Here is a 576716-nt window from a genome sequence, read left to right as displayed (position 1 = left end):
ATAATCTGTGTATAACATAAAAACCTGGAAGTCAGAGAAGAAAACATTGATTAAAAAATTAACTAATTTTTAAAAATTCTGCATGGCAAAAGTTATCATAAGCAAAGGAAAAAGACAAACAATAAACTGGGAGAAAGTATTTGCAACTCATATCCCAGACACAAGGATAATTACTTATATATAAAAAGTTCCTACAAATCAATAAAAAAAAAATCAAGAGTACAATTTAAAAATGGGCAAAGGATTGAAAGAGTTCACCAAAAAGAAAATATAAATAAATGTCTGTTAACCATTTTAAAAGATGCTAACAATAATACTAAAAATAAGACTAATAAAAGATTACACTGAGATATCATTAACCTGTCGAATAAAACATTTTTTAAATCTAATTGCCCACTCTGTTGGCAAAGCTGTGGGGGAAAGAATCACTCTCATATATTGATGCAAAGAATGCAAATTTGTACAATCTCTATTGAGAACAATTTGGTAATATATCAAAATTACAAATGCACATCGTAATTTATCCAACAGATATGATTTGCACATCATGGCTAAATTACACAAACCCAGAACAAAAGGAACTCTAGGATGTATTTTTAAGTGAAAAGAGCAAAGTATGCTAACATTTGTTTTAAAGGGGGAAGGATGGGGGAAACTACACAAATTTGATTACATATTCTATATATACCTCTGGAAAGATACAAAAGAAACTCATAGCATTAGTTGCCTTTAGGGACTGAAGTCCTGGGGACTTGATGGGAAGCAGGTTTTTCCCTAAATGCCCTTTTGTATCTTTTGAGTAAGAATCATATGAATATAATATTTATTCAAAAGTCATTTTAAAATTAAAATATAAAAGAAAAAAGAATTATTTTACTTCAACCCCAAAATGTTCAAATCAAAATTCACTACATTATTTTTATTATGATTTTAGCTTTTCTCCATAAGTTACTGGACCCAAACTAGTACATAGTTGTTTTTAATTGATATTTGCCTATAACGGACATGAAACTTTGATTCCTTAGTAAAAGTTCTGCAAGTCTTTATTTTCATATAAACTATACGTGATTTCAAAGTTGATCACACACCTTACTCTCATCCATAAATTAAAATTAATATCGATTTAATCACTTAAGGAATGTCTTTGAAGAATGTTTTTTAGCAATTTCAATGATGGCACTATGGATAATGAGGTGAATTTCTTGCATTTATATTATATATCATATATTTTGCTCTGCCTTCTCACTTGAGTATCACAACTCTTCCTTATTACATACAAAGAAACAGAAGATCACTTAGGTAGAGTCAGGAGCTCAAGATCATTCAGCTTTGTATGCTAGGATTTGAACTCAGGTTTATCTGACCCCAGTGTCCATACTCTGTTCATTCCAACCACATTATCTTTGAAAAATAGACAAGTAAAGCAATAATAGATGCTGCTTATTTCTCATCTGGAATGGAACTTGAAACTATCGCCCTTGATTTAAGAGAACAATCTCCCCAATTCTTCTCATTGGAGGATTTATAAATTCATACCATTACCTGTAATAACTAGAACCAGAAAGGATGTTTTAAAGTTTTAACTTTGGAACATGAACACACACACACACACACACACACACATATATATACACTTCAAGATGATGAGGGCAGTATACATAACCAGTTGAAAATAGAACAGGGTTTAGAGTCAAACAGACTGAGATTAGAGATCTGGCTCCATCACTGCTGCATACTAGCTGTATGACCGTGGAAATTTTGTTTAATCCCTCTAAGCTCTATTGTTCTCAATTGTAAAATGGGGACAATATTTGCATCTCATAGGGTAGTTTTGGAGAGAATTTAAAGTAATGGATATATGTCAATTATGTCTCAATTTTATTTATTTATTTATTTAGGCTGCGCTGCTGCGTGTGGCTTGTGGGATTCTAGTTCACCGACCAGGGATGGAACTGGGGCCCTAGCAGTGAAAACGCCAAGTCCTAACCACAAGACTGCCAGGGAATTCCTGTACCTCAATTTTTAAAAGGTAATATATGTAATGCATTTTGCTCAGTGCCTGGCACACAGCTAATGCTTAATAAGTGGCCCTGCTACTGGTGATGATGGTGGTGATAGTGGAAGTGGTGGTGGTTATGGTGACAGTAGTGCTGATGGAGGTGGTGATGGAGATGGTGGTAGTGGTGATGCTGGTGGTGATAAAAGCAAGGCCAAATGATCAATACTGGAACCCTAGGGCTACCACGGACATGTGAATAATGAATCCAACACCGTGTCGCTACACAAAAGCAGGCTTATATAATCCTAGAAAGAGTTTCTTGTCAAAAAAAAAAAAAAGAATGTATTGGGAAGGTGGTGATGACTACGAGCTATGAGGGAGTCGTCTCCTGGATACAAATGGGGAATAGCTATTTAGCTCTAGAAGATACCTTGAAGATGATTTTAAGAAAGATGACACCTTCTTATTGGATGGCTGCGCTATTCATGTTCCTACTTTCCCCCAGACAGGGTTCGAAACATTAAATTAGAAAATGATATCCACATCAGGTCTATTTTCTTCTGGTGGAGGGTGGGGAGAACCAATCATAAAAAGACTACTTACTGAGTGTCTACCAGGTACCTTACCTTGGCTAGGCTCCCTGTGAGGTGGTTTGGAGAGATAGGGTAGAGAAGTGCAGGGAACAAAGAAATTTCAGAGAAGTGTAAGCCTTATTTCCTCTTGAAATACACACACACCTCAACACATGAAACTAAAAACATGCAAAACAAACAACCAACCAAGAGATTCTCTGTGCATTTTACTTAATTAGCAAAATATTTTCATCACTGAGATGATGCAGGCTCAACTGTAACTAGGGGAGAAAATTATATTGGGAGACAGTGAAGCCAAGAGTTCTGTGATTTATTCAGTTTACATCTGCAAACATTTATTGAACATGTACGTTATAAAAATGTGAGTGTGCATTTGAAGGCTTTTTCTCGTACATATATATCTTGCCTCCACTTTTAGGCCACGGATTTAATTTTATCTTCTGTGTCTTTAATATTTTCCAGTATTGGAATCCCCCCAAATTGACACGAAAATATTTCTATAATTGACTGCAGTATTATTTGACAGTTACCAGGTAAGAGAATAATTTAGTGCAGGTTACCAGAGCCCTCCTTATTGGCTGGAAGGTGGGCAGCCCCTCAAGATGGTGTGGTAATACCATGTGCTTTTTTAAAAAAATACCATGTGATTTTTTGGGGGGGGGAAGAAATATGGACTGGCAAATGTAGGGAAATCTCTTCAAAACTAAACTAAAACAGAGCCTCCACTTTGCACTCTGAGGTCTTAGCCTCACAAAACTTGATTATTAAAAATTGCTTTCGGGCTTCCCTGGTGGTGCAGTGGTTAGGAATCCGCCTGCCAATTCAGGGGACACGGGTTCGAGCCCTGGTCCGGGAAGATCCCACATGCCACGGAGCAACTAAGCCCGTGCGCCACAACTACTGAGGCTGCGCTCTAGAGCCTGCGAGCCACAACTACTGAGCCCACGTGCCACAACTACTGAAGCCCGTGCGCCTAGAGCCTGTGCTCTGCAACAAGAGAAGCCACCGCAATGAGAAGCCTGTGCACCGCAATGAAGAGTAGCCCCCACTTGCTGCAACTAGAGAAAGCCCATGTGCAGCAACGAAGACACAAATCAGCCAAAAATAAAATAAATTAATTAAATAAATAAAAATTAAAAAAAAAAAAATTGCTTTCATCTATCTTCTTTCGGGAAGGATCATCCTTATCACCTCCCATCTACGTAGATAATTTCTATCCAAATCTAGATCCAGTTCATACCCTTTTCCCTCAGAAAACCACTCCTGTCCACAGTATTTAATCATCATGGAATTAGCAGATATTCTACTCACTGAGCTTTTGGAATAGGCTAAATACTAACTACATTGATATGTTTTATCTCTTTTTATGGTCAGGTTCTGTTTTTCCAACTAGATTACGTATCATTTTTTTCTATAGGAAATATATTCAAATAATGCAAAGTGAAAAATCATAAAAGTTACAAAGTGAAAAATTTTCCCATCCCACTCTTCCAGCCACCCAATACATAATATATAGTGAATAAATAAATGTATAAGTGAAATATAAATATTATGTAATATATATATTTTTTTCCTCTCACATACACACATCCTTTCTCTTTTTATACAAATTCTTTTGCATTTTGGTTTTTCTACTTAACTTTTTTTTGGTTGCACATTATAACATTTACGGACGACCATGATTTTATTTAACTAGTCCCCTTCGATGATAATAAGATATTTAGGATGTTTCCAATCTTTTGCTGTTACAAACAATGCTGCAATAAATAACCATACACATATATTATTTTGCACATAGGCAAGTATGTCTATAGGAATTCTTAGATGATAAATTGCTGGATCAAGTTTGTAATTCTCACTGGCTTTGCCAAATTGTACCCCATAAAGATAGTATCAGTCTATACTTTTTTCTGTAGCACATCAGAGAGCCCCAGGTGATTCTCATGCAACTGATCTAAGGATAATACTCTTGTGTTTACTAGGTCACTTAACCCTTGAAAGCCTTAGTTACTCTATCTGCAAAGTGGAGATAATGTTACCTACCTTGGAGGACTATTGTAGGACTATTTTATGAGGAAAATATGCAAAAGATCTTTCAAAACTGTCAAGCAGGATGAAAATGTTGATTATTATTAAGGATAATAGCTTCTAGCATTTACTCTGTGATTGGCATTGTATTACATGCTTTAATATATTCTCTCCAATTTATACAGCAAAGTAAAGATAATTAGCTTAGTTTTATATTTCAAGAAACTGAAGCTCAGAGAGAGGACTTACAAGACCAGGTGTCTGGTAAATGGCAGAAGAGGTATTCAAACCCAAGCTTGCACGGGTTCAAAGACTGGGCTGTTTCCACTAAACCTCATTTTGACTTATAATTTAAATAAATCAACCACTATTATTGCTGTGATTTCTATAAAATGTTACTTAAATCATCTGTCAAATATAATGCATGAGTGAAGGCTTCATGCAAGACACAGGACTGGAGCTGGACCATCCAGGATTGGTCAGGTGGCGTGGAGATGATGAAACTGTTGCAGCAAAGGAGAAGGGCACGTACAAGCGCTCACAGGTGGGATAGCACAGAGCGTATTTGCAGGATACTGTGATTAGCATAACTAGAGTAGAGACTCTGAGTAGTATTTGGAAATGTGGTTAGGGGCTTATTAATGAGTGCTTTGCAAGATAGAAGACTTTGTTCTCAATTTGGAGCCCAGTGGGGTGAGGGTAGGGGCCAAAGAAGGTTTTCTGAGCAGAGCTCTAACTGTGGATGATAACATTTTAGGAAATTTTTATCTCAAATCCCTATGCGTGAAGAATTAGAAGATACTAGAAAGTCCAGAAGGTAAGTTATCGGTGTTTCCAGATGTAAGTCCATTCAGCCATTCAGTTAACATTCATTCAACAAATATTTATTAGTCACTTTCTGTGGATGTCAGGCATGATAGTAGTAGCTTAGAAGTTACAAATATAAATACAACATGATCTGCTTTTAAGACTTTCAAACCTCATGGTAACGGCATGATCTTAAATGCTAATGGTCTCTGTGTCCCTCTTTTGTCACTCCCTCCAATCTTTTCTTCACTAGCCAATGTGATGATTCAAAAGTACAAATCTGATTGTTATTCCATGCTTAAAATCCTTTGGCAGTATGTTATGCTACCCTTTCTGCCAGGAACATTTACTGCTCTTGCCATCTCTCACTCCAGCGCTGGCTTCTACTCCAATACGGTTTTCAGCTAAAACAAATCACTTCCTGCCGGAAGCCTTCCCTAATGCCCCCAGGGGTATTAAGTGCCCTGCCCTTGTGCTACCACACACTTCTGACATCATCATAGTTTTCTCACTACATTGCAACTTCCTCTTTAATCGTTTGTATCCCTCTCTCAACTGTAAACTCTACAGTAAGGAGGATCAATTATACCCCAGGCATCTATCTAGTTCAATGTCTGGCACATGGTAAGGCCTCAAATATTGACTGACTGAACAACTGAATAAATAAATAAGTGCATAGGTGAAATAGCCACTCAGACAATCAAGCCTGGAAGATTTTACTTTGCTCAGGAAAGAAGCAAGTGTTTTCCATTGGTTACAAAATGGCATGAAAGCCAGTCAATCCCTGGTCACTTTTCCAATTCAGTATCAAATGGGGCAGAGATCCTATGTGGCAGTGGAATTGGAATGGCTGGTTATGAGATAACAAGCTATGGGGAAGGTGGTTCCTTATTAAATACCACAAACCTATAGCACAGGAAGCGGATGGGGGTTTGCAGATTCAAGTGAGTTCAGATCTGCAGCCTCCAACCACCTGGTCCAAATAGTTCTTTGTCTTTTTGAGAGTCCTAGAATTCTAAGGCTGGTAGAACCTTAGAGATTTTTCCTTTTTGTATTCCTTGTTGTACAAATAAATTCCAGAGAAGGTAAGTGATTTGCCCAAAGTCACACAGCAAATTGTTGGCAGAGCTGAGGCTAGACAACCTGAGGCTCTCCACATCCAGTGAAGTGTTAGCGTTTCGTGACCCCCAAAGGTGTTGAACCCTTTAACTAACGTATCAGTCACAGGTGGGTTTGCAGAATTTCTCATTATGTTAAGTTTTTCACTTTATTCACTCAGAACCTCGTGTGTCCATCCATTCGTTCATTCATACCTTCAACCAGTATTTTTTAATATTACTACATCTCCTCCTACGAGGTGCTGCAGAAAACAGGAAACTCTAATGCACATCCTTGGCTCTCACTTGCTGTGAAATAGGGAAACTGGGTTTTGTTAATGGCACCAAAGTAATACCCTTCAGATTACTTGCTGTTTACAAACAAGGAAATGTAACTTTATATAGTGCCATCAGGCGTCAACATTTCAACCCAGTGATCGATCTTAGCACCCCTAATGGTGGGACAACCAGACATTACACGTGCCCTTGTTGTGAGGCTACATGAAGCACACATCATCGCCTGTAAAGTATTCCTGCCAAATGTTTAACCTGGATCCAGTCAGGCTTGGATCCAACTTTAAGTTACAGAAAATACGAAGGATACAAAAGCAAGCTAAACTATACTGTATAGAAGCAGTGAGAGAAATCCAGGAGATCCAGCATTCCATGGGACAACTCCCCATTTCATTCAAAAAGGCAATGCCACAAGGAAAATAAAAATAAAGTGAGGACTGGAGACTTAAGACACAAAATCAGACATTATGTGTGGTCCTTGATTAGATCCTGCTTTGAACGCACCAATCATAAAAAATACTTTTAGAATAATGGAGAAATGTAAGTAAATCGCAGGGGCTGGGTCAGGGGGGATGAAGTAAATATGACAAGAGGTTAATAATTGTTAAAATTTAGTGATCAGTACATGGAAGTTACTTATACTATTTTCTTTGTTTTTCTATTTGTTGAAAATTTCCATAATAAAAAGAAAGAGCAAAAATACCATTCAACCATAAAAAGAAAGTTGGGCAACGGTAAGTTAGTGTATGCTCAGTATCAAGTGTCCAGAAAGCATCACAGAAACATAGACCAAAAGCTTTCTAGGAGTCTAGAGAAAAAAAAGATCTCTTGGCCTGAGGTAGGCAAGGAATACTGCATGGAGGAGGTGGGACTTTGGATGAATGAAACTGAAACATACACGAGGGTCAGTAATCCTAGCAGAGCCAAGACAGTGCCAGTTAAAGACACATTCACCGTCATACTCCTCTCACTGTGGGCTGCAGGAGGGACGCTGGCAAGTCTAACCCTCAGAGATGCCAAGCCCTAGTGCCTAATTTGATATTAAAAGTCCACTCACTGTTGTTCTCTGGAGTGAACCCAGAGCCTGATCTCCCGCACGGCGGAAAGCCCCCAGCCAAATAATCAAAGCTAATTACAAACACAAAGGGATGCTCATTTGCAAAGAAATGACCTCCAGCTACTTGTTGCATCAGCCAGAGGTCAACTCAGTCCAACCCAATTAGTACTTTCCCCGAGAGATTCCTGTGACATCCTCGCCCATCCCAACAGCAGGCTCTCGTTTGAGCCCCAGCAAAACCACCCAGAAGCCTTTGAAAGCCAGAGGGGCATGTTTTCTCTGAAGTTCAATGCCGACCAGTTTTACCAACCCTTATCCCTTAAGAACAAACTCAGCGAGCCCGCATCAAACAAAACAACAGGCGAATGGATAATGTTGCCATTTAAATGCTCTGACTAATGCAGTTCCTGATTTCCCTTCCAAATTAAATGCATTTCGCTTAGTACATTTTCAACAGACGTTACTCATCTGCTCGATTAATGAGTTTGCTGTGAAAGCTACTTCGGTAGCAATTTGAAACAAAAGCATCTCAGCGTGACTGAGGCCCCCTTCCCCTTCCCTCTCCATCTTAGCCTCCCTTCCCCCCTCTCCCGCTCCAGCGTAAATGCATCACCAAACGAGGACGGCGAAGCTGGAGTCGGCGAGGGTTCTCTTCTGTGTCGCTACACTACATTAGGAATAAAACCTTCCACTTAAACACTTAAATGAAAACATCGAGAAACTAATTTACTATTTGCAATCACATGATTTAAGCCAAAGCTGCCTTAATTTCCTTCCCATTTTGCTTCATATTCAATGTGAGCACACACTAGATTGGTCTATGAAAAGGCTGTCTTCGAATCACAACACTTAAGACCTCTTTCATTTTCTTTTTGATTAAATAATTGAAATTCCTGTCAGGGCCTGCACTTTACTGACGCACAGATTTGGTGTGTGAGGATAAAGACCACTTTTTGTTTGCTGCCTGGGTCTTAAAAGCCAGCGGGCTTTACTTCATTAAGGGGCTGATAAAATGGACCTATGCTATTCACCCATTTCGCAGAAATTTCCTGCGCCCATTAAGTGATTGTTTGAGACAAATTATGAAAAGCATCTCCTTTCATTTAACCATCCTCATTCATTGGGAGGCTTCTGCCTGCTGCAGAGAGCTCAGCTTCTCCCATGCCAACTTCGTCCATTAGGAAAATAAAAACAAGAACCCACGTGTATATGCACATATGCACACAAAACGCACAAAAACCAAAATGAAATAAGGCACGGAAAGCTTCATTTGCTTCAACTAAAGAAACCTGAGGTTATTTCTATTCTGTAATGGGCCATGGCAGGGAAACCCCAGACCATCATCATGGCCCAGCCTGGCCAGCCCGGCCATGGGCCTTTGGGCTCCTTGAAGTTGAGGTAAGCAGATCCTGAAGGAGGCGGGGAAAGCCCATCACTCAGAAGAGAAGCTACACCACCCACTCTGCAGTCCCACTGTCCCATGAGCCAATGACTAAATCGGACAACAGCAGGTATGTATGTGGTCTCTGTAATAAATGCACAGTCTCAGAATGTGTGTCTGTGTTTAAATACAGATCACAGATCCTCTTTTATGAGGCTGATCATCAGACACTCCTGGATGTTCAACTCAGGTCTACCTGGCTGTGTGCCCTTGGGTATGTTATCTGGGACCTCTCAGAGTCTTTGTCCCATCTGTAAAATGGGGACATAAATAAATGGTCCCACCTCCTCACAGGATGGTTGGGAGCTTTAAATGAGACAGTGCGTGGAAAGTGGTTAGTGAGTCCAGCACGTGGTGTTTAATAAAAATTAGGAAACACTGTTATGTGCTTCTGAGTCTTTACATGCATATCTACGTATGACCATATTCACATTCCTTTAAATAGTGTACTTTCAGAGAGTAAATGGTCTTACCTACATTTACCCGTTCATAAAAATAAACAAACAAAAACCTATGTCTGGGTACAGGAGGAGACCCATATGCTACACACATATATACATATATGTAGTATAATTTTATAACAGGAAAGGGTATTACCATATATTTTGTCCAACCTCCACCCAAAGTAGGCCTCCCACCTAGAAGATCCGAGACAGTTCGATGACTCCCTCTTATGAAGACTCAATTTACTTCCATGTCACCTGTACTACTGGTCCCTGTTCTGACCAACAGAATCACATAGGAGAAAACTCACTGCTACAGAGAAGCCTTTCCAATATTAAACAAACAAACAAAAATTCCAAAGCTCTACTGTTTTCTCTGAGTATTCTCTTTCCCAGAACCTGCACTGCTCCTTGTAACACATCATTTTTTAGCCCTCTCACCACTATGGACCTCTGAACTTTAAAACAGAGCCTGCCTTGAATTGAACATAATATTCCACATGTGGTCTGAATAATGCTGGATAGAAAAACATATTGTATTCACTCATTGATTAACTAATTGATCCAACACTTATTGACAGCAGAAACTAAGCTCGTCACATGTTTGGACATATATATTAAATAGCATAATAAATGCTATATATAAAAGGTGACCTCTTCAGCATGGTGTCTATAGTTAATAACATTGTTTTGTATATTTGAAAGTTACTAAGAGAGTAGATCTTAGAAGTTCTCGTCAGGGCTTCCCTGGTGGCGCAGTGGTTGAGAGTCTGCCTGCCAATGCAGGGGACACGGGTTCGAGCCCTGGTCTGGGAAGATCCCACATGCCACGGAGCAACTGGGTCCGTGAGCCACAACTACTGAGCCTGCGCGTCTGGAGCCTGTGCCCCACAACAAGAGAGGCCGCGACAGTGAGAGGCCCGCGCACCGCGATGAAGAGTGGCCCCCACTTGCCGCAACTAGAGAAAGCCCTCGCACAGAAACGAAGACCCAACACAGCCATAAATAAATAAATAAATAAATAAATAAAGTTCTCATCAAAAGAAAAACAATTTGTTACTATGTGTGCTAATGGATGTTAATTAGACCTCTTGTGGTGATCATTTTGCAAATATATACAAATATGGAATCATTATGTTGTACACCTGAACTAATATAATGTTACATGTCAGTTATATTTCAATTAAAAATAATAAAATATTCTACAAAAAAGAATCACCTCTTGGTCGTGCATGTTGAAGATCATCCATGGCCAGGCATTCATTCCAAGGAGGCTGCTCCCATCCCAACCATGTTTCCTGGTATTCTTCATTTTGTTTGCAGTTGTTACGGGCTCAGGAACCACGAATTCATTTTTAGCCTTTGCCTAAAGAACAAAATAAAAAGAGATGCATCTCCCTCAGAAAATTCCTTCACACTTCTCAGCACGAAACAGAAAGATCTTGGTATCAGGCACTGTTTTGTACGGTCACCCAGTCACCCTTCTCCATGGCAATAGCACCAGTGACTGAGAATGAATTCCATAGTTAAAGAAGAAAGTAGAATGAGCATTAACAAGGTTAGACCTGTGAAGGCCCACACTCTCATCAGCCAAGGAAGCTTCTGTGGAAGGTGGCTGGGAAGAGCAGGAGTTTGGATGGAGGGCTGAGGGCTTGCACAGCCCTGGCTGGAGGGAGGGGAGTGCAGTCCAATGGCACTCACCAGGACTGGTGCAAACGCAGGCCTGCCTGGAGGCCAGAGGAGAGACAGGATGCTGCTTAAAGATCCCAGCCAGACTTTCCTTTCTCTAAGGCAAACCTAACCAAGCTCACACAGAGTAGGGGAAGCTCAGTGTTTATTTTCCAACTGTCAAGCTTGGCTAGGATCCCGGCCTTCTCATTTTCACCTTGAGGATTTTGGTGGCCTGGGGAGCTCCTTGAACAGCCTTCCAGCCTCAGACTTTCAGGCCTGCTTCTCCCCCTTTGCTCCTACCTCTTCACTGTGCCCTCTTGCAGGGACACTTTTTCAGTGTTTGAGTCTTTTTTTTTTTTAATATTTATTTACTGGGACTTCCCTGGTGGTCCAGTGATTAAGAATCTGCCTTCGGGCTTCCCTGGTGGCACAGTGGTTGAGAATCTGCCTGCCAATGCAGGGGACACGGGTTCGAGCCCTGGTCTGGGAAGATCCCACATGCCGCGGAGCAACTGGGCCCGTGAGCCACAACTACTGAGCCTGCGCGTCTGGAGTCTGTGCTCCGCAACAAGAGAGGCCGCGATAGTGAGAGGCCCACGCACCGCAATGAAGAGTGGCCCCCGCTTGCCGCAACTAGAGAAAGCCCTCACAGAAACGAAGACCCAACACAGCCAAAAATAAATTAATTAAGTAATTAAAAAAAAAAAAAAAAAGAATCTGCCTTCCAATGCAGGGGACACGGGTTCAATCTCTGGTTGGGGAACTGAGATCGCACTTGCCATGGGGTAACTAAGCCCGTGCACTCTAGAGCCTGCACGCCACAACTAGAGAGCCCACATGTTCTGGAGCCCGCACGCTGCAACTACTGAGCCTGTGCACCACAACTAGAGAGCCCGCGCTGCAATGAAAGAGCCCACATGCCATAACTAAGACCCGATGCAGCCAAATAAATAAATAAATATTTTTTAAAAAAACACAAAAAACAAACAAAAAATTTTATTTGGTTGCGCTCTTAGTTGCGGCAGGAGGGCTCCTTACTTGCAGCTCGCCAGCTCCTTAGTTGTGGCATGCATGTGGGATCTAGTTCCCTGACCAGGGATTGAACCCAGGCCCCCTGCATTGGGAGCGTGGAGTCTTATCCTCTGCACCACCAGGGTTGTCCCAGTATTTGAGTAATTTTATTGCCATTTCCAAGCCTGCTGGATAGCTCAGCAAGTAAGAGATACTAGCCATGCAAACCCATTACCCTGAACTCCTAGGTCACTGCTTCAGGCAGAGTGGGAAGGGTGATTTGGAAGGGGTAGAACCCAAACAATCGAGGGAAAGAAACAAACAAGGCTGTTGGTACAGAGGCCTGGAGATGCTTCTGGCCTTTTCTATTCTGAACAGAGATAACTCTGACTTGTCCCATGAGTAGATCCATGGATGAAAAGCGGAAGAGCCGGGATTGGTCCTAAAGCCATCTCTGCCTTGCCAGGTGACCTCTTCCTGGGGCTCAATTTCCCTGTTTGGGAAATGAACTTAGCCTCCCAGGGCTGTTAATGAGCTTCAGTGAACTGGGAGATGGAAAGGTGCTTGGAATGCTTTGGAGGGTTTCCAGAGTTATCCGTGAAGGTGTAGAAAAAGCAGGCAAAGTGAGGTGGACATCGCCACTTTACCGATAAAACCAAAGCGTCAGAAGTTGCACTCGCGGAAACCTGGCTCATGCCACCCAGTGGTGTACAAGGCCATGCCCCATTTCCCATTTGAGCCCTGTGAGAATCCAGACAGCATCTAAATTTTGATCTGATTTTCTTCCATATGAGGTAACTTCAGGGCTCTATCCCTGGAAACAGACAAATGCATTAGATGCAGAATTCCCAAATGCTGGTTTGTGGACCAGTGCTGCCACACAAGGATTTTACTAATTGAGATGAAAAGAGAACAATAAGAACACCGGAAGAATCTTTCATAGAGTTAAATTTATTTCACTTAAAGAACGGAGATTGTTATTGCAACGTCAGATCCAAAAGGACAAGGACTTTGATGTTCTCATGCTGTTTTTTCACCAACACCCAGAATACCTGTATGTAATGGGCACTTGATAAATATTTGTTGAATGAATGAAGGAATGAATTATTTCCTTTCTATTCTCCTAGCATTAAAATATCCTTTCTTTGCTGAAATGGTATTAGTAGTGTCAGGTTTTGGGGTTTTTTTTTTTTTTTTTAGTAAATTTATTTATTTATCTTTGGCTTTGTTGGGTCTTCGTTTCTGTGCGAGGGCTTTCTCCAGTTGCGGCGAGGGGGGGGCCACTCTTCACCGCGGTGCGCGGGCCTCTCACTGTCGGCGGCCTCTCCCGCTGCGGAGCACAGGCTCCAGATGCGCAGGCTCAGTAGTTGTGGCTCACGGGCTATAGTTGCTCCGCAGCATGTGGGATCCTCCCAGACCAGGGCTCGAACCGGTGTCCCCTGCATTGGCAGGCAGACCCTCAACCACTGCGCCACCAGGGAAGCCCTGGGGTTTTTTTAAAAAATATTTTTCCTTGGAAAAAATCAAAGTATATAATTATCTTTAAAAGGTTCACGGATCTATCATGTTTAAGATTGGGAATCTCTGGACCAGGTGATCCACCAGAGAACATTGAATCCTATGATCCATCAGACACTGAGAGGAAACACACTCACAGTCCTTAGGCCACATCCCGGCAGAGATGTTTCCTCTCTGAGATCTTAGAGGCAGGGCGATCTGGGCTCAGATACTGGAGAACATATTAGCCATATGACTTCGGACAAGTCGCTGAAGTGTGTTTTCTCCTCCGTAGAATGGGAGTCATGCTACTTGGTTTTTGTTTTGTTTTGTTTGGGGGAGGGGTGTACCATTTGTGGATTTTCAGCCCTGTGAAGGAAGGATGTCCCAGTGGCCTGGCTGCCTGAAGATTTTCTCAATCTTCTCTGGGAAAGATGTTCCCTTTTCTAGGCTGGTCCTTGGATCCAAGATACCCTTTAAAGAGAAAAAGAGCAACATTTGCTTCTAAATTGGGCACATTCTTGCCAGTATGAGGGGAAACTGGAGCAAATCCTAATGCAATGAGTTGAGGGAAAAAAATGAGTTTTTTAAAAAGCTGAACATATTTTACTTAAAGGATCATTCTTATTAAATGTTTTTGGTATTAAAGGGTGTTCCCTGGTGGTACAGTGGTTAAGAATCCACCTGCCAATGCAGGGGACATGAGTTTAATCCCTGGTCCGGGAAGATCCCACATGCTGTGGAGCAACTAAGCCCATCCATGCGCCACAACTACTGAGCCTGTGCTCTAGAGCCTGCATGCCACAACGACTGAAGCCCACATGCCCTAGAGCATGCACACCGCAACTACTGAGCCCACGTACTGCAACTACTGAAGCCCACGCGCCTAGAGCCCATGCTCGGCAATAAGAGAAGCCACCGCAATGAGAAGCCCGCGCACCACAACGAAGAGTAGCCCCCGTTCACCGCAACTAGAGAAAGCCTGCGCACAGCAACGAAGACCCAATGCAGCCAAAAAAAAAAAAAGGTGTGTGTGGGGGGGAAGAAATGTCTTTGGTATTAAAGATTTTTATTCAGTTACTATGTGATGGTGATAGTGGATGGTAGTTGTTTCTTTTTAAAGGCAGGAATTAACAAAATTTAAAGTTTCCAAAGTAAAAAAAAAACCCCGAGACTCTGCATTGTTGTGTCAAACTGACCTAAGACAGCTTGGTCTTGCACAATTTTTAGGTTCTTTTTTTTTTTTTTTCATAAATTTATTTATTTATTTTTGGCTGTGTTGGGTCTTTGTTGCTGTGTGCAGGCTTCTCTAGTTGCGGCGAGCAGGGGCTCCTCTTCGTTGCAGTGCGCAGACTTCTCATTGCGGTGGCTTCTCTTGTTGCGGAGCACGGGCTCTAGGTGCCCGGGCTTCAGTAGTTGTGGTACGCGTGCTCGGTAGTTGTGGCTCATGGGCTCTAGAGCGCAGGCTCAGTATTTGTGACGCACGGGCTCAGTTGCTCCACGGCATGTGGGATCTTCCTGAACCAGGGCTTGAACCCGTGTCCCCTGCACTGGCAGGCGGATTCCCAGCCACTGCGCCACCAGGGAAGTCCCTATTAGGTTCTTTTTGACAGACATTGGTAACTTCCCTCCAACTTCACCAGCAGGTCCTAAATTACAGTGAAAGAGAGGCACAGACTAAATTCTGCCACACATGCAAATGTTAGCAATTAGCTACAAAAACAGTCCTACAGCCAGCTCTGTGGGCTCAATGAAGTTGAAGCTCTATCCCTTTCCAGGGTTTCTGGGCACTGTTGCCGTTTGGGGGCGGGTCATTCCCTGTGGGGGACGGGGACTGTCCTGTGCACTGCAGGATGTTTAGCAGCACCTCTGGCCTCTGCCCACAAGATGCCAATGGCTCCCCACAAAACACACACACAACTGTGACAAGCAAAAGTATCTCCAGACATTGTAAAGGCCCTGGTCGGGGGCAGGAGGTGCAAAATTGTCCCCAGCTGAGAATCAGTCACTCCATCAAGCATCTTGCAAGCAAGGTTCACTCACAGTAGACTCAAATCACTTTTTTTTTTTTTAAACATCTTTATTGGAGTATAATTGCTTTACATTGTTGTGTTAGTTGCTGCTGTATAACAAAGTGAATCAGCTATACATAAACATATATCCCCATATCCCCTCCCTCTTGCGTCTCCCTCCCACCCTCCCTATCCCACCCCTCTAGGTGGTCACAAAGCACCGAGCTGATCTCCCTGTGCTATGTGGCTGCTTCCCACTAGCTATCTGTTTTACATTTGGTAGTGTATATATGTCCATGCCACTCTCTCACTTCGTCCCAGCTTACCCTTCCCCCTTCCCGTGTCCTCAAGTCCATTCTCTAAGTCTACGTCTTTATTCCTGTCCTGCCCCTAGGTTCTTCAGAACCATTTTTTTTTTTTCCAGATCACTTTTTAATCAATGCCAGGCAGCCAGATCCTGTATAAGTTTCTCAAAATAAGACCAGGCAAAATACTGGGCCTAGGCACTGTTCTGAAGGGCGTAGGCTACCGAGCTACGCAGTTCATTCATGAAAGTGCCTCGTCAATATTTCTAACCAATCCACATGTCTTGAACATCATTCATTTCACCAGTAAAAAAAAAAAAATATTTCTGACACCAATTGTGCGCATTAACAAAGCTCTGATGTTAATAGGAGATAGAGATCATTAAAGCGCTTGTAGCGGCCACTTCAAGGATATGGACTTTTGATTCGAGATTTTCAAATGCTAACTAACCAACTAAAGTGTGAGAGATACACCACATTCTTCATCCCGAAGTAATTTTCAATAAAGGCAATATAATAGCTCGATATGACAGCTTTTTAGATATCCCAAATCCTTCATTATTATTATTATTGCTTTAAAGATATTACTGATCCATGAAATCCAAAAGGCTGAAAACCGCTGCCTCACATCAAACCTCTTCTTTGTGAAAGGCTATTCAGGTGGACACAAGTCCCCCCAAAGGGTAATGGGACTCTGGCACTCAGATTGTTCCTGCATGCAATCTGTAGCCAAATTTTAATGAAAACCAATGTCCCCAGCCACTTTTCCCAACTGACAGAGAGGATGGTTTAGAACAGAAGTCAGCCTAGGGTCCATCCTGCGGGTGAACTGCATGATTGCCAACCGGAGTTTGTTGCTCCGCGAGTCTGTGTGTATAAGAATGCACAAGTTGCAATTAATTCCCAGCGAAGTCACTCCTCAAGTTAATTAGAAATGCAAAGTGTGAGTCTAAATGTTATGAGATTATAAAATGGCTTTAATAATGGGAACAATGAGATTGAAGCATATGCATTCTGGCCATGTGAATATTTCACGACAGCGTCAATCTGATTTCATTTGCCTAATCATGCCATTGATATGCAGCCACCAGCCTGCAAACAGAACGGCTGAATTGCAGCAGATCACCCTTTTAATGTCATAATTATTAATACTGGAGGGAAACGGAGCTGCTACACTCCCATGGAGACTGCTGGGCCTTTGGAATTGAGATGGGGATGGCCCAGCTGGGGGAGGAGGGGGAGGGGAGAGGCACACCAGCCTCAACATCCCCATCCTGCTTCTCGGCCAGAAGTATTTAGGTAATTAGGCGGCTCAACCAATTAAAGTGACGAGAATGCTGGGGAGAAGGGCTGCAGGGCGTAAATTCTCCAGTCCTCAATCAAAACCACGATGAAACACGCTCGCAACTCGAAAGGAAAAGGAAGAGCCATTTTGTGGCCATAAAGGATTCTGCGCGTGAGGGTTCAGCTGGGTGCTGGATGACAGGGTTGAGGGCTGACCAGGGCCGCAGGCTCTCTCCCTTCTGGCTTCCTCTAGTCGGTCAGCATGTTCCATATACTTTGTGCACAAATCTCTTTTATAGGCACAGAATCTGACTTCCTCCTTGACATCTGAGAACTGCTTTCCCTTTATTTCCGATTACACTGCTTTGGGACATTTCTTCTACCACTGACTCAGTTCCCCGTGTGTCTTGCCTCTGCATTTGAAGCATAAGGAGTGGCTAGTCCAGATGCGCTCTGATTCCTCCATGGCACTTAGTACAGTGTCATGAATATGGTGGCTTGATTGCACCAGCTGTGTTGCGAACTCTTAGGCAGCACAGTGTAAGGAAAGGCTGCTAGATGGAAATCTGTAAGACATAGGTTTGAATCCTGGCTCTGCACCGAACTTAGGCAAGTCACCTAATCCCTCCTAGTCTCAGTTTCCCCATTTATAAAATGAGGATCTCACAGTTGTTGTAGGGGACTCTTCAAGAAAAAGAATGTGACATCACTATTTATTTAGCTACACAATGCCTTGTTTCAAAAAGGATCCAGTGCAACCAGAAAGCACTTAATAAAATGCCAAGTGCTATGCACATTTTCCCACTTTCACATTTGTACAGTTTAAGATGTACATCTTCAGTCTTGAGTTTCTCTGCTTCCTTTTACTCCCTGCAGTCTCCTCCCAGCCTAACAGGTCATTACCTGGAAATCCTGGAAATAAGCACTAGAAGGGTTCCCTTTTAAGGAATAGTTCTGGGAATTCCCTGGCAGTCCAGTGGTTAGGCCTGGGTTCAATCCCTGGTTGGGGAGCTAAGATCCTGCAAGCCGTGCAGTGAGGCCAAATAAAAAAAGAATAGTTCTTATCCCCAGAATTTCTTGTCCATAATATTCACAGATATTGACATAGGATTATATTAAATTTAGGCAGCACATTTTTTGTGCTTTTTAAAAGTGAATAAATTAGTTAACTTCTCTAAACCTCAGGGACCTTATCTGTAAAATGGAGATAATAATAGTCCTTGTCACAGAGAATTAATGTGAAGACTGAGATGACATATAGAACATATATAGGATGGTGCCCAACTTACAGAAAGCTCTGTCTATATGTAATCTGTTACTATTATTACTTTTAATCACTTTTATTATTATTAAACATTGTATTGTATAATAAATAATACTATTACTAATTATTTATTATTAATAATCATAAAATAATAAGTAGTGAGATAATGGTGAACTCCAGGGAACCTGCGAAGTTAGAGATATCATGACAAATGTAACTCTTGATTACCTTCTTGCTGTCAGGCTGCATACAGAACAGTAGGTTGTCATTACATGTCCACAGCATCCAGAACTTGTGAAATGTGCACTATAGAAATAATAATTGTTAACACTTACATGGCTCTAAATGCGTGAGGGACACTGTTCTAAGCACTTTACATGTAACTCATTTAACTCCTACAACGGCTCCATGAAGTGGGTGAGTCCTACCATTCTCCCCATCTTACAGATGAAGACACTGAGGCAGAGGGAGGCATATAACTTGTCCAAGGTAACAGAGGCACTAAATAGCAGAGCTGGCATCAAAATCACGTAACCTGCCTGCGGAGTCCATCCATGCCTTTACGGTGTGGATGAACCACACTGTGTTGCTTCCTTACTATTAGGAATTCACAGGAAAGGAGAAATTCTAGGTCTACTCCCATCACTCCTCCTCCTGGGGAGCTAAGAGCCTTGCACTACTCAGCAGTGTTTTTTAAATGTTTTTATCCTGAAAGCCATTAGGCAAAATGCATGCTCTTCGGGTTAAGGCGGGCAGCACCACTCACTCACTATTGGATTATACCTCCCTTATTTCCCGAGGACATTTGAACATGCAGCCCTGTGCTCTAAGAAATAGGATTGGAGCCTGGCATCTGGATTTGAACCCAAGCAATTCTATTGCAGTCAGGGGGATGCTGGGCTTTGCCAGTAGTGTGGAAATGGGAAGAAGCTGTGACAGGAGAGAGGGGTTTCCTCTTCTCAGTCTTCATCCAAGGCAAACATCTGAGGCTGGGAGGTTGACAGAGGCCACAGGGCGAGGGACCGCTCATGCTTTACTAGGGAGTTTGGGCTTTAGGTTTCAGGCCGTGGCCCAAATGGCAGGTATTCACTTGCCTTTGCTTATCTCAATCCGTTGCATATCCTGTTTGCCCAATAGACCGGGTGTCCCCACACACTGCGTCTCTTTCCTCTGTACCTCCCCTCTGCAGCCAGGTCAGAGCGCTACATCCAGGGGCCACCCGCTGCCTGACACTCATCCAGGCTCTCTCAGCAGATAACTGGGAGACTTCGGAGACCCAGGCTTGGTGATTCTCAGCGGCAGCACCTGCACTTGAGTCTTTGCCCCGATGTTGCCGCTGACTCAGCTCTCCAAGTACAGCCAAGGGGCAGCGGAGGGGAGAAGCAGTGCAGCACAGTGGGTACAAGCACAGAGGCAGCGGCAGGAATGTCAAGGCCCAAATCTTGGCTTCCCTTCATTTCAGTGGCGTGGCCTTGGGAAAATACTTAACTTTTTAGTGCCCCCATTTTCCTCATTTTTTTAAACGAGAACTAATAACAATACCTAACTTGGAGACTTGTTGTGGTAATCTGTTAATCTGTTAATCCATATATAGCATTTAGAATAGGGCTTGGTGGGAATTCCCTGGCGGTCCAGTGGTTAGGATTCAGTGCTTTCACTGCCGGGGCCCAGGTTTGATCCCTGGTCAGGGAACTAAGATCCTGCAAGCCAAATAATAATAATAATAATAATAATAATAATGCCTGGTGCATAATAAGTGTTCAAAAAAGAATCATTTTTATTCTTTTTCATCACATGTAAATCAGCCACTCAGGCATCTAGGTAGTTCCTCCATCTCTGACCTCTGCCCCTCTGGCCAACCACCCTCTTTCTTGATTGCCTTCTTCTAGTCTGGAGACAAAGGAAGGAGAGAGCCCCTTCCCTTCCACCCTCCCTCCCTCCCTCTTCTCTCTTGGGGCTACAATTAACACATGATAACGGCACAGGTTGGACTCAATTAGGACCAGATCCCAAAGCAGATGCTGCTTATGTGCAGAGGATGGAGTAAAAGAATTGGCTCCAGAAGGCTTGGGACTTGCTCGTAGAAGATACCAATTGGTTTTTTGCTGGTAATTTTTCACCCCTAAGTGAACAAGAAAAAGGGCATCTCAGAGGCTTATCTGCTTTGCAGGTGATCGGGCAAATGAATATCTGTGTCCAGGGAGAGGTGAAGATTGTCTTTTTTTCTCTCCAAAGGGAACATAATCTCATTTGTCCCGGGACTTAATATCTGCAGATCTGCTGAGCTGGAGGGGGATAAAGATCAACTCCAAAACTGTATGGGGGGCTCTGACTCCTGAACATTTGTGAGAAGTCCTAGGGTCATGGAAGCTTGGAAAGAGTTATAGTCATTTTATTGCTGAGGAGTTTGGGGAGATATAAAGAGAGCTTGGCTTTCAGTGGTTGGGATGAGGCTGAACCACAGACAGGCATCCATGAGAATCACTCTCCTTTAATTAATCTCAAAAATATACGAACAGGGCTTCCCTGGTGGTGCAGTGGTTAAGAATCTGCCTGCCAATGCAGGAGACATGGTTTAGAGCCCTGGTCCGGGAAGATACCACATGCTGCGGAGCAACTAGGCCCGTGCGCCACAACTACTGAGCCTGCGCTCTAGAGCCCGCGTGCCACAACTACTGAAGCCCGCTCGCCTAGAGCCCGTGCTCCGCAACAAGAGAAGCCACCGCAATGAGAAGCCCGTGCACCGCAACGAAGAGTAGCCCCCGCTCAATGCAACTGAAGAAAGACTGCGCGCAGCAACGAAGACCCAACATAGCCAAAAATAAATTAATTAATTAAGAAAAAAAAGATCCTGCATGCTGCAACTAACAGCCAAAATAAACAAATAAATAAATATTTTAAAAAATATACAAACAGCTCATGCAGTTCAATATCAAAAAAAAACCAAACAACACAATTCAAAAATGGGCAGAAGATTTAAATAGACATTTCTCCAAAGAAGACATACAGATGGTCAAAAAGCACATGAAAAGATGCTCAACATTGCTAATTATTAGAGAAATGCAAATCAAAACTGGAATGAGGTTATCACCTCATCAGTCAGAATGGCCATCATCAAAAAGCCTACAAATAATAAACGCTGGAGGGGGTGTGGAGAAAGGGGAACCCTCCTACACTGTTGGTGGGAATGTAAATGGATACAGCCACTATGGAGAACAGTATGGAGAGTCCTTAAAAAACTAAAAATAGAGTTACCATTTGATCCTGCAATGCCACTCCTGGGCATATATCCAGAGAAAACCATAATTCAGGGCTTCCCTGGTGGCGCAGTGGTTGAGAATCTGCCTGCCAATGCAGGGGACACGGGTTCGAGCCCTGGTCTGGGAAGATCCCACATGCTGCGGAGCAACTAGGCCCGTGAGCCACAATTGCTGAGCCTGCGCATCTGGAGCCTGTGCTCCGCAACAAGAGAGGCCGCGATGGTGAGAGGCCCGCGTACTGCGATGAAGAGTGGCCCCCACTTGCCACAACTAGAGAAAGCCCTCGCACAGAAACGAAGACCCAACACAGCCATAAATAAATAAATAAATAAATAAATAAAATTAAAAAATAATAATAATAATAATTAAAAAAAAAAGAAAACCATAATTCGAAAAGATACATGCACTCCAATATTCATTGCAGCACTATTTACAATAGCCAAGACATGGAAGGCACCTAAATGTCCATCGACAGATGACTAGATAAAGAAGATGTGGGGGACTTCCCTAGCAGTCCAGTGGTTAAAACTCCTCACTTCCACTGTAGGGGGCACGGGTTCAATCCCTGGTCAGGGAATTAAGATCTCGCATGCCCCGCGGCACAGCCAAAAAGAAAAAGGGTATGCGAATTATATCTTAATAAAGCTGTAGTTTCCTTCCCTTCTTTAAAATAAAAAAAGAAAAAGATGTGGTATACACACACACACACAGGAATACTATTCAACCATAAAAAAGGATGAAATAATTCCATTTGCAGCAAAATGGATGAACCTAGAGATTATCATACTAAGTGAAATAAGCCAGATAAAGACAAATATCATATGATATCACTTATATGTGGAATCTTAAAAAAAAAGATACAAATGAACTTATGTACAAAACAGAAATAGACCCACAAACATAGAAAACCAAAGGGGAAAGCGGGGGAGAGATAAATTAGAAGTTTGGGGTTAACATATATACACTACTATATATAAAATAGATAATCAACAAGGACCTACTATATAGCACAGGGAACTATACTCAGTATTTTGTAATAAGCTATAAGGGAAAAGAATCTGAAAAAAAATAGATATGTAGGTATAACTGAATCACTTTGCTGTACACCTGAAACTAACACAACATTGTAAATCAACTATACTTAAATAAAAACTTTTTAAAAAATCACTCCCCTTTAGAACTCTTTCTGTCCCTTGTATATATATCTGTTATTGCAGCGTCTTGCTGGACTGGATGAATACAGTTACACGATGATGGCCTTGAGGGGAGGGACTTTGTCTTACACATCATATTAGCAAATACTAATCACTTACTACTGTACATGTCAGGCACCGTTCTGTTTGCTTAACCTGTGTTAGCTCATTGAATCCTCACAGCACTCCTGTAAGATGGGTGTAATTATTATCCCTATTTTACAGTTGAAGAAAGTGAAAGGAGGTGTTATGTACAGATTGAACTAGGAAGCCTGATAGAGTCCCACATGTCTGCTCTCATTGTATCTCCAAACTCTACCGTAGTACAGCCTTAATGCATGTTATTGACCTAAGCCCAAAGTGCAAAAAAGTGCTGATGCTGAGGCTGTGAATAGATCATGCTAAGAGCTCCATAAATACTTGCAAAGGAAATGGCTAGCCATAGGCTCTGCCGAGATGACTGTTTAAAGCTGTGGCCCTAAAACAGAGGCTGCCGCCCACCTGGAGGTTACTCTAGGAAGAGGGAGAAGACCATTCATACCAGCTGCCTCGCCCACTTGTCACTGCAAATCCATCTCTGAGCTTTATCTTGGACCCCTCATTGGGGCATTTGAGTCTGCCCTGACATCATCCTTCCTTCCCATTCCTATTGTCACCACCTCCATTCAATTTCTGATTACCTCTCCCTCAATGGGTGAATTAATGACCCTGTTCATCTCCCATCTCTCTAAAAGCCAAACCACCCCATGCATTGCTGCTAATCTTTCTAAAACATAATTCCAGGGCTTCCCTGGTGGCGCAGTGGTTGAGAATCTGCCAGCCAATGCAGAGGATACGGGTTCGAGCCCTGGTCTGGGAAGATCCCACATGCCGCGGAGCAACTGGGCCCGTGAGCCACAGCTACTGAGCCTGCACTCTAGAGCCTGTGCTCCGCAACAAGAGAGGCCGCGATAGTGAGAGGCCCACGCACCGCGATGAAGAATGGCCCCCACTTGCCGCAACTAGAGAAAGCCCTCACACAGAAACAAAGACCCAACACAGCCATAAAAATAAATAAATAAATAAACCCAAAGTTAAAAAAAAAAATTTAAAACATAATTCCAATCAAGTGGAAATTTGCGTTAGACGGTGCCTTCCCAATCCAGGCAAAGTCCTCTGCCCAGCGCACTGGCCTTCCACCCCAACACGTGAGGCAGCCTCATCTCCACTCCTCTTCTCACCCTGCGCCCAGGCCACTCCCCCTGCTCCAACCCTCTTTTGCATATTCGTTTCTCATCTCAGGGTTTTCCAACCTAGTGTCCCTGTCTTTAGGCCTCTCTGGCAGAAGAATAGAATGAGAGGAGCACCTTTAAAGTCAGACAGATCTAAGATTTAAACCCCCGCCCTGTCACTGAGAGTTGCGTGAACTTGAGCAACTTATTCAGTCTCTCTGAGTCCTAGATTCCTCAGCAGTGAAAGAAAACAAATCACCACTACCTTGCAGGATTGTTGAGAGATTCGAGTTAATTCGTGTGGTCGCTTTGACTAGTTTTTGTTGAGCACTTAGTATGTGGCAGGCATCACGGTGAGACTGGAGACACAGCAATGAACAAAACATGAAGCTTGCATTCGAGTGTAGGTGGAGGGGAGACACGAATGAATAAAAACACATATAAAGTGCCCAATGCGTGTCTGGCAGATCGCTGTCTCTCAGTAAATGGTAATCATTTTTCTTTTCAAATATTTCAAAAGGCCTAATAACAGATATACCCAAGATAGTATGGGACAGAGATGTCTAGTTTCTTTGGTTTCAACTAGAAATCTCAGAAAGTCCCTTGAAGGAGGGCAGTCTCTTATCTATCAATGTATTTCAAGTACCAGGCACAGCACTATACACATAGTAGGTGCTAAATACCTGTTTTGTTGAATAAATGTTGGCTAATAAGTGATGCTCAGGAGCTTTAATCAACAGCTTTATTGCTTTAATTATAAATAGGAAAACGTGTTACTTAATAAATCTATTGTACTTTGATAGCACAGTCTTTCAAATGTGGGACCATTGCAAAAAGGAAAGTTTAGGCATCACAACTGTAGTTTCTGGAAAGGCCCTCTCAGCTCTCTTCATTCACTGATATCCTCTCCTCCCTTCAAGACCCAGGTCAAGGGGACTTCCCTGGCAGTCCAGTGGTTAAGACTCTGCGCTTCCACTGCAGGGGGCATGGGTTCGATCCCTGATTGGGGAACTAAGATCCCACATGCCACGCAACCGAAAAAAAAAAGACCCAGGTCAAATACCTCCTTATCCTTTCTGATTCCTTCCACCATATGCATATCTCTTCATGAAGAACCTCCAAAGCACCTCTCTTCAACATGTAAGCTATACAGCCTAATCATCTGAGAGTTAGTTTTGTGCCACTTCCAGGCTACAAATACTCTGGAGGCCTATATCATCTTTTCACCCCAAAGAGACTAACAAGATATCTTGCTTTTAGAAGACACACTGTCACTGTCACCAGCTTTCTTTTTCCCTCTCCCTCCTTCTGCCCTCATGCACCATGACCTGCTCAGTCTCTTCTCTACATCCATAATGGTCCTCCCCTCCCCCACCAGACGTCTCTCCTCTTAGAACAAGACCACATAGAATCACTCTTACAGCTTCAACAAAGGAGGTGGCTGCTTTTGCAAAGTAACTGCAAAATATCATGGGGTTCAGGATGTAGGCTCTGAGTCTGACTAACAAAGTTCCAACTTTAACTCTACAGGCACACCTCAGCTATTGCGAGTTTGGTTCCAGACCACTGCAATAAAGAGAATACTGCAATAAAGTGAGTCACATGAATTTTTTGTTTCCCGGTACATATAAAACTTATGTTTATTAACCAAAGAGGTGAAAGACCTATATGATGAAAACTGTAAAACACTGATAAAGGAAATTGAAGATGATTCTAAGAAATGGAAAGATATCCTATGCTCTTGGATTGGAATAATTAATACTGTTAAAATGGCCATACTACCCAAAGCAATCTACAGATTTAATGCAATCCCTATCAAAATACCCATGACCCTTTTCACAGAACTAGAAGAAAGAATACTAAAATTTATACGGGATTTAAAAAACCACAAAAGACCTAGAATTGTCAAAGCAATCCTGAGGAAAAAAGAACAAAGCTGGAGGTATAACCCTTCCAGACTTCAGACTATACTACAAAGCTACAGTAATCAAAACAGCATGGTGGGGCTTCCCTGGTGGCGCAGTGGTTGAGAATCTGCCTGCTAATGCAGGGGACACAGGTTCGAGCCCTGGTCTGGGAAGATCGCACATGCCACGGAGCAACTAGGCCCGTGAGCCACAACTACTGAGCCTGCGCGTCTGGAGCCTGTCCTCCACAACAAGGGAGGCCGCGATAGTGAGAGGCCCGCGCGCCGCGATGAAGAGTGGCCCCCGCTTGCACAACTAGAGAAAGCCCTAGCACAGAAATGAAGACCCAACACAGCCATAAATAAATAAATAAATAAATAAATAAATAAATAAATAAATAAATAAAAGATTCTTTAAATAATAAATAAATAAAACCAAAAAAACAGCATGGTACCTGCACAAAAACAGACATATTGATCAATGGAACAGAACAGAGAGCCCAGAAACAAACCCATGCACCTATCATCAATCAGTTTATGATAAAGGAGGCAAGAATATACAATGGAGGAAAGACAGTCTCTCCAAGTGGTGTTGGGAAAACTGGAGAGCTACATGTAAATCAATGAAATTAGAACATTCCCTCACACCATCTACAAAAATAAACTCAAAATGTTTCAAAGATCTAAATATAAGACATGAGGGCTTCCCTGGTGGTGCAGTGGTTAAGAATCCGCCTGCCAATGCAGGGGACATGGGTTCAAGCCCTGGTCCGGGAAGATCCCACATGCTGTGGAGCAACTGAGTCCATGCGCCACAACTACTGAGCCTGCGCTCTAGAGCCCGTGTGCCACAACTACTGAAGCCCATGCACCTAGAGCCCGTGCTCCACAACAAGAGAAGCCACCGCAATGAGAAGCCCGCTCACCACAACACAGTAGCCCCCACTCACCGCAACTAGAGAAAACCTGCGTGCAGCAATGAAAACCCAACTCAGCCAAAAATAAATAATAAAATAAAATAAATAAATTTATTTTTTAAATAAATAAATAAATAAATATAAGACGTGACACCATAAAACTCCTAGAAGAGAACATAGGCAAAACATTCTCAGACATAAATCATAACAATATTTTCTTAATCAGTCTCTCAAGGCAAAAGAAATAAAAGCTAAAATAAACAAATGGGACCTAATCAAAAACTTTTGCACAGGAAAGGAAACTATCAACAAAACAAAAAGACAACCTACAGAATGGGAGAAAATATTTGCAAATGATGTGACCAACAAGGGGTTAATATCCAAAAAGCTAATAAAACAATATCCAGAAAAAACACAACTCAATCAAAAAAATTGGCAGAGGACCTAAACAGACATTTCCCCAAAGATACAGATTGCCAACAGGAACATGAAAAGATGCTCAACACCACTAATTATTAGAGAAATGCAAATCAAAACTACAATGAGGTATCACCTCACGCTGGTCAGAATAGCCATCACCAAAAAGTCTACAAATAATAAACGCTGGAGAGGATGTGGAGAAGAGGGAACCCTCCTACACTGTTGGTGGGAATGTAAATTGGTGCAGCCATTATGACAAACCGTATGGCGGTTCCTGAAAAAACTAAAAATAGAGCTACCATATGACCCAGCAATACCATATGTATACCCCACTCCTTGGTATACATCCAGAAAAAACAAAAATTCTAATTCAAAAACATACATGCACCCCAATGTTCATAGTAGCACTATTTACAACAGCCATGACATGGAAGCAATCTAAATGTCCATCGACAGATGAATGGATAAAAAAGATGTGGCATAGTTATACAATGGAGTATTACTCAGCCATAAAGAAGAATGAAATAATGCCATTTGCAGCAGCATGGATAGACCTACAGAATACTATATTTCGTGAAGTAAGTCAGACAAATACTATATTATATCACTTATATGTGGAATCTAAAAAATAATACAAATGAATCTATGTACAGAACAAAAACAGACTCACAGACATAGAAAACAAAGGTTACCAAAGGGGATGCGGGAGGCACAAATTAGGAGTATGGGATTAACAGATACAAGCCACTATACATAAAATGGATAAGCAACATGGATTTACTGTATAACACAAGGAATAATATTCAATATCTTGTAATACCATATAATGGAATATAATCAGAAAAAAAATAACTGAATCACTATGCTGTACCCCTGGAACTAATACAATATTGTAAATCAACTATACTTCAATTTTTAAAAAACTTATGTTTACACCATACTGTAGTCTATTAAGTGTGCAATAGCATTATATCTAAAAAAACACTGTATGTACCTCAATTTAAAAATGTGTTATTGCTATTAAATGCTAACCATCATCGAGTCTTCAGTGAGTCGTAATCTTTTTGCAATAGTAACATCAAAGATTACTCATCATGGATCACTGTAATAAATATAATAACAATGAAAAAGTTTCAGAACTTCCCTGACAGTCCACGGGTTCGATCCCTGGTTGGGGAACTAAGATCCCACAAGCTGTGTGGTGCAGCCAAATAAATAAATAAATAATGGAAAAGTCTGAAATATTGCAGGGATTACCAAAATGTGACACAGAGACACAAAGTGAGCAAACACTGTTGGAAAAATGGCGCCGTTAAACTTGCTTGACACAGGGTTGCCACAAACCTTCAGTTTGTAAAAAAAAAAAAAAAGAAGAAAAACACCGTCTGCAATTGCAATAAAATGAGGTACACCTGTACCTTCATCTCTTACTGTGATCTTGGGCAATTCGTTTCACCTCTCTGGGCCTCAGTTTCTTCACCTGTAAAATCGAGAAAATAAACAGTAGCACTTATAGGGTTGTTGAAAGGATTAAAGGAGATAAGATATAAAAGTCTTAACATGGTACCTGGTGTATTATAATTACTCAGGAAATGTTACCTATAATCCAAGGGCATCAAAAAGGTCACAAAGCCCAAATGTAATTCCCATGCTAGCTGGTACCTAAACCCTACATTGGTAAGGAGCGTGGGCTGAGGAGCCAGACTGCCTTGGTTCAAGACCTGCTCCCCTAATTACCAGCTGCGTAGCGTTGGGTAAGTTCCCAAATCTGAGAGTCCATTTCTTCATCTTTAAAATGGGGATGATGCTGATAAGGTGCTTCCTCTTAAGGACATTGCGAGGATCAGGTAAATAAATACATGTAAACTTCTTAAGATGATGCCTGCTACACAATAAATGCTCAATAAATATTGGAATTCAAGTGCAGTCACCACAGCTCCATCCCATTGCCAGTGGTTCTGTCCATTTGTCCACACCAGGGCAGAGAGGACGTATTTGTTCTGGTCTGCTAATGAACCCACAGTGATAATGACTCCTCAATTCCATTCAATCAGATACCCATAGCTGGAGTCTGAACGCAAAGATGACTCAGACATGATTCTTGTCCTTCAGGAACGTCCAATCTGGTCCAGTTGATATGGTCCATAATAGCTAATAATTATGTAGCAACTTGCAGTTTACGTAGCACTTTCTCGTTTACAATTCTGTGCTTGTTCACAACTCTGGAAGATAGATGTTATCAGTCCATTATGCAATGGAGGAAACAGGTTCATTTAATGTAAGTGGCTCACAAAGGTCACACAGCTAGGGAGTGGCTGAGTCAGGATTACAATGTGAGCCATCTTCACGAGGCACGCTTGCAGCCCGCACAATGGATTTAGACAGGTGGGAGGGGACCAAGGGCCCGGGATTCCCGAGGGAGCCCAGAGGCAGCTCAGACAGCAGGAAGGAGAGAGCGGATGCAAGTCACAAGTTCCTCTTACTTCAGGCACCAGCACTGGAAGGCAAGTGGAATGGCCTCCGGGCAGGTGCTGGAGGAACAAGCAGGGAAAGACTTGTCTGCAGGATTCCCCTCCTCTGATTATGGACCTTGCCCCCCTTCTTGTCTACCCCATCCTGGTTTTCTCAAAGGGTATTTAAGCCCCTCTCTCCTAACTGTCAGGGAGGCTGCATTTGTCATTCAGGTCTTTTTTATTTATTTATTTATTTATTTACTTATTATTATTATTATTATTATTTTTGGCTGTGTTGGGTCTTCGTTTCTGTGCGAGGGCTTCCTCTAGTTGCGGCGAGCAGGGGCCACTCTTCATCACGGTGCGCGGGCCTCTCACTGTCGCGGCCTCTCTTGTTGCAGAGCACAGGCTCCAGATGCGCAGGCTCAGTAGTTGTGGCTGACGGGCCCAGTTGCTCCGCGGCATGTGGGATCTTCCCGGACCAGGGCTCGAACCCGTGTCCCCTGCATTGGCAGGCAGATTCTCAGCCACTGCGCCACCAGGGAAGCCCTTTTTTTTTTTTTTTTTTTTTTTTTAAATTTTATTTATTTATTTACTTATTATTATTATTATTATTATTATTATTTTTGGCTGTTGTCATTCAGGTCTTTTCAGGTCTGCGTTCTCCTCCCTTGTTTGGCAGCTAATGAGTCCTCATCTAATTAGATTTTTACAGTCACCTATAATTAGGCCCCTTCAGTGCTTCTGAATAGGATACCTTTAACCTATTTTGCCTTGTAATTGGAGGCCTCCATCCAGGTGTACACACATGGGAGCAGGTGCAGGTGAGGGCAGCGAGTAAGGGGGCTGCGTCAGAGGCACACATGCATATATATACATATGCATATACACACACATACATATATACATATATGCACATACATAAATGTACATTAAAGCACACATACTCACACACGGGACTTGTTGGGTACATGCATGAGGACTCCTGTGCGTACCACAGACGCATGGCTGCCTTCGTGTGCCTAGCTGGGCCTGTGGTACGAGAGAGAGCATTTGCTCTACGTTAACTGTTCAAATGCACGTGTGGAAGGAAGGGGTGTGTGTGCAGAGAATTCTAGTTGTGAGTGTGTTAAGGGAGGGGAGTAGGGAATAGTATATTGTTGGTGAGCTCCTACTATCTCTTTCCAAGAAAGGAATTTATTTTTAATAGATAATATATGGACATGGACTTAAAAAGTACAAAAGGTACACAGTAAAAGGAGAGCTCCCTCCCACCCCCGCCCCCAGCCATCCAGTTCTCTTCCCCAGAGGCAGTCTTTGTTACCAGAGATATTCTATGCCTGCACAGTATATATTTACAACAGTAATAGCTAAGTGGACACATTGTTCTGAACCTTGCTCTTTTCCTTTAAAAATAGATCTGTCGCCTGTTACTATTGGTCAGTGTTCCACATCTATATAGAGAGATTTTTTTTCCTATCTCTTTGATGACTATATATAGTGTTTTGTTTTCATACTATTATCACTTAATTAACAATATGCTTGTGTAAGGATACCAATGAACTTATTTACAAAACAGAAAGACTCACAGACATAGAAAACAAATTTATGGTTACCAAAGGGGAAGGGGGGAGAGGAATAACTTAGGAGTTTGAGATTAACAGATACACACTACTATATGTAAAATAGATAACTGACAAGGACCTACTGTATAGCACAGGGAACTATACTCAGTATCTTGTAATAACCTATGTAATACCAATATAATGGAAGAGAATGTAAAAAAGAATATATATATTTATATATATATAACTGAATCACTTTACTGTTCACCTGAAACTAACACAAGACAATAACTCAACTACATTTCAATAAAAATAAAATAAAATAACCTAAACTGGGCAAAAAGCATGGCCCATATCTAAAACAAACAAACAAACAAAAAAATCAATATGCTTGTGAAGTAAATCTGTTTCTTCCCACTTTAAAAAAAAGATTCTTCTCTCATCTTCCTCCTAAGGAAGCTTAATTTGCTCTTTTTTTAAATTAATTTCTATTGGAGTATAGTTGCTTTACAATGTTGTGTTAGTTTCTACTGTACAGCAAAGTGAATCAGCTATACGTTTACATATATCCCCTCTCTTTTGGATTTCCTTCCCATTCAGGTCACCACAGAACACTGAGTAGAGTTCCCTCCACTATAGAATAGGTTCTCATTAGTTACCTGTTTTATATAAAGTATCAATAGTGTATATGTGTCAATCTCAATCTCCCTAATCCTCCCACCCCTCCCAATCTTAATCTCCTGATTCATCCCACGTCTCTACAAATAACCCAGTTTCGTCCCGTTTTATGGCTGAGTAATATTCCATTGTACATATGTACCACATCTTCTTTATCCATTCCTCTGTTGATGGGCATTTAGGTTGCTTCCATGTCCCAGCTATTGTAAATAGTGCTGCAATGAACATTGGGCAGCATGTGTCTTTTTTTTTTTTTAATTTATTTTTGGCTGCATTGGTTCTTCATTGTTGCATGCGGGTTTTCTCTAGCTGCAGCGAGCGGGGGCTACTCTTCGTCGCGGTGCGTGGGCTTCTCATTGCAGTGGCTTTTCTTTGTTGTGGAGCACGGGCTCTAGGCACGCAGGCTTCAGTAGTTGTGGCACGCGGGTTAAGTAGTTGTGGCTTGAGGGCACAGGCTCAGTAGTTGTGGTGCAAGGGCTTAGTTGCTCCACAGCATGTGGGATCTTCCGGGACCAGGGCTCGAACCCATGTGCCCTGCATTGGCAGGCAGATTCTTAACCACTGTGCCACCAGGGAAGTCCAGCATGTGTCTTTTTGAATTAAGGTTTTCTCCAGGTATATGCCCAGAAGTGGGATTGCTGGGTCATATGGTAGTTCTAATTTTAGTTTTTTAAGGTACCTCCATACTGTTCTCCGTAGTGGCTGCATCAGTTTACATTCCCACCAACAGTGCATGAGGGTCCCCTTTTCTCCACACCCTCTCCACCATTTACTGTTTGTAGATTTTTTGATGATGACCATTCTGACTGGTGTGAGGTGATACCACATTGTAGTATTGATTTGCATTTCTCTAATAATTAGTGAGTTGAGCATCTTTTCATGTGTTTGTTGGCCATCTGTATGTCTCCTTTGGAGAAGTTCAATATCAAAAAAACAAACAACCCGGGCTTCCCTGGTGGCACAGTGGTTAAGAATTCGCCTGCCAATGCAGGGGACATGGGTTCGAGCCCTGGTCTGGGAAGATCCCCCATGCCGCGGAGCAACTAAGCTCGTGCGCCACAACTACCGAGCCTGTGCTCTAGAGCTCGCGAGCCACAACTACTGAGCTCGCGTGCCACAACTACTGAAACCCACGCGCCTAGAGCCTGTGCTCAGCAACAAGAGAAGCCACTGCTATGAGCCCACGCACCACAACGAAGAGTAGCCCCCGCTCAGCGCAACTAGAGAAAGCCTGCGTGCAGAAACAAAGACCCAACGCAGCCAAAAATAAAAAATAAATAAATAAATTTGTTTTTTTAAAAAGAAACAAACAATCCAATCAAAAAATTGGCTTAGTTTACTCTTAAGCTCGCTCACCAGAGCGGCTCGGGCAACTCTAGATCCTGAGAATCCAAGGCAGGAATTCCAAGGAGGGGATGCGGAAGGGCAGGGAATTGGGCAAATTCCCAGAGAATCTGTCTTTAGGGAGAGTGAGGCTGCCTGCTCGTCTGAACTCTGGGATGCCAGAGAATAAAGGGGCGGAGGTGGCCCGCGTGGTGGTCATGCTCTAGGTGGCCAGGCAGTCCCTAGACATTTGCTGCGCACTTACTCCATTAGTGATATTTTGCTGTGTTAACAAACTACCCCCAAACTCAGTAGCTTACAGCAATGATAATAATTTCCTATTTCATGATTTCTGTAAGTCCGGAATTTGGGAGCCACTGGTTGGGAGCTTCTGCTCAGGATCTCCTGTGAGGCCGCAGTCAGGATGTTGGCTGGGGCTGCACCTGAAGGCTTGTCCCCAGGTGGCAAGTTGGCGCTGACGCTGATTGTTACCTGGAGGCCTTAGCTCCGCCCCACGAGGGTCTCTCCACAGTGCTGGCTGAGCGTCTGTATTAGGTTTTTATTGCTGCATAGCAAATTACCACACACTTAGTGGATTAAAACAGTACCCGCTTATTATCTCACAGTTCTGTAGTCAAAAATCCAGGCAAGCTCGGCTGGGTTCTCTGCTTAAGGCCTTACAAGGCCGAAATCAAGGTGTCTGCCGGTCTGGGCTCCTATCTGGAGGCTCTGGGGAAGAATCTGCTTCCGATCTCATTCAGGTTGTTGGCAGACTTGTTCCTTGAAGGTGTATAGGACTGAGCTTCCCATTTTCTTGCTGGCTCTCAGCTGACGGCTGCTCCCAGCTTCCAGGGGCCAATTCCAGGCCCACTTAAGTTGGCGACAATGCATCAAGTCCTTCTCATGCTCTGAATCTCTCTGACACCCTCTTCTGCTACCAGCTGAAGAAAACTCTCTGCTTTTAAAGGACTCATGATTAAGTTGAACCCACTCAGATAATCTTTCTGTCATAAGGTCAGCTGATTAGTAATCTTAGTTACATCTGCAAAATCCCTCTTGCCCTGCATCGTTAAGATAATGAAGGGAAACGCTAGAGGGCAACGTTATGGGGCCAGGAGAGCACTGGAGTCGCTCTGCTTTCCCACACATTTGATATTGACTGTCTTTCTTATTTTCATTATTCTGGTTCCTGCTTAATAGCAGTCACTCAGCAAACATTTATCGAGTCCCCACTACTACATGCTGAGTGTAGTGCCTAAAAGCATGTCTAGCACAGAGTAGGAACTCAGTAAACCCTTGTTAACTGATTTTCTAGATGGTGAAGATACAAAACTCAATTAGACAGGAATTCTGCCCTCAAGGAGCTTAAAAATATATATGTAGGGAAAGATTGGTGACCAGCACATAAATAAACACAACGTAGTAAAAAAGCAATAAGAGCCATGAAGGGGGTATGTCAGAAAGCTAGAAGAATTCAGAGGAGAGAGAAAATGTTTTCCAATTTACAGAGGACAAACCAAGGAAAACTTCCGGGAGTAGGTGGTATTTGACTGGGTTTTGTAAGAAGGAATTAGGGTTTAGACACGCAGAGGTGATGGAAAAGGATGGCTGTGGCTACCAAGCAGATAGAAGAGTATGAATAAATTATAGAGTAGTCACAGAACCTCAGACCTAAAAGAAACCTTAATGAAAGATTCTCTAGTTCACAAACTGCAAACTGGTGGCTTTCTGGACACATTCAATATCCAAATGTAATTTTGTTTGGTCTACTCAATGTTTTTTAAAAGTTTAAATATGAATGCATTTTAATAGGGCATGCACTTTCCAATTCAGCTTTACTTAGATTTATGTTATCCCTACCCCCACCCCTGGCTCCTGAGGGATTTGTGTTTAAGACCATGGAGTTCAGTAATCCCTCAATTTTACACATAAGAAAACTGAAGTCCAGGACAGCCCAGTGACCCCTTGAGGAGGCGCTGATAGTGGCGGAGTTCCTGCATGAATTCCAGCCTCTTGATGTCCTGGCTACGATTTTTTTGCAGAGAGGCTGACAGACCAAGGCCCTCAGTCACACTTACTGGGAAGACCCCCGGCAGGTAAACCCATTACAGCTGTTAACTAGCAATAAAAGTTTGTTTTTCCTTGGAGGAAGTTTTAATGAAAGGAAAAGAGAAGGAACCCACGGTTTCTAGGCAGAGACAGGACAGAGACTGAATTGTGGTTCTTGTGTTGTTTTGCCGAGAGCTGAGCTGAAGACCTAAACGGAACGAAATTTTTTAACTAAATTAAAAATACAATGAGAATGTCCCTCCCCCTTCTCAGGAATGCAATCACTTCCCACAGCCAAACTCACCACTCCAGAAGCTGACTCTTAAAATGGGACTGCAGTGGACTCTGAGGCGCCACCTGGTGGCCTCCTTCAACTCAAGAGAAAGGAAAGGGGGGTTGAATTAAGAGGTTGATCCAGGTAGGACTGATTCTGGGTATGGAGAACTCCCCATGGATGAAGGTGGTGTGACAGGTATCAAAAGGTTTTACTTGGGCTGAGGCCAAAGTACTGCGGAGTTCAGTGAAGATGGGCTGGATTGAAATTCAGGACTTTTAAAGCACTTCTCAGAGCACTAAAGAAACAGGAAACAGGGAATTCCCTGGCGGTCCAGTGGTTAGGGCTCCACACTCTCACTGCCGAGGGCCCGGGTTTGATCCCTAGTCGGGGAACTAAGACCCCACAAGCCGCGTGGCACAGTCAAAAAATAAATTAAAAATAAAAGGTGATACAGGAGCAGAGAAGGGCATTGGTGAAAGGAGTAGGGCAGGAAGTGATCAGGGTTTAACTGTCCCTATAGAATAACCTGCAGGGATCTCCCTAGGAGTACCTAGCCTCGGAATATTTCTCCAGGCCTTCTGGGTTATGAGAGTGAAACAGTCCATATACACTGTGTTTTTCAAAATATTTTTACAAATACTATTCATTTTTAAAAACATGTATTGACTTTATTACAAGTTAATAACAAAACCACAGTAAAGGATGTGAAGAAAAAAAGAATTAACCTAAGTAACTTTAGACAGTAATTTACAATATATACTCTAAGGCTAAAGAGTACACAGTATTGTACTCTAATTAGTAAGTTTGTTTTTCAAATAGGTTATAGGTTAGCAATTCCGAAACTGCATTATGTATAATCTAGGGTTGAGCAAATAAGTAAATATATTGTTAACAATAAGCACCAGGTTTTTGTACTGTGAGAGAAAGTAATCACAAATAAAGGGAAAGGGTAGAATGAAGCCTGAGTGTTGGAATGAAATGGGAGGTATCATTATAAAGTCATGTTTTTAATAGGTAGACAGACAGATATGAAAATAAATAGAGGTGTGTATATGTCACACACACATATATTTCCTAGCTCTGCCCACTAAGTGAAGAAACAATGACACCCCAGGAGGAATAAGTACCTCGTGTCCAGATCTTTGTTTCTAAATATTATTCTCCAATAAAAAGGGATCAGGCCTACTTAAAGAGATGGCTGATTACATGACTGGGGCAGGGAAAGTACAGAGTGAACATGGAACATCTTGTGGGACCAGCAAGTAAGGAAGGACTCAAAAAATCATGGGGACGTATTGAAATGACACAAGCTAACTTGATGGGGCTTCGAAATCTGGGATAATTTGGGCAGTAAAGTAAGAAATGATAATAAGGCATTATAATCTACAGAATAAAACAATATTCAAGAGTCCATATTGATATAAATAGATTATTGAATAAATAAATCAATAGACAAATGGAGGAAAAGGGAAAGTTCTTTCTAACTTTGGCACTCTAATTAATAAATGTAGAAGGGATGATGGAAATGGAGAATCATCAGCTGGAAGCACCACAGTAGTAATTGTTTCAAGGAAGTATCATCACTAGATGCTAAAATTTGTGGGTGAAAATACGGCTGGAAACAGGATATTTACATAGTCTGAAAGTATCTCTCCACAAGATGCTTATTAATTACAGTGAGAAACGTAATACCTTCACAGTGAAGAAACCCGGCAGATATCTCCTTAAGCAAGTGGTCAAGGTAACGAAACATGCAGACACTCTGTTCCTCCTGACGTGACGTGCTAAGAAGGACACAGCATCACGTGGGTGGAATCCTTACCAAAATGCACAACCTGAATTTAATCTCGAGGAAACTCAGACAAACCCAAATTGAGGAACAGTGCACAATTTAACTGACCAGTGCTCTTCAGAAGTGTCAAGGTGATGAAAGATGAAGAAAAACTGAGACACCTTCCCTTCAAGAAACTAAGGAGATGTGACAAAGAAATGAAATGTATGATCCTGGATTGGATCCTAGACCATAAACAGGACAGTAGTGGAACAGTTAATGAAAATCAAATAAGGTGTATAATTAGTTAATATAGTTGCAATGTTAATTTCCTGGTTTTATCATCGTACTGTGGTTATGTAATATGTTAACATTTGGGGACGTTAGGTAAAGAGTCTATAGGAATTCTTTTTACTATTTTTGTAAGTCTTACATTAATTTGACATGAAAAAAAAAAAACTTCTAACTAAACAAAGATTATTGATCGTCTGATATGTATAAAGTACTTTACCAGAACATAAGTTCTTGAGACATGTAACCAGCAAATTAAAGATCTTTTAACATAATATCAAACAATTATCAGAGCACCATTGTTCCACCAGCTAGAAACCCCATGACTCTCTTCTTGTACATCTCACATGTGAGTATCAAAATTAATTAATTGCTTTGTTCATTCATTGATTTTTAAAATTAAAGGACTAGGGACTAAGCCTCATGCTGGGAATACAACCATGAGTAAGCCTGACATAAATCCTTACTTTCAGTGAACTAAAAGTCACATGGAGATAAACAGTCAATTACAAATTGTATAATAGGTGCTGTGATGTATTAAGCAATTGTGGCAGTGTAACATCATCACACACAAACTCTAGGGCTATATTTTCTGGATTGAAATCCTGGTTCTACCACTAGCTGTGTGACTTTGAGAAAGATACTGAGCCTCTCTGTGCCTCTATTTTCTCATCTGTACAATGAAGGTGATAATACTATATCTGTATCCTATGGTTGTTGTGAAAATTAAATGAGTTAATTTTATAAAGCACTTAGAACCATGCCTGGCACATAGTAAGCTTTATAAAATAAATGGGAACAATGGGTAGGGGGCATTTAACCCAAATACGTAAAGAAGGGGAGTATTTAAGAAAATAATGTTCCAGAGCGAGTGACATGTAAGCTGAGACCCCAAAAGCAAAATGACTACTAGCCTTTGCAAAGGTAGAGAAATGAGATAGGGCAAAGAAATTCACAAACCTGAAAGAAGATGTAAATGTCTGGAGTTATGAGTGGTGAGTGGTGAGAAATGAGGATAGGGAGATAAATAAGCAAGGACTAGATCATGCAGGGCCTTTTATGCTGGGTTAAAGAGTTTGGACTTGATACCTTTAAAACTATGGGAAAGAAAAAAACGAAAATAAATAAATAAATAAAACGATGGGAAGCCAGGACAAGATTGAGGCAAGAAGCAATGTGACCAGTTTGCCCTTTAGAAAGATTTCCAAGGCAGCAGAGTGGAGATTTACAGAGGATCACACTGGAGCCAGGATAGTCAGTAGGCTTCTGTGGTGATCCAAATAGGAGAGGGTGGCAGGCTGGACAGAGAGAAATGGACAGATTTGAAAGATACTTAATAGGCTGAATTAATTTACTTTTCACTAAGATATGAACACTATGAGAGGAGAACTTTTTTTTTAATATTTATTTATTTTTGGCTGCATCAGGTCTTAGTTGTGGCACGCAGGATCTTCGTTGCGGCACGTGGGCTTCTCTCTAGTTGTGGCGTGCAGGTTTTCTCTCTAGTTGCGTGGGAGCCCATGGGCTCTAGTTGTGGCACGTGGGATCCAAAGCATAGAACCAATATTTTGGATATTTCAAAATATTCAAAATATCCAATATTTTGGTTATTTCATATTAATAGAATTATAAAATATGTGGTCTTTTGTGACTGGCTTCTTTCACCTAGCACAATGTGTTCAAGGTTCATCGATGTTTTAGCATGTATCAGTACTTCATTCCTTTTAATGGCTGAATAATATTCCATTTATGGATATATCACATTTTATTTATCCATTCATCAGTTGATAGATGTTTGAGTTGTTGACACTTCCTGGCTATTATCGATAATACTGTTATGAACATTTGTGTACAGATTTTTGTGTAGACATACGTTTTCATTTCTCTTGAGTATATAAGTAGGAGTGGAATTCCTGAGTCATATGGTAACTCTGTGTTTACCTTTTTGAGGAACTGCTAAACTGTTTTCAAAAGTGGCCACACCATTTTATGGGAGTTCCCTGGCGGTCTAGTGGCTAGGATTTGGCACTTTCACTGCTGTGGCCCGGGTTCGATCCCTGGTCAGGGAACTGAGATCTCAGAAGCTTCATGGTGTGGCCCAAAATAAACAAACATACATACCAAAAATGGCTGCACCATTTTACATTCACACCAGTAGTGCATAAGAGTTCCAATTTTTCAACATCCTAGTCAATATGAAATGGTATCTTGTGGATTGGAGTTGCATTTTTCTGATGGCTAATGGTGTTGAACATCTTTCCATGTGCTTCTTGGCCATCTGTATACCTTCTCTGAAGAAATGTCTATTCAGATCTATTCCTCATATTTAAATTGGGTTATTTTTCTTTTAATCACTGAGCTGTAAGAACTCTTTATGAATTCTTGATACAAATCTCTTATCATATGTATGATTTGTAAAATCCCTCTCCCATTCTTTTGGTTGTCTTTCACTTTCTTGATGATATATTTTAACATGCAAAAGCTTTTAATTTTGATGATGTCCTGTTTGTCTATATTTCTCTTGCTGCTTTTGTTTTTGGTGTTATATCTAAGAAACCATTGACCAAATCCAAGTTCACAAAGATTTACACCTATGTTTTCTTCTAAGAGTCTTATAGTTTTAGCAGTTGCATTTAGAACTTTGATCAATTTTGAGTTAATTTTTGTATATGGTGTGAAGTAGGGGTCTAAATTCTTTATTTTGTATGGGTATCCAGTTGTCCACCTTGATGAGATTTTGATAGGAATTGTTTTGAAATCACTTCCAAGAAGAGTGGGGGGGGAATTCCCTAGCGGTCCAGTGGTCAGGTCTCTGCGCTTTCACTGCTGAGGGCCCAGGTTCGATCCCTGGTCGGGGAACAAAGATCCCACAAGCTGTGCAGTGCGGCCAAAAAAAAAAAAGAAGAGTGGGGAATGGAATCTAGGAACGTTCCTCGAGTAACACTATTGGTTAAGGAACAGCAGAGAAATGCTGGCATTTCTGTTATTCTATAGATAGAATACAGAAAATCCAGGAGAGTGTGATGTCAGAGAATCCAAGGGCAGAAAAAAGATCGTAGAGAAGATAGACATTAGCAATGTCAAAATTCTCAAAGAGTTCAAGCAAAATAAGAACTGAGAATATCCATTGACTTTAGTGACCAGGGTCACTGGAAATAAGGAGAGGGCAGTGTTAGTGGAGGGTGGGGTTCAGCAGAGTCGAGAATGAAGGCGAGGAGGAAGGAGAGATGGCAGAAGGAGACAAGTCTCCGAAGTCGTTTGACAAGGATGCATTTGAAAGCCTAAATTAGAACGACTAGTATTTATCATGCATCTACTATGTGCCAAGAACTTTCATAAATTTCTGTTATTTATTCTCTTCAACCACCCTATTACATCAAGACTTCCTGTGTCTAGAGCATGGCCCTGTTAGATAACAGTCAGAACGGAAATTATACCTCATTCTTAGTGACCCACTATCTTCTTTCAAAGGTATGTCTCCTTTCAAAAATGTCAGAAAACATGTTTTCTTCATGATTTATTCTATAACTTTGCCATGATCAATTTCATTATTGGTCTATAGTTGGCAGAATATATCTTTCCTCTGCCATATTTACCTATTTTTTGCTTTCTGATGTCAATTTTTTTTTCATAATTCTGTAGCCAGGACTGATATTGTTTCTGTGATTAAGTGGATTCAAGAATATAGCTTCAGAAATACACAAGACCTAGAATAAACAGCCTTATGTCCTGCTTTCTTTGCTTCCCATCCTCTATAACTTCTAACCTGTCCCCCGTCAGCTCAAAGAACACAAATGTCACTTCACAGACGACTCCTACAAAAGCTCCCCAGCTTCCTCCTAACATTAAAATACAGCTTGGGGGCTTCCCTGGTGGCGCAGTGGTTAGGAATCCGCCTGCCAATGCAGGGGACATGGGTTCGAGCCCTGGTCCAGGAAGATCCCACATGCCACGGAGCGGCTGGGCCCGTGCGCCACAACTACTGAGCCTGCGCTCCAGAGCCCGTGAGCCACAACTACTGAAGCCCGTGTGCCACAACCACTGAAGCCCGTGCACCTGGAGCCTGTGCTCTGCAACGGGAGAGGCCACCGCAATGGGAGGCCTGCGCCCCGCAACAAAGAGTAGCCCCCGCTCACTGCAACTAGAGAAAGCCCGCGTGCAGCAGCGAAGACCCAATGCAGCCAAAAATTAAATAAATGAATAAATTAAAAAAAAAATACAGCTTGACATTAAACCCAGACCAAGAGAAACTGGGTGAATTTTGTTACTCAGTTTTATCCACTGCCTGCCTTCCCATTTCCTTGAGCCCCACTGCCTGGTTTTTAAATGGGGCCCACTCTGATTAGTTTTAGGCAGATGGGGCCAGGACTGATTCTCTGAACTTGTTTTCAGCACAATAGGGCATTCTCACTTCAAACAACAAAAAAAACCCATCATGCTTTCTTCACCTGCTCAAAGATGCAGCCCCACCATCCCCATCTCCTTAAAAGCTTTCTGCAGCCCACTAAAAAAATCCAATGTTGACAGATGCAAACTATCAATACAGAGACTCAAGATCCCAGGGTGAGAAGTGGCCAGAGGTGAAGTCTTGATAAACAGCTCAAATTGGCTCTTACTCCACAGGTGATGCCTAGTTTATCTGGGTAATTGTAAAGGGCATTTTACAGCAAATCAATTAAATGAAAATCTTTTAAACCCTTTTTAAATGGGGGAGGAGGGGGAGGGTGGAAAGGGCCAACCTTTGTAAGCTAACAGGTGATTTTAATTGGAACCAGCAGTGTTATACCATGGATTTGACCCATTCGGTAAAGGCAGAAAAAGAAATCAATAAATTTCCATCAGCATTTGCCCTCCTGGAGTCTTATAAGTAGAATGGAGACACGAACCCCAGTTAATGGCTTCATCAAGCACCTCACTGATTCTCTAACAGAATTAAATAGGTTGCAGGTCTCTCACCACTGTCCTCCACCAATGAGACTCAAAAGGCCCCAGTGTGCTGGGTGCTGCTAGGTGACACATCGGGTACCATCCTCCTGTTTCTAAGCACAGGTTCCCCTGCCCTCCACTAGGCCCAGTCACGGCAGAATCTCCTAAAGCAGCCCCGTGTCAGGGATGTGACAACCACATGCCGATCCTCTATTAAAAGCAAAACACTGAAGCTCCAAGTTTCACTCCTGGAAATAGATCCACAGAGAATCCACAGGGCCTGACTGTCAGGAGCGTGACTTCAGCCACACATTAGCTGTGTAACCTTGGGTAAACGACTTAACCTCTCTAACCTCTCTCTAGGCCATTTTCTCATCTTTATAAAGGGAAGTAATGATACCAGCCCCCTACCTCATTGGTGGTTCTGACATTAGCACTGTATGTCAGTACAATACTTAAAAGTCCATGCGAAGATCTGAACAGGCAGAAAAATGAACACAGTCATCCAATACATGGGAAGACTCACTACCTCACTCATAATAAGGGCAATGCAAAATAAAACTATACTGAGATACTGCTTTACATCTATCAGATTGGCAAAAATCCCAAAGTTCGAGAGTATATGCTATTGATGACGTGGTGGGGAAACAGGCACTCATTCGATGTTGGGGACCCAAAAGGGCATCACTCTATTAGAAGGGGATTTGTAAATATCTAGAAAAACATGTGCATTCACCCTTTGATCCAGAAATCTCACTACTAGGAATCTACCCCAAAGATACACTAGCAAACATTCAAAACAACTTATATAAAGTTAATCTTTGCAGCATTATGTATAATTGCAAATGATCGGAAACAATTCACAATTCAAATGTCCATGGATGTCTAGTTGAGTAAGTATGGTACATGCATGCAATGGATACAGTGAAGCTGTAAAGAGTAATGAGATAGATCCGTATATGCTGATGTAGAGTGATCTCTAGGGTACACTAAGTGAAAAAAGCAAGATGCGGAACATATACGTACATAGAATGTCACCTTTTGTGTAAAAAGGGGGAGGAGGAACCAAGTGCAAATATGCATGTGTATTTGCTTATATTTGCAAAAAGAAACACTGAAAAATAGATCAAAAGCTGATAAAAGTGAGGGAGGATTGGCAGGATGGTAGTTGGAAGCAAGATTTCTTTAAATATAACATATCAATTTGACTTTGGAAACATATAAATGGTTTATATATTAAAAAATGACAGTATGTATGTTAAAAAGTAATTGCTAAAAGTTAAAATGAGCAAAATTAACTATAAATCAATTTGATGAATAAACACTCAGAGAAAAGAATTAGTCCAAGTGACTTTAGACCACAGTAATAGAGAAATGTATTCCAAAGGCAAATAAAGCTGGAGAGAAACTTTAAACTTCATTTGGTAGTTCAATTGTTAGTAATAATATTAATGCAATTATTTTAAAACTATTTTATGTGTTGTAGAACAATGCTAATAAGTAATTATACTAATGTTGTCAGAAACCAAGATTTTTAATGTAAGAAAAAAGATGCAGGGCTTCCCCGGTGGCGCGGTGGTTGAGAGTCTGCTTGCCGGTGCGGGGCACACGGGTTCGAGCCCTGGTCTGGGAGGATCCCGCATGCAGCGGAGCGGCTGGGCCCGTGAGCCACAGTTGCTGAGCCTGCGCGTCTGGAGCCTGTGCTCCGCAACAAGAGAGGCCACGATGGTGAGAGGCCCGCGCACCGCGATGAGGAGTGGCCCCCGCTTGCCGCAACTGGGGAAAGCCCTCGCACAGAAACGAAGACCCAACACAGCCATAAATTAAAAAAAAAAAAAAAGAAAAAAAAAAGAAAAAAGATGCAAAGGGTAAATTTTTAAAAGCTAGTAAAGATCTTGGCAAATACAGATTATGCAATAAATCCTAATTTCTTCTTTTTTTTTTTTTTTATTTTGGAAAGAGACCCTCCACCTGGATTGGGTATGGACCAAGGGGTCCAGAATACACTGAGTTTCTTCCCTTTGCCTGAGGTTCTCTTATACTGAGTATTCATTACAAGCAACAGACAGAGCCTCTGACTGCCCTGAGGGGAAAAAAACCTATTAGCAGGATAGTCACAGGATCAAAGGAAGTGCTGACCAGTCACACTTTGGGGACAGCCCTTCGAGCAGGGTAGGCTGGGAGCTGTTTTATTTTTCTACTGCAGCAGAGCAAACCAGCACAAAACTTAGTGACTTGAAATAATAGCGTACTACTTCTCATTCCCCTTACATGTTGGCTGGAAATAACTTCGGTTGGTTTCTCCTGGACTCAGTCATGTGACAACATTTAGCTGGTGGACAGACTGGGGCTGGGCTCAGGTGGGAAGGCTGTGAAGACTGGCCCTCTCTTTCCATGTGATCTTTTATCTTCAAGGAGGCTAAACCGGCCTCTTCACATGGCGATGGGAAATGCTTCAAGGGGGTGAGAGCGCAGCTGTAAGGCCTGTAACTTCTGTTATGTTCTGTTGGTTGAAGAACCTCACCAGAGTAGCCCAGATTCCAGGGTTGAGGAAACAGACTCCACCCCTTAATGGGAAAGACCACAAAATAATTTGTGTCCATTTTTAATCTGCCACAGTCCATCCTTGGGCCACAATTGTTTGCAGCTCCTCCCATCAAGAAATGGAGTTCAGGGACTTCCCTCGTGGTCCAGTGGGTAAGACTCCACACTCCCAATGCAGGGGCCTGGGTTTGATCCCTGGTCAGGGAACTAGATCCCGCATGCATGCCACAACTAAGATCCCGCGTGCCGTGACTAAGACCCAGCACAGCCAAAATAAATAAATATTTTAAAAAAAGAAAAAAAGAAATGGAGTCCATGTCTCCACCCCTTCACTCCAGACTGGCTTGCAGCAGGTTTTGACTGGTAAAACATCGGGGAAGACTTGGGCTCCAGTGTCTTGCCTTTTCCCTCTTGGAACACTGTCTCAGCATGTGAAGAAGCCTGGTCTAGACTTCATGAGGATACAAGACCACATGAAAAGAAAGCCACCCCAGGCTCAGTTCCCAGTCAATCTGCCGCCTGAATGCAGCTGCATGAGTGGGCCCAGAAGAAGAGCTGCCCACCCAGCCAATTCACAGAGTTATGGGAAATCATAAATGTCTATTTTAAGCCACTACACTTTGGAGTATTTGTTACGCAGCAATAGATAACTGCTACAGGGGCTCTCCACAGCAGGAGTTGTGCAAAGTCTGAGTTGTCATTATGTGACTGCTCCAAAACCTGGTGTCCAGGTCTCTTGGCTCCAAATTTGAGTCAGGAGTCTACCTCTGAAGCAACCAGCTGGGAGGTGAGGGGCCAAGTCTCCTGGCACAGATGGGTGCCCAGAAGTCACCCAAGTTGAAAATCTCCCATCACCTCCATGCTGTATCCCAAGGAGGCTGCTATCTCTGCTTTTAACCTTCACACCCAAGCCCAGGTAGGACGAGTGTCCTTCCTTGCTTCCCTTTAGCACAACTGAAAAATGCTGAAACTTAAAAAAAAGAAAAAATTGCCAAAACCTCAAGAGGAACCAAAGAGACCAAAATAAAGGGAAATGAGAAGTATCTAATAATGTAAGTAACAAGGTGTCTGATGTGCACAGACTAGACATGGCTGTCATGATGAATTCTATCAGTCCTTACATCTCACATGCTGAGAACTGTTCTGTCCCTGTTGCAGATCGGACAGCATATCAGTATCTTGACCATGCAATACATGTCTGTAGAACGTGGGTCTATTCCAGAAACTTTTCATTTACAAATTCCACTAGGGGAAATTTTTTTGGGGGGAGACGGTATTGCACAGTGTTTAATACTATGGATTTTAAAGAATTAGACTAGTCTTCTCATTTGTGAAATGGGAATAAAATGTATTACCCACGATTATGGGGCAGACTAAAAGAAAACAGCATGTGCAGGCATCCCTCGGCATCTGCAGGGGATTTGTTCCAAGACCTCCACAGATACCAAGATTCACAGACGCTCAAGTCCCTTACATAAAATGGCCTAGGATAGCTGGCCCTCCACACCCACGGATGCAGAACCCCCGGCAAGGGAGGGTTGACTCTGACAGTATTTAGCATAGCTGGCAAACAGAAAGTGCTCAATAAATGCTTACTGTTAATAATAAACTGGAAACAGCTTTGAGCACCGGGACTTGCCCTTCATTTTTGTACCCTCAGATACCCTCAGCATATCCTAGGGGTACCATAAATGTTCCCTGAATGAGTCACTATATCTAGGGCTTGGGGGGCACAAGGACACCCAGCAATAAAGACATTTGCCACTCTGCCACTTCAAAGCACAGTTTATAAATCTCTCCAGTGTGGGTTTCCCTTTAAGTCTCTTGCTTCCTGCATGTTTAGATCCTACCTGACTGAGCATAAGTCTTGGGGAGAAAGATTCAATCAAGGTTCCAAGTCTGATTCTATTCCGGCCAGAGCTGAGTGTCTGTCTCTCCTTTTCCCTGGGCCTGCGACAATCTTGACAAATAGGCTTTTAAATTAAGTAGTGATTTGGAATGTAAGTGAGTGCATTTAAGATGATAAGAGACAGAGAGATCCTAATGGCTGAAATATTTGTCATATCACAAGTAAACGGAGTGTTTCCGGGAGTCACTAATGTAACTAATTTTTTCCAAACCCTCCTATGCTCTGTGTGAGAAGATGAGGTCAGCGCGGGTTGAGCCAGCCCGCAGTGAGCAGCTGTCGGGGGACTGAAGAGAATACTGATGGATGGCCGAGGCACCCGGACTGTTTTCCTCGGGAAACCAGGGCCCAATTGCGCAAATTAAGCTGCGGCTGCCCAACAACCGGCGGCAGGTTGCTGCAAATGAAAAGGTGGGGGAATGAGCGTGCAGCCCAGACGGCCTCCCCCCAGAGAGCAGACATGCTGATGGTTTGGGCTTAGCTGAGAGCACCATGCTGATGGTTTGGGCTTAGCTCCATGCTGGGGGTTCTGAAGGGAAAGTAGAAATAATCTCACGCAACTCCCTCCTCCTCACTCCCACCCCCTGCTCCTGATTCTCCTCTGCAGCAAACCCAAATCATGTTCGGCAAACCTCTTCTTGACTGCTCCCAGAGCCTGGGGTCTCACTACCTCCGAGGCAGCCCACTTCAATCAGCATGTTCAGCAGAACCCAGCAGTGTCCTTTACAGCGGCCTTATTAACATTCTGCTTGTGTTGGCAGTGAACCCAAAGGTGGACAGCCCGGTCAGTAGGGCTTGGTGCTTGGAGTGTTTACACTTCCCGCCAAAAACCTGAGTTCAGGTCTTGACGCCACCACCAAATTTGCTGTCCTATCTTCAACTAGGAACAATGCTTGCTGAGACCCTTCTGCTTTGTAAAAATGGGGGTGGCATCTACCCCATGGACTTTCCCAATGGGAAGTGTTGATGGAGAGAGTCATTTCACCTGAGTCTCACATTAATGAAGCTCCCTAAATTTACATTTTGACATTATCTCAAGATGAATATACATTCAACTGCAGAGAAATACTGACGAGAGTGAAAGATGTTCATCCTCCACTTTCAAGCTGATGTGTCACACAGCGTCACCACACCTTCTGCGGCACATTCTAAAGGATTTTTTAAAACAAATTTTGTCTGGGACAAGCATATGGCATTGCATTTTTAAAAGTATTCATTTATTCCATGTAATAAAAATGTTAATATACCACAATTTTTAAAATCTCAGTTTCAGGTTTCTTAATATCTTCAGAGCCTAAACAAAAAAATGGAAATGGTCCAGGACTCTCTCTAAAAGGCTCTGCCCTACCTGCTTATAAGATTATTGTTGTAGGACTTCCCTGGTGGTGCAGCGGTTAGGAATCTGCCTGCCAATGTAGGGGACAGGGGTTCGATCCCTGGTCCGGGAAGATCCCACATGCCACGGAGCAACTAAGCCCGTGCGCCACACTACTGAGCCTGCGTTCTAGAGCCCGTGAGCCACAACTACTGAGCCTGCGCACCTAGAGCCCGAACTCTGAAACAAGAGAAGCCACCACAATGAGAAGCCTGCACACCTCAAGGAAGAGTAGCCCCTGCTCGCAGAAACTAGAGAAAGCCTGTGCGCAGCAACAAAGATGCAATGCAGCCATAAATAAATAAATAAATAAATTTATTTTAAAAAAAAGATTGTTGTAATCAAATAAGATTAAGAATGTAAAAATTAGTTGGCTATACAAAGGTCTTACATATTATATGAGGTTTCTAGAATAGTCACTGTTAGAAAATATAATGGTACTTCTACTTTCCCAGGGGCTGGGGGGAGTGGGAAACGGGGAGTTGTTGCTTCATGGGTGCAGAGGTTCAGGGGTTTTTTTGTTTTTTTGTTTTTTAATTAATTAATTAATTTATTTATGGCTGTGTTGGGTCTTCGTTTCTGTGCGAGGGCTTTCTCTAGTTGTGGCAAGCGGGGGCCACTCTTCATCGCGGTGCGCGGGCCTCTCACTGTCGCGGCCTCTCTTGTTGCGGAGCACAGGCTCCAGACGCGCAGGCTCAGTAATTGTGGCTCACGGGCCCAGTTGCTCCGTGGCACGTGGGATCTTCCCAGACCAGGGCTCGAACCCGTGTCCCCTGCATTGGCAGGCAGATTCTCAACCACTGCGCCACCAGGGAAGCCCAAGAGATTCAGTTTTATAAGACGGAAAAGTTCTGGAGATTGGGTGTACAACACTGAATATACTCAACACTATTGCACTGTACACTTAAAAATGGTTAAGATGGTAACATTTGTTATATGTATTTTACCCCAATTAAAAATAGTTTAAATCTTAAAAAAAACTTTTTTAACATTTAATATAAATATTAGGTGTTGCTGATAATATGAATACTATCAGTAATACCCAGCCTCTCTTTAAATAAATTTTTGAGTATCTACTCTGCAAAGTGCCAGACACCATGCAAGGCCCTAGGGAACTTTTAACTATAGGTGGTGAATCAACACAACATAGAACTTCTTGAGGTAGGTGACAGGAAGTTTATAAAAAGGTAATATAAATTAGTATCCGAGTGTTGGAAGGCTCACCAAACGGAATTCCAGCCTAGAGTGGCAACCTGCCCTACCATCAGCATGGCAGCAGGAGAATGCTAGAATGAAGTCAGTGGTCCTAGACTCTAATCTGGGCACTACTGCTAGATAACAGCAACAGAGAGAAAATGGGTAAAAGTAGGAACTCAAGCTGGAAATCTTTGGTCCAAACCTCAGCTTTGCAATTTATTATCTGTATGATCTTGGGCAAGTTACTTACCCAGTCTGTATTTCGGTTTCCCACCCTAGGAAAGGGGGATTTATGATAAGTACCTACAGGAGAATGTGATTATGGTTTAAATGAGCTATTTATCAAAGCGTTTAGAACAGTGTCTTCTATATAGTAAGTGCTATATGTAAGTATTAAATGAAACTTTCTTGATAGTAATTAAGTCAGGGTCCAGTGAAGAAACCAGAAACCATACTAGTGATTTCAGTGGAGAGAATTTCCTGTAAGAAACTAGGTATTGGAAAACTGACAAAGCTAAAAGGGGACACTGAGGTAATACAGAGATAATAACTTCAGTCACCTCATCCAAGGCTGGGGCACAAAGGGACGAGGAGAGGCTATTGGAGCCTAGAAGCTTAGATGAGTCCCCAGTAAAGCTGGACCCAGACCTCTGAGGAAGGGCGCTACCTCGTTATTGCTGGGACCTCAGGAGCTTGGAGGAGAGCCCAGTAGAGCTGTGATTCAGACCTCTGAGGGGGCAGTTTTACCCAATGCTGATAACCTCTGAAGGGCCACAATGATATTTGCTCTGGGTATGTTGAAAAACAGCTGGCCACTGGAACAAATTGCCACTGTCATGGTGGAGGGCCACTGCTGGGTGATGCTATCAGTAACAGCAAACCAGAATATGGATGTCCCTTATCCTTCCTCCTGCTCTCCAGGCTCCCTTTGATGCCCCCTAACTGGCGAACTAAACGGGGATCCAGCTGGAAAGGAGAAATATGGTTTTCAGAGTCCCAGGCCCTACATCAAAATGCAGAGTCTAAAAGAATTGGTTTGGCACTAGAGAAAATAACTTCATAACTGACAGCCCCCAAATTGTTCCCTGTTACTTCGACTCAGCCACAGATGCCGGTTCTGACCTCCAGAGTAACCCTGATATATTCACACTCTTCAACTATCAAGAGTAGGTAGTCCACAGATTCAATGCAATCCCTATCAAATTACCAATGGCATTTTTCACAGAACTAGAACAAAAAATTTTTTAATTTGTATGGAAACACAAAAGACCCCAAATAGACAAAGCAATCTTGAGAAAGAAAAATGGAGCTGGAGGAATCAGGCTCCCTGATTTCAGACTATACTACAAAGCTCCAGTCATCACAACAGTATGGTATTGGCACAAAAACAGAAATATAGATCAATGGAACAGGACAGAATGCCCAGAAATAAACCCACGCACCTTTGGTCAATTAATCTATGACAAAGGAGGCAAGAATATACAATAGAGAAAAGACAGTCTCTTCAATAAGTGGTGCTGGGAAAACTGGACAGCTACATGTAAAAGAATGAAACGAGAAGGCTCCCTAACACCATACACAAAAATAAATTCAAAATGGATTAAAGACCTTAATGTAAGACCAAATATAATAAAACTCTTAGAGGAAAACATAGGCAGAACACTCTTAGACATAAATCGCAGCAATATCTTTTTCAATCCGTCTCCTAGAGTAATGGAAATAAAAACAAAAATAAACAAATGGGACCTAATTAAACTCAAAAGCTTTTGCACAGCAAAAGAAACCATAAACAAAACAAAAAGGCAACCCACAGAATGGGAGAAAATATTTGCAAACCATGTGACCAACAAGGGATTAATCTCCAAAATTTACAAACAGCTCATACAGCTCAATATCAAAAAAACAAACAACCCAATCAAAAAATGGGCAGAATGGATGGGAGGGGAGTCTGGGGGAGAACGGATACATGTATATACGTGGTTGAGTCACTTTGTTGTGCACCTGAAACTATCACAACATTGTTAATCAGCTATACTCCAATATAAAATAAAAAGTTAAAAAAAATGTACAAAAACAAAAAAATGTACAGAAGACCTAGATATTTCTCCAAAGAAGACATATAGATAGCCAAGAGGCACATAAAAAGGTGCTCGACATGGCTAATTATTAGAGAAATGCAAATCAAAAGTACAATGAGGCATCACCTCACACCAGTCAGAATGGCCATCATCAAAAAGTCTAGAAATAATAAATGCTGGAGAGGGTGTGGAGAAAAGGGAACCCTCCTACACTGTTGGTGAGAATGTAAACTGGTATAGCCATTATGGAGAACAGTATGGAGGTTCCTTAAAAAACTAAAAATAGAGCTACCATATGATCCAGCAATCCCACTCCTGGGCATATATCCGGTGAATAACATGGTTCGAAAGGATACATGCACTCCAATGTCCATTGCAGCATTGTTTCCTGAAGCCAAGACATGGAAGCAACCTAAATGTCCATTGACAGATGAATGAATAAAGAAGATGTGGTACATATATACAATGGACTATTACTCAGCCATTAAAAGGAATGAAATAATGCCATTTGCAGCAACATGGTTGGACCTGGAGATTATCATACTAAGTGAAGTAAGTCAGAAAGAAAAAGACAAATATCATATGACATCACTTATATGTGGAATCTAAAAAAAGTGATACAAATGAACTTATTTACAAAACAGAAATAGACTCAGAGACTTAGAAAACAAACTTATGGTTACCTAAGGGGGAAAGGGTGGAGAGGGATAAATTGGGAGTTTGGGATTGACATATACACACTACTATATTTAAAACAGATAAACAAAAAGACCTACTGTATAGCACAGGGAACTCTGCTCAATATTCTGTAATAATATTCTGTAATTATTTTCCCTAAATGGGAAAAGAATCTGAAAAAGAATAGATACATATATATGTATAATTGATTCACTTTGCTGTACACCTGAAACTAACACAGCACTATAAATCAACTATAGTCCAATATAAAATAAAAATTAAAAAAAAATAAAAATGTTGGGAATTCCCTGGCGGTCCAGTGGTTAGGACTCCACGCTTCCACTGCAGGAGGCACAGGTTCGATCCCTGGTTGGGGAACTAAGATCCCGCATGCCACATGGCATGGCCAAGAAATTAAAAAATAAAAAAATAATAAATTAAATAAAAATTTTTTAAAAATTTAATTAAAAAAAAAAAAAAGAGTAGGTAGCTCAGCTGCCCCAGGCTTTCCTTTTCCAGCCTAACAGAGACTTATGCTGATTTCTCCACTGTGGGCTCCTAAGACAGAGTCTCTGGGACTCATTTCTGTGCCCCTCTGGAGTCAGCATAACACTACGAACACACCAGGTGCTTTCTCAGCGTTGATGTGAATTGTCAGATGGCTCTAAATGTTGGGAAATTAGTCTCTATACTCAGACCAAATCAGCCTGTCCGCAAAGCAAGTGGCCTATGCAATTCAGGACACCACCTCACCCACTTAAGACCCTGGCATGATTACAGTTCAGGACTCCCCAGATGAGAACTCTCTGCGTGCCCTTTGCACCTTCCCCTGTCACTTGGCCTAGCTGCCCTCTCCTCCTCAGATCATGCAAGCGCTCTAGAGCATGAGCCAGTGGAGATCCTTTGTAAGAGTGGTGGGCTTTCAGGGGGGATCAGTTTTGGCCAATTTCAGGGATAGTCTTGCCTGGCACTGCTCATGGTAGGCTCAGTACAGCGTGGAGGGGAACCAAACAGGCTTGGGAGTCACCTGTGTTCACATTTCTGCTGTGTCCCTTCTTATGTGACCTTGGGCAAGTAACTTGGGCCTCACTTACTCAACTGAAAATTAGAGTCAATAATGGCACTGAACTCAGAGCGTTGTTACTATTCATGACATATAATAAATGTTCAATATATATTAGCTATTTCTGAGCACTGGGTACTTGATACTGTACAGAGTGTCATTTGCTACCCTGTCATTTAAACCTTTGCATGCCTTGTGACAGGGTATATCACCCACCTTTTACAGATGAAGACACTGAATGTGAAGTGGCCACATAGACAAAAAGAGGCAGCGCCAGGGTTTTTGAACCCAGGGTGATTTCTGAATGTCTTCCAGATATTCATGTAGATGAAAAAGCTTTCTATAATGTAGTACAAAAATAACATGAAGTCTTTTTTGCACAACTGAAAAATACACTGAATTTTTCCAGAAGGTAAATACCATGTAAAATAAGAAATGGATGTCCTTGCTTCATTTGGGACAATACAAAGATTTGGTCAGCATTTCCGAAGAGTCTATCTTGACAGCAGTGCCACTGATGTCTGAGCCACCAAAACAGTGGCCTGAATTCTGCTTTCACAAGGATTCTGCAGAAGGGTTGAGCAGCCCACTAGTTATGTCTTCCAGTTTAACTGAACTTGAGCATCTACTGAAACACACGTCATTTTATTGCAAACTTTTCCTTTCACTCTTTTTCAGATTTATAATTAGAACATTAAATGGAATATTTTGATTATCTATGAATTTCATTCCAGAATAGTAAAGAGATATTATAAAATATTTGTTATAAAAAAGAAATTCAAGTTCTAATTGGATTGGGAGCTCCACTGCATTACAGTATACACTTTCTAAAGCCTGGTAGGATTTAACTGAGTTTCCACTCACCCTGTGTCTGGGATCATGCAAGATTGTCCATTTGTTCATCTCTAAGCCACACCTCTGTTCCAGTAAAAGAAACTGTGTCCCTTGATTCAACACATATGCACTAAGTGCCTACCCCCAAAAAAGAGCAGGTAGCAACTACCTCTAAGATAGGTATTATTATTCCTTTCTTTATAAATGAGAAAACGGAATCTCCCACGAGTAAGAAACAACTTAGGTACAACTTCTTAGAAGGAAATTATATTTTAAAGAAAAGCATTTTCAGAGGGAAAACTTGTTGAGGTTTGCACAGCTGGAGGAACATGCTACGCAGACCCCAGAGCTCTGACTCTGCTCCGTGATTCCCAGGGAGGCAAGGCCTCAAAGGGGTGGGGGGAATATGAAAATGAGGAAGCCTCAGTCCCTACCTCAGAGGATCTCCCTGTCCAGGGGGAGAGAGCCAGCCACACAGACAGCTCCAAAATGTGTGAAAAGTGCTCTACTAAAGGTATCAAATGTATAGGGAGCACTGAATGGGGGCGTCACCCACGTTGCCCAGGAGAATCCCGAGAGAGACTATTTCAGCTTTTGAAAAATGAATAGATTGGGACTTCCCTGGTGGCGCAGTGGTTAAGAATCCGCCTGCCAATGCAGGGGACACAGGTTCGAGCCCTGGTCCAGGAAGATCCCACATGCCGCGGAGCAATTAAGCCCGTGCGCCACAACTATTGAGCCTGCGCTCTAGAGCCCGCGAGCCACAACTACTGAGCCCGTGTGCCACAACTACTGAAGCCCGTGCGCCTAGAGTCCGTGCTCCGCAACAGGAGAAGCCACCGCAGTGAGAAGCCCGCCCATGGCAATGAAGAGTAGCCCCCCACTTGCCACAACTAGAGAAAGCCTGCGTGCAGCAACGAAGACCCAACGCAGCCAAAAATAAATAAAATAAAATAAATTTATTTTTCAAATAAATGAATAGATCAGCAGGTGGAGAGGAAGAAGGAAGCCATTCTAAGCCCACAAGTCCCATCTTGAGGATTTTATTCTCTCTTGGCCCTACCTATGTCCATTCTTCCCAGGCTGTCTCTGAAAACCACATTTTGCAACACTTCCTGTTTTCAGTTTCAGTCATTTCCTTTAAATTGTGAGCACCTACATTTCTTGCATTAGTCTCCTTCCTCCATCCTGGTCTTTGCTGGCAGTTTTATCACATATAGGCTGCCATGCTCAAATTTACCCTTAATACAAGCATGATAGCAAAACCCAATTTGTTAAAGAATATCTATGAAAAACCCAAAGTTAATATCATACTTAATGGTGAAATATTAAATGCTTTCCTCCTAAGATCAGAAACAAGGCAAAGGATGTCCACTCTCACCATTCTATTCAACATTTTACTGATGGTCTTAGACAAAGCAATAAGGAAAGAAAAAGAAGTAAAATATGTACATATTGGAAAGGAAGAAATAAATCATCTTTCCTTGCAGATAACATGATTGCTTATGGAAAAAATCTTAAGAAACTCTTCAAAACCAGTACTGGAATTAATAAGTGAATTTAGCAAGATGGCACAATACATGGTCAACATTTAAGTTCCACTGTATTCTTACAAAGTAGGAGCAAATAATTGGAAAATGAAATTTTGAAAACAGTTCTATTTACAATAGCATTAAAAAATGTAAATGAAAACCGATTTAACAAAAGGCAGAAGCTTTCTTCGTTCTAAACTACAAAACATTGCTGACAGAAATTAAAGAAGACCTAATAAATGGCAAGCTATGCCATGTTCATGGATTGGTATTCAATATTATTAAGGTATCAGCTTTACCCAATTTAATCTATAGTCATTAAAATCCCAATTATAATTCAAGAAGGCAATTTTTTTAAAAGAAATGAGTTGATTTTTTAAATCTACATGGAAAAGAAAAAGATCTAAGAGTCAAAACGAATTTGAAAAACAAAATTGGGGGACTATGCCTGCCTGATTTGAAGACTTACTATCAAGCAATAGTAATCAAACTTAATCAAACACAAACTTTACCAAATGTAACTGTTCCAATTATCTGTCACCGTGTAACAGATCACCCTAAAACAGTAGCTTAAAACAATAACAATCATTTATTTTGCCCATGAATCTGAAGGTTGACTGGGCTCAGCTGACCAATTCTCACTCAGGGGCTCTCTGAATGAAGACGTAGTCGGTTGATGGCTGGGGCTGGAGTCAACTCCAAGGTTGCTTCACTCATGTGTCTGGTACCCAGACTAGGACCACTCAACAATGAGGCTCCTCAAGCATCTCTATGTGGTCTTTCCACATGGGGGACTCAGGGGACCAGACTTCCTACAGGGCAGCTGAAGACTACAGTGAATGTTCAGAGAACCAGATTGGAAGCAGCAGGAATTTAATAATCTAGACTTGGAAGTTACCCAGAGTTGACTGCTCCACCTTCTATCCATTAGAGGTCAGTCCCTGAGGCCAGCCCATATTCATGGGGAGAGGAATTAGACTCCATTCCCTGATGACAGGAGTGCTCAAAAAAATTGCAGACATGTTTTAAAACCACCACATAAACTAAACAAGTGAAGGGCCTGAAATAAAAATCACTCTTGGCCTAGAAGAAAGTATGGTAGAAACAAGAAAGCATCTGACAAAATGATGGGAAATACCATCCGGGACTTTCTGAGCTTCCTAAAGCTCCTGACGAGCTTTATCAGCATGACAGGCAGGTAGAAGACAAGAACCCAGGTTGGGAGAGGGACCTGTCCCCACCTCATACAAAGTATTGGCCTCAACTAGAGAAGGTCCCCACATTTCTTGGGCCTTCTCTTTCATTCCCAGGCCTTTCCAACATGCTGTTCCACTGACTAGCATGCCCTTCCTCTTTCCTATGACTACCTCCTACTCATTCAGGTTGTTTAGGAATTTATCCCTCCAGGAAGCCTTCCTTGACCCCCAAGCCTGGGTCAAGGCCCCTCCCATGGGGTGCCTAACTTCCTATACTTTGCCCCTTCTCAAGGCTCATTAGCGTCTTGTGGCTACTTACTTACTTATTGATCCCTCTACTGCTTACTAGAGTTGAAGATCCCTGAGGGCACAAGGCAGTACTTTACTCTGGGAAGGCTGATGAATGATTTGAGGGTGTGGAATATTCCTGAGCTAAAATAGGACACAAAGCTACACAAGGAAGTGGCTGCTCGATCTCTTGCTTTGTCCTGAGATATTGTGCATCACCTCCCTGCATAGGCAAAACCAGAACTGGGCAGAGCAGATCTGACGGAGTGATTAGCTCCCTCAGTGTGAACAGCTGACACTGCAATCTGCTCAACCATGGCCTCCCCTCCAGCCTCCCCAAATCAGCAACTCCCCTTCCCAGCTCCTCTCTGAGAGTAGATCGACCTGCTTCCCACTAAAACCATAGACGCGATAATAGGAGGAAAAAAAGAGGGTTGAGGGTAGGACAATTGGTGGCAACGAGATGAACACAGATTAATGACAAGGACCTCGCCCTGGCCACCCCAGCCTGGGCTGGCGAAGGTTCATAGTTGATACCCATTAAAGGGCTTAATGAAATAATTATAATTCACACCCCAGAGCATCAAAGAATCAATACCGGGGAACTTTGGGCCACTCTGGGGGTGGCATCCCACTGGCTTCACAGTTCAGCACAGCAGGCAGAGCTGGTGGAAGTAAGTGCAGTTGACACGGAAGTTGCATTAAAAGAGGGCAATAATAGATTAAAAGCTGCCGGGATCCTGGCGACTGGCCATCAATATCCTTTATTCCCTACCTCGCCCCAATTCTGCCCCCTCCACGCACTATTAGCCCAAATCGATGGGCTGTCAATTGACATCACCAGCTCCAGCATTAATGCGAACTCACAAAAGAAGCCCGGCCCTATATTATCAGTTCTCTTGCTTCCAAATTACCACATAATGCAGGCCACGGGCAGCTTGTGACATATTAACACCATACACGATTTGTTGGGATTGGACTAAATATTTCATGGCTAAAGATTTCATCACAGACTTGATGACAGAAATAAACTGCTGCCCACAGGGAAATCACTGGAAATAACAGAATTAGGCATTGTTGGAAAATCCAGAGGGACCAAGGGCTGGTAAAGGGATAGAGAGGAACACTGCCCACAGCTGGTGGCCTGCGCTTCAGGGAAAGAGACTGCAACGAAAAGGCCTTTTTATTGGTCCCACAAAAGAACAGGTATTTCGATTTCATCTAATTTACTTTCTATTCTTGTGCAAAAGCTGGGGAGGAGATTCCTCTTCTTTGATAACAGGGAATGTGATTGTCATGGGTTGAACTATGTCCCCCCACCCAATTAAAAAAAAAAAAAGTTAAAAGTCTTCACCCCCACAACCTCAGAATGTGACCTTATTTGGAAACAGTCTTTACAGGGTAATCTAGTTAAAATGAGGTCACTAGGGTGGGCCCTAACCCAGTACTGGTGTCCTCATAAAAAAAGGAAATTTGGACACAGACATGCACAGAGGGAAGACAATGTGAAGACACACAGGGAGAAGACAGCCATGTGACTGGAGTGCTGCATCTTTAAGCCCAAGGACACAGGCCACCTGAAGCCAGAGGGAGGCACAGGACAGCTCCCTCCCTGAGCATGCAGGGAGCATGGCTCTGCCAACACCTTGATCTCCGGCTGCTGGCCTCCAGGACCGCAACACGATACACTTCTGTTGTTTAAGTTTTTGGTACCTTGTTATGGCAGCCTTAGGAAATGTTAATATTATCACTTAATTCATTTAATTGTTAATAACCCTTACTAGCACGTACTCTATGCGTCAGGCACAGAGCTAAACTCTCCACATACACTGGCTCACTTAATCCTCATAACACACCTAATGGCGGATTATTATTAATCCCCACTTCATGGGTAAAGATAAATCAGCTTCAGAAATAATTCACTGAAGGTCACACAGCTAGTAAGCGACACAGCAGGTCCCAGACACACGAGAAACACTAAATCAACAAATAAATAAGGTTTCTGATGAGTATTTGCAATGTCTTTTTTTTTTAATGTGGCTTGATCTAATTTTTTTTAATTTAGTTATTTTTGTTTGCGTTGGGTCTTCGTTGCTGCGCGTGGCCTTCCTCTAGCTGCAGCGAGCGGGGTCTACCCTTCGGTGCGGTGCGCCCGCTTCTCATTGCGGTGGCTTCTCTTGTTGCGGAACACGGGCTCTAGGTGCACAGGCTTCAGTAGTTGTGGTATGCAGGCTCAGCAGTTGTGGCGCACGGGCTTAGTTGCTCTGCGGCATGTGGGACCTTTCCGGACTAGGGCTTGAACCCGTGTCCCTCGCGTTGGCGGGCGGATTCTTAATCACTGAGCCACCAGGGAAGTCCGTGCAATGTCTTTTCAAGTGGTTACTTGCCTGCAGCCTGCTTTCTTTTCAGCCCAATCTAATTTTTTCAACTCCTGGGTTTGGAAGCTGTATCAGCTTGGTTTGAGGGTCCACAATGTCTCAGAGGGATGTGTAGACATTAGAAGGCAACAGCATAGGGCAGTGGAGAAATGGGAGGATTTGGTGAAAGGGTACTCGGGGGATCTAATAATGTACAGCCTGGTGACCATATTTAACAACACTGTATTGTATACTTGGAAGTTGCTGAGAGAGTAGATTTTAAATGTTCTCACCACAAAAATGAAATGGTAATTATGTGAGACGATGGAGGTACTAATTAACCTCATTGTTTTTTTAATTGGAGTATAATTGCTTTACAATGCTGTGTTAGTTTCTGCTGTGCAACGAAGTGAATCAGCTATATGTACACATATATCCCCTCCCTTTTGGATATCCCTCCCACTCCCCCACCCCATCCCACCCATCTAGATCATCACAGAGCACCGAGCTAGCTCCCTGTGCTATACAGCAGGTTCCCACTAGCTATCTATTTTTTATATGGTAGTGTATATATGTCAATCCTAATCTCCCAGTTCGTCCCACCCTCCCCTTCCCCCACTGTGTCCACATGTCCGTTCTCTATGTCTGCATCTTTATTCCTGCCCTGGAGATAGGTCCATCTGCACCATTTTTCTAGGTTCCATATATATGCTTTAACATACGATATTTGTTAAGTCAGAAAGAGAAAAACTAACCTTATTGCTGTAATCACGTCACAATATGTAGGTATCAAATCAACACTTTGTACACCTTAAACTTACACAATGTTATATGACAATCATGTCAATAAAGCTGGGGGATAAAACGAAAACCACCGCACAGCCAACGTTATTACTTAGTTCCTTGAGAGTAAGAATATGGTTTCATAGTCACATACATTCTCCCCCCACTTTGGGGAAGCCAGCTCTGCAGCCTCTTTCTTTTCTAACTCAAAAAAGATTTTTCACTGCTTTGTTGAAATACTATTCATATACCACACTATTCATTAATTCATCTATTTAAAGTGTGCAATTCAATATTTTTAGTATAGTCACAGAACTATGCAACCATTGCCACAACCAATTTAGAATGATTTCACCATCTCAAAACAAAATCTCATACCTGTTTGCAGTAACTGCATTTTTCCCCAACTGTCCTTTCCCCCAGCCCTAGGAAACCACCTCTATCTCAAAGGATGTGCCTACTCTGAACATTCCATATAATCATACAATATGTGGGCTTTTGTCACTGCCCTGTTTCCAAGGATCACCCATGTTGCAGCATGTATCAGTACTTCATTCCCCTTTACTGCTGAATACTATTCCATTGTATGGACACGCCATGTTTTATTCATCCATTTGCTGATGGACATTTGGGTTATTGCCACTTTTGGCTATTATAATCCTGCTGTGAACATTTGTATATAAATGTTTGTGTGGATTTATGTTTTAATTTCTCTTGGGTACATAACTAGGAGTAGAATGCCTGGGTCATAAGTTAATTCTAACTTTTGAGGAACTGCAGGCTGTTTTCCAAACCTGCTGCACTATTTTACATGCACACCAGCAGTGTATGAGGGTTCCAATTCCTGCACATCCTTGCCAACTTGTTCTTGTCTAGACATCCTAGTGGATATCAAGTTCTGCCTCATTGTGGATTTGATTTGCATTTCTCTGATGGCTATTGATGTTGAGCTTCTTTCCTTATGATTATTAGCTATTTGTGTATCTCCTTTGGAGAAATATCTACTTAGATCTTTTGTCCATTATAAACATTGGTTTCTCTTTTTTGAGTTATACGAGTTTTTGTAATACATTCTGGATAGTACTACTTCTTTAGATATATGACATGCAAATATCTTCCCCAATTCTATAGGTTGTCTTTCTTCACTTTCTTGATGGTGTCCTTTGAAGCACATTTTTAATTTTTATGAAGCCCAATATATGTGTTTTCTTTTGCTGCTTGTGTTTTTGGTGTCTAATGCATGGGTCAAGATTTGCCGCCTTTTTCTTAGGGCCCTGGGGCTGGCTGCATCCTGAATGTTCTGTGGCCCAGCTTCTTAGGACAGGCTTCAGTTCTCCTGGCAGGCCCTGACTGTCCTCTCATATTGCAAAGACTACGTACACTACTTCTGCTCATCCCACTCACCCCACATACTGCCCAGATCTCAGGGGCAATCTGAAGACTGCAGGTGGTCCTTTAGGTCAGACTTTGACAGTTCTGTTACTGCCAACTTTCATTTGGCTAGAGCTGCTCTGGGCTTGATCGTTTCCTCATCTCATGCAGCTCTAATGTTGGCTCCCCCACTCTGCAAGGAGCCTGAACTCAGCCACTCAGCCAGCCTCTCACCACTCCAAGAGCCATGACCATGACCAAAGCATCATAAAGCCCAAAGGGAACACATTCTACCACTAACTTCTTGGGTGCCCGCTCCACCCCTTTTCATTTATTCACTTGACATTATATGTTTATAATGGGCCAGACACTGGTTGGAACTGTTAAGAGTGCATGGGTATTCTTGCACTCATGAGTTTCAGTTTGGTGAGGAATTCAAACATTTCATACAAGTGATGAGTCTCAGGGGTCGGAGTCAAGGGTGATGAGGGAAATAACAGCGTTTTAAACTAGGAAGAGCGGATCAGGACTCTTTTCTCTTCCCGGGGTGACTCATCTTTTTTCCCTGCATATTTCAAAGCTCTGTCTGTATTTAACCTGTCTGTCCCAAGTACCCTAAAATCTCTACTCAAACCCATACCCCCCAGTCAAGGCACTTGCTTCAACTTACTCAGCAGGGAATGATTTGCCTGGAATGTGAACGTGAACATTTGGAGCTTTCTTTCCTCAGCATTTACTGTGCTTCTAGTTAGGCAACTTGTGAAACAAAAAGCACAAACCTTAGTGAAAATGTTCCAGCAGCCTCCCTCAGCGACCCAAGTAGTTTTCTAAATAGCTTACTGCCATCTAGTGGATACAGATTTCGTTACAGCCATAGATAGACCACAGAAAAAATCCTCAGCCTTTCCTATTTATGTCCCACCAATCACCCCATTTCACCTTAACAGGACCCAAAAGGCTATTTTTCCTATGAAAGTATATTGTAGGTACTCAATAGTGTTTCAGCAAAGGATTGTTTGCAGGCATCCGTTTTCTTTACAGTACACTTTAAGTACATAAATAACTGCAGCAATATTATTGGGAGTAAATGTGCTGCTGTGGCTTCTAAAATGAAAATTATTCCCTTAGTAGTTTAAAAGTACAATTACTGTTACTCCACGGGCTATGGTAATAAAAATACATTTGTAAACATAACCATGTTATTGTTAAGTCCAGCTGAAACCAGCATGTAACTCTTAAAATTGGACATGGAGATTGAGAGCCACTGACCTTTTTTGCTCACTTCCCAATCCAACCGTGCCCTGTGCAAAATTTAAAAGCCAGGCATCCAAGGGCCATGACCTTAGATTTATAACCACAATCTCATTATAATAATCCACACAAAAGTGAAATTGCTTGTCATCACCCTATACAGACTTACACATGCACAGCCAGACGATCCAACCCTCAATTCTCTTTTAAGGTTGTTAGGATAATCAAATAGGGTTAAGACAAGCGAAAACCATTCAACTATCTAGACTGAATGGAAAACCGTAAATGCTGTTCTTATGGACACCTTCTCCACATCTTCTTCTAGGCTGTAATAAACAATCTAACTTACACTTACTGCCAGTGAGTGTTTCCCCGCAAAAAGGGTGCCATTTTGTAACTGTCTTCATCTTGTGAATGTCAGTCTCTCCTATAAGGCTGGAACACATCTTCACCAGCTTCTGTATCTACTCCTGCAGTCAGGGCTTAGCCCACAGCAGGAAACTAAAAAACAATAAGGCAAAGTGAAAGACAAAAATTGACTTGAGTCATTGGGTTCAAATCCCCAGACTGCTTAGACTTCTCACAAAAGGTTAAGTCTCCAAGTTTGAACACCCAAAGGACTGAGGGGGGGAAAAAAAGACAAACAGGGAATTATATGATGGACATTGGGGCCAAGTTATTAAGTACATAATTGCAAGTGTTTTCAGAAGATTACAAATCCCCTTAGTTTAAAGAAACCCCTTCCAGTAAACGTGAACCCCACGCTCTGCACGGAGATGAGCCAGCACTTCGTAATTCACTGCACTGGGATGCAGGAGCAAACATACAGGTCTTGGAGTAAGTCTACCCCAAATTCAAATGCCTGGCTGGCTCCCCTCCCCTGTGTAATTAAACCTAGCAAATAATTAATCTAATCCGTAGCTCCTCCCTGACCCCACTTATTTTCTATTACACAAGCCCAGCAATGCATTGTTTCTCCCATCTGTGCAAAGAAAGTAATTTTATTTCCGTCTCACTGATGAAACTTACATCTCATGTAACTGTTGAAATTCAACAACTTCCAGTAATGGCTACCACTGATAACCTCCACTAGGCCTTGTGCTAATTTTCACCATCACATGTGATCTTCACTTTTCTTACCAAGATCCCATGGTTCATGAGACATGTTATATTACTTGAGAGTGGTCTCAAAAAAAAAACCACATGGTTTGCTCCAGGTTCACAACAATGCAGTAAAAACTAAAACCCAGGTCAGATTCCCAGTCACTTGAAAACAGGTGGAAAAAAAAGTACATAAACCATGCCTTCATTTGTAGCCCTTGGAGAAAAATTGGGTGCAGTGCTATCAATTCCTGGAGAGTTGTCAAACATTAACACCTAAGGCACTGAACTCAGTCAATTTGATGTATTTTTAGAAGAAACTTCAGCTGTTTTACAAATGACAGCCTTTGGCTATACCCACTAACCTGAACGAGGGAGGGTCAATGCTGGGTAGGTATTGGGGAAACTTATGAAGCCCAACTGTCATCTGTATTGTGCTAGTTGGGTCATCCAAGAACAGCTACAGAAAGGTGGAGGAAGGAGAACTTAAGTAGAAACTAAGATTGGGGCATTCTGCTGAGAATGAACTGTGCCACCATAGCAGAACTGAGATTTTTCCGAAGTGACCACTAGGTGGCTGGGTGGCACTAAGCGGGCCCCATGAGCCAAGCGTGCGGTTTAAGCAGGCCCATCTCGCACGAGGATGACTTTAAAGGATTCACTCTCAGGTGCAACACCTTCTGGCCTGTCAACTCAAGCTAACATACCAACAGCCCAATGAACAAAGAACCAGTGAGAAGGCCTTTGCTCCTAAGCAAGCTTACCTAAAGACAGTCCAGCGTAATTAGGCTTGGTAAGCACAACTGTTCTGCCTGAAGTTGCTGAGTTAAGGTCAGCTATGATTTAAGATGAGATCAGAATTAGACACTCAATTTCTTTAAGGTCGGTTACAAAGGGTGAAAGGGCCCTCACTATGCCTACCTTACAGCCAGCTCTATTAACTCCCAGCCCTTAATACTCAGGTGAGAAAACAGAGAAGCCTCTGCCCATGGATTAAAGGATTTCAGACGGACACTCTACCTGAAGTCGCCTGTGTACACCACATGCTGTTACTTCTGACTTGGTATATTTCCTTGTCCTAATTTTGGCCTCAAATTTATCCTCTTTTGAACCCTCAGATAGTTTCAGTAAACCACATGGAACACTAAAAAATATTTGGGATGCCCCTTTCCAGTCTAACACAAACACTGGAAAGCACAATGATCTGTAGTTCAAACTACACTAACACTTACGTAGACTTAGTACTAAATGAGCCTAGCTAGCAAAAAGTTTACACATTTTCCCACTCTTTACACCTTAAAAATTCAGGCAGTTGCTTAGACTGAACAATCTGTCATTGACAACCCAGATACTGCTGTAATACTTAAGCAAGAAAGAAGTTCAACCCCCAAAACCGAATACTACCTTACTGCCCTTGTAAACAGAGTCAAAACAATTTTATGGTGCCAATTTTAAATACAGTTTTATTTAAGACATTGCATTTTCCACTTACAATACAGTGCTTGTAAAGTGCAATGTTATTTCCTTTCCCTGTGCACACACTCCACGTTCAAGTATCAAGAATGCCCAGTTTACTGCAGCAGCTCAACTTTAAAACTGCCATGGAATTTGCTACAAATTTGGGTCCTTCAATGTTGTGTGGAACAATGCTACACCTATGCTAGGCTGGCTTAATCAACCTCTTCAATGGTGGGCCCAGAGGAGGCACCACCAGATGGAGGAGCTCCACCACCAGGGAAGCCCCCGGGCATCCCTCCTGGCATTCCTCCTGGCATGCCTCCTGCGCTCTGGTACAGCTTGGTAATGATGGGGTTGCAGACTTTTTCCAGCTCCTTCTGCTGATGTTCAAATTCTTCCTTCTCTGCAGTCTGAGAAGAAAAAAATACTTTATTACAAGTTCTTCAAACAGAAGACTCTTTAAGCCTGATGTAATCAATCTGACACACTAGACACACAACAGCACATGAAGTTACGTTTAAGATCTTGGGTCACTCAGACATCCAAGGAAGGAAGTTGCCAACATCTGTAGTTCTGGTGGAAACCGCGAATGTTTTGAACCATTCATCATCGTGACCCTACAAATTTGTAACCCACCTACCCACCTAAGCTTTTGCTAAAGCCCTACACACCCAACCCCACACCCTCAAATTTTTGGCAACAGAAATTACAAACCTGGTTCTTATCAAGCCAGTTGATTATTTCATTACACTTATCAAGAATCTTCTGTTTATCCTCATCATTAATCTTGCCTTGAAGTTTCTCATCCTCAACAGTAGCTTTCATGTTGAAAGCATAGGATTCAAGAGAATTCTTCGAAGACACCTTATCCCGCTGCTTCTCATCTTCAGCTTTATACTTCTCTGCTTCCTGAACCATGCGTTCAATGTCCTCCTTGCTCAAACGGCCTGTAAAATTAACCAACCTTTTAGGCAAGACAATCACCTGCAGTTCTGCACCATCACCCTGCAACTCCATTTAGCAACAACTAAGTATGATCTCTTGGCTAAATGCCCTTGGGGTAGGAGTAGAAACACGTGGAAAATAAAACCATTATGAACCAAATTCTGCCTCTAAAATAAGCAGGTATGAGTGCCACAGGGTGCAGGGTGCCACGGAACAAGTCAGCATTCGAGTCTTCAAGTCAGGTATGGGTAACAGAGATACAGAAATTGACTCCTTCGTAAAGGGAATCAATCTCAATACAGGCCTGGGTGCTGGAAGAGTGCACGCTTAGCACGCTCACAAAATACTGCCCGAACTTACCCTTGTCATTAGTGATGGTAATCTTGTTCTCTTTTCCTGTGCTCTTATCCACAGCAGAGACATTGAGGATACCATTGGCATCAATATCAAAAGTGACTTCAATCTGAGGAACACCACGGGGGGCAGGAGGTATGCCTGTGAGTTCAAACTTGCCAAGCAGGTTGTTATCCTTGGTCATGGCACGCTCACCTTCATAAACCTTGTTTTGAAATAAGAAATAAATTCAAAATTATAATAAAAACACAAAAAACAACAAGAAAGAAAAATCACAAATATCTGTGCTACTTCAGATTTGTATAAGCTTGATTAGGAAAGACTGATCGCTCAGACATCCAAGGAAGGAATTGGCCAACACAGGATTTCTGGTGGAAACTACGAATGGTTTTGGAATCCATCATCACAGCGGAACAAGTCTTCCCCAGTTCTATAGGCCCTCAGGTACTCTAGGCCACAGAGAAACATACCTGAATGAGTACACCGGGCTGGTTGTCCGAGTAGGTTGTGAAGGTCTGCGTCTGCTTGGTGGGAATGGTGGTGTTGCGCTTGATGAGGACAGTCATGACTCCACCAGCAGTTTCAATTCCAAGGGAAAGAGGAGTGACATCCAACAGCAGCAAGTCTTGAACATTTTCAGATTTGTCTCCAGATAGAATGGCTGCCTGGACAGCTACATGATTAAAAAGAAAAATTTAAATAAAACACAGTACAACTCATTATGTAACTACCTATTCTCAATCGCTCAGACATCCAAGGAAGTTTTGCCATCATTAGCTACGGCTTTCGGTGGAAACCACGAATGTTTAAAGATCATTCATCACAGCGAAATCAGTTAGCTAAGGCCTCCCAACAGGCTGCCTGTTAAACTGCTTAACTAGGATACAGAAAGATTACCTGCACCATAAGCAACAGCCTCATCGGGGTTGATGCTCTTATTCAGTTCCTTCCCGTTGAAGAAGTCCTGTAGAAGTTTCTGAATCTTGGGGATGCGGGTTGAACCACCCACCAGGACAATATCATGGATCTGAGACTTGTCTAGCTTGGCATCCCGAAGGGCTTTCTCCACAGGGTCCAGTGTGCCACGGAACAGGTCAGCATTCAGTTCTTCAAATCGGGCACGGGTAATTGAGGTATAGAAGTCGATTCCTTCATAGAGGGAATCAATCTCAATACTGGCCTGGGTGCTGGAAGAGAGAGTGCGCTTAGCACGCTCACAAGCAGTACGAAGGCGGCGGACAGCCCTCTTGTTCTCACTGATGTCCTTCTTGTGCTTGCGCTTGAATTCTGCAATAAAATGGTTGACCATCCGGTTGTCAAAGTCTTCTCCACCTAAGTGGGTATCTCCAGCTGTAGATTTGACCTCAAAGATTCCATCCTCAATAGTGAGGATTGACACATCAAAAGTGCCACCACCTAAATCAAAGATCAGCACATTTCTTTCTGCCCCAACCTGCAATTAAAACACAAATTATTCTCATACCTATTATTTGTGGTGACTCAAACCAATCTTGAGTGATGCATACATGAAACATGGTACTTACCTTTTTGTCTAAGCCATAGGCAATAGCAGCAGCAGTTGGCTCATTGATAATTCTAAGTACGTTGAGCCCAGCAATAGTTCCAGCATCTTTGGTAGCCTGACGCTGAGAATCATTAAAGTAAGCGGGTACTGTGACAACGGCATTGGTAACAGTCTAGGAAGAAAACAGATTAAAACTTAACCACTTAAGACAAGAATAAAGACACAGACCTACTAGAGAATGGACTTGAGGATATGGGGAGGGGGAAGGGTGAGATGTGACAAAGTGAGAGAGTGGCATGAACATATATACACTACCAAACGTAAAATAGATAGCTAGTGGGAAGCAGCCGCATAGCACAGGGAGATCAGCTCGGTGCTTTGTGATCTCCTAGAGGGGTGTGATAGGGAGGGTGGGAAGGAGGGAGATGCAAGAGGAAAGAGATATGGGAACATATGTGTATATATAACTGAGTCACTTTGTTATATAGCAGAAACTAACACCATTGTAAAACAATTATACTCCAATAAAGATGTTAAAAAAAAAAACTTAACCACTACATCATCTATTTGGACATGCAAAGATACATCCTCAAATAAAGTTCTGGTTTTACCACCCATTTTGATAGCTTTATCTACTGCTCACTCTTACTCCGCATTATCAGGAAACCTGGTAATCCCCATCTATATCCTCTCCCTGCAGTACTCTGCACTACTCACCTTCCCAAGGTAGGCTTCTGCTATTTCCTTCATCTTTGTCAGAACCATGGATGACACCTCCTCTGGATAAAAACTTTTTGTCTCTCCCTTGTATTCTACTTGAACCTTAGGCCTGCCTGCATCATTCACCACCATGAAGGGCCAATGCTTCATATCAGACTGGACAACAGCATCATCAAATCTTCGTCCAATGAGGCGTTTGGCATCTGCAAGAAGTATCAATACAAACGTTACCTTGAATTTCATTACATCTTTCCACTAAGAACTTGGCCCACCATTCCAAGACCAAATGCCTATAGATTCAAATTTTGAATGACCAAGATGCCGCAAACCTTAAGCCTTAAAGGGATAATCACTGAAGTTTCCTACGGATAACTTTTCCTATTCTCAGGGCTTTCGTGGCCGCCTCACATTTAACAACCTTCGGAGACAGCTTCTCAGATTACATACCGCCGAAATCACTTAAGTTCACACCATGAAGATGTACTGGCTTACCAAACACCGTGTTGGTGGGATTCATCGCAACTTGGTTCTTTGCAGCATCACCGATTAATCGTTCGGTATCCGTAAAGGCGACATAGCTTGGGGTAGTTCGGTTCCCCTGATCATTGGCAATTATTTCCACCTTTCCGTGCTGGAAGACACCCACACAAGAATAGGTGGTGCCAAGATCAATGCCAACTGCAGGTCCCTTAGACATGGTTTCTGGGAGGGAGGAAAAAAAAAAAGCCCATGGTTTGAAAGGCGGATCAAGCACTTATAAAACGTTTACCAAGTCAACGCTACCAGATACGACCACTCTGCAAATTATGCTTAGAACCTCGCCCCAGAAACTGCTCTCGTCGGAAATAACCACGCGGGAGGGTCAGAGCAGGCATGGCGTGCCGCAGTAAGGTTGCCGTCCGAACCGCAGAGCCCACCGCAGACGCAAGCACGCACCTGCCGGGAGGGTCTGCGCCACACCTGAGCACGTGGTCCCATGCCCCGGGCTGAACCTTAGCCCTCCCCCCACCCCCGCCGTGCTCAACACAGCAAGGCCTGCAAGGGTCCGAAGCCCCCTCCCCCACCTTGGGCGCGTGCCAATTATGACTTCCTCCTTTAACAAGAATGGGTCCTGAAACAAGGAAACAGGGAACGGCAAGCTCTAAGGCGCCGGTTCCACGCCCCGCAAACGGGCGCCGCCTCCTCCCCCTCCGGGCGGCCCGCCCTCCGCCCCGATTGTACCCCAAAGAGGCTGCCTCCCCTCGGAAACAAAGCTCCCCAGCCGGGCAAAGGAATCGCTGCACGCACCCTGCCTGACACGCTCAGAAGGCCCCGGGCGGCTGCAAACCTATGTAGCCTGAGCCGGGCGGCAGGCTCCCGAGAAGCCGCAAAAGCCTTGGAAGACAGAGATCTTAACTTACCTGGAGCGCAAGTCCGGGTCCACTGGAGGAGAAAACAGCAACCTATACAGCTGCCGCCGCGTTCAACGAGACCCGTTTCCGTCCTCCGCCCCGTCTCTTATACCCTGCCTCAGAACCTTCCAGAAGGGGCCCGCCCCTGCCAGTGCCCATCTCGGCTCCTCGGCCAATGGGCGCGCGGCCACCTCCGCAAGCCCCAATGACGAGCCAGGCTCTACCTTTCGGTCCTCCCCTCTCCCGCCCCAGCCCGCCCCGCCTAGCGATGACGCACTCACCGCAGCGTTCTGGAACTTTCATTCTCGCCCCCGCTGTCCGAAAGGCCCCGGGGAAAGGGAGGGTGGGGCCGACGGAGCCCGCGCGCGCGGGACTCCTCAGTCACCCCGGGCGCGGGGGAAGGGCTCGTCTGCCTCTACGCATGCGCCCCAGGAAGCGCAGGCGGGAGGGACGAAGGAGGGGGAGGAAGAGGGGCGGGCCAACTTGGAACCAACCAATGAGAGCAGCGCGATCGGCGATCTGGCTCCTGCGGAACCCCCGGGAGCGAGAGCGCAGGCCCTGCAGGGAGGGGTCCGACGCCGGCAGCCCTGGAGAGAAGGCGGAAGTGGAGCGAGGACAAGATGGCCGCGAAGGTGGTTGCGCCCCTCCCCCACCATTCTCTTTCCCTTACTCCCACCCCGGCCTTGTAGATGGTCTTCTAGGCCCTCCGGGGTTCCACACACCCACATAGTCAGCGTGGCTCTGTCCTAGGACTGACCCCGAGCGACGGGGCCGAAGTTTCCGTCCCCAGGGTGCTGCGAGGGTAACTTGCCCAGTGGCACCCAGATCTGGGGATGGAAGGAGCCTGCCGGCCGCCGCGGTGTCTCGCCTCTGCGCGGGAAGCGACAGGTTAGCCGGGCAGGCCCCCGGGACCCTCTGTTCATTGTGGTAGATGGAAGCCGGCTGACCCCGACGCAGAGTGCGGAGGGGCCCGACTTCTCAACCTCCAGGGTCCGATGCTGTGTCTGGATCCTCAGCGAAATAGATGGCTAAACCCGCTTCTTGGAGCCCGGATGCCTCCATCACCCCCCAGCGCCCACCGAGAATAGACTCGGCTTCTTGGCTCGGCCCCTTCTCCACCCGCCCGGGCCCCCGCACTTCTCAGTTATTTGTTTTAAAAAAAAAGAAAAGCTAGGGAGCTCTTTCATTGTAAGTGAACCAGGCGTTAGGAATCTGGGTTCCGGTAGCCCTGTGTCCTTGATTGAGACTTCCTGAGCCTCTTACTTTCAGAAATTCGAGGTAATATCTTTCCTGCCTTGACTTTCGGCAAAAACTAAGCGAGAAACCAGGCAGAAACGCCTTGAGAATATTACTGAACGAGTGGAGTGCACAAAACAGTGTACCTAGAATTTCAAATTGCGGCGCATGATGCTGTGTTTGGGGCCTTGTCATTCCAAGCCTTTCTCAGCACGTTGAATGCTTTCTAGTGAGCGCTTTCAAACAGGCTGGGCAGGTAGTATTCCTATTTAGTAGATGAGCGGGCACAAATAGGTGAAAAGATTTTTTTTAACACTACCTAGCAGAACTTTTAGTGGCGTGGCTGGAATTAGAAAGGTCTCCAGACTTCGAGAAAGGCTGTCAGACGAGAGATACCTTGTCCTTGTCAAAGCCAGTAAAGCCTAGAGACAGATTCGAATATTGGATCAAAGGATGTCCTTTCTGTATTTGCCTTCTGGGGGAAAATGTGGGCTTGAGTCCTTGGAGGTATGTACCTAAATTCTCCCCACTTCCCAAGGAGTTCGTTTTATATGATGCTTTCACAGGGTACAATGTGCTTTCATTTGTTATTTCATTTAATCATCAAAACGATTCTGAGAATATTCATTCCTGTGTTAGGAGAGAAATGAGGTTTAGAGATGTTATTTGTGGGAAGTTAAACATCTGGCTGAGCTACAGTAGAACCTAGCTCTTGATTCCAGAATCTTTGGTCTTTTTTTATTAGTAATTTCCTTCCTGAAAACACGTGTAACTGGAACTGCAGAGAAAGATGTATACTTCTTGCAATTTTCTTTAGCATCTGCAGACTTCCTCTCCCCACCCAATTTATCGAGTACAATCTCTGAACCACACCCTACATTTTGCAGCTTTTTAAACTAACCTCTGAACTACCTACAAGATTTGAACCGGTGGAAAATAGAACGGGTGCCCAAATCCATGGGTTTGGGGTATCCCACCTAGTAGCAGTGATTACAGAAAGCTGAACAGATAACCTTCCCTTCTGGTCACTTTCAAAACGCGTTCTAGGATTTGAACTATCTTCTTATCGACTAGAATGAGTCAGAGTTTATATATTTAAAGTTCAGATTATGATAAATGTCCTGTCTCCACCTCTTTAAATGCACAGGGTTTCAAACCCACTCAGGATCTAAAGTTAAAGTTTGGGTGCCTGGGGCTCCAGTCTGAGGCCTAGGGTTTCTGACTAGGGAAGAGGGTCATGATTAACATTTTTTGAGTGCTTGTCACAGGCCAAGCACTGTTGTAAGTGCTTTGCATATATTACCTCATTTAATTCTGTGAAATTTTTTTCAGATTTATTTAAATCTCATAGTGTTTACTTTTCAGATTTCTTTAAACCTTGTAGTGTGTACTTTTTTACTGGCACTTCACCTTGATATAAAATACTTGCTTAGTAAATATTATTTGTTATTTTGATAAAGTCCTTAAGGTCAGAAACTCTGTCATGAACTTTGTCATCACTTGGTTTGTCCAGGACTACTTAGTATCTCGCCTTGTGAGAAAAAAGTGCTTGGTATATTTGTGACTGGAATCAATAAATAATAGATCATATTCTGTCTGAGTTCTTCTGTTCTTCAGTTGGCAGCAAGCTAATAAATAAATTTCCAATGCAGGTTATATGAGCTTCAGCCTCTCCTACAGTATCACCTTTACTTATTTATTTTTAAATTGCCGACACGGATGCACCTGTAATAAATACTTGGTTTTTGTGATCAAACACAGTCCCATTTACAAGGCAACTTAGAAGTTAAAATTGAAATACAAACAGCTTAACACCAGAAATGAAGCAGAATTATATATGTCTTTTTTGCAACGGCAGTTTTGAAATTGTTCTTATACAGTGTAACAACAAAGGCATCACTTCATTATTTTACAGTTCTAAGTGTAGTGTATGCATTTTATTGAAATGATTATTTTCTAAACATCCACATCATTCCATCTGTATCTTCTTCCTACAAACACTTTTTCTTCTACCATCTATTTTATCCTTTTTTGTTTTATATTAAAGAATCAAATTTGTTTGTCTTGCAAGGTTAATGGAATATGGTTTGAAACCAGTAGTGGCTCAAACTTTGTCTTAAACCCAGAGCCTGTCATATCTGAACCCAAAAGCCTGACTGAAAGAGAAGCACACTATCACTACTAAGACTTCAGCACCTTATCTCTCAGAATCTTCAATTCCTAGAATTTCTCAGATTTCAGGTAATAATTTGTTTTGTGACATTTTTTGTAGATACCCTGTATGAATGGATTTCCAAAATAATATGGATATTCAACTGGTATTTTAGTCTTCTAATATAACTAACCTGTTTAAATAATCTAAACCTTTTCACGCAAAGGGGACTGATGCCTGCTTGCAGAGGCATAGGCAGGAAACCTTAGGTTCAAAGGTAATAAATAATGATAAGAGCAAATTTCTAGTGATGGTACAGCTGCAGCTGCCTTAGCGTACTCATTTGGCTCAGGTACTCTAGGAATGCGAATTCTCAGAATTACACAGCAGATGTGTTATGTTGCCTGGACACCACACTACCAGAAGAATAAGGAAGTGGAGTAAGGAGTTTATATCTTACAATGAGGCAGTGTTAGTATAAGAAGCATTCCAAATGTGCTAGCCCTCTTAAACTAATGGCAGGCATTCTTTACATTACTTCCTCAATGTCTCTTATGTCCCAACTTTTGGTGGGGGGGGGGGGGGCGCGGGCTGGGCCCGTGCTGCGTGGCTTGCGGGATCCTAGTTTCTTGACCAGAGATTGAACCCATGCCCTCAGCAGTGAAAGCATGATGTCCTAACCACTGGACTGCCAGGGAATTACCCCCAGTTACCCCCAAGCCACCCCCATGTTTCCCAATTTTTTTTTTTTAGGAAAACAAAACTCAAGATGAAACTTTCACTCAAGGATAAAACCCTATTTCTTAAAGGACTTTGGAAGGAAATGCATTTGTACTATGTGAGAATTAGATGTAAAAATGAAAATCAGAAATAGGACAAAATCCCAGATCAACTTTTTCCCTTTAAGCACCTGATTCCCATTTTAGGAACAGGGCTTTCATCACCACATTCAGCACTACTTTTTCTTTCCTATAGCCTGCTCCTTTTTTTTTTTAAGACTTTATTTTATTTTTATTTATCTATTTATTTGTTTATTTTTACCTTTGCAGGGCCTTAGTTCCCCGACCAGGGCTTGAACCCTCGCCCTCGGCAGTGAAAGCGGAGAGTCCTAACCACTGGCCTGCCAGGGAACTCCGTGTCCTTTTAATAATAAGAAATATTTTGCTCTACCACTGGTGATCTGTTGACACTTGCTTTAGAGTCTTTGAAGGGCTATTTCAGGTTTAGCATTCTTGCCATAGGATGAATTTGACTAGCAGAGTCGTCAAAACTATTAAAAAGGCAAGTTGTTGTATTGGAGGCTGCTTTCTTTTTATTTCTCAGATACCTTTCTTCTCCCATGAGTTAGCTCTTCTGAGAGCTATCCCGGTAAATCATTTCTGCTCATTCTTTGCAAGATGCCAGCAGTATTTAACAGGCACTAACCCAGATCCGTCCTGCCACGCACTAGTTACCCTCACCATCTCTGCCCTAAATGTTAGTTTCCTATCCTTCCAGCCCAGAGCTAGGCTTCCTGAGAGGCTAAACTTGGAAAATACTGAATTTCTCTCTGTCTCAACCTCTCAGGAGGGAATGGTATGATGTCCATGCAGTGCCATCAGGAAAGGTTGTCAATCCCTGAACTTTTTGATAATTTAAGGCCTAGAATCAGCAAAAGTCCCAGGTGAATCTTTCTCTGAAAATGAAAGAAATGGAGGAAGCTCCAAGTTTGGTGCAATGCTGAACTTCTGATGCCACTTCTTGACATATTAAGAGAAAGCTGATCTAATCTCCCTTTTTAGTCTAGGCAGTCTTGAAATCCTGATTTCATATGTTCACTGAAAGAAGAGACTGTTGTTGGATAATCTTCCAGCATTCTGAAAAGCTCTCTTTCTCTAGAAGACTTCTTTCTAAGGAGATTGTTAAATGACACCTAATGATTGTTTTCTTGCTCCAGAGATATCCAGCAGGGAAGTCCTTAGAGACATCCAATTTGAGGGAAAATCCACAATTATTCCAGCATATATTTCTGATATTTGTCAGTGGCCCTCTGAACATCAAGATGGAAAGTTTTTCACAGTCCCTTGTTACACATTTTGGACTCCCCTTTTTTTAGTTCAATATAAGTAGGAAGATTAGTAGTGAACAGAGTGGGAAAATCTCAATCATTCTCCATCTCCCACTATTTCTCAACTCCTCTTGAAATTAATATCCAAACTTTCTGGTAAATGAAGTCAGGTCAGGATGGAAAAGACATGTTTCCTTTTTTGGAGTTTTTCATGGTGCAGATAGGTGTGATATAAGGCTGTGGGTTCTGCTTGACTCTGAATAATCATAGCAATCCAGTAGGTTTGCAGAAATGCATAGAAAATTTATGAACAACACCTCATTTCTTAACAATGGTGAGTCAAAGTGTTGACACAAAACAGCCCAAGTGAGGAATTCTAAGTGTGTTCACTTCCCCTCTCCCTAGCCTTTCTCACCACAGGTCCTGGTCCCCAAATGCACAGATTTGGCCCCCGCTCTGGTCTAAAGGCACAGTGAGATGCCTTTTTGGAGACGATCAGCTTACATCCTTTTCCTTGTTTAGTGTCATATAAGGAAAGTGTTCATTTGAATCTCTCCTATGCAGTGGTCACTGCTACTTCAATGACCTCTCGTTTGGTCCGAGGGGGTTGTGTGGCTGGTGGCCGGGCGTCAATGACGAGAAGAGTCCTGACTCCTGGGAAAGGATGGGAGTCAAGTCCGCTGGAACTCAGACAGTTTGGAAGGCTCTGCTCTGGCTGGGGATCGTGCCAGGAGTGCTGTCTGCTTTGGTCAGGGTAGCGTGGTGGACTTTCTTTGGTTCAGACCCTCTTGCCTCCGGCCCCACTGGACCGCAGGTGTGGGTAGCCAGCCCTGGCCGGGGCGCCGCTTCCGTGGACGGTGTCCGCTGGCTGCGGGAGCCGCTGTTTGCCGTGGAGCGCGTGGAGGAGGAACCCGAGCGTGAGCTCCGCGAGCCCGAGGAGGAGGAGCTGGGTTTCACAAGGCGGGCTTTCGGGGCTTCGGCATCTTCTCTGAAGAGGAGAAACAGCAAAGATAGATTTTAGGACCACAGGACTGTGAAAGCTTCCGCTGCGGCTGCTGCTTTCTGAGGTTGCCAGATTAACTCCTCAAGGTGGAAACCTCGAGCTACCACGTAGGGAAACAGGGACCCCCCCCCACTGCGTCCTGAGCCCTTGCGGCGGGCTTGGGCGGGTGTGCGGCCCCTTGGCCGGAAGGTCCACCCTGTTACTCTGGGGGAATGGGCACTCCCCACTGGATGTCTAGACAGCAATCCCCTTGACTGGGAATTTGTCTGCAGAAACCCTTTCATGGCCCATAGGCTAGGCCCATTCTTTATTGCATGCCCTTTATAAGTGGAAGGCAACGAGATGGAACGCAAAGTTTATTAAGTCCCTGTTGCGGATAGTTTCACAAGAAAGTCAAGGTGAACCAGTCCTCCTGCCCCTAGGCTGGAACTCCTTACCCACCAGCATAATCCTTTTAACAGATTTAAGATTAAAAGGAAATGGGACATTTTTGTTGGCTGGTCACTGTGGAGCTGGCGGTAGAAAGGCAGCCTGGGTGAGGAAGGGGATTTGGCGGGAGGTTTACCGAATTTCATTCGGTCTCTCTTCCTCCTCGTATCTCTCTTTGTCTTTCCGTCGGATTAGCAGCCACACCAAGAGGAAAATCAGCAGGGCTCCAGCCACCATACCTGTCACCGCTCCTGCAATCATGCCGACGCTTTGTACATCTGTTTTCTCAGAAACAAAAGCAAAAGTAAAACCAAACATAAGCTAAGCAACACATGGACTTAAAAAACATAAGCTCTGGACAAGATGAGTATTTCCAGATCTTTGTATCTATCTTCCTGAGTTCCCCATATACCCTTTCTTGGTGTATGACTGTCCCTCTTGATATTGAAGGGGAGCAGAATACGACACCCCAAAATATGCCTCGTTGACATTAGGATTATTTTTAGCTGATTATTTTTGAGAAACAGCAGACACAAGAGAAGCTCTGCAAACAGAGCAGAAGTTACCCTTTGTAAGGGAAATTTATATCTATGAAGGAAACCTCCATTTGGTTTTGGTCCCCTCCTGGATATAATAAATTTCTTTAGGGGGCTGGAAAATTCACACATACTATAAATACAGAGTTAGCTACAACTGTTGAACAGTCCTTGGTAACTACTGAATTTATTTCAGTGATAGCCATGTTCTTCTGGAGATAAAGATGTTGACCTTACTCTTACCTGTGATTAAAAACATTTTACAATGAACCACAGTGCAGAGACAAAACCAAACCAACCCTTTGGGTACTTACACTGAACAGTCACTCGCACCACACAGCTCTCCTTCCCGGCCTCATTGCCCGCTGTGCACTGGTAGAGCCCAGAGGAGGACATGGTGAGATTCTGCAGCAGGACGCGTCCAGGGTGGTTGTAGTCTACACAAGCAGAAAGATGACTGTAATCCCCTAGTGACAAGGTCTATATTTATCGTTTATTGTGTCACTGACCTAAGATTCTATCAATATAATACGGTTTGGTAAGGATGAGGTGAGAAATTCGATCCCTTTTTGGAATGTGGGAAGAAAGGTGAACATTCCTTTAAACTGCAGTGCATCCTCAAAAGTTACAAAAGATTCTGAACATTTAAGGGATACTAAACACAATAATTAGATATAATGGATTTATAGAGTACATTTATTCCTAATCTCCTTACCACTTTTATTTTTGCCATTTGAGGAAAGAAAAGACAGATTTTTCTGTCCCCGTTTAAGGATGAAAAATGGAAGTTCAAAGAGGTCCAGCAGTGTCTTCAAAGTCACCTTGTGAGTTGCTGACAAAACCAGATTTAGAATTCATGGAGAGAGTACTGTCCTGCTATCAATAGACCGGTAGAAAGATGACTTACCAATCCTAGATTTGGGAGGCAAACGTTCATCCTCTCCCTCCTTCTCCCGGATTCGCTGCCAGTAATACACAATGGGCTGTGTGCCAGAGGATGACTCACACTGTAAAGTCAGGTCACTTCCTTCTGTCAGCTCTCCTTCCAATTCACACTTGGGCTTTGATGGTCTCACTGGCAGAAAAAAAAAAAAAAGATCCCCAAACACCCAATTCAGTGGAAGAACTACATCCTGTTGACTTGTTTTTCCACCCATATGGTCAACTTTTGAGTGTGGATTCAATAGCACTTTGTTACCTCGCCATGCTTTACATCACCCTCCAAAATATACCCACTTCCATCCCCTGCACACGTATACACCCAATTCCAGCTGTTTCCAGTGGTGCTGTTGTAATTTTTAGAGGCTGCCTCAGAAACTCTCTCATCACTTCTCAAAGAAGAGAAACTTTTATAATGGGAAATTTTAGGAAAGTTGAGTGTGATTTTACTAATACTGAAACAGGGACAGAAGTTCATGAACTTGTAAGCAATTAAGAACTTAGTAGCTCTTGCTATCACAAAACAGAGAAATGGACTTGAAGCAGATCTGAGAGATTTGTTAAATATGAGGATACTATTTAAACATTAGAGGATATTTAAATTTTGTAATGGGCTACAACTGTGGAAAACTGTGATTATTTTTTCTTCTTTCATTACGGCTAAAATACAAAACATACACACTTCTTCCCAGGGAACTGGACTAGGTGACATCTGTATAATATGAAGGATTGAACAAGAAGTTTTGTACCAGTGTGACACATTTGCCTATCCCTCACCGAGACCTTATTAATAAGATGTAGGCATTTACGAGGGCACTCTGTCTTACCTAAGACTTTTAAGATGACGTGGCTCCACACATAGCGCCCTGAATTCTTCACCTTGCAGGTGTACCGGCCCTCGTCGCTGGGCTTCAGAGGCTGAATCTGCAGGGAAGCATCACCCGCCAGGAAATTGGAAGCAAAGGCCACTCGGCCCTTCTGTTCCTCAGTCAAGTTATTGTAAACATGACGACTGGAGTAAGTGATCACCTGTGGGACAGACGGAGGCATAGTCAAGTTGTGTGGCTCTCAGCCTTGCCCTCCAGCTGAGGTCAAGATGAAGAAAGGATGGGAATTCCTGGTGGTCCAGTGGTGGGGCTCTGTGCTTCCACTGCAGGGGGCGCGGGTTCATTGGGGAACTAAGATCCTGCATGCAGCCACGCGGTGAGGCCAAAAAAACGAAGACGAGGAAAGGAAAGGAAATGAAACAAAGCAGTCAAGCCTGGGGGTGATTCTAAGAGTCCAAGAGATCTCTGTTCTAAACAAACTTAAATACACTATGTTTGTCTAGGCCTTCCTTTTTCTAAGAATATGAACACCTCATATTTGTGTAGCATTTTAACTATAAAGTAGTAATTGTTGCATTAAATGCTCAGAACTTTTCCATTTTATAGGTAAGGAATTTTATTTTTATTAAAAAAATTTTTATATGTTTTTTTTATTGAAGTATAGTTGATTTAGAATATCATGTTAGTTTCAGGTGCACAGCACAGCAATTCAGTGATATATATATATATATATATATATATATATATATATGTATGTATATATATACACACATATATATACACATATATACACATATATACCTATACACATATACACATACATACACATATACACATATATACACATATACGCATATGTACGTATACACATTTATACATATATACACATATATACACATATACACATATATACACATACACACATATATGCATATATACACATATACACACATATATGCATATATACATGTATACACACATATATACATACACATATAAACATATACACACATAAACACATATAAACACATATACACATACACATGTATACACATATACACATATATACACGTATATACACATATATATAATACACATATATACACATATATACACATATATACATATATACACATACACATATATACACATATATACACACATACACATATACGCATATATACACATATACACATATATACACATATACACACATATATACACATATATGAATATATACACACATACACATATATACACATATACATACATACACATATATACACATATATACACATACACATGTATACATATATAGATATATACACACATATATACATAATACATATATACATACACACATATATACATATATGTACATATATACACACATACATATACACATATATACACATATACATATACACATATATACATATACACACATATACATATATACATATATATACACATATATACATATATACATACATATATATACATATATATATATAAAATCTTTTTCAGATTCTCTTCCCTTATAGATTATTACAAAATATTGAGTATAGTTCCCTGTGTTATAAGGAATTTTAATTTTGAGTTACAGACTCAAGTTCTCACAGCTGAGTCCAGGAAAGAAGTAAATGCACAGAACGGTCCCCAGAGTTGACTCTGAGGGGAATTGAGAGAATGGAGGCTAAGGAGGGGAGGAGACTTACCTTTCCCCTGCATACCTTCCTCACTTTTGCATTTCCTACCACTTGCACATGATCTGGTCAAAGTACATACACTCCTTGTGCTAAGTGCTTTTACATCTAGTTTATTTCTCACAGTTTTTCCAAGTAGGCGTTATCTATCCCCATTTCACAGGCACATAGCAGAACCAGGATTTGAACACGGCCGTCTAAAGCCATCCAGTTCATTGTTTTGGTTACCACAGTTACCTCTCCTTGTCCCACCTGCACTCATTTCGCTGCTCAGAAACTGCTCTTCCAGAAAGTTTGGAAATGAAGGAGAAAATATGAAATGAAAAAATGTGTTTTGTTTTTACAAAAGTTTCAAGTCCAGCTGAAGTTAAGTAGAAGTTTATGGTTAAAATCTAGGTTTGATACTGAGGGATTCATTGTTGGCTTTCCTTCTTTGTCTGGCTTCACTGTGAAGTAGTAAGTTAGGTGGGAAAACATTGTGTCCTTTCCTTCCATAAAATACACGTGAGCTTCATGTCTTTGTTTTCCCTGGTAGGGAGACCAAACTTTAGATTTCCCCAACAGGAAAAAACAATCATGATTTTTACTGGATTTTCATCTGCCTGCAACACTACCTCTAGTTCTTGAAACTTTTCCTGGTTCTCTTAGTCCACCACCTCCTGGTAATCACAAAAACCATGCTGATCTTGTCTACCAAGACCTCAACCCGTATAACTTCAGTTTTGTCCTCCCCGCCACTTAGCAATCATATTCCTAAACTTACTTGATTTAAACATCAGCAAACATTTATGGAATGACTGCTCCCCATCAGGTCAGGAGGAGGCTAGACAGATGAAGTAAAACCCTCTTCTCATCGTCAAGTAATTTATAATCTAGCAGGATTAACAAGGAGAGAAGTATAAACATAGAAAAAGGAATGATTAACTTGAAAGAGTATCAAGAGAGAATGTCCCAGAAAAGTTGGTGGCATTTGAGTTAGGCTTTGAAAGATGAGTAGACTAAATAAGAGATGAGAGAGGCAGGGAGAAGCTTGCTGGAGGGAGCATGCCAGATACACAGAACAGCACTAAAAAAAAGGCAGCAAGCATATGGGAGTCCCCCAAGCACATTTCTGGCTGCAGCTGTTCCAAATTGTTTCACTCGACTTTAAGCCCTTAACCCTATTGTCAATCCCGTGATGCTCTGCGGCACAGGAAACGCTTTCCTGAAAAGGTATGGAGCCATCCAATAAAACGGCCATAAATGCTCTCACCATTATATCAAAACTGTTCAGTATCATCCATTTTGCCCATACCACCTCTCTGAAAAAAAGTGTTTCCTCCTTTCTCTGCATATTCTTTTTCTTCAGCAACTATTTATTGAACGCATCTGCCGGGTGCTTTGCTGGGCACTGGAAAACAAGCAGGAATAAGACACAGTTCCTACACTGAGGGCCTCACAGTTTTGTGGGGGTAAAAAAATGGGGGAGCAGCAAGTAAGAAAACTAAGGTAAACACTGTAATCGATAATACACTTAAAACGTTTTCAGTATTCGATTTTGTCCCCTCACTCCAACCAACACCACAGTTGTGATAATTCTGACATCTTTGTCTCTATTGCCAACATATTTTTGAGCTCCAGTTTTATATTTCCAGCTACCTGGCCCCTATAGATGTCTGTCTTCTCCAGTCTACCTTACATAATAATGTAAGTTAATGCCAAGCTAATATTAATGTAAAACTCACGCTAGCTCTTTCCCAGATCAAAAACCTTTCATGGCTCCACGCCACCTCTGAATGATGACCAGATTCAGACCAGGGACATCAAAATGATCTCTGCATTACCTTCCCAACCTCGTTTCCTATTTAGTCCCCCTCACATTCCTGGGTGTAGACACGGTACATTTCCCTTGCTTTCATATGAGGTGCGCTTTCTTTGTGCTCACATGCCTTTGCCCACTGCATTTTTCCACTTAGAAACTCCCCTTTCTCCATCTCTCCACATAAAGAATCCCTATTCATTCTTTTAAACCCCAAATCAATGTTAATTCCTTACGAAACCTTCCCTGATAGGACACTCAGACTAAGAATGCTGTCATCCATAGCATGTCTTGGCACCATTTTTATGTGAGGAGAAAGTGTGAAAGACAAGACATTGGGCAAACAGGTTGCTGGATCCTCTTTCTATAATTCTGGGCATTGTCTGGGAGACCCTTCAGGCCGCTCTGATTTTATGTATGTCTGTTGCCATTGGCTGTCTTTGGCTAGGCAATTTTGCAACCCGGCAATCGTTTATTTAATAAACACTAATTGAAAACACACTCTACATTTGGCACTGTTCTAGAGATGACAACAATACAGGGAAATGAATTTTATAAGTGTTGTCAGGGACCAGGACATGCCACCCCCAAACATGCCACTTTGTATATGCATAAGGATAAATTTCAGCTGAAGTCACTTGAGCTCCTGAAATCCCTTCTCTGCCTAAAAGCAGAGCCTCCCCAAAGAATTTGTGTCCATAAATCCCCTTTCCCAGGGCAACTCTAACCTTCCCTTCTGGGAGATCAGAGGTGGGCATCACACCCAGACACTGTCACAAACTACCACACCTCCCATCTATTCTTCTAAGGGCCCATTTATCTTTCCAAAAGGTCATGTGCTTTTCCGTAAGTGCCCTTTCTACCCCTCCCTTCGCACACTAAGTTAGGTATACTTTAACCGCCTCTTTGAGTCACTCATTGCTGGGTACTCCCAGGTGTTACTTACACAATGCATGGGTTAATAAAATGTTTGCTTTTTTTCTTATTAACCTGTCTTTTGTCAATCTAACTGACAGTGCCCCAGCCTGAACACCTAGGAGGGTAGAGGGAAAAAGATATTTTTTTCCTCCCTTACAGTTTGAAAGAACAACTATTTTTAAAAAAGGTGAAATCGCGACTCTCGTTTACGTAGAAAATAAACATGTATCAAAGATTTTACTTAACTCGTTAATTAATGATGGAACCAGAAAGCTGTTACAACAGGTCCACAGGAGAATTGGACTAAAGAGTTTACATTCTCCTTTGGACAAAAATTCATTTGCATCTCTATGAACAGGAACCATTTCCATCCTATGGATAGGAAGCTTGGCATCACCATCAGCATTCCACAAGTTAATTTCCATTTCTGCAGAAGTTAATACATGAGGAAAATTAGACCCTAATTCATCTCCAGAAAACTTGGACCCTAAGCATAAAGCTGATGTTCAGGAGGCACCTCCCTGTGGTGTATGGCAGGGAAGGGCCAAGTTTTCAGGCTCCGTACAGAGAAAGCCACTTTGGTATGACAATGAGGGGAATTAGATCCCTTGAAGGCTGTTTCCCTGTGCTCCCCGCTCCCCTACAGCTGCCTCCCTTAGGGTGTGGTCTCCAGGTTCAACTCGCTGAGTCTTTACATTAGAGAACCTGAAAGGTTACTGGGAACAGCACTATGGGGGTGCCTCCTTCTTACTGGGATGAGGGTGGAGGGGGAACTGGGGCAGCTTCGCTAGGACAGCACCATCAGGCTGCTCCCTAAGGCTGAGGTGAACTCTTCAAAGACGTCTTAAAGCAAACTGGGGGCGTCCCCTAACCACGTGGTCCAGTGGTTAGGACTCTGTGCTTCACTGCAGGGGGCACGGGTTTGATCCCTGGACAGGGAACTAAGATCCCACAAGCCATGTGGCACGGCCAAAAAAAATAAAGCAAATTGGCAAGCACGGCCAGTTAGAGAATATTTAGGAGAGCGAAGAGAGGCTAGGAGGGAGAATCACCCACAGGTGAGGCTGGACATGTGACCAAAGGCTGGACTTGAACCTTAAGCTGAAGACATCCAAGATGACAGTCATTTATTCAACACATTTTGAGCCTCCACTATGTGCCAGCACCTGTTTTAGACACTGGGGGGATTATCAGGGAACACAACATGTAAAAATCCAGCCCTTGAGAAGCATATATTCTAGTGATGGAAAACAGACATAGAAGAACATTATATGGGAGATCTGACAGCGTGAAATACTATGAAAATAACAGAGCGGGGGAGGGGGGTTGTGGGCCAGGGAGACAGACTGCAATTTAAATAAGGTCATCAAGGTAGACCTCACTGCAAGGTGAAATTAGAGCACACACTTGAAGGAGACACAGACCTAGCCTTGGAGTTATCTCGGGGCAGAGAGTTCTAGGCAGAGGAAAGAGCCAGTGCAAAGGCCCTCAGGTGGGAGGGCGCCTGGCATGTTTGAGGAACAGCAGGGAGGGCAGGTAGCTGGAGGATAGTAGATGAAGTCAGGCGCTGGGGCCTCATCACGTAGGGCCTCGTGGGCCACTGTAAAGATGGCTTTTACTCTGAGGGAAATGGGGGGCCACTAGAGGGCTCTGAGCAGAGGAGTATCAAGAACAATTAATGTTTTGAGAATAGGCTGTAGGAGGCCAAGGGTGGATACAGGAAAACCAGTCAGGAGGCCACTGTAGTGAAGATCCAGGCAAGAGATACGCTGCCTGGAAGGGAAGCAATGGAAGTGATAAGAAGTCATCAGATTCTGAATGGATTTTGAGATAGAACCTACTAGATTTCCCAATAGACTGACTGACCACCTTATTGAAATGTTTGTGGCATGAGAGTGTGAACTAAAATTCATATTTATGGCAAGACAAGAACGATTTAAACATAAAGATTCTTCTTTGCCCTTTGCCCCCAGCCCCCCACCCCGCTCTGCATCATGTGTCTGCATTTTGCACTGACCACACCCCCCATCAGCAGGAATGCCTGCTCAGCTGGAAAGAGCAACATTCTCCTAGCCTCAGCAAGACAACTCCTTAGAGATCTTGATCTTGTAAAGGGTCACATGACCCACCACAATGGTGCTTAAATCTGAATTATGTAACCTGTCGATCATATGTCATTTAACGTACAGCCCTCTGGCTCAAAAAACGTATATAGGGCTTCCCTGCTGGCGCAGTGGTTAAGAATCCGCCTGCCAATGCAGGGGACACAGGTTCAAGCCCTGGTCCGGGAGGATCCCACATGCCGCGGAGCAAATAAGCCCGTGCGCCGCAACTACTGAGCCTGCGCTCTAGAGCCCACGAGCCACAACTACTGAGACCATGTGCCACAACTCCTGAAGCCCATGTGCCTAGAGCCCATGCTCCGCAACAAGAGAAGCCACCACAATGAGAAGCCCGTGCACCGCAAGGAAGAGTAGCCTCCGCTCGCCGCGACTAGAGAAAGCCCGCGTGCAGCAACGAAGACCCAACGCAGCCAAAAACTACATAAAAATAAAATAAATAAATAAATAAAAAACGTGTATAAACTGTGTCTTGACTTCTAAGGGGCAGAACAGTTCTCAGAGCTTTCTGAGATGCTCTTCCCGGGTTACAATCCTCAAACTGGGCTCAAATAAAATTTTCCAATTCTTTCTTAGATCGACTGATTCATCTTTCTCGACAAGAGAAAAGGAGTCCAGGACTACTCCCAGGTTTTTGGCATGAGTCCACGCAGGGAGAGAACTGCCCTCAACCAAGAGGGGGAAGACTGCACAGAGCAGGTGTGGGGTCAGAGCGTGGGGACTGGGGAGGGGTCAGGAGTTTAGTTTTGGACTTACTCCATTTGAGGTACCTGCTAGACACCCAAAGGAGGTGTGGAGTAAGCAGCTGCATACTTGTGAGTCTTCTGTGCCGGGGTGAGGCCTGGACTGGAAATAGGGATTTAGGAATTATAAGCATGTGGTTGGTGTTTAAAGCCAGGAGACTGGGTAAGATCGCTGAAAGCATGAATAAGAGACCAGGAACACAGAAGGGAGAATGAGGCTATTCATATAGTGGATATGGAAACACAAGAACGAGAACTCCAGTAAAATACCAACAAGCTCAGAGTAAAACGAATGACTGTCATCTTGGATCGCTTAATATTCAAGTCCCGCCTCACCTCTGGCTGACAGCTGCTCTTCCTCCCACCCTCTCTTCCTAGAGGCTCTCTGAGTCACTGGTGAAGTCTCCATGAGACCACAGACCAGGAGGAGGCCTTGGAGGCATGGGGGCGGGGAAACAGCCAACTGGAGAGCTAATTCTCCTCGTTATCATACCAGTAGAGGCTCTCTCCCCACTCTAGCCTGAAAACTGCCACCTCCACAACTTACCCTCTAGGGAGGTGCCTCCTGAACACCGTCTTCAAGCTGAGGAATATTCCGGAAAATACAGGAAAAGCATGGGGGGTGGGGCAGAGGGCTTTAACTGTAGGAATCTTGGGTTCAGATCCGAGCCCTGAAATCTATCAGACAGGTCCTTCATGTTTGCAAGTCTGAAAGGTTTAGAGTCCAAGTTTTCTTTAGATGAACTAAGGTCTCATGTTCCTCACATATTAAAAGAAAACTACTATAACAATCCTTACCCTACCGACTTCACAGGCTTATAGGAAGAATTAAATTTAAGATGGGAGTTCCCTGGTGGCTGAGTGGTTAGGATTCCGGGCTTTCACTGCCGTGGCCCAGGTTCAATCCCTAGTGGGGGAACTGAGATCCCACAAGCCGTGTGGTGTGGACAAAAAAAAAAAAAAAAAATTTAAGAGACGACATTTGAGAATGGGCACAGTTCCTTCCCTCGATGACCGTTTAGCAACTCCTCTGCCAGCACAGTGCTTGGCTCTGGGATCAAGCATGTGAATTACATGTAGACATGAAAATCCACCAACACAGTACAATACATCCACTCAGGGTTTTTTGTTTTTATTTAACAAACATGTATGTGGTATTTATTTTGTGCTGGGCACTGTTCTAAACACAACAAATATTAACTCCTTGCATTCAAGAAAAAAAAAAAAAAGGCAGCATCACACAGTGAAAAGTTTAAGACAAGATGAAGGAGATTAAGGAAGTAGGCTCTCCAATACACTGCTTAGATTTAAGGCCATTCTTTTGTTTAATAAATATTTGTAGAGTGCCTTCCATGGGGTGGGTACATATATCTTTAACCTGAAACTGGGGCCCTGCAGTTGAAAAAAAAAAAAAAAAAAGGTTCTATCCTGCTAGAATGGGGTAGTTCTTTTGGGCCCTCCTGTAGTTGCTAATTAATAACTGCATTTCCCACTGAGGCTGGGCATGCCAGGGAGTTCTTAGGGCCAGGGAGAGGTTTCTATCCTATTCTTATCCCTTAAAAGGCAACCAGCCTCATGTTCCAGGAGGTGGCCAGCAACATTTCTGAATAATTTCTTCATCCCACCTCACTGCTTTTTGTTTTTCTCCCAATCAGATAAAACCTATGAACTCTGACCCAGAAAAATGTACATGACATCTTATTTTGCAGATAATTCCTTAGGGTTCCTGGTGTTCGACTTAAAGCCCTGTGCTTTAGACTCAGACCAGGAGGATCTAGGACCACATCCTCACGATATGGTACTTGTTCGTTTTAAACGTTTGCAGGGCGTTCTTGCCCCACCTCCTGTTGCACTCCATGGGAAGAATAGGTTTCTTACAGGGTAGAGGAGCTGCCATAGAAATGCCAAACCAGTGGGACAATGGGGAGAGGATGAAACACATTAGCAACAGGAAAAAACTGGAAGCTTTAGAGCTCACCTCCTCTCTAAGAGGGAATAGGGGGGGCTGATGTTTGGAGATAGAACAAGTAAGCGTGGAACACTTAATAGGCACTCAATTAATGTTATTTTCTTTCTTTCTGACTTTTTCATATTTGTGTACATTTATGTAGGTGCACATCACCTATGTGCTTCCTAAGAACAAAGAGACTCTAAACCTAGAAATCAGTACAGAGCTGGGTGATTTTTAGGGACTTTTGGGTTTTTTGGGCTGTGGGAGGTTGGTGACCCTTTGTGGTCCAGGGGATTTCTTCCTTGTTCATTTTAGTATTTGGACTAATATCAGGAGATACCTTTGTCTTAAAAGGTACTTTTAACTTTGGAGAGCCTTAGGAGGTGTGGTCCAGAGTTGAATCTGACTGCTTTGGACTGTTAGAAGTTCACTACCATAGGAGCTTTCTAACGTTTTGAACAGGCACACACTAAGAAATACATTTTTCTTCCTGACCCAGCACACACAGAGCATACACATATATAACTGAAACATAAGTTTCATGAAACAGTGTATGTGCCATATGCCCTGATACTTTCCAGTCTATATTAAAACAAAATGGCTGGCTGCTTAGGATCCACTGCTGAGTCCTAATTTTGAGAAACGCTACTGGCTGGGAAGTCGGTAGTCCTCTGTATTCAAATGAGAGCTCCTCCACCTACAGCTGTGTGCCTGGGCTCAACTAATGAACTTTTCTAAACCTTAAGGTCCTCAACTGTCACACAGGGACAAGCTACTTCATAGGACTTTTGTGGGATGAGATAGTAAGTGTTCATGATCACTTTTATTAGGCAGATTCTGGGTTCAAGGAAGCCTCTAAGGTTTCCAAACTGCTCAGCCCATTCATTCCATTCAATTTCTATAGTGGAGCTCTCCTGGCTAAAAGCCTCCATTGTTTCCCATCACCTGTGCACACGTGGTCTACAGTTTGACCCTCTGAATGTGGCCCCTAAGGCCAGTGCAGGCCGGACCACACCTCAGCTTTGACCCCTGCCCTCACATCTCTGAAGAGCCTAGTCCCCAAACTTGAGTCCCTTGATTCCGAACAATGTCCTCTGATGTGTCTTTGTCTTGAATCATACAGTCTTCTCCTTCTGAAATGCTTCTCCTTTTATTTTTACCTAAACCACACCTACACAGGTCTCAAGATCAAGCTTGAGGGTCACCTTCTGTGTATACATGCTTTCCTGGTATATTGCTTTTCCCTGCCTTTCCCCCAAATCCTGTCCTAATATTAAATGAAGAAAAAAGAGATAACTACAGGTAAGTATTTAACATCTTTGGGAAGCAGAGATTATACAACTTCAAAATAATTTTTTTTTTTTTTTTTTGGCTTGCAGGATCTTAGTTCCCAGATCAGGGATCACACCGTGCCCTCGGCAGTGAAAGCGCGGAGTCCTAACCACTGGACCGCCAGGGAATTCCCCCAAAATAATATTAATAGGGACTTCCCCGGTGGCGCAGTGGTTAAGAATCTGCCTGCCAATGCCTGCCTGGTCCGGGAAGATCGCACATGCCTCAGAGCAACTAAACCCGTGAGCCACAACTACTGAGCCTGCGCTCTAGAGCCCGCAAGCCACAACTACTGAGCCCGTGTGCCACAACTACGGAAGCCCGCATGCCTAGAGCCCGTGCTCCGCAACAAGACAAGCCACAGCAATGAGAAGCCCGCGCACCGCAACGAAGCGTAGCCCCCGCTCGCCTCAGCGAGAGAAAGCCCACGTGCAGCAAGGAAGACCCAACGCAGCCAAAAATAAATAAATTTATTAAAAAAAATAATCTTAATATAATTAAATAACCCTTATTTAATATGAGAATTTCACAACACTTCTGACATGAGTTGGGGCTCAGTTACAGCCTTGCAATTTGACTCTTTCTTTTTTTTGTTCAGACACACATTGAATCTCGGATACTTGTGTGCCTGTCTGTTTTATTTTGTTTTTTTAATTCTAGGGGATGTAGTGCTGAGACTAAGCCATGCATCAATAGGGGTGTGATGGGGGAACAGTGAATAAATTTAATCCTTCTGCAAACAAACAAATTAAATATATGAATCGCAGCTGTTGTAGGGCTGTTTGTCTTATGACATTCCTGGTGGACCTGCTCCGGATGCATTTTTAGGGAAAGAAGGCAGGACAATTTGTTAGGACTCCAGTGGAACAGTGCAACTTTCTGGCAGTTGCTCTGCTGTGCCAGGCCCTACGTAGCAGTTGTGAAACTGCCTTGAAGGAGATGGATGTAGGCCCCTCTCTCTATGTTTTAGATCAGGATTTTTCTTGCTTAAAGCCAAAGAGAAAGGGGAAAGGGTGAAAGAGTGGCCAAGAGGGTTGGCATGGGAATTGGAACATCTCTGTCCTGATTTCTCCAACTGAAAAATAGAGGGGAAATGTTGTGAGTTCCTGACTGACCTTGGGGGAGGTAAGCGCTCTTATGTTGGAAATTCTACCGTGTTTCCATCCTAGAACCAGGAGGAAAGCTCCAGATTTCTAGCGGCCATGCTCTCTAGGTTGAAATTCAAATATCCCTGAGGCTGGCTACCCACCCCTAAATGTCCCCTGCATATCTGAGCATCCTAGACAAGAGGGATGAAAGTGTTTCTGCTCAGATTGAAACGCAAAGCTAACCTTGGGATATAGGTCATTGGTTAGCCTCACATCCGGGAATTCCCTGGTGGTCCAGTGGTTAGGTCTCTGAACTTCCACTGCAGGGGGCACAGGTTCAATCCCTGTTTGGGGAACTAAGATCCTGCAAGCCGCGCAGCGCAGCCAAAAAAAAAAGAAAAAGAAAAATAAGCACCGCGTCTGTTCCAACCCTTCCTGTATTTTCTTCCTTGGCCCCCCTTACTCTCACTCCCAACCCCCTGGCAATTAACCAGCTCTGGCAACTTCACCCACTGCTTGGTATCCCAACTCCCCACGACTGCAGTTTAAGCCCTTATCGTATAGCCGGAAACTGTTCAACTGACCTTGTTTCTACTGGAGTCCCGCTTAGATCAGCCTCACAGAGCCAGAGTGCATGCTCTAAAATGCAAAGATGCCCTTTTCACTCTTAAAAGCCTTCAAGAACGCCATGACCTTGTAGGAAAAATTCTCAGCTTCCTGGTATGGCAGGCAAGACCTTTCAGTTTCTGGTCCTGCAACCCACAGGCTCACACTTGCACTCCTTGAGAAGCACACCTTGACCTCTCCCCTCCTCCAAGGGCTCTCAGCCAGTGGCTCCTCCTTTGTTTTCCTCTAGAACACTCTGCTTATCTCTATCATGATATGTATCTGTTCAAGTAGCTCCTTTATGAGAGACAGTATGTGTGTTTAGTGGGAATCCAATATTTATTATATTTAACTAAACTGATTTTTGGTATTTCAGAACTTCCAATAGTGCTCAGCTTTTTCCAGCAACAGAATCTCTGCATAATTAATTCTGTCTGGAATAATTTTCTCCCCATATTCTCCTTATTTCCTATATAGCAGCACATTTTCTAATTTCAAATTATTTATGAAGGTGACATAGCGAGTGGTTAATAGCCCAGGTACCGATGTCAGCGTGCCCAATGTCAAAAATGGGTGACTTTAAGCAATCTTCTCACTTTGTATGTGTATATGCACGTGCCTTAGTTCCTTATTTGTGAAATGGCACCAATAATCCTGGTTATGAGGCTTAAGTTAAGTGAGATAGTATGTGCTAAACAGATTTGTGCCTGGCATGTAGCTAATATTTATTGTTCTGTCCTTAAAAAAAATTTCTTGGGGGAGATTGGGATTGACATATATACACTAATATGTATAAAATAGATAACTAATAAGAACCTGCTATTCTTATTAGTAAAAAATAAAATAAAAAAATAAAATAAAATTCAAAAAAAATTTTTTAAATTATTGAATGACATTTCGCTTTAAGCTCCAAGAAGGCAGGGATGCTGATATCTTCTTCACTATTGTACCCCAGTGCCTACCCTACCGTAGCATACAGTAAGTGCAAAATAAATTCATGCCATGTGAATGACTGAATAAATGGCAATCCTTACTTCAGAGCATTCACTGAAGATAAGTAGGGAACTGTGCCTGCTTATCAGAGTGATAACAGAAGCCGTATCAGTGGCCTTCTTTAATCAACCCTTAAGTTCACTTGGCTACATAACCAAGCAACTCTTTTTTTCTTTAGTTTAAATGAAACCGCTTGGGTGAAAGTTAGATGAGTGGCGTCATTCTTGGATTTTTATTAGAGGAACATGGCCTCTTACTTCCTTCCTTCAGAACTGAGAGTATCATGTCTAGGATTGATTATGAAATTGTTGGAATAAACATGCACAGGTTAAGGTGACCTTGCTCTCGAGAGAACAGAGTGAGTCTTGGGATGATGTACTATGAGAACAAAATGACAAGCGGTATCAAAATAACAAGGTGATGTAGGCAGCTCTGTAAGCAAGTTAAACTCCAACCGTGATCCTGAATTATATTTTCAGCGAAAACCTTTGCTTCTCCCTGCATAAACCACCTTATGAAATTAGTAGTATAGACAGAGGAGAGGAAAGGACAACTTTGCACTTTTTGTAGGGTAAGAAGTAAAGTTCTGAAAACGAAGGAAAGTCTAAAGTCAGCTTCCCTAGGTTATAGTTTTTTGTTTGTTTTTTGTTTTTTGTTTTTTTAAAATCACAAGACTTTCAACAAAAAGATTTTTAAAAATAAGTCAATGGGTAAAGGGAGTGAGAATAGTTATGCTAGAAAACCTAGGTTGAGGCAAGGTACAGTGGCTGAGTGCAGCCAAGGCAGAACGGATGGTAACAATAGGTTACCTACTTCTCATTCTCTAATGAAGACCAGACCAGGGGGTCACCAGGAGCAGAGTGTGACAAGTTCTGTTCACACCGCCAGAAGCTTATAGAAACCAATGGACCACCCTGGTGGTCCTACAGAACTTGAGCACTGCAGACCCAGGGCCAGCTCCTTTGTTTTCCAACTCTAGAACCAGTATCAGTTCTTTTGCTAACCAGTTATACATGTGTTAAACATTTCTATTTATGTCCTGTACTTGTTCCTCTGTATCTTATATTGTTTATCATATTATACAATCTTAGAGTTCAGAAGCCATGACTGTGCAAAGCTTAAGCATCGGCAGGTGGTGATGGTTTCAGGGGAGGAAGAGGAGCAAGATTCCCAGTACAGGTGTGGTTCTGGCCCACTAGACTAGGCAATCTAGCTGCTTCATCCTAGCCCCCTTCATAGGAAAGACCCTACTAGTGCAGATTCCCTCCTTAGGCAAATGATAGATGGCTTTCTCGTAGTTCTTGCTTGCCCAGGAAACATAGAATCTCTTACCCTCGCAACCCAGTACCCTTTCTTGTTTATAGTTTTGCATCTGGAAGACTCTAGCCTTTTTCTAGCTAGAAAAGCAGTTTCTAGCCCTTACTGACACAAGGAGAGAGGCGAGGGAGGATGGGAGGAGAGGAGGCGGGGCTCTAGCCGGGCGCACACTCACCACTTTTTGGTTCCCTTCATGATCGGTGAGCAGCCATTCGATGTCCAGGGTGTCTTTTTCTGGGAGCCCCAGTTGATGGTGACAGGGCAAAGTGACCTTTTCCTCTGCCACTCTCTTGATCTCAGTGTGAGTCCCCAAGGTTCCAACATAGCAGGAAACTGGAAGAGGAAAACCTCTGATGAATCACGCAGAAACTGGATTGCAACGTGCAGGAAGCAAATATTACAACTAATAGCTATTGGATGTTTCTGTGGGCAAGGGGCGAGTCAGAGTGTTGGAAGAATCCTGGACCAGAAGTGATAGAAGTCCCGGGTCTCACACTGGCTCTTCCATATTAATTGAATTCATCATATCTTCCTTAACCCCCCAAATTACACTCCAGCTAATGCCCACCTTTCCTACCTTACTGGGTTTTCAGGAACAATGAAATAACTCAGGTCAACAACAGCTTTGTCTTTTGACCTTTCTCTCCTCCACTAGCAAAGGCTTCCAGAAGGACGGAACCTAAAAGGGAAGGCAGGGTTGGCCTCCTCCCAGAACAGGCTCCAGATACTGGTTCACTCCTGAGAATGTTCTTAAAGTCAGGCTGCCCTCACAGAACTCTAAGTGCAGCATCGCCTCTGGGAGCAAGTGGGCTCTTACAGGCAGTCCCTGCTTCCTTTAGGGACACACATCCTCCTACCTTGCCACCCCCGCCAACTTCTATCTTTCATTCTCTGTAGTTTCTTTCTTTTTTTTAAAATTGAGTTATAATTGATATAATATTCTATATAAGTTACAGGTGTTCAATATAGTGATTCACAATTTTTAAATGTTATACTTCATTTATAGTTATTATAAAATATTGGCTATATTCCCCATGTTGTACAGTATATCCTTGTAGCTTATTTGATACATCATGGTTTGTACCTCTTAGTCCCCTACCCTTTTCTCTGTAGTTTCGTATCATATGGCTTCAAAATATCAAGCAGCACTTTCTATCCAAAGCAGAATTCCAAGTTACCACATTTGGATCCTGTCCCTTCATCCATCCAATATTCCTTTGGCCAATAGGAATTCAGTTCCACTTTTGCTTTCTTTAACTGTCATCTTTTTCCAGGAATGGTATGGTGTCAGCAACTTTACATGCCAAGTTCACCTTCTCTCCTTCCTATTCATCTCTTAGTACCTGACTTTTTCTTTTTTTTTTTACTTTTTGGCTGCACCGAATGGCATGTGGGATCTTAGTTCCCCAACCAGGGATCGAACATGCGCCCCCCTGCAGTGGAAGCTCGGAGTCTTAACTGCTGGAACTCCAGGGAAGTCTCTCTTAGTACATGACTATTAAATCTACAGTATTGATGACCAATAAATTGATATGATGAAACCTCACCTGATTCTAGGTATGATGTGTCTGGCATTAAAGGTGTGCTTTAGCTCTGATCCTCCTTTATCTCCTTACACAGTGATAAAGAAGCTCAGCGTCAAAAATTATCTCTTTCAAGCCATTCACAATGGAACAGAATCACACAACCTCTGAGATGGAACAGCCCCAAGTGCCAGGGCTTGTGTGAAACCCTCTCTCTGGCAGAGAACTCACTCTGCCACTTTAGAAGGGTTTTAAGCACTAAAGACCAAGGGTCGTGACCAACAGACGCATATAAACTACCTCTCTTATTCCCCGTTCATTTCCCCAAATTGATTAGCAGCACATCTGTAGGAAGGAGAAGGGCCTGTCTTCTTGCCTGCAGGGAAATGAAACAAGGAAGAAGGGAGCAGAGGAGATTGTGGTTCTCGCTCAGGGGGGCTGATGGGCTGAAATGCAGGGCGCCTCGGAGGTAGACCCCAAGAGAAGCAGCGGGTGGATTCCCAAGCTCCATGGCCAAGAAAGGAGACTAGAGAAATCTGCTGAGCATAAGAAGGGGCCTCAGAACCAAAAGACAAGCCCCTCGTGGGGTCTAATTGACATTCTCAAGAAGGTTTCTGTTATTTCAGTTTAGAACGTGACACTGCAGTGGGCGTGGCCGCCACGTAGTGAGCACTTCCAATGGTGTGGCTCTACACTGAGCAGCCACTTTATAAAGAAAGGGTTATTATCCAAAATTACTGAGGAAATGTACAGAAGGGGTTAGCAACTTGCCCAATATCATACAGCTAGCGCAATGTGGCAGTGCTGGTCTCCACCCAGATCTGTCTCACTGCGAAGCTCACACTGACAACCATGCTATGCTGCACGTGCCCTTTGTTTTTTGTTTTTGTTTTTGTTTTTACAGCTTGTTGGTATTTTAATCATCAACATCTGAGTGCTTTATTTGGTCTCTACACAGGTGACCATTTGTGTTTGATCTCTACACAAATGACCATTTCTCCAGTGCTTTTTCTGGAGAGACAACAGAGACAGCAAGGTCTCAGTTACCTCGTAGACACAGGGCAGTACTTGATGAACTGCTGGAAGAACTCTCCAGGACTTCTTCATCCTCCTCTGGCTGATTTTCATTCTTTTTTTTATTCTGCTGGCGGTAGAAGACTAATATCATGGACTTCTTCCCTTTCTTACATTTTTCCACACTCTGCCAAAGGGTTGATTTTACCTTCATGACTGTCTTCCGTACCTTCTCACTTTCATAGTCCTGGAGTTGATAAGGGGCCTTCCTCTTCTTCTTCCCTTTGACGCTTGGTGTTTGTTGTTTCGAACTCATGGTGTGTATCTCTGAATCCGAGTTAGGCTCCTGTGGTTTCTCAGTTACCTCTGCCATGTTGTAGCAACAGTGTGATCTCGTGCCCTTTGTTTTATGTGGCTTCCTGGACGTCTGGTTCTCCCGTTAGCCTCTAAGCTCCTTGAGATCAAGTTCTGTTCACTACTGCATGCCCGGAGCACTCAGCCTGGGTCTCACACACTGCAGGTGCTCAATAAATATGTGTTAGATGGATTTGAATCTAACCCACACAATGATTTTACCAATGAGCAACCTGAGGTCTGGGAATAAAGGAGTCGGCCCAAGGTCCTACTGTTAGGGGAACCACTGACCAAAACTGCCCTTCCTGGTCAGGCACAACAGTAACCACTTGCGTGAGTTATCTTACAACAGGAGGTCCTGGTAAGGAACTCGGAACTGACAAGCTACCACCAACCGGAAGAATTCAGGAAAGGTCAAAAGGAGAGAGGAGATGCCAGTCTGTATCTCCTACCAACCTCCCAGAATCCTTCTCGTTGGAATCCATCTTGGCTGAGCGATGCACATGTCACCAGGAAGGACCGTGAGTCAGAATGATTGGCCAGAGACAACCCGGAAACTAAAACCCGAGACTGCAAGCCACGTGGCAGAGCAGTTCTCCTGGGTTCCCTTACCCTGCTGCTCTCCGCCCGGGGAACCCTTCCCCATAAAGTCTCTTGCTTTGTCAGCACGTGTGTCTCCTCAGACAATTCATTTCCTAGGGTTAGACAACAGCCCACTCTCAGGCCCTAGAAGGGGTCCCCCTTCCTGCAACACTACAACTCATTTAGTGGCAGAAATAACCCATATAAAACCCATCCTCCCTCAGTCCCCATAAAGCAGAGGCGGTTTGCACTGTACCAAGCTAAGCTTGTAAGGAGGAGCTCTGGCTTCCCTCCCTGATCATTCCACTGGACACGACAATGTTCAAATGAAGCACCTCTGGCAAAGCTAGAGAACCCAGTACCAATTTGGTGCATACAGTAGGCACTCTGTACATTGAATAAATAAATGCAAAGAATCAGCTATGAAAGTTGCCAATTTGAGCCACTAGAGGGAATCAAAGGCTCAGATTTGGTTGCTGTCCCACAAGGAAAGGAACAGAGTGGTGGGTGGTGTGCTTTTGCCAGAGCACCAATTTCTATTTATACCACACCCAGAATTAAACACAGCAGTGCGGGGACTGGCCACTCAGTGAATACAAGCGGCTTTACCAAGGCAGGGAGCCTCAAGATCAGGGTGCATTGCACCTTTAGTCTTCCCTGAACCTCAGTTCCCCAGGACCCCTGCAGATTTCTCAGGTGCTTCTGTGCTTTTTAACCCACACTCATGTTCTACAGTCTACACGGACAGGGGCCTGGGCTCTGATTCCCACCCCCAGGCTCGGCAATGCTCATGGCGGCTGCCGAGCACGCCTGCCGCCTGGCCGGTGAGCAGGACGGAGCAATCCCAACACCCCAGGGCCAGCCTTGGGTTCCCTGGACACTGAACGGTTTGTCTTCATTGAGAAAGACCTTAGGGGTCATCAAAATTTAACTGCAGCTTGGAGATTTGAAGCGTCAAGTCACAGAGCTGGTTGGTGGCAGAACTGCAAGTAAGGGAATTATCTCTGTTGTGTGACTGGGACTTGTGGCCTTTGACGGTGGGGACAGGTGCTGTAAGGCGGCAGTGGTAAGGACCCCCTCCGTGTGCAAATGCAGTCATGGACGCCGCGGCCGCTCCCTAGGCTGAAGCCTTTGCCTACAGCTCCAGCACTTAACAAAGGACCCCTGTGAGCTTGGGAGAATTACCCTCTCTGAGCCTTAGTGTTCTCATCTGCAAAATGGGAATTAAACTAGACGCTGAGGTAAAGCACCTGGTGATGGCACATAGGGGTCTCCCGCTAAAATGTTCTTCTCTAGTACAGAAAGGAGCTTTTCCTCAGATGCCTGCTGCCTACATTCGTTAAGATTAGTTTAAGGTTTTATTCTCTAAAGGGCATTTATATTTATTAAAGATTCTCTTGAACCTTCAAGACCTCCTTCAAAGAGAAGGGGCAGGGGTAACTTTTTTTTTTTCAACATGAATATTTGTATATAACTGAGGGAAAATAAGCCACATACTTTGGAGATGAATCCACTGAGGAGATGAGTCAGTTTTTAAAAGGCGATTTCTATAACCAATTGACTATTCACATTAAAACACTCAGAGTTGGGGCTTCCCTGGTGGCACAGTGGTTGAGAGTCCGCCTGCCATGCAGGAGACATGGGTTCGAGCCCTGGTCCGGGAGGATCCCGCGTGCCGCGGAGCGGCTGTGCCCGTGCGTCACAACTGCTGAGGCCCGTGCGCCTGGAGCTCGTGCTCTGCAGCGGGGGAAGCCACCGCAGTGAGAGGCCTGTGCACCGCGGCGAGGAGTGGCCCCCGCTCGCCGCAGCTGGAGGGGGCCCACGCGCAGCAGCGAGGACCCAATGCAGCCGGAGATAAAAAAATAAGTAACTTATAAAAAAAAAGAAACACTCATAGTTGACTATTCTACTCACATAAAACACTCACTCTCAAATCGCCTTTCTAAAAATGTTATGTATGAAGAGCTGGCATTGATTCAGTGGTCAGGTAGACGCCTTGGACGGCCCTTTCAAGGAAGCTTACTTAGTCCAAGTAAGGGAAGCCTATAGTCTTCAAGCCCTGACAAAAACACCATTTCCCTCATATACTGAGGCCCTATTTCTGGATCAGACTGTATGGGTTCGAGAGATGTGGCAGGAGTGAGAACCCTGGCTGAATTTTCTCAGATGGCTCCCCTAGGGCTGCCGGTGACCCATCTTGCTTTCACGGATGCAAAAAGACAAATGGCCGGGGGTAAGTTTTAATAGAAACCAGGATGCTGCATATAAAATATCTATTTCTCTTTTCTTTCCCTAACAGAGGAATTTTCTACTTCTCAAGTACTTACTGAACGCCTACGGGGTGCAAGTTGCCCAGGGTCTGCTTGCTACTCTCTCCAAAGAACGGCTCCTCTATGCCGCCCTCATCAGCACAGGCCATGCACACTATTTACTGCACAGCAGGGCACCTGCTGACAGGCGATGGAGGGGTGCAAGCACCCCCTTGCACTCGGTGATTACACTCTTTTCAATGGACCCGTGCTCTTACCTGAAGGGGAGGAGAATTTTCTTGTGTTTTGCTTTACATAGAATATTTGAGGAAGCCTCAAGAAAATCAAAATCATCGAATGTCATTTAGAAAAATGAAAAGGATTTTGGAAATTTAAAAATAGACTTCTCTTAATTTATAGATCAAGAAATCGAGGCTTAGAGAGAAGTGACTCACCCAAATGCCTCCTGATTTCTAAGACTAATATATATATATTTATATATATATTATATATATATAAATTCTGTAGGGGTGTGTGTGTGTGTGTGTGTGTGTGAGGGCATGTACCTTCCAGACTGTTTCTGGAACACTGTATGCAATTCAAGGTACAGCAGGATGCAATAGAAGGAGCATGAGTTTGGAGTCAGACAGATGTGGACTTAACTGGCCCTAAGACCAAATAATTCCCTGACCACTCTGAGTCTTTTTCCATCTCTGTAAAATGAGCATAAAAACATCAACCATGAAAGGTGATTTTAAGGGTTACATTTGATGTGTGTAAAGTGTCTGGCACTGGCACATGGTATACAGTACATACTCAACAAATGTTCATTGTTATTATTAATAGTTGTACACGTCATGGTTTGAAAGACAAGGAAAACCAGAAAAACATGCTGAGGAAGTGAAGAAGAATTGTAAGGAGTCTGAAAGTCATTTTGCTAGATAACTCTTAATATTTGGCCATATTTGCTCTCTCTCTCTCTCCATATATATATATGTATCTGTATATATATGTATGCATATGTATACGTATATATACGTACACATATGTATGTATACATGTATATTTTGCTGCATATTTTTGCTGCTATGTTTCAACATCTTGATCACACCTAGGCAAAGTGATCATATTGTATGGAAGATCAATCATTTCCGACAAGAGTGGTTAAGAAAGACGCCAAAGAGTAAGTGGGATTAAGCTGTTTCTGGAGACGACAGGCTTTTCCTGCACAGACCCCAGGGAAGGCAGAGAACATTCCTGGTGGAGAAGCAGCTTGAGCAGAGGCAGCCTCTCTCCTCTCCTCCACCTCTCAGGCGCCCTTGCTGTGAACCAGGCAAGTTTCTCTTCTCTCTATTTTGCTTTCCCAGGCCAAACCCAGCATCCCTCCAGCCAGCTGCCTTTATGAGGTGTTTGGAAAAGGAAAACCAATTCACTCTGAGCTGCTAGATTCATCCCAATGTCTTCTCAGAGACAAACGTATACTTGATATTTAGAGAAAGCCTGGAGCTGAAGGAACGCAGCTGTGGTTATCAGTGGAATTTCAGGCATCTGGGAATCAGTGTGGTGCCTTGTTATCTTTTTCCCCCAGGAGGTGAGCATTTGTTCCTGTAATCCTAAAATTAATGATGTGGGTGCAAGGACCAAGATGGCAGCCTTCGGCTTCAGTGTCGGGGTGGGAGGTGGGAGTGTATAGAGCTTCCTCTGGCTTCCCAGTCTGGGGGTTGGTTTTAGAGGAAGAGAAGGAAGTGGGGAGGAAGATGGAGTAAAGGAGGAGGGAGGAAGGGAAGGAGCAGGGCTAGATGTAGGGGGAAAGGGAGAGCCTTATGCTGATAGAAGATAGTTGAAGAAGTTTCCAGACTAAACACAGGCTAATTAAAAATTATCAACTCATGGGCTTCCCTGGTGGCGCGGTGGTTAAGAATCTGCCTGCCAGTGCAGGGGACACGGGTTTAAGCCCTGGTCCAGGAAGATCCCACATGCCGTGGAGCAACTAAGCCCGTGTGCCACAACTACTGAGCCTGTGCTCTAGAGCCCGCGAGCCACAACTACTGAGCCCGCATGCCACAACTACTGAAGCCCACGCGCCTAGAGTCCGTGCTCTGCAACAAGAGAAGCCACTGCAATGAGAAGCCCGCGCACTGCAAAGAAGAGTAGCCTCCGCTCACTGCAACTAGAGAAAGCCCACACACAGCAACGAAGACCTAATGCAGCCAAAAATAAATTAATTAATTTAAAAAAAATTATCAACTCACCTTCCTTCCCCTCTGTGAAAAACTTTCTCAATATGTACTTTGTGTGTATTTATCCACATTAAAAAATTGTATGGAGCTCTTCACCTATCAGGTATAAAAGGAACACATAAGATGATAACAGTTTCTCCCCCCTCCTCAAACCATTTGAAAGCTAATGATTAATAATACTTCACATTTATTTAGCAATTAACAATTAACTCAGCCTATTCAAATGCATTATCTCACGTGGCCCTATGAGCACATGATGAGCTCATGTTATCACCTCTGTTTCAGAGAAGAGAAAACAGAGGACAACACAGCTGAGGCCACACGGCTGATGGGTGGCACTGTGGGAACATGGGCCCACCTCCAGTGTTTATTCTAATCTCTTTCCTACACCAGAGGTCATTGCCTTTGCCTTGAAATTGGTTGGAAACACAGAGGTCATGCTTATTAAATATGGGTGGCACAGAGCTAGGTAGCTGAGCTAATCTGAGTGAACACATTTAAGATATATAATCATCTTGCTAGCTGGGATTCTGAGCCAAAGGCTAGATGAAATTTAATAGAGACAATTGTTAGAAGTTATAGCTAGGCACAAGTACAGGGTGGGAAAGACCTGGAGGACCTGGGGGGCTACGAGATTTACACTGACCAGTAGTATGATATAACTGCTGAAAAAGCCCATGGAGTTTGGGTTGCGAAACCTCTTTGAGGAATAACCGCTTCATTGTCCTCTATCCTAGACAAATGAGCACATCCAGAACACCTGTGTTCAGTTCTTGAAGCTGCACATGAGAGGGACATTGACAAAAAAGTTGGCATCCAGGGTTGTAACTGGGAGATGATGGGATCTAAAAACATGTCACATGAGGAATAGTTGACACAATTATTGGTGAAAAGGTAGCAAGACAGAAGACTAAGGGGCAACATGGTAGTTCCTTTCCAACATTTAAAAGCCTACAAAACAAGTAATAGGCTTATTGAGTGTTGTTCCAGAGAATAGAATTAGGTCCAGATGGTGTAATAGATTCAACCATAAAAGGATAAACTGGGAGATCTCCAACACCTCTTTCCAGTTCTGAAATGATATGATTCTCTTACAAAGGATCTATTCCATTTGGGCTTAATATTTTTTTAATTGAATTATAGTTGAATTACAATGTTGTGTTAATTATTGCTGTCCAGCAAAGCGACTCAGTTATACATATATATATTCTTTTTCATATTCTTGTCCATTATTGTTTATCACAGGATATTGAATATAGTGCCCTGTGCTATACAGTAGGACCTTGTTGTTTATCCACATTTGGGCTTAATATGTTGATAGACTTTCTAACAGTTAGTCCCTGCCTGATCGGAGAATGCACTGAATCATTTAGTGAATTTTCCATTCCTGGAGTCACTCAAGTGGGGTTATGTCAGGGGCTGTGAAAGGGACCCTTATGTGTGGATGTTAAACTCAATATTTCATGTCCTTCCTAACATTCTATTAAATATTTTTCCAATGCTTGATATAGTCAAGGCACGGTCCTCGTATACAAAGTGTAAGATACAGATGTATACTATTAGCTGTCAGTGTATTTTGTCATCATCTATCAGCTCTTACACAATTTATACAAATAGTCTAGTTTTGTTCCATTGTAACATTACTTTTCAAGATCACTGACGGGCTCTTTGATAGAACTAAAAGGAACTGGCCCCATGCAACTGTAGCATTTCTTTCCTATCTGTGGATATTTTAATCCACAAGGGGGCAGAATTTGCTTAGCGAGATTAGCCGAGCCTCACCTTACATTTTTATAACAGTAAAAAGGATTAAAATTGACAAAGAATTATAGACGACCTTGGATTTAAGTTTGAAAAGCACTTTTTTGCCATTTGTGGTTATATGCTAAATTTCAAACTATGCATTTAGTTTCCAAGGGCCATGGAAAAAACGGAAATCTTAGAAAATATGATCAGGCATTTGAGAAAAACGTTGTTAAAGAAATAGAAACACACACTTTTAAAAAATAACTTAAGGTCACTGGTTTAACTTTTTCCAACTGAAATAGGTGTTTACTTTGTCTAAGACCAAAAAAACTTATTTTCATTGCAGAACTTCTTATGAAACAAATCAATTACTCAGGTATTGTGAAGTATCATCTTCAGAGAGTCAATAAGGAAAGGCAAAGAGGGAAGGAACAAAAATCCATCTCAGGTGGCTTAGAGGGGAGGAATCAGCAGAAGAACCCTCAGGGTCCTTTAAATCTTGATGTTTAGCCTTTGTTTTAGGTTGGTAATTTACTGAATTTACAAAATTTACAAAATTTTGTAATTTACAAAACCCTAGAATGCTCTGGTTCTCTGTAATCTAGAATCTCAAGCTTGGGAAGGCCCAGAAGGTCATCTTGGTCATTATCCTGCCTTCAGGTCAATTTCACATTTAAAACTAATCTGCTAAAACATGAAATTGTTCATAGTCTCTCATTATCACTGAGAATCTGAAATCACAGCAAAACTTTTATAAGTTCTTGACAGGTCTGTTAGTATCAAATTGTTTATTATTGTATATCATAAGATATTCAGGAATACTGATTTCTATAGCATTTCCTTAAACATCTTATCCACCATGCTTCAGATTCTGGGTGCCACAAACTAACGGGAACATTGACAAAATAGTTGGCAGCCAGAGCTGGGTAACCAGGAGTGCACAGTTGTTCAAGGAACATGAGTAGTCCTCCTGTTACCACCCTAGATGGTGCCGGGCTACAGAGATGAATGACATTGTCTTTTGTCTATGAAGACATCCCAATAATAGAGAAACAAAAGAGGCACCCAACAAACCCAGTTCAAGGCACTGTGTGTGATATGAATGTGAGGGTCAGAACGTGCTCTAGGATTTAGAAGAGGAAGATCACCAAGGCGATCAGGGATGGCTTCATACAAAAGGAAGTATTCAACCTGGGCCTGAAGAATAGGTTGGACTTTTAGCAGCTCTAATTCATAGGTGATGACATTCCAAAGACTGGGAATGGCGGCCTGACTGCTTAGGAAATGAGTTGTCAAGCTGACTTCAGTGTTTGGCAGATTAGAACATCACTGTGGACCCTCGATCCTGGTGAGGTCTCACAGACTGGTCCGTAGTATCACAAAATCAGCATGTAAGCTCTACCCACCACTGTCCTACACCTGGGGGTCGGCCATCTGGGAGTAATGGTTTACCCTGATTTCTCCAGTACTAATTGTCAGGGGAAGGCTACCAATCTAGTCTACAGGGATCACTCTGCTACTAAAAAATACACGTTATCCCTCAGAATTCTGTTCTCAGTAGTATGATTGTACACGTTCCATGCATGTATTCATGTCCACATATGCAGCACCACACACACACACACACACACACACCTGTCTAGAGACCCCTACAAGCATGCCCGTGTCAGTATGCAGATCAGACAAGAATGTATGCCTTTGATGCTGAGATTCCAAGAGCTAACCTGTTTCATTGACATGCCTATTTATAGCCTCTATCTCATTCCAAGTGCTAAGTCGCTTTCTAAATCTAAATCTTTTATTACCTTCAGCAGAGATTTGACCAGAGGGAGGAAATTAAAAATAGACATAGACTGGCTACTGAGAGAGCAGTAGTCAATTTTTAGGGAGTCACAGCAATGGAGACTTAAGATTATGCTTATAATTAAAATCTAATGATAAGTTAAAGCCTCATTTCAGCCTTTAACTTTATCCTTCCTCCTCCACCTTCCCATCAAAGCTAATTACAAAGAGAAGATGCCTGGTCTGAACTTCATCTGTTTCCCTCTCCATCACCCACTCTAGGGACAGACAGAAGAGCCAAGAAACAAAATGATAGTACAAATTGGTCACCCAATATATTTTTTAAAAACTCCCTATGGAAATATTTATCAATAATAGCTAACAATTTTTGAATGTTCATCTTGTGCAAAGCATTGCACTACTCTATTTATATTTACTTTGGTTTTTTATTTTTTGGCTGCGTTGAGTCTTCATTGCTGCGCGCAGGCTTTCTCTAGTTGCAGCGAGCGAGGGCTTCTCTTCATTGCAGTGCACGGGCTTCTCATTGCGGTGGCTTCTCTTGTTGCGGAGCACAGGCTCTAGGTGCACGGGCTTCAGTAGTTGTGGCTCGCGGGCTCTAGAGTGCAGGCTCAGTAGCTGTGGTGCATGGGCTTAGTTGCTCCGCGGCATGTGGTATCTTCCTGGACCAGGGCTTGAACCCGTGTTCCCTGCATTGGCAGGTGGATTCTTAACCACTGCACCACCAGGGAAGTCCTCAATTTATATTCATTTCCATTTTTAATCTTCTCAGCAATCCTGTGAGGTAAGCACTAGTATTATTCTCATTCTATAGACAAAGATGCTGAGACACAGAGAGATTAATTTGCCCAGATCACACAGTTAGTAAGGAGTAGAGCCATGATTCTAATCCAGGCATTTTATCTGTAACACCCATACTCTTAACAGTGTATTATACTGCCTGTCAGTATATATATATTTAACAAACATTTTATTGCTCTAGAGTTCTGCTGGGATTCTTGTGAATTCCTGCAGACCTTCTCATCATCTTCTTTTCTATTCTTGGTCATATACAGAGATGCTTCTCAATCTTTCTCTATTATGCTCCCATTTTTACATATATATCAACTCACACTCTTCTTTACTACTGTTTGGAATAGATTAAATACTGTGATTAAACAATGGCCTTTTAGAGCAGGCCTTTAAAAACTAGACAAGAGGAATGTACTGCTGACCCAAAGAAGGTAGACACAAAAGAGTACACGCTACGTGCTTCTGTTTATACAAGGTACAGAAACAGAAAATTCATCTATTCCGTTAGAAGTCCGGGTGGCGGTTACCCTTGGAAGAAGGAGGAATGGGTTGATGGGAACATGGGGAGGCATCCAAGGGGCTGACTAAGTCCTATTTCTAGATTTGGGTGCTTGTTACTTAGGAGTGTTCATTTGTGAAATTCATCAAACTGTACACTTATGATTGTGCATTTTAGGTGTGTATCTTATACTTCTTTACTAATTACCTCTTTCTGTATAACAAATCATTCCAAAACTTAGCAGCTTAAAACAACAAACATATTTCATAGTTTCTATGGGTCAGGAGTCTGGGCACAGCTCAGCTGGGTAGCTTTGGCTTAGGGTCTCCCATGAGGTGCAGTAAAACTGTTGGCTGGGGCTGTGGTCTCATCTGAAGGTTTGACTGAGGTAGGGAGACTCCATTTCTAAGCTTACACACGTGGCTGTTGGAAGGTCTCAATCCCTCACTACATGTGCCTCTCCAAAGGGCTGCCTCACCCCAAGGCAGCTGGCTTCCCCCAGGGTAAGTGACCCAAAAGAAAGCACAAGAAAGTGTCGAAGATGGAAACTCAGAGGAGACACCTGTTGCCATATTCTATTGATATTTGTTATAAGTGATTACATTATTCCTGCCCACAACCAAGCAGAAGGAATACTAGGAGGGAGGAATTCTGGAGACAATCTTAGAGGCTGCCTACCACATCCTTTAATAAATGTTTAAAAAATTATGCATTAGCTTCCTCTACCTCCCCACTCACAATGATAATCACTGTCTCATAGAATTAAAAATGCTTTAACTATTCACAAGTTTTTTGGTAACCACAACAGCCCTAGGAGTGGGTTATGACATGAATTCTTCATTCTGTTTTATAAAAATGTAACGATAAGCTTGATATTACCACTTTTATGTCTGCATAGCACTTTTTAGATTTCACAGTTCTTTCCCATATATATTTTGAGTTTTGTTATGCAGAGTAAGTGGGAATTGTAGTTTAGTGTTAGTTTATCTGAAAGTACTCTGCAATCATAAAAATGCTTTATAATAGTAACAATATCTAACATTCATTGAGTGCTTACTATATGCCAGTTACCGCATGCTGAAGAATACATACATTTTATATATATAAATTCATTTAATCACTTAACCCTATGAAGCAGGGTTTACCTCATCTTACAGAGCAAAACCTAAGACTCAGAGAGGTTAAGTAATTTGCTAAGATCTCAAAGTTAATAATTTCAACTAAGTCTGACTTCAGACTTCCCATGCTCTACAAATGATATAAACTATACTCTTCACATCATTCTGGTAACACATTTTCCTGGAATATGTCATGGGGAAATGTTTACAGAAGCTGTGCCATCCTAATATCATGGGGGCATAAAGAAATCATCTTCAAAGATTATGGCAGGTAGAATGTGGAAGACAGTAATTCCCCCAAATGGCATTTGTATCCAACATTCAAGAATATAATCCTCCTGCCAATGCAGGGGACATGGGCTCAATCCCTGATCCGGGAAGAGCTTGCATGCTGCGGAGCAACTAAACCCGTGCGTCACATCTACTGAGCCCGTGCACCACAACTACTGAGCCCACACGCCTAGGGCCCGTGCTCCACAACAAGAGAAGCCACCACAATGAGAAGCCCACGCACCGCAACGAAGAGTAGCCTCTACTCGCCACAACTAGAGAAAAACCCGAGTGCAGCAACAAAGACCCAACGCAGCCAAAAATAAAATTAATTAATTAATTAATTAATTTTTAAAAAAAGAATATAGTCTTTCTCCAAGAGGCTGATGCTACTGACCTATTATCATTTGGCTAAAGTGCTGGAATATACTCTTACTAATATGCTCATGAAAAGGTGACCATTCATACCATTTAACACAGACTCATTTTTTTTCTTACGCGGCTTAGTGTTTCTATTTTTTTTTAACATCTTTATTGGCATATAATTGCTTTACAATGGTGTGTTAGTTTCTGCTTCATAACAAAGTGAATCAGTTATACATATACATATGTCCCCATATCTCTTCCCTCTTGCATCTCCCTCCCTCCCACCCTCCCTATCCCACCCCTCTAGGTGGTCACAAAGCACCGAGCTGATCTCCCTGTGCTATGCGGCTGCTTCCCACTAGCTATCTATTTTACATTCGGTAGTGTATATATGTCCATGCCACTCTCTCACTTCGTCCCAGCTTACCCTTCCCCCTCCCCGTGTCCTCAAGTCCATTCTCTACGCGTGTAACACAGACTCTTTTAAAAGGGCTTATAAATAACTACTGAATTATATAAGTTCTTAAGGACTGCAATAAGCTTTAATATGCTTCCTATCAAGTATGTGAGCGGCACTATAATCAGGCTTAGCTCATGCTTCACAAGAAACATCTCAGAGCTTCTCTTCTCCCAAAGACAGAGAATGGCAATTAAAAATCTGGACCTTGATCTGTATGCTACTTAATGATGGTATACAGCTAAATTGGCTAAACCAGACTTCAACTTCTCATGTTGAGGTGGCAAGAAGAGACCTAGTGTTGCAGTTTGGTTCCCTACACCCAATACACATCCCTGCAGAAAATGTCAGGTCTCAGCAAGGGAGGATTTACAATGCCAAACAATTTCTCCTAGCTTTACTTCCTTCCTCTCACTCATCCACACCCAGATGACTCAAATGGCTGCTTCATGCTCATTTATCCTTTCATTCACTCATGTATTTATTCAAATGACCTAATGATGAGTCTTGGCTTTGGCTCTCGCCAGAGGATTGACTTCCAGAGTATCTTTGCATTTTCACCAGTGCAGCAAACAGGTTCTGGCTGACCTCCCTTTCTCCCTGCCTACTTCATGCTTACAGGAGAGGAGTGGAGAACCGGGAATCATCCAAGGGCTTTTGGTGGTTTCCAAATTTAATTAACTATTGGCATCACTTAAAAGTGACTTTTTGATTCTAAACTTTTTGGAATAATTGATAAGCATATGGTAAACATTCAAACAGAACAAAATGGTCCACAGTGAAAGGTAAGTCTGTTGCCCACACCTAGCCCTCAGTTTCCCTCCTACAGGTAACACTTGTTACCAGTTTCTGTGCATTCAGTGTCTCACACTTGACTCGTGGCTTGGTTGCTATGGAATATTAGGTTGGATACAGTTTTCTCAATTCCGGAAGGCATTGCTCCATTGACTTCTGGCTTCCAGAGTTACTGTTAAGAAGTCTGATGCCAGTTTTAATTCCAAACTTTCATAAGTGACCTTTTTTTTCTCTCTGGAAGTTTTTAGGGTTTTATCTTCATCCTTGGAGTTGTCAACTTTTGCTCAGATGGGTTTTGGATTGTACGTCTTTTTTTTTTTTTCCCATTCATTTATTGTTAGTAATCTGAAAGCTCATTTAAATGTAAGGCAATGTTATTACACTATTTAAAAATAATTCCTTCCATTTTCACTTCTTCCTCTTTGTATACATATGTGTTAGATGTTGGACCTCCTGGGTTGATCCTCTCATTTTCTTACCTTTTTCTCATGTTGTTTGAGTTGTTCCGAGAGTTTTTTTCAAAGGATCTCTTAGAGGTCATTAAAATCAGCGATTCAAATACATTTAGTACACACTCCTTTCTGGTTATATAACCTTTGACAAGTTCCTTACCTTCTCTGTGCCTCAGTTTTCTCATCTATAAAATGGGGGAAATAATTGTACCCAACTCATGGGCATTTAATGAGGATTGTTGATTTATATACACTACTATATATAAGATAGATAACTAATAAGAACCTACTGTATAGAACAGGGAACTCCACTCAATACTCTGTAATGACCTATATGGGAAAAGAATCTAAGAAGAAGAATAGATATATGTATATGTATAACTGATTCACTTTGCTGTACACCCGAAAGTAACACAACATTGTAAATCAACTATACTCCAATAAAAATTTTTTTTAAAAGATGTGGTATATATATATACACAATGGAATACTACTCCCTAACTATTAAAAAAAAAATAAAAAAGAATGAAATTTTGCCATTTGCAGCAACATGGATGGACTTGGAGAGCATTATGCTATGTGAAATAAATCAGACAGAGAAATACTATATGATACCGCTCATATATGGAATCTAAAAAATACAACAAACTAGTGAATATAACATAAAAGAAGCAGACTGACAGATATAGAGAACAAACTAGTGGTTACCAGTGGCAGGGGAAGGGCATTATAGAGGTGGGGGAGTAGGAGGTACAAACTGTTGGTAGAAAATAGGCTCAAGGATGTACTGTACCACATGGGGAATATGGGGAATATAGCTATTATTTTGTAATAACTGTAAATGGAAAGTAACCTTTAAAATTGTATAAAAATTTTTTTAAATTTTAAATTTAAAAAATGAGGATTAAAGCATGTAATGAGGATTAAGTTAGTTTAAATACATGCCTGGTACATAGTAAATGTTCAATAAATATTGTTATTATTATTATTAATCTGTTCCTTTTGCATAACATTCTACAATTTCTTCCCTTATGTCCCTTAGGATATTGATCATAAGGTTCCTTGCACAGTCTCTGTTTCTATTTGTTTTCCTCTTACTTTTCTCAAATGTCTCATGTTAGGGAGAGAGATACCAAAAAGCTCTTTGGAAGTGCTGTGAGCCAACAGGGCTTTTTGTGCCACGGATTTCTCTGTAGGCTTTTTCACTGTGGGATTCCCAAATGTCAGCATCCGGAGGCCTTTTCTTTGAAGCTGTTCTCTTTCTCCGGAGAAGAATTCTCAAGTCACCCATCTGTCAGTGGGAGGTGAGTAATGGCTGCCAGTGATCTCTGAGCTGGGTGGCCAGGGGGTTGGAGAGTCCTGTTCAGAATGCAAATCCAACAGCCTCAGAGAAAAGGCCTCCAGACCTTGACTTTGGGAAGCCCCATGTTTACAGTTTGGCCCTTTGCTCTTTGCTGTGTCTGACGTCTCTGTTTCTCCAAACTCCCTTCTCCTGTAGGGTGGGGGAGGAGTTGGGGCTTCTCTGTGGAGGGTGCGGAAGGAGAAACTTAGATCTTTTTAAACAGACTGTCACCTGATCCCCCAGCTTTAAGAACATGACTCCGCTCATCTTTTTGCTCCACGAGCCGGCTGCCCTCCACAAGCAGCAAGTTTCGGCCACGGGGACCTGGTGAGTCAGTTCTCTCCTCATCTGCTGCCCTTCATCCAAATGTTTGTCGACATTTCTCTTTCCCCTCAATTTCCTCCCCTATTCTCTTGACCTTGGTGGATTTACAGCCGTTTTATTCCTTTACTTTCATCTTAATGGGATTTGGGGAGGAAACAGAGAAAAACACCTGTGTTTAACCCAATAGGTGATTGGGGGTGGGGAGCAAGCATTGTCTTCCATGCCCTAGACATTTTCTCTGCTCCATGTTTGAGACCAACTAACAACTTGATAACACCTGTGGCTTTTTACCCTCCCACTTCTCCCGTTCAACAGATAGTCATCTTCGCAGGGTGTGTCCCTCGACTGTGACACTGATATCTAACCCTGTGCCTGATGGGACAGTCCTTTGGGAACAGAGCTGCGTGTCCTTGTCCTCAGGCCGCTCACTTTGGCGTTTGGCGACAGGATGGTCACACCCCTGCTGGAAAGTATTTATGCTGCAAGCTCCTTTGTTCAGCCTGATAGAAAAGGAGAAAGGACGTTTCTGTCTTCTCCATTTGACCTTGCCTGAAGAGCAGGGTACCAGAACAATGTGAAAGCAAGTCTTATCTTGTTTTTTCTTTCCTTCCTCCCTCCCTCTCTTCCTCCCTTCCTACCTTCCTTCCCTCCTTCCTGTTCACCAGGCATGTTGTATTTCAACTGTCTTGGTTCAGATTGGGGGAAAATGAATCAAGGTTTTCAGAATGCATTGAAGCGGTTCAGAAGCCCTGCGGATAAAGCCGTCCTGCCCAACATAAATGAGGCCCTGTTCTGCCCAGCACCCTCCTTCCTCCGCCCTCACCTCTTTTGCTGCGTTTGCAGCTTAGAAACCCTACGAGAGGCCGAGGCCCTCCTAGGAAAAATATTTGTTTAAAGTTCTCATTTTCTCTGTGGTCTTTAAAATCCACTGTGGTTCTTAGTCCCGGAATCAGCTTTTCTGGGCATATCACACTGGCCTCCATCTGTGACCTTTCTAGGGCCATGAACTCTACAGAACTCTAGCATAGATCTGAAGATTTTTGTTCGGGAGAAATTGGTGGCAAGCCCTGCGAGGAGCTGTTTGGAACATGCAAGCAGATTTCCTTGACCGCCAGCTCCTGTGTCAACCAGGGAACCAACAGCGTGAGCATGTATTATGTCCCCACTGTGCACAGGGATTCTGTGAGAGATACGAGAATAGGATTAACACAGGATTCCTGACTCCTGCCCTCAAGGAGCATCCAATATAGTTGTAAGTGGTGTGAAAGAATCAGAATACCATGAGACAGTACAAAATGGGCAAATCCTGGGAATTCCCTGGCAGTCCAGTGGTTAGGGCTCCGCATTCTCATTGCCGAGGACCCAGGTTCAATCCCTGGTTGGGGAACTAGGATCCCACAAGCCGTGAGGCGAGGCCAAAAAGAAAAAAGCAAAAACCAAAACAAACAAACAAACAAAAACCCCCAAATGGGCAAATCCTGTAAAGTCTCAGGAGCTCAGAGGAAACAGTAACCCAGGGATGATGACAATCCGTAGAGGAAGTGACCCCTGTGGCCTGAAGGATCGCAGCATTTCAGCAGGTAGGACGGGCGACAGGTAGAGCGGAACTCTGCCAGGCAGAGAGTTGGCAGTAGAGTAATGCTGGATGTTTGGGTGGGAGTGACATGATCACTCAAGGTTGGGTTGCAAGGGAAAGACAAGAGGAGCAGAGAGGAGGGCACAAGTCATTTGCGGCGAGATTCAGGATATGGAAACTTCTAGAGAAATACTACTTAAACTGGCCCTCAGAGAACAGCTGTAATTTTTCTTTTGGTTGTTTTTAGTTTAACAGTAGTCTCAGGTTTTATCAACAGTTTTCCCACCTGACCTGGTTTACTGTTCTTTGAGATTAATCCAGAAGCAGATGGAGACTTAATTTTGCCCGCTCTCCACCCCGTGAACCCCTCTTAAATCTCCAGGCTTTTGCTGGGCTGTGGTGTCACAGGTGAGTAAATCGAGATAAAAAGGAATTTAGACGTATTTCATTCAGCACCACAGGCCTATCTGGCAGCAGAGGCCTGAAGTGTTCAATCCCCACTTTTCTGGATCGTGCCTCTGAAATAATCTAGCAGGCATCTGCCCATATCGCTTTTAGGATATCTGGGGGTCTGGATATGACAAAACACACTCCTTTCCATGACCCACAAGAAGTTGCTCACTCTCTATTGCCTCACCTTCCCTGCCTGGAAAATCTCTCTCCCTCTTTCATGGAAACAGCCCAGGTAGGTGGCTTTGACTGAACAGCATGGCTTTCTCTTATCCCCTTTCCCATAGTACTCAACAGACACCTATTAGAGTCTTTATATTTTGTTGTGCCTGAATATTTGTTCATCTTTTCTCCCACTAGACATTAAGCTTCCCAGGCAGGGACAGTTTTGTACCCATCTTTGTAGTTATACAATGCTTGTCACAAAATAGGCCTTCAGTGAAAGGGAGCTAATTTTTTCAGAGGGACATGCAAATTCTCTGGGAAGCTCATATGAAAGCATTAATTTATTCATCATCTATCCATTCATTAATTAAATACTTGCCAGCTTTCTACAATTGAGCCAGGTTTATGAAGATAATAGTAAGGAAAACAGAATTAGTCTCTTCCCTCATGAAGCTTATATTTGTGTGATAAAGACACAGGAATAAAAGAAAAATACTTAATCATAAGTATTAAGTTATATTAAATGTGATCAATTAAATATAATTAAATAAAATCTGTAAAAGTAAAAAATGTTTTAAAGGAAAAGTACAGGAAGCTATGAACATATATAATTCCATTTTGAACTATACTTTGAATTCTTAATATTCCACACAATTATATTGTTTGGATTATAGTGGAATTCTTCTTCCTTTTAAAACTTTTCCTTAATTTGTTCAAGCACTTTTTGAACTGTATTTATAGACTGTTCTACCCCTTGAGATAATCACTTCTCTTCCATTTTGGTAAATAAGACTCCTGTGTAGGGAAGGGGAGGGTTGAGAGGAACATTTAAAAATCAGAGTTAAACCTTCCTGGAGAGGAGGAGTGATAGTAATTCTACACAAACTCTTTTAGAAAACAGAGAAGGAGGGAACACTTCCCAAAACATGTTATCAGTATTACTCTGGTCCGGAAAACCAGATAAAGATATTATACACACGCAAAAGAAAATCAGACCAATATCCCTCATGAACATAGATGCAGTCAGCTCTTAACAAAATCAGATCATGCAGTATATACAAAGAATAATGCATCAGATCAAGTGGGTTTTATCCTCAGAATATAAGATTGATTTAACATTAAAAAATCAATCATAGTAATCGCCCATATTTATAGAAAAGGAGAAAAGAAATGTCATTTCAGTAGATGAAGAAAAAGAATTTAACAAGTTCAACACCCACTTATGATAAAAGAAAAAAATTATTGGCAAACCAGGAAAAAAGGAACTTCTTAAAAAACAAAAAAACAAAAACAAAATAGAACTACAGTGGGAAGTCTGCAGCCCGAAAGAGGGTCCCCACCTGACCATGCTGGCACCCTGATATCAGACTTTCAGCCTTCAGAATTGTTAGAAATTAATTTCGGTTGTTTTTTTTAAAAAAAGAACTACAAGTCAAAAAGTGAACATTACTTAAAAATTTAATCATCAATGACCTTTTTTGCAAATTGAGTCATAAAATGTAGAGGTGAGAGGAACCTTGTGGAACTTCTACGCTAATAGCTCTTTTTTTTCTTTTTTTAATGGCACCATGCCACGTGGGATCTTAGTTCCCCGATCAGGGATTGAACCCTCAGGAGAGAAAGCGCAGAGTCCTAGCCACTGGACCCCCAGGGAGTTCCCACTAATAACTCATTTTATTGATCACTTGCTAAGAACCCTATGAACATTATCTTATTTAATCCTTAAAACCACTCTATAAAATAGTTTCAATTTTTATTCCCATTTTACAGATGATGAAACTGAGGCTTGGAGAAATCAAGTAAAGTGCCTAAGGAAATGCAACTAGTAAATGGCACAGCCAGTATTTGAACCATAGGTCTGTCATTTGGCCTTTGTGGTCAGTACTCATTTAGCCACTTTACCTTATAAACTAAGCAACTGAGTGTCGGGTCACACTGATGCAAGTTACTGGCAAATTTAGGACTAGAACCCAGGCCTTCTGACTCCAGGGGCACTATGTGTTATTTTCACATCTAATCCTCCCACCCCTTCCTTTTCAACAAAACACACATTATTCCTCCTTGGAAGCTCCAGGCCCAAAATACTAGAGAAATAAATATAATTTAGAGAGCCAAGGATTGCATTTCATCTCCTGCTTTGTTTAGCATTCAAAACCACTAAGCCACATAGAAGACTCTGCCCACGGTCAGAAAAGAGCAACTTAAAGCAGGATCGAGTGGAATCCTCCCTTCATAGGAATGCAGATGGTGAGAAAGGAAATGTATTAAAGGGAAAAGGAGGTAAAGAAAGTCAGGGGTGAGGGTAGAGAATGCTCATGGTTTTCATCTCTCAGAGATTTGAAACTCTGGCCATCCCCCCACCCCCCTGACCCCCGCCACCAACAGAGGAATGCAGGCGGTGTAAGTGCCCCAGGAGACCTCAAACTGGCCCTTCTGTGACAAAGATCAGTTCCCATCTTCCTACTCACAGCCCCCAGGACTTCTTAAAACCACCTGAGAGGTGCTGGGAAGTGGTCCCAAGGGCATCAAGGCTCTGGAGCTTTGCTCTGCCCTCTGGAAAGGTTTGGCAAAGATAAAAAGAAAGAAAAAATTCTTTGCAATTCAAGCAATGCGAATTAAGAAGAGAAATGGTATGGGCTGGATGGTGTTGAAGCAGGTCAGGGGGGAGAAGAACAATGTCAGCACCCTTCCTTTTAGACGGGCTGAAGTTCTCTAAATGATGCTCTCATCCGGACAGAAAGGAGCCCACCTTCCCTGTCTGGCACCACGCATCGTGACGGGCATCTTTCCTGTGTCCTGCACTACATAGAGGAATGTGGAGCAAGCGTTTTGAATGATGAGCACCGAGCTGTTGAAAATGGTTGCAGATTTGGTTCCAAATTACAGCATATTTTCAAAATAGAGGAAATTAGAATGAAGGAAATAAAAACCACCCATTTCTTATATCATCCAGAGACAACCACCAAATTTATCCAGAATGTTTTTACTTTTGTTAAAACACTTTTTATTTTTTAACAAAATAATAGTGCATCTATAATGCTCATAAAAACAGTGATCTCCCCCTCCACACTTTACTTCCCAATTTTTGTTCCCCAGGGGCAGTCACTCTGAATTATTCTAGCTATTTCTCTGTCATATCCCTTTATTTAAAAAAAAAAAAGTTAGATATTATCTGCTGACTTTCTCCTACGGAAGATGAAAGTTTATACTCTTGTTTCCTTCCCACTCCTTGCCTCTCAAATACACACTTCTCCTCCAGCAATGATCACAATGGAGTTATATCACATTTCAATACGTGTATTCAGCATATATATTATTGTGACTGTGCAAATAATACTCACAACTGAGCCATGCAATTGATTCTGATTACATTTTCTTTATTGTATGATTTTTTAGTATTAAATGCTGTTAATATTGAAAAAAAGAAAGAAAAGAAAATGGTTGCAGAAAAAAAAAAGTAGTTCAGGAGTCAGAAAATATTCACAAATCTAAAACTTGGTTGAAAGTTGTTTCTAAACACATCATGGTACACATGTGCATATGATCTTCACTCAGAGCAGAAAAAGTGTGCCTAAGATCTGCAAAATCTTTGTTATTCTTCCCCAGGTGGATTTCAAAACTAATGTACATCATTCCAAAGTAGGATGGATGTATGAGATTATTTTTCCTTCCCCCAAAATAGTTTGATCATTTAGTTTTTGTTCTTTGTTCTCCTTCCTCAAACACAAAGGAATAGGGGCTTCCCTGGTGGCGCAGTGGTTAAGAATCCGTCTGCCAATGCAGGGGACACGGGTTCGAGCCCTGGTCTGGGAAGATCCCACATGCTGTGGAGCAACTGAGTCCGTGCGCCACAACTACTGAGCCTGCGCTCTAGAGCCCACGAGCCACAACTACTGAGCCCACGTGCCTAGAGCCCCATGCTCCGCAACAAGAGAAGCCCCCGCTCGCCACAACTAGAGAAAGCCCGTGCAAAGAAATGAAGACCCAACACAGCCAAAAATAAATAAATAAATAAAATATCATTTTAAAAAAACATAAAGGGAGAGAAATTTCACTTGCCCCATCAGTTGCATTAAGAAATATTTCCTGGGCTTCCCTGGTGGCGCAGTGGTTGAGAATCTGCCTGCCAGTGCAGGGGACACGGGTTTGAGCCCTAGTCTGGGAAGATCCCACATGCCGCGGAGCAGCTGGGCCCGTGGGCCACAACTACCGAGCCTGCGCGTTTGGAGCCGGTGCCCCGCAACGGGAGGGGCCGCAACAGTGAAAGGCCCGCGCATCGCGATGAAGAGTGGCCCCCGCTCGCCGCAACTGGAGAAAGCCCTCGCACAGAAACGAAGACCCAACACAGCCATAAATAAATAAATTAATTAATTAATTTAAAAAAAAGAAATATTTCCTGGTAGCCACAGAGGTTAGAAAATAAATATGGAAAAGAATATTTTGAGTCTTGGAGGGAATTCTTAACTCCTCTTAGTTTAATTTCATGTATTTAAGATTAGAAGCAAAACAAAACAAGCAAAGGATAGTAACAATAAAACAAGTCCCCACTTACTTCCTCCAAAGTCTTAAAATAGTAATTTTAAAAACAGCGGGGAGAGTGGCCACCCAAGCGGGCTTGGGTCAGACTGAGTCCTGATCCTGCCTTCATTGGCTGATACTATGTGGCCTTAAGATCCTTAAACTTGTCTAGACCTGACTTTATTATCTGTAAATTATATAGTAGTAGTCCCTTTTCCACAGGGTTTTTGTAAGGATTAAACAAAGGAACACTTGTTTTAAAGCACATAGTATGAAATATGTCTTAGCTGCTATTATAAGTAGTACAAAAGTGGAAAGAAAGTAGTCATTCTAGGGAGAGGGAGGACATATATGTAAGAAACCTCTGGGGATGGTGGTGTGAATTGGGCGATTGGGATTGACATGTATACACTGATGTGTATAAAATTGATGACTAATAAGAACCTGCAGTATAAAAAAACAAATAAACAAAACAACTAATACTAAACTTTCATTGGGTTATTTGTATGGAAATATGTTAATATAAATGTTTCAGACATTACATGAAATTTCTAAAAATCTTATATGTTCTGGTATAATGTTATAAGTCATAATTCTAGTTATTACTTTAAAATGTATATTTCAGAAATAACTAACTTTCCTTGTCAATTGCATTATTATGAACTTTCATCAAATCTTTAACCGTGGTCATTTTTAAGTCCTTTGTCATTTACAGACAGTTCTGGGTGTACTCTGATGCTTTTGCAAATATGTTCCTATAAAAGGGTTTCATCTTCAAGGAATTCATGGAAAAGACTCTGACAAGTACAGGTTTCTGGTAACTGACTGTACTGCTGAACTGAATGAATAAGCATTTTCAGAACTCTAATGAAAAACTGATGAACTCATAAAAGTGCTAACAAAAGATCAAGATGAAAAAAAAATTAATTACATGGGACTGAGTGAACTGATGAGGATGATTATAATTTTTGTGACTTTCTGTTTGAATTAAAAAAAAAAAAAAAAAACTAAAATTAAAAAAAAAAGAAACCTCTAAGGAAGGAGCAAAATTGACCCTAGGTACTGAGGCAGGGCCTCTGCTAGGACAAACAGCACCTTTTTTGAGCAAATGGCAGAAAGACGATTTATATCTTTCTGTGGGCTGATTTGTTCTGACGCCAGGGCACATGGCTGGTGAGTGGGCAGCAGCTCTTATTAAGGGACTCAGCAAAGGAATGATTACTCTGGGGAATTGTCAAAGACAAATATATCACGATCCCACTTATTTGTGGAATAGGGAAAGCTTTTTGTCGCGTCGCTGTGGAGAAGGCTATTTCCTAAATAACAGCTTCTCCAATATTTCCTATTTCTCTGTGGGCTCTCAGGTTATAATTGCGGACTAAGGAATTCCAGAGTTGTTGGGATGACCTGGAAATATGTTCAGGGTAAGATGAGAAATTTCCAGGAACTTCAGCATAGAGTTGACAGGACCTAATGACTGGAAATGAGCTGGAAAAGCAGGATAGGGCCAGGCCAGGAAAACTTTGCCTGACATGCTAACATTGGAGTTTATCCTTGATGCATAGGTAATGGGAAGCCATAAGAGTTTTTAAGCAGGGTGTTTCATGCTAAATTTATACTATAGCATGAGAACTCTGTTTACCTGTGTGACAAATGGACCCTGCAAGGGGAGGGCTTGGTTCATGGAGGCTGGGTGCAATAAATCCATGAGCAGCAATAAATAAATTAACAGCTTTTGACCTTGTGAAAATTTTCCTTTCTCCTTATTCGCCTTGAGGACAACAGAATACCTGAGAAACTTGTCAAACATCCTTGTAATGTTTGTACTGACATTCTCCAAAGTAAAGTATTTCTATGAAAATGGCAATCCTGACTTATAATATCTGTAAACTACATGCATGTAAGGTCAAGGCTAAGGACTGAAAGTTAATGTCCCAAGAGGGAAGAACAGTGAAAAAAAAAAACCTGAATGAGGTGTCTGTCATTGATATTTTTCAGGAATGTGGGCTGGGTACTGAATTGTTTGAAGCAAGATGATTACCCATAGGTTTTCATTTCCAGTGTAACAGTTCATGGCTGGAACCTAGCTTATTACTTTTAAACAATACATCTGAAATGTTGACCCGAAATGTAACTTTAATAACTTGTCATAAGTGGAATCTTACTTATGGGCTGGCTAACAGCCTCTGGTTTTAGGTGTTACAGGCTGCCAACATAGACTGACAGGGTTTATCCTCATTCCAAATTGGGTAAGTAGACCTCCGGTGCTCAGTTGCCTGAGCCCCAGAGAAGTTTCCAGCAACTCTTCTTTACCAGAGAACCAAATTAACTTCCCATGTTGGAATGTTGAATTTTCCTTGCAGTCCTCTGTTTTAAAGTTCACTGAGTGGTATCAAATTCAGAGGAAAGCATCTCAGAGGGAGGGAGGGGGAGGAAGTGAGAGAGGAGGAAGGCTGAATGAGCCTGCAGGGTCCCAGAGGGGAGATGGCCATCTCCTAAGAATAAACTGTTTCACCAGAGGCTGCGCTGGGGACGTCCGCTGGCTGTTTGCTTTGGACAGAGCCGGCCAAGAGGTCTCAGGGTTAGTGGTCCCCAGAGATCCCGAGTGGCCCCAACCTCGCAGCCCGGCTCCCTGAGCAGCTGCCCGAGCCTGCAGCCTGTCGCCTGGGGCTGCACTGCGATTTCCGGAATTTCACAGAAGGGGGAAGGCCGAGCCCCAAGACGGCTCTGAGGGCAGCCACCCTCGCGGGGTCCAGCTCCTCGCAAACAAAGAAGTCAGACGGGCGCCCGGAGCTGGAGCTGCCGGGCTTCTGCTCGGTGATTGAAGCCACATGGGCTGCAGGTTTTCGCGCCCCGGCCCAGACGCCGGGGAGCCTGTGGCCTCCTCTCTGTTTCCACAGTCAGATGCTCTAAGGGCTCTAGACCCCCCAGTATCCCAGCAGAAAGAGCAGTAAAGTTGCTTCCTCTTTTTCTTTTCTTTTTTTTAATGTAATGAACATAATGTAACTCCACCCCCTTCCCCACCCCCAAATGACTAGAAACCCCCCGGGACCCAAGGGCCTCTGCCTCGAAGCACTCTCCTAGACTTCTCTACCTACAGGAGACCTCAATTCCTTCACAGAAACCAGCAAGGAGGGATGGATTTTTGTTTTGTTGTTGTTGATGGTGTGGGAGGGGGTGGTGAGGCATATTTATCAAAATAGCATAAGATACACAATAACCTTTTTAAAGTTTAAAACTTTATGAAGTTCTAAGACTAATACATAACTGTAGTCTCACTAGTAAAAAAAAAAAAAAAGGAAACGCTTCAAGGCTTCCCTCGACCCATTCTTTTTAATCCTCCTCCTCTCCCCCAGGTAATTCATAAAAACTATTACTTTGGGAATTCCCTGGCGGTCCAGTGGTTAAGGCTCCATGCTTCCACTGCAGGGGGCACAGCAGGTTCGATCCCTGGTTGGGGAACTAAGATCCTGCATGCCATGCAGCGCGGGCAAAAAAAAAAAAAATTGCTAATTTTATGAATATTCTAGATTTCTTCTTTCCAGGTTGAAGTCCCACATTTCACCTTTGGGGTCTCCATAGATCCAGGGAGGGGCATGTCGAGAACCCAGTAGAGGCTCCTGACAACCTATTCCCTGTGTGGGAGCATGGCTGAGTTCTAGGTGGTCTTATTTCTAGCTCCTACTCCCCAATTTTTTTGCAAGCTGCCTAAGTGTCCGGGAACCATTGACTGAAACTGCCTGCCGTGGCCAGGCAGGATAATATAGTAACCACTTGTATGAGTTATCTCACAACAGGAGGTCCCTGACAAGCCAGAAGAATTCGGGAGGGGCCTAAAGGAGGGAGGAGATGCCAGCCCATAATATGCCCTGCCCACCTCCCAGAAACCCTCACGGTGGAAACCATCTTGACTGAGAGATGCGCACACCACCAGGAATCGGACCAAATATGGGCACAGGCAAGATGACTGGCCAGAGACAACCCAGAAAGCTAACCCCATTACCATAAAATCTGACACTGAGAGCCACATGGCAGAGGAGTTCTCCTGGGTTCCCTTACCCTGCTGCTCTCCACCCAGGTGCCCCTTCCCAATAAAGTCTTTTGCTTTGTCAGTATATGTGTCTCCTCGGACATTCATTTCTGAGTGTTAGACAAGAGCCCACTCTTGGGTCCTGGAAGGGATCCCCCTTCCGGTAACATAAGGGCAGGACCCACGTCTCACTGTCCCTATGTGGTAGAAGGGATACTGGCCATGGAATCAGAACACATGGACCTTAGTTCCCTACAACCTAGTCATTCTCCCCAACCCTCACTGCCCACCTCTGTGAAATGGGGATAATACCACTACAGTGGACAGACCTGAAGGTGGCCCGCATGCCCCCACCTCCTGGTGTTCATGTTTTTGTGTAATCACCAGCCCTTGAGTGTAAGTGAGACCTGTGACTTGCTTCTAACCAATAAACATGGCCAAGGTGATGATGGGCTGTCACTCATGATTACGTTAAATTACAAAGAACTCCCTCCTAGTGGACTGGAGTTAGAAGCGCTCCTGCTGGCCTTGAAGAACAAGCTGCCATGTCGTAAGCTGCCTATGGAGAGCTGCCCATGATAGGGACCTGGGGGTGGTCTCTGACCCATAGCCAGTAAAAAATGGAAACTCTCAGTCCTCCAACCACCAAGAAACTGAATGCTGCCAACAACCCTGTGAACAGGTACATACATCCTTCCCCAGGTGAGCCTTCAGATGAAAACCTAGCCCTGGTTGACACCTTTACTGCAGCCTTCAGAGACTAAGCAGTGGGCCCAGCTAAGCTGTGTCTGGCCTCCTGACCTGCAGAAATTATGAGGTAATAAATGTGTGTTCTTGTAAGCAGCTAAGTTTATGCTAATTTGTTACATAGCAATAGATAATAAATATACTTCTCCCTTTGGTTTGTGTGTGAAGAGCTTTGTAATCTGCTGGGCACTGTACATGCATAAGGCTTTATTGGATCCAATATCTAGCACAGTTTCAGGCACACTGTACTCGCAGTAACTATTTGTGCATGATGACATTAAAATGGAAACCAAGGTGAGCATCATGACAGAAAAGAAGTAGTACAGAGCAAGAGACTGAGTTTTTTTTCGGTGCAGGGAGTGGCTGTGTGGGGTCTGTCCCCATTCCACTGCCTGACCGGAACCTGGAGGGACCCTGACTGTCTCTGCTGTCCCAGCCCCTCACACTTACAAGGCTCTGGAGCTGTGCCAGCCACCAAACCACACTGGGCACTTGAAATGTGGCTAATTGGAATTGAGATGCACCTTTGTATAAAACACATACAGATTTTGAAAACTTAGTGCAAATAAAAAGAGTGTAAAATATCTTGCTAGTAATTTTTTATATTGATTACAAGCTGAAATAATCATATTCTATATATTTAGGGCTAAATAGAATATATTATTAAAATTAATTTCACCTATTTCTCATTGCTTTTTTTTGACGTGACTACTAGAAAATGTTAAATTACAAGTGGGTTTGCGTTTTATTACTGAATTTTTTATTGGACAGCGTTGCTCTAGAGCAGGGGTCCCCAACCCCAGGGCCACGGACCAGAAGCGGTCCATGGCCTGTTAGGAACTGGACTGCACAGCAGGAAATGAGAGGCAGGCCAGCGTGGGGAGCTTCATCTGTATTTACAGCCCCACGTTACCGCCTGAGCTCCGCCTCCTGTCAGCATTATGGTGAGTTGTATAATTATTTCATTATATATTACACTGTAATAATAATAGAAATAAAGTGCACAATAAATGTAACGTGCTTGAATCATCCCGAAACCATCCCCCCCACTGCCGCCCCATCCGTGGAAAAATTGTCTTCTGCGAAACTGGTCCCTGGTGCCAAAAAGGTTGGGGACCGCTGCTCTAGGGTAACATTAAAGGTTAACTTTGTGCTCTGATCTAGACTGGCTGGTGGAGAGCTGCTGCCCAAGGTAAGGGCTGTCTTAGGTCTGGGCCAAGGAAACCCAAGTTAGAGGACACCCTTTCCCTGGTGCACCTCGCGCTGCTCCGGGAGTGGGTTCAGCTCCGCTAATGGTGTGACTGTGCTGAGTGAGCTGTGCTCCTGACCCGGTAATGCAGGACGACACGGCGTTTCCGCCTCCGAGCCCTAGTGAGCCTGACGAATGCGCTGAGAAGCAGCACCCACTGCATCACCCTCGATACTTGGCATGTCGCCTCCTGCCCGTCAGCTCACACCGAGAGCCCTCCCAGGGGGAGAAGATTCACGGCCCCAGCAAGCCCGGTTCTGGGCCAAGCGCAGGGAGCTCCCAGCTGCCTTAGTGTCTCCCACTCATTAAATGCACGCTCATCACGCCTAGGGGAGGCTCTCGGGCAAACCTCCAGCATTATTTCCTCTCAGTTCTAATAGTGAGGCTTATAATTCTAGCCATTCTTAAAGGTTTAAAGATTTCTTTTTCCCTGGGAGGGGTAATGGGTTCAGCTTTTGTCGATGGGCAGCATCACATAGTGGTTAAAAGCAGAGACACCGGAGTTAGACTGCCTGGGCTTGAAATCAAGCCCCACTGCTTAATTGCTGTGTGACTTTGAACATGTTTCTTAACTTCTCTGTGCTTCACTTTTCTCACCTATAAATGCAGATAAGAAGATAATGTACTTTTTTTTTTATTGTGGTAAGAACACTTAACATGAGATCTACCCTTTTAAATTTTAAAATGTTAAAATACAAGGTCCTACTGTATAGCACAGGGAACTATATTCGTTACCCTGTAACAAATCATAATGAAAAAGAATATACATATATTCAGTTACATATATATATTCAGTTATATATATATATATAAGTGAATCACTTTGCTGTACACCAGAAACTAACACAATGTTGTAAATCAACTATACTTCAATTAAAATAAAATAAAACATACAATAAAGTCCTCAACAATTGGTGCAACGTTATACAGCAGGTCATCAGGATTTATTCATCTCGCATGACTGAAATGATGACTGTTGATTAGCAACTCCCATCTCCCCCACCCCCAGTCCCTGGCAACCACCCTCCCACTCTTGGATTCTATGAATTCGACCATTTGAGATACCTCATGTAAGTGGAATCATGCAGTGTTTGTCCTTCTGTGACTGGCTTATTTCACTTAGTATAATGTCCTCAAGGTTTGTCCATGTTGTCTCACGTTGCAGAATTTCCTTCCTTTTTAAGGCTGAATAATATCCCATAGTGAGAGAGAGAGAGAGAGAGAAAGAGAGAAGAGCATGTACCTAATAGCATGGATGTGAGGATTAAATCAGATTATCCACGCAAAGTGTTTAGTGCTTCGCACATGTGTACACAGCAAGTGCTGGCTCTTCTCACTTCCTTACTCCTCTTGTATTAAGTGCTTGCTATTTTGGGGAAACAGAGATGAATCAGGTCCAACCCTGTTCTCAGGTCACAGCCTTGGTGGGTAGGTGATGTGTAAACAAGAAGAAGTTGGCCCACCCCTCGTGGGTGACGTGTCCTCATTTCTAGAACTCTGCCTTTAGCTTGTGTGACACGCCGTCTCTGGGTTTCCCCCTTCCTGGTCCCATCATTGGGTCTTCCCCTTGGGGATGTCTCATGAATGCGAGTGCTGCCCCAAGGCCCCTCCTTCAGCTCTCTTTCGTCCCACCCTGTGCACTCCCCTGGTCTTCCGGGGCTTCCACGCACCTAAGTGCTGATGACTTAACTTCCTATCCAGCCCTACCACCCACACCTCTTCCCCAGGGCCTGCAGATGCAGCGAAAGGAGCCCTCCTTGCATGTCTCACAGGCTCCTTGAACTCAGAGGGAGGGTCCCAAACTCAGAGGGAGGGTCCCAAACTCAGAGGGAGGGTCCCAAACTCAGCGCTGTGCCCCCCATTTTCCTTATTTGATTGAATGGCCCCTTACTTCCTGAGCCAGAACCGGGAGTCACGCTGACCCCTCGCTCCTCCTTTGCTTGACGTTCACCCCACCCCCATCCTGTGGATTCTGCCTCCTGACGCCTTTGACTCTGACCCGTCTCCACCCTCGCTGCCCTGCTGTAGTGCAGCTGCCCAGGATCTTCACTGAGTTACCTCCAAAATGAACCCCTTGCTTGCAGTTTTATACTTTCCAATTCATTCATTATTGTTTTCTGAAATGCTATTTTTTCTCTCAGGTTCAACCTCAAATTCAGTATGGTAAAGGACCCTTGGAGATCTGACTTTGCTCTCCAACGTCCTCCCTTGTAACCGGTCCACCCCCATGCGACGTTCCAGCCACACCGAGCTGCTTCCTATTCTGCACGCGAACTGTTATACCTTGGTCTTTGTTACACCTTTGTCACTGCTTCCTCCATCTAGAGGGCCTTCCCTACCCTTCTATCCTGCCTGTGGCCTCGTGGTCTACCTTCCACTGGTCCCTTGAGACTTAGGGGTCACATCTTCCTCTCTTGATTGTTTCCCTAGCGCTCCTCCTCTGTGTTCCCCTAGCGCTGAATGCACACCTCTGACCCAGCCCTCTGAGTTATGACATCTCCCCCTCTAGACTGTCAGTGCCTGGAGGGTCAGGGCTGTATCCTTCCTCACTGCATCTGCAACACCTTGTGCAGAGCTGGACAGAGACGGTGCTCAGGAAATGGCTGCTGAAGAAATAAATGACGACAATGTACCTGGTGGGAATGTAAACTGGTGCAGCCACTGTGGAAAACAGTAAGGAGGCTCCTCAAAAAACTAGAAATAGAACTACCACATGATCTAGCAATTCCACTCCTGATTTAGATTACAGTTATACCCCAGGGGAATATAAGAAGGAAGGTCATGTGATTCCAACCCACCTGAGACCTCTCGATAGATGCTGAAAGGAGAAAAAGTCACGCTGATGTATTTGGGTCCTTCTCTCTTATCGTACCACCTTTTTTTTTCCACCCTTCTTTTTTTTTTTTTTTACTGAAATGTAGTTGACATACAATATTATTAGTGTCAGGTTGCTACATAGTGATTTGACATTTGCATACCTTACGAAATGATCACAAGTCTAGTAACCATCTGCCCCCACACAAAGTTACTACAATATTATTGACCCTATTCCTTACACTGCATATTACATCCCTGTGGCTTATTTATTATGTAACTGAATGTTTGTACCTCTCACCACCTTTCTTTTACAGGTGGACTTGTTCATTCAGCAGGTGTTTTGGGGGCCCCGCTGATATGCAGCAGGGGTGGCAGCAGCAGGGAAGACAGAAGGTCAACAGGAGCTTGTGGGGAAGGACCCTGGAGCACTGATAGGCTGAGGCCATGGAGAGGAAGCTCCTGGTTTCGGCCCATAAATCTGTTCTTTGAAATAAGTTATTTCACATCATTGGTGCCATCTCCCTAGCAATTCTGTACAATAAAGTCCATATGTGAAAAAGTCTGCTGCCTGCAGGGAGCTGGTGGGCAAAATCACTTCCTTGAAGTTTCTCGGGCTTAACAGAGAGGTCTGTTAGGTCCATTACCTGACTGCAGAGGAGGCTGTCCTGGGGACACCTGTGAGGTTCCTGACACTTGTCCTCAAGGTCCTTTGCCTCTGCTTTTTATGCTCTTTCCCGCCTCTGCGTCGGTGTCCACCTGCTCACTCTCATTCATTCAAAAAGTGTTTATTGAGCTTCTAACTACGGAAATGTTTTACTAGGTACTGGGTATGCAAAGATGGAAAAAATACTGTCACTTTCCTAGAGGAGCTCATGGTCCGGTGAGGGAGCAGATATATGAATATAGTTATAGTGCAATATACTAACTGCTTGTAAGAGACACACAGGAACATAGCTGCACTTACGTTCTCCCTGCTCCTGCTTACCAAAGTCAGGGAGGAATCGGATCAATCAATTCATGCTGAGAAACAGAAGCCTGATGAAAACCAAATGCGTTACCCTTCCCAGGGGCATTTTTGCTAATCTCGTAGCATCTTCGTTCTTAGCATGTTTATTAATCAAAACCAACACAGTATGTCTGTTTAAATTATCCCACTTCTGGTACCACTCCCCTAATTCAGGCTTTCATCACTTCACTCCTGTTCTGACTTCTAACAGCTCCCTGCCCCTGCCTCTTCGCACTCCAAAGCCTTCTTCACAGCCTGTCAGAGTAATTTGCCTACAGCACAGTTCTGATCGTAGCCCTTACATCTGCTGGTCAAGCAATTTAAACTCTCGCCACCTCAATCTACTCATTTATAGGATGGTCATAATGATGCCCTGCTGGTTTCATTAAATATCTGTGGTGAGGAAATGGGATAATGTATATGAAAAATCTTAATAACTGTAAGAGGCTGTTCACATATGTTATTATTGTTCTCATTTTACTACCAGTTTAAAAGCCCTCAGTGGGAAACAGTCTCTCTGCAGCCTAGCCCTCCACACTTGAGTTTCAGCTTATGTCCTCAAGCTCTTCTCCTCTCCTCTCCTTTCCTATAAAATGGATGCTCCAATCTTACAAGACCAGTGTAATCAACATCCTCTGAGCACCTCTTCTTAGAGCCCCACCTGGACCATTTCCCATGCTATTCCACCTGGAATGCGCTCTCCTCCACCCAGTTCCCTTCCTCTACTCTCATCCAAGCCTTACTTTCCTCTCTAGCTAGTTCAGTCCCATCGACACATGAATGGATTAAAAAAGATGTGGCATATACACACACACACACACACACACACACACACAAACACAATGGAATATTACTCAGCCATTAAAAAGAATGAAATAATGCCATTTGCAGCAACATGGATGGACCTAGAGATTGTCATACTGAGTGAACTTAAATAACATATGATATTGCTTATATGAGGAATCTAAAAAAGACAATACAAATGAACTTATTCACAAAACAGAAGCAGACTCACATAGAGAGCAAACTTATGGTTACCGGGGCAGGGGTCGGGGACGGGTTGGGGGAGGGATAGTTAGGGAGGTTGGGATTGACATGTACACACTGCTGTTTAAATGTTTAAAATGGATAACCAACAAGGACCTACTGTATAGCACAGGGAACTGCTCAATGTTATGTAACAACCTAAATGGGAAAAGAATTTGAAAAAGAATAGCTACATGTATATGTATAACTGAATCACTTTACTGTACACCTGAAACTAATGCAACATTGTTAATCACCTATACTCCAATATAAAATAAAAAGTTAAAAAAAATAAAAATAAAGGCCTCCTCAAACCACTCAGGCTCATGGCAATTTCTCCATCTCCTGAGCTCCTTCGCAGTAGCACACACCTGGCAGGTAGCACAGCCGCCTAATTGATAGATTAACATAACTTTTCACATGGTTATGAACTGTTTGCTCCTCTAACCTAAACATCCCTTGTTATGGACTGAATTCTGTCCCACCCAATTCATATGTTGAGGCCCTAACCCTCAGTACCTCAGAATGTGAAGGTATTTGGAGAGAGGGTCTTTACAGAAGTAACTGAGTTAAAATGAGGTCATTAGGATGGGCCTGAATCCTAATATGACTGATGTCTTTACAAGAAGAGGAGGTTAGGACCTAGACAGGTACAGAGGGAGGACCATGTGTGGACACAGGGAGAAGACAGCCATCTATAAGTTAAGGAGAGATGCTTCAGAAGAAACCAACCCTGCTGACACCTGAATCCTGGGCTTCTAGTTTTCCAGAACTGTGAGAAAATCAATTCCTATTGTTTCCATCACCCAGTCTGTGGTACTTTGTTACGACAGCCCTAGCACACTAGTACTCCCATGAAGGAGCCCCTGAAGGGCACCCACTTCTGATTTTCTCCAAAGCTCAAATTAGGGAAATATTTTCCAAGTACCTTGTCATTTTTCCTTTGACTCCATCTTTCCCTCTGTATCCTTGCATGTTGTATATCATCTATGTCCCAACCAGACTGTACATTCCAAAAGCTTGGGGCCATGTCTTTTATTGTACATACTCAGTAGGGCCCAATAAGGGACTTGGAGCACAGAGGTTGTGTAAGAAATGCCTGAAGGGGAAGCATGTTAAAAGTATTTCACCACTGGGCTGATACAGACTGCCCTCAAAGGAAGCTGATTGAGGACATTTGTTCTTTTTTGTAAAGGTTTTCTCTAGGAAACGAAATCTCTTGCCTTGAAACGCATCTGGCTGAGAGAGTACAGAGCAATGACATTAACCGTAATTGACATTAGAGCATCTCCCTGGACCGCTGTTGATGGGGCTCCCAAGGTTTCAGGGCTCGTGTTGCAGGAAGCACTGACATTCAAGCTTGCCCATCGTCTGGAACACTGAACTCCTCTCCTCTCCCCAGGCATAGAGCAGCCTCCAGGGTTTGAGCAAATAAGAGCTTCAGCTATTTTCTTTATGGAGGAAGGCACAACTGAAAACTTTTATCTGATCTTTTTTCTCTGAAGTTCCTTTTTTCTCCTGCCAGCTTTTCTCCTTTGAGTCCTGTTGCCATGACCACATCTGTCCCCAGAGATTTACCTCTCCCACTTAAAATTTTGGCCCAAGTATGGAAAATAGAACATCTTCTCTCTTTATGTCCACTAATAAAGCGGAGGCAGGCAGGAACATTCAAAAGGAACTTTACTGTGAACTAACAGGGGAGTGAACATATGTGTTTATATGTAATACATATAGGCAATAACATACATGTGCATATGAGCATAACAACATTTATGAAGTATTTGTTTTTAAACAATTGGCCCACTTAACATGCTCATAGGCATTATTCTTTCCACCTCTAGGCTGAGGAAATTCCTCTGTAATTCTTTGGCTTTTCTTCCTTTGGTTCTTTTCTTTTCCCTTTCAGAGAAGGTACTGGAATTAAACAGTTGTCACATACTGACCTGCTGGTCAAAAAGTGGGTCGCAGGAATTCCCTGGCGGTCCAGTGGTTAGAACTCCACGCTTCCACTGCCGAGGGTCCGGGTTCCATCCCTGGTTGGGGAATTAAGATCCCAAAAGCCGCGTGGTGTTGTAGTGGGTCGCAGGCCCACCCCAGATGAATGCGGAACCCTCCCACTTCTCAGCTCTCATTCTCCACAGCAAGACAGGAGGCATGCTGAACCCTGCCCTCCCACCCCCTCCTCCATGCAGGTATTGTCAGGGATGACGTCATTGCCCCATCCTGACTTGACTTCTTTCTTAAAAATATTTTATTTATTTACATTTGGCTGCGTGGGGTCTTAGTTGCGGCGTGTGGGCTCTTCGCTGCGGCGTGTGGGCTTCTCTCTAGTTGTGGTGTGCAGGTTTTCTCTTTCTAGTTGTGGTGCGCGGGCTCCAGAGCACGTGGGCTCTATAGCTTGCAGCACGCAGGCTTTCTAGTTGAGGCGCACGGGCTTAGTTGCCCCACAGCATGTGGGATCTTAGTTCCCCGACCAGGGAATCGAACCCGCGTCCCCTGCATTGGAAGGAGGATTCTTTACCATTGGACCACCAGGAGAGTCCCCCTGACTTGACTTCTATTTGTCAGTGAGAAGCTAGTTTCTCTTTGTGATTGGAGCGTAACAGAAAAATTGACACAAAACTAGCTCCCTATCCAAAAGCTCTGATTAAATAGCCTGAGAACTTACAGGCATATTGGCTAGTGAGGCAGCCTTCCATGGAGACCACACAGGCAATAGCCTGTTCTGGGGTATTTACGGGCCCACAATGGTAGGTTTGGAGGTCTTGCTCATTTGTGCTATTCATGCAACCTGAGCCTTGAGAAGGTTTTTTTATCCTGGATTTTTATGTTAGACTGAAAGACACCATAGATCTCTTATCATGTCAGATATCATGAACTATAGCACAGCACATCAAATAAATAAGGTGACAATTTAGAATTAGGGGACGATCATTGGTTTGGAATTAGGAGGTCCAGGTTTGAGTCCTAGTTATATCATTAACTAATACAAATGACCTTTCATCTCTCTGGGCCTCTAAGATGATAATTGCTTTGCTTTTCACTGAAATTACCACAACTCAGTGTGGAAACACTGACGGTCTCTCACTGATCAGAAGTTCTGATGGGCAGTTATATATGCCTTTGATGAATTTAATGGGAAATGAAACGTGTAGTTAATGTAATTTGTTCGGAGATCAAAAGTATTTCAAACTATGGGTCTCACTGGGAGAAAAAAAATACAACCTTGGCAGTTAAAAAAGTTGGGATTACCAGACTAGATTATACAGAAGTCCTTCTAACTCTGACAATCTAGAATTCTTGTCTGTATTGCCATTGTACAAGAAAAGTATGTGAAGCCTGGGCAAGCGTTGGAAGTGGGAATAGCAAGGTGGTGAGAGACAAGAGAAGGTTGGGGAGGGAAAGAGTACGTACTTGATAACCACAATTTGTGACTCAGCAAATCTATTCTCTCCTTTAAGACAACCATCCTATGAGGAAAGGTATTATTAGCCTGTGATGGAGAAACAGGCTCAGAGAGGTTTAGTGTTAGCATAGCCCGCAAGTGGTGGAGCTGGGATTTGACTTCGGCTCCAGGTCTGCTGGTTTTAAAAACATACGTCCTTTTTTCGATACCATCATGTCTATCCATCCAGAGACATGGCAGCCAGTCTCCAAGATGGCCCCAGTGACTCTCGCCTCCTGGCATTCGTGTCCTTGTATAGTCCCTTCTTACACTATGAATAGGACTGGTCTTTGTAACCATTAGGATTTTGCAGGAATGATGGCGTGTGACTTCCAAGACTAGGTCATAGACACATTGGGGCTTCTACCTTGCTTTCTTGGATTGCTCTCTCCCAGTGATGCCGGGCATCATGGCATGAGGATGATAAAGCAACTCATGGAAAAGCCCACATGGGGAGGAACTGAGGCCTCCTGCCTATAACCAGCATCATGTAAATGTGCCATCCTGGAAGCTATTGTGGACTGAATGTTTGTGTCCTCCCAAATGTATATACTGAAGCCCTAACCCCCAGTGTGGCCGTATTTGGAGATGAAACCTCTCAGGAAGTAATTAAGGTTAAGTGAGGTCATACAGGTAGGGCCCTGATCTGATACAACTAGTGTCCTTATAAGAAAAGGCACCAGAGCACTCACACCTTATCTCTCTCTCCCTCTCTCTCTCTCTATCCCTCTCCCTCCCTCCCTCTCCCTGTACCCATGTACCAAAGAAAGGCCATGAGGTCATAGTAAGGAGGTGCCATCTGCAAGCCAGGAAGAGAGCCCTCAGAAGCAACCAATTTGCTGGCACCTTGATCATGAATTTCCAGCCTCCAGAACTGCGAAAAAATAAATGTCTGTTTCTTAAGCCACCCAGTCTGTGACATTTTGTTATCACATTAGCCTGAGTACACTAATACCAAAGAAACAGATCCTTCAGTCTCAGCCAAGCCTTCAGAAGACTGTAGCCCCAACTTGACTGCAAACTCAGGATCCCAAGCCAGAACCACCTGGCCAAGCCTCTTCTTAATTCCTAACCCACAGAAACTGTGAAATAATAAATGCTTGTTGTCTTAAGCCACTTAATTGGAGGGCGGGATAATTTTGTATGCAGCAATAGACAACTGATGCAAAAGTGAGGGAGAGGGTCGTTGATGGCAAGGCAGTACCCGTAGGGCGTTTTGCATAGCAGAAGGAAGGAAGCATCATTTGTGAGACTTTACCTGTGGGACAGAGTCCAGCTACGCTTTGTCCCACAGGCAAAGTCTCAGACGATGCTTCCTTCTGTAGCTATGCAAAGCAGTGGAGAGATGTGGGAGAGAGATGGCCAGCTATGCACCATCCCACAAATAACATCTCCCAAATGATGCTTCCTTCCTCTCAGAAATATTTGCTAAGCATCCCCAGCAGCAGTGCATACAGCTCCAGGGAAAATCTCCCCAAATATCACTACTTGGACATTTTCTTTCCTGGACACTGTCTTTTATTTTGCTAATAAATTATTTTGGTTAATATTTCTATTGAATGCTGAAGCTTATGACCAAATTAATGTTTAAGAGTTTTAGGAGCAGAAACACTGAGGGATACAGTTACAGTACTTCCAGGAGAATGTTGGAATCATGGATGGTAAATACCTGGGAGCAAATTATCAGCTGGCTCTGTATTCCAAAATAAAATTCAGAGGAACTGGGAGAGGTGGTCACAGTGGCGGAATATTCTGAGAAAGTTTAGGACATCAGGCCTAACCTTAAATCATCCCAGTTCAGGAGAATCCGAGAATTTCAGAACTAAAATATCTTAAAAATCACCCAAGATAAGCTCTCTATTTCACGATAAAGAAGAAATGAAGGCCCAGCAGCTGAGTCACTTGCCCAAGTGTACGTGATGTGCCTGTAAATGATGGAGCAGAGCCTGGAGCTCTCGCCTTTGGATTTTAGTGCAGGCTGTTCTGTCCCAGGGTTGGGAGGAGAGTGCCAAACCACTGCTTCTTCTAAGGGGGATCTTGACCTGACTCAGCTCTGCACCACTTCCCTCCCTGCAGCCATTTCCTCATTAGATGATTTTTTCCTGCTCCTTCCTACGTGATCCCTTCTACACAAACCCCCCCAGGTCTGCTCTCGCAGGTTTCCGCACACAGATCACTCAGCCCACCTGAAAGTACCCTCTGCTGCTTTGCTAGAACTCTGATAGCCAGCAAGCCTTTGTCAGGTAGGAAGGTAGGGGGAAGGGAATGTGCCCTGGACGGCAGGGTGAGGGACTGCGGCTCCAATATGGATCGGCCACCAAAGGATCGGCCCTGGGATCTTAGGCAAGTCACGTACTGCTTCTCAGCCTTGAAGTGCCCTTCCAATTATAGCCGGTCGCCCCATTAATCAGAGAGAGCCATCCCTTTTAAAGAGCTAGCTAGCTCTCAGCGTGCCTACATAATGGAATGCTGCATTCTTGATGAAATGCCTCTCTCCTGGAGAAGACAGAGAGAACAATGGTGGAGAACTCAGATATTGTGGAAGCTGGAAGTGCCAGTCTCCTCCGCTAGAAATCAGCCTCGGAGACCCCAGGGACAGTGCTGCCTCAGCCTGCCTGCTTTGGACGGACCCGGGCACCGATGAGCTGGGCCTCATCGTCTCCCCCTTGAAAAGGCACTGCTCATTATTTTCTCATACATGTTATGCCGTCGCGTATATGATTTTAGTTTTGCAATAAATCACAAAACCAGTAGCGTATTTGAATATTTCAGTCCCTAAAATCAGAGTTAGTTCAACTCTAGTCCTCATGTTGTGCGGTATCAAACACAGGGGCTTTGGAAATAGACAGACATGGATTCAAAATTGGCTTTACCACTTCCTGGCTGTTGGACTTGGGCAAGTTACTTTCCCTCTCTGAGCCCCATGCTGTTTCCTTCTACCATGTGTGGGGCTAGTAATCCACAGCCCACCAGGCGGTTGTGAGGACCACACTAAGATCATCACATAAAGGTCTTCGCAGTGTGGCACCAAGAAAACGCTCAGTGAGTATTAGCTATGACTCTTGCTATTCTGTGTCTAATTCTCTGAGCTCCTTTATGTGCCAGGAATTATACTAATCACTGGGGATTCAAATAAAAAAGATAGTCGTTCCCTCAAGAAGTTCATGAAGTAGTTGCCATGCATGCCTGGTTCTAAGACATTTGGAAAATGTGGAAAGACCAAAGATCTGTCAAAGCATTAAAAAAGTGAATGTGCTTAAGTATGGACGGGTGTGTGTTATTTAAAAAAATGATTACAACAGTGTCTGGAAAGCCCAGCAAAAACCCAGTCTCTCCAGGGAACAATTTAACCTCTATTTTGAACGAGAAGATAAATATCAGGCTATGAACCTTCCAGAAAGTGCTCCTATCAGATTCCCCATGGGCCACTGTGCAAACAGAGCTGCATGGCCCCCCATGGGGTGAGCCTGGGCAGGAGAGGGAGGAGCAGGGAGACACCAAGACCCAGTGGTGAGACGGGTAAATGGTGTCCCTGGTGTCTCATTTGGGTCCCCACTCTGCAGGCAACAGATGATATGGGGATCACCTGAGTGTGTGTTGCATCTGGATGAGAACATGAGAATGTGGAGCATGCTGGATGCTGAAACAGATGCTGAAAATTTGTGGGCTGCATCGATTTTAATTTACATTAGCTTCTCTACTGCTTCAATCTTGAGATAACTGTCTCACGCATAACAGAATAGGGGCTGGTCAGCTGACATGACAAGACAGTGAGGTAAGTGCTATCATGGTGGCAAGAGGATGGGCTGTGCTGGGGGCACAAGGTAGGGGGGCACAGCGTGGGGACCCCAGAGGAGGGCTGGGATGCCTGCCCCGAGTCTGTGAGGAGGTGTATCCATAATTCTCCACAAATCCTCTGGATTAAGAATTGTTGTTCTAAAAAATTATTTTAAATTTCTAGCCCAAAAGGGAAAAAATGAGGAATTCATCCATTTTTTGCTTAAATTTGCCACGTTTGTTTGTTATTAAGACCTCCTGCCTAATGGTGATGATGGTGATTTTATAACAAGCTATTAAATGTTCTGAGAACCACAAAACAGACCCTGGTGATAAGAATTTATTTCAACAATCCAGGTATACCCTCATGAACTTAATTTTTTTCCCGAGGAGGTAAATAAATACTGACATTTTGGGAAGGACAGTCCTTAGAAGCATGTTTTCCTGAGTGGCTTCTCTACGTGTTTTAATGATTTCCTAAATGCTGGCTCACATGAACACTGACTGTTTATTTTAAGGGAAAATCAGAAAGCAGATAGGCAGCACCAGAACCATTGCAAGAGAGGGGCTGGATCATGCTGAATTAGTTGGGATGGTGTGGGTTAGAGACATGTCTCTGATGCGCTGATCTCCTCAGATGCATAGAATGCGTGGGCCTGCTGCAGTTCTCTTGTTTAGAAACCTTCTCCCCTGTAAACACCTTAGGTATGAGCGCTTCAAAGAAGTTGACAAGGAACTTGCCCTCCTCCTATTGATTGATTGAAATGGGGAATTTGAGGTTTCCTTGGCTTTCCTGTGACAGCAATACTGAAAAGGAACAGGAAAGGCTGCTATTCATTCAAAGGTATGTATTGAGTGCAAACTTGGGGCCTAGCCCTGGGCTCTGCCTGATGGAATTTGCAAGAGAAGTAGTTGAAGACTTGGTCTCTAACTGCAAGTTACTTATATAATCTATTTGGGGAGGAAGGACTAAGGTAGATGGAGCAAAGAATTTAATCCATGAAATATTTATGAAGTCCCTAACATGTGGTAACTCAGCCCGTGAAAAGCTCTGTGGTTTCTTTTCTTCCTTTTTTTTTTTTTTTTCTTTTGCAGGATCTTAGCCCCCCGACCAGGGATTGAACCCACACCCCCTGCAGTGGAAGCGCATCTTAACCTCTGGACCGTCAGGGAAGTCCCTGTGCTTTCTTTTCTTTAGATACACAATGGCTGGGCCTCACCCCCAGAGCAGTGGTCCAAGAGTCGTTTTCAGAGCAGCATCAGTCATCTGGGGACTTGTTACAAATGCAAATTCCTGGTCCCATCCCACAGTCTCCAGGGTAGGGCCCAGCAATCCACGTTTTAACAAGCCCTCCAGGTGCTTATGACACACACACACACACACACACATCTGAGAACCGTCTGATTCAATAGGCTTGGTGTGGGGTCTGGGCTCCTGAATATTTCCAAAGCTGCACAGAGATACTGATGTGAGGCCAGGATTGGGAACCACTGGGCTGGTGATATAAGAGACACAGGGGTGCTGAGAGCACGGCCCCTGACGTGAAGGAGCTCACAGTTCAGTGGACGGTATTAAACTAGATGCTACTGGAGGCCATGGAACAGCCCCACCTTGGGTGGGGGGGAATTCCTGGAGGAGCTGGAGCTCACCCTGCACCTTAAAGTTGAACAGGATTCCAAAGAGCTGCAGGGGGACCTTTTAGAGGGACAGATGAGCAAAGGCCCAGAGGCAGGAAGGAGTGGGAAGAGCAGACAGCAACCTGCTCTTCTGCTACTCGGCCCTGAAGAAAGCATCCATTTATTCATCTTACAAACATTTCCTGAATGTCTGCTCTTACGGCTGATTATTTATGATCTCTAGCTCGCCAATTTCCAAAAGGATTTGAGGTGGTTTACAATGTTAAAACACATCTAACACAGGAGCATAAATAATGCAAATGGAACAGAGTCCCATTAAAAGGAACTGGGAAACAGATCTTTCAGGCACTAGGATGTATTAATTGAGGGCTGGCTGGGAGCAAGGCCCTGTGAGAGGTACTATGGGATTTGCTGAGAGAGATGAAGGACCTCACCAGGGAAGATGAAAGTGCACATAAATGACCATATTTTAGCCAAGAGCTGTGGTACTTTCAAGATCATTTTGAGCTGGGGAAGTGGGTGTCCGTGCCTTGAAGGAGGGAGAGGATTTGGGTGCTGAGATTAGGGCCACAGTTGGAAGTGGGAAGCGGCATCAGTGGGAGGAAGAGAATCCACAAAGTCCCTGAGGCAAAGAAGTGATGGAGAGAAAGAACAGGATAAATCAATGGGAATCATGAGATTTCTCACACTAAAGAGGCTGAGGCTAAATTCGAGAAGGTCTTAACTGCAGCTGGAGAAATCTGTGTCCCGTCTCCTAGTTAGTGGGGAGTCACGGAAGGCGTTTTAGAGGGGAGCAACCTGGGGGCAGTTATGTAGGATGGAGTGGAAGTAGAATGTATAGGTGGGGAGAGCACTGAGGAGGCTGGGTCTAATCTAGAGCAGGGAGGATGGCCTGAGCTGGGGGTGGCAGCAGCAAGAGAAAGGCAGGTCGCTGAAAGAGAGGCTTTGGAGTTATAATGGACAGCTCGCTACTCCTGGGACCTGCAGTACCAGCATCACCCGGGAGCTTGTTAGAAATGCGACCTTAGGCCCCTCGCCCGACCTCTACTGAGTCAGAATCTGCATCTTAACAAGAGCCCCAGGTGATGTGTATGCACAGCAATATTAGAGAAGCAAGGGTTACCAGGACCAGGGAAGTTCCTTAATGCAGGGAGTAGGGGAAGGAGAAGATTCGAAGATATCATCAGATGTTTTGAGGACTGGACCATAAGGGGTTGGGGGTAGAGTCAGAATAAGTTTGACTTGAGGCTGAGAGGACCAGACTACTGACCGGCCTGTGGGTTCAAGGGCCCGTAGCTGGAGGCATATGTCGGGAGCCAGAGTATTTGCTTAATTTGTTTACTCCAAATCATTGTACGGTGGAGCCACTTGAATCATATTTCGTAAAATTTTCTCTGTAAAATGGAGAGATAACAATATCGTCCAGCTTCTATAAATTATATAGGAAAAGATCCACATTAATTCACCAAGTGTTTGCTAACAACAACGATAATAGTGATGATAATAACAGCAACATATACTAGCATTTATTAAGTGCTTGCTCCGTTCCAGGGGAAAATACTAAATCATTTACTACTATGCAAATCAATAGTAATATGCCTACCAACTGTGGCCCTTAATTGTTATAGATTTTTACCTCCTTTGTACCATATAATTTATCTATTTATTCATCTGTCTCCCCCATTCAACTCTTCTTAGTTTTTCTAGTACTTAACGTAGCGCCTTACAATGAACTCATTGGGGTTTTTTGGTTTTGTTTTTTAATGAATGAAAAACCAATCGAGTGAGACTAGCTATGTGTACGATGCTTTAAACATCTTGATGTTTAGTCACACATTGCATTGCACTTGATAATGCATCTGCCTCGTATAGGAAGAGACAATCTTAGTCATTCTCCTGTTCCCAGTATTGAACCACTGTCATAGTACATAGCAAGTACTCAATAAATTTGGATGAATGAATGAATTTGTAGTTTGCACTAAAAGGTTTTTAACATGTGATAACAAACCCCTAAAGTTAATAAAAACAGGACCTCAGAATCCTCGGATTTGAAACTAACCAAAGGATGTTGTAACATAACCAAGTGCGTTTTCATTTAGCCAAGGAAGAAAGGATGTCATCACAGAAAGGTCATGATCTTTACAAAGTTCTAGAAAAATGAACCAGAAAAATGAGGTTGTGACAGTGTCATTCCACACCGTGCGGGGGACAGACTGTTCTCATAAAAACAGACACCTCTTCAGACTGGAGACAGTGTCTCAGCTCCTTCAGCCTGATGGAAGGATCCTTGTATCCACTACAGCAACTTATGGTCTGGCCTCTGGCCTCCTGAGCACGTGTAACTCCCACTTCCCCTATGGGAGTGTCCTGAACAAGTAACTAACCTTCAGCTGCTCAAAAGGCCTGACAGAGTAGAAAGAAGTTTGAATCCCAGCTCCATCATAGGCTAAGTCCGAAACCTTTAGCAATTTACTTGGCCTCTATGAGACTTAGTTTCTTCATCTGTAAAATAGATTGAAACTGACCTCTCAAGATAATGAACACTAAAAAATAAATTAGTGGACTTCCCTGGTGGCACAGTGGTTAAGAATCCGCCTGCCAATGCAGGGGACATGGGTTCGAGCCCTGGTCCGGGAAGATCCCACATGCTGTGGAGCAACTAAGCCCATGCGCCACAACTACCGAGCCTGTGCTCTAGAGCCTGCAAGCCACAACTACTGAGCCCGCGTGCCACAACTACTGAAGCCCGCGCACCTACAGTCCATGCTCCACAACAAGAGAAGCCACTGCAATGAGAAGCCAATGCACTGCAACGAAGAGTAGCCCCCGCTCGCCGCAACTAGAGAAAGCCCGTGTGCAGCAACAAAGACCCAATGCAGCCAAAAATAAATAAATAAATAAATAAATAAATAAATAAATAAATAAATTAGTGTATGTAAAGCTCCCAACCCAGTATCTGGTACCTAGGACAATAATATCAATGCTCCTGTCCCTCCCCTGCCTCTGCCCATCCCTCACCCCTGCTCCCCCCATATCCCTATCATGGTGAACAAGGACATTATTACTATTTTGCATTCCTACACATGCACGCAGGCCCGTGGTGACTACCTCAAAGTACTGTTTTCCTGTGGCCTCAGCCCCCAGTACGGCTTCTCCTTTTATCACCATTACTTGGAGTTTCCCGTCTTGCTAGCAATTCACCCGGCTGGCTTTGAGGACAGTGTCCTTTTTACCCAACCCTGACTCTGCAGGACTGTTCCTGAACGCACCTCTTAATCTTTCATCATCATAGGCACCGAGAGCGCACAGGGTCCACCTAGGACCCATGTAATCTAGTGCCCTCTCCCGAAGCAGATGCCACGGGAATCACAGTAATAGCAACCACAGTTCACTGTCCAGACTGAACTGTGGATGCGGTCAAGCCATCTTTCCCTTTCCCAAGCTTCGTTAAAGGTGTGCTACTTCCAGGAAAAGGGTCTTGAATTACACTTAAGGGAAAAATCAAAGAAAACTTCAAGGGGCATAGGGACTGGACTCCCTGCCACAAAACCATATGGGCTTGTCCTGCATTAAAACTCGTGTGGCCACGCTCCTTCGATCCTTCGGTCCCTTCCACCGTCCGACCTCCCTTCGGCACCGGCCTGCTCTTACATCTTAGGCCTGAAGAAGGAACAGTAGAGCGCGGGTTCTGGGAAACATGTAGCATGTGGAGCTAGGGAGGTGTCTGTAGTGACCCCCAGCCTCCCCACGGCCAGGTGCCTCTCCTCCAGCTTCATCATTTTCGCCCAAGCCCAGGGCTACATTCGCTTCAGAGGGATTGACTATAAATGGTCATCAGGGGGAAGCAGCCAGAATGCCAAGAGCTACAAGCCTGACAGAACTTGTGTATCAGCCTGACAGCTTCAATAGCCCAGAGTCTACATGGAATCCCAAACAGCCCTTGTTTCTTCCTCCCCAGCCACAGGCCTCCTGCCTGCCTCCCTGGCCTTATTTAAACAAGATGAGAGCAGGCTGTGTCTGGACCAGAAGACCAGGGACCTTCCCCCAGCACCAGAGGGCAGGTCAGCAAGTCAGGGCTCAGACTTAAGGTGAACCGCTCTCCTGCTTTTAGGTCCTCTGACTTGTATAAACTGGAGACCATAGGAGTTCCATCATCTCAAAATCAAAGGTGAGGCATGTCCAGGACCAGTGCTGACGGCTGGGGTCTGCGTGTGGTAACAATTACGGCGCCGGGCTCGGGGCAGGGTGGGGGCGTGGTGACGCCCGCCCAGTGCTCAGCACAGCACGTGGTAGACAGTAAGTGCTCAGTAAGCGAGAGCTCTTGCTATCGATAATCTTATAGATCATCCTACAAAGACGTATTGTTATTCATTATTACCCTTTTTTCCTTTTTCTCTCTTTTGTTTTTTGGCAGCTGAGGAAACAGACCCTCAGAGACGTTCAATAACTTATTCCTGGTTTCATCGCATTCAAGTCAGGGTGTAAAGCCAGACATGGTGCTGTAGCCTCTGTTCCGTGCCACTTCTCACCGTGGGGACAAGACGACCACTCCAGCTCTGAAGAAGGCCCCTCCTCACTCTGGCCTTGAGGTATGAGTTGAAATTAATGACCCCTAAGGATTCTTCCAGTGTTACCTGCTGTGACTTCAAGTTGAAGATCTCAGGGGCAGGGGAGCTCCTCCCTAGCTGAGAAATCTGTCTCCTTCCCCGTCCAAGAGAGGCTGCTGCGATGGGGAGGCTGATTGCGGTCCATGAGAAGCAGATGCAGAGCCTGGGCTCTTTCAGGCCCAGGGAAGAAAGATGGACAGAAAACTAGGGTGAAGGATGCTTCAGAAGGCAGGATGCCTGTTCTTAGCCTCACTGAGGGACACCAGGTCAGCAAAGGAAGTGGGACTGGAGAAACCGCGTCCAAAGAATCTGAGCTAAAAATGCCGTCAGAGGTTGGAAATCTGCCACCATAATTTCCTCCTTCCACTTCATCTACTGCCCTCTTCTAGTCCTCTAAGGGATACGTGTGCTTTCTTTGCAGAGCAAGCTGTAGAGGGAGAGTCATGTATCTGGCCAGGGCAGAGCTAGGACACCACATCCCACAGCTGGGGCCAGAAAACACCGAGGCACAGCCGCCCACACCGGGCTCTCCCATACATATCGGGATTCCACTGGCTTCATTTCATGGCTTTTCTCTGCAAGCCCTTCTTTCCTTCCAGACTTGGAAACAATTGAGGTAGTTGGGCTAGTTACTTTGGAATGAGACGGGGCTGTTTTTGGGAGTCCGCGAACCCCTGGAGCTGCTGTCTCCCTGCCATTCCGATTGCCCTTCAGCACCCCTGGGTGGGAGAAGGGCAGCCGATCAGCTGTCCCTGCCCAATAGTCAGTACCCTTCGCAACTCCATCCTTTTCCTGTCAAAATTCACCTCCTCTGAGAAGCTCTGAGGTTGGATGGAGCCAGACTTCCTTCCTGCCCTGCCCCCTCCTGGGAATTTACAGGCTTCACACACTGCTGATTATCTTCTCATTTACATCTCCCTGCGGTTGGTACTATGTCTCAGGTTTCTACTTTTTGATTTTCCTTCTCTGTTTTGTATATTCCATTAGACTGGGGGCTGTTTAAGCACAAAAAGCCCAGAGTGTCCTTACTCCCTCAGCTCTGCATTTTACAGCATCCAGTCGGGGCTGCCCGGGGCTGTGCTGCATCCATGCTGTGGGTTCACTTTGCCTTCTAGTGTCCAGGATCCGGGCTGTGAGAGGGACAGCAGGGAAACCCTTGGTCTTCAGAGACCTTGGACCACCACGAGGGGGGGAGGGGCAGAACAGAGCTGGTCTCCCGAAGGGCCAAGTGTCTATTTCTGCACCCCGAAAATGAGCTGTTGGGCCCCTGCCAGGGAATAGCCACACAACACTGGGCTCCCTGGAGGCAGCTGGGCTCAGAAAGCCCAGGAGGAGGTGCAAAGGGGGAGAGATGTTACTTTGGCTGCGAGGGCCTCTGGGACTCGCGGGTGAATCCACAGGCCTCATATATATTTATGTGAACTTAAGATGCTAATGAGTGGTGTGGAGCCAAGGGCCCTGCTGGGCTCTGTGAGCAATTGGCTTCACTCTTAGCAGTCTTCTTTGTCTGCGAGCCTTTAGGTTCAAATTGCAGATCTGGGTTTGGAAGTGCAGCTGACATGGAAACCTGCCCGGGGCTTAGAGCAGAATCACAGCGGGCTGGGGAGAAGCGGGGAGCCTCCCCCCCGAGCTTCTTCGGACAATTCGCTGAAGCCGGGGTCTGGCTGAAGTCCCCTTGTCCACCTTGAGTCACAACCCCTCTTACACAGGGAGGTTTCTACCCTCTTCTGAAGGGATCTCCTTACCCCAAACATTCATCTGTTCCAGTGATGACAAACTGTGCAACTTTTCTGGCTAACTTAAATCCGTTTGGCTGCAGTGGAATGAAGGTCAGTTCGCCGCCGTATTACACAGACGACCTCCTTGGCTTTAGAACCCCCTGCTGCCTCCTCTGGTCCAGCTCGGTCACCAGTTTCCTTACCTACCCATCCCTGGACAAGTACACTGTGCCAGTCACCGGGCACACCAAGAGGAATGAGTCTCAAACTTGACCCTCACAATCATACGGGCTTACATAGGGAGGAAGTTGAGGGGGGAGCAGGAGATATTAAAATACATTTATTATGATAAATTATATTTGCTAACACAGAGCTATAGGCAAAGTCTTTGGGAACAGAGCCAATAGCAACCAGCTCTGCTTGGGACTGATGGGTAAGATTTCATAGAGAGGCTCACCTCTGAGCTTGGCCTTCGTGGCAAGTAAGACTTTCCCAGGTGGAGAAGGAAGGAAAAGGGTGTTCTAAGCAGAGGGAAGACCATGCATGAGGCCAGAAGATCTGAGAGTCTGGTCTGTGTGGTTGAACAGCAAATCATACAAAGGAGTTTGAACCCTACCTTCTAGTCTAAAGGCAACAGGTAGTCAGAGTCTGTATTAGACCAACGGTATTAAACCTGATCAGCTTGGAGTCAGAGAAGACGACCCTGGAGACAGTATAGGCTGGGCTGGGAAGCGGGTAGGATGGGAGGAAGGGGTGGCGGTTGGGAGGCTGCCGTACTTATTCACGCAAAAGAGAAAGCCACTTAAGGACGGCACTTAGAGTTTTCAGCAATTCTAAAAATAACATTTAAAAAAATGGAAGTTATGTGTACTTATTATACAAAAGTTGGAAAACAGGGACAAAAATAACACAGAAAAGAAAACCAGAAAAAAAAACAGAAAAAAAAAAAACAGAGAAAAAGAAAAAAAGAGAAAAAAAAATAACACAGAAAATAACAAACACCTGTAAAATTTCCTTCCAGTCTTTTTTCTATGCATATATACATATACATACACACACACACCCACACAGAGTACAGATTTTACTATATACATAGTTCTGAGGTCTTTTCATTGCTTTTTATATCATGAACATTCATACAAGTCATGAAAGTTCTTTGTTACCTGTTTTACTAACAGCATTATATTCAATTGTATGGATTCATGAATTGTAATTTACTTAGTCACTTTCCTATTCTGAGACATTTAGCTTGTGCCAGTGTTTTTACTGCAGTAAACATTTTAATACATAAATTTTTGTACATTCTATTCAATTATCTCTTTGGCATAGGTTCCTAACAATGGAAGTATTGGTCCAAGGCTATGAATGGCTTGAAAATTCCTGAAGCAGACTTTTAAACTGCTCTTTAAAATGGTTTGTGTTATTAGCACCCCACTAATTATGCACGAGCATTGCACCCTTGTGTGCAGACCAGGAGTTCACTCCCTCTTTATCATTTCCTCAAAGTCCACACTCTTTTTCCCAGACTTCCCCAGAAGAGTGATCAGTCAGAGCAGATATGGTGTTTGCTTTAACCTCTTAGAAAGAGCTCATTTCTGAGGCAGGATGGTTGGACGAGGCTCATCCCAGAGCGAGGGGAGTGTCACTCATGCTGGGAAGATCAGAACTGGCATTAGAGCACAAGCAATTGTCTGTGACCCAGGATTGCTTTTCCTGTGGCTGGAGCCACCGCCAAGCCTGGATTTCTGGGACACAGAAAGTCCCTGGGTTTGTCCATTTATTCTTTTTTTTTTTTTTTTTAAACATCTTTATTGAAGTATAATTGCCTTACAATGTCCATTTATTCTTAAAGTATACTCATGCTGGTCAGAGCACAAAATTGCTTCTATTTGTAAAGCACAGTCTGACATGAATGTCTTCGTGGGCACATGTAGAAGTGGGCTGGATGTCTGTTTGCACATGCCAGGTGGAAGTCTGTGCCTAATAGCCACCAGGGATGATTGCACAGTACCTGGCTCATTGCAAACATTTCAGCGCCTATGATCTCATCTTGGTGTGGTTAGGGAAAATAGCACAGGCTTTGCAATAAGATACCTACTGGCCTGTGACTTTGGCCAAGTTTATGAATCTCTAAGATCCTTACCTTCCTCCTTTGTAACATGGGAACGAGTATCCCCATTCTGCAGATAAGGAAACTGAGGCTCAGGGGTAAGTGACTTACCTAAGGTCATAGAGCTGATAGAAAATGGAGCTATCACTATCCAGGGCTATCCCCAGCTCCCACCAGATTTTAAAAATTCCAGCCCTATGAGTCTAAACTTCCATGACATGGAGGCTAGGACTCGCCCTTCAGATTAAGTTCTTCTTACACTTACTTAAATGTCCTTTCTACTACATTATGCTTCCTCACGTTTCCCTCCAAATCTAGTTCTTTGGGAATAAGAAGTAGTTTGAAAATTTTTTGTTGCATTCTATCTATAATAGGAAGTTCGAACTGTGTCTTTCTTTCCTATTGGGAAGCAAGATGGTTAAGGGGAAGGGATGAAACAAGCAAAGATCGTCTGGACTTAAACCACATTCTATCCTGAATCTGGCTCCTTTTCCATCTGGATATTAAAGCACTGTCTCCGGAAATGTAGTATTTCACATCTAGGTCTGACACTGGGTCTCCTTGAGCTGATTTGTTAAGCACTGGAAAAATAAATAACAGTGCCTCCCACTTGCTTCCTCCTTTTGAAGATGTGTCTGGTCTCTGGGGAAACTTAGCAATGGATGACCTTGCTGGCCTGCCCATCTTCTGAAGAAGGCCCTTAAGTCTAGAGGCAGCATCTTAAGGTCCTTTGTATTCTCTTTCTATTTCAGGCCTCCATGAATTTCCTTTAATCCAGAAATTAGGAAACACTTAGGAATTTTTTTTTACATGGTTGTTTAAGGGTTATTTAATTCATACCCTGTTACTCAACCTAGCATTTTTTCCCTTGGCTTAAGCCATCTGGTTTGCATTCATTGTGAAACATGATAGCGGGATATTAAGCTTTTCAAAGTACAGGCAAGGAAAGGGGAAAAAGGCTCTATCTTGCAAAAGTGGTAGCTTTTCCTTCATCTCTCATGACCCAAAAATGTAGTTGGAAGCATTTCATCTTTGGCTGGATTGTGATTTACTTGGGTCATTGCACTTGTGGATAAAAGCTGCAAGCTTGAGAGTCTCCGTTGCAACTGGGAACAGAACTCGTTGGGTCCCACATCTCAAAGAAAACTTCAGAGGAAGATCTTTGTCATCTGGATCCTGCATCAAGCACTCACCCTGAAGGATCACGTCCTGGCCTGTGCATCAGGCGGAAACTTTAAGGTTCATAGGAGTTTGATTCCTAGGGCTGTGAGTTACCTCTAAAAATTCTCTCAGCTAGTGATTCCCTAACTCTCGGGTATAAACTGGTGCCATTGGTCCATGATAAAATTTTCATGGTTTCACAGGGAAGGAAAAATGTAGATGATATAATATGTATGGAGTAAGATGAGATAAAAGTAAAATATTTAGAATGGCGTCTCGCATGTTGTTAGCACTCAGTAAATGTTAGCTGAGATAGACAGCTGTCCGTGTATGGTTGTCAACTGTCTTTTTGTTTCTATTATTGTTTTTGTTGTTGAAATGCCATTTCTTTTTAGGAATAATTGTAACAGGATGGTAGTTTACATTTTTGTTTAACGTCAATAGTCAGCAATATTTAAAAAGTGGGCACCTGATTTCATGTCCAAATTTATTTTTGAACTTCCACTGGTCCCTGAAATCTAAAAGTCTGAGAAACGGTAATCTAGGCGCACCTATACTTCGGATCAAATTTTGTCTAAAACATGAATGGATTCCTTTCCCAGTGACCTAAGGCATCTAATCACTTGGGCCTTGCCGCACGTGTCCACAAGGAACGGCTGTCTCTGGACAGGGAATTGGACAGGCAGCCCACAGGTACCAGGACTCTGTAGACTTCTTTTCAAATGGGACCCTAGTTGCTGAGCCCCCCACCCCGCCTTGCTCAGAACTACTCTCTCCCACTTCAACCACCTGCCTTCCCCGGGCTCATCAGTACCAGCTGGAAGCACGGAGGTGGGAGCCACGTCTCCCTCCGAGACAGCCTCACCAGCGACGGCAGACTCACCAGTACCAGCAGCCCATTTCCTTCTGTGAGCCAAGCCTGTCAAGCTAAGCCTCACCTTTGCTGAGAATTAACAGTGTGTGCAAAGATGGTGTAGGCATCTTTCCGGCTCTATTTATATCACCCGAGTGAGAATCACATTTTGGGTGTAATATACCGCTACTCCATGTGTGACATCTGATGCGAGAGACACCGGGATAATGCTAGGCTCAGCTCTGAGTCCTGCCTAAGCAAAGTGACACAGCTCTTCCCTGAGGTTTAGGACAAGGTGGGTCATTCATTCATTTGTTCAACGAGTACCATGTGTACTACGTGTCAGACACTGCAGGGGATGCAAAGATGGATCAAACCAGGATCATGCCTGAGAAAGCGAACAGTCCAGAAAGTGAATAATTATATTTCTAAGGGTAGAAGGTGGTTGGTGACATAATGATAGTTTTGGGAGTTTAGAGCAGACAAAGATTACTTCAACTGAGGGAAATGAGGAAGGTCTTAGCGTGAAGAGGGTATTTAGGCCATTGAGCTATCCCAGAGCAAGCCTCTGTCTTTGCATTCAGAGTCCTTCCCTGGAAGGACTTAGGGTGTCTTTGCTCCCTTTAATGCAGTGTGTATTTGGGGACGGGGTTTCAGGAGGCAAGGGTGAGGTAAGAGGGGCAGCGGGGAGACAGGAATTGGACATTGACCCGGTGCCCCCTATCTCCTGGAGACTCAGATGGGCCATCTCATCCTTACTGAATCCAGAACCCTGAAAAGACGGGCCCCTGAACTGGAGGACCAGCCCCACTGGGTTCCATTTTACTTAATTTTTCAACCCCGAGAACTTGATAGTTAACTTATTCCTGAAAGGTTCACGGGAATCCAGAGAAGCCAAACAGGGCTGGAGATGTGGGCTCTGGCCTCAAGGTCAAAATAAGTCGGAAAACTGCAAGGTAGTATGAACATCTAGAAGCAAAGGGAGCTGGAGGGTCCTGCAGATCTGGACTACCACTGATCTCAGGTCTAAACCTTCCGCAAGGCTTTCCAGGGATTGGAGATGGTTTGCGTCCTTCCTGGGTCCTTGTACTAGACCCTCCATGAAGATCAGAACCCCCAAAATTCGTAAGTAGGCATGCCATCCTTTTGGATTTATGACATATATGTAAAATATCTTGATGGTGGTGATGGTTTCATGGGTGTATATATATATATATATGCCAAAACCTAACAAATTATATACCTGAAATATATGCAGTTTATTGTACATCTCAATAAAGCTGTTGGTTTTTTTTTTGAAGTACTTAGAATTGGTGTGAAATAACCTTCTCAATAACAAAGCCCTCAATAACTCTCACCCTGCACAGATTCGGCTCCCCTGAAGGCCCAATTTAGTACGTGGTTATTCTTTATTCTGCCAACACAATAAAGATAGTTATGATGGGAGAATGTCCAAGTTTGCATCATTTCTCACCCGAATCCCACTGTCCTCATTCCATCCCTTCACCCAGCATTCTTCTCATTTTCACAGTCTACGAGGCCCAGGCTCAAATCCTCGCTTTCTGTCACTTACTAATTAAGTGACATTGGACAAATTACTTTTCTGAGTTTCAGCATTTCGCTCATCTACAAAATGGAGATGTCTTAAGGTTCTTATGGAGATGGATTCAGTCTACATACTGGGTCCCTGGCTCATAGCATGGTTTCAGTTAATGATGGTTGTAATAACTGGGGAGAAAGGTTAAAGGAAACAGGAGTGTTTAGTTTGTAAAAGGAGAGAGCAGGATAGGAGACAAACATGAAAGAACGTTCTTCAACTATTTATAAGGAGGATGGGCAGCTATGATGTAGTAGAAATGACATCGGCTGTCTGTCTTGAGGCGAGTCACTTAATCCCTCTCTCAGTGTCCATATGTCAAAGGGGGATTGATCACTACATACTTCAGGGTGTGCTTGTAGTATTACATGAGGTGACGTGTATATGAAAATGTCTAGCACAGTACCCATCACAGATAAATGTTCTTAAAACATCACTTTACAAATTGGAGGGCCCTTTACTTGTAAGATTATGGCAGTCCTAATCTTTGTAGCCTTGGGAGGTGGCAGTTTCAAGTGTCTCCAGCTCAGAGCGGAAAGTCCCTCCCAGGGTAAGAGCTGTCCTGGAGCGGATGGGGCTCTGCAGGTCCTGAGTACCCTGCGGTGTGTTCCTCTGGAGGATGGACGGTCATCTTCCAGAGGGACTTCTGCTGGGTGGGAGGGGGAACAGACTGATGTGTAAAAGCTTTCAGCAATTGAACCTTCTGTGTCAGGAAGACAGGAACAGGGAAGGCTGGGGAAGGGTGGAGGCGGCTCAAATGACCTGATGCTCCCTGTAACAAATACTATTGATGTATCCGCAAACCTTAGAGCAGCCACTGGGAGCTTGGTAAACCGGAGATAATGGCACTTTCTGTCCTGGGCATGACAGTTCTTGTTTTGAGAGACATGAATGGTTCCCCAGAATTTCCAGACCTCCTCCAAGCACACACACTCAGCCGCCAAGGTGTGTGATCTCCACGTACCCGCTCCCATGCCCTCTGCCTCGGGGACGGAAAGAAGCCCTGCAGCAACCAGGTATCCTGGTCATGATCAGCAGGGGGCACGGGCCAGCATCATGGGCCCCTTTGCAATCTCTAATTCAGGTGGCTATATTCCTGCGAACGGTCTTTGAAGATGTGTACATGCTTTAAAATCCTTGGGGTTGCTGAGCCATTGAAAGAGCGTTAGGCTAGGAGCCAGGACACCAGGCTGGCCATGAACTAGCTACATGATCTAAGGAAAGCCACCTGGCCTCTCTGAGGCCAGTTTCTCTCCCTCCGCCTCTCCCTTCCCTCCTGAGAGGCATTTTCCATGGGCCAGCAGCACCAGCTGGAAACTTGCTGGAAACACGGAATCTCAGGGTCCGCCCCAGACCTGCTAAGTCAGATCTTGCATTTTAACAAGGTCCCCAGCTGATTCATAAGCACCTTAAAGTCTGAGAAGCGCTGGCTTAGGTGACCTGAATAGCACATGAACTTATGGCACCAGCTCTGCAGTCAGACTGCCTGGGTTCAAACCCAGACTTCACAGCTCACTAGCTGTGTAACTTTGGCAAGGACTTCACCTCTGTAATGATCCACGCCCTCCTCTGTAAAAGGGGATCCTGATAGTATCTACATGGTAGAGTTGTTATGAGGATTAAATGAAATAACATATACAAAGAGCTCTGCACAAATAAGGGCTCATTGAATAACTTTTTTCATTTATACAATGTCTCGGTTGCTATGCACACCATAGAGAAAAAAAGCAGATGTTTATTTATCGTCTCTTTACTGAGTAGCTATCTCTGTGTCAAGCACTGTGGGGATACAGAAGGTAGCGATACAAAGTCCAGACTCTTGTAGAAACAGACAAGAGACAAGTGCATGAGCAGAGGTAAAAAGAAGACTTCAGACTGTGATAAATGTTAGGGGGAAAATATAGCAGGGTAATGTGAGGTGATCAGGCCAAGGCTCTGGTTAGAGGGGAGGCTGAGTGGAGCTCAGGGAGGGTCTCACGGAGGCAATATTTGCACTGAAACCTGCAAGGTAAGAGCCAGCCTTGCAAAGACCAGGGAGAGAGCGCTCCAGGCGAGGGACAGACGTGCAAAAGCCCTGGGATGCGAGCGACTTCGGCATCTTCAGGGGCAGAGGCCTGGGCAGGTCAGACTGTATGTGGGTCTATTCTAGTGCCAGGGAAAGCACTGGGGGCAGAGCCAGGGAGCTGGGGGAGCAGGGAGACCCGGGGGGGCACAGGTGAAGCATCAGCTCACAATGCCTGCACGGGGAGGACGGCGAGGGATCGTTGGGGTCTGAAGCCTCCCGCTAAGGAGTACAGCAGAGTGTCCTCCTGCTGCAGAGTGGGAAGGACCTAGAAATTCTCCCCTCCGATCTCTCCTGGTGCAGGGTGACAACTGAGACCCAGAGAGGGAGTTGCCCAAGGTCCTTCTCCACACTGCCTGAGGTAGGTCCCCAAACTGGCCTGTAAACTATGACTGTGTGTTATTTCCAGAGTGAGGCTGAGTAACTGTTTCACAACTATCCCCACGTGTCCGCCCTGCCCCCTCTATGCCCCCAGCTGCGCGCCTCCAGGCTCCTGACCCCTCACCCACCCCCTGATGCAATATCTTCATCTCACATGACACACACTCTTGCTCCACTGTTTGCTGAAGATCTTACACCTTAATGACTCTCCTTTTCCAAATCCCGCATTTCACTTCCTGTCTGTACCAAACATTCTGGCCTTTAACTACATTCTGTCTGACATCGTTCACCATTTCCTTTTTCCTCTGTCAGTCTGGTCCCCTGATAGGACTTGGATGAGCAAGTATCCAGCACACAGGAGTTGCTTCATAATGGAAATCTGTATCTTCTGATAAAATCCATCCACAACCAAGCCCTCGGAGATCCCAGGGAAAACAACATGCACAGACGAAACTGTTACAAAACCAACCTAGGTCAGAGACATCTCTCCCTATTATGAGAAAAGTGATGGTTTGATTTCTCGGTGTCAGGGTGGGATTAAAATCTCAGCAGAACTACAAATAGAACTACCATATGACCCAGCAATCCCACTACTGGGCATATATCCTGAGAAAACCATAGTTCAAAAAGAGTCATGTACCAAAATGTTCATTGCAGCTCTATTTACAATAGCCAGGACATGGAAGCAACCTAAGTGTCCATCATCGGATGAATGGATAAAGAAGATGTGGCACATATATACAATGGAATATTACTCAGCCATAAAAAGAAATGAAATGGAGGTATTTGTAATGAGGTGGGTGGAGTTAGAGTCTGTCATACAGAGTGAAGTAAGTCAGAAAGAGAAAAACAAATACAGTATGCTAACACATATATATGGAATCTAAGGAAAAAAAAAAAAAAGGCCATGAAGAACCTAGTGGCAAGATGGGAATAAAGACACAGACCTACTAGAGAATGGACTTGAGGATATGGGGAGGGGGAGGGGTGAGATGTGACAGGGTGAGAGAGTGTCATGGACATATATACACTACCAAATGTAAAATAGATAGCTAGTGGGAAGCAGCCGCATAGCACAGGGAGATCAGCTCGGTGCTTTGTGACCACCTAGAGGGGTGGGATGGGGAGGGTGGGAGGGAGGGAGATGCAAGAGGGAAGAGATATGGGAACATATGTATATGTATAACTGATTCACTTTGTTATAAAGCAGAAACTAACACACCATTGTAAAGCAATTATACTCCAATAAAGATGTTTAAAAAAAAAAAAATCTCAGCAGAAATCAGCTTTGTCTGAAACAGCTCTAACTGAGCAGATGAACACATCCACCTCCAGGCCTGCCTGTCATCCCCTCCCTTGAGATGCCCTTATTTCAGAGTCCCTACTGAGCATGTGACTTGGAACAGAGAGAAAGTTGACAAATGTGGGTTATGCTTCTTTCAGTTTGAGGCTGCTCCGCCACCCCAGTCTTACAAACGTCTTTTCCTACCTTGCCTGGTACCTGTGATTTTCACATGTGACAGTCAGGTTTGAGAGCAAAGAAACTAACAGAAGATGACACACTACCACCATCACTCAAAGGACGGAACACCTGCTTTGACCCAGGTTTACTCTAAGATAAGCCAAGGCCTAGAAGAGCCTGTGAAGTGTGTGAAGTTGGCCAACCACCTCCTCACTGGAGCACAGGTTCGACGATAACTTCTATTTATGTCCCAGTGAAGTGCTCGCCATGGGGAAGGAAGGGCCAGGTAACCGCTGCCAGCTTGCTCGCGAAGCTGGGTTAGGATCCTGTGACGAGGAGCCAGGCATCACACAGGAAATCCTGTAGGTGTGGAGCGCTGCTTGAATAGCCTACTACTCCTTCAGTAACTAACTTGGAGAGTCTGCTCTTCGGCAAGCATGGCTCAATTAGAGCCTTTGCCCTCTGTGCTCTCAGTTCCCGTGTCTCCAGGCCCCAGGGGCATAGGCCGCTGCTGGCCCCAGGCAGACCCTGGGTAACTTGCTGTCGGCCACTGCCCGCTCCAGCCTCGCCCCGGTAAAAGGAAAGGAGAATCCAGGAAACTTCAGAACCTTTATAACATCATCATTCCAAGGACAGACAGAAAAGCTTAACCGCGAATCACTCACGCCCACACAGCACCAAGACACCCTCCAGCCTTCTCACCCCCATGTGCTCAACTCTGGGACCTGTAACTCCTTTCCTCTCAGCCTATAAGCCTAAGTCTTGCGTGTCAATGGACATCACCTGAGGTTACAGCAGGTGACGGTCCCAGGTCAGGGAACTCAGGTGCACGTCTTCCATTTCCCCAACTCCTGCCAAAGGTGCCCGAGGTCCTGCTCTGGAGCTTCTCAGATGCTTCTTATGTTCTGCAGGGATCTTGCAGATCCTGGTTCAGTGGGTCTGGGTGGGACCTGAGATGCTACATTTCTAGCAAGCTCCCTGTGCTACCCCTGCTGCTCGTCTGAGGATCACACTTTGAGTGGTCTACTACCTGGGTGAACAGCCAGATGGTTTTCTCAGGACTGTCCTTGTTTTATCATTGAAAATCCTGTGTTCCACGTCCTGAGAAACCTCCCAGTCCTGGGCAAATCAGAACGGTTGATCACTTGAGACAAATCTCAAGCCTTCCCAGAGTTGAAGGCAGCCATATCTGGCAACAAAGCTTATTCACTGACCCCTCCATGAGCTGGTAATGAGACACTGGAGGATGAGAGCCAGTGAGGAGCCCTGCTGTGGGGTGTTGCTGCCAGGCATAGGGAGGCTCATGGTCCAGTGGAGGAAGGGGATGAGCAATGGTTTGGGAGCCAGAAGACCTGGCTTCTCCTTTTGATTCTGCAACTAATTAGCTGTATAACACCAGGAAAATGTCTTAACCTCTCTGATCCTTTTCGATAAAATGGAGGCTGACACTATGTGTCTCACAAAGCTGTCATGAAGATTAAATGCGCTAACATACACATAAGTACTGAGCCTGGAAATAATATTTTTTGAATTCCACCAACACTTCCTGTAATCATTGACTTGTGTTTCCTCTGTTTGCCCTACCTCGGATACCCTAGTGGAGTTAGTGATGTGCAGGGTGAATCCACCAAGACAAAGGAGAAAGAGGGAGGAAGAGGACCTTTGACTCCACGTGCCAGGCGACACAGGAAAGACGAGCTGTACAGAGTTCACACTTGCCTGCTCTGCGTGTGTGTGTGTGTCTGTGTCTCACTCTGTCCCTCTCTCTCTGTTTCTCTCTCTCTCTCTGTCTCTATCTCTTTGTGTGTCTTTGTCTCTGTGTGTGCATGTCTGTTTCTGTCTTTGTCTGTCTTTCTTTGTCTCTTTCTCTGTTTTTTCTTTCTCTCCCTGTCTCGCTCTCTTGTCTCTCTCTGCTTCTCTGTCTCTCTCTCATTAAGTACCAGATCCGAGAGCAGCCACACTGGGTCCAGAGAGAGAGGGGAAGAGCTAGGGGAAGGTCAGGCTCAGGTGGCAGGCATATGAGGACGGTCACCTGGATTCCTCAGGGCTTGTGAAGCTGCAGGACTCCGGGAACAGGGAGGGAGAGGCAGTGGAGCAGAGACGGTGGCTACGGAGAGGTGGCCCCATTTCCGGCTCTCCTCCACTGAGGATGGAGAGGCTGCAAGGCGGGAGCCTGAACTTTGTTATTGGCTGGAGGGATGGGGGATGGACCTCCAGCCAAGGAAAGCAGATGGAGACCAGGCCTCGGCTGGAAACCCAGACTCTACCCGCCTGGGCCAGGAATCCATTCTAAGTGGGAATTCTAGGTCTGCGGAAATCTGGGACACCCAGTTTAGCCCACACTCTTTGCTGTTCAGGTCAGTGGAAAAAAACAGACATTTTTCTTCCCACCTTGAGGTTTGCCTTTCCTCCCAAATTTAAACAGGAAATACAATTCAACATGTCTTGAATGTGGGTATTGGGCTCACTGGATCTAATTTTGGTCAGGGCAAAAGTAGAGGATGCAGGGCCTTGCAGCTCCATCTTAGGCCAAATCCTCAAAGACCACATGGTGGCCTCCCATCCATGTGTCCCCATAGGTATGCCATCCGTCTGTCTCTCCACTCCTGTCTTCCCCAGATCATTACTGAAGCAGAAGGCAAACTCAGCTCCAGTCTGTACAGCTGTACAGCCTACGACAGAACACCTGACCTCTTCAGTCTAACTTTTCTGACCCAAAATAGGGATGACAACAATACCGGCCTCACAGCAGACTTCCCTGGTGGCGCAGTGGTTAAGACTCCGCGTTCCCAATGCAGGGGACCTGGGTTCGATCCCTGGTCAGGGAACTAGATCCCACATGCATGCTGCAACTAAGAGTTTGCATGCCACAACTGGGGAGCCGGCGAGCCGCAACTAAAGAGCCCATGAGCCGCAAATAAGACCCAGTGCAACCAAATAAATAAATAAATAAATAAATAAAATATTAAAAAAAAATAATACCGGCCTCACAGATTGTTGTGAGGATACCAGAACTTTCTGGTATGAAAGTCCCTAGCATGATGCCTGCTACATAGTAGGTGCTCAATAAAACAGTACCTGACAGCAAAAGCAGAAATTAACCAGCCCGTGTTTGCCCAGGCTGGACAGCCCAAGCGGGCACAGGCCTTGGGGAGTGTGTGATGGAGAGGGCAGAGTGGGGAAAAGAAGTCCAGCCCCCTGTGATTCAGCTTCAGCAACCTGCAGACAGTATGCAGGGCAGCATAAGGAAGGGCGCCTCTTGCCCGGGGCTGAATAACAGAAAAAGTTACTCTCCTAGAGCAGTTACAGACAACTGGGGCACAGACGGGGTTTATGCACCTCTTGGGATCCTGGAGCAGGCGACATTCCCCGAAGGACATCTGGGAACTCATCTGCAGGATGGAGGGGCAGTGGTGGCCGGAGCCCTGAAGGCTGGCCCTGCTGGCCTCGTGTCTGCTGGCTTCAAGCAGACCCTCCATATACCTCTGGGCTGAGCCTCTTCCAGCAAGGACAGTCATGGGAATCAGGACAGCCATTTATTAGCTCATTATGTACCAAGCAGGATGCTAAAATTCTTTGTATGCATTGCCTCATTTAATTCTCACAACAAACCTATGCATTGTTAATAGATGTGATTACTGGTGAGAAAACTAAGGTCAGGAAGGTGAAGTGCCCAAGGTCACACTGTTATAAAGTGGCCCAGCCAGGACCCCGGGGTTGAGCTCTTACAGAAGTGGCTACCCGGCACATCCACATGGCCGCCTATGTGCCTTCCCCCACTCTTCCCTTGAAGAGTGATTGTAAATAATTGGAACTGTCACTGGAAGTAATGAGAAGTGACAGAGGCTGGGTTGGAAGGCTTATTGCTCCAAGTCAAAATGATCCCCACAAACCCAAGCCTAAATTTAAACGATGAAGTCGCAAAGCACTCTCCCTCTCCAGGATTTGACACCCCCTCACCCCCAACCCTCCCAACAAGAAAAGAAGTAAAAGGTTACGTCAGGGGCTGAACCTGTTCAATACAACGGATTTCTTCTGGAGCAAAAAATTCCTTTTCGGCTTGATCCTGTTCACTTTCCACGTGGACAAATATTACTCAAACCTCAAGTGAGCAGACCACCGTTCTTAATTAAGAGATCCAAAGTCACTGATGTATTCCTTCCCCTTTTTCTTTTCTTTTCTTTTTATAAACATCCCACGAGGGACGGGGAACCAGAGGCAGCTACGTAACTGGCAGGTTGTGAGGGAGAACGAACCATAACTTTCAACAGGCAAGGATGTCGGCAGGTCCAGTCCTTCCAGAAAGCACCTGGCTGAAGGCCAACGACACACAGCACTGAATCCGTCCCTTCTGATGACGATGGGGGTGAGCCATCAACCCACCAGCTGTTTATTCAGCACCAGCCCCACTAATGTGCAAGTGCTGTGGGTGACAGGGGAACACGAGCCACCGTCCTGCCAAGATGCACGTGGGAAGACACAGCCCATCTCCGTGAGACGGCACAGGATTGAGTTGCTACCTCCCCGGGACTCCTAGAAACCCTGGTACCTTCCTTGAGGACAGCACTCTCATATATCTGCAATTCCTTGTTTAGGACTATGTCGCCCCACTGGGCTGAGTTCTTAGATGGTGGAAACTGTGTTCTGTATCAGTGGCATCTGAGAGCCTAGCACAGGGCCTGGACTACAGAAGGAGCCCCCCTTCTCTAATTGTTTTGTGAGTGAGGGTGCATGAATGTTGTCGAAAATGTTATGGGACACACATGAGAGTCCCTGGAAGCTCCTGAAAGCTGCTGCCGCTCTCCGTGAAATAGAAAGAGCTCAGAGAAGCTGCTCTGTGAATGCCAGGAGGGTCAAGCTTTTAGCTGTTGCATCCTCTGCTTTCTATTTCTACGCCTTCCTCTTCCTCCTGCTCCCCTTTCTTCTCCCCTGTCGTCTTTTGTGACCTGAACTCTCCAGATCCCCTTGCTGCCTTGCTTCAGAAAGACCTCCCATATTCCACACCAACCTCGGAAGACGCTGCCCATGTTCCCTTCTCCGTGTGGGCACAAAGGCAGCGGCTTTCTCCCCTGCGTCCCGTGGAAACAAAGTAGCCTTCAGTCTTATCACCAGCAGACTCTGGCCGAGGCTCCGCACACAGTGATCCAACCACTGTCACTAACAAAATAAAGGTTGTTTGATTTCAGCATTCTTCCCCATTCTGGTCTATGTGGTGCCAAAGGAAATAAACTTATTTTCCCAGAATCTAGACAGTTAGGAAGCTCAGATAACCAGATTTTTTTTTTTTTTTTTTGGTACAGTCTGCATTCTTCTTTGGGAAGAAGTCAAAACTGCTGAAAAGAGGAATTTAATTACAAAAGGCAACATATAGGGTGAGTTGTAGCCAATACACTCACCATCCATAGCCTCAGGACTAATAAGGAGCTCACGCAACCAACCCCAAAGCAAGGCGAGGTCTCCACAACTATGAGAGTCTTCTGATTCGTTAGAAGGAACTAGTAACCCATGTACGACATACATAGTAATTCTGGGTTATAAACAATAGACATTAACCCAAACAAACCATTTCTTAACAATTTGAATGGAGTGGGGGGTAGGGGGTGATAAATGTTCTAACCAAATTTTCCACTGTGGGATTTATCGTTTGGAATCCTGTAAATGAAGCCTTGCTTCAGCCTGATCCTCTCTTCTTGGTAACACAGAAGCCTTGATTTCAGAATAACTATATGCCTCCTGATAATTGGAAAGCAAATAGTTTTTGGAATCCAAAATGTTGGGTCGGTGTCCTGGCTCAACTATTTACTAAGAGGGTAATCTCGAGAAACTCACTTTATTTCTCTAGGCCTCAGTTTATTTACCTGTAAAGTGGCATAATAATGACATTTACTCTCAAAGAGTGATTTGAGAATGAGATAAGGTATGTTAATATATTTTGTAAACTGTGAAACTTTGTGCAAATGTTAGCAATAAATTCTACTGCCATAATAATCCTACCCACATAATTCTCTCTCAGGTACTATGAGTGAGCTAATAATACACAATTCATATTTCAAAACCCAACCACAAGTTCAAATCCATGCAGGGAAATCATTAAGCTACACACTTAGTGGGTGCACTTTACTGTATGTAAATTATGCCTTAATTTTAAAAACTGAAGGAAATGCTAATGCCTGCAAACAGTTTCATACAATAGACCCTCTACTCAGGAGTCTACCCTGGGTGTCCATGCTTGGGGTCGTTTTGTAGGTAACTCTGCTCAGGATGAGGTCCTTTCGGTGAGTATTTCAGGTACTAAACTTCTAGCGCAGAGGTCTCTGGCCATCTACCCTGACCTTGAATGATGCTGCCTGGCTATCAGTGCCCCAGTGCAGACCCAGGATGGAGTCACTACTGCTCTCTTCACATTAGGCAGCCAGCCGTTCTGGATTCATAATCATATGCTACCTATTGCCATGAGGGCTCAGTGGCTGAAAAAAATCAGATAAGCATGGTAACACCCATGTGTTCTGATCACAGCCACATCTGGACCAGCTGGAAAATTCTCAGAATTATAAAAAAACCAGAGAATGTTAATGGTATAAGGAAACATAGAGATAACCTGAGTCTAGTAATCTCGTTTCACAGAGAAAGAAATTGAGGCTCAGAATAGTAATGACTTGCCCAGAATAACCCAGCAAAATTATGAAGGAGCTAGAGCTATTGATTTCCCATTCTATTCCTTGTAGGCACACCTACACCTTTAGGACTTTGGGTATAATCCCTTTTTCCTGAATATACCAGACATTATACAAGGCACTGCAGAAGTTTCCAGGATTTCTAGTTATGATGGCTAAACTGAAATGTTATGACATCGGCCCTATTTTTCAGGCAATTTCTCAACATAAAACCAATGGCAATTATTCAGCACTGACTACATTTAACTGAAGCATCTGAAGAGCAACTGTGATCCTGGAGCTTAACTACATGAGCTGAAAAGGAGGGAGAGAGATTTTCCACTTCCAGAATGTGTGATAGGACAGATTATGGAGTTAGGGGGTCTTGTCTTGGCCCTTCTACTAAGCAACCTGTTTAACTTTAGCCAAATCTCTCTGAACTTTGGTTCTTTCTTCATCATAAAAGAAAGGGTAGGTTTAGATCAAGGATTTAGTTGGGTTCCAAGGAACGGTATCAGGAGGTCAATGAACCCCTAGAAGTTATAGGAAAATTTGATGTGTATGTGTCTTTTTCTAAGAAGTGGATTCAGGGTTTTCACTGGATTCTCAGAGGGGTCTGGGATTAAAAATTTTAAGAACCACTGATTTAGACAGTGTCTTAGCTTTTCCCCATGTCTGCTAATCTTTGATTCTACCTTTTAAAAATGTCTGTCTAGTTCATCATCATTAGGTACATTTATGAAATATACTCATGCGTACTTTGCCCAGCTGGGCAAAAGATAAAAATTGAATGAGACAAGATATGAGCCTACCGGGAATGTTTCTATATTATAACCATCACCATTAATGTGGGAAGATGAGGGAAGGACATGGAATCCTACTGAGACCCATCATTAAACCACAGGCCAGTGGGCCAAGCATTCAAGCACTCCTCAAACTCATTTTTTTGGAAACAAAGCTCTTTCCCAATCCTGGCAAAAGTTTCAATGAATTCTATTGTTAATGTCTGGTACTAACGTACTTGATACATTAAGTTTGTATAACAAATGTATTATCTGGTCCTTGTCCATGTACTGTTCTATGCATAATTTTTTTAAAAACAGTACTGGGCTTCCCTCGTGGCTCAGTGGTTGAGAATTTGCCTGCCAATGCAGGGGACACGGGTTCGAGCCCTGGTCTGGGAAGATCCCACATGCCGCGGAGCAACTGGGCCCGTGAGCCACAACTACTGAGCCTGCGCGTCTGGGGCCTGTGCTCCGCAACAAGAGAGGCCGCGATAGTGAGAGGCCCGCGCACCGCGATGAAGAGTGGCCCCCGCTTGCCGCAACTAGAGAAAGCCCTCGCACAGAAACGAAGACCCAACACAGCCATAAATAAATAAATTAATTAAATAAATAAACCCAAAGTTTAAAAAAAGAAAACAAAACAGTACTCATTGTGTTTGCATTAATGGACAAGGCAGCATAAAAGCAAACAGTTAAAACTGGGCTCCTCGCAATTGTGTTGTTCCACAGTCAAAAAGTAATAATACTCCAGATCTTTCACCTCTCTTGACCTTAAATGTTCCAAATGTTTCAAATAGCCAATTATTTTAACAGATACTTCGCAAGCTTTTAGTTTCTGCTAGGTACTAAAAGTGGTACCCAGATGAATGAGGCATGGACCTTACACTCTAACTGGAGTGTTAGGTAAGTATTCAGATGGCTGTAATACAAAGTAGCATAATAGAACGGCTATTGGGATTCAAAGGAAGGAAAAAAGTACATTCTGTTGGTGAAATCATGGAGAGGTGTATGGAGGAAGTGGTACTTGAGGTGAGACTTGGAGAGTGAACAGGATTTTGATCTGGAGGGTCAACAATCTGTAAGGGTGGAGAGTAAGAGGGCATTTTTGGTGGAGGGATTATCATAAACAAAAGCATAGAGTCAGAAAGAAGCATGGGGCATGGTTTGAGTACAGGAAGTAATCCAGGTTTCCTGGAGAGTTGTTGGGGGGGGGGGAGTTGTGAATGATACTGTGTAAAATCCTTAATATGAGAATGAAGTGTTTATACTTGACATTATAGGCAATGGAGACTACTAAACGTTTATGGAAGAGCAGAGTAAGATCATGGAATCAGAGAGAATGTGAATTCAAAATCCCTCCACCCCCATTCTGCAGTCAAGGAACCCAGAGAGCTTGCCAGATTCCTAATCCAAATTCTTGCCTTATACCAGCTGTTTCACGAGGTTACTCGGGTAGCAGTATGTAGGAAGGGAAGAGAGAGTTTGGGAAGGAGACCACGTGGCAGCTATTACAGAAGTCCAGGAAGAAGTTCAGGTAGGATAATGAGACCGAAGCAACAGGGGAAGGGGAGAGGTTGTGGTCAGAGGAGGGGCTGGGGGAACCCATGAAGTCCCCCTTGTTTCTCCTCCGTGGGGCTCAGAGCATTCCTTTTCCTTCACATCAGAAAGGCGGGACATTCGATTTCACTCACTGGCGGGTCCAGAAAGCAAGGAGTCAACTGGCCCATCCTTGTTCAGACTATGAACTCTTAGCCCTCCTAACTCCCTTTCAATACTGCGCTTTCTCTAGAAAAAAGAGGCCAGAAATCACGCTAGCAGTGGCCAGAAGCCACCCTGGATCTGTTCCTTTCAGGGAGCAGGAGATGATTTTAGGATTCGGGCAACACTGAGGGCTTTCCTTCTGGCTTTCCTAAAGAGTGCCCGCCCAGGCATCCCAGGGCTCAAAACCACTTTGCAAATAAGGCTAATCCAGCCCACGGGAGTGGTTCCCCAGGGGCTGCTGACCCATGCAGGGATTTCAGCTCCTTCAGCGCTACTCCCCTCACATGCTGCTCTCTGGCTCTCTAACCTCATCTCAGGTTTCCTGCACTGTCTCTTGTCCTGACCCTTCAACTCATCTCCACTGTGACTTCTTACTTGAACAGTTTATTCAATTGAGAGCTGGGATGTCATGTGTCTGAGTACATCTGACAAGGGCATTGATGTGGCAAAAGCTTAATAGTAGGTGAACATCCTACTGTTAGGTGAATAGTAGATGAACATCCAGTTATGGAGAATTTCTAAGTCAGTGGTCCACTTTTTCTCTTCTACATGGCATTTGGTTTGTAACAATTTTATAAAGACAGAACCCTCCCAAAAAAGATATCATGAGAGACAACTTCTATGAGAAAGACATCAACCCAACAGATGATATTCTCACCAGAGGAATGATACACATAGTAGGCACTCAATAAAAAATGGCTAAGGAACCAATGACATCTTTTGATCCATGTCTTGGTCTGTTCCTCTTTCTCACGAACTAAGACATTGACCATCATCAAAGCCAGCTGATTTCAACTGACCATGTGGGCCAAAGTCACTTTCCACCAGAAACTGTGCCCAAATGGGGCTGGTGTAGAGCAGGTGCTCAAACACTCATAGTTTTGTTTCCCTTTCCCAGGCTCCTCCCACGGGGCAGGATCTCGCTGACATTTCCTGCTCCATGAATAGGACTGAACTGGATCTCAATGCAGAGAACATCTTTAAGAGTCCTTCTGTGGTGCCGGCAGACTCTATACATGGCGGTTCAGCAAGCAAACAACCTGCATTCAAATCCTATCTCTGCTAACTAGGAGCTTACAGCTTTGAGCAAGTTACCTGACCTCTTTACATCTGGTTTTCTTCACCTGTAAAACCGGGGTAATAATAGTGGGTGGCCAATAGGGTTGGCGTGAAGAATAAATGAGTTAACAAGATAGCCCGTATAACATGCTCAGCATAATAAGTACTCAATGAGTTCCAGCTGCTTTTCATAAGGCTGCTCTGACATTTGAGCCTACTGACATAGGGTGGTTGGTGGCTTAGGGGTAGAGGCCAGTAAAGGTGCCATCCAGATATGCCAGCTGTGCTCAGGAGTGGTACTGCAATACTTGGCTGGTATTTAAAAGAGCTTAGAAAATCGTGGCTCCTCACCTGCCCTACTTGAGCAATAGTTTAGGTTAATCCACCTGTTTCATTCCTCTAACCTGGGTGAAGAGTTATTGTTGGCCTGAGGCTGGCCTAGGCAGGCATGTATAAGGCCTAGTTGGTTTGTAAGGTTTCAAAAAGAGAGACAGAGAGCTCTAGACATCTAATTCAGAGGGAGTTTTTAGTGCCTCTTCACTTTTGTTTGGGGGGTTTTCTATCCATTAGGTCCCTGACAAACTCCTGGTGTTTAAGGCCGTCAGAGCCAGAAGGGACTTAGGAATCATCTCATTTGCTTGTTTTGGAGCTAAGGGAACTGAAGGCCTGGTAGTGGGTAAGTGGTCCAAGATCACCCAGCGAGTCAGTTCAAAACCGGGACCAGTTCTCACCTGGCCTGGGCTCCAGGGCAGCGCTCCCTTTACCACGCCTGCTGGCTCTTTGGTTTTCTGAACTCAGGCTCACATTTGGTCCCGGCTCTAGGTGTAGCCCACGCTTCCCTGGTGCCTATCATGACTCTTCTTCAGCTCCGCAGTCGGCCTTCCCTGCCCTGGTGCATCTCCCTCCTGTCAGCTCTTGCCCACACATCCTTGATGGGCACTGTCCTGCCCTGTCCTGTAAACTTGCCTGCTTCCAGCCCGGGTGAGTCTATGCCTTAGGGCCTCTGAGGCCTCAGGAGTCCTGCCTGGGTGACACCCAGAAGGGACACGCAGGGCAGCACTTCTCTTGGCCCCAGAACCTGTTTCCCTCTATTCTCTCCTCCGCTCCATTTTTCTCTGTCTTGATCAGTCTCTCTCAGTCTTGCTGTTCTGCCTCACATCCCTCCTCCTCTTTCCTCTCTCCCTCCCAGCCCTTTCCCTTCCCCTCTTCGTCCCTCCCAGTCTGTCCGCACCTTCCTGGTCCTCCTGGTGCTCAGCCCTTTCCCCTCTCCTGCTTTCCTCTCCCCCTCTCTTCTCCCACTCCCTTTCGCTTACCCTCCAACACATCTGTTTCTAATCTGCGCCCTCCAGGCGCCTGTTTGAAACGAAAAAGCTCCCCCCACCCTCAGGAACCTGGCACAAAAATTCCTGAATAATACCTTCCCTCCCCCAATTCTCCAGTTTCCCCAGATACTCCTGAAACTAAACACCACCCCCGAAAGCACCCGCCACACCAAGCGGTTCTCGGCCAAACTCAACCAGGAAACACCCCAACGCCCAAGGCTGCTCCAGGGCCCAGATGTGCAAGACGTTTTCGATGGCCGACTGGGCGGCCCTGCGCTGCCAGATGTGTTCCTCCCTGGCCGGGAGGCAGGGACACAGGCGTCCGGCTCACTCCAGGGGCCGCGGGGACAACCGTTCGGAGCCCGCGTCGCGGCCCGGGTGCGGGACAGTGTGTGCCCGGGGCCACCCGCCCTCCCCAGGCACTCACCTAGCCCGAGCAGGACGAGGGGGATCATCCCGATCCCCGGGCGCGGGCTCCTCCCCGCTCAGCCGCTGCTTGGCTCCGGGGCGGGCGGGCTCAGGCGACGGACCTCAGGCGAGCTGGGCGCGGCGCCTCGGGGTGCGCGCGGGGCGGCTGCAGCCATGTGCCGGCGCGGGAGCGGCCCCACGCCTCGCGCCCCGCGCCCAGCTCCGGGATCCCCGCAACGGGCGCAGACGGGCTTCCAGCGCTCGCCCCACCAGCTGGCACTCGGACGGGAGCGGGGACCCGGGTCAGCGGGGAAAAGGCGAGGCGGAAAGACCCTACCGCTTCGTGGAACACTTTTCCCTGTTTGGAAAGAAAAAGGAGTGAAGAAAGAGAGGGGGGGTGGCAATAGAGTGAGCTGGAACCACATGGTTGCCTCCCACCGGCAGCCCCTCCCTCCCTCGCTCGCTCGCTCGCTCGCTGCTCCCTCCCTCCCTCCCAGCGCTCGGGGCGCGCGGGGCGCCGGCCGGGCAGCCGCGGGGGTCGGGCCCGCGGGGCTCCGCCGGCGGCTGGAGGGAGGAGAGGGGATGCGGCCGCTTGGAGGCCGGTGGTCGCGCCCGGCGCTCGCTGCGGGGTCGACGCTGTAGGAGAGAGCCGGGGACACTTGGCCACGAGCGAGGATGAGGCCTTGTCAGCCTCCTCGGTCTCCGTCCTCACTTCGTCCTTCTCTCCACTTTTCTCTCGCATCTTTTTCTCGCGCACACACGCTCTGCTTCCGCACAAATCTAAGATTTCTCCTCTTCCATCTCCTCTCTCCATTTCTCTCGCGTTTGCATTCTCCTCGCCTCTCCTCTCTCACCTCCTCCCTCCTCTCCTTTCCTTCCTCATTCCTCTTTTCTCCTCTCCTCCGCCCTCTCTGCCACGTCTTAGTCGGGGTGAAACTCCAGACCACCGTGCAGACAGCCCAGCCTGAAAGTGACAGCCGGGACCGTCAAGCAACGGGTCTGGTCGGGCGCTCCTGACTTCACGGCCTGTTTGGGGTCCACAGCCTTTCCGTCGGCCTTTCGCCCTCGCTGTTTCTCCCTCGGCGGTAACCACAGCAGCCCCCTCCTCGGATCCGGCCGAGCTAAGCGAGCCATCCCCCCGGGGGAGTGGGGTTCACAACTCTGTAGAAAGGAGTCCGTCAGGAAGTCCTGGAGCTGACCTCCCTGCACGTGGCCCTGGACAAAACAGGCATCACCTCCTTTCAGAAGAGAAGGCAGAGGGCACGGGTTCCCTCCTCCGTGCGAGGGGCCCCGCCAAGGAGGCCCGCGGAGGGCCGCCCGCGAGCTCCCGGGTCGGCGCCTGGGGTTGTGTCTACCAGGACCCTGCTGCTCGGCGGTGGCGGGAGGGGACTAGAGAAGGAAAGGGCAGCGACGGCCACGCTCAGGTCTCAACTGTCCTGAGGCCCCGAGAAAGCCTGGACCTGCACTCTCTGGTGCCCGGGCTCCGGACGTCCCCGGAGCGGGGGCTGCTGCTTCAGCCAGACGGAGGCACGACCTGACCCGCGCCCGCGAGGGGAGCTGGGGCCAGCCTTCAGCGGCGAGGCAGGCTGCGCCATCACACTTTCAAGCTCGTTTGCCCAATCCTCGCTCCAGGGGCCTTAGATGCCAGAGCTGTACGGTCCTTTCTAATTAGCTAGTCTTTTCCGGTGTAATGAAACCAACCCCATCTCATAAGTGAGGAAAGCACAGGCCTGGAGAGGTGATGGCACTCTCACCAGGTCCTTCAGAGGGGTAACAAAAGCAAGGGCTGCTCTTGGGGCTTTGGGATCAGCTGTGAGAGTTGCTTGAGTGGAATTCCGGCATTTTTTCCCTCTCTCCTCGCCCCGCACCCTTTTTTCAATAACTATTTATTATGCATCTACTCTGTGCCAGATGTTTTTTTAGGTGTTGAGGACACAAAGTGAGTAGAACTTGGTTACTGACATTTCTTAAACATTTGGAACTAGTATATCTTGGCATCAACTATGGACCAGGAAGCGTATTAATTATTTAATATTTATCGTTTTATTAATTCTTATGATAATGGTAAGGGATAGGCAGTTTTGATTCCATTTTAAAGATGAAGAAACTATAACCTAGAGAGGTTAAATATCATGCCCCAGATCACAAAATATTAAAACTCTTCTATTCCAATATTAATATTCTAATGTATTATTATTAATATTAAAAATAAAACATTTTAAAAGTCTCTGACTACTTTTTTCCATTTTATACTTCTTGTGTAATAGGAGAAATAGAAATATTCATAACTATAATTAACATATGAATGTGTTGAAAAAATGTTAATTCTCTTAAAGGCTGAGGAAGGTAGGAGGGAAACTGTACAGAGAAGGTGACTTTTTGTCATCTCTGTCTTAAAATTTTATTTAATATTTTGATATATTTTCAGACTTAGAGAAAAGTTGCAAAAATAGTACAAAAAATCCTTGTATACACTTCACCCCAGATTTCTACTTTTTATTTCTTTCTAAAAGAGATATCTTTGTAAAAGTTTTAAAGCCCCATCTCTACTCCTCCATCGCTGGTGGCCTTTCTCATGAACCTGGTGACACCATGTATTGCGTGAGGGCTGGTGTGCACATGAAGACAGATGTATGCGGGTGTAAACAGACATGTGTTTAAACCCACATTGCTCAGGCTGAAGATAATAAGACACCTTCAGCTCCTAGTTGTTAGTCAGTCACCAGCATAGGAAATGCCAATTTCATATGATTTTTGCTGAGATTGGGTCATAAACACTCAGTTTCCCCAGGTCTGAAGTCTTATAGCCAGTATATATTGGGCATAGACTCCTTGGGGAGAGTCCTTGGGTCTCTGGAGATGACTGTCCCTGAATCTGAAGCCTCCTTTCTGTTACCAGGCATCTGTGAGCCAGAAGAGTGCCCCAGTGCCCCTGGGGATGGCTCACAACTCAGAAACACATTACCTACCTACGCTGTGTCCCACACTGATTGGGCTGGGATCCAAAGAGGTACCGGCAGTCTTTACCCTAAATGGACCTCTCAGTCCAGTGAGAGAGAAAACATCAACATGCGAAATCTTTCCACAACAAGCACGAAAGTTACGTAATTAAGTGCCAGAATAAATTATCCTGACGATAAGAAACACTGAGAATTCCAGGAAGGGAGGGAGCACTGTAGGCTGTCGTGGCTGTGAAGGTTCTTCGGGAGAACACTTCTTGAGCCAGGCTTTGGGGGATGGAGAGAATTTCACTAGATGGGAGGAGCACTGGGAGGGGGGGCACTCCTGGACACAGACATGGAGTTAGGAGTAGCTGTGGTGTACGCAGGGGGTACTGAATGGAATGAAATCCATGAAATGAAAAATTGGTGTTGGTGCAAAATGGCTTGGAACAGTTAGCCTGCAGCAAAATTGTGAAGAGTCCTGAATGTGAGGCAAACGATTCTGGAACTTGTTCTACACCTTCTCCAGACTCACTGAAAAAATTTTAGCAAAATGGACCTTGATGAGAACCATACTTTAAGAGATATAAGGTGGCAGTGCCCAGAGGTGACTCCAAGGGCTGGCCAAGGGTGGAGAGCTTTAGTACACTTTCTTATCCATCAAGCTCCCTGGACCCATGCTTTAATAGAAACAATTACATTTCCTCAACCTTTTGTAAAGTGATATGAATATGCAGCTTCGAGACAAGTCCCTGATCCTCCCCACTCTGTGTGGAGCCAGAGCGCCACCCTAACCTCTTCTCTATAGGAATTCCAGAGCCACCACGGGGTGTGCGTGAAGCATGGGAAGAAAAACCTGAAGCAGAGAAACTGGTTAGAACCTACTGCGTTAAATGGGGAGATGAGGTGAGGGCAGTAAATCCAACATAGAAGATATTTGGGAGAAAGTTAAGCCAGGTTAAACATCCAGTGGTCATTGTGGGCGGGAGAGGGAGTGGAAGACAAGCAGCACCGAAGATAGAGTTAAGTGATCTAATCTATTGTTATATATGCTAAGATTAAAGCTACAATTTATAGACCTTCTAGTATGTTCCAGGGATTATAAGTGTCATCAATAAGCCTCACTCTACGATATTACAATGAGGACACTAAGGTTCAGAGAGAGTAAATAAATTGCATATCATTCCATGGTTAGTAAGTGACTGAGCCAAGATTTAAAGTTAGAAGATTGAAAGCCCTCACTGTCTTTTGAAGGTAATGCTTACTAGGAAGTCAAGTAAGTTAACTTGTCAGGAAGGGAAAGATCAATTTAATTTGAGACACGGTAACTCGGAGACGATGATAAACCACATCTATCCATTCTCCATCCATCCAGCCATCCATCCATTCACTTATTTTTAATTTGAATCAATAATTCAGTAAATCTTGGTTAAGTACCTACGAAGTGCCAAGCACTGGAAGTCAATGATGAACAAAGCAAAAGTTGTCCTTGCTCTCTAGAAGCGTATGGTGGGTTAAGGAAGATGGACAGCAAAGAAGCAATCGTAAAGCAGAGTGAGAAAGACTCCGTAAGGGAAAGTGCAGAGTGCTACGGAGCTGACGGCAGGACCCTGTACCCAGCGTAGGAGACGTCAAGGAAGCCGCCCTGAGCAGGAGGGGAAGGAGATGTCTCATCTTACAGGACACCTGGGAACCATGGACCACGACTTTCCATCCCTTTGCATTCCGGTATCCACCTGTGCCCCGTTCTCTCAGAGGAAGACACATTCCTGAGGGCATCTAGGACGAGAAGCTGTGGGATAATGGAAGGAGCTGTGGGCTGCGAGGCAGACAGTTTGGGTTCTGAGTGGCTTTGAATAGGTCACTTGATGTCACGGGGCCTTTTCCTCTTTTCCTGACGCTGGTATGAGGCAGAAATGAGATTCTGGTGAAGGTGCCTAGCACAGCGTGTAACATATAGGAGACTCAATAAATACTTGTTCCAACTAAAACTTAAGTCAAGTCCACAGGATTACATTCCCTGCAGTAAAAAGAGAGCCAACTTCTGTCTCATTTCCTTTTTCTATTAAAACAAGGTTATCTTTACATATTCTTTCCTGTCTCACAAGGACATCACTTCTTGCCTGGCTGTTCAGTGCGCTGGCTCTGTGTATGGCTGGACAGTAAGAGGCTGCAGCTGGCTGTCGGGGTCTTGACTGGACAACCCTCACTGAGGCTGTGTCTGAGGAGCCCTGTGTGTTGATGGAGGCTAAGGAGTGAGGGGTTCTCACGGAGGAAGAGGAAGCAGCTGTTCTCCCCACCGACGGCCTGGGGGGGTGGGGCAGAGGTGAGAACAGCTGGCCCTGCTCTACCCCAAACTGCGAGATGACAGTCCCCAGCTTTGATCTGTGTGGTCAGCTGAGGAGGCAGGGATTTGGTGGGGCTCGGGTTTCCTGTAGGACATTTGTCAGTGAAGAAGGGACCTATGCTTCCCTCTGCCTGCCAGGACGCAGGATGCATAGGTCTGTCCTTCGACCCCAGTCGGGTTTTCAGGTGCCAGTGGGAGAGTCAAGAGGCAAGATGAAAAACAGAGAAGGTTTATGTAGCTGCTGAGCCTAAGTTACAGTCTGAGTTTTTGCTCTACACACCACCTTCTTCCCTGAGATCAGCTAGATCTGGGGTTTCCCAGCTCCTCCCCACATCCTACTTTCAATTCCTGCTAAAGTGATGCCCTCAGAGACGTAGTTCAAGCTTTGGAGAAAGACAGGCTGATTTTGAATTCGCGTGGCTCTCCTTACCGTGTCTAACTTGGGCTCCCTCAGCCTCCGTTACTTCGGGTCGTCTCTAAGAGTTCTCATGGTTTTCTGAGACGATTACCTGAAACTATACAGAGAAAGCATCTAGCACAGGCACCCTGCTACTCAGCACACAGCAGCTCCCTCTGTTCCCCCTTAACTAACGCAACAATGCACGCCTCCAAGGATACCTTGTAACCAGCTCTGCAGAGGCTGCTTTCACCTCTCAGAGAGGGGGAGAGGTAGCATCTCCTTCCTCTAAGGGTGAACTGAAGTCTGGTGACTTCCTTAGAAACACACAGCAAAAGGAGTAGTGAGAGTATACCTGTGCCATCTCCCTTTCTCATTCCCCATCTCTAAGTTAAGAAGAAAATCAGAAGGTTTTTCCTTGGCTAATAATACTCAGAATTGCCCACAAGACAAGCTGTCCTAAGGAAGCCTGTGAGAAAGGAATAAGATGAAGCACTAAATTTCAGATCATTTGATTGAAAAGACTATCAGAGGCATCTGATCTAACATCCTTATTTCACTGAAGAGAACTCAAGCTCAGAGAGGAGCAACGACTTGCCTAAAGCCACACAGCCAGCTGGTGGCACAGAAGTGACCAGAGCCTTAGTCTGATGCCTAGTTCAGTGCTCTTGCCACCATCTCCTACGGGCCTGCTCTGATCACCAGCTAGGCAGGTGAGGCAGACCCACGCCTGGCTTCATTCTGCAGCCGGACAGACCTAAGTGATTTTCCGGAGAATCCAGCCACATGTTTTCCTCTGTAACACATAAGCACATGGCAGAGAACACAAACGGCCAAACCAGAAGACAGAAATCATTCCCATCTTCCCAGCTGCGGATCAGCCACTTGCTGTCCCCAGCTGCATGAGTTCTCCTGTGCTTTCCACTCATTCAGCCTTAACGGAAGTGTTCCAGCCATGAGCCCGCATTAGTTCCACCTCTGTGCAGCTGCTGTCTCCACTATCAAGCTGGATGGGTCTTAAGAGTTCCTTTTGGTCGAACTTCCTCACTTTGTTGACTGAGACCCAGCCAGGGAAGAGCTATCTCAGGGTCACACTCAAGTTAGAGGCAGAGCCAAGCTTGAGACCAGTTGCCTAGAGACCAGCCCATTCTCTTTCCAGCAGTGTGGACGATTATCACAGAGAGTGGCTCTCCCTCTTCCTAAAAGGTCGAGAATGAGAACAGAAAACTACATGGTGTCTGCCGGCAGAAACAGGTGTGATCAGGGCCCCAGGAAGAGCTGGGATTTTTTTTTTTTTTTCCTACTAATGGTTGAGGCCGTCAAAGCCATTGAATAAAACTGAGGACAATATATCCAAAGCCTGAATATGCCACTGGTGTCCTGTGAGGAACTCATATTTTTGTAGGCTGAGATACGGGGAGCTGTCAACAGCTGTTTGCAGCTGCTCAGTGACAAGACTGGTGTCTGCAGTGGGCAGGCTGAGGAGCTGGCAGGCGACGAGAACCATCCCCCATCTTCCCGACCACAATACTTGCACAACTGCGTGACACAAACTCAGACCACTGTCTTGTGTTGTCTTGCATCTCCCCTGACTACACTGTTCCCAGGAGGCAGGGTGAGGTACAAGACAGCTATGGCCTGAAACCGCTGTCTGAGAGGCAGTGGAGAGTGGGGGACAGAGCATGAAATGTGACATCAGGAGACCAGGACTGAGCACTTCCTGGCACTGTCATTTCCTGAGTTATCTTGAACAAATTATTTAATGTCTCTGAGTCTCAGTTTTTCATCTGAAGAAAACAGGGATGCTACAACATTGTAAATTTTTAAGCTCTTTATGAATGTGAGGGAAGTATTATTAGGAGTATAAATTGCAGGAATTGACACAACCTGATTAGAGCTGGTCATTCTTCTCTGTTCCCCTGTTTCTCAGTTGGAGTAGAGAATCTATGAATCTAGGAGTGTTTAGTGTGTACCCACGGTAGACACAGCACGGCATGCAGAAGAAACAGACCGGGCACAGGACTCGGGGTGGGGCCCGGTGGGGCCCTCCCCTCTGACTTCCCCGAAGATGTGTTAAGCTCAAAGACAGGGCTGGCAGCCCCCGTTCACTGGCTGCCCAGCCCATTCCCTACACACCTCCACCGCGGAGGCTGAAGACTTAAAGGACCTGCCCAGCCTCCCTTGCCCCAGGGAAGGCCAGGTGACACAGGTCTAGCCAATGAGTCAGGCATAAGAGATGTTTGCTGGGGAGCTTTTGGTAAACATTTGCTTTATACGATGTGCAACCCAGAATTGGATTTTCCCCCTAAGGGGCATCCAGTTTAAAGAGGGATATGTAATTTGCTCTTATATATCTTACATTTATGGTAAGTAACCATAAACCTAAGATAAAGCATAGCCATTGGCCTAAGAAAGGCACAGGTGAAGTGCTATTGAATTTAAAATATTCCTTCCTAATACAGTGATCAGGGACTGCTTCATGAAGAAGGTGGCATTTGAGGTGGGTAGGGCTTGAACAACACGAGGATGGGATATTGAGAAATGGATCCCAGTCCCAACCTCACCAGCCCTGAGCTTCCCCACTATCCTGAGCCATGTTATAGGGAAGCCAACAGTTCTTTCTAGGTGAGGTAATTATAACTCTGGACATGATCAGATATAATTGCATCTTATACACACAGAGCATTTCCTCTAAAGTCCTTTAAAGATATAATCTAACTCATCCCTCTCACATGGGCAGGGGTGGATAAAGAATAAAGAAGGAAGCTCACAGACATGAAATGACGTCCTAAGATTCTAGAGTTGTTTGGGAAGAGAGCCTGCCAATCCCTTTGGCCATCCAATCCTTCTTGGAACTCTGCACCTTCACTTTCATCCATGTAGATGCACACCCTTGCCTATGTGTGCACACACACATCCTCTAGTTATGCAGGGAGGTGCCTTTGTCTAATGTGCTTCGTATAAAAAATTCTCACTCATAGTGAAGATATGGGAAATCTCTATGAGGAGGATCATTATTTCAGTTCATTATCCTTAAGAGCATATCATGGATTTGCTCGTTATTCAAGTGCTTTCCCTGGTGTCCAGTGGAACGAATGCTTCTGTGAATGCCCCTGGTTGGGCTTGGGGCTGGCATGTCAAGTGGAAGCTAGCCTGGTTTCACTAGGACCATTCTTTAACTCCTCTGAATAAACTGCCCTGACAACCACATGTTTAAAAATCATCCATCTACACACTCATTAAGATGACTAATATCAAAAAACCAGAAAATACCAAGTGTTGGTAAGGATGTGGAGAGATAATAACCCTTGTGCACTATTGGTGAGAACGTAAAATGGCACAGCTACTATGGAAAACGATATGACGACTCCTCAAAAAATTAAACATAGAATTGCCATATGACCCAGCAATTCCACTTCTAGGTATATACTCAAAGGAATTGAAGGCAGGGACTCAAAGAGATATCTGTACACCCATATTTATAGCAGCATCCTTTACAATAGCCAAAAGGTGGAAACAACACAAATGTCCATCCACAGATGAATAAACAAAATATGACATATACATACATGGAATATTATTTGGCCTTAAAATGGAAGGAAATTCTGACACGTTACAACATGGATAAACCTTGAAGACATTATGCTGAGTGACATAAGCCAATCACAAAGGGATAAATACTGTTTGACTACACTTGCATGAAGTATATATAGACGTCAAAGTCATAGAGACTAAAAGTAATAGAATGGTGATTTCTGGGGGCAAGGGGGAATGAGGAGTTGGTGTTTGATGGATACAGAGTTTGCTGTGCGAGCTAAAAAGAGTTCTAGAGATGGATGGTGGTGATGGTTGTACAACAATGTGAATGTACTTAATGCCACTGTACATTTCAAAATGGTTGATAAATTTCATGTTGTGTGTATTTTACGACAATTAAAAAAATCATTCATCTACAACATCACTTACTTTAAAAAAATCTGCTCCTAAGCTGTCCAGATCAAACGTGACCCAGTTTATCTTTTGGAGATCATCGTGGTCTAATTCAAAGGGCTAAATCTCGAATCAGAAAGCTCAGATTCAAATCTCAATTCTGCTGCTTGTTAGCTATTTGACCTTATTCTTACTGAGCCTCAAGTTCCTTGTCTTTGGTGGAATATAATAACATCAGCTTTGACTCCTTCGCTGGGTAGATGTGAAGATCCAATGAGATAATTTATGTGAACGTGCTTAGCAAACCACAGAACACTAAACAAATACAAAAGATTTTTTGAGAGAGTAATGAGGTTTTCTCTGGGACCTATTGTCATATTTTCCAACTTTTCTTGCCAAGAAGTTTCTTCAATCAGACCTAAATTCCTTCCAACACAGCTTCAGCCAGGTTGGAAATAGCCTTTCCGTTAGGACGTTTCCAAATCCCCGGTTTAGAGATCCCTCCATCTGGTGGGTGTCAAAGGGGACAGCAGGAACCACAAGCAGAACCATGTGGAACCACTAGTTTTTTGGGCCAAGGACAGAATTCTTCTTTAGGTCTGGTTTGGTTTGCAAATTCCTGGCTGTCATAGCAACCCCCGAAGTAAAGGAGGACTGTTTAGCGTCATCTGCGACTGCAGCCTGGGCTGGGAACGCACGCAGGTTGGCCCGAGTAAACAGTGTTCACTGCTAACCACTCTGTGCCTCTCTCTCTGGGTCCAGGGACGGGCGAGGCAGGGAGCTCGCCAACCTCAAGCTCTTTGGCTGCAGAGCTTCCTGCTGGTGTCCCATTGGTGCTGCCAGATCCAAAGTGGGGAGGGAGTTTCCAGAAGAGGGGAGGCCCCTGGGAGATGGAATGAACTCCACCATGGAAGCAAAGGTCTGCAGCCTGTGAAGATGTATGTAGATGCCTTGGGGAGGGGACGACTGTTGGCACTTCCGTAGTACTTCAAGTGTTCCTGTTAAGTTCACAGTTGACCTCTGCTGACCCCTTCAGTCAGGGCTGTTTATCCCAATGCTAGTGCTGGAGACCTAAAAATGTTGAAGATCTAACAAATGTAGTTGGCTTCACAACACAAAAAGAAAACTGTGAAAATGAACTTATTAGGCACCTCACTACATCTATAAAGATGCTATGATGCCATTTTCTTTGTTACATTTATTATCATAAGATTTTTACCTATTTGAAAATAACTTGCTGGCTAGTCTTTCGTCATTGGCAGAATTCCTGATTATGTGCAGCGATCGCCAAGAAATCATTGCTAGGCCAAATTTCAAAAGTAAAATTATAAAAAATATTGCAATATTTTCATAGTTAAAAAAGTTAGGGTTTGAGTATATTTTAATACGCTTAATATGGTGCGGCGTGGGACCAAAAGGCCTGGGAAGGCCCCCAAATGTTTCTGCTTCTCAGTTTGTTTCTCTCTCTCACTCTTTTTCTTTCTTCTTTCCTTCTTTCTTCTTCTCTCCCTCTCTCCTTCATCTCTCTCCCCCCTTCCTCCTGTCTTCCTTCCTTTCTTCCCTCCTCTCTCCTTCCCTCTTTCTCCCTTTCTTTCTTCCTTTCTTCCCTTCCTTCCTTCCTCTCTCTCTCTTTTTCTATTTCTCTCTCTCAAGGGCGCAGGATCATTGGTGCCTGATGCTGAAGCAGCATTAAACAGTGCAGAAGCTCCATGCACGCAGACGGCATGTATTCTCACTACAGGAACATAGGCACACTGCTATCTATCTGGTCCTCTGGGACTCTCTGTCCACTTGTAAAACAAGGTAATACCAGTTGCTTCCAGGAGTTCTGGTGAAAATTAAATTAGGTGAGTAAAAGTGTTTTGTTAAATCTGGTGGTCGTTATTACTAATAGTAATACCCACCTGCGCTTCACTAGTCACCACACAAACATTAATATGCCCTCTATCCACTATCTAACATTACCGTTCTAAGGTGTGCGGAAACCGTGTCTATGTCTCTAGCTCTCCCGGTGCCCAGATGAGAGCAGTCTCCCGCCTGAAAGTCCATCTCATTAACCCTGTTTGATTACGCTGCTGCTCCACCTCCCTGGGGGATATTCAAAGTTACTGTGGAGGCATCAACGAACTCTGGAGACCTTCTGCTGTGTCATGTCCCTTCTTTAGTTGCTGAGTCACACAGGGGGTTTAGAGACTCTTGGAGGAGGATTCAGGGCAGTTGGGGGGCAACTAGGGGCCCAGAGCTTAAACTCACTTAAATTCACCAGCCAGAATGGAAATATTCCAACATTTAATACTGCATGTGTCATAATGAGCGTACCACCTGAATATCAGCCTTCTTTGCTCCAATGGAATCTGTTATTAATTTCTTCATTTATTCAGTCTGTCAATACTTAAGAGTTTTTGAGCAGCTTTTTTGTGCAAAGTATTAGGTTAGACACAGGGGAGGAGATTAAAAAGAGTGAAGAAATGTACCCCAAAGAAATACATGGTCTCCTAAGAAAGCTATGGCAATCATCAAATAAGCTCAGTAAGAACAGTGCATGAAAACTGTCCTAAGGAAAGTGTACTCGTCTTGGGAGTCAGGAGCATGATGTCGCATCTGGCTGGTGATCATGGAAGTCTTCGTGGAGAAGGTGGCTTTTGAGTTCAGGCCTTGAAGGATGGGTAACATTTCAATACATTAGTAAGAAGGGGGTGGAAGTCCAGATGGAGGAGATGGCAAGGGCAGAGGCTCAGAGGTTAGGAATGGGAGTGATTTTGAAGGATCCATGAGTGGTAACATTTTGTGGGAGCATAAGAAACATTTGGGCGGATCAGGGTGGAGTTGGGCCAAATCACTGAAAAAATGTCTAGGCTTTATTCAGTAAGCAAAGGAAACTGTTGAAGGTTTTTATCTGGAGAGCAACACAGTCTTTATGAAGAGCGGTAGGATTTTCTTGGGAACACCTTAAAGGAAGGACATGGGACTGCAAGTGGTGGAGGTGAGGGAGGGCATTGGGACCAACTAGAGGTGGAAAGTTAACCTGTAAGGCATTCAGTGCTCCAAGTGAGAGGTAAAGAGGGCTGACTTGGGACAGAGGCCATGTGCCTTCAAGGAAGAGATGATGAATGTAAATTTTTGAATAGAGTAATGAGACTTGGTGACTGATTAGAGCAAGTATGGAGGATGGGGAGGGATGGAAAGAAGTTAGTCATAATGTGGATTTCGAGTCTGGGAGACAAGAAGAATTATGGTTCTAAGCCTAGAGAGAAACACAGAAGCCAGGAGAGGGAGCTGGTTGAGAAAAGAGAACCCAGTGAATTCATTTACGTTGTTTTTTTTTTTTTTTTTTTTTTTAAAGAAATTCATGTTCTTTTATTTATTTATTTATGACTGTGTTGAGTCTTCGTTTCTGTGTGAGGGCTTTCTCTAGTTGCGGCAAGTGGGGACCACTCTTCATCGCGGTGCGCGGGCCTCTCACCATCGCGGCCTCTCTTGTTGCGGAGCACAGGCTCCAGACGCGCAGGCTCAGTAATTGTGGCTCACGGGCCCAGTTGCTCCGTGGCATGTGGGATCTTCCCAGACCAGGGCTCGAACCCGTGTCCCCTGCATTGGCAGGCAGATTCTCAACCACTGCGCCACCAGGGAAGCCCTACGTTGTTTTTTAAAAAAATATTTATTTATTTGGTTGCACCAGGTCTTAGTTGCGGCAGGTGGGTTCCTTAGTTGCGGCTCACCAGCTCCTTAGTTGTGGCATGCAAACTCTTGGTTGTGGCATGCATGTGGGATCTAGTTCCCTGACCAGGGATCAAATCCGGGCCCCCTGCATTGGGAGTGCAGAGTCTTAACCACTGCGCCACCAGGGAAGTCCCCATTTATGTTGAGTTTGAGGAACCTACAGGACACCTGGTGAGATGGTCACTGGTGCTCTAGCTTGAATTTGGATTGTTAGTTATTTACATCAGGAAAGGGCCGCCAGGCAGAACCAGAGCTGCCCACTGGGACAAGACTGCTAAAAGACAGTGAAAACGAATGAGCAAACAGGGTGGTTAAGGGGGTACTAAGATCTCCAGGTGCCATCAGGGCAAACAGTAGGGCAATAGAGCAGTCCACAGTGGAACAGCAGGTTGAATCAAACTTTTAGAGCTATCATCTTCTGGGTCACACTGGCAGCCCCACCAACCTGATGCTAAGTGCTGGCCTGGTGCAGGGGTTCCCACATCTAGCGATGCAGCAGAGTCACAGGGGAGCTTTTAAAATGACATATTCCTGCCTCCCCATCCCCAAGGTGATTGGGGGTGGTGCCTGGAAGTCTGTATTTTTAAGTTTCACTTTGGATTCTGGTTCTCAGGCATTAGTCTAAGTCTAGTGAGGAGTAGTAGCTCTCATCTCAGAATTGGTCTTAGTTGTTCACTGGCGGGGTGGGGAGGGCTGATCCTGTAGGTGAGAACCTAGGGGTCCTGGTCTTCCCTCCCCCTCCCCCTTCCCTTTTCCCTGCCCTTCTCCTCCTCCCCTCCCCATGTCAGGAGAGGCTGCTCCTCAGATTGGCAAGAATTCTGCAGAGAGGTGCAGGCAGACCCCTGCCAGGGAGCCCCTGCAGAGAAGGGGACCAGCCACCAAAGGATGGAGCAGAGAGTAAAACAGACAATATAAGCTCCATGAGGTCAGGGATTTCTTAAAAATCTCTTATGGAAAATTTCCAACATAAAAAAAAGGAGACAGGATAGTGTAAAGAACCCCCATGTTCCTGACACCCCACTTCAACAATTAGCCACAGCAGCTAATCCGTTTCACCTGTTTCGTCTACACCCGGCATTCCCTCCCCAGCCTCCACCATTTTGAAACGAATAAGGAAAGATATTTTACGTGCTCTTCTGATCTCCTATTTTGCAGTCCACCCGCCCCTTTGCTGGTAATAAAAACAAGCTCTGAGGGAAGAAGGGATCAAGGAAGAATCATCAGCTAACCTCTAATTCCTCTTTGAGACACAAAGAGGCACTCATTAATTTTGCCACCAAGTCGCTGAGCAAAATATGCAGCCTCTAGCAAAGGGAAACACACAACGCAGTAGCCAGTTAGAAAAGCTACAGTCTGGGGACTTCTCTGGTGGCGCAGTGGTTAAGAATCCGCCTGCTAATGCAGGGGACAGGGGTTCGAGCCCTGGTCCGGGAAGATCCCACATGCCGCGGGGCAACTAAGCCCATGCACCACACTACTGAGCCTGCGTTCTAGAACCCTCGAGCCACAACTCCTGAAGCCCGCACACCTAGAGCCCGAACTCTGAAACAAGAGAAGCCACCACAACGAGAAGCCCACACACCGCAAGGAAGAGTAGCCCCCGGTCGCCGCAACTAGAGAAAGCCCGTGCACAGCAACGAAGACCCAACGCAGCCTAAATAAATAAATTTATTAAAAAAGAAGAAGAAGAAGAGCTGCGGTCTGAATTTACTAGAGTCCTTTCTGTGTTCCGCAGTCTGGTCCTAATCATCAACAGGTAATAATTCTGCCCCAGGGGGTGAGGCTCCAGAGAGTAGAAATGTGTGCGTGGCTCAAGGGGCCCTATGCAGTAGGTACGAGCTGTTAAGTCTGGGTGGTCTCCAAGTCACAGATTTCAGACTGCTCTTCCCTCTCATGGAAATAAATCTCTGTTCTGAGTCTACACCACCGCCCTTCCCTGCCTTGCCCCCTTCTAGGGCTCCACTTCCACACCCAATAATGGAGCAGAGAAACTAAAGGAGGCAAAAGAATGAGGAATTTGGACCAATTCAAGTAGTCATAAATCTCCCTAAACGAGTCAGTCCTCCAAGAATCAAGAAAGGCTTAGGCGGGGCTCATGGGTCATGGAAGTCTTTGCAAAGATGAGGGCCTACAGAGAAGGCTGGAAGGAAACATGGCTGTGGAGTGGAATTATGCCTAGGGCATGCCCTCTTTTTGGTCCCTTTCCAAGTTCTGGCTCCTTGAGTGCTAAGAGGTCCTCAGTCAAGTGTGGACTCTTCTGTGTGGTAGTCTTTATCACTGAGATGTCATGAACAATATCATAGTAAGGTGCTAATAGTACAGTGCTTTTCAGAGTAGGATACTTAAGCCTCTTGGGTCATGGGAACCTCAGTATAAATATGGAACATCTTGGTGGAATTCGGATTTACCAAAGATTTTTCTTGGCGGGGGGACTATTATTCTTAATATTAAAATAATCTTGGGGGGGGGCTTCCCTGGTGGCACAGTGGTTGAGAGTCTGCCTGCCAATGCAGCGGACACGGGTTCGAGCCCTGGTCTGGGAAGATCCCACATGCCGCGGGGCAACTAGGCCCGTGAGCCACAACTACTGAGCCTGCGCGTCTGGAGCCTGTGCTCCGCAACAAGAGAGGCCGCGATAGTGAGAGGCCTGCGCACCGCGATGAAGAGTGGCCCCCGCTCGCCGCAACTAGAGAAAGCCCTCGCACAGAAACGAAGACCCAACACAGCCAAAAATAAATAAATAAATAAATAAAGTGTAAAATTAAAAAAAAAAAAAGAAACGGAAGAGTATAGTTCTCACTTAAAAAAAAAAAAAAAAAAAAAATCTTGGGGGACTTCCCTGGTGGCGCAGTGGTTAAGAATCCACCTGCCAATGCAGGGGACACGGGTTCGAGCCCTGGTCCGGGAAGATCCCACATGCCACGGAGCAAGTAAGCCCGTGTGCCACAACTACTGACCCTGCGCTCTAGAGCCCCCAAGCCACAATTACTGAAGCCCACGTGCCTAGAGCCCGTGCTCTGCAACGAGAAGCCACTGCAATGAGAGGCCCACGCACCCCAACGAAGAGTAGCCCACACTTGCCGCAACTAGAGAAAGCCTGCGAGTAGCAATGAAGACCCAACACAGCCAAAAATAAATAAATTTATTTTTAAAAATAAATAATTTTAAAAAATAAATAAAGTAAAATAATCTTGGGAATGTGATGGACTAGAACGTAAAATTCTCATGAATTTATGAAGAAAACACAGGAATTTTAAAGAAGTGTCCCAACTGCAGTGGCCTATTTGGAGAGTTATTTTCTTTCTTCTCTTTTTAGAGGTGTTTGGGGGAAATTTTGACAGGCGCCACCCTGATGTTTCTTGGGATAGGTGAGTTATTATGATGTTGCGGTGTCTGCCCATCAGACACGTCAGCTCGCATCTCCCATCAGCCTGTGAGGCTGGCAGTTTTGTGGTCTCTTGGGATAGGCTCACCCTTTCCTTCCTCTAAGTCTTTGTCCAAACTGTCTCTTATGTCTGGGACAACCTCCCACCTCCTGACAGCCACATCACATCTCTTCCTCTCCTTATAATGCTGTTCAAGGTCATTTTTTCCAGAAAGCGTTCCCTGACTAAGTTAAGAGAATTGACTCTCAAAACAGAACCTGAAATAAGTACAAGGTTGGGATGCCACAACCCCATCCTGATACTAAATATCTGTATAGTTTTGTATAGGACTTAGTGTATAAAACTGACACACACACATCTTATTTAGTCATCATCACAACCCTATTTTGTAGGAGAATTGTGTTTTCAGAAGTTATACTTTGACAGCTCCACATTCCAAGCTCTTTCCATCACATGCCACCAAAGTCGCTCTGCTCCCCAGTCTGCCGGCTGAGAACGCCCACTAGGTCTGTTTGTGCACTGACATTTATGCCTTATAGGCACATCTGTTAGTTTTTGTTTGTCTTGTTTTTCTTTGTATCCAGTAAATTCTTTTAAAATTGTATTTCCTGATTTTTAAAAATAGACAATACATCTACTTGGTTCAAATTCAAAAAGTTAAAAGGGTATATATATCCTGAAGATTTTACCTTCCACCTCTCCCAGACACCAGGTTTTCCTCCCCAAAGTCAACTTGTGTAACTTCCAGTGTTATTCTCTCCATATACTATCAAGTATGTTTACATATCCTTTTTTTTCAATAAATGGTAGAATATTCTACACCGTCTTGCAACTTGCTTTAAGGGCTCCCCACTGTTGTTTATGGCTATATACTATTCCACTGGATAAATCTACCACAATTATTTAACCATTCTCTTATTAATATTTAGATTGTTTCCAATCATTTGTTATAACAGCCAATGACGCATTGAATAACTATGTGCATATATAATTTTGTACGACTATGAAGGATAAATTCCCAGAAGTGAAATTGGTTGGTCACAGGACATATGTATTTATAATTTTTGAAGTTTTTGAGGAATTACTCTCCTTATGGAGAGCTGTATCAATTTACACTCCTGCCAATGATATATGAGAGTGCTTGCCAACATGAAAGCAGGTTGTGAAAATTTTGAACTTTGATAGGAGAGATAGTATCTCATTGTAGTTTTTACTTGTATTTCTTTTATTAATAATGAGGTGAAGCATATTTTTCATAAATTTGACAATAATGTATATACCTTTTGGGGGAACTGTGTGTTCATACCCTCTGTCAATTTTTTTATTGGTTTGTTAGTTTAATATATGTTATAAATATTTTCCCTAGGTTATCTTTTTTTAAACTTTGTTTATGGTGATTTTTCATACATGGACTTTTTATCTGATGTTATTGAATTTCTCAATATTTTATTCTATGGCTTCTAGTGTTGTATCATAGTCAGAAAGGTCTTCCCCGGTTGGGGAACTCTCCCACGTCTCTTTTGGTACGTTTACAGTCCCACGTTTCACATATAAATCTCTGATTCATTTGGAGTTTATTCTGGTGTTAGGTATGAAGTATGGTTTCAGCTTAATCTTTTCCCCAAATGGTTGTCATATCATCCCTAAGTCAGCTATTCAATAATCTCTTTCTCTACATAAACATCAGTGGGCACTAGAATCCTAGCCTGATTATATACCAATTTGCCATATGTATTTGTGGTTTTTAAAAAAATTTTCTATTTCATGATCTGTCTATTCACTGCATGAGTAGACAGATTAATTGTACAATAAATGAGTAGACAGATTTATATTAATTGTGCATTGATATAAATTGCACAATTTATATTAATGTAACTTTAGAATACATTTAGTATCTGTTAAGGCTTGCACTCCCATTATATTTCGTTGAAAACATTTTAAGGATATCCTTGTATATGTATTTTTCCATATCAAGTCTAGATTCAGTTTGACTGGTTAGAAAAAAAACTTGGTATTTCTTGAAAGCACATTAAATTTATAGATACGTAAGGGAGAACTGACTTCTTAATAATGCTCTGTCTGACTGCCAAAGAGCACAGTAAGCCTTTTCACTTAGACAAGTTTCCCAATCAGTTTAGTTTCAGCATTTTGATGTTCTATTCATTTTGCATATTATTTATTCTCAGGTATTTTTTTAAATTGTTATAAAATAGGTCTTTTCTTTCATCATATCTTATGTTTGTTATTTGTATAGATGAAAGTTACTGATTTCTGTGCATAATTGTGTATGACCCTGCCTACTGAATTCCCTTAACTCTTAACTTCTCACACCATGCTCCTCAGGTAGCTAGTTGGTGTCTGAGTGAACCTTCCTGTGCCTTCTTGGAAGCTGGGGCTTCTTAGGGTTTAGTGACAGTTGGTACTAGGGGAGAAAGAGAGAGAGTTGATTTCATTTATCTTTCCAGGATGAACAGTGGATTGTTAATATTGGGTTGGCCAAGAAGTCTGTTCGGGTTTTTGGTACAATCTTAACGGAAAAACCCAAATGAACTTTTTGGCTAACCCAATAATTTCTTGACAGACTGGTTCATTCTCAGGGACTTTTTTTTAAAAAAATGATGGTTAAAAGACTGAACGTTCTGCCTGTGCTCTGCCACCAGCACCAGGCTGCTGTCACACACAGTGCACACCTTCTATCATGCTTCAGGCTCAGCTACTTCCCAGGTAAAATGCCCCTGTGATTAATAACGTATTTTCCTAGAAGCCAGGGGTTCCCCTTGAACCATCTTGCTTTGTATATTTTAATTACAATTTAAGTGATTTCTCTACACTGACCATCCTTAGGAAGAAACCCCAGGAATTATCATCAACCACTTAACTTTGTTTTAATTCTGGTCTTCATTTTGTTTATGTTTGCTTCCAGCTTTACTATTACTGACATATAACAATGCACATTTAAGGCGTACAGTGTGATGTCTAGGTACATGTATATATTGCAAAATGATGACCACAATAAGGTTAGTTAACACCTCCATCCCCTCATGTAATTAAGATCTGAGTGTGCAGGTGTGGTGATAACATTTAAGGTCTACTCTTTTAACAACTTTTATATATATAATACAATAATGTTAATTACAGTCACCATGCTGTGCATTAGATCCCCAGACCTTATCTTGTAGCTGGGAATTTGTATCCTTTGCCCAACTTCTCCCCAATTCCCCCACCCTCCAGCTACTGGCAACCACCATTCTACTCTGTTTCTGAGTTTGGCTTCTTTGAAAGTTGCCTTTTAGTGCCAGGTTTAGGGCTTCCCAATGGCCTGCGGAGACCTGCCTGGGTAAAAAAGCTTGGAAGAGATGACTTTTCCTTTGTCTTAAAACCAGAAATAATTCTCTGGGGAGCGACCAAGCAAGGAAGGGAATCCTCCCCCATCAGGGAGCCAGCCTGGATTTAACCACAAATGGGAATGGAAGGAGTGGGGAGGGACGGGCCACTGCACAACATGACAGAAGTTTCCCACAGGGATCATTTTAGGAGGGCAGAAAGAGACACTGCAGCTCTAAGATCAGGTGGCTTTTTAAAAACCCACAATATTAGTGATTACTCTGTTAAGCTTCCAGTTTTAGGATCTCAATTTAGAGTGTTTGGAATTTGGCTGGAATTCTAAAGGGTTAAAAAAATCCTAGCATTTGACCTAAATACCCACAGGAACCCCTCTGTCTGGCATTAACACCTCAAAATGAAAATACATGAGCTTATTGGGGTTGCTAGAAAAGGGCACAGCAGTTTTTCACACTTCCTTTGCCAGCAAGATAACACTTTAATTTGAGCCCCTGACTTTTTCTTGCCCTAGAGGCAGAGGTGGGGTTACTTGTTGAGGCTCTAGGGCCTCCATTCTTCCTGCTTCTTTGGTGGATTTTAGCATGAGAAAACACAAGAGTGCTTTGACTTCCTATTCTTTTTTCTTTTTTTTTTTAATTTATTTGTTTATTTTTGGCTGCTGTTGGGTCTTCTTTGTTGCATGCGGGCTTTCTCTAGTTGCAGTTAGCGGGGGCTACTCTTTGTTGCGGTGCGCGGGCTTCTCATTGCAGTGGCTTCTCTTGTTGTGGAGCACCGGCTCTAGGCACGCAGGCTTCAGTAGTTGTGGCACGCGGGCTCTAGAGCGCAGGCTCAGTAGTTGTGGCGCACGGGCTTAGTTGCTCCGCGGCATGTGGGATTTTCCGGACCAGGGATCGAACCCACGTCCCCTGCATTGGCAGGCGGATTCTTAACCACTGCACCACCAGGGAAGTCCCTATTCTTTTCTCAATGATGCTTTTAGAATCTGGGGTCCACACTGCAGCATCGGGGAGCAAAATTAGATACAAGGTCTCAAGGCCTCTGTCCATCACTTTCTCTTACCTCCTACTCTTTGTTACAAGTCCAAGAGAAAAAAAAAATCTAAGTTTAAAAGTTCAAGTAAAACTCCCTTAAGTCTGTGACCTGATTTTCTTCAGCTTGAATCTTGTTAGCTCCTGGATATGGAGTTTTTAGTTCTGCTTTATGGTTTCTTGAACCACGGTGCTGTGTCACGCCCAGGCGGGAACGTGTCTGCATCCACTGACTCTGCCGCAAAAAACCACGCCCACTAGCCCACCTGGCACCCTCCCACTTACTGTCGCAGCGTAATCCCGGTCAAATTATCTAACAGAAGATTTCTGGCCCTCTCTTTTTTTCTGGGTTTATTTGCCTCAGCGCTCTGAGACATCCAAGTCACGCCTTTCCGTTTATATTCTTCTGGACCAAAACGTTAGAATATGAAGTAAGAGGGAAGAAAGCCAGCTGGAGCAGCCGGAGTTCCGCAGTGTCTCTGGCCTGGAGCATAGGCACCCCTGCTCTTACTGCTTCTCAGACATGGCCCCAGCCTGAGCCTCTTTGCTTTCCTGGCCACTCCTCTGGATCAGCCTCGTTTGATCCATTTCCTCCTTGCCTGCCTGCTGCCCCATCCTCTGACCTTGTTGCCCAGCTTTGACCTCCAGCCAATCCCGGTATAACCGGACCTATGGACCTTGATACTTAAAACTAGACTCACGACAGCTCTTCAAGTTGCCCTGAGAATACACAGCCACGAGGTGCAGGGTGCTGAGGATACAAAGATGAAATGTGCACCCTGGCCATGAAAAACACAGAGAGCCTCTGCCCTCAGCTCAGTCTGGCCTTTATTGAAAGAGTAAACTCAATTTGGGGCTCCTGTCTCTGAAGGAACGTCACCAAGAATTTAAAGAAACCCCAGAAGAGAGGAGAGGAAGATGACTGACAGCTTATAAAGTGGCCTCTATGTAGAAGATGCAGAAAAACTAGATATACTTTGTCAAAAAACAGCAACCTGAAGGAGAACTGACAGTTTCCTTCCCCTGACTTCTCCGGTTATAGAATCCTCTCAGCTCATTTCCTGATTCTCATTTATAATTATACATAGGTGGTCTTGAAGTGCATTTGGGCACCATGCTGTGCAGAAAAGAGCCTGGTCCTAGAAAAGGGAGCCTTGGGTTCTGACCCAAGCCATCCTCTCATTGTGTGACCTCATACAAATGCCTCACCTGTTCTATGGGATTCATTTCTTTGGGAAATTTCCCTCCCTATCTCATCAGGATACTGTGAAAACTTGCTGTGCATCTATATGTATACGTGTAGATATATGTATATGAAAACACACACATACAATAAAATATAAGCACCTTTAAAATTTTAAGCAATACATCCTTAGTTACTATTTACTGAGCACCCCTTATATATTAGCAACTGTTAAGTCTTTTATATATATTACCTTGTAGATCTTCACAATATTCTTGCAAGGCGGCAACCTCTGGCATCCTCTCCTAGGAAGGCAAAGAAATTTACTCAAGGTCACAGAGAATGTTTCCTGTGTATAGCAGCCAGCTCTGTGCCATGTACCACAGGCTCTGGATCATCTAATGATGATTTCAACAGCAATAATGATGCTTTCCTATCTGGGTATGTCCTTCCTATGGCACCATCCTCCTATATCTGGAATACCGTCTCCAATTGCAACACAGGGGGTCAAGTCCCTGGATATCTTGAATCTACTGTGTGCTGCTCAAACTGCCTTGGGCTTCACTCCTATCTTGTAACGGGGGTGAGTGATGGGAAGGATTTGGTGGTGGGAAGGAGAATCAGGGGCCAGTCTCCTCCCAAGGTGTTATGGACGCTCCTAATATTGTGTTAATGGAATCCTTGCATGCACCAGGCTAAATAAGTGCAAAAGCCACTTATAAATATAATTATGATGTGGATTATATTTCCAGAAGTGAAAATCTACTACAAGGTAGAAGTAGCTGTTAGGAGGTGACTGATGTTAGAAAATACGCACCAGCCACTCCTCTGTTGCCAAGGGTCCTGTGAGGCCTTCATTGGTTGGTACAGAGATGGCACCCATGAGCTATGCCAATTAGGGGAAGTCTTCCAGTGGCTTGATGTCTTGAGCCTCTTTTGGATTGCTTCATCACCTGGCATTCACAAACATTTCCATCTCCACTTCTTACCCTTCCTCTCTCCCCACTCCATGCCCCAGCAAGTGAAATTTACTCTGTTCCAAGCACATGCCCCAGGCTTTCCCACTTTTTCACTTTTGCTCAAATTCTTTGCTCCATCTGGAATGCCCATCTGTCTCTTTCTTTGCCAAATTTCTAGCCAAATTTCTAAATATTACTGATCCTTAAGGCCTTGTGCAAAGTCCTTTTTCTCCATGAAGTCTTCTTTAATCTGTTTGGCTGGGAATGGTCATAGCACATTCTCTGTTTCTTTTTGGTGGAACATTCCTTCTTTCTTTTTGTAGACATACTTCCTGAAAGCTAAGTTCCTATCAGTCTCATCTTTGTATTCTCAGTCTATAACATGTGACTTTGTATGTAATAGCCATTTATTCATTTACTCAATGAATGAATGAATGAACAAATCTTGAGAGAATGTTGAATTGCGTGTGGTGCTACATTGAAAGATGTGCCAGGAGAATTATATTTGTTAATTTATTAAGCACTTACTAGATTTAAGGTCCTCTTCCAAGATTACAAAATTTATTCTGTCTTAGAATTTGTAGTCTCTAACAAACAAATACAAATAACAAAGAAAGGAGCTCATAGTCTCCCAAGAGAAACACATTAAACCAAAATCAAAAATAAATGCATGTTACGTGTTGGATGGAGGAAAGGGTAATTGTGATAGAGTTGCAATTAGGGGGAAAAGTTCCAAGGTCTAACAAAAAGGAGGGGAGAAGGAATGACTAAAAGGTGAGTTGTGAGGATGTAAATTGGCACCATACAGAACATACACATGCTCTCTAAGACCCTTCCTGGTAACAGGATGCATTTCATAGACCATCCACTGCAGCCTACAAACACCTACTGAGAGAATACCTTGAGCTACGTGTTGGCATTACAAAGATCAAAATGGCATTTCTCCTGACCTTGGGGAGCCACAGTACAAATAAGAGCTGTGATGAGGGTTCTACAAAAGTTTGGGGATGCTCTGGGAGGAGACAGGAAGGACAGGGAGACAGGTGGGCAGGGGGGCTTCACAGAAGAGATAGCCCTCCAACAAGGTCTAAGGAAGCAGCATGATGTGAGGGTTCAGGATACAAACTCACGAGTTAGCCTGCCCAGGCAGGAATCAGACTGCTTCAACTGGAATCTGATCTCACCATGAACCACTTGTGTAATTCTGATATGTGACCAAGCCTCAGTTTCCCCATCTGTAAAATGGGATAATTATATTTCCTGTACCACCAGAGTTATGATGAAGATTAAATAAGAAAAATCCCCAGGCCCAGACTGATTCTTTATTCAAGATTTAAGTGAAAATGCCTGCTGGTTCACTAAGGAGTTGATTTTTGCTTGGTTGTGTCTTAAACTTGTAGCCCCAGAAGTCGTCGGCATCCAATGGAAAGGTTGGCTGGCTAAGCACATAACTTTTCTCTAAAGAATATCAAAATTGGGTTAAGTGATTTTGCAGCCTGCTAATCACAGATTCCCAAACTGGCACTTACATGAAATGAAAGCTTATAGATGTATAAAGCAGCCCATGCCTTGAAGTGAACAGGCTTATTTTCTAGCATGCTATTGGATGAGGGAGAAGAGAGAGTGAGGGTCTTTATCCGGCTATAGGGACTCTGTCAATTTGGCAGGTTGGTTCTGTGTTTGGAAGATAAGGGACTCCTGAGAGCATTCCTACCCTACGGCATTGTTTATCGGAGAGTGGGTGATTTTTTTTCCTTGTATTTTTTTCTTTATAGAACTCACTTGCATCCTACTGCAATGAAAGTGTCTGTTTATTGCAGCCCTGACTCTGGGTTAAGTGAGCAGTGGACCATTAAAACTAGGGAGAATGCACGTACGTCTCTAATTTCTGCCTTCAGCAAAAATTTCTTTGATATAGACTTTATGAAAGCAATTATGTAAAATTATGCCTGTGTAAACAGTAGGATTGAAAGCAGCTAGAGATTATAGATGATTAAAGTTGTTTCTTAAAGGGGTGAGAATTGTCTTTTCGTCTAGTAATAATCTCTTCTCGCAAATGAACATTCTTTATTTCATTGCTAAGTTTTTCTTCTTTCATCAAGATAAGAGGAGAGAGAAATGACGAGAAAAGAGCAAGAAAAGAAGGAAGTGGGAAAAAGACAGGAGGGGTAGATTGGAAGGGAGGAGTGGAGAGAGAAAAAAAACATTTGGAAAGAGGGGTTGGGCCTCAAAGTAGCTGTGATATCTGAACAATGTTAAGCAGGGCCGAAAAATAAGGTGTCCATTCAAAAGTTTCCCTCAGTCATTTTGGGAGACCATTCTGGAAGAGCATTTGGGAGATCTTTATTTAGTTCAGGCATTCTTTATACTTATCCCAGTCTATCCCATTGCATATACAATCAGTACCAGACACTGTAGTCTGTGAGTTTTCACTAACTTTTTGCATTGAGTAAGTCTCAGCTCTCAGGTAGATTGCGGTATCCTGCAGGCAAGGTCCAGGACCCTACATTGCGCTTGTATTCCCTCTGCAGTGCTTCACAACTCTGTCCACATGCGCTCAAACAATGGGGTAAACAGAGAAGGCACCACCTCAGCTGAAGGCGCCGCCCTCTGTACCCCACCAGCCACACTGGCCACACCACTCCCGGGGAAGCTCTCTGCCCATCATGCCCAGCATCCCGAGGGAATATTCAGCAAACACTTTTGCCTGGCTTCACCTTCCCATTTCCTGCCAAGCTGTGGCCCTTATCTTCTTCCAAATGTGAAAAGCACTTTCTCTTGGAAACCCTCCCAGACATCGATATAGATAAATAAAAATTCTATAGACTGTAATTAGCTTATTTTTATCTGCATGTTTTATCTGCATGTTCTTACTGAATTGTCTGTGTTCCAATGAAATTTATGGACACTGAAATTTGAATTTCATATAACTTTCATGTCAAAATATTCATTTGATTTTTCCCAACTATTTAAAAATATAAAAACCATTCTTAATTCTCAGGCTCAACAAAAATAGGTGATGAGCAGAATTTGTCCTGTAGCCTTAGTTTGCTGAACCCTGGATTAAATTATCAATCATATTTATATTTCCTTCAAAGAAAGGATTAAATTTTATATTGCTTCAGAGCTACTGGAAGAACTCAGCATTGATTATTACTATTTTTCCTTTTTTTGAGTTAATATTGTTTAAAGAGCTCAAAATCCCATGTAACTTGAAAGTCAAGGGTGTAAAATATTGAAATGAGTCTGCCTACATCAAGCAGTCAAGCATTACCAGCAGGATGAAGAATAAGTGGCGTCTGGTGCCTATTCAATTTTGAGTTGGCACTCTCTCATCAGGCTGCTTGCTCCCCTTACAGGCTGTATCTTCCATGCTTCTTAACCTCTCCGTTTCTGGCATGGGTATCGTCCCAAAGACACAGGATCAGAACTCCCTCCACTTCACCTTGCATGTGTCCAGTTCTCTTTACCCAATCTTGGGAGGAGGGCTCCTTTTCTCTGCCTCTACCTCTGCTCCTGGGCACCCCTTCCTCGGGGACCTTGTTTTAAGTGTTGTCTCCACCTCTTCTACCTTCTACAGTCCCTCCTCCACTGGATCCTTCCCTCAGCATAGGTTTATGCTGCTTTTGCTTCTCTTTTTTAAAAGAATTCCTCCCTCCCTCCCCCAAAAGCTCACCACTTCCTCCCCTTCTCTTCACATCCAAGCATTTTGGAAGAAGTTGGCCCATCCTCAGTGGTTTGCTTCTCTGCTTCTGTAACTAGGGATCTTATTTGTCCTTGTTTTCATTTATTTATTTCAAGGTAAAAATTGTCTTATTGATTTTTCTTTGCTCATAAAAGCAGTATATTTTCATTTAAAAGTTCATACAATATATAAAGAAACTCAAAAATAACAATAACCAATAATTCCAGAATTCAGAAACAGTGGCTGTATGCACTGCTGGGTTCTTCTCCAACAGCTGTTTTCCTACATCTTCCTTCCTGGCAAAGTTTGGTGTCTACTTCACCCCACACCAGATCAGTGACATATCTAGTCTTGTTTAAACTTTTTGGTCTCAGGACCCCTTTACACTCTTAAAGATTATTGAAAACCCAAAGAGCTTTGGTTTGTGTAGGTTATGTCTGTTAATTTTACTGTATGAGATGTTAAAACAAATTTTTAAATATTTACTAATTCTTTTAAAAATAACAATAATAAATCTGTTGCACATAACATTTTTTTATGAAAAGTAATATATTTTCCAAAACAAAAAAATATTTGGTGAGAAATGTGGCATTGTTTTACATTTTTGCAAATCTTTCTAATGTCTGGTTTAATAGACACCTGAACTTTCATATCTGCTTCTGCATTCAATCTGTTGTGATATGTTGTTTTGGTTAAAAAAATATAGGAGAAAATGTGGTCTCACAGATAGGTGGTTAGAAAAAGGAAGGGTATTTTAATACTTTTACAGGTAATTGTTGATATTCTGATTTGGTACTATATCAAAACTCAAAAAGTGGGATATAGAGAACAAAACAGTGGTCACCAATGGTGAGGGGGAAGGAGGAAGGAGAAGGATAAGGGTAGGGAATTAAGAGGTACAAACTACTATGTAAAAAACAAGCTACGAGGATATATTGTACAGCAGAAGGAATAGAGCCAACATTTTATAATGACTATAAATGGAGTATATAACATTTCAGAACTGTGAATCACTATGTTGTACACCTGAAACATATTATACTGTACATCAACTATACCACAATTAAAAAAAAAAACAGGAATAGAAAAAAAACCCTCAAAAAGTGGTAGTTTCATATCTATAAACCTTTTGTATTTTCTGTACACTTGTGAGAGAATGAGAATGAAAAAGGAAAAAAAATCTTAGTATTATAATGAACATAGTTTTGACCTATAGAGGCCTCTGATACGGATCAGGGTCCCTCAAGGGTCCCTGGAGCACACTTTGAGAATCACTGGTCTAAACCAGTAATACTGTTCCCTTTTCCAGTGATTTAGGATGGACATGTGACCTGATTCAGACAAACGAGAAATGAAGGGAACTCTTGAATCACTTTGGAAAAGTTTCCTCAAAGATAAAAACGGTCGCCCAGGAAGACAGAGCTATGCTGCTTCTGCTGGTCAATGTCATGTTTTTGTGTTTGTCTTGGCTTTGCAAGGGGAGGCGCCTAAGGACAGCAGCACAGACACCACAGAGCCAGAACTAGCCTTGACTTACTTTGACTCAGGTCGGTGAGTTCTGTGGAATTAATTTTACTTAAGGAAGGAAAACAGGAAGGAACCTTTGGGGGACATCCTTCCAGACTTTTTTCTAAATGTTTATACATGTACGTTGATATTAATCTCTGTATTCCTAGCACTTAGCTCAGTGTATTGCCTGCTACATCTCAGTGCTTAGTAAATGTCCTTTGAAGGAATAAATAAATGAGTGTGTGGTGTTTATTGACTGACAATTACCTCTCACTCTGTTCTTTGTGAGGATGAAGAAAAGCAGATCCCTCTAAGAATGACATGTTTCCTGGGTGCAATGAGACATATTTAAACAGATATCTGCAAAGAAGGCTATTTTCTCCGTTTCTGGATACTAATCACCCCACCTCCCCAGCATTTTGTATCCTGAAGGAATTCAGGCATTTGCCTGACACAACCTGAAGATTTGGAACTTTGTGCTCATATAGCGATTTATAGTTTACAAAGTGCTTTCATGGTTATTTCAGTTAGTCCTCAAAAGTCAAGTTATGATGGAGTGCTATTAACCCTCCTGCACTGTTGGTGGGAATGTAAATTGGTACAATCACTATGGAGAACGGTATGGAGGTTCCTTAAAAAACTAAAAATAGAATTACCATATGATGCAGCAATCCCACTCCTGGGCACATATCCAGAGAAAACCATAATTCGAAAAGATACATGCACCCCAATGTTCATTGCAGCACTATTTACAATAGCCAAGACATGGAAGCAACCTAAGTGTCCACCAACAGAGGAGTGGATAAAGAAGATGTGGTACATATACACAATGGAATATTACTCAGCCATAAAAAAGAATGAAATAATGCCATTTGCAGCAACATGGATGAACCTTGAGATCATCATACTAAGTGAAATAAATCAGAAAAGACAAAAATCATGTTATTACTCACATGCAGAATCTAATTTTTTAAAAAAATGATACAAGTGAACTTATTTACAGAATAGAAAGAGACTCACAGATTTTGAAAACAAACTTATGGTTACCAGAGGGGAAACATGGTGGGGAGGAAGGAAGGGATAAATTACGAACTTGGGATTAACAAACACACACTACTACGTATAAAATAGATAACCAGCAAGGACCCACTGTAGAGCACAGGGAACTCAACTCAACACTCTGTAATAACCTATATGGGTAAAGAATCTGAAAAAGAATGAATATATGTATATGTATAACTGAATCACTTTGCTGTACACCTGAAACTAACACAACATTGTAAATCAACTATACTCCAATAAAATTTTTAACAAAAGAATTTTAAAAAGTGGAAACTGGCAATTTACTATTTATATGAATAATGGTAAATTGAAGAATGTATTGATTCTCTTCTCCCTCCTTCCTTATTAACAAAAGAGAATACATAAAAAATTTATGTGAGGTTGGGAGGGAGGCGCAAGAGGAAGGGGATATGTATACATATAGCTGATTCACTTTGTTGTACAGCACAAACTAACACAACATTGTAAAGCAATTATACTCCAATAAAGATGTTAAAAAAATTTATGTGATATAAAAAGACCAGCTTATAAGCAAAAAGAAAAAAAGAAAAAGATGAGGAAAGGGGGGCCACGAGAGGTTGAATGGTTCAAAGTTAGACTAGAATTGCAAGTCTAGTGTGCTTAGAGGTTGAGCTCCCAGAAACTCTGTCAACGGCTTTGTCATCATGGGCATCTGTCTGACCACCCCGGGGTGGGAAGGTAAGAGGTACAGAGAAAACTGGCCTTTGTCCCAAGCCCCACACCCTGGCAAGTTCAGTGAGGTAAGCGAGAGTGGCCCTATGACCTGCCTCAGTTGAATGGCACTAAAATGACAAACCTTTGTTTTGAACGTCTTTATCTGGAGGTGAAATCTTCCACTGGCTGACTGTGATATTAAATATGGACGAGGCCAGGGACATTTCTCACCCGGAGCTCAATGGGAACTGGCAAGTGTCAGATTTGAAATTTCTCACTGCAACTCACAGGCCTCTGCTGACCTGGACTTGAAGGCTCCAGCCTGGAAACAATCCAGAATTACATGCTGACAACTAACTCAGGGAGAGAAAGTATATAAACTGCCTGAGCAGTAGCAAAGGGACTACGGTCTTTACCTCCACTGTGGGCAAGTAGAAAATAGCCCAGCCGGCGCCCAGGACCAGCCTTCTCATCCTGGCCCTGCCACTATTTTGTTACGCAACTCTAGGCAGATGGCTGACCCTCTCCAGAACTAGGCTTCTGTATTTTTAAGAATTACATGGTCTCAAAGAACATAGCATCTGAAAGCACATAAACTACATAAACTTAAGTCCATTTCTTTAAAGAGAAAGACATTTACTCATATAGTAAAAAATGAATTGTGGGTTACACACATATATTCAAAAAGTTTATAATCTCAGATGAGATATGTAGGTGTTGAAAACAGTAATTCATACCTGCTGCCTTGGTTCTTACCTAAGCCCTGGATCACTTGTCTGGTCCCACACTAGGCTCTCAGCATCATGCCTGGGCCTGATCTACACACATAAATGCTTTTGAATGAATGAGCATGAATAAGAGTGCCCAGGCTTTACCTCTTGTGGGATAGCCTGATGTAATAGAACAAGACCTGGAGTCCAATACACCTGGTTTCAATTCCCAGCTGTGTGACCTTGGGCACGATCTCTGCTACTTCTTCTGTCAAATGGGACTGGTGAGGAGCGAACATCACTTGTGTGAGTTGTCTGGAGCAGTCCTGAGCCTGAGGCAGGTGCCCGACATGTGGTAGCTGCTGTCTGTAACACAGGGCTGCATAAGGTAAGCACATCAGAGCTTTGGATAGCAGTGAAGACGTAATTATTTCATGTTGGGGTAATCAGGTCAGATTGCTAGGGAGGAGTATTTAAGTAGGACCTAGAAAGAGGGTTCCCAGTTAGGTCGAGATGGAGAAAGGGAAAAGGGATACAGCAAAGGCAGGAGGCAGGAAGGTGCAGTGAACGCTGAGGCAGTAGAAGGGAGGATGGTGTGTCTGGACAAAGATGCTACTGAAAAGGGAAAGTGGGGCAGGTTTTTCAGGGTTCCAAATGACAGAGCATTTGGACTTTATCCTATGGAAAATGGGGAGCCTTTGGAGGTTTTGAGCAGAGGTGTGATGGGTTTAAGAAGCTACATTTCTATAGGATGAGTAATAGAAGTTACCAGGAGCTACAGCTCAGAGAAAAGATGGGTACAAATTTCAAAATGGACTTTGAAGCAGGCGTCACTGAAATCATTCTATGCAGCTGCTATGGCTGATACACTCAGCAACACTAATCTCTAATAAAAGTCTTGGAAGATGGAAATTGGAGTCATCTTGGGTTAGGTGGGGTAGGACAAGATGACTTCGGATACATTTTTCGGGAGGAGGGAAATTCATGGAAGGATTTCTGGCTCTCACTGCTGTGGAGTTTAAATGGATTAGTCATGTTAAGATCTTGAATGTGGACCTACACTCAGAGTCTTCTGGGACCCCAGGTGACAAGACAACTTTCAGTGAAAAAGCAGCATGTTCTTTACCCCTGAGTAACACTGATGTTGAATTACAATCCCTGAGCACAGGTAAAGAAAGATGAGAAAGAAAAGGAAAAGGAAGGCACAAGGAAAGAGGGGGGAAAGGGAGAAAAAAGAGGAAGGTGCTGGAGAGAAGAGATAAGAAAGCAAAAAAGTGGGGCAGATCCGGGACGGAGACAGCTCTGCTCACAGTGGTCATGCCCAGCACTGCCCAAGGCGCCTGAGCTGACGCAGCGGAGATGGGAGGCTAAAAGACTAGAGTCAGTTTCATCTTTCTGGCTGTAAACAATTCAAATGGAAAATGTTGGATGAGACTCCACTGGCTCAGTTTGGAGGGAGGAGGTCTATTCATCAGTCTTGGAGCTTTTTCACTTCTGGGGACTGTCACCCATGTCAGATCCATCTGGACATTTCTGAGGTTTTTTTGTTTGTTTCCTTTTTTTTTTTTTTTTCCCCAAATGCCTTTGCCAGGAAGAATATTTAACACATTTAGATGTAAGAAAGTAGGACACAGAGGAAGAAATTGGGTGTTAGCATCCATTTCTTCCTTTTTCATGAAGCCCAAGTGTTCTTATGGGATCATTAGGTCTGTTAAATAATTTACTTCTCATTCATTCATTCTTTTATTCAACGACTAGTCAACAAGGACTTGGTATGTACTAGGCACCATACAGGTTACTGTTTGTTGGGCTTCCAGCAGGATCACCTATGCCACAAAGATGAGATCACACACTGGACCAAAGACCTGAGAAGATACTGCAAGACATTCCCTTAGTTACGTTTCTGGTAACAAAACAAAATGCAAACAAAACAACAAAAAACAAAGCTCACCGTCATGAGTTCCTCCTTACAGGGCTCTACAATTCTGCCTTTCTCTGTTTTCTCCTGGTACCACCCATCCTCTTAAGAAGTACTTAAAAGTACTTCTGCTTGAAAGCAGCTGCTGGGTTAAATTATCCCACTCCTTTAGTAGTCAACCTTAAATCACGATTTTCGTTTTGTTTCACTCCACTTTCCATCTTTATAACTCTCTCATTTATAACAGTTGCTGGTTATTAAGTCCTTCCTAAGCGTCAGGCCTTTTATTTTCATTATCTTTAAGACTCACAACAACCTCTTGAAAGAAATGGAGACTCAGCTGGGTTTCATTACTTGCCTAGAACACACAGCTAAAAAGCAGCAGAGTCGGGCTTTGAACCTTCCTCTGTCTGACTTCCAAGAGTGGACTCTTTCCCAGACACAACATGGCCTCCCCCAACCCCGACCTGTGATTATTCACCCCCTGCTCTTGCCCTTGCCAAGAAACTAGAGAATTTCAATCAAGAGACTGTACCCCTTGGTTTTCTATTAATAAATGTCTGATTGATTCTAAATGAGCTGTCGCTATGCTTTGGAATGAGAATTACAAGCGGCTCCATAAGCAGATTGTAAATCGACAGCCACGTGACTGAAGCTGTTACTGTCACACCAGCTGAGGACGAAGCATGTTTAATTATGGAGATGGGGAGGAAGGGGACCAGAGGGTCTCAGGGGGGAGAGTCAGGCGTTCCCGGCCTTATCAAGGCTTCAGGATCAAGAAGCAGTCTTCGTTCTGTCTCTCCAGGTTTTTTTGATTTTTTAAATAAAATCTTCTTAAGCCGAACCTCCTTACTGCACTGAAAAATGGTTCGAGTTTGGTTTCTCTAGTTTCCGTGGGAAATAGGAATATTAAAGTGTGAACTCCAATCATCTATGAAAAACACTTGCCTGAGGATCTTGGCTCAGATCTGCAAGCATAACGCATTCCAATAGTTTTTTTCTTCTGAGTATCTTGAGGTTGTCTCCTTGAATTAAGTCCCTGAAGCTCACTGGCAGTGGCACCTTGCCCGTGTGAGCACGGTCCCGACACGCCGCAGGTGCGAGAGAGGCGGACGGGCATCCTGCGGGCGGTGGCGCCAGCGCGTGGCCATCCTCATGGGACTCGGCAAGTGGCTCCAGCCACGAGGCTTTGGTCAAATCACCTAACTTCTTTACGCTCGCCGGACCTCACCTGTGAGAGGACCACGATGGTGTCCTCTACCCCTGGGGTTCTGGTACCCGTGACAGCACGGGTGTCGCACCAGCGGACGCCGGCCATAGGGCGCCTGGTGTGAAGGAAGAAGAGGCCCCTCGGCCAACGCTACCTTCCAGGGGCCCGCGGGCGGGGGTGGGGGTGCATGCGCAGGATCATAAACCGGTGCCTCTTCTCGCGGGAACACGCCCTGGGGGGGGGGGGGGGAGGGGTGCGGCTGGGGGCGGGGACGCAGGCCGACGTCCACTCCCACTGGCGCCCTCGGCAGAGCCCAGCCCCCACCCGCACCGCTGACCCCTTGAGAGGGCACATCCCACCCAGTTAGGCTTCGTGCGCTGTGCTTAGTACTTTTTTTTTTACCACATTTCGTCAGCCAGTACTTACTGTTCCCAGGATTACTTTCCATATGTTCATACATACCCAGGGAAACAGATGAGACTGAAAGGACTTTAAACTTCATATTGTCACCAGCAAACCCATTCACAATTCCCGGGAAGCAAAAATAAAATCTGGGTAATAAAGTCTAACCTTTTCCTTTGTGCTCAGTGTAGTTCCGCCTGCTCATAGGGGGCCGCGTGCAGAGGCCGGCCCCCAATACTTCAGAGTTCCTCGTGGGAAATGGTGACGCCCACCCGCCAGCTCCCTGGGCCGTGTGCGAAAGGGCCGCGGGAGGCACCACGATTCAAGATGGCGGCGGCGCGCCGAGTGCAGAGACGCTGCCCCCGCCCCGCCTCCCATCTGGAGTCTGCGCAGCAGAGCTGCCCGACCCTACAATAACCCCGCCCCCTCCCCCCGCAGACAGGACGCTATAAATCAGCCCCGCCCATCACCTGTCCCGGAAGCGTGTGCTCTAGAGCCCACGCGGGCACCTTTCCATTCTCTGATTAAAGAATAAAGCTTTCCTTTGCTTCTCAACAGAACTGGATCTCACTCTATTGGCTTGGATGACACAGGGCTGGAGAGCCCTTGTTGGGGCCCAACTCAGGAAGGTAGGTAACAAAAGTCATTACCAACAAAAGGAACGTGTTGTCCCACCTGTTTGCATCCGGTGTCTGAGAAGATCACAGCCACGGATGCGAAGTTCCTCATGGCTGGTTTGGGAACAAGAGTGTGTGGGGGGCAGGGGGAGGGTATACAAGTGGCTGGGGTCCGTGAAACATCACTCAGAGGTCAAGGTTTCGAATGTTTCAGATCTGCCTGAGGAAGCAGATGTGGTGACAGAGCTCAAGGTCTGGAGTCAGGAAAACCAGGTTCCAACCCTCGTTCCTCCATGATCATGGGCCAGGTCTTCAATGTTCTGTTTCCTCATTTAAAAAATCTGGGTTATGATCTCTCTCCTATGTATGTTACAGGGCTTTGAGTTTCAAACAAAATAATTCAAGGAAAAGCGCTGTAAATTCTGCAAGGCACAGTTTCTGGGGAAATTGCCATTTCTCCTCTCAGTGGATTTGTTAGGTTTGCAGAGCAAGAAAGCAGGCTTTTGGGCTGCAAGTGTCATGGGGGCAGGGGCCCGAGCTTCACCTCATCTCTTCAACTTCACGTCATAGCTTCTGTATGGACGTGGGCCTGGCTGGGTGTCACGTGCTGCTGGACCTCGATGGACCCATGGGGTGAGGGCACACTTTGGGGTGGTCACCCTGCCTTGCAGGTAATGCTTAGCTGCCTCTGGTGAAGGCTGGAGCATCCTTTGCCATTGGCCTTGGAGGAAATCTTTGCATTTCTTGTTCTGCCAAAAGAGTGATAGTCGTTGAAACTTATGGTTAATGGGTCATATCTAATACGTAGATTCATGCAAATTCCCAAAAACAACCTTAGGGGAACCTCACCTGAACTCTCAAACCCTCTTCTGTCTTCATGCCAATATGCTCATGTGTTCACAAAGCTGAACCATCACCACAAACCCCTGCAGGAAAAGTAACAGTCGAGTTACAGAGAAAGTGATTAATAGTTCATTTTCATAAAGTCTGTCTGCGTCCAACACTGAGATGCCAAGAATCTATGACTTCACCTTTTTTTTTCTGACGCACGCCTAAAATGCACGACTGGGCACAGTTCCACTGGGAAGCTACATAAATCAGGAAGACAGAGTTGCCTGTGAGATGCTGAGAACTTAGAATTCAAGATAGCTCCAACTTGGATTTGCCCTTCTTTTTCTTAATGGATGTTCTCTTTAGTTTCCATGGATTTGTGAAATACATATCATTTGTGGTTGAATCTACCAGTTTTTCCTGTAAAGCAAGAAAAGGTTATTATTATTTTTTATTGTAGTAAAATAGAAGCCCGGAGAAGGTAAGCAATTTGCTTGAGGCCCCCCTCCAACACGTCTGTTTAATCAATAAAATGTGCGGGCCAACAGTGAGGTAGAAGTTGGCAAATGCTTGGCCACCTTCTTTCACTGCCTTCCATCTTCTGGAGCCAGTGAATAGGCTGATTAAGCTGTGATGTTAAGAAAAGCCTGGATCAGGCATTCTCTCATGAGGGCGACTTAGCTCCTGGGAAGTGCAATTATGAGTAGAGATGCTGGTTTAAATGTTAGCTTTGGAATAAGAGAAATGCAAACCATTTTTCTTAACTCCAAATTGAGAAACTCTCTGATGATATAGGAACCTTCATGTAGAATATCCAAGTATGAATGGCAATGCAGTGATGAATTGCTCTTTTTCACAGTGGTCTAAGAGTGAGAAACAATGCACTAGGAACAAGAGTTTAAGTAAGACGGGACCTGGAAGAAATCCTTGGACACAAGTGGTCTGATCTACGTGGTGGCTTGTAAGTCCTGCCTTTTGTCCTGAATTTTAATTTTTCTTTTCTTTTGAACTTCATTGTATGGGCCACACACTGCGCTGAGCAAGCGCCTCCACTGCCCAGAGCAAGCTTTCACCTGAGCTGGAGCAGCTCCCAGACTGTTAAGCTCCCCCTGGCTCTGACCACTCCAACACCACACGTTCCCACAGAAGGTGCTTGTGTTCACACGAGGCCTGAGCTTGATCTACCCGTGGAACCATCTTGTAGGAAAGATTGCCCAGTTGGGGGGACTTTGGGTATTTGGTAACTGACCTTCTTTGCATTGGCTTCTGGACCAATGTTTCTCAACTGGGAGCGATTTTACCCCCCTAGAGGACATTTGGCAATGTCTGGAGACATTTTAGTTGTCACAACTGGAGACGTTACTGGCGTCTAGTGGGTAGGGGTCAGATGCGGCTAAACATACTATGATGCACAGAACAGTCCCCCACAGGAATGATTGGGCCCCAAATCTCAATAGCGTCAAGTTTGAGAAACCCTGTCCTGGACCAATTGAATCTCACATTCTTTTCTAAAACAAGCAAAGTGTAGTAGGGTTACAGCGCAGTCTGTACCACACTGGTTTTAGTCTTGTAAAAGAAAACCTGCCTACCTCTATTTTGATAATCCTGCTGTATAAAAAACAACCAGAGAACCTCAGTGACATAACACAATAAACTTTGACTTTTGCTCCTGAGGCTAGAGGTCAGCTGGGCAGTTCTGCTAATCTGGGCCTGGCCTGGCTGACCTTAATGAGCCCACTCAGGTCTCTGCAGTCAGCTGCTGGTTTGGCTGGGAGCTGGCTGGTTTAGGATGGGTTCACTCTTATGCCTGATGGTTGGTGAGCTGTCGGCTGGGGTGACAAGGGTGACTGGACCACGTGGTATGTCATCATCCAGGGAGCTAGCCCAGACTTTTCACATGTCGGTGGCAAAGTTCGAGAGAGAGAGAGAGAGAGAGAGAGAGAGAGAGAGAAAACATGCGAGGCCTCTTGAGGTCAAGGCTTGGAACCAGCACATCACTCCTGATGACTCTATTAGCCAAAGCGAGTTCCAAGATTCAAGGCACGAGAAACAGACTCTACCTTCTCATGGGAAGAGCTGCAAAGTCAATTACAAAGGGCAGGGATACAGGGGGGAGTGAATAATTGCGGACATTTTTGCAACCAATCTACCTTACGCTTCTTCTCCAATTCTAATTTACACGTATGCTTCAAAATCTGGTCGAGCAGTGCCTTCCCCAGGAAGCTTTATCTAACCCCTCCTCTGTCCTCCCATGGAATCCGGGCTGACAGCTCTCACAGCTCTCTTCATACTGTGACACCGTCACGGCATAGCCACTGGCCGGCCCCCACTCCACCCAAGCCATCTTGCGCTCCCTGCCTTCAAAGGACCATGAATGAGCGAGTTGTTTCCTTTCTCTGTATGTGGCCTAAATGTTTGGTAAACCTGGCTGTAGAGCATGCGTTAAAGAGCTTGAATTATGGAGTGAGAATGCCTCTGTTCCAGTCCTATCTTTGCCTCTTACTACGTCCAGCCGAGCAACTAATTAATCTGTTTCTCTGTACAGTATGAAACAGCACGTCCTCCAGGGGCTTGGGAGGACAAAACGAGATAATACAGGACAAGTGCTTGGAAGAGTGGCTGGCCCATAGCAATCCTCAGTAACGGGAGCTTTTGTTATTTTGGATGCCTCTTCCTCCATTTCAACCCGGCGCCTAGTGCATTAATTAATTCACCACTTACACGCAGATGCCGCACTCCCGTGGTCCTCCTCACACAGGAAGTGGACAACATATGTCACCGGCCAAGTGACTCCTCGGTGGTTGAATTCATTTTGTTTCTGTGGCTGGTGCTGCATTCCCTTCAGTCGCTGGAAGAGATTATTATTTCCTCCTTCAGACAGAGGCCACTGGAGCTGAGAAGGTCAGCTTGCCGCCAGGGGTATGCTGTGCTCCCAGGGGGAAGGAGTCCTACGCGTCTGGTTCCTACATCGCCTGACTCATCCTGGGGACGTTGGCGGCTGCTGGATCCCTACAGATCACAGGGATAATGAAGAGAGCCACGGGACAAGCTCAAGGGCTGAATTCGGTGTTGCTGTAACGTTTTGGGAGCTGTTAAAATAAGACACGTACAATTTCAGACAGACTTTTAAATGACAGCTTAAAAACAGCTTCTTCTGCCATGGGCTGGCTCTGTGGATTTTATAACCGTAAAAAATTAGAAGCAGCCTCATGAATAATTCAGTGACTCAGTTCTGGGAGTTGCAACGCCCCTCACTGGGTGACTATGTCTATCGCTTTTAATACCTGGCGAATGGGCCCCGGTGTCTCTCACTTGGTGGATCTCTGCAGAAACGGAATCGGGTAGGAGAACCACATCACCAGCTTCTGCCCCCTCCCAAGCTGCCCAGTCAGGTGGCTCTTGCCTGGCCTTGAAATTGTTCTCCTTTTTAAAGCCTTCAGGTTAGAACTGAACACTTCTGAAACACTCGCAAGAGATTCTCAGTGGCTGGAAGAAGCCCAAATTGTGAAAGGAGAAACTGGGGCAAACCCAGCCGAAAATAAAGTTTGCATCTTGATGGGCCGTCTCAGGGAATTTACTGAAACATTACCTCTACTAATCACCTATGTCCATACTAATAATTTTAGTCTCTAAAATACTTTGGTGTTATACAGTCAGAAAATTATAATTTAGCACTGATTATCCTGGCTTTTAAAGTATATTTAAGGAGTTCTCTGGCAGTCCAGTGGTTAGGACTCCGAGCTTCCACTGCACGGGGTTCAATCCCTGGTCAGGAAACTAAGAGCCCACAAGCCAGGTGGCGAGGCCAAAAAAAAACTAAATTAAAAAAAATAAAGTATATTTAAACATTTCCATATGAGTTGGTCTTGCTTTCAAAGTAGGTATTTAGCTTTTTTGAGGTCACGGGCCATGTTTTAAATTTGTTCTGTTTTATTTTTTCCACCCTCCCTAGCATCAAGCTGGACCCATGTCACTTGATTCCTACCGATCAGTTCTCACAAACAAGTAACCCACACGTTTGAGTCATTTGATTGTTTTTGGTTTTTGTGTTGCCTTAGTGCAACATTGTAAAAGGCAGCATAATTAGATAGATGTCACCTGGGGGTCATACTTAAGCAGCCTGCCATGGATGTTATCTGACCTGGCCGCTTCATATGTTTCTGTGCCTTCACTAGGAATTTGAGTGTCCACCACGGCTCGAAGCTCATGTGCTCGAAAGTTTCCCTCCATTCCCCATTCCCCATCTAAGCCGTGCTCTTACTTCTTAACTCTAGTTCCACCTCCTCCATGAGGTCCTCCTGATGTGACATCCACAAGGGTCTCTCCCACCTCTGCGCTCCACCAGCACCTGCCCTCAATGTATTGCTACTTAATTCGGTAGCTCCTACATATACCCTGGTGTTTTTGCTCTTCTCTGTAGGTATTTGTCCTCTCTTGCCAATTACATTCCAGATCCTTTTCAAGCAGATTCTAATACCACTTTGTAGGCCCCGTGGTGTCCTATATAGAGTAGGTGCTAAATATGTATCTGTAGGCAAGTGAGACAGATGTTCTCAGGGACTGGTTTTTTTTTTTTTTTTGAGACAGTTATTTTTTATGGGCACTTTTCTGGGCGGACTTGACCAATCTTATGGCCACACCGCTCGTGCCCAAATCTCCATTTAGTGTTTGTGTTTGATTACAATCATGGATCTCTTTTTACTTTTTGTCCTTTATAATCATTGTCAAAGATAGGTTAAGCCTCTAAGACACATCCGAACCTTGACACTTTCCCTTTCTCCTCTCCAAAAGACTCTGTTTGTTAAGCATCTGTCTGGTTTTTCTTAAGCTAGCTAGATGTTTTCCTGAATTAGTTCAAGTACAGGAGACAAACTGCAGCAAGAATGGTATTAGACATCCAGTAGTATCATGTTCCTTAACAGATAATTATTCAGCACCTACTCTGTGCACTGCATTGAGTAAACCTGACTGGCAATTCATGACTCTTTAAGGAGTTTTCAGTCTAGCTGGAGAAATACAACAGACATGCATGAAATACATGTAAAACTCAAGACCCTATGTACAGTGCTAAAGCATCAGTAAGTGCTGTGAATTCCAAGGAGGGCAAAGTCTCTAAAGAGTAAGGAAAATGTTTCAGGAGGAGGCAGATTAGTTCTGGGCCGTGAGCATGCGTAGAATTTGCAGAGGTGAAACTGAGCCGGGAAGATACACCAAGAGAAGGGGGACAATTCTGTAGTGAGAAGACCTGAAGTTTTACAGTCACAGATAAGCCAACACTTACTATCAAACCACAAGTTTCTGAATCTCATTCCTTCTTTGAAAAAGACCTTGTGACACTCTCATGGGGATTCAACGGACAAAATATGAAGATGTCTGTGTAGCGACTGCTGCACAGCAGGTGATCAGTACTTGCTTGTTAGCTTTATAGCAACTGTCAAAAGTGGTCAGAGCAAGTCTGTGGGGCAGGGGATAGGACTGTCTAATTGAAACGCACGGGAGTGATGAGACATGATGGGGGAGAGCTAGGTTCCCTGTAGGTCACCTGTTGGAGGGCTGAGATGTCTGGATAAGGGTTTGGGCTTTAAGGAGTAGGCTGCGATGCACAGGGCAGCACTGATGATTTTTTAGCAGATTTTGCAAGTTCCTAATTTGGAAAGTACACATGCAGAGGCACCGGAAGTAGTGGGTGGCAGGAGAGGGCTGAGTCTCTGACTCTACTCATTATACTCATGTGAGTGACGTTTTGTCTCCAACGATTTGAGAAATACTTATGTCAAAGCAAGACTTCTAAAATAAGAAAAGCCTGAAATACTAAAATCCTGAAATCCAAAAAGATCTAAATATGAAATACTAAATTTAAAATACTGCAAGTCCATCAGGACCCTTCCACCACTCTCCAGAGCCAGCAATTCTGAGCTGTTCCTCTCGGAACCATTCAACTGTTTCGTATTCCAGAACCCGGGCATGATAGTGATTCTCTAATTTTGCCAAGTTGGAATCAATTCTAGGCAAAAGTACCGATTAACAGCTGAAGTTTTCTGTGGCTCATCAGCTCTTAAACAAGGAATATATTTTCTATATATTACTTATATTTATAGTTATTGTTTGTGAGCTGGTCAGACCTGCCCATAGGCTTTGCCAGTGCTGTGCAGCTGCTGTTCTCGAGTAACAATTGAATGTAATCATTTTCGTGAACAGAATTGAATGGCTAATAAGCCAGTTTGGTTAATGGAGAGGTGGTGAGGAAGAGGAATAAGGGAAGCATTTTACAATTTATATGCATTCTGCTATTTTAATTTATTGTTGTCAATCTTAAACAATAACCCCAAACTATGTTTATAGATCAGAGGAAATTAATGAACTTTACCTTTGTTCAACTTTTTAAAAAGTAGCCCTTTGGCCCAAACAGCATGACAGACCAAGTGGCAAAAGAGGAGAAATAAGCCTTATAATCAGAAGATGTATTTGAGTTGAGGTCTGAGTTGAAAAACTGCCTATTAGTCTGAAGAGTCTAGCAGAGGTGTCAGAAGGCTTTCCACACCCAGCTGGTCAGAGCTGTTTCAGATCATTCTACGGCCAAGAAGCTCCTATGATTCCTAGCTTGGTCCCCTTTATAGAAGGTCATGCCTTCCTAACCTAAGAAATAAATACAAGTAGACGGAAAGGGTGCTTACCCAGCTGCAATATTGTTGTATGACACTTAACGTTGACTTTGAAAGGAGCAGGGCATCATCCTATCGGAGAACAACGGATGCATCCACTTGAAAAGTCTATAGGGGTCTTAACTCTTCACTATTATTTTATGTCACTCCAAGAGATTCTGAGATGACTTGGTACAGGCAGGTTTATCTTGGATGCACTTAAGTGTGGATCATGTAAACAAGGCTTGATATCTTTAATGAAAGCCCCGGTCAAAGTTGGGTGGATTGATTGAGGGCCTACTGCATACCCAGCCTTTGCTGAGTACAGAGGATATGAAGACAAATGGTCCACAATTCCTACTCCTAGGAGTTGTGACAAGTCATGAGGCAGACACGCCGAAGCATTATTATTAATAATTAATATTATCTAAAGGCAGCCTATGCATATACTAGATGAGTGGTACAGTCAGTGCCATTGGGTTTTGAGAGGGAAGCTTAGCAGTGTGTTTAGGGGCAGAGATTATGTATCAATTTGACTGGAGCTGAGGGCTCAGAGAGGAGTGAAAAGGGTAGCGTTGGCATGGAGTTTGCAGCTGAATTGTGGGGACTTTGACAGCCAGGAGCACTTCGGCTTTGCAGGCAACTAAGAGCCATGGAAAGTCTTTGACCTGGAGCATCAAATTGCCTTTAATTTAGGAAGATAAACCTGGTAGCAGTGTGTTGGGTAAGCCAGAGTCAGGGCAACAAGTCCATAGGAGAGCTGGAATGCCTTAGATGGCAGCTGGCAGAGAATAAGCTGGGATGGGACTAGAAAAAGGCATGTGAGCGGAATCATGAAGAAAGAAGCAGTTCTTGTGCTTGCTTCCTTCCCGGTTGGATTGCAGTTACTGTCTTAGTTCAGGATCTTATAACAAGATACCATAGACTGAGGGCCTTAAACAACAAACATTTATTTCTCACAGTTCTGAAGGCAGGGCAGTCCAAGATCAAGGTGCCAGCAGATCTTGTGTCTGGTGGGGACATGCTTCCTGATTTGTGGATGGCTGTCTTCTCACTGTACCCTCACATGCCTGAAAGAAAAATCATTTCTCTTGTGTTTCTTCTTATAAGGACACTGATCCCATGCATAAGGACCCCACCCTCATGACCTAATTCCTTCCCAAAGGTCCCACCTCCAAATACCACCACAATGAGGGGTCAGGATTTCAACATGTGAATTTTGAGGGGATATAAACATTCAGTCCACATAACAGTTACCAAAATTGTTAATATATTTATAATACTACTGATTTAATTGCAAGTTTCTTGAAGGTAATGCCTTGTATGCAGAGGGGGCTCTGTTGGTTGAATTAAACTGTGTATAACCTAATACACAATTAGGTTGAAATCAAGTTAATGTTGAAATCAGATTTTTTCACACTGATTATTGCTATTAATGAAAATCTGTTTAGCTGCTAAGACATAGCAACTATAAGTCTGTTTTGGATATCAAGATTATTTTACGCAAAAGGTATATTTCTTGATAGTGCATTACTTTGAATAGAAACACTAACCCCCCTACCCCAAACACACACAATCAAAAGTCTCAGAATCAAAATGCTTACCATTTGCTTAGTGAAACAGAAAGGGAATGCTTAAGGAAGCAAACACTTCCATTTGATGCAGAAACCTAAAAGCTCTGAGGGGCGTTAATCAGTTTCTTGGGCATTTAAGCATTTCATCACATTTTGTTTTTCCACTTTTTAAATTCATCAAGCCTCCAGCTTGGGGATTTCTGATCTGTAAAAAGCTTTTTAACAAACATCCTTAACACCCTTTTATATGAATACCGCTTCTTCTCAGAATGCAAAAATAGAAACTACTTTCTATTCTGAATAATGTATAGTGTTCTGTTCTATGAGGCAGTTATGGGGGGTACCTACTTCATCTAGGCGTCAGCGAGCTCTTTGCTTAGTCTGGCCCTCTCTTCCAAGAGCTGTGTATTTCATGGGGCACTGGGGCAACCTCGGATCCACTGCTGATACTAATTGTGACTGCAAAGCTTTCTTATACTGTCTGCTTTTTCTCTTTTGTTCACAAGCTGCATGTTTTTACACTTCTGTTCATTTTGGATCATCCACTTTTCATATAGGAAATAGAATATTCGGCATGATCTTTGAAGCCAGATCACATCCGGACTCTTAATACTTTGTAGGTGCGTGACATTGATCAAATACCTCTGCAGCCTTTGTTTCGTCATTTGAACGTGGGGATAATAATCCCTACTTTCCTAGAATTTGTGCAGATTAAGTAAAACGAGATAATGAAGGTAAAGCATCCAGCATACAGTAATCTCAGTAAACATTAGTTTCTTTTCCTTATTTGGCGGGTATTTGTTCCTGAGCATTCGAGTGCTTCAGGACGATGTAGTGAAGAGACAGAGAGAGACAAACCCCTCTGTGCTCTGATAGTGACAACACTGGTTCTCAAAGTGTGGTCCCCAACCAGAAGCATCAACATCCACCCCAGTCCCACTAAATCAGAACCTCCAGGATGGGGCTCAGCAATCTGTGCTGTAAAAACCTCCCAGGTGATTCTGATGCACGCTGACGTTTGAGAACCATTGATTCTAGATCAAGGCCAGCATGGTATGTTTGCGGGTTTACAACCAGGGAAAAGGTGGGTACGGGTGCATGCGTGTGAGTGTGTGGGGCTGGTGGGGTGCTGGGGTGTTAATCTTCATTATTCACAAATACAGCTAAAGGAAATAAGCCATGGAGGTGGAATTGGAGAGTAACTGAATTATTTAGATGTGGTCTTCAGTGTCTGGTCACATTATTTGTTCTCTTTCTTTGTCAAGCTAAGTCTTGGGGACCAGGGATTTAGGAGGAAATAGAGCTTGAATCCTGTGTCCTGTTGAGATCTTGAGGTGGTACTGAACCCTGACCTCAAAAGTCACAGCTCTGATGCCTCCAGATGGGCTCCTTTGTCTTGGACAGGTGGGGGACCTCTCTTCCCTTGGGAGCAGGGATTTGGGGCTGAGATGTCACTAGGACAGGCAGACCGCTCTCTATACAGATGCATTTTTTAGTGTAGGTCATTTTGCCGCCTTCCTGTGACTCTGAAACTAGGCCTCATTTGAGTTTTGCGTGTGATGGGCAGGAAGGTCATCAGAGTAAACACTAAATGCTGTTTGTCTCATATGACAAGCTACTTCTGAAAAGGGGCGCCAGTTCTCACGTTTCAGTATTTGGGATCAAAACGATAGCAAAACAGCCACATACGCTAATCAATGGCTAGCGATCTCAGTCTGACGGTCTCCCATAGAGCTACACTCGGGTACCGGCTGCCACGCTTGCAATTGGTTGGACTCTGCCCCCTTGTGGACGGTCGGTCTCACTGGCTCCTGCCAGGAGCCTGTAACTTGCTTCCTTAGGGTCATTGGTGAGCTGTCTTTCTCCTTTCTCCTGTCCTGAGATTCTGTGGCCATTTGACTTCTCATCAACCGTAGGGTGATTTGGGGAGATACCCAAATCACCAGAACGACACCATTGCCGCTGTGTGGATCAGGTGCTCATTGCCAGGAATGTGTGACGTTTGGTGCAACGGGTGGGATGCCGCAAATACACATATGCCGCATCTCATGCTTGAGGTTCTTTTAATATACGTGTAAAAATTCATATATTAAAATAGAAATCTTTTTACAAATTTAAAAATTATATTGGTAATATTTTTGTTTTAGAAAAATTAAAAATGACACCCTCGCTTCCATCACTTACCAGATAGATGTTGTCCTGTGTATCATTCCATATACCTCTCCTCCCCAGTATCCCTACATCCTCACTTTTCTATTCCCTGGTTCCTCTTTAATTTTACTCATTTTTTTTCCAGGAACAAGAAAACAGAGAGAGACGAGCAGAGGGGAGGTTAGACAAGGGCAGAAAGCAAGCAGTGCTGATTTGTGCCCTGGACTTTCCTCGTTGGGGTGAGCTATAGTTATCACGAAGTGGGACAACCACTCCCCCTTGTTCAGCCTGGTCATTTAACACCACAGAAGACACACGGCCCCTCTTCCTCCTTCTTTGACCTCTTCTTTATTATCAATTCCATCTGCAGTCTCAAATCCCCTTTCCCTTTGGCTTCTTAACACCCTTCTTCATTTTCAAGGGCAGAGGAAGGAAAAGGCAACGTCTAAGTTTTATTGACTGAGCTGAGAATGTTTTCTTAGGTCCCGACTGGGAGCTTCTGCAGCCTTCCTTGGGCCTGTTCATATTTTTCTTGCTGGTTAATAAAGACTTTTACATTTTAGAGTTACTAACCCTAGGTCTACCATAAAAATTAGAATATTTTTTCATTCAGTTCACTCACTCATTCACGCAACAAACATTCAACACTTACCACATATCAGATGCTGTTCTAGATTTTGGGGATTCAGTAATTTCAAAAGGATAGTTGGGGTTTCTGCTTTCATGGAGGGAAGAGAAACATGAAAGCAGATACACAGTTTCAGGTATTGGTGAGTGCTTTGAAGAAAGCAAAACAAGGTGGTGGGGGAGGTTGTTACTTTAGTAGGTGGCGTAGGGAAAGGCTGCTCTGAGTAGGTGACATTTAATCTAGGAACTAATAATGAGGAGCTGGGAAAATCTTCTGGGCAGAAGGAACAGCAAGTGCAAATCCTCAATTGCCTGAGTAGGCTTGCTGCACCTGGGGATCGAAATGAAGGTTGTTGAGGTCATAGCAGAGAAAACAAGAGGGATGAAGAGGTAGGGAGGCCAAGGTAAACTTGGTTCTCATCCTAGATGTGAGTGGAAACAATTGAAGGATTTTACTGATCTCGTTCACATCATTAAAAGGTCCTTCTGGCTGCTCCTTGGTAAACGGTCTGTGAGGGAGCGAGAGGGGCAGGGCGGGAAGATGGGTGTTGACTTGGCAACAGTCCACACAAGATGTGGGGCTGGCTGGTTTACAGGAGCCAGCAATCGGGGTGGGAGCCGTGGATGAGCTCTGGAGACACTGGAGAAACAGTTCATTCGACTTGCAGCTGAGCTGGATTTAGGAAGGGAATGAGGAATCGGAGATATTTGCCTTTCCATGTTGTTTACAGTTTTTTTGTTTGGGGAGGAGTCTTCATAAGTACTAACTTTTAAAATGTATTTATAGCAAATATTACTATTTGTGATAGCAAGAACGTGTGCTCTGAATAATGGGGGGCGGTGTGCAAGGTGGATTTATTTAATGGACCAAATGACTGCAAACATTTCATCAACCAAAAAACTCACCTTGCTGACATCCTCATTTCTTCAAAGCAGAGGATAAGGAATAGGATGATATTTTCACTTACGCAACCTACTTTGAATTCAGGCAGAAGCCTGGGTTTTCAAAAATAATGACTCTGATACGGTGAAACCAACTGAGGACTTGTTCCAGTTTTTAGGAGTCTTTATCTCCTATTAGCTCTATGACTCTTCTGAGGCTGAAAAAGAGAGATCAATGTAGTCACGACAATGAGATATCAGGCAGAAGCGCTTTCTCGTCACCAGTTTCCAGTGCTTTTGTTGAATTGGAAATTCAAATGCTGATGGTTGTCTCTCTGCTTCTCAGGGTTCCCTCTGTTTGACTTCCTTGTGCCCTTTGTGTTTGTAATCACTCAGGCAGGGTGGTGCCGGTGAGGGTGCGTGAGAATGTGTGACAGGAGAGAGAAGAGGTGGGCAGAGAGGGACAGACAGACAGACTGAGACAGAGATTGAGAGAGGCAGGGCAGAGACAAGGCAGAAAGCTAGAAACTCGAGAAATGGATGTGAATGAGTCACGTTTCTCCCACTTCCTCCGATTCCTCACTTTGAGGTAAAACCTGCTGCAGAAGAGCATTCAGAATTTCAGCAGTGACCTTTTCACGAGGGTCCTACTTTCTCTGCCCTCGAGGGAAGTTGAGGCTGGTAGCTGAATGATTAGATGAGGCTCAGGGAGGAGCCAGCAGCAAGTGTGGTGGAAGACTTGGTGTTTCTATCTGGTGTGTTAGGGGTTGAATTGTGTCCTCCCCCCAGAAGATATGTTCAGGTTCTAACCCCCAATACCTGTGAGCGTGAGCCTATTTGGAAATAGTCTTTGCAGAGGTAGTCACGTTAAGGTGAGGTCATCAGGTGGGCCCTAATCTGATAGGACTGGTGTCCTTATAAGAAGGAAACTTTGGACACAGGTGCACAGGGAGAACGTCATACGATGACAGAGGCAGAGGCTGGAGTTAGGCAGCTGAGAGCCCAGGCACGCCAAGGGTTGACGGCCAGCACCCCGAGCTGGGAAGAGGAGAGGCAGGACTCTCCGCTACAGGTCCCTGCCCACACCTTGATTTTGGACTTCCAGACTCCAGAACAGCGAGGGAAGAAATTCCTGTTGTTTTAAGCCACCCAGTTTGAGGTATTTTGTTACAGCAGCCCTAGGAAACTAATACAGGTAGTAAATCCAAAATGAGTCATCAGTGGGATGTAGAAGCCAGGAAGCTTCCTGTAAGTCTGGGCTTCATTAATGGGAGTATCAGCATCTAGGATGAGAGAGGCGTTCACTTCTGGGCTATATATTTGGCAGGACACTGACAAGCTAGAAATTGTTCAGAAAATACCCAGGGCGGAGAGGGGAGCCTGGAACCCTGCCCCGCTGATGCCCATACTACTGCAGTCTGGTGTCAACTTCCCTTATTATCGTAGCTTTAACTCACACCACTTCCATTTATGTATTCGATATGTATTCATATATTCTTCCCAATAGAGATAAGCTGTTTCCCAACCTGCCTTCTTTTCTCATTCCACAGACAATTCATTCCTGTGGCTTCAGTTTTCTTCTCCAGCCCGATTTCTCTCCTGAGAAAGAATGCCCACTCAGTGGGCATCTCAATTTTATTCAGTGACCACCTGAGCGCAACTCGACAGAGTTGGGACCCATCATTTACTGCATTTCCTCCAGACCTGCTCATCTGCCCTATGTGCCCTGTTTCAGGGAAGGGCACCCCTGTCCACTTGATTGCCAAGTCATGACTTCGTGTCATAGCTGTCCTGGGGGCCCTGGAAGCTCTTGGAAGCTGGGACCGCCCTTCCCTTACATTCCCCTCTGCCTCCCAGGTAGGTTCTGCTTGCAGTGGACACTTGCTTGAGTGGACGGATCGCGCCTCTCCTGCTTTAGCCCCCATGGGAGGGATCCCCAATGTGTCTGGGAATAAGTCTACCTGGGGATGCTGCACAAGAAACAGATTTTGGAAAACAGATTTTTAGGGAGTATTTTAAGAGACTGACGATCAGAATGGCACAGTAGAGCATGTGATTTCTTAAAAGTAAAAAAACCTCAAAGCAGAAATAGTTTGTCACGTGGTATTGGGAGTACATTCTTTGGGAAGGGCATTGGGTCCTACTGTCCCCAAACAATTCACTTGAAGATTAATCAGACACTGTGGCATTACCGTCTTCTTATAAACTTTTGGAAAAAGTTGGATCATACAGAAAAATAGGAGGTAAACCCTCAATCTCTTGCTTTGGGTTTTAAGATAATACTCTTCTTTCCCTCTGTCCTTTCCTTTCTCCTTCTCTCCCTCCCTCCCTCCCTTCCTTGCTTCCTTCCTTCCTTCCATCCTTCCTCTTTTTCTCTCTTTCCTTCCTTCCCTCTGCCCTGGCTCAGACCTCCTCTTTCCCTCACTCTGCCATCTTCTGCATCCTGAGTTGTCCTCACCTGGTCTCTCTCATCCTCCCAGAGTTCAACTCTCCCCCTCTCGACTGCAGTCTCTTTCTTGACTTCGTTTCTTGCGGGCAGGAAGAGCTGCAGGGCTTCCAGAGAGCTCCTGTTCAGGTTACAGCCAGTAGCTCAGGTTTCAAACATGGGACAGATGGCAGATCCACTTCCTTTCAGAATGGAGGGCTCATGCATCAGAAGGAGGTTGTTTACTCTTCAGCCACCTTCATTCTTTACATTAAAATGTTTATCTTTGGTATCTTTTCCTCATTCTAACCCTTTTTTTTTAAACTTGGAGAATGGCTTTGATCTCTTTCCAGCCAACAAATCTGCATTGTCTGTGCCTGGAAAGGGAAGCGGATGACAGTATGTGAGGTGCGCCTGAGAACACGAGGGTGGAGAAGAAGACCAAGGGCGTGGGCGGAGCCTTCTGAGCAGGTGGCAGTGAGCTGAGTGGGGATTTTTAATATATTGACAGAGGATTATACAGGGCAGAGCACATAAGGTTTTGGAAATGAAGACCCCGGTTTCAATCATAGCTCTGCCACTTAATAGGTGGGTAGCTTGGGCAAGAAATTTAACCTCTCACTGCCAGTTACTTCTCTGTAAAATAGGGATATAATAATTATTTCACTAAGATGTTATGAGGATTAAATAAGTAACCATATAGGAAAAGTGCCAGGTAGTTGTACTGGTCCCAAATATGGGAACCTATCTATTGATGCTTCCTGTCTCTTCCATCTAGATTCTCATAGCTGTCTTCTCCTCCAAACGATACTTTAAGGACAAAGATGGTTTTATTCATTTTTTGTGTCACCAGCGCCTAGCTTAGGGTGAGGTGTCTATTAGATGCTCAAGACAAGTTTGTGGAACTCTCCAGGGCACAAATTACCATCCCCATGGTTGGGATCAGGTGGAATCTTGGTCCCATGAGCTGCCTCCCACTTTCTTCCTCTCCTCTACTCATCGTGGCCTTTTGTCCTCTGGTACTTTCAGTAAGCTTTCCCCTTCCTGGTCTGTTTCTGTCCTCTCACTCATATTCATGGGGCAGTGCATATTTTGAGAATGTACTTCAGACCCAAGCTCCTCTGAGACTTAATTTTCACTCTCTAGCAAGTGGCTTAGATAACCTCTGTTATTGCACAAATGTTAAGCCCTTAAATGAACTGCCTTTCATTCTAAGAGTCAGGAGATTTATCGTGGGTGGAGCCTGAGTTCCTGCTGTTGTCATGGTGATGATGGGCTGGGTGGGGGGTGGGGTGTTAGGTTCCAGTATCTTCTCTCCCATCTCCTCCCCAAGACACTCACATCCCTTGCCCCATAAGTCCTGATCTATTCTTTCATGGCTTCAGGCCAAAAGTCTAGGGGGCAGTGACATTCATTGAAGGGGATTTGGAGATAATTGGATAGAAAGCAGAGGTGATACCGCTCTGAATAACACTGGTACAAAATCACAGCTCAGGCAACACCTCACCTCATGGTAGCCTCTTACTTTACCAAGACATGTTTGGCAAAGAGACAGGGACACTGGTAGCTTCTGCTTTCCTCACCCCTTCAAGCTAAAGTCACTGATGCCCCTCCCCCCCGAAGCTGCCGTCTCAGCCCCAATTTCCTGAACAAATCTGTGTCTAGCTGGAGCTTTACCCACAGACTCAGGCCTGACTGGACCTGAACAAGGTTCAAAGACAAAGGACTGGAGAAGAGAAAATGGGTTTGACAAGTATCCTTAAGAGGTAGAATGAGCTGAACTTGTTAATAATTGAAGTAGGGGATGAGGAAGAGAGTGCCCCCCAGGTTTCTCAGGAGGGCAACAGCGTGGGTGGTGGGTTCCATTAAGACCCCCTAAATCGGGATCTTATCCAAGTTCCTGCAAGAGGCGGAGCAGGTTGGTGGTGGGTAGGAGAGGATTTCCACGTTGCACATGCTAAGGTCCCAGCACAAAACGTGGGCACAAACCAGCCTATTTCAACTCTGCTTTTTCATCTTGAACCGAAGAGAGGCACCTCCCTAACCCCCATCCTGGCTGATCATTTCAACTCTGCTTTTTCATCTTGAACCGAAGAGAGGCACCTCCCTAACCCCCATCCTGGCTGATCAGAGGTATCAAACTGAAATGAGGAAGGAAAGGACTTTATTCATAAGACATTGACATTTTCCCATCTAGATCTCTATAACCTATTATCTGCATCTGTAACTGTATTAGATTCAGACCTATCTACTAGCTGGCCTACCCGAAGTTACTGGGAAGAATCATTAACCATCATGCAAAAAATAAATCCACTGCAAATCAACACTTGCCATTTTTAACTGCCCCTCTTGGGGCTCGTATCAAAACCCCTGTTTGTTTCCCCCAGGTGGCATCTCAGTGTCAGCGGTACCCTGCACATGGCGCTCACTAAGACTTCTTATGTTCTTTAGTTTCTGCTCCTCCGGAGGATGACCGTCTAGCTCCTTGAGGCATCCCAGGTGCTTTCTAGAACAAATTTCCTTTATTACCTTGTGGTCTATTATCTTTTTAACTCTGACTAGCCCGGACACTCCAAATTCAGGGAAAATAAATTCAGGTGTTTTTGTGTGATGCATTTAGAAATAGAAAAAGCAGTAAAAACTTCTTTTGGAAAATAATATGGAGTATTTTCCGAAGGTTTCTCCCATTGATGATCTCAGTTTGACTGTCTAAAACTCTGTGAGTCTAGGAACAGAGGGGCCCATCTTCCTGATGTGAAAACTGAGGCCCAGGGAGGCTGGTGACCTTGCCTAAGGTCACCAGGGGAGTCAGGAGGAACAGGGACAGGCACGCGTAGCGCCAGGCAGACTACCAAACACTTTCCCTGATACCGTCTCCTTGTGAGTGGTTACTATAGTCGTCACACCAACTTCATTTTCTAGATGAAAAAACTGAACCTCAGATGTGACTTGCCAGAGACCAGGGAGCTTTAAATAGCTCTTCTGATACCTCCTGGTGAACTGCAATTCAACTGTGCATTAACCACCCAGAGTTAGCACAGACCCCACAAGTTAAAGGCATGGTACCCAACAAGATTGACCCCACTTAGATGTCAGCTGCAACTGGGGGCCCCAGGCCACCCACACTTCTGATCAACTCGCTGCAAATCTGGGGGATTCCCACTACCTCCCTCGGGTTTTTTGATAATGTGTTAGAATGACTCCAAAAACTCAGGAAAAGTCTATGCTTACAATTATAGTTTTATTCTAAAGGACATGAATCAGCACCAACCAGCCAAAGAGACAAACAGGGCAAGGCCTGGGGGGGTCCCGAATGCGGAGCTTCTGTGTCCTCTCTCCATGGAATTAGAGCATGTTACCCGCTCCCGGCACATCAATATGCTCACCAGCCAGGAAGCTCACTGAGCCTCAGTGTCTGGAGCTTATACTAGAGTTTCATCACCTAGGCATGATTGATAACACTCTCCGGTCTCCCACTGTTCCCCAGACTCCAAGCCCCAACCCTCTAGTTACATGGTTGGTCTTTCCAGTAACCAGCCTTCCATCCTGAGCCATCTCATTACCATAATCTCAGGTGTGATCCAAGGGGCTCATGAATAACAGACACTCCTATCACTCAGGAAATTCCAAGCGTTTTAGAAGTTCCATCCCAGGAACCTGGGACAAAGACCAGACAAATTCTTTATTATACAACAGTAGCAGAGCCGGGTCTTGACCCCATGTCTGCAGAATACAGGTCCAATGCTTTCCCCACTGCCCCACACCAGACCCCCAGCACCTGGCCCCCACCTGGCTTTCTGGCTGTGCATTTAGGAAAGAGTAGGAAATCGTGTTGTATTCTGACTTCCCAAAGACCTGGAGAGAGGCCACAGATATTTCAGAAACACCCCATTTTGCCCACCTGAAACCAGACCAAACCCATAATCCAACCTCCACGTTTCCAAGGTGACAAAGCTGAAGCAGGAAGGATGCTGGCACTCACCCTACACCTCTCCTGCCCCAGGAGAGAGCTTGTCTTCAGGACAGCGCAGGGCTTTTGAAAGCAAGCCACACAGGAGGTGCTAGTACAGACAACAGCTGCTGCGGAGGTCTGCATTTATCCTTAATCTGCATTTTAAACAAAAACCCTCCATCCCACACAGCTCTCTGCCCTAGGGAGCTGTATTCCAAAATCTGCAAGCCAAAATGGAATGGTGGATGAGAAATTATTTCAAAGGAGTAAATTCCAGGGCATGCAGGCTGCAAAGGGCAATGTATCCACTTTAATTATCAATGCAAAGCTCTGCCATTCAGTGAACCTGGAAAGGGGTATTCACTTACTACACACCTACTACATGCCATGCAACGTACTAGGCATCTACAGACATCACACATCATTTAAACCTTACAATTCTATGAAGTATACCTTCCCATCCTAATTTAATTGATAGAGAAACAGGCTCTAAGAGATTAAAGGACTCACCCACAGATACGCAGTTAGGAAGAGGCAAAGCTATGATTCAAACCCCAATTCAATTCCAAGACCCATTCTTTTGCCTATACCAGGCTGCCTCCAGTAGCTGGTAATAGCTGGGAAAATGTTGCCATCATTTTTGTTTGCTTGCTACCTTCTTAAGGATTATTTTTGTACAATTAGGTAATTAAACTGTGATGCTCAGAAAACCTGAAATTTTGAAAGCCCAGGCCAGCAGAACAAAGCTAACCAAAGAAAAGCTTCATTTACATTAATCCTGCTGGGAGATTGCTCAGGTCATTTCTCTGAAAGCCCTCCTGACCTTGCCTCTCCTAGTCTAAACATTAGGCTGGTTTCAGTTCTTAACTCACTGCTAATTCAGGCCTCTGGTGCAGAACAAACACCCTATTAATGAGAAAAGTCTCAATCACATAAAAGGCTCGCTGTGGGATTATAAGAGCAGCCCTATTTCCAGCTCCAGTTTTTATTTTACCTCCTCTTACTGGCCTCTGATGATAAATGTGGTGGCCTATCTGGCAGGGTGGGCAGAAGGCCCCAGCACGCATTAGCTCAGCACTAGTGCCACCTGGTGGCCGGCCTGTGTCTGCGGGTCCTCCTGGCATTTCAGATTACAAGGTGGTGGCGTAGGACTTTTGGTCTCTGCCTTCTCCAGGTCCTCAGACAGGTGTTTTCACAATAGCACAAGAGACACTTGTGTGTGGGGAGTGGGTGAATGAGGCAGCCACCTACTAATATAACGGCAAAATTCTAAGTGACTGTGATGACTGATTCTTGGACGTGGACAGTCGTGTTCATTTTGACCTCAAGCAGGTAGAGCACAAGAATGCGTTGGCCCCTGCTTCTTTCATTCTTTCAGATCCCTGGTCCCACTGATACCTGGATGTAAGCCCCATCAACGCACAGGTGGTGGCACTTTCTTCATATTCACATCCACAATCTATACCACAGCCCAGGAAGAAAATGAGAGAGTTCGGTGTATCCCAGACCATTTACGCAGCTGATTTTATTTCCTTCTCAAGGCGTTTCTCAGCCACCTGCCTGGCGAAGAAAATCAGAGATGTTTGCTCCGCACTATTCCTGAATAATGTTTAGGAGCATCAACCGTGTGTCATGCTTTGAGTAAGCACTGAGAATACAAAGTTTGTAGGTTACACTTCCTAACTTTGAGGAAGGCACAAGCTGGTCAGAGAGAGAGCCTTGTTAAGATAACATCACAGTAGAAGGCAATAAACATCACGACAGAGGTATAATTGGGCCGGTTCAGGATTTGGAGTCAGATTTACCTGGGTGTGGATCCTGGATCTGTCACTTAATTGTTATACACTTGGGGAAGTTATTTGGCCTTTCTGAGTGTCAGTTTTCCCATCTGTAAAATGGACATAATTATGTTTGCTTTGCTGGATGATAGTAAGAAATAAAGCTAATTGTGGAAATAAATGACATAATTATGTTTGCTTTGCTGGATGATAGTAAGAAATAAAGCTAATTGTGGAAATAAATGACATAATTATGTTTGCTTTGCTGGATGATAGTAAGAAATAAAGCTAATTGTGGAAATAAATGAAGATCACCCAAATGAGAACAAACAGAGCTTGCTGCGCCAGGGGAGCCAGACACCATCACTGAGTTTGGAGAGACTCATTAGCAGGCAGGGAGTGGGAAAGCTTTACAATGGAGAAAGGGGAAGGCTCCCATGTGCTCTGGCTGGAGGCTGTTGACATGGGGAAGCTGGAGGCTACTTTGAAGCAGGGGCATCTTATGTGATGAGTTCAGGGGCCTATTTGGCTTTCTTGGATCGGTCCTGAGTGGGAAGCGGAGGCAAAAGTTAGGGAAGCTGGCAGTCAATGACCGAGTCCTGACCATTCTGGGTCCGTCACTGCAGAGGCTGTGGTTTGGCTTCCTGTGCTGGTTGCCACAGAGGTTGTGGGTCAGAGTTCTGCTGTCACATGTGATCTGGCCACTGTCCTGTATATTCAGTCTCTCCTAACGCTGCTCACGTGGTGTATGACATGCACAGATATCCAGTAAATGGTGATCATTATTATTCTAATTCACCTTGGACAGAAGTGACTCTGAAGCTCTAACTGAGCTGGACTTTGGTGGTCGCTCCCCAGCAGCTGTGCTCTCTGTACCAGTCGGTCAGCCCGGGAAAACAGAAACCGTACCAGCTATTTGAACAGAGATAACTTAATATGGGAAACTGGTTACAGGAATTGGAAGATGGGGAAAGTTAAAGGGAGACAATGTGGTAATACAGACATAGCTACTGCAGGAAGCAACTGCCACCCTTCAGGCTGGAGGAACAAGAAGAGATTGAGGCTACTGGAGGCTGAGCTTCTCTGAGTGGGCCCCAGACCTCCCACGAGGTGGGTCCCAGACCCCCCACGAGGGCTGCGCTGCTGCCCACCTGGTGCTGGCGCCTCAGGAGCCCCGAGGAGGGGCTGAAGGAATGGGACGCAGACGGCCGAGCAGCAGACTGGTGCAGGCACGCCTGCGGGGTCACCATGAGGCTGGTTCAGGGAGAGCGGAAGAGTCCTGGAAACTGGAACCCGTAGTTTCCACAACGAATTGCAGCTGCAGGGTGAAGAAGCATGGTCGTAGTGCTACTGGTGGGAGAACGAGAAGGGGAGTGAGGCCGCCTCTGATTCCTCTCCTCTTTTTTCAATCCAGAACCAAGAAGCTCCTGGAGAAGTTCCCGTTCCTTTCCTTAACAGGGTCAGGGGAGAGGGGAGTACAGGCGTTAGAGTCTACTTCTGTTCCAAGCGAGATGTTTCCAGTCTGGAAAGCTGGACTCTTCCATGAGATTATTGGGATGGAGATTTAGCCTGTTCCACTTAGGGGAGACAGGGCTCTGGCTATACTTTCGTCCAGAAGCAATTACCAGAAACAGTACCAGGCATCTGGAACATCGAAATGAATCAAATATGGTCCCTCCCCCAGAGGAGTTCATATCTGGTGGAGAGAGATTCTAACCGGTCAGTATAACATAACACGAACATAAATGTAAGTCAGTGGTGTCATGGAATCACTAATGCCTAACTCTGTCTCTGAAGGTCTCAGAAGACTTTCCAGAGGAGGTGGCATTTGACTTGAGCCATGGAATAGAAGTCTGCCAGGAGGGTGAAGGAATGAGAGGGCACTCTGGGCAGAGACCAGTGCCCATGGATGGCTTGGAGGAGGTACACAAGAGCATCTCTGTTTGGAGGGCTCTAAGGAGGTGTGTAACCTGGGGCAGAGGGCTGGAGACAGGGTGAGGAGGATGGAGCTCTGGGATGATGAGCCTTCAAGGATGGAGAGGGGCCAGCTCCCAAAGGGCCTGAGATGGTACCCTACAGAGATGACTGAAGCTGGGGGAGGGACGTGACCCAGCCCGAAGTTAGAGAGATCACTCTAGCAGCCGTAGAGGGTAGATCAGGAAAGGGAGCTGGCGAGATTTCAGGCAGAAAAGCTGCTTAAAGTCTGTGTCATAATACTCATCGGTGGCTTTCAAGATGCGTAAGAGATCTTGCTAGATACCCACCCAGCCCAAGAGTGATTCAAAGCAGTCAACATAAATAAACACAGATGGGAGGATTGTGCCCAAGCTTTGTGGGTAGCTCCTGCCCAGCTGAGGCACCTTGTTAGACCTGCAAAGGCCACATTCCAAGGAGTGATGAGGGGTTCAGGGGACTGAGTGGAGGAGTTGGAGGGAAGCCAGGCTGGGCAGCAGGAGGCTGCACATTCTGGATGCACTAGATCCCCAGGCTGGATGCCACTCTGAGGCGACTGAAAGCTGGTGCCAATTCTGAGGCAGAGAAATGACTTGATCAGAGGCTGTGCCTCAGGAGGATTAGAAGGGAGCTATATGTAGAATGGATTTGGGTAAGAAGGGAGTCCTGTTATAATACTGCATCCAGACCAGTGATGACGAAGATCAGAATCAGCCTAGTGGCTTTGGGAAAGGAGAGGGTGGGCCAACATTGAAAGGGAGACTGTTATGAAAACTGATGAGGAAATGGGGAGTTGGGAACCAAAATGCCCCCAATTTCTTTGTTCCCATCAATGAGAGGGAGATAGAAATTGGGAAGGCAGGAGAAGAAGAATTTTCAGTGCCAGCTGTTGGTATCTGAATAACGGATTGCCTTTTCCAGTTTGTATCCACGTTGCTGGTGTCCTGTAATGGAGCCAAACTCCTCACTAGTGACTTCAGGTGAGGATATTACAGCCACCGTGAAGGGAACCACAAAGAAATGAAGGGTAAACACTCCAAGGACATTTTGATTTCTGGTAATAATTTTTGTTGCAACCATAATCATAATAGTACTCCATTTATTTTATATTCCTGTTTGAAAGTGCTCCATTAGGCTAACTTTAAGGAGGATAGAGTGAAATTGTTCTGCTAATTCACTCCTGGTAGTACTCTAAGTTAGTACAACACTTTGGAAAGCAATGTGATAATGTGTGCAAATCCCACTGCTGGGAATTTATCCTAAGGAAATGCATATTTTTAAAGCAAAAGCTGAGAGCCCAGAGAAGTTCATTACAGTGTTGTCTATGCTAATCAGAAATAGGGAAAACATAAAAGTTCTACGGAAGGAAATGTGGTTTGGTAAATGGATGCTATGACGATTCAATGAAATATCATGAGCCTATTAAAATGCAAATTGCAATTATACTGATGGGGGAAACATGTAAACACGTTTGATATGGTAAGTGGGAGTAGGGAGAGCAGAGTACCAAACACTGTGTATAATGTAATATAACTGAATATGTGCATGCATGTGAATAAAGCCTGGAAGGTAATTGGAAGAAATGAAAGTAGCTGTTACAGTAAATAGCATGGGCCCAGCAGTCAGAATGCTGGGCTCAGATCCCATGACTTACTAGCCTGTCATACTTTGGGTAATGTCTTAACTTCTCTTAGCTTCAGTTCCTTAGCTACAAAATGGGAGTAACAAATGGGTGTAATAAAAACCCCGACCACAAGGATTTGAGAGCATCCAAATGAGATAAATGCTCAATAAATGATGGCTATTATATGGGTGATTTCTACTTTAACTATATTATAAGTAGATTACCTCAATATTTTAAAAAATGCACAGGTGATATATCATCATTCTCTGTAATGAAGTTAAATAGACCCAAGTGGAATTAAACAAAATATTGAGAAGAAAATGTGAGGTGCTGGGTTCTCTGTGTTGCCTTTGTGGCTTTGTTTCTGTTTTGTCCTTGCATTTTAACCCTACTTGACATGTGACCAAGTCTGGGAGTGAAATAAATATAATACCAAAAAAAAAGAAAAAAGAAAAGAAATTCAAAGAAATTCTTACTCAATGCCTTAGCTGGGACTCTTAGCTGTTTTCCTGTCCCCACTGTATGAAGTACGGTTTTAAAGAGTTTAATCTCATCTACTTTACTTCCCAAATGGTAGATGTTCAGGGATCAGCCAGACAGCTGCACAGTGGACGGGGGAGGGCACAGGCCCGGAAGGGACGGTTTGTGAACTAGATTACGGCCGTGTGAGGTGTGTATTACTGGGCAGCAAGGAGAGACTGGCAGTCATGTCCGACAACCAGGGAGTTGTCACCAAACTTGAGACGTGCAGTCGTGGCTTCATCGGGGCTCCGGTAGTTGGTACTATCGCTCTTCTCTTCCATTTATTCTGCAGTAAGTATGTTCAGAGGTGCCTACAAAGACAGTCGGAACAAACATTCGTTGTCATGTGATCACCCTCGCCCAACTTCAGAGAAAAGGAAGGTACAGCTGGTTCCTCTTCAGGGCCACTGTTTCTCTTATCAGCACAAAAGATTTTAAACTCCTGCAGTGTAGACCCTGCCTCATCTTCAGCTGTACATCACTGACTGCTTTGAGCACACCCTTGGGATCAATACTCTGCTCTAAAAATGATCCAAGGGCTCCATCTGCATCATGAATAAAGGCTGCTGTTCCCCAGCGTCAGGTTTCAGTGAGAACCAGCTGGACAACCCCTCAGGCCACCAGATCTGTGCAGGCAGAACCTGCAGGAGCCAAGGCACCTGCTGCTGCCTGCACACTTCTGAAAGCAGCGAGCCTGGAAAGCCACACCGGCAATTACACTAGCAGACTCGTTGTTGAAAAATATCACCAATGTTCACAGAGATGTTCGCCATGTGTTATTTTAATAGCAAAGGGTTGGAAATCATACAAGTGTCCATAAATAGGAGAGTGCTTAAATGAGTTATGTACAGCAATAATAAAAATAAGCAAAAAATTATCTCCACACTGCTATGGAAGGATATTCTAGATACACAGGTTAGTTAAGAAGTAATAGGTTGGGAGACTTCTGGTAAAATATGATAGATTAAACACTTATGCTAGCGCTACTCTGTCCTGAACTAAAGTAACAGTGAGTGTATGAAAATGCACAAGATGACAGTATGAAAGAGAATAGAAAAGGAAATGACAGAACAAAATTTTGGAAACTGGAAAGTTGATGGCCGATTTCATATACCAGGTCAAGCGAAATCTTAAATTTGCAGTGGGAGAAGCCCAGAAGTCCATTCACGCCATGGAGCTCCAGAATGGTTCAGAAATGGGCGGCACATGGTACCTCTGAGGGTGGGTGTCCAGGGTGATCTAGAAAGCAGAATATTTGTTGAAAGTCTATAATAAGAAGCAGTTGGACCCCAGATTCTCACCTCAACTCCACTCTGCCAGTGACTTCCCCTCTCCCAACCAGCAGAAGCCTAAAGGTTTCATTTCTGAAGAGGTTAAACCAGAGACATTCTGGAATCAGGGGTACGAGGCATAGCTGAGGCAAGGGAATCACCCTGAGAACAGGGATTTACCAACACAGTGAGGTTCCCTGGCCCCCTTCTTTCACTTGGTCCCCAGACTTCTGAAAGCCGGTGTTATATACGTTGACGCGGGATATCGGAAGAGTCTTCTCTCAGAAACGGAGCTGCTCAAGGGCCAAGACCCACCCATACTTACTGGTGGTGGTCCCCCAGTGTAACCACCCAGCCAGAGTATCCTACAGAGTCAGCAAGTCCAGCCCCTTCCCATAAAGCTTCCCAATCGGTTCTCTGTGTTTCCCTTTTATTTTATTTATTTATTTTATTTATTTATTTATGTTTATTTATTTATGGCTGTGTTGGGTCTTCGTTTCTGTGCGAGGGCTTTCTCTAGTTGTGGCAAGTGGGGGCCGCTCTTCATCGCGGTGCGCGGGCCTCTCACTATCGCGGCCTCTCTTGTTGCGGAGCACAGGCTCCAGACGCGCAGGCTCAGTGATTGTGGCTCACGGGCCTAATTGCTCCGCGGCATGTGGGGTCTTCCCAGACCAGGGCTCGAACCCATGTCCCCTGCATTGGCAGGCAGATTCTCAACCACTGCGCCACCAGGGAAGCCCTGTGTTTCACTTTTAAGTGTGAGCAGCCCTGGCAAGGCTCACCAAACATTTTAGGAAAGCTTCTAACATGAAAGACAGAAACCAAAACAAACCGTGGGAGGATGATGTAAAAGGTTGGTTGGTTCATTGTTCAGCGAAGATCTACCCTTTCTCCCATCCGTTGCAGACAAATGAACAACCCAGTTCCAATGTGCTGGATTTGGTCATGTGATTTGCTTGGACCAATGAGATGTTTGCAGATTTGACATGAGCAAAGGAGTGAAATGAGATTTTATGCTGGGGGAGTGGGGGCTCTTGAGCTTTGCTGTCAACAGGAGGACATATAGCCAGAGAGCTGGTTGGTCCCAGAAGAGTGGGAAGCATATATGGCAGAGACACAGCAGCCAACCCACAGGCCTGCCATAGGAAGGCTCATGAGTGAGAAATAAATGATTATTACTATAAACCAATGAGTTTGGGGCTGACCCATTATGTGGCACCTTGATGCCAATAGCTAACTGGTACAAACAAGAAGAGGAAGAACTTGGAGAAAACCGAAACAACACAGGAGCAGAAGAAAATTTGAAAAAAAAACCAAAACTAGTTATTAACTTCCAAGGAATAAGTAAAAATGTACCCCAGGGACTTAAAACGAAAATGTGTCCAAAGAAAAAAGAGCTATTGGAAATTAGGAATATGATAGCAGAATTAAACAGTTTAGTAGAAGGATTAAAAGATAAACTTGAAGAACAGCCTCAGAAAGTAGAATAACAGTAACTGAACCACTTTGCTGTGCATCAGAAACTAGCAAAGAAAAAAAAAGTAGAATAACAATAAAAGCAAATCAAAAGGTAGAAAATAGCAGTGAAAAGATGGGGAAAATAATAGAAAATTCATTCTAGAAGTACCATATCCAAATAACAGGCATTGTAGAAAGAAAAAGCTGAGAGAAAGGAATGATCAAAGGCACAAATCAAAAAAATTCTCCAGAAATGCAGTCCATGAGTTTCTATACCGAGGGGGCCCACAGTGTCTGGTGTAATCAGTGAAAGAAAACCCACACCAAGGTATGACAGAGTAAACTTCCAGGTCACTTCATAAAAGTTCCCTGATGGAAAAAACAGGCCACATGCGAAGGCTAAGAAATCAGACTGGCACTGGAATTCTCAATAGTAACACTGGTAGTAAGAAGACACTAGGGTGATGTTTTAAAAATAAAAAAGGAAAATTATTTCCAATAATGATTCTATCTTTAGGAAAGCTATCAGTCATATCATGGAGGTGGAGGTTGGAAAAAGTTGTGCAAGTTCCAGTTGTACAAGACCTCCAATATTTTTTATCATGTGCACCTCTCTTGGAAAGCTACTAGAGGACGTTCTCCATCAACATAAGGGAATAAACCAAGAAAGAGAGAGACATGGACTCTAGTAAACAGGGGATACAACATAGAGAGGAGAAAGGTGTTTCCAGGATTGTGGTGAAAGGAGATTTCAGATTCCATCATGCTGGCCCTGCAGCAGATCTAGAGAGCAACCAGGATGGAGGGGCACGAAGGTACGTCACCAAGAGGTCCAGGCAACTGATGCATTACGTGACAGAAGTGAATAGAGTGAGAAGAGATTTATACTGCTGGCTAAGAGACTGGGGATGAATTAGTACAAGGTAGTTAGAAAACTATGCTGAGGAAGAAACAACATTATTGAGAGTGAGCAAAACAAAAAATGTATTGAATACAAGAAAAGAAATGAAAGCATAGCGTCCTGCACAGCTATGTGAGCAATAACTCCATGGTCATTTCAACATGAACATCATATTGTAATCTAACCAAGATTATATTTTGTTTAGCTATAGAACAAAGAGAAAGGAAGTATGCATTGGGGGTGGGGGTGGGAAGAGTGTAAGATAACCAAATGCTCATTTCCACTGTGGAAAGCCAATAGAAAATATTGAAAACCAGAAAACAAAAAGCAATAGTGCAAGTAAGTTATCTAGGTACATGGAAACAAATAGCTAAAAGAACGTGAAGTGAATGGCTTTGGGAAGTGGGAACTGGGGAGTGGAGGGAAGTGAGGCAGGACACTGCTGGTTTCCATTACAAGCCTTGTAGAACAATGTGACTTTTTAAGCTACAAATAATTGATTAAAATGTTAAAAATTTAAGTTAAAAGCCAAAAAATTAATCAAAATATAATTAAATTAAAAATACTGAATTAACAAGGCAACTTGGCTTTATATGTTTACTTACATACCACATTGTATATCGGTTATACATAGGTAATATATAAGTATATGTAATATAAACCTTTTAAGAATGTGTAAACATGAATATTTATGTATACATGTATATATCACTAGATAGATAAATGCATAGATTAATAGATAATTAGAAAAAGCATAAGGAAAAATCAGGGTGAATATACCTCCATGCTGTTACTAGTTGACAGCTCAGTGGGATTTTTTTACTTTCTACAGCATGCATTTCTTTGTTGTTTGAAATTTTATACCACAATTACTATTGTAATTAGAAAAATGACTTTAAATTAGGAAAAAATTGAGGTGAGAAAACTTGTCTCCTCATCTATATTTCTACTAATGAGCTTTTTCATCTGTCTTAGATAATGGGTGGTCCAAGCAATCCTGGATGTCCTCCCAGCCTCTCCACACTCACATCTAAGGCTTAACACATGGAATTCTTTGATCCCATTTTGACTAGAGCCTAATTCTGGTTTGACCTCGGGAATAACATGGGTTTCTATTTCTCACTTCCAGTTCATTCAATAAAAACTTTGGAGGGTAACTCTGCAGTTTCGTGAAGTATTTCTTGTTCAGAGTTGTACTTCTTTTTTTTTGGATGGCTTAAACAACAAACATTTATTTCTTACTGTTCTAGAGGCTGGGAAGTCCAAGGACAAGGTGCCTCCAGATTTGCTGTCTGGTGAGAATCTCCTTCCTGGTTTGTAGATGGCTATCTTCTTGTAGATGGCCAGTAATCCCATTCATGAGGGCTCCAGAGTTGTATTTCTAATGAGGCATCCTATGATATACAGTATATCATTATAATGGTTTTGTAATATGTAGAATTTCTAGTTACAGAGATTCCACAACTAATGTTTGCCAACATGAGATATTTTACTTCCAGAAGTGTTTTACATTATTTTGTAGCCATCACAATAATACTTGATTTAGGCAAGAATCATCAGTGGATGCTAAAATCAGAGAGAGAACAATTTGGGGGTGGGAGACAGGATACTCAGGCAGTCTCAGAGAATCGCATGACAGGTTATAGGTACGAAGGGAAAAGGACATTTTTGATTTGGGTAAGTCTGGCAGACATTGCCTTAACCAAATGATTCAATTTCACATCACCAATAATGAGACAAAGAGCGTCATCCACCGCCTGCTGCCACTCACGAGAACACAGCCTCCCATGTAACATGTTCCTGTTAAAAATGTTTATCCTGAAAAAAAAAAAAAAATGTTTATCCTGAATGTAAAATGAGGAAACAGTCAGACAAATCCAAACTTTGGGAGATTGTACAAAACAACTAGACCAAGTACTTCAAAACATCAATGTCATGAAAGACATAAAGAAGCAGAGGAAATTTCCAGATTAAAAAATACCAGAGACATGACCACTAAATGTGTGATTCTAGACTGGATTTTGGACTTAAAAAGAAAGGAAGGACAAGCTAAAAGTACATTATTAGGACAATTGAAAACCTTTGAATATGGACTGTATACTGGATCACATCATTCCATCAATGTAAATTTCTTTTCCAAAAAATATTTATTATTTAGTTTTTATTATTTTTTGGCTGTGATAGGTCTTTTTTTTTTTTTTTTTTTTTTTTTAGAAATTCACGTTCTTTTTTATTTATTTATTTATGACTGTGCTGGGTCTTCGTTCTTCTGTGTGAGGGCTTTCTCTAGTTGTGGCAAGTGGGGACCACTCTTCGTCGCGGTGCGCGGGCCTCTCACCATCGTGGCCTCTCTTGTTGCGGAGCACAGGCTCCAGACGCGCAGGCTCAGTAATTGCGGCTCACGGGCCCAGTTGCTCCGTGGCATGTGGGATCTTCCCAGACCAGGGCTCGAACCTGTGTCCCCTGCATTGGCAGGCAGATTCTCAACCACTGTGCCACCAGGGAAGCCCCTGTGATAGGTCTTAGTTGTGACACGTGGGATCTTTAACTGCGGCATGTGAACTCTTAGTTGCGGCATGCGTGTGGATCTAGTTCCCCGACCAGGAATCGAACCCGGGCCCCCTGCATTGGGAGCCCAGAGTCTTACCCACTGGACCACCAGGGAAGTCCCAATGTAAATTTCTTAAAAGTGATCATTTTAATATGGTTGCATAGGAGAACTTCCTTAGGTCTTAGAAGAATGTTTAAATATTTCCAGGGAGAAAAAAAGTGTTACATGACTACCCTCACCTGTATGTTTAAAACAATGAAGAATTATGTAGAGCAAAAGTGTTAATTCATTCAATGTTGCTTCAACAACCATACACTGAGCACCTATTATGTGCCAACTACTGTTGTAGGTACTGGGGATACAAATGGAGCACAAGCATACCAGATGCCTGCCTTCATCAATTTGTATTCCGAGAAGGAGAAAAAAAGCAACCACGGTGAGTAATGTGGTAGGCTAGCCAGATTCCCCCTTCAGGACCAAGACACTCATCCCCCACAGTTTCTGGTCCACACCTCCATCCTTCTCTGGGAATTGCTCTTGGCTGCAGGGAACTGCCTGCTCCAAGGTTCTATCTAGCCGACTGCAGGCAGCCCTCATCCAGGGACTAGTCTATACGGAGCTACAGAAGCCTGAGCCCTCATCCCAGTTTAGGAAAACTCGGAAGGGCCATCTCAGCTCTGGAGCTGCCTATGGCCCCTAGTGTAACTGCTTCCCTCATTCTCTTACAGGTGTTGTTTCTGAGATCACACCTGCATTAACCTCCTGCACTCAAATCGTCCTCTCAGAGTCTATTTCCTGGGGAACCCGACCCAAGACGCTAACCTAATTACTGTGCAAAGTGTAAGCATGAGAATACAAATATGGGATACGTTAGGGCCAGGTAAGGACCAGGTGGACGCAGTCTTGATATCTCAGGTGAAGCCTCGGCACAACCTGGTGATGAGAAACCATACGCCCAAAAACAAAACAAAAAATAATTTTGCCCCAGTTATAATCTATCTAATCTTATGGCCCTTCCCAGCCTCTGAATCATTTTCAAATTAGAAATATTTGACTAAAGTCATTGGGCAGTCTTTTCACTTCACTTTTAAGATATTTTGCTTGGTTGGAAAGAGAAAGCCAGAGGGAAATTCTCAGATTCAAGCTTAAGGAACATACAAAAAGAGCCAGTATTCCTTGCCCACCCTCCCCCAAGCTCTCCTCCTCCTCTTACTATTTTTAAATGAGAGGACAAAGCAGGCTGGCCTTGGCAAGTTGTTATTAATAATGGGTCTGCAAAGGTACCACCCACCTACCCTCACTCCATTTATGGCTTTGCATCTAAAATAAAGCCAATTAGAAGAGAGCTGGAATATCCTGAGTGCTGGATTCTGACTGCTGCCCTCTCCCCATCTCCATAATGACCATGCCTGGGGCACTGGAGAGAAACTGGAGATGTATGGGAAGACATCTCTCTCATTTTATAAGGTGATTATGCGTCGTGACAGTTACAGGCAGAGGAAAGCAATGGTGCTAATAATTGTGTGGTAGATTTGGTCCTCTGTGTCATAGCTCAGCTGGGTTTGTTGCCTATTGACAGCATGTTCGAACTGGTGGGAAGGATTCCCAGTCCCCTAGCAGCGCTCTCCTCTCCATTGATATGGCGATAGGACTGGATACTGGCAACTACCTTTTTGATATACGCCTGCGGAAAAGGACAGCAGCATTTCAGTTCAGTGTATTTGGAAGAGTTAAGGCATCCTGATAGGTGAAATTATTATCTATCGCCTTCAGGTTGGTAATGGCCCAGGGTTTTCTTCTAAGTATGAGCGTGGTGACTTGGGAATAAGAGGCTTTCCTGGAAGCCAGGCCTGGTTTTGTGCGTGACAGATTCAAATTTCCTGGGCAAGCAAAGTATCCCTGAACATTCTTGATCACAAGGACAGTCTGAGGCTAAGAGGAGATCATTCTGGAAATAATTCTCCTGTAGGCACACTGTGTGTCACCTGGGTGTTGAGGGAGCAGGGCTCCAGAATTAGACCCTCTGGAGGGGATGTGACTTCTTGCCATCTTCTCAAGGAGCTGTCCAGGGTGGTTCTGTATCCTCCATCAGGGTGGCTTAAAATTGGCCCTGGTTGTTGTTCATTTTGTCAAGATAGGAAAATAATGCAGTGGGATGTTCTGAAAATCATCTAAATATGCCTACAAGTCTCCTTATTTGGCGTTTTAAAAAATATTTATTTATTTATTTATTTATTTATTTATTTTTGGCAGCGTTGGGTCTTCGTTTCTGTGCAAGGGCTTTCTCTAGTTGCGGCAAGCGGGGGCCACCCTTCATCGCGGTGCGCGGGCCTCTCACTATCGTGGCCTCTCTTGTTGCGGAGCACAGGCTCCAGACGCGCAGGCTCAGTAGTTGTGGCTCACGGGCCCAGTTGCTCCGCGGCATGTGGGATCTTCCCAGACCAGGGCTCGAACCCGTGTCCCCTGCATTGGCAGGCGGATGCTCAACCACTGCACCACCAGGGAAGCCCCACAGATCCCTTTTCTTAACGATTGCTTGACCTGGTATGATCGCAGTAGTCAATGATGTCCCATTCCAGTTTTTGCTTGGCAAAAGGAAGAGAGAAAGGAAACACTGGTTTCACTCAATGGTTTGCAAATATGCCTTCTAATGTGCCAAAAATTGGCCAATTCAGTTTTTGGGTGGTTTTTTGGGCAAAGTTTGGAGAAAGGCTTGCACTGCCCGGAAGTTAGTCTTGTGTATTTGCATAAGAAGCTCCTCATAGTGAGGACTCAGGGCACCGCAGCACGGTTGCAGGAAGCGGTCGGTGGAATATGTTCTCAAAACCTTTATGCACACAAAAAATTCCCGTCTGTTTGGGGCACATTGAAGTTTTGTCCAGTTTGAAGGCAGAGGAGGTGTTAAAATGATTTTTTTAAATTGTGGTAAAAAACACATACCATAAAATTTACCATTTTATCTATTTTTAAGTGTACAACAGTAAGTACATTCACTCTGTTGGGCAACAAATCTCCAGAACTTCTTCATCTTGCAAAACAGAAGCTCGGTACCCATTAAGTAACAATTTCCCATTCCTCCCTCCCCCCAGCTCTGGAAACCACCATTCTACTTTTTGTCTCTATAAATTTCACTCTTCTAGGTACCTCATATAACTGGAATCATACAGTATTTGCCTTTTTGCAACTGGCTTATTTCACGTAGTACAATGTCCTCGAGGTTCAAACAGGTTGTAGCATGTGACATACGATGATTATTAAGTCTCTCTCCAACTTGGGGTTGGTACCCTGAAACCTCCAGATGACTGAGAAGTGGAAGAGATGGAACTGGTCCACTCAACAGCAGAACCCACTGTCTGAGATGGATCGTAAGGGTTTGCTTTCTTCCAGGGGTAAATCCCTTCACCACAGTATGCATGTGCTGGGCACCTGGATAACACCTGCATTATTAGAGGATGAATAGTTTTTGAACGGTTTCTCAGATTTACCTGGACAGGTGGGCAAGGAAAATATAGACCCACAGGTATTAATGTGATGGAAATCCCAAAGAAAAGCAGAGGCTTCCCTGGTGGCACAGTGGTTGAGAATCTGCCTGCCAATGCAGGGGACACGGGTTTGAGCCCTGGTCTGGGAGGATCCCACATGCCGGGGAGCAACTAGGCCCGTGAGCCACAATTACTGAACCTGCGCGTCTGGAGCCTGTGCTCCGCAACAAGAGAGGCCGCGATAGTGAGAGGCCTGCGCACCGTGATGAAGAGTGGCCCCCACTTGCCACAACTAGAGAAAGCCCTCGCACAGAAACGAAGACCCAACACAGCCATAAATAAATAAATAAATAAATAAACCCAAAGTTTAAAAAAAAAAAAAGCAAAAGATAAGAAGTTCCACTGACATTTTAATTATTCTCTATCTCCTCCTAGGAGAGAAGACTTTTGTCAAATCCAGAAAACTTCAAATGAGCACTAATTCAGGGCGGTGCCTGAAATAATTTTCAATCTTCAAATCATAATGGATTTTAATTCCTTCGTACACTTGCTTGAAATATTTTGGTCAGTACCTCTCAAAGTCTTCCTTGACTCCTGTCTCTGCAGAGATCCAATGTCCTCCAATGCCTTGCCTTAGTAAACTTCTCACTAGTTTGTGGTTTTCCTAGGTGGGCTGTAAGGGCAGAAATCACACATTATGTTGTTTTTATCCTCCTCCATAGTGCTCTTTTCAGGTGATAAACACATTTCTTGTTAAATGACTGACTGACTGAAAGGATAAATAATTAATACAAATTGTGAACTGCCTTAACATTATAGTCATAATAATACTATCCTGCTAATAGGATAGAAATGCTCCTTTTTGCTGATTTGGAATTTTCTTTGAGGTAAGTTACTCATGAATTCGCTAATGAATGTTAGAATCCTGGAAAGATGACTTAAGAAGGATATATTGAAGGCAAGGGAAAATGTCATCATTCAAGAAGAAGGAAATCGGAACATAAATTTCATTATTTTCATGATCATCTATTTATTCATTCAAACACTCTCTCACAGCAATATCTCAACCAATGTTTACTAAGCACCATTATTATAAGTCATCATGCCCTAGCATATCATAGGGTCACAAAGATGGATGGGACATTAACTTTCCAAATCTACAATTTGAGCATTCTAGGAGATCAGACATGATAAAAATTGATATAATACAATGTAAAAATACAGATGGCATAAGAAAGATAGAAATACTTGCTATGAAGTGCAGGGAAAGAAAAGATGACTTCCAACAGTGGGCATTGAGGTGGAGGGATCAGAAAAGGCTTCATGGAAGAGATGGCATTAAAAGGGCCTCTGCTATCTAAAATGTGGGTAAGCAGGGGTTGGGGCAGGCTCCAGCCAAGGGAACAGAGAACAAAAGTTAGAAGATGAGAATGAGCAGAGCAGGGAACAAGGAACAGAGAACAAGTCTGCGGGACTACATGTAGCATTTGTGAAGGGAGAGAATTCAACCAAGGCATGAATACCAGAGGATGGAGTGCATGCGGGAATCTTTCTGAGATTTTTTTTTTTTTCAAAATAATCCAGGGGGGCAGGTAGAATCAATAAACAAGATTGTGTATATGTTGCAATCATTGAAGCTGGGAATTGGTTATGCTATTCTCTCTGCTTTTGTATATGTTTAATTATTTTCTTAATAGAAAGGAACAAAGAAAAAGAGTGGGGAATGATAGTGATCACTGAAAGATGAATTGGACCTGGTTGACCAAGGAAAAGGGGAAACTCATTCTGGAGGTCAGGAAACAAACACGGTCATTCACACAGAACTTCTATAACCCTGACCATTCCTCATAACCACTGCTTCATTTTGTAATTGTATCCTCCCTCTGACTATGAGTTAGGCTGGCCAGGCATTAAGCTACTGATGAGAGAACTGAAATCCAGAGAGACTGAAAGATTTGCTAGAGCTGGCAAGTGGCCCAGCTGGTATTAGAAACCATGCCTGTCCTTCAGGAGGCCACCCAGACAGAAAGTCAAGGTTCTTACGGAGACTCCCCTGGCCAGAGACCAGCCTCCACACCAGGGGAGGATGGGAAATACGGTTGCTTCTACAGCACCAAATTAGGAAAAAGTTTGGAAGTCCAAAAGAAAAGTTTAGACTCAAATCCAGTCTTGGGGATCATTTTTTTATCTACACACTTGTTTTTCCTTTAGGTGATCCAAAACGCACAACTGTCCTGCTTTTAAAATTAACAAAACAGAAGCAGACCCATAGATACAGAGAACCAACTGGTGGTCGTAAGAGGGAATGGGGGTGTGAGGATGAACAAAATAGGTGAAGGGGATTAAGAGGTACACTTCCGGTTATAAAATAAATAAGTCACGGGAATCAAACGTGCACATAGGGAATTTAGTCAATAAACTTGTAACAACTCTGCATGTTACAGATGGATTTATCATGGTGATCGTTTCGTAATGCATAAAAATATCAAACCTCTACGTTGTGTACCTGAAACATACAATATCATAAGTCAATTATACTTCAATAGAAATTTTAAAATAAATAAAAAATAAAATTAAGAAAGGAGAGTACACAATTTTCTTCAAAAAAATTTTTAATAAGAAAAACGATTTCAATTAGGTATTTTAGTCAAGGAAGATGGAGGAGGCGGGAAAAATAAAGGCAGGGTACAGAGGGGGAAAGGGAGATTATCAAGAGAGACTATCAAGAAATATTTTGAGGAGAGGATTAGTGATTAGAAACTGTCCTTATGTTCTTACAGCTATTCACTTGAGCCCCAGCCTTCAAAATGGATTTTTGACTGTTACGTCCATCCTTTGAAAATCTGAACAACTGATTATACTTTTAGAGTTCTTAGGAACCCAGATGCCCAGCGCAAAGGAGAAAGAGTAAGCGTGGCTGGCCAGAGGGCAGAGTGCAGACACAGCCAGAATCTCATCTGCAATACACAGGGCTGACAAATCAGTGTCCCCTAGAAGACGATGCCCTGGGAGTGGCTTATCCACTGGGTAAGAAGGGCAGTGGCGGAGTCCTTAGACACTTTGTCCAGGGAGGCCTGGCATCACAAAGTTTGACCTGGTCGTCAGGGGGGAACCCACAATCTCATGAGCACCAGGGCTTCCTTGACCAAGAGCCAGGAATCCCTAAACTCTAGCAGAGAACCATTTCATTTCATATCTGTTTTCCAGTCCTAATTCCTATATTTTGAAAAGTCTTCTCTGAGTATTAAAACTATACACATGCAATGACTTGCTAGCCAAAATAATGGTGCAGATTGATCAACAGAAGATTTAGGGGCCATCAAAATACTTTACAGGCATTATCTTATTATTTCCGAGAGATTGGTAGGACGAGATGCTTCTTCCTGTGTTTTGAAACACTGAAACACTGACATGATGGAACTGAAAAACAGATCTTTCAATGCCTAGGAGCTTGTATGCTTTATTATCTTTCTTAGGATGGAGAATAGATGAGAAAGAGTAATCTACAACTTTCTTGACAGAATTCCAACCCCGGCAGTGGTCACAGACACCTGTCTAAAGTCCTCTTGAGGTGGAAAGGGAGGAGGGATGATCTCCTACTTAACGACTGGGAAATGGAGAGCAAATTTATCAAATGATCAGTCAAATGTCCCAAAGTAAGTTAGTGACGGTGTTGAAACAATTTTAGACTCTAAATGTATTAATCTGCAGACCAGAACTCTTTCCACTCCTCCAGCAGACATTTATTGAGTTATTAATTTGTAACAAGAATTAGAAACTCTTCTTGAGTCTTAGAACAAGATGAATAAGAAAGAATCTCTTGGGAGGGACAGAGAAGCAAACAAATGGTTCAAAGGCTCGCCCTGTGAGAGTTTTGTTCCAGATCTCCTGGGCTCTGGCTGAGGTGGAGGTAAGGATGGGGGAGAACACAAGAGATTGAGAAGAGGAAGTTGAGAGCAGGTGCCTGCTCCGTCTTGTGGGCCAATCAGCACCGAGGGCAGCCTTGGGACTGGGGAATGTGGTCAGGAGAAAGCCACCTCCCTGACAGGGCAACTTAAAAATCGCACAGCAGAGCTGAGACTGACCTATCCACTGATGAAACTACCTTGAGAGATAGTTGAAAATATAATCCTGGGACTGGGCAAGGCAAGGCCAATCAAAGGGACCAGAGAACTTTGGCAGTAAAGCTGAAACCTGATGCCTTGCATTGCAGCCTGGGTGAACTCATTCAAGGAGGCAGAAGGGGGGTGGGCGGCCATATGTGTGTCTCTAGCCCCCCACCCAGACTGAAGATGCCCTGAATCCTTCATGGGAGCCATCAGGCCATGTTGTGAGCCATCTCAGGTGTGTTTTCAATGCCAAAGATGAGAAAGCATCAGGCCACACGTCCCTCTGACCTGCCCCAATACCTTCATCCGATGCCTTTCGCTCTGATTCCACACCTACCAAGTAACTTAAGGTGGTTTCACCTACAGATTTTCACAAGGACAGAGGATATGCTGGCTGACTCATGAGTATGACCAGCAACCACTTGGCAGTAATAGATTTGACTGTAAATGGACATCTTGCCAATCTGGTTAACACATTTTCTTGTGAGTCTGAGAGGTATGAGCTAGATGAGTTGAGAGGGAACTCATAAAAGCCAATTTCCAGGCCTGAAAAGCTGAAGATCAGAAATGGGACTTTTCAAGGTGATGGGGGAATTCCCTGGCGGTCCAGTGGTTAGAACTCTGAGCTTTCACTGCTGAGGGCCTGGGTGGTGGTCCCATTTCCAGCCTGGAACACTGCCTAGCATTTAGTTAAATGTTCCATAGAGTTACCATTATCATAACAAAAGTATTGCAATTTGTTAAAATATGTTTATGGCCAAGGGAATTTTAACCATGGGAATGTCTATACGTTTTTAAGCCCTGTGTCTCTACTTCACTGCAAAGCATCCCTTCCCTTGAAGGCAGGGAGCTGACAGCGCAGTGCCCTGCACATAAACACGTGCTCCCGACTGTTTGCTGTTGGTGAGCAGCCTGCCTTGTGCTGGGAGGGCTGCTTCAGAGGCTGCCAAATTGTGAAAGTGGAGACGGAGTTGGTCTTCTGTTCTTCTTCCTTCCCTTCAACATTTTTCTGCTTCTGTCTAGTCCCACTGTCTTTCCCTCTCAACCCCCAATTAGACAGTTGGAGATAAATTCCTGCCTTCCTGAGAGTCCCTAAGCTGTGCCCTTAGACAGCACCCACGCAGCACATTGAACTCTTCCCTTCCTTCCCCATCACAGCCCACCCAATAAAGCCACACATCGTCAATGGAAGAGGGGAGGGAACACTAGACACAAAGTTATAGTTGAGCGATAGTTAGACAGGCAGCCTGTTTGTCACCTTCTAAAATGAACGTCTACCCTACTGAGTGTTGCCAGCAATCGCAGGCAGTGTGACAAGTTTCAGTTGAGTGTGATTTGGGGAGGTTTACTCCCCTCCCACATCCTCCACCCCAAAACAAACCACAAGCCAACCTAGAAAAGTTGGTGAACTGTGGTTTGGTGAATAATCCCAAGCTTTAACGTACAAAGACAGGAGCAAGGGGCCCCACCTTGCTATTTACTAGGTGTGTGGTCCTGGGCCTCCTGTTCTCTCTTTGTCCTTGTCTGTAAAATAAGGGTAATCTTAATGCTTCTCTTCCCAAATGAACAGAGATGGGAGGATACAGAAAGAAATTCTACATTCTCTGTGTGTGCATGGGAGTGATATTTATCTAGAAGATGCTCATTAATGAGTGTTGACTTGACAGAAAGATAAATTCCAGGTGATATCACTTATATGCAGAATCTAAAATATGACACAAATGAAATTATTTACAAAACAGAAACAGACTCACAGACATAGAAAACAAACTTATGGTTACCAAAGGGGAAAGGGAGTAGGGGAGGGATAAATTAGGAGTTTGGAATTAGCAGACACAAACTACTATATATGTAAAATAGATAAACAACAAGGTCCTACTGTAGCACAGGGAACTATACTCAACATCCTAATAAACCATAATGGAAAAGAATATGAAAAAGCATGATATATATAAATATATATATAGATAGATAGATAGATAGATAGATATAGATATATATATATAGATATATATATATATCTGAATCACTTTGCTGTACACCAGAAACTAACACAACATTGTAAATCAACTATACCTCAATAAAAAAAAATGATTGTTGACTTGATGAATGAATAAATGGTGGAGTTGGACCTTCTAGATCAGTGATTCCCAAGCTTCAAGGATCACTTGAAGGGGCTTGTTAACACACGAACAGCTAGGACCCACGCTACTTTTTGATTCAAGACTAGGATGGAGTCTGAATTTGCACCTGTAACAAGCGCCAGGTGATGTTGATGATCTAGGGACCAAACTGCATAAGATTTGAGAAGGAACCCAGCAGCAGGCTGCAACATGAGAAACGACCAGCAGATGGCGTGACCATCAGCCCTCCCCTGGGAGCTGATGGAAATGGGTCCGTTCCGGGCTCAACCTGCTGAAACATCGGTTGTCCGAAGCAGGAGGGGGCGAGTCTGGCCTGGTGGGATTGGGAGCTGCTGGTGTGAGGGAGAATCGGTAGTTCTTTAACCACCTCGGTCTCCTTTCACTGCTGGTTTCCCTCAAAGGAGGGCTCTGATCTCTCCCTCCGTACGTGTTTCTGCCTGGCCAGCCGCCAGAAGCAATGGCATCCATCACAGCAAAGTAAAAATCATCCCCTCGAAAAATAGTCTTTTGTTTCCTTTTCAGTAACCCCATCTTGGGACTGAAGGCTTAAGTGTAAGAAAATTCTTCCTACAGTTTAATAAAAACATCATACGTGGTTGACAAAGCCCTTTCCTTCCTTCTTTTCTCTCCCGGCCTGGTCCCTATGTACCTTCCCAATATTATCTTTCCATCACTAACCCTAAGCATGTGGCTTGGGGTAAGAATATGGACCGGATGCATTGCCTGTCCAAACTTCAGGCTCCTGTGTGCAACGAGAAAAACACTACCCACTTTAAAGAACTGTCATGTGGATTAAATGAAACAACACATGAAAAGTGCCTTACACAGCAAAAAGGACTCAGTAAATGTTAATGAGGTAGGCAGGAAAAAGGGATATCCAAACAGCCAGTGATACAGTCCCTTAGGGGAGAAGTTGGTCTCGGTTTGGCTAGACTGCCGTCCAATAGAACTTTCTGTTATCTATACTGTCAGTCACAGTAGCCACTAGCCAAATGTGGCTATCAAGCCCTTGAAAAGTGGCTGGAGCAAGTAAAGAACTGAATTTTACATTTTATTTCATTTTAATGAGTTTAAATTCAAATATTGGACAGCACAGGTTTAGAACACCTTGCTGCATCACTTTAGGCTGTGAAAAGGTGTCCCTTGGGCCTTAGGATACGGCTGAGAGTGGGTAAGAGTAGCTAAATTGTTCTGCCCAAAAATGTATAAAAATGTGAGGGCATGGTGAGGCAATCTAACTGGAAGGAAAGGTGAGAGGTTGAAGGGGGAAAGGTCCAGCTGCACTGCAAGAGGCTGATGACAAGCAAATGCCAAAGGCATCAGGCGGGCATCCCCTGGCAGTCCAGTGGTTAGGACTCCACGCTCCCGCTGCAGGGGCCACGGGGTCGATCCCTTGCTGGAGAACTAAGATCACACATGCCGTGCAGTGAGGCCAAAAAAAAAAAAGGCATCAGTAAAACCCTTCTGGTGGGGACTTCCCTGGTGGTGCAGTGGTTGGGAATCCGCCTGCCAATGCAGGGGACATGGGTTCAAGCCCTGGTCCGGGAAGATCCCACGTGCCGTGGAGCAACTGAGCCCGTGCACCACAGCTGCTGAGACTGCGCTCTAGAGCCCGCGATCCACAACTGCTGAGCCCACGTGCTGCAACAACTGAGCCTGCGTGCTGGGAGCCCATGTTCTGCAACAAGAGAGTCCACCGCAATGAGAAGCCCGTGCACCACAGCAAAGAGTAGCCCCCGCTCGCTGCAACTAGAGAAAGCCTGCGCACAGCAATGAAGACCCAATGCAGCCCAAAATAAATAAATAAATAAATAAATAAATAAATAAATAAATAAAACCCTTCTGGTGGTAGAAATGGCTCGAGGGAGCTCTGAAAAGTGGAATAGCTAATATTCAGTCTTAAGTCATATACTGTCCTCCCTGTAGTGTTACTTCTCTCTGTTGCCCTAACTCTTCAGAAACGCCTGCTCAACACAGCGCCTGGATGTGGCAGCCTTTGGAGAGTGAAGCGATGGCGAGACCTGGGGTGTCCAGTGGGGGTGAGTCCTTAAGGAAAGGTGACAACATGCTCAGGAGGGAGACAGGAATGATGAAAACTTCAGCACAAGCAGGATGCAGGGACCCAGAGAATCTTTAGTGATATCGCAGGAATGCTTGCTTTTCGGCTGCAGAGGGAATGGAGATTTTGGACCCTGTTTTAATGAAATCTTCCAGGTAACGGCAACCCCAGTAAGCGGGAGGGCTTGAGCATCCAGGCGATGGTTCAGAACGTTTCCCCAGACGAATGCTTCCCGACTCAGCATCCCAGAGCAGCCATCTCTGGAAGGGCCCACCGCAGACCTCAGGTGTGAGTGAGAAGGGGGCAGAGAGGGGCTGAGCCACAGCTGCAGCAGACAGACGGGAAGTGGAGACAGGACGTCCTGCTAAATTTATAAAGCATAAAGTCTTTTTCTCTGGATCTTTGTCTCTCTCTGTGGCGTCTAATGACAATGGACCGCTGTCTACCTGCTCCCAATTTCTGTAGTCAAGGGAGTGTGTGTGTGTGTGTGTGTGTGTGAGAGAGAGAGAGAGAGAGAGGCGGAATGCAAAGTAAGGTGCCCCTTAGATGATGGGCATCCTTCATATGCTGAAACAAGTACCTTCCAGGCACTATCTATTTCGCGGTCTTGGAAGATGACTCCTGAGTGTTATAATGTGGAATAAACATTCTCATGCAATTAGTTCCGTGGCCAAAGTCTCAGATGAGACCCTGTCAGCTGCCCCTTCCCTGCCTGGAACTTGGTGGGAAATAAAAAATTACCGCTTAGCAGCCAGCTGCGACTCGCTGCCGCAAGAGCCGCCTCTGTGGCCAGAAAGGCTTCGGACAGAGCATAAGGGGGAAGAACAGAATGCAGCCTTTCCAAAAGAAGGGACTTCTGTTTCCCCCTGGTCCCTCTGTTCTGTCCAAGTCAAGCCAGCTCTCCAGCTCCAACACATGAGAACTTACGTGATTTTGTCTCTACCCATGTCATCTCCCGGTCTCTGCTGACTACAACCCCCACCATATAACCCTGTTCTGTGTTCATCTCTGTGAGGAATTGTGCACCCAGTGAAACTTCTGGCTTTGCTCCCGTGATCACTCAAGCTCCCATCAGCACAGTTGCTCCGCGCAACTCCCAGTGGAGGTGGGCCAAGCAGGTAATCTCCGGTGTGATTTGAGAGTATCATATTCTTTCCAGAAGCCTCCTATTAAAATGACTAAATTACCTGGGGGTGGGGGGAGGGAGGAGAATGGTATTAAGGTATTAAGCTGGCAAACAGGCAAGGAATATTCCACCAGGCTAACTAGACCTCCCTGAAGAAGGGAAGCTGAGGGGCCTCAGAGGATGTGATTGAGGGGAGTGTAGTTTAACAGGGGCGAGGGGTGTGAAGCAGACGGGCAGGGGAGGGAGGAGAGGGAAACAGAAAAGAAAGGGTGGAGCTGTCTGAGGGGAGCTCTACAAGGAGGATTCTATTTTGCCTGGGAAAGGAAGGAGAATGAATCCTGGGTTTTCTGAATCGGATCAACCTGGATTCACAGCCGTTCACAATCTGGGTGAGCCCCTTGGGAGCTCCTCGGAGATTTCTTTTCCTCACGGGTACGGGTGATGTGTGTAAAGCCCAAACCTTAGAAGGCACAATCATACATCATTTTTGCCTAAGCTTGACCACTCTTCCTGCTTAGAAAACAACGTCACGGCCGAGGCCAGGAGTAATTGTCACGTGCGTCTGTGTGGGTCCCTACACCTGTCAGAGCGCTTTCCCAGAGATGGTCATGACTGCCCCCGTTGTAATAACATTCAGAGGAAGAAGGTCTCTGTGGCCCTGCTCACAGAGAGGCTCAGAGCGGGAGAGCAACTGTGTTAGGACTCCCTCAGCTCTGGGGTAACCTGGATCAGAACTTCTGCATCTTCTGAGCTCTGAACCTGGGCTGGTTCTAACAGGTTTTTCTGATAAGCCATGCTCCATCTCCAGCCATGGAAGGTTTAGTGCAGTTAATGAGCCGGGCAGAGAATAGCATATGCACATCTGAAAGACACTGATTATGCATCGTTAATTAGGAACTTGTCTGGGTGTGTGGTATCTGCTCTGCATCCTGAAAGGCAGCGTCTGCAGCCTTTGCGGGAAAGAAGTGCTTGGCACTGTTGTTCTCCTGTGGTGCCAAGTCAGCCAGATGGAGCTTTGCCAGCTTCTTGAGCACTTCTGAGCCCAGCTTTGCTGATGAAGACTCAGGAAGCTGAAGTGCTCCGATGAGGTTGTTTGCAGACTCATTTGGGTTCAAGTCTAGGTTGGCATGAACTGAGATTCAAGTGCTGCGTGTGCAAAAGAGCACCAGACACCTGCAAGGAAGGGGCAAAAAGCAACAGGTGTCCTGGTGAGGGAGCCACATCACCAATTACCTCCACCCTTTACCTATGACAGACACCGCCATCTACTGAACCATTACTATGTGCCAGGAACTGTGTTGAGTGTTTTTCATGCCTGGTCTCTTTTTTTTTGTTTTTTTTTAATTTATTTATTTATCCTTGGCTGTGTTGGGTCTTCATTGCTGCGCGCGGGCTCACTCTAGTGGCGGCGAGCAGGGGCCACTCCTCGCTGCAGTGCGCGGGCCTCTCACCGCGGTATCATGCCTGGTCTCTTAATCATGTATCTTTATTACCCCATTTGCAGATGAGGAAACCAAAGCTCTCTTAGCAATGTTGAATAACTAGCCTAAGGCCATATAATGGTAAATATGGAGACATCATTTGAATGCAGGGATTTCCATCTTCAGATCATTTGCTCTTTACATCTGTATTACATTAGCTGTCACCAAACAGATAATACATTTATTTGTTTGTCATCAGACATGCAATAAGTGACCTGGATCACCATACTGATTGGCAAAGAGGGGGAAATATTTTATGGCACGGATGTGTGGTTGGTTAGAGTTGGACTGTATTCACAGAAAAGGCCAGGAGAATTCCCACCACCCAAGGCAGCACTGCAAAGGGAGATAATAAAACTGAAAACATAGAAATTCAATCAAAGTGAAGGCTTCATTCATCCGAACAGATTCCAGAAGTATTTAATAAGTTACATGGAGAGATAAAAATAGATCATGAGGCAGCCGATAAGAATAACATTTCTTGCTAAGACAGCCCTTATGCAAAAGGAGGAGTAGCAAAAAGAAAGAGAGCCTCAGTAGCTTTGATGGTCAGTTAAATAAGGTTTGCTCTCTTGGAGAGAAGAACAAAAAGTTGGTAACACCAACGGAAGACACAGTTAGTGGGAGGTGTTGGAAGTGGGGAGGGGGATTGCCAGGGGTAGAAGTAGCAACAGAGTTTCAGGACAGATCCATGTTACAGCTCACCAAAAAAATCAATCAGCAAGCTTTTACTGAGGGCTGGGGGCACAGTGGCAATGTGAAACTAAAAGACCAGGCTCATTTGCAAGGAGAGTGTGGGGGACTGGGTAGATAAAAATAGCACACTTGAAACAATTAGAGTGCAATTAACACCAAACTGTCCGGTTCCAGCTGGAGTACAACAGGACTCCAGAATGTGGAGAAAGCCTGATGAGCTGGAGTAGTCAGCCAGGCAGGGGCAGGAAAAACTCTCTGGGGCCCCAAGGTACTGGGCATGGAATGCTTTGAGGGAGAAGGTCTGTTTCTGTGGGATGCTCAGCCTAGGCAATACAGCAGCAAACATCCGACCACAGCCTTGCCCTTCCAGAGGTTTCCAGTTACAAAGCACAACACAGAGCTTGACCTAGGATAGCTTTGTTGAATAAATCAATGAAAGAACAAGTGATTGTAGTCCTAGGGCCTCCTGGGGACAATTGAAGAAGCAGGACAGGAATAGCGTGGTTGCAGAAACACTCCTTGGTCCACTGTATACTTTCTGAGGGCAGAGACTATGTCCTTATTCTGTATTTACTGAGCCTCTGTCATACAGAAAATACCGTGCTAGCCCTGGGGATGGGGTCTGCAGATGGAATGAATCATTCTTAGTCTGCTAACTTCAAAACAGCTCAGAGCAGAGCTTCTTTTGGAGCTTAGAGCCTAATTATTTACACCATGCCTCCGATCACTGGATATCCTTTCCCTAAACACATCGACTAAATCAATCATTAATTCTGTAAATAGTTTGCACCTACTATGTACTAGGTAATGTGATAGGCACTGGATATAATCATCAAACAACAATGTTTCTGAAAAGACTGTATGATTCCAACTGTATAACATTCTGGAAAAGGCAAACCGTGGAGAGAATAAAGAGGATCAGTGTTTGCCAGGGATTAGTGGCAGGGGAGGGATGAATAGGCAGAGCTCAGAGGACTGTTAGGGCAGTGAAAATACTTTGTACGATGCTGTATTGGTAGATCTACGTCATTATGTGTTTGTTCAAACCGTAGGTTGTACAACACCAAGAGTGATCCCTAATGTAAACTAGGGGCTTTGAGTGATAATGATGTGTCAGTGTAGATCCATTGATTGTAACCACTGTCCCACTCTGGTGGGGGATATTGACAATGGAGGAGGCTCTGCGTGTGGGGGAGGGGCAGGGAGTAAATAGAAAATCACTGTACCTTCCCCTCAATTTTGCTGTGAACCAACACTGCTCGAAAAAAACAAAGTCAAAAAATAGACAGTGGTTTCCTTTAGAGAGAGCTTATTGTCAACTGGGGAGATAAATAGTCGCATACATTTAGTTCAGTATAATTGTATAATTAATTTCATGGTAGGTCGTGCGAAGTATAGAAAGAGGTTAAGGAAAGGATCACCCGGGCTGTGCAGAGGCGTGAGGGATGATCTCACGGAGGAAGGAGTGCTTAGTGGCTCTGGAGTGGGCTCCGTCGGGGCAAGGTGTGGCAAGTGGGGCTCATATGTAGGGCCGATGGAATGGAATGTGCAAAATCTGAAAGCACGGGAGAATATAGTAACATGTCCTGAGAGCTATAAATAACTGAGTATTACCAGAGCACACAGTTCTGGAGGGGGAGCCACGGAAGATGATGTGGGACAGCTCAGCAGGAGCCCAATTATGAACAACTCTGGTAGCCAAGCAAGTGGGACAGATTGTGTCTTGTTAGTGATTGAGAGGCTATGGAGGAATGTTGAGTGGCGGGGTGCCGGGATCAGATTTATGGATAAAAAGGAACATTTTGTCAGCTTCATGGAGGATGCGTGGGGTGGGGTTGGGAGGCGGTGGGGAAGGATAACTAAGCAGGAGGCAGAGAGGACAAAAGGGAAGCCATGGCAAAATTAAATAACCTACATAGAGCACTTAGCACAATTCCAGGCACAGAGGAATGGTGTTTTATCCTATCCTCTGCCAACTTCAAGATTTCTCACAAGCCATGTCCCATACCTAGAACATTCTTTTTTCTACTCTGTTTAGCAACCACTCCTTAACTCAAAAGGATCTTCTAGAAAGATTAAATTAACTTATTAGAAATAAAGTGATTCCTCTAGTTTAAAAAATAAATAAATAAATGGAAGCCATGGCAATGGTCCATGTAGGGAACCGTGAGAGCCTTGCTTAGGGCACGGGCAGCAGGGAGAGATCCATGAGCTACTTACAAACTGAAATCAACAGGCCTTCCTTGGGTACCAGTTGGAGGTAGGGGTGAGGGAGGGGGAGACCAGGATGACTGTGAAAGTGGCAGTGCTGGTCACAAGCCTGTAGGACAGAGTCTAAAATCCACAGCTTGTCATGCAAGGCATCTTGCCATCAGGTGACACCCTACTTTTCCAGCCCCTCTGCCCCTGGGAACCCTGTTCCATGCTCCTGTCCAGGTGGTCTGAGTCTTTTCCTGAACAAGCCATGTGCCTTCCCACCTCCATACCAGAGCTTCATTTGCCCCAGCTGCAAAGAATGCCCTCCCCATGCCTTTCTACCTGACAACCCAGAGAGCCTCATCTGAAACTCTTGCTTCTGTAAAAGACCTCAGACTTTTTTTTCCTGTTCCCTAATGACTCTTTCTCAGCCCTTGCAGAAAGAATCCTTCCTCCTCTGTGCTCTGCTGGAAGTTTGTTTTTGTTACATAAAGAGACTTTATCATTGCAATAGTCTACTTAGATGCTCACGTCTGTCTCCCTGGGCTGGATTAGTTGCTCCGAGCTACAGTTACAGCTCCACTGTGCAGCTGTAACATTTGGGGACATATACTTGGATCTGTGGAGTTCACAATCTCTGTAATTAATGACATAGGTTTTGCTGGGGCTTTATTGGTTTAGGTTATAGAGAAAAGACCATGAGTATTGGAGTCAGGCAGACAGCAGCATATCACTTAGTATTTGACTTTGGTCTCTTGGCCTCAGTTTCCTTATCTGTAAAATGGGAATCACCATCATCATCACCATCATCATCATTGTCTCAGAGGATTGTAATGGGGTTAAATACATGTAATAAATACAAAGACCTGAGTCCGGCATTTGGCATATGGTAGGTTATTCCAAGAAAATATGAGTTTTTCCCCCTTTCCATCTTATAGCTCTTTGATTTTCATATTTGAAAAGCTGGTTAATAACATTCTTTCATGCCGGTTCTACCCTCACCCCTCCTGTGCCAACCTTTTCTTCCAGTCTTCAGATTCTTAGTATTGTTTTGATCACTGCCCTTCTTGGGACACCCTTCAACCTCTGCACTTCTTTTTCTTTTTCTTTTTTTTAAGTTCTAAGTAACTTTTCTTTCTTTTAAAACAAATTTATTTATTTATTTGTTTGTTTGTGTATTTATTTTTGGCCATGCCGTGCAGCATGCAGGATCTTAGCTCCCCAACCAGGGATTGAACCTGTGCCCCCTGCATGGGGAGCTAGGAGTCTTAACCACTGGACCGTCAGGGAAGTCCCTGTGCTTTCTTTTCAAAGCATGGTGACCCTTCATAGGTGGAAGTTCTTAAAATAGTAGTAGCGGGAGGAGGAATAAAAATAATAATAAATGATGACAAGTGACATTTATTGAGGGCTCACTAAGTGGCAGGCTCCACGCTCAGCTCTTTTTGTGCAGTGTACTTGCTACCCCTATGATTTAGCTATTATCTCCATTTCACGGATGGGGAAAGGGAAGCGTAAACTGTTGAGGAAACTTGCTGATAGCCAGATCGCTAGAAAGTGGTGGAACCCAGAGCACAGGCAAAGCCCACGAGTGCCCGGTCTAAAATCCTCGCCCTTAACCACACAGTCTTCAAACACTCCTGGGGCCCTCCACGGCCGTTTGCGTCGTCACAGGGGGTCACCGCAGCACTCAGGCCAGCTCATGGGCTGTGACTGGCCTTCCTGCGATGCCAGCTGGGTGCTTGTGTTTAGACACTGTGACATCACAGGACGAGTGCTCAACTCCACCAACACCATCCGGGATATCCCCTGAAGGGCAGAGAGGGTCCAGGCTTCCTTCTAGCAACTCTTCAAAGTGCAAGCACTTAGATCAATACACACCGTTCTCCCGGGGCTGCGATCCGTGCTCTGTATCGGACTAAAGCAATCTGAGTGAGGACAGAACTTCCCCCGAGCAAGTGACAGTGGCGTTCAGGCTGAGGCTCTCTGGTGAGCTTCCTTTGATTCCTGCCAATTATAGAGAACATTTAGTACCCAGAGCTCCTGCCAAATATCACGCTCGGGGTCTGGCCCAGTTTCACGGACGCCCTTCTGCGGGCCCCACTGTCGGTTCCGTTTCCTTGTTGCTGTCTCACCACGGCGCCTCGGCAGCACTTTGGCTCCTGCTGGCTCTTCTCCATGACCCCAGGCTTGCGGGGAGCTACTGCTTTTCCCTTCTCTCTTCCCCTCACTTCTTCTTCCGGCTCCATGCCCACCCCCTGAGCTCTTCCTGTCGCAGGGACTCTGAGTTTCCTTCTGTGTGAACGCTATTCCCCAGACCTCTAATTGGTTGCCTCCCCGTCTCCCGTCTGGTCTTTGCTCCAATGTTCCTCCTCCAAGAGGCTTGTGTCGGCTGGGCCAGCTGAGCAGCCTCACCTTCCTCACTACGCATCACCCTGTTTTATTTTATCAAGGCTCTTCTAGTTCCTAGAATTATCTTCTTTATTTTTAAATGTGCATGTTTATGATGGCTCTTGCCCTCGTAGAATATTAGCTCCCTAACCGTGAGGTCTCTTCTTCTTTGGCACCATAGTCCTAGTTCCTAAGATCGTACCTGGCACACGGTGGGCTCTCTGTGTTTGTTAACTGGCTGCATGACTGATGCAATGACCAACTGATCAGAGGTCTAGGTGTGTAGGCAAAGAAAGATGGTCATAATGAGAGCCATCATTTGTCAAAGCATTGTCTGTACAGGCATCATGCTAAGGATTTGACATGCATTGTCTCATTTAGTTAACCCAACAATCCTATTGTTATTCCCATTTAACAGATGAGAAAACTGATGGTTAGGAAAATTCAAAAAAAAAAAAAACTCACCCAAGAAATATACCTGCCTTAGGGCCCTGCATGGTAGAGCTGACCCAAAAGTAGGAATCTGTCATCAGAGTCAAACATTTTTAACTATTTTGTTTAAGAATCACCAAGTTCAGGAAACACCCAATGCAAGGGGATCCGAGAAATACCAGGTAGGACATTAACAAGTGTTGACCAGGATATAGAGAAATTGGAAGTCTCATACATTGCTGTTGAGAATATAAAACAGTGCAAACAGTTTGGAAATTCCTCAAAAAGTTAAACATAGAGCTACCCTACGATTCAGCAGTTCTACTCCTTGGTACGTACCCAAGATAACTGAAAACATATTCACAGAAAAACTTGTATACATATGTTCATAAGAGTATTATTCATGAGAGCCAAAAAGTAAGAACAGCCCAGATGTTCATCAACTGATGAATGGATAAACAAAACATGGTTTAGCCACACAATGGAATATTATTCAGCCATAAAAAGGAATGATGTACTGATTCATGTTATAACATGAATGAACTTTCAAAACGTTATGCTAAGTGAAAGAAGCCAGACCAAAAAAGGACAAATAGATACGATTGCATTCATATGAAATGTCCGGAATAGGCAAATCCATGGTGACAGAAAGTAGTTTAGTGATTGCCAGGGGTTGGCAGGCGGGGAAATGGAGAATGATTGGTAAAAAGTATGGAGTTTCTTTATGGGGAGATGAAAATATTCTGGAATTAGATAGTGGTGTGGATTGTACAACCAGGTAAACTTTAAATTATTAAAATGGTGAATTTTATGTTATATAGATTATATCTCAAAAAAAAAAATTACTTGGCTTATCTGCCTGTGGATAGAGCAGTTTGGGGAGTGCAGGTGTGGCGAGTGGTCAGGTAATCAGTCAACTGAGAGGCCAGTCCATCGCTGCAGAGACCCAGCTCTGAGGGTCATCTAAGGAGCAGTGCTCTTCTTGAACTGGGGAGAGGGATTGGCAAGTGCAAGGCCAGGACTGACCCGTACACCAGGACTGGGCGCGAGATAGGTTTCTAGAACTGGGATTTGGATGGAGGTGTCAGAGCAGAGCCCAGCATATAAACCAGAGTGCATGCGGGAATCTGGGTAAAGACGCAAGGCCTGGGGCCCTATTAACGGACAGAGGAACCACACGAGGGGAAACGTGGGCATAGCCACACCGGAGCTCAGGGGCTCACGTTAGAGGTCTGGGGCCCGGATGAGACCAAGAGGCCAAGCACTCCAAGACTTGGCCTCCGTTTGGCACAGCTCAGCCTGTTTCAGGACATCCTTTTTCAGAACGGGAAGGCTGGGGCTGAGCAGCAGGAGATGAAATCAGAGTCTCAGCTGGGGGTGAGGGCCAGGGACAGGGGGAGGGCAGCCAGCGGGCAGGCTGAGATACCAAATTCCTCCAGCTGAGAGTTGTTCCCCAAGTTTAAGGCTTTGGGGCTTATTACAATGCAAATGGCCCTGAAAAGTTAGATAATGGGGCCAAGATCACACAGCTGGAAAGTGAGGAATCCCTTATTAAAGCCAGCTTTGCCTGATTCCAATGTCCTTGCTTTCAGCTCTGAGGATGAGAGGCAGTCTAACAGGGTGGTGAAGGGCATGGGCTGTGAGTTCAAATCCCACTGCTGTGTGACCTTGGACAGGTTACTTAGCCCCTCTGGGCTTCAGCTCTCTCCCCTATTAAAGTGCATGGCAATGACTCTGCCTATCTCAGGTTGCAGTGAGGATTCAATGACTTAACACATACAAAGCATTTTAGAATAATGCCCAGAACCCAGGAAGTACTAACAATTATGAGCAGCGTGCTCTACACCAGCCAGGGAGCCCAGGCGTGCCCATCTAGACGTGGCTGATGTCAGTTTTGTCTAGAAACATCTCTGTTTTCTGTTTCCTCATATCTTGTTCTGGAAAGACATGCCTTGTTTATGTGTTTCTCCAGGGGTCAAACTGAATCGATCAAGTCACAGAGAGTGCCAGGCATTTGGCAGCCCAGTAAGAACAGAGATGGGGCAGAAATCACCAGTTAGTTCTAGATATGAGTCAACTCCTCTTCAGCTAATCTCCTGTTGGTGGCTAGAATCATTTCTCCCACACACGGATGATGCTGGTAGATCAAGACCTTCTTGGGTAGTGAAGGAAAAAACTTAGATACATTCAGTTCACAGAAGTAATATTATTGGTCAGCTGAGCACAAATACTTTGCTAGATCAAGAGTTTTAGATTTTATTCTGTAGGCAGTAAGGAACCATTGACTATTTCAAACACAGAATGACATGCTCAGATCCTGTGTGATTTTACTGGTGGCAACGTGAAGGTTGCTCTGGAGAAGGGGGAGAGATCTGAGGCAGGCAGAACAACAGGAAGCTATTGCAATAATTTGGGTGAGAGAGGATAAGAACTTGCTAAAGGGTAGAAGCTGCAAGCCTGCAAAGGGGAGGTCAGATTTGAGAGACATTTCAGAGTAGAATTGACAGCATTTTTTTGGCCACCGGGATATTGAAAATGAGAATGAGGAAGGAATGGAAGGTAGCATTTGGGGCTGAGAAGATATGGTGGAGCCGTAACTAAATAAGAGGAGTAAGACTGGGGAGGGGAGAGGTGGGTGGAGAGAATAGATTCAATTAAGACATCAGAGTTTGTCACTCTTTGAATCCTATGTTTTCTGCCTCCATTTTTCCTGCCTCTACTAGTTTCCTGGGCTCAGAAGGAATGGGAATATGTGGGTGACTGACACAGCAGGATGCCCCCGCCATATCCGGAATACTAAATAACCACAGCACCTGGGAGGCTGAGCAGTCATGCTGCAACCTGCGCTCCCTCATGTCAAAGGGGGAAAGACAAGAGAGGATCCAAAACTGCCTCAAAGCTTCATCTGGGGGCTGCTGTTTTTAGGGAGTGTTGAAGTATTGCTGATGATTTCCTGAGATGAGTCAGAGCTCCCTACGTAATCTTACTCCCTTGAGACTTGGAGACTTTGCTGACAGCCCACCTCTTCCTTCTCCTTCCACAAATCTGGATCAGACCCAAGGATCTGGAGGACTGTTTGATTTTTAAGAATGATATCCTGTCCTTCTCTGCTATTTAATCTCTGCTCTGGTTAATCATCTGTCCAATCCAGGTCAATCAACCAATCAACAAACATTTCTTAAGCACTTTTCAAGTTTTCATTCATTCATCTGACAAATATTTTTTGAGTGCCTGGTACATTCTCCAGGTGCCGGCAATACTTCAGTGTTTTAGTCAGCTTGGGCTGCTATAACAAAGTACCGTAGACTGGGTGGCTTAAACAATAAACGTTTATTTCTCACAGTTCTGGAGCGTGGAAGTCCGAGATCAGCATGCCAGCACAGTTCGGTTCTTGAGAGGACCGAGTTGCAGACTGCCTTCTTCTCACTGCATCCTCACATGGTAGAAAGAGGGCTAGAGAGCTCTCTGGGGTCTCTTTTATAAGGGCACTAAACCCTCATGACTTAGTTGCCCCTAATACCATCACATTAGGGGTTAGGATTTCAACATATGAATTTGGGGGGACAGAAACATTCAGTCCATAACATCCAGTGAACAAAACAAAGTGAATTTTAAAAGGTGGTTTATGTTTTCCTGGGAGTGTAATATGTATACGTACAGTTTATAGTAAATAATACAAGACGAATGACTGAGATGCTTTGTACTCTTGGATAGTGGGTGGATCCTGCTCTATCAGCTTCTGATGGATGAAAACATTCAGGAAAGTGGGAGATAATTACAGGTTGGAATAACATAGGAGGGCTCCATAGGAGAGGTAGTAGTTGAGTTGGGTCTTACAAGATAGAGGGAATTTGGGGACTTCCCTGGTGACACAGTGGTTAAGAATCCGCCTGCCAATGCAGGGAACACAGGTTCGAGCCCTGGTCTGGGAAGATCCCACATGCCGCAGAGCAATTAAGCCCATGTGCCACAAATACTGAGCCTGCTCTCTAGAGCCTGCGAGACACAACTACTGAAGCCCACGAGCCACAACTACTCAGTCTATGTGCCACAACTCCTGAAGCCCATGTGCCTAGAGCCCGTGCTCCGCAACAAGAGAAGCCACCTCAATGAGAAGCCTGCGCACCGAAACGATGAGTAGCCCCTGCTCGCTGCAACTAGAGAAAGCCTGCACACAGCATCGAAAACCCAACGCAGCCAAAAAAAAAGATAGAGGGAATTTAGATGGGCAAGAAGAAGAGCAATTCAGACAGGGGACAACAGGAGGGCTTGCACAGAGTTGGAGATGAATGTGCGTGATATGTTTGAGATACATTGATAAAACCAGATGGACCCAGTGATGGGTGTCTGTTAGCATGGAATACAAAGTAAAGTTGAATGAATCCAGTAGACAAAGATGAGAAAAAGCCTTTGAAATCAAGCAGGGAAACTTAGATGTGAGTCAGTAAGAAAAAGGAAGATACTGAAGGCATGTGAGCCAGGAATGACATGGAGAGCACAAACATAGCGTGTATGGAAGGATGCTCTCTGGGTGGTCCAGAGTTGTTGAATTTCGAATGTGAGAGATGACCACACCCCTCCTCCTTGCCCTTCTCAGGACGGCCCAGGAGTCGGGATCGTGATACTTTAGGAGGACAAAAAACTGAGTGCGTTGAGAGAGAGCAGCTAAGGCAGTGGAGAGCTTAAAGGCAAGCTCAGGTGTAGAAGTTGAAGGAAAAGAGAAGACTTAAGGGCTTCAAGAACAAAACTACCTTCAAATATTTGAACGGTTTGGAGGGACTACGTTTACCCTGAATGGCCTGAATTGGTACAACTAGGACCAATAACAATATAGGGAGACACATTTTGGCTCCTTGTAAGGAAATGAAAGAGCACATAAAACTGGCCAGCTTAAACTGATTTTGCCTCCTTAAATAGGTTGACTAATCAAACCTGTAGTTATTTTACGGAGATAGCACTGTGCATGTGCAAGATGGGAACCTGTGTCTCCAGCAAGATCCCAGAATCAAGAATCTTCAGTTTACCAAACTCAAAGAATAGAAATTTTGCCACCAGAGCCCTTTACGAAGCAAGAAGTCCTTCAATAAGGAAAATCTGGCTTCCAGCAGCAGGAGTAGCTTATATGGACTAATTCAAGACTAGCCAATCAGCTTCCAAGTTTGAAATACCCCTTATCCCTTAATTTTCACCCAGAACCCTGGATCAAGGAGACAAATTTGAGAGCCTTGCCTTCTGTCTCTTTGCCGGTCAACCTCGCAATAAAGCTCCTTGTTTTCTCAAAAGCCAGTGCCATAGTATTGGCTTAAATGTGTGTCAGACAGCGAGCCCTTACTCGGTAACAGAACCTACTAAGTCAGGGCTGTCCTCAGGAGCTAGTGAATTCCCCATCACTTTGCAGAAATATTGTGGAAGGGATACAAATATTGGACAGGTAGTTGACTAGCTAAAATTTGAAGTCCTTCAAGCATGAGAGTCTGTGCTTCTCGACTCAAGTTCAAGTCCTCAAGTATCTGTAGCAGGAAGGATCACATCAACTTCTGATCCTTCCCTTTTCATAAAAACAAGCCCTTGTTCTGGGGGTTTCAGGCTCACCCTACATGGTAGATGCTGAGTGTAGGGCTAATGTTTTTATGAAATGAAACAAAATGAAAACAGAGCCCTTCTCCTTGCTGGTGAAGAGGGTTTTGGTTCTTTATGTTTTGATTTTGGACAGGTAACAAATTTTTATAGCCAAGGAGAGAGAAGTAAGGAAGAAAGGAAATTTATAATGTGGTTCTAAGTGGTTTTAGCACATATTTGATTAGCTCTTCAGGGGAAAGATAAAAGCTGAATTGGACCATTTAAAAAGGTGCACATACAGAAAGGAGACTTGCTTAAACCATGATTAGAAAGTGTTATCTGAGCTGGAAAATATCCTCTTTGCCTTAAGTGGTGACATAGATACTATTATTAGGGGAAAATTCACACTATTACTGAGTCCATAACTGTAACATGATTATGACTTGCAAAGCATTTATCATTTTCAAAGATATTAAATTCTTGGGTGCCTAATTTACCAAATGGGCAATATCTCCAAACTGCCATTCACACACCAACTGTAACACAAATGTAGCCAAAGGAGTCTTTGGGACAGAATAGTCATCAAGAAACTTCTCTGAGTGAGCAGCCCATGCCCAATATCCCCCACTTTTTCCACCATCCACTTGTTCTTTAACCCTCTGCAGCATTCTATTCCACCACCTTCTTGAAACTTCGTGTTTGTTTCGCTTTTGAGTGGCTTCAATCTTCTGATTTTGCTACTTCTCTGATCACTCCCCTTCTCTAGTACATTGCCAGGGCTGAACTCCAAGGTTCTACCACGATCCTCTGTTCTTTATCCAGCTCAGATCTCATTCACTATGTACATCCTCAGCCAACACTGAAGCAAAGAACGTCTTCTTTCTTTCTTGTTCCTTCACACCCTAATGCATACTTCATGTACAGTAGTTGCCAAAGACAATGAATGCCTTTGTTCACACACGGAGCACTAACGTTTTCTTATTTTAGACCATCAATTCTCACTGCTCCTTTCAACCTGGATTTTCTCAACCCCCTAATTTCTAAAACCAAATTAGTCATGTTTAATAAGTTCAACTGTCGGGAAGCTGCACTCTTGTCTTTACCTCCCACCCAGGAGAACAGTCACTTGGCTCCTTTTCTGACTTTCTGGTTTCTTTTACTCATACTCAGAACCTCAAATTCCTCTTTATCTTGCTTGCCCCTGCCCTCCAGCCAGCGTCATCAGGCTTCTGTCCTACTACTCCACCGAAATTGACCTCACTAAGGTGATTTCCTAACTGTCTAATTGCCAGATCCGATGGATACTTTATAGTTTTTATCTTAGTTGACCTCTTTTAGCACTATTGCTCACAACTTCCTTCCTGAAACTTTCCAGTTGGTTTTTTGTTCTCCTTAACTCTCTTCCTGCTTCTCTGATCCCTCTTCCATTTCCTTTGCCATTGTTATTTCCCAAAATATGATTCTGCTGCTTTTCCCCATTGTCATACTCTCTCCTGATGATGGCAAATATGTCTTTAATTTGACAGTCTCTGTATTTGTATGACCCCCAAACAATATATCTCTAGTCCAGACTCCTCTGCTGAATTCCAATTGCCTAAAATTGGAATCATTTTGGCTTAGATGTTTTATAAGAACCTCAAAATCAGCACAAAAATGGAACTATATGAGTAGTCTGCCCAGCGCTACAGCAAGTCTGGTGTGATTTGACCCAGCTTGGTGTTCTCCTTTAAGCTAATGGTGATCAACACTTCTGATTCATGTCTCCTAAAATAATTTGGAAAAACTATATACCCCCTTCACGTGTTTTAAGTTGACATCTAAAATTTTTTGTTATAAGTTGATGTATTTCAAGAGATAGTTTTCAACGTCGTATAAGTATTAGCATTTAACAATAAAATTATTAAAGCATTAAAAAAATGTATCCAATGGGACCAATTACCGACTTGATACTCAGAATCACTCATTCGAAAATACATGAACAAACTCTTTTCTCATTGTTAAAAGTTGTACATATTTTCTCCTTGAACTTATTATTTCCATTTAACTTTCCCCACTTTAATGCTTGGAAATAATTTATTGATCACTCTTCTTACTTCTCCGAAACAAAAATATAAATTGAAGTTGAAAAAAAGTTTATTTTGATGCCAAAAATATCTGTGTGTTAGAAAAGAATTAATGTGAGAATTGTTACTAATATACAATCAACAGAAACATAAATATGTTGACTTTTTTTGATTACTAAACATAAAATACATTTTACTGGAAATACATTGCTTAACAAGATAGATGGGACTTTTATTGTTTTTCCCAATCAGTTCATGTGTCTGTGGTTGAATATAACGTATTATTAGAATAAAACATGGTTCAGCACTAATTCTATTCCTATTTTACTTTTTATAATCCTATATCAAAAATAGCATTATGACCTATCGTAAAAAAAAGTATATTTAGTGATCTATCAGACGGCAACTAAGTTATGTCTTCCTTCAAATTTCAAAAAATTAGAAACCACCTGACTTGCAAAAGTATTTGTTACCCAGTCATTGTAACCATTCACTTTCTCAATACCAACTGCAATATTTTAAATAATCCTTTTTTTTGGCACCCAAGAAAATTTTTTTCTGAGTCAATGCACCATGGTAATATTTGGAATAGATGAGAGGTATGCCTTTCTTTTGTAAAGTAGGAGAAGGGTGATTATGAAAGGGGACTTGGAAAGAAGCTAGCTTGAGGCCTTGACCATGGAGACATCCACAGGCAGATCAGTTTTAGGAAAGAGATATACGGAAACTCATTCCCTTCAAGCGTCCGTGCCCAAAGCTTGCTGACAGTAGTGGATGCCATTACTTGCCCATTTGGCATTCGCTCTCCACTCCCCCTTTCCTAACAAAGCTGTTATTTGGTTCAAGTACCGACCTCTACCACACAACTCACAGTGAGATTTACCCTATCCAGGTCCAGAGGAGCGTCCTGATTCGTCCAGGCCAATTCACGCAGTTCCACTGGCAGGAGTTATTCATTCATGTAACCCAAGTTGACCCAATCAGACTGAAGGAAAGACTGGATTCCTGACTGTGAGGAGAGATTCCTCTGTCTGGTAGGGTGTGCACCAGGGGGCATGTAGCTCTCTAACTGCCACCGCTAGCAATCTTGGTCTACAAGGGGAACCCATATTTGAATAACTAGATTTGAATAACTAGAGAGATGGAAAGAGACCAAGGCTTTTGATGGACCACTGATCAACCTGTCCTGTGGCCTGCCCTACCTCTGGCCTTTCTGTTATGTGAGATAACAAACATCCTTATTTACTAAAACAATAATCTGTGCCCACACACATGTGAGTGAGCAAATAAACACCTAGTTTAAGAGGTCTTTATTTTCTCTTGCTTGGATTTTTGTTAACAATTTCTTAACTGATCTTCCTGTTCCTAGTCTCTTCCTTGCTCCATCTAATATACACCCTGCCCCCAGGCTGGTTTCTCTAAAACAGCTGCTCAGAAATCCCTCAGTGACTCCCACTATCCGTGGAATAAAATCCAAGCTCCTTGGCTTTGGTATTCCAAGGTCTGCAAACTCTGTCCCTTGCCTATATTTCCAGTCCTCTCCTAATGTCCCCCAGTTCACGAGAAGCAGGGTGATAATTAAGTAAAAGCACAAATTTGAGAGTCAGAAGGATTGAAGTTCAGTATCTGACTTCCGTCTTTACCAGCTATGTGATCTTAGGCAAGTTGCTTAACCTCTCTGAGCCTGAGTTGCCTGACTTGTAATCATTAGGTAATGCTACCTCCCTTGAAGGGAGTAGTGCAGTGTATACATGTTGCTAAAAAGCTTGGAGCTTAGAAGTCATTCTAAAAGATAGTTGTAGTTACTGTTGTTGTTGTTATACCTTATGTATCAGCCACTTCTAGACTACTTGCCTTTTGTGTAAACCTGAAAATCCATCACAATTGCCTGGAATGCCCTGTCTAGAGAACTTCTACTTTTGATTCAAAACTATCCAAATGTTACTTCCACTATCCAGCCTTCCTAAGGACCCCAGCATCAGTAAGTTCACCCTTTGTGCTTCCATAGCACTTTGTACCCATATACTCATTCTATATTGTAATTCTTTATACACCTGCTACTAGTTTGTGGAATTCCTGATGGGCTGCATTTTATCTTATTCCTTTTTTAAGCTCATCATATAGAATGGAGCTTGATACACAATAGATACCCAATAAATATTGAATGAATGAGAGGAAAGAGCAGAGATTATGGACTGTGGAAAATTGATCCAGGAAATATCTTGGAGAAACATGTGCCAAGCAGCAATGGCAATAACACCTGACGTATACGTACTTCTTTTCAATTTGTGAAGTGCTTTATATACGTTCTCTCATAAAATCCTTAAAATGATCCTACAAGGTGCTTTTGTGATTATCCCTAATTTACAAATGATTAAACTGAGGTTTGAAAGGATAAGGGATCAGCCCATGATCAACAACCAAGAAGTGTCAGAGTCAGAACACAAAACCAAGTTTTCCCCAAAGAACTCACGGATGATTTGGGCAACAAGCCAAAGTTCAAGAGACAATGGAGGGACTTCCCTGGTGGTGCACTGGTTAAGAATACGCCTGCCAATGTTTGAGCCCTGGTCCGGGAACATCTCACATGCCGCGGAGCAACTAAGCCCGTGTGCCACAACTACTGAGCCTGCACTCTAGAGCCCTTGAGCCACAACTACTGAGCCCATGCTCCGCAACAAGAGATGCCACCGCAATGAGAAACCAGCACACTGCAACGAAGAGTAGCCCCCGCTTGCCTCCACTAGAGAAAAGCCTGCGTGCAGCAATGAAGACCCACCGCAGCCAAAAAATAAATAAATAAAATAAATATATTAAAAAAAAAAAAAAGAGAGACAATGGAGTCCAGAGTGGATTTTATATATGGAGTACCTAGAAAGCTTCTCCAGTCCTCCGTTATTACCCTCATACTGAGTGGTGCAGTTGAAAGAACATTTAAATGAAAGTTGAGGTATCTGGGTTATAGACTTTTTTTTTGTTACCAAAAGTTTGTGGAATTGGGAGCCGTTTATTTAACTTGCTGAGGCACTAAAGACGTTTTCAAGATGATAGCGAAGGTCCCTTCCAGTTTTAAACATCTTTAATTAGATGGCAGCTGCCTTTTGACTGGCTTGGAGGAATCAAGTGTATCATAATGGTCTCTGAGAGTGATGTTTTTCTACAGCTTTAGACCGAGACTGATTGAAGACAAAGGTATGATGCTATAGAAAGGAGAACATGGCAAGAAAGGAGGGAAGCAAAGTATTCTAATCCTACAGACTCTGCTGGTCATTACCATTTGCCTAAGTCTGGCTGCAGAGATTCTGTGAGGAATGAAAAAGAAACCCTGTTCTTTCCCTTCACTGTGAGATGAAACACTGGTGTCTCCTCTCTTTCCATTAATTCCTTTAGAAACAGAATAAATTGATTTGATAGCTTTGATCAAAGAGGATGTGTCTTTTTCCCTCTACAGACCTTTTAACTTTCAGGTTCAAAGAGGAAATCAGAGAAACATCGGTTTTGAAATTTACTTCTCAGAGTGGCCTATATTGCATTTTAATTTAATTTGTTAGAATTTCACCTTTTGCCTTTGCAGGACTGATTAGATGAAATAAAATGATATCTGGGGGATCTATGTTACAAAGATTGCTTAATCCTTCCTTCTGAAGTTGAACTGTCAAGGCCATAGACTGGCCTCCGGTAACTTCCTAGACCACCTCCTACAGAGATAGCTTCTGAGTTTGTGTGTCTCTGATATATAAATAGACCCAGAGCTTTCTTAAGAGCAGAGCTGGATTGCCTGCTAAGATGTTTCTGAACTGTGTACACTTGCAAGAGTGGGAACTGGTCTGTGTGTTCCCAGCATTTTCAGCTGGTTATTCGAATCATAAAATTGTCCAAACCTTGGGACCTTGTGCAGAACCTGAGATGTAACAGGTTCCAACAAACCTGTTTTTGACTAAACTAACCTCATCCAGCCTCCTTTCCAATGCACGGATCCCTTCTGCAGAACCCTGGACGTGGCCATTGAGCTTCTGACCAAACACATCACTGACAAGGAATTTCATGAGATATCTTGCTTATTCATCCACGGGTCTGATATCTTCCTCCTTTAATCTCTGTCCCCATTAATCTTTCTTCTGGAATCAGAGAACAGCAGCATTTGATAGAATTACTCCTATTGACAAATTGTCAACTCTAATTGACATCTCTTGTTTACAATCTATCCAATCTCCCTTTTGTTGGTAACAACGTCTTGGTTCTTCTTTAAGCAAACCAGCAAGTTCTCCCTAGTCCTTCTTCTAACATTTGTGGGACCCAGGAACAAGAGTTAAAAGTGGAGCGTGCCCTCCCTGCCATCATATGCCTAACATTTAAAAGTTATAAATTGAGCAAACTGTTACATAAACTGTGCTCTATTATTTTACTTTCAGAATGCCCAAATTTTAAATTATATGTAAAACTATGTTTTTTATGAGTAGAAGTCAGCAAAAATATCAAATGCAGCCATATTTAGTTACATTTACACATGTCCAGGTGTGATGTTGATGGACTGTCAATGTCCAGATGCATAGTAAAATGCATTTTATGAATTATTATATATTTTTTCTACAAAATGTCTTGTTTTCATCCTAGCACAATCATGAATTATGTTATAATAATCAATATTTCCATAAAATTTGTGTTCTGTTGACAGTAATCTAAAGCCAGGTCAGCAAACTTTTTCTTAAAGGGCAAGCTAGGAAACATTTTAGTCTTGCATGTGGTCTCTGTCTCAACAATTGTACCCTGCTATTGTATGTGAAAGCAGCTCTAAACAATAAATGAATAGGCCTGGCTGTGTGCCAATAAAACTTTACAAATACAGGTAGTCAGCCAGTAGTTTGTACAGCTTGTCAACCCCTGTTCTAAAGGAATTAAAAAGAAAATATGATTGCAATAAAAACATATAAAACTTGAATGTATATCCAGAAAATAGCAATAAAATATATAAACATATAAAATTATTTTCATATGTTTTTTTCAAAAATGTTAGATTTTCTTCTGAAATACTCAACATTCTCTTCAAATTAAAAGACCAAACAAATTATAATTTTAAATAGCAATTATTTAAACAAAGCTGAAATATTATTTGGGGGGGGGTGGGAATGTGTATACATCTTATTAGCATTTCTTACAAAAAATAAAAATATTCACAAATGACCATCAAATTGCCTATGTAAAGAATCAGTATCGGGGACTTGCCCGGCGGTCCAGTGGTTGGGACTCGGCGCTTCCACTGCAGGGGGCAGGGGTTCAATCCCTGATCAGGGAACTAGGATCCCGCAAGCTGTGCGGCCAAAAAATAAACACAGCTCAGTGTCAAACAAGGTCCTACTGTGTAGCACAGGGAACCATATTCAATATCCTGTGATAAACCATAATGCAAAAAAATATGAAAAAGAATGTATATCTATGTATCACTGAATCACTTTGCTGTACAGCAAAAATTAATACAACATTGTAAATCAGCTATACTTCAAGAAAAAAGAAAAAAAGAAGAATCAGTATCACACTTCATACATGCTGCCTTTATAACTATATCTATGTATAGATAAGTGTTTGAGTAGTATGAATAATTTAATATTGTAAAATTGCTCAGACACCGGCTTGTGATTATGAAACTAATTTGTGTCTGTGGAGCCGTAAAATGGAACATGAAGAGAAATAAGAACGTGGGCAATTAGAAGTACTGGGAAATGATATTTCATTAGGCAAAGATCTATAGCATTCATGCTATCTGGGAGGAAGAACATGGCACATTAATAAAATATTAAAAATATAAAATTACCTAAGTGCTTATTCTCTTACCTTAAATAATTCTGCCACTGTAATCCTCTGCTTACTCCAAAGTACAATAGTATCTATCTCCAACGTCAGGGACAGCATAGCCCACAAAACATAACATCTTGATGCAGTTTTTCCTTTGTTTTGAGGACACAGGTCAAGACATGTGAGAATATTTCCCTTGGGCCTAACCGGTGAGTCACAGGAGTTTAGGTTTAGTTTAGCTTTATGGGTTGTGCTGTGCCCGTGTTGAGAACCAATTCCCGAGTGGCACAGTGTTCATGAATAAATATGTGGTGTGCTATGCGTGTTTGTGATGTGCAGGGTTCTCTAAAGTTCAAGTCCAAGGCAGGGCTGGCCAGTAAGCATTTTCCATTCCCTTGGGTTAAGATCAGATTCAGCATTGGGAAGGTAATAGAAATTAGAACAATGAAATTAATTTTAGAGCTTTATTGGAATTATTAAGAAAATGAAGCTCTTTTCCTACAGAATTGTTAAAATGGAGGATGTAAGCTTAGAGCTGCTGGCAGCCATCTGTGGGGAGAGCTTGCCTGAGAGCGAAGGCAGAGAAATTCCAAGTCCAGAGAGGGACAGAATCTGTCACGATGTCATTATTTGAGGTTTCGGATCCTGCTGTAGCTGAAGCTTGATATATTCCTAAATTTTCTCAGTTATGGGAGCAATAACGTTCCTTTCTGCTTGAACCAGTTTCACTTGGAGTTTTGTCACTTGCAGAAAAAAATGTTCCAATTAACATGATATTCTGGACACTGGAATCCATTTATTTAATGAATCCCTCAGTATTGCCTGGTCTCCTCTGCCTTTGAAGATTTCTTGAAAACTGTACGTATCTAACTGTCCACTCAGAACCCACCCTTTACTCTCTATACTTATGAACGCCTCAGATCTCGCCACAGCAATTTGGGAAAGAATTAATGATAAATGTTAGTAGTCACTCTACCAGAGAAGGTAAAATGCAAATGTAATTGCTTCAGAGCCAAGATCTATGGTATTTCCTTGCTATCATCTGTACTAACCCCTTGGTTCTAACCATTAATGATTGCATTAATGACTCCTATTCTTCGTACCTCCCTATACCCATGTCCTTTGTCTTGTAACTACATAGGGTCCTCCCACTCTGTGGGTTTGGCCATGGCTTTGATCAATGGGATGTTACCAAAACGTTCAGAGTCTTGAAAAAATGTTTGTGTATTTCTGTTTATTACTCTTGCCTTCTGTTATTACCATGAGAAGATTATACCTGGCTAAGTTGATACAGGGTGAGAGACATGTCGAACAGTTTATTCACCCCAGTCGTTCCAACTGTGCCCTAGATCAGCCACCAGCCAGCCAACACCATGCATGAAAGTGAGCCCAAACAAGATAGAGTGACCTAGCCAACCTGTAGCAGACGCTTAACCTAGATCAGGTAAACCCCGCAGACTCATGAGCTACATAAATGCGTATTGCTGTATGCTACTGAGGTTTTGAGATTGCTTGCCACATACTATTATTATGACAGTACATACCAGCCTAGAAGTGTTACTTTTGGCAGGTTCTGTCGCTTTTGTTAGAATCTCATTTTTGTCTTTTAGATGCCGTACAAGGAGACTTGAAATATCACCTCTCTGGGCTTTAGTTGCATCTGTACAATTATGAGTTATACTAAATGTGATCAAAAGTTTCTTGAAGCACAGAGAAAAAAGAAGCATCTAGGTTGGAAAGGAAGAAATAAAACTGTCTTTATTCACAGATGACATGATTGTCTGGGTAGAAAATCTGATGGAATTTACCAAAAAATGCTGTTAGAACTAGTAAGTGAATTAAGCAAGTTTGCAGGATACAAGATTAATAGTTTAAAAATTGTATTTCGGTTTACTAGTAATGAATAATTGGGAACTGAAGTAATTTAAAAAATCATTTACAATTCACATTCAAAAAATGAAATACAGAAGGATAAATCTGGCAAAAGATGTATAAGACCTGCACACTGAAAACATCAGTGAGAGAACATAAATACCTAAGTAAATAGAGAGACATACTGTGTTCAAGGGTCAGAATACACACTGTTGCTCAAATGTTAATTCTCCCCAAGTGATGTATATATTCAATGAAATCTCTATCAAAGTCCCAGCAGACTTTAAAAAAAAAAGAAAGAAACTGACAAGGTGATTCCAAAATCATTTAGAAATGCAGAAGACCTAGAACAACCAAAACAACTTTGAAAAAAGAACACAGTTGGAAGAGTAACACTACATGACTTCAAGATTTTTTATAAAGCTACAATATGAAGACAGTTTAGTAATTGGATTTCCACATGCAGAAAAACCCCACCATACTTTGATTCATACTTTTCAGCATACACAAATATTAACTCAAAATGAATCGTAGACCTAAACGTAAAACATAAACCTATAAAACTTCTAAGGGAAAACACAGGAGAAAATCTTTGTGACCTTGAGTTAGGCGATGATTTCTTATATTTGACACACAAAGCATGATCCAAAAAGGAAAGAATTAATAAATTGAACTCTATCAACATTAAAAACATCTGCTCTTTTAAAAACAGTTTTAAAAATGGAAAGAAAAGCCCCAGACTGGGAGAAAGTATTTGCAATGCATATATCTCATAAAGGGCTTGTACCAAGAAAATATACATATGTTATATACATGTGTGTATGTATATATCTATGTCTATATATCCTTGTAAATCAGATATATGTTATCTGTCTTAGTCTGCTTGGGCTTCCATAGATTCCAAAATCCCATAGACTGGGTGGCTTAACCAACAGAAATTTATTTTCTCACAGTTCTGGAGGCTGGAAATCTGAGATCAGAATGCCAGCAGGGTTGAGTTCTGGTGAGGACTCTATTTCTGGCTTGCAGACGGCAACCTGCTTGTTGTGTCCTCAAATGGCATGCACATGCATTCTCTTCTTGTAAGGCCACTAATTCTTAGGACTCCAACCTTATGACCTCATTTAACCTTAATTAACCTCTAAAACTCCTATCTTCAAATACAGTCAAGTAGGGGTTAGTGCTTCAACATATGAATTTGGGGGGAGACAAAATTCAGTCAATAGTAGTATCTTAAAGCTCAATAATAAAAAAGCAAACAACCCAATTTAAAAATGAGCTAAAGGTCTGAACAGACACCACATCAAAGAAGATATATATCTGACAAATACACACATGAAAAAATGTGCCAAATCACTAGTCATTAGGGAAATCGAATCAAAACCACAATGAGAGATCACTACACACCTTTAAGAATGGCTGAAATGTAAAAGACTTACCATACCAAGTGTTGATGAAGATGTGAAGGAGCTAGAACTCTCACCACTTCAGAAAATAGTTTAGCAGCTTCCAAAGCAGTTAAACTTACATCTGTTATATGATACAGGCCTTCCATTCCTATGTGTTTACTCAAGAGAAATGGGTAAATGTTTTTGTCCATTCAAAGACTTTTAAATAAATACTCAGAGTAGCTTTATTTGTAATAGCCTCAAACTGGAAACAACCCCAAATGAACATCAGTTGGTCAATAGATAAACAAAGGGTGGTATGTTCATATAATAGAATACTAGTTGGGAACAAAGACGTCGAATTATTGGTGTACACAAAAACATGGATGAATCTCAAAATAATTATGTAGGATGAAAGAAGCCAGACAAAAGAAGAGTAAGTATATATGATTCCTTTGATACAAAATTCTGGAAAATGAAAACTAATCTCTAGTGACAGAAGCAGATCCATGGTTGTCTGGAGATGGAGTTGGAGGGGGAGGTAGGAAGGGACGGGAGGAAAGGATTACAAAGGGGCTCAAGGAAACTTTTGAAGGTGATGGATAAGTTCACTTTGTTTATGGCGGATTAAGTTTCCATGTATATATTATCATATATCAAAATTTTCAAAGGTACATTTTAAATGTATATGGTTTATTTATGTCAATGATACCTCAATAAAGCTGTTTTTTAAAGCTTCCTTTAAATTACAATGGTCTTGGGGCTTCCCTGGTGGCGCAGTGGTTGAGAGTCTGCCTGCCAATGCAGGGGACACGGGTTCGAGCCCTGGTCTGGGAAGATCCCACATGCCGCGGAGCAACTAGGCCCGTGAGCCACAATTACTGAGCCTACGCGTCTGGAGCTTGTGCTCCGCAACAAGAGAGGCCGCGAAGTGAGAGGCCTGCGCACCGTGATGAAGAGTGGCCCCCACTTGCCGCAACTAGAGAAAGCCCTCGCACAGAAACGAAGACCCAACACAGCCAAAAATTAATTAATTAATTAATTTAAAAAAAACTTACAATGGTCTCAGTGAATAGTTAGAATTCTTAGTGTAAGTAGGTGCTATAGACAAGGGACCCCTAAATGCCCAAATCCTAGATCACAGGCGATCTTCCCCGTGGGGGTATAGAATTCCAATGTCCTTTGCTGGATAAAATAAGAGTCCTTTTTTCCCATGCTAGTTAGGCTTAAATAGCATGAGTTCCAGTCTAAAACAGATTATGAGGTTTTTACTCTATTCACTATCCTCCTACTCTTCTTCCCTCTGTCCTATGCCTGACCCACAGATCTTACCCTTAAGATGGGCAATACAAGCCTACACATTCTAGCAGGTGGAATCAGAGAGCAACAGCTGTCAAAAAAAAAAAAAAAAAAAAAGTGTTTGTCCTGAACAGCTTAGGATTGAATTGATCTGGGCTGTTGTTGGAGCTCTAGGTTTACCTGGCTGTCACCTGGGTGAAGAGTATTTGTGGAAACTTACTACCGTTGCATAAAAGTGACAACCAGTGAAAGAAAGAGCAACATAGAGTCTGCTTCTATGAAAGAGCTGGCCCCAGCTTCCCTACTTCAGCCTCATGCGGTGACTAACAGGAAAAAAAGACCCCAGCAAGCAAGGTTTTATCTGGAACCTAACCAACCAGACCCGCTCCTGGGAAGGAGGCAGAAGAGAGAAGGGAAGGAGTAGCAGGGAGGTCCTGAAGGCATCTACTTAAGACCAACACTAATGATAATTATGAAAGAAGGAAGGACGTGTCTCGAGAGGAAGGAGATATGGGGATTTATGTATATGTATAGCTGATTCACTTTGTTATACAGCAGAAACTAACACACCATTCTAAAGCAATTATACTCCAATAAAGATGTTAAAAACAAAAAAGAGAGAGGACGTCTCTTGCAAGCTGGCCACTCTTACAAAGATCTGTCATGTCTTCAACATTCCTCAGATTTTCTTATCTCTGCATTTTTTTTTTTTTTTTGGTCTCACTCTATTTGCAACACTCTTCTAGCTACTGTCTATGTAAATCCTTTCTTGTCCGCTCTGCTTCTTTTTTGTTTTTATGATAGTTTGGCATATTTTCCCTGCTTTATTACCATTTCTTTTTGTATTTCAGGTTGTCCTTCTGGAATCATATTCCCTTTTCCTGTAATATACCCTTCAGAAGTTTTATTACAGCAGTTTTCTTCATCTAAACCTTCTCATTTGTTGTTTATTTATAGACATCTTTATTTTACCTTTATTTTTGAAAGATAATTTAGCTGAGTATACAACTTTAGGTTGAAAATATTTTTTCTAACAACCCTCTGATGTTATTGTTTTGCTGTCTCTCGGTTTCCAGTGTTGCTGCTGGGGAGTTGCTCTGTCATTCTAATTATTATTCCTTCAAGGTAGCCTGTTCTTTTTCCTTATGGGTGTTTTTTTTTTTCCTTTGAGATCTTAAAATAATTTTCCCCCTTTATTTTAAGTCAATCATGAAATTTCACAATGATTTGGTGGGGAAAAGGCAGGAGGAAGGCTATGTTAAGCATGGAGCTGTGGCCTGGTCACCTGGAGGAGTTGTGATTAGAACAGACCTCACTGAGGTAGGCAGGCAGCTAATGTTTCAAAAGCAAGAAAGCAGGTACCCAATGTCCTCTGAACTTCCAGCCTATGCAGCTCAGACTGTTGCCCAATTCAGCTGCTTTGAAGTCATCCTTGGCAGATATGATACCTGCTGGTGAAATAAAAATTTATATTTTAGGGCAGGACAAATAAATGAAAGCATAAAATTCTTTCTTTCTGTGTCTGTTTGGGCCTCCTCTCTCCCTCTGTAATATGTAGTGTTCATCTGCATTACACACATTAGCCACACCTCCTCAAAGATGGGAATGTCTGCTTGACTGCAAAGATCAACTTTTTCATTTTCTTCTGACGCTAGCAATGTACCTTCTTAAAAGATTAGTGTTTTTCCCAGCTCTACAGGGAATCAGGGTGACTTGCTGCTCGCTTTGTACATGCTTACCTGGGCTATGCACCTTTGGTGAACTTTATGTAAAATGTCATTATGTCATTTTGATGTGCGATCCTTTGTCTCAAAAATGTATATGGCTGTGCCTTTAACTTCTAACAGGCAGAACAGTTCTCAGAGCTTTCTGAGAGTCTGTCTCCTAGGTTATAATCCTCAGTTTGGCCTGAATAAAATTCCCTTTTTTCTTCTTAACTTGATTGTTAATTGAATTTTGTTGACACTGCCTTGTTTATTTCTTAGTCTTTTCTATCACGAATCTGACCTCCTCTGCTTTCTGCTGTGCCACTATTTGGTTCTTTCCTGCTCTGAAAATTTCATCCCAATGGTCAAATGTGTCAAGGACATGTTGGATAATTCATTGCTCACCTGTCTGGGACCAGCTGTCTCTGCATGATTGGTTTTCTGACATCAAGGTGAGCCATCATTCACTTGAGGATCTCCATAGTGATGGATGGAAGCCCATGCTTGACCTAGCTCTCTCTGTTGTTGATGAAGATGTGAGGAAACTCTGGCAATTGGCTGGAAAAGGATGCAAAGCATGACATTGACATTCTATAAATTTTTCTTTCCAGGGATTACTGGTACATTATGTAGCAGTCAAGGATGATTGGCTTCTGTTCCCAAGAGATAAGAAAATTAGTTCTTTTGCCTACTACAATGTCCTGAACTTTACAGAACCACACAAAGGTGACAGCCCTGTGGCCAGTATTCACACTGACCATTTCTGCTCAATTCTAAGGCCAGGCTGAACTTGCCAATGGACTTAAGAACTTTGGCAGCTGTGCTTCTTTTGCTGGACTTCATCTCTCAGCCCATTCGTACCTGCCTCCACTCTGACTTCCACACGAATTCCCCAGCTCCACTCACTCTCTGGATGATTTTAGGATCTTGTCTTTGTCTTTGATGTTCTGCCTGGATTTTTAACTGTTGACTTACTAGGCATAGGCTGCTCTTCTTGAATCTGTAAATCCATATTTTTTACAAGTTGTGAAAATTTGTAGCCAATATCACTTTAAGTAATTCTCTTCTCCACTTCATCTACTCACTCTTTCTGGTACTCTGAGTAGATGTGTAATTACACTTCCCAAGTCTCTTAATGTCTGTTTCATATTTTTCATCCCCTTCTCTGCATTGCATTCTGGGTAATTTGTCCAGGTATAACTGTCAAATCATTAATTCTGTCTTTATCTGTGTCTAATCTGCTAATTAACTCATTAATATTTCTACATCAATGATTACAATGTTAATTTCTTATGGTTTCATTTTTTCCCACAAATACACCTTTTTACTCTCAAAAGTCTCTTGTGGGTTTGATCATCCTTGTGTTTGCATAGCTGTTCTATGTTCTATATTTGACAGATCTCATATCTGTAATCCATAAGGTTTTAAATTCATTGTACGTTATTTCCACCAACTCTCAGTAACAGTGGCTTGCATTCTATATCTAGTGATCTTTGTGAGCTCATTGTTTGTTATAATAGATGGAACATCTGAGGGCTTAAAGTGGGGATTGGAGAAGTTTTCTTGCAGAGAAGATTTGTTTTTGCTTTTGCCATTAATGAGGGGGTGCAGCCAATTTGGGACCATGTTGGTGACCTTGCCCCACCACTTGTACGCTCCTTGCTCTCCTTTGAGGGCTTCAGTGTATGGTGGAGTCCCAGACTTCCATTCCTCCCCTCAAGTCTGGCCCAAAGCTCAGTCTCCTGGCACCACTACTGCAACCAGTGTTCACCCTCTGATAGGTCAGCCTTGACCTCTCTCTCATTCTCTCTTTCTTGCTTCTTATCTCTTTGCTCTTGTGAGGCTGATAACGTCTCAAATAATGTATCCTAACCAGGCTTTGCTGTCCTGTAGCAGGAGCCCCTTGGAGCACACAGTCAGACATAGCCAGAAGAGGAAGAAGTTTGCCTTGTCTCCCTTCCCCTGCTGTTCTCATCTCTGACACTACACACACAGGGCATTGCCCGCAGATATACAAGCCCTAGTGCCTGCTCAGGGAAGAAAAAATGTCAGCAGCTCAGCTTTACCATCTGGTGTGGCTTGGCATTGAGTCATATTGCTACACAGAAATGAGCATCTGATGCGATCGGGCTGAGTTTGGATGCTAGGACACCTCTGAGAAATAGCCCTTCGGATTCCTCAATTGGATTCAGGTCCCCAAACTGGGCTCTTGCTTTGGACCTCACTCCCCTTTCTAAAGTCTATCTGTTACCCTGCATAATTCTCCATACTCTCTTCAAGATTAGAATGTTGGCCCTAAACCCTGCCCACCTGACAGGCACTCACACCATGCTTGCCAACCCTCTCCCCTGGTGAATGGGATTCTAATTCCTATAACTCTAGTTATTCTCAGGAAGTATCACTCAGATCTCCTAGAATCACAGTGAATCTTCCTTTTTCTCAATATTCTTACCTGGCCACCTGGAATTTCACATTTCTGTGTCCAGGAAAGAGAAGACTTTCCTGGTATCAATCCTTTTCTGAATTACACCTAAGTTTTCTTCATCCATAGCCATGGGCCTAGGACTGCCCAGCTGTCCTTAATAGCTCTAGAGCTAAGACAATTTCTCTTCTCTTCCAGGCCTGGTTCATTTCCCCAGCCTCCTTGTACTACTCCCTACCTCCATCCCAACTCTCTTAAGACTCACCTCACATGCTACCATCCTATAGCCCATAGGATCACTTATTTTCATTCCATTTATTTCCTACTTATAATACTATAATCCTGTGCAATACATACATTAATATATATAAAATAGATAACTAATGAGAACCTGCTGTATAGCACAGGGAACTCCACTTCGCTGTACAGTAGAAACAAACACAACATTGTAAAACAACTATACCCCAATTAGAAATAAATAATACTATAATCCTGTGCTTATCTCAACCTTCTTCCTGGATTGCAAATTCCTTGAGGGAGCTGTCTCATTTCTTATAACTCTTGAGGCTTGTGATCAACAAATGGAATTGAGTTAAAAAGAAGACAGTTGCTGTTTTTACTATTGACAAATAAATGGATTTAATTAAAAAGAAAATAGCTTTTGTTTACTAGCCTCATTTTTGTAACTGTGTACCCCACCCCAGCCCTCAGACAGACTAGGGCTTAATAGTCCAATGAACACAGATGCAATCATTTAAGCCTTTCTGGAAAGCAAGTTTCCTTTCTCTTTGTAGCAAAAGAACCAGACAATCTTGGGTTAGGAGAAAATTGAGAAGGAAATGGGCGTCGGGATTGGGAGACTTTGGGAATTCATAGAGAAAAAGCCTTGTGTTTCTGGTGTCAGAGAAAAATGTCTGTGCTGGGAGTAGACACCAACAGCTTACTAAATGACAGTAATAAAGCAAGGGCCTGACACTCGGGTTTTGACACCTATAACTAAAAACTGTGTCTGCAGCCTGGCCAAGGAATCATTGCCTTTATTATTAAGCAGCTGGTGCTCCCAAGTTGCTCCAAGCTTTTACTTCCTTTATGCTCTTTTAGCAGGAATATTTATTATTGCTGTCTCTTCCCATTTGTCTGCTGGGATTATTATCCTACATGATTCTCTGTCTCCAGAGTAAACTGCTCCTTTTTTCGGGGGGATGGGTAATAAAAGATGCCAGATTCTTAGCAAGAAAAATAGGTTCATAGTGTAGACTCAGTAATTGCAACTCCAATGAAATCAGAAGTTAGTTTCTTGGCGTAAGACTGGTCATTTATATAATCTTTGAACTTCATAAAAGTATTTTTTTCCCCCCTGTTAGAACTCTCTTTCACAGGCATATTGAGAGGAAAAGGAACACCTCAGATCCTCCGGAAGCCCTTTTTCTCACTATAGCAACTGGCTCCACTCTTTGTGGGCCTAGTGAGAGCCAAACTTTCTGTGCCCAGCTAATGAAAGAGCCACATGCACCCAGGCTGCTTTTGTGGGTGGTGCAGGAAAAAAAAAAAATACTGTATGTAAATGGTACACAGTCTAGGAAGAAGTAGGCCAACCAAATCTGTAGCTTAGAAGCCATGGGAATGATCGAGAAACCCAGTTAGACTGTAAACATGGTAAAATGGGCCAGAGACTCATAAATGCTCACCCGGTACTGGATTCCCCTCTGCAACAGCCTTTATACGCTATACATTATATTCTGCCCGCCTAGCCCCCCATCACCCTGGCCATACATTATATTCTGCCCGCCTAGCCCCCCATCACCCTGGCCAGAGCTGGTTAGAGATTGGCTGCAATGCAAGTGTGTTGTATCCCATCAGAGCTGCAGTTCACAAATACGGGCGCCCAATTAGGCCTGTTACTGGGATGGCCATGAGGGAGACACCATACCAGAAGCTACTGTGCAGGTCATAACCCTAAAGGGAGGTGCATGGTACTGACAAACAGGAGAAGGCCAAGGCCAAAATCTAGTAGCACTCCTTTAGAATTCTGCCCAAGGGAGCTCCAGCTCATTAAAAAAAATAAATATAAAAATTAAAACTAAATTTGTATTTGCTCAAAAGCTGAAGGTATTATCTCTCTCTCCAAAATATACCCTGAATCTGACCCACTGCACCTTCTCTACTGGGACCACCCCTGGTCAAGCCACCAACTTCTCTCCCCTAAACAAACGCATTGGGTCTCTCACCGGTTTCCTGTGTCCACTCTGCTCCACTTCCAAACTGCTCTCCACAGAGCAGCCAGAGCCATCTCTTAAAAAGTAATTTCAATCATGTCATTCTCCTGCTTAAATTCTTCAACTGCTTCCCATGTCACTGAGGGCAAAACCTGAATTCCTGACTGCAGTCTACAAAGCTTTGCCAAGCTGCCCAAATCCCTGCTCACCTGGGGCAACGTCCCCTTCCCTTGCTGTAGGTCAGACACGGTGGCCTTCTTTGGGTTTCTGAAACATGCCAAACTCACTCAAGTATCTGGAACTTTGCACCTACTGTTTCCTCTTCCTGGAACAACTTCCCCCCAGATCTCCACACCTCTGACTCCTTCTCATCACCCCAGCCTCAGCTCAAATACCTTTAGAGAAGCTTCCCCATCGTTCTGGCTAATAATCATTAGCCAGCTAAGAATTCACTCAGTCACTCTCTAGTCCATGGCTGTGCTTAATTTTCTTCTTAGCACTTACCCTTATCCAAAATTTTGTTTGTTTATATGTTTGTTTTCTGACTCTTCCCAGGAGACTCAGTGAGAGAAAAGATTTCTTTTAATTGAAGTATAATTAACATACATTATTATATTAGTTTTGGGTGTACAACATAGTGACTCAACATTCATATACATTGCAAAGTGATCACACAGCAAGTCTCGTTATCATCTGTCACCGTACAAAGTTAATCCAATGTTATTGACTAACCCCCCCTCCATGCTGTTCATTACACCCCAACGACTTATTTATTTTACAACTGGAAGTCTATACCTCTTGATCCCCTTCACCCATTTTGCCCACTCCCCAACCCCCTTCCCTCTGGTAACCACCACCTTTTCTCTGTACCTATGAGACTGGTTATGTTGTGTTTTGTTTGTTCATTTGTTTTGTTTTTTAGATTCCACATGTACGTGAAATAGTATTTGTTTTTCTCCGTCTGACTTATTTCATTTAACCTAACGCCCTCAAGGTCCATCCATGTCGTCACAAATGGCAAGGTTTCATCTTTTCTATGGCTGAGTAATGTTCCATTGTGTATATATATATATATATATATATATATATATATATATATATATATATATATATATATATATATATATATATATACACCACATCTCCTTTACCCATTCATCCATCTATGGACACTTAGGTTGTTTCCATATCTTGGCTATTGTAAACAGTGCCACGATGAATATAGGAGTGTGCAAAAAGATGTTTGTCTTGTTAATTAATGTTATCCCACGTGGCAGATTCTCAATTAATGTTTGTTGAATGAAAGATATACACAAGGATTTAACAAGCATATTTTGACTTCCATAGTAAGTCTGTCCAAATGGTAAGTTAACTTTTGTTGGCATGACTGGTTCCTAGGGACTCTAGGTTGACCCTCCTTTGCTAGCATTAAGTTATGTATTTAATCATCTCTCCTAGCACCTCATTAGAGATTCTCCAATCTCCACTTTTCTGGAAACTACAATTTAGCTCAGGGATTTTGTCCTTCACTTTCCTGCAATTTCTCAGAATTATTGACTCTGGGTCTAAGGTTGCATTTGGTACGTTATTTCGGCACTCTGGGATGAAACTGTCTGAGCCTGGACCCTGGAATTAGAGTGACTAGAGGCTCTCCTTAGTGTCTCTTCACTGAATTGAGGTTTCACTTCCTGGTTCTTATCGTGTGCCTTCTGAGCCTGTAGTATCCTGTTAGGACCCTCAGGAGAGGCTCTTTACGTAATGGTTTATAGTCATTCGGTAAACATTTTGCAGGATGGACTCTGTAATGACCTCCCATGCTCCCCCGTCAGGCCCCTAAACACATAGCCCCAGCCTTGCTCTGGGAGTCAGTGGTAGAGGGGTGAAGTCTCCGGGATCTGGGTTCTGGATGCCTGAATTTGCATCCCAGCTCTTCCCCGTGCCGGTGATGTAACCTTGGTCTTCAGTTTTCTCATCTGTAAATGGTCCTGACTTTGTAACCTTCCCAGTACCCAGCTTTTCTAGGCTAGGACCCTTTTTTCTCCTCCGCAGCCCTTTCTGGAGTGGGATCCGGAAGCTGGGCACCCCACAGACCTTCCTGTTGCTGTCGCTGTTCTCCTCCTTTCAGAGCATCTCCTGTTTGGGGACCTCCCTGCTTGGATCACTGCCTAGTGCCTGTCACCATCCCCTCCAGATGTCATGTGCCATCTGTCTGGATGGGCTTTTCTCTTTATCTGCTGCCATGTCTATCCCCAAGCACAGGCCTCCTCTGTGGCAGAAGACTTAACTACTGGGTCCTAGACTCTTTGTTTGCAATGTCCTGCAGCCAAACTCCAATTCTGGTGGCCCCTGTCATTAGGCGAAACACCTGGGGACAGAGAATGAGTGATGGGATTTTGACAAAGGACAGGGCATTTCATCACCAGTCCTCACTACTAAAAGCCTTTATCGATTGCTCGTAGGTGTTTGGTGCTATACTTAGTGCGGTTCGAAGCCATCCAATCAAGACTCAGCACCCACCCCTGAGATTTATAGTACAACCCAAGATACCATGTTGGTTTCCTAATTCAGCTTTTCCTTCACTTGCTCTGACTTGGTTTTCTTTTTAGCCTCATCTCATTTCTTTCAGACTAGAGGAAATTAGAGCCAGAAAAAGCCTTTTAAAAATAAAGCATCTAACCCGCTGCGGTCCTCAGTAGCCACTGCCTGTCAGGGAGAGAGCCTGACGTGGCTGAAGAGCCTGATAGATTTTCTCTGTGAGACACTTCATGTTGCAAAGCTTATTAACCAGATTTCTGATTAGCTAATTGCCTGTACCCGTAAGGGCCCATCAGGTTTTTTTCTTTGTATTGATCAGAAGAGGAAAGCAAAGTCAGAAGGCAAATGAAGACCTAACTCTAAGATTGGCAGCCAAGGAGGTTCAGCTGAGAGGATCAGTGAGCCTGGGACAGGATATTTCTTAGAACCCAGATTCCGAGCACTTGCTGCTTGGAGTCAAAGTGAACCCCTGTAGTCCTTCCTCCAGGAATAAGGACTTTGGCCCAGCCGGCTGCCCAGAGCCTACTGTGTCCTGTCAATGGTGGAGTCCTGGAGGACAGGAGTTCTGTGTTTTAGGAGAAGGAGCCGTGGGATGGAGAGCAGCCTTTCCCATCGTCTCCTTAAAAGGAGTCTTTCCATTTCACATAACATGGAAGGAATCTCATAGGGTCTATCTAATCCCACTCTCCCATTTTATAGGTGAGAAAAGTGAGGCCTAAAGAAGGGAAATTATTTTACCAAGTTCAAACAGCTTGTTTCCTGCGAACTTTGGACTTGAGTTTGGGCTTCCTGAGCTCTGATTGACCCACCACCTCAGGCTGCCACTCTTCCATACCCCACCCATATCCTTTTGCCTCTATTTTTCAACAATGTGTCACAAAACCCAGTGGGGAAAGGGAGGGTGGAGGAAGTCATCTTAAAATCCCTGAGGTCACACAGGGAGATCAGCTCGGTGCTTTGTGACCACCTAGAGGGGTGGGATAGGGAGGGTGGGAGGGAGGGAGACACAAGAGGGAAGAGATATGGGAACATATGTATATGTATAACTGATTCACTTTGTTATAAAGCAGAAACTAACACACCATTGTAAAGCAATTATACTCCAATAAAGATGTTAAAAAAAAAAAAATCCCTGAGGTCAAATGTGCCCACGAAGAGAGGCCTAGATGCCCGATGCCTCTCTGTGGCTGGACTCCCAGTGGTGTTGTGTTTCAAAGCAGTAGCTTGCAGGGTTGCGGAATGTTCACAATCAGGGAAAATGCTCCTGATTGGATTAACAGACATGGTTCCGGGGACTGAATCCCATTGCCCTCACTTGAAAGCAGGCTTTACAAAGCACACATCAGCTGGTGATATAGGCCAGATGGGCGCTCCCAGGAGAAGCGGGAGGGGAAGAGAAGTCCCCTGCTTAGCAAGAGGAGGGAGAGGCACCGCTACCCCACCCCCAGCCAATCTGGCTTCCCTTTGTGCTGGGCTGACAAGGGGCAGCTGGTGACTCTGGCAGGGAGATGGGCAGAGGAATTAGCCAACTGCCTGTGGGCAAAGACCAGCCTGCAGGAGGGGGAAAGATGGTCCCAGAGCATCCCTCCCTCAGATGCAGGCATTTACCCCCAGGGTCTCCCTTATCTATTCTGGTAAACTGGTGCCCAGAGGACCTCATCAGAGCAGCTAATGATATCCTAGATAGCCACTAGCTCTTTTGCACTTGGAACCTGGCACCAGACTCCCTGGGTTTAAATCCTATCTCTATCCTTCCTAGCAGTGTTTGCAATTGGGCAAGTTCCCTCACCTCTCTGTGCCTTATTTTCCCCATCTACAAAATGGAGATAATAACGTCCCTACATCATAGCATGACTCCAGATTCAATGAGTAAATAAAATGTAAATCCCTTTTAACAGTGCCTGAAATTTGTAAGAGGGTATGCTTTTATTGTTGTGATCATTAATGTTTCATATTTTTGTCTACACAGGAAAAACTGAACATTTGGCCTGAAGGTCCGTGAGAGACAGAAACAAAGAAGCTCCGGCTCCTGGAACCTCCTGCCCAGTGACTGGAAATCCCAGGGATTCTTCTGTGGCTTTTTTTCCCCCTCTAGCATTTGTTGTTCACAGTGACTGGCTTGGCCATGCAAATATTAGCAGGGGCATTGTTCAAGGAATGACATGTTTTCTGATTCTTGGGGCATCAGGATCCCCAAACCTGGAAAGTCTCTGTTTGCTAGTGTGACTCAGTGGTAGAATAAGCCTAAAATTCAAGACTCAACTATGTCATTTTCTACCTGTTTGAATTCAATAGTCTTCCTTCCACTCTCTGAGCCTCAGTTTCCTCGCTGTGCACATTGGGAGAAGTGTGTGACGGACCTCACAAGATTGTTCGCTATCCAGGAAGAATATGTTTGAAATGTGAGGTAGCTGAGACGATTATTTGCCACAGATACAGGATTAGATTCCCACATCAAATACTGCATGGCTTTGGCCAAGTTGCTTAACCTTTGATAAACTCAGCATTCTCTTCTATAAAGTGGGGATAATGAAAGTAACTTCATAGGACTACAATGAGGATGGCAGCAAATCTTTTCTTTTTAAATTAATTAATTAATTAATTAACTTATTTTTGGCTGCCGTTGGGTCTTCGTGGCTGCGCGCGGGCTTTCTCTAGTTGCGGCGACCGGGGGCTGCTCTTCGTTGCGGTGTGCGGGCTTCTCATTGTGGTGGCCTCTCTTGTTGTGGAGCACGGGCTGTAGGCACGCCGGCTCAGTAGTTGTGGCTCGTGGGCTCAGTAGTTGTGGCTCACGGGCTCAGTAGTTGTGGCTCGTGGGCTCTAAAGCGCAGGCTCAGTAGTTGTGGCTCACGGGCCTAGTTGCTCCGTGGCATGTGGGATCTTCCCGGACCAGGGCTGGAACCCGTGTCCCCTGCATTGGCAGGCGGGTTCTTAACCACTGCGCCACCAGGGGAGCCCAGCAAATCTTACACCGCGTGCATTCAGCACAAGATCTGATGCGCTGTAGTAGTTATTATAAGGCGTCAGGGTTATGCCCACCCTGCGCCCCAGCCCCTTAACACATGCAGCCCACACAGCCACGCAGCAGGTGTTTCTGAGAACCACAGACACAGTAGAAGTCTCTGGTGAGAGAACGTGGACTTTGGGAGGTTTTATACCCTCCAATCCAACCTACACCTCCATGCAGGTGCAATTTTTATCACAGAAGCTTCTCGTTATATTTTGCCTGAGGAAGTAGCAAAGCTGTTCTCTCTTCTCATGCCTTTTCTCTCTTATTAGCTTGGTTTCTTTCCAAATCTCCTTGAAAAAAAAATAGCCTGGTTATGTTTTCTGCCAGGAGTTGGAGCCGGCCATGGCTGCCTTTACAGTTCTGACCTCCTGGAAGAGGCAGAATCAGTCCTTTTTTCAGCTGAGGATGCAGCCAAAGAGTGTCTGGTGCTTTGACTGGACTCCATCAGGAACAGACCGGGAAGAGTGAACTACGGGTTATTAGGAAGATTTAGTCTGGAAGGAGTCACATGTTCACCCTGGGCATGGCTTTCTTGCCAGGGATGAAGGATGAGGTGGGGGTGGAGGAGTCTGAAAGGATACTGTGGGTGAGAGTGAAAGGGAAAGAGGAAGCATTAATTCACTGTCCTGGTTCCACATGCCTGGGTTCTTGCTACTGGCGGGAAGAAATTATGTCTTCATTTCTCTGTTTATATAAAATGTCCTCTCTGATCCGCTGACACCATAGTTCCTTTTATTTATTTTTCTAGTTTTACTGAGATATGATTGACACACAGTGCTGTGTAAGCTTGAGGTGTACAGCATAATGACTCAACTTACATACATTGTGAGATTAGCACAATAAGCATAGCTCCTTCCAGTAGGCTAATGGGAGTCCTGTATCCTTCACATATAATAGGCTGACAGGCAGAGAGTCCAGTCAATGAGCCCTTGGAGGAAGCAACTGAGAAAGGAATTTTCTTGGCTCCATTTCTTACTTAACTGGGCATTAATTAACATCTGTTCCACAGCTGCCCCGTCCATAAGAGAGCGAGATCGTCCCAGCTCAGCCACATCCCACAGCGTGTGTTCTTGTCCACAGCACATCAGCGCACAATGTACTTACGCTCCCCGAGGACGGGAATGGCAACAGGGAACTGGTAGTTACTCATTTTGCCCTTGGGTGAATTTGGCCTCTTGCCCCATAAACTTTCTGAACCTCAGTTTTTTTATTTTCACACTGGGGAGGTGGACGCTTCCCTCTTCAAGTGGTTGTTAAGGAGTACAGACAGATAGAGATGTAAATAGATAATGAACAGAAGTAGAAATAGAAATCACTTAGCTCAGTGTCTGGTGTTTAGCAGCTGCTCAATTAAAGGAAGCTTTTTATTATGTCAGTGATTAATATCCTTTTTAGCTCATTTCTGAGTTTGCTCAAAGAGTATCTACCACACGTTTCCTCCCAGATCTGAGGGAGCAGAGTAGTTGATGGGGTGACCGTAATTGGCATAACCCTGTGAGGGGGGAGAAGGAAGAGGAGAAGGACTGAGTGAGCTTTGGGGTTCAGCAAAATTCAGCTGTATCACTGTGCTATCTGTTGACAACTAAGTGCCACAACCACTCTACTATACACCATTGCCATTCTTAGTAATACTGCCAGAGTTTTGGGGTGCTTCCTCTGTGCCAGGCACTGTGCCAGGGGTTTGAGTGCAATATTTCCATCCAGCATCATTATGCTAATTTCATAAATGAAAGAACTGAGGCTTAAGAAGCTCAGCTACTTGCCTAATAAATATCCAACAGCTAGTGAGAAGCAGAGATAGGATTGATACCTAAGGACTGTCTGGCTCAAAAGCCCACGTTCAAACCAGTGTGCTCTATAGCCCAAGCAGCCTGGAAACTTGCTCTGAATCAAAGCAGGGAAGGAAGAACTGTGTCCTGATAGCTGTGATAAGTCTGTCCTGTTCCCCACGCCAAGCAAGTTGCTCAGGGAAGAGGGGACCCATGGCAACTCACGCCCCTTTCATCTGAGGAGCGCATCTAGAAGACAAGTTCCTAGACCTCGAAAGGGGACTGACGAACGCCCAGGATGTGTTAACATCAGACTCTTCTCTGGAGGTCACACAAACGGAGCAGTCACATTGGTGGGTCGCGTTTCCAGTGTTCAGCATTGTGTTCCCTAAATCTGTGTGTTCGATCCCTAGTTCCCCAAATGCTTTATGAGAAAGGGTTTCCTGATTGACTGCTTTGAACAAGTGAGGTGCACTATATCCCTTGGAAATTCACAATGCTCATAAACATAATAAAGGTTCTGAAAAGTCTGGCAGGAAAAACAAACAAACCAACAAAATAAAACTTGGTTTACTTTCTTTAACCCATTATTTCCCAAACACACTTGGCCATAGAACTCTTTTTTGGAGGGCCACCTATTAACATTCCAAGGAATTAGTGTTCATGCAACAGCTGGCAAGAACTGGTGTTCATGGAACAGTTTGCATAGTTCAAAGAGCACTGGCTAAGGAGGCAAGAAACCACCATCTTTAGCATTAAAATGTGTATAGGTCAATTATCCACTCTGGGCTGTAAAATGAGAATGTCGCCCAATATAATCTCTAGGTCTCCTTCTAGCTCAGTGACTCTCTGACTATGGCTACACCTGTAGGAGGTGGTGAAAGATTAAAACACGTTCCCAGCTCCTGGGAATTGAAAATCATTCAAAAGAAATACATGCATGTCAGAGCAGAGCACAGTGCCTGGCAGCACATAAGTGCTCAAGAAATTTTTTGCTAAATAAATGAGGGGATGTGAGAAAAATGTAAGCACATTTAAATGAAACAAAACTGGTGTAACTAAAGAATGCGTGAGATCATGAGTGACTGAGATGTGGTGGGAATGCTTCCAGGTAAAAATAAATTTTGAGCAGTTTCAAAAGGAAGGGAGGTAATTAACATATATTCAGCACTTACTATGTGCCAGATAATATGCACATGTTATGTTAATCTTTGCTATCCTATGAGGCTTGGAAAAGTTAACTTGTGCAGGATTACACATTTGGTAACTGGAGATGAAGAGACTGGAACGAATATATTATCTTGGATGTTCATTATGTATCAGGTACCATGCTAGGTGTTTGACATGCATTATTTAATCTAATCCTCTAACAGTCCTACAAAGGACATGAAATTATCCCCATTTTGGAGATTAAGATAGCTTGGATTAAGAGAGAATCAGGGAGGGATTAAGCAACTTGGTCAGAGTTACCTAGCTATGTAAGTGTAAGTATGAGGTCTCTAAGAGGACTGTCTGTCCCTGAAAAACCATATGAACAACATGAATAACAGCTAAGACGTATCACATTCCAGGCAGTCTGCATTCAGAATCTCATTTACTCCTGAGGCAAGGTTGGTTACTTTCTCCAGTTTTCATTTAGGGAAACTAAGGCTTAGAGAGGTTAAGTAAACTGTCCAAGTTGACAAATCTGGTCAAGGGTGGGGCTGGGGTACCTACTCAGAGTTCACTCTCCCTCACTCTGTTACGTCCTCCTTAATGGCATTTGACAAAAGGACCCCTTCTTGATTTACAGTATAACTCCTGGGGAGGTTTCATTTTTCTCTGAGTTACCTCGGTGCACATACTTGTGAAATAGCTGTCATAACCTCCCCAAAGAGAGTATATGAATGCATCCAAAATATTGGACCCCACCTGGCCAGAAGGAGGTGTGAATGGTACCACATACCATTGCCCTGAGAAGCCCTTCCAGAGGAGCTCTGTCATTGAGGTCGTGAAATGCCCAGCGGAAGGACATTTGTGAGAAGACTCTGCCAGGCATAATAACATCTCCTGGGAAGGGAATTAATGCTATGACCCCCTCACCAGTCTTCCACTGAGAAAGCCCCTTTGATTTATAGGCTGATACTGCCAGGTAGTATTAGTGTAGGCGTGAGAAGTAGATGGGGGAAAATGTGTGCTCTTTTGTGGGTAATGTGTAAATATCTGTGTCAGAGAGTGATCAGAATGATGTGCGGGATGGAAATGAAAGTGGAGAAGAATAAGTGGAAAATGGGGGTTTAAAAGCAGATCTTGTTAGCTGGGTCTCTGGAAGACGGCAATGAAGAAGGATTTGTCATTTCACTTTTCTGTGGGTTAAGCATTGCTGCTCCTTTGGTGCTTTTCCTTCTTCACAGCCTTCCTGGAAGAAGGGGTGGCTTTAGAAGTGGTTCTGGTGAGAATGGAGTGTTAACCTATAAATTGGCTAATTATGTTTTCTTCCTGGTCTCAGGTGACCTCCCTGAGACACAGGTGCCCTGGGCAAGAGTGAATGAAAGAGATTGACACTGTCCCTCTGGGGCCCCTCCACACCCAGACAGTTCTTTTTTAGGTATGGAAACGTGAATGCCCTGACAATCGCATTAACTAAAGGTCTCCACTTCCCTCGCCAGGTGTGTGACCCTGAGCCAGTCAATGCACCTCTCTGAGCTTCAGTTTTCTCATCTGCAAAATGAGGGCTTTGAACCCGATGACTCCTCAGGTGCTGTCCTGCTTTGCAGTACCCGGATTTCCACACCACCCATCCAGATTCCGCCCCATTCTGGAGACCCTGCAGGTCACCTGTGGACTCGTGCAAATCTCTGACATTCGCCTTCCTCACATGCCTGCTCACAGCTTTGCGTGGAACGCGGCTATCTGGCTTTCAGATGGGCTAACGTCTCCTCCCGGCCACGGGGAGCTGCACTTCTGGGCTTGGTTTCCGCACTAAATTTGATGGTCTGGTTTTAAAGGAACTGTCTGGTCGCGTGTCCCCGAGTTACACTGCAGTGCTAAATGCTGGAGCGAGGCAACACCGGGAAAATCCAGGCAGGCGGCCGGCTTCACCCGCGGAGGGAGGGGGAGGGGAGGAGGGAGAGACTGAGGGGAGCGGAAAGCACGGAGGTAAAGTCGGGGTCGACTCGGAGAGCAGCGCAGAAGCGCCGGGAGCGGGCAAATATATATTTATAGAAAGCGGGAAAGCGACGCGGCAACACGTACACGCCGAGCCAGCGGGAGCGTCGCGGCCCGCGGAGGGGGAGGGGCTTCCTCTTCCTCCCCCGGCGCCCCCGCCCCCCGCGCAGACGGCCGGCCGCCCGGGCGCCCCGCGGCCCCAGCCCCGCCGGGCTCCGCGTCCTCGGCCTCCGCGCTCCTCCGCCTCCGCCCCCAGGTGGCACGGGCTCTCCTGTCCGCAGAGCCAGGCTCCCGGGGAGACGCGCTGAGCGGTCGCCGGCAGCCCGAGTGCCCTGGACGCCGCCGACCGGCGCGCCCGGCCCGCCAGGCCACATGAGCGCCTCTCCCAGCAGAGCCAGGTAAGAACTTCCTGACCTTCCTGAGCCCCACGAGGGGCGCACCTGGATGCTGGGGGAGAGGCTGAGGGATCCCCGGGAAGCTGGAGGCTGTGGGAACATAGGGTGGGGCGGGGGTGCCGTTCTCGTCGGAATTTTCTTAGCGCGACCTCAAAGTTACCGGAGGGCACAGTAAAGCTGTTAACATGGATTGTGGCCCGGCTGTGGTGTCCACGCCTGAGGCTTGGCGTCCCCAGGAAACCACTGGGAGCGACTGCTTCTTCATGAATTTCCAGAGAGAGCTAAGCTGGCTTCATTGTCCGTTCAGTTCTGGAGACGTGCTCAGGCGAGTGGTGAGGGCAGCGCTGTGGGCACGGGATTGTGTCTCCTTCTCTCCAGATTTCTGGCAAAAGTTTGAACTGGGGACGCCGGCGTTCCTTGTTCTGGGCAGTGCCTCCCTGACCCCACCTGGCCACCCCCATCAGTCTGTGCCTGTTCCCCTCACATGGTGAAAGTCCGAGATTTGGAAGAAAGACAAAGTAGACATCATGAGGTTTATCTGCTGGTACCTAATAAGACTAGGAAGAGGTTCTGCTTTTCCTCATTTTCTCGTAGGGTGGAGGTGGCGGTCTAGTAATTGGAGGAATTCCTGGTTTGGACCTAGGGATGCATGGAGTCCCGTCCTAGAAGAAACAGTTACTCTTATGCAGTAGATGGAGGGATGAGAAGGTGTGGCCATTGGAATGAAGGTGATAGAGCCCAAACAACTTGTTTGCAACCGTCAGCCAGCCTTATGCGTGGAGAAACTTCATTCCCCCAAAAGTTCCTTAGCAGGTGCCTGGGCTTCAAGGCCTCGTGTGAACCAGCAGCTGATAGCGTACTCCCAGGCTCTGAGTGCTGGTGGACCTCAGAGCAGCTGTGAGAGGCAGCTCCATCACACACCCAGAACTGGAGAGGGATAGGATGGGAGGATTGTGCACACCACGTATACTTGGAAGATCCCTAGCTTTATCCAAGGAGAAAAAAAACTTGTAAAAAAAATAATAAAATGTTTTCATGACAGCAACAGATGTAAAACTCCCACCACTCTGGGTGAGAACGAAGACATTAGTGCAGAGGGCTGCGCTGTCTCCCCTGCCAGTGCCCACGTGGGCACATCACCTTTTGGAGCTACAAAAGGATGTCTTATGGATGAGGAGCCCTCTGCCTGGGGGCTTTTCAGGAGGGAAGTATCTCAGCTGGGGCTGTCTCTTTGAGCTCAGGAAACTAATGTTGGAAACAAGTTGGAAATGCTGCATTTCTGTCCCCCATCCCAACGTCCCACTTTGCCCCTAATCTGATCTCGAGGCTCACTGTGGAACAGGTGCACTCAAGGAAGGGTGTCCACACTGTTCTGATGTGACCCGTTCCTCTCTCTCTTTTTTTTTTTCATTAAACAGCATTTAGAAGGTTAGAGGGCAACGTACAGACATGTATCTCTTGTGTGAGGAATTCAGTCTTGTGCTCTGGGTGAGGATAACGTTTATTCTGCCTATTCAGCGGCGCCTCTGCCTTTGTTTCTTACTTGAAGATCAGGTCTCTTGCCCATACCAGATGTCCCTATCCATGCCACCTTCACTGCTTCTTGCAACTTGAACTGGCTGCTGTTGATGGTGTATAGTGAGGTCACCAGTGTTTGCCTGAGGCCCCTGCCCTAGACTCATGTACTTTGTAACTTGCTCAGAAGACCTTGTCCTAAACTTGCAACTTGGGCCAAGAGCTCTGCGGGGCATCGTTGGTGTTCAGGAGATCCAGGGTCTCCAGTGGACATGGGGAAGTTCTGGTTTCCCCTGTCCACACTCAAAGGCTGCTAGGTTTTGGAGATTTGGGGCCAGGCTTTGGTGTTAGTGTTGGAAAGAAACCATTATGAGCAACTGATCAACACTTATCCAAACTGGGGTGCTACTATAATACCCCGATGTGCAATCGTCATCAAATGTGAGTGCCTTATTTGGTTTCTTGCTCAGTTGTTTTCAAGGATGATAGGCTTGAATGAAATCTCGTCTGTATAAGGAGACCACATAATAAAGGGGGTCCCTGCCACCACCTTCCTGTCTTTGCTTTTGGACCGTCACAGTCACATGATGTCTTTGCAGTTCAGCTCACTGTTGACTCCCCCATCAGGGCTCTGTGGTCAGACACATCTGTAGTGTGTACATCTATAACTGAAACCACCAGCCCAGGACTGCAGCTGCCGTCCAGAGGTGTTCCCACTGCTCTGCTTCCACTGTCTGCTGCTTTCACACAGGCGGCACGTCGTTTTCAGCTGTTTGTGGTTTGGGGCTGCTATTTACAGTTTTGCTAGGAATTATCACCCATTCTGATTGCCCGGCCAAGAGGGTGCTTTCTTTCTCTTGGGGTGCCTGCTGCGGTTTATACTCTGTTTTAACCTTCATGGTCCTTTTACCCTGATCAGGATCCTTTCTTTCTTCCTCTCCTTTCCCCCTTTTGCACCTGTGGATTGGTACATCGGGAACCACATTTCATTTTCTGCCTAGGCATGATTATTCTTCAAATTGTACTAAGATCATCATGTCCTTGATTTGATCCAGAACCCTAACAGGCACAAAGCAGAAACACCACATGTATCTTTGAGATGTCAGGGTTCCATATACCCTTTATTTTGGTGTATACAAGACTCTGGCTTCTAAGGGATGCCCTTGTACCCACTCTGCTTTGTGGGTACACATTGCACATCTGCCTATCGAATGAACATGACCAATAAAAGGCAGGAGGATGGAAACAGTGTTACCACAGAGCGGCGTGTTTTAGGAAATGGGATATGCTGTTATGAGGGTCCCGCTGATTTACCGAAGCCTCATTTGGTGTGTGTGAAAGTAAAGTTCTTTAGATAGGGGAACACTTGGCACTGGACTCGAGTACAGATCTGGAAGACAGCAATAAAAATAGGAGTGCTTTTCTAGACTGGGTTGACGTTGATGAATCTGTGAGTTAGCAATCCGCTAACCACCTTTTCTGATAGGCTTTCCTCAAAGCAACTGTGAAGTTCTGTCTTCAGAGAGGAAGTTCCTGGCAATCCACCGTAGCAGAGAAAGATGGCTCCACAGGCGAGGGGCCCGTTCTGGGCACAGAGAAGGAGCTCAACTGCGTTGGTTCCATCAGCCGTATTCACAGACTTGAAACAGCCTAATCCTTTGGTTTGAAACTAGGTCAAATAGTGGGACCATTCTGAGACCCCAGTGGGGGTGAATGAAGCAGGAAGCATGTCTCCACTCTCAGCACCCATGTGGACTTCTGGCGCAGCTCTGGAGTCCCTGGTTAAAGAGAAGTTTCCCTTTCTGAGCCGGGATTGTGCTAAGGTTGATGTGGAGGTGGCTGCGGGCTTCAGGGGTCAGAATTGGAGAGGGCAACTTGGGCATTTATTTTTAAAAACTTCATAAAATTTCACAAAAACTGATTTGTCTAGAACGCAAGACCAGTGAGGTACCTCCTGCCTGCCCACCTGCCAGGAGCTGCTGAGCTCAATGAATAATAAACATATTTGGCTAGATGAGGGAGTATGAAAAAAGGCAGCCCCTGAAGCTCATCTGCCATCTGATCTAACTGACCTCTGAAATTCCATCTTTCTAAACATTTTCGGTGTCTGGGACTTGGTGGAAGGGGTAGGGGATAAAGAGGGGAACAGGGTAGGAGAGCAATTCCTAGAAAAGTTTATGAGTCCCCGGGAGCCTGGCAGCCCGGGGAGGCAAGGGCAGCCGAGGTGAGGGTGTGGAGCATGGGAGGAGAACCAGTCCCCAGGAAGGAGAAAAAGAAATGACACATAGAAATGATGAAGGAGGGGCAGACGAGTGGGGCGACAGAGAGAGGAAGCAAGCCAAGTGGGAGGAGAGAGAGGGAACAGATGGAGTAAGAGGAAGATGTGGAGAAGTGCAAGAAAGGGTGAAAAGGGGGAAAAGAGCAGAAGATCGTGAAAGCTGTACCTCGCTTTCAGGTTTTTTCTCTTCCCCTTTTTCCTCTGTCAGGGGGAGGAAGCAGGCGATCCAGCAGAACAGCGTGGTTTTTGTGCTGTTGGAGCCTTCTCATTGAAGTTGTCAAGCCTCAACCCTTCATGGCAGCTCGTTCTATTTTTACATTGTGCAGAATTGAAATTAAACAAATGACCTGTGATGGCATTTTCATGAAGATTTTATCCAGCACACCCACACAGCCAGTGCCGTGGTGGCTGAATATTTCGCATAATATTCCCTTTAATCAGATAAGAAGGCATCCTCAAGAGAAGCTTGGGCTTTCAGAAGAGCTGCTTTGAAGAGGGTGGACAGAAGCCAGAAAGGAACCTTGTCCACTGGCTCGCTTGGGCTTGTTAGCAGGAGAAATTCCAGTTAACTGAATTCTGGAGGAGCCCAGCGTTTCCCCTCCTATACCTTTTTTTTTTTTTTTTTTTTTTGCACTGGCTTTGATTCCAGCCTTTGTGAGACTTGGTCCAGTTCTCCTTGGAGATCTCATTGATGGCAGAAAAGGGTTCACTTTGGCTGAACTTGCCCCGAGTGGAAAGCCTTGCTTAGAATTTGGGTGCTTGCCCTGTTTGTTGGTCAGGTCAGGGAAGCTCATGTGTACTTTGCTGGTGTGACAGTGCTTAGGTGGCAAGAATAACAATGTTGTACATCTTGTTCCTGGTTAGAACACAGAGCAGATAATGCTTTGTTAGCTTAGACATGGTTGATTTAGACTTACTTCCTTAAGTCCGGGGAGGTTGAGTAGCAATTAAACGCACATCCCTTTGCACATAACCATTCTTTTGGAGGAAAGACAACAACAACAGCAGTGCGTGTTAAGGGGACCAGTTAATAAGACAAGGTTGGTTGGGCAGATGTGAAAATGACAGACTATTCAAAAAGACTTGTCCCTTCCCATGCACATGTTTGTATCTAATAGGGTATTTATGAGCTCTTTTGCCAAATGCATTGAATGTTTATATGATTCACCATCTATTAACCTCTAAAATGCTGTTTTGACAAGTCTAGCAGTCAAGACCGGATAACAGTAAAGACTGCGATTGAGTCAGTTCTGACTTCAGAAGGAAGGATGGATGGGACAGTGGGACTCAGAAAGGAACTCCTCTTCCTGCCGGCTAGCCTTGTAGAGACTGATCTTTCCCTCCAGAACTAAACAGGCTTACTAGTCAGAGAATACCCCCTGCAGTGACTGTAAAAAGGTATCTTCGTCTCTGAAGCAGAGAGCAATTGAGAGCATTGACGTGCGCCATATGGATGTATGTTCAAAGACCTGGGGAAACGAAGGATTGACAGTCCATTAAGAGAAAAGCAGAAGCCAGTTTCCTTCCTTTCTCTCTAATGGGGCGTCCATGTGTGTTTTCTCTCTGTATTCTTTTTTCTTGTCTGTCTGGTTTGGGCAGTTTACTTGGCCTGGTTTTGAAGCCAATGATGCTTTTATGCATCTTGGGGAAAAGGGAAAAAAGATGAACTCAAGTCAGGACTTCTTTTATTACCATCAGGTTTAAAGTACGGCCTCCCAGATATAAAGCCCCTGTCTCTCAGTCAGGCCTCTCAGCTGCGTTGTGCTCAGAATTGAACACAATTCCACGGTGTCAGCCCCATAGCCATTGTAGCCAAACATGACGGTCTCCGTCATTGCTTTGTCATATGTTTTCCCCAGACTTCTATGCTGGGACCCTGAGCTTTTCATGCTCAAGTCTTTATTCAGTTGAATCCTCAGAACAAGTTCCTCAAGTTGTTTGGAAGTAGAGAGCTGATACAAAGTCTTTATCCAAAAATTTCCCCTTTCCTGGTGAGGTTGACATAGCCATCTCATGAGTCTGGAAGTAAACAAAGTACCTTGAACTCCTCATTCTTCTTATTTTATTACAACTAAAATATCATTTATATCATATATTATAGAGCTTTTTTATTATTTTATTTAATCATCATGAGGACCTTATGTAGAATAAATTATTATTATCCACATTTTATAGTTGCAGAAACTGGGACATAAAGACATGATGCCAGAGATCACATAGACAGGAAATGGTAGAGCCAGGACTTAAACCAATGTTCTATTTTTAAACACTATAATCCATTCTTAAATACCATGATATCATTCTTTCGCTTGTGGATCCTACCCTAAATTTTCAATGCCATCTTTTTTCTCATAGCCTTTCTGATCAGCTTTCATTAGTTCTCTATATCTCAGCAGGTAGGGGTATACAAGGGATTCCTTAAAATATGGACACTCATGCAAAACTAATTAAATGAATTTAGAACAGAGAGGCAGACTGTATTACTTTCCTTGACACCTACTGCCTTTCTTTTAGGTTTTGGTATGTTAACCCACTGCCAAGTTTTCTTGACATTTAAGTCAAAGAAAATACTGAATGAAAGTTGGCATTATACCTACTTCTCATAACTATGTTATCTCTCCTTTCCTCCTAGATTATCCTGAAGGAAGAGCTCTACCCCATGGTAGAGCTCTAAACCAGTGGCTAAATAAATTTCTGTAAGGCAAAAAAGTGATAGAACTTGAGGGAAACTACCACTTCCAAAAGAGAGCCCTTAGGATTCAAGTCTCTATTACTTGGCCTTTTGAGGTCTTTCTTCATCTTTGCCAAGGCCATTCCTTCCATTTGAATTCAGTTGGCAACAATCAATAGAGAATGTTAATTTCTGGTCCTGGCTGCTCTTTTTCATGCATGAGCTCCCTGCTATTTGTCTGAGAAAGCACAAACCCAGGTAAATAAGGCTGTGCTGACGGCTTTATTTAGCAGTTAGCCTACCCCAATCTGAATGATATATTTTGGCTTGTCATGAAGCAAGAACAGGTAAGCAGGGACAACAAGTCTATTTTCTTAGAGTGTTTGTCCAATGGAGGATGAGATGAGAGGATTTATAAAATTGGTTTAAAATAATCTTACCTATTTATTTTCTCCCCAAGTATGATCACTCTTAACACATCTGGATGCCTCCTGCACCTGAGTTCAGCGCTAGTGCCAGGTTTTGACTCTTCTGTCTGGAGCCTGATATCTCTTAGCAACAGCCAAATTTAATTTAGGCATTGAGCCTTTGGGCATCTTTTTTTTTTTTTTTTTTTGGCTGCGCTGCAGGGCATGTGGGATCCTAGTTCCCCAATCAGGGATTGAACCCAGGCCCCTGCATTGGAAGCACGGAGTCTTAACCCCTGGACCGCCAGGGAAGTCCCCAGCCTTTGGGCATCTTGTATGCCTGCACTGATGACGTTACCATGATCAAGTTTGGACAACTGATCTTGGGAGAGGATAAAAAGTGGTACCCACAAGCCTGAAATCGGAGAGAGAAGAATACAGGCATTAACACTTTTTATGGATTTGATTCCTGTGTCGACCGTGGAAAGACATGAGTTGACGGATGGGAATGTAGGTTTTTCCGAGCACTGATGAAGTATCCTTCTCTCTCGTCCTTTTCTACTAGGGTATATTATCTTTACCAGTTGTGGACAGGATGTAACGTGTTCTCACCACAATTTTATTTTCTTCTTGTTTATTTCTGTCATATTTTTTTAACCACATCCTCTCTTTATATTCTTGCAGCAAACATTTGTTAAGCAAGAAACCAAATGGGTATTGGGGATGCCGAGTTGCATGTGATAATTCTTTCTTCAAAGAGCTCGCGGTCTAGTGAGGAAGGTAAGCAGCGTGAAGGAGTCAGGGACAACGTGTTAATGGCTACAACGTGGTAAAGGATAAGGTGGCACCGGAACACCGGATCTGGAGCAGTGAGCAGAGCTGCCCAGGCGAGTCTGACAAGGCTTTTTCAGAAGAGCTTATATTTGAGCGGGGGCTTTAACGGCGAGTAGGCAGGCTCCAGATGGGAAAGGGTGAAATCATATTTCAGTCAGATAGCCTGTGCAGAAAGCAGGAGGTGTGAGGTGTTTGACGTGTTCAGACCATCAGGTGAGCTGTAGGAGAGGTGATGAGCCTGGAGCAGTGAACTGGAGTCGGATTCTGAAGGTGCAGTTACTTAGCTGTACTTCAGAGAGGCACGTGGGAGCCCCAGACATTCTCCAGCAGAAGAGTGAGAAGAACAGCTTCACGTGTTTAGGAAACTAACGCTGGCAGCGATGTGGAGGATGACCAAAGCAGGGAGGGTCTGAAGACCAGTTGCCATAAAGCGGCTGCTGAGTCGTGCAGGTGAGCTTTGGGGAACTCACATGGGGTCCAAGCTCTGGCGAGAAAGGTTGGAATAGACTATCCAGATTTGAGAAGTAGTTTAAAAAAATAGTCATCAAACTTTGGTAGCAGAGGTATGGTAGAGGCTGAGGGAGGGAAGAGGAGGAGCCACGGCTTGCATTAATGTTCTAGCTTGATGTTATCCTAATGAGGTCAGTAGCCATAAAATGAGATACGAAGTATCAGAAAAGAAGCAGAGTTGAAAGGGAGGGTAATGAGATCAAAATCTGAACAGGATGAGTATTGAAAAGAGGCCACTGGAGCTTCCCTGGTGGCGCAGTGGTTGAGAATCTGCCTGCCAATGCGGGGGACACGGGTTCGAGCCCTGGTCTGGGAAGATCCCACATGCCGCGGAGCAACTAGGCCCGTGAGCCACAACTACTGAGCCTGCGCATCTGGAGCCTGTGCTCCCAACTAGAGAGGCCGTGAAGGCCCGTGCACCGCGATGAAGAGTGGCGCCCGCTTGCCGCAACTAGAGAAAGCCCTTGCACAGAAACGAAGACCCAACACAGCCAAAAATAAATAAATTAATTAAAAAAAAAAACTGTGAAAAAAAAAGAAAAGAGGCCACTGGAGTAGAGATGCAGGGCGTTGTTCATAAACTCAGCTAAAACAGTTTTATTGAAGTTGTAAAGGAAGATGGAGCAAGAACAAGAGAGTACCATTGCCCAGAGCTGAAGGCAGCAGAGAGTTTAGGAATACTGCTCTCAGTGTTTGAAAGAAAGGAGGGCCTTTAGAAGAGAAGTAAGAAACAAGATTTTTAAAAAGAGGGGAAGCACTTGAATATGTCTGTCTGTGAAAGGGGGGCAGCTAGACAGAAAGGGAGAGATTAAAGATACAGGAAAGAGAAGAGAGAGCTAAGAGAGTAGGGTCTCTAAGAACTCAAGAGGTAACAGAATCTAGTGTAAAAAAAAAAAAAGGTAGATAGATAGGAGAGATTAAATTTGTAGAGGGAAGAATGGCTAAGACCCAATATTATAAACAACAAGGTCCTACTGTATAGAACAGGGAACTATATTCAATATTCTGTGATAAACCGTAATGGAAAAGAATATGAAAAAGAATATATATTATATATTATATATATATATATATATTATATATATATATAATATATATATATGTATAACTGAATCACTTTGCTGTATAACAGAAATTAAACACAACATTGGAAATCAGCTATACTTCAATAAAATATTTTTAAAAAAGAACCAGTATTATTTACGGCCTGCTAAGCATTGTGCTAGGTATCTTACATTTATTGATTGATTGATTTAATTCTCATTAAAACCCTGTAAGGGTAGAGAAGGAATGCCCCTTTCTTGGAAAAAATAGGAAAGTAGCAAAAGATGAGTGCTACTTTCAGAAGTGCAGAGTGAAGGACCATTGGATGTCACTTCAAGAGATAAGTTCAGGGGTAAATTTAAGAGGTAACTTCTGTGTCCTCTGTGAAGAAGAGGTGAAACCATCTTCTGAGAATAAAGTAGGAAGTGGGGTAGTGAGTTCAAGAAGAATGGAACAGTTTTAGTTCAAGATTATTGACTGTGGGCAAGCAAAAAGATTTCCATACAGAGCTGATACCTGGGCAGAGAGAGCAGTTGGTTGGATTTCTCTTGGGTAGGAGATGTACTGGGAAGGTTTGGCAAAACCACAAGGCATCGAGGGTGCTGGTGAGACTATTCTTGAGGAAAGTGACCTAGAGGAAAGTGAAGCCAGAAGATGACTGATAAACTGGGAGAATGATGAGACAGAAGAAGAGACTTAAGGGAGGAGTAGAATGAGAAATTTCAAAGGGTTTGAGTTTGAGATCCTGGTGACACATCTCAGAGGTCGTTTGAGATTCTAGGGTTGATATCTGCATAAAAGGTTGTTTCAGCAAGCTGCATGCCAGTGACCATCTCCCTTAAATTAGCGTCGCCTTAATTGTATTATCAAGAGATGGAGCTCCTTACTGTTGGGTGGGCGACCAAGAAAGGCTGTGAATTCAACATTGGGTAGTCCCCATGCATCTGGGATTAGTTAGGTGTGGACCTCACTGGAAACAGAATGCTGTGCTGGATGACAGCTCATGATCTGTCTGCCACTAAGTCTTATGATGATGTACAGTTGCAGAGCCCAATTAACAAGTATTTTGAAAAATTTCAAAAACACGTGATTGCAAGCTTTTTCCGCCTGGACTTTTGAAAGTCCAAGCCACAGAATCATTTTTTTTTTTAAATGGGCTTTTAAATTAAATTAAATTAAATTTAATTTAATTTTACATCATCAGTGCCTTAAAATTAATCTGTCCCTTCCAGAGAACAGTTCTTAGCTCTCACTTCCTGAAATTTTAGGTTCATGAAGTGAATTTTTTAGACCATTCCCTATACCTCCATTCCAGCCAGGTAGCATAATGGTTTCCCTTTTCATCCAAGCTGGCCTATTCTGTATGGTTGATTCACTGCTGAGCCACATGCTTCCTACAAGTGTTGTCACCAGAAGCCAAGCAAATGATGGGCCTGCTGAGGCAGACAAAGGATCTTTCTGTCACTCAGGGAACAGCACCAGCAGGGCCGTCTGGCCCTTGCTGACTTGTTCTGTTAGAGTTCTCCGTGGCTTATCCATCCTAACTCTCTGTCCCCGTCCCCTCCCCCTCCCCGTTTCTAGGTGTCCTTTGCTGCATCATCACAACATCTGTAGTTTGGTGCAACTGCGTGTCGTCGTTCTACATGCAAATCAAAAGAACACAAGTCTCTAGGTATCTGTAAACAGCTGATGTCATCCGGAAAGAGCTTTAGAAATCAGGGGAAAAAAATGTCTCAGCTCTGTTTCATCTGCCTGTTTACTTGTTTACCTCAATTACAGAGCACTGAAGCAAGGTTTTAAAACATCCTTTCTTTGTCAGTCTGTTATCCTTTCTTCCAGGTTATTTCTCATTTCTTCCACTGCTGTTCCAGTAGGAGACTAAATGTAGGGCCTCAATGTAGATGCAGACACATTACCCAGGAAACAATCTGTAAGAGTGTCCTTCTAATGACTCAGTCATTACTTAGTTTTATGACGAACTCTGGATAAGAAATATTAAAAATTAGGATCTCAGTTGCCTTCTGTGGCTTCACTTTCATGTATTCCTGGCAATATAGGAGCCTAGAATCATCTCATTTAGCCTTTTACAGATGAGGAAAATGAGGCTCAGAGAAAAGTCAGTCATCCAAGTCCATAAAGCTGGTTGGTGGCAGACCCTGGACCGGCGCCCCCATCTCCAGACACAGAGTTTAGAGTCATTCATGGAATCTCCCGTGGCTGAAGAAGGGTATTTTGAAGAAGGGTAGAATGGTGTTCCCAGTTAGGTGACAGCCTGTGGGGCAACCTGTCCGGTATTCTGGTCCTCAGTTTGCCTTCTATGTAGATTATCTTGTAAAGTTTTCATCCTGCGCTCCCTGAATCTGTCTCCTCTTCCCCTCGTTGTCTTGTGGGTGTATGTTTAAGGCAGAGCAATTTGAACAGGTAAGTTTTGTTTTACCACCACACATCTAAAAATCATATGCCCACTAGCAGCAAATAAAAATTAATCACCTGATTATTTATAACGTCACCCTCTGTTAACAGGCAGAGATTCATGTTGATAATTTGTGTTGATAATTGCAAGCTGACCCTTTCTACAACATTGTTAGTTTCTTACACAGCAGAGAGACTAGACCCAGGCACAGCAGCAGTAAAGTTTGCCTGGTCTTATAGCTGGAAGGGTTTGGGGGTGTGGATGAATTTTCAATAGCGTGGGCACAGATTTCCCGGATGGCTAGTCATCAATTACCCAGCTTCTGCCCTGCTAAAGTATGGCACGGTCTCCCTGTATGACCTGCCCTTACAGGGGAATCTGAGTCAGTGCTTTCCCTTTCAGAAAAAGTGGAAATTCTCCCAGATCACTGCCTTGTCAGTCAGTTTGATGGATTACATACTTAGGGCTGCAGAAGCTGGTACTAAGCAAATGACTTTTGTCATTCCCCAGGAAAGGCATGCTGGAAAAGGGTAAAACATGCTTAGAAAGAAGGAACTCTCCAAGGTATACCTCTTACATATATAGGTTGGAGAAGATCATGTGACCATAGATATGGAAACCCATTAAACTGCTCATAAGAAAATTATGGAAGTCTGCTGAGAAAGTTTCCTGGTCTCCCATCCTTGTCTCCTTGGAACATGAGTTAATAACCTATATTGTGGAACCCTCAAAGAAATCATCCAGGCTCTTTTTGCCAGAGCTTGAGGTCCCTAAGAGTTTAGCTGTACAGAACTCATGGCCATTTGTAGAATTGTTTCCTATTTGCTGATTATTTTGTTCTCTGATTTGGTTTCCCCGGGGAGAATCCCATCTGGACAAAATATCAGTTAACAGCCACGTAGCCATCCATGTTAATAGCTTTACTGAGTGTGTATTTAGACATGCTAGCTGTGAAGAGAAATGTGAGATGTGGTAGGTGTTTCAATATATTGATGGTCTCTATGCTTTGACAGTTTTCCTGGTCTTGTTCAAATGCTATTAACTGCTTCCAAAATGTTATGAAGTATGTGTTTGTTATCTGGATTGTCCCTATGTTATCCGTGTTATTGTTTCCATCTGTTCTTAAATTACTCATTCAGTAATTTTGTGTTTTGTCTGCCCAATTACCCCCTGCCCCAGTCAAACTGAATCTAGTTTTCCAAGGTAGACCATTTTGCTCTTGAGTCTCAGAGCTGGAAAATGTGAACACAAAGTAAACATTACTCTACTACTTAGAGGCCCCTTTCTTATGATAAACCACTGTCTCTGTTGAACTCTTAACTGAAACCACAGTCCAGAGTTTCAAGGAGCCATCTCTCAAACATGGGTATCATTAAGGTCTAGAGATTTCCAACCAGAGATTTACTATCTTTGGAATGAAAGCCGGAGAGCAGCCTCGCTCACGTCTAATGCAAGAAGGGCAAGTTAAAGATAGTCTTGGCATCCTTCAGATCACTGACCCTACAGGTTGACAGCCTTCATGTCTTACTTTGGTAACAGCCTCCTGGTGCACTTGTCTGCCATTTGGTTAAATTGTCACAAAGCAGCTGACGGTGATCCTCTGCTTTTGTTTCCAGATCACCCAGTGTAGAGCTGATGGGCTGTCGCTCTGTGCTGAGTGCTTAACGACAGATGTGGGAGAAGCAACCCTAGGAATGAGCTATATAAAACATCATTCAAAGCTCTGTTGCTTAGTTGCCACAGCTTAGGTGGGGCATGATGGCATCTGTCTTCCTCAGTGTCACGTAGAGCAAGAAAGTACTCCTCTTCTGTGCGTGAGCTTCCCTCAACGTAGTCACAGAGTTTTGATAAAAGGTATCCATTTGGCCTTGGCATTGATCTAGGTCTAATCTATATCTGAAGAATTACCACCCTTTTCGTCATCATCAGCGATTTTTATTGAAACTTTTATCATGGGCCAAACCCTTCGCTAAGCACAGTGCATTCCTGGTCTCACTTAGCTCACAGCTCCACCATGAGTCACTACTATTAATTTCCCAATTTCACAGATAAGAAAAACCAAGATTTGGTGACTTCCTCAAGGTTATTTGCCTACCATTCAGAGCTGAGATGCTAATCTAGGTCTGATTTCAAGCCTGAGCTTCCAACACAGCTGTGTTACATGAAACAAAGCTCTAGGAAACTACTTACTGGGCATTGCCTCCATCAAAAGTACGAAGTTAAGCTTATGGAGGGCACAAAGGAGCATAAGATACCCCCCATCCCCACGTGGCTCCAAAAGTTGTTGGGCAAGAAGTCATTTAAAAATAATTAACAATATACTAAATGCCCAAAAGGTGAAACATAATAAATATTGTATGAATAAGGAGGGAAGGTCTTAGAGAAAGTGAGATTCACACTGGGCCTTGAACAGTGGGCAAGATTTACATAGATGAGAAATAAATAGGAAAAGCATTACATACAAGGGAGGTGATGTGAACAGATCTTAAGGATGAGCAAGTACAAGGCACGTTATATTGTTGAAGGGTGGAGAATGATGGGGCTGGGGTAGACGATGTTATCCATGAATGAAATATTTGTGTACTCATCTGGTCAAAGATATTTAACGAATGTCTACTCTGTGGAGGTGTTCTGGAGGGGAAGGGTGAGAGATAAGGTTGAAAATGTAGATTAGAGCCTCACTGATATAAAGCTCAGGAGCTGGGACTTTCTCTTGTAGACTCAAGGTTTTCAGTCTGTAGTCTGGGAGTTATAGATTGATTTTAAAACCTCCTCTGACAAATTTTCAAACTGGTTACCTCTGTCATGTCCCCCTTCCTTAGGTTTTTCTGGACTTCACATTGAGGGGTGGGCGTCCCTCTGACAAAGACATCCATTTATCTATATGGAGAATGCCCATGTTTAAGGTGTGGGGGAAGAAGGAAAGCCTATTAAAAAGTCAAAGAAGGACCAGTTGGGGAATTAGGCTACTGTCAAGTCACCAAAGCTCAGAAGGAGAGAGTTTGAAGAAAGTGTGGCGGGAAGTGGGTCATGGGTGTTAAGATGCAACAGGGAGAAGAAAAGGACATTGCAGACCAAGAGAAGTTTGATGATTGACTTTGATGATTGGTTCATCAGCGATCTCGGAGAACACGTTTCAGTAATGCAGTGGGGACAGTAGCCCTGTTGCAGAGGAATAATGAGCAAAAGGAGAGAACATGGTCACAGTAGTACAGCCTGCCCGTTTAAAAGGTCAACAGCCAAAGCAGGAGAGCGTGAAGATACTAATTACAGGGTCACAGAATTAATCAAAGATTTTTTTTTTCTCAAAATGGACTAAACCAGTACATATTTGAAGATGTAGGATATAGACAGAAGAAGAAACTGAAGAAATTGAAAACAAAAGATGTAACAACTTTTTGTTACAAAGATGGAAGGGAATGCTTCCTGTCTGTGCACTGGGATTGTATAGCATTATATTCTAATGATACCTGGATGAGTAGAACTTTTAAAAACTGGCTGGTTCATTGGTACCAGCTGTTACCTCCTTCCCATGTCCCCACTCAGTTCTCTGCCCTTAAACCATAAGTGCATATTATCCTTAAACTCGCCTGCTACTGGATGGGGACCATATGGCAATGATTGTTCATTTACCTTTGGAACCGTCTTTTTTCTCAAGCAGGTGAACTTCTTGTTGACTGTGTTTACAACACTCTAAAGAAATTTTTGTCTATTTGGCTGTTTGCTTCAGACTTCTATCTTCATGACTTAGGACTGTTGGATTACTGAAGCTCTTCTCTTTCGTAGAAATGAATGAATGAATATTTGGCACAAAAATTCATCCACCCAGCAACATGTATGTATGTATGTGTGTATATACACACACCTGAAGTACAGTAGCAGCTCCTGTGTCCCAGACTCTGTGTTAAGTATTAGGGTTGCAAAGAAGGGTAAAGTTATAGGCCCTGTTGTTAGAGAAATTCACTCTTTAGGGAAGAAGTTAAGATTTGTAAACAGACACTTTATCTCTAACATGAGTAGGGCAAAGATAGAAGTATGTCCGAGTGCTCTAGTAATAGAGAAGACACTCAGCCCTTCCTGGAGTATGGAGAAAAATTTCCTGGAGGAGGTGATGCTTAAGCATTTATATTTTGAAGGATAAGACAGAGTAGGCAAGGAAAAGTGGGGAGAACCATCTAGGCAGAGAAAACATAAGCAAAGTCATAGGGGCCAAAGAAAGTGTGGTTTTTATAGGAAGCATTCAGTTATTTTAGCCAGGAAGGAAGGGCAGTGGGGCTTGGGTGCCATCAGCATAGGTTGTGGCCTGGGTAATGACCTTCTCCCTGCTGAACCAGTACACATCTGGTTCATGCCCAGGTTGGTTGTTGAGAATTGACAAAATCCAGCTTTCTGCCTTAGAACTGACTTCTCTTTTACCCCTTTGCATGCCTCACTAGGCTTCAATAATTATTTATTCCGGTGCTGGAATGATGCTAGATACTGTTGAAGGATATGCAGGACGGAGTTAAGGATATAACAGCAGAAGAATAAGGACCATGTCCTTCCTCAGGTTGCTCATGATCTCTATATGGAACAATTTAAAAATCGTGTAAGAGAAGATGGGAGCAAATGCTCGGTATAGTGTCAGCAACCAAGCCTGGGCCCACAGGTCTCTCACAGATTGGCTTTTAGTGATTCAAGGTCGGATGTCACCACTGTACCTCTCTCAGCACTACTTTGCAGAGTTGTCTGGCTGGTCTGCCTCATGCAAACATGTCAGGAATCAGTGTTTGGTCAGCAGCTCCCCATCCCCCCACTTTACCTTCCCAGATACACACACACTTGCTGGAATATACCCTGTCTCCAATCCCTCTTCCCTGGCCAACACGTCAGAAGGAAAGAGAATAGCTCCGGCATATCCATTCAGTTGATTTCTTTCTCAACTTGAAAAAATATCAAAGCAATATGACAGCATTACAGAAATGTTCGGAAGAAATGGACAATTACCCGTAATCCTACCCCCTAATATAACTGAGGTGTAATCTCATGTACTTTTTATCGTGGAAATAATGCTTTTCTGCATGCTTGTAATCAGAAAGTGGGCACAGTTCTGCATCCTGCTTATTTACAGAGTTAGAGCTTGTAAAAATATGTTGAGTAACTGAATATTGATGCATAGTCTTCACAAGAACAAGGTGTACTACTTCACTCCCGTTGTTGTTACTATAAATTGTTTTCCGTTTTCTCTATTTTTTTTAAAGATTGATTGATTGATTGGTTGATTGATTGGTTGATTGATTGCTATGTTGGGTCTTCGTTTCTGTGCTAGGGCTTTCTCTAGTTGCGGCAAGCGGGGGCCACTCTTCATCGCGGTGCGCGGGCCTCTCACTGTCGTGGCCTCTCTTATTGTGGAGCACAGGCTCCAGACGCGCAGGCTCAGAAGTTGTGGCTCACGGGCCTAGTTGCTCTGTGGCATGTGGGATCTTCCCAGACCAGGGCTCGAAACCGTGTCCCCTGCATTAGCAGGCAGATTCTCAACCACTACGCCACCAGGGAAGCCTCCGTTTTCGCTGTTTAATTAGCAATGGGGACTATGCAGATTTTGGGGCACACTGCTTCTAAGGTGTAGTTTTTGAGCTTTGATACAGACAATAGGAAATATCTTAGCATGGAATCAGGAGACTTGACAAGAATTGGAACCCTGATGGTTGGGAGTGAGATAAGGGTCACTGTGGTCCTCTCCAACCCTAAGACGAACCATTTTAAGTGCAAAGACAGTCTGTCTCATTCGTGACCGTGGGCATGATCCTCTTTTTCGTTTCTAGTTGCCCAAGTCTTGCCTTTTTGTCTGGTGGCTATTCAAGGAACAGGAACTTTCTGGGTTACGGGAAGTGAGGGACTTGGACCAAGTTCTTGGGATCGGAATTCTCTCCTCCCACAGGGACTGTGTCTGGGTTGCTGTCCCTGCTCACTCTGTGATCGCAGTAGTTGCTCTGTTTTAGAATTACCATGGGATTTTGGAAACTCAGTAACTGCTGGTTAACTAAGGTAACACACGTGGAATTATTGTAGTCCACAATTCTTGTAGTTCAGTTCTGCAAGTCTTACACCCACAAAATTTACTTGGGGTTCCACCTATCATATTAATCAGCATCATCCTTTTCCCTCCCGCCCGTTCCTACCTCTTGAATCATTCCCAAGAGCTGCTCTAAAAGAACACCAGTGTCTACTTTGACAAACAAACCTCACCTCCCTTTGACCATTCCTCTTCTCAGCTCCTGAATTCCTCCGACAGTAGAATAAATAGATCCAATAAGACAGGATTATTGCAGTATTTTCCTTTAGGCTGATTTATCTTGGGAAGCACCTCCTCTGTCTTGTCTATACATGTCGCACCAGGATGATAGCTGTTATGAAAATCTAAAGATAAATGCCTCAAAACGTCGGCAGCCAAATTCCAGAATTTATCTCACTCGTGTAAACTGAATGAGAAGTTCTGGGTGGACCAAGCATTAATGCTAAGAGGGCAGAGTGTGGGCCGGATGCAGGAAAAAGGGAAGTTCCCTTGGAAGAACTGAGTCAGAGAGTCTCTGGAGTGTGACATCTCGGCAGTAATGCCATCAAAAAAGAGGAGAAGGAGACTCTGTCACCAAGGAAGATGGAACCAGGTCTGGGGAACATCAGAAGCAGCAGATGAGGAGGCAAGGAAGCAAGCTGTAAGGGAAGGTGTGAGTTGTCAACATGCCCTGTTTAACTGTTCCTGGCTTTTATTAAGCTCCCACAGTGACAGATCTCTGAACTGGACATGCGCCCTGCCCTGTGCCCAGAATTACCACCCAGAATAGCTGGAAGATAATATATACTTAAAAGTTTCAATGGCTCTCTGTTAATTCTCTATATGGGAGGTCCTAACGTAGGGACTTGAAGAGAAAGGTCAGATACCCAAAGAAAAGACTCACAAAAGATATTGAACTTGAATGAAGTGGATTTCCCTTCACGGCCATGTGCTCCCAGCTGAAAGAGGGCATCCGTGTGGATGGCAGTTGTTCTGCCGCTTTGTATGTGGCTCCTCTGTGTTTTAGATTGAGAATGGAAAAGTGCTTAGCATATAGGAGGCACTCGGGGTTGGTGTGTCCCCATCTTTTTTTTTCCAGTTAGCATAGACGTATGGCTTTTCCTACAGGTACAAAGCCAAGGGCCCGTGTGTTGTAGTGGGCAGAGCACTGGACTTGGTAATAGTTATCAAAGCTACCTCTTACTGAGTGTATCCTGTGTGCTGGTGACTTGGTGGAAGGTATTATCTTTCCCATTCACTTCTGAAGACACTGAGGCTTGGAGACCCTGATTAACTTGCCCAAGATCATGGCATTAGTCAGAGGAAGACTTGGCATTGGAACCCAGTTTCATGTGATTCCAAAAGCTGTGTTTTCTATTCCTGTGACATTCTGTCTCTCAGAAACCAGAAGAGCTAGTTTTGATTCCCAGCTCTGCTACTTCCTAGCTGAGTATTTCCTCACTCTGGCCCTCAGTTTATTCATCTGTCAAATGGAGGGGTTATGCTAGGTGTTTTCTGACATCTCTATTAACTCTCAAGTTCTGTGCACTGTCTGATGTTTAGTCTTAAGCAAGACTTTCATCAGCAGCATCATAATCTTGATCAGTCTAGATGTAGGGGGAAGGATAAGAGAAATTCTTCATTCATTTAATTGCTAGCGATTGAGTGCCTCCCTGGGGATAGAGGCCAAGCTGCATGGTCTGGCCTTTGGAACTTACCAGTAGAGCAGGGAAAACAGACATGGAGTATGTTACAAGCACTGAATGTTATGCAGAAAGATAACAGCATATGTAGACACTCCTGAGGCTAATTCATGTGCACTCAATCCAGTCAGTTCCATGAACGTCTGCATGTGTCTCAGAGCCAGCAAGCACTAGAGATTTCACAGCAGATACAACAGGTGCAGTATGCCACCTGAGTTCAGTCTTTGGTCCCTATTATTCTTTTCTTTTTTCCTATTCTTTTTTTTCCTCACATCAGCCAGTTTCAGTGGGGGGTGTCGGAGGAGCTTGAAGCATTGTACTGTGTCAGCCTCAAGAGGGATGAGGGAAGGTGGCGACAAGGAGGAAGGGAGGGAGGAAGGAGGGCTGGAGAACAGAGTTAGAGGGATGGAATTAGGTCAAAACCATGGGTTATGGCTTAAGAACATCTTTCAAATGCTCAGTGCAGTAGAAAGCGTATGAAAGGCTAGAAAGGAGAGAAGAAAAGAAACACAGATTCATAGTGTCTCTGATTTGAAGGGACCCAGTAAGGCGTGAGCTCCGACCTCATCTGACTATTTAAATCCCAAGCCTTACAACATCCCAGTAAGGCTTTCTAACTTGAAAGTTTTCTTTGCAGGTAACTGTCTCCCTCCCAAGGCAGGCCATCTGACTGCAGGACAGCTCAGACTGCGGGGAGGGGCCCTCTTTTCAGTTGAGCTGGGTTTTTTTTAAACTTCTGTTGTCTGGCTTTAATTTGGACCTTCTGGGTTACATTAACGTGATTCCGTTTTTGTTTTTGTTTTCCTTTATTTGAGTCCTTCAAATATTTCAGAGTAGCCATCATGTTCCAGTTATGGCTTCACTACTGCACAGGGAAGACCTGACCTTGATTTTTGTTATTAAACATGTTTTGTAATCTTTTGATTCTCTACTCCAGCCTCATTGTCCTCTGGAAGCACTTCACTTGGTTGGTGTCCCCTTAAAAAGTAGAACCCCCAGAAATGAGCACAGTATTCCTGGGAAATCAGTTGGAGAGTAGAGCAGGCATTCAGACATTTGGACATGGATGTAGCCCAAGGTCAACTTAAATTTTTTTTGCGGCTGCTTTACGCTTTTGACATATAGTGAGCTTATAGTGAACTAAATTTGCCTACCATCAATCAAATGGCTACAACTCTTCCGAATATGCAATCATCTTACCTACATTTCTTTATCTTATTAGCAATGATGTAAAGATACTGCTGCATGCATTATTTATTTATTTTTTTTAATTTTTAAAATTTATTTATTTATTTATTTATGGCTGTGTTGGGTCTTCGTTTCTGTGTGAGGGCTTTCTCTAGTTGCGGCAAGTGGGGGCCACTCTTCATCGTGGTGCGCGGGCCTCTCATTATCGCGGCCTCTCTTGTTGCGGAGCACAGGCTCCAGACGCGCAGGCTCAGTGATTGTGGCTCACGGGCCTGGCTGCTCCGCGGCATGTGGGATCTTCCCAGACCAGGGCTCGAACCCGTGTCCCCTGCATTGGCAGGCAGACTCTCAACCACTGCGCCACCAGGGGAGCCCCTGCATGCATTATTAAAGTCTAAATACTCACTGTGTTTTGCAATTCCCTAATCTATTATTGTAGTCTAATAACTGTGTCAAAAAAGGCGGTGAGGTTCATTTGACATTCCTCGGTTTTAGCGAAACTGTCCTGGCTGCTATTGGAAACAGCTACGCTTTCTGAATGTTTATAAACTCGTCTTGTGAAATAATCTGGTTTTGGAATTCTGCTAGAGATCTAGTTCATGCTCACTGGTCTATACTTTGTAGAATGTGCTTTCTTTTCTTCTCATTTTTTAAAAATTGGGGTAGTTGCCCACTTTCAGTTTTACATAATCGTTTTTATTCTTCATAATTACACACACACACACACACACACACACACACACACACACACACACACACACGTACATATGCACACATAAAGCCAGGGGGAGAAAGTGTATATGAAGGAGCAGCAAAAGGACATCAGGAGGGTTAATGGTGAAGCATGCATCTGACAGCTCAGGTTGGGAGGCAGAGGGAGAAAACTGAGGAATGTGGAAGGAAGCCTCCAACAGACCCCTTCGGGGATCAGAAAAGGCTCTTTAAAGGGTGTTGGCTTTGCTACCACACCCAGTTCTGGGCTGTGCTAGGGTGATGCAAGTGAAGCACTGGCCTCGAGCACAAAATCTAAGAAGGTAACAAAAAAACTCAGTTATCAAGATAAAATATTAGTGCAATATATTTTTTGAAATAATAATGATGCAAAAAAATCCTGAATATCAAAACTCTGAATGACAAGATCAGTATATTACAGTTTCTCCTGGTCTATTTTTCTTAATAACAGCTTTGTTGAACTCTAATTCACAGACCATACACTTCACCCATTTAAAGTGTAGACTCCAGTTTTTAGTATATTCACTGAGTTGTGCAACCGTCACCACAATCAATTTTAGAACGTTTCATCACCCCTAAAAGAAGCCCTGTACCTATTAACTGTCACTCCCTATTTCCCCCCAATCTCCCCAGTCCTAGACAGCCACTAATTTACCTTCTGTCTCTATGGACTGAATTTGCTTATTCTGGGCATTTCTTATAAATGGAATCATACAATATGTGGTCATTTGTGTTGGCTTCTTTCACTTGGCATAATGTGTTCAAGGTTCATCCATGTTGTGGCATGTGTATCGGTACTTCATTCCTTTTTATGGCTGGATAATGTTCTGTTGTATGGTTATGCCACATTTTACTTATCTAATCTTAAGCTGGTAAACATTTGGGTTGTTTCTGCTTTTTGGCTGTTATGAAGTTTTTGTGCGGATATGTTTTCATTTCTCTTAGGTATATACTTGGGTAATTGGTAGATCATATGGTAACTATGTAAAAGCTCTTTAGGAACTGCTAGACTGTTTTCTAAAGTGGCTGCATCATTTTATGTTCCCACCAGGAATGTATGAGGGTTCCAATTTCTCCACATTCTTACCAATACTTGTTATCATCATTTTTATTATAACTATCATCCTAGTGGGTATGAAGTGATACCTCATTGTGTTGTTTTTTTTTAAAAATAAATTCACTTATTTATTTATTTATTTATGGCTGTGTTGGGTCTTCGTTGCTGCGCGTGGGCTTTCTCTAGTTGCAGTGAGCGGGGGCTACTCTTTGTTGTGGTGCATGGGCTTCTCATTGCAGTGGCTTCTCTTTGTTGCAGAGCACGAGCTCTAGGCGCACGGGCTTCAGTAGTTGTGGCACTTGGGCTCAGTAGTTGTGGCTTGCGGGCTCTAGAGCGCAGGCTCAGTAGTTGTGGCACACGGGCTTAGTTGCTCCGCAGCATGTGGGATCTTCCCGGACCAGGGCTCAAACCCATGTCCCCGGCATTGGCAGGCGTATTCTTAACCACTGCGCCACCAGGGAAGTCCTGCTCATTGTGTTTTTGATTTGTGTTTCCCTGATGGCTTATGATGTTGAATACTTTTTAATGTAATTATTGGCCTTTTGTATATCTTCTTTGGAGATATGTCTATTCAGATCCTTTGCTTATTTTAAAATTACTGAGTTGTAGGAGCTCTTTATATATATATTCTCGATACAAGTCCCTTATCAGGCATACGATTTATAAAAATTTTCTCAAATTCTTTGAGTTGTCTTTTTACTTTCTTGAGAGTGTCCTTTAAAGCACAAAAGTTTAAAATTTTTATGGTGTCCAATTTATTTGTCTTTTATCGCTCGTGCTTTTGGTGTCATGTCTAAGAAACCATTGCCTAGTTCAGTGTCACAAAGATTTATGCCTATTTGTGTTTTCTTCTGAGAGTTTAAAAGTTTTAGCTATTACATTTATTTCTTTGCTCCTCATGGTCTATTTTTAAAAAGCAAATTGCATGACATTTAAGACTCAGAGACTCCCTCCTCACTCAGATTTCATCTTAAAATCAAGATTAGGAGAAAAAGAGTTTAACAGAGTTCTTCTTTACAAGTGACCCAAAGCATTGCAATTTTATAAGACGAAGCTGTACAGGACACCTCCAGACACTTTATTATTGTTTTAAGGTGTTCAAACATGGAAATTAGGGTGTTAGACTGATTGACTCTGCAGGTGGCCTGAGGTGATGAAGAGTACAGGAGGCTGCTGTCCGTCGCCATCTAAACATACCACTGGCTCTGCTCTCCGCCTGCTGTCCTGTCCTTCCTCCTCTGGAAAGAACCTTTGGCCTGAGATCGTTCATGAGTTGACTCTCAGTCCCCTCCTTTCCTTGTAGTTACTTTCACATGCTAGTGCTCCCCCACCTCAACCTCCTAGTGCCTCATACCTACTTGTCTACCCCACCTCCCTCCTGATTCTGTGACTGAAGGCAGCCTGGTTTTCACAGAGCCTTTTTTATGTATCAGGATAATGATCAGCTCTGCTTCTTCCCACGTGAACCCCCCACTCCCTCCTCCTCTGCCTGCCTTCCTTGGAGCTAATTCATACATACCTCAGGATGCTTTTTCTTTTTAATTTTTTTCTTTTCCTGTAGATAGGACTTACGAGGTTTCCATGGAAACTCCTGGCCAGAGGTAGGGGACTTTTGAACAGGGGTGAGATGATAGAGTTTTGCTCCTTTCTGTGGGGCTCTGAGAATGTTTCCCTCATTCCTCTCTCCTCTCCCTCCCCAACTCTTTCCTGGGCAGCTCTTGGATCTGTTTTTGTGTGATGCTCTAGGAGCCCGGAGACTTGTGTCTTAGGACTGAACAGATGGTGGTGACAATGGCCCTGAAAGTTGCAGCTCTAGGAGGAGGCTGCTGCTGGTGGTTATCTGGCAGCTTCAGAAAAACTTGAATCTGGGCTTCCCTGGTGGTGCAGTGGTTAAGAATCCGCCTGCCAGTGCAGGGGACATGGGTTCGAGCCCTGGTCCAGGAAGATCCCACATGCCGCGGAGCAACTAAACCTGTGCGCCACAACTACTGAGCCTGTGCTCTAGAACCCACAAACCACAACTACTGAGCCCACGTGCCTCAGCTACTGAAGCCCGCGCACCTAGATCCCGTGCTCCACAAGAGAAGCCACTGCAATGAGAAACCCGCACACCACAACGAAGAGTAACCCCCGCTCGCCACAACTAGAGAAAGCCACACACAGCAACAAAGAACCAAAGCAGCCAGAAGTAAATAAATAAAATAAATAAATTAAAAAAAAAAAGAAAAACCTGAATCTGGTGTGTTTCACAGGAAAAGGGCAGGTTCTTAGTGACAGTCCAAGCTCTCCCTATTGTGTCATGAGGCAAGTCCCGGTTAGAAGAATTGGGTCCCAGATTACCACCATTGTGTTCACGTTATTGCACGGAGATGGAAGTCATCACAGCCATTCCTGCGCCTCTTGATGGCACTGCATTTAATCTGACGCTTAAGCTAACTTATCTAGGTGCCTCTCTCTATGTGGGCTAAGCTCTTCTTGAAATCCTAAGGGGAATTTGGGGTGTGGAGGCTGACACCTGGGTTGATCAAACCTTGAACTGGGATTAAGAATCTAGTCCCATACAATGGGGATTTTTTTTTTTAATTGGGTTATTTTGAGTGGGAGCCATATAGGTCAACCCTCACTGTTCTCCCAGAGATCTAGGGCAAATCCAGATAGATGTGTGGGCTGTGGCCTGTGGTGGGGCCTCCTCCTTGGCATTAAATAGCCCTTCCCTAGAGAATGTCTACACTGCTTCCCTCTGAAATCTCTGACCGCCTTGGAGATGCGAATCTAAGCTTTGGTTAGATATGAGGTCCAGAGTTGGGGGAAACCTGACCCAATCCTTGAGTAGATTAGGTCTGCCTCTAACTAGAGACTTATACCCCTGAGATTTAGGGCCATTCCTTTTAGTGTCCTGGGCCAAGCCTGGCATGGGAAGATGTTGAGATTCTCGAGTGCCAGCTCTTTATATGAATGCCGGGTCTTAGGCATTCACAAAAAACCCAGTGTGCTGGAACTGGAGGAGATTTTGGAGTCCAGAGGTTCTAACATGTGGCTAAGATGTGTTAAACATGTATTAAATGTTCCTAGAGGGCTGTGGAATTACTACAAAGCCATGCCCGCGCTGTACCTGCGGACCAGGCCCATAAACGCAGCCACTATCTATTTCTTTAATGATAAAAAGCAACCCTCCATACTTGAAAAAATTGTGAACTACTGATTTAATGTAAACCTGTTAGTTTACAAATGAAGTACCGGGGGCTCAGAGAGAAAGAAAGAGTGAGATGGTGACTGGACTGAAGTCACAAGCTAGACCTGGAGGCTTGGGGCAGGGCCAGTGCTGGTGTCAGGAGCCACTGCTCTGCACGCCCACACTGCGGGAAATGCCGTCCCTGGTGCAAAGGGGGCTCCTCTGACCAGCCTGGCAATGCTCGCTCAGAGCCCGAGAAGGAGATGACACATGGAAAGTAAAGCTTGGGGGCTTCCCTCGTGGCGCAGTGGTTAAGAATCCGCCTGCCAATGCAGGGGACACGGGTTCGAGCCCTGGTCCGGGAAGATCCCACATGCCGCGGAGCAACTAAGCCCGTGTGCCACAACTACTGAGCCTGCGCTCTAGAGCCCGCGAGCCACAACTACTGAACCCGCGTGCCACAACTACTGAAGCCCGCATGCCTAGAGCCCGTGCTCCGCAACAAGAGAAGCCACTGCAATGAGAAGCCCGTGCACCGCAACGAAGAATAGCCCCCGCTCGCCGCAACTAGAGAAAGCCCGCGCACAGCAACGAAGACCCAAGGCAGTCAAAAATAAATAAATAAATATATTTAAAAAATAAAAAAATAAAAAAGTAAAGCTTGGGTGGTTTTACCTTCCCAGAATAAGTGAATGACATCAATAAAAAACCTAAGGGTCTTTTTTTTTGCTGGTGGTGGTGGGGGAAGAGAGGGGTGGACAAAGAAGCAGCAATTCTGAGCGCATCCAGTTTTTTGTTACCCTTTTGAAAATCAAATTAATATTCTTTTTCTTTTTAAACTTTTTATTTTATATTGGAGTATAGTTGATTAACAATGTTGTGATAGTTTCACGTGTACAGCAAAGTGATTCAGTTATACATATACATGTATCCTTTTTCAAATTCTTTTCCCATTTAGGTTGTTACATAACATTGAGCAGAGTTCTCTGTGCTATACAGTAGGTCCTTGTTGGTTATCCATTTTATTTTTTTATTATTTTTAAAAATATTTATTTATTTATTTATTTATTTTGGCTGCACCGGGTCTTAGTTGCGGCACGCAGTTGTTCGTTGCCATGTGCGGGATCTTAGTTGCGGCATGTGGGATCTAGTTCCCCAGCCAGGGATGGAACCCGGGCCCCCTGCATTGGGAGCATGGAGTCTTAACCACTGGACCACCAGGGAAGTCCCAGGTTATCCATTTTAAATATAACAGTGTGTACATGTCAATCCCAAACTCCCTAACTATCTCTTCCCCCCTGCCTTCGCCCCTGCTAACCATAAATTTGCTCTCTGAGTCTGTGAGTCTGTTTCTGTTTTGTAAATAAGTTCATTTGTATCATTTCTTTTTAGATTCCGCACATAAGTGTTATCTTACAATATTTCTCTTTGACTTAACTTCACTCAGCATGACGCAAATTAATATTTTAAATTAAGTTTCTATCACAGAGTGTGAATCATAAGAGAAAGATTGGCTAGCCTCCCTCTCAAGGCCAGAACTGGGAAGAGCTTTGAACTTGAATCTAATTGTAGCTTCAGATCTGATACATTTCTCTCCGCTTCAGAAGCTGAGTCAGTCAAATCCAGGGTTCGTTTCTTTAGGGGATTTTTAGAGGTGTTGAGAATACTAAGGTCCATGATTAGACATCATTGGTTCTTACATTTGGGGTGTGAGTTTTAAACTGATATTGAACTCCAAGGTTCAGCTTATATTGTGAAAAATGTCTCAATTTTTCCATTCTGAAGACCTTGCAGTTGGTTGATGTACACATGAACGTGATGTTTAAGCATGTCGGGGTGACTGCATTATCCACTGTGAGGGAACATCCAGGAGTGTATGTGACCCGGTGGCTTGTCAGGGCTCAGCAGGACAGAGATGGCGCACTTGGACAGGGTAATGGTGGAGAGTTTAATAAAGAGATTCTTTTAGATATGTAGGGGGAGTTAAGGGAAATTGGCAAAGGATAACAAAGCACCCTGAAGGGTGGCAACCGCTATAGGAGAGGGCTGCCTGACCAGAGCTGTGGCCTTTAGTACAAGGATGTGATCAATCCCTGGTGACATGGCAAGGAGGAAGCTGGGGTCCAATCCATGTCCCCATCCCCTGTTCTACTGTCTCCAGCCATTGCCCTCCCTTGGCAGGACCCAATCAGAAGCCAGAAGGCAAGGGAGCCAGTTATATTGTTCCTAAAAGTCAGCCTCCAGGGTCACAGAGCAAGATGGTGAGACAGAGACAGTAGATCTGGAGCGCACATGGAGAATTTCCAGCACTTGGCCAGAGTCAAATGTGTAATTGCAGGTAAGGTGAGATTGTCTTCTGAGAACACTGAGGTGTCCACCAAGGCTCACCTGGATTTGCACTTAGGAGTGTTTCTACACTCATAGACTTAGAGAGTGAATTTATGGTTACTAGGGGGAAGGGGGGGGCAGGGATAGATTGGGAGTTTGGGATTGACATCTACACACTACTGTATGTAAAATAGATAACCAACAAGGACCTACTGTATAGCACAGGGAACTTGGCTCCATTATCTGTAATAACCTAAATGGGAAAAGAATTTGAAAAAGAATGGATACTTGTATGAGTATAACTGAATCACTTTGCTGTACACCTGTAACACATCATTGTTACTCAACTATAGTCCAGTAGAAAAGAAAAATTAAAAAAAAACAGTGTTTCTATTTCAGAATCTCTCTTTTCACCCATCCTGTTTCTTTCCTCCCATGGCAGGGAGGAACCTTGTTTCCAAAATGTGGCATCTCGATGAAGTGAAAAGTACATGGGCTCACGAGCTAAATAATAGTAGCTTGAAATCCCATTTCTGCTCCTTACTAAATGTGGGCTTTGGGAGAGTTTCTAAACTTCCAGTTTCCTCATCTGTACAAGGTGGGTAATACTAAACTTTCATGGTTGATCTGAGATCTAAAGACTACTCATCTCTTAACTATCTGTATCAATATCTAGATCTCCCAGTGTGGTGGTTGGCTCCTGCTAAGTGTCCAATAAATGCTGGCTGTTTTTCTCATAAATCCTCTGCCTGTGCTCTGGGTAATGAATTATTTCCTAAATCTTCCATCTCTTGCTCTTTAGTGCTTCTTTCCTCTTTATAAATATACTCACAAAGAAACCTCTCTCTCACATTTAATGCCTCTCTAACCTGCCATAGCTTGGCTACTATTCTCTCCTTCTATTCTGATTTTCTTTAAAAATCATCACACACTCATTTCCCCAAGTCCCTCACTGCCCCCTTGACTTAACTTCTTGCAGACTTGTTTGTTTTCCACCATTGCGCCAAAAATCATCTCACAACTCTCTAATTAACTCCCAAATGCCAAATCCGATGGACTCTTTTTTTTTTAATTAATTAATTAATTAATTAATTAATTTATGGCTGTGTTGGGTCTTCGTTTCTGTGCGAGGGCTTTCTCTAGTTGTGGCAAGCGGGGGCCACTCTTCATCGCGGTGCGCGGGCCTCTCACTGTCGCGGCCTCTCTTGTGGTGGAGCACAGGCTCCAGACGCGCAGGCTCAGTAGTTGTGGCTCACGGGCTTAGTTGCTCCGCGGCATGTGGGATCTTCCCAGACCAGGGCTCGAACCCATGTCCCCTGCATTAGCAGGCAAATTCTCAGCCACTGCGCCACCAGGCAAGCCCCGATGGCCTCTTTCTTGACCTTGGTCTACAGCATCTGACATGCCCAGTCCCATTTTTCCTCTTGAAAGATGCTTCGTCTTTGGTTTCTGTGCTGGTTGGTGTATGTTCTTTTTTTTTTTTTTTTTTTTTTAATTTATTTATTTATTTATTTATTTTTAGCTGTGTTGGGTCTTCGTTTCTGTGCGAGGGCTTTCTCTAGTTGTGGCAAGTGGGGGCCACTCTTCATTGCGGTGCGCGGGCCTGTCAGTGTCGTGGCCTCTCTTGTTGCGGAGCACGGGCTCCAGACGCGCAGGCTCAGCAGCTGTGGCTCACAGGCCTAGTTGCTCCGCGGCATGTGGGATCTTCCCAGCCCAGGGCTCGAACCCGTGTCCCCTGCATTGGCAGGCAGATTCTCAACCACTGCACCACCAGGGAAGCCCGGTGTATGTTCTTGGTTTCCTGTTGGCCTATCTCAGTAGTCCTGCCCAGATGTGTTCCCTCCCATTCACTTCTCTTTTTCTTTCTCACCCGCAAAATATAGATGTCGGTTATTAAAAATATAGTTATTAAAATAACTAATAACTGGTTGCTATCTGATTGTTTCCTCCTGTTGCTTCTCTTGTGAAGTTCAGGCGGGTGGGGGCCTTGTGTGTCTTGCTTATTGTGTTATTCCCATCACCTTAGCCCAGTGTCCCAGTGCTGGATCTAGAGTAAGTGATCAACAAACACTGTTTGTTAAGGACCTGCTGTAGAGCACAGGGAACTCTACTCAATACTCTGTAATGACCTATATGGGAAAAGAATCTAAAAAAGAGTGGATATATGTATATGTATAACTGATTCACTTTGCTGTACAGAGAAACTAACATAATATTGTAAATCAACTATACTCCAATAAAAAGTTTTTTAAAAATACTATTTGAATGGAGCATGGATTATAATATTCCTCCAGGTTTCTTTCTTAGCCTTCTTCTCAACTACATGCTCCCCAAATAAACATTACTGACCTCTTTTTTTTAACTCTAGATCAGAGGTCAGCAAACTTTTTCTTAAAGGGCTTGATAGTAAACATTTCAGGCTTTCAGGCCACCCAGTCTCTGTCATGACTACTCAGCTCTGCTGTTGTAGAGCGAAAGTGGCCACAGGCAATAAACTTATGGGTGTGGCTGTGTTCCAATAAAACTTTATTTACAAAAAACACGTTGCTCCCGGGCCAGAACTGTCAGACCCTTTCACTAGCTCGTGTTTCCAGTCAGTGGGTATTGTCACATGATTGACTTAATGGCACCTCAAATTCAATTTGTCTGACCTGAAATTATTACCCTCTCTTTCTTCATTCTCCAAAAGCCCCTCCACTTGCTGTGATACTTCTGCTCAGTTTCTATCATCACTACTTTTCTGGTCATCCAGGATGGAAACCCGAGTTAGCTTCATCTTTACCCTTTCTTTCCCCCAAGCCAATCAACAACTAAATTCTGACCCTTTTATTTCTATAATTTTTCTCACTCAGTCACCGCTGTTGCTCAAGCTCTCATTAACTCTGCCTTGATGACTGCATTGCCTCCTAATCACTTATCCCTGTTGTTCTTGAACAGGTCTGACTGAGCCATTTGGCTCACTCCTCTCACACCTTTCCCAGTTTGCTGTTACCTGCCAACTGCAGTTTAAATTCCTTATTTTTTAAATAATTTATCAGGTTTGCTTGTGCTTTTGTCAGTTTTAAATTTTAAAAATATTTATTGGGCTTCCCTGGTGGCGCAGTGGTTAAGAATCCGCCTACCAATGCAGGAGACATGGGTTCGAGCCCTGGTCCTGGAAGATCCCACATGCCACGGAGCAACTAAGCCCATGTGCCACAACTACTGAGCCTGTGCTCTAGAGACCGTGAGCCACAACTACGGAGCCCACGTGCCACAACTACTGAAGCCTGCGCACCTAGAGCCCGAGCTCCGCAACAAGAGAAGCCACCACAATGAGAAGCCCGCGCACCGCAATAAAGAGTAGCCCCCACTCGCCACAACTAGAGAAAGCCCACGCGCGGCAACGAAGACCCAACGCAGCCGAAAATAAAATTAAATAAATAAATTTTTAAAAATATTGATTGATTGATTGATTTGATTTGGTTGCGCCAGGTCTTAGTTGCAGCAGGCAGGCTTCTTAGTTGCGGCTTGCTGGCTCCTTAGATGCAACATGTGGGTTCCTTAGTTGCGGCTTGTGGGCTCCCTAGTTTTGGCATGTGAACTCTTAGTTGTGGCATGCATGTGGGATCTAGTTCCCTGACCAGTGATCAAACCCAGGAGCCCTGCATTGGGAGCACAGAGTCTTAACCACTGCGCCACCAGGGAAGTCCCCAGCTTAAATCCTTTAACAGTGTTTCCAGCCTCTTCACCCTCTCCTTGGCTTCCATTCATTTCTTCATGCCTTTTTTCTTTCTCTCCTTTCATTATGGAATACCCTTCCTGTCTCCACTGCCCACGGAAATCTTTGTGCTTTCGGACCCAGATCAAATCCTACTTACTTGGAGGCCCTCCCCAGCCTCCCAAGCCTGAGTGAATCACATGTTTTGCTGCTCCCATTCTGCCTTGTGGTGTGGTTGGTTGGTTGTTTACACCTCTCTTCCCCTCCTTAGTTTTGGTTTCTGGGCTGGTGCACTTTCTTGGTTTTCTAGTGGCCTATCTCAATATTCCTGGAGTTTTTTGGGCAATATTCCTTAGTGTGGCAAGCTTCTCAAGGGCAGGGCTATTCATCCTTATAGATTCACATTTAATTTTAGGCCTTGCACTTGGAGGTATTGTTTGTTGAATTGAATACATCTTTAACCAAAAGACCCTTTACTGGGGTTGTGGGATGAGTCCCATTGGTTGGTAGAGATCCTTGGTCCTTGACTGTATCACTGTATGTCTGTGTCCTTGTGCAATTACACTTCCTCCTGCATCTGCCTCTTTTGGTTTCTTCCTGGGATTCACCATTATGCTTTGTAATGGGGCCAAAGTAGGTCTGGGAAAATACTGTCTCGGTTTCTTGGTCCACCTCTGTCAGGAAAGCATCCTGAAATATCAGAAAATTATTAAAGGCTTTGAAGTTTGACAAACCTGAGTTGGAATTCTAGTTTTTGACCTAGTTGTGGAGTTCTAGTTTCTGACCTAGCTGTTGACCTTGGACAGGTTATTAAACCTCTCTGCTTCTAAGTGTTCCCATCTGTTAAGTGAGATCCTAATACCAACTTGATAGTGTTGCTATGAGGATGAAATTAGGTTTTATATACATATTTTCCCCATCCCTATCTGCCTTCCCTCTGTCGTATTTTTTTCTCTGTTATTTCTAAAGAGTTTTAGACTCATTTGTAGGGGTGACTTCTAGCATTCTATACAGGAGACTGGAATCCAGGGGCCTTCTATCCCAAAGGGAATCCGTCTCTTTGTGCTTTCAAGGCACTCAACTTCCTCCAACCCCAGATTCTTAGCATTTCACTTTGAATGTGACTCACAATGTACTTCTGTCTTAAAACACAGAAAGCTGCCAGGTGTCTCCTGGCCTGGACGGATGGGAAGTAGCAGCAGCTAGCCAGAAAATGTTCACCAGACGAACCCCTTGCATCGGCTGCAAGATGTCTAGCAGATCTTTTAAGCCCTCTGGCTCATCTGTAAGTGGAGGTGGTAACATCAGCCCCCGCCTTAGATGTGTGGGAAGGGAGCAGAGAGGGATGCCTAGACCATTTTGCGTGCATTGAATGAGTGCACCGTGCATTTGCTGAGTGCCGGCTGACCAAGGTTGTAGGCATTTGTTTACTCAGAGGCCCTTTTGGCCGTGGTTTGTGTTTGGGTTCCTTTTAGGAGGCAGTTGGGATGAGAGAGTCCCAGGCTGCCAGAGACGGTCTCTGGGCCTCTCAGAAGAATTACGGGTCACCCCAGTTGGGGTGTGCGAATCTGTTGAGTACCAAGATGCTGGCATTTTAGGAGGCATCGTCTGGTTTCATGAGTAATGGCTGGATGCGAAGTATCCCCGGGAAGATTTTTCAGAAAAGGACTGATTTGTCACAGTCCTCTGGTGGGTGGAGTCACGGCTCACTGCGGCCTGCCCCGCCCTTCAGAAAGGCAGCATGTTTGCTGACACACAGGCCTACGCACACGCACATGAGACCCACTGTTTATCATCACAGACAGACGATTTGGAAGGAAAGGAGGAACCAGAAAGTCCCCGAAGACACTGAATTAGCATTCTTTGCATGGCAAATTAAAGATGGTCATTTCAGGGGGTGTGAGGTCTTGTACCAAGGTGAGTGGGTTTTGAAGGCTTCGAAGCACAGAGCACCCCCGCCAGCTTCCGCTCTCCACTTAGGGCTCCACAAAGCACAGGGTGACAGAGCCCTTGACTTCTTAGATTCAGGCTCTAGAATCCCCAGAGGTCTCAAGAGTTTTGTTCTCTGGCTCTCAGTATGCATACAGACAAGCATCAGTCTGCTCAGACCCCCCAAAGTACCCTATATGGCCTCGTGCTGTAGATGGGACACATGCATTTCCCCCCCACCCCCGTTCATATGCTGAAACCTAACCCCCAGTGTAACGGTGTTTGGAGGTGGGACCTTTGGGAGGAGATTAGGTCATGAAGGCAAAGCCCTCATGAATGGGATTAGTGTCCTTATAAGAAAGACCCCAGAGAGCTCCCACGTCCCTTCTACCTTGTGAGGACACAGGGAGAAGGCAGCCATCTATGACCCAGGAAGGACGCTCTCACTAGACACTGAACCTTTAGGCGCCTTGACCTTGGACTTCCCAGCCCCCAGAACCATGAGAAATAAATTTCTGTTGTTCATAAGCCACCCCGTCTATGGTATTTTTGTTTTAGCAGCCCGAATGGATTAAGACGAATTGGCAGCAGGAATGGGGCATGCTGAGATGTCCCTTCTAAGATGAAGGACGAGTTGCTGCCTCAAGTTCCTCCTCCGACGAGAAAGAGGCACAAGGCCTAGTGGCCTCTCTGGATTTTAGAGGCAACGTATCCCTCAGCTGAGTGTATTGCTCTGGCCCATTGACTGAGTGACCTGAAAAGCTGCTAGTTTTGAGTGGGGCCCAGAACAAGAGAAGGTTCTCCAACAGGTCCAGGCTGCTGTGCAGGCTGCTCTGCCACTTGGGCCTTATGAGCCAGCAGATCCAGTGGTGCCTGAAGTGTCAGAGGCAGATAAGGGGTGCTGTTGGGAGCCTTTGGCAGGTTTCTGTAGGTGAACTGCAACGCACGTCCTTGAGATTTTGGGGCAAGGCCCTGCCGTCCTCTACCGATAACCGCTCTCCTTTTAAGAAACAGCCCTTCACTTTCTACTGGTCCTTAGCAGAGACTGAATACTTGACCATGGGCCACCAACTTATCATGAGACCCGGGCTGGTCTTCACAAAATGCGTGTTATCTGACCCATCAAGCTGTAAAGGTGGGCATGCGTGGCCATTCTCCATCATCAAATGGAAGTGGAATTTATGTGATTGGGCCAGAGCAGGCCCTAAGGCGCAAGTAAGTTATACGAAGAAGTGGCCCAAAGGGCCATGGTTCCCACTCCTGCTAGACTGCCTTCTCTCCCCCAACCTTAACCTGTGGCCTCGTGAGGAGTTACCTATGATCAGTTGACAGAGGAAGAAAAGACTCAGGCCTGGTTTACAGATGGTTCTTCCGTGTACAAGCTGGAGAACCAGGAAAGCTGGTGGTGTAATTCAGTCCTCATCTGAAGGCATGAGAACCAGGGGAGCCGATGATGTAACTCCTGGTTGAAGTCAAGAGGCCTAAGAATCAGGAGCGCCAATGTCCAAGGGCAGTGAAAGGTGGGTGTCCCAGGGAGAGAGCAAATTCACCCTTCTGCTTTTTGTTCTATTCAGCCAGTCAACTGATTGGATGATGATCTCTCACATGGGAGAAGATGATCTTTGTTTACTTAGTGTACTCATTCAAATGCTGATCTCCTTCAGAAGCACCCTCCCAGACACACCCAGAAATAATGTTTTACCAGCTATTTGGGCATCTGTTAGTCCAGTCAAGTTGACACATAAAAATTAACTATCACAGGACTTCCCTGGCGGTCCAGTGGTTGACTCCACGCTTCCACTGCAGGGGGCACGAGTTCGATCCCTGGTCAGGGAACTAAGAGCCTGCATGCTGTGAGGTGCGGCCAAAAAAAAAAAAAAAATTAACCATCACAATCTGCAACGTTTTTTCTTTGAAATAACCAGACTCACAAATGCAGATTATACATGATAAAAACAAAACAAAACAAACTATTGTTTGCATGGAAAGGGGGAAAAACAGTAACTTTACAGTGGAGAAAGCTGACAAACAGGACCTCAATCAGATGATCAAGGGCAATATCAACAGTAAAAAGTCATGTTGATAGTGTGTCTTCTTGATATGGTGTGTGGAGAATGGTGCTTTACCTCTGTGGTCTTCCTCCCCCAAACCCATAACACCAGTCTAATCATGAGAAGAATATCAGTGAAAGATCCCAATTGAGAGACACTCTACAAGGCACCTGACCAGAACTCCTCAAAACTGTCAAGGTCATCAAAAATAAGGAACATCTAAGAAACTCTCAGTCAAGAGGAGCCTAAGGAAACATGATGAATAAATGTAACGTGGTGTCCTAGATGGAATCCTGGAACGGAAAAAGGACATGAGATAAAAACTAAGAAAACCTGAATGAAGTACGGGTTTTAGTTAATAATAATAATGTATCAATATTGGTAATTGTGACAAATATACCCTATGAATGTAAGCAGTTAATGGGGGGGGGAGTGGGGGAATTCCCTGGCGGTCCAGTGGTTAGGACTCGATACTTTCACTGCTGAGGGCCTGGGTTCCATCCCTGGTTGGGGAACTAAGATACCACAAGCCTTGTGGCGAGGCCAGAAAAAAAAAAATGGGAGGAAGTGGGTATGGAGTTTATAAGAACTCTCTGTATTAACTTCACAATTTTTCTGTAAATGTAAAACTATTCTAAAATTTAAAAGTTTATTTAAATAATAGCTATGCTCAAACCAATTCATAAAACTAAGTGAGGCCTCTAGTCCAGTGCTTTTTAATACTTATTTACACAAAACAGTTTATTTAAACAAAATATTAGGTGATGTCCAATTATATACGAGTACATGTTGATTTGCTCTGGCTGCAGTGGAGCAGAGTTGATTTGCTCTGGCTGAAGTGGTGAGCCCCTGCCCTCACCTGCTGGTGCCTGCTGGGCCCGCTTCCTCCCCGCCTGCCTGCCTCTGAGGCAGCCCCGAGGATGGCCAGCCTCTCCATGGCACCATCTGCTCTCCTTGGGTCCTCCCTCCCCGTAACACCCTAACCTGTCCTTGAACAGCTCTAGAAATGAGTATCCCCCCACCCGAAAGACAGCTTGTATCTTTTTATGACTTTTTACTGACTGCTATGATTCTCAGCATTTTTTTTTTTTCACATTGGGTCAAATCTATTTATAATTTCTATCTATTGGCTTTAGTCCCATGCAGAATTCATGTCAAATACAGTTTTTCCATGGTGATTTTTCCATTTTTTCAAGACAGGTGCTTTTTCCTCTCCCCCACCCCATGACTCATTTCTTGACAGGATAGATACTCCCTGTCCCTTCAACTGGTTGTTAGTGACAGGGTGGCTGTTGTTCTTTGACCCCGTAGAGGCCAGTCTCTTGACCACTTTGTATGCCCCCATCTATAAACTCCCTCCTGGCTTCACCTCCTTCCCCACTTAATTCTGTGAGCCTTTACTCGGCCACTGTCTTCCCATGCTCATTGCCCTTTTATTGAACCCACCTTGCCACCTGGCTTCTCTCACAGTGAGTATTTCAAATTTCCTTTATTCCACTTTCCTCAAACCCATGGTCCCACCACTTGCCCCACTTTATCTCAGCAGATGAATCCTTAATACTACTTTAAAAACAAAACAACAGTCATGAAGTGAGGAATCCTTCATCTTCTTAACCCCATACCAAGAAACTGTACTCATCCTTTTTTTCCTCCCCTCTTAAGTTTCCCATCTCCCATCTCAGGCTAATTCCACCATCGGTATTTCATATCTCATCTCCTCTTGCTTTCTCAGGCCTTGTTTAATCTATTGTCCCTTATATATCTGACCTTTTGTTCCTGCACTGAAATTGTTCTTGTCAAGATTACCGGAGTCCTCCTTGGCATCTTGATTTTACTTAATTCTCTTATCAGATATTCGCAAAGCACCTACAATGTACCAGACACTGTATGTACTGTGCAGTGTGGATCCACCAGGGAAAGCGGCAGGTGGAATCAACGTGTATATATGGGGCCGGGGGAGATGAGGAGATAATAAAATAAAGGAGCAAGCAAATTTATAAAATGTTAGGAGGTGAGTGATAAATGCTGAGAAGAGAAATGAATCAGGCTGAGACAGGGTAAGATAGAATCAGGGTCAGCCCTCTGAGGAGGTGGCATCTGAGCTGAGATCTGAATGAAGAGAGAGACTGGACCATTCTTGGATCTGGGGGAAGAACATGCCAAACAGTGGGAACGGCGAAGACAACGAGTGACCCAGAGTTAGGAAAGAGTGTGGGGTATTTGAGAACCAAGTGGAAGACCCACGTGGTTGGGCTAGAGTGAATGAGTTACAAGGGCAGAAGAGGAGACTGGACGAAGAGGCAAGTACCAGGTCACGTGCCTGTGACCTTGGAAACACATTCTTGTTTTAGCTTCCAGATTTTTCTCCTACTTCTCTTGCTGCTCCTACTCAGCCCCTTGCAGATCCTCCTCTTCTGTGTGTCCTTTATGTATTGGCGTTCGGCAAGATTCTATCCTAAGCCACCCTTTCTTCTCTCTGGACAGACTGTCCCTAGACAGGATACACAGAGCAGCCACTGAATAAAGGTTGTTTGATTCTGATTACTTTGAGTTCCATATCCATTCTGGTTAACACTTCTCAGACCAAACTCTAATTTTTCTATAGATCAAATATGATCTGACCAACCAAGGATGAACATAGGGTTCTCTTCTCCCTTATTTTTAGGTTCTATAATTCTATAAATGTAGTCTAACTTTGTGTCTTAGTCATTGCTGTAGCCCTAATGCCTAGTACCGTGCCTGGATGATTATTGAATAAATTCAGCAAAAGAAGGGCATATTCATTCCTTGGCAACCGGTTCACATGATTGACTGAGAGTGAATGTCACTCTTACCACACTCTTATGCTCCTAGGGATGAATTTTCAGACCTTCACCGGCTGTCTGTGAGTCTGTTACATTTTTTGTCTTGTTATGCTTGGTTCATTGTTCCTGAATTTCAAGATTTTTAAGCATATTGCTTCAGCAGAGTGATCGCTTTCCCTCAGAGTTTCCCATCATCTTTGATTTTGACAAGAATGCCTTTTGTATTTTCAATTCAGTCGTTGATAAGATGGTTGAACAGGATGAGGTCAGAGACATGGAGAGCCCTCCAGATAATGGGATAATTTCTAATCCCTGCTCAACGACTAATAAGTGTGCTTTTAGAATAATGGGATCATTTAATTTGGATGCTGGAAGGGACACTGAAGGTAATTGGTCAGGCCTGCTTAATTTGCAGATGAAGAAACCAAGACTCTTCTATGTTAAGTAATTTCACCAACATCATACAGTTAATTGAAGGAGGAACTGGGAGGAGGGCTCACATGCCAGTTACTCTAGGTTTCCATATGCAATTCAGGTTTACCCTTTCCTTTTTATTTTTACGATCTAGTGTTTGTTGCTGCATAACAAATTACCCAAAACCTAGCAGGTTAGAATGGTAATAAACATTTTTTATCTCACAGTTTCTGTGGGTCGGGAAATCAGGAGAAGCTTGGCAGGGTGGTTTGGCCGAGGAGCTCTCGTGAGTTTGTACTTAGATGGCACCTGGGGCCATAGTCATCTGAAGTGTTGGCTGGGGCTGGAGGGTTCAGTTCCAAGCTGGCTCACACAGAGGGCTGGCAGATTTGTGAATTTGTGCCGGAGGTGACAGATCTCAATTCCTTATCACATGAACCTTTCATGGGGCTGTTGGAGGGTCTTTACAACATGGCAGCTGGCTTCTCCCAGACCAAGTGATCCAAGAAGGAGAGAACAAGGAGGAAGCCACAGTGTCTTTTATGAGCTGGCCTCAGAAGTCATACTTGGTCATTTCTGTGATACCCTGTTAGTTACACAGGTCAGCCCTATTCAGGCAGAAGGATGGGGCTCACTGGGGCTAGCTCAGAGGCTGCCTTCCACATTTGGCCAGCACCTCAGTTGAGGCTCTTTTAACTTTTGCGTAGAATAAAGCTATTGCCTCGGAATGATTGTCCCATCCCTATCTTATTTCTTTCCCTACTGAGCATAAATCCCATAGAAGTGCCTGATGAGTCTTGGTAAAATACAACTCTGATAATATCATCCCTATTCAACTCCTTTGCCCTCTGTTTTTTGTTGTTGTTTGTGTTTTTTTTAATTTTTAAATTTTATTTTATTTATTTTTTATACCACAGGTTCTTATTAGTTATCTGTTTTATACATATTGGTGTATATATGTCAATCCCAATCTCCCAATTCATCCCACCACCACCACGCCCCCCCGCCCCCCTGCCATGTCCCCCCTTGGTGTCCATACGTTTGTTTCCTACATCTGTGTCCCTATTTCTGCCCTGCAAACTGGTTCATCTGTACCATTTTTCCAGGTTCCACATATATGCGTTAATATACGATATTTGTTTTTCTCTTTCTGACTTACTTCACTCTGTATGACAGTCTCTAGATCCATCCACGTTTCTACAAATGACCCAATTTCGTTCCTTTTTATGGCTGAGTAATATTCCATTGTATGTATGTACCACATCTTCTTTATCCATTCATCTGTCGATGGGCATTTAGGTTGCTTCCATGACCTGGCTATTGTAAATAGTGCTGCAATGAACATTGCGATGCATGTGTCTTTTTGAATTATGGTTTTCTCTGGGTATACGCCCAGTAGTGGGATTGCTGGGTCATATGGTAATTCTATTTTTAGTTTTTTAAGGACCCTCCATACTGTTCTCCATAGTGGCTGTATCAATTTACATTCCCACCAACAGTACAAGAGGGTTCCCTTTTCTCCACGCCTTCTCCAGCATTTGTTGTTTGTAGATTTTCTGATGATGCCCATTCTAACTGGTGGGAGATGTTACCTCCTTGTAGTTTGGATTTGCATTTCTGTAATAATTAGTGATGTTGAGCAGCTTTCCACGTGCTTCTTGGCCATCTGTATGTCTTCTTTGGAGAAATGTCTGTTTAGGTCATCTGCCCATTTTTGGATTGGGCTGTTTGTTTTTTTAATATTGAGCTGCATGAGCTGTTTATATATTTTGGAGATTAATCCTTTGCCTGTTGATTTGTTTGCAAATATTTTCTCCCTGTCTGAGGGTTGTCTTTTCGTCTTGTTTGTAGTTTCCTTTGCTTTGCAAAAGCTTTTAAGTTTCATTAGGTCCCATTTGTTTATTTTTGTTTTTATTTTCATTACTCTAGGAGGTGGATCAAAAAAGATCTTGCTGTGATTTATGTCATAGAGTGTTCTTCCTATGTTTTCCTCTGAGTTTTATAGTGTCCGGTCTTACATTTAGGTCTCTAATCCATTTTGAGTTTATTTTTGTGTATGGTGTTAGGGAGTGTTCTAATTTCATTCTTTCACATGTAGCTGTCCAGTTTTCCCAGCACCACCTATTGAAGAGACTGTCTTTTCTCCATTGTATATCCTTGCCTCCTTTGTCATAGATTAGTTGACCATAAGTGTGTGGGTTTATCTCTGGGCTTTCTATCCTGTTCCATTGATCTATATTTCTGTTTTTGTGCCAATACCATATTGTCTTGATTACTGTAGCCTGGTAGTATAGTCTGAAGTCAAGGAGTCTGATTCCTCCAGCTCCATTTTTTTCCCTCAAGACTGCTTTGGCTGTTCGGGGTCTTTTGTGTCTCCATACAAATTTTAAGATTTTTTTTTCTAGTTCTGTAAAAATTGCCACTGGTAATTTGATAGGGATTGCACTGAATCTGTAGATTGCTTTGGGTAGTATAGTCATCTTCACAATATTGATTCTTCCAATCCAAGAACATGGTATATATTTCCATCTGTTTGTGTCATCTTTGATTTCTTTCATCAGTGTCTTATAGTTTTCTGAGTACAGGTCTTTTACCTCCTTAGGTAGGTTTATTCCTAGGTATTTTATTCTTTTTCTTGCATTGGTGAATGGGATTGTTTCCTTAATTTCTCTTTCTGATCTTTCCTTGTTAGTGTATAGGAATGCAAGAAATTTCTGTGCATTAATTTTGTATCTTGCAACTTTACCAAATTCATTGATTAGCTCAAGTAGTTTTCTGGTGGCATCTTTAGGATTCTCTGTGTATAGTATCGTGTCATCTGCAAACAGTGACCGTTTTACTTCTTCTTTTCCAATTTGTATTCCTTTTATTTCTTTTTCTTCTCTGATTGCTGTGGCCAGGACTTCCAGAACTATGTTGAATAATAGTGGCGAGAGTGGACATCCTTGTCTTGTTCCTGATCTTAGAGGAAATGCTTTCAGTTTTTCACCATTCAGAATGATATATGCTGTGGGTTTGTCGTATATGGTCTTAATTATGTCGAGTTAGGTTCCCTCTATGCCCACCTTTTCTTCTAGAGAAAGAAGGGTGTTGCTCTGGTGGGCAGAGCTCAGTAAAACTTTAATCTGCATGTGTGCTGATAGGTGGGGCTGGGTTCCCTCTCCCGTTGCTTGTTTGGCCTGAGGCGACCCAGCACTGGAGCCTACCTGGCTCTTTGGTGGGGCTAATGGTGGACTCTGGAAGGGCTCCCACCTAGGAGTACTTCCCAGAACCTCTGCTGCCAGTGTCCCTGTCCCCACGGTGAGCCACAGCCACCCCTGCCTCTGCAGGAGACCCTCCAACACCAGCAGGCAGGTCTGGCTCAGTCTCCCCTAGGGTCACTGCTCCTTCCCCTGGGTCCCGATGCGCACACTACCCTGTGCGTGCCCTCCAAGAGTGGAGTCTCTGCCTCCCCCCAGTCCTGTCGAAGTCCTGCAATCAAATCCCACCAGCCCCCAAGTCTGGCTCTCTAGGAACTCCTCCTGTCGCCAGACCCCCAGGTTGGGCAGCCCAACGTGGGGCTCAGAATCTTCACTCCACTGGGTGGACTTCTGTGGTGTAAGTGTTCTCCACTTTGTGAGCCACCCACCCAGCAGTCGTGGGACTCGATTTTATTGTGATTGCACCCCTCCTACCATCCCACCGTGGCCTCTCCTTTGTCCCTGGACGTGGGGTATCCTCTCTGGTGAGTTCCAGTGTCTTCCCATCAATGACTGTCCAGCAGTCAGTTGCGGTTCTGGTGCTCTCGCAAGAGGGAGCAAGTACACGCCCCTCCACTCTGCCATCTTGAACCAATCTCTCTGCCCTCTCTTTTTTAAAGGAGTTTAAAGGTTTCTTGTTGCTAAGATTATCATATAATTTATTATCCAAACCATAGCACTTTTGAGAGTGAAGCAGGGTGTTCTTAGTAATTATGCATGAACCAGAGATGTAAATGAATACTGTCTTGAGAAAACCAGGACTTGCTGTCATCCTGTTGCGTCCCAGTTAGGAATAAGAACCTTATTCTGTCCGTTGCTTTCATACCGGCAGCAGCTTTCTCCTTCATCACTTTCTCTCTTACTCTCAGTGTTGATACTCCTTCTGCTGTCTCCAGTCATACTGTTTTGTGTTTCCCAAACATAGTCATGCCTTCCTTCCCTGGTGGTCCAGTGGTTAAGATTCCACGCTCCCAATGCAGGAGGCCTGGGTTCGATCACTGGTCAGGGAACTGGATCCCGTGTGCCGCAACTAAGACCCAGCACAGCCAAATAAATAAATAAATAAATATTAAAAAAAGACAAAAACAAAAACATAGTCGTGCCTTTGCACATTCCTGCTTTTGTGTGTACTGTTCCCTCCAAACGGAATTGCCTCTCCACGTCCAAACCTCGTGACTCCAACCTCTTCTCAAAGATGCCATTGCAACCCCCTCCCAACGCATTATGCGCTTTCATCTCAGAAACTCCATAGTAAATTTTTACTTCTCCCATCCTCCCAGTCCTTCTTCCCACCTCTCTTCTTTTCTCCTTGTCTTCTTCTTTTTTTAATTAATTTTTGTTGGTGTATAGTTGCTTTACAATGTTGTGTTAGTTTCTACTGTACTGCAAAGTGAATCAGCTATACGTATACAAATATCCCCTCTTTTTTGGATTTCCTTCCCATTTAGGTCCCCGTGGAGCACTGAGTAGAGTTCCCTGTGCTGTACAGTAGGTTCTCATTAGTTCTCTACTTTATACATAGTATCAATAGTGTATATATGTGAATCCCAATCTCCCAATTCCTCCCACCACCCCTCCTGTTCTTCTTTTCCCATATAATGGCTGAGCACCTTATGTGTGATAAACACTGTCCTAATTACTTCCATGCACTTGGCATAACTTTCTGCTGGTAGTTATCTGTGTACCTTTTCTGTCCCCCCTACAAGTTTATAATCCCTTGAGTGTAGAACTATGTCACACTCATTTAGCAAAATCTCAATAAATGTTGCATGAGCCATTGAACATTGTAGATCCTTAATAAATTTTAGTTTATTGAAATCAAACAGGTTCTGGAAAAGAAAGTTTCTGGAAAGATAATCTTGATTTTCATACTAAGGAAGAGCTATTCTATTAAAAGTGGTTTTCTTTTTCAGCTGAAACACAAATGAAATTAAGTAGTAAAAATTTGGAAATGTATAGAGGGAAACAGTGGACCCTTCCGTCCTTTGAAGTTTTCAGATACACCACCCCTCTTGGTATATAACCAAAAGATGCCTGGATTCATTTTTCAAGGAAGGAATTAATTTTTACATTGTTTCTTTTCCCTGTCTGCCTGCCTTACCCAAAAGGACAAAGGAGATATCAGAGCTGCCCTGGGTGAGGTGTGGATTTAACTTATTACCCACGAAATCAAATATGTTCAAGTAGTAATTTTCAACCTTGGCTGTGCATTAGAACTGAATGAGGAGTGTGTAGAAATCCCAATGTCCAGACCAAATACATCCAACCAAATTCATCAGAATGTCCATCAGGGAGACCCGGGTACCAGTACTTTTCAGAGCTTCTCAGGTGGTTCCAACGAGTAGCCCAGTACGAGAACACCTGTGCTCAACCAGAGCGCGCTGGGTAGCGGGTGAAGAGAGCCGACTTGTTCATGACCTTGGGTAAGTTTCTCTCTCTCTTCTGTCTGCAGTCCAACTGTGAAATAGGGTTTCCCGTTCACATTTTTTTCTGTCCTGCTGAACTGTTGAGAGAATCAAATGAAGTATCAGAACGAAAAGGCAACTAGAGATCAAGACTCTGAGAGTCCTGTTACCCCAGTAGGCTCTAGCTGTTGTTTCTCAGTAATAGTGTCTCGGTCGTTCTTTGGAACAATGAGGCTGGGTTGACGAATGCACCTCATATGGTGGAAAGGAAGCCTCTCTCCTCTTTGCCACGCCTTCCTCCTCCCTTTACTCACCATCCTTCCGTGGAACAATCTGCTTGCTGGTTCCCCTGTATCTATCCCCTTTTCCTGTGGCTTAGAGGTGCCACACCATGTGTCTCACTGCTCTGCTGTCCCCCGAGATGTGATGGATCCTGAGAGACCTGCCTATCCTTGATCCCAGCGGTGCCACTTTGTGGTCTGCGAGAATATCTCAGTGCCTGGAGATGAGGACTTTGCTTTGGAGGATCTCTACCCAGTATCTTGTTGGGGTATTTTGTGCATTTTGCTCTCTTTGGATAGCGAGGAAAAAACAAAACTTTGCTTATTATCTGGTATTATAGGGATAATAATATCTAATGTTTATTAAATATTTTGTGTAAGCCAGGATCTTTTTTGCATTATCTATTTCATATTCACGCCAATCCAGCAAGCATGGCACTATTATTATCCCCATTTGATAGGTGAACAAGCAGAGACGTAGAGAAGCGAGGCAACTTCTCCGGTGTCATTGAACTAATAAGGGAAAGAGCTAGTACTTGAATCCAGAAAACTGTGAAACGGAGCCTTTTTTTAACGGACAACGTGCCAGGCATTGTTTAAAGCAATTTGTCTTTTTTAATTCAGTTAATCTCCATGACAACCGTATGAAGCAGATTCTCTTACGTAGATTTTATAGATGAAGAAATGAGGGCACAGTGAGGTTAAATAACTTGCCCATGGTCTCACAGATAAGAGGAAATTGTCTGAATAATAACTTGAAGGAAGACTGACTAAGCTTAGCCCCAAATGGCACAGGAGTCTATTACTTTCCCGGCCCAAGAAGTTAAAGTAAGGAGAGCAGAAGACATGTGGCCATTCTGATGCCAGAGGCGTCACAGCAATTCCTGACAAGGGTCTGGTGCTCCCGATTCCAAAGGCTGTGTGTCCCCACTCAGAACTTCATCTTTAAGGTAATCCGGGGGCACGTGTGGGTCATCAGCCCTGTGCAGAGCTCATGCCCTTAGCCACCAGGCTCTCCTGCCTCTCACGGTGTTTGCTTGTCCCGGAGGCTTCCTCACACAAAGAGGCTCCAGTGACCAATGGACGCGGTGAGTGGTGCCCTGAGGTTTCCACAGCCCCCGGAGAGCAAGCAGAAGAACCAAGAACAGGAAGCCGTCAGACTGATGAGCGTGGCTTCTGATGAGAGTGACTTTGAGTGGAAGCCTGGTTGAGTGCTTAATGGGGAGGAGGATGAGTGGATCAAGTAGGGAGCATGTCCAGTGGGGACACGTCACACTGGGGAGAGCCAGCGGAAGGCTTGCGAAGCTGCACCTTCTACAACCACCCCGGTCACTAGTGTCCCAAAGGGGCCATGTTCTCGTATTCCCTTTTTGAAGGAGACATCCACCTTCTGGTTTACTTCTATCCACGTTAGGGGCATCCTAATAATCAGATAGATAATAACAATAGTAGTAGTTGTACTAGTAATAATAATAATAATAGGATGATCGTATTGAGTACTTACTGTGTGCCAGATTCTGCACTATGAACTCTAATGAGTTATCTTATTTGATTGTCACAATGACAAGGCAAGAACTATTATCTCTACTTAGTAGATGAGGAAAATGAGATGAGAGAGGTTAGCTGAGTTTTCTGGTGTCCCAGCCAGGAAGTGGCAGTCAGGAGTCAAGGCCAAGTCCCCGCAGCTCTGCAGCCAGAACATCCTTGGCCTTCCTGCCCCCCACCTCCTGCCGCTTAGCGGTCCCACAACCAACCTCGTCATCGCAACACCTGTCACTTTCCAGATTTAGAATTCCAGAACCAAGCCTTCTAGCTCTGTCAGGAAGTAAAGGTGATTTTTCTACTCTCTCATTTTAAACAATCGCCTTATTATGAATTAAAATACAAATGCAGGGGAGGACAGCCAAGCAATAGAACTCCATCACCCACCTCAGTTCTGTCTCCTGATCCAACCATAGACTCTCCCCGCCCTGAAAGTAATCGCCCTGCTGACTCCTGTTGTCATAATTTTCTGGTGTTTCCTTTTAGTTTTATCGTTTGACCACAACTCTCTCGACATGCTAGTGTAGTCTTTTCCATTTTAAAAAGTCGACATGTCTTCTGAGTCCCTGTTCCTCTCCAGGTTCACTTTTCATCAGTTTCTTTTCCTTACACTTTATTTTGTGAGGAACTCGGGGCACATGGCCTGTGGAGTTTCTCGCAGTCTGGGTTGTGCTGCCTGCACGCTCACAATGCAGTTCAACAGTTCTCTGTCCACTTTTTTGCCTGCAAATTTCTTGCTGGACCCAGAAGTTTGACCTGATTAGGTTTGATCTGAGTAGATCTTTTCGGCAAGTTCATGGGTGGGAAGCACATAACATCTGTCTCTCTTTTATTGACCTTAGTGATCATTGATGCTCGTTGTCTAGATTCATCAATTCATCAGATGTTGCAAAATGGTGATGTCCCATCATTTATTTTTTATGTATTTTTGGAATACTTTAAAAAGGAGGTGCTTCCCCTTGGCAACGATTTGATTATCTAGTGTTGTAGTTGATACAGGGGAAAAAAAAACCAATAAATGTTGACTTTCATTTATTTGCTAGTTTTCAAGATAATGAATTAATTCCCTGAACTACTGAAGGGACCATTGAAGGTGACCAATTAATTTTTGTTGTTTCAAAAATTGAATCTCTCTAAAAACAAATACTGTATATTAACGCATATATGTGGAATCTAGAAAAATGGTGCAGATGAACCAGTTTGTAGGGCGGAAATAGAGACACAGACATAGAGAACAAATGTATGGACACCAAGGGGGGAAAGTGGCGGGGGGTGGTAGTGGTGGGATGAATTGGGAGATTGGGATTGACATATATACACTAATATGTATAAAATAGATAACTAATAAGAACCTGCTTTATAAAAAATTATATAATAAAATTTAAAAAAAACAGAATCTCTCTGAATTAGGAGTTTGGGATTAACATATACACACTATTATACATAAAACAGATAAACAGCAAGGACCTACTGTATAGCACAGGGAACTATACTCAATATCTTGTAACAACCTATAATGGAAAAAAATCTGAAAAATAATATACGTATAGGAGTCCGGAGACCCCGGCCTTGGGCGCCTTCACGCCGTCTCGCAGCGCATAATGCTGTGAGTAGGCGCCGCGCCGGCTGGCCCGGCTGGATCTGCGCGTGGCGGGCAGGGACTGCGTGTGCCTTCGGGGACTGTCGGTCGGTGCCGGGCGCCCAGCCCCGGGGTCAGCGGCTGGGATCCTTGGCGCCGCTGGTTTCTCCATGCTGTGGAAGGGACTGGCCGATGTAACCGGCTCTCCAGAAACCCCTGCTTGGCTGTAAGTCCAGGAAAGCCTCTTAGACCTCCATCTCGTTTCAGAGTCACTTCTGAAGCTACTTGAGAAAAATGATGTGACCGCTCCTATCAAAAAGGATGTTGGGAAACCTAAAACATCTGTGAAGAAAGTGGCCCTTTTTCCCTTTTGCAAAATCGACATCCTCAAACTCCAAAATGCCAGCCAAGATCCCAATTTACCTGAAAGCTGCCAATAACAAGAAAGGAAAGAAATTAAAACTGAGGGACATCCTGTCTCCGGATATGATCAGCCCTCCCCTTGGAGACCTCCGCCACACCATTCACGTCGGCAAAGAGGGCCAGCACGACATCTTTGGAGACATTTCCTTTCTTCAAGGAAATGAGCTTCTACCTGGAAACCAGGAGAAAGCACACACGGGCCAGTTCCCTGGGCATAACGAGTTCTTCCGGGCCAGCAGTACCTCCGACCCCACGTTCACAGAAATGCCCTCCCAGGTGCTCAAAAACGCCATCTCCCTCCCAACCATCAGAGGGTCCCAAGCACTCATGTTGCCCTTGTTGTCACCGGTGACATTCAGTTGCAAACAGGAGTCCTTAGGGCGGGGAAGGCTGCCCCGGCTTAGCTGTGAGCCGGTCATGGAGGAGAAGGCTCCGGAGGAAAGCGGCCTGTTGGAGAACGGGACGGTCCACCAGGGGGACGTCTCGTGGGGGTCCAGCGGGTCCGCATCCCAGTCCGGCCAGGGCAGGGGCAGCCACTCCTGCAGCCTCTCCGAACAGTACCCGACCGGGCGGCCGAGGACATGTTTGACCATTCCGCCCCGTGCGAGCTCGTCAAGGAAAAGACTAAATCAGAGGAGTCCCTCTCTGATCTCACGGGTTCCCTCCTCTCCCTGCAGCTCGATCTTGGGCCCTCATTTCTGGATGAGGTGCTGAATGTCATGGATAGAAGTAAGTAACAGGACACCGCGGGCTCTTTTCCTTTGGGATAAAAGGTATCAAAAAACAGAACAAAACGAAACTAACCACAGTCAAAGAGAAGAGCTACGCTGGCTATACTTGCTGTCGTGTGATGGGTTTTCTAAAATGACGTTCCTACAGAATATTTTTTTACCTGGTAGGCCCTGTTTGCAAAAACAGCGAAAGAAACAAAAAAACCCATCCTGGCAAAGAGAGCAAGTGAGTCAGAACCCATTTTCGGCGAGCATTGCTGATGTACAGCTCACATTTTTTGTTTTCAGACCTTCAGACATGTAAGAAACCTGGCTTGGCCAGGACTGGCGCTACTTATGAAGGGCTGTGCCGGTCACATTAAGGACCTTTACAGTACTCGCATTTTCTGAGCACGAGGAAGTCAAAATTTATTTAACACCCACGCCTTTTTTCTAGACTGTTTTCTATATTATATTGTTTGGGCTCACCATAGCAAATTCTTCAGTGTTAAAACTTTTCTCTGTTTTCACATTTGAACAACTTTATGGGTTTTGGGGATTTGCTTGTAGCTCTTAGATATCCCTATATATTATATCTATATTGCAAAATTTTGACTGTCAGCTACATGTTGGTAAGACACAAGCAAAGTATTACTGTAACTAAGTTATTTTTAAAGTTAAAATATATTTTTATGTGCCTTTGGCTTTTGATTGCAGAGTCTACATTTTATAGGTACTACATCAAATATGGTCACTTGACTTTCCATTGGGGTTCCATTGTAAGCTGTGTATGTATGTGTATGTTTGGAAAAATGTATTCATACTTAGCTTTATTTTTTTTCTTCATCTGTTATCATACTTTTCACAGCAGCCAACAATGGATTGTAAAGTGTAAAGGCACAGGTTACTCAAAATGCTTCTGCAGAGTCTGTGGGCTACACCACATAATGTTATTTGGAAATATGGGTATTTTAGTACAGTACATACTTGCAGTACATGGTACTTCATACAACACAATACAGAGTAAATGTTAAAATCAAAAAAAAAGAATATACGTATATATATGTGTGTGTGTGTGTGTATATATAAATATATATAATTGAATCACTTTTCTGTAACTTGAAACTAAACAACATTGTAAATTAACTAGACTTCAATTTTTTTTTAAATGGTTAAATTAAAAAAATCTCATTATGGGGGAAAATGCCCAATTCCAGAAACAGACTTTTAATTATGTTGTACTTATTTTGGTAAAGATGCATGTCTTCATTGTGAATCTGGGATTTGTATACTATGAGAGTGATGATACAATTTTATTTAAGCATAGCAATATAATAAAGAAATGTTGAGAAGTCGTTTTTTAAAAAACTGAATCTCAAAAAAAAAAACCAAAAACTGAATCTCTCATGTTAAAAATGAGGTAACTGACAGCCAGAGAGGTTAAGTAACTGACTTAACATCACACAGCACATTGATGGCAGAGCTGGGTAGTGCTCTCCTGCCTCCCAGTTCATTCTAATCTTCCCCTTTCACGAGCAGAACCCCAAGACCTGGAGCCCTAGACTCCAAAGCTGTCTGAGGATATCTGAAAGGGCCAATAAATATTCGAAGCATTGTCCAGCTCCCTTCCTGGCTCATTGCCTTCACTACTGGGCCGGCCCCAGCAGCCAGGTTGAGACTCACTGGGAAGGGAGGGGGGTAGCCTGCAGCTTGTGCACTGCTTCTGAGAGGGGGTGAGTTGCCAGCCCTGGAAATTCCACCTGTCTCAGGGAGTCATGGGAACGTGCCCAGGTTGCTAGGCTTTCCGCCCTGGCTGCCGCAAAGCAGCCCCCTGCCAAATCCCGTCTTGCTGATTCTCAGCGGGAAAGTGGGAAGCCAGAGGAGAAAGTTCCAACCTGTCAGTTAGAAGGGAAATAGCTGAGAAGCCACCTCCCCACCATGTTAACGATCTTAGCATCTTAGTGTGCGTGTGTGAGAGAGAGAGAGAGGGAGAATATTTGGTAGAGGGCGTCAGGGGAAGAGATGGGGGGAAGTGATCAAATGGGGTTAGGAGAAGGAGGCTCTGTGTAACCCTGTGCGGGGGCGGGGGAGGCTGCCTGGCTCCTGGGGACTGTTCAGCACTTCGTCTGTTCACACCTACTTATGTAGCTGATGACCTCGGACCCACCTACTTGTCCTGCCCTTCCCCCTCCCTGCTCCTCTTTTTCCTGCTCCCCTCTCCGCCCCCTGCCCCCAGGCTCCCAGGCTAGGGGAGGGTGACGGCAGCAGAGATAAGGACATGCTCTTTTATGTAAGGATGCGAATCCCTGCTAACTTGTGGGTTAGAGAGCCAGTCAAGGACAAGGACAAGGCTGCTACCAATGGCCCTGGTCTGCGTCCTGAAACACAGTAGTGTGGTTACTCACCCTGGCTGGAGAGCAGGGCTGCTTGGACCGCATTCTTGGAAGTGAAATGAAACTTGACGGTGGGAGATACTACTGCCTCTACTGAGTCATAAAACTGGGATCTTTGGGCCAAGGAGTCCCAAGAAGCTGATCACTCTAGTTCTTTTCTCCTTGGAAGAAGATTCTGGAGGACTTCAGCCTGAGAGGTTATAATGTTTTAAAATTTTAAGTTGTGAAATTAATTTAGTGAGTTGTGATCAGAATATTATTTAAAAAATGAAATAGAGTAGACAGTAGACCAGGGAACGTTATTACATGGAGAAGGTGAGTATTGTTTCACGAAACTCTTTTTAGTGTTGTGTGTGTGTAATTGTGTGGGTGTGTACTGGGTCACAATGTATTTCTTACTGTAAGTCACAGCCAAAAACTTTGAACATCATTGCTCTTTTAGAAAGTGTCAGGAATGAAGACTTGGAGTCACTGTAGGGTCTGCCATGAAATTGCTGTGTGACCTATGGTGGGTTGTTTAACCTCTCTGACCTTCATTTTTCTCATCTGTGAAGTGAATGAATGAAACCAAATGAGGAGATTAAACTGATGATTTCAAAGGCTCCTTCCAGCGTCAGATTCTATAATTTTTAAGGTAAATGAGAATTCAACCTGTTTTTAAAGATTCTCAAGGAAGGAGATGACATCCGCTCCAATAAGCAATAATTTCCATTAAAAAACAGCTCTTTCTCTTTAGGCTTCATTCATTCATTCATTCACCAAAGATGTATTGATGAGTCAGACACTGCCCTAGGTCCTGGAGAGGCAACAAGTGGGATAAAACACAAAAATCCCTGCACATGTGATGCTGCCTTAGAAACCTCTGTAGCAGTTTATGGTTGTTTTTTTTTTTTTTCACTTACCATACATTTAAAATAAAACAAAATAAAACTGAAAACCTTCTGTAGACTTGAGAGGATAGTTATCATTTTTCCAAAAATTGGTCTGGACCCTCAGTTTCTCCTTCAATGAAGTGGGATGCAATCATGGAGTGCTAACAATTCAAAGTCTGAAAGGGTGCCGGAATGTCTTTTTTGCTCAGAAGGGTGACCTGACCTGGTAATCTTAAATAGATAGACATCTGAATGTTCCAGACAGGAAATTATTATTTTCCTTGAATATTTTCCTTTTTTTCTAGGAGCTCTTGAAACCACAGACCATTCACTGAAAGGCAATTCACTTTAAAATGTTCAATTTCAGCTCCTTGACATATTCATCTTCTCTCAGTATAGAGATGAAAAGCCTCCTTCGAGGACTTTGGGATTGGGGTGGCATCTTTCTGGGCTTTAAGCCGAGAACTCTATTGTTTGGAGAGGGGTTGGGTAAAGGAAACCTGCAGACTCCTGGCTACCAGGATGCTTAAATTCAGTGTTAGAAGTGCTAGAGGACTTTGGAATCTGAAATCATCCTGACCACCAGGGGGCAGTAAGAACTTGTTTTTCCACACCACCAATGATCGCCTTTCCCGTCTGCTTTAGCCTGCAGTTATAGGCTGGTAAAATGACCTTTTCAAAATATGCCCGGCCACCTCAGAGCCCCTGAACGCCAGGGCTATAAGCAGTCAGTTGGCTGATTCTCCTCTCTCTCATCTCCCAAAATTAAACGTTCAGGTCCATTCACTGATTCAAAAGGTATCTATTGAATCCTTTTATGTATCAAGTACTGAGCTAGACTGTGCAAATCCAACCTTCATCAAGGCAAAGCCTCTGCTCTCCAGGACCTCACAGGCTAGGTTTTTCCATAAATGACAGACAAAGGGCTTGTTGCCCCCAAGGTGGTTTCACATGGTCCTGAATCCAAGGTTATAAGGCTGTTTTCTTACAGTGAGGTGAAGTTTCTAGGCGTGCGGATCATAATCTTGACATTTTCAAATGAGAGAATATAGATGTCTGTCAGTGAGATTTAGGAAATGCCTTTGGTATTATAGCTAAATTTTCAAACACCAGTTGGAGCAGACAGTATAGGCTCATCGTGAATCCTAAGTCAGGAATCACTGTTTTGCTGTTGTAAACTTGCAGGACTGATCAATCTTTCTGGACCCAAGTTTTCCCAGCTGCTCTCAGAAAAGGCCAGGACACTAACAGAAAACTAAGTGAGATGGAAGAGAATGATATTGTGGGGCATTACACTGGTCTAGAATCCCCACGGGGATTTTGCCCCTTTGCTATGTGTTTACAGCTGGTTGTTTGTTCGCGTGGTTGGTAGCTTCCCTGCCATCTCTCTTATTTGGTGTAGACGCAGGGTCTAGTTTATGTTAAAACTATAGTATTGGAACCCAGAAGTCAATAATTATCCAACCAAGGGATCAGATTTTATTTTATTTTTCACACTAACTTGGATGAGTTGAGTGTGTAAATGGATGACATGTTATAGCTCACTACTTTCTTAAAAATAGAATGGAACAAGGGAAGAATTCTGGGATGCACTTCTCCCAGACTTTTTTTTTGGGTGGGTATTGCCCATAGGTCACGTTGAAAAAGTTTGGCAGGATTACCAATGCATGAAGGCACTGATGGGTAATGAGCATTTATGATTAAGTGCAATAACTGGGGTGTACAGGGAATCTGCTAGGTTGATGTGGACTGTCTCTAAATGGCTGAGCATGAATTCATGCAGGGATAAGCCTGCCTCCTAATACTAACACTGATCCAGCAGGTCAAGTTTAGATTCTTGGGCTTCTTCTAGGCCAGACCTCTGAAGACTAGAGGTCCTCTTTAGCTGAAAGCCCACTGCAGGCGAAAGTAGAACGCTGCTTCTATAACCTCCAGATAAAGTGCAATAGTTACTGTTTCAGAAGACAGAAGTAATAGCATAAGGATTGAACTGGTCTATAGTCTTTGTCCTCTTTTTAATTTTATCTGTTATTTGCCTGGAGGCAGCACTGATTAGAATAATTTTTACCAAAAGCCAGAGAAAAAGAAATTTGATTACATAATTTGATGACGTAGGCATTTTTAGGTAGTGAAAAGACCTTTGAAGGGGAATTAAGAAGCCCCAACCTGTCATTGTCTTACCACCTAAGTACCAGGTAAGCACTTTCCATAATTATGGTTATTTGGAAAGGGCGCACCTGGCTGGAAATCCCACCTTTGCCTCTTACTGTGGGACTCATGCAAGTCCTATAATTTCTCTGATCCTGCCCTCTCGTCTGTAAAGTAACATTATACCTATTCTACTTCCTTTATTGGGGTGTTGTAAAAATCATATTGCTCATTTGTGTGGAAGTTTTTCAATTACAAAGGGCTATACAGATGTGGGTTTTTATTTTGTTACCTGGCCCTTAGGGTCTCGTCTGGTCTTATCTGTTTTGCCTGCCCTTTCTTGCCCTGACACCCAGACCGGAGTTTCTGAGAAGGAGACCTGATGGTCAATTGTTTATTTGTCTTTGGTTTTTAGAATATGCCCTTTGTCCAGGCTGTTGGTGCCGAGTTACCATAACACAGCCTAATTACCTGCTGGCTCCAAACTCAAGGACCTTTGCCTGCAGCTAGCATGGCTTCCTGTTAACATCTACTTGTGAGAAATGGGCCTTATTTCCACCTTCAAAGTTGGTGACTTAGGTGCCTGAAAATAGAGTTCACAAGGAACAAATTAACAACAACAACAAAACTCACAACAAACATTTAGAGCAGGTACAGTCTTTTTTTTCTCCATAGGTAGTTAGCCATCTTCCCTGTCTTTCGAGGTCAAGAACAGGTGCGTGACTTACCCTCACTGAGTTTCAGTTAGTTTCGAACTGTGGTGGAGTTAGCATTATTGAGTCTCAAGATGAGATTTTAGAAATGGGTTCTCCATGTCCACCGCCCACGGGACATCTCTGATTCTAATAAGCTCAGGGAGGCCGAGGTGGGAGAGCTGTGATTATGAGGACAGGGACCAGACCCTTCGGAAGCTTCGAGGACAAGGAAAAAAGGAGTTTATAGAAGCAGAAGAAGAAATGGGCAAAAAGAGAGGGGAAGAAATCTTCCTGAGAAAGGGAGAAACGAAAGAAATGCAGGAGGAAAAGGGGAGTGATGGAATCAGGATGGAGTAAAAGGAGGAAGATGAGGGTCTAGGAGACTTCTTTGCTCCAACCTCCTACTGAGACAGAGCAGAAACAAATACTTTAGAGCTAAGTCAGCTGTGCCCAGATGTCTCTGAGATGCTCCATCTGCGCTTCTAAGACCGTCAGGCATTCAAGCCTCTTGAGTGCCCAGGTCTCCACCGACCCAGGAACACCTTGCTGGCTCGTCCTTGATCTAACAGGCAGTGGCAGCTGCATCCCACATCCCTAAAAGGCAGCATAGCCATCGCCTCTTCTTGAGAGCTGGAACATCACATGCTTTCTCAGGGTTTGAGGAGGACAAGGAAGACCTGGAGAGAAGATGCTGGCGAAGAGAACTCCCAGATCACTGTCTGTAGGGAGAGGCTGTGAGAAGTGATGAGAGCAGAGAGTGTGTCGTTGGAAGACAAGAGTTCAAGTTCCCCTGCTCTGCCCCTTAGTTGCTAAATGGCTTCCAGGCAAGGTTTAATTTTTTTTTTTTTTAACCTGTGAAACACACCTCCACCTTCATGCCTACCTGTGGTTTATTAAGACGGTGGATGCTATCCCTAAAGTGCCTTGCCTACCTCTTGGGGCACTTTCCCAGGGCCTTCTGTTTAAATATTTGGATAGTTTACCTTCTTTAGTAGGTTATATTCTCCTCAAGGGCAGGATACTTACAGATTTATCGCCCAGCATGGTACCTAGAGTATAGCAGGCATAACAAATATCTGCAACAGGCATCTAATAATCAAATAAACAAGGCAGATGATGGTTTCCTTTTAGGAATCCAGCAGGTAGATCTCTAGAAATCATGTCAGCTCTGGAACTGATCTGCTATTATTTAGTCTTGATGTGGCAGGTGTGGGCTTGGTGTTACTGGCTTAAGTTATATTTCGCCAGAGGTTGAGAACTACCTAGGGACCATCTGCACATCCCTAATTTTCTTCTTTTTAAATTAAGGAATGAATTTAATTTTGACATTTTTTAGATTAAAAATATTTTATTACCTTAAAAACAATCAATTATTATGAGCAAGTGAAATCTATAATGACACCACTTAGTACAATATAGAAAATCACACACACAAACACGATGTTGTAATTTTAGTGTATGTGCAATCTATTTCCACTTCCGGCAAATATATACAAATCTATACAAATAACCATAAGTGATTAGATATATAGTAGATATATGTTTATATTTTTAAATAGTTGCATTTCTCCTTTGAGTGAAAATACCATGATTTCCTTAGTCATTCTGTTTTTAATATTTTGGTTGTTGGCAACTTTTCACTGTTAAATAAACATTCTCTCTTACATAAGAAATAATTATTATTACTGTTGAAATAAGAGAAACAAACCTAAAGCAATTTGTTGAGTGCCTATTATGTGCCAGGGACTTTACTTGTAGTGTATCACTTAATTTCACAACCCAGGAAGTGTGTATTATTTTTCTCCTTTTGTACAGAAAAGAAAGTGAAACCTAGAAAAGTAAGTAGCTTGGTTAAGTCATGTAGGCAGTGAATATAGAGCTAGGATTTATATTCAGGTCTCCCTAACTCCCAAACCCTATTCCTCCAAATAACAAAGCTCGTAAGTGCAGGAATGTAAGGGCAAAGGTGTTAGGCTCTAACTAAAATTTTCCATGTTGCTTTCCAAAAGCTTGGTGCTATTATATAAAGCCCCACTCCCTAAGTATACTATTTTCCCCATAACTTTGTCTGACTTCATTTTTTAAGCCAAGAAACTCAAAGACCTGTATCCATTCTCTTCCTTACCTTATAAGTATTGTTTTTAGACAGAATCCATCTTGAGTTTGAGTATTACCTGCCTGCAAAGGAGCATCAATTATATCACAGTCTGCCCTGAGTTCACCTAAGGGTAAGGACTCTCATCCTTACTGGAAGGTGGGACACACGTGGTTTCCTGCCCTCCAAACCAGCAATGGAGAAGTGTTCCACTTCCTTTTTTATTCGGTATCACCCCTTATACCTTTGAGAAGTGCAGCAAAGCACATATACTGTCAAAATAAGAGCTATGGGACACTCTGCTGTGATCTTTCCTGCCTTTCCCTCATCACATTGGTGGCTGTGCTGGGGGAATGTGTCTGGAATAGAGAACTGATCAACCAACATGAGGAAACATAATTATGGGATGGGGGGGCGAGGCGGCATTGGAAAACGTCCACAAGAACTCAGGGACCATTTGCACATCCCGTTTTGTCTGTTGAAATTCAGGAAGGAATGGAACGTTCCACGAAGCACATGAGGAGGGATCAGAGGGAGAGCGTGGGGCTCTCCCTCTGCTGGGTCCTCTCTGAGGAGCTTAGAACTTGCACGATGAGCAAGAGTCCTTTTTTGTTAGTCACCATTTAATCGCTAACTTTTGCCATTTTGCTTTGTTGGTAAAACTGGACTTTGAGTTTTGTTTTAAGTGTTTCCTATTAAGAATCCCTGTTAATTGTTGACTCCGTGATGGCCCATAAGGGTTCCAGATATCATGCACACATACATGGACTTTGTGCAAAATCCACACAGCTGCCATTGCTGTAGCCCAGCCAAGGGTTAAATTGGTATCTTATTGTTGAGGTTTGTTTGGGGTTTTTTCCTCTGGCATCAGTGTCTTGTAAGTTATAGAAATAAATAAAAATGGTTTCTCTTTGGTTCAAAGAGGATTTTCCCCTGCAGCTGATTTTACTATAATATATAGCTTAATATAAAGCCTCACATTCTGAATACAGTTAGCCTTCAAAGTGGATTAAGATTGTCGTGCTCGGGGCATTTCCAAGGCATTAGTTACAGTACATTGCATTAACTTTACCAGTTGCCTCTCCTGTAATGAAAGGGATAGAAAGATAACCCGTTTGAATAGAAGACCCACATGCTGTCTTTTAACTTCTGTGGAGTGTGATGGAGCTGATAATTGAACGGGCAAAACCCATTCCATTGTTAGGAAGCAATCAAGCATTCTCTCGCTCCCTTAGAAAAGGCAAGTATGGAAATCTGAGATGCTGGTCGCTGAAGTTGTATTCATACTAGTGATGATGATCATGGTCATAATCGTTCCAATTGTTACCATTTTCCACCTCCCCCCTTCTCCACAGGCCTTAAAATAAAAAACCTGTATTTTAAGCTATTAAGTTGACCTCCGTCTTTATCCATCTCTTTTTCTGTAAGTGGGGAACTACTGAAATGATAAGTGGATTTCATGCATGCAGCCTGTGTGCACTGTGCGAAGTGGATTTTTATAGAGCTCCCTGGTGTATGTATGATGTGTCTGTGCAACCAGACATCCCTTGCTGCTCGATGTCCCTTATTACATTAGCGATGAGTGTGCAATGCTTATACACACGATGGCGGGTGCAAAAGTTATACCTCCATGGGCTTTTCTTAGCATTTACTATGTGCTAGGGATTGTGCCAAGAGCTTTATGTGTATGATCTTGTTTATCTCTTACAACAAGCCCATAACACAGGCACTGTGGTTAACAGTCTGATTTTTCACGTGGGTTAACTGAGGCACTGAGACATTAGTTAATAAATGGTGGATCCAGGCTTTGAACCCAGCCATTCTAATTCAGAACCTTGCACCTAACTGCTAGGTCATACTGTCAACCATACTTGAGGAAATAAAGGAGTATTATAAGCTCAATGTAACTGGAAAGTATGCTGTAAATGTCAAGGATATGCAGATATGTCTGCCAGCTTTGGGAATTCGGATCTGCACATACCAGTACTGACATTTATCTCAAACAGGTCATGTGATGGATATTGAGAATGCATATTTTTTACAAGGCATGTGCCATAACTGTGTAGGATAGGTGTATGAACGAGTTATCAAATCAGGTACCAGTTTAGGACCAAGATGCTGACATTGAAGACAGAGATCATTCCACGCCAGAGGAGAGACCAAGCTAACCATGGGAGAGCACAAACTCTGGCATCAGATTGTGATGCCGAAAACTCGGCCTCTGTGCACTGGTGCCGAATTGAATCTCGGAGACAGAGTTTTGGGTGAAGTAGAAAAGAATAGCTTTATTGCTTTGCCAGGCTAAGGCGGACACAGCAGGCTCCTGCCCCTCAAAAACTCTGCATTCCAACCTGGGGGGATTTGGTGAGGAGTTTTATAGCAACAGTTCAAGGACGGAGTTGCTAATAAGAATCAGGGTGTGTGCAGGGCCTGCACTGCTTTAATCTGGCCGCAGGTGGTCTCCTGATGAGCTTCTCTAGTCCCTTTAATCTGGCCTCAGGTAGTCTCCTCCTTTGTCTCTGCATCCCCTCCCTTCCCTGATTAGCAATTGCTCGCATCTGCCCTTTGACACTCAGAGAAGGTCATGGAGGCTGGAGTCTATTCCCTACAAACAAGAAACGGGGGACACAGAAAGCCTTCGTGCCCAGGAGCCCCACAGGGTCCTGCTCCGTTTCAGTTGTGCAGTTTGAACCCCAGCCGAGCTGCTGATTAGCTGTGTGTCTTTACATGACCTTTCCAAGCCTCACTTTTTCTCATTTGAAAGTGGGGATAACAACTACCTCATTGGGGTGATTTGAGGATTCATTGAGATCATGCCTGGTACACAGTAAGTGTGCAGTAAATGTTAGCTAGTCCTACTATGATTCTGTTTGGGTTGGTCTAGTTTAAATAAAATTCCCTTCCCATCTTCAGCATAGAACCTGTGTACGTCAGTAGCTCTTTGTAACATTTCCCTTCAGAAAACAAGCAAATGGTTCCTGGAACCTGGGCCAAACCCTTACCCTTATAAGGCACTTAGTGCCCATAAAATGGAAAACAAATTATTTTGACAGCGTGCTGTAGAGAGCACTGTTAGTAAAACAGTAACAGACAGGATGAAGCAGTTTAACATGTAGAAGTATGTGGTAACTTCAGTAAATCAAAAACTGTTCTTAAAGTTTATTTTTTACAAAGTATGCGCTACTGTGTTTCTGGACTCAGCTCCTCCGTAATTAATGGATTAACTTCGTCTTTGTACCGCAGCAAACAGGCTAACAAAGGCAGCCAACAGAGAGGCACTTCTTGAGCTCAGTTCCTTATCTATAAAATGTGGTGGGTGGCTTCCTCTAAGGTATTTTTTCCCCTTTGCAACTCAGACGGAATGAACAGTCATTTAATTGTGGAACTAAGTCGTGACTTAACATTGGCCTTATAATCAAGATTGGCAAACATCCTTGGGACAGGAAACCATGGAAGAGGGTGGTGATTTTCTGGAGTGCAGGGCAGCCGCAGAACTCAAGTGGGCCTGGGCTTCCCACAAGGGGAAGCTGGGAGCTGGGCCTATCTGGAGATCTTCGCCAGAGAGTGGGATGAAATCCTTTCTCACAGGAGTGGTTAAACTGAAGCCCTCACCAGCCCCTGAGGGAGAATTGATTAAACTCCATTTCAGGGTGTTTTCCTAAGAGCTGATAGGTAAGCAGCTGTTTCCAAATGCATTCTTGTTCCTTCCTCTAATCGCTCCCCAAAGATTCATAGTCTAAACACCCTTACCTAAGAAACCGGAGCTTTTAGTTAATCAGGGATGGCTGTTCTGGGCAAAGAGCATTGGAGTCCCAGGTGACTTCTCCTGAGACCTCCTACGCGATGTAGCATGAGTGTGTCGTGATGATCTGAGGGAAAGTATGACCATGGTCAGAGCTGTCCCAAGGGACACTGCAGGGCTGATATGGGCCGTGTTCTTCAGCCTTCGTCTCTCCAGAAGGGCAGGCAACCCCCAGAGAGCATGGGGCTGGAAAGCTAACTGCTCTGGGTGCCTCTTCAGTCCTCCGGACTCCCCTCCACCAGCACTGCCCCACCCACCATTTCTTCACTCACAGACGTTCACTGAGCAGTTACACCGTGTGGGGCGGTGAGCTCCGTAACAGGATGACACAGATGCATGGGACAGAAGTCTTGCCTTGGTGGCATTGCAGTCTGAGGGGATGTGGAAAAGGCACACGAGTAATTATGATACAGGGTGGAAAAGGATGTGTTGCAAAGCAGTGTGGGTAAAGTGCACCAAGGTCTTTTTATACAAGTAAGGATTGACTTAAATGAATGTGGAGGACATTCTCAAAAAAGAAAAGAAGGAGAAGTCATGAAAGGACAATTAGAAGCTATTGTGGACTTGTTCCAGCACGTCAGAACCTCTGGGATACTATCAGCCTTCGACCTGGAAGTGCCCGCTGAAATCATCTGGTCTCAACCTCAATGTGAGAACGTCCTCCACGCGTTCAGTCTCTGCTTGGACACCTCCCCGATGGGGAGCCCACCATTTATTTTTGGATTAACAGTGTCTGGTCATTGAAGGAAGGGGGGAGAATCCCTAAGAATGGGGTGTGTGTGTGTGTGTGTGTGTGTGTGTATGCAAAAGAGAGAGAGAGACACAGAGAGAGAAAAAGAGACAGAGACAGAGGGAAGAAAGAGACGAGGAGAGTGAGAAAGTGGCAGGGCAGTAACCTAGGTTTTCAGTATCCTGGTGGGGCCCTCCCTGAAGGACAGTGGGACCAGTGAGTGCTGACTAGTCGCTCTTTGGTTAAGCTGGGAGATTTTATTTCGGTGGGGATGGAGTCTGATGTCCTGATTCCAAGGTCCAAGGATGCAAGGGTGAACTTGCACAGAGTGAGATCATGTGAGCCAGCCTTCAAGAACAGAGACTCTGCCCTGGCTAGCAAGATTGAAGCTACTGCCTTCCTAAGTCCTGGAAACAAGTCAGATCTACCTGTGGAAGCTAAATTAGAACCCGAAGACCACAGAGAAGATACTTTTAAAAGTCTTTAGTGTTTACTAAGCTACCATTTCAGCAGACGGTGGCAAGCCTCGTTTTAAGCAAACCAACTTAGTGGAGCCTCAAGCTGCCCTGTTTGTGCACAGGTCCTGCTTGGAGCATTGTGTGGAAAAATCTCAGTAACAGAAGCCTCCAGGCACCAGCACCTGCAGAGCCCTGCTGACTCACCTGAGATCTACAGGTGGACTTCTTAACAGGTAAGAGGTGTTAGAGACACTTGGGTACAAATTAGGAATTAGGGCTTCACTGACTTCTTTAGTTGCAAATGAGAAACTGCTTACGTGACCAGAACGTGCCAATAAAAAGTACTTCTTGGACTTCCCTGGTGGCTCAGTGGTTGGGAGTCCACCTGCCAATGCAGGAGACACGGGTTCGAGCCCTGGTCCGGGAAGATCCCACATGCCGCGGAGCAACTAAGCCCGTGCGCCACAACTACTGAGCCTTTGCTCTAGAGCCCGCGAGCCACAACTACTGAAACCCGCATGCCTAGAGCCCGTGCTCCACAACGAGAGAAGCCACTGCAATGAGAAGCCCGTGCACAGCAACAAGAGTAGCCCCCGCTCGCAGCAACGAAGACCCAACAGCAGCCAAAAATAAATAAATAAATAAATAAATAAAGTATTTCTTGCAAGCACTTCTACCAAGTGAATTCTACTAAGTGTTTGGGATAGAGTTTCTTTTCAAAGTATTTAGAATTCAATAGGAAGACCCAAGGAAATTGGTATTAACTTTGTGGTGTGTTTTAGATAGGGAACAAATAGAAACTGACCGAATTAGACAGGAAAACAGTGTCTCAGTTTGCAGAATCACAATCGCCAGTATCAATTTATTTACCAAATTGCAAATCAAAGTCTTCACAAAAAATGGCAGGGAGAACCAGTTGAATAGTGACTGACAATATATTTTTTACAGGAAGTTGAAATAGAGTGATATGGAGGAGTGCAGAAAACACTGGTTTGGGATTCAGACTACTTGGGTTTGAATCGCATCTTAGCACCTAAAGTTGATCTCTCTGGGCTTCGTTTTCTTCATCTCTAAAATGGGAAAATTGGCACGATCTCAGGATTTTCGTGAGGCCTGAATGAGAAAATACAGTGCCTGGCTCGAGAAATTTTAGATGAATCTGCAAATTTTTAGGCCATTGGAACATTTCTAATCTATGCTTGGCTGAAACAGATTTTTCATTTGGTTCAAGCCATCATTATCATATATTTGCTTTGAAATGAAAGGATATGAGCATGTAAGTTGATCATTCACAGACATACGTTCATTAAGTAGTAGTAGTGTTGCAAAACTGTGTAGCAATCGAGCAATATTTGAAATGCATGAGGGGAATTTCCCACATAAAGGAATTCTATTTGTGTAAAGCCAAAAGGCCTTTGCAAAAGCAATAAACACTGTGATGTCTTTTGTGCAAATCCGAACGTTCACGTGTTGGGATCAGTTCGAGTGAGGTGCTTGTGTTTCATTAACCTCTTGCTCTCTGGCGGTTTATGAGGGACTTAGATGCACATAGAATGTGTGTGGGCAAAAGCAGAATGAGTATCTGGATTCCTTAGTTCCATTTGTTTTTTAATTATTCTTTGAGGTCAAAATACTACCTCCAAAACAACACTGGAAGTAATTAAGGTGGAATTTGACCAAAAGATATTTGACTTACAGAAAGCAATTTCCATTTCAGCCTTATGACCTTGGTCCAAGATTGAGCTTACCAGTGCCTCAGTTTCTCATCTGTGACCTTGGGTGGGACAGGGCAGAGGAAGAATGGACCAAATAGCTAATGAAATTGGACTAAGTATCTGATGTGTCTTCCAGGCCTATAATTCTATTGCCTAAGGAAGTTCTATTGCTCATAAAACTTTCCAACTGTCAGACAGAGTTAATATGTCTTCCCAAAGTACTAACTTACATCAAGGGAGTGGTTGAGGGTATGGGAAACAGAGCTCTTTCTTTTCCTGGAACTATGAAGAAACAAGATCACTCAGCATTCAGTGATGTTTCAGGTTCATGTGGACATCTGGTATTCAATGGGTGGTCTCCTCGTAGAGTGTGCCGTATTCAAGTCGATTAATTGAATAAAAATGTTCCTACATCTAAAGAAACAATCTATTTTAATGAATCCTTTTTGTAAAACAAATGCTTTGTATTATAAGATGATCATTACAATGCATACATTTTTTTAAAAGTATTTATTTATCTATTTTTATTTGGTTATGCCAGGTCTTAGTTGCGGCAGGCGGGCTCCTTAGTTGTGGCATGTGAACTCTTAGTTGCAGCATGCATGTAGGATCTAGTGCCCTGACCAGGTATCGAACCCGGGCCCCCTGCATTGGGAGCGTGCAGTCTTAACCACTGCACCACCAGGGAAGTCCCCCCAGTGCATACCTTTTAATTTTTTTATTATTTTTAAAAAAAATTAATTTATTTTATTTATTTTTGGCTGTGTTGGGTTTTCGTTGCTGCACACGGTCTTTCTCTAGTTGTGGCAAGCGGGGGCTACTCTTCGCTGTGGTGCACAGGCTTCTCATTGTGGTGGCTTCTCTTGTTGCGGAGCTCGGGCTCTAGGCACATGGGCTTCAGTAGTTGTGGCACTTGGGCTCGGTAGTTGTGGCTCACAGGCTCTAGAACACAGGCTCAGTAGTTGTGGTGCACGGGCTTAGTTGCTCCGCGGCATGTGGGATCTTCCCGGACCAGGGCTCGAACCCGTGTCCCCTGCATTGGCAGGGGGATTCTTAACCACTGCGCCACCAGGGAAGCCCACCCCCAGTGCATACATTTTTAAAATCTGTGTTTTCATACACCAGGATTGCTTAAAGCAAAGTAGACTTTTCCAGTTCATAGACTGTGAGAGCTACAATCGAGACTTCAGAGATCACCCAGCATAACCAATCCCCAAATCCCAATTTCAGAGTGTTTAAAATACCAAGCAGTCACTGAATTGTGAATTTTGTGGGCAGTGGTCCAGGGTCTCAGCTCCTAGAGGAGGGGTGGGGGAATGCAAGCACCGGCGTTGCCACTAGGGGGCAGTTGCGGGCGGAGTACAGCCAGGGTAGAGGGTGGTGGACTATTTATTCCTGAAAAGTGGGAACATCTGACAGTGTGACTTTCATTTCAAGGCAAGAGCTCACACTAAATGCAGAATTTTACAGGAATGAATTATCTACACTTACTCCCTCCAGATGTGTTCCTTGCAGAAGGATAAACAACTCAGGTTGCAGTGGGAATCTTTGTCCAGATGTGGATTACATCGGCTGCGGCTGAAAAGCCTCTCCTGAGCCCAGCCTTCTTTAGCTCCTTCCTGTGTCACAACAAAATAACTCGAATTTTTGGTTTGAAGTGGTATGTGAAGGCTAGTGTCCCTGTCATGCTTGGCAAACATGCCGTTGTATCCATCAGAACAAACTGGGCAGCTTTTACAGTTTCAGCATCATACCCCAGGGCAAAAAGTTACCACGGTTCTGGTCAACCCTGGAAGCACTGTTCCAACATCTCTACTGCTCTGGATCCGGGTTTGCGTCTTTGTAAAAGGGGGCTACTTTTCTGATTTAAGGGAGGTGGAATAGCCCCGAGTTTCTGTCAGAAATAAAAGCCTTAGGTGGTTGCTTTAGTGCTTGAAAGGAATCATTTCCTAGAGCTTTGGGGCCCTTCTCTTTGAGTGAATTAAGCCTCCAGGTCTTTGTCTTGGTCTTTGCATGCAAAGCACTTTATCATCTGTGAATCCTTGGCTGTTTGATATGTGACTTTAGTAAATGTCTGTAACCTCCCTGTGCCTCCTTCTCTAATCTCTGAAACAGAACGAACAGTGGAGATAAAGTGATGGTTGGGTCAGATCTTTGAAATCTCTGTTCCATCATTCTGGAATTTTGTGATCACCAGGATATAAACTCCTCCAGGGCACAGACTTGGCTATGTGCACAGACACTCCCCCACCTTGTTTTCTAGCACTTAGAACATAGCGTGCTCAATCAATTTGTATTTAAATGGGTGAATGAAGGAAGATTTAGAGTAGATGTAATCTCTTGCTCTCAGCCCTCACCTAATGGAACATTATGATCCAGGCTGTTCTTTTTGTGATTCCAAGAATATACCCTGCTCTCTTTTACACCTCAGTGCCTTTGCACAAGTGGTCCTTCTGCCTGGAAGCATGCCCCCCTTGGTCTAGCTGGAAAACTCCTCTGCTAACCTTCCACCTTGGGTAGGTACTGTCTCCTCCATGAAGTTCTTTCTGGATCAAGCTCTCTCTCCTGTGGGCTCACACTGCATTTGGTACATGCTTCTATTGAAGTGGATTTTCTTACCAAACTGTAGTTCTTGGATTGGTTTTCTGCTCTCCCCCCTGCCTCAAGATTTGAAGCAATTGAGGCCAGGGTCATCTTTGATAAACATTCAAAAATTATTTTGAGGAATAAATAAATAGTTTTGCAGAAACTTTTCAGAAACCTTTTACAGTACCCAGTATTATGGTATGCTTAGAGTCTGGGCATATTAAATACTTTTTGATTGATTTGCTAGATTACCAGGTACACCCCCAAGCTTCAATTTTCTTAGCAGATATAGGCAGAGCTCCATTTTAAAAGGCATAATCATACAGTCACATTTTGTTCCTCTGAAACATAACATCTGCCAACAATCACACACACACACACACACACACACACACACACACACACACACACACACACACACACACACACACACACATACTACTTTTCCCAGTCTAACTCCAGATCCTTGAAGAGTGTTTAACACACAGAAGATGCTCAATAACTATTTAAGAACGAATAGGAAAGAAAGGCACTCCTTCCACTGCCTGGTTTCTGGAAAGCACGGTCTCTTGCAGCCTCCATGTATTGCTTCGCTCCGTGCTCTTCCATCTGTAGCAATCGCATTCCGTCTCCTGCCCTCACCACCGCTGTTCCCTCAGAGGTCACCAACAACCCAATTACAAAATCTAAAGGGATTATCTCAGTCTTCCTCCTGCCTGACTTCATTACAGCATTGGGCATCACTTAGCTTTCTGAAATGTGGTGTAATTGAAAAAGCATGAGTTTTAAAGCAGGGACACCCTGGTTTAAATTTGTGCTCCTCTTCCACTTGCTGTGTGAACTTGGGCAAGTCAGGCACCTTTTAAAATCTCTCCTCATCCTAACATGGGACTTTCGATCTCTGTTTCTCAGGGTGGTTGGGAGGGTTGAATGGGACTTCGTGTGTGAAGCACCTTGCCCGGTGTCTGGCTTGCAGTAGTCATTCAACAAACACTGGCTCCTTCCTTCCCTTGACTTCCGAATCATCCCACATTCTTGGTTTTCTTCCAATCTGTGCCTCTGAATAAATCTTCATAGGACTTTTCTTTCCCTTGCCCACCTCCTCTCATCCTACATTTTTCTCCCGCCCTATTTCACATTTTCTCCATCACTTACCTGCACTGTTTGCCATGTATATAGTTGATACTCCAAAAATATGGACCGATTGAATGACAGTCTCTGGATTGGCCTCTGTGTGTCCCATCTTTTGCTTCTCCAATATGTATTTCACACTGTCACCAGAACTGCTGTTCCTCAAATACAGGTTGATAATGTCACTGCCCCCCCTCAAGAAAAAAACCCCAGCAAAACTTGAATAGCATCCCTTTGTTTAAAGAGTAAACTAAACTTTAAATACTCACCAATATGACCCTCTTGTTTGTCCATCCTCATCTCCTCTATGTCCTTCCATAAGCCCTGACTTCTTTCTCCCTATTTTCAAAAACTCTCCATGGGTTTTTTTCTCTTCAGTGCCTTTACTCAAACGTTTCCTTTACTCCAGAATGCTCCATTCCTCTTTTCTACTGAAATTCATACGTTAAGTCTTCACTTAAATACTAATTCCTCCATGGAGCCTTCCTAGACCACCTCTTTCCCTCTGGTTAAAATTTATCGATTTTCCACTCACACCTGTTAGTGCTTACATTTTGCACTTAATTAATTCTGCCCTGCTAGGCTGTATGCTCCAGCGCACATCCCGTGTCACGCTTGTCTTGCTGTCTCCCCAGCGCTTAGTAAGGAACCTCACACAGTGCTGTAGCTTAGCATGTACTCTTAGAATTAAACTGAATGGAAAATCTACGCGAGTAGTCATGCTTCCTAACACAGGTCTTATAACAGAGACTTAATTAGGTACAAAAAGGCCAACATTTATAGAGCACTTCCTAGGTGCCAAGCGCTATTCTAAGTGCCCTACGCTGTTCAGATGCTCTCACAACAGCTGCAGGAGGGAGACACTATTTTTTAAAAATATTTATTTATTTATTTGGCTGCTCCGGGTCTTAGTTGTGGCACGCGGAATCTAGTTCCCTGACCAGGGATCGAACCCAGACCCCCTGCATTGTGAGTGCAGAGTCTTAACCACTGGACCACCAGGGAAGTCCCGTAGACACTATTAATTATCCTGATTTTTTTTAGGTGCGGAGACAGAGACAAAAAGAGAAATTAAATAACTCATCACCAAATCCAACAGCTGGTAAGTGGTGGAAAGGGTCAGAAGCTCAGAGAACAGGCCTGTGGGCCTGTGCACGCAGTCACTAGTTTACAGTGCCCATAGTATTTGGACCCTTCCGAGGAAAGCAGCAGGTAACCCAGAGCAGGCCACCTGCCTCCTCTGGAATGGACGACAAGGAGACGGGTGGGGTGACCGCAGGAAGTCTTTTCCAGCCCTGATGATGTCCTTTGGAAGATGTAGAGGACAAGTGATGATGTCTGTCCGCAAGATCAGGGTCAGCCAAATGTTGTGCAGAATAGTCTGGATTGACTCCGAAGCCTTTCGATGAGCAATTAAACGAGGGAGGCTTATCTGGTGACAGTCCTCCCGGGGTGACGTCACGGCTCACCCTGGCATGGGCCCCCGAAGGCTGGCGGAAGCGTGCTGCCAACCTTGCGCGTTTCCCAAGGCTGAGAGGCCTCGCCAGCGCACCATCCTTGGGAACTGAGACCCAAGGAAAAGTCTTGCAGCTCTTTCTTCCTTTTTCTCAGAAGGAGAAGCTGGACGTGGAGGCTGGTCCACTGTGGTTTTGTTTAGAACGTGCTTAGCCAGCCAGCATCCTCCAGCGTCCTCTCATCACACAAGCTGAGCGCAGAAACCGCACTGATGGCTTCAGTCACGAGCCCCTGCATAGGGTGATGAGGTGGGGATTAGAGCAAGGAGCAGACTCAGGCTCCCAGGGGAGGGCTTGAGCTCACTCCCTCCAATTTCACCGGCCCCCGCTGTCCCTGCTCCGGGCTCCTTGTCCTTCACCACCCTCGGATTTCTGTTTCACGGTGCAAGATATTAACGCTGTCTGTGGGTTTCAGGGAGGTATTTAGTATCCAGTAATCAAAACGCCCTGGGCCAGAAATGCATCAGTTCAAATGGACTTTGTTTTAGGCATACGTGAATTGCTTTTATTTAAAAGAGAGAGAACCTGGGGCCCACAGACCCATGATGGTTGGGCCTTTACGAGATCATTCTTTCCTGCCTCTGCCTCTTAACTGGGCCCCAGTTACCTTTAAAGATGTGCAGAGAAAGCCACCCTCTAACCATCTTTGGTCATCCATTCCAGCCCTTAATTGGCCTTTCTCCCGGGAAATGTTTATCATCTAACCTGAATCTCCCACACAGAGTACTACACAAACTCATTTCCTCTTGGTTGGCAACAGAAGAAGTGTTTCAGTATATGATCCGGCCGTGCTTCATTTTGTATTTGAAGACAGTTCATTACACTGCTCTTATGGCCTTGTCCACATTTCTATCAGGATTTCCAGTTTCTCTGATAGCAACAAGTTCCTCTTCGTGAATGCCCACTGCCCACTTCTTTCTCTGGCCCGTGAGCCAGCGCATGGGTCTGGCTATTCTGATGTCATGAGGGAGAGAGAGTCTGTGTCCTCACCTTGAGGGGGGGCACTGACTGTCCTGTGGCAGCCGCGTTGGAGGGGACACGCCTGTCCGTGCTATGGGGAGCTGCCTGCCCTTGGCATCCCTGGGGCTGGAGGGATGTGGGTGGGTGGTGACCTGCCCCTTCTGCCTCCCAATCACTTGGGTGGGCACCCAGGAGAAATCTAGCTTCTCAGCTGCTATTTTTCACTTAAGTTCCCTCCTGGAAGTTTCTGCTGAATAATGGACTCTGGAGTTTGCGGGGCTCCAGAAGTAATAGACAGGTGTTGGATGTCTTGTGTCTGCAGGAAAAGGGAGCCTGAACAGTTGAGAATAAACAACAGTTGCTTGGTAATATGAGCTCCTTTCATTAAAGTCAGAGGCCTGGCTGTGAGCTGGGGGCAGGGAGGCCTGGTTGGCCTGGCACCACCTGTCTGGAGAGCCAGAGGTGAGGGCAGTTTCCCAGGGAACCGCCGAGTCGGCTGAGAGTGAAATATGGGAGAGAAGTGGTAGGGTGGGGGGACTTGGGAGGAATGCAGTGGCTCAGATTCTGAAGCTCTTTAGTCCTGACCCCCTGACACCAGCTCCTTTGAGAAATTGTTTTGTAGAACTTTGCACTTCCCTTTCCACACTTGTAAAATAACGGATGGAACTGAATAGCCACACGTCGTTTCGTGACATACCCAACTAAAATCAGGGCTGGTAAAATGCTGGTGCTCCAAGGGACCTGCTTTCCAGAGCTGATGCATTTGGTGAGATTTGGGTGGCCTCTAAGTGGCTTCAGGTGACCCAGGTTCAAGTTCTGGCTTTGTCATGGATCAGTTATTGTGTTCTTATCTCTGACCTTGGATATCTTTCTGTGCCTCACTTCAATAAATTATAAAATGAGGGTAATAACATCTGTCCTTCTCACTGCTAGGGTCACTGGGAAGATAAACTATTACATATGAGAAAGCCTTTGCGACAGTGTAAAGGTTGCTTTACAAACAAAACACACAGGACACTGGACAGAATCAAAGGAAGGACAAACTTGGTCCTTCCTTCAATGTGTGTAGTTTTCACAGCAGTGATGACTTGCAGCTGGAGGGCATTTCATTTTCAAACTAGTGTCCCATTTATCATCTTCCTTGACAGTGCCACAGTGGAAAGGAAACAGCGGAGGGTGGTGGGATGGGGATGTGTTTTAAAAAAAAAAATTTTTTTTTTTTACTGAAGTAGAGTTGATTTGCAATGTTGTGTTAGTTTCTGGTGGATGTGTTTTGAGTAGGGCTTTATTGGGTGACAAGTACCGTCTTTTCTTTAAGCCGAGACTGCAGGTGGAGGTGAGCTAGGACAGTGGCTGGGGGCTTCAGGTACTCTGGGTATCTGCTTCTCAAGTGAAACTGTTGCAGACTTAGTGTGGAGGAGGTTTTCCCTCAGGCCAGGAGAAGTGTAAATGATCACTCTCAACTACTGCTGGGCACAAGGCTTAAGTTAAACCTCATAGGGTTTTAGATTTTAGGTCCAGCATCTCTTGTGGGTGGAAAAGGGGCTGAAGTGTGTGGGAGGAGGAAGCTGCTTGCTTTTCTTCCTTTCAAGGGGCGTACATTTAAATTCAAAGGGCGCACGGTCCCCTTAAGGGGGCCGCTCCCCTTGCTGAATCTTCCTCTCCCCAAAATATCCATGGAACCTTCTGGCCCCTGTCTGTGCACCCTCCTGTTTTGTTCCATCTTGTTTTGTTTTTTGGCTTCCCAGTGAACGGTAGTGAGCCCACCCACCTTCCTTTTGCCCCTTAAACACCTGAGACGCCGCTCTCTTAGTTCAACAGCCCCCCTTAACAAGCAGTTTCCTTGAACTGAAAAGTTACCAGATCCCCGGCAACCCGCTCGTCTGTGGAGGAAATCCAAGGCAGTGAGCAGCTCTGTGGCTTAGCTCCGGACCCTGAAGTTCGGAGGGACAGCCTGCCTTCCTTGGCATTCCCGGAGCCGGAGGCAGTATCCTGCTGCTTGCCAGGCCTGACACCTGATGGGAAGGAGTTTATCCTTTCCGGGACACAACCAGGAGTTAAAATAGAGTGATTCCAAGCCACCCTTGAGAAAGCCAGTGGCCGGATGTGGAGAAGAGTCAGAAATAAGACAGGCCCGCTGTTCCAGGGAGTCATTTACAGGTGGGCCTGGCTCTGGCTTTTCGGCTTCAGTCTCTCTCTCTCCCTGAGCAAAACATACTTCCCTCAGATTCCTGGCCTCATGGAGGTTGTGCAGGGTCACAATGCCTTGAGCTCCCCACCTGTATCATTGCAGGGCATGGTGGACCCATGGCCAGCTGTCACACTTGAACTGCAGTGACATATTTTCTTACAGTGAGTTCTGGTGGTCTTTAGGAATGTGATTTTTTTCCTCAGCTTTGGGACACTTGTGAAATGTTCTCATGACCTTCATGCTGGCACAGAAGCTGGGCATTGTTTCCCTACTGGACTCACGGAGAGGGGCAGAGAGGACTGGGTGAATTGCATTGTAGACTTAATGGTGCATTATTTGTACTCCTACTGGTCTCTTTGAAAGCCATCGTCTCTACTTTGGTTCTCACGTGCAGGACTTACTGGAGAGGCACATGCGCTGGGCTGGGAGGAAAGATGGGCGGTAACAGTCTATGATCTAGTAGCTGGGCTGCTTTAGACTCGGTCCTGACAGAGGGCTCCTCGGTAAGGTGGATCAGTTCTAGGGCCAATCCCTTGGGGTGGTACCTGGGTCTAGAGAGTGAGGGGTTCAGGATAGCTTGGGACACTACAGGACTGATCCAGACTTCCTAGGTTCCATGACCTGGGGACATACAGACTTTTTGTGACCCAGTCCATGCCCCTTGCAGGTTGAAGCAGACTGGATCCAGCCCCCAGGAATGTAAAGGGAGTGCCCTTAGCTCCCTGAGACTCACTTTGCTGGATGTTTCGCCTTCTAGGTGCTCAGCTTCCTCTCATTTCATTCTGTGCTTGGGATGGGGCTCTGGTATTGACGGGGTCACTCCAGATGCACGGAGATCACTCCCGTTTCCTGACTGGTCCTGTGTCTCTCAGGTCCTACTGTCTGTCCTTCCTCCATATGTCATGTCTGCTGTCCTCTCTTCTCAGCCTGTCATTTTGGAAGCAGTCTCCAGAACCTTGCTGTCTCCCTCTCCCTCCCAGGCTTCCTGTGCCCACCCCCCTGCACCCCAAGTTATTCAGAGAAAGCACCTTTCTCAGGAGAGGAGATCCAGCCCACGAGTCCCTAGTTTTCCCTCAACCCTGTATCCTGGGTGGCCCTGGCGAGTCAGGACTGAATTCCTCGGTTCCTCCCTTCCCCTGCTCCCCCTCAAAGAAAGAGCAGGCAGTTAGATTAATGAGAGCTGCCTGGCCAGCAGTCGCTTTGAGAAAGTTTGGGCTGTGATCCTATTTCATTCGGCTGATTGGAGCAGCCTTGGCTCGGAGGTGGCGTCCCTCCCCAGGGATCCCGCGTACAGTTACGCTAGCTGTCGCCGCCTGTGCACGCCCTTTCTGGACAGCAGTGACCCCCGCTCCTCGGCCCCTGCTCCTCCTCTTTTGTTTTCATCCAGCGTCTGCTTCCTCTCTCTCTCTCCCTCTGCCTCTTCCTCCCGCTCTCTGCCTCCCTGCAGCGCCAAGACGGCTCCCCAGCCTAGTCCGCCGAACGCAAACCGCTGAGAGTTTGCCGAGCCGCCCCCGCTGGGGCCCGGGCCGCCGAGTCCCGCTCGGGCACGGCCGCCGCCAGCCGGCGAGGGAGCGCCGCCGAAGGAGAAGCAGCGGGCGCGCGAGGGGAGCCCCGGAGGGCGGCCGGGCGGCCGAGTTAGACTCCGGGGCGGTCGCGCCGCGGGCCCCCGCGCTCCCCCGCGCTCCCCCGTTCCGCGCGGCGCTCCGGGAGACGAACTTGCTCCGCTCGCGGCTCGAGTGGCGAGCGTTTCCTAACGTGAGAGGCCGGGCGCCGCGGGCGAGGGGCGGGGAGCGCGGCCGGCGGGCGGCGAGGCGCCGGGCGGAGGCGGCGGGCCCCATGCCGGCGGCCAACATGATGGAGAGCCTGCAGCCGCCCGCCCTGCAGGTGCCCGAGCCGCGGGGCGCGCCCGAGGGCAACCGGGTCTGGTCCAGCTCGTCGACCCCCACGCTCCGCCGCCGGCGTTTCAAGATGCGCCGCACCAAAAATGTGCAGGAGCCGAGCCTGGAGGCCGGGCTGAGCCGGGAACTGCCCGGCGTCTTGGCTCCGGGCAAGGAGTTTCTGCAGCTGCCGTCCATCGAGATCACGCCCTCCAGCGACGAGGACACCCCGTGGTCCAACTGCTCCACGCCCAGCGCTTCCCCGCGCCGCAAACGCTTCCTCCTCCGCAAGTGGCTGCGGGTGAGTGAGCGGAAGGAGTGCAGCGAAAGCAGGTACGTGCCTGTCCCGCCCCAGCCTTCTTCCCTTTTCCTCCCCCGGCCTCCCCACAGCCGTCGGGGAGGTGGGGTGGGGGTGTGCCCAGGGCACCCCGGGGAACTTCGCCGAGGATTGCAGGAGCCCTTCGCCAGGGTGGACGGCTTCCCCACGTGTCACCCATCTCCCCAGTCCCTGCCGGGGGGGCCGGTGACTTTCCATTACACCCGTACTCGGGGCTTCATGCTGCGTTCCATCCCATTGGATCCTCACAGCAACATGAATACTAACAACCATAGCAGCTGATGTTTATTGAACACTTATCATTCTCGGTCAGTATGATGAGCACTTCACGGTGCATCTCCACATTTAATCCCCACGAAACCTCTTTGAGGTGGGTACTCCTGTCAGTCCCATTGTACAGACAGGGATCGTAGAAGGCAAGACGTTAAGTGGCTCCTCCACTCAGACTTCAGTTTCTAAGCTCCATTTCAATTTTTATTATTTTATTTTTGGCCACCCCCGGTTGCCTTTCCTGGCCCCCATGTGTAGAGGAGGTGGCGGAGTATTCACATTGAGTGAGTCACATTTCTTATCACACAGAATCTTTAGACATCTAGGCCTGGTCCACACCATTATGGTTTGTGCCAGCTACTTCTTGTCTGGATAAATGTGGCATCGGAGTAGTCGGGAAGTTTGCTTTCCCTAGGCAGAGAACTGGTGTAGAAGACCATAGGGCAGCTCCACACAACCTTGGCCAGGGGTTGTGTTTGAGCCAAGGCCATTGCCTGGTGGAGGAGGGGGGGCAGTCCTCGATGGCTCATTGATGTCTTGGGCCCTACCCATTTACCTTCAGACTCTAGGGCCCTGTCTCCTAACAGTGGTCTGTGCCTTTGCGTGGGGCAGACAAGTGATTGGCCACCTTCCCCGGGACTCCTCCTCCCAGTCTATTCAATTCCATTCATTTCAGTTCAACAAGTATTTATTGGATGTTCTTGTGAGTTCAGTCTGGTACCAGCTAATGGTGCTATGGCCAGGAGGCAGGGAGGGAGGGTGGGTAGAGCTGGGTAGAGTGTGGGGATGTGGAAGTTGAGAAGGAGGATGGGAGGAGACTTGGATAAGAAATTACGGCATGTGAGTTTCCCTGGTATTGAGGAGATGGAATCTTTGGAAGACATATACTGTGTGTGCCATGTGGTACAGAAGACTTCTGGAAGGAAGAGGCTCAAACCACAACACGTACAGAAAAGTAGTAGAAAACAGGAAGAATATAATGTCAGGGGCATGAGATCAGGAAAGGGGAACAGTACAGATGAAGGCATAAGAACAGGGTGAGATGTGTCGTTGAGGGGGCGCTGAGGAATTGGGCTGGGTTACACAGATGATGAGCATTTTAAGCCTGCCAGGCTTCCTTTCTCTTTTTTGGTTGTAATGACTGGATGTGGTTATCCCTGCAGGCGCAGATGTAAAGCTTGGTTCTGGGGCTTTTTGGGGACCTGAGGATAACAATTCTTTCTGTACTCTTACTTCATCCTGTCACCTTTTCCAGAGAGTAGAGGGAAATGGGGCAAGCTTGGTGGGAGCTAATCTTGAACTAAAATAGTTCATCCGTGTTTGTCAGCTTTCCCCTCAAATGTGAGAAACCCTAAAAGAGGCCCTATTTTGATCCTGAGATTCTGCCATGTATACTGAGGACAGCATATGGGGAAGATTCTTAACGCTGGTAGCCAGGGAAGGGATAGGGGAGGGTTTGGTTAGATTTAGGGAAGTCTGTCTTGGTTTTGAGAGTTGTCTAAAGGTGCAGTGGAGGGACTTCCCTGGCCGTCCAGTGGTTAGGACTCTGCACTTTCACTGCCAAGGGCACGGGTTCGATTCCTGGTCCAGGAACTAAGATCTCTGCAAGTCGTGTGGGCAAAAAAAAATTTTAGTGGAATCTTCATTTTTGTTGGAGCAGGAAACATACTTTTAAATCAGGAAGGGTTTTCACCTTCGAGGAGTAGTTTAAAAACTGGCAGTTGGGGAATTCCCTGGTGGTCCAGTGGTTAGGACTCCACACTCTCACTGCCAAGGCCCAGGTTCGATCCCTGGTCGGGGAACTAAAATCCCACAAGCCGCATGGCACAGCACACCCCCAGATGGCAGTTGTTTTCAATGGCGGCTTGCTGGATTAGAAGAATGTATGTACATATGTATAAAAAGACAATCTCTGGATTCAAACCCAAATTTGTCTGACTCAGATCTCTACTCTTAACCACTGTTAAACTGCCTCCTGTTGGACTCTATCTCGACTTTTAGGCCTTGGAAGTAGAAGGCTTCTTGGAAAGAAAAGAAGCAGTCAAGTGAAGGGGTGCTTGTAAATGGCCAAGATGATTCCCTGAGGAGGAATTGACATTTAGAGGCAATAGGGCACAAAGAGAATTGGAACTCAAGTCAGGAGACCTGGGTTTAAATTTAAGTTCTGTCATTGCTTCGCTGTGGAACCTTGGACACCTCCCTTCACCTCTGTTTCATCTTCTCCATCTGTGGATTAGTGGGAGGTCTCAAGTGATACACGTGGAACTGTTGTGTAAACGTCCTCTTGCTGTGCAAGGGGGAAGGATTATTGTCATCATTCTGTGAGCGGCTCACATGGAGTGGATGTGTGCTTGAGAGCATAGGTTACATACTCACGTGTCCTGGAGCAGGACCTGGGACTCCTCACATGTTACACGTTCTGGATATAATGATTGGAAAGTGACCCAGCTCAGGCTTGGATTAGGGGGATTAGCACACCAGGCCCAGCACAGCGTCCTTCCTCTTCACTGTCCCCACCCCAAGTCTACCTCTCCGCAACAGAGAAAAGCCCCTTTCAGGCCTGCGATGCAATTCTGTCTGATGTGGTAGAAGGCACGGGGTCAAGAGGGCCTCAGCTTGTGGATTTTAACTGCACAAAGATGAAAATATAAAGAGAATCAGGAGACCCCTTTCTTTTCCTTAATCCTGGGAAGAAAGAAGTAGAGAAAACGGTGAAGTTAGCAAAGACCTTGGGGGCCAGTACTCTGAGTCCAATTTTGTCTGTTTCATCCTTGGATCTTCACTGTCTAGCACTGTCCTTGGCCTTTCGTCATGATCAATAGATGTTTATTGATGTGCAAATTAATAACGATTGCGTGAATGATTCCTTCTTCTCTCCTCTTTGGAGTGAAATTATCCTTATTCATGAATGAGGGAAAATTTCCTGGAGGACATGAGTCCAGAACTGAGTTTTTTGATGTGTGACAGCTTTATTGAGATATAATTTACATGCCATACAATTTAGTCAGTTTTAAAGTACATAATTCAGTGGTTTTTAGTATATTCACAAATATGTGTAACTATCACCACAGTCAATTTTAGAACATTTTCATGACCTCGACAAGAAACCCATACCCTTTGTATATCACCTTCAATCCCCCTCTACTCCTCGCCCCCAGCCCTAGGCAATCACGAATCTACTTTCTGTGGAGAGCTGAGTTTTGAATGGGAACCAGAAGCCTCTGGTGAAGGCAGTTTGGGTGTGTTGGCTTGAAGATGGGGATGGATGACCAAGTGTGGTCTTGATGAGGGATGTGGAAAAATGAGGGTGGTGAGGTGATGGGCCGACAGACTATGATTTATGCTGGAGAGTTTGCACTTCAATTAGTCAGTCAGTCAACAAAGATGTATTGAGATCCTATGGACAGTGTGCTTTGTCTGCAAAGAGGATTCAACTCAACGGGGAGCCATTGTAGGTTCCGGAACCCAGGAGAGACATGCTCAGAGTGGTATTGGAGGCAACGAATTCTTGCTGTTCTCTGTGAACCGGGTGCGAGGTAGAGGCCTGAGCCTTGCACTGTTCTTCCGGCACTTACTGTTACAGCTGGGAATTGTCATCTTAGCCACTGTTTAACATAAGGTGGCACCGTTTTTTGCTGGCCGCGTTGCCCTCTGAGCTCCACGGATAACGTAGTCTGAAGTTGATGGGGCAGGCTTTTAGAATTAGTACCTGCGTGTCTGCCCAAATCCCTTGGCCATAACTGGTTGTGGTGATTGTTCAAAACCCAAATTGAGGATTAGAGTCCCTCTCTCACCCGCTGGATTACGGCAAGAGGTCAGAATTGGACAGAGACACAACTTTTGTGATGGCATCCTGACATCATTCTCTGGAGGGGGAAAGGAGCGCTGACAAGGGGCAAGGGTGTAGGTGTGGCCGCCCGACGGCAGGCTGTCTGTCTGGGGGACACAGAAGCGCTTCTCTGCTCTGTCTCCCCAGGACGCCCTCCTTATTATCACCTCTTGCACCACTTTCCCGTGGCAGTTCTGTCCCCTCTTCTGTGTGACACATCTACCCTGTCATGACTTCTGCTCGGCTGCACACCTGACCTCAGGTGGCGCCTCTCACTGATTCTGCCAGCCTGGCGAGCCTGGTTATCTAACTGTTGCCAGTCTAGCCGGCATGTGGGTTTGCACGTAATGATTATTCATCATTGGTATGTTTATCGTAAGTCTTCATCCCCTTCCTCTGACCTTCGGAGGGAGTCTTGCTTTCGGTTTCAGCTCAGTTTCCAGGGAGCAGGCTGATGTGTGCTGCGCCCATTAGCTCGGTGCGGACCCTGACATCTAGGAGAAGCACAGAGAGTGTGGGAGGGAGGTAATTCACGTCTTTCTTCACACAAAGCATCAAACAGGAGACCTGTGATTTGTCAGCAGATTAAATAAGTAATTGGTGCTGGATAAGGTTAAACTAGGAAAAACCTCTCTCCCAGACCCTTATTTCCTTGAGGGCGGGGACTGCATCTTACTTTCTGCTAAGAGCCTTAAATACACATTTAATCCTCACAACAAACCCCCAGGTGGGTTTTACAGCTGAGGAACCTTAAGTTCAGAGATTCACTTGCTCCTGGTCGCACAGAAGCAAGGGTGAGATCGGAATCACGTTCTTCTGATTCCAGAGCCCGCGCTCTTCACAGCTACACTGAACCATCTCCCCGGGGCCTGGGAATAGTTGGCCCTTGCGTGTTTGAGATCACACCCACGTGGAAAGGGAGGTTCTGAAGGAGGTCGGGAGGATGGGAAGGCCACTGAGGATAAGTGTGTAGGTGTCAGAGGTCAGAGGTCAGCACGGGGATGTGTGAGGGCGGTGCTACCTGGCGTAGGTGAACTGCTCCGTGAGAAGCAGCCAACCTTGGGCTGTAGATGTGGTTTCCAGATTCAAAGAGTCTGTGGAAACGGAGAAGGTAGATCCAAGCCCCGTGGGCTGATTCACACTGGCCAGTTTCCTCCATGGCAGTTGGTATTTCGAGAGTTTCCGTGGTGGTTTTGCACTCAGGAAGTGCCAGTTCCATGTCAGGGGAGAGACTGGGATTTTCATGGGGCAGATTAACAGGTGATAACTCTGCCCTGCTTGGTTAGTTTCTCCCAGGTGTACCGTCTGTACGCCAGTTGCTATGCTGGGCACTGATAACTGCTTCCAGGGTAACTCCGGAGTTTTCCTTAGGGCGCGTGAATGGCTGAGCTGCCGGTGGGGAATTTCCTTCTTGACCCCAGTGGGTGAGCTGCTGGGCCCTGAAGCGGGCGTTCAGATACAGAGCCCAGCTGGCCTGAGAGCCCAGGCGTGGTTGCAGGGTCGCTGTGTGTACAAGAGTTTTACAAAGTCTGCAGGCTTTTCCTGGAGGCTTTGCCCTCTTGGGGTTCTTTCCTCCAAAGCCCATATCAGTGCAGTGACTCGCTAAGGGGCAGTTGTACCTGGTGTGAAGGGAGATGCTTTTCAACATCTTTCGGGGTGGGTGGGAGGTCTGTGAGCTCTTGTCCTGTGACTTTGGAGCCTAAGGAACCTTCCTTCTCTAGGAGGAGATGGTGAGGTTTCCTTTCGGGGATGCATAACGGAAAATCAGATGTGGAAGGAAGGCAGGATGGAGATGCCTCAAGCTGGGGCACAGAGATGTCAGGCCGTGGCCTGCCCCCGCCAGCCTCCATGCCACTGCGGGCAGCCAGGTGCCGCCTCCTGAAGATAGCCCTGGTGTCAAATATTCTTCCCTGTTTTCAGACCATGTGTCTGGGTAATCTTCATCAAAATCATCACTAGGAAGGTGCGGCTGTTCCTTAGCTAAGACCAGTGGTAAAGAGGAGACAGAGGAGGACACCCATGGCTTTTTCATTTGAGGCCCTGATACACCTTTTGGGTCAGATGCTGTGAAGCCCTTTCTTCTGCATCCTTTGTACGTATTCTAACTGGCTCTGGTTGTTCCACCCTGATTTTGTGGATAAGATAAAGGAAACGGGTGATTAGGCACGTCTCAGTGGCAGATCTGGGTTACAGTCTGGAACTCAGGCCTCTGACCTAAAGTCTGGGCTAATTTCTATCTGTCACGTCTCTGGAGCTTCTGCCAGCCTGGTGCCTCCTTCCTCCATGATCTGACCACAGAGGTTTTTTGGTCTTTGCTGCTTCTGGTTCACAAGTTTAGTCAGGAAATGAGGGGGCTGAGTGAGGGGACTGAAAAAAATAATCCACAACCCACTTGGTTTTTCCACTTTCTTTTGCAACTATGCAAAAAGAATTTGCCTTGGGGCCCCGTTTGGGCAGGGGTGAGTGCGGTAACCCATGTATCATTTGCTCCAGCAATTAGGAAAATACAGAAAGATGATGGACCGTTAGTTTAGCAATACTGTTTTTTTTTTTTTTTTTGAAGCAGCTGCGTAGCGCAGGGAGATCAGCTCGGTGCTTTGAGACCACCTAGAGGGGTGGGATAAGGAGGGTGGGAGGGAGACGCAAGAGGGAGGGGATATGGGAATATACATAGCAATACATTTGAGTCTCTCCAAGGGTTTTCCAGCTTGTCTTTTTTTTTTTAACTCAATTTACTGTTTTTATTTATGTGTGTATTTATTTATTGCCCATGTTGGGTCTTCGTTGCTGCTTGGGGTCTTTCTTTAATTGCCGCGAGCAGAGGCTACTCTTCGTTGCGGTGCACGGGCTTCTCATTGCGGTGGCTTCTCTTGTTGTGGAGCACGGGCTTCTCGGTGCTCGGGCTTCAGTAGTTGTAGCACGCGGGCTCAGTAGTTGTGGCTTGCGGGCTCTACAGCGCAGGCTCAGTAGTTGTGGCTCGAGGGCTTAGTTGCTCCGCAGCACGTGGGATCTTCCCAGACCAGGGATCGAATCTGTGTCCCCTGCATTGGCAGGCGGATTCTTAACCACTGCGCCACCAGGGAAGTCCCCCCAGCTTGTCTTAAAAGAAATTTTTACATGATAAAAGTCAATGAATATTGTATGTGTGATCAAATAGCTAGTTAATATAAAACTTTTGGACAGTAGGGAAAAGGAAAAGAGCTCATCATTTTACTATGCTAACCCAAACATTAGTAGCATGCTTGGTGCATTATCTCCCGGTATTTTTTCTCATTCAGAGGCTTTTTTTGGCCATGCCACGTGGCTTGTGAGATCTTAGTTCCCCGACCAGGGATCAAACCCTTGCCCCCTGCAGTGGAAGCGTGGAGTCCTAACCACTGGACTGCCAGGGAATTCCCCAGAGTTTCTTTCTGATTGAAACTTTCCTTTTTCATCAGCTCTTCTGCACCTTGTACCTGTATAAAGTAAAGGGAGAACATAAACCCAAAGGTTAAGGACAGGTAAGTCTGTGAAATAAGGAAAATAAAAGGATTTCTGAAGCATTGTTTCTGGAGGAACCATCAGAATGAGACATTTCTCCAAAGGGGGGGATACAAGCCCTCTCATCAAAGAAGATGCCTCTTAGCCTCGTTCTTCTGTTCTCTGTGACCCAGGCTTGGCGTGAGTGCCGGTCTGACCCCTCAAAGCAGCCTGCCTTGACCCGGCAAGCATTTGTTTCCCAGCTGGGTCATTACACTGGGAAGCTCTTCCTGACCTTTCTGTATTCTTGGGATTGGATGGAATGACAGTAATAAAGGTTACTCTGAACAGGGTGGAGCTTCTCCAGAGAACAGTTTGCCCTTAGCATGGGTGATACCATGTGTTTTCTCTGTCTATGATGAAGCACATCTTCTCGACATGTGAAGATCTCATTAAAAAAAAAAAAAAAAAAAAAAAAAAAAAGGCCCCAGGAAAGAGATTGCACCACCTCTCCTCTCTTGGTTACTTCTTTCTATGTTTTCAAGTCCTACTATTGAGAAAGTTCTGCTGAAGATCTAACTGAAATCCCCCATGGTATAATTCAAACTCATTCTCTCTTGTTTTGTCCTCAGTGAAGATGAGAGACTATCAGGTCATTATCCTTTGAGAATATTCCTTCAGAGACTTATTGTTAGTAACTTGGGCTGTTGCTTCCAGATAGTAAGAGAAGCCTTGATTTGGGCTACCAGTTACTTGGTGCTCACTGATTCCCCGGTGGAGGTTGTGGAGCCCTGAAGACACAGTGGAGGAACTGGCAACCACACACGTTAGAAGGCAGAGCCAGTCTCAGAGGTGAGCAGAGTAGGAAGTGGCCCGCCCATTCAGAAAGTTCTTAGGGACACTGGACAATTCCTCTGAAGTGCCTTCTCCATGCTTGGACTCCTTCCCAAAATGCCTCTATTAGTTGACACGCCTTTTGTTTAGCAGCCAAAGAGATTAGGCTGAAAATGTAGATAACTCAGGAGAAGTAATTCTCAAGTTTAACAAACATTTTTTGGGCACTTACAGAGAATCAGGTGCTGTCCTAAGTGCTTGGGGCACAAAGATGGATACAAGTGGCCCTTCCTTGAGGAGCTCACAGCCTGTGGGGGAGACTAGTGTGCAAAAGATAATTTCAGTAGAATATGGAATTTGGACTAAAACATTAAAAAATAAAGGTCTGAGGAAAAGATCTGCTGGGAGGGAGATGGGAGGAGCGTCCTGGGACCTAGATTTCACCCCCGAATAGCCTTACTTTTCTCGCACTCAGCTGCCACCCCTTAGTACCTACAGTTCTGGTCTGCATCTCGCTCAGAGAATCTAGTCTTCATGGTAGATGAGATTTGTGTGGTCATTTCACCTTTGAGCAAACTGAGAAGTGCAAGGTCAGTGGACAAAGCTGGTCAGTGGCAGAGATGGCTCTAGAATACTGATCTCCTGCAACCTAACTATCGTATTCTGCCCACCCCATGTCCCTAGGAGCCTATCTTGGCCCAGGATGGAGCCATATCTTCATCAGCGAACCCAGGAAGCTCAGACAGGCCTCATCCATTGTTAGGGGCAGGGTGATGGTTGTCCTAGGACGACTGCCTTTGTGCCAGTCCAGGGGGCTGTCTGAGGCAGCATCGGAGGTAGAGGCTCTGGTTCTGTTATTTATTTATTTATTTTTTGCTGTGTGGTCCTGGGCAGGTTACTCAGTCTCTCTGGGCCTCAGTGTCTTTCTCCTTGGTAAAATGGAGAGTATACATTTCTTCTTCATCTTGTAAGACAGAATTCAGTAGATGTGTCTGAAGAATTATGCTCATGTTATCATTAGTTAATAAAACTGAGATTTCTTTGGTGGTCTGTGAGGTTTTGAGTCTGCTGCTCTGGTTAGTATAAGCTGAACAGTGGTTTGTTGCTGCTTTGATGAGATGTCACTTTTCTGATATATTGATACGTGGTGAAAATGAGTTTATACTTTGTGGGCTGCTCTTGGCTGGCTGTCTCTTCAGTGTTGGTCTGCTTAAGGTTCTGAATCCAGGCTTATTTCTCCTTCTCCGTCTCCCCTCCCTCTCCCTCACCCCACCCCCTTTCCTTCTCCTGAATCTACATACTATCCTTGGACTATTTTATTCACTCTCTTGAATTTAATTATTCCTGCATGGTGATGATTCTCACACTTACATCTCAGACCTCATCTCTTTCCTGAGCCTTAAGCTCATCTCTCCAACTGGCTGATGGGCATTTCCATTGGAATGTTCTTCAAAACAGTCCATAACTGAACTCTTCACCTTTCCCTCCAAACCAGTTCCTCTCACTCTGTTCCTTGAGGGGAGGGTTGGTACCCTTCAGTTTTGCACGGTTTCCCTCCTTTGGAGGAAGTCTGTCTTCTCATCTCCACCACCATCTCGGCTCCCTGGGCCATCACCATCTCTCACATATGTTACTCAAGCGTCCTCCTAACTGGTCTCCCTGATGCCGCTCACCCTGCAGCCAGAGTTACCGTTCAGTGCCTTGGATGGATGCTTCCTTTTATTTCTAGGTCTTCACAGACATTGTTCCTTTGTGCGGAATTCCTCTTTTGTAACACTGACCCCCTTGGCCACCCTGCCCTTCTTCTCGTTTGGATCTTAGCTTAGTTATTGTTGCTCTAGCAAGTATTTCCTGACTCACGTATTTATTACATCTGTGTTCTTAAGTTGTGGCTACTTGGTCACATTGTATCTTTCACTGGATCAGAAGCTGTGAGGGCAGAGTTAATTGTGTTCAGTGTTTGTTTTATTCAGTGCTTGCTGAGCTCTTTGCGTGGAATGTAGTAAACATACACTTAGGGAGTGAATAAATAATCAAATGGATGAAGGACTCGAAGGAAATTTGATTTTCATGGAATTCTATTGGAAATCATTTTACAAAGCAGGAAGTCCTCCTGAAGTTGAATAATTATGCCCTCGTGGGCCATTTATGTAAATCTGGATTACTATGTATTGTTTGTCTGTTTTAAGGCTTTTGGTTTCTTTCATGGTTTTTCCTTTGTACTGTGTCTTCCCTCAGACTGCAGGTGCCCAGAGACCAGACATGGCTGCTCTTCTAAGTGTGTTCTGTATTTGGGGAGACAACTTTGGCATCACCAGGTGAAGAGTGGTTGACCTCTCCCAAAACGAGGCTCCAGAGAGCAAAGCACATGGGGGGCAATATTTTGGCTCGTACTCAACCTGGGGCCCAGGTACAGTCTACAAATAGTGGTTAGCCTTTTCCCACCAAAGACCTGTGGCAGCTTTGAAGGCTATTTTTATTTTTGGAGCTGTGGTTGCCATGGTAACACAGTACATTTTTCTGTAGTCTTCTGATTCCAGGTCAGGACAACAGTTGTTCCTCTTGCAGGAGAGAAGGATTTTGTGATAGATGCACCCTTCCTCCTACCCTTGTTCCCTCCTACTTAATCCAACCAATATTTATTGAACACGTATTACGTGCCAGGTACTGTTCTAGACACCAGAACCAATAGTGAACAAAATAGTTTCTGCCCTAGACAGCTTACATCCTAGAGAGGGGAGAAAGACAGTAAACAAATTAACAATACAACATTGATCCCTACTTATTTAAAAACAAGTTACTTGAGCACATCACTGAAAGGGAATTAGTGTGTTTTCTAAAATTGGAAAATCAGGAGTTGTAAAAGGAATGCCTTCCACGCTGTGCTGGAGAGAGATATGTTGGGCGTGGAGCTGGGGGCTGACTCCCGTCCCACTGATAGTAGGACTTCATTCAGTTCTGGAATGCGGATGCACCTGTTGCTCTGACCTCTCCCAAGACCTAGGGAGACATGGTATTAAGCTGGGCCTCTCTCTGCAGCTGTCAGGTGCCAGGGCAGTTGTTCTCCTGGTGTTTTGCTTCTTTCTTCCTCTTTGCTCCAGTGGAAACCAAGAGCCAAAGGGCTGCCAATACAAATGGCCCTTCTTTATGTCGTGTAATGAGAGCCTTGAAGGCAGGTTGGGAATGCCATTAACTGAGGGACTATAGAGTATGGAGCCTTGAACTGGGAGCCTGGGGGGAGGTGCAGAGGAGAGAGGGGATGTTGACACCTGCTGTTGGGCTGTTGGGAGATTCCGGTCAGAGCGGCAGAGAATGGTGCCCGCTTGGACTCAAATGAATGCAGTGCTGGCAATAGCAATGTGATAATCTCTTAATGTGGGGAGGATTTGATCCTTTTTTCCGTGATTTACAAGGCCCTGGGCTCCGGAAGCCGGCGCAGAGTATAATTATTCTTTGTATTTGCCCCAGCACTTGCCACAGTGCCTGGCACACACCGAGCCTTCCAGTAACATGCTTCTGGCACGACGCTCCACCACTTCATTTGTTCCCGCATCCTACGGGGTGGATGTAATGAGTATGTCCACTTGGATTTAAGGGAATTGAAACTCTGAAACACGCCCACATCCGTACAACTGAGTAATGATGGAAACCTGACTCAAAAAGGTCGTGTCCTGTCACCTTTAATTTAGGCCTTTTTCTGTATTGTGCAAACATGTATACATCTGGCATTATACCAAGGCTGATGTTTGTGAGCTAACGATGTGGGTCATTAAAATCCACAGGAAATGGTAAGTAAAGACCAAATATTAGGAGTGGCTGTTTCAGCATGCCTCACCCTGTGAAAAGCTTTGTTTGGATTTTACTTCCCCTCCATTCCCTTCCCACTTGGAGGGACACATTAAACCTTCAGGCTGTCACAGCGAGGCGAGTCCAGATTCCGCAAAATCTGACAGCTTGGTTGCTCTGTGCCCGCCACTGAGCTCTGACTGGCCTGTGCCCTTGAAGGGTTTAGTCTAGTGTATTTATTATTCATCCACTCATTTGTTCAACAACAGATTTTAACTGAGTGTCTATTAGGCAGTCAATGCAAATCATACAAATAAATGTAAAATTTGAAGATGTGGCCAGTGCTTCCACAGAGGGGACACCAGTAGCCGTTAACATTTGGTGGTCCTGGTGATTGGCCAGACTTTGTTGTGAAGGACATCCTCTCTGTAGAAGATCTTCCTGAGGAAGTGGGGTTGCATGGACATTTTGTTTTAGGAGAGCAGAAGCAATTTCCTCACAACATAGGGCCTAGCTCCTTCATTTCACAGAATAGGCAAAGATGGCTCATGTTTTGTTGGCTGGAGAATCCCAGCTGTGAACATGGGGGTAACCAGGGCTTTTTCTGCTCCTTCCACTTTCTGCTGGATGTAGAACCATTGAATGTTCCTTTGGTTTCTCCAGCAGAGGATGGGCAGGAAAAACAAAAATTCTGTTTCTCACAAACATCGTTGATGCAGTGATTCAGAATTTAGGTATTTTGGGCTTCTTAACTGCATTTTTCTCCCTCATAGCCACAGAGAATCTAGAGTCCTAGAGCCTCTACCCGCCGTTGCCTGCTAGATTAAGGCCCCTTTGCTTGACAGGTGCTATTTGCAAATAATTCATTTTCACTGTCTTAATCAGCTCAGTAGTATCCTCAGAAGGTTAATAAGAAATAGTTGGCACCGATAACCTCATCCACTAGAGGGCAGACAACAGAAGCAAGAAGAACGACAATTCTGCAGCCTGTGGAACGAAAACCACATTCACAGAAAAATAGACAAAATGAAAAGGCAGAGGACTTCGTACCAGATGAAGGGACCAGATAAAACCCCAGAAAAACAACTAAATGAAGTGGAGATAGGCAACCTTCCAGAAAAAGAATTCAGAATAATGATAGTGAAGATGATCCAGGACCTCGGAATAAGAATGGACACAAAGATTGAGAAGATGCAAGAAATGATTAACAAAGACCTAGAAGAATTAAAGAACAAACACCTAGAAGAATTAAAGAAGAAACAAACAGAGATGAACAATACAATAACTGAAATGAAAAATACACTAGAAGGAATCAATAGCAGAATAACTGAGGCAGAAGAACGGATAAGTGACCTGGAAGACAGAATGGTGGAATTCACTGCTGCGGAACAGAATAAAGAAAAAAGAATGAAAAGAAATGAAGACAGCCTAAGAGACCTCTGGGACAACATTAAACGCAACAACATTCACATTATAGGGGACCCAGAAGGAGAAGAGAGAGAGAAAAGACCCGAGAAAATACTTGAAGAGATTATAGTCGAAAACTTCCCTAACATGGGAAAGGAAATAGCCACCCAAGTCCAGGAAGTGCAGAGAGTCTCAGGCAGGATAAACCCAAGGAGAAACATGCCAAGACACGTAGTAATCAAATTGACAGAAATTAAAGACAAAGAAAAATGATTGAAAGCAACAAGGGAAAAATGACAAATAACATACAAGGGAACTCCCATAAGGTTAACAGCTGATTTCTCAGCAGAAACTCTACAAGCCAGAAGGGAGTGCCACGATATATTTAAAGTGATGAAAGGGAAGAACCTACAACCAAGATTTCTCTACCCAGCAAGGATCTCATTCAGATTTGATGGAGAAATCAAAAGCTTTACAGACAAGCAAAAGCTAAGAGAGTTCAGCACCACCAAACCAGCTCTACAACAAATGCTAAAGGAACGTCTCTAAGTGGGAAACACAAGAGAAGAAAAGGACCTACAAAAACAAACCCATAACAATTAAGAAAATGGTAACAGGAACATACATATCGATAATTACCTTAAATGTGAATGCATTAAATGCTCCAACCAAAAGACACAGGCTTGCTAAATGGATACAAAAACAAGACCCGTATATATGCTGTCTACAAGAGACCAATTTCAGACCTATGGACACATACAGACTGAAAGTGAGGGGATGGAAAAAGATATTCCACGCAAATGGAAATCAAAAGAAAGCTGGAGTAGCAATACTCAGATAAAATAGACTTTAAAATAAAGAATGTTACAAGAGACAAGGAAGGACACTACATAATGATCAAGGGATCAATCCAAGAAGAAGATATAACAATTATAAATATATATGCACCCAACATAGGAGCATCTCAATACATAAGGCAACTGCTAACAGCTCTAAAAGAGGAAATCGACAGTAACACAGTAGTGGGAGACTTTAACACCTCACTTACACCAATGGACAGAGCATCCAGACAGCAAATTAATAAGGAAACACAAGCTTTAAATTACACAATAGACCAGATAGATTTAATTGATATTTATAAGACATTCCATCCAAAAACAGCAGATTACACTTTCTTCTCAAGTGCACATGGAGCATTCTCCAGGATAGATCACATCTTGGGTCACAAATCAAGCCTTGGTAAATTTAAGAAAATTGAAGTCATACCAAGCACCTTTTCCAACCACAATGCTATGAGATTAGAAATCAATTACATGGAAAAAAATGTAAAAAACACAAACACATGGAGCCTAAATAATATGTTACTAAATAACCAACAGATCACTGAAGAAATCAAAGAGGAAATCAATAAATACCTAGAGACAAATTACAATGAAAACACAATGATCCAAAACTTACGGGATGCAGCAAAAGCAGTTCTAAGAGGGAAGTTTATAGCTATACAAGCCTACCTCAAGAAACAAGAAAAATCTCAAGTAAACAATCTAACCTTACACCCAAAGGAACTAGAGAAAGAAGAACAAACAAAACCCAAAGTTAGCAGAAGGAAAGAAATCATAAAGATCAGAGCAGAAATAAATGAAATAGAAACAAAACAATAGCAAAGATCAATAAAACTAAAAGCTGGTTCTTTGAGAAGATAAACAAAATTGATAAACCTTTAGCCAGATTCATCAAGAAAAAGAGGGCGAGAACTCAAATAAATGAAATTATAAATGAAAAAGGAGAAGTTACAACAGACACCGCAGAAATACAAAGCATCATAGAAGACTACTACAAGCAACTCTATGCCAATAGAATGGACCCCCTGGAAGAAGTGGACAAATTCTTAGAAAGGTATAACCTTCTAAGACTGAACCAGGAAGAAATAGAAAATATGAACAGACCAATCACAAGTATTGACATTGAAACTGTGATTAAAAATCTTCAAACAAAAGTCCAGGACCAGATGGCTTCACAGGTGAATTCTATCAAACATTTAGAGAACAGCTAACACCCATCCTTCTCAAACTCTTCCAAAAAATTGCAGAGGAAGGAACACTCCCAAACTCATTCTATCAGGCCACCATCACCCTGATACCAAAACCAGACAAAGATGCTACAGAAACAGAAAAGTACAGACCAATATCACCGATGAATACAGATGCAAAAATCCTCAACAAAATACTAGCAAACAGAATCCAGCAACACATTAAAAGGATCAAACACCATGATCAAGTGGGATTTATCCCATGGATGCAAGGATTCTTCAATATACGCAAATCAATCAATGTGATACACCATATTAACAAATTGAAGAATAAAAACCATATGATCATCTCAATAGATGCAGAAAAAGCTTTTGACAAAATTCAACACCCATTTATGATAAAAACTCTCCAGAAAGTGGGCATAGAGGGAACCTACCTCAACATAATAAAGACCATATACGACAAACCCACAGCAAACATCATTCTCAATGGTGAAAAACTGAAAACATTTCCTCTAAGATCAGGAACAAGACAAGGATGTCCACTCTCGCCACTATTATTCAACATAGTTTTGGAAGTCCTGGTCATGGCAGTCAGAGAAGAAAAAGAAATAGAAGGAATACAAATTGGAAAAGAAGAAGTAAAACTGTCACTGTTTGCAGATGACATGATACTATACATAGAGAATCCTAAAGATGCCACCTGCAAAGTACTAGAGCTAATCAATGAATTTGGTAAAGTTGCAGGATACAAAATTAATGCACAGAAATCTCTTGCTATCCTATACACTAACAGCGAAAGATCAGAAAGAGAAATTAAGGAAACAATCCCATTCACCATTGCAACAAAAATAAAGTACCTAGGAATAAACCTACCTAAGGAGGTAAAAGACCTGTACTCAGAAAACTATAAGACACTGATGAAAGAAATCAAAGATGATACAAACAGATGGAGAGATATACCATGTTCTTGGATTGGAAGAATCAATATTGTGAAAATGACTATACTCCCCAAAGCAATCTGTAGATTCAGTGCAATCCCTATCAAATTACCCATGGCATTTTTTACAGAACTAGAATAAAAAAATCTTAAAATTTGTATGGAGACACAAAAGACCCTGAATAGCCAAAGCAATCTCGAGGGAAAAAAACGGAGCTGGAGGAATCAAACTCCCTGACTTCAGCCTATACTACAAAGCTGCAGTAATCAAGACAGTATGGTACTGGCACAAAAACAGAAATATAGATCAATAGAACAGGATAGAAAGCCCAGAGATAAACCCACGCACCTGTGGTCAACTAATCTATGACAAAGGAGGCAAGGATATGCAATGGAGAAAAGACAGTCTCTTCAATAAGTGGTGCTGGGAGAACTGGACAGCTACATGTAAAAGGATGAAATTAGAACACTCCCTAACACCACACACAAAAATAAACTCAAAATGGATTAGAGACCTAAATGTAAGACTGGACACTATAAAACTCTTAGAGGAAAACATAGGAAGAACACTCTATGACATAAATCACAGCAAGATCTTTTTTGATCCACCACCTAGAGTAATGGAAATAAAAATAAAAATAAACAAATGGGACCTAATGAAACTTAAAAGCTTTTGCAAAGCAAAGGAAACTGCAAACAAGACAAAAAGACAACCCTCAGAATGGGAGAAAATATTTGCAAATGAAGCAATGGGCAAAGGATAAATCTCCAAAATACATAAACAGCTCATGCAGCTCAATATTAAAAAAACAAACAACCCAATCAGAAAATGGGCAGAAGACCTAAATAGAAATTTCTCCAAAGAGGACATACAGATGGCCAAGAAGCACGTGAAAAGCTGCTCAACATCACTAATTATTAGAGAAATGCAATTCCAAACTACAAAGAGGTCTCACCTCACACCAGTTAGAGTGGGCATCATCAGAAAATCTACCAACAACAAATGCTGGAGAGGGTGTGGAGAAGAGGGAACCCTCTTGCACTGTTGGTGGGAATGTAAATTGATACAGCCACTATGGAGAACAGTATGGAGGTTCCTTAAAAACCTAAAAATAGAATTACCATATGACCCAGCAATCCCACTACTGGGCATATACCCAGAGAAAACCGTAATTCAAAAAGACACATGCACCTCAGTGTTCATTGCAGCACTATTTACAGTAGCCAGGTCATGGAAGCAACCTAAATGTCTGTCAACAGATGAATGGAAAAAGAAGATGTGGTACATATATACAGTGGAATATTACTCAACCATAAAAAGGAACGAAATTGGGTCATTTTTAGAGATGTGGATGGATCTAGAGACTGTCATACAGAGTGAAGTAAGTCAGAAAGAGAAAAAATATCGTATATTAATGCATATATGTGGAACCTGGAAAAATGGTACAGATGAACTGGTTTGCAGGGCAGAAATAGAGACATAGATGTAGAAAACAAACTTATGGACACCAAGGCGGGAAAGTGGCGGGGGGTGGTGGTGGTGGGATGAATTGGGAGATTGCGATTGACATATATACACTAATATGTGTAAAAAGGTAACTAATAAGAACCTGCTGTATAAAAAATAAAAAAAATAAAATTCAAAAAAAAAAAAAGAGACAAGCTGTGGCCAATGATGAGCTGACATGGGAATCCAAAGTCTCAGCACCTTTACCTCAACCGGGGTAATACCAAAAAGGCATCCTAGCTCAAAGCTCCCCATGGAATTGGCAAAAAACCAAACAAAAAACCCCAAAATAGTTGGCACCATGCAGGGAACTCCAGACCCCACTCATCCAGGTGAAGTGGATAGGTAATGGAGAATGATTGAATGAATGAATGAATGAACGAACCTTTAAAAATAAATATATTGTGTATTTAGTACATATAAATATTACATATGTTGTGTGTATTTATACACATATGTATATACATATATTTTTAAACCCTGGGTGTCCCATAGGGCAAGTGAGGTCCCATTGGCCGTGGGATGGTGACTCACATTTACCAGCAAGAAATTTTAATTTGTGTATTGAATGCAAGATTCTTGTCTTGATGTCGGCAGTCGGGTTAGATCCATCCATGTCAGAGAGACTCAGATACTTGGCCTGCTCTGTTCTGGTTGAGGACAGGATAAGCTCACCTGTGGCTGAGTGATGAAGGGTCTGGAGTCACAGGTGGCAACTGATTGTGAATTAGAGAGTGATGGGGGCAGCTGAGGAAGAGAATGTTTCTACCTCTCCCAAGGCTGTTCCTCTGCAAAATACTGTCCATAACTTCCCAAGCCGACTCTGTTCCTCACTCTGTCTACACAGATGACTTCCCAGGGGCTGCCTTTGACTTCTATTCCAGTAGCAGTTTCCAGCCTGCTTCCATGGGGTAAAATTCCAGCCTGGAGCGAGTTTTCTTCCCTCGGGCTGCTTTGTATCATCAGTTTCCTCCTGCATAAACGGAGGATCATGATAATCCCCACCTTGTAGGTTGGTTTGAAGATGAACTAAGAAAGGTAAGGCATCTCTCTAAAGTGTCTGTGCACAGTACGTGCTCACTTTCTGATCGTTTCCTTTTATCTCCCTCCCCTTCAAATTCAAGGGAAAGAGGTGTTTTCGTATTGGTGTCCTTTGGGGCCAAGCTTATCTGATCTGAAGGACAGGCCCTGGGACTTGTGGTTCTTTGTCATTGCACCACCTTTGCTGAGTCACTTGGGGTTGGCAGACGTGGAAAAAATAGTGGTCCAGAGGGTGGTTAGGGCAGTGTGTGATCAGCTAAGGCAGCCTGTCCCGTCTCAGTATTTCCCTGTGCACTTCTGGAACCTGATCCCCCTTCTCACGGGAAAGGGAGGGGACCAAGTAACCAGCGCTGAAGGTGTTACGCGTTATTTTGCCCGTGCTGAATTTCCTGTGATGTGGCTTCATGAATCTTTGATTTCAGCTTAATCAGTGCTGCCCTGTAAGGCTCTGTTGGAGGACTAAATGCTGGAGGGCAGGATTGTCTTCTGAGATTGAGATGAGTGGCATTCTTTGATATGCAGGATAATAAGGAGAGAAGATGCTTTTGGTGCTAGGGAGAAGATGCAGAAAGAGAACTTTTAGAAAAATGAGAAGTTGTAAGAAAGAGCCAAGGTAAGATTTAAAGACAGTCTTTAAGAGAGAGATGAGGTGGGGAGCGGGAGGTACAAACTGTTAGGTGTAAGATAGGCTCAAGGATGTATTGTACAACATGGGGAATACAGCCAATATTTTGTAATAAGTCAATGAAAGTTACCTTTAAAAATTACATAAAAAATTAAAAATTAAATTTAAAAACATATGAAGCATTTGTGAGATTAGGATTGGTTTTGTGTGTGCTCTGATGCTTCTGCCATCTTTCATGAGACTTATTTGGGGAACTTATAGTTTGAGAAACACTTTAACTTGTTATATCTGAATATTTTATGAGCACTTAGTCTTTTTTTTTTTTTGCTAAAGGCACAAAAATGATTTATTAATCTTTCAGCAAACATGCATCACAAACAAACAGAAATCATTCTCGCGGCCTGAAAAGCACCTGAAGGCGGGCTCAGGCGTGCCGGCCCACCCTCGGGACTTGCGTGCTGGTTGGACTGGAGGTGCCCCGGTGCCCGTTGGCACTCTGCCTCCAGGGCGGGGGTGTTAAAGTCCTCGGGTTCCAGATTCCAGGGGCAGAGCCCACAGCCCCTCCCTCGGCCTGGCCTCGGCCAGGAGCTCCCCCTCCCTGGAACGTCTGTGGAACCAGCTATGAGCAATTAGTCTTATATTAGTAGGAATATTGTGATCTGTTTTATCCCCATCAATATCAATGATAAATATTGTTTGAATATGTACTGTGTAAGAGACATGTTTAATATTTAGGAATATAGGAAAGCAAACATTTAAGTCTGCTTTGGTAGAATCTGCCACTTAATACTGATGTGAACTTGACATATTATTTTCTTTTTTGAGATTCCTCTTCTCACCACCTAATTTTATTATCTTCATTATATTTTTCACTTTTGAAATTATCCTATTTTTTAAGTTGTCTTTGTTGATGATCTGTATCCCATCTCTGCAGCTCTACTGCCAAGCCACAAGAATTTGAGGTCTTTAGGAGCAGGGGCCTTGGCCGCTACTATGTCTCTGGTTAGAACAGAGCTGGTACCTAGAAAACACTCAACGACAGCACAGACCGCATGCATTTTATGGAATGAACCGTGGTGGTTAGTAGTTATCCTTATTATGAGTGAGTGCACCAAAGGGCTAGGAAAAAAATGTAAAATACCTCCTCTTTGCTCTAGGAGTTTATATTCTCGGACCCGAAGTGCAGCTGTGGGCAGAACTCTGCTCTAAGAGCGTGCTGACTAGAGTTTTATTTTTTGCAACGCTATTAAATACCTCTGTGGCTTTATACGTGTCTCTTAACTTCTTTGGCCTTTGGCTTCCTGTTCTGAAAGGGAATGAAGTAGACAAGATCTTCTTTTTTCTTTTTCCCCCCTTTTAAAATATTTATTTATTTATTTATTTTGGCTGCACAGGGTCTTTGTTGCAGCATGCGGGATCTTCGTTGTGGTATGCATACGGTATCTAGTTCCCTGACCAGGGATCGAACCGGGCCCCCTGCATTGGGAGCGCAGAGTCTTACCCACTGGACCACGAGGGAAGTCCAGACAAGATCATCTTTTAGGCCTCTTTTTGCTGTCAGGGTTGGTCCATGACTTTATTAGTAGAATTATAGATGATGATAAAATGATAAGCTGCAGACACAGTAACAGTGAAAGGAAGCAGGGCTCAATAGGAGCCTGCAGCAGTGAGCCAGGACGGTTTCTGTCTCTGCCCGTGAAACGCCTCTCCAGGTATCTGAGTGACACCGGTCCTCCACTCCCTGCTGTGCACCCAAGGCCACCTCGCCCTCCTGGTTCAGTTCATGCAACTTCCTTCTCCGCCAATCGCTGAGCTTTCAAACTGATTTTCCCCGCAGATATCCTTACTTACTTAAACCTTCCTCAGCTTCCTTGCATGTTTGAGGCCAGAAGGGGCCTTTGTGGTCACCCAGCACACCCAGCAAACTGAGGTTCAGAACGGTGAGGCTACTTGATCTGTGTGCTGCCGAGCTAGTGGCAGAGCCAGAGCTGGACCCGGACTTCTGAGCCCAGCTCCAGCACTATTGCTGCACCGTACTTGTGCTCTGTTTTCCATATGTTTTTATTCTTCATAGTTGAGTGTTGCTTTACGCACGACTCCAAAATGAGTGTATATGGGTGCTATAGAGAACCCAGTTGGGTGCCCTGAAGTCTTTTCATAACCCACTTTAGCAGCCCTCCTGCTCTCGCTGCAGATACAGGGCTCACTGAAGATTTGCTACAGACTTACCTTACCATTAGTTGATGAAGGTGGTAATAATTAAGTAGTCAGCAGGTATTTATTGCCTGCCGCACTTTTGTTTTGCACTGTGCTGAAGTGGTGGGAATGCCAAAGAAGGAGCTAGAACTGCCCTCAAGCGCTGGCAGGCAGAGGAAGCAGGAGCTTCCAGATTTCTCCCTCACCTGCTCCCATCACCTGCAGTCAGGCACCTCCTGCCTCTTTCCCCGCTCGTCGGTTCTCTCCATCCTCATCTTCTTAGCTTGAGCCTTCATCCTCTCTGCTTTACTGAGAGGGCTTCCTTATAGGCCTCCCACTTAACCCTTTACTTTCTTCTAATAAACAAATCACTCCCCTCTCCAGATTTCTTCAATGCCTCCTTGTCCTCTACAGGATGAAATTTCCTCCTGTTTCTGGAACACACAAGGCCCTTTGTGACGCAGACCCTGCTTACTTGCGCACATTCATCTCTTGCCATTCCCACGTCCTCCTTCATCTCCAGCAGTGTGGGCTTCGTGCTAAGGTCGAGGTCCTTGACTGAGCTTGCATCTGTTTCTTGCCATGTACCAATCTCTCCACTTGGAATGTGGTCTGCTAGTCAAATTTTACTCATCTTTTAAATGTCAGCTCAAATGCTTCCTCCTCTGTGGAGTGCTATCTGTGTTCCCATGCAACCCAGGTGTTCTTTCGCTGGTATGGGTACTGAACTTTGTACATACATTTCCCCATCGTGCCCTCTGTGAAGCAGTTACCTTATTGTGTGTGATCTCATTGTTCGATGGACTGTCTCTTTCTCCACTAGGCAGTAAACTCCTTAAGGGTGGAATGTATCTTTCTCTTTGTGTCCCCTCAAATGGAGCCTGGCACATAGTAAGTGCTCCGGAAATGCTGGTTGGAATGAAAGATGTGATTTCACTAAGTACTATTGAAACTAAGTCAAGGATGGAATACTTTTGACCCCAAGAAGGAAGAGTTATTCCAAATGCTGTAGAAATGTCAGAAAGAATTGAGATAGGAAGAAAGGCCATTAGGCAGTCATTGGTGACCTTTGATAAAGGAACAGTTTGTATCAGGCAGTAGAATTGGAAGCTTGATTGTAGGGGGTGAAGTGAATAGAGAGGGAGTGGCTGCAGCTGGTGGGGATCACCAGTTAGGAGAGGTGGGTAATGAAAGGGAAAAAGGTGGGTAGCTTCAAGAAGTATGATGCAACCAAAATAGTCTGACCCATTTGGAGTGAATATTCGCCCTCTTGGGGCAACTGGGCATCACAAATACCAACTTGTCTCATCCAAATGAGACTCTGGCAGCTGAGCTCAGAAATGGAGCCTGCCCATGCAGTGTCATTCATTACCTTCTCACTCAAATTGCCCAGAGAAGGAACTGGATGTAAAGAAGAGTCTGAAGCAGATGGCTTTTTTGATCTAAAGAACCCTAGCTAAAGAAACAGGGAAGGGCCAGGGTTTCCCCTGCTTGTTGTAACCCCCCCACTCATTTGCTGCTGAAATGTGAGTGATGAGCAGGAAAGAGAGAGAACAGGAGCATTTTGAGTGGCAAGAACGTGTAGGGTATGTATGTACACGTGGAATACTTTTTAAGTGTCAACTCTGCAGATGGGCAATTACAGAATGGAAGTAGAGCTTTTGGACTAGCTCTCTGTGCTCCTATAATTTCCCCTCAACTCTGAGTCAGATCCCCTTAGCCAGTGATGCATGTTGTTGGGGAGGAAGAAAAATTTCCTGTATCCTTCTAGGTTCTTCTGGCTGGTCTAAGAATGAAATTGACATGAGACAGATGAACAGGAGAAAATCAAACAGAAGTTTAATAACATGTGCACACGGAAGAGACCCAGGAAATCTGAGTAATTTGTCGTCATGGCCCAAGCCCTCTCCTTAAATACCATCCTCAGCTAAAGACAGAAGAGGATGCTGAGGGTGGGGAGAGTCAGTGCTGGGAGGTGACCAGGAAAGGCACAGTGAACAAGGGTGATTGTGATTCAGATTTCAGTTGTTCCCTTCTCCACTGATAAGAGTTGCTAGAGATTTGGTCCTCCTTCTCTTCCAGGTGGAGAGGGAGACAGCCTGATAGATGGAGATTTCCCTTACAAATGCAAAAGTCTCTTACAGAAGGGCAACTCCTACTTGGTTTTTAGAGCCCTTCCCAGGTCTGCTGTTTTCATAACCAGCTTAAAACAATCGATGTGCCAAAGAGACCTATCTTAGGGTGGCAAATTCTGCTCCCATATAATGTATATGCTCTTAGCCCAGCAGAGTTACATAGAGGACTCAACACTCTTGCGGGCTTCAGGCATCTTCCAGCACAATCGCCGGCCTAGTCCTGAGCTTGGAAAAGCATTTAAAGGACATTGTTTTAGGGGGACTCTGTGTTGGTCAGAAAGAACATCGTAGATGAGTTATAGTTACAGTGGAGTTAGGGCAGATGAAGGGACTTGGTTACATTAAATGGGACACTTGTAGTCTTGCTCTAAATAAATCAAGAAGAATAGAACAGAATTTGAGTAAAAAATATTTCTTCAAATACTGACTTTTAAGTGAGATAATGTGAAAAATGCATAGAGTAGGCACTCAGTACATGTTAGTTTCCCTTTCCTCTATGAAACAAACTTTTGGTTCTTCATAATTTTCTTTTTTTTTTAATAGGGAGCATTTTCTTTTTTTTTTTTTAATTTTATTTATTTATTTTATTTATGGCTGTGTTGGGTCTTCGTTTCTGTGCGAGGGCTTTCTCTAGTTGTGGCAAGCGGGGGCCACTCTTCATCGCGGTGCACGGGCCTCTCACTATCGCGGCCTCTCTTGTTGCGGAGCACAGGCTCCAGACGCGCAGGCTCAGTAACTGTGGCTCACGGGCCCAGTTGCTCTGCGGCATGTGGAATCTTCCCAGACCAGGGCTCGAACCCGTGTCCCCTGCATTGGCAGGCAGATTCTCAACCACTGCGCCACCAGGGAAGCCCCGGTTCTTCATAATTGTCTTTAGCCTTTCAGCTTCATTTCTCAACACACATTAGGGTTCTTGAGGGTAGGGTCTTTGGGTACTTTTGTGTCTGCTGCTTTCTAGCACAGTACCTGGCCCACCCAAAGTTTGCTTTCTCATCTTTTCCCTGTTTACAGGCTGCCATTCAAAGAGTTCTTTAAATGAATTTTAAGTGAATGAATGATCCATTTTGTAGATCATCAAAATCTATTTTATGCCCTTGTCCATGTGGGTGAATCCCAGAGCAGAACTTGAAGAGGGTTAATTGAATATAGGACAGGATGCGATGGGCGGGGTGAGAGGTTGTTTCCTTAACATTCTCAAACCAAAAATTAATGATTTGTGGTTTATTCAACTTCTGTTTTCTTTTGTTCACTGTTCTCATAACAGGTGTTCCAGTACCTGTTGCCTTCTTGCTAGTAAAAAGTGGACAATGAGGGAATTTCCTGGTCCAGTGGTTCGGACTCTGTGCTTCCACTGCAGGGGGCATGGGTTTGATTCCCTGGTCAGGGAACTAAGATCCTGCATGCCGCATGGCATGGCCAAAAGAAAAAAAGACAATGAGTGGCGTATACCTTATCAGAAAGTTGTCAAAGTGCTTGGCTGAAAAGATAGGCATTTACTCCTGTGTGGAAAATCATTTGTGGAAACAGATCAGCCTGTTAGACCCTGACATCCTCACTCTAGGCCCAGTCCATACTGTTTCTTCCTAGGCCCCTGAGGGGCTCTCTGTGAGTTGGTAAATGACCGAAGTTCTTGGTTAGAACTGTTTTTATTTCTTGTAATTGGAAAAAAAAAACAACAAACCCATGATAACAGTTTTACCATAAACCAATTTTTCCTGGGGCTAAGGGCAAAGTTGGATGGGGGATGGATGGGGATGGGGACGGGAGTGGGGGCAGGGAAGGGGAGGCAAGGAGGCTGAAAGGCCTCTTTCTGGAAAACAGCACAACCTGCAGTCTGTCCTTGAACTCCATGGTCCCTCCATGGTATCTGGCCATTTGTCTATATTAGGGTTTCTGCATAAACAACCCTCCTCCCCCATGTGTCCTTTGTCCTGTAGGACTCAAGAATTCGTCCTTCTTTCTAGATGCATCAGCTTCTCCTCTCCTTGGGTGCCTCTGTCCTTGGCCCCTGGGGCAGAACACAAGGCTTTTTGTATCTTGCCTACCTTAACCTTTATGACTCATACACTTTCAGCTTAAGGGATTTGAATTCTGTTAACTAGAGGGAAACAGGTGATGACAAAATTAACTGCCAGTTGGAAAGCCAGAGTCATAAAATGTCTTGAAAACATTTATTTTTAATTGAGTTGGATCTTCAGTCAGCTGTAAAATAGACTCTTGCCACTTTTGGGGGGGGGGCGGGGGGGTGAATCTGGAACGTTCCTGTGGGAAATCACCAGTTGTTTCTGGAGCATCAGCTGCCCAGTCTACTCCAGGTTGGCTCCTAAATCAAGCTGCTTCTACCTCAGCTGGCAGTAGAATCAAGTTGGCACTGCCAAGTGTTTCCTACGCTTATTTCTGTGAAGAGGCCCTCAGGGCACTTGCATTTCTGCTCTGCGGCTGGCCTGCCCTTCCTGAGTCCTGCTCTCAGACCTAAATGAGATGGTCCTGGGCTCCCTGGTCTTCAAAGCCTCCCCCTTGGGCTCAGGCCAACCATCCCCTGGCTTCCTGGAAGTCCCTCGAGGCCTGGCTCTGGCTCTAGGAAGTCCTACGCTCTCGCTGGGCACAGTGCTCTGGTTTATTTGGTGTGCCTGTGGCTTTTTCACCAGCTGGTTGATGAAACAGCTCTACTCTGAGCCATAAGTTCTTTTTTTCAGTTATCATCACACTTGTTTATTTCTGTGACTTCACCTGTGGCCTTGAGACCTCATGGCAGGTTGCATTATCGGTCCCATCTCACGTCAGCGCCTGTTGACTGGTGCGGGCAAACGCTTGTCACTTCTCGTTTCAAGGTTTTTGCGGCCTTGGACCTCCCAGATGTTCTTGCTTTCTGGCTAAGGGCTGCCTCCTGCAGGGCAGAGACATTGGCAATTTCAGCAGAATGAACACTCAGGCTCTTCCCAGTTCCCCCACCCCAGGCTCACATCTCCCCCTGTCTCATCATTGAGGTCACTCCTGCCGCCCAGCCCTTCCCAGTCTTAAGTGAAGGCTATGGCCCAGCGTGGTCATGTGCTCAAGGTGAAAGAATCAAGAATTCTGGAGTAGAAAGCCTGGGTTGAAATCCTCATTCCTTAGCTTACCAACCATTCGCTCTTAGACATGTCATATATTCCCCTGAATCCTTATTTTCTTCATCTTTAAAATGAGGATCAGGAATTCCCTGGTGGTCCAGTGGTTTGGACTTGGCACTCTCACTGCCGAGGGCCCTGGTTTGATCCCTGGTCGGCTGGTCGGGGAACTAAAATCCCACAAGCCGCACGGTGCGACCAAAAACAAAACGAAAAAAACAATAAAATGAGGATCAGAGTATATATATATACATGTACATATATACACACATATATTCTATCTACTTTATAAGGTTGGAAATATCAGATGGAAGAATGTACAAGAAAGCACTTTGTAGACTGGAGAGCACTGTTTAAATGTGAAGGATTCCTGTTAGTATTAAACATATTAGTATGCAATAGCTTGACTACACTGAAAAAAGCAGCCAGTACTTGCGCTAAAGGAGGGTTTCTCTGATGCAGCCAACAGGTTATCTCCAAGGCTCGGGCAGGGCCACCATCAACACTGGCGATGGCCGCTCAGGCTTGGATTTGTCACAGCTCTGCAGCACAAAGGGTCAGGTAGGAAGAGAAGATCAGTGCGGCCCTGGAGAGACAGCCGCGCTTCTGTGTGACATGGGGCTCGACTGGCCAAGGTGGGAGATGCAGTTACCGAGGTGGGGTCTGCGGGATCCTGGAGAAGAGACATTTAGGGGACGATATGGACAAAGCTTGGAGGAATGAGTGGATGTGGTGTATTTGGGGAGCACAGTTGGCTCAGTGTCAACAGAACTTAGGCGGCACTTCCTGTGGGGGGAAGTTGAGAAGTTGGTTTCGTGTTGTAAGGCAAAGGTCTTTGGACTGTCATCTGTGACATTAGGGGAAACCTTCAGAGGACTTGGGAAGAGGCATGTCTAGCTCTGTTTTAGAAGATAAAGGCGGTGGTCTAGGCGAATTCCTTGCTGGACCGGCTTGCATCCGCCAGTTGTGCACATAGCTTCCCAGTTGTGATATTTTTAGTGACATCACGTTGGTGCTTGAAATCACACGTGGTGGGAGAATTTACAGCACAGAAGTCAACAAGTGATACAAGTCATTCCCCTCTCCCCTTCAAGCTGGTTGTTAAAAATTTATCCAGGGACTTCCCTGGTGGTGCAGTGGTTAAGAATCCACCTGCCAACGCAGGGTTCGAGCCCTGGGCCGGGAAGATCCCACATGCCGCGGAGCAACTACGCCCGTGCGCCACAACTACTGAGCCTGCGCTCTAGACCCCGCGAGCCACAACGACTGAGCCCGCGCGCCACAACTACTGAAGCCCACGCGCCTAGAGCCCATGCTCTGCAACAAGAGAAGCCGCCGCAATGAGAAGCCTGTGCACCGCAACGAAGAGTATCCCCCGCTCGCCACAGCTAGAGAAAGCCCGCGCGGAGCAACGAAGACCCAACAGCAGCCAAAAATAAATAAATTTATTTAAAAAAATTTATTTTTATTTATTAAAAAAAAAATTATCCAGCACAGTTAAGGGGCCATTTCAGTAGGGTAGGACTTTAGTACAATAGTTTGCAGACTTGGGATATGCCTTAAAAATCCTTCAGGCTCCACCCAGACACCCAGAATCAGAATCGAGGGCAAGTGAGGGTGTAGGAACCTACTTTTAAAAAAGTTTTCCATCAGTTCTTGTGCAGCCAGTCTGGTATGACCGGGGCAGACACAGAGGAGTAGGGAGGAGGGGATGGATATAAAAGATGTTTCAAAGGTAGGAGCAACAGAACTCAGCGACAGATCGGAGGTAGGGAGTGGAGGAGAGGGAACCGCTGAAACTATTTCTGAGTTTCCTTGTTTGGATAGCTAAGTGGATGGATGGTGATGCAGGTGGCTGAGCGAAGGAAAGCAGACGCAAGTGGTTTGGTAGAAGAGGTGAGAGTGTGGGAGGGAGCAGGCAGTTTGGGACATGCTGCTTGAGGAGCCCATGGACGCGGGGTCTTGGTCATGTCCTGTAAGCAGCTGGGTCCGGGGAACTGATGCTTGGTGGAACGATCCAAGCTGGTGGTACAGGTTTGGGAGTCAACATGGGGGTCGTTGAGGCCATGGACTTGCACGAGATTATCGGGGGAGAATATGTAGTGAAAAGGAGGTGACTGTGGGCAAAGCTCTAACCATGCAGAGGTTGGCAGAAGAGGAGCCAAGAGGAGAACCAGCAAACACCAGTTTGTATTTTGATTACCAAAGTCAGTGCTTCCTTGGAGGGACCAAAGGCGTAATAGAAACCACACATTGTTTCATTTGAATTCTATCAACCCAGTGTGATGAGGCGTGTTATTGGATGCTGACCTGAATGGTAGCTGTGTGCCTTTGACTTAAAACAGTCTCACAAATTAACCAGGAGACAGACAGTGTGTTGTCAGTTATCTCTTTCAAAACCTGATAGTTGGGAATATAATTTAAAGGTTCTTGGTGTGGAGGAAGTGGGGATGTGTGGGGAGCACAAGCTGGGCCTCTTGGTGTGTCCTGGGAAAGTCTCCTGACTTGTCCCTGTGAGGGGAGATCGACGGAGAAGGAACTTTAACCCATTTTGAGTCATTTAGATAAAGTGACCAGGATCAAGATGATTGTCCAAGGGACATCCCTGGCGGTCCAGTGGTTAGGACTCCACACTTCTACTGCCGGGGACCCGGGTTCGATCCCTGGTCTGGGAACTAAGATCCCGCAAGCCACGTGGTGCAGCCCCCCAAAAAAAGATGATTGTCCAAGATCAGGTTTTGAGGTTATCTGTGGACAAAGTGGCTTCTGGCTCTCCTGGGGTTTGAGAGCTCTTTGCAGCTTCCTGGCACTTCCTTCCTTCTCCAATGTGAAGGCTCTGGATTGGGAAGGAAGGGATTTTCTAAAGGCAGGAGGGGCCCCAGGGGGCTGGGGAGGGAGGAAGGCGAGGGAGGGTGGGAGGAGGCTGGCCTCTGAGACTCTGCTGCCCAGGGCCTTGGCGAATTCTCACAGACTTCAGGTCCTGGGAAACAACTCGTAGGCCCCGTTCCGTCCTGAGTAAAGGTTTACCACCAGGAGACCTGGTGAAGTTGTATTTACTCTCTTCAGACGGTGTAAGATTTCAGTGTGACGCTGAGTAGTGATTGAGGCCAAGGAAGCTCCTGGGATGTGGGAAACTAGGAAAAGGCAGTGTGTTCCTTTGGCTAAGCGCAATTGAAGAGAGATAAGCTGGCACAATTCTCCTTGCTTCCGCCCCCCCCCCCCCCCGACCCCGCCTTCAGGCCCCATTGGAGGGATGTAATGGGGTAGGTGTAAGTCTTTTAATTGTGTGAGGTGAGAGGCCTAGAATTTTGTCGTGGGTGAGGGATGCTTTACCCTTTGTGAAAACTATCTCAGAACAGGGCATTCGAGAAGATAATTTTTTTTTTCCAACCGAAGCTTGATTATCTATATTCTTGAGAGCCAGGGATTAGCATGAAAATTTAAAACTCATTGTTTGGGATTAGTAGGTACAAACTGCTATATATAAAATAGGTAAATAACTAGGTCCTACTGTATAGCATAGGGAACTATAGTCAATATCTTGTAATAAACTATAATGGAAAAGAATCTGAAAAAGAAGAGATATATATAGATTTATATATACACACACACATATATATGTGTGTGTGTATAACCAAATCACTTTGCTCTACACCTGAAACTAACACAAATTGTAAATCAACTATACTTCAGTAAAAAAAGAAAAAGAAAAAGGAATACCAATGTCACCAAAAAAAAAAAAAAGGTACAAACTTCCAGCTATAAAATACATTAAGTCCTGGGGATGTAATGTTCAGCATGGTGACAATAGTTAATAATATGATGTTGCATATTTGAAAGTGGCTGAGAGAGTAAATCTTAAAAGCTCTCATCACAAGGAAAAAAACTGTGGGACTTCCATGGTGGTCCAGTGGTTAGGACTTGGCGCTTTCACTGCTGGGGCCCGGGTTCAGTCCCTGGTTGGGGAACTAAGATCCCGCAGGCCTTGCGGTACGGCCAAAAAAAAAAAAAGTATGTATGGTGACAGATGTTAGACTTATTGTGGTGATCATTTTGCAATATATACAAATATCGAATCATTATGTTGTACACCTGAAACTAATACAATGTTTTATGTCAATTATACCTCAATCAAATAAATAAGTAAAAATTAAAAATGTTTTAAATTAACAAAAGAGAAAATTCAATACTCATAGGCATTTTAGAAAGAAAGAAACAAAAAAAAAGTTGCAGCCTTGGGCTTCAGAATCTTTTCCCACTGACGAATACCTGTGATGTCTAATTGGAGGGCCACCTTCTTTCCTGTTTGCCCTCCAATGGAGGCTCTGTCAGGCATGAGGTACGGCTTCCTCATGATGGATAACTGAGAGTTGGGCCACAACTCTGGCATAGGGGTGGCTATGCCACCCTATGGTGGCTTTATTTAGAAGGTTCACATCTAATTCAAGTTGGCATCTCCAGAGCACCAAACCCTGAAGCTTAGTCTGCTGGAAACATGGATGAATGAATGGTCCATCAGGAATTCATACAGACTGGTGGGCTCCTTGAGGTCACAGACCAGGCCTTACAAATCCAGTAAGGCCTAGCAGGATACTTTGAACACAGGTGTCCAGAAAAGGTTGATGAACATTTTGGAAGCACATTGTAATCTGGAGGGAGCATGTAATCTGTACTCAGCAAAGTGTCTTTCTGGACTGCTGGGGAGTATTCAGCAGAAAGTGGAGACCTCAGAGGGAGGACAAGGCTAGATATTTGTACATTAGTTTATCATGTTGTGCATCTAATATGTGCTAAGTACAGTGCTGGGCACTGGGGATGGAAAGAAATGACATAAAATGGGATCTTTGTTCTCAAATAACTTACAGCATGGTGGAAGGTATACGGAACTGAATCAGTAATTACTGTATCCCAAGGAGTATGATAAGTGTTATGATAAAGGGAAGTACAGGGCAGGGTGATATAGGGACCAGAGTGTGGGTGGTGGCCATCGAGGAAGATTTCCCTGAGAAGGTACAACTTTTGGAGGATGATAATAGCTATAATATTGAGTATCTACTCAGTGCCAGATACCTTTCTAAGTATTTTGTGGGTACTAATTTATTTAATTTTCACAACACCCCAGTGAAGAAGATACTTTTATCATCCCCAGTTTATGGAGGGTGAAATTGAGTAGGTGGAAGAATCGAGATTTGAGTGCTGACCGTCTAAAGCTAGAGCCCTCAGGCTTAATCCCTGAAGATCCTGCCTCAGCGATGGGAATGAGTGAAACAAAGAGGGGAGTGGAGAAAAGGACAAACCAGGCGGGAGAAGAGCAAAGTCAAAACCAGGGACAAGCAGAATGACCGGAGTGGAGAGTGAAATTCTGGAGCCGGTGAGGGAGATGTGGGAGATGTGGATGCTAGGAAGGTAGACGGCAGTCAGCTTACTGGGCTTTTATAGCTTAGTTTTAGGCTAAACTAAGGAGTTTTTGAACTTTGTTCTGAAATTAGGAGACGCCTAAAGGATTTTAAGCCAGGAAGAGGGGAATTCCCTGGCAGTCCAGTGGTTAGGACTCCTCACTTTCACTGCCAAGGGCCCGGACTCCAATCCCTGGTCGGGGAACTAAGATCCCTCAAACCAAGCGGTCAAAAAAAAAAAAAAAAAGTAGTAAGCCAGGAAGAGCCATGATCAAATCTGCATATCAGGAAGAACACTGTTGTATCAGTGTCAAGGGTAGACTGGAGCAGGGCCGGGTTGGCAACAGGCAAAGCAGTTAGGAGCCTATTAAAGTAATCCTCGCAGGGAGTGATGAGAGCTTGACCTCACGCAGTGGCAGAGTGTTGAAGGGAGGATGGGATGCCTTTGAGGGATAGTAAGGTAGCATCTGCAGGACCTGGTGTGAAATTGACATGGAGGTGCATTTCTAGTTTGCATGCATCCTTAGTTGTGGAGTCCAAGGAGAGGACAAAAAGGTGGTGAAATCAGTATCGGGCATGTTCAGTTTGAGATTCCTGTTGGACCCATTCACCATGGCAAATGTATGATAATAAAAATAAGTAGTATTAACATTTTTGGGGTACTTATTACTTGCCAAGACTTCTGTTACGTGCTTTATATCAGTTAACTTGCTCAATCCTCCAAACAGGTCTGTGAAGTGACTTACATTTTAAAAGACAAGGGGGCAGGAATGTAGAGAGAGGTTAACAAGCTGCTCTGAGTTACTCAGATAACAAGTGGCAGAGCTGGAACTCAAATCCTGGGTTTGATCTGGAAACCTCTACGCTGTTCAATAAAGCTTTCTCCGGTGATGGAGACGTTCTCTAGCTGCACTAATATGGAAGTTAATAGCCACATGTGGTTATCAGGTTCTTGAAATGTAGCTAGTACGACTAAGGAACTGAATTTTTAATGAATTTAAGTAGCCACATGTGACTAGTGACAGCTCAGTGCTGTGCTGTCTTTGGGGGTCATTAACTTATCCATCATAATTGAAGCCTTGCGTGTGGACATGATTCCCCAGAGATATATTGCAGTGGATTTTAATCTTCTGTGGGTTACATTCTCTATTTGAGAATCGGATGAGAGCTATAAATCCTCTCCCCTGCATGTGTAATATAACAATTTCAGAGATCCACAAAACCTAGGCTCCCCAGGTATAAAGCTGGAAGAGCAAGAAACCCAATAAAATGTGAACTCCTTGAGCATGGATTTTTCATCTGTTTCATTTACTACTTTGTATTTGGTATCTAGATTCTCGAACAATGCCTGGCCTATAGTTGGTATCAGATAATTTATTAAATGAGTGGCTGAATGAGTCCTGGAAACATTTTAGGACCAACCAGAAGAAGAGTCCATGAAGTTCCCTAAAAAAGAAGAGAAAAACAAAAGTAGGATAAAATCCAAGAAAGAGCAGAGGGTTTTGTCATAGAAGGCAAGAAGGGTGAAGTTTAAAGAATGGGAATAATCATCAATGCCAGACCTGCCTGGGTGGTCAAATGAGGTTAGGATGTAACTATTGTCATTGGCTTTGGCAGTAACAGAGGTCCTGGTTGACCAAACCAAGGAGGGGTAGGGGTGTGGTCCAGGTTACAGTAACTAATTCATGAAATCAATGGTGAGGAAGCAGAGGCAGTGAGTGTAATGTCCAGTGGGTCTCAGTCCTGGTTGCCCCCCAGGATCACTGGGAAGCTTTTAAAAAATATGCATTCCTGGACAGGTTCAGACTCTGACTTGGTAAATTTGGGGAGGGGGCCAAGGAATCTGCATAGAAAAGCTCCTAGCTTATTCTGATACAGTTTTTTTTTTAAAAGTAATTTAGTTTACTGATTGCCTTAGGAGCATTAAAATGTTTTAAAGATGAACGATTTTAAATTACATAGAAAAACCAATAAATGAGACATGCCTGAAATAGGGAGATAAGGATTTCTTCTTTGTTTATTAATAACTGCTTAATTATCACAACACATTATATGCAAATCTCTGATAGAGTTTTGATGGAAGTTTGGCAGTCACCAAATAGTGCATTCTTTCAATAAAATATGGCCCTGAAGGGATGGAAGGAAACATAAAGGAGTTGAGGGAGAGATTTTTTTTTTTTAAAGACAGAGACATGGGTATGTTTAGAGGCAGAAGAACTATTAAATAGAGAAGCATTAGTGAGTTGTAATGAGTTAAAAGATATTTAGCTGGATTCTGAATCCCTCAGTCTTTGACCAGCTACCCACCTTGCTACTTGTTCCCAGGGGAGGCATTAAGCAGAAGCAGTCCTGCTACCTTTGTAGACAGATCATTAATCTTCACGCAGAGCATGTTATTTTCTAAGTAGTATTTGAGAATATTCAGGTATGTTGCGTAAGAAGCTGGCAGTCATTGGCAGTGTCCCAAATCACATCCGTTTACTTATCGTCTATTATTAGACTTTCCTATACCCGCTTGCCAGATGACAAACAGAAACTATTCTCTTTTATTCTCTACTTACAGGCAACCTGCCTTTCTTCCCCCAGATGCCCTTCCTCTTTAAACTGAAATGGTAGATGCTAGAGTCATTTCTCAGGCGGATATAATTCAACATGAAAACCCAGCCTTTTATCAGTGACAGTGCGACTCTACTTTTCACGTCAGTGGCTCTCAACATTTTTTATCATAAGGTTCTCTTCTGTTAATTTCCTCCCATGTATTGGATGTTTCAAAGTATTTATCTGCCAAACTAACTGGGAATATTAAGTACAATTGATGTCCAACATTTCTGGTACACCTACCAAGGCCCAAACGTGGCCCTAGACGCTTTCTATAGATGATTTCTACCGTTTCTAATCCCCACTGCAGTCCTTAAAGGCATGTGGTGTATACCCATGTCTGACACTTAGAAAAGTTAAATAATTTGCCCAGTATCACTGTGCTAAGTGGCAGAACTTATGTCTTCCTGACTCCAAATCTTGAACTCAGATATTGGAAAATAGGCTGAGAGAGGGTAAGGGACTTGGTCAAAGTTATAGGGCCAATAAGAAACAAAGCCAGGCGAACCTTGGTTTGTCTGTCTCCATGCTATTCTACTACATCCACTACTTAATTTCTTCCCCCACTTTAAAAAAATTTTTTTATTAATTTTTATTGGAGTATAGTTGCTTTACAACGTCGTGTTATTAGTTTCTTGCTGTACAGCAAAGTGAATCAGTCATACATATACATATCCCCCACTTTTATTAATCAGATATTTATCAATCAAAGCCACTCTAGGGGCTTCCCTGGTGGCGCAGTGGTTGAGAACCTGCCTGCCAATGCAGGGGACACAAGTTCGAGCCCTGGTCTGGGAAGTTCCCACATGCCGCGGAGCGACTAGGCCCGTGAGCCACAATTACTGAGCCTGCGCGTCTGGAGCCTGTGCTCCGCAACAAGAGAGGCCGCGATAGTGAGAGGCCCGCGCACCGCGATGAGGAGTGGCCCCCACTTGCCGCAACTGGAGAAAGCCCTCGCACAGAAACGAAGACCCAACACAGCCATAAATAATTAAATAATTTAAAAAAAAAAAGATTCTCCCCCGCCACCTTTAATTCCCATTAAAAAAAAAAAAAAGCCACTCTAAGCTTTTCAGAGCTTCTAATTAGCATAAGATAATTGGTATTAACACACTAGATTGCTCTGATTAGAGCCAAAAACAAAGAAATGTGAAAAATGAGTGCACAGCCTTAGTGTGGGTAAATGTACAGGTTCCATTAGGCTCTGGAAATACTAAATGACATCTCGCATAGCCCCATAATTGCTTGGAATCCCCTGAATCTCTCAAAACCCCTTCCGGGCTTAGGAGACCCCATTAGTGTTGTCTGGGCGAGAAAGAACTGTTTCTACTTAGGAAGCACCAGCTCAGAAAAAGTGCCAAATTTAGTTTCCCTAGGAGTGAAGCTGTACTTTGCATAGGGCAGAAGCACACCTTCCTGCTGGCTTGTGGGTTTAGGCTGAACTTCCTGCCAGTGCCCGGAGGTGGGGCAGGGAGGAAGGGAGACGAGACCAGTGGAATCATGGGAATTTACCCAGCCTGCCTTGCGGAGCTTCCTGCTAGCTCGGTAGCCTGTGAATTTCTGCCTCTGGAGTGTGCTCTGCCTCAGATTACAGTGGATTTTTCCCAGCCAGGGTTACTGGTTCAGTGTGACCTTCTAGGATAAGCTCCCAGCACTAGCTTGCTGGCAGAGAACAAAACCAGGACTCCAGATTCGGTTCGCTTCAGCTGGTTTCCCTCCGGAACATTCCGGGGTGCACAGAAGCGCTTCCCCACCTTATTTAGTAACACAGTGTGCTTTTTCAAAATTTAATTGCTACAGTGGTTTTTATCAGCAGCTTGAATTTGCAGCAGGAGGGATTTTAGTCATCCTCATGCGTTTTCTAGCTCTTTTGGGGGCAAGGCAGACGGTTGCTTATACAACTTCCCTTCCTTGCAGTGTTAAGTGACTTTCAGTCATCTAGTGCCCAGGCTAAGTCATTCCAAATCGGTGTTTGGAGTTTCTTTTCAGACTTTCTAAGAGACGTTTTCATCCGTGAGCGCCCTCTGCCGGACTTCCTTCAAGTTCTTCTCAACTTCTTTAAGCCGTAGAGCCGGCACTGGCCACCTGTTCCTCCAAGGCCTTGACTGAAATGGAGTGGTTGTGGACGTGGCCCCTGACCTTCTGGCCTTCCACAGTCCTCTACAAGCACCCTACCATGGTGATGGCTTTTCTGCGTGACCTCAGAAGACCGGCAGATTCATTTAGTGAACAGGGTGAGCTGCCCAGTGTCCAGGTGGTCTGTATCGTTTGAAAAGGCTCATATAAGAGAGGAACTGAGAGTTTTTGCGAGAGAGCAAGGCCATGTCTGAATCTCTGGGAATTCTGCTCAACAACGATCATTTCATGGGGTTGGGTGGAGCGGGAGTGGTTGGCGTCTATCTCATCTTTAAAGAAGGTGGGAAAAAAAGTCCTGAAAATGGGAGGAGAGAGGACCAGGCTCCTTTGGGGGGTGGGGAGCCAGGGGGCTGTCTAGAGGAGGAAGGAGCCCATGCGTGCTGCAGCTGTTGCTGCTGTGGAGTTACCCGCAGTTCCTCCTGTTACACGTTCTCCTCTCCAATATGTTGCCTGAAATCCCCCAGCAGAAGTGTCTACGACCTGCGCCCCTTCATCTTCCGGTGTTGCTGCATCGCAGTGCTCAGGGAACACTTGCGCCTCCTAGGCCGGGGCTCCTTACGTCCCAGCCTTCTAGCACAGTGCCTGGTATGTGGTAAATGTTTGGTGAGCCGAGCTGAACCAGAATGCCCTCTCAGGATTCCCTGCCGGTCCAGTGGTTAGGACTCTGTGCTCTCACTGCCGGGGGCCCGGGTTCAGTCCCTGGTTGGGAAACTAAAATCCCACAAACCACACGGAGTGGCCAAATAAATTTAAAAAAAAAAAAGCCCTCTCTTCTCAGTTCTGCTCATCCTGAATCTGTTCAAATTTCAAGTGTCAGCAAAAAAACCCTTGCTGTTGAGATGGTCTTCTCTTACCAGCCCCAGAAGGAAGCGATCTTTCTCTGGTCTATGTTTCTGTAGCTTTTAATATTTACTTCTAAGAGTTATCATTTTCTACTTTTAAATGTAGTTTAAAATTATCGTTTATATTGACTCTTACTTTCCAGATTGTAAACACCTTGAGAGCAGGATCCCTGTCTGATTCATGGCTTTATTTTCCATGACCCACAAAACGATGACTTGCACGTAATAATAGCATTTGTACAACAGTTAGTATGTGCCAAGCAGTATTCTCCATACTTTACATATGTTCATTCTTTGATTCTTACAACAGCTTTACATTCTTTAATCCTTACGACAGTAAGAACTATCATAACATCTATCTCCATTTTGTAGGTAAGGAAAATGACTAATAATTTGCTCAGGGTTGTGTTAAGTAGGAAGTGGAGGAGCTTGGATATAACCTGAGGCAGCGTATTCCAAAGTCTTGACTTAACTTGGATGCTGCCTTTTGACATATGTGCACATAGAGGGCATTGTAGAAATACTTGTTGAATGCATGCACGTTGATATTTCTTAGTTATTTAGAACCAATAAATCATTTGAAGGTGATCCATTGTTAACTTTCATCTCCACCCTCTGAACGGTTTTCTAAGCAATGGGAAGGCCAGAAGGGGGCGCCAGAAAGTTGGTTCTAGTTTTTGTTTCAGAAGCTGGGCGGGTTGGCCTCATTCAGGTTCTGGTTTGGAAGTCAGCAGTGCCATCTAGTGAGATAACTTGCTAAAAACAGCTCAGAATTATTTTTCTGAAACTCTGGTACTTCTCATTTAGTTCTGGGAGCCCCTCTATTAGCTTTACTTTAAGCGTTGATTGCCAGAGGGAGGGTAGGGTGAGAAGGAAGCACAGCCCGTTATAGATAGCTTAAATGGAGTCCAGTTTGATCTCTTCCGTGAAGAGGCTGTAATGCTGATTGTGGTCATTGGGTTGGTTGAGCCCCTTTGGGTGTTAGATAGTGAAAAACACTGGGTTCCAGACAGCCCTCCCTCCTACTTCTCCTCACATGTACTGCCAATGGTGTAGACTGGTATTCCTCTCTCTCGTTTTTTTTCTTTTTAAATTATTATTATTGTTGTTATTTTGGTTTTCCTCTCTTGATGCTTGCCTCTGGAGCTGAGTCTGCTGTGGAATTTGAGTCCCAGTCATCTGTGGGTTGCCTACTGTAGTCTTAACACCTATTCCAAGTTGTATAGAAGAGGGTGCTTGATACATATGACAGGTCAGTCCCAATGTAAGAAATCCCATGGGTTAGCAACACAGCAGTATAATTTTGTTATAAGGAGTTTTTAAAAGACAAGTCTATGAGACCTTGCAAAGAGGGAATGATGAGTAGCCACATGTTCTCCACAGGGAATGAGCAGCAAAAAAAAAAGTGCTTTGTGTAGAGTAAAAGAAAGAACACAGGATTGTGTGCACACTTGGTTCTGCCAAGCAACTGGAAGCTTTGTGTGTGGTGCTGTTCTGATTTCTGGCGTGTGTGTGTGTGTGTGTGTAGGTGCATGTTGGTGTATTTGAAAATTTGATGTAAATTGCTTCTAAGTTCATTTACTTCTTGCTGAAAAATCAGAACTTGAGAGCATGGTTGTAAAGTCACGTGCTTCTTTGGTGGCGAGTGTACGGTCACTGGGGCGGGCACTTACCCTACAAGATTGTTCACAGTTTGCCATCTCCTGGGGATCTAGTCTAAGGAGTGTACTCTGTAGAGATCAGTGCTTTTTATGGCTGTGGACAATCCACCAGAACAAGGGAACAAGTTTGGTTGTATTGGGCCTGGGTTACAGTGACACTTATGATAATAGGAATTTATTATTAATGGCATCTATGCCAAACAGGGGTTTGCTAACTTTTTCTGTAAGGGGCCACACAGTAAATATTTAGGCTTTGTGGGTCTAATGGCCTCACTACTGCACTTATTCAGTTCTGCCTTAACTGCACAGCTCTGCCATTGTAGCAAAAAGGCAGCCCTGGTTAGTATGTAAATGAATGGGTGTGGCTGTGTTTCAATAAAACTTTATTTATGACATAATTTTGAATTTCATATAATTTTCACATGTCATGAAATATTATTATCATTTAAAAAATGTTTATTCCCAGCCATTTAAAAAAGCAAACACCATTCTTAGCCCACGGGTGCTCCAGATTTGGCCACGGGGCTGTGGCTTTACGACTCTTGATTAGAAACCTGGAGTACTTAATAATTAGCAATTAATAAAAATTATTTGTTCACCAGCTTTATGTTCAGTTAGTGTCATAAAGTGTCTGAACAGCTTTTCTTTCTCTTGAGTAGGATGAATGAGTGAACTGTTGAATTCCACAGTCATTTAAAGTAAGCACTTCAAGAACTCTTGTGAGCTGAAGCTCTATAATCTTCGTGCCTACAGGGCTTTAAGGAGTGGAGGGACTCCACCTTCTAATCCCTCTTTTGTCCCTCACCCTCTTCAGCCTTCCCTGGAGGCGGGGAAGCAGGCCAGGTGGCCCCAGACTCCATCAAGTCTCAAGTCTTTCTCCTGCTGGAATTCCCTCCCGCCCACACCCCTCCCCTTCCTGCCCGCAAGACTGCAAGCCAGCACCTTGAGTGTCTCAGGGGAGGTGGAAGAATGGGATTATTATCCTGTCCTACAGATCTAGAGGCCCAGGTACAGAGAATGCCAGAGGCATTCACTCACAGAGACTGTGTGGCCTGGGAAGAAAAAGGTGATAGGTCAGGATCTTCCTCTTGTGCTTTAGGCGTGATGGGTGGGGTTTTCACCAAATGTGTGTCTCAGTTCCACCGTCTGGCAGTATACCCTCTGTGTAAACCTACCCGGGGAACATCTACCTTTAAGATGTTGTAACCCCGTTTCTCCATTGAGCTGAAGTCTAGATGCTCTCCCCCAGGGTTGAGAAAGAAGCCGAACGTTAACGGTTCACATCCTGTCTTTTCTCAGCAGCCAGCAGAGCAGCCATGACGATGACTCTAGCAGGTTCCTGAGTCCTCGGGTGCGGGAAGAAAGGTAAGATCATATGAGGAGGGAGAGGATGGGAGCAGCGATGACAGGGGGTGCGGAAAATGTTTGAGGAAGATGGTGCTTCTGCGGCGAGCGAGAACTGTGGGAAACTGCAGAGAAATAGGGGCCCGCCAGACCTCTGTGCTCAAACACGGATTGGGAAGAGGATGCTTCCCCTCGACCCGAGAGGGGACCGATTCTGAAGACTTTTGGTGTTCAGCAGGGGGAGAAGTCAGTGCGTGGAAACCAAGTCCGTTGGGAAGATGTCAGAGTGGACTTGGGACCTGAGGCACACTCTGAAGGTTGGGTACGGTGTGGAGCGGGAGGGGAAAGGGTATTTTGTGTCCGAGGAAAACGGCGTGGCCGGGCATGCGTGTGTGGCATCAGAGTGGTACCTGAAAGGTGGGTTCGCCTCTTGGTGGGTGTCAACCAGAAGATACAACCAAGCCAAAGATGGGAAGAAGGAAGGAGTTATCCCAAGGCAGTGTTTCCCCAACAACAAAACTGGGGAAGTTTTAAGCTAAGGGTATTCATGCGTATTCGTGAAGGGGCTTGAGCCGAGGAGAATTCAGCATGGAATTGGGACAGAGGTCGGCAGAGTTCAAGCGTTAGTTGATTGACCTGAGGAGGGTCAACATCATCCTTCCGCCCTCCACCTGGGTGGGGGCACGTGGGAGTCAGCACCATCAACCTGTTAACTTCTCCCACCTGGTTGGGGTTTCTGTATCTGCAAAACAGCTCAAGGATACTGTTGTGTGTATTCCTGGAGGGGGGATCCAGGACCCTGCCCCAAGGCTGCACTATTGTTTCTGGACTGTTCCTCTCCTGTCTCCTCCGTATCCCCTCCCTTCCCTGATTAGCAACTGTTTGAACCTGCCCGCTGTAACTCAGGGAAGGTCATGGAGGCTGAATGAAGCCTATTTCCTGTAATCAAGAAGTGGGGGTCACAGAAAGGCTTTTGTGCCCAGGAGCCCCACAGGGTCCTGCTCAGTATCACTATCTGTTTGCAAGATGACAGCAGAACACCAGGATTGGAGTGGATGGTAGGTGTCAGAGGTTAACAGAGAATGAGGTGGGGTGTACAGGGGGCCCTGAGGATACAGAGGCTCCTGGACGCTCGTTTGAGGCTCTGAGGTGGGACTGGCTAAACACTCAGGCTGTGGGCCCCAGGTGGCATCTGCTGCAGGTAGCGCCTCTGAATGGTAGACAGAGGGAGCTGTCTGTTGCAGCAAGTTAAGCTTCTGTGCCCAGCGAAGGTCGACCGCACTGACCTTAACGGAAAGGGGGTCTCAGCAGACATGCCACAGGGCTCTGCTTTTGGTCTAGCTCTGTTTATCATTTTTATCAACAAACCAGATGAAAATGCAGAAGGTACTTTTACCTCATTTATCAAACTTATGATGACTGCTCAGCTGAGAGGGAGTAGAGAGAACACCAAGGATGCCAGAACCGAGACTTAGTATTATTTCAAATAGAACAGTAGGTGGAAACAACACGGAGTATTTTAAAAAAGGAAATGTGCTATTATATATTTATACATTTATATTAGAATAGTTTCTTAAGTGTAGGGTTACCACAGGGAGCCTAACTTGACAGGATTTCATGTGGAAAAGAACTTAAGGGTTACTTTTTAACCAGCCAAGTATGAGCCAGTAATATGAAGCAAGTACCAAATGATCTTTAAAAGTCTGAATTCATTACTGGAAGGATGGAGCATGGATTTAAAAAAAAAAAAAAGGTTTCACTGTAGTCTGGACTAGTTTGACCATATCTGATGTACTACTCTCCATTCTTTGGAAATGATATTGATAAATTAGAGTTCAGAAAAGAATGATCAACATGATAACTATGTCATTATAAGGATTGGTTGAAGGAAAGGGGTTTAGCCTGGAAAAGAGAAGGTTTAGAATGACTATAGCAGCAGTCTTTAAATATCTGAAAGCCTAAGAAATAGAACTAGATGGTAGAAGTTACAGCGAGGATTTCAGCTCAGGATGAGAAAGAACTTTTCCATGATAAGAGCTGTACTGCCATGGAACAGGCCTTGTAAAGTAATGAACTATCTCCTCCATACAAGTGTTCGGGCAAAAGCTGGATGGTATGTCATGAAAAGGATTTCATCCTGGGCAGGAGGGTGGGACCTTCCCTTTATAGAGTTCTATGAGTTCTGCCCTAGTTCTCAGTTTTGTGCTTGTTACTAACCAAAATTAACAGTTCAGCTCATCAATTTAGGCGGAGGCACGGGGCCTCTAAGGGGCAAAGATTAATCACTCTTGTAAAGATGCTTTCATCAGTTATGATCTGATGGCAGTGCCCTCAGTCTCTAGAGTGGCCTTGGCTCTCTTTTCGGTGCTGTCTGGATTTCGACAACCATACTCTCAAAATTGGAAGGGTCCGTAGAGTTCCCCAGCAGAACTCCCTTCCCTGTGCTTGTGCGCCAAACATCTCTGGAAGCGTTCCGTCCATTTCTGATCATCATACCTTCAGCTGCCCCTCGTCTATCTGCTCTATGATTGGCAGCTCCTCAGCTCCCTCTGTTTTATCCCTGCTGCTTAGGGCATTCCTGGGAGAGATGAATAAGTGCCAAATTGTACATATTCTGCAATGCGTTTTTCCCAAGGCTGCTTGCTAACTGGAGAGAGCCCTGCCTTTTTGTTCAGTATTTGGGATTGTATGCTGATAAAAATTATATTCTAGCTCCTTCTCTGCCCACTCCCCCAACCAAGTGAAATGTTATGGAGGGTCTCCCTTCCAAACCTCTGCCCAGAAAAATCCTCTAAATGTCTTCCCTGGTCCTTTCTTCTCCCTGGCCCACCGACAGCCCCCTGAACTCGTCATGGTGGATGTTGGATAGTTTTGCACTAGCTCACCTTGGGCAGTATGGGAAACAGAGAGGGCGGGGCTCAGAAGGATGCTTCTTGTGGCGGTCCCTGTGGACCCCTCCCCTCGAAGCTCAGGACTGATGTGTGTTCACCAGGGCCTTTCTGAATGAATTCTTTTTTCCCTTCTCAGCCAGTGGGTTCTGCTGGAGAGAGCAAGTCCTCAGAGTGCTAATTAATCACTCAGCCCCAGCTCAGCACAAACCTTTACACCCTGCACCTAATCCTTCCTCTAACATGTTTCCACCCAATTAAGAGACTCTCTGGGGCGTTTTGGATATTACTCTGTGATATCCTGATCTAGAGCAAGTGTGAGATCTGAACCCTGGGGAGATTTTCTGCGGGGGTGGGGGAATCTGGTTTGTGCCCTTTGCTCTTGGCCCAGTTTGATGGGCAGCACACCCTGCTGTTACAGCGGCATTCCCCACACTGGCCAGGCCTTCCTGGACAAACGGATCATCTCATTTACTCTTTGCCCCTCCCCTGGGAAGCAGGTAGAGCAGGGTTGAAAATGGTCAAGTATGAAATGGGTAATATGGACCCTTTTCTGTGGCTCCTCCTAATTCTCCAAATCATGTGGTCAATTACAGAATGAAGGATCGTTTCATAGAGCAGGCAAAAAAAAAAAAAAAGTTTGATTTCTTCTGGTTTGTTTTTGGTTTTGTTTTTTTAAAAAATTTATTTATTGTATTTATTTTATTTTTGGCTGCATTGGGTCTTCATTGCTGCACGGGGGCTTTCTCTAGTTGCGGCGTGCCGGCTTCTCATTGCGGTGGTTTCTTTCATTGCGGAGCTCGGGCTCTAGGCGTGCGGGCTTTGGTAGTTGTGGCACGTGGGCTCAGTAGTTGTGGCTCGCGGGCTCTAGAGCACAGGCTCAGTAGTTGTGGCACATGGGTTTAGTTGCTCCGCGGCATGTGGGATCTTCCTGGACCAGGGATCAAACCTGTGTCCCCTGCATTGTCAGGCAGATTCTTAACCACTGCGCCACCAGGGAAGTCCCGATTTCTTCTGTTTTAAAGATCAAAATTATAACCCTTTATTGCGAGATAACTTTCAACTGGTTAAATAAAACATTGATTTTTCTTTTTTCTTGTACAAGGTTCAGAATGGATGTAATATTTAGAGACAAATAGCTACTCTACTGTAGTCTAAAAACAGTCCACAGGACTTCCCTGGTGGCTCAGTGGTTAAGAATCTGCCTGCCAATGCAGGGTACATGGGTTCGAGCCCTGGTCCGGGAATATCCCACATGCACTGGAGCAACTAAGCCCATGCACCACAACTACTGAAGCCCGCACGCCCTAGACCCCATGAGCTGCAACTACTGAGCCCATGTGCTGCAACTACTGAAGCCCGTGAGCCTAGAGCCAGTGCTCTGCAACAAGAGAAGCCACCACAATGAGAAGCCCGTGCACTGCAAGAAAGAGTAGCCCCCGCTCACCACAACTAGAGAAAGCCCGGCGCGGCAACAAAGACCCAGTGTGACCAAAAAAAGGAAAAAGAGTCCACATTACAGCAAAGAGGGAAATGCCTCAATAAGATATCCAAACTTAAGGGCTTCTAAGAATTGTATTTTTCCTCATTCACATCAATTTCTGTCCCGAAGGAAAAAAAGTCTTTGGGTAGGTGAGTGCAAGAGGCAGTCATTTCCTGGTCAGGTGTGCATCAGGGAGAAGGGGCAATTTTGGGAAAAGAATCAGTTTATTGGGAAGCAGGGATTGTCTCAGAGATAGGAATAATTCCCTCAGGTTTCTGGTTGAAAGCAAAATAGATCTAACTTCCCCAAAGTGTGTATGTGTGTGCGATGGAATTTGGGACACTAATCCATTTTCATGCTTCGAGGTGAAGTCACGGGTACACTTACAAAGCACTAGTTCCCAGGTTCAGCCCAAACTGGAACTGCTGGTAAGGTTTCTGAGGTCCCCAGGTCTTTATTTATTTAGTACATTCACGCAGTGGCAGGACCTTTCATACAAAGCCAGTAGTGTAGAAAAAGGAGCTATTTTTACTAAGGACCGTTTATGTACAGGATGTTAGTTTCAACAGAACGTGGTCTCAGTTGAACAGGAAGCCTTTTCGTGGTAGGAAAATGAGACGTGGAGAGGGCTGGAGTGTAACTGAGGACCAAGGCAGGGCTCCATGCATTCACATACTCATTCCTGCGTGCGGGCATGTGTGCCACAAACCTTTATTAAATGTCTTCAACATGCTGGAGCCTGCCCGAGTCCAGGCTGCAGCATGAATAAGAGGCTTGCCCTCTGCCACGGGGCCCTGCGGTGTGCAGGAAAGAGTGGGAGTCTCTGTCAGCAGACCTGGTTTTGTCTGCCTTCTTCCATATTGACTGTGCATTTTTAAAAGCGTTTTCCTCAGCTTTACTGAACCTTAGTTTCCTCATTTGCAAAAGTCTTTTCTTGTAAAGAGTACATGAGATAACGTGTGTAGAATGCCTGGTACTTAGTAGGTGCTTAGTATGGTGGCTGCTAGGACTCTGATGGTTTTGGCTATCGTGAGTTTTTACTCTCACTGTCTTAGCAGATCTGTGTTCTGTCCTTGAAGAAGCAGAGACAGAAAGAATGTGTAGTATATTGATCATCTGCAAAATACCAGATATTGACCCTGAGGATAAACAGATTAAGGCATGGTATTTGCCCTCAAGAGCCTTCTTGTCTTATGGTGAGACATACCTATAAGTAAGCAAGTATAACGTAGTGTAATAATTGACAGATGGAATTTTGTCTAATAGAATTTCGTCGTAGTAGAACTAAAGAATTTGTTTACTAATGCACCTAATTTGTGCAGTGAATCTTGCATATACTTTTAAATAAAACCTCTCAACAGCCCTATCAAATAGATGCTATTATTATCCTCATATTAGAGTTTAGGAAACTGAGGCTCAGTGGAGTTAAGAAATTTGCCCAAGTAATGCAGGTACTCTGCTTGGGGCGAGGATTGGGGAGGAGGGAGGGAGAGCGCAGTGGTATCCAGAAAGACTCCACGGAGAGGGGGAGAGGGCTGTGCGTCAGCTGAGAGCTGCAAGGTGAGTAGGAGTCCGTCACATGGACAGCATTCCCAGGCGAGGGAACAAGATGTACATAAGCATGGAGGCGTGAGAAAGCAAGGCATGTTTAGGAACGGCAAATACTTCAGTACTGCTGCCGAGGATGTCCCAGGAGCAGGGGTAGCTAGCGAGCAGCTGGAAATCATCTTTGTACAGGTAAGCAGGTGCCTGATCATGTCACATCCTGCCATGATAGAGTGGCCCGTATTTATAGATGGGGGAAGTGAGTGAGGGATTTGGAGGAAGGGGCACCCAAGTCTCTCCCAGATATTCTTGTGAGAAAAATCCTTTTCATCCTAGTGTGAGAGATGGATTCAAGGAACAAACACTGGAAGCAGATAGACAAGGAAGGATACTCTGGCAATTGTCCACCCATTCGTTCCCTCATTGAATAAGGAATTTATTGAGCACATACTGTATGCTAGCTACTCTTCTGGGTGTTGGTGGCTACAGCTATAAACAAGATAACCATTGTTTCTCCTTTCACGGTGCTTACTTTCTAGTGAGGGAAGATAGATAATAAACAAGAAAACGTCAAGTAGTAATAAGTGCTATAGAGAAGATGAGGAAAGGTGAGGTGGTGGACCAAGGCTTTTTGGGACTACTGTGAGTTGGGAGGGAGGGACGGCTTACTGATGTGGTGACATTTAAGGTGAGACCAGATGGGCACATTTCTGAATTATGGTAGAAGAATAGAAAAGAGGACTTCTCTGTACCTCACTCTCCTCATCTATAAAATGGGTATAATAATAGGTCCTACCTCATAGGGTTGTTGAGAAGATTGAATGTGTATATGTGTGATGATTAGAACAGGAATGGTGCCTGGCACATGGCTAGCATTATATATGTGCTTGCTATTATTGTTATTAATAATAATGCTATTGTTACTAAAATACTGGGTAAAGCGGGAAGATTTGAGGAGCAGGGGTGGTAGTGAGTTTCATTTAGATGTGTGGAGTTTGAGCATGGAGCGTGCAGGTGGAGAGATACACTGTGTCGTTGGCCACACCTGTTTGAAGCTCAGGAGACAGGACTAAAACTTCTTGTTTGGAAATGAATATATAGTTGAGGCCAAGAGTCTTAGAATGAGCAGAGTTTAAGCAGAAGATAAGGGAAGGAGGAATTTGCAAAAGATTGCCCACTGAAGCTAGGAGAACTAGGGGACAGAAATATCGTAGAAGCAAGGAAGAAGAGACAAAGAGGGTAGAGATAGGTAAGAACTAAAAAGGATCTTCTGTAATGGTAATTAGGAGGTCATTGATAACCATAGAGCAGTTTTAGAAGAGACTATATGAGGGGAGGGAGGAGAGTCTGAACATGGGGATTTCATTCTAGACATTTGCTTGGGAAGAAGAGAAATAGAGATGGTACGCAGGGGTGTTTGGGGAGAATGTTTATTTTAATATAGGGAGACACAGCACATTTTTAATCTCAAGTAGAAACCGGTAGGTCAAGGATGAGAATTTTAAAGAGGACATCATTCATATATTCACTCAATGAACACTTATCAGTTATGTACTGTGTGCTCTACTCATCAAGTTCCCAGTCTTGTTGAGGAGACAGTGTTAACATACCTGAGTGTATAACAAAGAAAATACAAACTCGGATGTGTGTACTGAAGGATGGGAACATGGTGCCATGAGGGAGTGTATCAAATAAATTGGGCCTGGACTGAAGTGGGGGTGGGATGAGAGCATGGTGGTTGATCTAAGGCTAGAAGGATGAGCCTGAGATGGGAGGGAAGCAGTGAGACGAGACAGATGAGATGAGGTAAGATGAGAGGAGCTTGGTTGGCCACAACAAGGACTTGAGTCCTTTTTTTTTTTTTTTTTTAATGAAACTCTCTAGGAGTTAAGCCAGCATTTTATTTATTTATTTATTTTTGGCTGTGTTGGGTCTTCGTTTCTGTGCGAGGGCTTTCTCTAGTTGCAGCAAGCGGGGCCACTCTTCATCGCGGTGCACGGGCCTTTCACCGTCGCGGCCTCTCTTGTTGCGGGGCACAGGCTCAGTAGTTGTGGCTCACGGGCCCAGTTGCTCCGCGGCATATGGGATCCTCCCAGACCAGGGCTCGAACCCGTGTCCCCTGCATTGGCAGGCAGACTCTCAACCACTGCGCCACCAGGGAAGCCCAGGACTTGAGTCTTTATGCTCAGAGCACTAGGAAGTCACTGGAAGTCTTTATTTTTTATTTTTTTTAATTTTTAATTTTCATTGGAAGTCTTCAGAAGGGAGCTGACAGAGTCAGATTTGCATTCTGTAAAGATTGCAGCTCGGAGAAAGGATGCAGAGGATCAGCTGGGGCAGTTGGGAGGCTGTTACAATAGTCCAGGCAAAGGACTGAGTATTGGTAGCTTGGACTTAAAAAAAAAAAAACAGTAGATGAATTCCAGATAAATGTTGGAGATAAAATGCCCACAACGTGGTGATGCACCAGACGAAGGGTGTAAGAGAGAAGGGAGGTCTCCAGAGTTGGTCCTGGGATTCCATCTTGCCCTGCTGGGGAGTGCCTCTGCTGAAAGATAAGGAAACGGGTTTGGAGGAGGCAAGAAAAGCTGGACCTAGATCACAGGTGAACGGATTAGCCTTGACTAGGAGAGAATAGTGGATGTGAGTGCAGGTGCGTTCACAGGTGATGTGGTAGGGCAGTGAGGAGGTTAATCGCAGCAGCACCTATTTTCTCTGTGTAATAGGAAAAAGGATCATCTCCGAAGATCAAGGAAGGTGAATGGGAGCAGTATGAGGCTGGGGCGTCATTAATTTGGGGATTTCTTGTATCACCTCTTCTCTGACTAGCTCAAAAGACGTTCACGTCTTACATGTCTTACTAGAACGCACCCTCATTTCTCCCAGATAAGGTAGGGAAGGCAAGTTTAAGTTTCATCGTGTCTATTTTCTAGGTGTAGTAGTGGGCTGTGGTTAATTCTGCCGGACACTTGCCCCATGCTGTGCACTCTTTGGTTTACTTATCCATCTCCCCACTAGCCCATGAAACCCTGGAGAACAGAAACTGTATCTCTTATATCAGGCACAGAATAAGTGCTCAGCAGCAGATGTGTGTGGAATTTATGAACGAACAAACACAGAAACCAAGGCAATGGAATCTGAACCCCCGGAGTTGGAGCAAGGCCAGAAAGCAGACCCACTCCTTCCAACTCAGGTCTGGCCACTGGAATAGATAGCTTCCTACTAGAAGGAAAGATGTTTTCAATTCTGTCCCAGAAATTGTCCCCAAGTCGCATATTTCCAGGGCACTCTAGCCCCGTCTACCTGCCTGGCCGCCAAATTCCCCGTGGCCCCGTGGACACTGAGGTGATGGCTCGGGTCAGCTCCCTCACCGGGAGGAAGGAGCCAGGAGTAGCAAACCCTCTGGGAGCAGTGCCCGTGGCCCTCCCCTCCTTCCAGCAGCTGACATCACATGCAGGTACAGCTCCATCCTCCCTGTCTGAGGACAAAGGAGGAGAGGAGACTGAGTGCCCAGAGCCCGCGGCCAGATGCGGGAGGATGGGGGAGGGCTCTGTGCGGAGCCCGGGTCGCAGGCAGGGGGCATCCCCGGAGCACGGAGCCTGAGGCCGGGCCCTCCACCCGCCTGTGTTCTGTGGGAACACTAGGGCAGGGAGAGCTCAGGTGCAGGGGCCAGGTCGACAGCTGAAGGAGCTGCCCGGCCAGCAGCCCCAGAGGGAGCCTCCGGCCCCCCAGGTCCCTGCAGCCATGTGGCAGGCCCCCCCCTGAGCCCAGCATGGTCCACAACCTGCGCTCCCCGACGGTCTCTTGCAGCACAGCTGTGAAGCAGGCCTGCCATCACCATGTCTCCTCCCTGAGGAAGAAGCTGTCCTTTCTACGAGCCAAGTAGGTGGCAGGGGGCCCTGGAGATCAGGGCACGAGGACTTGGCCCTTGGCTGGTTTGGGATGAGCCGGGGCTGTTCACGGAGGTGGGAGTGCTTTGGGGTGTGTCCCACGTTTGGGGATATTGCAGTTCCTTGCTAGTGACAGGCCCCCAAGAGGGAGAGTACTTGTTGCCAGAGGCTGAAGGTAAAGGGGAAGCGGGGGTGGGGAGGGCAGTGAATGAGGCTGCGTGCTCCTCAGTGGATGGCGTGCTTGACTGGGCCTCGCGGAGTCGTCTCCAAGGAGCTTCCTTGGCTCTCTGGATTCTTCATACCAGGGGGCACTCTTTTCCTCTCTGATGGTAAATTACTTCAGTTGGTAAAGAACTTGGAGGTCCCAAGAGAAAGGTGCTGAAGAGAATGGTGTGTTCTGCCTGGTTTAGGGTTCTCTGGTATCTTTGTGGGTGTTAATTCCCTTCCAGTGATAGGGACCTATGGATAGGGACCTTTGGGGATGTTGCCTTTGTGTGTTCACATCTCATATCCATTCATTTGGGACTTTGCTTGAGCAGCTGCCAGGGACATCTGGGCATAAACCAGGTGTGGGGCTCTTTTCCCTAATGTGGGCCCGGAACCTGGCAGAATCGTGGGGTGGTGTTTCCTTGCCAGACACGCTGTGCCTTGGCCTTTGTGACAGGCAGAGGGGAGGGGGTTTTCTGGAGGAGAAGGAGGTTGCAACCTCTAGGATCAGAGTTAAATTCAGGGGCTGGCAGGCATTGGAGAGAGAGGTGCACATAAACTTACGGGCAGTTTTGTTTTGTTTTGAAGAGAAGCAGCAGTGAGGAAAAGGACAGATGGGACAGCTGGGGTGAGGGGAGGACAGGAGGAAGAAAGGCAGTGAGAGGCTCAGTGGATCGCGAAGGTAGGTAGGGGCTCGAGGTGGTCGGTGACGATCGCGATTCTCTCACACGCACACACGCCCAGGCGCACACGCCCACGAGCATGCAGCCCTCGTTGACGAGGGTTCTCTCCCCAGGGCGCTCTCAGGCGGAGGGTGAGGGTGGGGAACACAAGCCCAGTCCGCACCCTTAGGAGGTGGCTCCTCGGGACCCACCGACTACCCCACACTGTGGCCCTGCGGCCGGCCCCCAGCAGGGCATGGCAGCACCGGAGAGGCTCTGATCCTGCGGTGCTGGCATGAGGGACAGGAATCTCTGTGCAGTGGTCACGTGGGGCTCAGGACCCTGCTTTGAAGGTGAAGGAATGACCTCAGGTTAAATCCTGGCTCTACCACTTACTGGCTGTGGGCTGTGGTGCTTTCACAGCGTTTTATCCTCTCCGAGCCTGCTTCCTTCTTTGAAAATGGAGATAACTGTACCTACTTTGTGGAGGTTGAGGGGATCAAAATGAGAAAAAAGGGGAAAAACACTTGGCACTGTGTCTGACGCACAGTAAATGGTAGCTTCTGTTAGAGTTACTGTCGGCGAACTGTTGGCTCGGGCCACGCCTGGCAGGTGAGTGGAAGTTCTCAGAGAACCGTAGTTGGAGATTTGGTTTGAGTGAGTCCAGGAGAGGTGACGTTTGATGACTCCCCAGTCGCCCGGGAAAGCCAGTCACATCAACTCCGGTCCTCACTGCCCCCCCAGCTTCCTTTCCGTCTTAGCACGAACGGTGTCATAATTATATTTGTTGACTTGGTTGTTGTCTGTCTCCCCCGCTCGTCCTAAACTCCATGAGAGCAGGGACCGCCTTTCTTTTATTTGCTAGTGTGTACCCAGCACTCAGCACGGAGCCTGACACATGGTAGGTGCTCAGTAAATATCTGTCCCATGAATACGTGTCTAAGGCTTTGCTAGCTCTAATGTCCTATGATCATGGGATTCTGTGACTATGGCCCAGAAGGAGGGCCGCTGTAGCCCTAATGCATCTATTAACCGTTGTGACAGTTTCATGGTCCTGGAAATGGTTTGATCTGTGTGCCCCTTTTTCTGATTCACATACACGTGTGCTTAGAGGATGGTGCGGTCTTGTGGCAGACAGCACATAGGCGTTTGGATAGTAGAGGAGAACTTATTTTAGGTCTGGGCCAAGCTCTGACTTTGGGGGGCAGGGCGCTTCTGCCTTCCCCTCCTGCCCGAGTTCCCAGTTTGTAGCTTTGCTCCGGCTGCTTCTGTTGCTGTCAGCAGAACTGTCTGCAGGTGTAACCATCACCTGCTCTGCGTTTCTCCTACTCCAGCATTTCTCCCTTTCTGCCTGAGAAAGCGGGGTTATTAATTATAGCTCAGCAAACCACTCTCTCTCTGCGGATGCCATAGTTGGGATTTAGATTGGGGCAACTGGCAGGATGGACAGTAAATTTCGTTCCCCAGTGTCTCCACTTCCTACTGGGAGAAATAGTATCCTCCTACCAGCCAGGGTGAAGAAGGAACGTGAGTGGGTGACAGCTCGGGGCTCAGGCCCGGACTCTGCCTGCAGGCTTGCTCTGCTCTGCACTGCATTCTTTCCTCCCTCTTACACGAGGGCTGAGATGCAGTCGGAGGCCCAAAACCCTGGGTTCTCTTCTTAACTGGTCACTGAGGAATAATGTAAGCTCAGAGCAGGTATTTACAGAGGCCACTCCTTGCTTTGAAGCAATCGTTGTACCAGAAGTTGATACTCCAGCTTGGTTGCAAATCCCCATCAGTAAACATTTTTTGAGCGGTACCACCAATGTCATGTGTAAATGTAATTACGTAAGTTGTATGCGTGCACTACTGTATGAAGTATTTGTATGTTATATAATTAAGTAGATATTTTTAAAGGATGAGCTAAAAAGAAGTATAAATAAAAGTTCTAATATTTTCTTCCTGCACTGCATGAGTAAGTGTTCATACCCCCTTGATAATGAGCAGCCAGCTTGGGAGACCAAGGTTCTAAGGCAGTGGTCCTCAACCTTTTAACGGGTGTCAGAATCACTTGCAGAACTAATTCAGCATGCACATTTCTGGGCCCCTCTCTCTGATTCTGAGCCTCTAGGAATTGGCACAGATAACACATACCCCAAGTGATTTCCATGTCGGTGGTGTTTGAGAAACACACTTTGTAGGCTGAAACCTTCTAGCTGGTATCAAGCACCCAATTTAATAGGCCTGGGCCAGGGAGAGCCTAGCTGTCCCAGTCCTGGCTTGTGACATCAGTTCTAGGGAACCTCTGGCAGACCCTCGGTGCCTTTTTACCCAGCCTGGGCTGCTGGTGTCAGTGCGTGGCTTCTGTTTTTCCCTTAGCTTCTGCACAGCCCAAGAATCACCGTTGTGCAGTAAGGAGAAAGGTGGGTGGGTTGGGCTGTGTAGTTAATTGTTTCATCTTATCTGTCATCACTTTTCAGGTTGCTCAGTACCTCTTTTCTTCTTATCCTCAGGCAGAGGAGCCACAAGCAGTTAACTGCTGGGCTCCCTCCCTCTCTTTGCCAGTCCTCCTTAATCCGAAGAGGCAACTCTTCCACTGAGATGCAGAGAAACCCATTGCAACCCTGGTTCAAAACAGTCCTCCTCCTCCGGGCTGCAGGAAAGGGGCTGAGGGAGTGGAGGCAGTCTGAGTATCCCCCGCCCGCCCATACATAAACACAGAAGTTCCCCTGGTCATTCTTTGTGTGAGCGTGGTGGGTGAGTTCGTAAGTAGAATTCGGGGTTGGACTTTAGAAACCCTTAGTTTATTAGTTTGGCTTCATGCCTTAGACTTGCTTTGGGCTCCACAAAGTGGACAATTTCACCTGCTCAACTCCTTTCCCTCTGGAAGTGAAACAACTATTATCCACGTTTCCTTTTCCTGGCATCTTAAACAACGGGTGGATTCGCTTCTGGCTGAGAGTTTACATCAGTTGTCCTTGTAAATAAGGGTACAGAACAGAGATCTACAGAAGGAGCCCTTAAGAAGGAACCTAAGGGGCCAAACACTCTCTACTCCTTCCTAATTGATGAATTTCTTCTTCACTATCTATGTCAAGTGGTTTTCTGCCTCTCTATGAATAACTTCCATAATGGGAAATTGACTAAGGAAATTAATTGGGGTCTTTTTCAGTAAAGAAATCTATAATTATAAGAAACTACTGCAAATCTACAAATGAGAAGAGCAAACGCAAGACATCACAGAATGTCTGTGTACTTAGTTTGTGGGCACAATATCAGTTCTGAGGTATTATTTGTTATGACTAAGAATAGCTTCTATTTTGAGAGCTTATTCTGTGCTCGATGCTGTGCTTTTCATGTGCTGTTCTTGTTTTATCATATTAGCGACCCAGGAAGGGAAGTTACTACTCTACCCATTTTCTAGATAAGGCAAAGTCCATTGCCTTTCCTTGTAATGTGGCAGAGCTGAGATTTGACTCCAGAGCTCAAGTTTTTATTTGCAGTGCTTTAGGACTTCCCGTTGAGAAAGGATACATGTGGGGATCCAGTGCGGGACCTTCTGCTTTTCCTTATATCTGATGGGTCTATCTTTACCAGCTTGCTAGAATTGAAGCTCCAGATGTGGAGGTGTATGAGCCAGTCTATTAATGAAGATTATCTCTCAGAAAGCTTCAAAACCAGACAGAACAGGAAACAAACAGGGAGAGGATAGACCCCAGTGATTCTGAATGATGCAGTTAAATGTGCCTGAAGGCCAAATAGGTTTTTTCTTTTTTAATCTTTTTTGAGTATGTTTCCTATGCCTTGTTCATTTTGAGAAGTGCCTTAGGATTTTATATGTACAAAAGTTCCAGTGCACCTCTTTGTTTGACAGTATCTCTTTCTGAAACTTTCTTTCGGTTTCACTGTTATGCCTAAACTGCAGAACAGAGCCATTGTTACTCTTACCTCTCTGCAGGTACCAGGTGAAGCCCCTGCAGGCATCTGCAGGACCTGCAAAAATTCCCCTTCCCTCTGGGCTCGCCAGCACCCCCTGCTGGTGGTGGCTTTGCCGGGAGAGGAGGGAGTGGTCATCTGATCCCTCAGTAATGAGATCAGCCGTGAGTCAGCAGGCAGAGAAGGCTAAGGGAGTGGCCTGGACTCCAGTTCTTCAGTTGTGGAGGGCAGGGGTGTCTGCCTGGCAGGACAGCTCCCACCTCGTAGGAAGAGAGGACACTGGGGGGGAAGGGAACTGCCAGTACAGAGGAAGAATTGCTGGTTGGCGTTGCTGTGCAAACGGGTTTGTATGTTCTTCTTAGACCCTCTGCTCAGATTCCTCTGGGACCCATGAGTTCTTCCTTGGACATTTAAGTAGCATGTTCCTTGGTCATTCTTTTCTTTCCCACCCCACGAGCTTCCATAGCTTCATGGTCTGTTTGTTTTCTGGATGTAAGCGCTGCAGTGGCAGCTCCAAGGATACATTGGAGCCAGTGACCTTCAGAAGACAAGCTGAGGACAGTCTGGAGAGGGTGGTAGGCTCTGGAAGCATTCCCCTCCACGTTTGCCCTCGTGTGCTGCCGGCTCGCATCTCCTCCCCAGCCCCTGGCCCAGGAATTGGTGCAGATCTGTATCTGCATCTTTCAACTTCGTTCCCAGTCCTCTGGGAGAAACCTGGGACCCAGAGGAGGACACTTGGAGACTTCCCCTCAGCTTCCCCCTTACCTCTCCCACGCGCCTGGCCTGGCAGCTGCAGAGAAGAACAACGGGGGAGTGAAACACTCCTCAACAGCGCCCCTACAGCTCCCAGCCCCGCTCCCCAAGGCTGCTGCCGCTCACTGGACTGCCCAGGGGTCTGTGACCTCTGTCTGTCACCTTATCTTGTTTTTCTCTCAGTTTCAACAGTAGTCACTAGCGGGTCCCGAGTCCAGCGTCCAGTGATGTGCCAGTGGCATTCAGACGGTCCCCACCTCTCCCTCACCGGCTCTTCCACCAGTGCCCGCCTCCGTCTGCAGTAGAGTCTTTTGTTGTACAATGGAAACGTGTGTGGCTCCCGTTTACCATGTACCGTAAAAAGGTCAGGCAGTGTGATTGGCTTTCTCCGTGCTCCCCTCCCTGCTGACCCCCTGCTCAGTTAATCCTGTGGCTTCTCATCTGTTCTCACCCTGACCCCAATGCGAAAGTCTCTGACATCCTCTGCCGCCCGGCTGTAGGTCTTTTGTGAAAATTGGTACAGGCATGGGAGTAAACCTCCAGGGCAGGGCGTGGGAGGATTATCCACCTTAGGCATTTATGAGCCTTTCCATTTTTGAAGCACTTGCACAAATCTGTCATGTGGAAGTCTAGTTCAGGGACCAGCTGCTGGTTGGAGGTGGTGTGACTGGGGCCGGGGGAGGGCAGGAGTTGTGTAACCAGACCAGTGCCAGCTTTGCATTGGCGCCAAGTGCAGATGGCTCAGAGGTTTGGGGGAACTCAGAGAGTTCCCATTGTTCCCAGCCCCCTGAGTACCCTTAAGATAGTAATCATAAAGGCGACATTATTTTAGTTAACATTTGTTGAATGTGCCTATTATGTGTCAGTCACTGTGCTCTTGTTTAAATTTCCCCATTTTCCTATCCAGTAGTATAACTATTGCCTCCATTTTATAGACAAGAAAACTGAGGCTTAGAGAGGTGTCGTAACTTGCATAAGAGCACACAGCTGCTAAATGATGGGCTGGAATTGGAACCCAGGTAATCTGACTCTAGGTTTTAAGCACTATGCAGCACTGCCCTGTCCAGTTCTAGAGGCTGATGTCCAGGCGCTATCACTGATATTCCTGTTGCTTGTGAGGTCCCAGGAAGCGCTGGCGGCTGGGGGAGGTGGGTTTCCCCTGAGGAGCTACAGTGTGAACCGAGGCAGAGACCTCCCGAGTCTGGCCTGAGCTGTGGGCTTCCCTAGGGGCGCCAATGGGGGGAGGCGGGCAGCCTGACACTGTCCCTTCCGGCCAGCAGAGGGTGCATTCCTGGAGGTGACTGGCCCCTGGCTGTTTCCTTTCCACCTAGAACCTGAATCTCCTTCTCTCCTTGCCCTGAGTCGTCAGAAGCTCCTGCACCCCAGCCCTCCCCGACCTGACATCACCAGAGGGCAGTTCAGCTGTGTGAGACCAAGTCGGACTTGAACCTGCAGGGTTAGCTGCCGTCTCCCTAGTTGCCCTTGTGCTTGGCTGTTTCTCTCCAGCCACAGCTCCTCTCAGGCGCTTCGGTCAAACGCTGTCATGGAAATTTCCACTTTGAGTTTGTAATTGCCTGGTCTCCTTTCTCCTCCCACTTCCAACTTGATCAGTTCCCTGATTTTCTTTGTGCATCTTTCTTTCCCTTCTTATTTTCATTTGGACTCTTTCATTGTTCTCTGATGGCTTTTTCCCCCAAAACTCCCCTACATGCCCCCACAGTGTCCACTACCCTTCTGCATTACCTGGAAGTGTCTCCCCTTGGTCTTTCCCTGATTCCTTTTCTGCCTTTGCCTTGTAATAATGACGCTCTCACCCCGCTGTTCTAATGCCTTTATTCACCTGAAAAAAGCAGGTGGGTTTGTTTTCTGTCCAGTCTACCTCTACCGTCATCAACGGGGTCTTAAAATTTCATGCTCTGTGGGGAGAGGTCACATGGATGAGGAAAGACAGGAGGTGAACCACTGAATTAAAAAAAAAAAAAAAAGCTCAATGTTTAAGTAGTATTTACTGTGTGCCAGACACAATTCTAAGCCCTTTCCGTATTTTATCACATTTAATCCTCATAGACGCCGATGAGTTGAGGAATAGCATCCCCTGTCGTACAGATGAGGAAATGGGGGCACAGAGAGGCCAAGTAACATGCCCAAGGTTACACAGGCGGTGCGTAGTTGAGTCAGAATTCAGACCTAAGCAGGGTGACTTGAGAGGCAGGCTCTCCACCAGGATCGACTGCCTCTGAAGAGTTGATGGTCAACAAGCACAAGAGAGGAGACGGCACCTTCCAACCCCTCAGACACGCACAGTCACACGGTCAGGATCGTGGGAACTCACACACTCTGCCCCTGTTCACTTTCACCCTGCCTCCCTCTTTCTTTTTCTGTCTCTCCTCTCAAAAGAAACTGCCGTTTTCTGTGTTCGGGGAGAGAAGACATCAAGTGACCTCTCAAGGTCTGTCGTGCTGGGAGACTCTCCCTGCTTCATCACTGCCTTTTCAGTTTACAGGCATCAGTCAGACTCTAGAGAGAAGGGATTTCACCTTTTTTGGCAAAAAGGCACCCGATCTGTGTTTGTGGTCTCAGGACAGGCAGGGTGACCGGGCCGCACATTTTACAAGCAGTGCAGGTGAGGCCATCCCGCTGCCCCTCACTCAGAGAGCCGCACACGCCACAGTGCAGCAGGCAAGGCCGATCCGGCCAGGCTTCGAAACAGCCCTGCCTGCTTTCCTGGCAGCGCGTCCCACCCGTAGCTGCCAGAGGAAGGGTTTCCTAAAGGTGCAGCGTCAGCCTCTGCGCTGTCCTCCGGGCACTGGGTGCCCGGACTCCCCACCACAGCTTGACTCGCCCCAGCCCATAGTCACTCTAGCCTCTTTTCAAGCATCTGGGTTTCCCCCCACCCCCACTTTCTTAACTTTATACCTAAGTACAGTGATTAAGGAGTTAGAATATAATACGTAGGGTAAAGTAATCAGTACAAATAATTGCCCTGGAGAGAAAATGGTATGATGATGTTATAAAGGGGCTCCCCCCGCCCCACCCCCCCCCACCCTTTCTCTGCCTGCCTGCCTGCCTGTCTGTCTGTCTGTCTTTTCACTAAATGTTAGGCAAAATGGAAGGAGATTATAGCAGTTGTAGAAGAGAGAGCTTCTGGTCTCTAGTTCAGAAGGCAAATGCATGGAATAGAGGAGTGATTTATCCTGTGAGGAATCATCTAGATCAGTTTCTTGCTGGGAAGTAGCAGAGGTGCAGATTCGATGGCTACTTAGATACCCTGCATTAGCTTTCCTTTCCTTTTCTCCTTCAGTGTCATTCTCTTTCCCGTCTTTCTTCCTGGAGTTGGGACGTAGTCCTCCTCTTCCTTCTCATTAAAGCTTAGCACCGTCCCCCACCTCCCGCCCCGCCCCATCTTCTAGGCTGTCTGTTCTATAGCTAATAGCGCTCTCTGTGCTGCTTTGAGTTCAGGACGTACGCACTGCTTTGTAAAATAGACATGGATGCTTCTGGCGGAGCAGGTCTTCTAAATGCCGTCCTCCGCGTCCCCATCAGGGCTGTGTGACAGCTGCATGCCTTGAAGAACTGAGTAGGTGAATGTGGTTGGTCATTTGGGAGACTGGGTGGAGTCCCATTAACGTGGGTCCGATCTCTGTGTGGATCTGATGAAGCAGAACGTCCCCGTTCGTGGGTGCTAGCCTTCTGCCCTCCATCTGTTTGTACATTTGACTGTCAGCCCAGGAACAGAGAGGACTGAAGGCCACAGCGATAGCCAGAAGGCACATTCCGGGCCTCTGAGCAGAGCTGACACGTGCGGGTCTGGCACGGCCCTACACCTTTGTTATTTTTGTGGGCGTAGGATGGAATATCGCCACTGCGGTACTAGCAAAGCCTCTTACCCACTTCAGGTTGACTGTATCTGTGACCACAGTCTAGGGCTTATAGAAACCAGGCAATGAGTTAATGAAAAACGATCCATGGGCCTAAATGATTTTCTGTTACTCTCATCCTCGTCCTTTTTCATCTAGGTTTATGGAACTTGGCGGCCCTTGGCTGATAGAGTTAAGATGGGAAAGGGAAGGGGGAAGTGATACATTCGGTGTTTATGATGGCTGGAAAATAATGTACCGCCAGGAACCAGGTTACACATCTTTTTTTTCCTCCTTAATTTCAATCTTGATGGTTGACCAATTTGGTCAGGTGTCTTGGTCCACTTTTCTGCTTAAATAAAGCGATCATGAATGAATCTTTGGTGATTCTTTTTAAAAGCAGTTTCCATCGGACACGGGAGATTTGCTAAATGTATACAGTAACCTCTAGGCAGGCCTAAGATTTTTTTTTTCCTAGTGTTTGATGGTGTATTTTCTAATTTGCCATCTTCCACAAAAAGGGGGTGCCAGAGGGAAATTGTAAATTCATTGAGGTTTTATGTTCTTTTAGTCTATAGTCATGGGGAGCTGGAGTTGGGGGCGGATTGAGGGGTGGGAAATTTGATAGCATGACATTTAGTTGAAGGGGATTTGGAGTCAGTGAACATGGGTTTGAGTCCCAGCTCTGCTGTGCTGTCTGTGTGACCTTTGGGCAAGTCCCTTCACGTCTCTGAATCTCAGTTTCATTATCTGTGAAATGGGGGAAACAATACTTACCTCAGTGGATGCCTGTGAGTATCAAATGAGGTAATGGATTTGAAAACATGTAAATTATGGAGCCCTGTACCAATGGGAGTTGCTACTATTATTGTTCCTGCCAGACCCTAGGACGTTGGCAAAATAAACTGGTAGAATTGTTGATGTCGTCATTCTTTTGGAAAACTCTTTCCTTGGTGTGCTGGTTACCTGACTGCATGGATTCGGTGTGAGGTCAGGCTTGAACAGAAGCAGGTAATAGGAAGAATGAGGGCCAGTGCAGGCGGTAGTGGATGAGACTTCACGGTCACTGCCGTCTTTTTTTATTCCCTTATATTTTAATCTCTCCCTTTAACCCTTGCTTTGCTGGGTTTTCTGTGCTCTGGGAGCTGGATTGGAGACGGGTGGGGATCAGAAGGTAGGGGGGAAATGAGGGCATCAGTTCTCTCAGGAGCTCACCATCTCTGAGGGAAAATCTATGTGGAATTGGGGAACAAGTGCTGGGAGACCTTCCTTTGACCCTTTTGCTTTTTGCTGGGCCTTGGTTTCCTTCTCTGTAAAAAGGAGCCGAAGCTTTAAGGTCTCATCCACCTGCAACTTTTTGTGGGTCTGAAATCATGGGCTTGAAGGAATGCATGTCCTTAACAGCAAGCCCAGGTTAGCACGTTAGGAGAGCTGACAGGGAGAACTGATGGAAGGAGGTACTTAAGGATGCCCGAGGATATCGACCTGCCTGTCCATAGGTTGTTCTTAGTGATTGGGAGAAATATCTAAAGATTCGAATGTGTCTGATTGAACTCTTTGACAGGAAGACTGGTGGTCCACCAGAGCACACAACCCTGTTTCCTTGCTGGTTTCAAGGAGGGGAGTTGCTCTTTCGCATTCTTGCTGGCGCTGGTACTGGCAGATGCACGGAGGAATGGATGTGTGCGCTGTGCTTTAAGTAGAGGTTCTGCACTTCCCTAGAAATGTGAGCAGGCTGTTCCCGCCTTCTCCTAGGGCCCGACGTGCTCTGACCCCTGTCCCGGGCCGCCCCCGACCGCCACAGCCTCTCGCAGGCCACCCGAGTAGAATGGGCCACAGAGGAAGCGGCAGTCACTGCAACAGAGCGGCCTGTCCCTGCTGGGCAGGAAACCTAGAGTGATGAATGGGGCCGGATGAAGTCATCCTGCTCCTCCAATCAGGCTGCTCCGAGAGAGCCAGGGGCCTCTGCAGATCCAGCCGGGCTGCCGGCTGCTCTCATGTACCTTTAGACAGAGGCTGTGAGTCTCTGGGAGTGGAGTGGGGGGGTGTGAACTGCCCGCTCTGGCTCCTGTGTAGGCCTCAGTCAGTCTGAATGTTATTGCAAGGTGAGTGGCTTCACCGGGCGCATTCCTCTCCCTCTGCGTTCTTGGCCTTGCCTGGCGGGCTCTGGCTTTGTGGCTCCGGCACCTCCTTGCCCAGCACCTTCTGCTTCCGTCTGAGCGCCTGTACCTTCTTCTTGAGGTTCTCACACCCGCCTCCGCACCGACCCCTAGCCTTCTCCCCTCCTGCTCCCCCCAGCACTTGCTCAGCACCCGCCAGCCGGCCCCTTCCCACAAGCTCCCCTCTCTCTGACCCGTGGGTACCAGTTGGCCCGGTGATGGGAGGGCAGGGCCTCCACCTCTGTGCGCTCTCCCCCAGCAGGGGGAGCCCTGGCGAGACCTGCACTTGCCTCCTGGGAAGAAGTACCAGGCAAGGGGAGACGCCCCCTGACTCAGCCTGATGTGGGCATCTGTGGGAACACAGGCAGGCCCCTGACTCGCTGGGGACCCCGAGGCCCTTTGCTCTCCCCCACAGCAGAGGAGGTCCTGGGGCCAAAGCTTAGAAATAGGTGTCTCATTTTCCCCAGTCTTCCAGAGGGGTGGTTGGTTCTTTCCGGGTGGACCTTTGTGACTCTGCCTTTTCTCTCTGGATGGCACCGCTGCTCCTTAGGCCAAGCCACGATCATGGAGCCGGCTGATATGGCGACAGCAAAGGTAGGATGGAAATGCTGCCGGCCGCACTGTGCGTAAGTGGCTTCGCTTGGCAAGTTCTGCCTTTGGTTCACTTTTCTCTCCCCTCCTCTCCCTCAGCCCACCACTCCGGAGCGTCCCGGGGCTGTGTCAGAGTGGAGGGAAGCGGTGCGAGAATGAGGGCCTCAGGGGAGGGGAGGAAGGCCGGGCCCTCCTGGGCACACTCCTCAGCTCTGTGTGCCTGGAAGCCTGGTAGGCGGGGCGGTGACCTGTAGCTTTGTCTGGGCTGACCCGTGTGTCTGTCTTTCTCGTTAGCTTTGCCTTGGTTTTCCTTTCTCTTTATCCTGTCTCTTTTCAGCCGCCCCCTCCCTTATCCTCTCTGTCTTCTTCCTCTGCCTCCTCCCCACACTGCAGTGCTCTCTTAACCCATCTCTGCCATCTCCACACTTTCACCCTCTGTTTGCTTCTCTTTTCCCTCTGCCTGCTGTATAAGGAATGGGTGGGGTCGGTGTGGGCTGGACAGCCTTGAGAGCAGAGACTGCCTCTCATCCTGCAGCAGATGTTGGCCTTGGGATTGGTGAGGTGGCCTTGGGATTTGGCTCTGAGTGGCAGATGCGGCTGCTGTCCCCTCCCACCGCTCATCTGATGCCCCAATGGAAGTGCGGGTCTGGGCACCTCTAGGGAACGGTGCCCGGGTGCTGTGTCGCACGCACCCTGTAGGCACGCTAGAGGGCGTCCCTGAGATAGGTTTCTGATGTCTTCTGACTCCTGCTTGCAATTTGAAATTTGTTTTTCTGTGCATTTTTCCAAACAAGGAGCTAGAGCCATTGAGAGTGGATGGGGGAGCCAAGGAGGCTGAGTTTGTAAGCCGCAGCCCCTGTGTACTGGGAGAGAGACCTGTGGTCCTTCCACAATATCTCAGTGCTTGGTTTGGAGGCCTTCCTCTCTGGCCAGATGGCAGGGTCTCCTTTCTCTCAAAGATGGAAGACTGGACGAGGCTCAGACTTCCGGAGCAGGTTGAGTACCCCATGTGTGTATGGAAGAGAGAATGAGGTAGGAGGTCCAAGCAGCAACCGTGCTGCGGGCAGTAATGTGTTAAAGTGGTTAGGACACGTCTCTGGGAATCGCAGAACTGGATTCTCAGCCCCTTTCTCCCACTCCCACATGCTGTGTGATCTGATCCAAGTTACTTAACCTCTCTGGGCTTTCATTGCCTAGTCTGTATAGTGGTGAGAATTACATGCATATGTTGTTTTAACCAGCTTAGGTCTGTCGAATACTTCCTTTTCCTTGCAGAAGGGAGCTAGGGAGAGCAAAACTAAATGAGAACAGGCCTCCCTGGTTTCCGGGACCACATCACTCTTCAGTCCCCCCACCCTTCCTCTCTCTTCACCTCCTTCCACAAACATTTGAGTAGCCACATTGAGCATGGCTGGTCACGGTGCTGCACCCGCCTTGGCCGTATGCAGTGGCAGCCATGGGAGCAAGGCATCTGCAGCTGTGTTTGGATCCAAAACGGTTTGCTGCAAGCAGTTTGCTGTCTGGCTGTAATGCTTCTTCTCTCTGTGATGTCAAGTGTCATCTCTTGCCAGGCTTACCAGCCTGCTAGTCCTCTAGCTCTTAAAGTTGTAAGTGGTTTGGGATCAATCAGCTGGCCCTCCAGGGGTGGTGGTGGTGATTGCTCTGGGAAAGGTGTGCTTTGGGGGCATCGGGGAGCTATTCTGCAGTTAGTTTGGAGATGTGCATTTATGTTTCCGTTTGCATATGGAGGTAGAAACAGAGTCAGCTTCATTTTTCTCAGGCTCTTGCCATCCCTTCGCCCAGATTGCAGGTTATCTAATCAGGCAAAGAATCAGACCTTGGAGCCGGACCATTCCTGAGGCTAGCATTTGAGATCAGGACCTTGGCCACGGGAGTGAATCTGATTGGTCATAGAAACAGGAGACATTTAACACTGGCCCTGGGATTCGTTTTCTTTAACCTTCTCTAACCTAAACCTTTTGGAGGGAGTTTAGTTCAAGTGTTTTCAGTCTGGGCCCGTGAACCATTAAGGTCCTTGGATGGACTTTAGGAGAGGGTCCATGAGCCTGTACCACTTGTAGGCAGAATTTTGTATCTCTGTGTTTTTCTGGGAGGAGTATCCATGGCTCTCATCAGATCTCCAGAGGGCTTGTGACTCAGAAAAGTTCAAGACTCTTTAACTGATCAAGATGCTCCCATAAAGAGCCTGTTTGCATTTTGCAACCCAGGTACAAAGAAAACCTATACACTGTGGTTCACACACTGACATTGAAGAATGCCGTGCGCGAGCAGGAACCGTGGGGTAAAAATTCATAACGTGACTCACTGGTAACTGATTTAAGATGATGTGGGTATCATTTTTAAAAGTCTAAGTACATGTAAATGCATCCCCCTTACCTTATCTTTCCCCTGTAATACCTGAGGTCCTATTCCCTGGATCCCTTTAGCCCCCAGTGTATTGGGTTCATTTACCCCCAAATGAAATAGTTTTGGTTGGAGGTGTGGCCACTCTTGATGACAGCCCTGCCTATTTAGACTGTGTTCAGTTCCTGGAGGAGGGCTTTTGGAGGTGTGACTTCATCTCCTGGAGTCTGGATTATTGCATTGCTGTGGCGCTTCTCTTTTTTTTTTTTTAAGGTTGCAGTTTCAGACTGGGGCCATCTGATGTCCTGACATGACTGTGTTAAGATAAGTAGATGATAAATTGTGTCCTGAGAGTTTCTATTTCAGCCTTGAGAAAAGAGGTCGGTAAGCATTCATTAATCCATTCACTCAACAAATGTTTATTAAATGCCGCTTATACACCAGCAGAGATTCAATGTGGAGGTTTTTGATGAATAACACACGATCCCTGTGAGCAGTTAGCTGCTCATGGGCTCTTGGGGAAGACAGATGAGTAAACAAATTATGATGGCACAAAGGTAATAAGGGTTGTAATAGAAGTTCGAGTCACCAGGGAAGCACAGAAGAACTATTTGATGTTGCTTGGGCAGGCATAAGGGCTTTCTAAGGAAGTGACATTTGATTTGAAGCATGGGTAGGAGTTTATTGGGCGGACGAGGCAAGAGAGGTGATCTAGTTATGATTTGGAGCTGGGCATGTCTGGGTTCAAACGCTGGCACTGCCTCTTTCTGGCTCAGTGAACCTGAGCGAGTTATCCTGGCTTTTCCTAGTCTCAGTTTCTTCCTTTGTAAATGAGGGTGATACCATCCACCCTACAGGATTGTTGTGAGGGTTAAATGAGATAACTTAGGTAAAATGCCTGCACATCGTAGGTGTTCACTGGACACGAGGGAGGCAGCACGCATGTGGCAAAGCCCAGGTCACTGCAAGTACTTGGGCCTGATTGGAGCGTGGGACGCATGTGGAAGATGGGAGGCAGTTGGTGAAACGGGAGAAGGAAGCGGGAGTTGACACCCTGTGACAGCCTGTTCCATGTAGATACTGGGAACAATCGAAGGACTTTAAGATATCCTCAGGTCTGCTTTTGACTACAAGACTGCAAGGCAGACAGATTGTTAAGATTTTCCTCATTTTGCGCCATCTCTGACACTTTATTTTTCACATGTTTGTCTTCCCCCCACTAGACTATAAGCTTTTTAAGGGCAGGGATTGTGCAGTTTTGCTTTTTAAGCCACAAAACCCCTAGCACCTGGCATATTACTTGGTGTATGATAGATGCTCAATAAATATTTGGTGAATGAACAAACAAGTAGGAGAGGGTAAGTACAACTGCAAACCTAAAGATGAGGATTGAAGGGCAGGTAATAACTGAGAGCAGGAGACAAACGCTAGTCATAAGTAGGGAGCTAGTATTGACATGCCTTTGTGCCTAATTAAGCGGGAGGTGGGAGAGGAGGCATGTAGGATGAATTCCAGGTGTCTGACTGGGTGGCTTCATAGTGGGTGGTGCCATCTATTGGGATAGGCACGGGAGGTCAGGGTCAGAGGAGAGGTAGAGGGACAATGCAGAGTTTCATCTATTCGTGCTGGCTCTGAGGTGCCCATGAGACATCGAGGTGAAGGTGTTCAGGAACAATCGCGAATCTGTATCTGAAGTCAGGGGAGTGGTCATAGTTGTACACATATATATTTGGGAGGCACAGTCTTATCTCCAAGGCATTGTTCAAACAGTCAAGACTAGATTAGTCATTATAAGAAAAAAATTGTAATCGTGTGGGGATGGGTGTTAACTAGACTTATTTTGGTGATCATTTTGCAGTATGTACATATATGGCATCATTATGCTGTACTCCCAAAATTACTATAATGTTATATGTCAATTATATCTCAAGTAAAAAAAAAAAAAAGAAAGACTAGATTAGGAACCTCTGTGACCTAGATGGCCACCCAAGGACTAGCGAGTTGACAGGAGAAACTTTTCAGATCTCCCATCACAGCAGTTAAGAGGCGGAGGCTCTCCTTATAGTAGGATGTGAGATCTTGGAACTGAGAAGGGCTTCTTCATAGGAGAGTCTGAACTTGTGGATTTTGTAGAGAAATTGAAAAATGTTGGTGGACTGACACAGAATTGCCAGATATTTATTTCACCTATAAAAGGTAACAACAGAACTAAACTGAACTAAAATATAAAACTACCACCCCCATTGTCTGTATTTAGAGAATATTTAAACACAAAATTTAAAAGGATGAATTATCAAAAATTAAAGATTCAGTATCTTTAGTTTTTAGAAACTTACCGCGTTGCCCTTATTTTTCTCACTTGTCTGTGGATCCACGTAAAAACTTCATCATGGTACACGCCAGCGCTTGGGTGCCCCTGAAGCAGCAGCGGTAGCCAGTGGCTGAGTATGGAAGGACACAGGTGCATTTACGGAGTAGCTCTGGAACCTGGGCTCTTACATTTACTCATGATTATGCCAGTCTCATGTCTGTTGTGATATTAAGAGAATATCGTGGTAATGGGAGCCTGAAACATCTTTGAGCGTTTCGTTTGCAGCTTTATGGTGCTGATGAGAAAATATCCTGATGGAGGAAATGAAACTTCAAAATCCACCCCATTAGATACAGCCTACTCCATCCAAATAAACCTGTGTTTATTGGCAGCGATTGTGGCAATATGTTCCAAAGGCACTATTTCTGGACACCTGTCATGCAAATAGGAAGTTCTGGTCTCCTTAAAGGATGATGACAAATATTGGATCCTTTTTCTGACTAACTCTTTTGAGTTAAGACCATACTAATCGAGAAATGATTATCACAGATTTAATATAGGTTAGCTGAGAACATTCACCATTACTCATCAGTTGATTGAAAAACTGGCATAATGATTACAAACCCATCTTCATTTTGGAAAACAGAAGTACTCTGCCCTTCTGATTAGCTGTGTCTCTCTTATGGGACTTATTGCTTTAAACTTTATGTGAGAATTATTTAATATAACTACTTAATGCCCATGCCTTGTGTTCCTTTTTAGATTATAAGCTTCTAGAGATCAAGGACGATTTTGGATGGATCATTGAAATAGCATCTTGGGTTGCCTAGGTCATGAACACATTAGGCACTCGATAAGTATAGTTATTGTTGAATAAATAAATAAGTAGGTGACTGACCTGACAGAAGTATCACAAAATAAAAATACAAACATATCGCCAACACAATAGGAAAAATGAAAAACTTTGTTTAGGTAAAGGAGAAAAAGTAGACCAGGAAGCATAGAAATGGAGCCCTCTGGTTCTTGCAGTGGGTAGTGGTGGTCTGTGGACACTGGTTGGGAGTAATCATAACAAGGGTGAAAAGGTGTTGAGCCCTTACTCAATACTACGTCACGTGTTGTGTCACTGACTCTTAACAGCTTCATGGACCGCTGTCATCACCTTTTTATAGATAGCGCCGAGGCGTAGAGAAATGAAGTAAAGTCGCTCAAGGTCACACAGCTTGTTCAGTACGGATTTGAACTCAAGGCTAGTTTCAGAATCCTTGTGCTAGACCACAGAGCGCAGCTCTGGGACTGGTGTCAGGCCCCTGTCAGCTAAGAATGCGGCTTTTCTAGGCTTGTCCTATCGGCAAACAGCTTCTCTGCCAACAACAGATTCTGGTCTTGTCCCTGGCCTGGAGACTTGCACTGTGCACATGAGTTAGCACTCGATTCAGCTGTCTGTTAACGGTAATTGTCCTTTGTAGCTTAGCTGAGAAAAGAGAAATCTCCATCTGGCGGGAGGGGAGCAGGAAGCAGCTGGCTGGGGATAGGCGGGTGCCCCCTTCCTGAGAAAAGCTGAGTTTATAAACACCCTCCGGGGTCCCTGACACCATCAGTCACCCCGAATTCCTCTAGAGAATAAACCAGGAGGAGCAGGGGCCGTAATTAGAAATCTGCCTTGTTTCTTCCATCTGGCACGAGACATGTTTTCTTTTATGACGAACGTAATTAGAGTGAGGAGTGAAAGCAGGCCGCATTCCCTTCTCCTGCGGGGTGTTTCTCCGAGGCGTGCTGTCTTTCCTGACAGGAGGGCTTCACGTCCGGAGGCCGCCCTTCCTTGTCTATTGGCAGGAGGGGTCGTGATCCAGGGCACACTAATGAAGGAGACCTGAGTCCGGCAGAGGCGTTCGGGAAGCGGGCAGTGAGTTTGGAAGGGAAGGGGGGAATGGTAGGGTAGAGAGAGAGGGTCCTCTTTGGGATTTCCACTGTCGCAGAGAGTGGGGCCCGGGACACTCCTGTCTCCTTGCATCAAGCCAGGGGGTCTCCGTGGAGAAGGGATGTCCAGCAGTGCTTCAGCAGGCAGGGAGGGAGAGCTCAGCGGGCATCTGTACCCTTGTGGGCAGGGGAGGCAGTCCTCCTGGCCTGGCTGAGGGGGGAGGTGCCTGGGCTAGAGAGAGCGGGCGCTTTGTTGTTCCTGGGCGTAGGGCTTTGCTTTGTAGCTTTCTCGCTCTTTTCACCAACTCCCACCTTATCTCACGGCTGGGAGTAGCATGAGAACTAGGCCTCCCAGGGCCTCAGTTTCTTCTTCCATCCAGTGTGCTTTAGTAACACCTCACTGGGTTATTGTGAGAACCCCAGACACAGCGTGTGGGAGGCCAGCTTAAACTCTCGAGCGGACAGACCCCCGGTGGAAGCCCTGGCTGCCTCCCTCCTGGCTGCCTCCCTCTCCAGTCAACCGTGTCGGTGAAGCACCTGGGGGCAGGATGAAGCCTACCAGAGCTTGGCTTTGACCTTGTCCGTCCTGTTGGTTGCCTAAAGGAACCTTCTGGATTAGCAGATCGTGAAGGAGAGGCAAAGAAGAATGGGGGAAGTAAGTCTGTCCAGTACCCTAAGCAAATCCGTGGGGTCACAGAGGCAGAAGGAAGCATTCTTCAAGTGAACAGAGCCTGCCTTGCTTTCCCCACAAGCCTCTCCACCTCAGCGGCTCTGTGGCCTGTGCCGCCCCTCCCGGCCTCTCCCTGCGGTGGCTGTGGGGCTGGAGGGCGGGCTGTGCGCAGGTCCCGCCACAGGAGGGGTGGGGCAGGCTCAGGAGGCTCCGGGCTGGGTGCTGGCACAGGTGAACAGACCAGAAGGCCAGGCTAGTGCCTGCGGCCCGGGCCGTCACCCCAGAGCCAGTGACTAATAGTGGCAGAGGGTTGGGGGGGCGGGAGGAGGGGACAGGGAAGTAGCGGGGAGCACCTGATGGGCGCAGCTCTGGCCATCTGCCGTCCCCTCCACAGCCTCTATTGGCTGCAGTTGGAACGTGGAAGAGGATTCTGGCTGGAGCCCGAGGAGGAGGCTTGTTGAAATGTTCAGGAGGCTGCTCCCTCCCCCGCTGCTGATCTCGCTAGCTTCCTGACCTCCAAAATGCTCCTTAAATATAACACTCTCGGCGCCTGTCGACTCCCCTGCCTGAGCTTGGAGCTTTGATTCCCCAACGTGTGACTGCAGCACTGCTCTGCCCCAGTTTTGCCAGCTCCTGGAGGCATGTGGCTCTGCCCTGGTACTGCGGCTCTCCTCTCCTTAGGAGCAGGGGCAGAGGGAGGGCAGCACACATCCGAGAACGAGAGAGAAGGCGAGCCTCAGGGACCACGTTGTCCATCTATTTTCTGCTCCAGATACGCTCCCCGTGACTTCCCAAGGTCATGAGGAGGCGTGCGCTTCTGGTGTCCGTTGCTGGAAAGAGCCGCTGGTGGGGAGGTGGGAGTCACGGGGGCTGAGTCCTCCCGGGGGCTCACAGCTGCTAGGCGTCCCTTGGCTGGGGGCCTTGGGTGTCTGCTTACACATCACCAGCAGTGTGCTCTGGCTGAAAGACCTCTCTCACCATTCTGGCCCCTACTCACGGATGAGGCAAGAAAGGCCAGTCGTGGTTTTGTTGGACTAAGAAAGGAACAGCGCCAGGGTGAGTGAGACCTTCAGGCTCCTGGGGGCCAGGAGGAAGTCAAAGCAGCTAAAATCAGAAAGGAACTTTTTCCAGCCTTCATTCCAAACCCGTTTGGAAGGAACCGTTGTAGCAAGAAGCTTAGAGTGTTACAAACCAACCTTCTGTGAACCACACCTTGTAAACACAACCAACTTGTGAATGTTTGTGAGGCTGGGAAGATCAATTTTTTGAACTTAGATTTTTGAAAATGCAGATAACACAAAACATTGTCATTGTCAATCCTTCCCTCACCACCATCCTGCCCTTTCATCAGGTCTGCTCACAAAAACCCATAGGAGAAGGTTGGTGTCAGGTGAACACAGCTGTACCTTTTACCTGTCCTGCTGACCACATTGTCTTCCCGCCCCCCCCCGCCCCCCGCTCCAGGCGTGACCACCTCCCTGAATGCTGAGTGTGTCATTCCCTTGACTTTTCATTTTAAGGATACAGAATATCTATACAGATTCTGTATCTATATGGATATAAAATATCTATCTATCTATTTTTTGTGTTCTTTAGCTATATACATACATAAAATACATATAAAATCATACTGTAGGCATTCTTCATTGATTTGCTTCCTCCGTTCACATTATTTCTGAGATGCATCCACCTTGTTGCATGTGACAGTAATTTATACATTTTCTGTATGCTCTTGTTACATACCATCCCACATTAAGAAAATACAACAGGTATTTTTCCTTTCTGTTATTGATAGAAATTTTTTCCCCCCAGTTTTTTGGTTGGTTTCTGCAAACCATGTTATTACATCCAGTACCGTGTGAAGTTTCTTTTTTAATACATTTATTTATTTATTTATTTATTTATTTATTTATTTATTTATTTATTTATGGCTGCATTAGGTCTTCATTGTTGCGTGCGGGCTTTCTCTAGTTGCGGCGAGCGGGGGCCACTCTTTGTTGCGGTGCGCGGGCTTCTCATTGCGGTGGCTTCTCTTGTTGCGGAGCATGGGCTCTAGGCATGCGGGCTTCAGTAGTTGTGGCACGTGGGCTCAGTATTTGTGGCTCACGGGCTTAGTTGCTCCGTGACATGCCTGGACCAGGGCTCGAACCTGTGTCCCTTGCCTTGGCAGGCGGATTCTTAACCACTGCGCCACCAGGGAAGTCCCCCGTGTGAAGTTTCTGACATGAGTTTCTTCAGTCAGTGGGGTAGAACTGTTAAGTGTGAGGGGACGCATTTCTTCAACCTGACTACATAAAATAGTTTCCTTAGGGAATCAAACCAATATACACCTGCACTAGCTCCCTTCCAACCTTGATATTGTTAGACTTTTTAATTTTTGCCAATCAGATGGGTATGAGATGGTATCTCACTGAAGTTTAAATTTGCATTTTCCTAAGTACTAATGAAGTTGAGCACCTTTTCATATATTTATTGATCATTTCCTCTTCTGAAAGTGCTTGTTCAAATCATTTGTCTATTTTTCTAATTGTATTACTTTTTCTTATTGATTTGTAAAATTTTTAAGATAAACTCTGTGAACAACTCCTTTTCCAGTTACATATGTCACACATATCTTCTCCCAGAAAAATCTTGTCTTTTCTATGACCAATGTTGACGATCAGATGTTCTTAATTTTACTGTGGTTACAGTCTTCTTTCTGGACATGGTTTTTGGTGACTTGCTTAGGAAATCCTCAGGCAACAATCTGTGTGAGGGTCCGTTTGTAATCATGACTTATCAGGGGAGATGGTTTTTCCTTCCTTCTTCATTCACTCACTGTCAAGGTTGAAGATAGACAGTTTTCCTTTTATATCCTCAGCCATACTGTGTCTTTCAAGTTCACCCTTAGGGTGAGGGTGTGGCCAGCAGGGCCTGCTTTACCAGATCTCCCCTTACACCTTTCACATTAGTGGTCTTTTGGAGAAGTCGTCTCTTCTCCACTGTGCTTTGTGAGGCCATAAAAGCCAAAGCCCAGTTTCACGGCTTCTGCAAATGCCTTCTAGAAAATGCATCCTCAAGGCGGTCCTTGATTTTCTGGGTTTCTGCCCTTGCTACATTTGTGCCTCTAAATATTCCATACTGTTTTGATAGTTCATCAAGCTTTTTTTAAAAGAATTTCTTTTTTACCCCCCCCCTTTGTTAATATTTTATTTTATGTAGCATTTTTAGTTGTTGTTAACAGGAAGGATCACCAGGATATCTAGTCTGCCATATTGCCAGAAATGGAAGTCTTCTGAATTTAGTTTTTTTTTTTAAATTATTGCCCTTGCTGAAATACGGATGTCAGGGAGCAACCAGCCACACCACAGAGTCAGGCAGAAGCAGGAGAGTCTAATGCACCTGCCTGATCATATACTGAGTAATGTAGAATTATGTCAGTGCTGACAATTTACTGATCAGGGAACTTTTCAAACCATACAAAACAGACTGTCCTCTATGAGAAGATAAAACAGGGAAAATATATTAAATGAGGAAGCTCAGGGTGCTTCTCACATCACACATGTACAGCGACACGCAAGCCAGCTAACTCATCAGTAAGAGAAAGAGGAAGCTGCCTTGATTTAGTCTCCTTTTTTTACCTGTTACCTGGATTCTTTTTGTTCTGGGAGCACGTTAGCACTTATAATCAGCTTGTCTGATAGAGAAGTTTTTTTTAATAAACATACATTATGACTGAGAGTGGATTTTGGAGTTGGATGTGCCTGCATTCAAATCCCAAGCTTGCAGCTTGTTGGCTGGCATTAGACAAATCAAGATACTGCACTCTAGTTTTCTGCTGCATTACCTGGAAAGTAACGATAGTTAACTGCTTCATTATGTGTGTGAGGATTAAATGAGATAATGCTTGCCCTCAATAAATTCATACTAATAGTTGTGAAGCAAAGGAGAGTTAAAAAAAAAAAACACGTAAATGGTAAAAGCTAAAGAATTTTAACATTACAATAATGTGTCTCTAACGTAATACTTGGAGAGCTTTGGTCCAGCTTTTATGTGTCACTTGTGATCAGAGCAGTTGATGGAGCAGAATGAGAATATTCTCATCTACCTGGAGTACTCTAAGTGACGTTAGTCTAGGGGCTGGGTCACGTGTCCTGGAGAAGCCCTTCGAGTGACTTATCTAGGTTGTAAAGGAGAACTCTATGCACTTCTGGAATCTGTTGCATCCCTGCAATACCTAGGCTGACACTATGGCCTGGGTACAGGCTCAAGGAGCTTTAAAAACATAATTCCAGATGTGTTCAGAAGTCTTGAAAGCATTTCATTGTTGTCTGGCATGGGGGCTATGGGTGGAGGGAAATTCCATCACCCAAGGATATGTTTAAGAGTATTTCTGCAGAACCATCTGGACACTAGAGAGAGAGACTACAGTGTTTCATTTAGGTTTGAATGAGGTCACTTCAATTAAACACTTGCTCATCAGACCCCTACTGTGCAAGCCCTCCTACTCACAAGGGAGATAGAGCTGAACCCATACACAGCCTCTGCCTTCATGAGCTGACCACGTAAAAGGAGGAAGGCAGATAATAAACAAGTATTAACAAGTACAATGAGTGCTACCAACGGGGATCTGCACTCCAGTTTTTCTTAAGAGCATCGCCTTAGAGGGTCAAGTGTAGATGGTGTGCATTACAACACAAATGAATATCTAGATTGCTTTGGGGCAAGTTACAGGGTAAAGGCTTATTATGGTTCAGTTGAAGGTTGCCATGTCATAATTAATCTCCTCTTTGTTCATTCTCACCCATCCGCATTACTGACCCAGATAGTCAGTAATCTAGGGGAGGACAAAAAGGAATGACCTAGCCAGGGAAGTTGCTGGTGCTGGAACTCCCGGGCCCCAGCTTGGAGGATTGTAAGAAGAGCCTTTTCCCCTTTTCCTGGGAACTGCGTGTTCCGAGCTGATGTTGAAAATGTCGATGCTCTGCCTGGTCTGAATCTTCGCGGCGCCCTGCATTGGTGATAAAATGTTGTTTAAATCCTACACCAGGCCTTTGTGGCCACCTTAAGAGTTCCCTGGCTCCGGGTGACTGGGGGCACTGCTGGGCCACCGTAAGCTGCTGCCTCACCACGAGCCCCAGAAGTCACGGCAGGCGACTTCCCCAGCAGGGAGGAGAGCTGTGTGTTCCGTGGGCTGTGAACTGCCGGGGAGCTCGCAGCCGCAGCCCCGAGCTCGCCCCGCCTCGCTGGGAAAGGGCCAGGACTCTGTTTAAGGTGGTCCCGCGCAGCTCGCCTGCCTCCGGACACCTAGGCATCCGACCTCTTAGGTCGGCTCAGCTTCAGATTCGGGGCTGGCAGAGGGCCTGGGGGCAAGGCTCCCCTCCGCCTCTAGGGGTGGGGCATTTTTAACCCTTTGGCGATGCCCAGGGAGGTGCTCGCCTTCAGATATTTCTGCCGCTCTCCTCTTCCTTCTCCAGCGCCCACGTTGCTCACCCACCCTCTCCCCGACTGTCTGTCCCATCCTGGGACAAAACATGTGCTGTGTCTTTAAATGGGCGGAAGTGGCTGGCAGTGCTTTGCCTGGGTACTGCATTGATTAGGAGATTATATGGAGCTGCGGGAGCTGCCGCCTGGGGGAAGAGAGGTGCAGGTTCCGCCAGGTTTTTGCCCTCCTGCCGGGCTCTCCCTGGGTTCCTTTCCCAAGGCTGCGCTGAGCCGGCGTGAGGTGAGGGTAGGTGGGTGGCCGGCCAGCCCGCCTGTTGACGGCAACTCCAGGGCTTGTTTTGCTGCCTTGCCAGCATTACCCATCCTCATCAGAAACTGGCAGTGGCAGCAGCCGCTCAGGCAGGCAGCTCCAGCCCCAGGCTGGGTTTGCAGAAGCTGTCCTTTGCCTCTTCCTTCGCCCAGCTTTCAGCTGGGAACGGCGAAGGAGGGAAAGCGGCGGAGCACTTCTTCTGGCTGGGGTTGCCCCTCTCTCTCTTTCTCTCTCTCTCTCTCTCTGTCTCTCTCTCTCTTTTCTTTCTCTCTCTGGGTTCAAGTCACATTACATGGGATTCTGTTCTTTTGGGACTTCATCATCTTTTCAAATATGTCCTGGGTCCTCCGGAGCTGTGCCCGGGATGCTAAGGACACGGTCAGTGGATTATCGTGACTGTACTAATGAAAGGATTCAAGCTGTCCTGGTGAGTAGAGAAGGGATAAGCACCTTCCCCTGCCGCTGTCTTCCTTCACCCCTGTGCGCCCCCCAGCACCTCAGCGTCCTCAAGAGAGGTCTCCCTCAGATAGGCCCCTCTCCCTAGCTGGGTATCAAGGGGTTAAGGCGGGGTCCACACACTCTACAAAGTTGGGTTGCCCTCTCTGGCTCCCCCCAGCTTCTGCACCGCTGCAGTATTTTTTCTGCCAGCATCTTCCTGGGGGAGGGGTTTTGTGGAACTTGGGTGGCCGTGGAGAGAATCAAACTGCAGCTGAAAAGAGGCTCCGACTCTGAGGGGGCTGAGGGGTGCCAAACACTGAGGGCACTGGATACAGAAAGAAACCTTTCACAAGGTCCTGCATGTCCGCATTAAGCTGGCGGTGCGAACTTTCTTGACCCGACAGACATCCAGAGGGGCCCTCGTCACCCTGCTGCTTAGGGCACCCTCCCCCCCGGTGGGCAGTCCCTGACCTCTTAGAGGCTTCTCTCTGAGGAGAGAGTCCCGGGGGGCCAGGCTCCAACCTCTAGCATGCCTGGTGTCCAGAGGAGAGTGGACCGCTCCCCTGCCCACCACATGGACGCACCTTGGGGCTTTGCAAGCCCCTCTTCCTCTTGCTTGGGGTGTGGAGTGTCTGTATTGTAGCCGCAGAAGTCGTCAGAACATTTTTACCTTCCATTTTAAAAGTAAAACCCTTACCTCTCCCTCTTCTCCTTTGAATCAGATGGGTGGGTGAATTGGCTTTTTATCTGGTTGAGCAACTGGAGATTTTGCTTGGAAAACTTTGCCACTGTCTGCAGGGTGGCGTGTGCAGCTCGGAGGAGAAAGGCTCCTTGGGCTGGAGATGGAGCTTCCTCTCCTTGAAGGCAGTGGAGGGTGGGAGGAGGCAAAAGCGTGAGAGCGCTCCCTGCAGGGCTGCGTCCCGCCTTCCCTGCGGCCGGCAGTCGTGGGTGGGGTGGTAGTTGGGTCACCTCTCTGGATTGGAGGGTGCTGGTCAGAGGCCAGGTGGGTATTGAGCAGTTTAATGCAGGGAGTCCTAGCCTGGCTCTCGGCCGCCTCTGGCTTTGCAGAACCCCGGTACGCCAGGGTAAACCCTGACAGAATCAGTCTACACCAGTCCTCCTCCTTTAGGCAAGAGGGTCCTTTAGTGAAAAGGCACTTTAGAAAAGATACTTTGTGGAAGGGAAGGGGAGGAGCTTAGCTCCTGCAAGCTTAGCTCTTCATAACTGTGAGGTCCCAAGCAGTGGTGCACGTCAGTGACCACCCAGCCTCTAGCTTCTGCTCCTCAGGATGTGGTATCACTGCCTCTTGTATCGACTCTTGTGCTGAAGCCCCCTCTGAGTTTGAGAAAGGGTGGCAGAGGTACTGTGGTGCCATCCCTGCCCTTGCTTTCTTGGGGCCAGCTTCCCTGTTCCTCCTGGGTTGGAAGCCGTTAGCAGGCCTGGTCAGCATCCAAAGCTGCCCCTTTATTCCTCAGCAGAGCCGAGCTGGGTCTGTGACTTGGATGAGGCCTCCAAGGAGAGCCCAGGTGCTGCTGGGAGAGTGGGGATACTGCCTCATCATCAGAAATCACTCGGCCTTCCCCTGCGCCCCTGCTGTCAGCGCACCCGGGTTGGAGCTGAGGGGCGCTTGGCTGTCATGCAGGATGAGGCATCCCTTTAACACAGAGTGCTTCCCTGCACAGCCCAGGCTGATCCCTCAGGGACGTGCCGAGATGTTTGCCTTTAAAAATCTGCCTTGAGCACCTCTTGATGCATTTCCACGGGAGAGCAGTGTTAGGCTGAGAACTGTAATTGGGGTAACCTTGTCCTTTTCAGCCAAGTCAAATGCTACCAGGATGGGGAAATTGTGTATGTGGTCTGCCTGGGTACTATCAGATCCCGTGATTCACCATGTCATTAGGTACAGATTTATCAGTCCATTTTGGCCCAGGGGCCAGACCTTGTAGTTGTGATGTGGATGTTTGGGCTGGAAATGCGGCTCGCTTTGGTGGGATCCCATGTCAGGGCACCCTCTACTCTCCCAACAGGGAGACTTGCTAGAAACAAGGTGACAAATACACTGGCTGTTTTGTTCTGGATAAAACTGTCTGTGTATGGAAGTGGATGGAATGAATTAACTTTCTAACCTTTGAATCATTTCTAGAAACATTTCCAGAATGCCTACTATGCGTTAGTGATATAAAAAATGCTGACAATAATAATGATAATAATAATAATAATAATAATGGCAACTAACATTTGAGTGCTTACCATACGTCGAGCACCGTTTACATGTATTAAGTCACGTAGTGCCCACAGTGTTACGATTAAGGTCCCCACTTTACAGAGTGAGGAAACAGAGAGTTTAAGTAACCTGCTTGAAGGTGTACAGATAGGAATCTGGCTTTGGGTTTGCAGGGAATTTTTCCCAGTGATTCACTTGTTCACTTTCATCTGTATTATATGTATATACATGTGAATATATATGTCTAGTACATATTGGCTGTTTTGTTTTTTGCTGTCTCTTTGCCTTACTTTTTTTGTTGTTGTTGTTAGTTGATTAGGCTTTTATTTTTTATTTTATTTATTTATTTTTAAATTTATTTATTTATATTTTATCTTTGGCTGCGTTGGGTCTTCGTCACTGCGCGCAGGCTTTGTTTCGTTGTGGCGAGCGGGGGCTACTCTTCGTTGCCGTACACAGGCTTCTCGTTGCGGTGGCTTCTCTTGTTGCGGAGCACAGGCCCTAGGCGCGAGGGCTTCAGTAGTTGTGGCACGAGGGCTCAGTAATTGTGGCTCACAGGCTTAGCTGCTCTGTGGCAATGTGGGATCTTGCCGGACCAGGGCTCGAACCCGTGTCCCTGCATTGGCTGGCAGATTCTTAACCACTGTGCCACCAGGGAAGCCCAATAAGGCTTTTAAAAGTGTATGGAAATGTGCCATCCCAGTCCTCACTATATTCCATCAAGTGGTATCTCCATTTTAGAGCGAGGGAAACTGACCTACAGAGTGATAAAAGGGTTTTGACTAAATTCTATTTTTTTTTTTTTAATTTATTTATTTATTTTTGGCTGTGTTGGGTCTTCGTTTCTGTGCGAGGGCTTTCTCTAGCTGCGGCGAGCGGGGGCCACTCTTCATCGCGGTGCGCGGGCCTCTCACTATCGCGGCCTCTCTTGTTGCGGAGCACAGGCTCCAGACGCGCAGGCTCAGTAGTTGTGGCTCACAGGCCCAGCTGCTCCGCGGCATGTGGGATCCTCCCAGACCAGGGCCCGAACCCGTGTCCCCTGCATTGGCAGGCAGACTCTCAACCACTGCGCCACCAGGGAAGCCCTTGACTAAATTCTTGCAACTAGTTAGTGGAAGGCCAGGATGCACACTCTTATTACTTGACCATTATTTCAGTTTCGCAACTATCACAGCAACAACAAGGTTAGACCTATACTTCTCCAGAGAGCAGGGTCAAGGTCTATAAATTCATTATTCATCCATCCCTTCATTCTACAGATGTTGACCAGGTAATTATTGTTTTCACAGCCCTATGCTTAGGCATTGTGGGGGGTGAAAAAATGTAAAGGACATCGCCTCCCACTTCTAGGGACTGGTAGCCCCCCGGGCAGAATGAGACCCGACCACAGACACACACACACACACACAACACACACACACACACACACACACACACACACACACAACAAGTCAGTAAATGCTAGGGCAATGAACAACAAGCACTGTAGAAATCCAGAGGAGGTTGGAGTTTATTTCCGCTTGGGTGGCAGAGAATCTTCTTGAAGTAATTGGCACTTGAGGGGGGGGGTGTGAAGCCTGGACAGCGTCAGGCGAGTGCAGGCTGTACTGTGAACAACATTGATACCCCACCTCTCGGAGTTACGAGGTTATCACAGGGGATGCTTTTGGATGAAGCTGATCAAGATACGTGTCTGTGATTGACAAGTGGCTGGATTGTGAGCGAGAAATCCTCCCCCCCCAATCCAACCTCCCCCTCACTGGGTCAGGGGCTTTAGGCTCTCTCAAAAGATGCTTCTGTGGTTCCATCTCCTGGTAACTTGGTGAGCACGGTGAGGGCGGCGGGGAGGAGGTCGTGGAAGGAGGTCATGGAAGGAGGTCCGTATGCAGACAGGGCTGTGTCCAAGCGGAAGCGTGGCACGCGTAGTTTAGAAGCCAAGTAAGTTTTTTAAAGGACACTTCACTAGGCCTCCTTAGCTTCTACATGGTTAATTTTTTTTGTATGTGTGTGTGATGTAAAGCTGTTCCTAATTCCCATAGAGCTTCAGAAACCCAGCCACTAGGAAGCCTCCAGTCCCGTGGGGCTGCTCCCTGTACAGACTGTTTTGACCCCACAGGACTTGACAGCCTGTCGTGACATCTGTCTCGGTTCTCTGTCCTCACGTTCCTGGTCCTCACGTCTGTTGGGAGCTGTGACAGACCTTCAGGAAAGTCAGCGTGCTGGAAGAATTTCATTTGGTGAAGAAAAAACAGAGTAAAGACACATAGCGGGGGAAGCATTTCTGTGGCCAGGTCTTGGTCCACAGATGAGGGGAATTTCGAGTCTGTCTCTGTGTTTGAGCGGGTGAGAGAGCAGTCGTGCGACTTCACACTGTTTATTTAGGAATGTGAACGCCATGTGAGAGAACCCAGTCACGTTCTTACTGGGTAACTGGGACAAGAGTCCGTTTTGCACACCTCCATCTTTCATGGAGATTGATGGCCAGCCATATTTTATCTCATACAAGGCCACTGGTCCAGTGTACTTCTTCTCTTTAAATCTGTTAACAAATGGAGCGCTGTTCCTTCTTGAGCTCTGGTTTAGACCCAAGAAAGAAGAAACGGTTGGATTGCAGCAGGGAGGATTTAAACTAGACGTAAGGAAAGAGTTTGGACTTTCTGGAGCATTAAGCTCAGGACGTGTATCTATCTTTCGAGGCCCTTTCTGTGAGGTTTCCAGTGGAGGAGGAGGAAACCTTGGGCATGGCCTCTGCACACCCCCTTTAGCCCCAGGCTTCCTAGCTCTTCACACGTTTACCAGAAGGTAAGCTACGGTGAAGTCTCGAGATTCTGGAAAGCCAGCTCGTGAGTCTGAATCTTGTCGTCACCTTTTGACCTGTCGTCGTGTGGCCGTGTTAAGTAACTTCCGTTTGCCTTGGGTGGTAGCCATCTTGAAAGTGGGGTTAAATAACAGTGCTGGGCAGATGAGTGGGTCTCTCAGCTTTCCTTTCACCAGTGGTTTAAACAAAGGCCGCAGTCCCGACAGAGCGGGTCCCTTGTGATGTGGGCCATTGGTGCACTTCTTTAGCCAGGAGGAGACACTAAAAATAAACCTTCATTTGAAAATAGTCAATATTCATTTACCATCATCCCCCAGCAGGCACACCTCTTGCTAACAGTGTGAGATTTACTTTATGACTTGGTGGGATGGGAATTGGCGATTTCCCATGGTTTGGTAAATCCAGGGCACTGAGTACTGGTCATCTAAGCATTTAAATCCCTTGAGTATCAGGACAGCTTAGGGCAATGACCAAATCTTCTGACTCTGCAGATTTCTTAAAAGGATAGGCCTTTCCTACCTCTTACCCAGGTTTTCTTCTCCTTTGGGAAACTGCATCTGGCTTGAAATAAGCAACGCTAAACATTATTTGCCTTGCTTTGTTGTTGTTGTCATCATTATTATTACTTAAGAAGAAAGAGATTTACTCTTATTAAAATGTAAGCTTCTGGATGGCAGAGATGGTGTCAAACAAATGAGATGATGAGCGCTCCAGGTTCTTTGCTGCGGGCTAGAAACGCTTCTTCTTGGCTATTATAAGACTTCTTGTCATTGCAGTTTACTGCTGGAAGAGATGATTTAGGGTTTCTCACGACAGAACTTGAGGAAGAGAAGAATGCCTCTGATCTCTTGCTAAATTGTCCAGAAGGCCGGGCATTGGTCTCCTAAATGAGTTGTTACGGTGAAAGCATATGATAAAGTAGGTATTGGCTAGATGTTTTTGTGTTTACTTATCCTTCGCGCTGTTCTTTGGTTTGTATTTGCAGAAGGATGTTGAATTAAACTGGATAGGCTAGGTTATGCTGTGATGACGACCCCCGCCCGCAAACTCAACAGCTTAACTCATTAGAAGTTAGTTTCTGACCACTTCAGGTCCCTCTGAGACTCTGGAAAACTCTCCAGGGGTGCCATCCTCCGTGTGGTAGCTCAGTGATCCAGGCTGTAGAATCCCCTGGCATCTCCTCCACAATCATTACAGGGGGAGGAGAGCATGCCTCTTAAATGCTTCTCCTTGGAAGCAAGTACACTGTCATTGCCCTTTTAGCACATTGGCCAGGACTAGTCACGTGGCCCTGCCTGACAGCCAGAAAGCTGGGAGATGTAGACTTCTGATGGCAGGAAGAGAAGTATTGTTGAGCACCAGTAATGCCCACCACAGCTGCTTTTATGGAGGTGTGGGCGTGGGCGCACTCCCCTACTTAAAATCCCGCAATGTATTCTTACCGCCTGGAGAACAAGGGCCTTAATTTGTGATATCGGGAGGACCTTGTGTGACCTTAGTCCAGGTGTCAGCACGCCCAGCCGAGGGCTGTGCTCAGCTTGCTGCCTGTTTTTACGCAAGCTAAGGCAAACTAAGAATGTTTTTTTTTTACATTTTTAAATGGTTGAAAAAAAATCGAGTCATATTTCATGACATGTAAAAATTGTATGAAATTCAGATTTCAGTATCCATGAATAAAGTTTTGTTTACGCATTGTCTGTGGCTGCTTTCATGCCACGGCATCAGAGGTGAGTCGTTGTGACAGAGAGCTTTGGCCCCCAAAGATAAAATAATTGTTGTCTGGCCCTTTACACAAAGTTTGCTGCCCCCTAGTTTAGGCAAATAGAGATGCCTCTCAAGTGCAACAAAGTGATATGTTTTTACTGGCTACCTCCTAGCTAGCAGTCTTGTTCTAGGCACCTTAATAGTAATAGTGATGATGATAAAGATAGTAATAATTATAGCTAGTACTTACATAACAATTGACTATATGACATATTATAAATGTTTTCTATATATTAACTCATAGCAGTTATTTGGGCTCTGTACTATTATTATGTAGGTTTTACAAATTAGTAACTAAGGCACCGAGAGGTTAAGTGATTGGCCCAAGATCACACAGCCCAGAATTGTTCAAGCTGGCAGTCTGACTCCAGAGCCCGTGCTCTTAACCACTACAGTTACAAAGCAGTTGGAAGACAGGTCTTTGCCCATGAAAAGAGAGAAGACTGATACCTGAGAAAAGTTAGAGAAATATTCTAAGGTAATTTATGAAGACGTTTAATGATATGAATTATAAGCACCAACGATGTGCAAGAACAGAGACAGGGGAAGAGCAGTAATGGGCAAAAATCAGTGGAGAAGGGCTGAATGGAGGAGGTGGGCTGCGGGCTGGTCCTTGAAGCGTGGAGGCCATTGAGATGTCAGGAGGGTTTAGTGGGTCTCTCAGGCAGGGAAGAAGCAAGAACTGAGCCACAGAAACCAGATGAGGGCCTGGTGGATGAAGAGATCAGAACAGAGCAGAAAGTTGAGAGGCAAGTCGGGGCTCACCTGCCGACAGCATCCAAAGTGAGGCAGAGGCTGTGGGCTTGCTCCGCTCAGCCGTGAGAAGCCCTCAGGCTCAGGATGACCAAAGAGCGTGGGGATGCATTTCCCAACTTGGAGGGCAGGCTGCTCTGGGGCCGAGAACTGGAATAAGTTTGGGAGCATGTGTGAAGAATAGCATTAGAAATTATAATAACTATGCTTCTCTGAGCTTTCCATGAAAAAAAAAATCTCATATAACCCTCATGCAACCCTACAGAAAAGGTGGTATTCATCCCATTTTACAGGTAAGGAAACTGAGTCTCAAAGAGGTTTAAGTAACAGGCTCGAGACCGTGTGGTAAGTGGCAGAACTGGGATAAAACCGAAGATGTTTAGCCCTGTGCCCTTAACCCGTATACTCTAGTTCTTGCGTACAGTGTGAAGAGTGTTTATTTGGTAGAAATGCTTTAAACTTTGCATTTCAGCAGAGGTTTGCTGAGGAGGTGGGGCGACCTTTCTGGGCGGTGGTGCTCCCTTTGTCCTTCAGTCATGCAGTAGAATAGTTTTTCCAGTGCACTCACCCCACCACCATGGTGAGCCATGACCCTAGTCATCAATGTTCTGGTGGCTGTCACTTCAGGGCTGCGTCAGGGTTTATTTACAAAAAAATTTTTTTTAAATTTATGAAGTACATCATGCATACAAAAGAAAGTGTCTAATGTATCTGTACAGCTTAAAGAAGAATACCTAAACATTGTCACCATCCAGTTAAGCTTAGAACATTACCTAAACCTTTGAAAGTCATTCATGTTTTATGTGTTTCTTTTGTAAGATTTATGGAAATATTCAATGGCTGGGAGGTCAAGCCTCAGGAAATGCAAATCTTGGGAACCGAGCACTGACTGCTTTCCTGAATCTGGGTTTGGGACTTTCCTTCCTAGAGGAAGCAGGCTCTGCTTCTCAGCAGGCGCCTCTTTGTTCTAACGCTAGCATAAATGGCTGCTCCGTATATGTGGACCCCAAGGGACGGACGCAGATGGTTCTGCTGCTTTCTAGTTGTATGACCCTAGGCAAGGTACTTACTCTCCCCAAGCCTTGATTTTCTCATCTATAAAATGGGGCTCATCACACCTACCTTGGAGGGCTGTTGTAAAGAGTGGGAGGATTAAATGAGATCCTTCCTGTTAATGCGTTTAGGAGGAGACCTGGCACATTGTAACCACCTTATAAATGTTAAGCTGCTATTAAAATCTTTATTGTTTTATGTTTGGCATCATTCAGAGAGAGCATGGTCATGGTCCTTGCTCTCCACACCTAAAATCCAAGATTGTTTCTCATGCCCTAGCTGGATACCAAGAACTCTGATCCTTCTCTTCCCTGATAGCCAGGGACAGTAGACTTAGGCCTCTCTCAGTCAGTTTCACCCCTCCTTTCAAGTTAACAACCTCCAATATCATATGTTTGAGTCTCACTGCTGGAGCTCTTCTGTCTCCTGTCCCACATGGATATGGTCACGTTGTTACTTAACTGGGAGCTAGAACTTGTCCTACCACTCACTGGGTGTGTGACCTTCGGCAAGGCACAAGTGCCCTCGTCTCTAAGATGATAGGCGAGATTAGAGCAGCAGATTTTTATCTCTTTTGGATCCCCATGGACTTTGGACTAGGATCTCTGGAGTACAAGACCCTTTAATATTCTTCCCAAGTTCCTACTGGATTCTTCCTATCTTCCCTTTAATTCATTTATTCATCTGTTTACTGGACGAACGTTTCTTGAGCGCCCACTGGGCTAGGTGGTAGGAACACAAAGATGAGAAGAACTGGTCCTTGCCCTGGAGTGAGGCTTCAGTAGAGGGGGAGCCGGACGTGGACTCCCTTCCCTGTAGGGTCTCACCGATGCTGCATAGTATAGGAAAATTCCAGAGGGACTCAGATGCCTCTCCGGTGCAAATAGATTTATCTTTCAGTTAAGATCCTTTTTTGGACCCTTTCTCCTGAGACTGGGAGCTTCATTGTTTCATAATAGCTTCCCTGCAGCGACCTCAACTTTTTATCCTGACTGAATGAATGGTCATGGTGTGTAGCCGGTGGCATTATGACATGACATGCAAAACCCCTTTGTTTTCCAGAGGCTTAACTTGACAAGCCTCAGGATAAAAATTCTGGGAACTGTGACCATTGGGCTTTTGAAGGTGATCTGCTTTGCTCATCGCACCTTATTTTCCTTAGTCATCTTTTTGGTCTAAATGATTTTTTTTAAACTCTCTGATTTTATGAACCGAGGTTTCTACTCCATGTTCTTTCCTTCTTTGATATAAACAAGCAAAATTTGTGCTCTTGTGAGGCCCTCTAGTAATAGGAGCTAACTACTGCCGTTCAGCTATTGAGCAGTCTTTGTATAAACCATTACATTTATAGCTACAATGATAATACTCCTTTTTACAAAAGTCCCTACTTGGAGCAGTAAATACTCAGCTCTTTTCAATGCTTGGAATATTGTGTATGCAGCTATAGAATTGGTTTTCCTTGCTTGCTGCAATCTTAACTTCTTTCTCTGGCTAAATTCTCCTAAGCATATTTCTAGGCATAAGTTAGGACCACTTTAAACTGGTCATTAGTGCTAAATATAATTAATAATTGTCATCACCAGTCACAAAAGACCCTTAGTCTCCACTGCCAGGAGAAGGGCTGTCAACTCCAGATCTGCACCTCTCTCTCTGTTCCCTTACTTCCGGGAATGGGCTTAAGCTCCTCAAACTCACTTTTGCTTTTTCATGTAAAAAGCAGATTTATAATAGTCTCCCATCCAGCCTGCGCCTCACATCCTCTCTTAGTCATTCACATTGGAAACTTCTGAGCTGTTTTTTTTTACTTGTTCTCCCTCACTCCCCACATGGTTACTTCCGTCGTTGCAGTGTCTCTGATCATCCTCCACTCTTTCCCATGACTACTGCCACTGATTTAATTCATAACCTTTGAATGTCTTACTTGGCCTGTTGCAATAGCCACCTGGCTGATCTCCTCCCTCTTTTTTTTTTTTTTGGAACAGCTTTATTGAGACATAATTCGCATACCATACAATTGACTCATTTAAAGTGTACCATTCAGGGACTTCCGTGGTGGTCCAGTGGTTGAGAATCCGCCTTCCAGTGCAGGGGACACGGGTTCGAGCCCTGGTTGGGGAAATAAGATCCCATATACCGTGGGGCAACTAAGCCCGAGCACTGCAACTACTGAGCCCGTGCGCTGCAACAAAAGATCCCACATGCCGCAACTAAGACCCGATGCGGCCAAAAATAGATAAATGAAAATAAATAAATAAATAAAGTGTACCATTCAGTTCTTAGTATATTCACAATCATCATGACAGCCAATTTTAGAACATTTTCTTCACCTCAAAAAGAGACCCTATACCTTTTAGCTGGCACATCCCAACCCTCCCAGCCCAGCCCTGGGCAGCTACTAATGTACTTTCTGTCTCTATAGATTGCTCTAATCTGGACTTCATGTAATAGATGCATGTGTATATATACATACACACATGCATATACATATATACATACATATTTTCCATTTATGAAATATATGTATGTATATATATATATACACACACATGCATATACTTTGGTGACTGGCTTCTTCCACTTAGTACTATGCTTTTAAGGTTCATCCAAGTTGTAGCATGTATCAGTACTTCATTCCTTTTTCGTGGCTGAATAATCTAATCTCTTCTGTAACTCTTGGGTCCATTTTTCATTCACCTGTCATGTAGGTCAGATTTCCAACCCTTCTTCAAAACCTGAATTTGGCTTCGTGTCGCCTACAAAACGCAGTTGACAGCCTGGCGTGTCACTCAGGGCCTTCTCCAGTCTGGCTCCATCCTGACTGTCCAGCCTCGTCATCCACTCCATCCTTCCATGACCTCTGCTGTCCCCGCCACCCTAACAGACCTATCCTCTGCAGAGCATCTCACGTACCTTTTCCTAGAACTACAGTCATAGTTAAACACTGCTCTTTTGTTCATGCTTCTCTCTTCTCTGCCTATGGAAATCCTATTTATCCTTCAAAATTTAGCTTTACTGTCACCGCCTTGAAAAAGTCTTCCCAGATTTATCTTATCCCCAAATAGGAGCACTTTGCTTGGATTCCCATAATTACATTGTGTTGGATTAGGTATCATTCTGTCTTTATAACATTAAGCCTTCTCTGAGAGTAGAGAGTTATTCTAATTTTTGTTTTATTTTCTCATTGTACTTTCTTTTTATAATTTAATTTTTTTTACTATTTACTATTTATTTATTTATTTAGGCTGTGCCAGGTCTTAGTTGCGGCACACAGGATCTTTAGTTGTGGCATGCGGACTTCTTAGTTGCAGCATACATGTGGGATCTAGTTTACCGACCAGGGATCGAACCCGGGCCCCCTGCAGTGGGGGCTCAGAGTCCTACCCAGTGGACCACCAGGGAAGTCCCTTAATTTAATTTTTATTTTATATTGGAGTATAGTTGATTTACAATGTTGTATTAGTTTCAGGTGTACAGCAAAGTGATTCACTTACACATATACACATATCCATTCTTTTTCAGATTCTTTTCCCATATAGGTTATTACAGAATACTGAGTAGAGTTCCCTGTGTTATACAGTAGGTCCTTGTTGATTCTCACTGTACTTTGTTTTTGGTTTTTTTTTTTAAGACTTTATTTATTTTTAATATTTATTTATTTGGTTGTGCTGGGTCTTAGTTGCGGCTTGTGGGCTCTTTAGTTGCGGCATGCATGTGGGATCTAGTTCCCTGACCAGGGATCGAACCCGGGTCCCCTTAACTGGGAGCACGGAGTCTTAACCACTGCACCACCAGGGAAGTCCCTTCACTGTACTTTCTTCAGGGATTTACACACAGTTGGTGCTCAAAGAAATATTTGCTGGATAATTGATTGTATTCTTGAATTTATATTTTGCTTTTCAAAGTTCTTTTATAGATTTCTTGTCTTTTGAAAATCAAAATTAAAGAAATTTTTATTTATTTATTTATTTATTTATTTTTGGCTGTGTTGGGTCTTCGTTTCTGTGCGAGGGCTTTCTCTAGTTACGGCAAGTGGGGGCCACTCTTCATCGTGGTGCGCGGGCCTCTCACTGTCGCGGCCTCTCTTGTTGCGGAGCACAGGCTCCAGACGCGCAGGCTCAGTAGTTGTGGCTCACGGGCCTAGTTGCTCCGCGGCATGTGGGATCTTCCCAGACCAGGGCTCGAACCCGTGTCCCCTGCATTAGCAGGCAGATTCTCAGCCACTGCGCCACCAGGGAAGCCCTAAAGAAATTTTTGAAGAAAAAAATTATCAGTACTTTTAACTTGTTTGATTTTTTTGGCAACAAAAATTGTGAGCATTGTAGAAAAATTAGAAAATATTTTTTAAAAATCAATCATAATACCACCCTTCAGAGATAATCACTATTAACATTTTACTTTATATCCTTTGAGCTATTTTTTCATAGGAAGAAATAGCTGAAATTGATAATTCATTCTATATGCTGTTCTTAAGTTCTTTAATATCTGATCTCTCTGTAATCAACTAACATTGATTTACCTAATTAGTATTAAGGGTAGCAGTGCAAATATGCAAGTATTTGTCCAGTCTCCTCTTATTTGACATTTAGCTTATTTCTAATTCTTCAAGATTAAAAATAACGTCATACTAACGTTCTTCAGATAAAAATTTAGAAGCCAGATTTCTAGGTCAACAGCTTTTAACACATGTGCCAAGTTGTCCTTGGAAAGGTTGTTCCAGTTTACCCGCCCACCCCCAAGTTATGAGAGTGTTTGTTCCCCTTGTCTTTGCCTGCCTGGCATTACCATTCTTTTTAGTCTTTGCCAATCTGATACTCCACAAGCGGTGTCTCAGAGTTGCATTAATTTGCATTTCTTTGATCATTGACTACATGCTTTTAATTTCCTTATTACTCATGTATATTTCTTCTGCGAATTGCCTTTTTTGTTCTTTGCCCACCTTCCTGTTGAGGTGTTTGTCTTTCTCCTTGCTCACAACTCTTCAACATAATAAGGCTAGTAACCCTTAGTCATACATGTTTTAAGTACTTTCCCTGGATTTTTTGTCTTTTAATGTCAGGCTGATTTTCAGCACATTGAAGCTTGTTTGTTTGAATGTGATCAGGTCAGTCTCCCTTCCCCTGTTGGGTATTATTCATAGTAAGTTCCTCCCAACCTTAACAGTATACATATTCACTTAAGCTTTGAGTTTTTCTGTGGTTTGTTTTTAAATTTAATGCATTGGTCCATTTGATATAAAATTGTATCAGTTGATACTTTTATAAAACTCAGGTGACTACATTTTCAGTCATGGGATGAGAAGGGACTGTCATAAGTCATGTTCATCTTCCTAGCATCAGAGCAGCAGCCCAGGTAGATAGGTACCTCTTTTCCAGAGTATGATAGTCTACCCCTTCCCATCAGTCGCCCACACTTTCCATCATCCTTTCTGAAATCACCTGTGTTATTGTGTGCCAGTTACATATTAATAATATCTATCTAAGTAGGCTGGTTTGAGGATTAAATAAATTTGCAAAGGAGATATAAGGCAACCTTCAGCACACTGCTTGGCACGCAAACAGTCTGCATCAGTTTTGTTGAGTGAATAACTGAATGAATGAATGAATGAGTAAATGGTGGTATGAGAAGTGATGGCAGGTTGCTGAGGATACTGTAAGATAGCAGCAGCTCTTCCGTTGAAGCAGGGCCTTGGCCGAGCAACAGTGTAGGGAGAGCATTTGCCAATTACAGTGTGCCATGGGGAATGTGGAAGAAGGAAAAATCCTGATAGGGGTTTTGAGAAGGTGATAGTCCAAGGGTTAAGACATAGCCCATAGGCTCTCATACACCACACTTAAGGTACATGAACAAGTGGGAGGCGTGCTGGAGAATTCTAAGGGATGCTGGAGAGTTTGAGATTTGGGGGGAGTTTATCAGGGAAGTCTCCCCGGGGAAGATACATTGGGAGCAGAGCTTTGAAGGAAGGCTGGGACCATACAGGTTGGACTTGTGGAATGAGGTCATTTGATGCAGAGAGAATGATGTAAGTAAGCAGTATTTTTTTTTTTTTTTTAATCTGAAATAGTGATCTTTTTTTTTTTTTTTTTCCTTTCCTTTCTACCGTCGTTGCTTTGGATCTCACTGTTTCCTCATTCTCAGCTTTTCTTATCCTTCCTGCTTTTATTTTTATTTATTTATTTATTTTTGGCTGTGTTGGGTCTTCATTGCTGTGCGCGGGCTTTCTCTAGTTGCGGCGAGCGGGTACTCTTTTGTTGAGGTGTGCAGGCTTCTCATTGTGGTGGCTTCTCTTGTTGCGGAGCACGGGCTCTAGGTGCGTGGGCTTCAGTAGTTGTGGCATGCAGGTTCAGTAGTTGTGGCTCGCAGGCTCTAGAGCGCAGGCTCAGTAGTTGTGGCTCACAGGCTTAGTTGCTCCGCGGCATGTGGGATCTTCCTGGACCAGGGCTCGAACCCGTGTCTCCTGCATTGGCAGGCGGATTCTTAACCACTGCGCCACCAGGGAAGCCCCTTCCTGCTTTTAGTGCCATTTAGAAATCATCATGTTAAAAGTTGTTAGTAGTGTTGAGAAAGTTGTTTTCGAAGTGTTTGAGCTCTCGGGTAGAAAGACACCAGGGAGCAGGAAATAAATACGCTTCAGAGCAGCCTTTTGAGAAGATTCCAGCCATAGCAGCCTCTCTCCAACTCCACTCAAAGCGGAAGGGAAATGTGTGTTTTCTAAGATTTACCTAGCACACAGTGGGCACTCCCCTATTTAAATAAATCAGTGAATGAGTGAAAATCTGCCTGGGTTCCCTGAGATGCGCAGCTGTTTAGGAAGCTGCTGAAGGACCGACTTGTAGGATCCAACCCACTGTGGCCTGGGAAAGTGGGTGAGGGGCGGGCATTTTTGCAATGAGGGATTTCAAGGAAGACATCTTGAGGGGTGGCCAGTTCAGCCAGTTTCTCACCCTGCTTGCTGGAGGAGGAGGAGACCCTGCCCTGTGAGCTCCCAATCTCAAGCATTAGAGGAAGTGCAGAAGAACAAGGAAAAGAACCCTCTGAAGTGCAGAGAGGTACTGGGCAAACTCCAGACATAGATGCTGAGGAAACCAGCATACAGGAGTCATTGCAGGTAGCTGGTGTCGGCTAAAATCTCTTCCTGGACGTCAAGTAATTGGGTAAAATACTCTCAGTCCCATGAGAAGAGCAAGAAATGGGCCTCTGCCACCATAAGGACTCATCATTTCCTCTATTAATGCCATCCTTTATTTCAGGGGTCAGCCAGCTTCAGCCTGCTGCCTGTTCTGTAAATAAAGTTTTATTGGGACACAGCCATGTTCTTTCACATGCACGTTGTCTATGGCTGCTTTAACCCTGCAGCAGCAGAGTTCAGTAGGATGGTCAGACTGTGTGATCTTACTACCTGGCTCTTTACAGAAAGAGTTCACCAACCCTTGCATTGTATTATGAATAGATGACTAATTTTCAGTTGTTTTCTCATGAGAATCATGATTTGCCTCACCGTGTAGTTTCCTAAATGAGCGCCCCCCTTTCCTCACGGCACATATTTGCAGGATGACTTAGTGGGACCAGTGGTGTGGTCTGGGATTCAGGCCTCTTGAGGAACACACTGAGCGGCTAGTACTCTAATAATAGGCAGTATTAGTTTCTAATGTTTATTCACTGCTCAGTATATGCCAACATTGCAGAGGAACTGCGGCTCAGCGAAGTTAGGAACGGTGCCCCAGATTACATAAAGTGGCAGGATTTGAACTCAGTCTGTAGGAGAAAACCCTGACCACTCCCCAGTATTTCCTGCCAACCTCCACTCCCTGCCCCGTTCTCTTTGTGAGTTCTGGGTCTGTCATCTGTCAGCCTTTGCTCTCTTGGATGAAATGTTTCTCTTGGAGCGCCCATTCCTTGGTCCGTTTTCTTTTTGACCCCCACCCCTCCTGCGGTCATCTTTGACCTGGCCCCCCCAAGTCCCGCTTCCTTGGAGCTAACTCTCCCTAGGAGGATGAGTTTGAGAAACAAATGAGGTCTTGGGTTTCCTCTGCACCGGCCCTTCCTGCCTGATCCCTGAACCTCGCCTGGAGCCGCAGCTGTCACGCAGGTGCTCTGCCTTCTCCCGAAGACAGCAGGTGCCCGGAGAACCAGCTGGAACGGGGCTCACGGCCCGGGGCCCCAGGGCACCAAAGCGGCAAAATGGCAGCCGCTGGGCCGGCTGAGCTGGCATTTCTGACCTTTGTGGAGAGAGGGCGTCCTTAAAGGGACAGCAGGCTCTTTTCTTCCCTGGTGGCCGACTGCCAGTTCAGATGCCAGGGATTTGAAGAGGCCATTGTTCTGGTGACGGGAGACGGGGGCCCAGGCCGCCCAGTCTTTTCTCCTTTTCCCGCTCCCCACTGCGTGTGCCGCTCTGATGTGCAGCCTGTCGAGGGTGGAGGGACGGTGAGCTCCCTTCAGGCCCCCCTCCCCCTCCTCCGCCATCTGAACGCAGCCTGTCACCAAGGCCAAAGAACAGAGCAGCCCTCACACAGCCACCAGCTCCCCTCCCCCAGGGCTGCTCCAGTGAAGAAGGGACAGTCAACGCAGGCAGCCCTGAGGTGTCCCAGTGAGCTGTTTGCTTGTCCCAGGTGAGCCGGGTGAGGCGATGGGACTAGTTCTCTACACGGGCCTTCTGTGAACCACCTGCACTGGCCTCATCTTTGGCGCCTGTTAAAACTATAGATCCTTGGTTCCAATTCTAGAACTTCTGGGGCCCAGGAATCTGAATACCCACAAGCACACCGTAGTTTGAGAGCCACCGACTTCATTAGCGATCTCCAAACCTGGTTGGTCCTCAGGATCATGTGGGGACGTGCTGGATCAGAGTATCTGCGCGGGGCCCACGAATTTAAGCAAGGCGGCTTCTCTTCAGTGGTTACGAGCGTATACCCTGGGGCTGGTCCGCTGGGCTTGAATCCTGGCCCCACCAGCTACTATCTCTGTGATCTTGGGTAAGTTTCTCAACCTCTGTGTGCCTCAGTTGTCTCACCCGTTAAAATAGGGATAATTTAGTCCCTACCGTATAGGGTGGTTATGAGGATGAAAGGAGCTGATATTTATAAAGTTAGCACAACAGAACTAACACATCAGTAGTACTGTAGACTTTTTTGTGAAACTTTTTTTTTTTTTTGGTAAACTGGTCCTCCAGGTTTCATCCAGGAGATCACGATTTGAATAGTCTTTTAGTGGCCGTGTGCCCTGGCTAAGCTGGCCTTGGGAAGGGAAGCCTTATACGCTTTAGTAAATGAGCAGCAATTCTCAGGTACGTCTGTGTGACTCTCTCTGAGGAGGTGGCCCTACCATCTGCTCTCCCTGTCACTTGGCCAGTAGAGTGAGGACAAAAATCCTGGCCTAACTGCCACCTCTGGGCGAGGTGATGCTGATGAGCGCTGGAACGCTGGCACAGGAAGGCCAGAATCCACATCTGTGAGGCTGACTGACCTCTTCAGAGGGAACTGAAGGAGGAGAAAACAAGCCGCAGGCCAGAAATAGCTAGACATAAATACAAGGTATCCTAATTACTACCCACACCCAGCTCCATCCCCTGAGTTAAATTGGGCCCTCTGCATAGCCTTCCTGACCTCAGGGAAGGAGAAGGGACACAAGCACACAAGCATCCGTGGGGGCTCGGGGGGGTGTGTAACCAGGGGTATGTGGGTGGTGCTACCCTCAGGAGCACCGCTGAGCCAGAGTGGGCACTGCTACAGTTCAGCACGCATCCAAGTTTTTATTATAACTTTTTGGTTTTGCTCAACCACTACTTTTCTGAAAATGATTCTGTTGGACTAAAATTTTCCATGTTTAGTATCCAGCTCAAGGCTTCTTTTTCTTCCTGTGCCTTCTAATTTCTCTTTGCATTCATTACTCAGGAGTCGCATTGATCCGGCTGCTTATGGGCATGGCATGCGGCTGGAGGAGGGTGGGAGAGAGACACCCAACCTGGGAGGACTGAGCTATTCCTTTCTACCTTCCCCCCAGGGTGTTCTGGGAAATAATCAAGGCTGGACAAAAGGCCATTGGTCTAGTAGAGCATTCTAATGCTGTACACCCAGGCGGTGGTATTTTATAGATCCTGTTACAAGAGTTTTTGGTGAGTCGAATGCTAGATTATTTAGAAGAAAATAAGCCAGTCTCCAGGGCATGTCTCGTGGATATTTTCCATCTTGATCACAAATGTCAGCACACAGGGAACCCAGCAGTGGGCAGAGCTTTCCTAGCACCCACTCACTCCCTCTTGAGCATATTTCACAAGATCTCCAGGAAGCTTCACAGGTGCATTTCTGTTCTTAGTGGGGGCGGATTTTGGTACTTCTGGTGGTTCTGAGACCCACAGTGATGGGCAGAAGGAGGACCTCAGTGGATTGAGGGACACGGATCAACCTCTCCTGGGAGAAGGGTTTGGCTAACCTGCCCCATTAGTTAAGAACATTGATTCATTATTTTGGAAGCTAATGGAAGAGATCCTTTGGTTTCTTTTCCTTCTCCTCCAGGGAAGCTGCAGAGGAAAGCACTGCTTTGGGTGAAAAATTAGGCTGAGTGAGATCAAAAGGCCTTTCCACTTTGGACATTCGTGGAGTCTATGGATGTATCTCTGGCCCCTAACAATAGAGAGAAGCCCCTCCCTCTCAATCTAGAGAAGAAGGATCCATAGAATGGGAGCAGGTGGAGATTCCCTACTGGTTTCCGATACGAAAATCAGAAGGCCCTGTGCTCATTCCTACCCTGTAGGCTCACTGGGTGTCATCTGTGACTGGGCACTGCTCAGCACAGGGGATGTCTCAGAGTCGGGAGGTTTTGTAGGATCATCTGGACCAGCCTGGAGATCGGGATGTGAAGCCAGCCTCTTGACTAGAAGCGCACCCTAAACTCTTAGAATATTCCATAATACTTCGAACCCAATTACGTAATCTGATAACTTCTCTCTAGAGAAACAAAAAAGGACTCTTCTCTCCTTTGGCTTTCTCTCTCTCTTCCTCTTTCCAATTACTTGATATCCTGCTTACTTTAAGGCATTTCTCCTTTAGTCTAAACATTCCCAGTTGCTTTACAGTTTTGCATAGGGCAGGCTGTCCAGACCCACACTGTCTTATTTATCTTATCTGAGCAATAGACCTCGTAAAGAGCGGTGCCCTCTCTAGGTATCATTTGCAGGGGGTTTATTACCTCCCTTTACTGGCTGCTGTTGGCGAGGCCCAGGTGTATTTTGGTTACTCTCACAGTCACCCTGTAGTTTTGGCCCTTGCCGAGCACTGTGATCTTTGCCCGCTCTACCTTTATATTCCTTCAGGCTTCGTAGAAAAAAGGCCCTTCCCATAAGTCAGGGCTTATTCTGCAGTACCCCTGACATCAGGGAGCCTCCAGCATCGGGGGTGCGTGGCTCAATGGTTGGTTAACAGCGTGTGGGCTGTGAGAAAGGAAGTTGGTGTTGCTTAGATTTGATTTTGGTTGGAGGCCGTGGTACCGCCAGGGTGTCGCAGCATATGCACGTGGTGAGTTGGTGTCCCCAGCTTGCCACATGGCTACTTACTTCCTTAGTCGCATCTGTCCCTGCCTGTTCCTTTCCAGCCCCCGTCAGGTTTGGAATGGAGAGTCGGGCCAGGCCCAAACTCTTTAGTGAGCATTGGCTCCCAGATGCCCAGCACAACTGCCCTCACAGCGTTTTAGCTCTTCTTCTCTGGAGAGACAGGAGACACAGAGGAAGGGAGAGGAGAGGCAGGTAGTTCAAGGCAACGATGTGTTCAGAAGAGAGAAGGTGTAAAGAGAGCAGCCTCGTGGCCGAGCACTGGCCCTGTCTCCTGTGGTCAGCATTGCTGCTTTGTTCTACCTCAGTCTGTGACCACAGAGCTCTTTTTTTTTTTTTTTTCTTTTCTTATTATTAGCACTTGGAGATGTGTGAGGGTGAAGAATGGTCACAGGTCTTCATGGGGGTCATCTAGACCAACCCCTTCTTATAAAAGAGGGGGAAACTGAGGCCCGGAGAAAAGGTGGGACACATCCAAGGTTACCACCAGTGTCACCTGGGTGCCTGTACCTCATGAAGGTGGACGCTGTCTTATATAGTGAGTTTGGGGCTGGGGCTTGTTAGTAACTCCTTCCGTAGCCTGCATCGTCCTCATCGAGAGTCAAGTGTATACTCTGTCCCCAACTAGGAGGAGGCCTGGCTTGGGGACAATGGCCAAAGCAGCCCAGGTGCTGCCCTTGGGAAGGGTGGCTGAGCAGACTAACTGCCATGGCTGGACGTGTATGGAGAAATGGACACTGAGAAGAGATGTTCATAAATATGAACAACTCACATCACGGGGAGCCCAGACAGGGTCCGGCAGCCGCACAGAGCAGCTTGGACATGTCTGCAGAAGCCAGACTCGAGGCAGCACTTACAGGGTCCGGACCACTGTGCCATCCTAAGGAAAGAGAGATGGTGGAAGGTCTCTCAGTGCCCGTGTGAGAGCACTCCCAGTTGTCCTCCGGAGAGTCTGGCGTGAATTAAAGAAGAGCTGGGTCAGGGTGTGCGTGACCAGTGAGCTCTGGTGCTTTCTTTCCACCTGGGTTTTCTGTCCCGGCTCCACTGACCAACTAAACTCCTGAGATGCGGGGGTGTGTGCAGTGGGGCCAGGAGGCAACAGCAGCCTCCCCGGAACACACCGGGGACCCCCAGCTGGGGCAGGGTCATTGCTGTGACAAGGATCCTTCCTAACTCACTCATCATGACCCCCTCTCTCCCTCACCAGCTCCAGTGCGGTGCAGGGGCCTAACCACGGTGTTTTCATGACGTGAGCTCTATTAGCTGTCACAGCTGGCTGCTTCTCTCTCCGTTAAAGGAAGAGTGGGCAGGGGGCAGAGGGAGATGGAGGGGGCAGTCATGTGGCCCAAGCCTCAGGCCAGTGGCCGGAAGGACTTGAAGTCTGTCCTTAAGTACAGTGTGTCAACATCTTAACTGGGGCACCAGCAAGCAGGCGTCCCTCTCTAAGACCTTAATCCAGGATTAAGGAGAGGTCAGTTACCTCTGCAAAGAGGTGATTTGGAGGGGGGCTGAGTCTCCCCTAATATCCGGAGGTGGACAGAGGTAGAAGCCATAGCGTGGCCATCCACCTGTCCCAGGGGACCAAGTGTCTCTCTAGAAATTCCAGGCTGGTACTGATTTCTTGAGGCTGAAATTTGACGTTTTTCTTAAACTTCAGCAGTGTGTCCTGTCACCTCCCTATTCACACACTCCTTCACTGTAATTGGTGTGTGTCGTAGTTTGGAAAGAGACTCTGGGAAAGACATGGAGACAGATTTGCCTGCAGGAGGTTTATTGGGAAGTGCTCTTGGGAACAAGCCTGGAAGTGAGTGAGGGAATCAGGATTGGGCAGAGGGAGAAGTTAAACTTTGATGCACTTGGGCCAATCCCATGGACAGCTCTGGTTCTGGATGGCCCTGCAGAGTTACCCCAAATTGAGGCAAGGTTCCCAAAAAAGTTATCCCCAAAGGGGCAGGTTTCGCATTCCTGAGGGACTAGCCATTAGGGGTGGTCTGTCCTCAGGGAGGGGGCATACTCTCCTGTGAGGCTGCTCTCTTTGGTCAAGGGCAGGGCCCCAAGAGGAGCTAGGGTGTGACCCATCGGCAGCTCTTACTACAGGGAGATGAGTGCCTCTCTGTGGAAGGGAGCAGTGCACTGAGGTAACTGCTTCACTATAACGTCCTTGCACATGTCTCAGAGTCAAGGACGTTGCACTTGGCCTTACATCTCTTCTTCCTCACAATCACCCTCTCATAGAGCAGGTGTATTATGATTTAATCCTCTTCCGTGTTAACGCTGGGGTTGTGGGCAAGTTAAATTACTTTCATTTGCATAATGAAGTAATTAGCTTAGCTCTGTGCCCAGGTTTTAAAGGTCTCCAGCCCCACTTGTAGCTACCCTACTGGCAGTTTCTCCATTCAGGGCCTTCCTGCTTGGGCCGTTATGATCGCCTGGAGAGAGGACGGACTTGCCTGGGGATGGTCCCTTTTCAGTGAGACTGAGTCCTTTCCTTGAGCTGCGGATCCCTTTTGTCAGCCTCCTCACTTTTTCTTTCTCTACTTTAACTCCTCAGCGCTCCCTGGGCTCCACACAGACCCCTCTTACCACCTGCTTCCCCCACTGAATCAGGACCGTAGATTATCTTCATTTTCCTCAATCCCATTTTTTCCTCCCAGGCATCAACTCCAGATCCTTGCCTCCGATCCTTTCCACATGTGAGGTGTAATGTTCTGGTACATGTGGGGGTCTGGGCTTTCTCTCTGGGGTAGAGCACTTTAGTGCCTGCTTTCTTTTTTTTTTTTTTTTGAATTTTATCTTCTTTCTTTTTTTATACAGCAGGTTCTTATTAGTCATCCATTTTATACACATCAGTGTATACATGTCAATCCTAATCGCCCAATTCAGCACACCACCACCCCCACCCCCTGCCGCTTCCCCCCTTGGTGTCCATACATTTGTTCTCTGCATCTGTGTCTCAATTTCTGCCCTGCAAACCGGTTCATCTGTACCATTTCTCTAGGTTCCACATAACATGCGTTAACATACGATATTTGTTTTTCTCTTTCTGACTTACTTCACTCTGTATGACAGTCTCTAGATCCATCCAGGTCTCTACAAATGACCCAATTTCGTTCCTTTTTATGTCTGAGTAATATTCCATTATATATATGTACCACATCTTCTTTATCCATTCGTCTGTCGATGGGCATTTAGGTTGCTTCCATGACCTGGCTATTGTAAATAGTGCCACAGTAAACATTGGGGTGCATGTGTCTTTTTGAATTATGGTTTTCTCTGGGTATATGCCCAGTAGTGAGTGGGATTGCTGGGTCATATGGTAATTCTATTTTTAGTTTTTTAAAGAACCTCCATACTGTTCTCTATAGTGGCTGTATCAATTTACATTCCCACCAACAGTGCAAGAGGGTTCCCTCTTCTCCACACCCTCTCCAGCATTTGTTGTTTGTAGCTTTTCTGATGATGCCCATTCTAACTGGTATGAGGTGATACCTCATTGTAGCTTGGATTTGCATTTCTCTAATCATTAGTGATGTTGAGCAGCTTTTCTTGTTCTTCTGGGCCATCTGTATGTCCTCTTTGGAGAAATGTCTATTTAGGTCTTCTGCACATTTTTGGATTGGGTTGTTTGTTTTTTTAATATTGAGCTGCATGAGCTGTTTATATATTTTGGAGATTAATTCTTTGTCTGTTGATTCATTTGCAAATATTTTCTCCCATTCTGAGGGGTGTCTTTTTGTCTTGTTTGTAGTTTCCTTTGCTTTACAAAAGCTTTTAAGTTTCATTAGGTTCCATTTGTTTATTTTTGTTTTTATTTCCATTACTTTAGGAGGGGGATCAAAAAAGATCTTGCTGTGATTTATGTCAAAGTGTGTTCTTCCTATGTTTTCCTCTAAGAATTTTATAGTGTCCGGTCTTACATTTAGGTCTCTAATCCATTTTGAGTTTTTTTGTGTGTGTGTATCGTGTTAAGGAGTGTTCTAATTTCATTCTTTTATATGTAGCTATCCAGTTTTCCCAGCACCACTTATTGAAGAGACTGTCTTTTCTCCATTGTATATCCTTGCCTGCTTTGTCATAGATTAGTTGACCACGGGTGCATGGGTTTATCTCTGGGCTTTCTATCCTGTTCCTTTGATCTGTATTCCTGTTTTTGTGCCAATACCATATTGTCTTGATTACTGTAGCTTGGTAGTATAGTCTGAAGTCAGGGAGTCTGATTCCTCCAGCTCCATTTTTTTCCCTCAAGACTGCTTTGGCTATTTGGGGTCTTTTGTGTCTCCATACAAATTTTAAGATTTTTTGGTTCTAATTCTGTAAAAAAAATGCCATTGGTAATTTGATAGGGATTGCATTGAATCTGTAGATTGCTTGGGGTAGTAGAGTCATTTTCACAATATTGATTCTTCCAATCCAAGAACATGGTATATCTCTCCATCTGTTGGTATCATCTTTAATATCTTTCACCAGTGTCTTATAGTTTTCTGCATACAGGTCTTTTGTCTCCCTAGGTAGGTTTATTCCTAGGTATTTTATTCTTTTTTTTGCAGTGGTAAATGGGAGTGTTTCCTTAATTTCTCTTTCAGATTTTTCATCATTAATGTATAGGAATGCAAGAGATTTCTGCATTAATTTTGTATCCTGCAACTTTACCAAATTCACTGATTAGCTCGAGTCGTTTTCTGGTGGCATCTTTAGGATTCTCTGTGTATAGTATCATGTCATCTGCAAACAGTGACAGCTTTACTTCTTCTTTTCCAATTTGTATTCCTTTTATTTCTTTTTCTTCTCTGATTGCCGTGGCTAGGACTTCCAAAACTATGTTGAATAATAGTGGTGAGAGTGGACATCCTTGTCTTGTTTCTGATCTTAGAGGAAATGCTTTCAGTTTTTCACCATTGAGAATGATGTTTGCTGTGGGTTTGTCGTATATGGTCTTTATTATGTTGAGGTAGGTTCCCTCTATGCCCACTTTCTGGAGAGTTTTTATCATAAATGGGTGTTGAATTTTGTCAAAAGCTTTTTCTGCATCTATTGAGATGATCATATGGTTTATATTCTTCAATTTGTTAATATGGTGTATCACATTGATTGATTTGCATATATTGAAGAATCCTTGCATCCCTGGGATAAGTCCCACTTGATTATGGTGTATGATCCTTTTAATGTGTTGTTGGATTCTGTTTGCTAGTATTTTGTTGAGGATTTTTGCATCTATATTCATCAGTGATATTGGTCTGTAATTTTCTTTTTTTGTAGTATCTTTGTCTGGTTTTGGTATCAGGGTGATGGTGGCCTCATAGAATGAGTTTGGGAGTTTTCCTTCCTCTGCAATTTTTTGGAAGAGTTTGAGAAGGATGGGTGTTAGCTCTTCTCTAAATGTTTGATAGAATTCATCTGTGAAGCCATCTTGTCCTGGACTTTTGTTTGTTGGAAGATTTCTAATCACAGTTTCACTTTCATTACTTGTGATTGGTCTGTTCATATTTTCTGTTTCTTCCTGGTTTAGTCTTGGAAGGTTATACCTTTCTAAGAATTTGTCCACCTCTTCCAGGTTGTCCATTTTATTGGCATAGAGTTGCTTGTAGTAGTCTCTTAGGATGCTTTGTATTTCTGCTGTGTCTGTTGTAACGTCTCCTTTTTCATTTCTAATTTTATTGATTTGAGTCCTCTCCCTCTTTTTCTTGATGAGTCTGGCTAATGGTTTATCAATTTTGTTTATCTTCTCAAAGAACCAGCTTTTAGTTTTATTGATCTTTGCTATTGTTTTCTTTGTTCCGATTTCATTTATTTCTGCTCTGATCTTTATGATTTCTTTCCTTCTGCTAACTTTGGGTTTTGTTTGTTCTTCTTTCTCTAGTCCCTTTAGGTGTAAGGTTAGATTGTTTATTTGAGATTTTTCTTGTTTCTGAGGTAAGCTTGTATAGCTATAAACTTCCCTCTTAGAACTGCTTTTGCTGCCTCCCATAGGTTTTGGATCGTTGTGTTTTCATTGTCACTTGTCTCTAGGTATTTTTTGATTTCCTCTTTGATTTCTTCAGTGATTTCTTGGTTATTTAGTAACGTATTGTTTAGCCTCCATGTGTTTGTGTTTTTTACGTTTTTTTTCCCTGTAATTGATTTCTAATATCATAGCATTGTGGTCAGAAAAGATGCTTGATATGATTTCAGTTTTCTTAAATTTACTGAGGCTTGATTTGTGACCCAAGATGTGATCTATCCTGGAGAATGTTCCGTGCTCACTTGAGAAGAAAGTGTAATCTGCTGTTTTTGGATGGAATGTCCTATAAATATCAATTAAATCTGTCTGGTCTGTTGTGTCATTTAAAGCTTGTATTCCCTTGTTAATTTTCTGTTTGGATGATCTGTACATTGGTGTAAGTGAGGTTTTAAGGTCCCCCACTATTATTGCATTACTGTCGATTTCCTCTTTTAGAGCTGTTAGCAGTTGCCTTATGTATTGAGGTGCTCCTATGTTGAGTGCATATATATTTATAATTGTTATATCGTCTTCCTGGATTGATCCCTTGATCATTATGTAGTGTCCTTCCTTGTCTCTTGTAACATTCTTTATTTTAAAGTCTATTTTGTCTGATATGAGTATTGCTACTCCAGCTTTCTTTTGATTTCCATTTACATGGAATATCTTTTTGCATCCCCTCACTTTCAGTCCGTATGTGTCCCTAGGTCTGAAGTGGGTCTCTTGTAGACAGCATATATATGGGTCTTGTTTTTGTATCCATTCAGCAAGCCTGTGTCTTTTGGTTGGAGCATTTAATCCATTCACGTTTTAGGTAATTATCGATATGTATGTTCCTGTGACCATTTTCTTAATTGTTTTGGGTTTGTTTTTGTAGGTCCTTTTCTTCTCTTGTGTTTCCCACTTAGAGAAGTTCCTTTAGCATTTGTTGTAGAGCTGGTTTGGTGGTCCTGAATTCTCTTAGCTTTTGCTTGCCTGTAAAGCTTTTGATTTCTCCATCGAATCTGAATGAGATCCTTGCCAGCTAGAGTAATCTTGGTTGTAGGTTCTTCCCTTTCATCACTTTAAGTATATCATGCCACTCCCTTCTGGCTTGTAGAGTTTCTGCTGAGAAATCAGCTGTTAACCTTATGGGAGGTCCCTTGTATGTTATTTGTCATTTTTCCCTTGCTGCTTTCAATAATTTTTCCTTGTCTTTAATTTCTGCCAGTTTGATTACTGTGTGTCTCAGCGTGTTTCTCCTTGGTTTTATCCTGTATGGGACTCTCTGCTCTTCCTGGACTTGGGTGGCTATTTCCTTTCCCATGTTAAGGAAATTTTCAACTGTAATCTCTTCAAATATTTTCTTGGGTTCTTTCTCTCTCTCTTCTCCTCCTGGGACCCCTATAATGCAAATGTTGTTGTGTTTAATGTTGTCCCAGAGGTCCCTTAGGCTGTCTTCATTTCTTTTCATTCTTTTTTCTTTATTCTGTTCCACAGCAGTGAATTCCACCATTTTGTCTTCCAGGTCACTTATCCATTCTTCTGCCTCAGTTATTCTGCTATTGATTCCTTCTAGTGTATTTTTCATTTCAGTTATTGTGTTGTTCATCTCTGTTTGTTTGTTCTTTAATTTTTCTGGATCTTTGTTAAACATTTCTTGCATCTTCTCGATCTTTGCCTCCATTCTTTTTCCGAGGTCCTGGATCATCTTCACTATCATTATTCTGAATTCTTATTCTGGAAGGTTGCCTATCTCCACTTCCTTTACTTGTTTTTCTGGGGTTTTATCTTGTTCCTTCATCTGGTACATAGCCCTCTGCCTTTTCATCTTGTGTATCTTTCTGTGAATGTGGTTTTTGTTCCACAGGCTGCAGGATTGTAGTTCTTCTTGCTTCTGCTGTCTGCCCTCTGGTGGATGAGGCTATCTAAGAGGCTTGTGCAAGTTTCCTGATTGGAGGGACTGGTGGTGGGTAGAGCTGGTTGTTGCTTTGGTGGGCAGAGCTCAGTAAAACTTTAATCCACTTGTCTGCTGATGGGTGGGGCTGGGTTCCCTCCCTGTTGGTAGTTTGGCCTGAGACGACCCAACACTGGAGCCTACCCGGGCTCTTTGGTGGGGCTAATGGCAGACTCTGGGAGGGCTCACGCCAAGGAGTACTTCCCAGAACTTCTGCTGCCAGTGTCCTTGTCCTCACGGTGACACACAGCCACCCCCGCCTCTGCAGGAGACCCTCCAACACTAGCAGGTAGGTCTGGTTCAGTCTCCTATGTGGTCACTGCTCCTTCCCTTGGGTCCCGATGTGCACACTGCTTTGTGTGTGCCCTCCGAGAGTGGAGTCTCTATTTCCCCCAGTCCTGTTGAAGTCCTGCAGTCAAATCCCGCTAGCCTTCAAAGTCTGATTCTCTAGGAATTCCTCCTCCCGTTGTGGGACCCCCAGATTGGGAAGCCTGATGTGGGGCTCAGAACCTTCACTCCAGTGGGTGGACTTCTGTGGTATAAGTGTTCTCCAGTTTGTGAGTCACCCACCCAGCAGTTATGGGATTTGATTTTATTGTGATTGCACCCCTCCTACCATCTCATTGTGGCTTCTTCTTTGTCTTGGTTGTGAGGTATCTTTTTTGGTGAGTTCCAGTGTCTTCCTGTCGATGATTGTTCAGCAGTTAGTTGTGATTCTGGTGTTCTTGCAAGAGGGAGTGAGAGCACGTCCTTCTACTCTGCCATCTTGAACCAATCTCTAGTGCCTGCTTTCTTGTGTAGATTTTTGTCATGGCCCCTGAGCACTCACTCTCATTCTGAAGATCTAGGAAATGGAGGGATTTTCATTCTGTTTTTCAGTGTGTTTCAGAATGTCACCAAACACGTACATGACGTCTTTTCGTGTAGAGAGAGCAGTTTTCTAAATCAAAAGAATAGATCAAAGGTAATTGGGTTAAATTAAAACCCAAAGATGAGGGAAAAGATAACATGGGATGACTTGATCTTTTAAAATTTGTTGAAGTCTCACAGGTGTCCTGAATAAACTTGTAGATGTGCTTATAGTGTCTTGACTCAATTTCTCTTCTGTGAAACTGGAATAATAAGATTAAGTGAGGGACTTCCCTGGCGGTTTAGTGGTTAAGACTCTGCGCTGCCACTGCAGGGGGCGTGGGTTTGATCCCTGGTCAGGAAACTAAGATCCCACATGCTGCGGAGCAACTAAGCCCGTGCACCACAGCTACTGAGCCCATGTGCCACAACTACTGAAACCCGCGCGCCTCGAGCGCATGCTCCGCAACAAAGAGAAGCCACCACGATGAGAAGCCCACGCACCGCAATGAAGAGTAGCCCCCGCTTGCTGCAACTAGAGAAAGCCCACACGCAGCAATGAAGACCCAACACAGCCAAAAATAAATAAATAAATGTTTAAAAAAAACCCAAAAACCGAAGCCTAGCTCTTACCCCCCCCCACCCCCCCAGACACTCTGATTTAATCGGGTACAGGGTGTGACCAGGCATTGGGATATGTAAAAACTACATATAGTGTACATAGGTGCATACTACATAGGTGTAGTAAAGTTTGGAAATCACTGGCATAGACCATTCATTGGATTTATAATTGATCCTGGCTGAAAATCTAGGACTGATGGGCAGGAACATTTTTGAAAAAGGAGATACTCAGGAGTCAGTTATTCTATTTGGATAGAGTTATAAGAAAATTGGTAGAGAGTGTTGGCAGGCATGGTGACACGGGCTTTGACTAATATATAGAAGCATCCCCATCCCCAGCAAATTCTCTTCCCAGTGGGCTAGGGGGTAGGTCTTTGTATCCTAGTGGGCTGCATTTGGCTCTAGGGAAAGGTTTTATCCTGCTAAAGTTTGACCTAACGGGTGGGCATTGTTTTAGTGGCAGTGTTGGTTTACCATAGGGTGGGATTGGTGTTAGAGCTATCTGAATCCTCATCCCTCTCTCCCCACCCTTCTGGCCATTTCTTGCTTCAATTTTAATTATGTAGACATCACTGCTCCTCATGTGAGAGATGAAGTATTCACGAGATGTCTTGGTTTACAGCTGGGTCAGAGGCAATCAATATACCTATTCGGAACCCCTGACCCAGGTTCCATGGATTAAAGTCTGGGTTTGGGACCTCAGAGATGGCAGAGTGGAAATCTGTGGACCATCAGTTCTCCTACATTAATGGTTCATAAAACATGGACAAGCATTAATTCTGAAAGAGATATTTAATACGGTCTCCCGAGTACCTGTTGACCATGGTACACCAAGTCTCTTACACTAAGAGACTGACTTAAAAGACCTTTAATGGTCCCTTCTCATATTTTAAATTCTTTGGAGACAGGTGGACCTCTGGCCAACAATTTAACTTCTTTTTTGCTCTTCCAAATTTCGTGAAGGACTGTTGTGTTTCTGTGTCCCACTTCTGCCTCCTTGCACCCCTTTCCCTCTTTGACTGCAGCCAGCTGATGGTGGCAGCATTGTAGCATGGCATGGCTGAGAATGGACTGTGGGGTCAGAAACTCTGGTTTCTCTGTCCACTGTATGATCTGGGGAAATTATTTAATCTCTGAGATATCTCCATTTCCTCATCTGTAAAGGAGGGTTGATGTGAGGATTAAATGAGGGAGTGCATATTAAATGTATAAAATCTGTCTGGCTCATAGAGTGCTCTAGATGCTTTTAACCATTTTCTTCTTACTGAATAACTCAAGGGCAAGGATGGTGTCTTACTCCTCTAAGCTGCTTTTTGCTCATCCCTGTAGAGTAGGAATATATCAGGGAGCATCAGTCAGGAGATTGACACCACACCAATAAGTTGAACAGGGAAAGTTTAATATGAAGAATCATTAACAAGTGTAAACGAGTGCAGCAGACTCTAAGGAACACAGGAATAACAGACGTAGGGAGCAGCTACTGCCTCTAGGAACAAATTTGTAAGGGTGGTCCCCACACAGGGCTGAGATTCAGGGCTCATTCTGGAGGGCAGTGGCTGTTGCCCAGTATATGGCACAGAAAGTTCCTGAGACGCTGCAGGGTGGGGCACATAAACCGAAAACCACCATGGGATGCCGGTGATGCTCACCAGGAGGCTGGTGAAACGCTCACAGGGCGCAGCTCCAGCATCACAAGGCCAGGCAAAGAAGGGTGGATTTGGAGCTGAGGAGCAATAAATGGATAACTGGCCTAAGTAAATAGGAGGGATAGAACGTACCTTGCAAGGTTGTGTTGAGGACTAGATGCGGTATTATGATAGTAACTGGTTATGATTAAATGCCAGTGACCTGGGAAGTGCCTTTTCCTTAGTAGGTGTTTATTTATGGAAATAGCATGGTGTGGTGCAAACACAGATTTTAGAAATACTAGTGTGACCTTGGGTAAGGAGAGGCTTCTATACTCAGTTTCTTCATTCATTTGATTAAATAAAAGTTTTACAAGTAAATATATAATAAAGTAAAGTACGTGACTAGCACATGGTCGAGTCTCAGTAAGTGTTAGATCTTTGTTCCTTTTCCTTCTTTGACTTACCCCACACACTTCAGGAATCTCCTAGATGCTTATGCTTCAGAAAAGCACTTGTGCTTTGGATGATGGTCGTGATAGAGTCAGGTTCACTTTTGCCTGTCATTCCCCATAATTCAACAAATTCAGATCTAGTTAAAATCTTTGAAGTATTTGCTATGTAAAAATTCTTTTGTTTTTGTGGGGATGGGAGTAGGATTCAAAGATAAGACCTTATCTTTTATCATCCCTACCTCCCATTCTTGTCCACAACAGTTGTTAAGCACTTGAGGTGAACAAGATGCTGTGTAGACACCGACCTTCTTTTTATAGCATGTGATTGAATGGGATTGGGTTGAATGGGACCATTTGGTTCAGTTGGATTTGCAGGTATACGTTAACTTCTTTTTCTTCCCCAAGTCCTCCAGGGTGCTCTTTGGAAAGTGCTTTTGATACTGCACAAGACTCTCAGAAACCTCTTTTCCTTTCAAAAATAGAAACTAATGTCAGTTTTCCATATCTCTACGGGAAAGGTTTAATTCAGAAAAAGATAACTACTTTTACCTCAATTTCCTAAATTCATTTACAGGAAAGCAGTTTGGGAATTTAGGCAGCAAATAGCTCAGCCGTTGAAACGTGGAGATTGAGTCCGGGAGCAGGAGTTCCACCTGTCCAGTCAGCTCTGTTCTGGTCACAGCAAGCGCTCTGAGGCTAAGCCAGCCTCTTCGGAGTTTGTGCTGTGACTTTCAGGAAGGATGAGGTGAACAGTGCAATCTGTAAACACTGTGAGTTTGAAAAGGCCCCTTCCCTCCTCATGACAAGTCAGTAGCCTTCTTTTCATACACAATTAATGGTTAAGAGTAGGACTCGGCTAAGGGGGTCTGGGTTTCAGAAACATGCTCGACTGTTTATTGACCATATACTATAGGAAGGTTATTAAACCCTCTTTCTCATGGTTTCGTTCATCAGAAAAGTGGGGATGATGAGTACCTGTTTCTTACCGTTGCTGGTAGAATTCAATGAGACCATTCACATCAGAGACTTAGCGAATTGCACTGCATGTAGAAAGTACTCTATTTCTGTTTCTTGTTTTTTTTGTGTGTTTAATTTTTGGCTGCGTTGGGCCTTCGTTGCTGGGGGCGGGCTTTCTCTAGTTGCGGCGAGCGGGGGCTACTCTTCGTTGTGGTGTGTGGGCTTCTCATTGCGGTGGCTTCTCTTGTTGTGGAGCACGGGCTCTAGGCTCGCGGGCTTCAGTGGTTGTGGCTCATGGGTTCTAGAGCGGAGGCTCAGTAGTTGTGACGCACGGGCTTAGTTGCTCCGAGGCACGTGGGATCTTCCCGGACCAGGGCTCGAACCCGTGTCCCCTGCACTGGCAGGTGGATTCTTAACCACTGCGCCACCAGGGAAGCCCCTGTAACTTTCTTATTATTTAATGAGGTCCAATTTGGGAGGAGCAGGCAAAGAACATTTTGGAAACTGAGGAAATATCATGCACTTACCACATGCATCTTTAGGAACTGACATCTTTCTTAGATTCAGACTCAACTGAAGGCTTCTGAATGCCTGTCTCACCACTAGAAGATATATTTTGTTGTGTTTTTTAAAAATAGCTATTTTTTGAATCAGTACTGATAATAATTTTCATTTATTGGATAGACACTGTGTCAGATACAGTGAAAAGCTTGTTATTTGTATTTACCTCTCTTAATCCTCACACAGTCCAGTAATATTCTGTTATTTTTGTGACTACTTAAAGAATTTAAAGTCTGAAGCCAGAGGCTAACTTCAAGGGTCACAAAATTAGTACAGTAAGTCCCCTACATACAAACGAGCTCTGTTTCGAGAGCGTGTTCCTAAGTCCAATTTGTTCGTAAGTCCAACAAAGTTAGCCTAGGTACCCAACTAACACAATCGGCTATATAGTACTGTACTGTAATACGTTTATACTACTTTTCACACAAATAATACATAAAAAACAAACACAACAATGAAAATATTTTTAATCTTACAGTACCTTGAAAGGTACCATAGTACAGTACAACAGCTAGCATACGTGGGCACGTTTTGCATCTTTGAAAGTTCACAACTTGAAGGTTTGTATGTAGGGGACTTAGTGTAATTGAGAGAACCAGCTTTTGAAGTCAGGTTTGTCTGATCTCTGTGTCTGCCCTTTTAACCCATTGCTATCAATCTAAATCATGAAGATACTGATACTATCGGGCTATGTAGAGCTGTTTCAGAAGAAAGGTGAAATCTGTGCCTTTTATATGGGAAGAAGCAAAGCCTCCAAAAAAAAGTCAGTATGATTTGTCCAAAGTCACAGAGTAAGTGAATGGAGAAGGCAAGACAAGGCCTCGGGCCCACCAACGCTTTTGTTTACTGTCTTAATGGAGGACGGGACAGTCAGTGCAAAGATATTTACTGATACCTGTGCTGTACCCAGTACTCCTACGAGTTGGAGGGACATGAAGGAAGTTGCCTACAATCTTCTTAGGGAGATAAAACCAACAGAATGAACAACAGAATCTACAATTAAGTTCTAAATTCTGTACTACAGTTAGAAGCTCAGAGGTGGAGGACGTAGCCAGCTTCTCCTGGGTGCTTTTTCATACGTTTATTTTAGTCTGTCATTTTTTTTGGCCCTGTAAGAGAGGAAATACCTATTTTTGGCTTTTTCAGATGAACAAACTGTGTCTGAGAAGGGGGTGGCAGGGCAACTTGGAGCCACAGAGCCAGAAAGCAGCAAAGCATAGCTTTGAATGCAGATCTGACCCCCAAAGTCCGAGATCTTTCCCTGGAGTAACAGAAGGGGAGGTGGGTGGGTGGTCCACAGCAAGATCATCATTTCAGAAGAGGTGGGACTTGACCAGACAAGTGGGGGCGGGTAGAACTGGGGCAGTGCTTGCGTCCCAGGGCGTTGCCAGCACACCTTTCTGTGGCGCTGAAATTCCTCTAGGTAACTGAGGTGGGACAGTTACCAAACCTTGGTGCTTCCTAAACACCATGAAGCTGCTATTCTCTCAACTGGTTGCAGGTAGAAACAATCCCAGAAGGACCTTTCTTGATGAGCCTGTAGGGCTTGGCAATCATAGAGTGAGACTTTTTGCCAACAGATGCCCAAGAAGTATTAGCTCCCAGCCTGAGTCTGGTGAGCAGGACACAGGTGGCGTTGATGAATTATAGTTATTATTCACCTTCAGCATGTTATCCTGTGCAGCTGCAGCAGGCAGACAAAACTCTGCCCTTTAGGGACATCCAAAGAGTGAGAATGCGTAAACCAACACTTTGCTACTCAAAGTGTGGTCCGTGGAATAGCAACATGGACATCACCTGGGAGTTTGATAGAAAGGCCGACTCTTGGGCCCTCTGTCCCTCCCACAGATACTACATCAGAATCTGTGGTTTGACAAGATCCTCAACTGATTAAAGTTCGAGAAACACTGAGCTCACCGTCACCATTGTTTTTGTTGTTTTGGGCCCAGGTTTGGGGTTCCTCTGCTCCTCCCCTCAAATGATGACGGTGGTACTCAAAATTCTCACAGTCATACTTGGGGTGTCATGGGATTTCAGGTCAGGTGATCTGGATTCCCAGCTCAACCTTTCTTGCCGTGGGGACCCTCCACCTTTCCAGGGCCCAGCATCCTTATGTTAGTTGTCGTAACAAGGCCTATGTATACGATTGTTGTGGAAATCAAATGAATTAATGTGAGTGAAAGTGCTTTGTAAGCCGTGAATGACTTTCAAAGTATTCACTAATACCGTTGTTGAATAGAATACCTCTCATCTGAAAGAACATTCGTCTGGGGGCTGCTTCCGTACTAGTGCTGCATTCCAGTGAATGGACAGGAAAAAAAAAAACAATTTTTGGAGGTGCTGCTTAGAGTTTGAAAACTCAGATGACTGTGCTTTGTCATGAATGTAAGTGTTGTACTTGTTAAGGGTCTGACCTGCAGATATCACAGTCTGCTGCCTTGGAAGTCGGGGAGGCTGCCCTGAAGAGGCCCTTGCCATTTTCTGTTAAAGACTGTGGTCTCCAGTGCCGCCTTCCTCCTTTCCTCTGTTCCTGAGGCTCAGGCCGTAAGAGCAGCTGTCATCCTTTGAAAGATGCAAGGCTCTCTTCTGAGCCAGGCACTTGTGTTTTGATTTAGTATCACCTCCTTGATACAGGTTGACCTAATAGGCGACACCTGGGAAATAACTGGTGGCAGCGAAGGGAGCAGAATCTCTCAGGGGCATCATCTTGTGTTTTGTCAGATTTGGGGATGGAGAGGAAATAACGCTCGTCGCCCCAGCGGCCCTGTCCTCCAGGACGGCATGAATAATTGAGAGCTGGCAAGCCGACTGTGCACCAAAGAGTTGCATTATGTAAAGCGGCCGGCGGCGGTGTGTGCGTGCGCGTGTGTGCGTGCGTGTGTGCGAGTGTGTCTGCGCGCCAGAGGGGTGCGTGTCTGAGTGTGTCTGTGCGCTATGCGCGTGCGTGCAGGAGCTCGGGAACAGTTGTCTGGGAGGGAGTCCGAGGGAGAGAGAGAAAGGGAGTGAGGGCCGGGAGAGAGGGCCTCGGCGTGGCCGCACGACCACACCAAGCGCCGGCCGCCGGGGAGGTGGGGGGAAGACATTCAAGGGGAGTCACGCTTACAATTCCAGAGCGTTTCGAAACAGCAGAGAAAGGAAGCTCCCCCAGCTTGTGAGAGCCCTGCCCCCGCCGTTAGCCCCAGGGCTGTGGGATGGTCATGGAGGTGCGTGCCCTCCGGCATCCTCAGGGCCCCCCGCTCCCCGCCCCCTCCCCCCACTGCCCAGTGCATGAATGAATGAGCTCTGCCCTGCGCTCCACTACCTTCCCAATGGCTGCCAGGTTAGTGCTCACTCGTGCTGACGCTTGTGTGTGTGTATATGTCAGTCCATCTTTGTCTTCTCCAGGCATTTTTTTGGAAGGGGCGTCTATGCAGGGCTCGGGTGGGGGACCTGTCTTATCTGGCTGCGTGCTTTTTCCAGCTGGCGCAGGCGGCTGGAGCTGCCGAGAACACAAACCTTTCCCGGCTCAGTAAATCCGGAGTCCATGTTGTTTGCTTCTGTTCTGTGTTGGGGGATCTGAAATCAGCCAGCGTGACATCATGCTGCAGAGATGCCACATTCTTTTTCCTCCCTGGCTTTTTTCTCTCCCCCTTCCTCACCTCCGTCATAGTAGCACTGCCCTAGCTGAGCTTTGGAGCACTGAGGGGTGGGCCTGGGGCTGGTGGAGGGAGGGGTTGGGTTGAGGCTGGTGGGGTCCCCTTGGCCAGCAAGACTTATTCAGGGTCCCCGAACTCGGAGAAAAGAGGGCAGAGGATCGCATTAGCGGTGCGTCACGGAGAGCTGGCGGGAGCTTCTGGGGGAGGTGTGGACAGGCCATGTGCTCCTGTTCTCCACCCACCGACTTAGCTCTGGGGTGCCCCTGGTGGGGGAGAGGTGACCAGAGCAGTGGTTAGCAAGGGAGGGGAGGCGGGCTGGAGGGTTAGAAGGCAGGCCACCCTCTCAGATGTAGACAGATCCGGCTCCTCCTGCGGGGAAGAGCCGTGGGACGGGTGGATAGGTCCGGCTAGCAGGGGGAGGGCACCAGAGGGGAAGTCGATAGCTCCCGTCTCAGGGAAATAAAGGGATTTGTTTATTCTTTGGCTTAGCCAGCATTTGGCTCAGAGAGTTGCCATGTGTTTTCAGAAAATAGGTACCCAGTGGCGGGGGCCTTACTCCCCCACGCCTCCTTGTATTGTTAGTTATTTGCTTAATTTAGGTAAGTGGAGGGTAGGGGAGGACTTGAAGCTCTGTCTCCCTGGGGACTCAGCCAAGCGCCCAGCCAGGGCTGGGGAAAGGGATCTTTGCCTCTTTACTTTCTCTGACACTTGTTAGCAGATCGCTTCTGTGGACACCGCCTGGCTCCTCTGCTTCCCGCCTCTTCTCTCCCGGCAGCCTTAAGGTGGGCCTGCTTTCCTCCTTTGCCTTGGATAGCACTCGATAGGTTAGCGAAGTTCGGGACGGGCTGGAAAGAGCTGGCTTTGGAAGAAGGGAAGAGGAAGGGACGTTTCAGGGAGCTGCCGTTGGCAGGAGAGTGTCCGTGTCAAGGCCATGGATGGTAGTACCCCATTGGGAGAGAATGGAGGAGTGGGAGCTTCTGTCATCCTACCTGGGAAAAAAACCCCTCCTCTCTTCCCTGGCCCTACACATTTCTTCTGCAGGCGGCAGCCAGCCTGCAGCCCCTTCCTTCCACTGTGGAGTCGTCAAGCACAGGTGCCTTGTCGGTGGGACACAGATACCCTCCTCTTCAACTTGACGGAGGAGAGGCAGACTCACAGAACAGACCTTTCAAGGTCACACATTTTGTGAGACTAGGGTTTGCTAGCTGTTTCTGTAAGGAGCCAGAGAGTGAACACTTTGGGCTTTGTGGGCCAGGCCATCTCTCTTGTAATGCTTTGTACAGTGGAAGCAGCCACAGACGTATAAGGATGAACGCACGTGGCTGTTTTCCCAATAAAACTTTATTTATGGACTCTGAAATTTCCCTTTCACATAATTTTCACACGTCACAAGATATTCTTTTTTTTTTTTCCCCCCAACCGTTTAAAAATGTAAGAACCATTTTTAGCTTGTGGGTCACACAAAAACGGGTGGTAGGCCGGATTTGGCCTGTGGGTCGTAGTTTGCTGACACATGAAGTAGTCCTGATTTGAACGGCCTGATAATCACCTGAGACCTCCTTAGGAAAGTGTGAAGGGCGTGCGCAGCCTTCACTGTGCATGTGTTCGCACACACGCACCCTTCTATTCCGGTGACAGATGAGACAGGGCTGGATTCAGTTTTCCTAATGGCCTCAGACAGAACCTCACAGCATTGCTCTCGGCCAGCCAGGCGAAACCTCACCTTCTCTGTAAGTCAGGCAGTAAGGGTCCAAGGAGCAAATGTTTGGACTAGAAGGAGGGAAAGCATTTGCGAAGGACATGACATCTCCAGAATCTCTTAAGGGCTGTGGTTTTGTATCTGGCCTGGAAATATGCATATAAACGTTCCGAATTGTAGTATCACCTGAGTTGGGCTGAGGACTGAGTGGGTTCTTCTTCATCCCACTGGAACTTGGGTTTGTCTGGTTGGGGGAAGGAATGGTGGGGGCGGGGAGTGTCCCTTGTAGGGATGCATACATACATTACACGTGCCCGCGCTCTCCTTAGCCTGGAGGCTGTAGCCAGAGACTCGTAAGAGAAGAGTGACTAATGCCAGATTCCTCTGATTCAGAATATGACTCCAAAAATATATGTTTGCACTCTGATTTCCAGAGCACATGGAGTGATGGTTCTGCTCTATTCTGAGGTCATCAGAGCACTTCTTTCCTGTCCTACAACCGTTTCTGGGCTCCACAGTTTAAGGGCGATAGAGATGAACTGGAATTCGTTCAGAGGAGAGCGAACGCAGTGGCTAAGGGATCCATAGTTGTGCTGTGTGAGGGACGGCCAGAGGGACCAGCAAGTCTGGAGAAGAAAAGACTGAGGGAGCCTGAGAGCCACGTCAAAAGCGCCATGTGGAAGAGGAGTGAGATTTATTCTACACCTGCCAAGCGGGTAGATAGATATAGGACCTTTGGTGGGAAGCCACAGGAAACAGATTGAGCTTAAAATAAGAAGAGTTGTCCTAAGGTGAAATGAGTTACATCATCATTTAATTATCTCTCTGTCACTTGAGGTAGACTCTAAACAAAGATTAGGTGGAGATGTAGGAGAAATGATTTTAAACTTCTAAAAATAGGGTTGAGGCATTAGATTCATTCCACCCAGAGGAATTATAACAGGGATTTTTTTTTTTTTTTAAATCATAAAGAACTTGCTGATGGTAGCAGAAGACAATGAGAAGGCTCAGAGGAGGAAGCCCTGGAATTTTGTACTCTGAATATATTTTAAGTGAGGGTACAGCCTCTCTTGGGTGACATAGGTATCTGCTTGCAACCGGGCAGATTGGCCGACCCCTCTTAGAGATCTCTTTGTTCTAAAATTTCTATGATTTTTACATAATGGTTATTCTTCAGCCTGCTTCTGTTTGATCTCTGGCAGAAAGTGAGTCAGAACTGGGTTTGAATCCATAGGTTCTGGAGGCGATGAGCCATACACTTGGCTCAAACGGCGAGGTTGGGGAGGAGTGATGGGAGGGAAGGGTGCACCCGATGCCGCTCCTTACCCCATCCACCTATGTACACCCTGCACACCCCTTAGCCTGCCTGCCTGGCTAGGAACTTTCTCCTGACAGCACGGCAGCGGCCTCTGGTGCCTGAGATGGCGTGGCCCTGACGAGAGGGAGAGCTGCCGATGCTGAGTTAACTAGGGGCCCAGACTGCCTGGATCTTGTTTCTGGATCCTTTGCCTGATGTAGATCGGGGTCCCTGTGTCTCAGAGAAGCCGCTGTTCTCAGGAGTTCACGGTGTGTCCTTTATACGCTCTTTGTCACCCCCTCTCACGTCTCTGTCTCTGTGGGGGGCTAAGATATATTCACACTCGCTCTTCTTGCATAACGAAAGCCGAAGCTCAGGGAGGAGGGGTTTGCCCCCAGATCATACACAGCGAAGGGGCCGAGTCGGGACTGCCCAGCTCCCTTGACAGGTGATGAGGGGAACTGTTTGACCGAATCCAAGTAGGTCTTAACCGCAGGGTTAATTACATGTCTGTCTCTCTCATGGACGGTGGGTTCCTTAGAGGTAGAGCCTGTTTCCCTAATGCCTAGAGCATTATCTGGAGCATGTTCTCTTCAGCTGTTTGTTAGATGGATGGATGGATGGACGGACGGATGGATCCGGCACAAGTTCCTTTCAGTTTTAGTAGTAACATTTCTCTTGCGCGGGATGGGGGAGGGGGCCCTTGTGGAGCAAACTTACAACAAGCTGGACGTTCTATTCAGTTGAACTCCTCCCTGCCTTGTTCTGGTGATTTGTGGCCCCCCAATGGATTGGAAATCTCCTTCAAGGAAGGGGCTTCCTGGAATAGCTTAGCACCTTTCCACTTTCACAAGGTCCCGTTCTCCTGAGTGTTGAGGCTTCTGAAATACTTTGGGTAGATTGTACTTAGATTTGACTGAGATTGATAGTGAGTCAAGTGTAACAGTATAAAGACCCTATTGTGTGCCCAGCATGTTTAGTACTGTGTATGTAATCCTTGCGTATCTACAAAGAACAACGGCACAGTCGCTGCCCTGTGGGGCCCTCAGGATGAATACGTATCACACAGTAGGAGACACATACTAGGTGTTCAGTAAATGCTTGTTTAATGACATCCAATCCACAAGGTCAGCTTAACTGTGTAGCTCAGAGAGAGCTGGATGGAGAATGATCACCGAGAATCGTGGAGAAGTAAGGACCGTGGCGCTTAAAATTAAGTCCCTTTGGAGCTGTTCCAACACATGTGCGTTGGAACCTAACCACCTATTGGGTGCTGTCTCCTAGGAAACCTGAAGTGGGGGTGGGGGGAGGTGCCTATTGACAGGGCCTCAAAGAGGAAATTCCTGTGTCCCGTGGGAGGTGAGATTACATGACCACTGAGACCCCTTCCAGACTACAGACTGTCAGAGAGCAGTTCGGTCAACACTGCCTGTGAATCCGGCAGGACCGTTTCCCAAATGTTAGGTGTTTGTCCTGTTGTGAACAAACTCAGAGAAAGGAAATTGTACACCACCAGTAAGTTCCTATGTTTAGTTTCAGCATCTTCAGCTTCATGTTAAGTCTTTATCCTCCTAGCCCTGTGGAAGTGGGGACTAGCTGAAGATGTGAATACCAGCAATTTGTATTCTCATCCCTTGTCTTTGCCTCGTGGACAGGACAGAATTTAGAAACAGGATGCAGTTCCTTAGCTGGAAACTGACTTCTTACTTCTAACCCCCTTTTTCCCTCCATGATCAAATTACAGGAAGCCCTTTACTTTGGGGATGCACCGGCTAATTAGTTGGGTTTTTTGTTTGTTTGTTTGTTTGTTTTTAGCTTCTTCCGGTCATCCTAGTAAGCTAGATTGTGATCATCCAGTAGGCAGGGAACACAGGTACACAGAAAGATAAAGTGACTTTTCTCAAGGGCACAAAACAGCTCAGTATTTAAACTCAAACATGTACACTTACGTCTAGACAAAGTGATCAGGCCAGCAAAGTCTGGAAGTGATGTCACATTTTAGTTTTCATGGATACAGAAGTCAGAACAAGAACCAGTGGGCTGTTATAAGAAGGCTGATTTGGGGCAGGCTTAAGAAAGAAATATCTAACAGAGTGGCTGAACAGTGGCTTTAAAATGAGTGCATTCCTTTATTCATGCAATACATATCTGTGATCCCCATTCATTGAGCTAGAGGCACTGGGGAACCACACAATAGACAAGGCCCCGGCCCCCATGGAGTGTTCAATCTAGTGTAAGCAACTCAACAACAAAGAATAAGACTACTTCAGCTCCTGATAAGTGCCGTGAAGGTGGGAAATGGCACGATGTGATAGTGATTGCCTGGAGACAGGGAGGCTGCATTAGGTGCAGTGGTCCTTCAAGACAGGCTGCTTGGGGGAGGTGACATTTGAACTTTGATCTAAAAGTTGAAAAGGAATCAAAATTCAAAACTCTAGAGTGAGAGTTCTGTGGCAGGGGTGAACTTGGTGTGTTGGAGGAACAGAAAGGTCCAAGGAGGCCAGAATAGATTGAGGGAGAAAGTGGTACAAGAGAAAGTTGAGGAAACAGATCCCTGAGTTTAGATCCCAGGAGTTGGATTGCTAGTCATTAAGTCCATCCCTCCAGAAGGTTACGACAAGGACACAGGATGGATTTGGTGCGGCCTGTGAACCCTTTGCGCAAAACAATTCATGTCTGACTTTGACTTCTGACACTGGTTCTGTAGCATCATCAGAGTTTTCAAAGGTTATCATCATTTGTTCCTCTTCGAAATGTCCATAGAGATAACTGGAGTCCTGCCTTCTCCCTCAGCTCTGGCAGGACCCAAACAAACTTATTTTGTTTTTGTAGGAAGGAGGAAAAGTGGGTCAGCCTGTTTTGGCATTTCAGGCATGGAGTCTTGGTTCTATTGCGGGCCCTGGTCTCCATGGAAATGAAAAATAGTGTTTGTCATGCCTGTTCCTGGATTGAATTCCAAACTCTGGGCTGAACAGAAGCTGTAGGAAAGCCAGGGAGTGGGGGAGTAGGGTGGATGGAGGCTGCAGCCATTGTGATGAGCGATCTCTCCTTGGCTTGTGTTGGAAAGTCAGACAACCTTTGCCCGCTCTCCAGCCCTGTCTTCACCCATCACCTCTCTGGACCAAGAACACCAGTAGTAGGGTAACTGATGTTCTTCTGCCTTTCTCCTTGGCCAAACACTTTCCATGTACCTTGCCCTTTCATTAATTGCTCAGTTAATAAGTTCATCAGCAATTGAAGTCAATGCTAAGACTTTCCCCACAAGTAGGTCCTTCCAGGCTTAAGTAGCTCCCTAATGAGAATGTATCTAGTGTGTACCTAGAAGGTATTAAATTAGCCAGCTGGCTGCAGATGTTTTGGATGGGCTCTGCCACCTTTCATTCCCTTTGTAAGATAAAAAAAAATTAACTTTCCATAGGTACTTGAACAAGATAGGGAAGGAAGAATGGGTCCGTGGAACTTATTGACCATAAGAAGTGCCCTGAATTATCTACACAATATCTACAGAGATGGAGACCAATGAGGGATGGAGTGCAGAGAGAGGGTGGAGCCTGGGCCACGTGGACCCTGTGAACCAATGTTTGGATGACCAGTGGCCAGATAGTGAGTCTGGAGAATTGTCAGGCTTCCATTTGTAAGGTGTCTCTGCCCATGGTCTGACCTGGCAACAGTCTAGTTCCACCTTCTTGGTTCCAAATTTCAGACAGAACCTTTCCCTGAACACTGTGTATATTTCACCCAAAGGCCCAACTTGGAAAGCCCCCGGGGCATTTCAGCAAGTTACTAGAACAGAAGAGCTGGAGCAAGATGTTCATCTCTGTGTAAATCTTGCTCTTGCAGCAGTGGAGGGAGGCCTGCTCAGTGTCAGGCTCTGCAGTTGCGCTGTATGAGCTGTGTTAGGAAAGAAAGGCATCATCCCAGCATTCCTCTCCTTCCCTGCCCTTTGCTGAAATGCAGCACGATGCTACATCCAGGCCAAAGTGTGGCATGCTGGGACCAGGCTGAGAGAGACCTGCTTTAGCATAAGCTGGGAAGAGAACCTCTATGCCATAAACAAACAAACCAACAAAAAAACCCCAGCAACAACAAAAAGGCATCTCTCCAGAAGCTGTCTGGCCCCTTTCTTCAAGCAGGTAATCACAGTTTGACGCAAAAAGCACACTTGGCTTTTTCTCCCTAAGGGAAGGCGTTGGACCCAATGGCAGAGTTGTTGCCGGGTTTAGATTCTAAGCGATGGGCTCTCAAAGAGTGAGTTCTATACACGGTCACCAGGAGCTCCTCTTAGGAGGAGCAACAGTACATTTTTGCACCCTTTCAAGACCCCACCCCATCCAGTACCCTAAAAAGCACGGGGGGGGGGCTCCTGAGACTGAACCCTGCTGAGCACTCTCTCCAGCTGTCTGTCAGCCCCTTGGTGGACAGTCACATCGTCTCCCCGGGCCTGTGCTTCCGTCCGTAACAGTGAGACGGCTCTGACTCCTTCTCTGCCACAGTCACCCCTCGGGCACCGGAGACTGTGGTTTTATTTTCATGGGTAAAGGGGGCCAAGACCTGGAGCTCCGGCGCGTCACGACAAGAACTGAGGCAGGCCTGGGAAATTTTTTTCCTAAGTGACTTGGTATTTTGCTCTCCAAGGAGGAGGGCCCAAGGGGAATTTGGGGCCCAGCTGGGATTTGTGATCTGGGCTATTCTTCCTCCTCTGCAAAGTTCTGGTTGGGTCTGCCCTTCCCATCTACCGTGCTGTGGATTTACGGGTACAGAGACACTAAGTGACAAGCAGGAATACAGAGAGGGATTGAAAAAACAACCATCTTCAGGGAATCCTCGTCAACTCTGAATCTGGAACCAGTTTAGGTGGACAGATCTAACGGAGGCGTTTGCAGGAAGCATGTACGTTTCATGCAACTATTATGCGCATACACCTATGGCCATATTATCTCAGACACTGGAACATGTGCTGTGGGAAAATTCAAAGTGGAGCTGGCTAATTTGCATGGATATTTGCAGTGCTATTATAAAGAGCTGAGGAGGATTACTGATGAAACTTCAGAATTGGCATGGGGATGGGAGGGGCATAGCTAGATAACAGAATAGTCGGCTGTTAGGAATTAGGAAGCGCTCTAACTAGATGCTACTGAAGGCAGGGAGGGGAGCGGGGTTTGTAATACGGCTGTGGGCGTGGGATCTAATGATAATTGTCAGGCTCCTGCACCAGAAGGAAGGTGTGCTGAGTTGTAGTATTACCTTGAGAACCACACCTTCACGCCCACTCCCCAGCAACCCCGGGGTCTCTTCCATTGGCACTTCCTCTGACAAGCTCAACTGATTTTCTGTTACAGCCCACCCACCCGGCAGACACTGAACAGCTGATGCACTCAAGAGAGTTACAAGCAGGTTTCTGTCATCTGGGGCAGATACGGTCACTTATCCCTTGATCCTTATAGGGTTTAGTCCTTGGGAACACTGGTTCTCAAATTTTGGGGTGCATCAGAATGAGCTATGGTGCTCGTTTAAAATGCGGATTCATAAGACCATCCCCTGGAAATTGTCATTTATTGAGTGGGGGTGGGGCTGGGATTTTGCACTTCAAGAAAGCACCCCACGTGGATTTGGTCCCTCCTATGGGAAGTAATGTTTGGGAGCATTCAAAGCATGTCCATATAACCCTCTGAGGAAAAAGGGCAAGGATAATTATTCCACTTTTTACAGAGAGGGACAAAAACCTTCTTAATAGCAGCAGCTCAGAAATAGTTATTGATCATTCATTATGTATCGGGCACTGCACTAAAGATTTCACTTACGTTATTTCACTTAACACAACAATCCTCTGAGATAGGTATTAGTATCTCTCATTGGTCCGATGAGAAAAATAAGGCTTAGAGGCCGGGGTCACACAGCAAGTGGCAAAGCTGGGACTCAACGCTGAGCCTGCTTACGCTGCACACTGGCGATTAATCCTGACCCTGCAGAGCCCAAGCAGGCCTTCGGCAAACAAACGTTTCATTTGAAACTGGCTTTCTAAATTTCTAATTAAATGCTCTTTCTATTAGGGTGGGGTGCGCTGGAATGTATTAGGCAGTCTTTAAAAAATTACCAGTATGGGGCACTGAAGTTGTGACAGCCATACGTTTGATCATCCAGGTCACGGCAGAGCTGGGCTCAGGGCGAACCATAGAGTGAACATGAAGTGTCCAGGGGTGGGAAGGAGGGGGTCTGATTGGGAATGAGCCAGGGCCGGAACGCACAGTGACCTGAGAGCCAGAAAGGAGCCTCTGGGGGTGGGGCGACAGGTACATATCTTGCAATCCCTGGGGCAGAAACAGTTAACTTTGCTGCAAGCAAACAAGTTAACTTAAATGAGGAGCACTGGGGGACTTTCCTGGTGGCGCAGTGGTTAAGAATCTGCCTGCCAATGCAGGGGACACGGGTTCGAGTCCTGGTCCGGGAAGAGCCCACATGCCACGGAGCAACTAAGCCCGCAAGCCGCAACTACTGAGCCCGCGTGCCACAACTACTGAAGCCCGTGCGCCTAGAGCCTGTGCTCCACAGCCAGAGAAGCCACCGCAATGAGAAGCCCGCGCACCGAAACGAAGAGTAGCCCCCGCTGGCCGCAACTAGAGAAAGCCCGCGTGCAGCAACAGAGACCCGACACAGAGCCAAAAATAAATGAATAAATAAATAAGATATATTTTTAAAAAAAATGAGGAGCACTGGGACACCAGCTGACTATCCTGCTCTGCTCGGGGGTCTGAAACCGTGTGGGTGGCTGATCAGGGAGCTGGCCTGCAGGACTACACGGGCAGAAGGATGGAAACAGAAGGCCAAGCAGACCGGAGCCGTGGCTCCCACGTCTCGAGTGGGGGTGGGAGATGCGGCCAGGAGGGTCGCCACAGAAGGCCCAAGAGCCTTGGTCCTCTTTCCATGTGCCCCTGTTCCTCAGGGACTTCAGCCAGACCTAACTATGGGAAGCAGGATCAAACTGTAGCATGAGGTACTGTGGTCAGACTTAAGGAAGCACTGTTTGTGAGCAAAGTAACCAGGGGAGGAGTGACATAGTCTTTAATGGAGGTTTTAAAATAGGAGAGATGGGGGACTTCCCTGGCAGTCCAGTGGTTAAGACCTCGCCTTCCACTGCAGGGGATGCGGGTTTGATCCCTGGTCGGGAAGCTAAGATCCTATGTGCCTCGTGGCCAAAAAACCAAAAAACATAAAACAGAAGCAACATTGTAACAAATTCAATAAAGACTTTAAAAATGGTCTGTATCAAAAAAAATAATAGTCATAAAATAAAATAGGAGAGATGGGAAGTGAATGAATGACCTCTGGGCCCCCCCGCCCCGCAGGGGTTAAAGGTGGTTCAGGGGTTCTCAGCTGACCTGTTACTGGGGAGAGTTGATGAGGACAAGAATCTCTTAAGTATTCGCTCAAGTGTGTGATGCTTCAAAAACACACAGTTCCTTGTACTGCTCTGTGTACTCCATGCTATTTTAGGCCTTCATACCTTTGTTCATGCTGTTGTTTTGGTTTTTGTGGGTTGTCTTTTTTTTTGTTTTCAGGAACGTTCTCTTCCCTCCTACTACCACGCCCTTCACCTGGCTCACTCTGACACATTTTTTTTTTTTTTCACACACACACACTGTATTTTATTTTTACAAGAGATAAATAGACTGACACCAAGCATTGTACGTGGATGACCACAGCAAAAGCAACAATGATTGCAATTACCAAACATGAAACACACTCATACTATGTCATAATATTGACATTCAGTCCAGTAATCCTCCACTGTAACAGCTCCTTTACTTTGCAGTGAAAATTGATTTGTATATTCTTTGCCTCTGAGTCCTTGTTGGATTTTTTTTTTTTTTTTTAATTCAGACAGAAAGTCACAAAAATTATACTCATCCTCATCAGTTCACTCAGTCCCATGTAATTAACTCTGACACATTTTTCAGGACCCAGCTTAAGTCTCAAGGGCCATATCTTCAAGGAAGCCTTTCTTGACCTCTAAGGTTCCTTTCCTCTCTCCTGTCACACCACTTGTTGCTTATATTAAAATGAGAGGAATACGTGTCTAGCTCTTCCCGATGGTAATGTCCCAAGCACAAGGATCCTTTTGACTCATCAGTATGAACTTGAACGCCTAGTATTATTCCAGGTGCTCAGTAAATGTTTGTGGAACAGAAGATCCAGATGTGAAGTCCTATCCCCTTGGCCAGGCACTTAACCTTTAACCTCTATTTCTCAGGTTTCTTTTTTTTTTTAATTTTTTTATTTAATTTAATTAATTTATTTATTTATGGCTGTGTTGGGTCTTCATTTCTGTGCAAGGGCTTTCTCTAGTTGTGGCAAGCGGGGGCCACTCTTCATCGCGGTGCGCGGGCCTCTCACTATCGCGGCCTCTCTTGTTGCGGAGCACGGGCTCCAGACGCGCAGGCTCAGTAATTGTAGCTCACGGGCCTAGTTGCTCCGCGGCATGTGGGATCTTCCCAGACCAGGGCTCGAACCCGTGTCCCCTGCATTGGCAGGCAGATTCTCAACCACTGCGCCACCAGGGAAGCCCTCTCAGGTTTCTTATATGTGAAGTTAAGAGTTGGCTATGTTAATTCTGAAATCTGAAAGGGGGGGTCTTACTCCAATAGCCCCTCCAAAATCCGTGTCTTCCTTTCTTTCTACAGCAAACCGAAGGTCATTTTTAGCTTTAAAATCCAAGGATTTTGAAATATAATGTAATACTATTGTTAATAAGGGTGGCAGGATCAGATTAATGGCACACATCGTAGAGTTTGTTGGAAAAACAGTATTACAGGTTATGAGATTCATAAGAATTGGTTTTATTTGCTCAGCAGGACACCCGAATCTGTAGGATGATGGAGTGCCTTTTAAAAGAGTTTTAGGGGGAATTCCCTGGCAGTCCAGTGGTTAGTACTCGGCACTTTTACTGCCAAGGGCCCGGGTTCCATCCCTGGTCGGGGAACTAAGATCCCACAAGCCGCACAGCGTGGCCAAAGGAAAAAATACTAAATAAAAAAGCTTAGTAAAAGTAAAAGAGTTTTAGGAATCGAATGAGTCTAGCTGTGATTTTGCCTAGTTAGGACTGTAGTAGCTCCTAACATTTTTTCCTGTTTAGCGAAGGATCAGAGTGGAGGTGGAGCATGGGGTGGGGCGTGAGGGTGATACTTGGGCTTAGTCTTGAGTGTAAGTGTTGGGTGGGAAAGACTGATACAACGTGGAAGAGTGAGGGAGCGTGCCAGGGGACCCGTGAATACGCCTTCATGGCTGAGGCCGAGTGTGTCCTGGGAGGAGGAGCCAAGCCAGAGCTTTCAAAGGCAGCTTGGAGTCGACAGTTGGGGAACTTCTGTACCATAGTTTGGAGTTCAGATTTTATTCCAGGGAGGTAGAAAAGCATAGAGGGCTTTAACCAGGGGCAGAGGAGGGCCAAAAATGACCCATTTACTTTTTGTGGAAAGTTCATTTTGACAGTGAAATAGAGAATGGATTGAAGGCTAGAGGCAGAAAGTTGATTCCTTCTTTCTTTCCATCTGTTCAGCTCCCCATCAGTCCTGTTCATCTATCCTCCTGTCTCGTCACCCAGCAAACAGACATTGCTGAATGCTTGGTTCTGGGAACAAGCTCTATAATCAGATAGGCCTACAATTGATTAGGCCTCTCCAGCCACTTACCCATGTGTGTGACTCTGGGCAAACTACTTAATCTGTCAGTCGTTTGATTTAGCACCTGAAAAACAGGACTGGTAATATCCATTAATACTTCACAGGTTCGTTGGGAAGATTAAATGAGAGAATGCCTTAATAAATGCTTGCCACTGTGCCAGGAATTCATAAGCACTGATCAACTTTTAGCTATTTGTATTCATATTAGCAGGTTGGAGGTGCAGATTTGGGAGCTGTCATGATCCTGGGGGTTGTTAAAGCCGTGGGTGTGCACTAGAATGAGACTCGCTTCAGGCGTTAGCTGAGCTCATACTACTTACAGAGCGTCCCGTTGAGCAGGGAGGGAGGCTCAGAGGTGTGCGCCCAGGAGTGTGCAGGTCTTCACTTTAACACCAGGCAGAACGTGTTAAATGCTTTGGTCAGTTCAGTGGTGGAGATTTACAAAAGCTTTTTGGAGAAGGTGAGGTTTGAAATGGGTCTTAAAAGATGAACAGGACTCCATTGGGTACATATGAAGGGAGAGAGCGCTTCACGCACAAGTGGTGAGTTGGGGAGGTAGGGGGCAGGAGAAGAAGAATGTGTATTAAGAAAACCAGGGGAAGATAAGTAGGACGAGAAGATGGGCACCCTTTGAGTGAGTACAAGGAGAAAGTATTGAGATCTAGGGAAAGTGTCAAATTATTTTCAGTACAGAGCTTTGAATTCCATGCTGAGGATTTTGGACTTTAATAGGAACGCTAGTAGGGGGCAGAAAGATAGTATCAGGCTTTTATTTAGAAAGATTCAAGGACAAAGGTGTGAATGGGCACGAAAGAGGAAAGGAGAGGAGAAAACTACTTAGAAGGTTATTAGACAAGTCTAGGCCGGAGGCATTGAGAGCTTGAACTAGAGCCCTGGGGGTGGAAGGGAGGGATGGGTTATGGGAGCTTTAGGGAAATGGAATTGATGGGATTCAGTGGCTCACTTTTTGTGGGGTGAGATGCAAGAGATGGGCCTGCAGCTTGAGAGAGCAGGAAATGAGGATGGCATCGAGGATGCGCAGCAGTGGGAGGCGGCTTGGGAGGAAAGACGGCAAGCTCAGTTTTGAATCTGAGGTGCTCGTGAGACACGTCCATTTGGAGGAAATGTCACGGTGGCACCAGGTTGCTGGGCTGAAGCTAACAGGGCCAGAAGCAGGTACAGGAGTCCTCTGCTTCCGGGCATAGTTGAAGTCATGGAAAACAGGAACTGGCTCAGGTGGTGAAGGGCCCACCTTTGGGGAAGGACTGAATTTCAGGTGGAGGAGCCAGCGGGGAGCCCGCTGCTGAGACAGGAGGAGGAATGGAAGAGAGAGGCGTGTGTCGTCAGGGAGACGGGGAGAGATTTTCAACAGCAGCACAAATCAACAGCCTTATAAGCACAGAGAGTAAAATGGCGCGTGATAGTGTACATCGTCTGTTGACTGAAGTGTTTTTTTTTTTCTTCTAACATCTTTATTGGAGTATAATTGCTTTACAATGGTGTGTTAGTTTCTGCTTTATAACAAAGTGAATCAGCTATACATATACATATGTTCCCATATCTCTTCCCTCTTGCGTCTCCCTCCCTCCCACCCTCCCTATCCCACCCCCCAATCCCACCCCTCTAGGTGGTCACAAAGCACCGAGCTGATCTCCCTGTGCTATGCGGCTGCTTCCCACTAGCTATCTATTTTACGTTTGGTAGTGTATATATGTCCACGCCACTCTCTCACTTTGTCACATCTTACCCTTCCCCCTCCCCATATCCTCAAGTCCATTCTCTAGTAGGTCTGTGTCTTTATTCCTGTCTTGCCACTAGGTTCTTCATGACCTTTTTTTTTTCTTTTTTCTTTTTTTCCTTAGATTCCATATATATGTGTTAGCATACTGTATTTGTTTATCTCTTTCTGACTTACTTCACTCTGTATGACAGACTCTAACTCCATCCACCTCACTACAAATAACTCAATTTTGTTTCTTTTTATGGCTGAGTAATATTCCATTGTATATATGTGCCACATCTTCTTTATCCGTTCATCCGATGATGGACACTTAGGTTGCTTCTATGTCCCGGCTATTGTAAATAGAGCTGCAGTGAACATTTTGGTACATGACTCTTTTTGAACTATGGTTTTCTCAGGGTTGACTGAAGTGTTGAAAGCAGAGTTTTTGGTACCCGTCGGGTGGCATATGGAGGGTCAGCTGATGTGGGGTCACTAGGGGCGGAGGACATCTCCTAGGCACGTCGACCATGAGCGCCTGAGGTTCATGCGGTTTTGGATAGTTGGGGTGAGTTTCCTCCCGGTTGGAATTTTTTGCCCACCCCTTGCTCGAATCTTCCCTCAACAGGCAGTTTTCTCAGGGATTCACAGTTTGAGGAAGGATAAAGGGAGCTCCTTTCTATTCCTGGGTCTGGAATCACCCTGTGTGGGGATGTCCCTTATCTCGGGAAAAGACAGGAGCCCAGCCGTGGGTCCGCGTGTCCGAGACGGGCGTGCACTTGGTGTCATCCACTCTTGCTCTCGCTTCTCTGAGCGAACTAGTTGAGGTGCGGGGCAGAGGTCCGGTCCTGGCTGTTCTTCCAGTGAAGCCGTGCCAGGAGACGGTTTCAGCCCTGGAGTGTTTGGCCATGGACTGAGGTTGGCCCGAGGTGGGGGGGGCTGCCCCCAGAGAGGGGAGCACCTGATCCTGCTCCTTGGACCATCCCGAGGCCCCCAGCCCCCACCCCAGGGCGGGTCCGAGGAGGCACTTGCTGCTATTCTAAGGCCCAGCTCTTCCAACCGAGGGAGAAGAACGTAATTTCCTTTGTCCAGGGTTTGGCTGGAGATGGTAGTGGATGAGTTCAGAAGTCGGAGAGGATAACGACGTTGGCGGTGGGGTGAGAACTTGAAAAGCCGCTTTCTAAATCACAGTTGTTGGTGGTATTATAACTGAGTTTCCAAATTCAAATTCTGTTTGGGGATAAAGCAAAACATTCGGCCTTACGTGTCCCCATACGCCCTCTGGTCACGTTTGGCTTCCTTTACTCTGGTCTCCTTTTGCTTCTTCTCTCCATCCGTTTCCTTCCAAAAGTCAGAGCCCTTCCCTCGCCCCACTGCTGCCCTCCTCCTGCACTTGCTGGTTTGGGCTTTTGGGCTTCCTTCCTTTTCTCTCTGCCAAGGATCCCCAGGTGGAAGGTTCTGCTGAAAGGGGGCGTGGTTTTCATTGCAGGTGGGTCCGATGGGACATCTGAGGTTGCAGCTGGATCTTCATGCAAATGGCAGTGTTCCCCGCCTTGCACTCCACTCGCTGAGGGAAGGCGGGGATGCAGCTTCCCAGGGTGCTTCCTGGGGCCCTGACAGCCTCGCATCCATCCGGCTGTGCCCAGAGCCCCGACCCTGCTCTGACTGCCCTGTGCCAGGCCCTGGGCTTTTCACCCCCTCCCCTCGTGCTTCTTTGGCTTTCCAGTCTCAACGTGGGCTTTGTTTCCCGTTTCCCGTCTCTTTCCTCCATAACCTTTCCTTCCCCGTCTCTTTCCTTCCTCCATTCTCTCAGAGCAAAGCAAGCACCTGTTAGAACTTAACTGCACTTAATTTTCCTCTCCTCTTCCTTTCTTCATCTCCTCTAGTCCATTAAGAACACAAGCTAAATATTTACACAGTTTATAAGCCTTGGCGTGAGGGGATTTGGTACCCTGGGATGTGAAAGGTACCTTTTGCAAGTGAATTTGGGGGAGGAGACATGGCATGTGAGAACTTCCGCTGCATTCATCTTTGCCCTGGGCGAAGGGAACAGGAACCAGTCTGGCTTACAAGGAAATAGAATAGTGCGGGTGAGTTGCAAGTCAGAAGACCCAGATTTTGTTTCTAAGCCCTCTGTGATCAGAGGACACTTGATCCTCTTTGCCATGCACTGGTCTTCATTTTAAAAATAGGACTTATGGCACTTGTCATTACTACCTTGGTGGAATGATTTAAGGACCCAGTGAAATAATATGTTGTGAATGCTTTGGAAAGCGGGATTATTTTTGTTATTTTTATGGGCAAATATCTCCAAAACCAAATGTAGAAACTGGATTTTGCAGCATGTATAAAATGAGCTGATAGTATTGATATGATCTCTAATGAGCCTTTCAGATCTTAAATTCCGTGTTCCCTAGACAGTTCTTGGCATATAATCGGGGGGGGGGGGCGGGGGTGTCCTAACAATATCTGATGGATGGATGGACAGACAGATGGTCAGATGGATGGCTGGGTGAACGAATCTCTCCATGTCTAATTGCCCTACTTACCCCTTCCTGTTGCTATTTCCATTTCACGTGGACACCACCGCCCCCTCCTGGCCAGCAGCAGTATTATGGTGCAGCAAGTCCGTAGCTGGGCCCTTTGCTCCCTATTTCTCCCCAGCCCCGAACCCTGGCTCCCCGAGCTGGCTCGTTGGGACCCGTCTTTGGCCTTCAGTCACTGACTGCTCGTCTCTCCTCCTCCTCCCTCTCCACCCCGCCCCCTCTCTCCGTCTTCCCCCTGCAGCACTGCCAGTAACTCCAATCGCAGCACGCCGGCCTGCTCCCCCATCCTCCGGAAGCGGTCTCGCTCGCCACCCGCTCAGAGCCCGGACGGAGACACCATGGTGGAGAAGGGCTCAGACCACTCCTCGGACAAGTCGCCGTCCACGCCGGAGCAGGGCGTGCAGCGCAGCTGCTCCTCGCAGTCGGGCCGCAGCGCTGGCAAGAACTCCAAGGTGAGCCCGACCCCGCCAGGGACTCTGTCCTCGCTCAGTAGCCGGCTGCAGGGAAGCTGGCAGTGGGGGGACGGTGAGGCAGAGAACCCCGTCATCGAGGGACCTGGCGTGATTGGCCGGCCCCTAGTGTCCCAGAGATAGCCTTGATTCAGTGAGGTGAGGCGGGGCCGGCAGGGGAGACCCTAGTTAAATTTTATCATCTCAGCTAAGCACTCCGAGAGGGCCCCGGCAGCTGGAAAAATGACTCCGCAATGACCGTTATCTCTCTTTAGGGGCTAGGGAGCCTCACGTGCCTTGAGACTTGGAGGAGAGGTGCTCTGGGGGTCAGGAGGGGTCATCTGTTTAGCCCTGCTACCTCTTCCAAATTTGGGGTAGAAGGGAACATTATTTGGGACAACTGTAGTGCCAGGAAGGGAGTCCTCAGGGAAGGTTGCGGAATGCCGTTTTAACCTCTGCCCTGGCCATCACTCTGCCTGGCCTTTGGTAATAACCTACTTGGTACTCATCCGGCCAAGAGGACGGTGACAGGGCTCTCCATCCCTCCCAGGTGTGTCCGAGTTGCCACCTGAGCCCCGGGCCTTTGCCTAAGGAGGGGCATAAAATAAGCCCTGGGGGGCCTGGGCTACTTATGGTCCCCAGAGACGTTCTTCTCCCCAGCCCCCCACCCCCTTAGTCCTTTGGGAAGCAGGAGATGTCTTTGCCTAGATGCTCCTTCAAAAGCTTCTCTTACCTGCTGGACTCACAGGCCCTGGGGAGGGGAGGGGACGCCGGGAGGCTCGGGAGCTGGCTTCCCACCTGAATTTGTCTTTTGATTTCTTGTTCTTCCTCTTCTTCCCCCCCCCCCACCCCCATCTCCCAAATACCTTCTTTGCATGCATGGTCTTAGTCTCACAAGCGCCTCTCAAAAGTAAGCCATCTTTTGTCTCTGTCTTTGGTCTCCCCTCCGGTGTTGAATTGTCTGTAGTGCTCCGCACCCCTCCCTCTTCCCTCGCCCATCTTGGCCCATGCGTCTGGCTTGGCCCCTTTCCCAGAAGGGCCGGCCCCACTGCCCCTGGCAGGCTGGCTGAGGTCACTGAGCGGACCATTCCCACTGCACCCGGAGTCGGAGACCAGACCCGCCCCCCCACCCCCGTGTCTCTGCCTGCGCCCCAAACACTGCCTCGGCTGGGCGTCTGTTCCCTACTTACCTGGTGCCATGTAGAAGCAGAGTCCTGCCAGGGCTTAGTTTCATTCCTTTGGGGAAGGGAGGCCCCCCCACTCCCCAATCTGGTGGGGCTGCAGGTCCTGATACCCCCTTGTACCTGCTCTGGTGGGTGATTCCTGATTCCCCAGGCAAGCTGATTGAGGGTCACGAATTCCCTTACAGGAGTTCCCTGGTGCAGTAGAGCGACCCCAGGAGCTCACCCTGGCCCGCTCCTTCCCTCCGCTTGCCCGCTGAGATCTGCTCAGCCTGAGCGCCCCTTAATGCTTCCACCCACCATCCAGCCTGGGACTCGTGGTGTTCTTAGGATCCTGGCTGGTGATCAGAGGAGAAGTCTTCTCTCAGAGGGCGTGGCACCAGCCCCGGGAGGTCGTGGACGTTGAGAGTTGTCCCTGCTCAGGCCCTGCACAGATGCAACCAGGTCAGGGAGCCCGTGCCAGAGTCTGCCCAGGACCCCAGGATTTCAGAGGCCTGAGGAGAACTTGGAGGGAACGGAGGGTGAATAATAGGTGTTTTACAACAGCGGGGCTCAGGAAATGATACCCACGGGGGAAGTGGGTGGCTACAGCCTGAAGAAGAGAGAGCTGAGGGATGACTTAATCATAGTCGCAAGCCTCTGTAAGGGTTTTGGGGAGGAGCAGGGTTCAACAGCTGTTCCTGAGGGATGAACGAGTGGCTACAGGGCTAATCCTACAGTCTGTGACCTTCAGGCTAAAAACTCTTCTTAGCTCTGAGGATTTCAAACCACAGCTGCTGGCTGTGGGCAGGGCAGGAGGAATTCTGCCTGCCCCGAGGAGGCCGCCAGGAGTCCCCTGTGGGTTCGGGGGGCTCAGCAGGTGCAGGCCTTTTGGGGACGGGGTTTGGAGATGACCTCCGTCAGCCCCTCCTGAGCCCCTCACGCCTCTGGCTGGGGAGAGGGCAGATGCAGCGGGACAGGGCATCCAGTTATTCCACTTCTCTGCCTCTGCCCACAGTGTTTGCACACTTTTCCATCCTAAGGTCAAGCTCTAAGCTTCCTTACCTTCTTACCCCTGTGCCTAGCAAGGCACTCAGAGAGCAGAGCAATACTTATTTATGGTCGACAGCACTTAAGTCAGAACTTAACGGAGCGCCTCTTTTGGTCAGGTGATGGGTTGAGGGGAGTAGCCAATGATGAGGATTTTTAAAAACCCCTAAACGGTAGGTTTTCCTTAAGAAAGGAGTATGAAGACCAGGTTCCCACCCCCCAGGCAGCGTCTAGTCTGGGAAGGGAGATAAGAAACACAGATTATCCTGATTATTTGTGCCCGGATTATCCACAAACCTAACCTGACCTTCGGAACCACATGCGTGGTTGGGATGCTTCATGAAGTCGGAGGCAGGAGAGCTCACGTCTGAGGCAGGGAGCGGGTGCCCGGAACCAGGCTGGAACTCCCAGTGGGATTGTGGAGGGGCGAAACGAGGCATCATGAAGAGACCCAGAGCTGAGCGTGAACCCAGAGTGCATCTCAGCCCCTTTCCTAAGGAGCTGAAGAGGGAGGTGACTGATGGGGTCCAGGTTCTCTCTCCCCGTGAAGAGCTTGGGTGAGGCGGTGCCTGAACCTGTCAGCCACAGACTGAGGTCCCCTGCTTCGGAGAGCTGCCTCCCCACCCCATCCTCTCCCCAGTCATGACCGTCGTCACCGACCGACACCACAGCAGTTAACAAGGACTGACTTGCGGTGGGGAGGGAGGCCTGCCACCCCAGGCGGACATGGTAGCAGCCGTGGTTGGTCTGGGAAATGTGCGTGCGGGACAGAGAAGACACACGAGGACCAGTGTAGGAGTTAGGCTCTGCGCGGTCAGCACCCGGAGCAGGGAACGAGGGAAAGCTGCAGGGGTGAGGTGAGGAGAGGAGGGGGGTCTTGTGGTGGGGATACCCCTCCCCCGGTGGAGCGTTTTCTCAGGTTGACCAAATGCAACCACAGCGAGGGGTCTGGTGGCCAGAGCTACTGCCACTATTCTCACAGCCAGGCCACTTTGCTGCCTGCGTCCTGTGCACTAGAGGAGGTGACCTCATATTTTTCAGGCCAGCTGGAGAGTGCCCCCACTTCTCCCTGAAGCCAGGCCTCGCTCACAGTGTCGCCTGCCCTTCTCTTGCGCCCCCATTTCCTACTGTGTTAGTACACTGGGGTTGGACGCGGTAGCCGGCGAGGCCCCGCTCCTGTGACTGCAGCTGTCCTGCTGAGGCGGGCCCTGCCCGGGGCAGCCCTGCCCAGAGCCCTGGGCTAGACGTCAAGGCCCACGTGTATTCCAGGACCCCTCAGTTTGTGCCACCGCCCAGCTTCCGCTCTGTAGTGCTGGCTTGTGGCCGCCAGGGGGAGCCCGCAGCCATTTCCTGCTCCGCCGGCTCCGGAACCGGGCGCTGCGGTGCCGGGAGCCCAGGCAGGTCCTTGCTTGGCCCCCGCATTGTGCCTTCCCGCGCTGGGTGTGCGGTGTCGCGGGCTCTGTGGCTCTGGCACGCCTTTCCCCCTTTGACTCTTTCCCTGTTGTTCAGTCCTAATTTTTGTGGTTTCCTTTCCAGTATGACAGACTTAACCTGATCAAAGTAAGAAATTGTTCTTTCCCCCTAACTCCTCTAGCTAGCGCTCCTCCGTCCCTCCTCTGCCCACGCCCCGTCTTCCCGACTCCCGGGCCTTTGTGCTGGGGGGATGTGTAAGGAACTTGTCTGTTTCCAGGGGCCTTGGAGTCTCTAAGGTGCTCGCTCCTCAGACCTCGGGGAGGAGCTTAGAAACCTGCTCAGCCCAGCCCCACCCCAGCAGCTCTGTCTTTGGGCAGTTTTCCTGACTCTGTCCTCCGGCTTTGCCCAAATCCACTTATCACCTGTCAGAAAGCCCTCGCCCCACTCCCTCATTCTGTTCTTCCCTTGCCTCCGGCCCTCTCTGCACAGGAGGAAACTTTCGAGAACCCACCAGGGCAGAGACTTCACGAGTGCCACTGGACACCCCTCTCACCCTCCGGGGCCACCGCTCCCTGGCCCCCCTGCCCCGTGAGCTGGGCCCTCCCGGTCCAGCAGCTCCTCCAGGACTCAGTCCTGGAAAGCGGAGCCACGGAGATCAAACTGAGTTCAGGGAGACTCACACCCACATGGCTGTTCCCAGGGGCTGCCGTGGATTTGGCCAGAGGGGTGGACACCCTCAGTGGTGACGGGCAGCAAGCTGCCTACAGAGCGCTGGGTCGGGGCGGAGTCTCAGGCTGAGGGACAGAAGTCCTCGCTCTGTGTGTCTGACATTGCAGTGCTTGTGAACACGTATTTACACAAGCAGGTAACACACACAAAGGTATCACACAGCTAGTTAGAGGTGGACCCAGGTTCCCTGGTGCAGGCCCTTTGTTACTCTGAAGCTCTTCTTCCAAACAGATTCAGAAGGGCCACGCATCTGTGGGGCAGTGCACGAAACTCTCCTCCTTCCATTCACCCGAGTTAGGAGGGGGAGCCTAAGTAAAGGATCAAATTCCTGCTGCCCCCTTTCCTCCGAGGGTCTCATGTGGAGGCCAGGACAGTGAGGTGAGGAGCTGGGGGCGGGCACAGAGAGTTTTCTCAGCCGTGAAGCAGGGGTCTGATGACCTGGCTTTGGTTTGATGAAACGCAGGCACACTGCGGGTGCTTGAGGCCGGCAGCTTCTAGAGCGTGCTTTTCCACTATTGAGACAGGTGTTTTCATGGATACCTGCACAGCCTCGTGCCCTGTGATCTCAGAATGAGGACCCAAGAATTAAGATGTTCTAAGGTGCAGGGTAGAGTCCGATGCAGCCTCCTTGCCCCATCTACTCTCCTCCAGAATGACTAGAGGCGAATTTTCAGTCCACGATTCCCATTCTCCCTCAGTGGTGGAATAGTTGGCTTTGAATATTTGGATTTGGCCCCTTACCTGCTAAGCCCTCTGGATTGGAGGAGAAGATGAGGCTGTGGTGGGAATACGTGACTTCCGGATGGGGCCGTGGTGACACCTTTGTTGGGAAACGACCAAGGAGAGCATCTTGCAGAGGAGGGTTGAGCGCCTGCCTTGCCATCTGCCCCCTGGCCAGTGAGATAGGGTGTGAGGTTGAAACAAAGCCACTCAGAGGCAGCACCACCCACGCCTGTCCTTCTTCTGCTGACACGCTTCCTCTTCAGAGCGAAGGTGAAGGTCTCTACAGAGTTCTTCCGGTGGGATGGGAGAGCCAGCAAGGGGGGCGATCACACGCCCAGGCCTTCACCACTGCAGTCACCCTCACCCTCCGCCCCCCCACCGCCTCTCCAGACACCGCACAGCAGACCTCCTGAGACCACACCTGCCTTCTTCCCTTAGGAGTAGGGACCCTGTAAGACCAGGTGGGCGGGATAAAGGTTGCTAAGTGTGCCCACGATCCACACCTCTGCGTGTGCAGCCATAGCTCAGAGAGCCTGCGGTCGGGTTCCAGACCACCACAGTGAAGCAAATGTTACAGTAAAGCAAGTCACGTGGATATTTTGATTTCCTAGTGCATCTGAAAGTTACATTTACACTGTACTGTAGTCTGTCGAGTATACAATAGCATTATGTCTAAAAAAAGCAGTGTACATTTAATTATAATTGAAAATACAATTTTAAATTAACTAAAAAATAATGAATGCTCTTGGGGAAATGGTGTCAGTAGACTTGCTTGACGCCCGATTGCCACAAACCTTCGATTTGTGAACAATGCAATGTCTATGAAGCGCAGTAAAACGAGGTGTGCCTGTAGTTAAGATGTGGACCTGTAGGCAAAGCTTCCTTCTACCCAGGGATTCTCCTCCTGAATTATACACCCTTGGCAAGCATTTTAAAACTGAAAATACCCCAGCCCCAGTCTACCCAATGTAAACCTGTTGGGCCAGCCCCTGAAGGGATGGGGCAGGGGTGTGCGTGTGCGTGTGTGTCTGTCTGTCTGTCTCTATCTGCTTGTCTTTCTGTCTTCCAAGTGGGATGTGTATGTATAAAGGACTCCTGGCCAGTGAGATGGGAGATAGACTAGGTCATCCCTCCTCTTAGCCATCCCTCCTCTTTCCCTAAAAATCTTTGTTACCTTTGCTCAGGGCTGGGAATGGAGAGCACCTGAATTCTGGAGTCGGGACGGACCAGGGTTTGTTGGTATTGAATTTTAACCCCATGAAGTTGGGAAGGACCTTTAGCAATTATGTGCTTCAGCCTTCCTCCCAACACACAGCCCCCAACCACTCCTTGGCCACTGTCACTTATGTGATCAGCCAGCTGGGCAGAAGGAGGAATTTACTGAGTTGGAGGGAAGTTTCTAGGCAGCCCCTCGACTCCCCGACACCGGAGGGTCCCGCCCTGCCTTTCAGGGGGGCCGACTCGGGTGGACGGCTGTGTTGGTCTCCGTGGGTACTTTGCTTCTGATCAGGGCCCACTGGGGACTGGGTCTCGGATGCCTGCAGTGCATCCCTCGCCCCCATCGGAAGAACCTTGTGATGGGGTCTGCTCCCTTCCGGTCGAGCTCTAGCTGGTGCTGCGCTGCCTGCCATCCCAGCCGCGGGGGCTTCCAGCATGGACCGCTCCCTGGGCCTCCTTTCGGGAGCTGTCTTGAGAAAGGAGGACCCCCCCACCCCGAGCAACAACACGGGGAGCCTTCAGCTGCCTTGGGATTCGTCCTCCCCGCCCGCCCTCCGCTGTCTGTGTAACCTTCCCTCTGGAGCCAGGAATGCTCTGACCATTCCCGCCATCTCTCCCTGACTAACGTTGCTTCTCTTTTACTTTGTTTTTTTTCAGAAAAGCCAGAGTTGGTATAATGTAAGTATCCCTTTTCTCTGCTTGTTGGGTACGTGTAAGGCGGGTGGGGGGTGGCCGTGCTCGGGGGATGGAGGCATGGGGGGCGCGGCGTGGCTTCCCTGTGGGCTTGGGCAAACTTAGGGGCCTAGAAAGGTGGGCTTTTCGCCAGACCAGACCCCCTCCCTCAAAAACCAGACACCATGGTTCTCTTCTGTAGCAGGACAGGACTGCTGGTGAGGAAGGGTTCGATTCCCAGAGACCAAGCAGAGACGGGCTGCCTCGTCCCCCACCCCTAGAATCCCCGACAAGGGCCCTCCAGCCCTGAAGGAGGAGACCAGGCTGGGGAGGCATCCCAAGACCAGACAGAACCCTGGGACGGGACAGTCCTGGGGCCTAAACTTAGGGCCGAGGTTTCCTCCCCTTAACCAAGACATTTTGGGGAGAAAGCAGCCAGACAAGTTGCCCATTTGTAGCGAGGCAGTCTCATGTGGCGGAATGTGACTTCTGCCCCTGGGTCCCCGCAGTAGCCCCACGGGCACGCTCCTGCCAGAACACATCCCCGGCTCTGGGGTCGTCCCTGCCGTGTCCAGCCAGGCACTCCTACGCGGAAGCCGATCGTGGAGTAAGCGGTCCCTGCAGAGGCCACATCCTCTGGGTCACAGAGCCGGGGCCACAGGGTTTCGGACTTTTCCCGCGAAGAGCAGCTGGCTGGAGTCTCAGCGGCCTGCCCGGTCGTGCTCCGACCTCCGCGGCTGTGCAGTGGACGGACGGGCAGCCGTGGCCCGGTCTCAGGTCACTGTCTTTCATCCCTGAGCTTTCTGTTGCGCGTGCTTGACCCTGATGGTCACGTAGATGCACCTTCCCCGCTCCCCTAACACCAGCCCCCGCTGCGGCAGGTCGCGTGGACTTGGAGAAGGTGCCGGAGCGGGCGCCTGAGAGACAGGCATTGGGGACGACCTGGCGAGGGGGAGCGGGAGGAGAAGGAGGGGAGAGGCTTGGGTGTAACGCAGGGACTTGGGCCAGGATCACTGTGTGGAGGGTGTTTTCCCACAGGGCTCAGCAGTTCCCCAAAGTCAAGCACATGTCAGTCAGCCCTGTGGCTTCCCACCTCCCGCTCAGGGGACCAGCCGGAGATAGGGTTGATGGATCCCAGCCTTAGCCTCACCCGGCGCAGACAAGGCAGAGGTTGGTGGGCTGTGCCGGCAGGAGGGGAGTTGAGGGCTGAGGTGGCCTGTGGGTGGGAGAAGCCAGACTTCAGCCCCTCCGCCCCCCTGGGACCCACAGTGGTCTTCACCTGGGCTTGTGGCCTCCCCGTGGCTTAGAGCTGACATCCTGGAGGGGAGAGGAGTTCCTTCTGTGTGGGAGGAGGTAGAGGGGATGGAGAATGCTTTCCTAGGAGTGGGTGGGGCCTCCAGCATCCTTTCCGTCGTCACGAAATCGTCCACCCTCCCGAGGGGTACTGTAGAATCAGTGTCTCAAAGGGGAGCAGGAAACACGTGGCTGCAGACCCCGGAGACAATTAAATCGACCAGATTTGGACGGGCAGACCCTCATCCTTGCTGCTAGTCTCCACCTTCTCCCTTTTATATACTCCTTTCTTCCCTTTCCTCTTTCCAGCAAGCTTTTCCGCTCTGTCTCACGTTTCCTTCCCTTGAATCCTTGCCTACCCTTTCCTCGCTGACTCCCCCGTTTTCTTTTTTCCACCTCCGTTTGCCGCTCTCCTTTCTAACTTTCCTTCTCCTGGCTGGCTTTCTCTTCCTCTCTGGTTCTAGCAGGTTTTACTCCCCTCCCCACCCCGCTTCTCCCCTCCTTTCACTCCTGATTTCTCCCTCAGCCCCGCACAGGAGAACTGGCGTCTGAGCCCTCAGCAGAGCAACAGGCTAGAAATAGATGCCGCCGCTTGGCTGGACGGTGGTGGTAGGCCAGCTGCCATGTGGGGCCCAGAGGTCAGGCGTTCTGATGGCAGATAAGCGACAGACAGAGGAGCCCGGTGTGGCCGAGCGCTGCTTGCTGGTGGGTTCCGCCTGCAGCGGAGACGTGTTGGAGCAGCCCGCCCTCACTCGCTCCGTAAATCCCCTCATACAGTCGCCCTCCAGAACCCACCCGGTTCCCAGGCCTTGCCTGCCCTCACCCTCCATTAATCCTAGGCCATCTCCCTTCACCCTCCACCCCTCACCCCAAATGAATTCCAGAGACACTGACTCTCCACCCAGGACAAATCATCAACTCACAGAGGCCAAGTGCACAAGGGGCTCTGCTGAGCAGCGTTCAGAGATCCCCTCCCGGCCTTCCGCTCTCACACGGGGGCTTCTTCTGGAAGCTCAGCCATACCAGACGTGGGGCCCATCCACAGAGGTGTTCCTGCAGCTCTCCTGCTTCCCCTGCTCCCCGATTCAGGGTTGCCAGGCAGACGTGGCCCCTTGTGCCTGCCACCCAGCCCCTGGGTGCTGCCTTCTTCCTGGTCTTGCCGGACTTCCACCGCGGACGTCCTGACTTGTGGTCCGGACAGGGAGCAGAATGGACCAGCGTGGGGGAGGGAGAGAGAAATGGCAGGTGGACATTGGGAGGAAGCGGCAGAAGCTGGGCAGATGGAGGGAAGCTGAGAGGTGAAGGGATCTCCAGCCGGCCTGAGCTACAAATGTCAGGGGCTGTGTCTAGTGCATCTTGGCATTTCTTCTTTGTGTGTTTTCCTGTCCGGAGGGTAATCAGCTGCCATAGTGGGTAGAGCTCTAGAGAGGCCGGCTTCAAGCAACACCGGGAGCCCCCCTCTTCCAGGTAAAACCCTGCTCTCGTCCTGAGGCTGATGCCCCGGCTCTGGGCTGGTCCACCCCTGGGTGTCTGTGGAGGAAGCAAGATGCTGCATGTTCACACAAGTGTCACCCCCATGAATGCCCACTCTGATGGTACCAGTGCACTTGTCCGTGGGCACCGCCTGAGCGTGGCTGTGCTCCTAGGCCGGATGCTCTGGCTCCATTGGGAAGCCAGGTCCTGGGAGTTTCCCTACCTGAGCTCAGAACCACCTGAGTCCGTGCACACGGGCGTGCGGTGCCCCCATCCTCTGGGGCCTGCGCTCCTGCGGTATGCTGTGTGTGTGTGTCAGCGCTCGTGTGCAGAGGCCCCATCAGGAAACTTCAGTTCATCGCCCCCACTCCCCAGCACTGCCCCCCGTAGTCCATTCCTGGTTTCTCAGGAGGCCCTTGCCCTGCCCCTGTTGCTGTGACCTGGTTCTCTGTTTTCCCTTGATCTGCTCGGTCCTCCTGCCTCACCACTGTGTTGCCCTAGGGGGTTGGACTTTGGCCAGCAGGAAGGCAGCAGGAAGGCATCAGACAGCCCTCTCTGATCCCTCTCCTGACACCGGTGGTGGCTCTCCAGCTATTCTGCTGCCTGAGGCTCCATCGTTGGCACTGGATGTCCTTCAGATAAGCAAAGGCTCTGTCGTCCCCAGCCCTAGGGACAGTTAGAAATGCTTGGCTGGATTCAGGGCAGGGAGGGTCAGCACAGGCTTGCCGACTGTTGCGAGAACATCTCAGGCCCACTGGAGTAGCCTGGGTCTGATGTGAGAGGAAGCCCCCCCAACCCCTCCCTGTCCCTCCCCAGCCTCCCCCTCCATCTGCCTCTCTTCTGCATTTTACTTTTACCTATTTAGCCAGGGAGGAGCTGTCACCATGATGACAGACCATCTTGGCCTTTATAAAGCGTGGGTCCCACGGAGGGAGGTGGCTGGACCCCAGGGACACGTGGAAAGACTGAGGCAAGAGCCTCTGGTCTCCAGCCAGGGATATTCAGGTCAAGAGTGGGGTTTGAAGGCCGGGCCGTCTGCCTGAGTCCCTGCCAGGCCTGATCACATCTACTGCCCCTGAACCCCCCCCTTTGACTACCCCAGTTTTACTAGTCAAGGCCCCCAGCTTGGGGGATACACAGGTGGATAAGCAGAAACAGGGAACCAAGGGGAGGGTTAGGGGCAGGCGGGGTGCAATCTGCCCCCCAAAGATGGCCCCACTGGACGCAGTGGGCTCTCGCATCTTGGATGAAGGCAAGTCACAGAAGTCTTTTCCCCGGTGCTCCAGGGGGACAAAGGTGCTTCCTCACCTGCTTCACCTCTTTCCTGGAGGGTCAGTCAACTCCGTGGCAACCTAGGGAAGGAAGGTTTCTGAGGTCAGAGGATGGGAGCCCAGACCCTGGCGGCTGCCCTGAGACTGTAGGGCCCAAGTGGCCTGCTGGTCCCCATTGGGGATGCTGGCTGTCCAGTGGGGAAGAGGGATGGTGCCGGCCCTGTGGAATGACCAGGCAGGCCCGGCAGACATACTGTTGAACAAGAGGAGGAAGCTTTGTAGGAGTGAAATTCAAGTGATGGGGGACAGTGAGGAAAGTGGGAGTGAGCGCTGAAATGCATCGCTGAGGACACCTTGGCAGCCTGTTTCTTTTTGTTTGTTTGTTTTCGGGGACGGCCTCTGCTTCCTGTGCCTCCGTCCAGCTCCCCTCTGTTGTTTACCCATGGACCCCCGGGCCCCCGACAGCTGTCTTAACTTTCTCCCAGTCCCGCTCCTCTCTGTCTTTCTCTGTTACACTCTCACCCACCCACCTCTCTCCTTCCTTTGCTGGGTCACCTCCCCCGTCTCCACTGCCCCTTATCCCACATCTGGCTCCTCCCTACCCAGATCTGGTTGAAAGTCCAGCGTCTCCTTTGAGGGTCTTAATTGCTTTCTTCCTAGGTGAGGCCATTGCTCCACCAAGATCCATCTGTTTTTCTCCTGGACACCTCCACCCTCTCCCTCCCGCTGCTCTAGCCAGGGCGGGGGTACCACTCGGTCCCATCTCCCAGTGTTTGCCCTCGAGTTAATGTTTAGCCTGGGGCCAGTTCCCTCTCCCCAGGCTGGAAGCTGCCCGCCGCCCTGCCCGGCGGCAGTTGTGAGGGGGCGTAGGAGACAAAGGCTGAGGGCACTGGGACTCATCTCCCAGCGCTTATCTTTCTGGGTGTGTCCTGCCCCTGACTCACCGCATTGGACCCCAAACAGTCATCCCCTCATCTGGCCCCAGCAATACTCAGATGTTTCCAAGGAATTTCTGTAAGGATTCAGCCCTCTTGGGTCCTGGTACTGCCTAGATCGTGGGGTCTGGTGAGGCCCAGGAGAGAAGCATTCTGGTCACCCTGGGAAACGGGATTGCTGAGTTCTCCTACCCCACTCCTGACGATGGGGCTGACGCAGGGCGGAGAGAAGCTCGGATTTATGGCTTGGAGAGCGTTGGCAGGGACTGGGTGCTGGGAGCCATGCCTGTAGGAGTGGGGATGTGTGTGGATGTGTACACACAAGATGCGTAAAATAGGGACAGTGTAAGAAGTGCAAAAGGAATGCATTCATTTGGTAGATAGTTTCTGAGCGGCGGATACTTGAAACACACCATGGCAGGTGCTGGAGAAGATAGTTGGAGGCGTTAGCTGCCTCCTGGAGAAGATGGTAGTCTGAGAGAGGAATCACCCTGCGTGATAGACGGGCGGAGGAGGGGGCTGCGTCCGGGGTGTGCACAGTGAGAGACGCGAACAGGAGTTCGGGGAAGGACTCAGGCTCTTCCTCCAACGCGATTTAACTGGGAGACCCCAGGTTCCTCTGAATCACAATTTTGGGGTTTGGGAGTCAGGAATCTATACTCTTAATACGATGGTTAGATCATTTTTAAGTACGGTACAGTTTGAGCGTTACGGCATCCAATATCGATAGCTGAGACTCCTAGGACAAAGGCAGCGTTCTCCCTCGTGTGCAGCCTGGAGACCCTCCTGGCAAGGCGGGCAGAACTGGGGAGGGTGAGGGAGGTGCCCCGTTTGTCTCCAGAGTCTGACTTTTCCTGGGAATCCAATCTTCCCGGCCCCAGTGCTGTCTGACCTCTGCCCCCAGCTTCTCTTTCTGGAGCCCTTCTTGCCCTCATTGGCCAGGCTCTCTTTCCTCTCTAGAGGTCTCAGCTTCCTTGCAGCCTGTCTGTCTCCTTTGGAGCTGGCCCAGATTCTCTGCTCTTAGCATGGCTCCTTGGCCCTCAAGGTCTGAGAGGCTGCGTGGGTGCCCTCCCGGCATCCCTGGGAAGGAAGGCGATGCCTCCCACGCACCTGGGAGCTGTTGACCTCAGCTTCTCCCCACCGGCACATCTGGAATGGGATGTGTTAAACTTCCAAGTCTTCTGTTGCTGCTGCTGCTAGGGGGGTGTTGGTGGATGGATGGGCCAGTGAGGGGAGAGTGTGTCTCCAAGAAGTCCCTGGCTGTTCAGGTCTCACATTTCAGATTTCATCACAGCAGCAGTGCCCCTGGCACCTCCTCCCCTCCCTTCCCCGACGCGGAGCCTAGGCCAGCTACTTTCCATTGCAGGAAACATCTGCTGGGGAGGCCAGGCTAGGCCGGGGGTTACTGGAGGACGTTGGCCGGTACCATCACCCAGATCCTGTAACTCGAAGCGTGTGTAGGGCTCCGGCCCTGCCCGCCCACCCGTCCTGCCTCCCCCACCCCTCCCTCCTGCCACGGGCGATTCTAACAAAGAAGTTGTTTGCTGGTCAGCCGAGAGGAGCGCGTCTGGGAGGAAGGGGGGCGGGGGTGGGGGCAGGCCCTGGTGCCCCAGCCAGCGGTGGCTGCGCTGCCTGGGTGAGGACCGTGAGTCACAGCGCCCGGCGCCCGCCCAGGGCAGCGACTGCACGTTGAACAGGCTGCCTTACGGGACAAGCCAGACGGAGCTGGGGAGTTGGGCGTCTGCCCTCCCTGGAGTTTCAGACCAGCCGTGAGCCCCTGTACTTACCGTGTGTGAGTAACGGCGGGGCGGGCCTCTGGCGGCCCCGTGCACCTGCCCCGTCCTCCGCGTCCTGGCCGCAGCCGGCCCCTCGGAGCGGCTGTCCGCGCTGACCCGGGAGAGGGGCCTCCTCACGTCCCCTCGGGGTCACCCGCAGCCTGGAGACCTGCCACGCTGGGAGCCGAGTGCGATGAGGCAGAGCCCGGCCCCTGGAGACCGGCCAGCCCGCCTGAGAACCTTGCTGACCGCACCCTCCCACCCGTGAGGCTCTGCACCGGGAACGGGGCTCCAGGGGCGCCAAGGGGGCCAGCGAGGGTCACGCAGACCCGCTGCCGAGCAGCCAGAGGCCGCCTGTCTGCGTCCAGCCCGGGCGAGGCTGCCTGTTTGCATCCTGTGGGGACGGTGCCGGGTCGGAGTTGGGGGACCGGGATGGAATCTCTGACGGAATCGGGGGTCCTCTGGAGCCTCCTGCTGGAGCAGGACAGCCAGCCCCTGCAGCGGCGCCTGGAGGAACTGACGGACGGACCTGCCGGCGCGGAGCTCTGCTGCCGGCCCGGGTCTGAGGAAATCCCAGCCGTGAGTGCGCATCCTGGCTTCTCTGCGCCGGGTGACAGGTCTGCCGCGCCCTTGTCGCTCGCCACCTGGCCCTGCTCCCTGAGAGGGCCCCGGGTTTGACAAGCCTTGGACCAGAAGTCTTTGGCCATGTAAAATGGAAATAGAGCCGTGCCTCCCCTTCGGAGGAGACGGCTTTAAGAGCACGACGGCGCCAGGGAGAGAGGGTCACGGTCTCCCGCGTCAAGAAGGTAGATGGTGGCGGGCCAACTGAGATCTCTGTACTTTAGACTCCAGGAGGCGAGCCTGCCTGCCTTCCACGCCGGCAGCCTGCTCGAATCAGGGCAGTGACTTGCGGGCCTGGGTTAAGGAGTTCCTACACCCCGAGGCAGCCCTCGCAGAACTGGCTGACTTCTGAGGTCAGGTCTGGGTGGGCCCTCCGGGCCCTCCCCTCCCCATAGCCACGGCTTTGTTCCGAGGGGAGGAGAGGGCGGCTCCCTCCGTTTGCCTCTGGTTTGGAGATTAGGGCCAGACTCCCTGCGCCTGCATCTCTGTCCATGTCTGAGTCCCCACTGGATGTGAGAGAAGCAGGGGTGACAGAGCGCCACGGAGGGAACATTTAGAAAGGGGAGGACTTCCAGGCTGCAGGCAATTGGATGCCTGATGTCCAGTTTCAACTGAAGGGGGTCCGGGGCCACCTGGTAGGCTGGTCTTCAGGCTGATATTGGAACTTTGTAAATTTAAAGACCGACTTGACTGATAACAGTTTTTTTAAAAATTGTGGGGTTTCCCCGGCGGTCCAGTGGTCAGAAGTGTGCGCTTTCACTCTGCCAGGGCCTGGGTTCGATCCCTGGTCGGGGAACTAAGATCCCGTAAGTCGCATGGGGCGGCCAAAAAAAAAAAAAAAAAAAAATATGGTAAAATACACGTAACATAAAATTTACCATTTTAAGATATTTCTAAATATATATTTCAGTAGTGTTAAGTATGTTCACATTGTTGTACACCCAATTTCCAGAACTTGCAAAACTGAAACTATACCCCCGCCCCAAAAAAGCCCCAGTTGCAGGCATGCAAGGCTAGTGGGGGCCCCCCGCATAAGTTAGCTCCTCGTCCACAAGAGGGTGTGCTTGGCTGGGGCATTCCTGTTGTCTCCCTGGCGCAAGGCAAGTGCAGGGTGATGGCTCAGACCCAGAGCTGTGGACCACACTGCCCGCCCGGGTTCATATTCCACACTCGCCTTTCGTAACCACGTGCCTTGGGCAAGTTGCTTAACCTCTGTGTGCCTCAACTTCCTCACGTCTAAAACGAGATCATAAAAACGACCCTGTGGTCAGATGAGAGGATGTTGTGAAGGGCTTATGATAGTGTTTGGTGCAGGGTCATATCTCACTCCACGTTAGCTCTGCAAGGTCGGTTAGTCATAATTAGGAACTTCCTGACAATCAAGTGCTCAGGCAAGGGTTTTCAGTGTGTGGGCTCTGTTGTGTGAGGCCAGGGGGCCATGAGATTGGATACCTCAGTATCCGTTTGATGGGTCCGAGGAATGTTGTCTTCTGAGGTCTTTGCTAGCCGTAGAAGTCACGGGATGGGCTGGCTTCCAGACATTCCCTCCCAATGACCCTGATACTTGGTTCAAACATATGGCCGGTGAAGTTTGGGATTCTACAGCATATCTGTTGCTTTGGGGAAGGTAGCAGAGGGTCCACTTGCACATAAAAAACTCATTTTATAAATAAGCCAAAACAAGAGTTTAAATTTCAAATTAACTATGGACAAAGTAGTTGAAAACACTCCTCTTCTTTCTCTCTTACCTGGAAAACCTCCCCAAACTGAAGTCATGCTGTTTTCTCTCCTCTAACTTCCTGAAATCCTCCGGTTCCCTCTGGCTCAGGTAGTCAGTACCTGCTGCCAGGGTGGTCAGGCCGCAGCCTCAGCTGTCTCACAGGCCGTTAGCTTTGCAGAAAGCCAAGAAACGAACAGTGCAGAGTTCACTCCATTGTCGCCACAGCTGTATGCCAGTGGATTCCCAGGGAAGTGGGCGAGAAAGCATAAATGGCCAAGACCCATCTGTCAGCAATAACAGGACGGTTTGTCTACCTGCGTGTGCTCCTGGCATAAGTAGGTCAACAAGTCACCTGGGTGGAGTGCAGATGTCTCTGTCACGAGGCCTGACCCTTCCCGGGTTGTGCGCTTGTCTTCGCGTATCAGCCTTGGGTGCCTTTCCTGTCTGTTCAGCTGGTTCATGGAATTTCCAAGAAGGATTCACTAAGGCAGTTGATGGGTATGAGTTTTCACTGAGGCACCAAAACACTAGGTGGGTTCAGGGGTGTCTGGCAGCACAGGTGTTGGTGGGAGGTGAGCACAGAACCAGGGATCGAGACTTCTGCCACTGACCAGCCAGAGGGCTTTGGGCAGGGACTTCTCTCCGAGCTTAGTTTCCTTATTGGTAACGTAAGGTTTGGATTAGATTGTCTTCTAAGGGATGGTGAGGGAGTGAAGTTTGGGTACCTCAAGTTGCCAGATACGTTTTGTTTTGTTTTGTTTTGTTTTGTTTTGTTTTGTTTTGTTTTTTGGCTGCGTTGGGTCTTCGTTGCTGCACGCGGGCTTTCTCTAGTTGCGGCGAGTGGGGGCTACTCTTTGTTGTGGTGCGCGTGCTTCTCATTGCGGTGGCTTCTCTTGTTGCAGAGCACGGGCTCTAGGCGCCCAGGCTTCAGTAGTTGTGGTACGCGGGCTCAGTAGTTGTGGCTCACGGGCTCTAGAGGGCAGGCTCAGTAGTTGTGGCGCATGGGCTTAGTTGCTCCGCGTCACGTGGCATCTTCCCAGACCAGGGCTCAAACCCGTTTCCCCTGCATTGGCAGGCGGATTCTTAACCACTGCGCCACCAGGGAAGCCCGCCAGATATGCTTTTAAATTCCCTACTTGTGTGCTTTTTTTTAGTACGAGTTTTATGGGTTTTTTTAGTCCACTCTTTGTAAAGGTGTAATTCCTCGCTCCACGCCCACCAGATTTATTGAGCTATAATTGACATAACATTGTACTAGTCTTATGTTTCATGATTTCTTTTTTCCAATCATGAAGTTCAGACACAGCCAAGTGCCAACTGTGTTACTCATGATGACAGCTTCTTCTGAGGGGTACACTGGGCACCGTCATATCCTGGGTCCTGCCGGGGGGTGGGGGGAGCTCCCCTTGGTCCCCTTGGGCCTTTTCCACTGTCACGGTGGTGCTTCCTGCTGTCAGAGGCAGAACAGCAATAGCCCAGAGCTGTCCCTCTTTCCTTTGTCCACTTGGGATGTTGTGTGGGCCCTGCTTAGTATGTTTGACATTTTCTCACTGATGGACGCTGGATATAAAGCCTTCTACAGCATCAAATTCTCTCCACCATGTTTTCCCGTACCGAGCCCCCTCTGCCCAGCTCCTGGGGCCTCTGGCGCAACAGAGCCTCAGCTTTGCCTTGAAACACGCAAGCAGGTGCTCCTCCCGTACCTTCCTCCCCAACCAGCGAACCTGGGAACATCCTGCTAACCTTGGCCATTGTCACGCAGGTGTTAAGCCCCACTTATAAGCAGAGAAATGAAGACTTCAGAAAGCTCTTTAAGCAACTTCCAGACACGGAGCGCCTCATCGTTGGTGAGCTGGGCGACCTGGCATGTGGGGGCAGGAGGGCAATCAGGCTGCTTCTGAGTACAGGTTCCCCAAGTAAGAGCATCTGTCTGGGAATAGGGAGCGAGGATGCCCAGAGAGCTGGCCCCAGCGGTGGGGACTCAGGGCTGAGCCCCACTTGTGTGATGGCCTCCAGAGAGCCCGGCCTGGGAGGCGTCGCTGCCACTCTTGTCCCTGCAGATGGCCCGGCGGAGGAGGGGCTGGGGAAGTTGTGGAGGGGGAGGGGCGTTGGTTGAATTGTATCGGCCTCTCGGCCTCTAACGTAGTTCACATCCTTCCCGTGCCCGATCAGGAGATGCTGGGGACTCCCTTGGCCGCTAGACTAGGGTTTCACACGCCTAGTACATGGTGGGCAGCTGGGCTTCCCGGGGCTGCTGGGGGATGGCGTGCCTGACTGTACTGCTTTGCCGAGAACGCTCCCTGCCCCTGAGCTCCGTCCCCCGTTCTACCACAGATTACTCCTGCGCACTCCAAAGAGACATTCTTCTTCAGGGCCGACTCTACCTCTCTGAAAACTGGATCTGCTTCTACAGCAACATCTTCCGCTGGGAAACTCTGGTAAAGACCCGGGGCTTGCTCCCTGGGGCTGTCCCCCTGGGCTGTAGCTGAGGAAGCTGCCCTCACTTTTGTCCTTTGCTTGACTTCATACTCTGCCCAAGCCTTTGCATAATTCAAAAAAGCACGTGCCTGAATCTTGAAGGATAGATCTCTCTACCATGCCTTCCCCTCCCTCCTCCTCGGGTGAGCATTTGATTTTGGGGAAGTGCTGGTAAATATTTGGCAGGAATCACCACGGAGGCAGAAGAGTAGGTAAAATGGGCACTGGCCTTGGGACTCAGGAGAACGGGCTTGTACTTCCTGGGTTCTGCAGCCAATTAGCTGTGTGATTTTAGGCTAGTCCTTTATTGTTTATTTGCCTCTGTTTCCTAATCTTATAAAATAAAGTGAGAAAAGACAGACTAGATGACTCTAAGGTCCCATCCAGTGCCAGTGTTCTGTGTATGACTCTAAGGTCCCATCCAGTGCCAGTGTTCTGTGTTTTTGTAAGTGGCAAATCGTGATGGGACCTCTGCACATTTACCAGGCTGTGCAGAAATGAGAAAGCAAAGCTCCTTGGACCAAGAATCAAGAGAACCTTGGGCGAGGCTCGCTGTGTGGCCTCTGAAATAAGGGGCCACACCAGGTGATCTCTAAGGAGGTCCCTTCTAGGTTTAGAAGTATGCAGCCTGTGATCTGATTTCCTCTGTCTGAACTGGTGCCGTGTGAACACTCCTTGCCCGACTCTATTAATATGCCTCTTCTTGCTTGCTATCCATTCTCTATTTCTGTGCGGATGCCAGCTGACCGTTCGTTTGAAAGACATCTGCTCCATGACTAAAGAAAAAACAGCCCGCCTCATTCCCAATGCCATCCAAGTTTGCACTGACTCGGAAAAGGTAAGTAGAGCCTGATCTTGGACTTTCTATTCCCCCAAACCCCAGTGCCCCTACTCCTGGATTTCTGCCCTTCAGTTGCACTAATATGGTGGCCAGTAGGATTAGGGTGAGAGGTGGTAAGGTGATGCAGATTATGGGAGCCACCTCCGTGGTGGGCAGGGTGCGTGCGGTCTGAGCAGGGGGCGAGGTGGAGTTGCAGAACATTGGACTTGGAGCCAGAACACCTGAATTAGAGTCCCATGGCTGTAGGTACGTTATGTAACCTCTCTGAGCCCCAGCTTGTAAATGTAAAACGGAGCCAGCAACGCCTGTTTAACAGTCTGAAATGACCTCACACACTTGAAAACACTAAATTGCAAAGTGCTGTACAAATGTAAGCTGTATCATCATATATCAGGACAGCCCGTCCAGAGGGAATAGGAGTCCGATAGGAAACAGACTGTCCGTATCGTCAGCATGGGGAAAGTGTGGTGGATAAAATTTAGAGCGGAGAGAACACTGTGATCTTTGACCTTTAACCAGAGCCTGAAGACTGATAGCTTCAGGGCTAGGGGTGGACTGAACACAGGTCTACAGTGCCCTTGGACTCAGGCACTTCAGAGGCAAGAACCCTGAGACTTAGGGGTCCGATAGTCTTTGCTTTGAATTCTGTTTCTGGCACGAAGCAGCTCTGTGATGACAGAGGTCACCTAACCTCACCAGCCGGTTTCTCTTTATTAAGTATTAGCAGTTATGTTTATTTTCCAAAGCTTTTGTGTGGTTTAAATGAAGGAGCATTTGTGAAGCACCTAGAACGTGTTCAGTAAAATCTGGTTTTCTGTCGCTTTCTTCCCGCACATTATAAAAGGTCCCCACGAATGTGTAAGCTCCATCAGAGCTTTGTTTTGTTTGTGATTGTGCCCAAAGCATGTAGAAGAGTGTGTGCACATGTATTAGTGTGTGTACATGTAGAAGAGTGCACATACTAATATTCAAGTATTTGCTGAATTGATGAATCAAAGGGTGAGTGGGTTAGTGGGTTTGCCTTCTCCTTCCCTTGGGCTGGTTCCCAGCTCACCACTCACCCAGTCCGTGTACGTAGGCGAAGGAAGTTTTTTATGGAGGTGGAAACTTCAAACCAGAAAGAGAACCACTGACGAAAGTGTGGGTGAACATTGAAGGACATGGAGACAGTGCGGACTCAGCGGTCCCAGGTCCCTGGTCCCCGGTGTGCTGACCCCGTTCACTGCAGAGCCCCTGTGCTGTGATCACGGGTGACTGAGAGTCCGCAGTATTTGAGGACGGACTCAGGAGCCTTTCCTAAAGGAAGGAGCACCGTGTCTCCATTCACTGTATTGTAAGTCTTAACAGACATTTCTTGCCATGTTCTCTTTCAATCCAGCACTTTTTCACTTCCTTTGGGGCCCGGGATAGGACGTATATGATGATGTTCCGCCTCTGGCAGAACGCTCTCCTGGAAAAGGTGAGTCCTGCCCAGCTCTTCAGCCTCGGGATGCGCACCCACCTAGAACGTTCTTTCCCCTTGGGTGGGGGTCCATTTGACATTGGCCTGCTCCAAAGAAGCCCGTGCCTCTCCTGGTTCTGGAAGTCCTCCAGGCTTGCGGTAACATATCCTCCACTGCTGGTGACCCAGGTGCTGAGAGTAGCACGTCCTCTTATGTGAACAGCTTCATTGCTGCCTGGAGCAAGGCCCTGTTGACAGGGCAGTGCATTCCCGCTGTCTTAAAAGGCACCGGGGTTTGTTTTAATCAGGTGCGGTAAGATGCACAGACACAGAAATGACTGTCATGAAGGAAGAGGTTTTTATACTCACAGATCCCTAGAAGCAGAGGCCCAGCATGCCAGGCAGGGCCACACGGGGAAGCTCGAGGTCAGTCAGGAGGCAGAGAGAGCGAGGGGGAAGCAGGGGCAAGAGCCTTCGTTGCAGGTTTTCATGGGAAAGGATGAGTGAGGCAGAGTGAGCTGGCCAAGCAGCTCACTGGACTGGCTAGTTTGAATATTTCGCTGGGCTTCAGGGTAGAGAGACTGTCTCCAGAGAGACTGTCCCGGGGTGATTAGTGCAAGAGAGTATTGGCCTGGAATGTAAGAGCTAGAAAAACGAGGTGGTTGGGTGTGCGGGCTTTGGCTTGGCCGGTTTACATAGGGAAGGTGGTCTCCCTGGCAGGGTGACTTCTCTCTCTAGGAATTAGCTAATCCTGCAAGGGGCAGGCCTTCCCCAGTCAGCAAGGCCTCAGATGCTAAAGCATCAAAAATACAGAAAATAGGACTGGGAGTTTGGGATTAGCAGATGCAAAGTCTTGTATATAGAATGGATAAACAACAAGGTCCTACTGTAGAGCACAGGGAACTATATTCAATATCCTGTGATAAACCATGCGGAAAAGAATATGAAAAAGAAAGCATATATATGTATATGTGTATATAACTGAATCTATATACATATGTATATGTATAACTGAATCACTTTGCTGTACAGCAGAAATTAACACAACATTGTGAGCCAACTATACGTCAATGGAATAAGTTTTAAAGAAATACAGAAAATAGGAAGATAGAGTTAACACAGCCACCGGTTGATCACCTGGATGAAGGGGACACTGTGGGAGATGCAGGTGGAGACATGGCTGTGCATCCTGTGCACGCAGATGCCGGGGGTGTCGAGAAACAGCCTCCCAGCCAGGGAAAGAGACCTGGGGGAACAATTATGTAATATAATTATATAATATTGTAATTACAACTATATATATGACTTGTATGTATTTAAATTTATGTGTGTATCTACCTTGACTCTAGCCCAAACTTAGTACTGTCTAAAGAAAATTGAATAGATTTGTTATTTAGAGTTTCTTCTAACCTGAAAGTCTGTAGCCTTCGTATAAATCCTGGTAACTTATTTTGAGTTGATCGTCTACTTTTATTAGCCATGGATAATGGTAAAATGAGAATGTGTTTGAGTCTCCATTGGCAGGTCTGAATTTTCAGCTCACAACCGCTGTCATTTCTAACTTAAGACAGAGGGTCATCCATATGGTTCGCAAAAACTCTCACAAAATCACATCAGACTTCTGCCTGACGAGCAGGGTCTGCTTTTTGTGCTTGTCCTGGCTGTGGTCAGACAAGCTGAGCCTGGTGGGGCTGGTCAGGGAAGGCTGCATGGAGCAGGTGAATTGTGGAGAAGGGGAGGGCGTGGATTGGCAGGGACGCAGATGTGTCCCGGGCAGGGTGGATGGTGTACGTAAAGGCCGCTGGGAGGAGGGAGGAGGTCCAGGTACAGAAGCAGGTGCCTCCCTATGGCACTGGGTGGGTGGGAGGGCGGCCAGCACAGAGAGCTGCCACCCCAGACCCTTCCGGGCCACAGAGAGCCCGGACTATGCCATTCTGGGCAGTTCTCCTTAGCCGGGAACCCAGCGACCTGGCTCATGGCATCCTGCCAGCTGCATGCTTCTTAAGCCATACCTCAAAAGGATGGGGTCAGAGAAAGCTCAAACTCCTTATCAAATCCGTTGCTGGGAACATTCTTTAAGTTTGATTTTCTTTTTTCTTTTTTCATATAAATTTATTTATTTATTTATTTTTGGCTGCATTGGGTCTTTGTTGCTATGCGCAGGCTTTCTCTAGTTGCGGCGAGCGGGGGCTACTCTTCGTTGCGGTGCGAGGGCTTCTCACTGTGGCGGCTTCTCTTTGTTGCAGAGCACAGGCTCTAGGCAGGCGGGCTTCAGTAGTTGTGGCACGCGGGCTCTAGAGCGCAGGCTCTGTAGTTGTGGTGCACGGGCTTAGTTGCTCCGCGGCATGTGGGATCTTCCCGGAGCAGGGATCGAACCCCTGTCCCCTGCATTGGCAGGCGGATTCTTCACCACTGCACCACCAGGAAGTCCCTGCTTATGTTTTTCTTAATGCTTCTCTTTCTCACATACTTATCCCTCCCACCTTCTCTCCCTCCTCCCAACCCAGGACTCATCCATGGTCTCCACCTTTGACCTTCATTCTTTGACATACTGTTGCCTCTTTTCCAAAACTCTGAACCTCAACAAGAGCTAACTTTTCTTAGGACAGTGCTTTTGAGGAGGACATGTAGACACCCAGTGAAATGAGAAAAACTGTTTATGGAACTAATACATAGAACCGTAGGCAGACTGATTGTAATTCAGAATAAAGAAGGAAGTATTCAAGTAGTGAAGAGAGGGCTGGATGCAGTGACCTTTGAGGCCCCTGAAACTGTGAGAATGTAGACTTCTTTCCAAGCACAGGAACTGCCCAACTGTGGAATGGGCCACCTTTGAGGTCACACCTCATTCTTGGACCTGATCCATCTTGGATCAGGTCCGTCAGGACCTGCGTGGCCACTGTTAGTATAAGGAGGTTTCTGCAGCGTGGGCGAGACTGGCCCAGGGGCCTCTGGTGCTCATTCTGAGTCCAAGTCAGAAGCTCTGTGATCACTTTGGCCCCAGAGGAGTTTTGGTTTGTGCCGCTTAATGCCGGGCCTCACCCACAGGAGCAAGAGGCGGGCGGTTGCCATCCTCAAGGACCTGTTGGTCCCACTGTGCAAACCTGAGTTGAGGGAACAGGCCAAGCTCCTGGCTTTACTAAAAACCATATTCTTCGGGGGAAGATGGGCGTCTTGCTGAGATCCGGAGAGGAGGGAAGAGCAGGGGGTGGGGTTGTCATGGAGGCGCTGCCCTCTACTTAGTCCAGCCCAGGTGGGTGGAGTTTGGCTTCTCCTACCCTTGAGAGAGTCCAGCTCAATTCAGTGCCTCTGTGGAGAGTGGGGTCCTGAGGAAGGGAGGGTCAGAGCCTGTCTGCTGTCCCCTGCAGCCCCTGTGCCCCAAGGAGCTCTGGCACTTCGTTCACCAGTGCTACGGGAATGAGCTGGGCCTGACCAGCGATGACGAGGACTACGTGCCCCCTGATGACGACTTCAACACGATGGGGTGAGCGAGGCAGAGGGCAGGCTGCCCGGGAAGCCTTTGCAGAGGGGTGAGGGCGGCTGGGGAATGGCGTCTAAGTAAGGCCCTTGGGGAGTGAGGGAGGCCCCGGGAAGGCCCTCCCAGGTGGAGGGAGGGGAAGCAGCAGCTGGGCCAGCGAGCAAAGGGCAGGTGGCAAAGGGCAGGTGGGAAGCGGGGAGGTCGGGGAGGTTGGGTTGGACTCTGAAGGCCGCTGGGTCAGCGTGATGATTGGCTTTTCCTCAGAGGGGGATGAGAAGCCAGGGAAGGCTTTGAATAGATAATTGATGAGATCTGACATAACACTTTAACATCACTCTGGCTCCTGGGTTGAAGATAGAGTGAAGGGGAGCCAGGGCAGACTGGCTAAGAGGCTGCTGAATAATTTAGATCATTTAGATGAGAGGTGATGGTGGTTTGGACCAGGAAGGTAGCAGTAGAAACAGCAGTAAGTGGTTAGTTTCTGAATATATTTGGAAGATAGAACCAGACATATTTTGAAGGATTTGCTGATGGGTCAGAAAGGATCCAAAGGTGGCTTTAAAGGTTTACCAGCAGGAAGGATAGAGTTGTTCTGAACTGAGATGGACAATACTATAAGCAGAGCAGATGTGGGGGAAGATCAGGAGCTTGATTTTAGGCAGGTTGAGTTTGAGATGACTGTTAGCCACGTGGAGATGTCACATAAGCACCTGTGTGTATGAGTGTGGAGTTCACCGGGAGGTCTGGGCTAGGGACATAACCTTGGGGGTTACTAGTGGCTGAGACCACCAGGTGACTGAATGAACATGAGAAGAAGCTCAGGGACTGGGCCTGGGAACACTCAACAAGAGAAAGAGGCAGCAAAAGAAATCACAAAAGAACATTCAGTGAGGTAGGAGGAACGCTAGGAGGGTTTTCGTATCCTGGAAGCCAAGGGAAGGATGTTGTGAGGAGAAGGGGCTATCGCTGTACCACGTGCTGTTGACAGGCTAAGACAGATGGGACTGCAGAGTGATACAATATGCTTGAGGTTGGAAGGTAGAGGCTTGGTGGTCATGTGAGAGGCAAGAGGAATAGACAGCAAGGAAAGAACGTCAAACGCGTGGTGCGTAGCCCAGGGCTCAGGTACCACTTCTGACACTTAATAGTAGTATCACTTAGCCTCTGTGAATATCTACTTGATTATCTCTAAAACGCATGGAATGATTTACTCAGAGTTGTTATGCATCCAGATGAGGTAACATGTAAAGTATAAGTTAGATGCTGATGGCGACGGTGATGATGATTTCTCCCTTGGGGGAGGCTCCGATGGCATCCCTGAAGTGTCCGCAGAAGGGCACCTGCCTGTATCTCGAGGAGGGTTTTCCCTCAGGTGTGCAATGCAGAGAAGCTTGCTAGTCATGATCCAGAATCTGGGCAGTGCCCCCGAAGGGCACTCACGTCCAGAGTCCTGTCCTGGTCACTGTGGGAAATCAGATGTATGCTCGGAGCCCGGATGTTTGATTCACATGGTCAGGTTGGGGTGGGATGGGAAGCCAATGGAAAAAGAAAGTTTAAGACAAACAGTTTTCGTATTTAGGTAGGGATAAGTCTAAGGAGGGTGCCTAGAAAAGGTGAGTTTGGGGACAGAATTCTACCACGGGGAGGGGGTGTCAGGTGGGAAGGAGGTTTTAGGAGAGCAGTTCGGGGGCAGCTAGAGGTTTGAGGAAGGTCATGCACAAAGCAAAGAAGCAGGAAAGCCCATAGTTTGGGATGGATCGATGGGTGTGAGTTTCTTGTGGGTCGGCTGTCTTGGCCACTGAGGCTGACGTGGGTTCACGTTGTCCCTTTTCAGCTACTGTGAGGAGATCCCTGTAGAGGAGAATGAAGTGAATGACAGCTCTTCCAAAAGCAGCATAGAGACCAAGCCGGATGCCAGTCCACAGCTGCCCAAGAAGTCCATCACCAACAGCACACTGACATCCACGGGGAGCAGCGAAGCGCCCGTCTCGGTACGGGCAGGGAGCCCTTTGCTTCCACCCAATCCGGCGGCAGTGTTTCCCAGCCTTGTTGACTCCACGGGACCCCAACCTGGGGAGCAGGTAGAGGGGAGGTTGGTTACACTGTGGTCGGTTTATGCAGGGAGGCGTCCTGGAGCAGAGGCACTCTCTCCATTCAGATGAGTGTAGAATCCAGAGCTGGGTTCTTGGTGCTTCGGGTGCCAGATTTTGTTTGGCTTCAGAGCAGATGAGAGCCATTTCAAGTCCACTGTGTGAGCTTTGCTCTTGGTGGGCTGCTGTGATCCGCCCACTGGTGGAGAACTATTCCAGGTCTTTTTTTTCACTGCCTCGATCTAAAGTCAAAGTTGTACATGAATAGAGGACTGCAGAACTGCTATCTGTTCATTCATTCTGTAAATCGTGATGGAGCTCCTAGTGTCGACACTCTGGTTTATTTTCCTGCTGTGCTAGACTTTGCAGAAGAGACAAAAATGTGTAAGAAGGACTCTGTCCTCTGGGACTTGGTTATAGAGGGGATAGAAGCTTGGTGAGGGAAGTGTCGGGGTGTGAGCTGGCAGGTAGAAGAAAGGGTTCCCAGAAAAGGGAGCCTTGTATTCCAGTGGCTTAGGGGTCAGACCACTTGGCCTTAGAATGAAAGCATCATGCATATGATGCCTAGTCTCCATTTTCTGTCTCTGAGGTTGACTTTAAAATGTAAAGAGTTGTACCCATTCCCTCCCAGGGCTAATGGGAGAATGAATCAAAAACTGCTTAGGAAGCCTTTTGAGCCTCTCAGAAAACAGGGCACTAGTTGGAGGCAGGCCCACGTTGTTACAGGACGGTGGAGGCCTGGCCCCAGGAGAGGAGCTGGACTATGGAGCTGGCTCTGCCCACGTGTGGGGCTTGGTGTCAGGAGAAGGGCAGGGCCCTGTGCTGTGTTCTGTCCTCCCCGGCAGAGCTGGGGAGACCCCTGACCCCCACAGCCCAGCCCCTGAGCGGCTGCGTTCTGAACGTGCGGGCTCCCGCGGCCAGCTCTCTGACTTCCTCTTGGAGAGTAGACCAGGCTGACCGCTCTGTCTCCGCCCCAGTTTGACAGCCTGCCCCTGGAGGAGGAGGTGCTGGAGGGCGACGGGTCCCTGGAGAAGGAGCTCGCCATCGACAGCGTCATCGGGGAGAAGATTGAGATCATCGCGCCCGTGAACTCCCCTTCGCTAGACTTCAACGACAACGAGGACATCCCCACCGAGCTCAGTGACTCTTCCGACACCCACGATGAAGGTGGGCGTCTGACAGCGGGGGCAGAACGGCACTTCCTGTCTCCAAACATTTTGAAGGCTTAACGGATGTTCCCATATGGAGACTGGAGTCAGTCTGGGTTCCTGGCGGAAGGGTGGGTGGGTAAAACAGCTCTTTTAAAAAAGGTGCACTTGTTATTAGCAAACATCTCTTTTTTCAGGTACTCACCGTAGTATCTTTGTCGTTTCATATTTGTCTTTTTCTTTTTTTTTTCAGTTTTTTTTTAAACATCTTTCTTGGAGTATGATTGCTTTACAGTGTTGTGTAGGTTGTCTGCCATTTAGTCTGTCACTCCACGTGCCCCCTGTTGGCACCGGCGTGCCCTGCAGCTCTGCCCCTCACAGTGTTTACACGTATACGCCACAAGCAAAGTGCCAGGCAGCTGGTCCTGGAAGCACATTTTAACAGACACTTGCTTTGGTGGCTCCAGCATGGGGATTTCGGACCTAGACTGTTGCCTGGTCAGACAGACTGAGGAGACTGCCCTTCTGTCTCATACTCCTAAGTGGGTAGCTTCTTACTTCCCTCCTGCGTAGGGCTGGCGTCTAGCCCTCCCTCGGGAGCACGCTGCCTCTGACATTCCAGGGCGAGAGGCTGGATCCTCAGTGTTCACGGGGATGGTTGATGGCTTACCTCCTTTGCGTTGGTGGTGGGTTCTGACTGGCAAGGCTGTGCAGACAGTGCTCACTCACCCATCTGTGGACGGTCTCCTGTGAGTCACCGGTGGGGCTTTCTCACCTGCGGTGGGCTTGCCCACTGCCACCTAGGGTGCAGGGTCGGTGCAAAGGACTGTGCAGGTGGGCACTGCCTAAGAACCGGGGTGCCGTCACGTAAACTGAGAAGTGAGTATCCCCCGAGCTGTGCTCCACGGTCCTGATCCTGCACAGTCATGGGCACGGACCCTCCAGGATGCTCGTGAACTCCTCCCTGGCCTTCTCAGGGTCACAGGGATGCCAGAAATGGCAGCGTTCTGCTTGAGATCAGATAACAGCCCCTGCAGGTGCAGTAATTAGGGCCTGTGGGGTGCCGAGGGCTCAAGAGGAATGCTGGGGTTTGAGCAACTCACCCGTACTCAGAAACTCTCTCCTGTAGAAAATTAAATTTTTTGAAGGGGGTATAGGCTGCCTTATGGAAGGAGAGCAGACCTTGCGCAGAGATCACGGCCCTGCAGACCAGACCAGCCTCAGAAGCTTTTGTAAAAACAGATTCATCAGCGTCCCTGGACACACCAGTGCCATGGGTTGCGATGACATTTGCTGTCAACTGTGGTTTAACTTACAGACTCTTGATAACTGATCCTCTGGGTTCCGGCAAGCCCAGGAAGTAGTCATTTATTTAAACTTTGGTCTAAGATCACTTTAATTAGGAAGGCTTGAGAGTGTAAAGGCAAATAGCACATTCCCAAATTCTTTGTAAAGCTAGAGTCTGTAGCGTGCACGCCCGCTGAGGAAGGAGGCCGACTGACACAAAGCCACGAACGGCGGAGGCCGGGGCCCCGCTGCCCCACTCCGCAGCCTCCTTTGAGCCTTGGTGCCCGTTCCCACATTAGCCACGGAGACATCAGTGCTCTGGGGGGGTGACCCTGGGGTGTCCCTCACCTTCCCTGTCTCCCTCCTCATCCTCTCTGCAGGGGAGGTCCAGGCCTTCTACGAGGACCTGAGTGGCCGGCAGTACGTGAACGAAGTCTTCAACTTCAGCGTGGACAAGCTGTACGACCTCCTGTTCACCGACTCGCCCTTCCAGCGGGACTTCATGGAGCAGCGACGCTTCTCAGGTCCGTCCCTCCCGGGGCTGGTGCCTCCCACCCCTTCCCTCTCGGTCCACTCTCCTTTCCTCTCCTCCCAAGCGCCCTCCTTTTCCAGGCCACCTGATGGCCCGGGGCGCCCCCTCTCTGGCCTCACGCGGTGCCGGAGCTCCTCGGGGCCCTGCCGGCTACTCCTCCCCGCGCCACTGCGGCTGTACGCTCGCCCTCGGTGCCGGGCCCCAAAGGCTCGGCGGTGAACAGGACCCACCAGGGCTCACCGTCTAGTAGAGGGTAGCAGCTACCACGTCCTGTCGGCATGTGCTGTCCACCAGGCGCATGACACTGTCTCGTTCAGTCCTCCCGTCTGCCCTGTGTGCCAGGATTGTGAGCCCCACGGTACCAGTGAGGACGCTGCAACTCAGACCATTACTAGACGCCCAAGGTCATGCAGCTAATAGGAAGGGGCCCAGCTGCGATTCAAACCTCAAGCTCTCAGAGTTGATGCTTTGCACCTGTGTGCTCCTTGCCCCTGCTCGGCTGCACTGCAGGGACCGGCAGGGCTGCTCGGGGTCCGAGTCTGTGGAAGAGCCCTTGGGCATCGGCGAAGCCCTCTGCCAGGAGGAGGGGCGAGCCGAGGGCACGGGGAGGTCGTGCCTCGGAGCAGAGGACTTGGTCCCAAGGATCCCAGGCCCTCATCACAGTAACCCCAGTGTTGCCAGCTGCCCCGTAGGTGGCCCCAGAACAATCAGCATTCTGGAGCCCTGTGTAGGATTTCGGCCGTGCTACAATGAGCTGCTTTCTGCTTTGACGCCCCCTCCTCTCACCCTCCTCCCCCGGCCCTCAGGCTCCCGTTGGCTTCCTGTTGGGGGCCAGTCGGCAGTCAGTACAGTCAAGAGAAGGTCACTGGAGGGGACGTTCAGATGTGGGGATGGCGCGCCTCTCTCCCTCCCTCATCCCACGGCTCCTCTCTCCCCTCAGATATCATCTTCCACCCGTGGAAGAAGGAAGACAATGGAAACCAGAGCCGAGTGATTCTTTACACCATCACCCTTACCAACCCTCTGGCTCCCAAAACTGCCACTGTCAGGGAGACACAGGTGAGCCCCGGGCAGAGGCCCGTAAGGGCGGGCTGGAAAAGCCTCTGTTCTGTCATGGAGGATTCAGGAGAGACATCAGGAAGGAGTGTCTGGGTGACAGTGTTGTTTAGCCCTGACACGGCGGCATTTGACATGCTTAGATGCTGCCACTTCCCATGGTTCCGGGTCCCCGTTCAGAAGTTGGGGGTGGTCTGGGGAGATTAGGAAGGAGGTGCTTTTCCCGTCTTGCTTCTCGTCAGCCTCGTCCCACGACCCTCTCCTCCCCACAGACCATGTACAAGGCGAGCCAGGAGAGCGAGTGCTACGTGGTCGACGCCGAGGTCCTCACGCACGACGTGCCATATCACGACTACTTCTACACCATCAACCGCTACACTCTCACCCGCGTGGCCCGGAACAAGAGTCGACTCAGGTGCTGTCTCTACGGCCGAGCGGGTGCGGAGCAAGTTCCTTGTGCACCTGGGGGAGCTGCAGCAGAAAGCGTGGATGTGCTCCTGGGGAGGAGGGGAGGCTGGGTGTGCTGGCTGCTGCCTCAGCCTTTATTCTGTCTTCTCTCTGGAGCCTCCGAGACCCCCCCCACCCGCCCCCCCGTCCTGACCGTTCTTGCTTCTCTCCACCACGTGTTCCCTTTACCCCTCTGTGCGTCTCTGTAGTAAACCTTTCACAAGCACTGCTTTTTAGTGATTGTCTGCAGTTTATAAAATACTGTGTAGGTACTTCACCTCCAAGAACTGGATTCTTTAGAATAACCCAAGGAGGTGGGTTTATCCCCACTTTTCAGATGAGAAAGCTGAGGGTCATACAAGTTAAATAACTTTTCCAAGAGTCAAAAGTGTTGAAACCCAGGTCTTAGAAAAGCAAACCTCTGCCCCTCCCACTCTGCTGGGTGCTGGGTGCTGGGTGCTGGGTGCTGGGCTTATTGCGAGTTCCCACGCGTGCGTCTCCCTGATGGTGGCAGCTCCGGCCATCCTGGCCAGCAGGAGTCCCAGCCCACACACCACTGCATTCCCAGCACCCAGCACAGGGCCTGCACACAGTAGAGTCAGAAAAGGTTGACTCAGTGATTAGTTAGACGCTGTTTGTGGCTCGAGTCCTGACCTGGGCACTGTGACTTGCCTTCAAGGAAGGAAGAAATTTAGACCCTAACATTCCACGAAGCTTGTAGTCTGACCGAAAAGCCAAGACACACACCCATTTGAAAACAACCGATCATGTACCTGTACCTTAGACCCAGTTCTTCTGGTTATATGGAGCAGAAGTTCACTCACATTGTTCAAATAAAATAGGAGTTTGGTGAAAGGCTGCGAGAGGTCTCTGGGGAATCAGGAAGATCTGAATACCCACACCTTGAAAAGGGCCTGAAGCTTTCTCACCTTTGAAACATTTTTTTTGGTTTCGGTGCTTCTCTCTGAGCAACTCCTCGTCCCTCCCTCCCCCCCTCCTCCTCCCTCCTTCCCTCTCTCCCTTCCTTCCTTTTCTCCTCCCGCCCCCACCCCCTCCCTTCTCTCTCCTCTCCGCTGCCCCGCTGTCCCTCCCCTGCAGCATCTGTGTTCCTCGCTTCCAGCTTCCTTGGAGGGTCTTCCAGTTGGATGTCCCTTCCGTCCAGCTCACGCAGAGGTAGTTGGTTGAGCCCAGACAGACCTTCACAGAGAGGTGCCCACCCTCAATCCAGGGAAGAGTTGCTGGGTGGGGGTGAGGTGGCCGTGGACACACACACGTCGGGCCGGGGCTGGGAGTGAGGTCCCTTCTTCCTCCTGAGGGCAGAGCAGGGAGCCTTGAGCGTGGGGAGCGTAAACTGGGGGCATCTAGTAACCGATGGAAGCGCAGCTTCAGGAGAGGCAGAGCAGTGTGACTGTGCAGGAGCGGAGGGAGGTGACGCTGCAGGGACGGGGCAGCGGAGGCGCCCATGACGGGGAGAGAGTGCTGGGGACAGAGCCGGAGCTGGCGAAGTCCCGGGGAGGGTGGGGGGGCAGGGGCCAGGCCAGGAGCTGACGAAGCTCTTAAAGGTGGACGCCATGAAGCCCGAGAGCCTGCCCTGGGCTAAAAGTCTCTGGAGAAGGAGAGAAGGGCCCTGGGGCCGGCAGGCTGCCCACCATCCGGAGCCCTCCTGGGAAGAGGCCAGGTGGCATCGTGAGCGAGCTCTGGGCTTGGAGTCAGACCCCTTCTTTCTAGTCTTTGGTTTGCTTACAAATTCTAAGACTCAGTTTTCTGTTCTGTGAAGTGAGGGTAAATCCACTAGCTTCACCTACCCCAAGGGGTGGCCAGGGAGATCAGGTGATGTGGATGTGAAGGGGCTCTTTTAACTTGTAAAGGGCTGCTGCGGCCTTAAACCTGAAGTTTCCTTTTCCCAGCAGAGGAGGGTCCGCCCAGCAAACGGCTGATCTTGTCTGTGGCTTGTTTCTCAGGGTCTCCACAGAGCTGCGCTATCGAAAACAGCCCTGGGGGCTGGTGAAAACGTTCATCGAGAAGAACTTCTGGAGTGGGCTGGAGGACTACTTCCGCCACTTGGGTGAGCACCGTTGCTGGTGCTGGGTGAACCCCGTCGCTGGTGCTGGGTGAACCATCCCGCTGCCACCGTTCAGGGAGTGAGAGGCATGGGGCACGGGGAGAGACGGGGCAGTGAGCGGGCTTCACGGGGTCCCTGAGTCTGCCCCAGAAATGGGTACAAAGTTCAGCACGTATGTGAACATACGCACGTTCAAGAGATTCTGACTGTAACCTTTATGAGATCGTTGTCATGAAGGGATCCATGACCCCCCCCCCCCTCAAAATGAGTCTGAGATCCAGGCACACTGGTGGTGATTCTGTTATGAGAAGGAAGTAGCCTGTGAAGGCGTCCATTGGGAAACGTGACGTGCCCCAGATTGCATACGTGAGGGCGCATGTTGGGAGCCTTTGTCTCTACACACTGTTGAACAACCCAGAGAGGGCTTTGGGCTGGGCTGGGTCCCAGGAGTATTTCCTGGGGCTCATGGGCATCCCTGAGGGACCCCCGCCCTCCCAGGCAACATCCCAGAGTACAGTAGGGGAAAATGGCCCCCTTAGAGAAGGTTCGGCTAGGAGTAGACAGCTGCTTCTGGAGGCCAGCGTGCTGGGTTGGAGGGAGGGGCAGATGTCCTCTGATGTGGCCTTTTGACCCTGACAGAGAGCGAGCTGACCAAAACGGAGAGCACCTACCTGGCTGAGCTGCACAGACAGTCTCCCAAGGAGAAGGCCAGTAAGCCCCCGTCGGTGCGGAGGAGGAAGCGTCCCCATGCCCACCTGCGGGTGCCCCACCTGGAGGAGGCGATGAGCCCCGTGACCACGCCCACCGATGAAGATGTGGGCCACAGGATCAAGCACGTGGCAGGTGTGCGCCGGGCGGGGGCCGGGGAGGCGTGGCTCAGGGCTGTGGGCGGGAGCTGCGTGCCTACGCCAGGCACGCGGGCGTGCTCAGTTTGCAGCGTGGGGTGGACTGCGTATAATTGGCTCACGACTCATTAAATCTGAGGCTCCGGATGCTCCGCCATTTCCCTTTGCGCTTAAGCTCCTCGGCCCCTGCTCAACCCCCCCCCCTGTGTTCTCTGCTGAACAGAAGTTGCCTTTGGGTTTCTGCCTCCGTATTCCCTGAGCTCCGAGGCTCCCCGCTTGCCTAGGCTCGAGCCTGCAGCTTCCGAGCGCTTGGGACACGCCCCAGGGAGAAGCCGAAGCTCAGGCCCCAGGGTTACCTCATGACACAAAGGTCAGGGAGTGCAAGGCAGCCCCCTCCTCGGCCCCTGCCAGGCAGTGGGGCTCCCTCCTCCCATCCAGCCATTCACAACCTCCCGTCTTTGCTCGGTCGCGGAAACGTGCAGCAAGGGATTTTCAGGCTGTGCTCTGCACTTCCCCGGATGTTCATCAGATTTGGATGGGGCAGGGGACGAGGAGGAGGAGGGTGCCAGCCTTCCTTGTGCCTCGCCTGGCTTCAGCCAGAGCACTCCCGTGTTGTTCATGCGTTTTACATACAGGACTCCTGGCTAACTTTGCATTCGAACAAACTGGCCCTCAGTGGATTACATGACTTGCTCAACGTCACATGGCCAGTTATGGGTCAAGCCAGAGCTGAAAGCTGTCTCTGGTCCCCGCCCAGTGCTGTTTCCCTTCCACGGCTGCAGGTCGCTGTGTCCTGCCTCTGCATGTCCTAGCTACAGAGGTCAGGTGACTTTCTCATTTGTTCGGTCACTTTCCTGTCCCCCTCGCCCTCGAGGAGCTTCCCTTCCCTGAGGGCCGGGTCCACGTCTCACATCGTTGCCGCGACAGCGTCACGGGCAGTTCTGTGCGTGACCAGCATCACGTCGGTCGTTGGTGGCCTGGCGGGCCACGTGGCGACAGCCTCTTCCTTCTCCCCACAGGTTCCACGCAGACACGGCACATCCCCGAGGACGGCCCCAATGGTTTCCACCTGCAGAGTGTGTCCAAGCTGCTGCTGGTTATCAGCTGTGTGTAAGGGACTCCGGCTCTCCTCCCCCGCCCTGCCCCGGCCACCTTCCTTTCTCGCCGGCCACCTCCTCCCCGTCTGTCTTCCTCAGGCATCCAGACACCCTCGCTGCTGCCCTGGTTTTTGCTTTCTCCTCTAGTGCCTCTCCAGATCGGTTGCTCTGTCTGTCCTTCCTTGCCTCTTTGCTGCTCTTTCTCTGTTTCACTCAGCACTTACTGTATGCTAGGCCTTCAGGATTCAGAAGAAAATGCTGCGTGCAGCATTCATGCCCTTCAGGAGCTCAGTTTCAAGTGGGTCAGACAGACAGGAAATTCACAGTTGCTACACTGTTGGATAAATGCTAACATAGAGATGCCACAGAGCATTTTAGGAGCCCATTCATTTGTTTGTGACAGACGTTCTGGGTGTCTGCTCTGTGCCAGGCGTCGGGACTGTGCACTTACGGGGCCCACCCTTTGGCAGGGCGGCCAGACACAGTCGATGACTAGAGTCCAGGTAAAGTGTATGCTTATTTTAATATAAGCAATGTATAATCACTGCCATAGTGCTGTAAAGCTGTGGGCTCAGTAACTTGCACAGAAAGTTGCTGGGCCAGGGAGAAAGTTCGTTGAAAAAAATGAGGGTGTAAGATGGGAAGACAAGCTTTCTGAAGTGTGAGCCCAGAGCCTGCTCAGGACTTGTGTAAACCTTGAGCAGGAACAGCTTGGGCAGCTAAGTACAGACAGCTCTTCCGCCTGGTTGGGCCCACCGCCTGACCGCCCAGCCCTTCCTGCCTGGGCTGTGCTGTGAGACGTGGCGGCACGGCTTGGGGGGCTCAGGAGCTGCCCAGACGCTGGCTCTACCAGGTGTGCACCAGGCGTTACACTGTGCGTAGCTCTGTCCTGCTTCCGTGACTCCCGCCCCACCCCCAGCCCTTCCTGCCTTCACTAAAGCATTTTTCAGGATTGCAGAAGCAGGTCCACAGCTCTGCCCACAGGAATCTGGGAAGGAAGTCCTGGACTGACATGGTTGGATTTGCACTTAAAAAAAAAAAAAATCACTCTGACGGCAGTATGGCGCATGGGTGGTGCATGGGCTAGACAAGAACTGGCTAGAGGCAGTGGGGGCCAACAGGAGTAAACGGCAGTGATCTCGGCAGGAGGGGCTGTCACGCTGAGATGAGGGCCTCCTGGGGCTGAGAGGGCCCAGAAGGTGAAGGCTCGTTACACCTGGTTATGGAGCGAAGGAAGAGGACTTCCTGATCTGCGTGCCTGTAGATGGTTGTGTCATGGACAGAAACCTGGAACTTAGAGGAAAGTTGTCACAGAAGATGCTGTCAGGTCCCGATGTCTCTGAGCTGCCATAGATTGTTCAGGCGGATGTGACAGATAGATATTTCTTGATGTGGACCTGGAGCTTAGGAGGGAAGTTTAGGCTGCAGTTGCAGACTTAGTTGTCGGTAGCGTTAAAGCCATGGTGGGAATGAGATGATCATCAGAGGAGAGTGTGGAGCGTGAGAAAGGAAATGGGCTGAGGACAGACCTGGGGACCACGTACAGAGAGGAGCCTTTGAGGGTCACGAGGGGGGCTCTTTTGCTAACCTTACCTGAATATGTAACATAAAAGTAGATGCAAAAGTCTTCTGACTATGGCATAAGAAGCCAACATATTTTTACAAAATTAAATGCAAAGACAACTGTAAAACCAGTAGAATTCACGTTTAGCAGCATCATTTTAATGTGATTCATGCCTTTGTTAAAACTAAATCTCTGATGTTGGTTTTGGTCAACAGAAAACTCTAACCTTGGGTTAGTTCTGCTTAAGCTCTCTCTGTGTTTTGTCATTATTTAGTAGAGGAGGCCAGTGGCCTGAGTAAATTGTATAGCATATTAACAAACGTTGGCGCTTTGTTAGTTTAGGATAATTGGGCCTCGTCATTCAACCCTAGAAGGTCCAGGCGGTGGGTCTGCTCCCAGCCTGTGAGTGGAACCTTCTGGTACAGTGCAGATTGCCCTGCGTCTTAGAGGCCCCGGCTGCCATAAGCCTGCCCTGTGGTGACCCCAGCCTCCTACCTCTTCTCTGTTTAGACCACCCCCAAGCCTTCACTTGGGAAGCAGGCAGGGGTGTCCCTTGACCTCCACTGAGCACAGACAGGACTGTAAACACAAACCCAAACGCAAGTACTAAGACTGTGTGCAGCACACCCTGAGGAAGCGGCCTTCAGGTGGTCCAGGCGTACTGATGCAATTAAAGGTGGTATCATTGAAATTCAATACATTTAGAAGTTCTCGTGGAAAACTCAGAGAGCCCCAAGAACACAACAGAGTAGCCCCAGGGATTTGCAGCTGCTGCTTTAAGGAATGCCGCCGTCCATAGTGCTGGAAGCCCAGGTGAGGAACGCAGTAACACACACCACACGCACCACACACCACACACCACATGCAGCACACACTTTGAAAGGTCAGAGGCGTAGTATAGGTTTTCTTTCTTTGTTGGTCTTTTTTCCATCTATTTGTTTTATCTTCCCAGTTTTGTCATTCTTTTTCCTGTGTGTCTGTACTTCCTCCTTTAATGAAAATAACTGCTCCTTGTGGAGGGCTTCACATACATGCACATAACAACCTCAGCAGGGTAGGTATTATTATCCTGTTGAGGGTACTGGGTTTCAGTGAAGCTAGGAAACTTGATTGAAAGTTGAGACGTTTAAGTTGTGAGCCAGGCTTTGTACCCGGTTCTGCGTGTCTGCGTCCTCTCTTTCCCGGAGCGTTCATCTCTCCATCCCATGCACCTCTGTTATAAAATGATCTTTAGGCCACTGAGGCCAAGAGAAGAGAATTTCCACCGGCCTCAGTGACTCTTCATCATTCCCCACTGGGTCCTCCGGCCCCTGGTTTTCCTGCCACCTCCCTGACTCTGAGCAGTTCCAGCCCATCCCTGAGAAGCCTCGGCTGGTCCTCGTGCCCCGTGCAGGGCTGTGGCAGGTGCACGGAGGAGACGGCAGCTCTCGGGCAGTTGTGCTAACATCTGGGAGGCGTATCAGGGGCAGAGCTGGGCATCCCACTGGAATTCCTCCCCCGGTTTGGGTTTGTAGGAGGAACCTTGCCTCCTCTGACCACCCCTGAAGTGCTAAGAGTCTGTGTACAGTTGGTCCCCGCCCAGCGCCCCCCTTCCTGCTAGATGCCCCCATCCTGCTGTGTCTCTGCTCCTGGCGTTTCTTTGTCACGGACGCTCACTTTTCTCTCTGCCTCGGGTTGAGCGCGGCTTTCCCCTTCCCCACACGAGCCTGTTTCTAACCTCTGCCTCCTCCCCGTTTGTCTTCCTTGCTCCCATTGGGGTCTGTTTCAGATGCTGGCTCTATGATTGCTTCTTTTACCCCCTCATCTCTTTTCCTCTCCATCTTACCTCGCTTCCCCCAGCACCCGGGTGTCTGGGTGACTTGTATGTCTCTCCTTTCTGATGCGTTCACCCCACACACCTCTCCACGGCCCTTTCCTGGCCCCTCCAGATGACACTGCTTCCCTCTCTCTCTCTCCCCGCCCCCCGCCGCCTTGCTGCATCCCTCCGGCTCCCTTCATCACTCACCGCGATGCTTCAGGTGACCCGGGGGTCAAGGACACGGCCGCTGGGGACGGGGAGCCTGGCTCGGCGAGGGCGGGCGCTCTCCCAGATCCCGTCCCATGGCTCCTGCTTCCCCCTTGTCTCCTCCGTAGTCTGGTGCTGCTGGTCATCCTCAACATGATGCTCTTCTACAAGCTCTGGATGCTGGAATATACCACCCAGACCCTCACTGCCTGGCAGGGTCTGCGGCTCCAGGAAAGGTAACCCTGGCCTCTCCCCCTTGCTCCCACCTTCACCCCAGCCAGTACTGTGTCCCGGCTCCTGCTTCCCAGTCTCCTTGGGACGGCCCTGCTGCCCTTGGCGGGGGGATAACCCTTTGGGATGAGTCCCTAGGCAGGCTCTGAAAACTGTCCCTGTAGTTTCAGTCTGCTTCTGATTTGGGGCACAGGGGAACCAGGGCACTGAGCAAGGGACAGAGCACTCTGATGTGGCTCTCTGTCCCTCAGGGGTCTGGGCGCATAGGAAAGTCGACGGGCCATAACTCCAGCTGCTGGGGTACCCCTTCTTCTACCCCGCAGGTTACCCCAGTCTCAGACAGAGTGGGCCCAGCTCTTAGAGTCCCAGCAAAAGTACCACGATACCGAGCTCCAAAAATGGAGGGAGATCATCAAATCCTCGGTGATGCTTCTTGACCAGGTGAGATGCCCCCACCGTCCCTCCTGGCCCTGGTCTTACGGAGATGGGACTTCTACCCTGTGCTCTGAGGAGAGCGCCATCTCCATCACTGTCCACCAGATGCCCTCCTCCCATTCGTTCTTCCCCCAGGCCATCCATTGTTCTAATTTTAAAGCCATCCTTGAGTGAGCTGTTGGAGACACCCGTGTATTTCCCAAAATTATATCAGTGAAAGAACACACTGGATTTGCAGGAGGAAAACTGTAGGTTAGATGGAAGGAGAGCTAATTTATTTTCTTGGTAACCCATAGCCATCTGACAGGCCTTGAAAGAGATAGCCCCCTTTTTGCAGAGATTTATCTTCCCAGAGGGCGTGTCTTTCTAATTCCTTTTGACATGTGCTCCCCTCCCCCACCTCCTGCCCTCAAAACATGCACACAGCACCCAACGCCCGGGCCGTGGCTCCTCCTCAGGGGCTGTGCTGAGAGTCTGGGAAGCTGGCTGGTACTGTGTCTCCTTTTCATAACGTCTTCTTCCTGAAAAACTAGATGCGTCCATTTAAGAAAGTCTTTCTGGGGCAAAATCAATAGTTAGCTTCATTTTATCAGACTGAGGTGGAATCCTAATCTTGCCACTGACTAGTTTTGTGACCTCAAGCAAGGGATTTAGTATTAGGGACCTTCGGTTTCTTCATTTATAAAATTGGAATTATAATCATTGCTTCGTGAAATTGCTGTCACATTTGATCTGATGGCCCATGGGAGGCACTCATTAATATTCAACTTTATTTCCCCTTCATGGTTTGGTCTCTTCGCTCAAAATTAAGGAGAGAGAATTTTAATGCAGCTATCACGATCCAGTTTAATGGGTTTAGAGTATCACGCATAACATTGGAGCCACGTTTAAGGAGGGCATTTTTTTTTTTAACCAAAGGAGGGCAGACAGCACAGCAAGGAGTTTGGAAGCTCTGGCCTATCAGGAAGGCTTGACAGAATTAAAGATGTGCTCAGGAGCAGGGAAGACTGGGGTGGGTGAGCAGCACAGGACAGTCTTCAGACGTTGGGGTCTAACATCTAGAAGAAGGGTTACACTGCTTGTGAACCTCCAGGGGACTGAACCAGGGCCAGAAGTTACAGGGAATCGGATTTCTGAGTCAATCAGCGAAAAGCAGACTCCTTAGGGGTAGAGCAGTCCAGCAATGGAACGGGCTACTTCAAAGGACTGAAAGTGCTCAGAGGGTGATGCGATGATGTGGGGTGAGGGACTTTTGAATTAAAGGCGGGGGGCAGTTGGACTGGATGACCCGGTCCCCTTCCAGCTGTGGAATTCTATTTGGGGTGGGTCTCCTTCAGAAGGAGCTTGGGGCAGGCAGACCTGTAGCCTCGTAGACTCGACTCTGCAAGCATTAAGATCGGTGTCTCGTTCCGTTCCCTTGATTTTGTTTTTCGTTTTTCTTTTCCCCCTTTTTTAGGGGTTGGGGGGGTGCGAGCCACGCTGTATGGCTTGTGGGATCTTAGTTCCCCGACCAGGGATTGAACCCAGGTCCTGGCAGTGAAAGTGCCGTAGTCCTAACCACTGGACCGCCAGGGAATTCCCATCGTTCTGTTCCCTTTAAAAGAACATTAATGGGCCCCTCATCCCTCCTGATATCGAAGAACTAAAGAGAAGAGAGTGATGGATTAGGCAGAGAGATCAGAGGTTCTCAAAATCCATAACTGTTTACCCGTGAACCGTTAACCGTCCTGTGTTAACAAGGCAGCTTTCCTAGAACCAGGGTAGGATTCTACCGCTGGAATTGCCCCGTGTAAACTCCATCCCGTGATGTGGGATGTATCTGTTTCTTAAAGAAGGTTAAGAAATTCCATTAAGATTCAGTTAATTCAGTGATATGGGTACAGCTAGGAGCCTACTCGGTTTTTGCTTGGCACCCGGGGTGTATAAGGGAAGGATAAGACAGTGCAGTCCCAACACAGCTGAAACAAAGCCGTTAAAGATGACTGCAGCGCAGAGCCCTAGTGAGGGGTCCATGAAAGGCCAGGAGAGGGAGAGATGGCTGTGAGCCAGAGAAAGTTTGGATCTGTTCTTGGCCTTGATAGTAGGTGGGTGAGGTTGAATGGGCAAGAGAGAAGAGTCCGAGCTGGGGGAACATTGTGGCAAAGGTACCAAGGGAGGAGGACAGAGTATTCAGGATCACTGGGAAACCAAGCTGAGTGAGTAGAAGACCGGTCAGTGGCATCGGACGCGGGTCCTGATAGCAATGGAACCTTCCAGAGAATTCTTAATTCAGTGAAGCAAGGACCACAAATCACTGAGACACAGCACTCCTTATCCCAGGGGTTCCCAGTGCTCGATCGGCTGTCCCCCTTCAGCCTGAGACCGTGTCCCTTGAGAACCACCCTTGTTTCAGGAGCCTGCTCCCTTTAGCTCCCTGGCCTGGCGGGGGACCTGCCATACATGGGTGTGGTGGGTGCTGCTGAGTGGAGAAGCCCACTGAGGGCACAAACCCGGGCTGGGGCGGGCTTCCCTGTCTTACAGATGAAGGACTCGCTCATCAATCTTCAGAACGGCATCAGGGCCCGTGACTACACGTCAGAAAGTGAAGAGAAGAGGAACCGCTATCACTGACCAGGCAGGAGCGGGGGCAGCTGCAGGAGGCCTGTGCAATACGTGTACATAGACCATATAAATATATATGTATAAATAGAGAGAGAATATAAATATATATATTATATACAGATTTTAAAAAGAGATAATGCCTATGTACCAGGGAGAAGGAGCGGGACCGCCCCCCTGTGCTGGCCGGCGGCGGGGCCGAGGAGGGCAGGGACCACCTCTCAGCACCGACCTCCCCTGACCCTCCTCCTCCCCATCCTCTCGTCCCCACCCTTTCCCTCGCTGGCCATTCTTGGCTCTGAGAAGGGAAACGTTGAGCCAAAGTTATGCCTGTGAAGACCCTGGGGTCGTGAAAAGAAGTCTCAAGGGGGCATTGCTTAAGGTGCTTCATTCCCTAATCCCCTTTTGATTTGTTTCCAAAATAAACAAGAATCTTTTTTTCCCTACCCAACACTTCCCCAAGTGTTCTCTTGGGAGCAAGGAAGCATCAAAAGCAGGAGCACAAGCTAAACTCTACCATGTGAGGCCGCCCCCTGCACGTGGCCCGCGCACCATGAGCCAGGTGCAGAGGACCGCGGGACAGCTGGGGAGGCCGCGGAGGGTTTGGGCTTTGTAGCCGCAGGCTCCTGAGGGCTTGTGTTCTGAAGGGCGTTCTCCTCCATCACCCCCTGTACCTTCCTCTACCCTGCGTGGGGTGTGGACCCAATAAGGGCTGGGGATTTCTTACTTTCCCACCCTCCCCCCCACCCCTTCTCTCTGGTCTTTTCCCAGGCTGGATCTGGGTGAAGTGTCACTTTTTAGTGCCTAAAGCCCTATTTTTCCTCTGTGCCCTAAGAGCACATTGTTTATTCGTCAGGGTGGAGCATTTTTGATCTTGTTAAACCTCTTTTAGCGATTGTAAGCAAGTCAGCTCTGTGGCTCTAACCCCTTCCCTTTGAGCTGTCATTTGATTTCTAGGATGAATCAGGGTGTTCTAGGGCCTCCAGGGTTTGAGAGAGTGAATGCACTAGCCATGGAAGAATTGTAGGGTATCTCTCCCTGTGATGACCCAAGGAATCCTGCCAGCCCCAGGCAGAGCTTGTAGAGATTCTTGATCAGGAAAGGATTAAACCAGTTTGGCAAGGAGAGCTCTTCCAGATTGCTTGTTCTAGTGGACCTCTTGGTGGAAGGGACAGAGGAAAGAAAGGTAGATTTGATCACTGATCTAGCCCAAAAGAAGACCATGTTGTATTCTCTGGGACTGGCCTGGGCATCCCGCTTTAGCGATTAAAGAAAGTTTTTGACTCTTCAGTCTGTCTGAGAAGAGGGCCTCATTATTGCCCTAAGGGCAGGATGAGAAGACAGAAAGATACACACCCAGGCCATCCCCCGCAGGGGGAGTAGGATGAGATGGATGATTCCATAATGGTCATCTAGAATTGTTGATATCCCTTCTTTAGAAAAGGAGATATGAGCAAATGGAGTTGAATGTAATCCTTGTGAAGTGTGCATATGCCCACAGGCCAGCGGCTCAAGATCATTTCTGTCCCTGTCCGGGACTTTGAATGGGAGACCCTGGTGAGGGTCAGGGTTCATGGGCCCTGAGCCAAAGAAGGAGAAACAGTGCAGGCTGCTAGGAATTTTCCGGTTGGAGTAGCCAGAAGTCAAAATTATTCCCCAAAACTTTTGAAAGGAAAGGACAAATGATAAATTCTCTAATTTATTCCATACGTAATTATTTATTTAAATTATTCACTTATTAAAGGTACCATATTGGGACCTTTGGGATGACTTTAAAAGGACTCTTTGCTGGGAATAAAGTGGTATAGTGGGCCTGGCTACGCAGAATTGTTCGGCTTTTGCTTCACCTCTCAGGCCCCTCTCAGGGAGGAGTAGGTGACAGGGAGGGATGTCCAAGGAACCCTCTTGATTTCTGGGGTTTTGAACCCGGGAGACAGTGTGTACACATGGGAAGCATCTCTTGGCCTGCCTCATTTCTAAGAATCACGGATCGTTTGTGGGAGCTTTCTAGTCTAGTAATTTTTTGATTTTCAAACCAGGAGAAAACCAACAGCTGTGTTCACTCCCAAACAGAAGCTTTTCCCCTTTATTCAGGAACCTGTCAAAGAGAAGGGTCCTTGCCCTAGCAGCTCAGTCTGGGAGTGAAACACATAAATAACATTGTAACTCATGGCTGGCAGCCCTGGCTTGTAAGGGAGCATTAAAACCACCATTTCTTATGTTATTTCTTCCAACCAGGGCATTTTTTTGTTTTGTTTTCTTTGTTGTTGTTGTTTGGTTTTTTTCACATAAGAACTCAGTCTTATAGGAGTCTTTCTGCGAGGATTCATGTGGTGGGACGTTTGAGAGCTTGCACTCAGTTTCAAAGATTTTGCCGTTTCTAGACAGGTGAGAACAGCGGCGGGTCTGCACTCTACTCCTGCTGACTGGGGGGGAATTGACGGGACTGGTGTTGGGAGAGGCCAGTCATGTCTGTAACTCTCTCCTTTCCCCCATCCCCCTCCCTGGGACAAAGGGATAACATTCCAGGACAGCAAGATCAGCAACTTAGAGCTCTCTGGAAGGGCAGTGAGCTGAGGGGTTCAGGGGACCTGGGCCTGAGTCCTGGCTCTGCTGTTGGGCAGGTCACACCCCCCCACACACAGCCCCGGTCTCTGAGCCTCTGGAGCCTCATCTGTAACAGGAGGGGCTTGAGCTAGACTGTCCCTAAGGTGGGTTCTAGCTTTGACATGATCTTGGAGGCTGGGTCAGAGACTGGCGAGGCTGGGCTTTCTCAAACTTGGAAGGTGCCCTGCCAGGAGAGGACAAGCCTTCTGGACTAGAGCCTCCCTGGCGTTTAGATGAGTCATAGGGCAGAGTCTGGGTTCCCAGGAAATCCAGGGCAGTTAAATCTTCTTTACGCGATAGGAGGGGCAGGGAGGTCCAGTGAGAGGCGGGTGGGGGAGGGAGAGGGAGAAAGATGAAGCTTGCTGTATTGCTTGGTGTTAACCTAGGAGGGTGTTTCTTCCTTTGTTGGCCTAGTCTTACTTCGGGAAGGGTCCTTTTGGACTTTCTCTAAGCTGGGAAGAGGAGGATGGTGGCAAGAAGGACACCGTCTTGGATTAAGCTCATCTTCGTCCCTGGGCTGTGAAGCCTTCCATCCATCTATCCATCCTCCCTCCTCCTTGCTAGAGCAAACGGTGGAGAGAAGTCATTCCTGCTTCTACCACCTCTCTTTTGTCTCCAACTTTGTTGGGGTTTGGATTAAGTGTGAAGCTTTGGCTAAAATCCTTGGGTTGCCTTAGAGTGCTGACACTAAGAACTTGGGATTACAAGGAAGGGGGAGGACCAAGAAAGCGCAAGAGGAATGCTTTGATAGAAGTGGATTCTCTCCATTGCCCTGTCTGTGACCCAAGCTTGACCATGTCCATACGTTTGCAGGCAGCATGTCTAGGGTGAAGTCTTGGAGGAGGGATTAGGGAGAGAATCTTTCTGGTCTGTGTGGTCTCAGAAGAAACCTTTCTGCGCCATACCATGCTGCGCCTTTAGCTCTTCAGGGCAGCCAAGGCCAGCCCTTCCTCCCTAGGGGCCCCCAGGAGAAATAGCACTCCCCTCTCTTCCCCCAGGTGGTAGGGCACCCCCTGACTCCACCTGCCCACTCCAGTAGGAAGCTTGAGAACCTCTCTTCCTGACTCTCTCCTCCTCCGACCTTCATCTCTAGGCTGTGGGACAATCATCCCATCCACCACTTAACATCCTCGACCCTCATCCCCCAGCTTCCAGCAGGCTGGCCCCACTCCCCTCCACCTCTAGGTTTTCTTCCAGAAGATGCATTTTTGGGTCCGAGAGGAGCACTTTCTGGAAGGCCGTCTTTTAGCAGCCCTGCTTGCCTGATGTGGAGCAGGAATTTGCCCACGGTGTAGAGAGCTGGCCCCGCCTCCCCACCTCTCTGCCCACCTTGTTACCTCACTCCTGCTCCAGCCGTGGCTGTGATGGACCCAGCCAGCTCCCTGTTTTGGCGTTCCGGGGGAAGCTCAGGGGTCTGGGCCATCGTCTTCTGTTGCGACTTGAGGTCCTCAGCAGGCCTGGAAGCCTGGACTGGAGCCTTGGCTGCTGGCGAGAAGCATCTTGCCTGCCAAGAGGAGTTGATGCCAGGCGATGTACCCGACATGTGAAGGCATTAAAGAACATTGTCACCTCTGCCCCTTGGCCCTCCTTGCTTCTCTCAACACGATGAGACACTGCAGAAGCAAAAAAATGGTGGCCTCTGCTCCAGGCAAGACAGCTGGCTGTGTCTGGGGAGTTGGCCCTGGGCTTGGGTGCCACGCACTGAGATGGCATAGTAAAAGCAAGCATTTTTGCCAACAACAGTGTGTGGCTCCCCACATTTCTCTCTCCTGCACTCTAGGGCCAGACCACTCTCTGCATGGACCAGATCATCTTCCCAAACCCATGGTGCTTTCCCCCCGACTCAACCTAGACTCCAAGGTGGGGAGGGATGGGTCCGAGGCCATTGCGGCCCCTGGAGAATCCTGACATGGGGGTGGGGGGTGGGGTGAGGCAGAGGGAGCATCCCCAACCCCTGCCCTGGGCCATATATGGGAAAGAACACAGGTTGATTGCAATTGAGTTGTCTGGCCATCTGTATTTGGAGCTATAACTGTACTTTGCCTGGCGCTGTGCGCAAGGTCTAAAAACTTAACTGCTAGTACCTAGAGACAAACAAGGCTTCCCGGTCAAATCTTAATGTAAAGTAGCTAGAGCCATGGAAGTACAGTATGAATTAAAAGAAAAAAAGTATTGAACTACATATAATAAACGGTGTGTGTGTTCATTGCTTGATTCGTTAGTCCTCATCGTCCCAGATGGATTTGGTCTTCCCGGGTGTGATCACAGCAAGCCCTGAAGGCGTGTGTTCATTCACAGGCACACACAGACACACATGCACAGCCAGCCATCTAGGACCTCCTTCCCAGGGGAGGGCGGGAGCCTGATGAAGTGGAATGGATAAGAAGTTTGGGAATCAGATCTGGGTCCAGATTGCAGCATCACTATTTACCAGCTGTGTCCTTGGGCCCCAACCATTACTGCCAGCCTCAGTTTATTTTAGAGATAACATAAAATATATGTGTGTATATGTGTGTGTGTGTGTGTGTTTCTTAGTATAGTGGCTAGTACTATATGAAGATAATTTTATATCATTATTAATGATTTTATATCATTATTAATCAGTAGTAGTATTATTCTAGGAGTGTATGGTAGACTGAATCCCAGTGACAATTTCTTGTGTAACTTTTCCCTTTTGGGGCCTTGGCACTTCTAGGAAGACACACATTGGGGGACAGCGTTGCTTTATTTCCTTCATGTTAGCCAACCTGGTAAGGGAGTGGGGCCCCTCCCTTCACTAGGTCTTCCTTGCTGGGAGCCCCTCCCCAGCTTGTTTGATGTCATTCAGGTGAGAACCCGCTGGCTCTTGGATTCCTTTGTATTTGGGTAGGGAAGGAAAGAAGGGAGACAGCACGTTTAATTCTAGACTGTTAAATGTAGTTTTCATTCTCTGGGCCTATACCCTGTGATTGTGAGTTGAGGGATTGATGTGGGCTGGGGAGGTGGGTAGTGATTGTGAGTTGAGGGATTGATGTGGGCTGGGTAGGGAGGTAGAAGCCATGATGTGTGTAGCAGACACACACAGCGGAGCGACACCAGAGCCAGCAGGGTTCAGAGACACTTTATTGACGTGAACAGGGAGTTCACTGAAAAACACCGCGTACAGGCATTAGGTTGTTGAGAGCTTGCGTGGTCAGGAACAACATTTCTAAAGTTCAGAAAAAGCTTGGCTGTGGAAAGTCAAGAAGAAGCCACATGAAGGTGACAACGTGGTGACGAGTTCCATGGCTGTACGAGTTTGCTGATTGTGTTTGGTGCCTCACAAACCCACAAGCACTCGTCCTTCGGTGCCTCCCTCCCTGTCACTCTGCCCAAAAAAGAGTAATACCAGCTTTGAGGCTTAGCTGGCCTATGATAGGGGTTGAGTCTGAGCTACAGCTCAGACTCGCTTCAAGTGTACATCTCCTGGGTCCTACTACAGCCTCAAGTAAGGGGAGGGGCGCCAAACATGAGTCGTCTACCATGGTAGAGTTTTAAGAGACTAGGAAAGGCTTGGATGATGATATTTTTAAAACCTAAGAGCACAGGGCACAGTCAGGGTCTAGACTGGTGCCTGACGCAGAGAGGGAGCTGAAACGCAGAATGAATGCATGATCGGAGTAATGGACGCAGAGAGGGAGCTGAAACGCAGAATGAATGCATGATCGGAGTAATGGCGCACCAAGTACTACACAGGTACATTTGCCGTGACTAGGAGGGTTCACTGGGTTGGGGGCTTTTCATTTACAAAAGGAGGGGAGAGGAAGGTGGTTTTTGTTTTATTTTTCCATTTCCACTTGGGAAGGGGAGCCAAGATATATCCTGAAATGGGTCTAGCTCCTTGCTGCTTCTTCCTGCCAAGATGCAGTTACACGGCCTTTTCTCTCTGATTTATGTCAGGTGGGTTCACAGATTCTGAGATGGGTATATTTTCCTTTCTGATCCCATAGTTTTGGGGGAAGAAAAGGAGGTACTATCTCTTCTCTTAACCATTCATAGCTCTATACATATTTCCAGCATATTCCTGCTTTGAAAAATTCCTTTCCTACTAACATTTCTAGTTTGGCATCTAAGGAGAAACCGGAAACTCAGAGAATCAGAGATCCGGGTGTGTGGGTGTTTGGGGGTGGTGACTCTAAAGGACAGTGCTTTTAGATGGCCTGAAAATAAAGGCTAGTGTCAGGACAGGCGCTGACCGTCAAGGTATTTCCACACAGGCGTTGGGGCTGCGATGCAGGGCTGAGCTGATGGCAAAGGTCAGTAGGGCAAGGTGCTCACAGGGCCAGCAGACTTGAGCAATGAAGGTCATGGCTGTTAAGCCCAAGGGAAGGGAAAACCAGACCCAGCCGAGCTGGCCTTGAGTGAATTGTATTATTAAGCATCAGTCAGGGGAAATATCCAGCACCAAGACAACAGGTGGGGTTCCTAGAGTGATGATAGCCCTTGAGAACATTTCTAAGCCCTTTAATGAGAACAGCATGCCAGATAAAGCTTCCGGAGCAGTGCACGTTTATCTGGGTCCTTGGTAGGAATATGCGGAGGAACGGGGAGTGAGTGAGGATTTGAAGTGGGCTGGTGACCACAGTACCTTGTGGATTTATAGTCATGATCAAGTCTCCCAGGAAAGAGTTTAATTGCAATTCAGGAGAAATAATGAGGTACAAACCAACGAGAAAGGGGAAACGAACATGAGATTAAGACTCTTAAATCACATTTTCAGCACGGACCAAGAAGCAAAGTGGTAGAGGAGCAATCGAGTGGGATTAGGAGTGAGCGAAGATGTTTAACATCTCAGGACAAGCAAGAGAGGCAAAGATTAGATGGAAGTAAAAAAAAAAAAAAAAAAAAGAGGAAAGGAAGCAGCTATGGTCTCAGTGGAAAGAGAGCTGGGCTAGGGCTCAGAAGACCTGAATTCCAGCTCTCCATTTACCAACTATATGAGCTTATGGTTTGGTAAAGCTTCTTAGCCTCAGGCAGTGTGTTTCTTCCTTTGTTAACATATTAGCAATATCCACCTCACAGAGCTAGTTGTGGAGAAGAAATAAGATAATTAAAATGCTTGGTAAATCATAGAGCTTAATAAAGAAAGCATTAAAGATGAGAAGAGTTGAGAAGTTAGGAGGAGGAAAAGACTAGAGAAGATTACTTGTAAAGGATAAGAAAAAAAGAGAGGTACCATTCAGCTTCATTAAAAATCACTCAGGAAATATCTGAGTTGGGCTTTTAAAAAGGAAAAAAAAAAGGAAGCGTGCATTCTAGATCACAAGTTAGATGCGTGGTCCACTGAAGCAAGAGGGCAGTGGAGTGGTAGAAAGTAGTTTCTGCGGCAGGCTTCTCATCCACCGGCCACGTGACTGGGAAAACCTCACAGTAATCCAGGCCTGTTTTCCTCACCGGAAAGTAAGGAAAATCTATATTCTGTCCCCTATTTCAGAGAGATAGTGTGGGAAATTACCAATGAGAACAGCCTTGAATTTCTTGAAAGTATTTTCTTCAATAAAATCAGACTCTCGAATATGTGAACAAGGACTAATTCAAGTGCTTTCCCAGGGATGGCAGAGATGAACTGAGTTTGTCAGGTGAGGCCCAAAGCCAAGAGAGTGGGATCTTTCCCCATAGATTCCCCTGGATCTGAGGGACATCTTGTTCTTCGAATCCCAGTCCCGTTCATCTTCTCACATCCCGTAAAGCATCCTTCCCCCTCTCATCACGAGGTGCAGAAGGACACCACACTTACACCAGTTACTCAAAGTGAAACATGAGATATTGACTAAAATGTTTCCAGTGTTCATCTGCTCTCCTAACATCTAGGGAGAAAAACAAAAACAAACAAAAAACTGGACATTATGAATTCACAGGTGAAATATTTGGAAGCCATCTAGCCTGTCCCTCCTCTATCACGTCACTCGTTTGCCATCATCTATCTCAGACTAAAAACATGTTTCTTAGTTAAATGCCATTCCCAGATGCGTTCCCCTTCTGGAAGACGTCTCAGATTCACAAATCTTTTCACTAAAGAAATTCTTCAAATCTACCTCCCATCCTTCTCTCTGCCTTTCCGGCCAATTTCTAATTACCTGAATCAGAGCTAACTTCAGCCAGGCAATCCACTCAGTTCTGTGCCATGGCCAAACTCAATTTCGAAGTCTTTTCAAGAACAAAATTATCCCATCTCGGGAAGTGTAAACTGGACAGCGCCCTAGGCTTCTATCTGCTCCAGTTTATCCTTTGAAGTCTCTTATCAGTGGAGTCCTGTCTGAGTCTCCGTTGCCTCCTGTATGAGTAATAATACTGACCCACAGAAATTTTGAGAGGAAGAACTTGGGAATTTCAGTCCCAGTGCCCACAGGAAAACAGTGGCACCCAGCCATCTCCGGTGGTGTGCTCCCCTGGCAAGGCACACACACGTTGCCCCAGGAGCACCATGAACATGTTGTATGACTTCCCAAGTCCCCTGCCCTCGGCTTCTTGAAGGACTGACACTAACCCAGGCCTTTGAGACCTCTTGGGATCTAGCCCTGGAGCACCATGGTCCAGAGAACCTTTTCGTCCATGCTTAGTGAACTTTCTATCACTGGAGGGCCTAGAAAGGCATGCTTTGCTCTGATGCTCCAGCCAAGTGGGCCAGGAACTTAGAAAAACTGACTTCAAGGAATCCCACTTCATGACACTCTTTTGCTTTAACCCAAACTAATCACTCCAGCTTCCTTCCGTTAAGACCTCCATTCACTTGCGGCAATGGAGAATGAGCCGGCTCCAGCAAGAAAGGGGCCCGTGGATCTGCCGACTCCAGCACGTGTTCAAAGTCGGGTGGAGCACAGGGGAGGGGTCCAGTTGGCATGGGAGCTGCTTGCTTGAAAGCAAGGGCAGGCTGAGGTTGAGTCGTGTAGAAATGTTGGCTCCTCGGTTCTGGCAAAGTCTTGTGGTGTGTGGAGGTCTGATGGAGTTAGCAAGTCAGAGGTGACAGTTCAGAGGTGAGTGGATGTATGATGAATGAACTGAAGGATGGACGCGTGAAGGGAAGTGATGTGGCCCCTGGGGCACCCTCCTGACGCTGTTGACATCACTGAACATGGGATAGCCAGCGCTTCAGTGTTCAGGCCACCTACCAGTGATAAAACAGCTCACTGAGAATTGTCAGCCCAGTCCAGCCCAGCCAAAGGCTCTCTGACCTAATCCACGATCCTTACATAGGAGGGAGAATGGGGAATTATTTTTTGTCACTGTGGGTAAGGAGTTCAAGTTGCCCCAACACTCAGGCCAAAGCTATTCACCTTCTGAAGGACTTGAACCTCGCACAGAGCTTTATGACTACTTGGGCATCAATTAAAGAAGTACCCTGAGGGTGGGGACTCTGGGTAGGGTAGAAATCTAAGGGACCAAATCTAAAGTCATTTTGGTTTGTGGGTGTCAAGGTCACTTGTACAACCTGCCTCCTTATCTACCTGCCCCTCCCTTCCCTGTACATCACCTCCGGTTGCCCCCTTCTATTCCTCCACTGGTACCGCAGAGTTCTCTTTGTTCTCTGACGGGATAGCCAGGTAGTCAGACCTGTTGAAGGAGAGACAGGGGAAGAAAATCAGTGCATTTGTACCCAGAGGTGCGAACACAGGAAAAGGGAAGAAGCAAGGGCCACAGGAAAAAGGATGTCTCTAGAACACCTCTGCATTTCCTTCTCACCATGTTACCCAAGAGAAAATGAGAATGGCCCTTTCAGCAGACTAGAATAATAACTACTTTTGTTTTTTCCTTCCACCAGCAATGTATGAGTCTTCTCATTTATCCACATTGTTCTCAGGACTTAGTACTGTTAGATTAAATCAGCCAAACTGATGGATGGGAAATTACATTTTATAGATCTTTTAATTTTCCTTTCCCTGATTACTGGTGAAGTTGAGCATCTTTTCATAAGTTTATAAGCAATTTGGGTTTGTACTTCTGCAATATGACTTCATTTGTTTACCAGTTTTTCTTCTGAGACATTTGTCTTTTTCTTTGACGATTCCACGTCTTGAAAATATCTTTTTTTTTTCTTTCAAAATTTATTTATTTTATTTTTGGCTGCGTCGGGTCTTCGTTGCTGCGCATGGGCTTTCTCTAGTTGCAGCAAGCGGGGTCTACTCTTCGTTGTGGTGCGCGGGCTTCTCATTGTGGTGGCTTCTCTTGTTGGCGGAGCATGGGCTCTAGGCGCGTGGGCTTCAGTAGTTGTGGCACATGGGCTTCAGTAGTTGTGGTTCGTGGGCTCTAGAGCACAGGCTCAGTAGTTGTGGCGCACGGGCTTAGTTGCTCTGTGGCATGTGGGATCTTCCCGGACCAGGGCTCGAACCCATGTCCCCTGCATTGGCAGGCGGATTCTTAACCACTGCGCCACCAGGGAAGTTCAGTATCATAAACTCTTTACTCTAATAGCTGTATAAGAAATCTTTATATCTGATAGGAAAAGTCCGACCAGCCACCTCCCCCAAACTTATTGTTCTTTGAAATAGGCAAACTATGGCCCATGAGCTAATAAAGGCTGTTACTTGTTTAAAGGGTTGCACACAAACAAAACTAAAGAACAATAGGGGACAGAGACCCTCTGTAGCCTGAAAAGCCTAAAATATTTACTATCTGGCCATCCTCTGGCTTAGACTAGTTTTAGCCTTTGGGCTTCTGTATGACTTTTAAGATCAGCTTATCAAGTTCCCTGAACAATCCAATGGGTATTTTGATGGGAATTTTACTGAATTTGCAGATTAATTTGGAAGAGAGTTGCCATGTTTGTAACAGTGAGGCTTTAGTCTTCATTTATTTAACTCAAATCTTTCAGTAAAATTTTGTAATTTTCTCCTTAAATATCTTACACGTTTTTATCAGATTTATTCCCAGGTACTGGAGAGTATTTGTTGCTATTGTAATTGAATTTTTAAAAATGTTTTAAATATTGAGATGTTTCTCTAAATTTTTGTGGCTGGAATATAGGTGTTTTCATATTTATAAATATAAATATTTTGATTTGTATCAACAATCTTATGAAATGTTCTTACTAGTTCTAATAGTTTGTCTATAGATCCCCTTGGATTTTCTATATAGGTAATCATATTGTCTGTGAATGATAATTTAGCTTCTTTCTTTACAATTCTTACTCTTTTTCTTTTTCTTTTTTTGTATCTACTTAGTGCACCACCTAGGATCTCCAGTATAGAATAGAAGCAGGTATCCTTGACATGTTTCTAATATTATAGGCAGTTCTTCTAAAGTTACAACATAGATGATATTTGCTGTAGGTTGCATTAGTTGCTGCCATTAATCAGTTTAAAGATGGCTGGTGTTTAGGTTTAGATTTATGTGTATTTATCTTGCTCAGGACGTATTGTGCTACCTGAATCTGAAGAGTCATACCTTTCCTTAGCCACTGTATCTCTGAATATTGTCTCTCCTCCATTTTCTCTCTTCTAATCGATCTTCTCAATTTTCATCTTCCTATTTCTTCGTGATATTCCATTTTTTTATATCTCTGTGCTTCATTCTGTGAAACTTCCTTATGTTTATCTTCTGGTTACCAGTATCTAATCTCTGGTGAACCAATCCATTGAGTTTTGAATTTTATTGACTGTATTTTTCATTTCCAGGTTTTTCTTTATTCCTGTTCAAACCTGCCTGTTCTTTTTTCTTAATAACTTATTGTATTCTTATGTTTTGGTTCCTCCTCTTGTTTTAACTCTTTTAAGCAAATTTATTTTCTATATTCCACCAGGTCCTTCTTGTGTCTGAAGCTCCTGGGGTTTAATCCTGACATTTGTTACTTCTCTTGCTCATGCTGGATTATTTCCTGCTGTGTCTTTTAGTTTTGGATGAGACTGTGCAATCAGATTCATCAATGCTTTATCTGGGGAGCACTGTTAAGCCTCAGCGAAAAGTGGGTCCCTTCAGAATAGTTTTTCATTTGCGTCTACATGGTTATCACTGTCTGGGGACTAATTTTTTTTTATTGATTTTCTCAGTTTAGAGGTTCCTGGATCATGTGGGTGGCATAAATTTAAATCCCAAACATTGTGAGAGCAGGCTTGTGGTTACCAGTTCTCAAGAATCTTTTATGTTTCTACTTGGAGTCAGGCCAAATAGATATGTTTCCTTGGCTTTTCTCTGGGCTGGTGGACTGATGATTATTTACTGATCTATCTTTTGCACGAACTGTAGCCCTCTGAGGATCCTGGCTCTACTGGTGACCTCAGTTCCAACTCGGTTTCTTGTGCAAGGCCAGCTGTGGGCACTTCCTGTACAAGTGTGGCCACTTCCTGTCCAAGTATGGGCACTTCCTGTCCAAGTGTGGGTACTTCCTGTCCAAGTGTGGCCGCTTCCTATGCTCAAGCACTGAAATCTGATCACCCAGGTCACCAGGAATGACAACCTCCCCAGCATATCCTTTCTTTCCTTCTATCTGGTCAGTTATAATTTTTTACTTTCCTGAGATCATAGATATCATGAAAAATGATACTTTATCAAGCATTTCTAGGTGATAACAGCCTAGGGTTTTTAGCTTATCGCCTCCACTGTGTAAATCTGTGAGGGTTATTTTCTCTCCTCTCCCCAAATTACAAGCCAACATGGCCCCTTAGACTCTCAGACCCCATCATCTGTTACCTGTGCTCGAGTGACTAGGGCCTTGGCGAAAATGGCCAAGGTACAGTCTGGACGTTGGAGCAGAAGAGCCCCTTTCTGGGTTTTCAATCACGGCCAAGCTCCAGTGGGAAGAACGTGTTTGGAGCTCCTTAGCTAATAGACAGCAGAGCCCAGGTGGCCTGACGAGCTCTGTGGTTTACAGCAAACAGCTGAATGTGACGGGAACAGCAAGGACACCAGACAGGCTTCGGTTCAAATCCCAGCCTCTCCTCTCATTATCTGTGTGGCCCCAGCAAGCCACTTAAGCTCTATGAACTGCTTCAGCATCTATAAAATGGTCATAATAATGCTAATGTCATGGGATTGTGGTGGCAGCTGATGGGCTTTACATAGTGGTTAAGAGTGCAGGGCATGAGTTAGCAGGCACGAAGTCAAACCTTGCTTTGCCTCTTATAATGGTCTTGGGCAAACTTTCCCAGGCTCAGCTTTCACATCTGTAAAATGGGTATATTCATGCTGCCTACCTCAAAGGTTGTTGTGAGGAAAGTGGAGGACTGTGTAAATTGCTCACCACCTCAACTATGAGAGCAAGCGTTCGGAAGGGGCGAGCTATCATTATTTTGGCATCTTTGGACTTACGCATTTTCTTGGGCTGCCTCTTCGGCCTTTGAGACCTTCCTGTAGCAATATATCATCTCGATGAGCAGCCACAGAGTGAGGAAGACCAGGAGGATGTACATCATGATTTCTGAGACCACAGAGGTGAAGTCCTCTCCAGCTGCAAGGGGGAGAGTGAGGCTCACAATATGCATGTCCAACAAACCCAGAGCTGTCACTGAGGTCTGAGATATACGAGGCCTATTTTTAGGTATGTCTTAAATAAGCACTGGGTCTAAAGGAACGCAAGAGGGTATCAATGAGATTTAATATCCCCTAATTCTCCTGTCTGTCAGCTTTCTCACTGACTTTCTTCAGATGCTCTGGAGGGAGGGATGAGGGAGAATGATGGGGGAGGAAGAGGTCATAGAGCACTGAAAGGAATCCTGGAGCTGTGTGAGATACATACAGCTGGGTCCCAGTTTTCCTACTTCCTGGTGTGTGAACAGTCATTTCCCTGATTTGAGACTCAGTTTCTTAATTTGTAAAGTGAGGATAATAATTAATACCATACATTACCTAATGTATTTAAAGATACCTTGTGAGATGTAAAAGTCTGCACAGATGTGAGGCACATGTCTTAGTTCAGCCGACTCTGTCCTCTGAGCTTAGGGTGGTGGAGTGTGGTATCCCCAGGAAGAGGGCGTCGGAAAACATGGACAGGGCCACGCGGACAGTGCCGTCAGCCCGCCCAGTGACCTGAGCATGTTTTCTGCAAGTCTGGATGAGAAGCAAGGACGTTCCCAGCTCATCTTCCCTCCAGGTCATCCCAAACCCAAACAGAAATGAGGGTTGGAGAATTCCACATACTAACCAGGCTGTCCTCAGAGTTCTACTTCCAGAACACAGATCTGATCCTGCCGTATCCCTACTGAAAACCTTCCAGTATTCCACACCGCCCTCAGCATAGAGACCTGACTCTCTTAACAGGGCACAGGAGGCCACTCGCTGTGCAGCCTTCCTCACCTCATTTCCATTCGGTTGGCCAGCAAAACCTCTCTACTCATACACGCTGTGGTCTTTTGGGATCTGTGGACGTTTCTTCTTTCTCTTCCCTCTTCCTAGATTGTATCTCACACCCCAATGCTACCTCTGTCCCAACATTGCCTCCTGCTTTTCAATCTCCCAACCATTTTCCTAGACTCCACTGAAGTCACCTCCTCTGTGAAGCCTTCCTCAACTTCTCGTGCAGTTATTATTCACGTTCTTCTCCAGGCACTTTTCCATCCATCTATTATAACACTTCCCAGATTGTACTATGATGTATTTATCTCTCTTCTCTACTGACTGTGTGCTTACTAAGAACATATTTATTTCTGAATTAACAGCCTGTTGCCTAATCCTAGAATACTTGAAGTATTCAATAAGTATTTGTGGAATGAATGAATATAAATAAATATTGATCTTCCTTGTTTCCTAACCAACAAAAATGACAAATAAAACATGATAGGGAATTCCCTGGCGGTCCAGTGGTTAGGACTCGGCACTTCCACAGCCGTGGCCCAGGTTCAATCCCAGGTTGGGGAACTAAGATCCCACAAGCTGTGCAGTGCGGCCAAAAAAAAAAAAAAATTTTTTTTCATTTAAAAAAAATAAATAAATGAAACATAATACATGGCAAATGTCCCGACATATATTCCTTCCTAGTGGCAAGGGAGGCTGCAGCCACATCTCCCTTTGCGAGCTCTCAGCAGCAAATTAGATTCATGGTTATTCATAGGGCATAAGTCATCCCCAAGGCCTTGCTCATTAAAAGCACAGTATAGGCACAGCCATGACCTTCACCTCAGAGAAGCAGTCCAAGGGCTCCAGGATCACCCAGGTTTCCTAACTGGAGCTGGAGGTCACAGATGCAGCTTGAGGCACAGGAGAACGCCGGACACATCAAATGTCTTTTCACGGTCTGAGAACGGGCTGGTTTGCGGTGTGCTGAACTTCAAGCCCCCTATTTCTTTTTAAATGCAGTAGCCAGCAGTAGTACCGCAGGAGGCTGTCCTCAGCAGCTTTATTTACCTCTCGGTGAAGAGAACTCAGATTTCTGTCTTAGAGCCAGGAGGTGAGAGCCTACGCCAGGATCAGTCCAGCTTGAGCAAAGAGAAGCAGGGAGATTCTCTGGGACCACAGGGATGGAGCAGACGCGGGGAATGTGTCACGGTGGAGCGTGCAGCAGTATGAGAGCAGTGAATATCTGGGGGTGGGGATGCAGGGGGCTGCCAAAGGGGTCACAGGGGGTGGGGAAGAGAGAAAAAGAAAAAGTGGCAGGGAGTGGGCGGTGGTGGAGGGAAAAGAGGCAGTGGAAACACAGCTAATAGAGGCAAAGATCTGGACCGCAGTCCTGCTTCTGGCACTAATGTGCTTCATGTCTGGGCAAGCCCTCCTCTTCCAGAGCTCTGTCTCCCAGCCACAACATGAGGCATCAGAGCTGCACCCTCCCACCACCTGGGAGTCACTTCAACTGACATTCGCCAGACCGCACCCCAGCCTGCTGCACTCACACCGCAGCAGTGGTATGGAGCCGTCGGCACTGGAGGAAAGCCCCCTGGGTGATTCCGATGCCAGCTCTTTGTTCAGACCCCTGGACTGAAAGAGAGCCAAGCTTCCTTCCAGCCCTAACGTCCCAAGGGGCTCTGTGGCTCTGATGACAAACTTGTTTCCCCTCTATTCTTACCCAAGTCTGGCTCTGGTGCCCGGCAGGCAGGCGGACTGGCTCCACTTTGCCACCCTTTCCACTGGCTGCCTGAAGGTCTCTGGAGGCAAAAGCCTTTGAGAGCACAAGGTGGAGACAGAGGCAGCTTCCTAGGGCTTGGCTGTCACCAGCCGACAGTCCCGAGGGTGAACAGCAGAGGGCGCCAGGCTCCCTTTCCCCGGGGGCACAGGTGTGTAAACAGAAGAGGATAATGGAACTTCTGAACAGAAATATAGCTTAGAGAGCTCCCAGTCCAACCCCTTCGATTCACACAAGAGGACACGGGCTCAAAGAGGGGAAGAGGCTCATCAGGTCTGAGCCAAGTGGCCTGAGAGTCCCTGTGCACCATCTGGATTGACCTACCTTCCGTTTTCGTCTTGTCTAAATCATGACATCGCTCACTCTGCTGTGCACTCTCGTTTGCTTCATGAATTTTATCACCATAACACGATAAAAAAATAAATACACTTGTGGTCTGGAAGTCGGGATTCCTGGCATCCTTTTCTAGGAAGAGTCTGGCTTTAATCTGACCTCTCCTTTCTTTCCTGCCCCACACCTTTTGCCTGTTCACTGACCTGCATCTTGAGGCAGATGCAGAATGCTGAGAACGTGCTGGAAATAGATTGTCTAGGAAGGGCTAAGTAAAATGGAGTCCTCATTTAGCCTGGGTGAGAAAACACAAAGGGAGATGCATATATCACTCTTCTGCCACATGAAGGGACATTTGCAAGGGGCGAGGAGCCACAGTGCTCTGAACAAGGAGTCCATTGAAAGCAGAACAAGAACAGTTCTAAGTTCACCCTCAAGATTCCGGATTCGATCGCAACAGAAACTTTTGAGTTAGGTTGATGAAAGAACTTCCCAGCCTAACAAGGAACCAGCTGTGGGAAATTGGGAAAATTTAAAGACTGGAGAGCAAACCACGTTTCCCCTTCTCGTGGCTGAAAGTGAGGTTATGTAATGAGAGACGCCACGGATGGGGAGGGGGTTGCTTGTATGATTACTGTGCAGGGAGACAGAAGACAAAGACTGTCAGACTTTGGTTTACAGCAGCTGTTCTCCAAGTGCGTCCCCGGCAGCATGACAATTTGTTAGTCATGCAAATTCTCAAGCTCCACCTACGGAATCAGAAAGCCCGGGTTTAAGAAGTCCTGCAGGGGAATCTGAGGCTGGCTGAAGTTTGAGCACCGCTGGTTTAGAGGTTTGTATGAGTCACAGACAAGAGGGTAGATGACCTCTAGAGAACCTCAGGAGATTTCTCTGAGCCCATTGAGTCGGAGATTCAGCGCAGGCCAGAGTAGGTGTAACTGTCTTGGCAGTTTTAGGCTTCAGGGAGGCTGTCCTCTTTCTCTAAGGGTGAGAGTCCACGGACCGGGTCAAGATTACTGCACTATCATCTCCAAGCCTTTCTGCTTTGAGGAAAGACACAGAGAGGCAAGCTCTCGGGCAGCTTGCAGAAAGCTGGCCGCCCCAGGAAGACAAGCCAGTGGTGACATTTTTAGATATCACCACTCCAGATACATGGGGTTTTGCATTCTGCAAGGGGCTCATTTGTGTGGAAACCCGCTGTCCTCCCTCCCCCGAGAGCAGCGCACCCAAGGGAGCCTGTGCCCTAGCCTTACCCTCCTCGGTGACACGGAGGGGGATCAGCCGGGTGGTCTTCACGAAGGGGCGATGTGTCTCAAACTCAAACTCCCGGGACACGTTGCAGGTGTAGAGGCCGGAGTCGTTCAGGGTGACATTGAGCACAGTGATGGACACGTCCTGCAAGTCTTTGCTCCCGTTCCACTGCAGGCGTCCCTGGAAGGGGCTCTCCACCTCCTGGTGGCCGTTCCGATACTCATAGATCTGCAGGTAGAGAAGCAGAGGGAGTAGGAGAGAAGACAGGGTAGAGGTGGGGACAGGGCAGAGAAAAGGACCAGAATGGTGCTCGGATGCGGGGACGGGGACAATGTTACCAGGAGCTCCCAAATGTGGGAGTGGGATGGGCAGCTCAGAGGAGGGCAGGGAAGAGAGCAAAGACAGGGAAAGACGGGCAAAGGCACACAGGTGTCAGGGCACATGGACACGGCAGGAAGGGGTGGGCAGGAAAAGAGGGCTGGAAAGAAAGAGGACAGAGGAAGGTGAGTGAAGTGTACAGGAGATCAGGAGAGGGAAGTTGAGAGAAAGGAAGGATTGGAAGGAGGCAGAGAGAACAAGAGAGAAAGGTGTGTCATGGGGGCAGCCGGGGAGAGATTAAGGCAGAGAGGCAGCTTCATTTGTCATGAAGACATCTGAGAGCTCTGGCCTCCAAAAGTGTCTCTCGGAGCTGGTGCCCTTGGAGGGGATGTGAGCAGTCGGGGCCAGGCCACAGGAAGGGGACCCAGGCTGCTTAAGTGGCCCACGTGAGCAGAGAGCTGCCAGCCAATGTGCACATGTCAGCTCTTCCACTCTGGGCAAAATGAGATCTGAAATCTGGTCTCTACTTTTCTCTTCTCAAACACTTCCACCTTCTGACATAGCTTTTTTTTTTTTCTTCCTTCTACAGCTGTGCGGTCCATCTAGTTTCTGCTTGCCACGTGTGGCTACTTACATTAAAATTTAACTTAGTAGAAATGAAATAAAATGTAAAATTCAGTTTCTCAGTTGCACTAGCCACATTTTAAGTGTCCAGTGCCACCTGTGGCTGGTGGCTACTGAATTGTACAACACGAATATGGAACGTTTTCATTGTCACAAAAATTTCTATTAGTGTTGTTCTGTATTTCCAGCACAGTTTTTTAAGTTCCTTTTCCTCCATCTGAGTCACCTTCTCCTCACTTTGGGCAGGCCTGGAAGCAGAGCAGGTAGCTGGCATATGACCAGACCTGAGGCTCGTGAGGACCTTTGCATCTGGTCAAGACGTCCAGGCTCCTGTAACCTACGCAGTAGCCTCAGTTGTGGTCAGCCCTGAGCCAGGCACTAGGAAGCCTACTGTCCCAGGCCTGGCACCTGAGTGCAGCAAAGCCACATCAGAATGGCACATCCAGCCTCGAGTGAGAAATGAGTCCAGCTTTAGGAGAGCTAGACAGAAGAGCAAGCAAAACTCAATTTCATCCTAATGTTGTGTCTCCATTAGGTCTTTGTGGGGAAAAACTTGCCCCCAGGAAGATGAGGCAGTGCAGTAAAAAGGGCTTTGTATCCGCTGTCAGACGACCTGGTTCAAATCTAAGCTGTCTTACTAACTTAATTTCTTTGATCCTTAGTTGCCCCATTTGTGTGTGTGTGTGTGTGTGTGTGTGTGTGTGTGTGTATTCTCTATCAAACACTTATACAGTACTTCTTGTATTCCAGAACTATTCTCAACGCATTAAAAATTATAGCACATGAGTCCTGGTAACAGCTCTGTGAGGTAGCTATGGCTTATATCCCCATTTCAGAGATGAAGAAACTGAGGCACAGAGAGAGACGTTAAGTAATTTGTCCAAGGACACAGAGTTAAAATAAGTTGTGGAGTCAAGAATCAATCCCAGGCAGCCTGGCTCCAAAGACAGCGACAGTGTGAATAATGGTCATCCCCAAGTTGTTGTTCAAAGTATATGACAACCATTTTGGCACTGGCACCAACCCATCAGAACTGACATTGGCCATGGCTGATCCCTTAGTTCCTACATCATGGGAGGTCTGGAGGTTCCTAGTGGGAAGGATGGTGATGAAGCCACTTGGGAGATTTGGCACAAGTAACCACTATAGGACTATTTGAATATTTTACCCACTGATGTGTGTGTACCAGTTGCACATCAGTTTTGGTCGTGCCTGATATTCTTATTTCACTGAGATTGTGAGACTTAAATGAGTTAACCTATGCTATCTCATTTAATGACCCTTGGAGTTATTTCAATGTTTCTATGAATATAATCCATCCAGTAGGATGGTGCAGAGATTCGATGAAAACACCTGCACAGTGCCTAGTGGGGTGACTGGCACACAGCAGGCTCTAAATACTATTTATGCCTTTCTCCTCCTTACCCTGCTTGTAACCGGGAGTGCCCAGAGCTGGCCTGGAGCCCTTCCTTTCCCAGAGGCTGGGCTAAACTAAGGCTGTCAGTGATCTGCAGAGGAACTGTCAGTGCTTTGGAGAGAAAGAGCCGGTGTTTGTCAGATGTCATTCCCCAGACTTGTCGGGAGCCAGGCACACAATGGCAGAGGCCAGCAAAACAAAGGGCAGAGTCAGCAGTCAGACATACAAGGAAATCTTTACCGCCCTCGGGCCTGTAGAACCATTCCACCACCGTGGTGGCCTCCACGTCCTCCCTCTTCATGCAGGAGATGCAGCGCAGCTTCATGGGATTGCCCTGAACGGCCTCCGTCTCCGAGGGCACTTCCACACACACAGGGAAGCAGACGCCAGCTGGGGAGAGCCCGGACCCCAGGGAAGGGACAGGAGGTGTTAGGGGAGAGGCAGTGGAGACCAAGGAGGGAGGGAGGAGAGACAGAGAAGGCAGAATCATGAGACAAACTGGAAATAGCGTGCACATGTACGTTTATCCCCAGGTACACCCTCTCACAACGGGCAGGGATGAGGCAGCGTTGACTGAAAGCCTCCCCGGAAGCAGCAGGGATGCGGTACAGCTCGGACCTCAGCTCTGCGCTCAAGGACTTAGAGTCAAGGTGGGAAACAGGGCACCCATGCATCCATCCATCAACCACCCATGCACCCCTTCGTTCCACCAGCACCCACAGAGATCTTCTCTATGCCAGGCCTGACGCTGAGATACAAAGATGAATAAAACACGCTTCACGCCCTAAAGACATTTACAGTCTAGCAGGGAACACATACTCCTGTCGTTAAACCAGACCATGGTGAGTGACACACTAGAGGAGAGGCAGTTATTCCTGGCTGGGCTGGGAAGAGAGGAAGAGAAGGATGGTGAGACTTAAGGCCAGAAAGGTAGATTGGACCCATGTTGTGAAGACCTCTGTATGCCCTTCACAATAGGAGGGGTCACATGTTTTAAAGCCTTAGAGAGACGTAATCATATCTGTGTTTTATGGAAAATGTAGGTAATTCTGATGCATGGTGGAGGATGGAGAAGCAAGGAGGAGAACGGTGAGCTGACCACGGGGCTGGGGCGATGATCTTCACCCAAAGAGGAGAGAGAGACACACAGTTAAAAATGAGAAGGGGAAAAAGAGAAAATAATTTAAAAAATAAAAAATAAAAAAGTAAAATAAAAAAAAGTAAAAAACAAAAACAAAATGAGGAGGGGGGGTCAGATTGGGGGGCACCTTGGAGGCCACATGCAGGCCTGGACTTATAGTTCCTGCCCTCTAGAAGCTCATGGCCCATTACAGAGGGTAAGTACATCAGACTGAAAATTCAGAATGAATCAAAAGTGGGACGTGGCTGCCAAGAAAGCAAGTGCAAACGTGGGCTGCGTTATCAGATGTACACTGCAGGACAAGGGCGGGGCAGTCCCCCTGTGCGGTTCAGAGCAAATCTGGACCACTATGATCAGTTCAGGGTGTCACATTGTACAAAAGGAAGTTTTCAACGAGCGCATGTGCAGAGGAAAGCAAGATGGAGAAGGGTCTGGGGGCAAAGTCTGGTAAGAACAAAGGGGGGACCGGGGGTGCTTAGCTTGAACACCGACACACCTGTCTTCAAACATTTGAAGGTTGGCCTGTGGAAGAGAAAATAGATTCTGTCCAACTCCAAAAGTCACAAGAAAGTAAAGCTAACTCAACTTAAAAAAAAAATTTTTTTTTTCTGGTGCTGAAGCTGTTAACAAATGCAAAAAACTATTTGGTAAGAGAGTTTGCATCTTATACAGAAGATTCAAAAGTGAGATGAATCACCAACGATTCTTTTTTTTTTTTTTTTTTTTTTTTAACCAACGATTCTTGTATCAGAACTTCTAACCCCTTCTGAGGCTACCTTCTCATTAATAATAAAAACAGAACCCCTAAAAAATGAAATAATACACATTGTAATTTAAAAAATAGTCCACAGTGAATGGTCAGTCTGTTCCTCTACTGGCAGACAGTTCTTTCTAAAAGCAGAGAAAAGTTTTATTTAGAAATTAAAATGAGACTGACCGACTAATTATGAGTCAAAAAATGAAATATTTGACTCAGAAAGCAGCAAATTTAATTTTTAGACATAGAGTTTAAAAACTAGAGGCACTATGATAAAATTTAACATATCAAGGTAAAATAAATTTTATTGGCTTTAAAACTCTCAACAAGCGGGGGGTGGTTTTATCAGGCAGCCTGCGAGAGGCTCTCCTGCTTCTGCATATAGGTCATCACTTTAATCGGGGGAGGGTCCATATCTAGAGAGAACTGATCAGAAACATTTTCAGAATATGAAGAGTTTGAAAGCTTGAGTATAGGCCCGGTTTAAAAAAAAAAAAAAGCATGTTTTGTGCAAAAGTTTGGGAGTGGATAGAGGTGTAGAGTGTGCATTGAGAGCCCCATGTAGCAGGGAGCCTTGGGGCACATTCATATTTAATGAGACGTGGTAAAGATGAGTTAGTTCAATGATGATGACTTCAGAGAAGAATAGGAAAATGTACCAAGGAATGTACAGTTACACTTATAGAGGCAGAAGAAAGACGGTATTGGGCAACTGAAGGCTTGGGTTTGATAGACTTTTTTTTTTTTTTTTTTGGCCGTGCTGTGCAGATTGCAGGATCTTAGTTCCCCAAACAGAGATAGAACCCAGGTCCCTACCGTGAAAGCGCAGAGTCCTAACCACTGGACCGCCAGAGAATTCCCAGTTTGATAGACTGTTTAACCTCTCTGAGACTCAGTTTATTCATCAACAAAATGCTGAAAATAATATCTATCTAATAGATTTGTCATGCAAATTCTATGGGATGATTTCTTCGAATGTGCTTTGTACATTCGTTAATGTTATTTTCCTTCATTTGTTTGTTCACTCATTCAACATATATCGAGTGCTTATTGTGTGCCAGGCACTGCTCTAGGCACTGAGAACACAACAGGGGACAAAACAGAAAGCATCCCTGCTCTCATGGAGCCCACATTCCAGTGGAAGGAGAGAGAAAATAAGCAACATTAAACTGCAATAAGTGCAATTATAAGAAAAAATAAAACAGAACAGAGGAGTTAGAGTGTGCATAGAATCATCAGAGACTCACTGAGAAGGTGACATCGAGCAGATGTTGAAGGAAAGAAAGGAGGGAGCAAGCTGTATGAATATCTGTGTGAAGGTGTGCCGAGGAGATAGCAACTCGAGAGCCCTAGGGTGGGAGTGTGTTGGCAAAAGCGAAAAGCACAATAAAGTACAGGGCACAAAGTGAGAGTAGACGGAGATGAGGCAGGAGAAATAAGCCAGAGCCGGATCATGGCTGCTCTTGCAGACCACAATTAGAACTTTGGCTTTTGCTTTGAGTGACATGGGAGCATTGGAGGCTTCTGAGTGGAAGAATGACATGATTTATACAAAATTACATGATCTGACTGCTATGTTGAGAATAAACTGAAGAGGTGAGGAAGGATAAGGGTGGAAGCAAAGAGAACAGTTAAGAGGCTGGTACAGTGATCAGACTGAGAGGTGGTTCAATGATTTTGCTTGGATGAAGATAACAGTAGAGCTGCTGGGGCTTGAAAGTGTATGGTTTGCTGGACTAACATCCTTGAATAGGTGAGAGGTGATAGCCTCTAGTGAACAAGTAGATGAGTTGGTCTTAAATATAAACACGGTTAGTTCATTTATAGTTAAAGGAGGGAAGGCAGAATACATGCAGTCAGGATGGTGAGTAGGGCACGGCAGCCTCTCTTTGTTCTGAGTTGCCCCTGAGTAATCCAAGGTATCATCAGACAGCAAGCCCCACTGATCGCCTTCTCCTTGCCAAAGTCCAGTTTGAAGTCCTAAGAAAGAACTCAGCTCATGAGGTCAATTTAATTCATGAGGTCCTGGATAGAACATTGCAAAATGGCCACAGAACCCTCTCATCCTTGTTTGCCTTCCCTTTGCAATATGACTTGCTGCTCCTTCCACCAAAAGGTAAAGTATATTTCTCCACCCTGTAAGTCTCCAGTACACTATTGCCTCTCTTTCCAAGAAATCCTCTAGATATCCAAGAAAAGATTGTACATATGGTAGACATTCAACCCACATTGCTGACTGTAAATAATAAACTCCTGGAATAATCTTGACCAAATCATTTGACCCATGGTCTCCTCTTCAATGTCTATAGTAATAATGAGGAAACCAGAGAAGGAAGAAGATATTAATTATGATTATATTTAACTAAGGAATAGCATCAATCTATTATCAGGTGGATAGTAATGTGTATGTAATCAACTCCTCTAATAACCCCAAATCTTTTTCTTCTTTGGTTATTGCTATATTGCTCCTCTTGACTTTGCTCTACAATGCTAAGAAAATAAAGGCTTTGATTAGAATGTAAATACTTTCCAAAAGGGGGTAATAAATGATGTTATTTGTAGATATTAACTCCCTGAAATGAGTTGGTCTATCAGATTAGCCAGTCACTTAGCAGAGCCTTGAAAGAATGGGATATAAAATGGGTTACTGGGGGAAGAGAGGAAAACATTCCCCGACACAACCGACACCTGGGAGAGTAGACCTGGAGAGGAAAAACAGAGAAGACACTAGGAGGTAAAGAATGAGTAAGGCCCTAGGAAAGGCAATGGCATGGGAGAGAAGTGGAAGAGTGGCTCCAAAGAGGGATGAGAAGAAGACAGACGCCCACCTGGCAATCCTGTATAGCAGCACGTATGTCCATAAGAGGAGCTAGAACAAGCCCTGGAAGACTGAAATCAAGAGATAAGAGTTCTCTAGCAAGTCCCTTCCCCTCCCCTGCACTCATTTTCTCATCTCTAAATTGGAAATAATACTGCTTTCCCTGACTACCACCATAGGATTGCTCTGGGGACCAAAAGAAGTAATAGATTGAAAATTGCTTTGTAAACTGGAAAGCACAAGGCAAGTGTAGGTTCTATTATTATTATTATTATTATTATTATTATTATTATTATTATGATATACTTTATTGAAGGAAATAAGGGAATTTTGTTCAATTCATGCAGAAAATAAAAGAATGGAAAAAATTCCATTCATATTGGGAAGGGTGAACACATCTAAGTTAAGTGCTTTCCAATGCTGGGATTACATGCAAATAAAAAGATATTGCATTTGTGAAGTGAGGCCCTCTCTCTTACATTTACTGGCAAGGTTTCCTGAACTATCTATCTCTCTTTCCCTTCTGCAGCTTCTCAATTTGGTGAACCAACATACAGAAGCTGAGGATGGGCAAGGATAGGTGTAATATGCACACTCTTCCAAAGGTTTATTGTGGGGGAATTGAGGGGTGGGGAGGAGGATGGGCATTCTGCCTATTTTAGCAATATTCTGTAAATATTTCCCCACCATTCAATTGTGCAGCTAAAAGGGACGTTAGATATCATCTGCCCCAATTTCCAAACTTATGTATTTCCAAATATACGTATATGAGGAACAAAATACTCTAAGGTTATTACATAGCAAGCTAGTGGCAGAGCTAAGACTCCAATCCAGGCTTTGTAAGTCCTAGTCAAAAGGTCCTTGGCCTATAGAGTGCTCTCCCCCTCCACTAGAATTCAGGCAAATATGCTAAAAACTTAAATTAGGGTGTGGGAAGAAAGGCTCTGTAGAATCTCACCCCAACCTTCTCTACAACTTCATCTCTCATTGCTTTACTCATGCTCTTTCTTATACAGCCCAACTAACCTCTCCTAAGCCCCCTAGTCTTAGCCTCCCCTGAGGACATCACAGCCTTAAGTCTTCAAAGCAGGTGAGATCATTGGCAACCTATTATGTCTGTTTCATCTTCAGGTCTGATCTACTCTACTGGGGATGGGTGGCGGTGAGTCTGCCCTTGGGACTGGCATTACTCTCCCTCTTTGTCCTTCCCAGCCTGTCTCAACAGGAAGCTTGGCTCTGCTTCTGGTCACATGCAAAATCCAGATAATGCTGGCAGCCAGAGTTAGTCCTGGAGGCTTAATAAAGTGATACGAAGGTAAAGAGGCTGTTCCCATCAGCATATCTGCCACTGCACCAGCAGAATGAGTTCCATGCCAACCATAGAGCATAATCCTATACCTAGTTTCAGTAAGGCAGGTGGGCATGCTCACATCTAATTATACTGGTTATTGATTTTTAACATGGAGGAATGTAGCTAAGATCATGTAAAGCAATTATCAACTGGAGAGCACCTATATTTGACCTGAGGATCTAAGTTACCAAGACTGAAATGCCCATAACTACACAACAACCACACACACACACACACACACACACACACACACACACACACACACACACACACTACTATATCCTCATCAATCCATGCAGATGCCCATACTAACATGCTCTGACATACACTAGCATACACATTCAGACCCTGAGACATACATCAACACAGTAAAGCATTCTCTCAATCACACATTCAGATATTATCATGTAGACTCATTAACTCCCACTACACACATGCAGACACCCCACTCCAAGCCCATCTCTAACACCACTCTGCTCAGCCTTACTGTTGCAAGTATAGGACTCCCTTATTTGGAGGGAGAAGGTCACCTCACTCCTTCGCAGCAGACAAACAAGAACCTATTTATCTTTAAAGGCAAAAAAACTCAGCCCCCCAAACACCAAAGCACCTTAATTCCACGTGTTCATGAAAAAGAAGAAAGATGCAATTCCCAGGTGCCTATTTATCTAATATATAGCTGCAAATGGCTGAAGCCTGTTTTACTTATTGAAATTAAACAGATGGATCAACAACTAGTTTCACTCTCAAAATGCACGCATCCAGATTTTTTTAATATATAAAAATTAATTCAAAGACCTCATTGAGAAATGAAATGTAACTGTAACCGAGATTTTTAAATAATGAATGTGACTGCATGCTCTTTCAGCTACAGGAAAGGGAAAAAATACTTTGGAATTAACAGGAAACGGGAGGAAGGGTGGAAAAACCACCAAGGGAGGTTCAGGAATAAAGCAGCACGGGAGTGGGGAGGCCTTTTTCCAATCTCAAAATCCCAGCTCTCATGGAACCCCTCTGGATCCCGTGTCCGGGAGACGTGCACAGAGGGAAGTCAACCAGGGCTCCTTGTTGTCACCAACGACATCAAGAAGTGTTATTACTGTTAGCATTATTACTGTCATCTGCACCTCGCATGGCAGGGTGCTGGTACTTACCCCACAAAATGAGCAGGAGGGAAGCCAGGGGAAACAATCTGTTGAAGCCAGGCATCTTTTTCAGCGGGTGGCTTCCGGGGCTAAACAGAGAGATTCCCTGGGTCAACAACTCCTCCCTCTCAGTACTTTCGAGGAAACCCTCTGGGACGAACTGCTCCAAGGGGGCGACTTTCTGACTGAAATAAGGGCCAAGTGCCGTTGACTGGGGAGGCTCTGCGGGCTTCTTGAGCCGGGCGGGGGTTTCAGCTCCCAGCCACCCTAGCGGACTGCCCCAATTCGAGGGAGTGGATCGGCAGCTTGGCGCGCTCTCCCCGGAGCCCGTTGCTGGGATCCGGATCAGCACCATGGACAGAGCCTTCCCCGCCCACCCGGAACTTCCAATTCCAGTCGCTCAGCTGCTTCCCCTGTTTGAGCCTCGGGGAAAGCTCAGCTCCGAAGTGAGCGGCAGGCAGGCTCTAGGCGGCTGCGCTGCCGGAGGGGTCCATGTTGATCCACCTCTCACCTCCCTACCAAGAGTTACGCTCCGACCAGGATCCACCCAGACCCGGGAGCGCCGGCTTCGTCCGCCCTGATCGGCTTCTCCAGCTGGGCCTGCCCTCACACCCGAAACCACCGGGGCTGCCGTCTGAGCTACAGAACTCGTTCCACCTCAGTCCGGTCCACACCCGCCGAGCCTCCCCGGGGAGGTCCGGAGGGGGGCCAGGAAGGAGGCGGAAGCTTCTGTGTGGCCTGCGATCGAGAGGTGGGGTGGGTGGGCCCCGTCCCCGAGCTCGCCTGCAGATCGTGCAGGGGCCCGGACCCTGGGTGGCGGGTGACCAGCGGCCCTTCTCCAGGCGCCCCGACCGTGTGTGCACCGTCAGCCTTGACATGCGCAGGCGGCTCTCCACCGCCACCGCCACCACTTACCCGCCCCCCCCCACCCCAGTGCAATACTCCCCACCCCCAAACAGGCGTGCCCCTCTCAGGGCCGAGCGCGGCTGCCGAGCGCAGGGGCGGAGCTCGGAGCGGCGCAAAGACCTCAGCCCCCGCGATTTCTCTGCTCGCCGGTTGTCTCCAGGTCTCCCTTTCGCATCTCCACACCTCTCCCCAGCACCGGCACGCCTCCTCTCACCAATTCACACCCCCCCACCCCCCGCCAAGCAACCCCACTCTGGCTCCTGCACAGACATGCGAGCTTCCAGCTCCGGGAAGAGGAGGGCCAAATCTCTTTCAATGATGTCATCTGCAATGTACATGCTACATGGCTCCTGGCTTCTCTCCCCCGACCCCATCCCCTCCTGGTATATCCTTTTGTCTAGCCTTGATTAACTGGTACCGGGCACCCTGAACGCAGCATAATAATCCCTGCTTAGAAGCGGGGTTAGAGGGAGGCGCACCTGTTCCCGTGTTCACCTCCTCACTGGCTTACGAGGTGATCCAAACGTCTGTGCAGCAGCGGTGTTGGGGGGTGGAGCAACTCCCCCTCGCTCTAATCACTTTGTTGTTGTTGTTGTTAAGTTTAAAAGCAGATAGACTGTGGTTTGGCTTCTTCCAACTATTAGCCTCACCCTAGTCCTAGCAGCTGTTTCACTGCTCCTCCTCATCCCTGGAAGGGAAACCTGAACGTTTAAATTTAGTTATAAACTCAAGTTGACATAATAGATTAGGAATGCCTGGAACCGAGTGAACGATTAATACAAGAACCTCTCCCCCCTTCTTCTCATTCCCTACTGCTCCCTTTCCAAAAGGGGAAGCTTGACACTGATATTCCAAAACAGAACGGCAGAGTAACAGCTGACTGTAAGTGAACCATATGCAGGAAATTCTCCCTCCTAACATATCACAGAGCAACAGAATGTCCTTCTTCCTGGGCAGGGAGCCACCAGGCCATACTCTATGTTGTTTTGAAGGCCAGCCCTTGAATCACGGTGTGTTAGACCTGGATGAGAAGTTAGAAGTTGACTTAATTCAACTTCCTTTCCAATTCTTGAATCCCCCAAGGACATTCCTGATGAACAGCCTTGGCCTTTGTCAGGGATGAGAGCTCACTATTTCACAAGTCAGTCCCTCCTAATGTTTAAGGAAGTTCTTCTTTATATTCAGTTGAATTCTGTACACTCTTCCTTCCTCCCCGAACTCCATTAAGTGGTCGGCAAAATGTTTTCCTTAAGAGAGAGCTATGCTTCCCCACATCCCACCCCAGACTTTTTTTGTTTGGGGCTAAGCTTCGTAAGTTTCTTCCAGTGTATTTTCTGGTAGTTTCCAACCCTTAACTACCCTGGTCACTGTCTCAGGAGGATTTTTAGTTTGTCGGCATCATACATCCAAAAGAAGAACTGATGTTTTCTGCGGGGTCTGCCAGCATAAATCCAGGAGAATTATGGCCACAGTTGCTTTAGAGGGTACGTCTGTTCAGTTACATTAACAGCCATATCTCACTCATAATGAGCTATGGTCAGTTAAAATCTCTAAGTATTTTTCACTCAACTTGTTGCAGAGTTATCTTGTACTTATACAGGGAATCTTGCGGGGGGGGGGGACACCTCTGTGCTTATTGCTGTTAAAATTTATTAGTTTAGGGCTTCCCAGGTGGTGCAGTCGTTAAGAATCCATCTGCCAATGCAGGAGACACGGGTTCTAGCCCTGGTCCGGGAAGATTCCACATGCCGCGGAGCAACTAAGCCCGCGCGCCACAACTACTGAGGCTGAGCGCCTAGAGCCTGTGCTCCGCAACAAGAGAAGCCACCGCAATGAGAAGCCCGCGCACCGCAAAGAAGAGTAGCCCCCGCTCACCGCAGCTAGAGGAAGCTTGTGCACGGCAACGAACACCCAACGCAGCCAAAAATAAATAAATAAGTTAATTAATTAATTCATTTTTAAAAATGTATTAGTTTCAACCAATTATCCCATGCTATTAATAATTGTATTGAATCCAGATTTAATCATCCGACATCTCTCTTCTTTAGCTTTGTTTCATCTTTAGGCTTGATAATCACTTGATCCAAACATAGATTTTTTTTTTCAAATATAGATTTTTTTAAATGGATAGAAAAAAAAAGAGTTCTTTGGCACGAGTTTAGAGACCTTATTCTAGTTTGACTAATTAGACTTCTTTGGTATTATTGCTCAATCACAAATAAATACCCAAACATATCTCCCTATTTTCCGTATTTGTAACATAACACATTCTGAAATTTTAAAACGAAGGGTATATGTGAGAGGAATTAAGCTTATAATGATCCAGATAGGAGAGGTTTACATTTACATAGAAACAGATTTTCAGCAATACATTTCAAACCATTCCAAAGTGGAATGAATTACCTTTTGTTATGTTCAAGCAGTTGTTATCCAAAGAATTACTGGGATGTTGTAGAAAGAAAAAATCTTCTATAGGTTAGAAATTTGGAACGGATTGTTGATAAAGTTCCAGTCATCTTTGAGATTCTATGATTTTATTCAAAGTCTCACCCAAATACATAGAGTGACTGAAATATTTTCAGTCTGATAATTCCATCAACCATTACACTACAGCCATCACCACTATGGCAGCAGGAACTGGCTTAATTTTTTCTTAGGTCTATTTGTGCTGATTCCTAATAATCACAATGTTCTTTTAAAAATATTTACCAATCCCATTTTAAATAGTCACTTTGAGGATTTTACTCCCCTGTCTCTCCTCTATTGAAAACAGGAGCATTTGGTTTCTTCAGTCTTCTGACATTACCTTTGATATTTGGCAGTAGCTCTCAGACACTTTCACAAGTACCTTAAATTCCCTAAAGCACCTCTGGCCTTGTTCTGAGAGTTCTTAACTCATTTAAATTAAGTTATCCCTTCCTCCTTTCTGCCATTTCAGCTTCAATCCTTTTCTGCTGGGATTTTGTTGTTGTTGTTTGTTTATTTTTATTTTTCTACCTTTCCCAATTTGATGATTATCTTCCCCTTACAGTTGAGGGTGAAACTGTAGTTTCTAGTCTACCAACAGTAGCCAGAGCACTCTTTGTATTCTGTGAGACCATGTACCTTTCTTGCTTGAAGCCCTTCAATAGCATCTCATTGAATAATAAAATAATAAATAAAATCTAGACTCCTCACCACGGTCTAGCAAGGCCTGCCCTGAGCCCTGCCTATCTCTTCACCCTCACGTCTGCCATTCCCTGTCTTGTCCACAGTGTTCCAGTTACTTTTGACTTTTTAAATATGTGCCTCAAACATAAGAAGCTCTTTCCCCTTAACAGAGCCTTTGCACGAGCTGTCCCCTCTGCCCAGGCTGCTCTTCATCCTGTGGCTGGTTTCTTATCATTCCACTCTTGCCTTAAATGACTTCTTCTTAGAGTAGCACTTCCTGGACACACTCTCTAAACTTGTTTCCTACCTATTTCCCCCATCTGAAGCTACTCTCTATCTCATTACCCTTTTTCTTGTTCTTCCCATCTTCTCTCACTATCCAAAATTATCTTATTTTAAATTTATGTACATACTTATGTTCTGTTTCCACCTCTCAGGGTGTAAGCTCCGTGAAAGCAGCCTTGTTTGTTCTTTTCGCTGCGGTATCCCTATGCCTGGATTGGTACCAGGCAGATATTCCATCCTTTGTGAATCCTGAATGAATGAATAAATGGATGGAGGAATGAGAGAGGATAGTGCAGAAAGAGTGAAGAGCTGAGGCCATAATCAATAGAGGGAACAGAAAAAAATAGTCAAAGGAATGGGAGAAGGTCCAGAAAGACACAGTGCCACACCAGACAAGGGAAGAGAAAATATCTAGACTTTGGGGACACTCCTCCTCAGAGGGGACTTCAGCTAATTGTGCTCAGAGATTGGGGAAGAGGAGGGGGGGAGTATGGGGCCTGAGGTTTTCAGGGATTTTGAGGTGGAGGGAAGGAATGACTCTGACTGGAAAAAAAAAAATAATGACATCTGAGATATGCATGGAGAAGTTAGTTTTCCTGAGGAAAGAAACCCGTTTCACTAAGATTATTGGGGGGAAAATTAGTAACAGTAGTGGCAGTGACACTGTGAGTAAAGATAAAGCATGAGATCTTTATATATATATACACACACACAAAATTGTCCAGTGAGAGTAGGGACAAGGGAACTGGGGACAAGAAAACCAGTCTGGAATCACCGTGGGGTTCTTCTTGACACGTAGATGCCAAGAGAAGCATTTCAAGATCAACACATACCTGAGCTTAGAGTCAAGATGCAGAAATCAGAGCCCAGTGTAGGCAAGCCAAATAAATGACCTGCTTCTGTTATTGTAAGTGGATTTTGAAAAATAGTGCACACCCCAGGGGATGAGAGGGAGGAAACCTCTTTATTTTAAACTGTGGCCAAAGAGCACATATGGGACTGAGAGATATTGGGCTCCCCCAGATCTTTCCCTTATCCTGCCTGCCAGCTGTGTGGTTACTGTCACTAGCCAAGGGATGTTTGGGATTAGAACAGGAAACAGTGACATGGTGACCAGACTATGTAATCTCTTTCTGGAACTGCACATGGCAGAGAACCTGGCAGGTAAGATGGGGCCAAACAAGTTTTTTGAATAGAACTGAATCCCATCTGAATGATTTGGGAAGCCAGAACTTTCCTGACACCCAGGAGGAACCCCACCACTCAGAACACACCCTGTGTACAAAAAAGCCAGTGTCACACTGCTTTTAGCCAATCTCCAGGAAACCCGTGGTTATACGTCAGTGAGAAAGCTGTCAATAGGTAGGTATGATAATCCAAACATTTGAGTGGGGAAAAAGAAAATATAATTGGTGATAATGTACTTCACCTCAGAGGAAAAGTTATAATATATTTTCAGCTACTGCTGTTAGCCTGGCATAATTGTTTATGCATTTCTGGCATGCATGTGGCTGGAGCTCTCAGGTAGGTAAAAAGGAAAAGTCTTTTGGAGAAATAAATATCATTATTACCTTTGCTGCTTATCCAAATACTACTGTTGTTCTGACATTTGGGACAGGACTCAATGCTCATCAGAAACACTATTGAAAAAGAGAAAGAAACCACAACATGAGGCCCAGGTCTGTGACATAGGCCTGTGTCCCATGCCTCATTGTACTCTGAATAGTACTGACATTTTCACTTCACCTCTCTGAACCAATTCTCTCTAATTATCTGCCTCCCAGAATTACTGGGAGCACAGATGAAATTGTGTGTGTGAATGTGTTTTGGATTTTGTAAAGTCCTATAAAACCAAGAGGTGTTAGGCTCCCGTTCAGATGATTTCTTTAATCCTTACAGAGATGCGCTCAGCTGTTAACTTCAGCAGGATGAGAAATAATCAGCTTTTCATGATTATCATCACTTCTGTTATCATTATCATCAGCAGCATTATTATCTCATCATCACGGTATTTGAAGGCATGCTTTGGCCCAGAACCATGCTATGTACTTCATAAGGATTAATTCATTTACTCTGCACAACAATCTTAAGAAGTAGGTACTGTTATAATTTTTCTCTCTCTCTCTTTTATTTTATTTTTTTTGTGGAAATAAATACAAGAGGAGTTAACTTGCTCACTCAACTGTACATGGCAGAACTATGACTCAGACATAAGGCTCTTTGTCTCCAAAGCTTTAAGGACTTAACTTCTTCCTATGACACCATCAAAAGACATGTCTATGTGCAAATCAGTCAGACAGGTAATGACTCATCGTGCAATGGAAAGTTCCTAGATAAGTGTTGTGTAGGTATGTGTATTTATATGTGAGAAAAGTAGGTATAATCCCTTTACTCACAAAACTTCTAGTATGATGAAAAACTATGGACTCTAAGTAAATAAACATGAGAAAATCCAATATATTTTGTGTTCTTTCTTTCTTTCTTTTTTTAGGGGTGGGGGCAGCTTATAACCACTCACCATTTAGAGAGCTCATGTGGATCAACATGAGTAAAAACCTCCTTGTTGCTTTCTTTTTCTGTCTTTTGTTTTTTGTAAAAGGAATAACCTCTTGGCCTCATCTAATAGTTTTATTTTTAAGAACACAACATATTTCATTGAATTCTCATGATATACCTGTGAGGTATGAGAGACTAGTCATCTCTTTTAGAGATGGCAAAAATTGTTATTTAGAGAGATTAAATGATTTGTGTACTGTTACACATCATTCGTTCATTCAGAAAACTTCTACTGGGTGCTTATTCTATGCCAGGTATTGGATTAATCTCTGGCTTTACAACAATAAGTGAAATTGTGGGCTAAGGGCTATTATGTCCATAGCCCTGGAGGATGGAGTCACAGATTATGCTCTGTGGGGGGGGGGAGCAGGGGGACAGCTGGGAAGGTTTTGAAAACGGTAATATTTGAGTAGATGAGTAGACTTTCCCAAAGAAAAGGAATGCTAGAATGGGAGTTGATGGGTGTTCTGAAAGGCTTACCTTGTAGATGCGGGTGGCACTCTGCTGGTTCTTAATTTGGGGCACTTTTCACCAAATGACCCTGCCATTTTCAAGTAAGGTCGTGATTTGTGGCTAAATGGAGTAATGGAAAAGAACGATATCTTTGGGATCAGACAGGTTTATCCTGGGTACTCTGCTTGTTACCTCTGTAACTTTGGGCAAGTTATTTAATTCCTCTGAGTCTTAGTTTCTCCAACCATAAAATGAGAATAATAATGCTACCTACCCATAGCTATTTATGGCAATTAAATGAATTATCATATAAATCACCTGGCTCTTAGCATAAACTTAATAGATATTATTTTCTTCTCCCTTCATCATAAATAAGGAGTAGACACTATTACTATCTTCTTCTTTTTAGGAAACTAAATTCAAGAGAAGTTAAAGGACTTGGCCATTCAACTTGTATGTATGTGGCAGAACCATCAGTTTTTTGTTTTCAATTCTTTGATGTTCCTCACTCACCATGCCCGTGGACTCAGATTTCCCCAACAGCCATGTATGGCCAGGTAGAGGCTAATGTACCAACTCCAGGACTTGAAGGAGGAAAGGGATGGGTCTCTAGATCCAGAACATATGAAACAGTAACATAGCTTCTAAAATTTACTGCATTTCTGTAAGTACTTGCAAGAACGTGTGACTATGCCTAATGCTTGGGAAAGGCACAGCACTGGATCTTGTGTTTCAGAATGATTGATAAAGTCACTGAGAAAACCTGACTGAGCTGAGCAGCTGCCAACCTCCTTCATCCTTCAATAAAGCCTTCAGATTTGTTCTTTCCTGCTCCCACTCCTTGCTGGAGATGGCTCCCACAGCTCCGAGAGTACACACTCCTACCACAGCTTTTGTCAAATTACCTTGTAACTGGTTCTTTGGGGTCTGTCTCCAGCACTAGCCTGCAACCCCTCTCTGGCACAAAGATTGGCATCCCGAACTCCAACACGAGGATTCGAGAACACACTCTCCCTTGCCGTAGTGGTAAAGATGGCCCTACTTTCTCTGTTTTACATCCTTTAAGTAGTAGCGATAGGAGCTCACTTGCCTTCTGGGTGAGTGAGAAACCTGCACGGTGGGATGGGGATGAGAAACATAAATACAAGTGTCTTTTGGGTAAGGGCGTTTTGAATTTCCCAGGGAAATTAGGAAAATTTTTACTTATCTTTGAATCTGCAGAAACTAGCAGAGTACTTGGAAAATAGTATTAAAGACACAAGCTAGAGTGAGGATAAGACATCAGTGGTGAGAACGTGGTACGTTCGCCAGTGGATATGATACAAAGCAGATTAAGAGTAAAATATAGAGGATCAGATGAAAGGTAGTTTACATCTCAAACAGTAAAAGGAACAAAACTTCCTAAAGCAAAGATAGGATTTCAACAGGGAGTGATTGAAAAGCAAGACATTCTTGACAGGAAAACAACATGAGCAAAAGCATAGAGGTAGGAAAGTTTCAGACCTGAGATGAGGAAAGTGAATGATTTAGTTTATCTGAACACAGGACACATTGAGAGAAATAATGGTGGGTAATGCTGGAAAAGTAAGTTAATAGTCTTTAATGCTCATTAAAGTAGTCTAGACTTAATTTGATAGGTAATTGGGAGTCATTGGAGACTTTAAAGCATGTAAGATGATATGAAATGAGTTTAGGAAAATTAATCTGGCAGAATAGGAGTCATGGAATGAGAAAAATAGGTGAAATGATTGGAGTAGATGTAGTAAGAGGGAAGGAGGGGCTGATGTAGGGAGTGGGAGTGGGAGAGGTCTGATCTTGGAAAAAATGTGAAGTTATAAGATATTGGATTTGGGGACTTCCCTGGTAGCACAGTGGATAAGACTCCGCGTTCCCAATGCAGGGGGCCCGGGTTCGATCCCTGGTCAGGGACTAGATCCCACCTGCATGCCGCAACTAAGAGTTGGCATGCCACAACTAAGGGGCCCGTGTGCCGCAACTAAGGAGCTGGTGAGCTGCAACTAAGGATCCCGCCTGCCACAACTAAGACCTGGTGCAACCAAATAAATAAATAAATATTTTTAAAAATAATAATAATAAATAATAATAAAATCACATTAAAAAAAAAAAAAAGACATTGGATTTGGCAAATGACCAGACGTGGGGAAAGGGAGGAAAAGTCACTCTAGTCACGGTTGATGGGGAAAATTTTTATGCCATTAGAAGTTATAGAGAAGATAGCAAGAGTGATTTAGGGGAGAAAATGGCTGGATCTTGGGTCTTGTTTGGTATATTTTATGTTTCAGATACCTATAGATCATCTGGAAATTTAAATTTAGTCCTTAGAAGAAATCATGATTTGAGAGTCATTCTCATAGAGTGATAATTGAAGTAATGGAAATGGATGATATTTGAAGGAGACACTATAAAGAGATAGGAGATCTGAGGATATCTTAACTTAGGAGGGTAGAGGAAGCAGTGGAGCCAGGAGCAGAGATGGAAAAAGAGTGATCAAAGTGATAGGAGGAGATCAAAATAGTGCTGTGGTCAGGGAGTAAAGAGAGGGAAAGTTTCATGCCAAAGCGTGCTGCAGCAGCAAGTTAATTGGGGGAGAGTTGGCTGGGAGACTTGCTAATTAGGAAATCACTGATGACCTTAAGAGGAGTTTCAGTAGAGGAGAGAGAGGGGGCAACACATAATGGAAGAAGTAAAGCAAGAAATGTTGGTACAGGGGCTTCCCTGGCGACGCAGTGTTTAGGAATCTGCCTGCCAATGCAGGGGATACGGGTTCGAGCCCTGGTCCGGGAAGATCCCACATGCCGCAGAGCAACTAATCCCGTGTGCCACACTACTGAGCCCGCGTGCTGCAACTACTGAAGCCTGCACGCCTAGAGCCCGTGCTCTGCAACAAGAGAAGCCACTGCAATAAGCCCATGCACCTCAATGAAGAGCCCCTGCTCACCACAACTAGAGAAAGCCGGCGTGCAGCAACGAAGACCCAACACAGCCAAAAATAAATAAATTAAAAAAAAAAAGAAGTGTTGGTACAAAACTAGTAGATGTGATTGGTTTGACTATCCTTTCGAAATATTTGATAGTGGGAATGAAAGAGGGATAGGAAAGTGATGAGAGGAAACTTTAGGATAAGTAAGGATTTTCTTAAGGAAGGTCATATGGGCAAAAGCTTAGTAGTCAACTCAGAGGGAAGGATTGAAGATGCAGGAGAAGTGAAAGAACTGATGCAGGTGCTTGGTACCAAGGAGGAAAGAGAGACTTGAATGGGGAGCCCTAGCTGAGGGGTTAACCTCAGATTTAGAGGAGGAAGAAGAGGAGAAAGAGGAAGGAAACACAGAGATGTTGAGAAAGGAAGAAATGAATTTCATGTCGCTCCAATGAGAGAAATTTTATGTTAGTGAAACAGGTAGTAAAGTCACCTGCTGGGAGTAGGAGGTTGGATAGAACTTGGGCCTTGAGGAGAATGAAAGAGATACTGAGAAGACTCTAGGAAGTGGGATGAGTAATTAATAAAAGACGAGTGAAAGCAGATGTATCAGTAGACCCAACAAAGAATGGATTTGTGACGAATCCAGTTCCAGTGGCTTTAAGGCTTTCTCCAACAACAATTGGCAACTATTCCTGAAGGCTAGGAGTGGCAATGGTACAGAAGTCCCAGGTGTTGAGGAAATCCTGGAGTGGTAGTATGTTTGTGAAATGGTTAATTATATGCCAAGTCGAGCAAATGGGATAAAAAAGGAAAATAAAGAATCATAGAGTGACTGGTGATGACCATAAGAATAAGAAGCAATTTTAGGGGTGGCAAGCAGTTGAGAGAGAAGGAAGGGCAGGAGGTAATTGCTGGAGAAGATATTTTGAGGGTTGGAATCTTCAGTGTGGAGCCACACTGAGGAATAAACAAGTCTGTATGGTGGGGTTCCTGCTAAGTGACCAGGGTACATTGCAGACGGAGGACATTGCAGTTAAGGAGGTCAGGATAATGCAATTTTTTTGATGTACAAATTTGAATCATTTTTCCAACAAGTAAACATTACTGCAAAGCAATAAAATCAAAACAAATAGTTATGGAATTCGAAAGAATGAAACAGAGGAAGAGATTTCAAGTTCATATCCAGGTCAGTAAGTCAACAATTCTTTACTAAACTCATTAATGTTCAGCTGGACTGGATTGAAAGTTGGTGGATGTTTGCAGGTCTCTGGAATTTGAAAGAAAGGAAAAGAACGTGTGAGGTCAAAATATGAGAAGCTTTATCAGCATGGATTATTGACAATCACGAAGGCAACGATGGGTATAAGAAAAGAAACAACCGTTCTCAGATGGAGAAGTCACTGAGGAAGATGGACGAATTATAGGGAAGTCAGCCGAGAACTCTGAAGAGGATGCAGTAGTGACGTAGTAACTTGCATGAACTCCATAAAGGAAGAGCTGACTTGAGTCATGTGGATAAAACTATGGTCTGAATAAGGCAGGTGGGAGCAGGGATAAGAAATGCTTCTCTTCTAGGAAAATAGAAATAAGTGGAACACACAGCCTCCTTCCAAAGGATTCCATGAGATTTAGTCCTATGAGGGCTGGGGGAGAAAGTAAGAAAAGAGTCAGTTAATTGAAATGAAAGATGTAACAGTCAAAATTGGGGGAAAGTTTGTTCCTAAAAGGACAAAACTGAGTTCTCATAACATCATAGTTCTTCTGCACACACAGGCACTTATGGTGCCTAAATACAACCCAAATAAATAAGCAGCTGTGCGTCCCTAAGGGCCTTCAAGGCCTTGAGGGAGGAGTCAGATTTCAGAGGGAGGAGAAGATGTCTTTTGTTTTTATGCGGGAGGGAAGAGACATACCCTTGGTCTTGTTCTTGTGTGTAGTTGAAGTGGAAAGCAGTAGTAAGGAAACTACTTCTTTAAATCTCATCATGAACCATTTACTGTTTGGGTCTCAGTCTCCAGGACCAGGTTGAAAGGTGAGAAGAGGATTTTAGCACTTTTTCATTTTCTTTTTTGTCTTTCTTTTTCATTTTTCTTTCTTTCTCGTTCTTTCCCTTCCTTCCTCCCTCCCTCCCTCCCTCCCTCTCTCTCTTTCTTTCTTTCTTTCTCTCTCTCTCTTTCTTTCTTTCTCTCCTTTCCTTCCCTTCCTTTCCCCTCCTTCCTCCCTCCCTTCCTCTCCCCTCCCCTCCCCCTCTTCTCCCCTCCCCTCTCCCTCCTCTCCCCTCCCCTCCCCCTCCTCTCCCCTCCCCCTTCCCCTCTCTCACCTCCCCCTCCCTCCCCCTCCCTTCCCTTCCCTTCCCTTCCCTTCCCTTTTCTTTCTCCTTGCTGGCAGGAAGGAGGCAGGGCCACAGCTAAAACTCTTTTCCAGCTGACATAATCTATTGATGTGGTATCATACGTGGAATTGAGAAGTGCCAACTTCCACTCCTCAGCTCCCAGGCTCAGCTGACTTGACAGCCCTCAGTGGGATGAAGGGCAGCATGTCCATGGCTTTCCTAGAGGTTTCTGTCCCAGCAGCACAAAATTCATTCCAACCTAGTGAAGTAAGATGAGTGTTCAGAACAGCTGCCAATTTGGGAGCTTTATTTAGACTCTCTTCAAAAGTCACCTCTGCTCTAAATTTGGCTGAGTGTCTGTTCCCAACTAGACAAGGCTGGTGCTGAACACTCCACTTGGACTGGACCTGCCTGTGGAGGCAGAATTTGTAACAGCACCAAAGCCTCCAGTGTGACTATTCCTTAGGGGACGACCTGGCGATGCCTCGCTTGACCCAGGCACCTACTGGCCCTCGGTCTCTGCCCAGCTCTGGGTTTGTACCCTCTATTCTGCCCCCAGCAGTGGTGTCATTGCTCCTCTTGTCAACAGGAAGCAGAGATTCGAAAGTAGACCTACGCTCAGAGACAGAGAAGAGTGACTCAGAAATGTTTGTTTTCAGATAGAACAGAGCAGGAAGAAAGGGAACACAAATTTTAAGAGTCTGGGGTCAGATACAATATAAAAGCATTTGACTCTAAGGGCATTAAAATAAAAAAGTAGCTTAACATGTCCAAGGTGAAAACAACCATATCGTAGAGTGGGGTTAAAGAAACTTATTTTCCTGCTTTTTTTACACGGAGTTACTTTATCTCTTTTGACTCTAAGATACCTATAACCCAGGAATATTTGGAAGACAAAGTATCCAGAGTTAGATATTAAATCTAAAAGTTCTTAGTAGTGAGCTGGTAAAAAAGGAAAAAGCCCCGATCTGTAGGATTTACACATTTCTGTGGTGTAAATACTCCT

General features: G+C 45.6%; 4 protein-coding genes, 1 long non-coding RNA gene and 1 pseudogene across 22 annotated transcripts; 2 read left to right on the top strand and 4 right to left on the bottom strand.

The window, feature by feature from the left end:
* Window positions 1-66040: 66040 nt before the first annotated feature.
* Window positions 66041-71135, bottom strand: HSPA8 (heat shock protein family A (Hsp70) member 8). Its single transcript, XM_082410891.1, has 9 exons — window positions 71000-71135; window positions 70092-70301; window positions 69597-69802; window positions 68899-69051; window positions 68252-68807; window positions 67825-68027; window positions 67361-67559; window positions 66770-67002; window positions 66041-66465 (listed from the first exon to the last, which is right to left on the bottom strand). The coding sequence occupies exons 2-9, from the start codon at window positions 70294-70296 to the stop codon at window positions 66268-66270; spliced, it is 1953 nt and encodes a 650-aa protein (XP_082267017.1). The 5' UTR covers window positions 70297-70301; window positions 71000-71135; the 3' UTR covers window positions 66041-66267.
* Window positions 71136-73901: 2766 nt separating this feature from the next.
* On the bottom strand, window positions 73902-167872 carry CLMP (CXADR like cell adhesion molecule). Its single transcript, XM_082410919.1, has 8 exons — window positions 167750-167872; window positions 167057-167395; window positions 94907-95064; window positions 80160-80361; window positions 79301-79468; window positions 78708-78830; window positions 77994-78135; window positions 73902-77413 (listed from the first exon to the last, which is right to left on the bottom strand). The coding sequence occupies exons 2-8, from the start codon at window positions 167082-167084 to the stop codon at window positions 77113-77115; spliced, it is 1122 nt and encodes a 373-aa protein (XP_082267045.1). The 5' UTR covers window positions 167085-167395; window positions 167750-167872; the 3' UTR covers window positions 73902-77112.
* A 162666-nt stretch (window positions 167873-330538) lies between these two features.
* Window positions 330539-338821, top strand: LOC309637003 (cdc42 effector protein 3 pseudogene; annotated as a pseudogene). Its single transcript has one exon. The product of its transcript is annotated as a cdc42 effector protein 3 pseudogene (transcript).
* A 55-nt stretch (window positions 338822-338876) lies between these two features.
* GRAMD1B (GRAM domain containing 1B) lies at window positions 338877-535772 on the top strand. 11 transcript variants are annotated; one of them, XM_082410865.1, is made up of 20 exons: window positions 350103-350876; window positions 404052-404117; window positions 493431-493641; window positions 500589-500609; window positions 511454-511538; window positions 512026-512129; window positions 512912-513007; window positions 514389-514469; window positions 517820-517935; window positions 519764-519920; window positions 520997-521186; window positions 522835-522978; window positions 523927-524045; window positions 524315-524457; window positions 526451-526554; window positions 527191-527394; window positions 528416-528506; window positions 532191-532298; window positions 532617-532734; window positions 535249-535772. In XM_082410865.1, the coding sequence occupies exons 3-20, from the start codon at window positions 493528-493530 to the stop codon at window positions 535336-535338; spliced, it is 2085 nt and encodes a 694-aa protein (XP_082266991.1). In that variant the 5' UTR covers window positions 350103-350876; window positions 404052-404117; window positions 493431-493527; the 3' UTR covers window positions 535339-535772. The 11 variants fall into 11 exon arrangements, with proteins under 11 accessions (XP_082266992.1, XP_082266993.1, XP_082266984.1 ...); XM_082410860.1 differs by lacking the exon at window positions 350103-350876 and adding an exon at window positions 362206-362950 and having other exon boundaries at window positions 404055-404117; XM_082410857.1 differs by lacking the exon at window positions 350103-350876 and adding an exon at window positions 362206-362950.
* LOC309637026 lies at window positions 500616-507450 on the bottom strand. The gene is made up of 3 exons (XR_014250377.1): window positions 507363-507450; window positions 504678-504721; window positions 500616-503426 (listed from the first exon to the last, which is right to left on the bottom strand). It is a non-coding gene; the product is annotated as an uncharacterized lncRNA (long non-coding RNA).
* Window positions 535773-541017: 5245 nt separating the features above from the next.
* SCN3B (sodium voltage-gated channel beta subunit 3) lies at window positions 541018-565648 on the bottom strand. 7 transcript variants are annotated; one of them, XM_082410929.1, is made up of 7 exons: window positions 564473-565648; window positions 563097-563176; window positions 556102-556265; window positions 553519-553744; window positions 549193-549331; window positions 545423-545502; window positions 541018-545056 (listed from the first exon to the last, which is right to left on the bottom strand). In XM_082410929.1, the coding sequence occupies exons 2-6, from the start codon at window positions 563149-563151 to the stop codon at window positions 545439-545441; spliced, it is 648 nt and encodes a 215-aa protein (XP_082267055.1). In that variant the 5' UTR covers window positions 563152-563176; window positions 564473-565648; the 3' UTR covers window positions 541018-545056; window positions 545423-545438. The 7 variants fall into 7 exon arrangements, with proteins under 7 accessions (XP_082267055.1, XP_082267053.1, XP_082267054.1 ...); XM_082410927.1 differs by lacking the exon at window positions 564473-565648 and adding an exon at window positions 563871-563983; XM_082410928.1 differs by lacking the exon at window positions 564473-565648 and adding an exon at window positions 563599-563849.
* Window positions 565649-576716: the final 11068 nt, after the last annotated feature.

The sequence above is a fragment of the Balaenoptera physalus genome (genome assembly GCF_965194825.1).
Source record: "Balaenoptera physalus genome assembly, chromosome: 10".
Classification (NCBI taxonomy): domain Eukaryota; kingdom Metazoa; phylum Chordata; class Mammalia; order Artiodactyla; family Balaenopteridae; genus Balaenoptera; species Balaenoptera physalus.
The sequence above is the reverse complement of the archived record's forward strand: the minus strand, read 5'-3'. Positions and strand labels throughout refer to the sequence as shown.

Excerpts from the sequence above, each read along its gene's own strand:
- HSPA8 (XM_082410891.1), bottom strand. The coding sequence starts at position 70,296 with ATGTCTAAGGGACCTGCAGTTGGCATTGATCTTGGCACCACCTATTCT. Across the intron at positions 67,560-67,824 it reads AGCCCGGTGTACTCATTCAG|GTTTATGAAGGTGAGCGTGC; the intron begins GTATGTTTCTCT and ends TTTCAAAACAAG. Across the intron at positions 67,003-67,360 it reads TACCATCACTAATGACAAGG|GCCGTTTGAGCAAGGAGGAC; the intron begins GTAAGTTCGGGC and ends TTAATTTTACAG.
- CLMP (XM_082410919.1), bottom strand. The coding sequence starts at position 167,084 with ATGATCCCCCTCGTCCTGCTCGGGCTAG. Across the intron at positions 79,469-80,159 it reads CGTCATCTTAAAAGTCTTAG|TGAGACCATCAAAGCCCAAG; the intron begins GTAAGACAGAGT and ends TTTTTCTGCCAG. Across the intron at positions 77,414-77,993 it reads GAGAGACCGAATGAAATTCG|AGAAGATGCCGAAGCCCCGA; the intron begins GTAAACCTCCCG and ends TCTCCTCTTCAG.
- GRAMD1B (XM_082410857.1), top strand. The coding sequence starts at position 362,577 with ATGCCGGCGGCCAACATGATGGAGAGCCTGCAGCCGCCCGCCCTGCAG. Across the intron at positions 513,008-514,388 it reads TTTGCACTGACTCGGAAAAG|CACTTTTTCACTTCCTTTGG; the intron begins GTAAGTAGAGCC and ends CTTTCAATCCAG. Across the intron at positions 522,979-523,926 it reads GGAGCAGCGACGCTTCTCAG|ATATCATCTTCCACCCGTGG; the intron begins GTCCGTCCCTCC and ends CTCTCCCCTCAG.
- SCN3B (XM_082410925.1), bottom strand. The coding sequence starts at position 563,442 with ATGGTGCTGATCCGGATCCCAGCAACGGGCTCCGGGGAGAGCGCGCCA. Across the intron at positions 556,266-563,096 it reads CCTCCTGCTCATTTTGTGGG|CTGGCGTCTGCTTCCCTGTG; the intron begins GTAAGTACCAGC and ends GGCTCTCCCCAG. Across the intron at positions 553,745-556,101 it reads AGGGCGGTAAAGATTTCCTT|ATCTATGAGTATCGGAACGG; the intron begins GTATGTCTGACT and ends CTCTACCTGCAG.